The sequence below is a fragment of the Bos indicus genome, chromosome 10, assembly GCF_029378745.1.
Source record: "Bos indicus isolate NIAB-ARS_2022 breed Sahiwal x Tharparkar chromosome 10, NIAB-ARS_B.indTharparkar_mat_pri_1.0, whole genome shotgun sequence".
Classification (NCBI taxonomy): domain Eukaryota; kingdom Metazoa; phylum Chordata; class Mammalia; order Artiodactyla; family Bovidae; genus Bos; species Bos indicus.
This window is the reverse complement of record NC_091769.1, coordinates 52797233-53373948: the sequence shown is the minus strand read 5'-3', so window position 1 is coordinate 53373948 and position 576716 is coordinate 52797233. Positions and strand designations below refer to the sequence as shown.

Here is a 576716-nt window from a genome sequence, read left to right as displayed (position 1 = left end):
GGCTACAACTTTCTGATTCCTGAATTACAGCAAAAGCAGTGTGACTTTGGAGCTGGCAGGTGGCATACCGGCTTCTTGATTCTCCAGATTCCAGACTGTTGCAGAGATAGTTCTCTAAACAGAGATGGTTCTCTGGGTGGTATTCTGGAGGTCATTCCTGGAGACCCAGCCCAGAGCCCCTTCTAACCATGAGCATCTTACTCCTTGCATCCCATCCTTTCCTGTTTAAATGACTAAACCTGTTTCTATTTGCTTCCAAATCCAGTCTAATATAAGCATGTACAGAGGTCAAGTACTATATTGCCAAAAAGCATTGCAGAGAGGTTCTCATATTTTCTCAGAGTCACAATTAAGGGGAAAAGTATATATTAGAGGTAAACTGATATACAGAAATAATAATAAGTACCCTGATCTTTCCAATCTTGCCACATTTGTATCTCAAGAAACTGAATGTATCAGGTAGGGAACAGGCAAGCAATAGATGGCTCATTCAAACTGGATCATCTGGAGAGACCTGAATAAAGATCAAATTTTAAAGATAGGCACAGAGCATAGAGAACCACAGGGGTTATGCAGTACCCATAGACTTGAAATAGCAAGAGGAAAGAGCCTGTTATAACTTAAATGTTTGTGTTTCCCCAAAATTCTTATACTGAAATTCCAACCCCCAGTGTGATGGCATTAGAAAGTGCACCCTTTGGGAGGTAATTAGATCATGAGGGTTGAGCCCCCATAAATGGGATTGGTACCCTAATAAAAGAGGGCATGGAGAGCTCTCTAGCCCTTTTTCTATCTCATGCTGTGCTTAATCACTTCAGTCATGTCTAACTCTTTGTGACCCCATGGACTACAGCCCACCAGGCTCCTCTGTCCATGGAATTCTCCAGGCAAGAATACTGGAGTAGGTTGCAACTTCCTACTCCAGGGGATCTTCCCGACCCAGGGCTCAAACCTGCATCTTTTGCACTGGCAGGCGGATTCTTTACCACTGAGCCACCTGAGAAGCCCTTCCATCTCATAAGGATACAGCAAAAAAAAGTCGACAGTCTATGATTAGAAAGTGGGCTCTCATCAGACGTTGAATCTACCTGCACCCTGATCCAGCCCTTAGAATGTGAGAAATAAATGTCTACTGCTTATAAGTCATCTAGTCTAACACAGTCTGAACTGACTAAGAGTCATGAGGGAAGCCTGGAGACAGTGATGGAGAGAGGATGCCTTCCAGAAGCTGTGGACCTGTGGTGAGGGATGCGGCTAGTTCATGGCAAGCTCTCACAGGCAGGGAGAATGCAGAGGGCAAAACCTCCCACTCCACCCTCCTTTCAAAGGCCTGCCCAGTTGCTGAACCACCTAGAAGTCAGAGAACAGGAGCCTGTGCTAATGCAAGACAACCTCCTGGGGTGGAGAATAATGTACTGCCAATTTAGGGAGCAAATGGGAGGTTTCCAGCACAGCAAGTGAAAAATCAACAACCCCAGTATAGTATGATACCATAAAGAATATAGGCAAGGGAACTGCCTGGTGGTCCAGTGGTTAGGATTCCCTGCTTACACTGCCTAAGGCCAGGGTTCAATTCCAGGTCAAGGAATTAAGTTCCATAAACCCTGAGGTGTGGCAAAAAAAAAAAAAAAATTAAGTTGAAGGGTTTTGGTGCCACTGAATTTTTTAATGCTCTCAGGTTGACTTCATTCATTGTTTTTAAAGATAGTCAATATCATCTGCTTTATAGGATTTGAGGGCATTTCCCCCAGTTTAGCACAGGGTATGAGAAGTGGACACACCTGAGATATCTTGGTAAACATTTCTCACATCATAGGTGATGAACAAAGACTTACAGAAACGACATAAATTCTTCCAAAGTCACATATCCGAAAACCTGCAGAGCCAGAAGGCATGCCCAAGTCTAATGATGCCTGGTAAAGAATTTCTTCCTCCGTCTGCCACTAAAATCCGTGCTGGACACGAGTTATGCTCACCACAGAGTGCCAGACTGTGATGTGGCTGCAGTCTCTGCCTTGAGCAGCCCTATGCCTTGGTTTTATTTTTTTTTTCCCTTCATTTTAAACATTTATCTGAGAAGCTGAATTGCAGAGACATTTTTCCTAAAAATAACTAGAAGATATGCAGGAGAAAATTAGCATAATGTGTTTTATCTATAATTTACAGTGTGTAATCTAAAAACGTGTGACAAAGCAATGCTAGTAGTGCAGAGAAAATTCCCCTGGGATATTTGGTTCCATTTAAAAACACCTCAGTATGGGGGGATGTGGGAGCAGCAGTCTGTGACACACTCCCATCAGGGCAAAATGCTATTCCAGTGATTCACAGCGAGAGGCCTGACAAACACTTTGAGTCGACATAAAGGTTCTTGCCATCAGAATGAAATGAGAATTGCAGTGGGTGGTCCCATTCTAGCCACCCGTCTCCTTCTACTTCAGTCCTGACTTAGGTGGTTGCCCTGGAAACCGTGGGGTGGCAAACAAAACCATGTGGAACAACTTTTAGGAAGCCTTATGCACGGGGCCCTAGTTTTTATTTGCTGCTGCCTGTTTTCTCTTCTTTAAAGACGACTTTTCTAAGGCTGTCATTTCTGGAGAAGGTGTGCTCTTCAGACTACCTGGAAAGCTAATTTATTCTAAAGTCTTTGGAAGATCCAGGGGGAGGTCTGGGCAGAGTCTAGTAGATAGTACGGGGAAAGGGGCTTTATTTCTCATTATTCTGCTTTGGATCCTGACACAGATGGTCCTGATCTCCTCCTCCCCCACCTAAGAATTTTTCTAAAATGACACCCAAGTTTTTCTTGGCAGAAGTTATAATTCCTGGCAAACAGTTCACTGCAGCTCTAATTATGATGACAGCTTTAATGGAGAAGATAATCATATTAAATGGTTCTTATTCAGTTCCATGTGATGAATTAGTGATTATCATGAAATGTGTTAAGCAGCCAAAAGTAAGGGGAAGGGATAATATGCTGAGCTACAAGTTAGGGGTTGAGGGATGCCAAAACTGGGTGGGAGATAGGACAAAACGACCTTTAAAGAGGAGATGCTGATTCTAATGCTTTTCATGGCTTATTTACTGATTAAGAAACCCCTTTTCCTGATGTGTCTGTTAAAGAAAAAATTATTTTGACAAATATTAAAACAGTAAAGAAGATTTTACTTAAGACTACCCCAGTATTCTTACCTGGGAAATCCAATGGATAGAAGAGCCTGGCAGTCCATGGGGTCGTAAAAGAATCAGACAAGATGGAGAGACTAAACAACATTGCCGATTGATTGCAATAGGAGAGAGAGATGGGGCTCAACTTCCAATATAACAGGACAAGTGGCGATTTATACAAGCAAAGTGAGGATCAGTGGATTGAAAATTAGTTAGAGGAGACATCAAGGATAAAGGGGTCATGTTTTAACAAGATTCCTGCAAAAGGCAGGTGAAGGAGAGCGATGAGGGATTTGACCAGGTATTGAGAATGATCAGATATTGATAGCAGTGTGTGTGTGTGTGTGTGGGTGGGTGGGGGTGGTGTGGGGGGGTGGGGTGCTGTCCTAAACTTACTCAGCAGCATTCTTGTTAAAATGCAGCATGACAAAGACAAGACAAGGCTGTGATGATGGTATGAGAGTCTGTCAGTCCCTCCTCTTATTCAGGGAAAGAAGAAACATTTTTCTGTCCTCTGAACAATATAAGTTCACTTCTCATTCAGTCTCCTTTTGTTCATTAAAGACAAACTGAACCATCTATTGGGACTTGGTAGTAGAGTATATTTGCTGGATAGTGCAAATCAAATCATCAGGCATTTAATAAAGGGAATTTCTATGAAAATAAAAAGGAAAAGTAAAGATTAAAGGTTGGAACAGACTATAAAACCAGTTTCTGAGTGTGGAGGAAAGCTAGTTGAGATTTCTAAATGTTGGGCTTGAAGAATCTTTATAGTACAGTGTGAACAATAGTGGCAATCTGATGAATTCCCTGGTTTCCAGTTTGACTATCTTTGGTGATGGCACAGACATCAGTGCCACAGTCATGGTTATTTTCCAGCACAGAGCACAGAAGACATTGAACTTGCAGTAAACTTCCCAAGTAGCCTACACAGCAGCAGCTCCCGGCATGAAGATTGCCTGTCATCCAACTTCAGCTTGCAAGATAACCTAGCATTCCAGTAAGGAACTGGGCAAACAGGTTTTGATTCTCAGTGACACCAAGTTGGGAAAGTGGAAGAACAGTTGGAAATCTTATTTTGAAGATCTGTACCAGATACTGGAGTAAATGTAAGAATCTAGAATTGGGTAAGGAATTACAAAATGTGCAAGACGGCAGGATTCAGTTCAATTTACAAGTAGATAATAAAAGCTCAAAGATAATGAATAGAACTAGAGTCTGATAACCCACAAAGCTACGCGATAGTTTTCCAATGACACATAAAATTTCTCTCTCCTCCCACCCTTTTTTCATTATTCTTAAACCTCGTCTTACTAGATTTGGCCTATTCTTTATATAAATGCAGCAAGAATAGTAATCAACTGCATAGACCTATGACAGTTTGCTTTGCTGCAATTCTTCAAAAGTAATCTCAAATTAGATTTTAAGAGACTTTCAAGTCTAGAAAGCCACACCAAGAACTTACCACCTGGTTTTACCTGTAGAACCTATAGATTTAGGTAAATTTCTCTCTTCTCTAGGTCCCCCAAATATCCTAAGCTTCCTAGGTTTGCCAGGAGGTAACCTTTCTTATTCATCTGTAAGGCCTGAAACTTTGTAAACCAGGTATCAGCCCAGTTTTCCCAAAAGGGCTTTGTAAACAGTGGCTCCACAAAGTCAGCCTTAGTTCCTTAAAATTATCTGTTCATACATGATTCTATGAACAATATTCTCAAATATGATATCCCAGTAAAAGTCTTGGTTATTTAACCAATGTTTCCAATTAAGTTCTGCTCAAGGAGGACAGGCTCTTAATAAACATATGCAGATAATTATACTGTCATTAAAATGAGAATACTTAATATGAGTTTCTGAATTCTGGAGGGATCAGGAAGGGAAAAAGATATATGTTTCACTTCTGTATATAAAAGTATTATCCTCTAAACTGTTGTGAGTGATAACTTAGGAGAAAAGGGAAAGAGGTTCCCTAAATTCAGCAGCAATATTTCCAAACAAAGGCTATAATCACCCTCCATCAGTTCATCCAGTCTCATACAATTAATTCTCATTCTATTTGGTCTTGGGTTAGCAGTTTTATGAACCCATCAGCTTCTTAAGTTCTGGAAATCTTTTCTCAGTTGAATGGTATGGTCTCAAAGTTATTTAAATAATGCCATCAGAAGACTTTACCCCAGAGACCTGTCAGTCCTTTCCATGGGTCTCAAAGACAATCCTTTTTTGTTGAAGATGAAGCACTCTGGCCTATAGCTGATTACAAATGCTTTCAGAGAAGAATCAGTAAAACAAAAACTATCTGTTGATGATGAAAGAATTAAAATGGCAGCGGTTAAAGCTTTGATGACAGTTCACTATAAAAAATGATGCAGTTGACAAGGGGATTTAGTTATTTATATGGCATAAAGTACTTAAAATAATAACTGGAATTATGACTGATAATTTTATACCAGAATATATCATAGACAGTGAGGGTATTGACAAATTTCATATAATATTTTAAAGCCTTAGATTAATAACATTTTATCCATGTAAATATAACCTGGAGAAGGTTAAAGCATCTCTTATCTGACAATGTTTTTCATGCAACAGAACAAACTAAATAAAACAAACTGCTTTTTGGCATCTCTCTTTTTACAAGATAAAAGAAAAAATCCTTTGAGATTTTCCCAAAGCCTAAATCTCAAGGTGAGAAATCTCAAGGTGAGTTCAAAATCAAACTTTTATTTAGGATCTGATTCTGAGAAGGCAAAACTGTCCAAAATGTCAAAAGTTTTGAATATTTGGCTATATACAATCCTAGGTTACTGTTACTTAGCTACCTATTTAAGCAAAGTGCTGATAAAAGAAATCAAAAGTAAATACAAGACATGATGTTAAAATACCTTTAACAACAAAAAGTTAGCTCTTTTAAAAGTGAGAAGATTTGCTTCTCTTAAATAATTAAAGACATGATAAAGGTTAAATAAAGCACAGTTAATTATTCTGATAAGATATAATATCTTTATTTCCTAGGGGGATTATTTAAAAAAAAAAACCTTTTACAATCCCTTAATAAGAGCAGATCCAAAAAAAAGCCAAAACTTTGTTATTTCAACAGAGAGAAAATCAAATTCTAGTTACATATCAGTGTGTTTTTGATATAAAAGTTTTTTTAAACCCTATAAAAATTTATCTAATCTTAACCAACTTTGACCACATGAGTTAATATTCCTTTTCCAAAATTCCTTTTCTATAAACCTTCTACAACTTTTTACATCCATTCAGTTTTCATCCTTTATTTTCCTCTCTTACTTTAGGACAAAATTACTGTCTTGTTCACTTAACAAAAACCCATCCTACATAACTTGAATACTTTTCTTTATCAAAAATACAATCTATTTTCCTTGCATACTTTTCATACAAAGTTGTTTCTCCTGGCCATTATTGTTTCTAGTAGTTTCATTTACACACATTGATTCTAATTTTTAACCATGAGTAAGCTTTTTTAAACAGAGAAAACTGCAGAGAAACAATTGTGTCCTGTACCAGCATTCTACACCAGACTAGCAAATTTTATGAATATACCATGTCAGTGTTTATAGGTATATGTTTCCTGATAGTACAATTTTTCAAAGTGTCAAAAAAATGTTTATTAACAGACTTAGATACATTTAGGTTCTCTGTACCATACAAAAATAAGAAGGCAAAAGTATAAAAACTTAAACTTGTGATTAGTAAAGGTTTAGTAGTTTTTCCTCACTTAGAAGTAATCTAGATATTCAGTGAATATCTATTATTTAACACCACTTAGCACCACTCTAAGGTTGCAAGTTACCACAAAGATTCTGGAAACTACTTTTAGGGATATACATTATAACATTAAACAATTCAGAACATCATCTCAAGCTATTTCTCTATTAACTATTTTTACAGTACATGCTGTTAGGCTGCTGCTGCTGCTGCTAAGTCACTTCAGTTGTGTCCGACTCTGTGCGACCCCAGAGACAGCAGCCCGCCAGGCTCAGCCATCCCTGGGATTCTCCAGGCAAGAACACCGGAGTGGGTTGCCATTTCCTTCTCCATCTAGGCAAGTATCCAAAAAAATTACAAAAGCAAAGAAACCTAAAAAGAGTTAAATATGTAAAAACAGCAAAATATGTGCTGTTATTACACTTAATACTGATAACTCAGAAGACATATCTCTCCTTATTTCACTAGTTTAATAATATTAAACTAGTCTTATTTATCTAAAATTTTTCCAAATCACATAAACTAGAAAAGCATTTGGGTGAGTTTGGCAACCCACTCTGGTACTCTTGCCTGAAAAATCCCATGGACAGAGAAGACTGGTGCAGGCAACAGTCCATGGGTCGCAAAGAATCGGACACAACTGAGCGACTTCACTTTCACTTATATTTCTGGGAATTTTAGAAATATTTAATTTATATAATCATTTATCTCTAAGTCAATCAGAATAGAGCTCTTTTGTGCAATTTTATAAATTACTTTGGTAATACCATCTAGAAGTAGGAAAGTATTATGTATATACATTTAGAAACATTCATATATAAACATACAGACAGATGCAAATGTAGACCTTAGAGCTTTCCTTGTAAAATTTTAGCCACGAGTCAGGTAAACATAGTAATGTAAAACTCAGTGGTTTATATATAATAGTTGGCTCTTGTCTTTGCTCCACTTTATATTTTTACCCAAATTGCATTTCTTACAGATGGAACAAGTTAAGTTTACCTGCTCAATAAGAGGGCTAATGCTTTTTACCAATATTTGTGGGGGAGACTTATAAAATATTCTTTTACCCTGATATGTAGTTTCTTTTGGAGGGTCTTTTGGAGGGTCTCTGAGCCTCTTGGAAGAAAATTTATGACCCTTGGAAAAGTTATGACTCTTGGAAGAAAAGTTATGACTAACCTAGACAGCATATTAAAAAGCAGAGACATTACTTTGCCAACAAAGGTCCATCTAGTCAAAGCTATGGTTTTTCCAATAGTCACGTATGGATGTAAGAATTGGACTATAAAGAAAGCTAAGCGCCGAAGAATTGATGCTTTTGAACTGTGGTGTTGGAGAAGACTCTTGAGAGTCCCTTGGACTGCAAGGAGATCCAACCAGTCCATCCTAAAGGAAATCAGTCCAAAATATTCATTGGATGCTGAAGCTGAAGTTCCAATACTTTGGCCACCTGATGCAAAGAACTGACTCATTTGAAAAGACCCTGATGCTGGGAAAGATTGAAGGCAGAAGGAGAAGAGGACGACAGAGGATGAGATGGTTAGACGGCATCACCGACTCAATGGAGTAAACTCCAGGAGTTGGTGATGGACAGGGAGGCCTGATGTGCTGCAATCCATTGGGTCACAAAGAATTGGACATGACTGAGCAACTGAACTGAACTGAGCCTCTTAAGAGTCCCAAGAGGGGACAGGGAACCTAATGCTCAAGTGACTGTAAGAAAATGTGGGACTAAAAAAAAAAAAGAAAATGAGGGGCTGAAGTGGGAAGGCAAAGTCTTGCAGAAGTAGACAGAGAAGTAGAGGAGGTAGGGCTTCAAGGCAGTCATATCAAAGGATTCAAGGCACCTGAAGGGAAGATTGGAGGTAGTAAAAAGAGGAAGGAGGAACAGAAGCAATTATAAGGGAGAGGTCTTAAAGGAACCAGTTTGAGGAAGTCACTGAAGTTCTAAATTATCCTCAGTAAAATAATTTCAACAAGAATGGAAATGGACAGAGTCAGTGCCATAGTAGTACTATGGCACTTACAGTCAGCAGGGGTATGAGAAGGGGGTTTCAGTCTACTGAGAAGCTCCTGTATTGTTAGCCAATGGTAAGTTGTAAACAAAGAAGCCTGGGACTTTAACCCAGCTTCTAGGCTCGGACTCCAAAAGAGCCAGGAATTTCCCACTCAAGGGCCAGGGACTATATTCCTAGTGAAATTGTTGGGGGAGTGTGTAATTTCCTTGCTCCTGTCTCGTCACAACAAAAATTTAAAGTGACGGACCAGCTCTTAGATGGACCAGTGTTACAGCTCCGTGTTACAGCTCAGTTTTATTTAGAAAATAAAGGAAAATATATCCTCAAGGCATGAGGATGTGCCGACCCAAAAGACCCGAAGAGAAGAGGGATGGGGAGAGAGAGACAGCTAGAGAGGAGGAAGAGAGGGGAGAGAGAGAGCGTGGGTGGGATGGAGAGAGAGAGACCCTCGACCCTTTGACTCCTCTTTTTATGTTTTTTCTCCTCCCCCTGGGCCTGCCCTATGTAAACTGGGCTAGCCAGGCGTGCTGTTTGTTCTACCTGAGGTCCTCATTCCGGTCCTCGGACCTGCCTTTGTTCTATTTTCCCAGGCTTTTCCCTTCCTTGTCTTTTAGCCACCACCATTTTGGACTCCTGTTTCCTATTCTAACTACCTAACATTACCCCTTCAAGAGATGGAAGGACCAATTCTTTGAGAATAGGGGCGTCAAGGCCTTTCTGGCTACTTCCTGCTGAACTGGGACGTTGAGGGGCATTGGGCCTCCCCCTCTTGCTAGTCTCAGGCCTCAGAGTCCTTATAGCGGCATCCATCTAAGGGTAAGTGCCATTTTCCATGGTCAGCTGTAGTTTTATATATCCTTATTGAACTGGCACTGCATGTTGTAGCTTGTTGACCTGGGCAGAGACAAAGAGGGTTAGACAATTGATGATACATGGAGCAACCATAAACAGCATCAATATGGCATAACAACGACTAGTAGGGGCATTAGTCAACTCCAAATTCCCATGGCCAGGATGGCTCAAGTCCCTCCTCGTTCAGGGATCAGAAGATCTATCTCCTGTCTGTTTTGGAGTACAACCCCTGCCAAGCTGTGTTGGCTCTTTAGAGCTGTCCTGGGACATCTTATCCCCAGAAACTAGATTTTGTTCATTAGAATGGCACTCATTTGTAGTTCTGAATAGGTATCTGAGATCTCTGAGGGGCTCACAGGTGTATTGAGTGTCCACTTCTGTTTTCTTCCACAGCTTGACTCATGAGTAGTGAATCCAGGAGTCATGTCCTGGTACCTTGACTGCTGTGGGGGTAGAAAGTATTACAGGGTAGTGGCCCTTCCATGTGGACTGGAGTTGAGCCTTTGGGGACCCATCTTTCCAGACTTTAATTAGGACTTGAGTTCCTGGAGCATATAGTAGTGACTCTAGAATCTTTTGGGTCCTGTTTGACACCCTACAAGCATATGTCCTGTTGGAATTGCCCAATAGCCATGGTTTAAGACTGGAGGGTCTGAGCCTCTAGATCTAGGAAGAGGTCATTGACATAACAAAAGGTCTCCCATATAGCATCTCATAAGAACTAAGACTAACCTGTTCCTTAGGGGCAATATGGGTGCAGTTCACTTCAGTTCAGTTCAGTCGTTTAGTTGTGTCCAACTCTTTGTGGCCCCGTGAACTGCAGCATACCAGGCCTCTCTGTCTATCACCAACTCCTGGATTTTACCCAAACTCATGTCCATTGAGTCGGTGATATTGCCTAGCCATCTTATCTTCTGTTGTCCCCTCCTGCCTTCAATCTTTCCCAACATCAGGGTCTTTTCAAATGAGTCAGCTCTTTGCATCAGGTGGCCAAAATATTGGAGTTTCAGCTTCAACATCAGTCCTTCCAATGAACAACCAGGACTGATTTCCTTTAGGATGGACTGGTCAGATCTCCTTGCAGTCCAAGGGACTCTCAAGAGTCTTCTCCAACACCACACTTCAAAAGCATCAATTCTTCAGTGCTCAGCTTTCTTTATAGTCCAATTCTCACATCCATACATGACCACTGGAAAAACCATAGCCTTGACTAAACGGACCTTTGTTGGCAAAGTCATGTCTCTGCTTTTTAACATGCTGTCTAGGTTTGTCACAACTTTCCTTCCAAGGAGTAAGCGTCTTTTAATTTCATGGCTGCAATCACCATCTGCAGTGATTTTGGAGCCCAGAAAAATAAAGTCAGCCACTGTTTTCCCATCTATTTGCCACGAAGTGATGGGACCAGATGCCATGATCTTCGTTTTCTGAATGTTGAGCTTTAAGCCAATTTTTTCACTCTCCTCTTTCATTTTCATCAAGAGGCTCTTTAGTTCTTCTTCACTTTCTGCCATAAGGGTGGTGTCATCTGCATATCTGAGGTTATTGATATTTCTCCCAGCAATCTTGATTACAGCTTGTGCTTCATCCAGTCCAGTGTTTCTCATGATGTACTCTGCATATAAGTTAAATAAGCAGGGTGACAATATACAGCCTTGACATACTCCTTTCCCTATCTGGAACCAGTCTGTTGTTCCATGTCCAGTTCTAACTTTTGCTTCCTGATCTGCATACAGGTTTCTGAAGAGGCAGGTCAGGTGGTCTGGTATTCTCATCTCTTTCAGAATTTCCCACAGTTTATTGTGATCCACATGGTCAAAGGCTTTGGCATAGTCAATAAAGCAATAAAGTCAATAAAGCAAAGTCAATAAAGCAGGAATAGATGTTTTATGAATATGGGTATGGAGGAGAGCTATTGGTAAAGCCTCCTTCCATCCCATGCAGGTCTCCTGGGTTATCTTTTTTTATCACTGATTTTAAGAATTGGTTCGCTCTTTCTACTTTTCCTGAAGACTAAGGCCTCCAGGCACAGTGGAGATAATAAGTAATGCCCAAAGCTTTGGAGGCCCCTTGGGTGACCTTAGACGTAAATGATGTCCCATTGTCACTTTGTAATGACCTGGGCAGACCAAATCTTGAAATGATTTCAGGGAGCAGTTTTTTTTACCACATCCTCAGCTTTCTCAGTCTGGGTGGGAAAGCCTTCAATCCATCCTGTGAATGTATATATCATGACTAATAGTATTTATATCCTTGAGAAACTGGCATCTGGGTGAAGTCCGTCTGCCAGTCCTCTCCTGGGTAGGTCCCACATCATTGCACAGGCTGGGCCAGCTGGGGTCTTCAAGCTTCTTGGGGGTTGTTTAACTGGCAAGTGGGACAAGAGAGGACCACTTGCCCTATAGTCATTTGGATGCCTGTTCCTCTGAAGGATCTTTCTAGCAATCTTTGGAGGGCCTTTTCCCCTAAAGGAGTGGTGGCATGTAAAGAGTTAACCAACTTCCACTGGAGTTTCCCAGGCAGAAAAAGGAGTCCTTCCTTTTGGAACCACCCCATATGATCTTCTTGAAAGCCCTCACTCTTAACTATAAGAGTCTCACCTTCAGTATATGAAGGAGTTTCTGGCAAATTAGTCTGTGGAACTAAGGTGGCAACCCCTTTTAGGTCATTGTTCTGTAATGCTGCTCTCTTAGCTGCCTGATTGGCTGCTTGGTTCCCTTGTGCCACTTCTATGCTCCCTTTCTGGTGTCCTTTACAATGGGAGACTTAAACCTCAGTGGGCAGATGGACTGCCTCCAACAGTCTAAGGATTTGATCCCCATATTTGACTGGGGACCCTTGGGTGGTCAAGTGGCCTTTCTTTCCAAATAGCAGCATGTGCATGTAGCACAAAAAAGGCATACTTGGAGTCAGTGTAAATGGCTACTCTTTTTCCTTTTCCCAGCTCTAAAGCTCGAGTCAGGGCTATGAGCTCAGCTAATTGGGCTGAAGTACCTGGTGGCAAAGGTTTAGCCTCTGTGGTCTCAAAATTGGAGACTATTGCATATCCAGCTCTTCTTTTTCCATTCAAGACAAAGTTGCTTCCATCAGTGTACCACATTTCCTCAGGATTGGTCAGAGGATCTTCTGACAATCCCTCTTGGGGTTTTGTCCAGTGGTCCAAGGTTTCTAGGCAAGAGTGAAAGGGGAGAGAGCCCTCAGGAGTAGGTAGGAAGGTGGCTGGGTTAAGAACCTCAGGAGGGGACATAGCGAGGCCTGGATTTTCCATCAGCACTACTTGATATCTGAGTATTCTTTGATTCAGTTCAGTTCAGTCACTCAGTCATGTCCGACTCTTTGCGACCCCACAAATCGCAGCACACCAGGCCTACCTGTCCATCACCAACTCCCAGAGTTCACTCAGACTCACGCCTATCGAGTCAGTGATGCCATCCAGCCATCTCATCCTCTGTCGTCCCCTTCTCCTCTTGCCCCCAATCCCTCCCATAATCAGAGTCATTTACAATGAGTCAACTCTTTGCATGAGTTGGCCAAAGTACTGGAGTTTCAGCTTTAGCATCAGTCCCTCCAAAGAACACCCAGGACTGATCTCCTTTAGAATGGGCTGGTTGGATCTCCTTGCAGTCCAAGGAACTCTCAAGAGTCTTCTCCAACACCACACTTCAAAAGCATCAATTCTTCAGTGCTCAGCTTTCTTCACAGTCCAACTCTCACATCCATACATGACCACTGGAAAAACCATAGCCTTGACTAGACGGACCTTTGTTGGCAAAGCAATGTCTCTGCTTTTGAATATGCTATCTAGGTTGGTCATAACTTTCCTTCCAAGGAGTAAGCGTCTTTTAATTTCATGGCTGCAATCACCATCTGCAGTGATTTTGGAGCCCCCCAAAAATAAAGTCTGACACTGTTTCCACTGTTTCCCCATCTAATTCCCATGAAGTGATGGGACCAGATGCCATGATCTTAGTTTTCTGAATGTTGAGCTTTAAGTCAACTTTTTCACCTTCCTCTTTCACTTTCATCAACAGGCTTTTTAGTTCCTCTTCACTTTCTGCCATAAGGGTGGTGTCATCTGCATATCTGAGGTTATTGATATTTCTCCTGGCAATCTTGATTCCAGCTTGTGTTTCTTCCAGTCCAGCGTTTCTCATGATGTACTCTGCATATAAGTTAAATAAGCAGGATGACAATATGCAGCCTTGACGTACTCCTTTTCCTATTTGGAACCAGTCTGTTGGTCCATGTCCAGTTCTAACTGTTGCTTCCTGACCTGCATACAGGTTTCTCAAGAGGCAGGTCAGGTGGTCTGGTATTCCCATCTCTTTCAGAATTTTCCACAGTTTATTGTGATCCACACAGTCAAAGGCTTTGGCATAGTCAATAAAGCAGAAATAGATGTTTTTCTGGAACTCTCTTGCTTTTTCCATGATCCAGCAGATGTTGGCAATTTGACCTCTGGTTCCTCTGCCTTTTCTAAATCCAGCTTGAACATCTGGAAGTTCACGGTTCACATATTGTTGAAACCTGGCTTGGAGAATTTTGAGCACTACTTTGCTAGCATGTGAGATGAGTGCAATTGTGCGGTAGTTTGAGCATTCTTTGGCATTGCCTTTCTTTGGGATTGGAATGAAAACTGACCTTTTCCAGTCCTGTGGCCACTGCTGAGTTTTCCAAATTTGCTGGCATATTGAGTACAGCACTTCCACAGCATCATCTTTCAGGATTTGAAATAGCTCAACTGGAATTCCATCACCTCCACTAGCTTTGTTCGTAGTGATGCTTTCTAAGGCCCACTTGACTTCACATTCCAGGATGTCTGGCTCTAGGTGAGTGATCATACCATCGTGATTATCTTGGTCATGCAGATCTTTTTTGTACAGTTCTTCTGTGTATTCTTGCCACCTCTTCTTAATATCTTCTGCTTCTGTTAGGTCCATACCATTTCTGTCCTTTATCAAGCCCATCTTTGCATGAAATCTCAAAAATGACAGAATGATCTCTGTTCGTTTCCAAGGCAAACCATTCAATTTCACAGTAATCCAAGTCTATGCCCCAACCAGTAACGCTGAAGAAGCTGAAGTTCAACAGTTCTATGAAGACCTACAAGAACTTTTAGAACTAACACCCAAAAAAGATGTCCTTTTCATTATAGGGGACTAGATTGCAAAAGTAGGAAGTCAAGAAGCACCTGGAATAACAGGCAAATTTGGCCTTGGAATACAGAATGAAGCAGGGCAAAGACTAATAGAGTTTTGCCAAGAGAATGCACTGGTCATAGCAAACACCCTCTTCCAACAACACAAGAGAAGATTCTACACTTGGACATCACCAGATGGTCAACACTGAAATCAGATTGATTATATTCTTTGCAGCCAAAGATGGAGAAGCTCTATACAGTCAGCAAAAACAAGACCAGGAGCTGACTGTGGCTCAGATCATGAGCACCTTATTGCCAAATTCAGACTTAAATTGAAGAAAGTAGGGAAAACCACTAGACCATTCAAGTATGACCTAAATCAAATCCCTTATGATTATACAGTAGAAGTGAGAAATAGATTTAAGGGACTAGATCTGATAGACAGAGTGCCTGATGAACTATGGACTGAGGTTCATGACATTGTAGAGGAGACACGGATCAAGACCACCCCCATGGAAAAGACATGCAAAAAAGCAAAATGGCTGTCTGGAGAGGCCTTACAAATAGCTGTGAAAAGAAGAGAAGCGAAAAGCAAAGAAGAAAAGGAAAGATATAAACATCTGAATGCAGAGTTCCAAAGAATACCAAGAAGAGATAAGAAAGCCTTCCTCAGCGATCAGTGCAAAGAAATAGAGGAAAACAACAGAATGGGAAAGACAAGAGATCTCTTCAAGAAAATTAGAGATACCAAGGGAACACTTCATGCAAAGATTCTTTGATTAGACATCCATAAATGCCCTCTCCCATTTAGAAGTTGTTTCACTTGGTGGCTGCCGGGGTCCAGCCCCGGCTGTTCCAGGGTATTCGAAGTGGGGACAGCATCGGCGAGGATCAGGATACAATAGCTTCAATTAGATATTAATTAGAGATGTAAAGAGTAATAGAATGAGGTTAGCTCAGTAGGAAAATTCAGTGGAGAAAAGAGGCTGAGTAGCTTGGTTTACACGGGAGACCAATAAAACTTCAAGACAAGAAGTTTGCACCACTTATGTAGGCCGCAGGCGTTCTTCCGTTCTCCTGAAGGAGAGGAGACACTGAGGCCTCCCCGGTTGGATCTTAGAAGCCCAGGCATAATTAGTAAGCATGGCGGGTTCTGCGCTCCAGATGGAGACTCAGCCAGAGTGAGAGAGCGAGCGACATGGGGAGACCAGTATTTCGAGAAACTGATCCCAATTCTTTATTTTCCATGGTCTACTTTTATACACTGAGATGTTATGCAAAAGTCACGCGGGGTCAGCAGTCCTGACTTTTATCAAAGTCAGGTGCTTCATACAAATGTATACAGAGGTCTTAAGGGTGTTACATCATCTTCTGGCCAGGGGGCCTGCTGACAATTTATGACCCTCTCCTTGTGACAGCGGTCAGTCAACCAGGACACTTATTTCTCCAGGGGTGATTATTCTTAAAACAGACGCCCAAATAAAGTTACATTCCTACAGGGTGAGGGTGTAGTGGGTTTTAGTTAAGGAAAGAATTTACTTAGCCTAAGGTCTAACGTGATTAATATCAAAGGTTAATACTTATTTCTTCTATATATTCATTAATGTGTGTAAGGGCAGGGGATATGGAGACTTAGCAACAAACATTGGCTCAACAAATGAAAAACCCTTCACCAATACAATTTCTAATCAGCCCATTATACTTATACTAATAGTTTTCTAACTTTTCTAAGGAACCTGTTTTTAGAAGGTTTAAAGCATCTCATGCCTCTCACAGTTGGGAGGCTGTGAGCAATCACATGTGGCCGGACAAGCCTGTTAGGCAGGCTAGAGAACCTTCAGAGGAGTTGTAGGTTAAAACACTCTTGTCATGCCCAGGAGTTTTTATTAACTGGAGCTCTAAGTTAACTCCTTCTCTGAAAGAGGTGGTGGGGGACAGCTCCCCGTAAAGTCAGAGTTGTAGGTGGGAGCACAAAGTAGTAAAGTAGGCAGGCTCTGGTTATGGAGGTAGATGCTCGAGGATTTCCAGGGGGACTCTTGAGGCTCGATCCCGCCTTTGCGTATGTCGAGCCTCCTTCCTCATGACCTTTGCCACAGGCGGAGTGCCTCACTCTGGCCCCCAACAGGTGGCTAGTAAAAATAGTTAGTTTGCTCCCAAAAGAGAGTTTTAAAGCATCTTCTATCAGGACTGCAATAGCTGCAAGATTTCAAAGGCAGGGAGAGATTTCTTCCCAATAAGGGAGGAGGACAGTCAGGGACCACTAGAAACTGGTGGGAAAATATTTGTCCATCCCAGCAACAAAGTGCTTAAGTGAATCTTTTTGTAATTGTTTTTCCTGTAGCACCCAAAATGGTACAGGTTTGGGAGAAGGCTATGGAGTAGGAGGTCAGGACAGAGTAGGTAGCCCCTGTGTCAACAAAGAAATTCTCGGACCTACCTGCCACATCCAGTTGCACCCTTGGCTCCACCCCCGGGATGGTTATTTGTGAAAGGCAGGCAGGCTGGAGTGGGCTGCTTCAGTCCTGTTGAACCATGGTGAGGGAAGGCTTGGCGCTTGACCTTGAAGCTCTTGGGTCGTGAGGGCAGAGTGCAGCCCGATGTCCCAATCGACGGCATTTGTAGCAAACCATTTTAGGAGACTTGTCATGGTTTGGACACTCTTTGGCTCAATGCCCCACCTGTCTACAGATTAGGCATTTGCCTGGTGCCTTGTCCTTAAAGGACTCAGGGTTTGCCATAGGGCTTCCCTGTTGGGCGGCCAGCATCTGGGCATGCCTTGTCTCTTTCCTTTTCTCCATTTCCTGGGCCTTGGCCTCCCTCTCCTGTTCTCTGTTATAAAAGGTATTGGTGGCTGTCTGGACCATCTCATCCAAAGAGGCAGTAGGGTCCTGCTGCTGTAGTTGTTGTAACTTTATCCTGATGTCTGATGCACACTGGGACAGGAATTAGTCCTTTAAAGTCACCTGTCCCTCATAAGAGTCTAAGTCCAGATTGGTAAACTTTTGGAGGGCCTCTTTTAGCCTTTCCAGAAAGGTAATGGGGTTCTCATTGGGTTCCTGAGTTATTGCTGAGACTGGGCACAGACCCACAAGTAATAGGCTTCCTTCTATTTCCATGGGTGGACTTCCTTAGGGGTGAGTCTTTCTGAAGCTTATCCTACCCAGTACTGTTGCAACCTGAGAGCCAGGCGTCCCCGGGTCAGGGTGCAGATCCCCAGGCAGGTTGAGATGTGACAGCCTCCTGGAGATCGAATCCCCAGGCAGGTCAAGGCAGGTCAGCCTCCCGAGAATTAGGTCCCTGGGCAGGTCAAGACATGACGACCTCCTGGGACCCCTGGATTGGCAGATCTCCGAGCAGGTTGAGGCGTGACAACCTTTCGAGGACTAGATCCCTAGGCAGGTCAAGGCAGGTCAACCTCCTGGGACCCCCAGACTGGAGTTGGGTGTCCCCAAGGTCTCGAGCGTGACCAGTGTTGGGTGTAATTTTAACTCATTGCCAGTTTGCTCACTGCAGATGGGAACAGATATCATGCAAAGCAATCCAAGCCTGTGCCCTGAGACTGGGAACCTGGTGAAACAGTCTTAAGCCTTATCCTCTTACTGCTCTAAGGGATTGTAAGTCACTGATTTCCTCCCCTAGTCCTCCATAAGAGCAGCTTAGGCTGTTTCCAATGGTAAACATTTCTTGTCGTAGACCCACTTTAGGTAATAACAGAAGTAATGACAAAGGACTGGTTATCTGGCCCTGTTAAGGGCATTTAGAGTATTCTAATAATAAGCCGGGTGGAGCAATGTTTCCTACAAGGGGGCAGGGTCCTGGTTGTAGGAGTTAGTCATTGGCTTAAGAACAAATTGGAAAGAGGCAACAGACCAGATGTTCCATAAAAGTGGAGTAGAGATTTGATCCTGGGGTATGTTTGTGACTTTAGGAGAAGGGTTTAGGCCTGGTGGCTCAGATGGTAAAGCCTCTGCCTGCAATGCAGGAGACCCGGGTTCGATCCCTGGGTTGGGAAGATCCCCTGGAGAAGGAAATGGCAATCCACTCCAGTACTCTTGCCTGGAAAATCCCCTGGACAAAGGAGCCTGGTTGGCTACAGTCCATGGGGTCGCAAAGAGTCAGACATGACTGAGTGACTTCACTTAGGCCCAAACAGCTTGCAGGGCTAACTCCCAAAGTGGCAAACATTATCCCTTGAAGCCCAATTGCCTTTAAAGAAATGCCAACAGATGGACTTCTAGCAGTCATTGTGTGCCTGTCTCCCACCGTAGCGGGTTCACTGAGAGATGCTGTTGTTCCACATGTTGTAGGAAACATGGAAGATGAAGGCCTGAATATCTAGAGGGATTGGATATTATACAGTATTTCCCTCCCAAGGGCCAGCTATTTTCTGGTTGCCCCTTCAAAAGATTGTAGAGGCAACTTTGTGGGCCTGGATGGGGCTCAGGAAAAGAGCATGAAACAGGAGTGAAGGGGGCAGGGCACAACTTTTGAAAGAATGGCATAGCACAAGGGCATAACATAAACCAATTAAAATCAATTGGGTCCAAGATGACAAGTCAAATTCAAGTAAACTTTAACCCCCAATCTGCAAGCTAAATGACACACCCAGGTGGCAGGACAGTTCCAAGGCACTGTCAAAGATGGAGGAGTAGGTGGTTCCCCAGTGGTTGGGATGATCCTCCCACTCATTAGCATATGAATTCACCCAGCTTGCAAAAACTAGCCACACCACATTCCATGGTCAAAACACTTGCCTTCTGCAATGGCCTACACCCTGTGGAGTGTGCTTCTCTCTGAATCCAAACAAATCCACCTCTTACCTATAGCTGTGTCTCTCACTGAGTTTTTGCGATGAGACATCAGAGCCTGAGCTTCATTACGTCCCAAAGCCAGGCATCATGGGTTTTGGCTGGGCTCAAGTCCCAGGAGAGAGGAGCTGAAGGAAGCGAGGAAAACACAGTGGCAAAAACATGCCAAGGAATCACCTTCATAACCTGCTGGAAAATCTGCTAAATACCTGACCTGTGCTCAGTTTTCATTGGCCTGATCCTTGGCACAAAGAAGATTAAGGACAGAAGAACACCCACCGGCTTCGGTAACAGCTACTGGGGCTCAGCAGATAGTGGAGCCTTTGGGACACACTGAGGAGTAGCCTCTCCAGAGTCCCTCAGTTGCACCCACTGCCACTCGCCTGTTCACTGGGGGTTCAAAGAAACAAGAAACCAGAGATAGTATCGGAATTAAGATTTTGTTAGGCATATGTCCCTCCAGCCATAGGAGCAAGGACCTCCTACCTTAGCCAGAGGTCCTCTGGAATCTGAGACTGAGGCTTGTGAGTTTTCTGCTGAGTTTATTTTTCACTGTCCCAGTTTCCAGCATGTTGGGCTTCTTGTCACTTCCTCTGTGCTGGCTTTTCTTTGCTTCCACCACGGGAGCTTTCACTGAATTGGGCTCCTGCTGAGCTTCGCTTTCTCCTTGCGCAGAGGTTGTTTCAGCCAGGTTAAATCGGAGTCATGGCACCATAGATGTTGGGGGAGTGTATAATTTCCTTGGTTCTGTCTTGTCACAACAAAAATTTGAAGTGACGGACCAGCTCTCAGATGGACCAGTGTTACTGCTCCATGTTACAGCTCAGTTTTATTTAGAAAATAAAGGAAAATACATCCTCGAGGCATGAGGGCATGCCGACCCAAAAGCTGCGAAGAGAAGAGAGAGGAGGGATGGAAGGGGGGTAAGGGGAGATAGAGGGGGAAGCAGGGGGAGGGGGAGAGACAGATAGAGATCCCTGGCCCTTTGACTCCTCTTTTTATGTTTTTTCTCCTCCCCCTGGGCCTGCCTTATGTAAACTGGGCTAGCCAGGGGTGCTGTTTGTTCTACCTGAGGTCCTCACTCCAGTGCTCAGACCCTCCTTTGTTCTATTTTCCCGGGCTTTCCCCTTCCTTATCTTTTAGCCACCACCATTCTGGACTCTTTTTCCTATTCTAACTACCTAACAATATGATGCAAGAAGACTTCCATCTAGGAAGATGTTTGCTCAAACAGATACCTTTCAAAAAAGCTGGGACTGTAACCCAGCCTCAGAGAATATACTCAGAATCTTAAGAATCAAAATCTGTACTTACCAGGCCTCAACAGACTATCACCCAGAGCACTGGCTCGAGAGTTGGACTTACGAATGGAGCCTGAATTAGCCAGGAATGAAACAAAGTCTTCAAAAGTGCACACGTGGGGTCCTGGATGAGATGTTCAGGGATCCAATGATGAATTCAATCCTGTCTGAGTCACTAAACCATAAGTGTAAAAGAAAAATTCATTCAGATACTTATCACATTGGTAAGAAAGACTTTATTCAGAACTATTGTAATAAGAGTATCACAGTAGGGGAAATATTACAGCAAAGACAGCCAAGAATTTATAGCCAATGAATGCAGTGATGGAGTTAGAGGACGGAAAATGACTAAAAGGAAATATCAAAGATAAGGGGATTCTTACTAAATCCACTTAATAGTATGCTAGGCCAGCATGATCAGATATCTTTAAAGACAACCCTTTAAAGATCACTGCGTTGTCATGGTGAAAGGTCTTGCGTAACCCAATGAAGCTATGAGCCATGCTGTTTAGGGACACCCAAGATGGACAGGTCGTAGTGAGAGGTCTGACAAAACGTGGTCCACTGCAGGAAGAAATGGCAAACCACTCCAGTATTCTTGCTGCGAGAACCCCATAAACAGTATGAAAAGGCAAAAAGATATAACACCAGAAGATGAGCCCCCCAGGTCAGAAGTGTCCAATGTGTTACAGAAGAAGAGTGGAGGGCAATTACTAATAGCACCGGAAAGAATGAAGCTGCTGAGACAAAACAGAAATGACACTCAGTTGTGTATGTGTCTGGTGGTGAAAGTAAAGTCCAGTGCTGTAAAGAACAGTATTGCATATGAACCTGGAATGTAAGATCCATTAATCAAGATAACTTGGATGTGGTCAAGCAGGAGATGTCAGGAGTGAACATTGACATCTTAGAAATCAGTGAACTAAAATGGACAGAGATGGGCGAATTTAACTCAGATGACCATTATATCTACAACTGTGGGCATATCAAATCCCTTATGATTATACAGTGTGGGTGATGAATAGATTCAAGGGACTGACAGAGCTCCTGAAGAACTATGGATGGAGATTCGTAACACTGTACAGGAGGCGGTGATCAAAATCATCTCCCAGAAAAAGAAATGCAAAAAAGCAAAATGGCTGTCTGGGAAGGTTTTACAAATACCTGAGGGAAGAAGAGAAGCAAAAAGCAGGGGAGACAAAGAGAAAGATATGCCCAACTGAATGCAGAGTTCCAGAGAATAACAAAAAGGGATAAGAAGGCCTTAAATGGACAATGCAAAGAAATAGAGGAAAACAAAATGGGAAAGACTAGAGATCTCCTCAAGAAAACTAGAGATATCAAGGGACTACTTCATGCAAGGACAGGCAGGATAAAGGACAGAAATAGTGAGGACCTAACAGAAGCAGAAGAGGTTAAGAAGAGGTGGCAAGAATACACAGAAGAACTATATAAAATCGGCTTAATGACCTGGGTGACCATGATGATGTGGTCACTCACTTAGAGCAGACATCCTAGAATGTGAAGTCAAGTGGGCCTTGGGAAGCATTACTACAAACAAAGCTAGTAGAGGTGATGGAATTCCAACTGAGCTATTTAAAATCCTGAAAGATAATGCTGTTAAAGTGCTGCACTCAATATGTCAGCAAATTTGGAAAACTAAGCAATGGCCACAGGACTGGAAAAGCTGTTTTCATTCCAATCCCAAAGAAGGGCAGTGCCAAAGAGTGTTCAAACTACCATATAATTGTACTCATTTCACAAGCTAGGAAGGTTATGCTCAAAATCATTCAAGTAAATGAACTGAGAACTTTCAGATGTGCAAATTGGGTTTAGAAAACTCAGAATAACATAGATCAAACTGCCAACATTCATGGAATTATAGAGAAAGAAAGGGAATTTCAGAAAAACATCTGCTTCTGCTTCATTGACTACGTTAAAGCCTTTGACTGTGTGGATCACAACAAACTGTGGAAAATTCTTAAAGAGATGGAAGTACCAGACCACCTGACCTGAGAAACCTGTATGCAGGTCAAGAAGCAACAGAATTGGACATGGGACAAATGACTAGTTCAAAATTGAGAATGCAGTATGTCTAGGCTGCATACCGTCACCCTACATATGTACTCTATGCAGAGTATATCATGAGAAATGCTGGGCTAGATGAATCACAAGCCAGAATCAAGATTGCCAGGAAAAATATCAACAGCTCAGATATGCAGATGATACCACTCTAATGGCAGAAAGTGAAGAGGAACTAAACAGCCTCTTGATGAGGGTGAAAGAGGAGAATGAAAAAGCTGGCATGAAACTCAGCTTTCAAAAGACTAAGATCATGGCATCTGGTCCCATCACTTCATGGGAAATAGAAGAGAAAAAAGTGAAAGCAGTAACAGATTTTATTTTCTTGAGCTCCAATATCATTGCATATGGTGACTACAGCCATGAAATTAAAAAATGCTTGGTCCTTGGTAGGAAAGCTATGACAAACCTAGATGGTGTATTAAAAAGCAGAGACATTACTTTGCACCCAAGATTCTGTATAGGCAAAGCTAAGGTTTTTCCAGTAGTCACATACAAATGTGAGAATTGGACTATAAAGAAGGCTGAGCACCAAAGAACTTATGCTTTTGAATTGTGCAGGAGAAGACTGTTGAGAGTCCCTTGCACTCCAAGGAGACCAAACCAGTCAATCCTAAAGGAAATCAACCATGAATATTCATTGGAAGGACTGATGCTGAAGCTGAAGCTCCAAAACTCTGGCCACTTGATGCAAAGAGCCAACTCACTGGAAAAGATCCTGATGCTGGGAAAGATGAAGGCAAAAGGAGAAAGGGGTCGCAAAGAATAAGGTGATTAGATAGCATCATCAACTCAATGGACATGAATTTGAGCAAACTCTGGGAGATAGTGGAGGACAGAGGAGCTTGGGATACTGCAGTCCACGGGGTCACAAAGAGTCAGACATGACTTACTGACTGAACAACAAAAAATCAGATTATCAAGAGTAGAAAATGAGAAAACTGATCAGATGTTTAAAGTATTCAGATATCAAAGGTAGTGGGATTCTTGCTAAGCTGACTTAGAAGGACTCTTGCTAAAACTGGTCTACACAGGCTAAAGACCAGATATGGGCCAAAGTCAAGATCTAGTAGAGTAGAGGGCTCAAAGAAGTTGACTGCAGCATGGTCAAGGAGAAAGTCTGCCACATACCCTACTAGTGCTACATACTTTCACATGCAGTGACCCAGACACGAAAAGGTAAGAAAGGAAAGGAAGGAAGGAAGGAGAGGTTTGTAAACTGCCTGTGAAAACAGACTATCCTCAGTGCTGCCACATATTTGGTTGGAGACATGGTGGGGGTAAAATTGATCTTCTAAAAACAACCAAAGGTATTTTGGGCCAAGTCTTAAAAATAAGAAGGGGATGAATCTAATTGAATAATACAGTTGTGACTACAAAGCAACAGCCGGTAATTCTTGTATAGCTCATGGAGGGGCCAAACTCAACCCATTTTGCCTGGCGCTCAAGTTTTATGAAGGAAAATCTCTCTCAGTTCCAGATAAACCAGGAAAGTTTACCCAAGGCTGCTTACTTTTGAAAGTCCCCCACCCTGCAAAACCCTACAGCCCTGGGAAAATAGAGACGGTTGGTAACTCTACTTGTAAAAAGAACTCTGAAGTTATTTCCAAAAGAAAGTTTTCAAATCATTTTGAGTCATGGCACATGACAAACTAGGTATCTGGCTTTCAACTAAGAGTTGTTTTTTTAAAAAGCCTAATTTATTTAGTCCCATATTATGTAAGAAAATAAGCATTCATCGTGACTTCTGTTTAGTTAGAAGTTCATTTACTTAGATACTTTACTTCAACCATGAGATCCAAACACCTCTCTACTAGTGTTGGATTGAAGAAAGTTTGTTTACAAAATTAAGATATTTGTGTACAATTGCACATGCTTTATTTTTTATATTAATACAGCTCTTTGTTTTGCTACGAAGTTCTTACTAGCAAAAAAAAATTAATTTGCTATTCATTCATCTGTAAGCTACAATAAACATAGTTACTATGTGTACCAGTAACTGAAGTGTGTGTGTGTGTGTGTGTGTGTGTTCTTCAATGGGGAAGCAACCTTCTTTATCCTCATCTTCTCTCAAACCTAATTCCTGGGGGTGCTGTTCCTTTCAGTTCAGTTAGGTTCAGTTGCTCAGTTGTGTCCAACTCTTTGTGACCCCATGGACTGCAGCACACCAGGACTCCCTGTCTATCACCAACTCCCAGAATTTACTCAAACTCATGTCCAGGAGTTGGTGATGCCATCCAACCATCTCATCCTGTCGTCCCCTTCTCCGCTTGCCTTCAATCTTCCCAGCATCAGGGTCTTTTCAAATGAGTCAGCTCTTTGCATCAGGTGGCCAAAGTATTGGAGTTTCAGCTTCAACATCAGTCCTTCCAAAGAACATTCAGGACTGATTTCCTTTTAGGATGCATTGGTTGGATCTCTGTGCTATCCAAGGGACTCTCAAGAGTCTTCTCCAACACCACAGTTCAAAAGCATCAATTCTTCGGCTCTCAGCTTTTTTTATAGTCAAACTCTTACATCTATATATGACTACTGGAAAAACCATACCTTTCACTAGACAGACCTTGGTTAGCAAAGGAATGTCTCTGCTTTTTAATATGCTGTCTGGGTTGGTCATAGCTTTTCTTCCAAGGATTAAGTGTCTTTTAATTTCATGGCTGCAGTCACCATCTGCAGTGATTTTGGAGCCCCCCAAAATAAAGTTAGTCACTGTTTCCCCATTTATTTGCCATGAAGTGATAGGACCAGATGCCATGATCTTAGTTTTCTTAATGTTGAGTTTTAAGCCAACATTTTCATTCTCCTCTTTCACTTTCATCAAGAGGCTCTTTAGTTCTTTTTCTCTTTCTGCCATAAGAGTGGTGTCATCTGCATATCTGAGGTAATCTATATTTCTCCCAGGATTCTTGATCCCAGCTGTGCTTCATTTAGCCCAGCGTTTCTCATGATGTACTCTGTATGTAAGTTAAATAAGCAGGGTGACAATATACAGCCTGACATACTCCTTTTCCTATTTGGAACCAGTCTGTTGTTCAATGTCCAGTTCTAACTGCTGCTTCCTGACCTGCATACAGATTCCTCAAAAGGCAGGTCAGATGGTCCGGTATTCTCATCTCTTTCAGAATTTTCCACAGTTTGTGGTGACCCACACAGTCAAAGGCTTTGGCATAGTCAATAAAGCAGACATAGATGTTTTTCTGGAACTCTCTTGCCTTTTCCATGATCCAGCAGATGTTGGTAATTTGACCTCTGGTTCCTCTGCCTTTTCTAAATCCAGCTTGAACATCTGGAAGTTCACGGTTCACATATTGTTGAAGCCTGGCTTGGAGAATTTTGAGCATTACTTTATTAGCGTGTGAGATGAGTGCAATTGTGTGGTAGTTTCAGCACTCTTTGGCATTGCCTTTCTTTGGGATTGGAATGAAAACTGACCTTTTCCAGTCCTGTGGCCACTGCTGAGTTTTCCAAATGTGCTGACATATTGAGTGCAGCACTTTCACAGCATCATTTTTCAGGATTTGAAATAGCTCAACTGGAATTCCATCACCTCCACTAGCTTTGTTTGTAGTGATGCGTCCTAAGGCCCACTTGACTTTGCATTCTAAGATGCCTGGCTCTATGAGTGATCACACCATTGTGGTTATCTGGGTCATGAAGATCTTTTTGTATAGTTCTTCTGTGTATTCTTGCCATCTCTTCTTAATATCTTCTGCTTCTGTTAAGTCCCTACTATTTCTGTCCTTTATTGAGCCCATCTTTGCATGAAATGTTCCCTTGGTATCTCTAATTTTTTTGAAGAGATCTCTAGTCTTTCCCATTCTGTTGTTTTCCTCTATTTCTTTGCTTTGATCACTGAGGAAGGCTTTCTTATCTCTCCTTGCTATTCTTTGGAACTCTGCATTCAGATGTTTATATCTTTCCTTTTCTCCTTTGCTTTTTGCTTTTCTTCTTTTCACAGCTATTTGTAAGCCCTCCCCAGACAGCCATTTGGCTTTTCTGCATGTCTTTTTCTTGGGATGGTCTTGATTCCTGTCTCCTGTACAATGTCACGAACCTCTGTCCATAGTTCTTCAGGCACTCTGTCTATCAGATCTAATCCCTTCAATCTATTTCTCACTTCCACTGTATAGTCATAAGGGATTTGATTTATGTCATACCTGAATGGTCTAGTGGTTTTCTCTACTTTCTTCAATTTAAGTCTGAATTTGGCAATACGGAGTTCATGATCTGAGCCACAGTCAGCTCCCAGTCTTGTTTTTGCTGACTGTATAGAGTTTCTCCATATTTGGCTGCAAAGAATATAATCAATCTGATTTCAGTATTGATCATCTGGTGATGTCCACATGTAGAGTCTTCTCTTGTGTTGTTGGAAGAGGGTGTTTGCTATGAACAGTGCATTCTCTTGGCATAACTCTATTAGCCTTTGTTTGCTCTGCTTCATTCTGTACTCCAAGGCCAAATTTTTCTGTTACTCCAGGTGTTTCCTGACTTCCTATTTTTGCATTCCAGTCCCCTATAATGAAAAGGACATCTAAGGTCTTGTACATATTCATAGAGCCATTCAAATTCATCTTCTTCAGCATTAGTGGTCGGGGCATAGACTTGGATTACTGTGATATTGAATGGTTGCCTTGGAAACAAAGAGATCATTCTGTCGTTTTTGAGATTGTATCCAAGTACTGCATTTTGGATTCTTTTGTTGATGATGATGGCTACCCATTTCTTCTAAGGGATTCTTGCCCACAGTAATAGATATAATGGTCATATGAGTTAAATTCACCCATTCCAGACCATTTGAGTTCACTGATTCCTAAAATGTCAATGCTTACTCTTGCCATCTCCTGTTTGACCACTTCCAATTTGCCTTCTAAGTGGCAGAGGAACCAGAGATCAAATTGCCAACATCTGTTGGATCATCAAAAAGCAAGAGAATTCCAGAAAAAAAAAATCTATTTCTGCTGACTTGTTGAAATATCAATAACCTCAGATATGCACCACCCTTAGGACAGAAAGTGAAGAAGAACTAAAGAGCCTCTTGATGAAAGTGAAAGAGGAGAGTGAAAAAGTTGGCTTAAAACTCAACATTTATAAAACTAAGATCATGGCATCTGGTCCCATCACTTCATGGCAGATAGGTGGGGAAACAGTGGCAGACTTTATTTTGGGGGGCTTCAAAATCACTGCAGATGGTGACTGCAACATGAAATTAAAAGACACTTTACTCCTTGGAAGAAAAGCTATCACCAACCTAGACAGCATATTAAAAAGCAGGGACATTACTTTGCCAACAAAGGTCAGTTTAGTCAAGGCTATTGTTTTTCCAGAAGTCATGCGTGGATGTGAGAGTTGGACTATAAAAAAAGCTGAGTGCTAAAGAATTGATGCTTTTGAACTGTGGTATTGGAGAAGACTCTTAAGAGTCCCTTGGACTGGAAGGAGATCCGACCAGTCCATCCTAAAGGAAATCAGTCCTGAATTTTCATTGGAAGGACTGATGCTGAATTGAAACTCCAGTACTTTGGCCATGTGATGCAAAGAGCTGACTCATTTGAAAAGACCCTGATGCTGGGAAAGATTGAAGGGGGAGGAGAAGGGGACAACAGGATGAGATGGTTGGATGGCATCACCGACTCTATGGACACAAGTTTGAGTAAACTCCCGGAGTTGGTGATGGACAGGGAGGCCTGGCACGCTGCAGTCTATGAGGTCGCTAAGAGTCGGACATGACTGAGTGAACTGAACTGATATGCCTTCATTCATGGACCTGACATTCCAGGTTCCTATGCAATATTGCTCCTTACAGCATCGGACTTTTTGCCTCTATCCCCAGTCACATTCACAAGTAGGTGTTGTTTTTGCTTTGACTCCATCTCTTCATTCTTTCTGGAGTCATTTCTCCAGTGATCTCCAGTAGCATATTGGGAACCTACTGACCTGGGGAGTTCATCTTTCAGTGTCCTATCTTTTTGCCTTTTCATACTGTTCATGGGGTTCTCAAGGCAAGAATACTGACATGATTTGCCATTCCCTTCTCCAGTGGGTCACATTTTGTCAGAACTCTCCACCATGACCCGTCTTGGGTGGCCCTACATGGCATGGCTCATAGCTTCACTGAGTTAGACAAGGCTGTAGTCCACGTGATCAGATTGGTTAGTTTTCTGTGATTGTGGTTTTCAGTCTCTGCCCACTGATAGCGAAGGATAAGAGGCTTATGGAAGCTTCCTGATGGGAGAGACTGACTGAGAGAGAAACTGGGTCTTGTTCTGATGGGCAGAGCTGTGCTCCTTTAGAAAGTTTTTTTTTTTTTCTTTAGAACTAAAGATGGGTGAAAAAAGATTAAATGGCAAAATCTTGTTCAGAAAGTTCTATTATTGATGCTGTGGTTTGATGAATCAGTGACAGCTTATGGTGATATTAGTTTATCCTTTGAAAATCTATTTTAGGGGCTTCCCTGGTGGTCCAAATGCAGGAAATAAGGGTTTGATCCTTGGTCCGAGAAGACTCCACATGCCACAGGGTAATAACTAAGCCCATGCACCACAATTACTGAAGCTATGCTCTAGAGCCTACTAGCTGTAACTACAGCCCACATGCCACAGCTGCTGCAGCCTGCTCAGCCTAGAGCCCATGCACCTCAACAAGGAAACCCACTACAAGAAGAAGTCCACGAACCACAACAAACAGTAGCCCCCCACTTGCCACAACTAGAGAACACCCAGTGCATGGCAAGGAAGACCCACAGCAGCCAAAATAAATAAGATTTTCAAAAGAATTGTTTAGAAAAAGTTAAGTATAAAATCTATTTTATACGTTCTCACATTTGTGTGAGGACCTCCTTCCCTAAGAAGCTGTAAGAACCTCCAGGCCGGGAGGAGAAATGGTAACTGGGAGCCGGCGACATGGCTGAGGCTCATTGAAGCTAAAGAAGGGGAGGTTCAAGAGGAAGCAATTTAGGGAGAAGCTGAATTAAAAACCACTTAATGCCAAAGTATCCAAATATGAAGAGAAACCAGGAAAACCACTGAAAAAAAATGTTAGAAGCTTAAAACATGTAACGTTGTTTTCTTGGTTTTTTATAGGGTGCCAGTAGTCCAAGCCTAATGATGGTGAACATTTTAACCATAACTTGCTCCTCCTCCACTTCACATTCCACTAGATTGTATGACAATTTGGGAAGCTGAAAAGCCTATGCTCAGGTGGATTCTGAGTTCAAACAAGACAGTTTCATGCGTCTGCTTCTCTAACTGGCATGTTTTCTAAGGAACAAAGTACCAGAGCTGGCTGTGGCACTGTTAGGGATCCAGAATCTATCACAAGAGGGCTCGTCTTTTCTAAAATTTTTGAATTGAAGTATAGTTGATTTACAATATCAAGCAAGTTTCAAGGATACAGCACAGTGATTCAGTTATACATATATATATATGAAAATATATATATATATACACACATATATTCTTTATACATATATAAACTAGACCATTCAGGTATGACCTAAATCAAATCCCTTATGATTATACAGTGGAAATGAGAAATAGATTTAAGGGCCTAGATCTGATAGATAGAGTGCCTAATGAACTATGGAATGAGGTTCGTGACATTGTACAGGAGACAGGGATCAAGACCATCCCCATGGAAAAGAAATGCAAAAAAGCAAAATGGCTGTCTGGGGGGGCCTTACAAATAGCTGTGAAAAGAAGAGAAGCGAAAAGCAAAGAAGAAAAGGAAAGATATAAGCATTTGAATGCAGAGTTCCAAAGAATAGCAAGAAGACATAAGAAAGCCTTCTTCAGCGATCAATGCAAAGAAATAGAGGAAAACAACAGAATGGGAAAGACTAGAGATCCCTTCAAGAAAATCAGAGATACCAAGGGAACATTTCATGCAAAGATGGGCTCGATAAAGGACAGAAATAGTAGGGACCTAACAGAAGCAGAAGATATTAAGAAGAGATGGTAAGAATACACAGAAGAACTGTACAAAAAAGATCTTCACGACCCAGATAATCACAATGGTGTGATCACTGACCTAGAGCCAGACATCCTGGAATGTGAAGTCAAGTGGGCCTTAGAAAGCATCACTATGAACAAAGCTAGTGGAGGTGATGGAATTCCAGTTGAGCTATTTCAAATCCTGAAAGATGATGCTGTGAAAGTGCTTCACTCAATATGGCAGCACATTTGGAAAACTCAGCAGTGGCCACAGGACTGGAAAAGGTCAGTTTTCATTCCAATCCCAGAGAAAGGCAATGCCAAAGAATGCTGAAACTACCACACAATTGCACTCATCTCACACGCTAGTAAAGTAATGCTCAAAATTCTCCAAGCCGGGCTTCAGCAATATGTGAACCGTGAACTTCCTGATGTTCAAGGTGGTTTTAGAAAAGGCAGAGGAACCAGAGATCAAATTGCCAACATTCGCTGGATCATGGAAAAAGCAAGAGAGTTCCAGAGAAACATCTATTTCTGCTTTATTGACTATGCCAAAGCCTTTGACTGTGTGGATCACAATAAACTGGAAAATTCTGAAAGAGATGGGAATACCAGACCACCTGATCTGCCTCTTGAGAAATTTGTATGCAGGTCAGGAAGCAACAATTAGAACTGGACATGGACCAACAGACTGGTTCCAAATAGGAAAAGGAGTACGTCAAGGCTGTATATTGTCACCCTGCTTACTTAACTTATATGCAGAGTACATCATGAGAAACGCTGGACTGGAAGAAGCACAAGCTGGAATCAAGATTGCCGGGAGAAATATCAATAACCTCAGATATGCAGATGACACTACCCTTATGGCAGAAAGTGAAGAGGAACTAAAAAGCCTCTTGATGAAAGTGAAAGTGGAGAGTGAAAAAGTTGGCTTAAAGCTCAACATTCAGAAAACGAAGATCATGGCATTTGGTCCACTTCATGGGAAATAGATGGGGAAACAGGGGAAACAGTGGAATCAGTGTCAGACTTTATTTTGGGGGGCTCCAAAATCACTACAGATGGTGACTGCAGCCATGAAATTAAAAGACGCTTACTCCTTGGAAGGAAAGTTATGACCAACCTAGACAGCATATTCAAAAGCAGAGACATTACTTTGCCAACAAAGGTCCGTCTAGTCAAGGCTATGGTTTTTCCTGTGGTCATGTATGGATGTGAGAGTTGGACTGTGAAGAAGGCTGAGCGCCGAAGAATTGATGCTTTTGAACTGTGGTGTTGGAGAAGACTCTTGAGAGTCCCTTGGACTGCAAGGAGATCCAACCAGTCCATTCTGAAGGAGATCAGCCCTGGGATTTCTTTGGAAGGAATGATGCTAAAGCTGAAACTCCGGTACTTTCGCCACCTCATGTGAAGAGTTGACTCACTGGAAAAGACTCTGATGCTGGGAGGGATTGGGGGCAGGAGGAGAAGGGGACAACAGAGGATGAGATGGCTGGATGGCATCACTGACTCGACGGACGTTGAGTCTGGGTGAACTCCAGGAGTTGGTGATGGACAGGGAGGCCTGGCGTGCTGCGATTCATGGGGTCGCAAAGAGTCGGACACGACTGAGCGACTGAACTGAACTGACCTGAACTTAAAGAGTATAAAATATTTTTCCCTTATAGGTTATTAGATAAGATGGTGTGTATACCTACTGTATAGACCCTGTTCTATGCAGTAGTTCCTTGTTGGTTTTACCACAGAGCCATTGGGGAAGCTGTATTTTATTATAGAGTGTATATATTAATCCCAGTCTCCTAATTTATCCCTCCGCCATTCCCTCTTTCCCCTTACGGTAACCATGTTTGTTTTCTGTGTCTGTGAGTTGTATGTGGGCTCTTCTAACTCAGTTGTCTAGGTAAGTTGATGGGGTTCTAAGGTGAGAACAGAGTCTGAGTAAGCTGGGCTTGTAGAAACTGGTGGAAATAGACTTCATCTCCACTTTTACTAACAAAGTAGGAACCACCAGAAGACAGCTGAGGCAGTTCCCCATCGGCACATTTACTAATTTTTGCCTTTTCTCCCCTTATGCTGGAAGAACTGTCCTGTAGGGTAGGTCCTCTCAGATGTTACAACTTAAGCCCTGGATCCTCTCTAACCTATTTGAAGGCTTTCCATCAAATACTCTCTCCAGCATTTCCACATTTCCCTGTTATATTAGAACATTCCCACCAGCATATAAACATGCTATAATATCTCCTATCTTAACAAGAAATCTGTCCTCTCTAAAATCTATGCCCACCTCCAACCACCTACTCCTACTTCTCAAGTCCACTTGTACTACCATTTCTAAAATGACTTGTCAATATTCAAGGTATCCAATAGTCTCTTTTTAGTCTTCTCCAATCATGTTTTCTTTGCTGCAACCTAGAGAAGCCATTCTTCTCAGGATCACCAATGGGCTCCATCTTTCCAAATCCTCTAAAGAATCCCCAGTCCTCTCACTTGACCTCTCAGCAGCATTTGACTCAGTCAGCCACTTAGTTTCTTGGTCAATGTTCCACCTTGGTCTTTTCCCTACGTTCCTGACTGGCTTCTTCCTCTTATTCCCACAATTTTAATCTGTTTAAACCACTTCTGCTCGTAAATATATTCACTCACTTTGAAGGAGACCCTATCTAGTCATGTGGCTATATAAAAATCTCCCTGTCAATAGCTCCCAGCTCTGCATATTCTTCAGCCCTGGAACTTCCCCTGAGCTCCAGACTTAACAAACATCCTGTTACCTACCAGACATTTCCATTAGATACCTAAGAAGTATTTCAAGTTGAACATTTTAAAATAGAACCTGATCTTATGTGTAAAAGTCTAAACCCCAAAGGCGATGATATTGGCAGGTGTGGTCTGGTAGGAGGTACTTATGTCTTGAGGACAGAACACTCATGAATGGGTTTAGTGGCTTCATAAAAGAGGTCCAAAGAGATCCATAACCTCTTTGACTGCATGAGGATACAGTGAGAAGGTGCCAGCTGACTATAAACCAGAAAGGGTTCCTCATCAGAAGGTGATTATGCCAGCACCGTGATCTCAGACTTTCAGGGTCCAAAACTGTGAGCAATAAGTTTCTGTTCTGTATAAGATAGTCTGTGGTATTTTGTTAGAGCAGTCAGAATGGACTACGACAGTCCAATAGATCAGGATACAAACTTAAACCATTTTATTCTTCTTTATACTTAATATAATAAAAACCCAATTGTGTAGGCGCTATCTGTGTCTGATTATCCACTGGTGATGGCTAGGACTGGATTACCTCAGAACTCTCAGCCAGATGATTTCCAGGATTGGTGATGAGTCTTCCCTTGGGGTTCTATGGCTTCCAGGATTGGGTGTGAAATGATAAACCCAAAGTGTTCAAAAAAGGTGACCCTGGTGCAAACTGAGTTTCTGAATCTACCTTAGCCACTTTGGCAAGTGATTCTTGTTTCCTAAAAGGATAAGCAATTGAATTTTTCCAAAAGCCAATTTCCCAAAGAAGGAAACCCAAGATATGGAGGCACAAGAGCTGAGTTTCAGTCTTCCTGTGGTCTAATGTTCACCATCTATATGGTTGGAGACATTCATGTGGGCTGGGCTAGGTCAGGTAGGTTAGGGGAAGTTGGAAAAATTAAGCAAGCATTATTGGAAGGCAGCATCTGCCTCTGAGCACCAAAAAGCAAGCAAACAAACAAAAAAAACCTCCTCTCCTTTGGAGAATGTTAGTTTTTAAAACAGCCAAGGAGAAGAAATGTGTAATGAACTTTGTAGTGAACCCCAGGAATTGCTAAATATATTTGCTGAGCCAGGGGGTTCTAACTCTAAGACTATCAGCACTTGAAGCATAATGCAGATATCTTAGCTTTACAGAATACAGTCCAAGAATCCCTCCATTTTTTTTTTTTTTTTTTTTTTTGGACATGTACGTTTCAGAGTTGGCCTGCAGGTGGTGTTGTAGCCCACAGAGGACTGTACGGACAGGGACTGATGGGATGCTAGACCCAGATAATGTATTAGGATTTTGTCCAAGCAGATCTGGCCTCCTTCATCCCAGATGTGATTCATTCAGCACAAAATGAGTAGGGCACTGCGCAGGCAAAAGGACACTGCGATTTGCCAGACTGGCCCTCTCCCATTGATCTCAAAGCTCTTGGACCAGTAGGCTGGAGTAGGTACAACCTGCTTTATGTCCAGGCAGGTGATAAGAGAAAAACTGCCTTCCAAATAAGCCCCAAATGACCTTCCCATGTGAGATAGCTAGTGCCTTTGAAGAAAGGGCATCTATGAGTTAAGTAGCCAATTCTGTCATGATGCTGGCTCTGAGGCTCAACACAGCAGGGTAGCATCCCCACCCCAACTTCTGTTATGTATTCCACCTCTGCTAAAGCTTATGAATAGGACTACTGTTACAAAGTGGCTGGGCAAGAAGCCAGACATATTTGTAGTAGGGTCACAAATTCATTCACTGTGCACTTAGATGCACAAAGAAAATGCAGTTTCTTTATTTCTCCATAACTCATCTGCTCATCCACAGAAAACCATTCAGTTAAACTTAGTTCAGTTCAACAGTTCAGACAATTCCTTTATGTAAACTCTTTTTGTTTCTTTAGAGAAAATGTTAAGACTTTCTAATTTTCTCTCTATCTCTTTGTTCTCCAGCATTTTGGGGTCTGTAAAAGTTTAGATGACCTGTGGCAGCAGGGGTGGTATTATCCAGATCTTCACTGGTGGACAGTGAGTGACTGGATTTTCTGTTCTCTGGACTGGTGACCACTGAAGTATAGTTTTTCTGCTGTGACTTTTTAGATGAAGTACTATCTAGTTCTGAAATTTTTAGTTCTGGCCTTCTCAAATGTCCTATGCAGCTACATCTTTGTTTTAACTAGAGTCCTCTGACAGATCTCTGTGCTGTCAAGACCTCTGTGTCTCATCAAAACACATGAGATTTGCTGGGTCACTTGTATACCCAGGTCACGCGGGCCCAGGAGGGATGGCTTAAGCTCATCAATTAACTCACCACCCACTACACCTCCTCACCACCACTCCTTGCCAAGACTCTGACCCTTAACCTTGCCTCTTCTTTGTCTCACTTATTTCTTCCGTAGTCCCTTAGAACTGGAAGGGACAGTCTTTAAGCAGTTTATTTGTCCACACAATAAACTCCCTTGAAGGTTACAGTAAAGAGCCTCATGGCCTAGCTTTCTTGGGTGGAAAAGATCTTCTCTATAATTATGGAAAAACACTGATTTCAATTTCCCCATCTAGTTCTTGATATGCCTTAAATCTGAATTTAGAAAATCCTTTCTGTACAAAGACTAACTTTAATTCTTGATATAAAATCAAAGCACCAGAGGTCAGAAATTACTTTGTCGTTCTAGATCTACACTGTCCAATATGGTTGCCTGTAGTCCCATATGACTTGCTGTTGTTCAGTCGCCCAAGCATGTCCAACTCTTTGCAATCCCATGGACTGCAGCACACCAGGCCTTTCTGTCCCTCACTATCTCCTGAAGTTTGCCCAAGTTCATGTCCATCGTATTGATGGTGCTATCCAGCCATCTCATCCTCTGACTCCCTCTTCTCCTTCTGCCCTCAATCTTTCCTAGAATCAGAGACTTTTCCAATGAGTTGGCTGTTTACATCAGATGACCAAAATACTGGAGTTTCAGCTTCAGCATCAGTCCTTCCAATGATTTTCCCTTAAGATTGGCTGGTTTGATCTCCTTGCTCTTCAAGGGACTCTCAGGAGTCTTCTCCAGCACCACAGTTCAAAGGCATCAATTCTCTGACATTCTGCCTTCTTTATAGTCCAGCTCTCACAATTGTATGTGATCACTGGGAAGACCATAGCCTTGACTATATGGATCTTTGTTGACAGAGTAATGTCTCTGTTTTTCAACACACTGTCTAGGTTTGTCATAGTTTTCTTGCTAAGAAGCAATCCTGTTCTGATTTCATGGCTGCAGTCACCATCCACAGTGATTTTAGAGCCCAAGAAGAGGAAATCTATCATTATTTCTACCTTTTCCCCCTCTATTTGCCATGAAGTAATGGAGCCAGATGCCATGATCTTAGTTTGTTTAATATTTAGTTTTAAGCCAGCTTTTTCATTCTCCTCCTTCACCCTCATCAAGAGGCTCTTTGGCTCCTCTTTGCTTTCTGCCATTAGATTGGTATCACCCACATATCTGAGGTTGTTGATGTTTCTCCCACCTATCTTGATTCCAGCTTGTAACCCATCCAGCCTGGAATTTCTCCTGATGTGCTCAACATACAGGTTAAACAAACAGCCCTGTTGTACTCCTTTCTCAATCTTGATCCAATCAGTTGTTCCATACAGGGTTCTAACTATTGTTTCTTGACCTGCATATAGGCTTCTTAGGAGACAGGTAAGGTGATCTGATATTCCCATCTCTTTAAGAGCTTTCCACAGTTTATTATGATCCACACTGTCAAAGGCTTTGGTATAGCTGATGAAACAGAGATAGATATTTTTCTGGAATTCCCTAGCTTTCTCTATGACCAGTAAATGTTGGCAATTTGATCTCTAGTTTCTCTTCCTTTTCTAAACCCAGCTTGGACATCTGGAAGTTCTTGATTCAGATAATGCTGAAACCTAGCATGCAAGATTTTAAGCATGACCTTACTAGCATGGGAGATGAGTACAACTGTCCAACAGTTAGTGCATTACTACTTTTCTTGGGAACTGGGATGAGGATTGACCTTTTCCAGTCCTGTGGCCACTGCTGGGTCTTCCAGATTGGCTTTCTGTGTCTTCCCATATGGCTATTTAACTTTAAATTTTATATAATTAAAATTCAGAAATTCAGGTCCTCAGTCATATTAGCCACATTTCAAGTTCTCAGTAGCCACATGTGACTGGTGGCCACTACACTGGACAACAAAGATACAGAACATTAACATCATTGCAGAAAGTTCTATTAGACAGCTATACTAGAACTGTACTCTCTCACTTTCCTGAAGCCCTAAATGTTTTATTTAGAGGGAAGCTTCCCATAAGAATAAGTTTGGAACAGCAAAGCTCAAAAATACGTAAAAAAATTTTTTTAATTTTAAATTTAAAATTACTCCTCACGGTTGTTGCCCTGGACTCTTAAGAAGATGGGTTAGTCAATAAGTCCCACCCACTTTTCTAAGGCTCAGTAATGTTCTCTGTTTCTACTAAGGAGAGGCTAAATAGTTTGCAGAGCCTAGTACAAATTCAAAATTTTGAAACTTTTTATTCAAAGTTTACTTAAAATTTCAAGACAGCAACAGCAGAGTATTAATCCAAGTACTGACCTTTCTGAGTGTGGGGCTGCATAGGTCTCACACCTATCAAGACAGCTTTATCCCAAGATAATCGTACCTGAAAGAGAACTCAAGGCAGGTCTGTGGGCTCCCTGGGGAATTTACCGTGAGTGGTGATGCCAGGCCCCACAGCTGCCCTGGTGCTAGCCAAGCTCGGATGTTAACTCAGACAACTGCCCAGGGAATGCCTGTGGCCAGAGGGAGCCACCTAGCCAAAAAGAAGTGTCAGGCAATAAAGGGCCCCCACATGTTATATTGGAGAGCTCAATGCTGGAAGGCCTGAGCATGCCAGTTTCTTCCAGCTGGGTATGTTTCCATCAATGCCAGGAGCATGCCCGGCCAGGAAGGCAGGGAGCTGCGGTGCCATCATTTCAGAAACTGCTGGTGGACAGGGGAAAGGCAGTGCACCCAGGAACTTCAAGATAGAAGTTCGTCCAGTTTTCCTACCTGGACTGTGGACATAAACAGAGCCCGGTATCCAGGAGCTTGTGCATGGGGGAGGGTTTACTTCCTCAGTGTGAGAGACAGATGATACGAGGATAGGCCAGAACAATAGCCACTCAGAACTTCAAAATGAATCATCAATGCCATGGAGCAAGACAGAGAAAAAGTATCTACTTGTAAGATGACCAAAGAGAAACTGAGGAAAACAGATTAAAAACAAAAAGATCCAAGGTGGAAGATGAGACTTGGAACTTGTAGACATCCTGTAATATAAGTAAATTAACTTCCATAGCTTTTTAGAGTATAGCAGACTAGTCCCTACACATGGAAATGCTGCTTAATATGCAGTGAAAATAATTTTTTAATAAATAGCTAAGCTCAAATGGAAAAAAAAAAAAGACTACAGAGTAAAGACAGAAAACAAAGCCACAGTGAATTCAGTCTGAGTTAACCCTCTGATTCATTCGATGGTCCAATTAGCTCTTCAGGGTTTTCTTCAGGAGCCCTTGTCACTCATTCTACCCCCAGCTTAGAGTAATGAAGGCCAGGCACTGGCCACCCATGTTTGTGACCACCTTCTTTGAGGTTCAAGTTCAGAAACTGCATAAAGAATCACCCTGAGCTCCCTAAGACAGATTCTGGGGACCCAAGAGATGTCCTTGGAGGAAAACCCTTGAAGGGGCCTACTCCTCCCATGAAAGAGAAGTAGAGAAGTCTAACCCCCAAGCTTGGGAAAGCAGTATGAAAGCCTGGGGTTTTATTTTATTCTTTTTATTTTTTGGCTGTACTGGGTCTTCACTGCAGCTCATGGGCTTCTCTAGTTGTGGTACACGGACTTAGTTGTCCCATGCCATGTGGGATCCTAGTTCCCCAAACAGGGATTGAACTTGCATCCCATGGATTGGAGGGCAGATTCTTAATGACTGGACCACCAGGGAAGTACCAAGCCTGGGGTTGTAATTTCTCACAGGGGACATTTTAATTTTAAATCTAACCTTAGACAGATAGCAAACTTTCAGGAAAGGAGAAAAGACAGAATACATTTTAAAACCTATATCAACCTAACATAGAGAAGGAAAAAAGGAATCAAAGTTAAATAATGGTAAATAGAAAACACAACTTAAATGCTAGAAATAAGTCCAAATAGGTTGATAACCAAAGTACATACAAATATTAATATTTTGAACTTGCCTACTTAAAGACAGACATTCTCAGAAGGATTTTTAAAAAATCAACCATGTATTGATTATAAGAGACACACCTAAAACTGATGACAAAGAGGTCATTATGTCAACAGATGGACAAAATGTACTAAAAAAATATTAATAAAAATTAAACTGATATAACAATATTGATATCAAAATTTTAAAACTTCAAGGCAAACAGAACATGAGGATAAGTAGAATAATTCACATCAAAGAAACAGTAATTTTCACCTCATATATATCTATATATAGGTGTCTCTGTGTGTATGTGATGGTAAATCTACCATCCATTTGTAGAAGATGCAAATAATGTAAGTAATCCTATACTCTGAATGACAAGAAATATATTCATTCTAGCACACATGAAATGTTTTTTAAAAACTGACTATGCCATTACCAAAGGGGAAAAGAAGAGGGGAGGGATAAATTTGGAGTTTGGAATTAAAATATACACAGTACTGGATATAATATAGATAACCAACAAGGACCTACTGTACAACACAGGAAAGTATACTAAATATCTTGTAATAATTTAAAATGGAAAAGAATCTAAAAAAGAATATATATATATACATACATACACACACACACACACACACACACACACACCTATGTATAATTGAATCACTTTGCTGTACATCTGAATCTAACACATTGTAAAAAAAAAAAAAAAACTATAATAAGATGATAAAAAGAAAAGATTATCCATTGAACTTCCTTTTTAAAAAAACTGTCAAAAAGCAAATTTCAAGTATCAATGAATCAAAGTCACTTAAAACATGTTCCCTAACAACAATGCAATAAAATTAGAAATCAATGTAACAGGTATACTATCCTATTCATTTTAGAAATTTCTAAATAATTATGAAGAGAGAAAAACTAATAGAAATTACCAAATGTTTAGCATTTCATTCAGACAATGAAAACACTAGTACTAAAATGTGTGATATGCAACCTAAACAGAAGGAAATTTAGAGACTCAAAAGCATATAGTAGAAGAGAAGGTAGCATACAGAGGAAAGTCATTCAGAACAGAGAAAGCAGAAGGAAAGAAATAATAACAATAGAAAACATCTAGATGGAAGGGGGAAGAAATCAGTAAGGAATCAATAGATCCAAAAGCTAGTTCTTTCAGAAAACTAGTAAAACCGACAAACCTAGTAAAACTGATTGAGAGAAAAATAGGAAAATGACATAACCACAAATAGAGTCAAGATTTTTAAAAGCACTATGAATATCATTACACTAAAAAAATTGACAATTTAATGAAATAGTTCTTCTGTACAAATAAATTAATCACTAAAACTGATTTGAAAAAGAAAGGTCTATCTATATATTTATGTATAACCATTAAATGAATGGAATCTGTAATTTTAAAAATGTATATCCATTAAAAAAGCATCATGCTAACCAAATACTACTCAAAGAGATGAGTCTTACCAAATCTTCAAAGATATTTCTTATATTGGTGAGACTTTTTCAATGAAGACAAAAATAGAAGAGCTCTTTACTTCACTTTAATGAGGTAAGTATATTTGTGATACCCAAATCAGACAAAGATATATGAGAAAAGAAAATACTGGCTATTCTCACTTTTGAACACATAAATACAAATACTTGAAAACATTAGCTAAATGAATAAGCACATTATAACAAATAAGACACAAAGCAAATACAATAAAATGTTAATTGTAGAATCTGGGTAGCGGATATATGGGTATTCACTGTACAGATCAACTTTTCTGTGTGTTTAAATGTTTTCATATTAAAACTCTGGAAAAAGAATATTTGGACATCTGCAAACTCTAAGAACGTATCATGACAGAATCCCAAGGATGGCTGAACATTAAAAAATCTATCAATATAATTCTCTTTAACACAGATCAGCAACTTATAAAAACACAATTTATGAAAAAAAGAAAAACTACTGGCAAATTGGGAATTTATTACTCATTACCTCAATAAAGAGTGTTGTAAGACTGGACTTGGCTATGACTGACCAAAACTTGAACTACCTAGAATTTTTTTATTTCTCTTGCATGTAAAAGATTGGTTGGGTAGCCCAGAGCCAAGTTCTTACTATCATTTTGTTATGTTTTTTGTGATCTTTATTCCTTAAGATCACTTCAAGTCCAATATGATTGCTCCAATTCTAGTCATCACATCTGCATTCCAGGTGGCAGGAAGGAGAGAAGGGGGAAGTAGTTATGCTTTTCCTTTAGGGATAAAACTGGAATTTGTGTATATGACTTTTAAGTTATGTGCCCTCACCTAGTTGGAGGTCGCTGGGGAATGTAAGCATTTTTTTTTGACAGTCATGTCTCCAGATGAAAATTTAAAGATTCTACCAAGGAAAAAAGAGAGAATCAACTTGGGGTGTAATAGGGGGGCCATCAGGGTCTATGATGGTATCTACCATAAACCTCCATGTGTTATTAATACTTAGTGGTAAAACTTTCTAACCCAGGGATCAAACCCAGGTCTCCTGCATTGCAGGTGGATTTTTTACCAGCTGAGCCACAAGGGAAGCCCAAGAATACTGGAGTAGATAGCCTATAGCTTCGCCAGTGGATCGTCCCGACTCAGGAATCAAACTGGGGTCTCCTGCATTGCATGAGGATTCTTTATCAACTGAGCTATCAGGGAAGCCCACCACAAACCTCTATGTTTTATTAACACTTAAGGGTAAAACGTTAGAAGTGTGCTCTTTAGAGTCAGGAACAAGTCAAGAGTACCAATATCACAGCTTCTCTTAATTCTCTAATATATACAGTCCTAGCCAATGCAACTGGAGAAGGAAATGGCAACCCAATCCAGTGTTCTTGCCTGGAGAATCCCAGGGATGGGGGAGCCTGGTGGGCTGCCATCTCTGGGGTCGCACAGAGTCGGACACGACTGAAGCAACTTAGCAGCAGCAGCAGCAGCCAATGCAACACTTTTTAAAAGTTCAAAAATTAGAATGAAGAAAACTGTCCTTACTTACAGGCTCTAAGATTATTTACATAGAAAACTGCAAGAGAACTTGTGGACAAATAATTCAAACACATAAGAGAATTCAGCATTCAGGATTCATGTTCAGGGTGTAAGAGAAATATATATATATACACATTTACATATATATAATATCTAATTTACAGTAGATACCTAGGCAAAAATCAAATAAAATACATGCAATCCCTGTTTGGAGAACAAAGATGGAGACAATAAAGGATAGAAATGGTATGAACCTAACGGAAGCAGAAGATATTAAGAAGAGGTGGCAAGAATACACAGAACTACACAAAAAAGATCTTAATGACCCAGATAACCACGATGGTGCGCTCACTCACCTAGAGCCAGACATCTTGGAGTGCGAAGTCAAGTGGGCCTTTGGAAGCATCATGATCAACAAAGCTAGTGGAGGTGATGGAATTCCAGTTGAGCTATTTCAAACGCTAAAAGAGTATGCTGTGAAAGTGCTGCATTCAATATGCCAGCAAATTTGGAAAACACAGTCACAGGACTGGAAAAGGTCAGTTTTCATTCCAATCCCAAAGACAGGCAATGGCAAAGAATGCTCAAACTACTACACAATTGCACTCATCTCACACACTAGCAAAGTAATGCTCAAAATTCTCCAAGCCAGGCTTCAACAGTAAGTGAACTGTGAACTTTTGGATGTTCAAGCTGGATTTAGAAAAGGCAGAGGAACCAGAGATCAAATTACCAACATCTGTTGGATCATAGAAAAAGCAAAAGAGTTCCAGAAAAACATCTTCTTCTGCTTTATTGACTATGGCAAAGCCTTTGACTGTGTAGATCAGGACAAACTGTGGAAAATTCTTAAAGAGATGGGACCAGACCACTTACCTGCCTCCTGAGAAATCTATATGCAGGTCAAGAAGCAACAGTTAGAACTGGACATGGAACAATGGATTGGTTCTAAATTGGGAAAGGGGTACGCCAAGTCTGTATATTGCCACCCTGTTCATTTAACTTATATGCAGAGTGCATCATGCAAAATGCCAGGCTGTATGAAGCACAAGCTAGAATCAGATTCCTGGGAGAAATATCAATAACCTCAGATACCCAGATGACACCACCCTCATGGCAGAAAGCAAAGAGGAACTAAAGAGAATCTTGATGAAAGTAAAAGAGGAGAATGAAAAAGTTGGCTTAAAACTCAACATTAAAAAATCTAAGATCATGGTATGCGGTCCCATCACTTCATGGCAAATAGATGTGGAAACAATGGAAACAGTGAGAGACTTTATTTTCTTGGGCTCCAAGATCACTCCAGATGGTGACTGCAGTCATGAAATCAAAAGATGCTTGCTCCTTGGAAGGAAAGCTATGACCAACCTAGACAGCACATTAAAAAGCAAAGATGTTACTTTGCCGACAAAGGTCCGTCTAGTCAAAGCTATGATTTTTCCAGTAGTGTTGTATGGATGTGACAGTTGGACCATAAAGAAAGCTGAGCACCAAAGAATTGATGCCTTTGAACTGTGGTGTTGGAGAAGACTCTTGAGAGTCCCTTGGATGGCAAGGAGATCAAACCAATCAGTCATAAAGGAGATCAGTCGTGGGTGTTCATTGGAAGGACTGATGCTGAAGCTGAAACTGCAGTACTTTGGCCACCTGATGTGAAGAACTGACTCATTGGAAAAGACCCTGATGCTGGGAAAGATTGAAGGCAGGAGGAGAAGGGGACAACAGAGGATGAGATAGTTGGATGGCATCACTGACTCAATGCACATGAGTTTGAGCAAGCTCCAGGAGTTGGAGATAAACAGCGGAGGCTGGCATGCTGCAGTCCATGGGGTCTCAAAGAGTTGGACATGACTGAGCAACTGAATTGAACCAAACAAAACATTACATAAAAGATGCACTGGAGAAATGATGAGACACCGAGGGATTAACAGATAAAACTGTGTGACTCCATTGCTGCTGCTGCTGCTGCTGCTGCTAAGTCGCTTCAGTCATGTCCAACTCTGTGGGACCCCAGAGATGGCAGCCCACCAGGCTCCCCCGTCCCTGGGATTCCCCAGGCAAGAACACTGGAGTGGGTTGCCATTTCCTTCTCCAATGCATGAAACTGAAAAGTGAAAGTGAAGTCACTCAGTCATGTCCAATTCCTAGAGACCCCATGGACTGCAGCCTACCAGGCTCCTCTGCCCATGGGATTTTCCAGGCAAGAGCACTGGAGTGGGTCGCCACTGCCTTCTCTGCTAACTCCACTGCTGCTGCTGCTAAGTCGCTTCAGTCGTGTCCAAGTCTGTGCGACCCCAGAGACGGCAGCCCATCAGGCTCCCCCGTCCCCGGGATTCTCCAGGCAAGAACACTACTTTCTGGCATAAGTTTATAATGGATCTGTGAATCATTATAACTCCATTCAGAATCCCAGAAAGACTTTTCAAGGAATTTAATAAACCTATCTAAAGTTCATATGGAAGATTAAAGAGATAAAACTAAGAAACTTTTTGAAACAGAAAGCTAAGGCCTGGAATCTTGCCCTAGTTATATAAAGATAGAACTATTTAAACAGTGTGGTATTGGTATAAGGATATAAAAATAGGCCAAAGGAACAAAATAAGTTGATACTGACATACACATATACGGAAACTTGGTATGGGACAAAGATAGCTGTACATGTCAGCAGGGAGCCGCAACCATTAGATAAATGGTGCTAAGACAACTGGCCATAGCCAGTATATATACGAGGGGAAAAAATACAAATCTTCACTTCATGCCAGAACAAAAATATATTCCACATGGATTAAAAACTTATGTGTACGGAGGAAATCATAAAAGTTAGAAAGTATAGGAGAATATCTTCATTACATTTCTTTGCGTTTCTTAAGCATAACATCAAAACACAAATGACAACAATGAGAATTTGAATACGTTAAAATACAAAAACTCCATTAGACAAAAAAGATAACATAAACAGTTAAAATGCAAGTCACAGACTAGAAGTTATTTAGAATACATATTACTGGGTATAGTAATAGTACCAGAATCTAAAGAGATCCCTGTCAATCAACAAGGAAAATCATGTAATGTGGTAGAAAAACTGTCAAAGGTTATTAGAGGGAACTAAACAGCCAAAACACAAGAAAAAAAAATACAACTGAAACTATAATGAGGTACTATTTCACATTTACCAGACTGGTAATATTTTAGAAGTCTGAGAAGCCCAAGTGTTGGTAAGAATATGGGGAAAAAGGTGAGGTACTTTGAAAAGCCATTGGCGAGCATAGACCCTAGGACCTAGCAATTCATCTGTGGGAATATACTCTAAAATATTCACATTAATGTGCCCAAGGAGGCATGAAACAAAGTGTTAACCTGTAGCACTGTTTTTAACAGTAAAAAAAAAAACTGGGAAAACCTAAACCTTCAAAAATACAATTGCGGATAAATAAATGATACCAGAGTCACACAAATAAAATACTAAATATATATGCACTAAATTATATAAAAACCAGGCAGAAAGGATACATGCTAATTTCAGTATAGTGATTACCTTTGGACAGAGAACAACAGAACTGGGCAGTAGGGGTGTGGTGGAAGTCTATCTCTTAAGCTGAAACAAAACAAAAACCCCTAAAGCCATTATGGCAAGATGTCAACATCAGTTAAATCTGTTAAAAACAATGAGCCTGGCGCATATGTGCAGTCTGATAAGAAATGATTTCCAGAGTATATTGTTAAGGAAAAAAGTAAGCTGCAGAAGAATATTGAGAGTGGATTGCCATGTGTGTAAAAGCGAAAAGGGAGAATCAGCTTGTTTGTTTTTAATGTTTCTGAATGATACACATAAACTGCCAACACTGATAGCCTATGCAGGGAGTAGACAGGAAACTGGAGTCAGTAGTAGGAAAGTGACCCACTTTATATACCTTTTTCTACTATTGGGCTGCTTTTATCACTTGCATATATTTTCTCAAAAGTAAAAAAGTAAAGCAAAAAAAACAGCTTTTAATTACAATGATTCCTACCCCAATAATGCACTTGAAGTCAAAATTAGTGTTCTGAGGACTGTTTTGCATAAAAATATAAGTGTATTATGTTTGCCATCTTCCCAAATGACCGATTTTTCTGAAGAGTTCTTGATAATAAGTTCCTTATGATCAGTCACACAGAAATATACACCCTGCCTTCTGCATCTGCTTTAACTGTGCATCTATTTATATGGGATGACGGAAACTTTCCCTAATAAATCTTACCATTTCCCCTGCTAAGGAACTGAGTGCTGACTAAATAGTTGATGACACATGGGAGTTACTCCTACATTTTCCTCACACAGAAGACAAATCAACGCAATGCTGACTTTGCCTGCTATAAACACCAACAGCTTAGGTACACGTCAGAAAGATGGGGAATGGGGGTGATGTGTAATGAATCCACACTTCTAGACTTTCCAATCAGAACCAGCCTGAGGCAATCAGAGCAAAAGCAGGATTTGGATTTCCTAACCTCAGACGTTTTATTTCTATGAGCTAATTTTCAATCAAGAGATTCTGACATTGCCAGATCTAGAATTCAACTACTTCAAACACTGACCTTTCCTCTTGTGTTTTGCATTGAGTTTTAAAAGCACTGGGTTGTTTAAAAGCTAATTACCTAAGTAGTGATTTTCAAACCTTTTTGTGTAGAAAACAAGACAATCCAAACAACTGATTCACACTGTCTTCCGTTGCCCCAAGCTCAACCCCTAGAGCCCTGTGCCCCAAATGATGCAGAGTTCAAGGATCTGGTTTTTACCATTTTACAGGTGTCAAGCAGGCAGGAGAGGGACTCAGGGTAATAGGAGAAAGGAGGAGAGAGGATCACAGTCAGTCATCTTTTTTTTGATGTCTTTTCGTTTCACAACTTCTTCCTTCCCATGCCTGATGGTGTGCTCCCTCGCCTTGTTTCAGAGCCAAAAGACAGGTCAACTTCACTGCTTCTTATCCAAGTTGGCAGAGGTTGTGGCAGCAGGGTGGTAACTCTGCCCGATGTTCTCAAGCTGCAGCTGGGACATGTCCAACAGCAAAGTCACTCAGTAAACAGTTCTCTATTTTCTCTTTTCCTTGAGTTGAATAGAGTATCTCTAGGTCCTTTAATTCAAGACAAGCCTACAGACCAGAAACCTCACAGATCACCCTGTCTTAAACAATCTTTTACAAATATCATATACTAATGCATAAATGTGGAATCTAGAAAAATGGTATAGATGACCTTATTTGCAAAGCAGAAATAGAGGCACAGACGTAGATAACAAATATATAGATACCAAGGGGAAGGGGGCATGGGAGGAATTGAGAGATTAGGATTGACACATGTACACATTGACACATATTGATATTACATATAAAATAGATGATGAGAACATACTGTATAGCACAATGAACTGTACTTAATGCACTGGGATGACCTGAATAGGAAGGAAGTCCAAAAGTGAGGGGATGTATGTATATGTATGGCCTGATTCATTTTGCTGTACAGTAGAAACTAATGGAGCATTGTAAAGCAATTATACTCCAATAATGGCAATCCACTCCAGTACTCTTGCCTGGAAAAATCCCATGGACAGAGGAGCCTGGTAGGCTGTAACCCAGGGGGTCGCAAAGATTCAGACATGACTGAGCGACTTCACTTTTACTTTTCACTTTCATGCTTTGGAGAAGGAAATGGCAACCCACTCCAGTGTTCTTGCCTGGAGACTCCCAGGGATGGGGGAGCCTGGTGGGCTGCCGTCTTTGGGGTCGCACAGAGTCGGACATGACTGAAACGACTTAGCAGCAAAAATTAATTTTAAAAGAAAAACAAAAAACAGTCAAAAGCACCCGTAGCCTTTTGCTAGATACAAAATACCGTCTACAAAATCACTGGTATACTGCATTACCTCAATTTCAAGCTCTATAGATGTCTTTTTGATGTTTTTGGTTTTTCTATCTTTAGTAATATTCTTGTATATCACTCAGTTCAATATTCAAGAACCTTGTTAAATAACTATTTTACGCTTTGTCCTGGAGTGGAGCTGGATAGGGGAGATTAACAAATTTTAAAAGTTTACAAACTAATTGGACCAAAAAAAGTCAATATAAAACAATTAATAACTCAAGACAAAATATCTTTAAACACCAAAAGCAAGGGGTAAATATCAGAGACGTGGAGAAGTTAGGGAAAGCTTTAAGAAAAATGTTGGACGGGAGCAGTGTTTTTAAGGAAGGGTGAAGTGTTGGAAAATTCTTCAAGAGATGGGAATACCAGACCACCTGACCTGCCTCTTGAGAAACCTATATGCAGGTCAGGAAGCAGGAGTTAGAACTGGACATGGAACAAGAGACTGGTTCCAAACAGGAAAAGGAGTACGTCAAAGCTGTATATTGTCACCCTGCTTATTTAACTTCTATGCAGAGTACATCATAAGAAATGCTGGACTGGAAGAAGCACAAGCTGGAATCAAGATTGCCAGGAGAAATATCAGTAACCTCAGATATGCAGATGACACCACCCTTATGGCAGAAAGTGAAGAGGAACTAAAAAGCCTCTTGATGAAGGTGAAAGAGTTGGCTTAAAGCTCAACATTCAGAAAACGAAGATCATGGCATCTGGTCCCATCACTTCATGGGAAATAGATGGGGAAACAGTGGAAACAGTGTCAGACTTTCTTTTTTTGGGCTCCAAAATCACTGCAGATGGTGACTGCAGGCATGAAATTAGAAGACACTTACTCCTTGGAAGGAAAGTTATGACCAACCTAGACAGCATATTGAAAAGCAGAGACATTACTTTGCCAACAAAGGTCTGTCTAGTCAAGGCTATGGTTTTTCCAGTGGTCATGTATGGATGTGAGAGTTGGACTGTGAAGAAAGCTGAGCGCTGAAGAATTGATGCTTTTGAACTGTGGTGTTGGAGAAGACTCTTGAGAGTCCCTTGGACTGTGAGGAGATCCAACCAGCCCATTCTAAAGGAGATCAGCCCTGGGATTTCTTTGGAAGGAATGATGCTAAAGCTGAAACTCTAGTACTTTGGCCACTTCATATGAAGAGCTGACTCATTGGAAAAGACTCTGATGCTGGGAGGGATTGGGGGCAGGAGGAGAAGGGGACGACAGAGGATGAGATGGCTGGATGGCATCACTGACTCGATGGACGTGAGTCTGAGTGAACTCCGGGAGTTGGTGATGGACAGGGAGGCCTGGCATGTTGCGATTCACGGTGTCTCAAAGAGTCAGACACGACTGAGAGACTGAACTGAACTGAAGTGTTGGAAGGGCTTCCTAGGTGGCGCTACTGGTAAAGAACCCCCTGGCCAATGAAGGAGACATAAGAGATGCAGCTGGTTCGATCCCTGGGTTGAGAAGATCCCCTGGCGGAGGGCATGGTAACCCACTCCAGTATTCTTGCCTGGAGAATCTCATGGACAGAGGAGCCTGACGGTCTATAGCCCATGGGATGTCAAACAGTCGGAGACGACTGAAACAATGTAGCATACGCACACGCAGGAGGGGTTGGGAAGGGCCTTGTAGGTGTAGGTGTGGTCAAAACCTCAGAGACTGGTCTCAGCAGAGCAGATTGTGGGACTATCAGAGACAGCCTAATGAAGCAACTCCGATACCAAGAAGACAGGTAAATAAACAAAACCAAGAGGCAGAGACTGATTAATAAATTAGCTAAGAATTACTTACCTTGATACATATAGACTCCTAGAGATCAAAGGGACCTCATGAATCATGTCACCCACCTTCTGCCTTCATTTTACAGATAAGAACACTGGGGATTAGAGCAGTAAAGCGATTTCACCATATCAGGTAACAAATTGGTGTCAGAGCAGAAATTCAGCTTCTGGGTTTCTGATACCCAACACATCACACTGCTTCAAACCATCACTCTGTTATGTAGAGATGACTCAAGGCCAGTTGGGACCAGTGACATATCAACAGTAACAATATGATAAGTACCGAAACAGAGAAATACAAAAGTGATAAGCTCATTTTGTACACAGATATTTAGAATACTTCTAAATTTTTCTTTTCTTGAATTGCAGTATTTCTTGCATCATGTTTCATCTCCTCTGGCTGACATTCAAAGTCTTCCGTAACATGCCCTGCCTGGCCTTTCTGACCTTATTTCCAAACCCTACACACTCTACAGCCTCCATTCCAGCAAACATAAGATAATTCACAGTCACCATCTTTCACCAGGCTCATTCTCACCTCTGACCTATTGCTCCTATCATTCCCCCTTCTCTTTGTTTTTTTTTCCCTTTTCAACACTGACAGAAAACCCAGGTTTCACTGACATAAAATCCTAAGATCTTCAGCTACCTCAAGTCTTCTCTATATTCCCATTTAAATCAATGCAATCCAAATCATTTCAATACAGTTTTATGAAGAACCTGCTGACTGCCAGGCACTCTTACTGGGCACCATGATTCCAAAATTAGTAAGGCATTGTCTGCCTTCAAGGTGCTAAGAGTCTAGAAAGGGAATGCAGACATTAGAGCAAACCACTACCACCTAGAATCTTAACAACAGGTTGTTGTTGTTCTTGTTGTTTAGTTGATAAAAAGAGAGCACAACATAGGATGGAAAAGGACGAGATCTCAGGAAGAGACTGGTATCTGAGCTAAGTTAATGGATGAGTGGGAATTTATCAGATCTAAATTGGAGGAAAGGGCTATTCTAAGCAGAGAAGATAGGATATGGGAATCCATATTGTTTGGTAACTTTCATTTTGTTTTGTTCATTGAGCCAGGTTTGGGTGTGGTACCAGGGTTTGGTTTGCTTTTGAAGCTGTGTACAAATAGAAGAGAAAGGGAAGATAACACAACACAAGTAGTCAGGGGCTCCTCACCAGGCTACAGAGGCTGGACAGCATCCTGTAGATCATGAAGAGCTACTGAAGAAATTTTAAGTGGATGTTTCAATGGAATGTGGGTCCCCCTTACACTGAAGCAATCAGGTAAAGCTAAATGAAGAACAGTTCCAGAGACAGACTTTGAGGACTGTGTAAAATTTCAGCAGGCTGAAATGGAAGTCATTACATCATTACTAGAAATAGCGAAGTGGCTATTTAAGTGTTACCTGGCTGCTCCAGGTATGTTAATTTTTTCTCCTGAGATGTGTTACCCAAATTCTTCAAGGACAGGGATTATTTTTCAAATGTCCTTTTAATAGCTTCAAGTAGCTAACACAGCTCTAGATACACAGTGGGCATATGGTCAACTATCAGTGACTTTTTGGGATATGGCAAAAAAAAAGGAAGAAAGAGAAAAGAAAACTTCTCATATTTGTTCATGGCAGGAGCTTGTTTTTATTCCTAAATCTGTTGCTAAGGATGGAAATGCATAAGGTTTTATAAATCCACATTTGAATGAAGATGGTGTGTATAATCAGAAGCTTATGGTTGTCTAATAAAGGACAGAAGATTCCAATTAAAGCCAAAATTCCATCTCTAAGCATCTTTTCTCACTGTGTGGGCATCCCAACTGCTAAGTTTGTTTAATAGATCAAATTAAATGGATGACTGCTTTTGAAGGGCATGTTGGGGACTTGGGACTTAGCTTTCTTTGGTGCATGTTTCCCTAAGCTCCCTACTGACAGGAGTATTCAATCTTATTATCAGAAAGTCAAACCTCTTTCAGATACTGGAGAGAGTGATAATATGATATAAATGCTTCATGAAAGACTATATATACAGGTTATTAGTTTTTTTCTTGAGAAGAAACAAAGGGTATTCACTTGGTTTCACCAATTCACTTTCCCTGCTCCAAAGCTGATTAAACTCTGAAAAATTCCCTGCCAAAAAAATTTTAAGTGCAAAGTAATTTTTGTTCCATAAAGATAAATGACTTTTTATGTGTTCAACAGCGCTCATATTGCATTACATATGTTATTTTTAACTCATAAGTGGTGAAATGCTGTCATGCCAAGATGATATTCAATATAGTTAACAATGGTACAGCATGTACACCAGCCATTCAGAATGGACCCCTGAGCTATCTGGATGGATGCCAGCTGGTTCATCCAACCTGCACATACAGGCTACATTTCAGCTCTGCTGTAGTGGACTGTTAAGCTGCTTTTGTCCATACATTTCCCATCTGGTAATAGCCACATGCTTTCTTTTGGAGAAGTGCCCTACCCTATTCCAAGTAGCTCTTGAAGGAAACGACCATCATGTGACACCATCCTCCCATGGCTACAAGGCTGGAACATGTGACCCATATTTAGCCAGTTAAAGTAGTCCATTCTTTCACCACAATAACTGATTGAGAAATGGGTGCATGACTCCAAGCACAGTACTCCCCATAACTTTTCCTCTAGAGTTGATTGAGAAGATATCTCTTACTTCTAAGATTGCTAAACTTGAAGAATGAGAACCCAAGGCAGCCAGAGGCCATGTTGCTTTCATAGAGAAATCCTACTGAAGAATGAAGCCAAAAAGAAATAAGTAAACTTGAGAGATAAAGAGACAGAGTTCTGACAACATTGTTTGAACCTCTGGAAACAGCCATGCCCCATAGCTAGATACAATCTTCTGGACTTCCCATTTACTCAAAGAAATGTCTTCTTTCTTCCTTCCTCTCTTCTTTTTTTCTTAAACTAATTTGAGTTGAATTTGTGACCCTTATTTTCAAATAGAACTGATTAATAATTATGCCCACATAACATAATTCTATATAGTTTCCATTACACAATGCTGATGAAATCTTGGACTTAATTGAAAACTCTGCTTTTCATTAGATTGTTCTAAGGCTCCAAACCAATACATTACGCAACCAGAAGCCATCATGGGTCCTTAATAAGGGGAATAACAAAATAAAGATGGTGTTCTAGAAAAGTTTGCCTGACAAGAGATGTGTGGAAATAATCAAAACAACATATGTTCATACATGTATTCAGGAATATATATATCCATATATATATTTATGTGCTTAGTCACACAGTTGTGTCCAACTCTTTGCAACTCCATGGACTGCAGCCCACCAGGCTCCTCTGTCCACGGGATTTTTCAGGCAAGAATATTGGAATGGGTTGCCATTTTCTCCTCCAAGGGATCTTCCTGAACTAGGGATTGAACCCTTGTCTCTTGCATCTCTTACATTGCAGGCAGTGTACACTGAGCCATCAGGGAAGCCCATATATGTTATATAGTCTCCTTAACTTTCAAAGGTGCCAGATACCACTTCTTTTGGTGTTAAAACAATTGAAAAGAATTACTATTGCCTATACCTTAAGAATGTTTGAAAATTATTGTATATACTCTGCCTTTAAATATTTAGAACACTAAATCATAGATTTACATCATCCATTTATCTGATAAGCATACAATAGAAAATTGTTATGTGCAAGTAACTGTTATAGGCTCTATGGATAAAAAGATGAATTAGACAATTTCTCTGCCCTCCAGGAATTCACATTCTGGTGAGAGAAGCAGAAGTGTAAACAGATAAACAGTGTTAAGAGTTGGCAGGACTGGAAGTCTTCCTTTCGCAGGAGGTCTCTTCCTCAGAGGCACTTCTAGCCCAGAGCTGGACGCAATGGACAGGATAGGGGCACACATCTCCATAAAAGCAGCTCCTAAGTATTCCAGGCGAAGGTGCTCAGGGAATCAAGTAGTCCTGGATTCAGGCACAACTCACAACTGTTCAGGCACAACTCACAACTGCTTTGGTCTTTTTTATGTAAAGAACTTTCTCAAGGGAAAAATCAAGAATTAAGTATCCCCATGATTGATGAATGTATTCTTAACTCCTTTTACAAGGCCAAATACAATCTTCAAGAAGCTACTTTTTTTTGGTTCATATTCCAGATTGTAAATTAAAGTTTTTAAGTTTAATTATGAACAAAATTCTCGAGAGCACAGAGAGGGGACGCTCTAAATTTACATTTCCAGTCATTATGAAGTCCCTGTTTATTTGGAGCCAGTCCTTTCTTAAATAAGTACAGCAGCTAGGTCTTCAGAGTGGATTTTGTTACAAGAAATTCCTGCAGGCTGTCTCATTTTCTTGTTCTTCACTGGAATTTCACAATAACTTAACCCATAGCTGGAATTCACTTACAAATTCTTAAGAGCTAGAGGCTAAGATGATACAGACAACAATTTCATTCATCTTATTTTCTTATCCTAGTTCCTGCTTCTTTCTATGAGTGTTGTTTGGCTTCAGTGGATTACTGGTGTGTTTGAAAAAGAGAAAAAAATAAGCCCTTTCATTCCTTTTCCCTTCCTATTCTAACTGGCTTTTTAATTAAATGTAGTCTAAAACAGTCTTTTTTTTTTTTTTTGCTCCCAAGGTAACTCGTAAAAAGGGAAAAATAAAATACTTTTGTGTCAGATTATTTATTACAAGGGATTTAGTGCTCGACTTCTAAATTAAATCATCTGGGAACTAGAAAACTCTTTAAAATTTATCTAGTCCAATTACTCCTCCTACAGATATTCAGACAGGGTAAATTACTTGCCCAATTGACAGAGTTAGTAGGGGACAAAGCCAAAACTACAGGCCAGGTCTCAGCAAAGTTTTCAGTACTGCTGATAAAAGGGACCTGGTCATTTCTCATAATAGTTATCACAAATCTTCACCAGTGTTTTCATAAACCTTAAACTACTACTCTCATCCCATCAATCTAGCCCTTAGTTCATAGAAAATTAAAAGCCAACAAGCATGACTCCAGTTCTACTTTTAACTTCTTCACATCTCATCTCAAAGTAACATCATCTTTACTGTTTCAAGGGTAATTCTGCAATTTGTTATCTGTATCATATTGAGTCTCATCTCCTTTGAGACTTCTCTGTTAATTATTTTTTCTCCTGTGTATGACAACCCTATCTCCATTATCCCCTTCTTTTTAGTACAAAAATATGCTCAGGGACTTGCATTTACAGTGACTTTATGTCCCATTCCAGAAACATTTTTTTTTCTTTTCATCATAACCAAGCTTATTTTAAGAATGGTCTCCTCTCACTGTTTCTACAATCTTGCCTCCTATTCACTCCTTTACTTTCAAAATTATGACTGCTGATACTATGGTTCAACTGAAAATATTTGGGCAAAGACCATCAGGGCTTTTTAAGGACATTTCAATTTCCTCTTTTTAAGAACTCTTTTCTCTTGGGCTTCCTTATTCTACTCTTAAGTTTGGGTTTCCAAGTTTTTTCTCTTTCCATTCATTCATTCCCTAATTACTCTTGCATCTCAGGGTTCTGTTCTCAGCACCCTTTCTTTCTCATTCTGTACTCTCTCTCTGGAGAAGTCTCACTTAAATCCATGGCTCAGCTCTCATGCACAAATTTGTATAATGTACAGAAAATTTTTAAAGGAAAAAAATTCTCTTAAGTTTTCAGTGTTGACTGAAATTATTTTTTTATAATATTCACTCACTAAAATACAAACTAAATATAAATCCCTTATGTTTACAGTTCTGTCACAAGTATACAACCAAGCACTTTATCAAATGAATTAAAATTAAACTAAAACATAAAAAAATGCATAAAATAAACATTAATATGTGGATGGTTGTATTTTCTTGAAACACTACCAACTCAAAATGTGAAAATGGGGTTGGCTCCTAAAGCATAGGGTTCTTTTTAATTTAAACAGAACTGTTTATCATATGATGATTCAGATCTCCCACCACTTTTCTCTGTTTAAACTACTATGAAACCTTCATTCATGTGGACAAGCACACGATGACACCAATTCATCTTCACCTGACCTGTTGTGTTATTTACATAGTAAGCCAAGTTCTGTGATACTTGGCATCAGCAAGATTATAAACATAAATACAAATGCAGACACCGAAGTTCAGCTGGTAACACTACTTACAAGATGGTCATCCAGGTGATCCAGATTTGTTGAAATGAAAACATGAATATAAAAAGTGATTTAGTGAACACACAGACCCCTGAGACTATATTTGATGGATTCCAGGAATCCAGGAAATATAATTTTGTGAATCTCAATTTTGTATCTATAGCCCCAAACCCTCTCCTGGGCCTCTGCCCTGCATTTCCAACCGCCTAATAAAAATTTCTCTACCTACATGCATTGTTATCACTCCCCACGCACACACCCACCTTAACCTGTATTCCCAATCTTAGTTACTGACATCATCATCTACCCAGTTGTGCAAGCCAAAAATGTAAGTCTCATACTAGATTCCTTCCTCTGCTTCCCCTCCTACATGCAAGACTTATTGATTCTACTTCTTAAACTTCTTTCAAATCAATGGTCATTTTTCTCATCCAGGAATTCTACCCAAAAACTATCCAAGGAAATAATCTATATATTAATAAAACAAAGAACAAAGATATTCACCTCACTATTATACTTAATAAAGAAAAAACTAAAACAACAAAACCATTTAAGAGCAGGAGAAAGATTAAGACAAATACAGTACAGATAATCCTCACTCAGAAGCAATATAAGATTATAGTTTTGGTAGACTAGCTATCAAAAAATTTTTAAATGCTTAGTGGAAAACATCATTAAAATGCTGGTTAAATATTGTTTTTAAAAAATGCAGATGCATGGCTGATTAACCAAGAATGCAAAAGAGATCCTCAGAAGCCAAAATAAACAGCAGTGGGGAAGGGATCATGAAGCCAGAGAGATTCAAGAGATCCAAAGTCAAGTCTTACCTTTGGTCTCTGTCAACGTTTGGTAGTCTAGAGCTTTAGTTTTAAAAGACAATGAGCATGGCAGACAAGAGACAATGTGGGCCCAAGGAAGGTAGGGTATTTATTGGACTTTGCATAAAGCAAGGAGTCCCCAAAAGGCAATATCCTTGGTGAGCAAGCTAAAAAACAATTCATCCGACAGAGGAAGACGTTAAAGAAAATTTTCTGTCTCAGTCTTGGCCATAAATGGAGGCAAAAAATAAGTCACTCTTGATTATTCAAGACTACAAGCCCACCCTCAAATGGTTTTGGTGACCGAATTTATAGAATCTGATTAGTCCCCAAAACACAAGGAGACATTTTCATTCAAATCAGTCCTAGGTTGGCGGTGTCCCAGACATTTAGCAAAATGTAAAACAAATCTCTCTCAAGAAATTCAACTTCAATTTAAACTTCAAAAAAATTAATTAAACCACTAATAAAATTTCAAGGAACATAAACCCATACTACAACCTGAAGAGACATGAAAAGTAGGTTACTGTGAATACCATCAGAGAAAATTTCAGGATAAGACTCACAAAAAGCATCAGTTATAAGAATTATTGATGTGGAATATAAAATAAACACATTTAATGTATTTAATGAAATGGAAGAAAATATAGCCAAAGAATGAGCCTATAAAAAAAAGTATCTGACTTAGAACAGAGCCACAGTCACTTCGTTCCAACCTACATCATCCTTATAGATGCTTATCTGGATGTCTCCCCTCAGTTATGGGACCTACGGGCCAAAAACAATCTGATTTTCCCAAGGCCCCAACACTCAGACAAGCTTGGCATGCAGTGGCCTCAATAAAATATTCCTCTATTGATGCCCTTTCTATAGTCCCAGAGCCCTCTTAGTGCTGTGGACTCTGGCTGCCAGCATCCAGTCAGTGTGCTCTCTGTAATGCAGAATATAGTTAATGATTTTTTTAAGATAAAAAATATCACAGTGTGTGGATTAAATAACAGACTAGACAGAGCTGAAGAAATAATTAGTAAGTTTAAAAATATAGCTGAACAATTTATCCAAAATACAACAGAGAAAGCCAAACAGATAGAATATATATAATAAAGATGAACAAATAGCACAGTGTGAGGTCTAACAAATGTGTACTTGCAATACCGAGTATAAGAAGAAAATACTGAAAGATGAACAAGAAAATGAAGTAGGAGAGCTAATACTATTTCCAAAATGACTAAAGATATGAATTTTTGGATTCAAGAAGCTCAATATATTGCAAATAGTAAAATAAAAATAAAACCAGAAACCTAGACTTAAACCACCACTGGAAAACAGTTAACGCTGCACACAATGGTATAAGACTAAAAGTTTTCCCTCCAAGATCAGGAGCAAAACAAGGAAGCTAACTCTCACCATTGCTATTCAACACTATACTGACAACTTATAGCCAGAGCATTCAGGCAAGAAAAAATAAATAAGATACACAAAATGGAAAGAAGAAATAAAACTATTTCAACTTTCAAATAATATGATTCCCTACGTAGAAAATCTCCCTCAAAAAATTTAGAAAACTAATAGAAGTAATAAAGTAATTCAGCAAACTGCAGATAAACACTCAAAAATCAGTTGGGTTGCTAATACCAGCAGTAAACATTCTGAAAAGGAAAGCAAGAAAACAATTCCATTTACAAATGTATCCAAAAACCAAATTAGCTCAGGAGAAATGTAACCAAAGAGGTGAAAGAGTTATACACTGAAAAGTATAAAAAGTTGCTAAAAGAAATAGAAAGATATCCTGTGTTCATGGATTGGAAAACAATTTTGTTAGATGGCAGTACTACCTAAAGTGATCTACAGATTCATAAGAATTCCTATCAAAATTCCAATGACTGCTTTTGCAAAAATTATAAAAGTCAATCCTCAAATTCATATGGTACAGCAAGGGGCCCCAAACAGCTGAAACAATCTTGAAAAAGAAAGACCAGGTTGGAGGCCTCATACTTTCTGCTTAGAAAATTACTGCAAAGCTACAGTTATCAAAACAGGGTGGTACTGGCATGAGGACAGACCTTAGATCAATGGAATGAAATCGAGAGTCCAGAAACAGACCCATATATCTGTTACTAACTGACTTTCTCTCTTTTTTGAATATGAACTCTTCTTTCCCTTTTTAAATGTTTTTTTCTTTTGTTGTGCCAGCTCTTAGTTGTGGCATACAGGATCTAATTCCCTGACCAGATCAAATTCGGGTCTCCAGGATCAGGAGTGTCTTAACCACTGGACCACAGGGAAGTCCCCTAATTAATTTATGCCTAAATTATTTGATAGGGGAAAGAACAACCTTTTCAATGAATGTATAGCCACATGCAAAACAATGAAGTTGGACTCTTACAGTACACAGAAAAATTAACTCAGAGTGGGTCAAAGACCCAAATGCAAGAACTAAAATACAAAACTCTTAGCAGAAAACATATTTAAAAGAAAAGTTTTAGGAGTAAAACTTCATGTCCTTGGACAATGGATTCTTACATTAGCCACTAAAAGTATAAACAACAAAAGAAAAAAAAATAGATAAATTTGACTTTATTGAAATTAAGAACCTCTATACAACAAAGGATATTATTAAGTAAAAAGACAACCTCAAAATGAAAAAAAAAAAAACTATTTGCAAATTATATCTGATAAACGTCTAGTGTCCCAAATTGGAGAAGGCAATGGCACCCCACTCCAGTACTCTTGCTTGGAAAGTCCCATGGACGGAGGAGCCTCGAAGGCTGCAGTCCATGGGGTCACTGAGGGTCGGACACGACTGAGCGAATTCACTTTCATTTTTCACTTTCATGCATTGGAAAAGGAAATGGCAACCCGCTCCAGTGTTCTTGCCTGGAGAATCCCAGGAGCAGGGGAGCCTGGTGGGCTGCCATCTATGGGGTCGCACAGAGTCAGACACGACTGAAGGGACCTAGCAGTGTCCCAAATATATAAAAACTCTAATAACTTGACAACAAAAAGACAAACAACCAAATTTAAAAATAGACAAAGGACTTGAATACACATTTTTCCTAAGAAGAATATGCAAATTGTAAGCAAGCAAATGAAAAACTACTCTGCATTACCAGTCACTAGAGAAATGAATATAAAACCACAATGAGATATCACTTCACACCCACTAGGACAACTGTAATAATAAAACAAAAACAGAACATAACTGTTGATAACGATGGGGAAAAATTAAAATCGCTATACGTTGCTAGTGGGAACATAAAACGATGAACCTACTGTGGAAAAGTTTGGTAATTTCAAACACAGTTAAATAAACAATTGCCATATGACCCAGCAATTCCATCCTAGTTATATACCAAAAGAATTAAAAACAAGGACTCAAGCAGACTTGTATGTTGGTGGCAACATTCATTGCAGAATTATTCACAACAGTCAAAAAGTGGAAACAGTCCAAAGTTCATCAACATATGAATGGATAAACAAAATGTGATATACATACATAAGCATACCGCATACCACATATACATATTTAATTATCAGTTCAGTTTAGTCGCTCAGTTGTGTCCGACTCTTTGTGACCCCGTGAATTGCAGCACGCCAGGCCTCCCTGTCCATCACCAACTCCTGGAGTTCACTCAGACTCATGTCCATCGAGTCAGTGATGCCATCCAGCCATCTCATCCTCTGTCGTCCCCTTCTCCTCCTGCCCCCAATCCCTCCCAGCATCAGTCTTTTCCAATGAGTCAGCTCTTCACATGAGGTGGCCAAAGTACTGGAGTTTCAGCTTTAGCATCATTCCTTCCAAAGAAATCCCAGAGCTGATCTCCTTCAGAATGGACTAGTTGGATCTCCTTGCAGTCCAAGGGACTCTCAAGAGTCTTCTCCAACACCACAGTTCAAAAGCATCAATTCTTCGGCACTCAGCTTTCTTCACAGTCCAACTCTCACATCCGTACATGACCACCAGAAAAACCATAGCCTTGACTAGATGGACCTTTGTTGGCAAAGTAATGTCTCTGCTTTTCCATATGCTATCTAGGTTGGTCATAACTTTCCTTCCAAGGAGTAAGCATCTTTTAATTTCATGGCTGCAATCACCATCTGCAGTGATTTTAGAGCCCCCCAAAATAAAGTCTGACACTGTTTCCACTGTTTCCCCATCTATTTGCCATGAAGTGATGGGACCAGATGCCATGATCTTCGTTTTCTGAATGTTGAGCTTTAAGCCAACTTTTTCACTCTCCACTTTCACTTTCATCATGAGGCTTTTTAGTTCCTCTTCACTTTCTGCCATAAGGGTGGTGTCATCTGCATATCTGAGGTTATTGATATTTCTCCTGGCAATCTTGATTCAAGCTTGTGCTTCTTCCAGCCCAGTGTTTCTCATGATGTACTCTGCATGTAAGTTAAATAAGCAGGGTGACAATATACAGATTTGATGTACTCCTTTTCCTATTTGGAACCAGTCTGTTGGTCCATGTCCAGTTCTAACTGTTGCTTCCTGACCTGCATACAGATTTCTCAAGGGGCAGGTCAGGTGGTCTGGTATTCCCATCTCTTTCAGAATTTTCCACAGTTTATTGTGATCCACACAGTCAAAGGCTTTGGCATAGTCAATAAAGCGGAAATAGATGTTTTTCTGGAACTCTCTTGCTTTCTCCATGATCCAGCAAATGTTGGCAATTTGATCTCTGTTCCTCTGCTTTTTCTAAAACCAACTTGAACATCTGGAAGTTCACAGTTCATGTATTGCTGAAGCCTGGCTGGGAGAATTTTGAGCATTACTTTACTAGCATGTGAGATGAGTGCAATTGTGCGGTAGTTTGAGCATTCTTTGGCATTGCCTTTCTTTGGGATTGGAAGGAAAACTGACCTTTTCCAGTCCTGTTGCCACTGCTGAGTTTTCCAAATTTGCTGGCATATTGAGTGCAGCACTTCCACAGCATTATCTTTCAGGATTTGAAATAGCTCAACTGGAATTTCATCACCTCCACTAGCTTTGTTCGTAGTGATGCTTCCTAAGGCCCACTTGACTTCACATTCCAGGATGTCTGGCTCTAGGTCAGTGATCACACCATCATTATTATCTTGGTCGTGAAGATCTTTTTTGTATAGTTCTTGTGTGTATTCTTGCCACCTCTTCTTAATATCTTCTGTTTCTGTTAGGTCCATACCATTTCTGTCCTTTATCGAGCCCATCTTTGCATGAAATGCCCCCTTGGTATCTCTAATTTTCTTGAAGGGATCTCTAGTCTTTCCCATTCTGTTGTTTTCTATTTCTTTCTATTTCTATTTCTATTTCTTTGCATTGATAACTGAGGAAGGCTTTCTTATCTCTTCTTGCTATTCTTTGGAACTCTGCATTCAGATGCTTATATCTTTCCTTTTCTCCTTTGCTTTTCGCTTCTCTTCTTTTCATAGCTATTTGTAAGGCCTCCCCAGACAGCCATTTTGCTTTTTTACATTTCTTTTCCATGGGAATATTACTTAGAATATTACTTAACCATAAAAATTAATGAAGTACTGATAACTGCTGTAATATGGTTGAATGTCCAAAACATTATGCTAAATGAAAGAAGCCAGACACAAAAAGTCACATATGCCAGTAGTATAAAAAGTCTATAATAGATAAATTTATACAGACAGAAAGTGAGTTGTGGTTGCCAGGGACTAGGGAGAGGGTAGAATGAGGAATGACTACTAAGTGCATACAGGGGTTTTTTTGGGGGTGATGAAAATGTTTCGGAACTAGGTGGCACTAGTGGTAAAGAACCTGTCAGTGAAGGAGACATAAGAGACCTGGGTTTGATCTCTTTGAAAAGAAGATCCCCTGGAGGACAGCATGAAAACCCACTCCAGTATTCTTGCCTGGAGAATCCCATAGACAGAAGAGCCTGGTGGGCTACAGCCCATGGGGTCACAAAGAGTCAGACACGACTAAAGTGACTTTGCACACAAACACACAACCATCATCATCACAATTCATTCCTGGACTATGACTTTCCTGCCTGATCTATTACCACTCAACAGCTAGGAAAAAAACACTAGGCAATTCCATTAGCAATGAAGAAAATGAAAATGACTGTTAGAGTGGCAAAGTTGACTTAAAACTCAACATTCAGAAAATGAAGATCATGGCATCTGGTCCCATCATTTCATGGCAAATAGATGGGGAAACAGTGGAAACAGTGTCAGACTTTATTTTTTGGGGCTCCAAAATCACTGTAGATGGTGACTGCAGCCATGAAATTAAAAGATGCTTACTCCTTGGAAGGAAAGTTATGACCAACCTAGATAGCATATGGAAAAGCAGAGACATTACTTTGCCAACAAAGGTCCATCTAGTCAAGGCTATGGTTTTTCCAGTAGTCATGTACTGATGTGAGAGTTGGACTGTGAAGAAAGCTGAGCGCTGAAGAATTGATGCTTTTGAACTGTGGTGTTGGAGAAGACTCTTGAGAGTCCCTTGGACTGCAAGGAGATCCAACCAGTCCATTCTGAAGGAGATCAGCTCTGGGATTTCTTTGGAAGGAATGATGCTAAAGCTGAAATCCAGTACTTTGGCCACCTCATGCAAAGAGTTGACTCACTGGAAAAGACTCTAATGCTGGGAGGGATTGGGGGCAGGAGGAGAAGGGGACGACAGAGGATGAGATGGCTGGATGGCATCACTGACTCGATGGACATGAGTCTGAGTGAACTCCAGGAGTTGGTGATGGACAGGGAGGCCTGGCATGCTGCGATTCATGGGGTCGTGAAGAGTCGGACATGACTGAGTGACTGAACTGAACTGAACTGAACTGAAATGTCCATCAACAGATGAATGGATACAGAAATTGTGGTACATGTATACAATGGAATATTACTCAGCAAAAAAAAAAAAAAAAAGGAACGCATTCTAGTCAGTCCGAATGAGGTGGATGAACCTAGAGCCTATTATAGAGAGTGAAGTAAGGCAGAAAGAGAAAGACAAATATTGTATATTAACACATGCATATGGAATGCAGAAAGATGGTACTGATGAACCTATTTGCAGGGCAGCAATGGAGACACAGACACAGAGAACAGACTTACGGACGTGGTAAGGGAAGGAGAGGGTGGACGAATGGAGAGAAGAGTGTGGAAACATATACACTACCATATGTAAAATAGATAGCCACTGGGAATTTGCCATATGACATAAGGAGCTCAACCCAGTGCTCTGTGACAGCCTAGAGGGGTGGGATGGGATGGGGGATGGGAGTAGGTTCAGAAGGGAGGGGACATGTGTAATACCTGTGGCTGATTCATGTTGGTGTAGGCAGAAACCAACACAATGTTGTGGGGGCAATTATCTTCTAATTAAAAAAAAAATCCACGTAGAAGGCAATTAATGTTGTTGCTCATTTTACACTGTTATACAGAAGGCTGCAGTGAACATACCTGTAGCTTTTTCCTATTCCTATTCCTTAATTTTTCCTTAAGATAATTCTTAGAAGTAGAGTGTTTGCATCACAGCCAACTTGTAATATTAAAAAAAAAAATGCATATTACCAAAGTATCCTCCAAAATGTTAAAGCAAATATATGCTCTCACCAGGAGAGTATGAGAGCACTTCTTTTTCACACTCTTAAAACATTAATTAGTTCATCCCTGTTTTAAATATTTAAAAATATAATTTAAAATTGTATAATTTCTTTTAAAGTTTAGTTTTTGAATTACAAATGCAAAAGCTGCTTTTTGGCAAAAATTTAACAGTTCAAACATGTAAGAACTAAACATCCTTCCTGCCCCACCCCCACTGCCACTATCTCATTCCCCAGGGGTAATCACTGTTAACAACCTTTTATTTCCACAACTGCAGGGCTTTTATCTTGTTCTTTCCTGAATTCCTGGTTAATGGCCCAGTTTCTGGTATATACTGCCTTTAATACATATTTATTTGTAAAAATGGCATCCTACCTGACATTAGTTTCTGAAACTTGAGCTTTTCTTCTAATAAATTGTACATATCTTTCTATTCTTTGTACATATAGATCTGCTTCATTTTTTAAAGAATATGAATGGTATTCTATTGTACAAATGTAACATAATTTATCAGCCCTCTACTTAGATTATCCCAGTTTTTCACTATTTTAAGCTCCAGTGAAATGAGTCTCCTTGGAAATATATCTTTGTTTTGTAGTACAAATATTTCTTAGGGATAAAGTCCTATAAGAGATTCAAGGTCACAAAATATGTGCCAAAATGCTTTCCAAAAGATTATACCAATTTACATTCTCTTCACATGTGAATGTTTTCCTATTCTCAAGCCAGCATTTGATATCCTAAATATTTTTACCTTTGCTATGCTGAGATGTTACAATTCTCTCTCACTATTTGAATTTTAAGCATAACCCCTTGGGCAATGATTTAACAGTTTCTTATAATCACTGGCCATTTGCATTTCATCTGTATATTGCCCTTTATATCCTCTACCTATTTTCCTGTTAGTTTTTTTGACTTTTCTCATTTATCTGAAGGAATTATTGATATAACATAGGTAGTTACCGTTTCTCCTACTAAATATGTTGAAATATTTTCTCCACAGTTTGTTATTTGTTTCTTAACACTGTTTATGGTATTTTCACCATATGCAAATTTCAAAATAAAAAATGTCTTTTTCTGGTAGAGTACTTAATTTGGAGACTTAACTGCTATAGCTTGTAACATAATATTTTTGCCATCCGGTATGGCAAGCCCATTCTCAACACTTTTTTTTTTTAATGCCTTCACTTTCTGCATTTCCTGTTTAATTTACCAGATTTCAATGAAAATTGCTTCTCCTCTTTTTCAAAATGTTGTGAATGGACTATCATGTCAAATCACTTTTCCTTTCTCTCTCCAGTAGTTTAATCTCCTTAAATTCTCAAAATTTTTCTCTTTTCACTGTTTCCACAATCATGGCCTTAGTTCAGGCCTCACCACTTATGAACTGAACTACTGCAATAACCTCCCATCATGTTTTCCAATCTCCAATCTGACCATTCAATCCATTCTCCACATTGTGATTAGAGATATTTTTCTTTAAAAAATGTTTTGATTATGTGACTACATATTTGAAACACTTCAGAGTGGTGTTTGGATCTTCTAATTTATCATGGCAATGTCTACCTATTACCTTGGTCTCCTCTCTGTCCATTTTCTACAATTTCTTGCTAATTCTCTTTCCAATTCCTTCCTTCTGTTTAGAAACTTCTCTTTTGGTTTCTCATCTGGTCATCTCTTTCTTCCCTAAAAACTCAGCTCAACATTTGCCTATTCCAGAAATAACCATTTGTGATACCACAGCATCTAGTACATACGTCTCTGACAGCACTGTCAAAACATTCTGCATAGGAATGTTCATAGAAATTTGGTTCATAATAACAAAAACCCTAAATATCCACCAGTAATAAAATTTAAAAATAAGTTATAGTTTATCCATACACTAGAATGCTAAACATCAATAAATAATAAATTACCAACACGTGAAACAAAATGGATAAAACCTTACAGACATAATGCAAAATAGAGAAAAACAGACACAAAAGAGCATTCCATCAGCCATACTAGAAAACTTAATGAATCACAGGCATTAGGTAGAGTACACAGAGGATCATGCTTCTAAACTAGAGAATGGTTGGCTACAAATTAAGCTTTACTTCAGTCCTGCCTAACAAATCTTAAAACCAAGACCAGAAAGGATCAAACTATTTCGCACTGACTTAACTATGTCCAAGGACAAAATACAAGAATATTTATAGTAATACAAAAACATCCAGCATCCAATAAAGTAAAATTCCCAATGACCAGACTCCAATCAAAACTTGTCAGACATGAAAAACAGCAGAGAGAAAAATGTGGTTCATAATGATGAAAAATCCAATCCATAGAAACCAACCAAGAGTTAATGCTCAAAATTCTCCAAGCAAGGCTTCAACATTATATGAACCATGAACTTCCAGATGTTCAAGCTGGATTTAGAAAAGGCAGAGGACCCAGAGATCAAATTGCCAACATCTGTTGGATCATTGAAAAAGCAAGAGACTTCCAGAAAAACATCTACTTCTGCTTTATTGAGTATGCCAAAGCCTTTGACTGTGTGGATCACAACAAACTGTAGAAAATTGTTGAAGAGATGGGAATACCAGACCACCTGACCTGCCTCTTGAGAAATCTGTATGCAGGTCAGGAAGCAACAGTTAGAACTGGACATGGAACAACAGACTGGTTCCAAATACGAAAAGGAGTACGTCAAGGCTGAATATTGTCACCCTGCTTATTTAACTTCTATGCAGAGTAAACCATGAGAAACGCTGGGCTGGATGAAGCACAAGCTGCAATCAAGATTGCCAGGAGAAATATCACTAACCTCAGATATGCAGATGACACCACCCTTATGGCAGAAAGCGAAGAAGAACTAAAGAGCCTCTTGATGAAAGTGAAAGAGGAGAGTGAAAAAGTTGGCTTAAAACTCAACAATGGAAAACTAAGATCTGATCCTATCACTTCATGGCAAAGAGATGGGAAACAATGGAAACAGTGAGAGGTTTTTGTGTTTTTTTTTGGCTCCAAAATCACTGCAGATGGTGACTGCAGCCATGAAATTAAAAGACACTTGCTCCCTGGAAGAATAGTTATGACCAACTTAAACAGCATATTTAAAAGCAGAGACATTACTTTGCCAACAAAGGTCCGTCTAGTCAAGGCTATGGTTTTTCCAGTAGTCATGTACGGATGTGAGAGTTGGAGTATAAAGACGGCTGAGTGCAGAAGAATTGATGCTTTTGAACTGTGGTGTTGGAGAAGACTCTTGAGAGTCCCTTGGACTGCAAGGAGATCCAACCAGTCCATCCTAAAGGAGATCAGTCCTGAGTGTTCATTGGAAGGACTGATGCTGAAGCTGAAACTCCAATACTTTGGCCACCTGATGTGAGGAGCTGACTCATTGGAAAAGACCCTCATGCTGAGAAAGATTGAAGGCGGGAAGAGAAGGGGACAACAGAGGATGAGATGGTTGGATAGCATCACAGACTCAATGGACATGAGTTTGAGTAAACTCCAGGAGTTGATGATGGACAGGGAGGCCTGGTGTGCTACAGTCCAGGGGGTCACAAAGAGTCAGACATGACTGAACGACTGAACTGAACTGAAGTGAGAACTAAAAGAGATGAAAGTTAGTAGACAAATACATTAAAACTGTATGCGACATGTTCCATTTTCAGTAAAGATATGGAAGATATGAAAAAGATAAAATGAAAAATATATTGAATTATATTAACAGCAGATTTGACATGGTAGAAGAAAAAACAATGAGCTTGAGCATTTAGCAACAGAAACTACCCAAAACTAAATATTAAAAGATTAACTGTGAAACTGAACAGAGCATAAGTCAGCCAAAGAATAACTCCAAGTGCCTAATATATGTGTAACGGAGTCCTAAAAAGAGAGGAAACAGAGAGAGATAGGAACATATCGAAAGAAATAAAAGTCTAAAAGTTTTCAAACCTGATGAAAATTATAAACCCACACAATCAAGAAGCCTAACTAATTCCAGAATAAGAAACTTGAGAAAAACTACACCAAGGCACATCATATTCAAATTGCTCAAAAATAGTGAAAAATAGAAAATATAAAAAGTAGCCAAGTGGAAAAAAGAAACACATTATGTAGAAAGCAATATAGACAAGGATAACAGCAGAGTTGTGGTTTTTTTTCCCCCAGACACAATGCAATGAAGAGACAGTGATGCAACACTGTTAAAGCAGTAAAAGCAAACACTGTCAACCTAGAATTCTAGACCTAACAAAAACATTTCTCAAAAACAAAGCTATGGACTTCCCTATTGGTCCAATGATAAAGAAACCACCTGCCATGCAGGACACAGGGGTTCAATCCCGGTCCAGGAAGATCCCACATTGTTGTTGTTATTGTTTAGTCACTAAGTTGTGCCCGACTCTTTGCTACCTCATGGAGCACAGCATGCCAGGACTCTCAAGAGTCTTCTCCAGCACCACAATTCAAACGCATCACTTCTTCAGCACTCAGCCTTCCCTGATAGCTCAGTTGGTGAAGAATCTGCCTGAAATGCAAGAGACTCCGGTTCAATTCCTGAGTCAGGAAGATACGCTGCAGAAGGGATAGGCTACCCACTCCAGTATCCTTGGGCTTCTCTTGTGACTCAGCTGGTAAAGAATCTGCCTGCAATGTGGGAGACCTGGGTTTGATCCCTGGGTTGGGGAGATCCCTTGGAGAAGGGAAAGGCCACCCACTCCAGTATTCTGGCCTGGAGAGTTCCATGGACTGTATAGTCCATGGGGTCACAAAAAAGAGTCAGATACAACTGAGTGATTTTCACTTTCACTTTTCAGCCTTCGTTATGATCCAACTCCCACATCTGTACATGATTACTGGCAAAACCATACCTTTGACTATATGGACCTTTGTCAGCAAAGTGATGTCTTTAGTTTTTAATATGCTCTCTAGGTTTGTCATAACTTCCCTTCTAAGGAGCAAGCATCTTTTAATTTCATGGCTGCAGTGATTTTGGAGCCCAAGAAAATAAAATCTGTCATTGCTTCCCCTATTTCCCATTCTATTTAACATGAAGTGATGGGACCGAATCTCATGATCTTATTTTTTTGAATGTTGAGCTTCAAGTCAGTTTTTTCACTCTCCTCAAACCAAGAGGTGCTTTAGTTCCACTTCACTTTCTGCCATTAGAGTGGTATCATCTGTATATCTGAGATTGTTGATATTTCTCCCTGCAATCTTGATTCCAGCTTGCAATTCATCTGGTGTGGCATTTTGCATGATATATTCTGCATACAAGTTAAATAATCAGGGTGACAACACAGCCTTATCATACTCTTTTCCCATTTTGGAACTAGTCAGTTGTTCCATGGCTGATTCTAATTGTTGCTTTTTGATCTGCATACAGGTTTCTTAGGGGCCAGATAAAGTGGTCTTGTATATCCATCACTTTAAGAATTTTCCACAGTTTGTTATGATCCACACAGTCAAAGGCTTTAGCATAGTCAATGAAGCAGAAGTAGATGTTTTTCTGGAACTCCTTTGCTTTCTCCATAGTCCAACGAATGCTGGCAATTTGACCTCTGGTTCCTCTGCCTCTTCAAAGCCCAGATTTACTGTGGTATGCATATACAAAGGAATACTACTCAGCCATAAAAAGGAATGCATTTGAGTCAGTTTTAATCAGGTGGACGAACCTAGAGCTTATTATATAGAGTGAAGTAAGGCAGAAAGAGAAATACAAATATCATCTACTGACACATATATATGGAATCTAAAAAGATGGTACTGATAAATTTATTTCAGGGCAGCAGGAGAAACAGAGATGTAGAACAGACCTATGGACATGGGGAGAGGGGAGGAGGGTGAGGGTGAGATGTATGGAGAGTTAACATGGAACCTTACAAGAGCATATGTAAAATAGATAGCAATGGGAATTTGCTGTATGACTCAGGGAACTCAAACAGGGGCTCTGTGACAATTTGGAAGGGTGGGATGTGGAGAGAGATGGGAGAGAGGTTTGGAGGGAAGGAACATGAGTGTACCTATGGCTGATTCTTATTGTATGACAGAAAACCACAAAATACTGTAAAGCAATTATCCTTCAGTTAAACAAAAAACAAACCCAGCTTTACACAGGCGAGTTCTTGGTTCACGTACTGCTGAAGCCTAGCTTGAAGGATTTTGAACATCAGTTCAGTTCAGTCGCTCAGTCGTGTCCGACTCTGCAACCCCATGAATCGCAGCACGCCAGGCCTCCCTGTCCATCACCATCTCCCGGAGTTCACTCAAACTCATGTCCATTGAGTCGGTGACGCCATCCAGCCATCTCATCCTCTGTCGTCCCCTTCTCCTCCTGCCCCCAATCCCTTCTAACATCAGAGTCTTTTCCAATGAGTCAACTCTTCACATGAGGCGGCCAAAGTACTGGAGTTTCAGCTTTAGCATCAGTCCTTCCAATGAACACCCAGGAGTGATCTCCTTTAGAATGGACTGGTTGGATCTCCTTGCAGTCCAAGGGACTCTCAAGAGTCTTCTCCAACACCACAGTTCAAAAGCATCAATTCTTCGGCGCTCAGCCTTCTTCACAGTCCAACTCTCACATCTATACATGACCACTGGAAAAACCATAGCTTTGACTAGATGGACCTTCGTTGGCAAAGTAATGTCTCTGCTTTTAAATATGCTGTCTAGATTGGTCATAGCTTTTCTTCCAAGGAGCAAGCATCTTTTAATTTCATGGCTGCAGTCACCATCTGCAGTGATTTCGGACCCCAAAAAAATAAAGTCTGACACTGTTTCCACTGTTTCTCCATTTACTTCCCATGAAGTGATAGGACCAGATGCCATGATCTTAGTTTTCTGAATGTTGAGCTTTAAGCCAATCTTTTCACTCTCCTCTTTCACTTTCATCAAGAGGCTCTTTAGCTCCTCTTCACTTTCTGCCATAAGGGTGGTGTCATTTGCATATCTGAGGTTAGTGATATTTCTCCCAGCAATCTTGATTTCAGCTTGTGCTTCTTCCAGCCAGGCGTTTCTCATGGTTTACTCTGCATAGAAGTTAAATAAGCAGGGTGATGATATACAGCCTTGACGTACTCCTTTTCCTATTTGGAACCAGTCTGTTGTTCCATGTCCAGTTCTAACTGTTGCTTCCTGACCTGCATACAGATTTCTCAAGAGGCAGGTCAGGTGGTCTGGTATTCCCATCTCTTTCAGAATTTTCCACAGTTTGTTGTGATCCACACAGTCAAAGGCTTTGGCATAGTCAATAAAGCAGAAGTAGATGTTTTCTGGAACTCTCTTCCTTTTTCAATGATCCAGCGGATGTTGGCAATTTGACCTCTGGTTCCTCTGCCTTTTCTAAAACCAACTTGAACATCTGGAAGCTCACGGTTCACGTATTGCTGAAGCCTGGCTTGGAGAATTTTGAGCATTACTTTACTAGCGTGTGAGATGAGTGCAATTGTGCGGTAGTTTGAGCATTCTTTGGCATTGCCTTTCTTTGGGATTGGAAGGAAAACTGACCTTTTCCAGTTCTGTGGCCACTGCTGCGTTTTCCAAATGTGCTGGCATATTGAGTGCAGCACTTCCACAGCATCATCTTTCAGGATTTGAAATAGCTCAACTGGAATTCCATCACTTCCTCTAGCTTTGTTTGTAGTGATGCTTCCTAAGGCCCACTTGACTTCACATTCCAGGATGTCTGGCTCTAGGTGAGTGATCACACCATTGTGTTTACCTGGGTCATGAAGATCTTTTTTGTACAGTTCTTCTGAGTATCTTGCCACCTCTTCTTAATATATTCTGCTTCTGTTAGGTCCATACCATTTCTGTCCTTTATCGAGCCCATCTTTGCATGAAATGCCCCCTTGGTATCTCTAATTTTCTTGAAGAGATCTCTAGTCTTTCTCATTCTGTTGTTTTCCTGTTTCTTTGCATTGATCGCTGAGGAAGGCTTTCTTTTATCTCTCCTTGCTATTCTTTGGAAGTCTGCATTCAGATGCTTATATCTTTCCTTTTCTTCTTTGCTTTTCACTTCTCTTCTTTTCACAGCTATTTGTAAGGCCTCCCCAGACAGCTATTTTGCTTTTTTGCATTTCTTTTCCCTGGGGATGGTCTTGATCCCTGTCTCCTGTACAATGTCACGAACCTCCGTCCATAGTTCATCAGGTATTCTATCCAATCTGGTCCCTTAAATCTATTTCTCACTTCCACTATATAATCATAAGGGATTTGATTTAGGTCATACTGAATGGTCTAGTAGTTTTCCCTACTTTCTTCAATTTCAGTCTGAATTTGGCAATAAGGAGTTCATGATCTGAGCCACAGTCAGCTCCTGGTCTTGTTTTTGCTAACTGTATAGAGCTTCTCCATCTTTGGCTGCAAAGGGTATAATCAATCTAATTTCAGTGTTGACCATCCAGTGATGTCCATGTGTAGAGTCTTCTCTTGTGTTGTTGGAATAGGGTGTTTGCTATGACCAGTGCATTCTCTTGGCAAAACTCTATTAGCCTTTGCCCTGCTTCATTCTGTACTCCAAGGCAAATTTGCCTGTTACTCCAGGTGTTTCTTGACTTCCTACTTTTGCATTCCAGTCCCCTATAGTGAAAAGGACATCTTTTTTGGATGTTAGTTCTAAAAGGTCTTGGAGGTCTTCATAGAACCATTCAACTTCAGCTTCTTCAGCATTACTGGTTGGGGCATAGGCTTGGATTACCGTGATATTGAATGGTTTGCCTTGGAAACGAACAGAGATCATTCTGACATTTTTGAGATTGCACCCAATTACTGCATTTCGGACACTTTTGTTGACCATAATGGCTACTCCATTTCTTCTGAGGTATTCCTGCCCACAGTAGTAGATATAATGGTCATCTGAGTTAAATTCACCCACTCCAGTCCATTTTAGTTCACTGATTCCTGTAATATCGACATTCACTCTTGCCATCTCCTGTTTGACCACTTCCAATTTACCTTGATTCATGGACCTAACATTCCAGGTTCCTATGGAATATTGCTCTTACAGCATCAGACCTTGCTTCTAACACCAGTCACATCCACAACTGATATTGTTTTTGCTTTGGCTCCATCCCCTCATTCTTTCTGGAGTTATTTCTCTACTGATCTCCTGTAGCATATTGGGCACCTACCGACCTGGGGAGTTCCTCTTTCAGTATCTTATCGTTTTGCCTTTTCATACTGTTCATGGGGTTCTCAAGGCAAGAATACTGAAGTGGTTTGCCATTCCCTTCTCCAGTGGACCACATTCTGTCAGAATTTTTTTTGAACATATTTTGAAGATAACCTTGTTTTATGTGAAATGAGCGCAGCTGTATGGTAGCTTTAACATTCTTCGGCATTGCTCTTCTTTGGGACTGGAATGAAAACTGACTTTTTCCAGTCCTTAGTTGCCATGGAGTCCATACACCACAATAGCTGAGCACATGCTCTAGAGTTGGTGAGCGTCAACTATTGAAACTCACACACTTCAGAGCCCATGCTCCAAAGCAACAGAAGCCACTGCAATAAGAAACCCTCACATTGCAATGAAGAATAGCCCCCGCTCACTGCAACCAGAGGAAGCTTTAAGTTCCTGGCAGAGCAACCTAGAGCCTAAGCAGTGTAGACTGGGAAAGCACACACGCCGTGAGTGGAGACAAACCCAGTGTGGTAAATCACTGTGAGCACACGCCAGTGATATTTGTTTATAGTATTCCTCCCTCCCCACAACACAACTGAACAAGTGAGCCTAAAAACAGTGACCACCACTGCCCTCCTTGTGTCAGGGCAGAAATTAGACTCCGAAGAGACCAGCAAACAGAGAAGCTAAAATAGAGGGAGCCGCTTTGGAAGTGACAGGTTCAATCGATTAAAACCCTGTAGTTAGCACCAACTACATAGGAAGGGGCCTGTAGACCTTGAAAAGTACAAGCTGGACCAAGGAACTATCTGAAAATGAACTGACCCCACAATGTCCGCAACAGCTCCAGAGAAAGTCCTAGATATATTTTTACCTTTATCACTTTTTAAATTAAAAAAATTTTTTTTTCAAGTCCACTATTACTCCTTTAATTTTCTCCCTGGAAGGAAAGTTATGACCAACCTAGATAGCATATTCAAAAGCAGAGACATTACTTTTTAATGAGACAATATTTTTAATGGAAAAAAAAAAAACATTTGCCAACAAATGTTTGTCTAGTCAAGGCTATGGTTTTTCCTGTGGTCATGTATGGATGTGAGAGTTGGACTGTGAAGAAGGCTGAGCACCAAAGAATTGATGCTTTTGAACTGCGGTTCTGGAGAAGACTCTTGAGAGTCCCTTGGACTGCAAGGAGATCCAACCCGTCCATTCTGAAGGAGATCAGCTCTGGGATTTCTTTGGAAGGAATGATGCTAAAGCTGAAACTCCAGTACTTTGGCCACCTCACGCAAAGAGTTGACTCATTGGAAAAGACTCTGATGCTGGGAGGGATTGAAGGCAGGAGGAGAAGGGGACGACAGAGGATGAGATGGCTGGATGGCATCACTGACTCGATGGATGTGAGTCTCAGTGAACTCCGGGAGATGGACAGGGAGGCCTGGTGTGCTGCGATTTATGGGGTCGCAAAGAGTCAGACACGACTGAGTGACTGATCTGATCTGATCTGATTATCTTGCAAAAAAAAAAGACCCTATTTTTAAAGCAAACTTCATATATATATATATATTATAATTTTTGTGACTTTTTTTTAATATTGTATTTTTGAGAATATAGCCTCTATTCTAGATTTTTAATCTTTGCTTTTTGGTATTTGTTATCAACTTCGTACCTTTAAGAACCTAATCTTCAGTACCCATTTTTACTTGGGAGCCAGATCACTGGCCTGATTGCTCACTCCCCCTTTTGACTCTCCTTTTTCTCCACCAAGTTGCCTCTATCTCCCCTCTCCCTGTTTTCTTCTCTACCCAACTCTAAATCTCTTTGTGTGTTCCAGGTTGTGGAGAACACTTAGGGAACTGATTACTGGCTGGATCTGTCTCTCTCCTTTTGATTCCCCATTTTATCCTCCTGGCCACCTCTGTCTCCTTCCTCCCTCTTATCTTCTCTGTGTAACTCTGTGAACATCTCTGAGGGATCCAGACTGTGGAAAGCACATAGGGAAATTACTGGCTAGCTTGCTCTCTCCCCTTTTGATTTCCCCTCTTCTCCTTCTGGTCACCTCTAGCTCCTTCCTCCCTCTTCTCTTCTCCATGTAATTCTATTTATCTCTCCAGGTGTCCCTCACTGTGGAGAAACTTTTCATCTTTAACCTAGATGTTTTATCATTGGTACTGTATAGATGGAGAAGTCTTGAGGCTACTGTAAGAATAAGACTGAAAACCAGAGGCAGGAGGCTTAAGTCCAAATCCTGAGAACACCTAAGAACTCCTGACTCCAGGGAACATTAATCAATAGGAGCTCATCATATGCCTCCATATCTACACTGAAACCAAGCACCACTCAAGGGCCAACAAGATCCAGAGCAAGACACACCACACAAATTCTCCAGCAACACAGGAACATAGCCCTGAGCTTCAATATACAGGCTGCCCAAAGTCACACCAAACCCACTGACATCTCAAAACTCATTACTGGACACTTCAGTGCACTCCAGAGAGAAGAAATCCAGCTCCACCCACCAGAACACTGACAGGTGTTTCCTAACCAGGAAACCTTGACAAGCCACCCATCCAACCCCATCCACAGTGAGGAACCTCGACAATAAAGAAAAACCACAAACTGCCAGAATACCACCCCAGAAAGTGGCCCAGAAAGGCTACCCCAAACACAGCAATATAAACAAGATGAAAAGGCAGAGAAATACCAAGCAGGTAAAGGAACGGGATAAATGCCCACCAAACCAAACCAAAGAGGAAGAGATGGGGAATCTACCTGATAAAGAATTCCAAATAATGATAGTGAAAATGATCCAAAACCTTGAAAACAAATTGGAGTTACAGATAAATAGCCTGGAGACAAGGATCAAGAAGATGCAAGGAAGGTTTAACAAGGACCTAGAAGAAATAAAAAAGAGTCAATATATAATGAATAATGCAATAAATGATATCAAAAACACTCTGGAGAGAACCAACAATAGAATAACAGAGGAAGAAGATAGGATAAGTGAGGTATAAGATAGAATGGTAGAAATAAATGAAACAGAGAAGAAAAAAGAAAAAAGAATTAAAAGAAATGAGGACAACCTCAGAGACTTCTGGGACAGTGTTAAACACCCCAAAATTTGAATCATAGGAGTCCCAGAAGAAGAAGACAAAAAGAAAGACCATGAGAAAATACTTGAGGAGATAATAGTTGAAAACTTCCCTAAAATGGGGAAGGAAATAATCACCCAAGTCCAAGAAACCCAGAGTCCCAAACAGGATAAACCCAAGGCGAAACACCCCAAGACACATATTAATCAAATTAACAAAGATCAAACACAAAGAACAAATATTAAAAGCAGCAAGGGAAAAACAACAAATAACACACAAGGGGATTCCCATAAGGATAACAGCTGATCTTTCAACAGAAACACTTCAGGCCAGAAGGGAATGGCAGGACATACTTAAAGTGATGAAAGAAAATAACCTACAGCCCAGATTACTGTACCCAGCAAGGAACTCATTCAAATATGAAGGAGAAATCAAAAGCTTTAAAGACAAGCAAAAACTGAGAGAATTCAGCACCACCAAACCAGCTCTCCAACTAATGCTAAGGGATCTTCTCTAGACAGGAAACACAGAAAGGGTGTATAAACTCGAACACAAAACTATAAAGTAAATGGTAATGGGATCATACTTATCAATAATTACCTTAAATGTAAATGGGTTGAATGCCCCAACCAAAAGACAAAGACTGGCTGAATGGATACAAAAACAAGACCCCTATATATGTTATCTACAAGAGACCCACCTTGAAACAAGGGACACATACAGACTGAAAGTGAAGGGCTGGAAAAAGATATTCCATGCAAATAGAGACCAAAAGAAAGCAGGAGTAGCAATACTCATATCAGATAAAATAGACTTTATAACAAAGGCTGTGAAAAGAGACAAAGATGGACACTACATAATGATCAAAGGATAAATCCAAGAAGAAGATATAACAATTATAAATATATATGCACCCAACATATAAGCACCACAATATGTAAGACAAATGCTAACAAGTGTGAAAGGGGAAATTAACAATAACACAATAATAGTGGGAGACTTTAATACCCCACTCACACCTATGGATAGATCAACTAAACAGAAAATTAACAAGGAAACACAAACTTTAAATGATACAATAGACCAGTTAGACCTAATTGATATCTATAGGACATTTCACCCCAAAACAATGAATTTCACCTTTTTCTCAAGTGCACACGGAACATTCTCCAGGATAGATCACATCCTGGGCCATAGATCTAGCCTTGGTAAACTCAAAAAAATTGAAATCATTCCAAGCATCTTTTCTGACCACAATGCAGTAAGATTAGATGTCAATTACAGGAGAAAAACTATTAAAAATTCCAACATATGGAGGCTGAACAATACACTGCTGAATAACCAACAAATCACAAAAGAAATCAAAAAATAAATTAAAATATGCATAGAAACGAATGAAAATGAGAACACAACAACCCAAAAATGTGGGACACTGTAAAAGCAGTGCTAAGGGGAGATGGTAATGGACAGGGAGGCCTGCCATGCAGCGATTCATGGGGTTGCAAAGAGTCAGACATGACTGAGCAACTGAACTGAACTGAAGGGGAAGGTTCATAGCAATACAGGCTTACCTCAAGAAACAAGAAAAAAGTCAAATAAATAACCTAACTCTACACCTAAAGCAACTAGAAAAGGAAGAAATGAAGAGCCCCAGTGTTACTGGAAGGAAAGAAATCTTAAAAATTAGGGCAGAAATAAATGCAAAAGAAAAAAAAAAGAGCATAGCCAAAATCAACAAAGCCAAAAGCTGGTTCTTTGAAAAGATAAATAAAATTGACAAACCATTAGTCAGACTCATCAAGAAGCAAAGGGAGAAAAATCAAATCAACAAAATTAGAAATGAAAATGGAGAGTACTCAACAGACAACACAGAAATACAAAGGATCATAAGAGACTATTATCAGCAACTATATGCAAATAAAATGGACAACTTGGAAGAAATGGACAAATTCTTAGAAAAGTACAAATTTCCAAAACTGAACCAGGAAGAAATAGAAAATCTTAGACCCATCACAAGCATGGAAATTGAAACTGTAATCAGAAATCTTCCAGCAAACAAAAGCCCAGGACCAAATGGCTTCAGAGCTGAATTCTACTAAAAATTTAGAGAAGAGCTAACACCTATCCTACTCAAACTCTTCCAGAAAATTGCAGAGGAAGGTAAACTTCCAAACTCATTCTATGAGGCCACCATCACCCTAATACCAAAACCTGACAAAGATGCCACACAAAAAGAAAACTACAGGCCAATATCACTGATGAACATAGAGGCAAAACTCCTTAACAAAATTCTAGCAAACAGAATCCAACAACATATTAAAAAGATCATACATCATGACCAAGTGGGCTTTATTCCAGGGAGGCAAGGATTCTTCAATATCTGCAAACCAATCAATGTAATACACCACATTAACAAGTTGAAATATAAAAACCATATGATTAATTATCCCAATAGATTCAGAGAAAGCCTTTGACAAAATTCAACATCAATTTATGATAAAAAAAATAACACCCCTCCAGAAAGCAGGAATAGAAGGAACATACCTCAACATAATAAAAGCTATATATGACAAACCCACAGCAAACATTATCCTCAATGGAGAAAAATTGAAAGCATTTCCTCTAAAGTCAGGAACAAGACAAGGGTGCCCACTTTCACCACTACTATTTAACATAGTTTTGGAAGGTTTGGCCACAGCAATCAGAGCAGAAAAAGAAATAAAAGGAATCCATATTGGAAAAGAAGTAAAACTCTCACTGTTTGCAGATGACATGATCCTCTACACAGAAAACCCTAAAGACTCCACCTGAAAATTACTAGAGCTAATCAATGAATATAGTAAAGTTGCAGGATATAAAATCAACACACAAAAATCCCTTGCATTTCTATACACTAACAATGAGAAAACAGAAAGAGAAATTAAGGAAACAATTCCATTCACCATTGCAACAAAAAGAATAAAGTACTTAGGAATATATCTGCCTAAAGAAACAAAAGACCTATATATATAAAACTATAAAACATTGGTGAAAGAAATCAAAGAGGACACAAATAGATGGAGAAATATACTGTGTTCGTGGATCAGAAGAATCAATATAGTGAAAATGAGAATACTACCCAAAGTAATCTATAGATTCAATGCAATCCCTATCAAGCTGCCAACGGTATTTTTCACAGAGCTAGAACAAATAATTTCACAATTTGTATGGAAATACAAAAAAACCTCGAATAGCCAAAGCAATCTTGAGAAAGAAGAATGGAACTGGAGGAATCAACCTGCCTGACTGCAGGCTCTACTGAAGTCACAGTACAGTACAAAGCCACAGTCATCAAAACAGTATGGTACTGGCACAAAGACTGAAGTATAGATCAATGGAACAAAATAGAAAGCCCAGAGATAAAACCACGCACCTATGGACACCTTATCTTTGACAAAGGAGGCAAGAATATACACTGGAGAAAAGACAATCTCTTTAACAAGTGGTGCTGGGAAAACTGGTCAACCACTTGTAAAAGAATGAAACTAGAACACTTTCTAACACCAGGCCGAAAAATAAACTCAAAATGGTAGAGGAAAACATAGGCAAAAAACATAGGCAAAACACTCTCCGACATAAACCACAGCAGGATCCTCTATGACCCACCTCCCAGAATATTGGAAATAAAAGCAAAAATAAACAAATGGGACCTAATTAAAATTAAAAGCTTCTGCACAACAAAGGAAACTCTAAGCAAAGTGAAAAGACAGCCTTCAGAATGGGAGAAAATAATAGCAAATAAACTAACTGACAAATAATTAATCTCCAAAATATACAAGCAACTCTTGCAGCTCAATTCCAGAAAAATAAACGACCCAATCAAAAAAGTGGGTCAAAGAACTAAACAGACATTTCTCCAAAGAAGACAAACAGATGGCTAACAAACATGAAAAGATGCTCAACATCACTCATTATCAGAGAAATGCAAATCAAAACCACAATGAGGTACCATTTCACGCCAGTCAGAATGGCTGCTATCCTAAAGTCTACAAGCAATAAATGCTGGAGAGGGTGTGGAGAAAAGGCAACCCTCTTACACTGTTGGTGGGAATGCAAACTAGTACAGCCACTATGGAGAACGGTGTGGAGATTCCTTTAAAAACTGGAAATAGAACTGCCATATGACCCAGCAATCCCACTGCTGGGCGTACATAGTAAGGAAACCAGAATTGAAAGAGACACGTGTATCCCAATGTCCATCGCAGCACTGTTTATAATAGCCAGGACATGGAAGCAACCTAGATGTCCATCAGCAGATGAATGGATAAGAAAGCTGTGGTACATATACACAATGGAATATTACTCAGCCATTAAAAAGAATACATTTGAATCAGTTCTAATGAGGTGGATGAAACTGGAGCCTATTATACAGAGTGAAGTAAGCCAGAAAGAAAAACACCAATACAGCATACTAACACATATATATGGAATTTAGAAAGATGGTAATGATAACCCTGTATGCAAGACAGCAAAAGAGACACAGATGTATAGAACAGTCTTTTGGACTCTGTGGGAGAGGGCGAGGGCAGGATGATATGGGAGAATGGCATTGAAACATGTAAATTATCACATGTGAAATGAATTGCCAGTCCAGGTTTGATGCATGATACAGGATGTTCAGGGCTGGTGCACTGGGATGACCCAGAGGGATGGGATGGGGAGGGAGGTGGAAGGGGGGTTCAGGATGGGGAACACATGTACACCCATGGTGGATTCATGTCAATGTATAGCAAAACCAATACAATATTGTAAAGCAAAATAAATAAATAAAACTGAGATTAAAAAAAAAGAAAATCCACATGATTTCAATAACACTTTTTCAATAATTAATAGTACAAGTGGACAGAAAATCAGTAACAAAATAGTAGAAAATCAGTAATGCTATCAACTAGATTGACCTAATCAACATATGTAGAAAACTCCATCCAACAACAGAAGAATACACATTCTTTTCAAGTGCATTCATTATATTTTACCAAGGTAGGCCATATTCTGTCATAAAACATGTTTCAGTAAATACAACAATATTCAAGTCATATATAGTACATATGTCTATATACATAAATGAGATAACAGAGAAATTAAATTAGAAATCAGTAAATGAAGATCTCTGGAATATCTCCAAATATTTGGATACAAAATAAAACACATACAAGTAACACATGGATTAAAGCAATAATTCCAAGAAAAATACAAATAATTTTATACTGAAATAAAGTAAAAACAAACATATAAAGCTTTGTAATCTTTACTAAGGCAGCACTTGGGAGAAATTCACAGCACTAAAGTTATTAGAAAAGAAGAAAGATCTCAAATTGATGATTTCAGCTTCTATCACAAGAAACTAGACAAATGGGCAAGTTAAACTCAAAATAAGCAAAAGAAAAGAAATAAAGATAAAAGCAGAAATCAAAGAAATAAAAACCTGAGAAATAATAGACAAAATCAGTGAAACTAAGAGCTAGTGCACCAAAAAGATTAACAAAATTGATAAATCTCTAACCTGATCAGGAAAAAAAAAAAAGAGAAAATACAAGTTATCAATATCAGGAATTGATAAGTGACATCAGTATAGATTCCACAGATACCAAAGGAGCAATAAGAGAATATTATGAATAACTTAAACCAACAAATTTGACAATTCAAATGAAATAGACAAACCCATGAAAGATACAAGCTACCAAGTCTCACTCAGTAAGAAGTAGATAACCTAAACATATGATTACTTACTAAAAAAGTTGGTTTTGGTTAAATTCTTCCCATAAATTTTCCCTTCCAGATCCAAATGGCTTACTGATGAGTTCCACAAAGCATTTAAGGAAGAAATAACACTAATTCTATACAAACTCTTCCCAAAAAAATTAAAGAAGAGGAAAACTGCAACTTATTCTGAGTCCCACCAAAGACATTATGAAAAAAGAAAATTATAAATCAATATTCCTCATGAACAGAGATGCAAAATTCTACATAAAATTAAGCAAATTGACTCCAACCATTTGTAAAAAGGATAAAACATTATGACCAAGTTGGGTTTACCTTAGAAATACAAGGTTGATTTATATTTAAAAATCAAATGATATAATTCATTATATTAAAATAATCTTAAAAGAAAACCATCTGATCATCTCAACAGACAAAGAAAATGCCTTTGAAAAAAATCCAACATCAAGTCCTAATAAAAACCCTAAGCAAACTAGGAATAAAAGAGAACTTCATCAACCTATATAGGGCATTTATAAAAAAGTCTACAGTTAGCATCACACTTAAAAGTAAAAATCCTTTACTTTTTACAGAATCCTTTCCCTTAAGATTGGGAAGAAGACAAGGATGACTGCTGTCACCATCTCTACTAAACATTTTATAGGGGGGTTTAGCCAATGCAGTAAGGCAAGAAAAAGACACTAATGCCACCCAAATTGGAAAGGAATAATTAAAACCCATTATTGTATGACATGATTGTCTATGTAGAAAACCTCAAGGAAAAAAAAGATACTAAAACTAATAAGTAAGTGTTTGATTAACAAACCTTTAGGATACAAGATTAATATATAAAAATCTATCATATACTAGCAATGAACAATTGGAAAAATAATAAAATAACATTATAATAGCATAAAAATATGAAATATTTAGGGATAACTGATAAAAGATAGGAGAGATTCATACACTAGAAACTTCAAAACATTGCTAAGTCTAATTTTAAAATATATGAGGGCTTCCCCAGTGGCCCAGTGGTTATGAATCCAACTGCCAATGCAGGGGCCACAGGATCAATCCCGGATCTAGGAAGATTCCACATGCCGAGGGGCAACTAAGCCTGTTGCTACCACTACTGAGCCTGTGCTCTAGAGCCCATGAGCCCCAACTACTGAGCCGGTGTGCTGCCACTACTGGAGCCCACAAGAGAAGCCACTACAATGAGAAGGCCCTGCAATGAGAAGCCCAAGCTCTGCAAAGAAGAGTAGACCCTGTTTGCTGCAACTAGAGAAAGCCCACATGCAGCAACAAAGACCCAGCACAGCCAAAAATAAAAATAGACAAATAAACTGTAAAAAAGAAAAGCAGAACAAATTGGAGAGCTGCTACCACCTGACTTCAACACTTATATACACTACTATAATCAATATAGTGTGGCATTGGTGTAAGATGACAAAGAAATCATTGGAATGTAACAGAGTCAAGAAATAGAATCATATATATATATATGAAACAACTGATTTTTTACAAAGGGCAAAGGTAATTCACTGGAGAAAGGACATTGCTTTCAACAAATGAGCAGAGGACATGGGAGGAAAAAAATATTATCTTGAATTAGAGTTTCAAAAGGCACATGAACAGAAAATGGATTAGTGGTTTCCAGGAGTGGCTTGGGAGGTGAGGCAAGAGTAAAGGAAATGAAGGTGAAGGTGGTTAAGGGACGTATTTACAAAATGAATAAGTTCCTGGATGTAATGTACTGCATGGTAACTTCAGTTAACAAGACTGTACTGTGTATTTGAAAGCTGCTAAGAGAGTAGATTTTTAAAGTTCTCACCACAAAACAAATTGTAACTATGTGAGGTGATGGATATGTTAACTAACTTTATTTTGGTAATCATTTTGTCATATATACACATATAAAATCACTACATTACATCTTCAAATTACAAAATTATATCAGCCATATATGTCAGTTATATCTCAATAAAGCTGAGAAAAATAAATAAAAGAGAAGTTGTACAACATCATCAATGATTAAAGAAGGCTGAGAACGAAAGAACTGATGCTTTCAAATTGTGGTGCTGGAGAAGACTTTTGAGAGTCCCTTGGACAGCAAGGAGATCAAACCAGTCAATCCTAAAGAAAATCAACCCTGCATATTCATTGGAAGGACTGGTGCTGAAGTTAAAGCTCCAATACATTGGCCACCTGATGCAAAGACTCACTGGAAAAGATCCTCATGCTGGGAAAGATTGAGGGCAGGAGGAGAAAGGGGTGACAGATGAGATGGTTGGATGCTATCACTGACTCAATGGATATGAGTTTGAGCAAACTCTGGGAGATAGTAAAGGACAGGGAAGCCTGATGTGCTGCAGTCCATGGAGGTCACAAAGAGTCAAACACAACTTAGCAACTGAACAACAATGATTAAAGAAACACATTATTTCCCCTATAAACTTATCACTATCCTATAAAAGGTTGACAACAGTCCCCCAAACCCAGGCCAGTTCTCCAGTGTGCTCTTACAAGTGGGGTGTCCATCTCTAGGCACAGAAATATAACTGAAACATTATAAAACTTATTCTGTTTACATCTGTCTATATCCCCTTGAGAAAAACACGTCAGTGTACTGGGTCTCCATGCTCATTCTGAGCAACAAGGAAGCTGCACAATATACTCCCTCAGTCCTTGCCAACTCTAATATATCACCTTGGATTGACTTAAAGGCATATTTTCTCTTAACTCAAAGGAAGATGCCTCACCTTTCTGGAGTGGCCACACAGTGACAAATGCTATGCCATGGACCTTAACTGTTTCATCTCTACGACAACACTGTAAGGTTATTAAAGATGAGAAAACTGAAGCTCAGAGAACCTAAATTACAATATACTTCAGTATTCTTACTTTCTCCACTGTATTATAAAGAAACAGTGGATTTTCCCCAGCTCATTTGCAAATCAAACTATACAAAAGGCTCTGAAGGACAGCCACTTGATTAAAGTTATAATTAGTAGAAGTTCCACATAAAATGCTGAAAAAAATTTTACCATTGCATATTCCTGTGATAGGCCCTGATATTTATGATTTTATATGTTGCAGTAAGAAGAACTCTGGTCTTAGAGACAGAAAAATTTGATCTCAAATCCCAGGTCTACTGCTTATCAGAGTTATCTTTTTTATTTAAAGAATATTTATTAATTTATTTGACTGCATCGGGTCCTAGTTGCAGCATGCAGGATCTTCATTGCATCATTCGGATATTTCGTTGCAGCACACAGACTCTCTAGTTGTGGTATGCAGGCTCCAGAGTGCACAAGCTTCAGAAGCTGGGGCACACGGGCTTAGTTGCTCTGCAGCATGTGCGATCTTAGTTCCCAGACCAGGGGTCAAACTCACATCCCCTGCATTGGAAGGTGGATTCTTAACCAGGGAAGTCCCCAGTGGTATAATCTTCATGAGAACCTAATTCTTTATGCAAAACCCTGACTTCACAGTGTTCCAACTATATGCTATACATAATTCTATGATTATATTAACTGTCATTTGACTTATTTTGGACTTATTTCATGTAACCTGCTTTTCAATCAATATATTGTGAGCTGTTAGAGAACAGTCACTTTGTATCTCTTACAGAACCCCAAAAGTTACCTGTATGAAAGAATTCACCATACATATTAATCAGATTAATATTTTAATTATAAACAAAACCAAGAAAGATTAGCAATACTAAGAGTTAGCAAAAAATAGGGAGGCAATCCTGTCAGAAGAACAATTTGTCAATGATTATTAAAAGGTCTGCTGAGACTCAAATATTCCCCCTCCATCCCTCCAGGCTTCCTCCACCCATATCTTGATCCTCTGACTTTCTTTCAGTCCTTTGAATTCAGAGAAAACTACTAAAGAACAGGGACCATGCTTTATTCGTCTTTAAATTCTCAGAAATAGTACTACATAATGCTCAATAGATGACTGTTGAAGTGAACTGAATGGTAATTTTGAGAAGGAAGAGATCACTGCGTGTGGAATATTTAGCTCTAGAGGTAAGGTTACAGTTTTAATTTATTTGCAGTTGCTTTTCCTCTGTAAGTAGGGAAATTCTATACCAGAGACTGAAAAAAAGCACATCATAAAACATAGTTTAGTCCATCAGAGTGCTGTTTCAATTTTCACACAGAATGTGTTGAACTTTAGTGTTCACGATTCACATTTTTTAATGCAAATACATCAAACTTTCAATTATTCAAAGGTGAAATACCAAATTTGTAGATTAGTTAGGCTTTTTGCTGCTTCTACTCCCTCTAGCTACGCAGACCTTTGAGTGCCTTCTCCTCCTTTCCTTGTGCATGAATGGCAGTGGGATTAACTCATGAATAAAGGAAACATCTGTGATGTTCAAATGGCAGTAAGGGATGCATAGAAATCCAATACCACCTGTATATAGTTCTATTACTGGTCATATATTGTATTGAAACAGAACTGTCACAGTATTCAAAATTCAAAGGCTATTTCTTGAAGCAGTTCATCAGGGAACAATTTTTCCTCATATCTATAAAAGAAATAACTGAATGAAGCATTTATAATAATAAAAATGCTATATTGATTCAAATCACTGGCAGTGTCTGCAGACACAACAGAAAGCGGATGTTGACATCATTGAAAGACTGGTGAGTCAGGCTTATCCCAGCTTGCCGATGTCTTTCATTTAGTGGTAGGAAATCTACTATGGGCCCCTATCACTTAGTGATCAATTAATTTAATGTTTTAGTTATATTTAAATCCTTTGCTTTGATCTAGCTGTAATTATCTTGTAAAAGTAAGAAAAAAGCAATCCTGTTTATAACTAATGAGCTTTTTTAATCCTAGTAAATATAACTTACTCTTTATATTCTTACTTATATTTTTATCACTATTAATACTTGATACTAGATGTGAATATAAGCTTCTATGCACACAAATACATACAACTTCCATTTGAATGTCAAAACTTTCGGAACAAACAAATAAGACTTGTATAGGGGAACCAGTGTGTAAAATTTTAATGTGTTTATGTCATCTAGTGAGTGTATACACTTACAAATACATAAAAAAGTAAACAATACAAAAAGTGAGGAAAAGAAAAAAAAAAAGTGACTGAGTGGTGGGCTTCAGAGCTACCGTGTACAGCTGCATGGATCCTCAACTATATCACCTTAGGGATGGCAGTTACTCTGACCACAGAGTGGATGGTGCCTTCTGTTGTGCTCTATGGCAGTGTTGGTGGATTTCCTTTTCTTTGGGATTTAAATATTTTGGTTTATAAAAGGAACTAGACTGGAACTACAGCTCCAAATCAGACTTCTTCATCTCCTAGTATGGTTGGAAATAACATGTTCCCTCACAAGGAGATTGGGGGAAAAGAAAGAAAAGTAGAAAGAATAGAAAAAGTATCTATATACTTTTATAAAATAACAATAGCTCAAATTTTCTGAACATTTATTATATGCTAGGTGGTTCAAAGGACTTTGAACATATTAACTCTTTTAATCCTCACAACTATTGTAGGAGTAGGTACTTTTACTCTCCACATTTCACAAATAAAGGAATTGAGGCCCAGAGATGTTAAATAACTGGTTTAACACCACACAGCAGTTAGGGTGAAAGATGGGAGGTGAGAGAGTGAAAGCTGATTGGCTCTTTTGCTTTGCAAAATTGTGACTATCAGTAGAAAGTCAACTGAGGGCTCCTCTCATTTAAATCTTTATTTGCTCTTGTTAAAATAAATATGTTTATGGGGAAAAGCAGTCATAAAGTTAGATTTAAGAATAAAGAAATAAATAAAGATCTAAATGTAATTCTGACCAAAAAAAAAAAAAGTTCTTCAAAATAAGCCCCCAAATTGAAATAAAAATGCCTGAAGTACATTTATTGAATGATTTGCCTTGAAAACAGAGAACATTCTGTCGTTTTTGAGATTGCATCCAAGTACTGCATTTTGGACTCTTTTGTTGACTATGATGGCTACTCCATTTCTTCTAAGGGATTCTTGCCCACATTAGTAGATATAATGGTCATCTGAGTTAAATTCACCCATTCCAGTCCATTTTAGTTCACTGATTCCTAAAATGTCGATCTTCACTCTTGCCATTTCCTGTTTGGCCACTTCCAATTTGTCTTGATTCATGGACCTAACATTCCAGGTTCCTATGCAATATTGCTCTTTACAGCATCAGACCTTACTTCCATCACCTGTTATATCCACAACTGGGTGTTGTTTTTGCTTTGATGCCATCTCTTCATTCTTTCTGGAGTTATTTCTCCACTATTCTCCAGTAGCATATTGGGCAGCTACCAGCCTGGGGAGTTCATCTTTCAGTGTCATACCTTTTTGCCTTTTCATACAAGGGGGTTCATGGGGATCTCATGGCAAGAATACTGAAGTGGTTTGCCATTCCCTTCTCCAGTGGACCACATTTTCTCAGAACTCTCTGCCATGAACCGTCTCATCTCACACACTAGCAAAGTAATGTTCAAAATTCTCTAAGCCAGGCTACAACAATACGTGACCATGAACTTCCAGATGTTCAAGCTGGATTTAGAAAAGGCAGAGGAACCAGAGATCAAATTGCCAACATCCAATGGATCATCAAAAAAGCAAGAGAGTTCCAGAAAAACATCTGCTTCTGCTTTATTGACCATGCCAAAGCCTTTGACTGTGTGGATTACAACAAACTGTGGGAAATTCTTAAAAGAGATTTGAATACCAGACCACCTGACCTGTCTTTTGAGAAATATGTGTGCAGGTCAAGAAGCAACAGTTAGAACTGGACATGGAACAACAGATTAGTTCCAAATAGGAAAAGGAGTATGTCAAGGCTGTATATTGTCACCCTGCTTATTTAACTTATATGCAGAGTACATCATGCAAAATGCTGGGCTGGATGAAGCACAAGCTGGAATCAAGACTGCTGGGAGAAATATCAGTAACCTCAGATACGTAGAGGACACCACCCTAATGGCAGAAAGGGAAGAAGAACTAAAGAGCCTCTTGATGAAAGTGAAAGAGGAGAGTGAAAAAGTTGGCTTAAAACCCAACATTCAGAAAACTAAGATCATGGCATCTGGTCCCATCACTTCATGGCAAAGAGATGGGAAACAATGGAAACAGCAAGAGACTTTATTTTGGGGGGCTCCAAAATCATTGCAGTTGGTGACTGCAGTCATGAAATCAAAGAAAAGCTATGACCAACCTAGACAGCATATTAAAAAGCAGAGACATTACTTTGCCAACAAAAGTCCGCCTAGTCAAAGCCATAGTTTTTCCAGTAGTTATGCATGGATGTGAGAGTTGGACTAGAAAGAAAGCAGAGCACCAAAGAATCAATGTTTTTGAACTGTGGTGTTAGAGAAGACTCTTGAGAGTCCCTTGGACTGCAAGGAGATCCAACCAGTCCATCCTAAAGGAGATCAGTCCTGGGTGTTCATTGGAAGGACTGATGCTGAAGATGAAACTCCAATACTTTGGCCTGATGCAAAGAACCAACTCATTGGAAAAGACCCTGATGCTGGGAAAGATTGAAGGCAGGAGGAGAAGGGGATAACAGAGGATGAGATGGTTGGATGGCATTACCAACATGATGGACGTTAGTTTGAGTAGGCTCCGGGAGTTGGTGATGGACAGGGAAGCCTGGTGTGCTGCAGTCCAGGGGTCACAAAGAGTCAGACACGACTGAGCAACTGAATTGAATTGAACTGAAGTTACATCTGTGGTTAGCACAAATACTAAAGGAATAAACAATTATTTTAAATTGATCAGTTAGCATTTTGTGAAAACTTCTGACTTTTAGAATGAATAATGAAAAATGTTAGGAGGAGATGGGGAAACATCACAGAAGCACTGACTTTAAAAAAAAAAAAGGAGTCATCACATACAGAGAAGCAGTCACAAGAGCCTTTACAACTAAAGGAAATGAGAGTTGGGGGTGGGGCAGAGTTACTAATACACAGCAAGAGGTCTAAAATATTTCTAAAGTGAGTCATTAGCCTTTGTATATCTAATTGATCTCTTGTTTCATAACTTTTGAATATTTGAATTTCTGCACATCCAATTTATTAACAGATCATATTAATCTTGACACAACTTCAACTTGGTGTGAAATTTTAATCTGAAAACTTAATGAAATTATGACTTCAAACATAATAAGAAATTGAAATAATTATCTGTGTATTTGCTACCATGTCCCATCCCAGTACTACTGTGTTAAGTCATTTGCACAACTGAAATATTTACTGCTACAAAGAAAAATTTTATAGGTGAAGCTAAAATAGCATTTGCAATATAACCACTATTAAGACTCTGGCCTGCAGATTGCTGGCAAATAGTCTATTCTCCAGCTTGTCAAAACAACCCACTTTCCAAGCATGTTCAGAGCTTGCTGAGATTATACCAGAATGTCATGAATTGGAGAAATGAAAATATTTTGAAAATGATCTGCAATGTACATTGTTTTGTTGAAAATCTAATCAAATGGGGCCAACCTGTCAATGTCAAGAAATGCTACTTGCCTACAAGGGGTAGGATGCAGACCTGGCCACCCACTCACCAACTGCAGGAAATGAATTTAAAATTTGTTGGTCATTTGCCCCAAGAACAACTGCCAAATATTTTATCCCAATTTGTCAGTCCTGCTGTATTCCAGTGAATTTCATCAACCCAAGGCCAGTCCCATTGTTTATTCTCTTGAGAACAATAAGCTTAACCTAACAGGCTTATTTGTTTGTCATCTGGTGAATTCTCTTCAACTATGCCTTGTTTCTAGTACTGCTTGCATTTTGCATTCATGTAAGCTTTTGCTGCAGCTGCTTCAGAAGAAAAGGAAAGAAGTCTCTTGTGGAGCAGTGAGAAGAGAATACATTTTAAAACTTTCCTTTCTTTCTCCTAAAATTAGCACCTGGCATATGGAATATTCAGCAGGTGGCTCAGCAGGGACAGGCTTACTGTTTTTTCATAATTGCCACTGAGATGTTTGACATTTGACTTGCTAAGGAATAAGATTTTTGAGGCCATCACTCTATGTGAGTGTGTGTACGTGTGCATGTGTGTGTGTGTGTGCATGCTAAGGAACATCTCATAGAGGTCACTTGGAAGAGAGAGTACAAGAGACAGTCACTTTTAACAAAATAATAACAATTAAGAAAAATTAAATACTAGAGAAGAGAGGGTGTTTATTCAAATTCCATAGTATTAAAGTTGAATAATTAATTCAAACCCCACTAATGTTAGCAAATAGGAAATTACTTTGTGACTTGAAGAACTCCAGGAATTATATTTTATAATATAATAGGAATACTCTGAATATTATTGGAGACCCAATTTAAAGTTCATTGTGATAACTTGCCTGAATTATATGAACAGCAGTCACTGAATTAGCATCCCACAAACATTTATAAGCATAGCAGTGTGCATCATGCACTAATTTAGGCAAAGGAGCTTGGAAGAAAAAAATGGAGTTACAAATTTGAAAGAAATTTAGGAAGCATAATAAACTAACCTTGGATATGGGCAGCGAGAGAGGGAGGAGTTTCACATAATCCTTAGGCTTCTGGCTTCATGACTAGCCGGATGACTAAACCATTAATGATGTCTGACAAAGACCACCAATTGCTTATCTAATATCCACTCTACCAATTTTGTCTAATAGGACATAATGACCCCAAACATAAGCAGATATCTTTGCAGGGAGGATTTGTGAAAATTCTCTAAGGTACACTGACTCAGCAGGGTGGCAGCACTTTTTCTTTACCTTTCTTCTTTCTGCCTGGAATGTGATGGTTGGAGCACTGGCAGCCAGTTTGCAACCATGAGGTAAGTTGAAGCTAGACACTTCATAATAAAGATTGTAGAAAACAAAGATGGATTCTTGGTAATTAGTGAGTTACCATGTTAGTCCTAGGTTGCCCAATTCTGAAGTTTTATTTTGATAGAAAAATAAATCTTTATCTATTTAAGCTACTATTATTTCTGGTCTGTGTTGCCAGCCATCAAAACTAATCCTGATTGATACTCCAGTATAGAGAATCAAGATACCTGGGCCTTTCTGGTAGGTGTCAGGGTTAAGAGGAAGTTCAGCTTTGAATATGTTGTATGTGAGGTGGAACACCCAGAAACACTTGGAAACCCAAGCTAGAGATACAGATTTGGAATTGATTCAAGTGGGAGGTTAATGTCCACAGCTTTTCATTTAAAGTCAGTGGTGCTCAATTTTCTTCAGATCATGACTATGGTTAAGAATTTTCTATTTTTCATTTCTCAGCATTTAATTTGCACTTTACCTTGAATCATTGAAGGCAATCTTTATTTGGCATGGCAATGCAGAACCATAAAAATGAGCATGGAAACTGAAATTATGCAAAATGATTTAAATAATCAATGGAAAAATTATGATGGCTTCATGATCTTTAAAACTTTTGTCAAATTTTAAAACTCAGTTATACATATGGAGAGAACAGAAAAAAAATAGTAAAACTATTATTTATTTAGTATATTGGAATTTAAGACACGAGTAACATAGAGAGTTAAAGTATTTTATTTGTTAAAAATGTACCAAGTATTTTGAAAACTGCTAAGTGAGAAATAGATTTAAGGGACTATATCTGATAGACAGAGTTCCTCATGAACTATGGACGGAGGTTCGTGACATTGTACAGGAGACCGGGAGCAAGATCATCCCCAAGAAAAAGAAATGCAAAAAAGCAAAATGGCTGTCTGAGGAAGCCTTACAAATAGCTGTGAAAAGAAGAGAAGCAAAACGCAAAGGAGAAAAGGAAAGATATAAACATCTGAATGCAGAGTTCCAAAGAATAGCAAGGAGAGATAAGAAAGCCTTCCTCAGAGATCAATGCAAAGAAACAGGAAAACAACAGAATGGGAAAGACTAGAGATCCCTTCAAGAAAATTAGAGATACCAAGGGGGCATTTCATGCAAAGATGGGCTCGATAAAGGACAGAAATGGTAGGGACCTAACAGAAGCAGAAGATATTAAGAAGAGGTGGCAAGAATACACAGAAGAACTATACAAAAAAGATCTTCACAACGCAGATAAATACAAAGGTGTAATCACTCCCACTTACCTAGAGCCGACATCCTGGAATGTGAAGTCAAGTGGGCCTTAGGAAGCATCACTACAAACAAAGCTAGAGGAAGTGATGGAATTCCAGTTGAGCTATTTCAACTCCTAAAAGATGATGCTGTGAAAGTGCTGCACTCAATATGCCAGCAAATTTGGAAAACTCAGCAGTGGCCACAGGACTGGAAAAGGTCAGTTTTCCTTCCAATCCCAAAGAAAGGCAATGCCAAAGAATGCTCAAACTACCGCACAATTGCACTCATCTCACATGCTAGTAAAGAAATGGTCAAAATTCTCCAAGCCAGGCTTCAGGATTACATGAACCATGAACTTCCAGATGTTCAAGCTGGTTTTAGAAAAGGCAGAGGAACCAGAGAAATTGCCAACATCTGCTGGATCATCGAAAAAGCACGAGAGTTCCAGAAAAACATGTATTTCTTCTTTATTGACTATGCCAAAGCCTTTGACTGTGTGGATCACAACAAACTGTAGAAAATTCTGAAAAAGATTTGAATACCAGACCACCTGACCTGCCTCTTGAGAAACCTGTATACAGGTCAGGAAGCAACAGTTAGAACCGAACATGGAACAACAGACTGGCTCCAAATAGGAAAAGGAGTACGTCAAGGCTGTACATTGTCACCCTGCTTATTTAACTTACATGCAGAGTACATCATGAGAAATGCTGGGCTGGAGGAAGCACAAGCTGGAATCAAGATTGCCAGAAGAAATATCAATAACCTCAGACATGCAGATGACACCACCCTTATGGCAGAAAGTGAAGAAGAACTAAAGAGCCTCTTGATGAAAGTGAAAGAAGAGAGTGAAAAAGTTCACTTAAAGCTCAACATTCAGAAAATTAAGATCATGGTATTTGGTCCCATCACTTCATGGCAAATAGATGGGGAAACAGTGGCTGACTTTATTTTTCTGGGCTCCAAAATCACTGCAGATGGTGACTGCAGGCATGAAATTAAAAGATGCTTACTCCTTGGAAGGAAAGTTATGACCAACCTAGATAGCATATTCAAAAGCAGAGACATTACTTTGCCAACAAATGTCCATCTAGTCAGGGCTATGGTTTTTCCAGTAGTCATGTATGGATGTGAGAGATGAACTATAAAGAAAGCTGAGTGCAGAATTGATGCTTTTGAACTGTGGTGTTGGAGAAGACTCTTGAGAGTCCCTTGGACTGCGGGGAGATCCAACCAGTCCATCTTAAAGGAGATCAGTCCTGGGTGTTCATTGGAAGGACTGATGTTGAAGCTGAAACTCCAATACTTTGTCCACCTGATGATGAGAGCTGACTCATTTGAAAAGATTGAGAGAAGATTGCTGGGAAAGATTGAGAGCAGGAGGAGAAGGGGACAACAGAGGATGAGATGGTTGGATGGCATCACTGACACAATGGACGTGGGTTTGGGTGGACTCTGGGAGTTGGTGATGGACAGGGAGGCCTGGCGTGCTGCGGTTCATGGGGTTGCAAAGAGTCGGACACGACTGAGCAACTGAACTGAACTGAACTGAACTGCCTTCCTCTTGTTGATAACCTACTGTATAGGGAGCAAAGATCTTTTGTACGCCCTAGTGAATTGCTCCCACTCCAGTACTCTTACCTGGAAAACCCCATGGGCGGAGGAGCCTGGTAGGCTGCAGTCCATGGGGTCGCTGAGGATTGGACACCACTGAGCGACTTCAATTTCACTTTTCACTTTCATGCATTGGAGAAGGAAATGGCAACCCACTCCAGTGTTCTTGCCTGGGGAATCCCAGGGATGGTGGAGCCTCGTGGGCTATCATGGAGGTTGCACAGAGTCGGACACGATTGAAGTGACTTAGCAGCAGCAGCAGCAGGAGTGAATTGCTATACCTCCTCCTAAGTTTGAATCAACTTTAAACATTTCATTTTTGCACGTTCATATTGTGAAATAATTGCAAAAGCCCCCTTAACGTGAGAATTTTGGCTGTATTCTGGGACATCTTCATCCTTTTTGTCACAACTACTTTTCTTCTTTATGTTGATAAATGTGCCTTTACTAACTCTCTCTGGCAGAAAACCTAGACTCCCTCAAATGGCAGTGTCAACATTCCCACTGCCAGTTATTTATTCCATAATTCCTCTTATGTTTGTGACAAAATTCACTTCCAGCAACGTCACTTTGGGTTATTTGCTGTACTTCCATCTCTATTGGCCAATTCTCTCTTTTGATTTTTGTAAAATGTCACATGGATTGATCACTGGGAGACAAGATGACAACAGAACTACACACTTCAGTTCACTATCTGTGAACTGAACAACAGATGCAGAGTGACCAATCGCTGATGAGACTGAAAGAAGTGCCACAACTGGTCACTGATCATGGTGTGCATTTGTTATTTACATAGTTCTTTGTGGACTGAAGAGCGAGCAGCGAAATTTGTACTTTATATAATTACTGGACTGAACTCAACCATGGTAACTGAAATGAGAACTGTGACGATGGAGGACTGGGTTATTTAACTAAACCATGGTAACAGGAAATCGTGCATGTCAGAACTATGCAAAGTGAGGTCTGTCTTTCTACCATCCAGTTCAGCACTGGTGAGTAATATCTGACTGTGTCCATGCAACATTCATTTTCTCCTTTTCACACCTCCTCCTTCTACTCACATTTTAGCCACTTCATTTATTAGTATTACTTCCAAATAGTCATAAGGGGAATTTTCAGTGCATCCTAAATCAGTTTTGCAACTGATAGTTTTGGTTTACTATAGTGGCTAAAATGGGCGAAGGGCTTAAATTACCCTTAATCATGTATTTTCCTGCTTGGTCTTGTATCCTAGAGCCATGGACTGCTGCATTAGCATGGCTGTAATAATGTTTTGTCATAAAGAATTTTGACATACAAGACATAAAGACATAAAAGTGGAGAAATCAAGTAAGCCATAGGATATACTAACAAAGAGCTCAGGAGAGAAAATAATGTTGAATAAAACTACAGTTATCAGCATATAGATGGTGATGGCTCTGGATGAGATTACATAAAATCTAGATCAAAAATGGAGAAGAGGGAAAGGAAAGAGGAGAGCCCAGATGGGGAGCACAGAGTGCTTTGGGATGAACTAAGAGTAAGCTTAGGGGGCTTCCCTGATGGCTCAGTGGTAAAGAATGTGTCTGCCAATGCAGGAGACTCGGGTTTGATCCCTGATCCAGGATGCTGAGGAGCAACTAAGCCCATGTGCCACAACTATTGAGCCTGTGCTCTAGAACCTGGGAGCTGCAATTACTGGGCCCACATGCCACAGCTACTGAATCCCACTCACCCTGGAGTCTGTACTCTGCATCAAGAGAACCCATGGCAATGAGAAGCCTGAGCACCACAGCTAGAGAGTAGCCCCTGGCCCACCACACTAGAGAAAAAGCCCATGCAGCAATGAAGACCCAGCACAGCCATAAACAAATAAAATTATTTTTCTTTTAAAAAAAGAGTAAGCTTAGGAGACAGAACTAACCATTGGCCATGGTATTAGCTTTTCATTGGTTGACATGGTCGGTAAGAAACTTTTCAAGGGCACCGATATAAACAAAACCAGTTTAACACTAACTAGCACTAGCTCTTAGTCTTTGAGGGTTGCATTTTTCAAATCTTATTTATTAGACAAATATCTTCTGTTCCTTCAAACCAACCATCTCATTATTACAATAAACCACTTGGTACTGTGTTTTTTAACTTCAGCTGTTGGTTTGTCAGCAAATTGAAAGCACAGATGGAAACTGATGACATTTGAGACATTCTTATTTCCAGGCATTTACATCATCTATTATTATCATTCGATCTCCAAGTCTTTCCCTGACAAATTCACATTGATTAAGTGAAAATCAGCCTGGGAACTGTGAGGATGAGAAGAGCAGAGTCCTCACAGCAGTGAGGTTCTTGGCTGGACTAGAGCTCTTCCATCACCCTTGGCTCCACTTTGCTTCTACTGACATTGGTCACACATTAACTGAGCTCCTTTCCTTGCTTCTATTTTTCTTCCCCAAAGCCATCACTATGTGACATTATGTTATACTATTTATTCCCTTATCTTTTATTATATTCCTACCTCAACCCCATGTAGAATAAAGCTCTATAAAGTCATAGACTTCACCTGCTTTAGTTACCCCAACTATATCTGCTACCTAGACCAGTGGCACATACTAGGTACCCAATTTTGCTAAACAAATGAACTTGTCAGAAGTAGCCTGGTTGAAACTGAAAAAATCACTAGTAGTGCAAAAATTAGTTCATTTCCTCCTAAAAATTAAAAGGAGTATATCATGTAGTGAATATAATCATTATAATAAATACACAGAATATACTTGTGTGTCAGCACAAGTTCTGGCTACGTTTTTTAAGAGATAGTATGCATTTCAGGGAGTTATCAATTCTCAGGTTACTCATTCTCTCTGAAACTGGACAGTTTGGAAGGGATATGTCTCTTCTGTTTATATCTTCACTCTCAGGATGAGATCAGAAAAAGAGAACAAACACAGTAAAGAAACAACTGAAGGCCAGCTCTAGGAGCACCAAATTAGGAATGAGCTTCTAAGATATCACAAATCTATCATATTCCCATTCTCATTCATTCATTCTCTGGCTGGATGGCTGTCTCTCTCCATCTCTTTCTCTAAGTTTGACTTCTCCTGGCCAACTAAACACTTACCCTATCCTTAATTTGCCTTCATTGCAGTATATCTTTGTCACTCCAGTGTATGGTCTTAACCTATATGCCAGTTTTTAAAGTCCATTGAGCACATCAACCTATTGTTTGTTATAGACGCTGCATTTCCCCCCTGTATTCTATTTGTCTTTAGTTTTGTTTAGTTGACTCCAGTACAGGGGTTGGAACTAAATAAAAATGTTAGCTCCTATTTCTCCCTCCCTTATGAAACACTGTGATTAAGCATCTATTTTAGACCAAGCACGACGCTGGGCACTGGAGATACAAATATTAACAAGACACAATCTTTCTCTCAAAGCTCTGACTCTCTTGCCTGGCTGAAGGCAGAGCTGATACTGATGCAGATAGAGTAGCTTTCTTTTCTCCTGAAACCTTTCTTCGTTGCCTCCTGTTCTCAGAGGAAAGTAGAGGCTTGTTCATTTCTATCACTTCTCAAAGATGAACATCATTACGTCTTTTAAATTTATTTATCATACCTTATTATACAGTTTATATTAACTATATATTGTGTACAGACATCTTCAAGGGTTAACTATGTAACTTCTTTGCATAAAGACTCAAAGTCTTACTGTGGTTGCATCATATGGCCTGCTTTTAATTTTGGAAATATTCCAAGCTTTTTCTTGTTCAAAGACTTGTTAATGATCTTAGTATGTATGAGACTCTGCCTGGAATGCTCTTCTCTTGGCTCTTAGGCATAGTTAGCTCTTCCAACATGAGGCCACTATAACTACCCGACATATTAGCCAGTTCAATTCAGTTCAGTCACTCAGTAGTGTCCGACTCTGCAACCCCATGAACCGCAGCATGCCAGGCCTCCCTGTCCATCACTAACTCCCGGAGCCTACTCAAACTCATGTCCATCGAGTCGATGCCACCACTATTCCCTATCATAAGACTTGTTTGTTTCCTATGTAATATTTAACACAGTTTTTCATCATTTCAATTGCTTGTTTTCAAATGGATTGTTTTCCTCACTAGACTGTGAGCCAAATCCTTGTCTGTCTTGTCCAGAGCCATATCCCCAATGCCTAGCAGAGTGACTAGCATATAATAGGTGTTGAGTAAATGTTTGTCAGATAACAGGAAAATTAAGGAGGAAGAAAGCAAAGGGAGAGAGAAAAGAGAGAGAGAGAGACCTCCCAACCTGCAATCATCTTGCTCTTCTTCTGAAATCCTAAAGGGTAAACTGTCTAGTAGTCTTCAAAACACTTTGCTCATTTACCTCCTAAAATAATGTATTTAAATGACATATGCCCTCACACATGTTTAAGTTGATATTTAAAATCTGTTGTAAGTTTAAATGCAGAAGATAAACATCCTACATATTGTAAATATTAGCATTTAAAATAAGTCTATTACACAATATTCTGGAAATGTATCCAGTGGGACCTAAATAGAATAGAGATTTTATATCTACCACTGTCCATTTAAAAAAGGCACAAGATTCAGCCATACCACTTCTAGACATCAGAGAGAAAGTAGTGTACAGCTTCTCCACAGTGTATGTACAAGAATATTCATAACTTTATCAATAATAATCAAAAGCTGGAGAAAAACGAACTATTCCTCAGCAGTAAAATGGCTAAATAATGGTACATACAAACATATATACACTGGGTTATATAACTGGTTATTATATAAGAACCCAGTGTATTCTCAAACTTTTTGGTCTCAGGACCCCTTTATGGTCTTAAAACTTAATTGAGAACACAATTGTTTTAGTCTATTTGGGTGTTTCTATCAATATTTGTCATATTAAAAATTAACACTGAGAGATCTTTAAATTTTGTATTAATTTATTATTAAAATAACAGTAACATGGATAAATCCTGAAAACATTAGGCTAGTGAGACAATCCAGACACAAAAGGAAAAATATTGTTTGATACAGAAGGTATTTAGAGTAGTCAAATTCAGAAAGACAGAAAATAAAATGGCTATTGTCATAGGCAGTGGGAAGAGGCAAATGGAGAGTTCTTATTTAATATCAAAGAGTTTCAGTTTGGGAAGATTTTTTTAAAGTTCTGGAAAAGAATGGTGGTGATGGCTGCACAACAGTGTGAATGTACTTAAGGTCTGCTGCTGCTGCTGCTAAGTCGCTTCAGTCGTGTCCAACTCTGTGTGACCCCATAGATGGCAGCCCACCAGGCTCCCCCGTCCCTGGGATTCTCCAGGCAAGAACACTGGAGTGGGTTGCCATTTCCTTCTCCAATGCATGAAAGTGAAAAGTGAAAGTGAACTCGCTCAGTTGTGTCCGACTCTTCGCAACCCCATGGACTGCAGCCTTCCAGGCTCCTCCATCCATGGGATTTTCCAGGCAAGAGTACTGGAGTGGGGTGCCATCACTTTCTCGGTACTTAAGGTCACTTAACCTAAAAATGGTTAAAATGGTAAATTTTATGTTTTGTTAGATTTTAACCACAATTAAAAAGTAACAATAATAAATCCATTACATGTTAATGTACATATTTTCATGATGACTATATTTTCTAAACAAACATATTAGTAAGAAGTAGCATTATTTTAGATTTTGCAAATCTCTTTAAAGATTGGCTTAATAGATGACAGCTGGATTCTAATATCTGTTTCTGTTTTCAATCAGCTACAATATGTTGCTTTAGGCTGAAGTATATGAAGAAAATTTTAGCATCAAAAAGATATATAATGGAGAAGAAAAGGATTATTCTAATAGTCTTTTCAGAAAATTGTAAACAGTCTTCTTTAATACTATATCAATACTTGATAAATGGTAGTTTCTTAAAACACTGGTCAAAATATTCCAAACATTAAATATATATATATATTTCAAATATTGACATACTTCACTATAGCAGAAAAGTCACATTTGTTAATATCACCACCAGTCTCAAGAGAAAAGTCATGAAGTACCAAGAAGATGTTAAGTGAATATAAACACTCCAAAATTCTAATTTTTGTTTGAAAATGCAAATTTTATCAATGTCAACAAATATAGTCTTGCAGTGGCAGACTCAAAACAATTTTTTTTTTTTTTACAAAATACCTACTAAATATCTGAGTAATCCTAGTTCTTGGTCCTTTTAAGTAAAAATGGGGTTCTATGAAAAAACAACTACTTCAACTGCGTAAGTGCTTTCTCTTGAGACAATCATCATACATAAATATGCAGAAGTGGTTTATGTGTACTTCCCATTTAATTGCAAAGTTAAGACATGTATTAATTTCAGCAACCTAGGAGCAAAAAGGAATTTCTTCAACCTGATAAAGTGAAGTGAAGTCACTCAGTTGTGTCTGACTCTTTGTGACCGCATGGACTGTAGCCTACCACACTCCTCCGTCCATGGGATTTTCCAGGCAAGAGTACTGGAGTGGGTTGCCATTTCCTTCTCCAGAGGATCTTCCCAACCCAGGGATCAATCCCAGGTCTCCCGCATTATAGGCAGATGCTTTGCCATATGAGCCACCGGGGAAGTTACTCAACCTGATAAAAGACTAGTAAATACTTATTTGTAATATCATGCTGCTTCTGCTGCTAAGTCAATTCAATTGTGTCTGACTCTGTGTGACCCCATAGATGGCAGCCCACCAGGCTCCCCTGTCCCTGGGATTCTCCAGGCAAGAACACTGGAGTGGGTTGCCATTTCGTTCTCCAATGCATGAAAAGTGAAAAGTGAAAGTGAAGTCGCTCAGTCGTGTCCGACCCTCAGCGACCCCATGGACTGCAGGCTACAAGGCTCCTCCGTTCATGGGATTTTCCAGGCAGGAGTACTGGAGTGGGGTGCCATTGCCTTCTCCATCTAATATCATAATTAATGATAAAAGAGTAAACATTTTCCCTCCAAAGACTGAAAACAAAGCAAGGATATCTGCTTTCATTGCTTCTACTCAATACTGTACTCAAGAATCTAGCCAGTGCAATAAGAGAGAAAAAAAAAGCATATGAACTGGATAGGAAAGAAAAAACTGTTTTTATTCATGGATGACGATTATATTCACTAAAAATTTTCAAAATATCTACAAAAAACCTCATAGAATTAATAAGTGAGTTTAGTAGGTTCACAGGATATCATGCTAATATATAAAAATATATGCAGCTAACAATTGAAAGTTGAAATATAAATGACAATATCATTTTCAAAAACATAAAATACTTAAAAAGAAATCCAACAAAATTTGTGCAAGATTTGTATCCTGAAAACTGCAATATACTCATGAGAGAAAAATTTTTAAATGTAAATAAACAGAAAGAAAACCATATTGATAGAGCTAAATATTTAATATTGTTAAGATGGCAATTTTCCCAAACAAGTATATATATGTAATGCACTCTCAATCAAAATCCCAACCTTTTTGTAGAAAATGACAAACAAACTCTAAATTATATACAGAAAAGCCAAGCATCCAGAATAATCATGTGAAATTTTTACTCTTTCTTCTAAAGTTCTTTAAAATAGGCATGACTGGGACACGCCTATTTAAGCCCTTTAAGCAAGAGTTTAAAACCAAGAGGCTGTCACATAGATTCTACAGACATTAAAAAAGTAAAAAGAGAACGCTATGAACGCCATTATACCAACAAATTCAGCAGCACAGATAAATAAGACAAGTTTCTTAAAATACACTCTATCAAAATATACACAAAGAAAGGTAGAAAATCTAATAGGTCCACCTCTAATAAACACACTAAATTGATTACAAAAAGCCTTCCCTCAAAGAAAACTCCAAGGCCAGATAATTTCAATGATGAAAACACCAAAGTTATTAATATAAAAATGTTTTTCAGAAAAGAGAGGAGAGAATATTATTCATCTCATTTTATGAGGCCAAGTATTATGGGTCTAGTTGTGTCCCCTAGAAAATTAATATGTTGCAGTCCCAACCCTCAGTACCTCAGAATATAACCATATTTGGAAACAAGGGCTTTATAGAGGTGATTAAGTTAAAGTGATACTGTTAGTGTAAGGCTCTCATTTAATATGACTGTTGTCCCTAAAAGAAGAGGGCAAGGATCTGCACAGAGAAAAGACCATCTGAGGACACAATGTGAAGGCAGCCATCTGCAAGCCAAGGAGAGAGGCCTCAGGAGAAATTAAACCTGCTCACCACTTGATCTTGGACTTCCAGCCTTCAGAACTCTGAGAAAAGAAATTTCTGTTGTTTAAGATACCCAGTCTGTGGTTTTTTGTTATGGTGGTCTTAGCAAACAAATACACCAACATAAGCATAATATCAAAACCTGACAAAGATGGTATAAAAAACTGCAGACTAAAATCTTTCATGGATATAAAAGCAAAATTCTTAAGAAAACACTAACAAGTCAAGTCAATAGTATATAAAAAGAATAAAGCTTCAAATTATAACACAGTGTTCTAAATGTAAGACCAGAAACTAAAAATCCTGGAGGAAAACACAGGCAGACACTCTTTGACATAAATCACAGCAAGATCCTTTATGACCCACCTCCTAGAGTAATGGAAATAAAAACAAAAATAAACAAAAGGGACCTCATTAAGTTTGAAAGCTTTCTACAACAAAGGAAACTATAAGCAAGGGGAAAAGAAAACCCTCAGAATGGGAGAAAATAATAGCAAATGAAACAACTGACAAAGGATTTACTTTCAAAATATACAAGCAGCTCAATACCAGAAAACAATCCAATCAAAAAGTGCGTAGAAGACCTAAACAGACATTTCTCCAAAGAAAACATACAGACGGGTAATAAACACATGAAAAGATGTTTAACGTCACTCATTATTAGAGAAATGCAAATCAAAACTACAATGAGGTATCATCTCACACCAGTCACAATGGCCACTATCAAAAAGTCTACAAACAGTAATGCTGAAGAGGGAGTGGAGAAAAGGAAACTCTCTTGTACTGGTGGTGGGAGTACAGACTGATGCAGCCACTATGGAGAACATAGTGGTTCACACAGCCAGTATGGAGATTCCTTAAAACGCTAGGAATAAAACTATCATATGACCCAGCAATCCCACTACTGGGCAAATATCCTGAGGAAACCATAATTGAGAAAGACACATGTATGTCAATGTTCACTGCAGCACTTTTTAACAACAGCTAGAACAAGGAAGTAACCTAGATCTCCATGGACAGCTGAATGGATAAAGAAGCTGTGGTACATGTACACAATGGAATATATTCAGCCATAAAAAGGAATGCATTTGAGTCAGTTCTGATGAGGTGGATGAACCTAGAGTCTATTACACACAGTGAAGTAAGTCAGAAAGAGAAATACAAATATCATAAATAAACACATATACATGGAATCTAGAAAGATGGTACTGACGATCCTACACGCATACATAAAGAACAGACTTTTGGACACAGTGGGGAAGGAGGTGGGGGATGATTTGCGATAATAGCATTGAAAAATATACGTTCAGTTCATTTCAGTTCAGTCGCTTACTCCTGTCCGACTCTTTGCGACCCCATGAATTGCAGCACACCAGGCCTCTCTGTCCATCACCAACTCCCGGAGATCACTCAAACGCACGTCCATCGAGTAGGTGATGCCATCCAGCCATCTCATCCTCTGTCATCCCCTTTTCCTCCTGCCCCCAATCCCTCCCAGCATCAGGGTCTTTTCCAATGAGTCAACTCTCCGCATGAGGTGGCCAAAGTACTGGAGTTTCAGCTTTAGCATCATTCTTTCCAAAGGACGCTCAGGACTGATCTCTTTTAGAATGGACTGGTTGGATCTCCTTGCAGTCCAAGAGATTCTCAAGAGTCTTCTCCAACACCACAGTTCAAAAGCATCAATTCTTCGGCACTAGCTTTCTTCACAGTCCAACTCTCACATCCATACATGACCACTGGAAAACCATAGCCTTGACTAGATGGACCTTTGTTGGCAAAGTAATGTCTCTGCTTTGAATATGCTATCTAGGTTGGTCATAACTTTCCTTCCAAGGAGTAAGTGTCTTTTAAGTTCAGGGCTGCAGTCACCATCTACAGTGATTTTGGAGCCCCCAAAAATAAAGTCTACCACTGTTTCCACTGTTTCTCCATCTATTTGCCATGAAGTGATGGGACCAGATGCCATGATCTTCGTTTTCTGAATGTTGAGCTTTAAGCCAACGTTTTCACTCTCCTCTTTCACTTTCATCAAGAGGCTTTTTAGTTCCTCTTCACTTTCTGCCATAAGGGTGGTGTCATCTGCATATCTGAGGTTATTGATATTTCTCCCGGCAATCTTGATTCCAGCTTGTGCTTCTTTCAGCCCAGCGTTTCTCATGATGTTCTCTCCATATAAGTTACATAAGCAGGGTGACAATATACTGCCTTGAGGTACTCCTTTTCCTATTTGGAACCAGTCTGTTGTTCCATGTCCAGTTCTAGCTGTTGCTTCCTGACCTGCATACAGGTTTCTCAAGAGGCAGGTCAGGTGGTCTGGGATTTCCATCTCTTTCAGAATTTTCCACAGTTTATTGTGATCCACATAGTCAAAGGCTTTGGCATAGTCAATAAAGCAGAAATAGATGTTTTTCTGGAACTCTCTTGCCTTTTCCATGATCCAGCTGCTGCTGCTAAGTCACTTCAATCGTGTCCGACTCTGTGAGACCCCACAGACAGCAGCCAACCAGGGTCCCCCGTCCCTGAGATTCTCCAGGCAAGAACACTGGAGTGGGTTGCCATTTCCTTCTCTAATGCATGAAAGGGAAAAGTGAAAGTGAAGTCGCTCAGTCGTGTCCGACTCTGCAACCCCATGGACTGCAGCCCACCAGGCTCCTCTGTCCATGGGATTTTCCAGGCAAGAGTACTGGAGTGGGTGGCCATTGCCTTCTCCAGCAGATGTTGGCAATTTGATCTCTGGTTCCTCTGCCTTTTCTAAAAGCAGCTTGAACATCTGGAAGTTCACAGTTCATGTATTGCTGAAGACTGGCTGGGAGAATTTTGAGCATTACTTTAATCGCATGTGAGATGGGTGCAATTGTGCAGTAGTTTGAGCATTCTTTGGCATTGCCTTTCTTTGGGATTGGAGTGAAAACTGACCTTTTCCAGTCCTGTGGCCACTGCTGAATTTTCCAAATTTGCTGGCATATTGAGTACAGCACTTTCGCAGCATCATCTTTCAGGATTTGAAATACCTCAACTGGAATTCCATCACCTCCACTAGTGTAAAATAGATGGCCCAGGGAATTTGCTATGTGATATAGGGAACCTAAAGCCAGTTCTTTGTGACAGCCTAGAAGGATGGGTTCTCAAGGCAAGAATACTGAAGTGGTTTGCCATTCCCTTCTCCAGTGGACCACATTCTGTCAGACCTCTCCACCATGACCCACCCATCTTGGGTGGCCCCACACGGCATGGCTTAGTTTCATCAAAAAAGCAAGGGAGTTCCAGAAAAACATCTATTTCTGCTTTATTAACTACGCCAAAGCCTTTGACTATGTGGATCACAATAAACTGTGGAAAATTCTGAAAGAGATGGAAATCCCAGACCACCTGACCTGCCTCTTGAGAAACCTGTATGCAGGTCAGGAAGCAACAGCTAGAACTGGACATGGAACAACAGACTGGTTCCAAATAGGAAAAGGAGTACCTCAAGGCAGTATATTGTCACCCTGCTTATGTAACTTATATGGAGAGAACATCATGAGAAACGCTGGGCTGAAAGAAGCACAAGCTGGAATCAAGATTGCCGGGAGAAACATCAATAACCTCAGATATGCAGATGACACCACCCTTATGGCAGAAAGTGAAGAGGAACTAAAAAGCCTCTTGATGAAAGTGAAAGAGGAGAGTGAAAACGTTGGCTTAAAGCTCAACATTCAGAAAACGAAGATCATGGCATCTGGTCCCATCACTTCATGGCAAAAAGATGGGGAAACAGTGGAAACAGTCAGGCTTTATTTTTTGGGGCTCCAAAATCACTGTAGATGGTGACTGCAGCCGTGAAATTAAAAGACACTTACTCCTTGGAAGGAAAGTTATGACCAACCTAGATAGCATATTGAAAAGCAGAGACATTACTTTGCCAACAATGGTCTGTCTAGTCAAGGCTATGGTTTTTCCTGCGGTCATGTATGGATGTGAGAGTTGGACTGTGAAGAAAGCTGAGTGCCGAAGAATTGATGCTTTTGAACTGTGGTGTTGGAGAAGACTCTTGAGAGTCCCTTGGACTGCAGGGAGATCCATCCAGTCCATCCTAAAGGAGATCAGTCCTGGGTGTTCATTGGAAGGACTGATGCTAAAGCTGAAACTCCAGTACTTTGGCCTCCTCATGCGGAGAGTTGACTCATTGGAAAATACTCTGATGCTGGGAGGGATTGAGGGCAGGAGGAGAAGGGGATGACAGAGGATGAGATGGCTGGATGGCATCACTGGCTTGATGGACATGAGTTTGAGTGATCTCTAGGAGTTGGTGATGGACAGGGAGGCCTGGCGTGCTGCAGTTCATTGGGTCGCAAAGACTCGGACACGACTGAGTGACTGAACTGAACTGAACTGAACTGAGAAGGATGGGATGGGGAAGGAAGTGAGGGGAAGGTTCAGTCAGAGGGGAATATATGTGTGCCTGGGGTCAGTTCATGTTGGTGTATGGCAGAGGCCATCACAATATTGTGGAATACTTGTTGTCTAATTAAAAATAAAACAAAAATTAAAGAAAAAAGAATAAAGCTTTAAGACTAAGTAGGATTGATCCCAGTAATGCAAGATTAGTTTACGATTTTGAAGTCAATTGTTCATTCACTACAGTAACAGACAAAAGGAGGAAACCTATTTGATTATTTCAATAGATACAGAAAAAGCATTTGACAAAATTCAACATTTATTCCTAACATAAACTTCCAGCAAACCAAAAATAGCACGGAACTTCCCCAGATGAATATATGGCATCTATAGCATAACTAATGGTGAAAGATAGGATTGTTTCCTTTACAATGGAAACAAGGCAAATATACCATTATAACTAATTCTATTCAACATTGTACTAGAGGTCCCAGTCATTGTAAGAAGGAAAGAAAGGGAAATCAATTGTGTTAAGATGAAAAAAAGAAGTAAATTTTCTCTATTTGCAAATAATTATTAATGTTAAAAAATCACAGGTAATCTATTAATAGAAAACAGTAACTAGAACCCCTAAGTAAATTTAGCAAGGTCGCAGGATACAGGTTCATATAAAAGAATCTGCTAAAAGCAAACATTAAAGATATATCTTTATATACTAACAGCAAACTTGGAAAATGAAATTTTAAAGGCCATTCCACTTACATAGCACCAAAAAATTATGAATAAGTCTAACAAAATATCTTTATATTGGAAACTGCAAAACATTGTTAAAAGAAATTAAAGTATATCTAAATAAAAGAGAGCGCTACAGTGTTCATAGATGAAAAGGATTCATCATCGTTAATGTAACAATTCTCCCCAAACTGTAGTACTGGTAAAAGGATACACATATAGATCAATGAATGACACTGAATGCAAAGTCTAAAACAGAGGACGTGTGTGTGCATATGTGTGTATAGAGAGAAGTATTTTGACAGAAGTGCCAAGTTAATTCAGTGGAAAAGGGAGAACGAATACTTTCCAATAAGTAGTATTATAACAACTGGATATTGGGTATCTATATTTTTTTTAAAAAGCAAGAGGCCTATCAACCCTGAAGTCACACCATATGCCAAAACTAACTCAAAATGGATCACAGTGCTATATGCAAAACCTAAAACCATAAAACTTACAGAAAAGAATATCATGGAAAATATTTGTGTCCTTGGATTTGGCAAAGATACTTAAAGAAACATAAAGATACAACTCTAAGGAAAAACAGTCATGCCAAGGTACCAGAAGTTGTAACCATCATTGCTTTTTCACCATCAACAAAAATATCAACGTACTGAAAAAGGCAAATAAATAAAATGCTAAATTGTTATGAAAACAATTTTGACTCATAGACTCCCCTGAATACTCTCAGATAACCCTTCTAGGAATTCTCAGATCACACTTTGGGAATAGTCGTTTTGCAATAATTAAAAAGAATGAACTCTGATGTATGCAACAATGGATGCATCATACAGATATACTGTTGAACCAAAGAAGCCTGGAACAAAAGAGAACATATCATGTAATTCCACTTACATAACTTCCAAGAACAAGCTACGCTACTTCTCAGAATATGAAGTCAGAATAATGGTTAACTCTGGGGAGGGTGATGATGGGAAGGGCATCAAGTATATTTTTATTTAGGTGGTAGTCTGTGTATGTTGGGCTTCCAAGGTGGCACTAGTGGCAAGGAACCTGCCTGCCAATGCAGAGATGTAAGAACTGCAGGTTCAATCCCTGGGTTGGGTAGATCCCCTAGAGGAGGGCATGGCAACCCACTCCAATATTCCTGCCTGGAGAATCCCATGGACAGAGAAGCCTGGAGGGCTACAGTCCATGGGGTCACAGAGAGTCGGACATGACTGAAGCGACTTAGCATGCACCCACTGTGTATGTTACTATATGGATGTTATACCTCAATAAAAATACAAAAAGCAATATAAACAAGTTTTTTAAACAGTTTTATGTCTTTCTCCCCTTGAACTTATATTTCAATTCTACTTTCTTACAGAATATTATCCTAATGAAACATATTGCTATATTTCAAAGTCTTTTATTAAACATCCTCTAATATTTTTATGTGATATATCTAGGCACATTCTCAAGCAAGTCAGCCTTAGGGAAGAATTCATAATGAAGCTAAGAATCTGGAAATTCTAGGTTGAAGATAATGGGTTATAACATTCACTTGGTATTTCATACCTGAATTGTTAAGTACATTTTAATCTGTGTATGTCATTTCACTAGAAGGTTAGTTCCTTAAAGGCAGGGATGTATCTTGAGTCTTTATAGCAAGGGACCTGGCATGCAGCAGGTCATGGATCACTGGTTCATTTTCTCATTCATTCATACAACAAAGATTTCTTTATCATTTATGTGTAATGTACTTGCTAGACTCTGGCTGCATAATGATGTGTTGATACAGGGCTCAGTATATTCCTGTTGATAACTGATAATTATCAGCTATATTTCAGAAAGAGGATAATTCTCTTTTCTTCTGAACTCCAAGTGCAGAAGCACTACAAGTCTGATTAACCCTGTTGTAAAAATGGGGACACCAAGACACAGAAATTAATTAACTGCCTCACTTAGGGTCACGCACTTTGTCATGAGTCGAGTGAGGATTAAAACCCTTACAGGTTTTTTCCTGGACTTGAGGTGCTATGGGAATTCATTCAGATTGACTGGAGTTCATATTTCATTTAAATGCTCTCATTTCACTTCTCTGACTCATATTTCAGGCCCTGCCATCTGAATCAGTTGACTTCCATTTCAGACACTGTCAAGATAAATTAGACACTGAGGGCCCATGACACCATCTGAAACAGAAGTGCTCTTAGTAGAAAATATATAAACAGGTTTACTTTCAATATAATGTAGCACTTTTTTAGAGAACCTATTTTTTTTACTATAAATAAAGTGGGAATAACAAACCTGAGTGAATTTTGAAAGCATTAAAAAATTTTTTTATTTTACTATACAACCTCAGGCAAGCGTAGCCAAAGAAAGGCAGGTAACAGTAAATATTTCTGTCTCTCACAATGCATCTACAAACCATTCTGCTGAATAAGATCTGGCAGGTTCCTGACTAGGAGCAGAGATAGGGTATAACAATTCTGATGAGACATAAACTTGTATCAGATACAGCCTCCATTTTTGCTGTAATCATCCATCTATAGCCTGGCCTGTTCAGCCGACAAGGTATGTTATTAATAAAGCCTACTGTACCACAAGTGCCTTGCCCTACATGGTGTTATTACTGTTGGAAACTGTAATTGTCTGAAACAATGGCCTCTGTGAAAAGATATGTTATGAGCTGTGTAAAGATCAAAATAATTAAACAAGATAATTTAGAGTACTAATGGTAGCTGTTTGTGAAGGATTAAAACATGGGTTGTGCAGCAGAGTTAATGACTCAGCCTTGTTTTTAAGTTTTACTTCCATTCTGGTTCCTGCTAGATAATGTGGAATTTCATGCCAAGCCTTGTTGGAGAAACAAAGTTCCCCCAACAAAATGTAAACCCATTGAAGGCAGGTAACTCTGACTATTCACGAGTGTTTCCCCAGCACATAACACAATACTTGCAAGAAAATCAACACTGAATATTTGTTCAATGAAAAAAATGAATGAATTTGAGTACAGAAAAGAAATAGAACAAGTTTTAAGTTTGAACTATTATCAGAATTCCTGCAGGTTGTGGCTTGGAAAAATAGAGTGGGACCCAGTCTCTAGGAGATCGGTACTCATGGGGAGGGAAAGGCTGAAATGGAAGCAGTCTAAAATCAAATAGCTGAGGATGCCATGTGGCACTCACCCATTGCTGAGCCAGACAGAAAAGTTCTGGGTACAGGATCCTGCTAGGAAAGAAAAAGCTTGCCCATGCTCCTTACCTCTCCATCCTCACCTGATAGGATTTAGACAAGTTCTTGCATCTTTGAATCTGGATTCTCTGAAGACAACAGAAGGGGCTTCAGATCTCCTCTAATTCCCATTAGTGGAGTGCTAGGTGCAACAGCCTACAAGAGACAGCTTGTGGTTTAGGGACCACTGCGAGGGGCCAGGACAAGAGCAAGTTCTTAAGACAGGTAGTCAGACAGAGGGCCAAGTCCTGAAATGGAGGTGGGTTACCTTTTCGTTGCACTAACAAGGATAGAATATGAAGGAAGATTTAAAAATTTAGAAGTCATAAAGGAGAGTAGATAGAGTAGATACACAAATATTTTGAAGTAGAGAAAAAGAAAAATGAAAGAAACTTTTGAGATCTAAGCCACAACCAATTTTCTCAATTTTTTTTTTTTGACAAAATTTGATGATGATTATACCCTCCTGCTCATGGAAGGTAATTTCTCATGCAGGCATGTGGGGTGGATTATGTTCAGCATCATTCTTTCCACAAATAATTAGTTTACAATGCGTGTTTGACTTAACTCTGTGCAGTGGGACTCAGTTCTACTACAGGACTCTAGAAAGAGTTAACCTTACTTTACCATGAAAGAGACAGGTTGGAAAGAAGTGGGAGACAACATCCCTGTTTGTTGGATGCCCTTGACTGCATCTGAAGCCAAGAAATGCTAAAGCTATGATGGTGCCTTGAAGGGAGATGGCAGGAGAAACTACCATTGTCTGAAGACACCAGACTAGAAAGAAATCTACATGGGTCCTCAGTGACATACCTGAAAGTGAAAATCCCTCAGTTGTGTCTGACTCTTTGTGACCCCATGGACTATACAGTCCATGGAATTCTCTAGGTCAGAATACTGAAGTGGGTTAGCCTGTCCCTTCTCCAGGGGATCTCCCCAACTCAGAGATCCAACCCAGGTCTCCCTCACTGCAGGTAGATTCTTTACCAGTTGAGTCACAAGAAAAGCCCAAGAATACTGGAGTGAGTAGCCTATCCCGTCTCCAGTGGATCTTCCCGGCCCAGGAATCGAACCAGGGTCTCCTGCATTGCAGGCGGATTCTTTACCAACTAGCTGTGAGGGAAGCCTGGTGACATACTTGAGTTACTCAATTAACAAATAAATGAATCTTGTTATTTCATAGGATAATAAATTCCTTATTTTTCAAAAGTCACCTCTAGCCTGGTTTTCTATGCTTGCACTTTTGTTGATACCTTGACGTTCCAGAAAAAAATCTATTTCTGCTTTATTGACTATGCCAAAGCCTTTGACTGTGTGGATCACAATAAACTGTGGAAAATTCTGAAAGAGATGGGAATACCAGACCACCTGATCTGCCTCTTGAGAAATTTGTACGCAAGTCAGGAAGCAACAGTTAGAACTGGACATGGAACAACAGACTGGTTTCAAATAAGAAAAGGAGTACGTCAAGGCTGTATATTGTCACCCTGTTTATTTAACTTATATGCAGAGTACATCATGAGAAACACTGGACTGGAAGAAGCACAAGCTGGAATCAAGATTGCCGGGAGAAATATCACTAACCTCAGATATGCAGATGACACCACCCTTATGGCAGAAAGTGAAGAGGAACTAAAAAGCCTGTTGATGAAAGTGAAAGAGGAGAGTGAAAACGTTGGCTTAAAGCTCAACATTCAGAAAACGAAGATCATGGCATCTGGTCCCATCACTTCATGGCAAATAGATGGATAAACAGTGGAAACAGTGTCAGACTTTATTTTTCTGGGCTCTAAAATCACTACAGATGGTGACTGCAGCCATGAAATTAAAAGACGCTTACTCCTTGGAAGGAAAGCGATGACCAACCTAGATAGCATATTCAAAAGCAGAGACATTACTTTGCCAACAAAGGTCCGTCTAGTCAAGGCTATGGTTTTTCCTGTGGTCATGTATGGATGTGAGAGTTGGACTGTGAAGAAAGCTGAGCGCTGAAGAATTGATGCTTTTGAACTGTGGTGTTGGAGAAGACTCTTGAGAGTCCCTTGGACTGCAAGGAGATCCAACCAGTCCATTCTGAAGGAGATCAGCCCTGGGATTTCTTTGGAAGGACTGATGCTAAAGCTGAAACTCCAGTACTTTGGCCACCTCATGCGGAGAGTTCACTCATTGGAAAAGACTCTGATGCTGGGAGGGATTGGGGGCAGAAGGAGAAGGGGATGACAGAGGATGAGATGGCTGGATGGCATCACTGACTCAATGGAAGTGAGTCTGAGTGAACTCCAGGAGTTGGTGATGGACAGGGAGGCCTGGCGTGCTGCAATTCATGGGGTCGCAAAGAGTCGGACACGACTGAGCGACTGATCTGATCCGACTTTTCTAGTAAAGGTGGGAGTGTGCATTATGAATGAGAAATGTAGGACTTGAAAAATTTGAAAGATACTTTAGCTTTTACCTATAGACTCCATCTTTTTCACCCTTCCCCACTCTTACTGGACTCAGACAAGGGCCAGGAGACACAGAATTGGATGCAAAGGGACCTCTCTCTTCTCAAGACTTAGTCTCTGTTTTTGGCTCAAGCTTACTGGGTTTGACTCTTTCCCTGAGGACATGTTCTGTCTCAGGAAGCTCTTCATTCACTCCAGTAAACAGGCTTCCGGTGACTTCCCCATAGTTCCACAGATATATCCAGACATGTCTGAACCCCAAGCCACAGCTTAGGCTCAAGTGGGGAGCTCCAAACACAGCACCATTCTGTACCAATCTCTAACAATGTTTTGTGGCTCTTGAGCAGAAATTACAAAATAAAAATGGTCAAGATTAATGATGGGAACTGGCACAGGCACGGAATAAGATCTGGAACGCAGGATTTAGCATAGACTCTTGAACAACACAGGTTTGAACTGCATAGATCCAGTTATACATGGTTTGGGTTGTTTTTTATTTTTCAATAAATGTACATAACTCTTATGAAGACCACACAGCACCAAGCTTAGAACTCCACATCTAGAGTTAGTGTCAATATATGTGTAATTAAATTTAACTTAAATGACCAGGTGGTTGGCTTAAGATCAAATGGTTTCCTTATACAGACTCTTCGGTCCAGAGTGGTCGTTCAACCAGGACCACTACCTTCCCCCTCCAAAACAAAACCTTCAATGTTTTCACCTCCTTATCCAAGTTTATTTTTAAACTTTGAGACTGGGAGCAGTAACAATAGTTTTAACTTACCAGGAAGAAAAAAGACACAAAGAGATGATGTGACTTGGCTACGGTCCCAGAGGGCATTGTGGCAGCGTTAGGATGGTCTCTAAGTCCCTGGAGGCTCTCAAGTCATTGTTCTGATGTCCTGTATGTAATTGTTTTGACAGTAATTTCCCTGGTTCTCTCTCACTAGTCCGCTAATCACGCATGTCAATCACATCCATGAACGCCATGGGCCTAGGGTCAGCCGCCGTCTCAGGAGGATGTAATTCAAAAGAGAAAACAAGGCACCACACAGCACCGTCTCCTTCCAGCGTGTATGTCAGTTGTGGCCTCATTGGTATGACAATTGTGAGCAGGCGATGTTGTTCCCCCCTCAGCCCCCTGGAGGGAGAGAGGATATATCAAGTGTTCTGACCACAACTAAGAATCAATGAGAAACCCAATGAGAACGTTCTCTGAGTAGAGAATACTCAAGGATATGGGAAGAGTTCTCCACCCAATCTCTAAAGCATCAAGAGGGCTGTCCTCTTTCTTCCTCCTCAACCACAGTCTCTGTGCTGCTGCTGCTAAGTCGCTTCAGTCGTGTCCGACTCTGTGCGACCCCATAGACGGCAGCCCACCAGGCTCCCCGGTCCCTGGGGTTCTCCAGGCAAGAACACTGGAGTGGGTTGCCATTTCCTTCTCCAATGCATGAAAGTGAAAAGTGAAAGTGAAGTGGCTCAGTCGTGTCCGACTCTTAGCGACCCCATGGATAGCAGCCCACCAGGCTCCTCCGTCCATGGGATTTTCCAGGCAAGAGTACTGGAGTGGGGTGCCATTGTTTCTGTAGCGTCACTCAAAGTCTGTTAAGCGAGCCTGAGGGTGGTGAAGGCTTAGCTTGAACCTTGACACAGATGCTAATTACGCTTCTCCTACAGCCCATAGGCCGTCCTTCCTCATTTCACTTTCACTTTGGAGAACTGTACTGAGGGGCCCAGAAAGCAGAGTCCGGGCCCAGACTTGAAGAGGCCCCAGAAGCCGCGCGCGTGCGGCCGAGACGGCGGGGCGGGCAGGAGAGCGGGCGCGGGGGTGAGAGTGTTCGTGTGAGGCGTGGATTCTGGAATGTGCGTGTGCGCGGCCCCCGAGCACCGCCCGCGCGGCGCCGATTGGCCGGGGGAGCGCGTCGGGGGAAACCTTTGGCTAATCTCCTGCCACTCAGCCGGGTCGGGGTCGACGTCGGCGCCGGGCCGCAGCGCCCCGCGCGGAAGGACAAATAGTCCCGGCGGCGCTGCCGCGCGCCCCTCCAAGGTTCTGCTTGCCCCGCCCGGGGCTGCCGGGGCCCAGAGGCCCGCGCGGCGGGGGAGGGGCGGCCTCCAAGGCCCCTCGACCCCCGCCCCCTCTTCGCCATCGGACCGGTGGATTGCGCTCCCTCGGGAAAAGAAATTGGATTCCGGGCTCCCTCCAGCCGGGATCAGCGGAAATCAGAGGCTGAGGCTGAGCCTGAGGTGGGAGGGGCGGGTGGGTAGAAGCCGCCGGGGAGGGAAAGTTGCTGAAAGCACCACTTTGCCTTGAAGTGTCGGCGTTCCTGGTTGTGTGCAGGCCGCGCCAGAAAGCTGAGTGGTAACGAAGCATCATGAAGATTGCTCGTCCCGCCCCCCCTCCCCGCCCCGTCCGCTTTTCCGCCTGGCATGGGACTCCCGCCCTCTTCAAGGAGATCATCGTTCTGAAATTCACCTGGTTGCTGATCCCTGGGAAGAGAAACTATTTTGGAAACTTTCAGCCACCACCACCACTTCGTGTTTCTCTTGGACCTGAGATGATGAAAGAACCCTATCCAGTCTGGGACTGGAGATATGTCTTAACGCAGTAACTCTGGAGAAAGCAACATTCTTACCAGAATCCTCTGGGAAAGAAGAATATTTTAAGCCCTCGGTTTAGCAGTAGTAAACTTCCCTAATTCCCTTTCCCTTGCGGAGGTGGAGCAAAAGTGTGAACTTTAAGCAGAATTTTTGGCTGAAATGATAGGAATGTTCTAGGAATTTGAGAGAGTAGCGCAGCCCTCTTGTGATTTTTCCCCCTATCTCATTTTACTGCATTTCATTCATTCGCTCATCATCAGTCTTTCACTGGGGACTTTCTATGTGGCGGACTCTTTGTACTTAACAAGGATACATCAGTGAATAAAACAAGTACCTGCGCCGGGAATCTTACTATTGTTCCTCCAGTGGGGAGACAGAAAGTATATTTACAAACACAGATATACAGTATAATGTCATGTAGCGATCAGTGCTGTGAAGACAAAGGACTGAGAAGGATGCAGGTGGAAGTAGTGAGTTTATATTTTAGCGAAGTTGATCTAGAAGGACCTCTTTGATGAAGTCATGTTTAAATAGTGCCCTGAATGAAACGAGGGAGAAAGCCAAGCAAAAGTCTTGGGGAAGAATTTTCCACGCCGAGACAAGAGCAAGTGCAGAAATGCAGAGGCAGGACAGTGGGTGAGTTTGAGTTACTAGTGTGAATACTGTGCAGAGAGCAGAAAGAACAGTTGGAGATGGTATTTCTGACTTCCTTCCAGCTCTGCATCAATCACATGCCAGAATAATCATTCTAAATCTTTACTTTTGGCATATCTCTTCATGCTTCAATAATTTCATGGCTGTATTTTTCTAGTACATTAAATTTACTGTTCTGACTGATTTTTTCTGTCCCCGTCTAGTTCCCTCTTATGCTATAAACCACTCCTCAATCTTACCCTTCAATTTTAGTTGGATCTGCCCCTCAAGTATATTCATATTCAATTATACCTTTGTTCTGGGTTGGCCAAAGAGATCTTACGGAAAAACATAAGTGGACTTTTTGGCCAACCCAATATGTGTGTATGTGTGTATGTGTGTGTGTGTGTGTGTGTGTGTGTGTGTGTGTGTGTGTGTATCTACCCTCAGACAACTTGGTATTAATTCAGTAAGGATCTGTGGTTGCAAGTGACAAAGTCCAACTCAAATTGGCTTAAATAAGGAAGAATATTTATTGGTTCACGTAACTGAAAGTTCAAGATGGTTTTGTTAAACATGGCTTGGATGAAGAATTCAAATTACATCATCAAGATTGGGATTCTCCCTGAAATGTTGCTATTTCCTCTGTCACTGGCTTCATTCTCAAGCTTCACAAATCAGCAGCCTGCAGCTCTAGGCTCACACTATCCTCACTACCAGTGAACATTGTGTCCATTCCTAAACCAGCCATTGTTGCCCAGAGAAAAAGATACACAGATTGTCCTGGTCTGAATCAGAACCCCATACCAGAAGTTCAGCCTATTAATAACACATGAATAGCACAAGAAGGTGATTCCACTTTGGAAAATGGGAGTATGGTTATGAGAGGAAGGCTCAGTACTTCCTGGGTAAAGGAAACAGCAGACATACAACTTATCCCTGTTCTTCTGTTGATGTCCCTAAGCATTCCTCTTCAGTTGCTCAGTTGTGTCCGACTCTTTGCGACCCCGTGAACTACAGCATTCCAGGCCTCCCTGTCCATCACCCAGTCCCAGAGTCCACCCATACCTGTGTCCACTGAGTTGGTGATGCCATCCAACCATCTCATCCTCTGTCATCCCCTTCTCCTCCTGCCCTCAATCTTTCCCAGCATCAGGGTCTTTTCTAATGAGTCAGCTCTTCACATCAGGTGGCCAAAGTATTGGAGTTTCAGCTTCAACATCAGTCCTTCCAATGAACAACCAGGACTGATCTCCTTTAGGATGGACTGGTTGGATCTCCTTGCAGTCCAAGGGACTCTCAAGTGTCTTTTCCAACACCACAGTTCAAACGCATCAATTCTTTGGCGCTCAGCCTTCTTCACAGTCCAACTTTCACATCCCTACATGACCACTGGAAAAACCATAGCCTTGACTGGATGAACCTTTGTTGGCAAAATAATGTCTTTGCTTTTTAATATGCTGTCTAGGTTGGTCATAACTTCCCTTCCAAGGAGTAAGCATCTTTTAATATCATGGCTGCTATCACCATCTGCAGTGATTTTGGAGCCCAGAAAAATAAAGTCAGCCACTGTTTCCCCATCCATTTGCTATGAAGTGATGGAACTGGTTGCTATGATCTTCGTTTTCTGAATGTTGAGCTTTAAGCCAATTTTTTCACTCTCCTCTTTCACTTTCATCAACAGGCTTTTTAGTTCCTCTTCACTTTCTGCCATAAGGGTGGTGTCATCTGCATATCTGAGGTTATTGATATTTCTCCCAGGAATCTTGATTCCAGCTTGTGCTTCCTCCAGCCCAGTGTTTCTCATGATGTACTCTGCAAATAAGTTAAATAAGTAGGGTGACAATATACAGCCTTGACGTACTCCTTTTCCTATCTGAAACAAGTCTATTGTTCCATGTTCAGTTCTAAATGTTGCTTCCTGACCTGCATACAGATTTCTCAAGAGGCGGGTCAGGTGGTCTGGTATTCCCATCTCTTTAAGAATTTTCCACAGTTTATTCCTCTTCTATATATGCCTTTTAAAATGTTTATGCCTACTCAATTCAACAATATTTACCACCACAAATATACTCACTTCCTCTGCAAAGAGAAATGATCTAAAGATCATCTAGTTACTGATGATAACTTGAAGTCCAAAATAGCAGGATAAATCATTTCTCCAGCTTGTAGCCATACAGTTCTTCATGGTCTAGCAACCTAAGGCTACATGATAAAATCAGCTACAAAATACTTAATTTGTGAGAACAAGAAAAGAAATGAACACTTGCAAAGAAAACTCATATTTAGAAAAAGGGCTATGGCAAATACACTGCGGTCTCCAATTCATAGGATATATCATATCTAGCTGGACAGGAATAGCTAAGGCTTCCTACCATGAGAGAAGAGAAAGTTCTTTGATCAACCCATCTGGCTGCCATATGCTCTGCTCTTGGAGAATCTCTCATCCATTGTTCTCCCATGCCATAACTGTAATAGACAATGGGGAGGATGATCCTTCTAGGGGCCATGCCTCTTTAGCATCCAGCTTCTTGCTACAGTGAGGAGTGAAAAATCACTTGCTATGGTAGAGATAACTAGCTTTCACCATCAAATAGCTCGGATGCTGTTCTGTTAAGTAGAGTTGTTGCTAGAAGTAGCTTCTTACCCAGAGACTACATTTCCCAGCTTCCCTGTTAATCTTGGTAAAGTCTTATGTCTGTCTCATTGGACTATGAGTAGAAGTGATCTGAATCACTTAACAATGTGGTTCAGAAGCAGGTAAGCCTTTGCTGGTCTCTTTATCCTCCTAAAGCTGCACTGAAAGAACTCTAAGACCCTGAAGAATACATAAGAGAGCCATGAGATGGAAGGAATCTGGGTAACTGAATGACCTTGTGGAAAACCACTCGCTAATCAGGAATACTGATATTGCACTCTACAAAATTGCAAAATAAATATCTGTTGTGTTAGGCTACTCAGGCTTATGTTTATCTTTGCAGCAGTAAGTAACCTGGGTTTTGTTCTCTAGACTTAGGTTTCTTTCACAATGCAGTTTCCTTTCCTTCTTAGTAATCTTCCAGTCTATTTGTATGTGGCCAATTCCATGGGAGAAAAAAATTCCAAAGTCAGAGATCATTTAAAACTGTAGTCTTTGCATCTAGATTTTGATATGGTTATTTTTATCTTTTGGTAATAGGCCTTGGTACTCTCCCATTTTGGTTTCTCCCTGAGAACAATTTGAAACAATAGCCACTGGTTTTGTAAAGAGGCTGGAGGAGAGAAAGGGGATGTAAGGGTGGAATGGCATGGTAGTGGTAGAGGAACAGAGTGATAATTATTATGACCAACCTAGAGAGCATATTGAAAAGCAGAGACATTACTTTGCCAACAAAGGTCTGTCTATTCAAGGCTATGGTTTTTCCAGTGGTCATGGATATGGATGGTCCATACCATGGATGGTCCATGGTATGGATATGAGAGTTCGACTGTGAAGAAAGCTGAGCGCCGAAGAATTGCTTTTGAACTGTGGTGTTGGAAAAGACTCTTGAAAGGTCTTTGGACTGCAAAGAAATCCAACCAGTCCATTCTAAAAGAGATCAGCCCTGGGTGTTCTTTGGAAGGCATGATGCTAAAGCTGAAACTCCAGTATTTTGGCCACCTCATGCGAAGAGTTGACTCACTGGAAAAGAATGATGCTGGGAGGGATTAGGGGCAGGAGAAAAAGGGGATGACAGAGGATGAGATGGCTGGATGGCATCACCTACTCGATGGACATGAGTCTGAGTGAACTCCGGGAGTTGGTGATGGACAGGGAGGCCTGGCGTGCTGCGATTCATGGGGTCGCAAAGAGTCGGACGTGACTGAGCGACTGACTGAACTGAACTGAAGCAGGCAGGAATTGCTTGAGAGAGGCCAGGGAGTGTTCAGATTTCTCCCAAGTTCCAATCTTTTCCATTTCTTGCTTTCAATGGTATTAACAGTCTTTGGGGGCTTTTCCTACCATTAATGGCTCCAGATTACTGAAGTTTCCATCATATTTGATTGCAGCCTATAAGCAAAAATGATCATTTAGGGACTCCCCTGCCAGTGAGGGGTTGGGAAGGCTTCACGGGTGGTGGTAGTGGTAAAGAACCATCTACCAATGCAGGAGACATAGAAGACATGCGTTCGATCCCTGGGATGGGAAGATCCCCTGGAGGAGGGCATGGCAACCCACTCCAGTATTCTTGCCTGGAGAATCCCATGGGCAGAGGAGCTTGGCAAGCTACGGTCAGGAAACTAAGATCCTGAATGCTGTGCGGTACAGCCAAAAAAAGAAATGATCATTTATAACAAAGCAGTATTATTTCCACTCTGCTTTAGATAAATAAAGCTCAACTTTAATCTTGAGTCTTTCTCATAGGATCTAACTAAAAGCCAGCATGTAAGAGTTTATATACTCTAGTATCTTGTCCTTTTGTGTTTCATACTTGATAGGCACATTTTCTGAATCCTAGTATACAACAGGTGCCAGTTCAACCTACTACTTTGCTCTTGAATTCCCAGCCCAGTATAGATGGAGCCTCCTCTGAATCAACTGACTCAACAGTTTAAGATCTTTCTGTTACTAATTTCCACTCCCACTACCAATTTATGAATTGTTAGAACTATTTTAGTTGCAGGTGACAAAATAAAAAAATACAACTCAAACTGACTTATGCAAAAAAAAAACAACAACAATATTTTGGCTATTGGCTCATATAACTAAAGAAGTAGTGATATATTTAGCTTAAGGCATAGCTTGATCCAAGGGCTTAAGCAATGTCATTAGAATTCTATTCTGCTTCATCTCTTGGCTCTGCATTCTGTGTTGGCTTCTTTCTCAGGCTCCATATGGTGGTTCCTGGCAGCTCCAGTTCGCATAATCCTTACTGTTAGCAATCTCAGTGGAAGAGTGCATACCTCTTTCCCAGAAGCGCCAGCAATAATCTCCTTATATTTTATTGGCTTTGATTAGGACATGTGGCCAGAGGAATGATTACTCATGTTGTTGAAAGTGGAGTTCACTCCACCTAGAAGACACTGGCTGAGAGAGATAGAAGAGGAAAATCAGGGTGTGGTTATCAGAAGAGTGAATTGATGCTGAGTGGCAAAAAACCAAATGTCTCTCAGATACCAATGTGTAGAGTTTCCTAATTGCTTCACATGTGTTGGTTTTATCTCCTTCACTGGGCTATGCCTCCGGAGCAGGATCATGTATTATGTGTCTTAACAGTGCCAGCCCAGCAGGCAGACCTTAGATACTGGCTGATTGATTGCCTCCTCTCCTAACACTGAAGATGGCACACTCAAAGGGTAAAAAGAGCTTAATAAAGGTTCAGTTTACAGAGGTAAGCATATAGTGGGTGGGAAGGGTTAAGGGAATCAACTAATAATGGTAAAGCAATTAAGGACTGGTAACAATGAGAAGACTTAAGCCTGAAGGAGCTGGGGAAGGCAGCTTTTTAATGGAACCTAGTAAGAGCTGTAGTTTGGAACAGGATGCCTGATAAAAGCTGTGACTATAAATAGAGAAATGCAGCCACTGCCAAATGTGGCCCAGCAAAGGAATGGGAAATAAAGCACTTGTCCTCTTTTTCTCCTACTCTTTCCCATTGGCCAAACTCAACCAGAAGCTAGAGGGCTTAGATAGTAGGATCTATAGAGGTCAGCCTCCAATATAGAGCAAAGCAAATAGGATGAAAAATGGAAAATGGATCTGGAGAAGCAAATGAAAAATAACCAGGACATCCCTGTTATATTCTTTAGAGAAACCCTAATTAAAAACAATTCTATATGTCTTAGCCATACAGCAGGCTATATGCTGGAGTTACCTGGAAAATAATAATTTTACCCTTTCCAATAAATTTGTTAAATATAAAACTAATGTGGTTTCATTTCTGGAGCACTTTAAGACTTTAACGGTCATGAATTCATAACTCACAAAAGTCTTTTGTTAGCTTATGTAGTTAAAAAGTTATCATCATTGTATTGATATGGAACTCCTTAAGAATATTGTACCTGGTAATCCATCAGAAAGTCCTTGCACAGCACCTGTCAAATAGTGACAGATTTGATAAATGTTTGATGACTTTAAGAATGATTAAATGAATAAAGCATTTCATATAGATGTTAAGTGAGAAACTAGATGAGTTTTCTTTGTTAGAAGTTGACGCTAACTATACAGCATCTACCAATCCCATCTCTTAAAGTCTGACATTAGCATCCTAGCTCTTGATCAAGGTGTTATCTCATAGGAAATAGAACTGCAATAAATGTTCTTTGTCAATCTTCAGAAGAAGTTCTATAATTAGCTGTCATGCTAATAAACTCACTATAAAGTCCATTTCAGTTAAGGGACTATTATTTTTTTAATCTAAAACTGGGTTTCTTCATGGAATTGTCACTCAACTGTACAAAAAATAAATATACTTGCTTCAGTATATAAATTGGCATTAGAAAGTGTCAGTTCAAACTATTTCTCTAGAAGATTTTAGTGAAGCCAAAACAACATACTTTTGTTCTTTGGCAATCCTGTGATAGAGCTTGAAACCATTTACAAAATGCTTTCATATTTATCACCTTTCATTTACTCATACAAGAAATAGTATTGAGTACTTACTATATGCCACACATATCTCTGTCCTCATTGAATGTACATTCTACATTAGTGTTTCTCAGACTTGAGTACTTACTGTATGCTGCACATATCTCTGTCCTCACTGAATGTACAGTCTACAGCAGTATTTCTCATAGTTAAATTAAAATAATGAATCACTCAAGGATCTTATGAAATTGCGGATTCTAAATCTGAGATGGAGCCCAAGACTGCAATTCTAACCAGCAACCAGGTGATGCTGAGACCACACTTGGAGGAACAGGAGTCTGATGGATCCATTTAATCCTTTCAACAACAGTATAAGATGTGTATAAGTGTTTATCTTATTATCTTGAGCAGTTACTATGTATAAGCACTGTGCTACCATTGTAAACAAACAGTTCAATTAGCTATAGGCCTCTTAGAAACTCACTATATAGCAGAAAAAAACTATGACAAATAATTATGGATGTGTGATTCTAATTTTTATGAAACATCCATTTATCTATCATAAATATTTATCCAAATAATGTGATATAACATAAACAAATGTAATAATAAACATGTAGTCTAAATGGAGTTCAAAGACACAGTGATTAGCCCAAAGTCATATAACTAGTTAAATAGGGTTAACGTATAAATCTAGTCCTATCAAGCCAAGATGGGTCCTTTTCAGAAAACTCATTGACAGAGGAGGCACAGAGATGCACACCAGAAAACAGACATCCTTCCACTGAGTAGAGGTTACACCTGTCTCAGAATTGTCCTCACCCTGTGAAGCAGAGATCATCCTGAGTGGTGACCTAGGTGACATCCATACATGTACTGCCAGGTGATGGGCTGTGTCAGCTAGCTTCTGGTGGATGCTTTGGCTTCATTGGGGTTCTTAATTTCAAGCAACAAAAATCAAATGATTCAATAGAAAAGTACACAACTCATGGAATCATTATGAGGGTTGAAAACCAAGCCCAGAACTCCCCTAAATCATACTACAGAAACACCCCAGGGAGAAGATTGCTATCACTAATGCTGCTCAGCATGCTGGACTCTGCCCCCTTTCTCTGCCACCATCACTGCCCTGGGAACTTAACTTGGCAACTGTAATGCTGCAAGAGAGAGAACTGGCTGCTATCCTTGCTTCTTTGTGTCATTGTTGGTTAGTTGTTCAGTTGTTTCCAGCTCTTTTGCGATCCCATGGACTACAGCCCATCAAGCTCCTCTGTTCATGGGATTTCCCAGGCAAGAATACTGGAGTGAGTTGCTGTTTCCATTTCTAGGGGTTCTTCCCAACCCAGAGATGGAACCCATGTCTCCTACATTGACAGGCGGATTCTTTACCACTGAACCACCAGGGAAGCTCCTTCTTTGTGTTACTAGTAAACTGGTAGAAGTTGTCAAATATTTTACTGTCCTCCCTTCCACCCTAGATTCAGGTTCATGAGCTGCCCTCAGCCAGTGAGAAGCACCTGCATGGCCGTGACTCAGATCAGATCAGATCAGTCGCTCAGTCGTGTCCGACTCTTTGTGACCCCATGAATCGCAGCACGCCAGGCCTCCCTGTCCATCACCAACTCCTGGAGTTCACTCAAACTCACGTCCATCGAGTCAGTGATGTCATCCAGACATCTCATCCTCTGTTGTCCCCTTCTCCTCCTGCCCCCAATCCCTCCCAGCATCAGAGTCTTTTCCAATGAGTGAACTCTCCGCATGAGGTGGCCAAAGTACTGGAGTTTCAGCTTTAGCATCAGTCCTTCCAAAGAAATCCCAGGGCTGATCTCCTTCAGAATGGACTGGTTGGATCTCCTTGCAGTCCAAGGGACTCTCAAGAGTCTTCTCCAACACCACAGTTCAAAAGCATCAATTCTTCGGCACTCAGCCTTCTTCACAGTCCAACTCTCACATCCATACATGACCACAGGAAAAACCATAGCCTTGACTAGACGGACCTTTGTTGGCAAAGTAATGTCTCTGCTTTTGAATATGCTATCTAGGTTGGTCATAACTTTGCTTCCAAGGAGTAAGCGTCTTTTAATTTCATGGCTGCAGTCACCATCTGTAGTAATTTTGGAGCCCAGAAAAATAAAGTCTAACACTGTTTCCACTGTTTCCCCATCTATTTCCCATGAAGTGATGGGACCGGATGCCATGATCTTTCGCTTTCTGAATGTTGAGCTAGACAGGACAAAAACCCAACCAACCCAACAAAAACAAACAACAAAATACATGTCCATCACAACCTTGAACAGATGGTGGCTTATGGAGAAGCATTATCAGCACCAAGCAGGAGTTTAAAAATATGGAATTTCAGCTCTTATTCCAGATCTTCAGAATCAAGATCTGCTTTCTAATAAGTCACTGAGGTAATCTGTATGAACTTCAAAGTTTTAGAAGTTGCTTTCTTTATATAACATGTTGTTTTTTAATTTTCAAAGATGAGTGACCATTAGGTTTTATTAATCTATAGGGTTGCCAGATTTAATGCAGGATTCCCAATTAAATTTGAATTTTAGATCAAGAACAAATAATTTTTAGAATGAATATGTCCCATGAAATATTTGGGACATACTTATACTAAAAATTATTACTTGTGTATCTGAAATTCAAATTTAACTGGCTATGCAGTATTTTATCTGGCAATCATACTCACCCAAAAATTCTCTCCACAATAAATGGAAATGAAAAAAAACAGTCTACAGGAAAACATTCATACCAGTTTTCTATTTTACATGGTAGATTGTAAGTGTTAAATAAGAACATGGAAACTCTACACAGTTTAAGTCCAAAAAGTATTTAATGCCTGACGTCCCTTAATAAAATGAAGGGTGAAGATTCTGTTAATCCTAAATGAAAACTATTCTGTAGGATGAGTTAATTTTTAAATATACCTTTGAACTAACTAATTTAATGAATTTTGACCAATATCACCTTTATCCCATAAAACCTGACCACATGAACTAAGTAAACAGGAAATAAGCGACAATAATCACTGTTAGCCTCCCTCTGGACACAGCTACTTTAATTTTCTTCCTAAAGGAAAGGGTTGTAGCCTATACCCAGGAGTTTTAGAAAAGTAGCTTTCAAACATTCAGTTTGGGGGGCTTCCCTTGTGGCTTGGTGGTTAAGAATCCTCCTGCCAATGCAAGGGACACCTGTTTGATCCCTGGTCCGGGAAGATCCCATATCCCGCAGAGCAACTAAGCCCTTGTGCCACAACTACTGAAGCCCCTATGCCTTAGAGTCAGTGCTCTGCAACAAGAGAAGTCATCACCATAAGAAGCCTGTGCATCACAACAGGAGAAAAACCCGTGCAGCAACCCACCACAGCCTAAAATAATAAATAAGTAAATAAAACCTTAAAAAATTCTGTTTGGGAAAAAGGCAGGTTGTATAACATTCAAAACGTAAAGGAAACTTTACTTTTTTATATGTTAGTTGCTCACTTGTGTCCAACTCTTCGTGACCCCATGGATTGTAGGAAAGGAATTCTCTGCTCTATCTGTGGGATTCTCCAGGAAAGAATACTGGAATGGGTAGCCATTCCCTTCTCCAGGGGAATCTTCCTGACCCAGGGATCGAACCTGGATCTCCTGCATTGCAGATACCAATTGCATTTATTTGGAAGATAGTTTAATTCACTTTAACATTTAGTCTATCAAAATATTTACAGTCAGTCAAGTGAGGAATTTTGGGTGGTTGAGAGATTGTAAATTTCATTTCGAAACCTTTTGCATAGTTATCAGTGGGCCACTTCCAATACAGTTTATCAGTAAAAATCTTCCATTTATCATACTCCCACAAAGTCTTATCCTCTTGGTTGGTAGTGAAATGTCTACGGACTAGGAGAAGGACTTCATAACTATTCACAAGCTGTCTCCTATTACAGATGCCTTTAATAGGTGAATGATATACCCTCATTTACATGCCAGGCCATAAATGGGCCAACTGACTAACCTTTCTTAAATTTAAAAATAGAAAAAATTATTTAAGTACAAAACGGCTAAGTAGTTAATTTATAATAGAGAATAGTTAGAAACTACTTAAAGCCTCTTCCTCCCCAGTAGTGGACTGGTTAAATAAATAATGGTGTATGTATAGGATGCAACCATTACAAATCTTTTCCAGGGCTCCTTGGAAAAAGGGCTAAATTTGGGACTGGAGCAGGAAATTACATGGTGATCCTGGAACATCTTGTCATCTTGTCAAAGGTAAGTGTCAGAGATTTCTGGGTCATGTCAAAAAGGACTCAGGAGTCAACTTGCAGATGCTCCCATTGGTCAAAGAAGAGATCATCTGAATATGAATCAAGATAATTGTAATGCTGTGGGCTTCAGTCTATTAGTTCAGATTGATATTCTAGAAAAAACTCTATTGGTACCCTTGGAAAATGCTAAGGAAGCAACTCATTTTGAAAACTGATAAATAAAGAGAATAAATCAAGCACCTATGTCACTTCTCATACACAGATTTTAACCTAATAGTTGTTAAGAAGAAGTTTCTCTTTACAGAGCATTTCAGCTAGTAATAGATGCAGATATGATAAAATATCATCATATTGTAGGCCATAATGAAATGATGCAACTAGAAAATGATTATTAATGATGGCTAACTTAACAAAAAGACAAGCAGAAATGACTCGCCTTCTGCATATAACATCACATACGGAACACTTTTGCTAAAAATCAAACTAGAATTTGATCAATCCAAATTGATCAAATTTGAGCAATATGTATACACACATATACATATATGTATTGCTGGGAGAAATATAAATAACCTCAGATATGCAGATGACACCACCCTTATGGCAGAAAGTGAAGAGGAACTAAAAAGCCTCTTGATGAAAGTGAAAGTGGAGAGTGAAAAAGTTGGCTTAAAGCTCAACATTCAGAAAACGAAGATCATGGTATCTGGTCCCATCACTTCATGGGAAATAGATGGGGAAACAGTGGAAACAGTGTCAGACTTTATTTTCCTGGGCTCCAAAATCACTACAGATGGTGACTGCAGCCATGAAATTAAAAGACGCTTACTCCTTGGAAGGAAAGTGATGACCAACCTAGATAGCATATTCAAAAGCAGAGACATTACTTTGCCAACAAAGGTCCGTCTAGTCAAGGCTATGGTTTTTCCTGTGGTCATGTATGGATGTGAGAGTTGGACTGTGAAGAAGGCTGAGCGCCGAAGAATTGATGCTTTTGAACTGTGGTGTTGGAGAAGACTCTTGAGAGTCCCTTGGACTGCAAGGAGATCCAACCAGTCCATTCTGAAGGAGATCAGCCCCGGGATTTCTTTGGAAGGAATGATGCTAAAGCTGAAACTCCAGTACTTTGGCCACCTCATGCGGAGAGTTCACTCATTGGAAAAGACTCTGATGCTGGGAGGGATTGGGGGCAAGAGGAGAAGGGGACGACAGAGGATGAGATGGCTGGATGGCATCACTGACTCGATGGACGTGAGTCTGAGTGAACTCCAGGAGTTGGTGATGGACAGGGAGGCCTGGCGTGCTGCAATTCATGGGGTCGCAAAGAGTCGGACACGACTGAGCGACTGATCTGATCTAATCTGATACACACATATATACACATACACACACATGTATATACATACACACGCATACACACATACACATATGTGCACACACATGTAGACACATGTATCACACATACATACACATATATACATATACATATACACAGACATATATACATATATATATATATAAACAATAATTTACAGAAAATAGAGGTGATAAAGGAGCATATTAAATGACACCAGGAGAGTTACAATCAGAAACCCCAGACTACGGGAAATCCTACAGGACAAAGAAAACAGTTTTGCTTCAACATATCAGTTGGAATAAGAGGGAGAAGCCATGGATTAACAGATTTACACATCAGACAATTCACTGTGTGGATTTTTTTGGATCCCAATTTAAACAAATCAACTGTAAGGGAAAAACATCTGTGAAACAACTTAGGGAAATCTGATTTGAAAATCACTGTCTTCAAGAGATATCTACATCCCTGTGTTAATTGCAGTGTTATTCAAGTATGCATATATATTCAGTTACTTTCTGAATATGTGATATTAAAACATTTTTATAAACATTGTAGATGTGATAATGATAGTGTCATAATTTTTAGAAGCATCCTATTTAGATATAAGTGTTGAACTATTTGTGGATGAAATAATTTGATGTTTGTTTCAAATTAATATGGAGGTAAGGATGCTTGAATAATTGTTGAAGCTAGGTGATAAGTTCAAGGGCATTCATTATACCATTCTTTCTACTTTTGTATGTGTTTGAAATAAATAATTAGGTTTTAAAATTATTTTGGGGGTATAATCTCGATTTTAAATTTGTAATTTAAGTGCAGAGAATTAGTTCCCACTAATTCTGTCTTTCCCCAATCCCCACACTCTTTACAAATTACTCAGTCACCTTAATGTTTTAAATAGTTCTTTTCTTTAATTTCTATGTGTACCTATCACTAAATCAGTTCAATTCCATAGATGGAGCAAAAAAAAAAAAAAAAGGCAACACACAGATGGCATTATTGATGGGCCAGTTGCGTTCTTGTGCTCTGTCCTTCAGGGACCGATACTTTTGAGATAGTCAGGAATAGAAGACTGATCTGTAGTGAAGAGATCCCTGCTTCTCTGAGAGAAGTTAACAGATCCTTTGGGGATAAGACTATGATTTTGATCTTATTAGTATTCTGAGCTTCATTCAACTGTGACTGACAGTCACACAAGTCAATACAGGAGCACTTTGGGAGAGACAAGTTAGAGGTTTTTTTTTTTTTTTCTTACAGATTAGTGCTTCCATTCTCACGGAGCTCATCAGTAAAACAAATCAGAGTACTTTTGATTCAACAAATGAGTGTAATGAAGCTGTATTTCTAAGAAAACTGCATTCTTGGGCTAGAAGAGAAATAAAATTCTAAATCGCTTGTTCAAATAAAAAAAAGTGAAGGAAATGAGGGTATATTCTAGATGATTATTAATGCTTTCATTTTCACTTTCTTTAATCCTAGATTAACTCATAGCCACAGCCTAAATGCAACCTTAGAGATTCAAAAAGCAACGAATTTTTATCTTTAACAGTTTTAATCCCATCAAGCACACTTCGTAAAAAATAGAGTAAAATTAAAATGGAACACCATCAGACCATTAGAAACAGAGCAGAAGAGGGTAGCCAAAGACGTGGAAAACGATGAGTCAGTCCCATCTAGTGTGTTCCTCAGGTTTCATTCGCAATTCCAGAAGAAAGCAATACTTAAAATATTCAGTGGCATCCTTTTATCAAGTTACTGAATATAATTTGAAAGCTTAAGGTGATATGTTTAAAGATTGGAAACAATAAAGAAAAATCCTGTAGGCTTTTAATGCAAATTAAACAGGGAAAACTGTAGTAAGATATTTTGGATTTAGAGAAGAATGTGCCAAGCACCAAAACTTAATGTGTAATTGCATAAAAATGCTGGTGCAGTGAAATTAGAAATTCAACAGATGGTCCCAAAATAAAATACTTCCGCAATATATGAGAACAATTGTTTCCTAACTCCTCTCAAGTGAAAGTGTGGATAATTAAGTGCAATCTAAACCATCCCATCCAAGTCAGTTCATTTTATCAAATCACCCAGGGGAATGAACTCAAGACAAGGCAACTTTCACTGAAAACACAATTTCTCATTTAATTAATTATACAGTTACTGAGGGATTATTGGGGTTACAGAAAAGATACAGATATTAATAAGAAAAAGAAAATACAGGGGATTTCCCTAGTGGTCCAGTGGCTAAGATTGTGCTTCCACTGCAGGGGCCAGGGTTAGATCTCTGATCAGCGAACTAGATGCTGCATGCGGCAACTAAAGATCGAAGATCCCAGGTGCTGCAACTAAGACCTGGTGCAGTCAAATAGATAAATAAAAATAAATATGAAAAAGAGGGGAAAAAAAAAAGAAAATACACCCTTTACTCCTGAAGAGCCCCTAGCTGAAACTGAGAATATGAACCGAAGAACTAGAAATATTGACCATGTAGTCTCCTGATTTTTCATAAATGTTAAACAATAAATTGTAATAGGTTGAAATGGTCAAAGATACCAACGATTGTAAGAAAAGACTTATAAGATCCACACGTGATGAGAGCTGAACGTGGTGTCACCTAGCATCGTTTTTCTGGACTTTTTACCAGGAAAAACTTTATCGTTTAGCAACCATTTTAAAATGGTTAAATTATATATACTTTATTCCTTTCAGCATTGCTTTACCTTATTCACTACATTTCTCCAGTGGTCATTATTTATTCAAGGTAACTATATTCTAGCAGCCCATTTCATGTTCAATTTTATTATTCTGAGGCATTATGGTCCCATAGGGACATCCTACTAAGGCACTGTTTCTCAAACTTTATTATGCATCAGAATCACAGGCAGGACTTGTTAAAAATTAGGTTGCTAGCCCCACCCTTGGGCTTCCCAGGTGACTCAGTGGTAAAGAATCTGCATGCCAATGCAGGAGATGTGGGTTTGATCCTTGGGTTGGGAAGATCCCTTAGAGAAGGAAATGGCAACCCACTCCAGTATTCTTGCCTGAGAAATCCCATGGACAGAGGAGCCTGGTGGATTACAGTCCACGGGGTCACAAGAGTCGGACATGACTTAGTGACAAACTGCCAATAAGCCCCACCCTCAGAGTTTCTGAGATGGAGCTGCACCCACAGAGTAGGTCAAGGATGCAGCCCAAGAATTTGGATTTCTAATTGCTTACCAGGTGGTAGTCATACTACTGGCCCAAGGACCACACTTTGAGAACACTTTTCTAAGTGATATCTATCTGCTTCTTCTCAGGAGTAAGTAAGAGAGGTCAAGTCACACGAGGAGTTGAGGAAATCAAGAAAGTTTTCTTACTTCTATGAAAATCTCAGACCTGCCTCTGTCCATGTATTTAAGTCCAATTTCTTCCTTTCTGGAGGCTTCTGATACTGATTGTCTTTTTAAGGTAGGTAGCTCCTGACATGCATGCTCATAATGGTATAATAGAAGTCAGCTTATCTATTTAGAGAAGGCAATGGCACCCCACTCCAGTACTCTTGCCTGGAAAATCCCATGGACGGAGGAGCATGGTGGGCTGCAGTCCATTGGGTCATGAAGAGTTGGACGCAACTGAGCGACTTCACTTTCACTTTTCACGTTCATGTATTGGAGAAGGAAATGGCAACCCACTCCAGTGTTCTTGCCTGGAGAATCCCAGGGACGGGGGAGCCTGGTGGGAGGCCGTCTCTGGGGTCGCACAGAGTCGGACACGACTGAAGCGACTTAGCAGCAGCAGCAGCAGCATGACTGCACTCACAGATTAAGGATTAATTGTTTCCAAAATAGATAACAAGATAAAAGACAGAACAGAGATGGATCTAGATATTGTCATACTAACTGAATTAAGTCAGACAGAGAAAGATAAACATACAATATCACTTACATGTGGAATCTAAGAAATAGTACAAATGAACCTATTTACAAAACAGAAATAGAGTCACAGATGTGGAAAACAAATTTGTGGTTATCAAGGGGAAAAGGGGGAGGAGGGATAAATTAGGAGACTGGGAATGACAAATACACAATCCTCTATATAAAATAGATAATTAATAAGAACCTACTGTATAGCACAGCTTCCCAGGTAGCTCAGTGGTAAAGAATCTTCCTGCCAATACAGGAGACACTGGAGATGTGGGTTTGATCCCTGGGTGAGGAAGGTCCCCTGGAAGAGTAAATGCAACCCACTCCAGTATTCTTGCCTGGGAAATTCCAAAGACAGAGGAGCCTGGCAGGCTATAGTCCATGGGGTTGCAAAATCAGACAAAACTGAGCGACTGAGTGTGTGTGTGCACGTGTGTGTGCGTGCGCACACACGTGCACACACACACACATATGCATAAACAGGCAGGGTGGTGGAAGAGCAGAAAGGAATGTGGACCACTGGGAGACTGTAGTCCAGGCAAGGGATATGAGGACCTGAAATAGGACATCGGTGAGGTGAATGGAAAAAGAGGAATATTTCTGAGTTAGAAACGGTGGGGCATAGTCTTTGTGTTGATTTCCTAGTAATAAAGGACAGAATAAATGGATGAAGCAGAATCAGTAGTTTGAAAAGCTGTTTGTCAGCTTTTCCAGGATGGTTCTATTTGTTGGTTTGTCATAGGCACCTGTCTCTTCAAAATACATGACGAAGATATTTTAAAATCTGGTAGAAAATATTTAAAATTTTGATATATTAAAAAATACTGGGAATTCCCTGGCAGTCCAATGGTTAGGACTCTGCAATTCCACTGCAGAGGACCCAGGTTTGATCCCTAGTCGGGGAACTAGGATCCTGAAAGCATGTGTTGTGGCCAAAATAAACAAAACCAAAATGCTTACTTCATTGCAGTGAATAATTGAGATTGAACTACAAGAAATATGATGCTAAATTTGACTAGTCAAAGGAGAATATAATAATTAAGAGGATTAATTTCTTGCCAGAATTTAATAATATTTTAAAAATTCTTCAGTGATGTCGAGAAAATAGAGAACAAGAACTGTATGTGTATTTGCAGGTGATGCCATCGTGTGTTGTATCTGGGACTCAGTTGGGTGTATTTCTATCCGTAAGTCATATGGAATTAATTACATTGATAAAGTAACATTGACCAGAAAAAAGTAATATTTGCTTTTAAAATGATATTACATATACAGTTATTTTAAAAAATACTTCCAAATCATAACTTCAGTGTTTTTCTCTTCAGAATGTTTGAGGGCTTTGATCCAGTGCTCTCTAACGTCTAGTGTTGTTGACTGATGGATGCCCTGTTTTGTATTCTCTTTGGAAGCTTGAAGGTCTTATCTTTGTCTGCTGTATGCTCAAATCTCCTGATGACATGCTTTGGTATAGATCTATTTTTATCCATTTTGGTGGGCACTTGGTGAACTCATATAATTTGGTAACTCATGTACTTCAGTTCTGGGGATTTTTCTTAGATTATTTCACTGTTGACTTTCATCATTTCCCCTTTTTATCTCTGTTTTTGGAGCCATTATTATTTGGATTTTGGACTGGTCCTCTCTACTTTCTAATAAATTTCCTTAATTTTCTCTTCCAAAGCTTCTACCAATTTTTTTGCCCACTTATACTCTCTGGTTTTCAATTCTAAATGATCTAAATGTCTCACATGATAGAGCCTTACCTCAAATGTCTGATAATCCTTGGTTGTCCACTAATATTTAAAAACAGGACAATAAAATGCTGATTGGAAACTCTGAATGACTGGGTAAGAGGTTGTCAGCTATAAAGGTCCCTATAGTGTGATTTGTTTGGGCTAATAGGTGGGAACCTCCCATGTCAATATCTTCAGGTCTTTCCTCTTGGAAAGAGGTTAATCAGGTTCCACACAGATGGACCTTCTAATCTCTTCCTTGGAAGTTGAAGGTCTGGCTGCTGGAATCTGGGAACTGAGTTGGTAAAAACATTTAGGAGCCTTAGCATCTAATATCCAAATGTTCACTTAATCCCCCTAGCCTCTAGAGATCTCCAGTTTCACCTTCTGCAGAGAATAAGTTTTCAGTACAGGCATTTAATGTCTTAAATAATAAATGACACTATCAAGGAGTAGAGAACTCCTTTTAGCTATGACCAGAGAGGAAAGGTGAAATCTGTACTAGGAAATTCCTCAAAGCTGAGGGATTTTTGCTGGCTGATAGAAGAGAATAAGAGTGGATTGTTGATGACCAGTAGAATCTGGCTTAGGATAAAAATGGAAAATCTTGGCTTTTAATCCATCTTTGATGGGAGTGCCATGAACTGAAGGTAATATTTATTAAATTAATTGTTACATGATGTTGTTTCTTTCACTCCCAAGGAGACAGCTGTGGAAAAGAAAGCACCAACTCCTGGCTGCTCTTCTATAGCGCAGGCAGCTACAAGGGAGTCTACTGGTCATCACCCTTGGTTCTAAGGGGAAAATGTTAGCAGGCCAGTCATTCCATCTAGATAGCAACCTACCACTTGACTTGATTGGCTCTATTCTCTCTCCTCCTCTGAGCTTTCTAGAATTCTTGCCTTCTGAATAAGAGGCCAAGGTCAAGTCTTTCTCCCAAGCGAGCAAAGCCCATTGTTTTGGCTGCTTTTCCTTTTGACTGAAAAGTTTCTTTGGGCAATAAAGATCTCCCTGATGAAATTGGGTGTATGAGTGTAGATTTGGGGGGCTCTTAGAAAGAAGAGACTGAAACTATGCCAACAAGAATTCCTGTGTCTACCAGTTAAGGTCAATGAGCTGTAAACTAAAATCTATGAGATTATATCCTTCTTGAGGACAGGGGGTTTGATACTTTCTGTTCCTAAACAGCATTTAGTACCATGCTGTGCATATAAGAAGTGTTCATTAAATATATTTCAATGTTTATTTATCGAGGCTGATTAGCTTACACTATAGAAAACAGTACTATTAATTACCACTGAATAGGTGTTACTGGCTGTTTCTCTCAGCTTTTAAATAAAGTCTTCTGGCTCTATCTGGCAAGGTTGGCAAGAGCTCAGAAATGACTTACAAATAACAAAACTCGTTTTTAAAAATATTTTTTGTCTTCCATATATGTATTGTAGATTATAGAAAATCTGTTTGTGGGAAACACATTCCCCTAGTAAAAATGATACATGAAAACACTGTACTACAGAATGAAGAATAAATTCATGTTTAATGTCAAATACTTGACAGATTTAATTCCAGCCTCCCTTTTTTGAGTGTGTACTATACACCTGGCCCTATGTTAGATGCACACTACAGACAGATGTATGGCAGCCCCATCCTTTAAGGAGTGTTTAATCTACTGAGGAAAATAAACTATATAACAATATGGGTCATAATAGATACGAAAAACTTTACCAGTCTGTCCCTCAAAGGAGTGAGGGAACCTCCATGACTGAGGGTTTGAGCAGTGATTTCTTCTTCTAAATTAGTTGTATGAGAAGGATGAGAAGAAACTGGCTCTTCTTTTCTCTTGAAAATAGCATAAATCCTTGAATGAAATTACATGCTTTCTCCTCTCCTGAAGATTGCATTTCAGTTTTACCACTGAGACTATTTCTGATGGAATGAGGCCTAACAGTTCTAATTAGACTTCTCTTCTTGATGTTTGGGGCTTTGCTACAAAAAATGGCCACTGAGACTTACATCGCTTAGAACACATTAGATTACAAACAGCAGAGTACTCTAACCCTGTCCGTTCCATCAGTGACGGTAGACCTGGGTTCAGAAGCTGTGATCAGAGACTCAAAACCATCACCGAAGGGTATCTTTTTCTGTTTATGCTTTCTCCACGTCTACTTTATTTTCACCTGGCAGGACCTTTTGGTTGGAAGATGGTGGTCCAAAGTCCAGGAGTTCCTTGGTTTTTCTTCCCATAAAATATGCTGGTGATATTCCTTCACATTTTTGGGTTGCTTTTAAATGCTCCTGGATTTCTTGAGTACAGGCAGAAACAGGAGGTTGCCTTTGAAGCTCTCTTGGAATATGAAACAAACAAGAACTCTCCCCGAAGCCCCCAGCATTGGCCCAAATTGTGCCATGCACATTGCCAACCAGTAACTGCAGCAGGGAATGGAACTATGCTAAGTTATTTAGGTTGGAATTTTGCTAATTTGCTTACACTGGAACCACATTCTATAGTAGACAGCTAGGCCAGGGATGTGACACTAAGCAGCAGGGTGGCTGTTTACCCAGATAAGGGGGAGTAGATACAGGGGAGGCTACAGAATCTGGCACAAATACAGAGTGTGGCAGATGACGTCATGGAAACCTTTACCCTCAAGTTACAACTGCCTTCTTCCGCTGGACAGCTCTATTTGTAATAATGTACAGTAATCGCGTATCTGCAGCTAAGTCTGTCTTCTTGTTTCCATGCAAATCTGGCCTCCAAAGGCTCCTTCTTGCCTTCATGGTGTAGGCTGCATTTTTCATTGTTACTCTGGCTATGTCTTCTTTCCTCACTGTTTCTTCTGCCGGGGCCTTACTGGTCGTTACTGAATTCACTGACCCCAAAGAGTCAAACCCTGGCTGATATTGGAGAAAACCTTACTTTGATATCCGGAGAGAAATTGAGGTTTAATTATTTTGTCGTCTTTCTATTTCGTTCGGGGTTCTTCAGGCCAAGTTCAGTACTTGGGCCAAGACTGTGGCTGTGCGACAGAACCTACCTGGGCCGTCTCTAAAACGAAGGGACTGGCTTGATCCATTACAAAAACTCTTCTTGCGGTGCGATCCGGTAGTCTTGACTGGAAATCGGATAACAAGAGAGGACTGCAGACGTGGAAGCTTGAGTGAGTGGAGTGTTTGGGAACCTGAACCCCACGATGCTTTGTGTGGTTTGAGGGAGGTCTTGCCTCTTCTGCATTCCGCCCACCAATGAATTTGACCTCCCGTACCTACTCCAAGAGCCCGCCAAGGTGGCCGGTCTCTCTTCCCCACGCACTCGTCTTCCGCGGCGAGCCCTGCGCAGCCTACTGCGGCCGGAGCCTCCGGGCCAAGCCAAGTGTGGCGTCCGGCGTCCAGCGCGGCTTGCTCCGGAAAGCCTTTCAGGATTCTTGCGGCCTCGGGCTAGGTGGCCTCGGCAGCGGATCCAGATGCGCCCGCTGTTGCGTCTCCGCCGCTCGGCTTCGGGAAGAGAGGCCAGAGCAGAACGGGCTGGGGGAGGCGCCACGGCGGCTGCCGCCTATCTCCCGAGGGCCCGACCAGGCTTCCTCGCAGGCGGCCCGGCCCTGCCTCACGGGGTGCCTGCGCGTGCCTCCCGCCCCTCCCCACCCGCTCCGGTCCGCCTCACCCCACCGCCGGCTTTGTCCGCCAGCCGCGCGGCGGCCCCTCCCCGTTCCCGTCGGCTCCTCCCCGCCCCCTCCGCTGGCCCCACTTCCTCGGCGCAGGCGGCGGGAGCGGGACGGGGACGAAGGGGTTAACCCGGGGCTCTTCCCGGCGCGGAGGGATCCGGAGCCGAGCCGAGCGCGGTGCTGAGGCTGCCTCAGCGAAAAAAATGTCCGCCTGAGGAGACCCACAAGTTCTATTCGGGGGGACCGCCAGCCCGCCCCGGGAGGAAGGGGCGGCCAGGCCCGAAAGCCGCCTCTCCGGCCCGGATCCGAGAGCTCGCGCGGGGCAAAGTGAGCCGAACCGCCGGGCGGTGCAAGGGGAAGCCCGAGCCAGCTCTCCCGGCCAAAGTGAACTTTAATCGAGGAGGTTGGATGCGGAGACGGGGCGGCAGGTAATTGCGGGCCGGCGAGCGGGAGGGGGACGCCGTGGTGGGGCTGGGGGTTGCGGGGCGCCGCTGTGTCCCGGCCGGAGTAGAGGCGCCGCCGGCCCGCGCCCCAACTCCGCAGCCTTTTGTACAGAAGCGAACCCGGGGTCCCCTCCAAGTTGGGGAGCAGAGTGGGGGTGGAGGCGAGAGTCGCGGACGGCCAGGCCCGCGGGCGGCGCGCTCGGCCTGCGCGTCCGGCTCACCGCTCGGCAGGGGCTCCCGGGCGCGCGGGAGAGCGGGCTCTTCGGCTATCGAGCCAGGCTCATTGTTAAGCAGCTCCAGGGTCGGCCGTCCGCAGGCAGGGCAGCAAAAGTGGGAGGAGGCCGAACCGGGGGAGGAGGACGCCGGGCGAGAGCGGGACTAGTTGTCGCTGTTTCTGTTTTCTTTTTAAAAACGCCTCTGGGACGCGCGGGGGATGCTTTCCGACCCCCGGGGCCCGCGGGGGACGTCCGGGAGGCGGCGGCAATAGACGCGGGCCTTCGAGCGGCGCGTTCCCTGCAACTTGTCAGTTCTATTGTTGCAGAGCCAGTGAGTCACTTCGCTACTCCCCTCGCCGCCGTTCCGCTCGCTGGATGCCCAATCGTCCCTCACCCCGCCCCTCGAGACCCCCGCCCCGGCCTGGCCCCGCGCGTCGGGCACCCGGCAGCGGCGGCGCGGGGTAGGGGGCGCCGGGGAGGGGGCAGGACGGGCTCGGAAACTTGCGGGAGAGGTGGCGAGTTGCGGGAGCCCCCGCCTCGCTCCCGGGCCGGGCCGGGAAACGCGTGGATTCACGGACCCGTGCGGGCGCCCGGCTGTCTTGCCCCCTGCCCGCGCGGCGGTGGGGAACGAGGAGGGTATTGGAAGTCAGTCTGGCGGTTTTCTTCTTCCTCTACGCCCCTCTCCATCCCCGAACACACTTTGGGCCTCGGCGGTCTCTGGCTTGTCTCTTAGCAGAGCCTTTTTTCTCTGCCTTAGGACCTGTTAAAAGTGGCCGAAGATGAATCCCCAGCAGCAGCGCATGGCCGCTATAGGGACCGACAAGGAGCTGAGCGACCTGCTGGACTTCAGTGCGGTATGAGAGCTTTCCGCGGCATCTTGGGGTTCTGCTGAGGTTTACAGAAAAAGAAAAGGGGGAGAGCGACGTGGAGACTAAGCAGCGTGAACTCCATCTGCTTTGAGCAGTAGTTTTCAGGGCTGGAGTCCAGCTCCCCCAAGTTGGACACCTGAACTTTGATGTAATGTCTAGACTTGCAGATTTAAAACTTTAATGCCAGAGGGGTCACTTGATTTAACCAGTGAAAAGGAGAACAACTTAATCTTGAGCTTTGGTTGAGTCACCCTCTGACCCTGATGGTTATTAGGGATTTTGAACTTCATATGAAAAAAGAAAATTGTTTTTTTCTGCAACGCTCCTAACCATTTCCTTTCCCAAGATGTGGTATAGTTTATGGTACCTGAACGAGATCAGTTACAAGAAGCTAGTCAAGGACTAAAATTTCCAGCCTTTTGGATTGAACCCTCCTAAGATAAATGTATATGGACTTTACACGTGTATATGTGTGTAAATGTATACATAAGAAGTGTATGTGTGTATATATATATATGTTTGAAATTTTTTTAACATAGGGAAAAATATCACCTGAAATCAGAGAGCCTATTGCCGTTATTTCTAATGGGTTGAATTCGTTTATTAACTGCTATTACAAAATGAAGATCATTGACCAAAACTTACCATTTAAACTTAATAATCTTAGAATCTCTCATACAAGTGACTGGATTTTCAGAACAGAAAATAGCCAGTATTTCCAAATAGTGTGAGGAAATAGTATCACCAAGTGTGTTTGCCTTTCTGGATCTGAACGTATATCTCCATTTTTAACTTCTCTCTGAAATACAGTAACTAATTGATAACGCTTGATGAACTTCTGTTTGCAAGGAGTCCAGCAGAATTTCAGGACTAATAGAAACGTTTGGGTTATTTTGCAGATGTTTTCCCCACCTGTTAATAGTGGGAAAACCAGACCAACGACACTGGGCAGCAGTCAGTTCAGCGGATCAGGTAAGATCATGTCTAAAATCAGAAACTCATATGTTGGTGTTATGATACGTTTATGTAGAAAAATATGAAGTATTTTAATACTTTTCTTTATGCCATTCTTTAGCGTCTAGTTAAAACTATCAACAAAAACAACAAGCCCCAAATGTGGGCTGTAGCTCTAAGGATCCATTGACATTTCTTTGAGAATTTCAATGTGAATTAAAAAATTTTTCTTTTCTCTGAATTTTTAAGTTGAAAATCATCTTGTTTGAGTACAGGGGATTGTGTCATGCTTCTGTATTTAGAAAAGTACGAGAAGAAAATGCTCTTTGGTCTATGTGTGTTGTTTTTTTTGTTTATATATATATGTGTGTGTATTTAAAAATTTTCCTAAGTTTTAGCCCTTTAGCATTATTAAACCTTTGGAAATAAAGACTTGGTAAAATAATATTACTTAAAATAGGCGTATGAAAACTGAAATTGAGTCAAGCAGTAATTAGTAAGACTTATTTTAAAAGATGGCTATTCCTTTGGAAGTCTGCAGGAAATTAACAGTTTTGTAGACAGTTATTTAAAATCTTGCAAATAAATGAATAGAAAGTTAGATTTACTTTCACATAACACAGACGACTGAATTCTGTCCTACATTCACATTACAGTAGGATAACATTGAGAATAAGTTAAATTCCTACTCTTACGGTAGTGCTTTGCTCTTTAAATTTATCTCCTGTATATTTATAACTACTCTGCTCCATTATTAACATTTATCCTGTATTTCTTAAGAATGCATTTTTCTCTTTATACTCATGATTTAAAAAAATAAATGTTTCAGAAGCAAGGTTCATCGTAGTGTAGAAAAACTATAATTTTCTGTTTAACTTAGATTATTCCTAGTGCTCAGAGATGAGAAAAAAATAACGAAAGCCAAGACAGCATCATCCTAAGAAAACCAGCTGTCAAATCTGTAGGCTGAAACTCAATATATTTCTTTTTGACTGTTGCTTTTTTCTTTCCCCTAATAAAATGATAGTTGATTTCTTAAATGTAAAAGCAGAACATCAGAAATGGTTAATTTCATAACCAGTTTAACCCTTTATACCACTTTACATTAAAAAAAGTTTCTATCATACACTACTTGAATTTACTAAAATTCATTTTTAATTATGAAATTACAACTTAAAGGGAAAATATAGCATGTTTTACATCTCAAGTAAAATAAAAATGTTTTGGATTTTAAATATTTTAAAGACTAATATTATTCTTAATCAAAAGAATATCATAAAATGTCAGCCAAACCTCAGCTCTTCTCCCACCTCTGTCTGTTTATTGGTATTGCTTGGAAAGTCTTTGTTTTTTGGGGTTGGGGAGAGAAAATTATTTGTTAATATAGAAGGCTGTTTTCTCTTTCTTTACTACTGTTTTGAGTACCTATCAATTTTTGCAGTTGATATACTCAAGAACTTTGAAACTAACTTTGTTGACTATGTAGTAGATGCTTAGTATATTTCATTAAATGAGTAATGATGTTGCTGTTTCAGATTGGCTTGAATTGTAGAAAATATATGTAACAGACATTGATATCAGGGACATGAGCTTCAGAAATTTGCTATTAGAAATACTTTTCTGTTTTTGGAATAATGTCGACTATGTAATTTTTTTACTTTTTAAAATTAAAAAGTATGGTGACTTGACGTGTATTACTAGCATGGCACTGGAGCAGTTGTGGGTCCTTTTTGTAGCATGCATTATACAAAGAAAAAATTATTTTTCTACATTGTAGAAGTGTTCATAGTATTTGTTTCTTTGGAGCAGGAAATTTTAAGTTTTAAAACTGTTAGGTTTTGTATCCATTGAAAACAAACAAATATTTTTCTGTGTTTTTTTTTAAATTTCAGGAAAAAATTATAATGAAAAAAAGCTGTGACCTTTAGTAATTTTGAATGGATTTAGCTTTGGGGGAAGGGGAAATTGCAAAGCAATTATTTTATGTGAAAGTATACTGGTAGATATGGCCTTATAGCCGTTTCTTATCTTAAAGGAAATGTTTAAAAGAAATTGGTATGACAGTATTGTTTTGTTTATGTATTTTATTGACACTTTAATAATCTTCTGTCCTGATGTCAAAGGATATGTAATGCATCCTAGTGACTGATTATTTGCAATGTATAAGGAGCTAAAGATCTGACTTTCCTTCTGAAGACATGACTTAAAGACTAATTACCTTGTTTTTGAAATAACATTTGTAAAATCCCAAGGCTTTGCCTCATGAAAACTGTAAGTGTGTAGTATAATTTCCCTTATTGATTGTCCTTTTTGATGCTGACTTAATTTCACTATAAATGCTATAGTATGTGATGTTATTTTAAAGTCTTATTCTGAATGGAAAATATAACTTGTATGATAGCTGACACTATCAAAAGTCACCGTGGAAAAAGTTAATGTATATTTTCTATTATTTGTCTTGACAATAAGTAATATGTCAAAAAATATGGCAATAAAAATTAGTCATAATTTTTATTTTTTCAGCAAGGGTGTTAATTTTCTTTGCATTATAATAAGACCGAACTTGTCCACTTAATAGTGTAGAATCTCTGAGGTATTCTTATGGTGACCTTGAGCGAGGGGCTTCTTTCTGTAAGAGTCAAAGGTGCGGCACTTTATAGGACAACACGGTCCTATTAGAGGAAAGCGTGTTGAAAGGATTGACAAAGTGGAAATAGTTCGGTGTTTAAATCAACTCTCCCCTCCAACTTTAGGTCTTGAGTGTGTAGAACTAAATTGTGATATTGGGCTTAGATTTTAGTGGTTTAAATATTTACATGATAGCTGAAAGATTTCCTTTGTTAGTTTTTGAATCCAAGTCTTAAGAGGTGTCCAAAGGAAGTGGGATACATTTGTTTTGTAAGCAACCTATACGTATTGAGTTTGTCTCTTATATTTCTATCTAGAAAGTTATTTTAGCTAGCAAGTAAAGCTTTCACTTTTCTTTGTTCAAATCAGACTTTTGTAACACTATAAATTTCTTCTTGCTGAAGATTTTTGGAAAGAATTATAAGAACTATTTTTCTAGCTCTTAATTTTTAAAAGGGATGCAGAATTTCATTTTTGGGGGGTATTTTCATATGTACATAGAGATTTTTTGAAAATATCGATAATAGGGGCAGAAAAATGAATTCTCATTAAATTTCTCCTCAGTTTTGTAAATTAAACTTTGTGTTCTAAGATAATTGTAGATTCATACGCAGTTGTAAGAAACAGTACAGAGATCCCACTTGCACTCTACCATGCTTCTCACAGTGGTAATGTCTTATAAAACTGTGGCACAACATCACAGCTAGGTTTCTGACAGTGATAAAGTCAAGATACAAGAGCAGTTTCATCATCACAAAGATTCCTGATGTCCTGATGTTTCCCTAATTTAGCTTTATCTGTTTTTAAAGTAATATGAAAAGAAAAAAAGGGAAAAATTAGTCAATACTTACTCACAGATTGCCACAGCATTATTCAAAATATCAAAAAAGAGAACACCAAAGTTTTACCAATGTATTTTTTAACTGAATTGTAAATATAAGTAGGAATGGTAATTTTAAATAAAGGCGAAACTAGGTTTGGGTTTTTCACTTAAGGTATTATAAACTTATGAGTAGGGTATGTTTCATATTGTGTACCTATCAGTATTGAAATTTGTTGACTACAGTGTGTAGTAATACAGACTTACTCAAATTTAATACTGCTATTTGGATAACTGAGCCATGTTAGACATTTGCTTCTGGCAAGCTGTAATGATCAGTTAAAGTAACTGCAGAGTCAACAGGCATATGAAGAAAAATACAATATTTTAGGATAAATATAGTCTATTGTTAAGCAGCTTATTTAAAGTAAAAGTTAAGTAGTGAAGGAGTTTTTTTAGAGAATCTGTATATGAAAATATAATCTTCGAAAACAGAAAAATTAGATACAAGATTATAACCGTGAGTATTGTGTGTTTTTAGGAGTAGTTCCTATAGAGTTATTTTAAGTAGTCATGGCTTATAATGGATTTGAAAAGCAGTTTGATTAGGTCACAGTATTTTAGAGGCTTGGTTTTGCAGTGAGCCATACTTTTGATTAATTATTATTTCTGTTTTCATTAACAGTTTAAATACAGATTCAACTTTCTTTTATGCTATCTTTTGGTTTGTGTTTTTATTTGAGTTTTAAAATCATTCTCTTGGATAGGAAAATTGCTATTGTTATTTATTGTTATTGCTATTGCTATTGTAAAAAAGATGAAGATTGCTGTTGTTATTTAGTCACTGAGTCATGTCTGACTCTTTTGCGACCCCATGGACTGTAGCCTACCAGGCTTCTCTATCCATGTGATTTCCCAGGCAAGAATACTGGAGTGGGTTGCCATTTTCTTTTCCAGGGAATCTTCCCGACCCAGGGAGCCAACCTGGGGAGCAGATCTGTGTCTTCTGCATTAGCAGGTGGATTCTTTACCCCTGAGTCATCAGGGAAGCCCAAAGATGAAGATACTCAACTTTAAATTTAAACACAATTGTTTTCATTTTCACATTTTATATTTAATGGGGCTATATACAGTAATTTCTTTTTTTATATGTATATTCTTTTTCTTTTTTTAAATCATTTTTAAAAGTATTTATTTATTTGGGCATTGGGTCTTAGTTGCAGCAAGTAGGGTCTTCCTTTGTTGTGGTGCACGGACTCTAGTTGTGGTACATGGGCTTCAGCGCACTCTGGCTCAGTAGTTGTGGCTCATAGGCTTAGCTGCTCTCTGGCTAGTTCCCAGACAAGGGATTGAACCTGGGTCCTCTGCATTGCAAGGCAGATTCTTAACCACTGGACCATCAGGGAAATCCCAGTAATTTCTTATTAAAGCCAAATAGTCTTTTTTGTTCTTGAACAATTGATAATCATATGTGGAATGTCATTGTCTGCCTAGTGTTGTCAAAGACTGGAATGACTTTCCACAAAAGAGTAAAATAACACTATTAGAAAAAGTCTCCTGGAAAAAAAAGTAGTTTCTGGACAGTTTGTGGGATAATTAAAAAAAAAAAAATTCATTTAATAGGACTGCTTTTGGGTATTGCTTGAATATGGTGTTTTGGAAAAGAATGTTGAAATTTGAATCTAATGCTTTTGTGCTTATAGAATAAAATGAAAAGAAGATGGACAGTTACCTATATCAGTTAGAAAGACTTTCTGCTTTGTTAAATAGTTGAGCCATATTTATCTTAGATTTATCAATTAAACCCATATATATTTAGTATTTGCACATCTTGGTATTCTCCTAGCTTTTGGAAAGGTGGCGAATGGAGAAGGATATAGAGAAAAGGGGGAGGCATTTCATTATCTAGATAGATAAGGCAGAAAAATATAAGGCAGAAAAATATCTGTAACAAAAAATGTCAACAGTTGCACATCAGTGTAGGTTATATTGAGTCCATAAGAATAAGGATGTGTTGAGGAGTGAGGGGACTGGTTTAAAGATAAATCAGAAGTGTTAAATTTAGAGTTGACTTTAAAGGAGATACAAAAAATGAGTTAGAGAAGAGAAGACCTGTCCTCCCAAATGTCTTCTTTCTCATTAACAGAGATCTGGAAATGGGAGACTTGGTTCAAGGGCCTGTGTATGTACAATTCAGGGAAAGAGAAACTGATTTTTATTGATGACAGCTCCTGTACTCCTAGAGGAGCTCATGTTAATAGACTGCATGGGTTCAAATCTAACCATTGCTGTTTATGAGCTGGTGATCTTGGGTACGTTTCTTACCCTTTTTATGCTTCTGTTTCTTAACCTGTAAAAGCCTCATGAGTTGTTACGAGTGTTAACTGAGTTGATAGAAGTAAAGCTCTAGGAACAGTATCTGGCACATAGTGAACTGTGGTGAAGTGAATTGTTAGTGGTGATGCAATAAAATAAGGAAAGCATTTACTTACTCAGGAAGCTATTGTGCTAATCTCTGGTGTAAATTTGGACCTGGTATTAGTATAGGAAGTAGGAAGGAAAAATACCAGAAGAAAAGAAAGGATTGACAGAATTTGAAGGATTGGATTTCTATAGGTAAGAGAAATGACTTTTGCAGTTCTGGTAACTGGAAGATTGTTGTGCTGGAAGAAAAAAAAAGATGAAATGTTTTGAGCATTTTAAATTTCACATGGCCTGGGACTCTTGCTAATTTGGGGATTTATGAGAATAGAGTGCTGCAGGATGAGTTAAAGATTTTGGTTTTAAAAAAGCTATTTTCTGCCTATAAAATTAATACATAATCATCATTGAAAAAAAGTTAGAACAGAAAAAGTAATAGGTGGGGAAAGACATTCATTATTTTACTATCGACTAGATTTTACAGTTTATTTCCTTCTAGTCTTTTTTTCCCCTGTTGTATGTTTGCAACATTGTGAACTTACTATTAGTTTCATTTCTTGTCCTGCTTTTTTATTTTGCCTGATGTTATGAACATTATCTTATATTCTTAAACATTCTTCATTTAGTTCGGTCGCTCAGTTGTGTTCAACTCTTGGGACCCCATGGACTGCAGCACATCAGGCTTCCCCTACATCACCAACTCCTGGAGCTTGCTCAAACTCATGTCCATTGATTTGGTGATGTCATCCAACTGTCTCATCCTCTGTTGTCCCCTTCTCCTCCTGCCCTCAGTCTTTCTCAGCATCAGTGTCTTTTCCAATGAGTCAGTTCCTCACATCAGGTGGCCAAAGTATTGGAGCTTCAACTTCAGCATCAGTCCTTCCAGTGAATGTTCAAGACTGATTTCCTTTAGGGTTGACCGGATTGATCTCCTTGCAGTCCAAGGGACTCGCAAGAGTCTTCTCCAATACCACAGTTCAAAAGCATCAAAAAAGATTCTTCATAAACTCCCTTAAAAATTGTTGTATTATTACATGGGATGGATGCAGTGTAACTTATCAAATCATTTCTCATACTGCTTGATGCTTAGAGAGTCTGTTGATTTGCTTCTTGGTATTATAAAAAATATGATAGTGAATACCTTTTTGTACATCCATACATTTTTATCTACACTTCAGTTTACTTTGGCTAGGAGGTGGAGATTTGGGGTTTTGTTCCTACAAGTAAAGCTAAGTGAGTGAATGTATACCCTAGGGAAAGGTCAAGGATTGATGTTAATGGTGGAGTTAAATATATAAAATTAGTTACTTTGGTTGATTATTTATTACTTTATAGATGGAGTGTTTGATGACATTTGGTGCAGATTTGTATTTGTATATAATTTGATTGTGTGGTGACTGGAGGGAATTCTTGTCATTCTCTGAGTTATGCTTGTTGTTGAAATGGAGTGGAATCTAGTTGGATTCTATACATTTCTGATATGTCTGCTGTTTGTTCTCTCTCTGTTTTTTGTTACTTTTGGATACAAAAGCATCCAAGTGTTACTCTGTGCATTCCATCTTTCAAGTTGTGTAAAGTTCTTCACTTTTTTCCTCTGATGGTGAAGGGAGTGGAGTGAGTTGGCATGATTATATTTAATGTAGAAAATGTGAGAGAGCCCTTGAATTCTTGGCATTTTATAAAAGAGGCAGTGGAGTATAGTGGGAAGAATTGGTCTCAGGAGCCAGATGACTGGATTGGAACTTATTAGCTGGGCCCTGGAAAAGTCATTTAAATGATCTGAGCATACTTTTTTCCTTTGTGAAGAGTGAATGATAATGCTTACCTTCAGAATCCATATGAGGATCAAATAAGATCTCTGTATATTGCTTACTACACTGCTGCTGCTACTGCTGCTAAGTCACTTCAGTTGTGCCCGATCTGTGCGACCCCATAGACGGCAGCCCACCAGGCTCCCCTGTCCCTGGGATTCTCCAGGCAAGAACACTGGAGTGGGTTGCCATTTCCTTCTCCAATGCATGAAAGTGAAAAGTGAAAGTGAAGTCGCTCAGTCGTGCCTGACTCTTACCGACCCCATGGACTGCAGCCTACCAGGCTCCTCCATCCATGGGATTTTCCAGGCAAGAGTACTGGAGTGGGGTGCCATTGCCTTACTACACTATGCAACTTCAAAAATAGTAGCTGCCATTGTTATGGTACCGTCTTAAATAATACTAATGTAATATTAATTATTAATAGTAGTAATTATAACCAGTTGTATAGCCAGTGTTTATTGAGCTGTTAGGTATGCTAACATATGCTAGGTACTATGCTAAGCTGTTTATAGGCATTACTTCATTTTGCTTTGGGTAAAATGCGATATAATTTATGGTGCTAGATAGTGTGAAGAAATGCCCATCAAGGACAGCATGTCAAAGTTGCTTTTTAGTGCCATAAAGTTGTACATGTTGTTAAAATTCTAAGAAGATATCAGGCAGAAGAATAGTTTTGAAAGGTCATTCATTTCAGTTTAGTCGCTCAGTTGGGTCCAACTCTTTGCGACGCCATGGACTGCAGCATGCGAGGCTTCCCTGTCCGTCACCAACTTGCTAAAACTCATGTCCATCAAGTTGGTGATGCCATCCAACCATCTCATCCTCTCTCATCCCCTACTCCTCCCACCTTCAGTCTTTCCCAGCATCAGGGTCTTTTCCAGTGAGTCAGTTCTTCGCATCAGGTGGCCAAAGTATTGGAGTTTCAGCTTCAGCATCCGTCCTTCAAATGAATATTCAGGACTGATTTCCTTTAGAATGGACTGGTTCGATCTCCTTGCAGTCCAAGGGACTCTTAAGAGTCTTCTCCAACACCGCAGTTCAAAAGCATTAATTCTTTGGTGCTCAGCTTTCTTTATGGTCGAGCTCTCCCATCCATACATGACCACAGAAAAAACCATAACCTTGACTAGACGGACCTTTGTTGGCCACATTACAGCCACATTACGGCCAAGTAATGTGCTGAATTTTAGTATGCTGTCTAGGTTGGTCATAGCTTTTCTTCCAAGGAGCAAGCGTCTTTTTCATTTCATGGCTGCAGTGATTTTGGAGCCCAAGAAAATAAAGTCGTCACTGTTTCCATTGTTTCCCCATCTGTTTGCCATGAAGTGATGGGACTGGATGCCATGATCTTCGTTTTTTGAATGTTGAATTTTAAGCCAGCCTTTTCACTCTCCTTTTTTACTTTCATCAAGAGGCTCTTGAGTTCCTCTTCACTTTCTGCCATAAGGATGGTGTCATCTGCATTTCTGAGGTTATTGATATTTCTCCCGGCAATCTTGATTCCAGCTTGTGCTTATCCAGCCTGGGATTTCACATGATGTATTCTGCGTATCAGTTAAATAAGCAGGGTGACAATAGGCAGCCTTGACATACTCCATTCCTGATGTGGAACCAGTCATTGTTCCATGCCCAGTTCTAACTTGCTTCCTGACCTGCATATAGATTTCTCAGGAGGCAGATCAGGTGGTCTGGTATTCCCATCTCTTGAAGAAGTTTTCACAAGTTGTTGTGATCTACGCAGTCAAAGACTTTGGTGTAATCAATAAAGCAGAAGTAGATGTTTTTCTGAAATTCTCTTGCTTTTTCTATGATCCAGTGAATGTTGGCAATTTGATCTCTGGTTCCTCTGCCTTTTCTAAATCCAGCATGAACATCTGGAAATTCACGGCTCACATACTGTTGAAGCCTGGCTTGGAGAATTTTGAGCATTACTTTACTAGTGTGTGAGATGAGTGCAATTGTGTGGTAGTTTGAGCATTCCTTGGCATTGCCCTTCTTTGGGATTGGAACGAAAACTGACCTTTTCCAGTCCTATGGCCACTGCTGAGTTTTTCAAATTTGCTGCCATATTGAATGCAGAACTTTCACAGCATCATCTTTTAGGATTTGAAATAGTGCAACTGGAATTCCATCACCTACACTAGCTTTGTTTGTGGTGATGCTTCCTAAGGCCCACTTGGCTTTGCAATCCTCTAAAATGCAAAGTGCTCTTCAGGCACTCTATCGTTAGGTGCCTAGTAACCTTACCTTTATATTTTTGTAACTGATTTCTTCTTAATACTATTATTTTATGGACTACATATTGTATAATGCAGAATGGTGTACAGAAATGTGTATACTTATTGAAACCTTTTTCCGTGTTAATATCACCACTTGGATAAAGTGTTTTCTCTATATTCTGTCTCTAGTTGCTTGAAAATTTTCTTTTCTGGAGTGAAGTGTAGTCTAATTAAATTAATAAATTAAAAATGATGTGACCTGAGAGGATAGAATAGCTGGGAGACAGGTTGGATAGAATGTTAAGAGTCTATGGGGTAGAGCTTCTTCAGTTTCTTCTCAATGGCAGAGAAGGATCATAAACTTCCCTGATAGCCTGAAGCAGCACATTTTACGTGAGTAGAAGAAATCTTAAAAGTCTTCACATGCATTTTGCTTTGTATTCCCTAGCACAGACATATTTGTTGTAATATAATTGTGTTTTAATTAATCATTGAGTAAAAATGAGGCGAAGGCAATGGCACCCTACTCCAGTACTCCTGCCTGGAAAATCCCATGGATGGAGGAGCCTGGAAGGCTGCAGTCCATGAGGTCGCTGAGGGTCGGATACGACTGAGCGACTTCACTTTCACTTTTCACTTTCATGCATTGGAGAAGGAAATGTTAACCCACTCCAGTGTTCTTGCCTGGAGTATCCCAGGGACGGGGGAGCCTGGTGGGCTGCTGTCTGTGGGGTCACACAGAGTCGGACACGACTGAAGCGACTTAGCAGCAGTAGCAGCAGCAGTGGCCAGAGTGGAATGGGATGCAGTCCTATGCTATCCTTTCTTTTGTGAGAAGGCCAGCCTTAGAGTTTCTTTTTTGGCTGTTATTGGTCCTGGATCTTTTCTGATTGCCACAGAAATCTCTGAAAAAGGATTGTTACACTGGTTGGGAGTGGTTTTGGTAGGGAGGAAATTGTTATTTCATAAGTAATGCATAGAGAGATTTGCTGTAATATATGTAACTGTCATTGAACCTCTGTTTTCTTTTTCTAGCCAGATCATCCTATAATTTTTTTGCATACCTGTGACTCAAGAAGAAAATGTATGTTTTTACAGACAGAGCTTTGGTTTTTAATCCATGTTTAAAATGTGCTCTCATAAAGACCATGGTGAGTCATCCAAGCTACTATAAGCTGATTGGGGACTTAAAGATTGCACAGAAATGAAAACGGATTAGGGATTGGTTACTAATTTTTATTGCATTGAATAGTGATTCAGGGATAAAACCTTTAAAATAAAATAACATTTTGAGATAAGGCACAGGACAGAAACACTAGCTTTCTTAAGAAACAAAAGACTACCATACCTTATCTTTGGCTATTACAAATGAAAAAAAATGGCTCAAGATGTCATTTTCTCAGATCTGTTTCAGACATTAAGATAGTGCATGAATTTGAACTGAGGGAATACTCTGAATTTGGGAAATTATTCCAGTACTCCAAAGGAAGTCTTTTTGGAAGTAGCCTCCCTCAGAAGTTGTTGATTTGTTTTCTTCTGGTGGTTTTGCTGGTGAGCCGTTGTGAGGCTTTTAAATGAGCAGGATTACCTCATGATGACTCTCCCACCACTTCATTGGTGATTAGAGAATGCAGATTGAACTTAATATGATCACACAACTCCAGTCAGTGAGCAGGTGTGCTGCTGTTCTCAGCAAGAGTTGTGAGTTAGTGGTAGGGTACCACGGGGAACCATCAGCCTCTTGGTCCTGAGGTGTGTGTTGAGATTGTTGGGAATAAACGAAAGGTTTGCTGTGCCACTAGGTTCGCTTGGCTCACTTTGGATTTATGGCAGAAGCATGATTTGGCCACAGGTTAGAGAATCTGAGTTTATATGGGCATTCATAAACAAGGGATGAACATTGTTTAGTTCTCCTGAGTGAGGAAGTCCTCTCTGGTTTTTGCTGTTTGGAAACCCTATTGTATCCAACTGACTTTGACCTACTTAGGCTTTGGAAAATGTTTTTCACTGTTGGTTCTGATTTGGAATAAAGTTAAAGGGGGTGGTTGGTTGTTGCCTGTTGAATCTCTTGGTCACAACTTACAGACAACTTGATTATGCTTTTCCAACTAGGCAAGTAATAGATTCATTTAAAGACGTTATTAAATATCCTAAATATCTCTTACTTAACCATCAACTAGTTCTTTTTATTCTAGTTGATAGCATAGTTTATTTATTATATGTCAAGACCACCCTTCATCTGCCAAAGGTTCACAATCACTGATCTGCCATTTTGACATCCAAAAAGATCTGAGTCAAAATTTTCCCTTTAAATTCAGCATAAACTATTGTAGTGGCAAATACGCTCTTTTCTGAAGGGAGGTCATTGACATTCCCTATTTTTCTAGTTGGAACTTCCCTGCTGGCTCAATGGTAAAGAATCTGCCTGCCAATGCAGAAGACATAGGTTTGATCCTTGGGTAGGGACGATCCCCCGGAGAAGGAAGTGGCAACCCACTCCAGTATTCTTGCCTGGAAAACCCATGGACATAGGAACCTGGCTGGCGGGCTACAGTCCATGGGATCACAAAAGAGTTGGACACAACTTCACGACTAAAAAACAATAGCTTTCCTAGTTATTGTATAATTACCAGGTTCTGGGGATGATGTTAACATACAGCATATATACTCTTTCTTTTCTAAAATGTGAAAAACGGAATTCTAAAACCCACCTGGCTCCATGGATTTCTGAAAAGGTATTACAGACCTCCCTTTGTGTGTGTGTGGATGTGGGAATAAGTGGGCACGGGGGTGTGTGTGGGCGAGTGAGAATTAACCTCCCTCCCTCCTTCACTGTTGTTTTCAACTCAAAAATTTGTTTTTTGGACTAAAACTCTATAGACTAGAGACTGAATTATTTTAAATACAGAAAAAAAATTTTAGTGGACTTGCTAATATAAAAGGAAATTCTTCTTGTAATACAGCCTTTTCAGACTGAGCTTTGTGCTTTGAAATGTTTGCCTTATATATTGTTTTAGGAAATCAGTTTTTATTTTGAGTAGGGATAAGCTTTTTATCTTTTGGGCTAAGGAGTGTAATGATACTTGCCTGGTCATTTTGCATGGAAATTTTCAGTGTGCTAATAGAAATGTTCTTATATATATATTATATATAAAACCAGGTAAGAAATAGTTACGTATATATACATGTGTATATAAAACTAGCTGCCTATGATTGTGTGCAAGAGAAAGCCTCAACCCTGGCCCATATCCAAGTTTAACTGTGTGAGAACAAACAAGAAAATCCCACCAAGCCATATGCATGAAGAAAAGGAGGTGCTAAGGTTTGGTTTCATAGAGGACAGACAATAAAACCAGTCTTTGGTAGTTTTATTCTTTCCTTTTATATTGGTTAAAAGGTTCGTAGCGTGATGTTTCGGAGAAGGCGATGGCACCCCACTCCAGTACTCTTGCCTGGAAAGTCCCATGGACGGAGGAGCCTGGTGGGCTGCAGTCCATGGGGTCGGGAAGAGTCAGACACGACTGAGCGACTTCACTTTCACTTTTCCCTTTCATGCATTGGAGAAGGAAATGGCACCCCACTCCAGTGTTCTTGCCTGGAGAATCCAAGGGACGAGGGAGCCTGGTGGGCTGCCGTCTATGGGGTCTCACAGAGTCGGACACGACTGAAGTGACTTAGCAGCAGCAGCAGGAGCAGCAACAGTGTGATGTTTATTCCTGCAGTGTACTCGTTAAAGGCATCTTCAAAACAAATTGTGATTCTAATGAGTGGATGAAGTTTTCCTCAGGAGCCTGTCATTGGCTCAGTGCTATTATTGTTTAATGTAGCTATGAAAGTAGCAATGAAGGGAATGTGTAATAAACTAGTCCTTGTATACCTGTTGTTTTGAGAGTCAGGTCAATTGGCTATTCTGACTTTTCTGGTTCCCTTGCAAACCTGTTTCCTGTAGTATTACCAGTGTTACTGTCTGAAGAATCCTTACATAATATTGAGTAATTAAATTGACATAAAGTTTGTAGAGGTTTGAGATACCCTGTTGTGGGAACACAGAACAGGCTGTACAGCTCAGGTCTGTCTTGCCTTCATATTTATTTAACCTCTCTTGTCAAACTTCAGTGTATTGCCAGAGTGAATAGAGTATTGCCAGACTGAGACTGACACTTGCTGAACAAGTTATATAGCAGTGGGACTTTGCCCAGTGAATGATTCAGGGAATGAGAAGAGTCTTATTATTTAAAAGAAAATCAATAATAATAAACGTACTTCATAAATATTTACCCGTTCACTATTTACTTCATAATTCTTGTAGGAAGTTGGTAAGTGTTCATTTTACAGAGGAAATAGAGAAATCAACAGTGATATACATTTGCCTGTGGTTTCTTATTGCCCCTCAGAAGTAGCAAACTGATCAGTTGTAGTTGCACCTGCACTGATACTAATCTACACCAGAGTACGGTTTGTCAGGAGGAATTTAATATCTCTAGAAATCGTTAAAATTTGTTCTTATAACTGGAGGCTTAAATGGTGCCAAGTTGATAATCTTCAGAAGAAAGTGCTTCAGGATTTATTTATTGTTAAAAAGAAAATGATAATCAAAAGCCTCCATAAAATAAAACTCTTCTTGTTAGTATTACACAATATTGAATATAAACAACTACAGTCTAAAATGTCTTTAGAAGAGTTTCTTCTTTTTGTGTGTGGTCCTCTCTTGTTGTTCAGCTGTTGTCAGCCTTTGTGCTTTGGGAAGAAGATAAAATTTGATAGTTATAAGATGCTGGAATATTCACAGGTATTATTTAGTTGAGGCCATAGAAAAGAATGGTTATTTCATAGTATAGAAAATTCTTTATTTTCACTTCCCCCTTTTCAAAGATTTAGTGTTTATTTAGTTATAAAGGCAAGTAAAAGCAGATAGAAAATAGTTATTCCAAGGGTAGTTTAAAATATTATTAAACATGTAGAAGAGATTTTAATGGAAGTTGTTAAAATTTAATTTTGACAACAGACTTTTCAAAGCATTAAAATGAAAAGATATATTTGAGAGGGTGCCAGTCTAGTGAATTTTGTATTTTTATTTATTTAAAGTAGACTGGGCTTTCATTTTGTCGAAGCACATCAGTAGGCATTGGAGAGAATATGTTAATGTGCTGTTTTTTATTGGACTATGTAGAATGGTTTGTTCACTTTAAGGTGGTGGAGAACAGAGACAGTCACATTGTGGTATGCTGGAAAGAGGAGGGGTTCAAAGTCACAACATTTGGTTCATTGTTGGCTTTATCATTTACCAGATTTGTGATCCTACAACAGTATGTTAACCTGTTTATTTTGTGTCTAAAATGAGGAGAATAAAAATACTGCCTAATGGGTTGTGATAGTGATCAAATTAAATAATTTTTAGGGAAATTATTTCTAAAATGTGGAGGTTTGTGATTCTGTTCTAATTTTTGTTGCTCTTCAGTCTCTACATCCTGTCTGACTTTTTGTGACCCCATGGACTGCAGTATACCAGGCCTCCCTGTCCCTCGCCATCTCCCGGAGTTTGCCCAAGTTCATGTTCATTTTGTTCACATTTGCCCAAGTTTGCCCAGGTTCATGTCCATTGAATTGGTGATGCTATGGAACTATCTCTGTACTAATGTACTACAACCATCATCCTTACTAATATTAGTTGTCTTACAATGTTAGGTGGCATAGCAACTCTTGAAGGGTTTCTAAGCTCACAAGTTTATGGGCAATGAGTGACTATTCATGCAAAACTTCATTTCTGACAGTCAGTTTAGCTCAAGTGATTGAGAGGGATGATAATCTAAGGAACCATTGCCTTCAGTAGGGACCCCTCAGAATCTCAGAATTCTTCAGATGAATTCTTTCTCTTTTTGGTTAGATGAGGGAAGTTAAAGCAATAAATTAAACTTTGTTATATCTCCATTAGTAACTTTGAGTTTTGTATTTTCAGCTTAGTTTTAAATGCTTGTTGAGGATCTGTTGTAGTGACAGTGTTAGCCCTAGGCTTAAGCAGGGTGGCAGCTGAATAGTTCTTAGGAACGTTTTTGCTTTGTTTGATGAGCAGTTATCCAAACAAAATTTTAGTGTCAGTAAGAGTTAACCTTTTGAAGATTTTGAAGTACTGGATGTGGTGGCCTTTGTATGCTCCTGAGTGAGGATGAGAGGATGCAAGGGTGGAATTGGGAAATACAAGTGGAACTCTCATCTTCCGTGTGCCTGTGCTTGCAGCAGGAAGGGTTAGCTTAGTCTCATCATGAAGGGCCGGGACGCTGTGCGCTGGTGCTTCTCTGTTGCTGTGCTCTTTGTGCTCAGGGACGATGCGCTTCCCCAAGCCCTGTGCTGCCCCTTTCCAGTGTGCTTATCTGGACATACAAAACACCTAGGCCACTTTTCATTGGGAAATAGTGAGGTTTTTACTTACTCTGTGTATGTATGTGTTAATGGGATTGTATTGTTTGGAACTTTTCACTTTATTTTAAAGAAAGAAATGAGCAAATTCAGGAACCCAGAGCCAGTGTGGCTGTTGGGGTGGTTTTGATGGAGGATGTGTACTGGTGAACTTCATTGGAGCTATTTTCTGATTTTTCTTTAGGAGAAAACAATGGCTGGGTTTAGGTGAGAGGGGTTATAGGATGATTTGACAGTCATTTGACTGGTGTTAGGAAAACTTTGGGGCTTTCTGGTTGTAACAGTTCCTATTCCATCTTGAAAGATCTGTGTTAAATTGCAGTGATGTGAGAGTAGATTATGGGTGAGACAGAAAAACTGTGGACCTTGGGAATGGATAGTTAGGTTTCTAAATATAATTTCTAAGAACCCTGGGGCCAGATGAAGTAGCTTACTTTTCTTTCATAGGTATTTCATGGCTTTTGCATTCTTGTTGCTACCACTGTAATCTGTTACTTCACTACTGGATGTCATAGTAGTCTTCTTACTTGGCCTCCTTACTGCCATTTGCTCTGTTTTATTCTGCTCAGGCTGACATAACAAAATAATACAGGCTGAGTGGTTTAAACAACAGCAATTCATTTTCCAACAGTTCTGGAAACTGGAAGTCTGAGATCAGGGTACTTACATTGTCAGGTTCTGATGTGAACTCTTCCTGGCTTACAGGATCTCTTCTTGCTGTGTTTTCACATAGCCTTTCCTCAGTGTGTGCATGACAGGAGAGGAGGGAGAAAAAATTGTATGGTGTCATTTTCATGGATGTGTGCTAAGTCACTTCAGTAGTGTCTGACTTTGTGACCCTATGGGTTGTAGCCTGCCAGGCTCCTCTGTCCTTGGGATTCTCCAGGCAGGAATACTGTGGAGTGGATTGCCATTTCCTTCTCCAGGGCATCTTCCTGACCCATGGATCAATCCTGCATCTCATTGTGTCTCCTGCTTTGGCAGGTGGGTTCTTTACCACTGGTGCCCCCGGGGAAGCCCAGTGTTGTCTTACAAGGGCACTAATGCCATTTGCAGGGGCCCCAGCCTCATGACCTCATTTCATCCTAATTACCTGTCAAAGGCCTCATTCCAAATATTGGCTTCAATAGATGGAATTTGTGGGAGGGAGATGCAAATGTTTAGTCCAAAACACAATCCTCATATCTTTAAAATATCTTTCTCTTATGGTTTGTCTCAGAGTCTACATTTGTTCCCTATTGGGTATCAAAACAAACGGAAGCTCCACCTTGGCATTTAAGTTCTTTAATAACGTGATAGAAACTTACTTGAGCCAGTTTTACACTCAGTACCTCCCAGTCTGAATTGTGTGGTTCAGTTGCACTGGTTTTTTACCTGACTTCCTGCCTCTGGTTTTTTTTTTTTTTTTCCTTACAAACTGGAATACTTACTTGCTGTTTTTGTGTCTTTTTAACCCCCTTTCCTTCATGAAATCTTTTCCAGCCATTTTGGGTCATAATTTTCAAAAAATATGGCTCCCAGATATTTAAAGGATATTTGGGTAAAGGAAAATACTTGTTCTTTTTTGCTCCTGAAGGCAAAGCTAAAGCCATTAAGGTGGTTATGACCAGTAGATCTTTGATTCCAGCCAGTTACTGTAGCTAGACAGCTAATGGGTTAGCCCTATAAATTTAAAAGAAGACTGAAGACTGCTTTTTGTGAGTATTGAACAAAGGATTTCTGTTTTAGAATATACATATCTTAGATTATATGCTTTCTGAGAGCAAAAATAGTGTTTTACACTTGTATTTCTGCAAAATACCCTGCTTTTGATTTCAGTGTGTCTGCCCTCTGATGCCCTCTTGCAACACCTACCGTCTTACTTGGGTTTCTCTTACCTTGGATGTGGAGTATCTCTTCACGGCTGCTCCAGCAAAAAGCAGCCACGGCTCCTTACCTTGGACGAGGGGTATCTCCTTATCATGGCCCCTCCTGACCTTGAACGTGGAATAGCTGCTCTAGGCCCTCCTGTGCCCGTGCAGCCACCACTCCTTGGACGTCAGGTTGCTTATCCTGGCCCGCCACCCCTGGCCTTGGGCGGCGGGTAGCTCCTCTCAGCTGCTCTTGTGCTGTTGCAGCCTGGCAGTCTTGGCTGCCGCCCCAGACCTCGGACGCGGGGTAGCTCCTCTTGGCTGCTGCCCCTGACCTTGGATGTGGGGTAGCTCCTCCCGGCCATTCCTGCCCCATCACAGCCTGGCAGTCTCGGCCGCTGCCCCTGACCTCGGATGTGGGGTAACTCCTCTCGGCCATGCTATGTGCACCATCGCAGCCACTTGCACTATCTGTGCCGTTGCATCACGCTAGGACCACAGTCTTGTCTAACTCAGTGAAACTAAGCCATGCCCGTGGGGCCACCCAAGACAGGCGGGTCATGGTGGAGAGGGCTGACAGAATGTGGTCCACTGGAGAAGGGAATGGCAAACCACTTCGGTATTCTTGCCTTGAGAACCCCATGAACAGTATGAAAAGACAAAATGGTAGGATGCTGAAAGAGGAACTCCCCAGGTCAGTTAGGTGCCCAATATGCTACTGGAGATCAGTGGAGAAATAACTCCAGAAAGAATGAAGGAATGGAGCCAAAGCAAAAACAATACCCAGTTGTGGGTGTGACTGGTGATAGAAGCAAGGTCTGATGCTGTAAAGAGCAATATTGCATAGGAACCTGGAATGTTAGGTCCATGAATCAAGGCAAATTAGAAATGGTCAAACAGGAGATGGCAAGAATGAACATTGACATTCTAGGAATCAGCAAACTAAAATCAACTGGAACGGGTGAATTTAACTCAGATGACCATTATATCTACTACTGCGGCCAGGAATCCCTTAGAAGAAATGGAGTAGCCATCATGGTCAACAAAAGAGTCTGAAATGCAGTACTTGGATGCAATCTCAAAAACGACAGAATGATCTCTGTTCGTTTCCAAGGCGAACCATTCAATATCACGGTAATCCAAGTCTATGCCCCAACCAGTAACGCTGAAGAAGCTGAAGTTGAACGGTTCTATGAAGACCTACAAGACCTTTTAGAACTAACACCCAAAAAAGATGTCCTTTTCATTATAGGGGACTGGAATGCAAAAGTAGGAAGTCAAGAAACACCTGGAGTAACAGGCAAATTTGGCCTTGGACTACGGAATGAAGCAGGGCAAAGACTAATAGAGTTTTGCCAAGAGAATGCACTGGTCATAGCAAACACCCTCTTCCAACAACACAAGAGAAGACGCTACACTTGGACATCACCAGATGGTCAACATCAAAATCAGATTGATCATATTCTTTGCAGCCAAAGATGGAGAAGCTCTATACAGTCAACAAAAACAAGACCGGGAGCTGACTGTGGTTCAGATCATGAACTCCTTATTGCCAAATCAGACTTAAATTGAAGAAAGTAGGGAAAACCACTAGACCATTCAGGTATGACCTAAATGAAATCCCTTATGTTTATGCAGTGGAAGTGAGAAATAGATTTAAGGGACTAGATCTGATAGAGTGTGATGAACTATGGATGGAGATTTGTGACAGTGTACAGGAGACAGGGATCAAGACCATCCCCATGGAAAAGAAATGCAAAAAAGCAAAATGGCTGTCTGAGGAGGCCTTACAAATAGCTGTGAAAAGAAGAGAAGTGAAAAGCAAAGGAGAAAAGGAAAGATATAAACATCTGAATGTAGAGTTCCAAAGAATAGCAAGAAGAGATAAGAAAGCCTTCCTCAGCGATCAATGCAAAGAAATAGAGGAAAACAACAGAATGGGAAAGACTAGAGATCTCTTCAAGAAAATTAGAGATACCAAGAGAACATTTCATGCAAAGATGGGCTCGATAAAGGACAGAAATGGTAGGGACCTAACAGAAGCAGAAGATATTAAGAAGAGGTGGCAGGAATACACAGAAGAATTGTACAAAAAAGATCTTCACAACCAAGATAATCACGATGGTGTGATCACTCACCTAGAGCCAGACGTCCTGGAATGTGAAGTCAAGTGGGCCTTAGAAAGCATCACTATGAACAAAGCTAGTGGAGGTGATGGAATTCCAGTGGGGCTATTTCAAATTCTGGAAGATGATGCTGTGAAAGTGCTGCACTCAGTATGCAGCAAATTTGGAAAACTCAGCAGTGGCCACAGGACTGGAAAATGTCAGTTTTCCTTCCAATCCCAAAGAAAGGCAATGCCAAAGAATGCTCAAACTAACACACAATTGCACTCATCTCACACACTAGGAAAGTAATGCTCAAAATTCTCCAAGCCAGGCTTCAGCAATAAGTGAACTGTGAACTTCCAGATGCTCAAGCTGGTTTAGAAAAGGCAGAGGAACCAGAGATCAAATTGCCAACATTTGCTGGATCATGGAAAAAGCAAGAGAGTTCCAGAAAAACATCTATTTCTGCTTTATTGACTATGCCAAAGCCTTTGACTGTGTGGATCACAATAAACTGTGGAAAATTCTAAAAGAGATGGGAATACCAGACCACCTGACCTGCCTCTTGAGAAACCTATATGCAGGTCAGGAAGCAACAGTTAGAACTGGACATGGAACAACAGACTGGTTCCAAATAGGAAAAGGAGTATGTCAAGGCTGTATATTGTCACCCTGCTTATTTAACTTACATGCAGAGTACCTCATGAGAAGCGCTGGACTGGAAGAAGCACAAGCTGGAATCAAGATTGCTGGGAGAAATATCAGTAACCTCAGATATGCAAATGACACCACCCTTATGGCAGAAAGTGAAGAGGAACTCAAAAGCCTCTTGATGAAGGTGAAAGAGGAGAGTGAAAAAGTTGGCTTAAAACTCAACATTCAGAAAACGAAGATCATGGCATCTGGTCCCATCACTTCATGGCAAATAGATGGGGAAACAGTGTCAGACTTTATTTTTCTGGGCTCCAAAATAACTGCAGATGGTGACTGCAGCCATGAAATTAAAAGACGCTTACTTCTTGGAAGAAAAGTTATGACCAACCTGCTGCTGCTGCTGCTACATCGCTTCAGTCGTGTCCGAATCTGCAACCCATAGATGGCAGCCCGCCAAGCTTCCCGTCCCTGGGATTCTCCAGTCAAGAACACTGGAGTGGGTTGCCATTTCCTTCTCCAATGCATGAAAGTGAAAAGTGAATGTGAAGTTGCTCAGTCGTGTCTGACTCTAGCGACCTCATGGACTGCAGCCTACCAGGCTCCTCCGACCATGGGATTTTCTAGGCAAAAGTACTAGAGTGGGGTGCCATTGCCTTCTCCAATGACTAACCTAGATAGCATATTAAAAAGCAGAGACATTACTTTCCAACAAAGGTCCGTCTAGTCAAGGCTGTGGTTTTTCCAGTGGTCATGTATGGATGTGAGAGTTGGACTGTGAATAAAGCTGAGCACCGAAGAATTGATGCTTTTGAACTGTGGTGTTGAAGAGTCCCTTGGACTGCAAGGAGATCCAATCGGTCCATTCTGAAGGAGATCAGCCCTGGTATTTCTTTGGAAGGAATGATGCTAAAGCTGAAACTCCAGTACTTTGGCCACCTCATGCGAAGAGTTGACTCATTGGAAAAGACTCTGATGCTGGGAGGGATTGGGGGCAAGAGGAGAAGGGGGTGACAGAGGATGAGATGGCTGGATGGCATCACTGACTCAGTGGACGTGAGTCTCAGTGAACTCCGGGAGTTGGTGATAGACAGGCAGGCCTGGCGTACTGTGATTTATGGGGTCGCAAAGAGTCAGACGCGACTGAGGGACTGAACGGACTGGCCCTGCTTTTAGGTCAAGTGCCTGGTGATTGATTATTTTGAGGTTTGGGGTATGTGATAGATTGATGGAAAGAAAGATTAAATCGCCTAAATTAAATTTCTTAAATAAATGCCCTGATTTGCATTTTTCACTAGTATCAGCTTCATGGGGAAGTTTTAAGGGAGCACTGAATTTGTGTGGATTAGCTGACCAGAGACCTGTGGTGTTCATTTGTTAGTATGTTTCACCTGTTCTCTTATTTCTTCTGAGAATATCTTAGCTCATCCACAACCCCACATTTAAACATCAGGGAAGAGCAGGAAGTGGCCAAGTGGTAAAGCCATTGAGGTTGTATGTGAGTACAGCTGTCTCTACTGAACCACAGCCAGCCCTAGCTCTGAAGAGCAAAGAGAAGTGATACTTTCATAGTGTTTTCTTTTCTCAGGGCATGTGTCATTTTTGTTCTTTAGTAACTTCGTATTGTGGGAAGGATGGCTTCTCTGCTACTGGCCTTGATTGGGTAGAGGAGCTCTGTTGTATGAGGGCCAGTAGGAACCCTTCTGTCACAATCTGGAAACCACTAGGTGGCCAAAACCTTGGAAGTGATACTTTTCCTACAGTAACCCGGATTTTTGCCAATTGAACCACAGAAGACAGGTTATATGACCTAGCATTAAAATAATGTGGGGAAACATCTGTATTAGCAGAAAAAAGGTAATCTTAATGGAACTGAGTCTATTTGCCTGCTTAATTTGTAGTGCACGGGTGAACGATCACCTTTTATTTAATGCTTCTAAAATCATCCTCAGATTTTTGGGGCAAAAGCTGTTTTTTGTCAATTGTAGAAAATATGTTGTGTTTGTGTTTTGAAATTAGACTGCAAACCTCAACATGAAGTCTTTGGAAATTGTATTTTTTATTTTTATTTTTTCTGAAGCCAGGAGAATTGAGTTGGCCACTCTAATGTACTTTGGAACTAAAATGTTACGCTTGTATGGGAATTTGGGAGAATCTTGTTTTGAGGGAAACATCAATAGAAAGTGAAGGAGTTTTGCCAGGAGAGGTCTAGGGCTATATCAAATTGGAGATGTGATCTTTGTGATAAAGATGGTAAAAATTCTCATTGCATTAACCCACCTCAGAACAAATACTGTCCATTGTAAGCGTCTCACTGACCTTCAGACCACTTTATCTGAGATAATGAGATAGTGGCTGTGAGATTCTCAGCTCTCATTTAGCTTACCTCTGAAATGTATAGAATATATTGCCTTGTTTTAGTTATGTATTTCAAAGAAAAACTGTCATTGCTTGTGAAATCTGCAAATTTTTGAGATGTCACCTTTACAGACTTGAGATTGATTTTTAGGTCTCTGAAAGTGCCCATTTGCTCCCTGTGAAAGGAGCAGGTTTGCATTTATTCAGTGAGTCTAAGATGAGGTAATTGGTATTTTTATGATTTGAATGGAGGCTTTGTATTTTTGAATTTTGTGAAACAAAGCTGTGTTTGTAAACACATTTCAAAAATATAAATGACACTTTGGTGAAGATGTTCACTGAATAGCAAGAAAGTTCAGAAAAAAAGGGAGCTTTTGTTAACATTTAATAATAATCTAACTGTTTTCATTGACTATCTCACTGATTAAAGAGTACCTGATTTTTAGAACTTTTTGATTGCAAATAATCCTGAGACTGGGTTGTGGTAGGAAAAAACTTTTTTGGTATCCAGTACTCCTATAAGTTGGATTTTTCAGTTCTTGTCTTGGTTTAGAAGAATGTATTATAAGCAGTGTATTTCAGTGTAAGAATCATCTTGGGAAACTCTAGGAAAGCATTTTTTAGTACTCTGATATAAGATGAACAAGTTGCTGTGGTATTGGATGAGTAACACAGAAGTATTTTGGTATGGCTCAGCTGGTTTAGGTATAAATAAGCAGTATAAGAGTGTTCAGGAAAATCCAGAGTTGAGTCTTCTGAGATTGTAAAATGAACTGGTTAATTTTATGTTCCACTCCAATTTCTTCTTTTAAAGGCTTGTTGACCTTTGAATGAAGTTTTCTGTACTGATATGGAAGTACTGTTTCCAGAGGAAGTGTATTTTTCTATTTGTAGTGGTTTTCACTAACATCCTAGGTGACACTGAGAGAAGTGGGAGTCTTAAATTAATTTTGAAGCCTATATGTAAGTGAGTGCTGAAAATATTTTCTTTCATTAACTATTTTTGAAAAATTATAAAAATACAAGTCAAAGCTAAAAAAAAACCTAAATAGCATAGAAAGATATATGGTGAAAAGCAAAAGTTCTTCTGGTTATTCCTTCCTATTCCGCATGTCCACTCCCTTGGCAGAGATTTACTCTGTTCAGTTTCTTCTCAAGGTTTTTCATGCATGTGCTAGTGATACATAGCTCTTTTTTTTTTTTTTACATTGTAGGGAACAACAATTCTGCAACTTAACCTTTTCACTTAACAGAGAACGTGGACAGGAGATCACTATGTAGAGGGTACTCTTGATCCCATATTGATTTTACTAGAATATTTGATTTTCTAAAATATGTGTAGTGATTTGACCTGCTATAGAAAGTGACGTAATTGTACAGTACATATGACTTCATGAAGCCAAAAGTCCTAAAAAAATTGTTTGTTGGAAGTCTTAAGATTTCAGTTCCAACAACTTAAATAACTTTTCCCCTTTAGAAAACAAACAATTTTATTGTAATAGAAGGCATTCAATAAGATATTAGTTTCTTATGTACCAGACCTTGTGCATGGGGCACACTTTCACATGAATTATTTAATGTAATCTTTGTAATAATTCTTTGAGGCAGATTTACTTTTACTTCCTTTTTTTGCAGATGTGGAAAACAGGCTTCAGGTGGTTGAGTAACAGCTACTAAGTGGCAGAATCAGATTTCAAAAGTTACCTATACATTTATGCAGTGGTAGCTAGTTATTCAGATTCCTTAAAGAAAAACTAGTCTCATGGACAAGTTGTGTATTATCCAGTTATCAAATACCATAGTGATTTAATACCAAAATTTGGTGAAGTCATCATTATTATAATGTATTTGTTGGAGGGATTGGCTCTTCCGTGAATCTAAACTCAAGTGTTTTAGCATCACCTAGGGATTTTTTTAACAAATGCCCACCTGGATTGTGGTGAAATACCCTTCTAATCCCAGTTTGCTGAGTGTTTTCTTTTTTTTTTTTTTAATCATGAATGGGTTGAAATTTTGTTAAATGGCTTCTCTCAATCTGCTGTAATCAGATGAATGTTCTCCTTTGTTCTGTTCATGTAATAAATGACATTGATTGATTTTTTTGATGCTAAATCGTTTGCATTCTGAAATAAATTCTGCCTAGTCATGTTGTTTTCACGTTACTGAATTAGTTAATATTTTGTTAAGGATTTTTATATCTGTATTCATGATGGATATTGAGCTGTAGACTCCTTTTTTGGGGTACTATGTCTTGGTTTTGTCATCAGAGTCATGCTGGGCGCCCTTGTTGCTCTTCTGTTTTATTTTTATTTTTGGCCACAAGGCATATGGGATTTTAGTTCCTCAGCCAAGGATTGAACCTGCACCCCCTGCATGAGAAGTGTGGAATCTTAACCATTGGACCACCAGGAAAGTCCCTGCCTTTTTTGTTATCTGAGAGTTTGTAGAAATGGTGTTATGTCTCCTTTAGATATATATAACAGAATTCACCAATGAGAGCTAGGTCTAGTATTTTCTGTATAAGAAAGTTTTAAATTGTGAATTTAATTTTTTTAGCTGATTTAAGTCAATTCACGTTTTCTATTTCCTCTTAAATCAGTTTTTGTAATTTGTGTCTTTCAAGGAATTTGTCCATTTCATTTGTTGTTCAATTTATTGGTCTAACACTATTTATAATATTCTGTTACCCTTTTATCATGTTGGATATGTAGTCATGTTTCATCTTTCTTGATATCTGATAATTTTGTCTTTTCTTTTTCTTCTTAATTAGTCTTAAGAGAGTTTGTATTTATTCATATATTTTCTGTTTCCATTATTCTTCCTTCGTGTGTATCTAGTGTTCTGTCTTGTCTCAGTTCTCAGTTTCCTTCTGCCTGAAAACTTTTTTATATTTCATGTAGTACAGAAATGGAGACAGTGAATTGTTTATATTTTGCTGCTCTAAAAAGTTTTTTTTTTTTTTGCCTTTATTTTTGAAGGGTACTTTTGCTGGATATAGAATTATCTTGACTCTTTTGGACAATTTAAAGATGTCTCTTCATTGTACTTTCTGGCTTTCATTGTTTCTCATGACACGTTTGCTCTAATTCTTCTTTGTTCCTTTCTGTGTAATAGTTGTCCCCCCCCTCCTCCCCCACCATTTAGCTGATTTTAAGAGTTCCTTGTTTTAGTAATTTGGCTGTAATATTTCTGTGTATGTATGTGTATGTTTGATATGTATGTTTATAGTTAAAATGTTTTGGACATTGTATCTTTAAATGTTTTTTTCTTCTAGGACTCCAATGATAGTAATGTTGATTCTCTTGATATTATTCCACAGGTTACTGTGGTTCTATCATTTTTTTCAGCTTTCTTCCTCTTATGATTCAGTTTAAATAATTTCTGTTATTGTGTCTTCAAGCTACTGATTTTTTTTTGCAATGTCTAATCTTTTCATCCTATCCAGTATCTAATCTATTCATCCTATCCAATAAATTTTTCAGATACTGTTTTATTTCTAGAAATTATGTTCTTTTTTTTGTTTTGCATCTCTTCACAGTGTTCCTGATTTTCTTTGTCATTGAATAATTTGTAATACCTGTTTCCAAGTCTTTGTTCGCTAATATCGTCATCTTTTTATGCTAGGCTAATTTGTATTGAGAAATTTTTTTCTTCTGATTATGGGTTTTTTTTTTTTTTTTTTTTTGCATCTGCACATGTCTAGCAAATTTTTGATTAAATTCTGGACATTTTGAATCTTACACTATTGAGTAGATTTTGTTGTCTTCTTTTAAATAATATTTGTTGTTTAATTGCTAAGTCATGTCCTACTCTTTTGTGATTGCATGGACTGTATGTAGCCTGCCAGGTTCTTCTATCTATGGGGTTTCCCTGGTGAGAATACGGAAGTGGGTTGGCATTTCCTTCTCTAGGGGATCCTCACAGCCCAGGGATCGAACCTGTGTCTCCTGCATTGGCAGGAGTATTCTTTACCACTGAGCCATCAGGGAAGCCTTAAATAATATAGGATTTTGTTATGTCAGGGGATTGAGTTACTGGAGATCAGTGTAATCCCTTTAAGTCTTGTTTTTAAGCTTTGTTAGAGTGGGTATAGAGTAACTTTTACGCCAAGAATAGTTTTTACTAAGTCATAACTCTAAGAGGTATTTATTGAATGCCTTGAGTTTTCAGTGTTTATGTTCCACTCTGCTTCCAGCTTTTAAAACATCTCCTAGTCCTGTTTGAGCTCTGGGAGTTGTTGACCTTAAAACTCAGTGGTCATTTGCCTGCCTTTGTGGAGTTGTGCCATAGTCTTGTGTAATTTCCTATTAGTAACATACAAGGTCAGTTTTCATTCCAATCCCAAAGAAAGGCAATGCCAAAGAATGCTCAATTGCACTCATCTCACACGCTAGTAAAGTAATGCTCAAAATTCTCCAAGCCAGGCTTCAGCAATATGTGAACTGTGAACTTCCTGATGTTCAAGTTGGTTTTAGAAAAGGCAGAGGAACCAGAGATCAAATTGCCAGCATCCACTGGATCATGGAAAAAGCAAGAGAGTTCCAGAAAAACATCTATTTCTGCTTTATTGACTATGCCAAAGCCTTTGACTGTGTGGATCACAAGAAACTGAGGAAAATTCTTCAAGAGATGGGAATACCAGACCACCTGACCTGCCTCTTGAGAAACCTATGTGCAGGTCAGAAAGCAACAGTTAGAAGTGGACATGGAACAACAGACTGATTCCAAATAGGAAAAGGAGTACGTCAAGGCTGGATATTGTCACCCTGCTTATTTAACTTATATGCAGAGTACATCATGAGAAGCGCTGGACTGGAAGAAGCACAAGCTGGAATCAAGATTGCTGGGAGAAATATCAATAACCTCAGATATGCAGATGACACCCTTATGGCAGAAAGTGAAGAGGAACTCAAAAGCCTCTTGATGAAAGTGAGAGAGGAGAGTGAAAAAGTTGGCTTAAAGCTCAACATTCAGAAAACGAAGATCATGGCATCTGGTCCCATCACTTCATGGCAAGTAGATCATTTGCCATGATCATAAAGTCCAGAAGGAAACTTTTATTTTTTGGGGCTCCAAAATCACTGCAGATGGTAACTGCAGCCATGAAATTAAAAGACGCTTACTCCTTGGAAGGAAAGTTATGACCAACCTAGACAGCATATTAAAAAGCAGAGACATTACTTTGCCAACAAAGGTCCGTCTAGTCAAGGCTATGGTTTTTCCAATGGTCATATATGGATGTGAGAGTTGGACTGTGAAGAAAGCTGAGCGCTGAAGAATTGATGCTTTTAAACTGTGGTGTTGGAGAAGACTCTTGAGAGTCCCTTGGACTGCAAGGAGATCCAACCAGTTCATCCTAAAGGAGATCAGTCCTGGGTGTTCATTGGAAGGACTGATGCTGAGGCCAAAACTCCACTACTTTGGCCACCTCATGCGAAGAGTTGACTCATTGGAAAAGACTCTGATGCTGTGAGGGATTGGGGCAGGAGGAGAAGGGGATGACAGAGGACGAGATGGCTGGATGGCATCACCAACTCGATGGACATGAGTTTAAGTGAACTCCAGGAGTTGGTGATGGACAGGGAGGCCTGGTGTGCTGATTCATGGAGTCGCAAAGAGTTGGGCATGACTGAGGAACTGAACTGAACTGGGTTATTTCCAGTTTTTGATTATTTCAAAAAAAGCTGTTATGACTATGCTTAAACAAGTATTTGTGGGATATTTATATGGTAGCTGTCTATAAGCTTAATATACCAAATTCTTTTTCCACAGTAGTATAATTTTATATATGAAAAATGAAAGTGAAAGTGTTAGTCGCTCAGTTGTGTCCAACTCTTTGCGACCCATGGGCTACAGGCTCTTTGTGGAATTTTCTAGGCAAGAATACTGGAGTGGGTTGCCATTCCCTTCTCCAGGGGATCTTCCTGACTCAGGGATCAAAACCTGGGTCTCCTGCATTGCAAGGTGGATTATTAAACACTGGATCACCAGAGGAGTCACCTGCACAAATTTTAAAAACTTAATAATTCTAAAACATTTTTTGTAGATTCCATTCCATGAGATACTCTGTTGATGATCATTTAATCTGTGAGTGATTGCACTTTTACTTCCTGGTTCTAATCTGGATACCTTATTATTTATTTTTTCTCTTCTGGGATTGTACTTTCTGCAACTATTACAGTTTTGAAAGGAAGTGGTGAGAACAGACAAACTTGTCTTGTTTTGGATCTCAGAGGAAAAGTATTTAGTCTTACTGTTAAATGTGATGTTAGCTGTAGGCTTTAATGTAGTGTTATTTATTACACTGAGGAAGTTTCCTTCTGTTAAAACTCTAATAGATTTTTCCAGGAGTGGATATTGGGTTTTGCCATATGCTTTTTTTTAAAATCTATTGTGATGAATAAACGGCTTTTCTTTCTAAATTTGTTACTGTATATGGAGTTACAGTGTTTGATTTTTTATTGTTAAATCAAGTTGCATTCCTCAGAAAAACCACATATGGTCATGAATTATTCTTTTTGTATATTGTTGGCATTTATTTGTTAAAATTTCTTCACATATGTTGATGAACATACGTAGTTTTTTTTCTTCTTATTTGTCTGATTTTGACACCAGGTTAATTCTAGATTCATAGAATGAGTTAGGAAGTATTCCTTCTTTTTTAAATTTTCTAGAAGAGCTTCTATATAATTGATTCTCTTTCTCCCTTAAATATTTGTTGTTATTCACCAGTGAAACTATGTGGGTCTGGAGGTTGTTTTTGTTGAAAGATTTTAAACTACAAATTCAGCTATTTAAATGATTGATTTCTTCTTGTTTAAACTTTGGTAGTTTGTGTTTCTCAAAGAATTTGTTTATGTCATTTAAGTTGTTGAATGTATTAAATAGAGTTGCTCCATAATGTTTACTTATTATCTTTTTAATATCCATAGAGCTTGTAGTAATGTCCCAGTTCTTATTCTTGATATTGCTATTTTGTTTCTTCTTTCTTTTCTCCTTTGATCACTCTGACTAAAAGTGGTTTTATGATCTTCTCAAAGAACCAGCTCTTGGATTCAGTGGTTTTCTTTTTATCATTTCCTTGATTTCTACTGTGACCTTATTATTTGCTTTCTCTTGTTTACTTCAGGTATATTTTTTTCATTTTTAGTTTTAGATTACAGTGTCATTACTTTGAAACTTATTTTCTAATATAGGCTGTTAGTGCTATAAATTCCTGCCTCCTCAAGTACTCCTTTTTAGTAACACTTAACAGATTTTGATATGTTGAGTAGTTATTTTTATTTAGCTTAAAATGTTTTCTGATTTGTTTTTGATTTCTTCTTTCACCCACAAGTTATTTAGAAGAGATTGTTATTCAGGTTCCAAATGTTCAGGGAGAGTATTCATTTTAGGGATATTTCTGTTACTAATTTCTATTTTAATTGCATTATGGTCAGAGAACATATTTTGTATGAATTGAGCCCTTTTTAATGTATTGAGTCTTATTTTGTGGCCTGGAATATGACTTGATTTGGCAGGTGTTCTGCTCTTGGATTCTATTTTGTATTCTTTTCTAAGTATCAGTTAGGTCATTTATATCCTTTCTTACTTTCTGTCAGGTTGATTTACTAATTATTAAGAAAGGGAAATTGAAATATCTGACAAGAATTATGAATTTTTTACTTATCCTTGCAGTTTTTTTAGGTTGTATTCATATATTTTGAAGCTCTGTTATGTGATTTAATGTTTAGGATTGTTATATCCTCTTGATTAATTGACTGTTTTATCAATATGAAATGGCCTCCTTTATCCCTGGTAATATTCTTTGCTCATAACTTTACATAATATTAATAAATATACTTCAGCTTACTTTTGATGTTTTAGAGTTGTACCCCCTTTCCTTATTTTTACTTTTCACTTTGTTCTATTTAAAGTACCTTTATTGTAGGCAGCATGTAGTTAGGTTTTGCATTTTTAGCCAGCCTGAAATCTTTGGTTTTAAACTGGAAATTTATGTGGTGTTTGATATGGTTAGAGTTAAATTTGTCATCTTTCTATTTTCTGTTTATCTAGCACATTCTTTGTTCCTTCTTTTTCTGCCTTCTTGAGGATAAATTGAATATTTTTATGACTCTATTTTGTATTCTTTGTCACCTTATTGGGAATAACTTTTATGTTGTTAATTTAGTGGTTGTGTTAGAATTTATAGTATATATTTTCAGCTTACCTTGGTGTACCTTAAGTGATATTATGTCATTTCTTGATTACTGTTCAAGTACCTTACTGTAATGTACATCCAATTCTCCCAACTTTTGTGTTATAGTTGCTGTACATTTTACTTTTGCATATGTAATAAACTCATCACCAGAAACTCAACACTTGTTGTTTTTGTTTAGTCCATCATCTTTTAAAGAAATTTAGTTAATAAGAACAGCCCATATACGTTCCTTAATGAAGTTACCATTCCTGTTGCTCTTAGGGTAGGTCTGCATTTCCATCTGGCTTTGTTTTCCTTGTGCTTGAAGAACTTTAATATTTCTTGTAGTGCTGATCTGTTGGTATTGAATTCCTTTCAGCTTTTGCATACCTCAAAAATTCTTGCCTTTTTTCCTTTGTTTTTAAGAATGTATTTTTGCTAGGTATAGAATTCTGTACCCACATGGGCACCTTTTTCTTTCAGTATTTTAAAGATTTAATCCAGTGTCTTCTTGCTTTAATAATTTCCAATGAGGAATCTAATGTCATTCTTATTTTTCTTTCTCTCTGTGTAATGTGGTTTTTTTTCCTTTATTTGTTCTTAAGATTAAAAAAAATTACTGGCTTTGAGCAATTTGATTATGACATGACTTTGTATATGCATGTCTTCATGTTTCTTTTGCTTTATATTTATTGAACTTCTTTGATCTGTGGGTTTATAATTTTCATAAAATTTGGACAATTTTGGAAACTTATTTCTTCAGATAATTTACTGTGCCCTTCACTTTCAGAAATTCCAGTTATATGGGAGAAGGATGTGGAGTTGTGCCACAGCTGACTTCATTAAAAAAGTTCTCTTTTTTCTTTGTGTTTCATATTGGATGGTTTCTTTTGTTGTGTCTTCAAGTTTACTGCCTTTACTTCTGCAGTGTTTAATCTGACAGTTTTCCATCAATTCTGTTCAGTGTAATTTTCATTTCCTGCATTATAGTTTTCATCTCCAGAAGCTTGATTTGTGTCTTCTAATATCTTCTACATCTCTAAACGTTTAGAACATATGGGATAGATTATAGTAACTGATTTAATGTCCTGCTCTGTTTGTTCTTACATCTTAGTCAGTTTGGCTGGAATTAATTGATTTTTTTCCCTTTATGTATGTTTTGTACCTTTTTGTATCTTTGTATGGCTAGTGTTTTTATTAGATTTCACACATTGTGCTTTTACCTTGCTGGGTGCAGTATGTTTTTATATTACTAAAAATATTCTTGAACCTTATTTTGGATGTAGTTGAGTTCCTTTGAAACATCTTAATACTTTTTGGTTTTTTTAGATTTGTTAGGTGGGTCCAGAACAGTGCTCAGTCTGAGTTGATTATTTCTCACAACTGAGTCTGTTTTGTGTACTCTACTCCGAGATTCATGAAGTTTTCCAGTCTCACTGCTGGGAGCAGATACTGTTACTGGCTGTGCCTGGCACTTCTACCTTTATCTTTAGGGGTTATCCTTTCTTCAGCTTCAGGTAGTTTCCTTACAGGCATGTGCTGTCATTTCTCAAGGAGAACCTCTTGCAGGTGAGATATGGAGTGGCATAGCTGAGCTAGCTTACAATCTAACAAAAAATAATGCTCCCCTTTCTTCAGAGAATGTCCAAAGGTTTGGTAAGAACTTTTGAAGACTGTCTGTGAAGGTTAGTTAACCACCTATCTTCATGAAAAATGGAAGCAAGAATTCAGTTTTTATAGGAGAAATAACCTTCCACACTTAGGAAACTGATTTTCTTCAGTCTAGTCTGTTAAAAATTGAGAAATTAGGGACAGTTTAGTCAATATTTTAAGTTTCTTGTTTTGAAAGTGAAAGTGGCTCAGTTGTGTCTGACTCTTTGTGACCCCATGGACTATACAGTCTGTGGAATTTACCAGGCCAGAATACCGGAGTGGGTAGCCATTCCTTTTTCCAGGGGATCTTCCCAACCCAGGGATCGAACCCAGGTCTCCCACATTGCAGGCAGATTCTTTACCAGCTGAGCCACCTTCTTGTTTTGAGTTTGCTGTTTAATCTATGTAATTGTTAAAAAAGATTTCACATTCAAGTATTAAATGTTTATGCTATTACTTGATTAGGTTTGCTTGTTGTCCGACTCTGTGCGACTCCATAGACAGCAGCCCACCAGGCTCCCCTGTCCCTGGGATTCTCCAGGCAAGAACACTGGAGTGGGTTGCCATTTCCTTTTCCAGTGCATGAAAATGAAAAGTGAAAGTGAAGTCCCTCAGTCGTGTCTGACTCTTCCCGACCCCATGGACTGCAGCCTACCAGGCTCCTCCATCCATGGGATTTTCCAGGCAAGAGCACTGAAGTGGGGTGCCATTGCCTTCTCCATACCATTTAATAAAATTGTTTAAAAACAGGTCATGTGTTGGTGATGATGCAAGCAAATATTGAATAGATGTTCACAGGTATTTGTTTCAGTTAACTTTGGTCTTAGAAATAGGATTATTGTTCAGTTTTTTGACATAACCAGATTAATCTGAAAAATAAAAATAACTAGCTACTACAAAATGCAATGTGTATCTATTTTACAGATAAAATCACTACCTCTAAGTTGTTAAAAAATCCATCAGTCAAATATGTAATTTATTTGTATTCTGATGTATCTAAAAAAGAATTTGAATTGGATAAATTAACTTGCAAGAGAAAGGAAATGATTAAATTAAAATTTCCTAACTAGTACACATTTCTTTAATAGTGATTTATTAATAATAACTGCATTGTGGAATGGGCATCCCAAGTACCTGCTGATGCAGGAGACTCAAGAGATACAGGTTGATCCTTGGGTTGGGAATATCCCCTAAGGAAGGAAATGGCAAACTCCTCCAATATTCTTGTCTGGAGAATCCCATGGATAGAGGAGCCTGGTGGGCTATGGGCTGTAGGATAGCAGAGCAGGACTCGACTGAAAGTGACTTAGCACTCAGTTCAGTTCAGTTGCTCCATTGTGTCTGACAGCACCCCAGGTTTCCTGTCCATCACCAACTCCCAGAGCTTGCTCAAACTCATGTTCATCGAGTCAGTGATGCCATCCAACCATTTCATCCTCTGTCTTTGCCTTCTCCTCCTCTGCCTTCAATCTTTCCCAGCATCAGGGTCTTTTCCAGTGAGTCAGTTCTTTGCATCAGGTGGCCAAAGTACTGCAGTTTCAGCTTCAGCATCTGTCCTTCCAATGAATATTCAGGATTGATTTCATTTAGGATTGACTGGTTTGATCTCCTTGCAGTCCAAGGGACTCTCAAGAGTCTTCTCCAACGCCACACTTTATAGTCCAACTCTCACATCCATGCATGACTACTGGAAAAACCATAACTTTGACTAGACGGACCTTTGTCGGCAAACTAGTGTCTCTGCTTTTTAATATGCTGTCTAGGTTGGTCATAGCTTTTCTTCCAAGGAGCAAGCTTTTTTTAATTTCATGGCTGCAGTCACCATCTGCAGTGATTTTGAAGCACAAGAAAATAAAGTCTGTCACTGTTTCCATTGTTTCCCCATCTATCTTAGTACTGTGGAATTCTGTTTAAGTCAGTTTTGCAATATGTTCTATTTTAAGTAATTTGAGAGGTCTTACAAATGAATGGAGCAAAATGTAGACTTTCAGAGATCTGCTTTGATATTTGAGGTATTTTGATAGCTATATCCAAAGTACTTTTGTTAATGCAAAGCTGTTTTATTGTGCCTTATCCTAATTCTGTGTGATATAAATTAATCTTTGAGATTAGATAAAACCATTAGTTCAGTAAGTGTTTACTGTATGTTCGGCACTGTGCAAAGTACTTTGAGGATAATAAAGATGTTTTAAATATGGTCAGTGTAGCTACATATATCTAATCAAGAGAGAATATGTATACTATGCTAATAATTATAATAGAAATATAAACATTTTTGGGTCTTTGTAAACATGTTTTAGGAAAAAAGCCTGTGAAAACTCTCTTCATGTATACCTGTGGTGGATTCATTTTGATATTTGGCAAAACTAATACAATTATGTAAAGTTTAAAAATAAAAATAAAATAAAATAAAAAAAGAATAAAAAAAAATGAGTAAATGGGTTAACATGTCTGTCTTTTCCCCCTTGTATATCTAACCTTATTGTTAAAAAGCACTGAAGTACAAGACTCTATAGTGAAACTTGTATAAGCTGTCTCTAAATCTCTAAATCAGTGTCTAGCAGAGTATAGTCAAACAGATAGTGTTGTGCTCATAGTGCTAATAGATATGTGGGGGAATGAATGCCTCTGAGAACTGTTATTGCGGCTGTGTATCAGTAACTAACTTAAACTTTTCAAACTGCAGACCATTACCTTTGTAGTGGGTTAAGAAGGCACTTCAGTCCATCTCACATAGCATGATAAAGAAATGGAACAGAAGCCATGACAATGTAATTTGTACTTAGAGGATTGTTTTTTATGAAATTTTAGTTTGTTATTTAAATATACGTTTGTGTACACTAGATGGTGATATAAAATGTATTTAACAGTGGATTGTGGTTTTTAAAAAATTGAAAGCCTCAGCTTTAGTAGTTAAAAGTTCGCAAAGTGCCAGTTTCTCTTTACTATTTTGCAAGGTGTGAAAATGATTGGATTTGCGTGTCTGATGTGATGGGTTTAGTCTTTGTTAATGCTGCTTTGCAAAATGCTAGAGGTACTGGAATTTAAACTCCACTCCAGATTTTCCTGTATTTGATAAAAGATCTCTTACAACTTTTTTGTTGTTGTTGCAAATACCTTTGGTCTTTTGGGTCACTGACCTTTAACTTGGGCTTTCCTGGGGGCTCAGACAATAAAGAATTTGCCTGCAATGCAGGAGATGCAAGAGACCCAGGTTCGATCCCTGGCTATGGAAGATCCCCTGGAGGAGGAAGTGGAAACCCACTTCAGTGTTCTTGCCTGGAGAATTTCATGGACAGAATTCCATGGAATTCCTGGCGACTACAGTCCCTGGGGTCACAGAGAGTAGGACCTTTAACTCATGACAGACTGCTACCTTTAAAGAAAAAAGGCAGCTTAAGTGTTAGTTGCTCTGTAGTGTCTGACTCTTTGTGACCCCCATGGACTATAACCCACCAGGCTCCTCTGTTCATGGAATTCTCCAGGCAAGATTACTGGAGTGGGTAGCCATTCCCTTCTCCAGGGGATCTTCCCCACCCAACCCAGGAATCGAACCCAAGTCTCCTGTATTGCAGGCAGATTCTTTACTGTCTGAGCCACCCGGGAAACCCATAGATATTTTAATCCACATTAATCCATATATCTCAGAAATGTAAAGAGAGAAACTAGAATATAATTATATAAAAACAAAAGCAAAAACCACAACATCAAAAAGGCGAAAGTTCTTCCAGTTACTGATGTAACCTCCCTGGACCCCTCATTTTTGAAAAGAAAGAGGAGGTTGTTACTGTCAGTAAATCACTCAGGTTACTTTCTGATATAAATTTGGAACACTTGAGACATCTTTAACTCTGTTTCAGCTCTGGAATTCTAAAAATATTTGGAATGATAATATAAACAGCTTTTCACTTTTAGGAATTCAGAACTCCTAATGAAGTAAAAGTGAATTGTGTTCATTAATGTGTGTGCATTAAAATTACAAGAGTAGAGAGTCTATACTGTTTGATAAAGTTTATACAGGAAAATTAAATGCTCTTAGCCTGCATATTGGAAAAAATACTACAAATTTAATTTGTAATGATGTATTGAAGCTCACCTTTTTTTTTTTTTTTGCCCTCTGTAGGATCATTTTCTGAAATTGTAATGAAAATCCATTTCAAAAGATAATTCAGCATTTAAGTTCCCTTTACTCTAACTTTTATTTTCTAGGAACACATATAGTTCTTAGAATGAAGTTATTTTCGGAATCCTTAACAGGTCATTGCCTTTATTGCTTTTTTACCCTCCTTGAGTTTTGCGTATTGTTTTCACAGTCTTTGCTGTTATCTTGAGAACTGTGTTAGGTGTTTGGTCATGTCCAACTCTTTGCGACCTCATGGACTGTAGCCTGCCACGCTCCTCTGTCCATGGAATTTCCCAGGCAAAAATGCTATAGTGGGTTGCAGTTTCCTCCTCCAGGGGCTCTTTCTGACCCAGGGATTAAACCTGGGTCTGCCACATTGCAGGTGAATTCTTTGCCATCTGAGCCAAACTTGAGGACTACTAGAGTATAGAAGTCAGCTTACTCCGTTTGGAAATGTGGAGTGGTATAAGTTGAATAGAGATGAAAAAACAATTTCTTTAGGTCAGAAGTATTTTACATATAGAAATGTACTCTTGAACTCTGGCTGTGGTTTTTCCTCATGTGTCATTTATTAGCAAATGTATTTTTTTATGAAACTTTGACAGTGTAAGCCTCTGCTCTTTCTAACTAAGGAAAGCTTTAATTCTAAGCTGAATTTAGCTTTGTTTTGATAAGGTGTTAAATCTTCAGTCAGGGTAGGAGACATTCTCAACCACAGTACTATGCGTATACTATTTTTTATCTTTGCTTTAATTTTTTTTAGGAAAAATGTTTTGAGATATTTGAAAAGAGAGAAATCTTTGATCATGTTTGAATTGGACTCAGTGTTTTATTTCATTGGCCTTCATGCTTTAGGACATCTGCCTTATAATATGAAAGAGAGTTCCCATCCTCAACCTGTCCTCCCTCTTTCTGGATGCAGCTGTTTATTTTGAATTAACTCTGGTTCTATATGAACTGTCAGGTATTGTTGATTCCTTGTATTTAGAGCAAGTGAAAATTGGTACAGTTTTGAAAGGGGATATACCCTGTATTTCAAGGAGAAATCAGAGTTTGAATATTGTTCATATATGTATGGTAGGGTGCCACTAACTTGGTTCCTGGAGAACATGAGATTGCCATGGCAACAAAAGCTCTTTGAAGGCAGAAATCTTGGCAGAGTGGTTGGGTCTTTTGAAGTGCTGGGTGTTTTGATAGGAAAGGATCCAGTCAGCAGTAAGCACACAACTGTTGGCCAGCAGTCAAGGAAAATAAGCATTTCACTTTTAGCTTTAACTTGAGGGCAAATACATTTTGTTTCGCCCTGAATGCTAATCTTCCTTTAAAACAAATATTTACATGAGGTTTTCTTATCACATGTATGCTGTTTCAGGAACGTAAGTTTCCAAACATGTGCTTGTGATGTTTTGGCTGGCCTAAAATTGTCTCAATTTTTGGATCATTGTGTATGCGTTCTAATATTAATAGGTTCTGATATTAAAAGTAGAGTAGATAAAAGTCAGTGTAAAACCAAGTATTCAGTTGGAATTTGATATTATTTAAAATCTAATGAAAAAAAATTCCTCAGACTCCATGATCTGCCTATTCTTTTCAAGATCCTTATCTAACCAACTTTCCCTGTTTTCCACTTATCTCAGCCTTCATCATGGTTTTGCTCTTGTGGATATTCAGACCTGCTTCTGAGCCATCATTCCTGTGAGGCATGCTTTCTCATTTTTCTTTCTGAACTCTCATTTTTCTTTCTGAACACTCATTTTTATTTCTTTCTAAATAAAATGCCTTCTCATTTCACATAATTTCCTTCTCAGGTTTCTTTTTTTTTTTTTTAATTAAGCTTTCATAGACCACTGTAACTTCCAGGAATCTTTTCCTTCCCAGACTCTTAATTAGAATTTACATATTGAATCATTTATAGCTTAATATGATTTTACTAATTTTTTTTGTTTTTCTGTTTTGTGTTGTGGATTGGACTAATTTTCTTAGTAATAAGCTTTTTGTGGTCAGGAATTGTGCTCTCTATTCTGTGTCTTATAATAAAGGACCAGATACATGGTTAGTACTTAGTGAAAACTAATTCATTAGTGGTTTTAATTTGAACTATTAATGATCAGAAATTATATTCAAATAATAGACTTTAGCTTTTTATTAGGTTGTATATATAGTTGTCATAAACAGTGTACTATCTTGAGGATACTGTGTTATTTTTAATGCTTGTTCCCAGAGCTAATAATCTATATAGATCTTTTTCCAACCACAATTCTTCATCCAAACTGAAGAACCCAGAAAATGATTTGAATGACTTCTCAGTTCTTTTTAGAGAATGATACATAGTTGGTATCATTCTTGATGCCTAGGAAACAAGTAAATTTATTAATTCAGTGAATGACTTCAGGTACTAGGACTTAATTTTTATGTGGAACGACAGTTTAGAATGGGACGTATGTCATTTCTATATTACATTCAGTTTCTTCATGTAGGAATGACTAACTTGAATCTTTCTATATGTTGAGTTTTTTTGTTCTTTTCATTTTGAAGAAATAAATGCTGATAAAACTTAAGGAACCAGATGAAAGGAACCAGGAACCAGATGAAAGGTTTGCTATTTTGGTTTATTAAAAGCTATTGAAATGATAGCCCAGTTTTAAGCAGCACTGTTGTCTGCAGATGCAAAATTACAGTTCCCACTTTTAGACTAGACTAATGTAAAATAGGGTAATTTTTGATATTATAAAAACTCTTAAAATATTTTCTCCCTCTAATCTGTGACTGAAGAGGGAGATAAAATGCTATCTACTGAATCAAGTATTTTAGGATTATTTTATTTTCTATCTGAAAAAGAATTCGTTAGTTATTTGCTTGCATTTTATACCTAGAAATGTTAAACTTCATCTTTTATTTTTAAAAGTAATTGTTAATTGAGGAAATATCTGAAATATATAATTAAATTAATACTTTGTGTTTAGCTCTTTGTTTTTGTTTACTGAGCAGGTCTAGGGGAAATGCCTAGAGCCTTAGGGGAGTGCCAGCATCCTTTGGGTCTGATGAAAGTCTAAGGGGATATTCACCATTGACAGGATAGTTATTAGTCCTTTAATGCGGGTGGATTAAAGAAGCTTTTGTAGTTAATCATTTGATGGTTAATGAGTTACATATAGTTCTTCATTGTTTCTGATAGCATAAGTTATATTTAGATGAATTTTCTTAAAGAAGTAATACTTTGTTTAATAGTTTTGATTAAAATCTTTATAAACTATATTGCAAATTTTATTTTCTTAAACCTTACCAAATATATATCTTTATCGTGGTCACGGATATTTGTTGTATTTTGTTCTAATAGAGTGACAGTGTATTGTTTTACAGTGAAGGTTGGTAGGGTTGTTTGAGTCTATGTGAATCTTTTCCTGATTACTGTACACTTACATGTGGCATTTTAATTTTTTATTTGTGAATTTTTAGCAGAGCTAACCAATTTTTGACTTTTTTAATGTTATGAAATCTTTATTCAGTTCTGTGAACCTAACCTGTTAAAAACTGATCTATGGTTAATGAGGAACGTAAATATTGTTAAAATCAGAGACTGTGTAACTATTTGAAAATAAACCTGGGAGTGATTTTCACCCCTCTGTTTAAGCTTTTTCTGGATTATTTTCTCTTTGTTTCTGGGTATAGTTGATTGCAGTCACTTTATATATTGAATATGAACTATAAAGGCTGTTGTCATTTCTCCTTTAGATGACTTTGATATTAAAATTTTTAGACATTTTTCTCACATGGTAGCAAAATATATTTTAGAAAATATCAAAGTAAATGGTTTGTACATATTAAATGTGTTTGAACATGAACTTTAAAGCCAGCCAATTGTGAATTAAAGGTATATCAGATGCTTAGGTGCTTTTTAATAATATAAATGTTCTGGCATAAAATGGATTAAGTTGATTGAATTTATAATTATTGGTAATGATATTGTTGCATTAAACTCTTAATATGCTGTGATAAGAAATATCCTTTTGAATACATTCTAGTCAGTCTGGATGTGAAGAAGCCTTTTTTTGTAAATGAAAGAGGAAAAAAAATTCAAATCATCCGTTTTGATTATTGAGGGTGAGGACTGTGTTGATGAGAAATTCTTGTCAGGAACATTCTTTGGTATTGGATGGAACATAATTAGTTTCCTAATTTGTAGAGTTATGTATAGTTCCTGAAACTCATGGTGCTTGCTTGAGCCTTTCTTTAACTCTACCTTTCTATCTTTTGTGTTTGTGAATCTGTGTAGTTCATTGAGTGAGGAGGACAGGCAGAGCTGTCTGCCGAGGACCAGATGTGTCTCTTCCTTCACTGCAGTTCTCTTGGCTTTTTGTTGACCTGTACTTATAAGGGATTTGACTAAACTCAGAGGAGAGGAAGTGGGGAGCCAACTGATGAGGATTTATTCTGGGTTCAAAAAAATTCTTAAAGGGAGAGAGGATATTCCTTATTGAGGATTGGATAGGGGTACTGCCCCAGCTTTTTCAGCTTAGCCTCACCAGGGTGAAAAATGGAGATCATATCAGGGTAGATAATCTCACCATTGGAGCTCTTGTTATCTGAGGAAACTTGAACACAGTAACCATAGTGGATTTGCCAAGAAGTGTGTGTTGTTTTATATTAAGCTAATTAATTGAGGAACTTCTTTTTTAAGTTCTAGATATCTAGAAGTTATCTTTTCTAGATAAAAATATATATCAATTTTTGAGCTACTTATTGGTTACTAAGCAAGAATATAATTTTGATCCCTATTTCTTTGGGTTGGGCTTAATTAGAAGCATTTGAAAAAGGTGGCTCCCATTATTTTCTTTTTGATCTATTCGTATAATATTACTCCTAGAGCACTAACTTAAGATGAATTATTGATAAGTTGCTTTTCAGTTAATTTGAACAAATAGGAGATATCTCGAAGTGTAGTACTGTAGTTTGACTTACTGAATGAAATGGGATGCTATTGGAGGGAATGACATCTGACTTAATGCTTTAACAGTATCTCCTTGGCTGCTGTATAGAGAATAGTGTAGAAAGAAGAAGCCAGTTAAGAGACTGTGAAACACATGGTTAAATTTTAAATGTAGGTTGAAAGTAGGACTGATAGATGTTAGGCATCAACAACAGAAGGAATAATTACTATTAATTGGGAATGAGAGGACTGAAGGAACACATCCATTTTCTTCTTCTTCCTTCCTTTTTCTTTTTTTAGAAATAAGATTGGGAATCCACATTGATACATGTTAAATGCCTATTAGACATCCAGGTGGAGATGCTAATAGGTAATTCTGAGATACTCTTAGAGGTATGAGCTGGCAATCCCAACTTGGAAGTCACTCTTCTCTGTATTGACATTTATATTGTTTCTACATTTTGCAGTTACAAATAATGCTGCAGTAAATAATGTACAATGGTTCATATGTACTCTTGTATTGTTGAATGCACATCTTCGAGGTGTATTTCCTAAAGTGGAACCTCTGGGTCAAAAAGCAAATACATAGTTTTGTTAGATACTGCCAAAGTCTCTTCCAAAAGAGTTGAGCCCGACTTGCATTCTTCCCAGTGATATTTAGTAATGGTCACAGACATTTTAGTGATGGGAAAAATGATTATTAGTCACCAAGTATAGGTAATTCACTTCTTTTATAACAACTTCATTGAGATATAATTCACATAACATGCAGTTCACACATTTAAGGTATACAATTCATAGATGAAGTGTTCAAAATAGGCAAATTCATGAAGATAGAAAAATAGATTAGTGGTTATCTAGACTGAGCTTTGGGCTCATAGATTGTGGAGAGAAGAGGACTGACTGCTAATAGGATATGGATTTCTTGGGGGTGTGGCTTGATGAAAATGTTCTAAAATGGATAGTGATGATTTGATGGTTGCACAGGTGTGATTATACTAAAAACTATTGAATTGTACACATCTGAGTATAAATGGAATTTAAAGCCATGGGATCAGAGTGCATGTAGATGAAGAAGAGATCAAAAGACTGTGCATGTACTTCAGCATTTAGAAGTTAGGGTGATGAGCAAGAGGGACTTGAGAATGCATGTCCAGAAATACAGGAGGAAACCAGGCAAGTTTGGAAACATGGAAGGCAAATGAAGAGAGTTTTTCAAGGAAGAGGGGTTACTACCAGTGTTAAATGATTCTGATATATCAGTTAAGATGAGGATTGAGAGTTGACCACTTGATTTACAACTCCCGAAGAAGCAATTGTGGTAGAGTAGAGGGGACAAAAGTCTAGTGGGAGGGGATTTGGGAAAGAGGAAATAAAGTAAAGACAGCAAATATAGGTTCTTTACCCAAGAATTTTACTCTTGTAGGAAGGATAAAAAAGGGGTATAGCTGTGTGATGTTGGGGAGAGGTAAGTGGATTAAAAGCAATTTAAAATTTTTCATCTTTTTTAGGATTAAGTTAACAGCATGTTATATGATCATGAGAATGAGTCACGAGGAAGAAAAAGGAACTGATGATGTAAGGAGAGGGAGAATTGTTTGAGTAGGTCAGAGGAAGATGCATCAGGTGTACAGGTAGAGGGAATGGATTTACAGCTAAGCAAGGACAGGTCATAGGAAAAGGAGAGAAAATGATGTATGTGAGGTTATTAGTATGACTCCCGTTTTAGAAATCTACATGAGTGAAATACTGTCATGGTCTTCATTTGACTACCTTTCTCTATGTGACTTTTATTAAATCTAGTAATAAATCTGTGATTGTCATGGTTAAAATTGATATTGAAAGGTGGGGAAGAGCTATAAAATGTTTATGCTTAGAGTTAAGAAAACTGTTCAAATACATTTAATTAAATAATTTTGCCCTTCAAACTAAGCCAGTACCTGTCTGGTGGTTCTATTAACTATCATTTGATGGACAAAAGTTTTAAGGTAATATTTGTAAATCAGCAAATCCTAACAGTCAGTTGTATATGATTAAGCCAATAAGTTTTATCATGTTCACTTAATAGTGACTGACTATGGATGTAGTATAAGTTTATTTTTAAAGTGTTTGCTATAGAATGGAAGGATTTTTTTTTTTATTGAAGTAATGATTTACAATGTTGTGTTAGTTTCTGGTGTACAGCAAAGTGATTTAGTGATTCAAATGAATATATGTATTCTTTTTCATATTATTTTCCATTATGGTTTATTATAGGACATTGAATGTAGTTCCCTGTGCTGTATAGTAGGACCTTGTAGTTTATCTGTTATATATATATAGTAGTTACATCTGCTAGTCCTAGACTCCCAATACAGCCCTCCTCTGCCCACCCTTCCTCCCGCAACCACAAGTCTGTTCTCTCTGTCTGTGAGTCTGTTTCTGTTTCATAGATAAGTTCATTGTGTCATATTTTAGATTCCACATATGAGTGATATCATGGTATTTGTCTTTCTCTTTCTGACTTACTTTCATTTAGTATGATAGTCTCTGGGTCTCTCCATGTAGCTGCAAATGGAATTATTTCATCTGTTTTTTTTTTATGACTCAGTAATAGCCACTATACATATATGTACATATACACACACACACCCCCCACAATTTCTTTATCCACTCATCTGTCGATGGACATTTAGGTTGTTCTCATATCTTGGCTGTTGGGAATAGTGCTGCTGTGAACATAGGGCAGCAAGTATCTTTTTGAGTTATATTTTGTCTGGATATATGCCTGGGATGGGATTGCTGGATCATGGGGCATTTATATTTTTAGTTTTTTGAAAAACCTCCATACTCTTAGAATGGAAGGAATCTTAAACTGCATCTCATTTGCAGATTCAATTTTTGTTTAATGTCCTGTAGACAGAAGAGTGAAATTGAATAGGAAAATTGAGATATAGACCCAAGACATACGGAAATTTAGTACATGATAAACCTGACATTTCAGAGAGGTAAAGGTGGACTTTTTAAGAAATGATTAATCATTTGGAAAAAGATAAAATTAAATTCATACCTCACATCATACAGAAAAATAAATTGCAAATGAACCAAAGATCTTAGTGTAAATGAGGAAGCCATATGAATACAAAAAGGAAACATGGATGGATTCTTCTGTAACCTGGGTAAAAAGAAGGTTTTCTATGACTCAGAATCCAGGAGCAAGAAAAGGAAAAACTGGTAAACTTGAGTTTATAAAAATTTAAAGTAAGACTTTTTGCACGGCAGAAAAACCCCACTAACCCACAAAGCCAAGAAGATACAAAACGTGGAGAAAATATGGATTATATATCATAGATAAAAGGCTAATATACCTCATGTAAAAATCAAATAGAAAACACGTAAAAGCCGTGGACAGATAGTTCTCACAGAAAGCTATAAAAATTTCCCTTAAACATTTGATAAGGTAATCACTCTCACTTAGAAATCTGAGTAAAACTGCACTGAGATGCCAGTTTTCACCTGTGAGATGGACAGAAATTTAAAAGTACAAACACTCTTAGCTGTGAGGAAAGGGGTATTTTCATACTTTGGTGATGGTAATACAACTGGTATTTTGATACCACTGAACGCCCAGTTAGCATAGGATGACTCAAGAACTGGCTTCCTTGTGGAGCAAGAGAGTGAGGGAAGAGGAGTCCGTTAGCTAAGGCACTTCAGGACATAGATTTAACCACTTAACTAGATCCCTTTTCCTCTTTTTCCCACAAATCCCTGAAGTCAGAAGGAGGTGGGAATTGTGGTCCCCTTCCTTTCTGGGCCTCAAAACTATGATCTCTCTCACTAAGACTGGCTTTTGAGATGCTAAAGACAAGTTAAAGGACAAAAATTATCCTTTCCCAAGATAGTAGTGGGACTACAACATGGGAAATGTTTTTGATTGTAGGGGAGTGAATATTCACTAACTCTGTGTTGTTCCATTGGTAGCAAGTAATGGGGCTCTTTCAGTAAGTGAATTCATCAGGCATGTGAGAGCAAAGGTCAGGTCATTGGAAAGGCCAAAATTATTTCGATAACTTAATAATCCTCATTAACTGTCATTGCATAAGCCATGTATTTTATATATGTATTAGATGTCATATATATTAAATGTTACCACATTTAGAATTATTTTGTTTGTGCTAGCTATTAGAGGGTTTTTCTGTGGCGCACAGTGGTAAAGAATCTGCCTGCCAGTGCAGGAGACCCAGGAAATGTCGGTTTGATTGCTGGGTCAGGAAGATCCCCCTGAAAGAGGAAATGGCAACCCACTCCAGTATTCTTGCCTGAAAGATCCCATGGACAGAGGAGCCTGGTGAGCTACAGTCCATAGGGTCACAAAAAGTCGGACACAACTGAGAGACTGAGCACATACGCAGTTATTAGAACTGGAATAGATGGTGATGTGGCAGTTGATAATAACATTGTGCTCAGTTGTGTCTGACTCTGTGATCCCATGGACTGTAGCCCACCAGGCCCCTCTGCCCATGAAATTTCCCAGGCAAGAATACTGGAGTGGGTTGCCATTTCCTACTCCAGGGGCTCTTCCCAGCTCAAGGATTGAACCCCTGTCTCTTTCGTCTTCTCCATTGGTGGCAGATTCTTAACCACTCGGACCACCTGGGAAGCCCAGTAATAAGTCAAACTGAGTTATCCTGTTGGTGAGAATATAAAATGGTACAAGCTGCCTTGAAAATCAGCGTGGCCATTCTTCAAAATGTTAATCCTAGAGTTACCATATGACCCAACAGTTCTGCTCCTAAGTGCATACCCAAGACAGTTGAAAACATGTCCACTCAAAAACTTGTAGAAGTGTTTGTATCAGCATTGTTTATAGTAGTCAAAAAGAAAAGGTAAGCCAAATGTTTGCTGACTGGTGATTATAGGTATTGTATACCGTGTAATGGAGAATTAATTGGCCATAAAAATGAAGTAATGATGTATGCTACAACATGGCTGAACCTGGAAAACATGACAAATAACAGAAGCCAGTTATAAAAGATCACATATGATTCCATTTCTATGAAATGTCTAGAATAGGCAACTCTATAAAGCTAGAAAATAGATTAGTAGTTACCTAGGCCATGAGGGGTGGCGGGAGTAGTTTGAAGGAGGAAGGGGACCGACTACTAATGGATTTGGGTTTCTTGAGGGTCTTGTGTGGCAAAAATGTTTTAAAAATTACAGTGGTGATTTGATGGTTGCACAGCTATGAATATACTGAAAACTTTTGAATTGGAAACTTTAAATGTGAATTGTGAAGTATGTGAGTTATATCTTAGTGAAGTTGTTAGGAAAGAAGTGAATTATCTATACTTAGTAACTAATAAGTTTTTTTCCGCATCACTAAAATGTCTGTGACCCATTCCTATATACATTGCTGGTGAGAATGCAAATTGGCACAACTGTTTTGAAAGGGGCTTTGGCAGTATCCTATTTACATTTTGACCCAGCAATTCTACTTCTGGAAATCGACCCTGAAGATTTGCTTCCAGCAATATAAGAGTGCATGTGGACAAGATTATTCCTTGCAGCATTATTTATAAATCGTAAAATAGTGAAAACAAAATGCCTATGTATAAACGAACAAGGAAACCTCTATAAATTGATATGGATTGATTTTTAGGATTATATGGTTAAGTGCCACAAGCAAAGTACAAATGAGCATCTATATTATATTACCTTATATAAGAAAGAAGGCAGGATAGGAAATTACACTTATCTGCAAATGAAATACAGGAAAGATAACCCAGAAACTACAGACACAATGAATAGGAACAGGGTGGAAAAAATGGGGAATGGTGGTGGGATTAAAGGAATGGAGGAGATTGTGACATTACTGAGTACACTTTTTTGTATTTTTCTGAGTTTTGGAACTATACCAGTATTTCACATGTTTGTAAAAAAAAATTTATAAAGTTAGAGGGAAAAAAGCGAAAACAAAAATGGGCTAAAACAGAAACAAATGAACTCAACTGGATTTCAAAAGAATTACATAATTACTTGTGGTTTGGTGTGGGGGCAACTTTTGAACTTTTGAACACAGTATTTGCACTGTATGGCCTAAAGGCTGAAGACCCAGAGACCTCTTAAAAAATACCCAGTTTATAGGCTTTCGTTTTTCATGCAGAGCTATGGGTTAACAAATCCAAAACTACTTTCTTTGTATACCAGGGTCGAGTACATGGTAAATAAATATTTTGTGAGTAATAGAAGCCAGATTTCTTATTGTTGGAGGAGGGAGTTTTAAATATGCAAAGTAAGAAGGCTAGAAGGAAAGGATCTCATGGTGTTTGATTGGAACTTGAAGTACAGATAACCTCATCTTTCTTTCTTCCATCCATCCATCCATCCATGTATAAAAATAATTATAGATGAGACAGGGTTGTGTGTGTATGAGTGAGTGTATGTCTATGAATATGTGTGTATATGTGTATATATTAATTTAATTCATACTCTTCTATATCAACCCTTTGTATAAATCTGCTTCCTAGATGATTTTAGTCAGTAATTTTATCACTGATTAAACTTGCTAGGTAGAATATTATAAAAAAAATCATTTAGATGCTCTCTTTGTTTTTGAAGTTTGGCCATTTACAGAATGTATTTGTTAAATACATTTGCTAAAAACATTAGACTTCTAGCTGTTTAATTTTGATTCATAGGGACCTCCTTGAAATATATTTAGTTTAATTTTGTAAATGTCCCCCTAAATTTTCCTTTAAGAAAATGTTTGCAATATTAATAAAATGTTAGTAAAGAACCTCCCGTAATAAACATCTCTAGTATGTACAAATAGGAAACGTGTCTAGCAGTCTTCACTGATTAATAGATTGAGTTCATTTCAACATTTGGATTTATGTACTAGCATGTAGCAAGGAGAGATCAGAAAGCCTTCCTCAGTGATCAGTGCAAAGAAATAGAGGAAAACAACAGAATGGGAAAGACTAGAGATCTCTTCAAGAAAATTAGAGATACCAAGGGAACATTTCATACAAAGATTGGCTCAATAAAGGACAGAAATAGTAGGTACCGGAGAAGGCAATGGCACCCCACGCCAGTACTCTTGCCTGGAAAATCCCATGGACGGAGGAGCCTGGTAGGCTGCAGTCCATGGGGTCGCTAAGAGTTGGATACGACTGAGTGACTTCACTTTCACTTTTCCCTTTCATGCATTGGAGAAGGAAATGGCAACCCACTCCAGTGTTCTTGCCTGGAGAATCCCAGGGACGGGGGAGCCTGGTGGGCTGCCGTCTGTGGGGTCACACAGAGTCGGACATGACTGAAGTGACTTAGCAGTAACAGAAGCAGAAGATATTAAGAAGAGGTGGCAAGAATACACCATAAAGATACAAAAAAGATCTTTATGACCAAGATAATCACGATGATGTGATCATTCACACTCACCTGGAGCCAGACATCCTGGAATGTGAAGTCAAGTGGGTCTTAGGAAGCATCAACTACGAACAAAGCTAGTGGAGGTGATGGAATTCCAGTTGAGCTATTTCAAATTCTAAAAGATGATGCTGTGAAAGTGCTGCACTCAATATGCCAGCACATTTGGAAAACGCAGCAGTGGCCACAGAACTGGAAAAAGTCAGTTTTCATTCCAATCCCAAAGAAAGGCAATGCCAAAGAATGCTCAAACTAACACACAATTGCACTCATCTCACACGCTAGTAAAGTAATGCTCAAAATTCTGCAAGCCAGGCTTCAGCAATACGTGAACCGTGAACTTCCTGATGTTCAAGCTGGTTTTAGAAAAAGCAGAGGAACCAGAGATCAAATTGCCAACATCCGCTGGATCATGGAAAAAGCAAGAGAGTTCCAGAAAAACATCTATTTCTGGTTTATTGACTATGCCAAAGCCTTTGACTGTGTGGATCACAATCAACTGTGGAAAATTCTGAAAGAGTTGGGAATACCAGATTACCTGATCTGCCTCTTGAGAAACCTGTATGCAGGTCAGGAAGCAACAGTTAGAACTGGACATGGACCAACAGACTGGTTCCAAATAGGAAAAGGAGTACCTCAAGGCTGTATATTGTCACCCTACTTATTTAACTTATATGCAGAGTACACCATGAGAAATACTGGGCTGGAGGAAGCACAAGCTGGAATCAAGATTGCTGGGAGAAATATCAATAACCTCAGATATGCAGATGACACCACCCTTATGGCAGAAAGTGAAGAAGAACTAAAGAGCCTGTTGATGAAAGTGAAAGAGGAGAGTGAAAAAGTTGGCTTAAAGCTCAACATTCAGAAAACTAAGATCATGGCATCTGGTCCCATCACTTTATGGCAAATAGATGGGGAAATAGTGTCAGACTTTATTTTCGGGTGCTCCAAAATCAGTGCAGATGGTGATTGCAGCCGTGAAATTAAAAGACGCTTACTCCTTGGAAGGAAAGTTATGACCAACCTAGACTGCATATTAAAAAGCAGAGACATTACTTTGCCAACAAAGGTCCATCTAGTCAAGGCTGTGGTTTTTCCAGTAGTCATGTCTGGATGTGAGAGTTAGACTGTGAAGAAAGCTGAGCGCCGAAGAATTGATGCTTTTGAACTGTGGTGTTGGAGAAGACTCTTGAGAGTCCCTTGGACTGCAGGGAGTTCCAACCAGTCCATCCTAAAGATCAGTCCTAGGTGTTCATTGGTAGGACTGATGTTGGAAGCTGAAACTCCACTACTTTGGCCACCTCGTGCGAAGAGCTGACTCATTTGAAAAGACCTTGATGCTGGGAAAGATTGAGGGCAGGAGGAGAAGGGGACGACAGAGGATGAGATGGTTGAATGGCATTACTGACTCAATGCACATGGTTTTGGGTAGACTCCAGGAGTTGGTAATGGACAGGGATGCCTGGTGTGCTGCAGTTTATGGGGTCACAAAGAGTCGGACACAACTGAGTGACTGCACTGAACTGAACTAGCATGTAGCTCATGGCATGCTCTAATAATTAGGATATGGTAATAGTAAAATATTAGCAATCAACATGTTTTTATCTATAGTTGACAAAATGTAGGCTTAAGAATTAAAACTGTATTGGAGTCATTGGATTTGCTAGTGAACACCATATTTAAAGTATATAGTTACCATTGTATAATTATTAAATATAATCATAACCTTATACTTTGTTTATAACCATAATCCTATACTTTGAGGAAGAAAATATGTGTGAATCTTAGGTAGTTTAATAATTATTAATTATGTTATAATTGAATTTTCTTTTGGTGATTTCAAATTATTAGAATCTCATCCCGAAAAAATCAAATTATATAACAAAGTATGTCTTGCTCTATAGCTGGTGTGAATATATTAAAAAAGAAAATATTGTAAAACCCCAAACTAACTTTTTGTTTACTGCTATATAATTTGAGGCAGTTCTAGGCATTTATGGCAGACAGCTGACACATAACCAATTACAAGTAGCAATTTTGATAAAAATTTAGAATTAGGTTTTTTAAAAAGAATTCTCTTTGCATCTAAATTGAAGCCTCTACATATTCTTTCTCACTAAAAATAGTCAGAGATACTTGGAAAAAATGGCTAGTTTTGTATTTGAAGCAGGGAATGCGCAAGATAAACCTGGAACATCTTGTTATACCAGGTAATAAGGAAGGTTAAAGACTACTGAAATCTTGTCAGAAAGACTCCCATGGGCTGAAAATGGAACAGTTTGAGCTTTAATAATTTCTACAGTGGTTTGAGACACAACATATATGTTTAAATACAAGATTCATAATGACTTTTTAAAAAATTACTAGTTATACTGTTGGGGATACTGTTGAACCAGTCATTGTTTTAAAAGTTGAAAGAATTCCTTATCCTGTCTTTCCTTTGAGAACTGTACCCTTAGGCAACTACATAGATGATGAGGGGGAAATTTATTTTTGTAGAACTATTCTAGCTAACAAATGGGAAAGAAATTATGAAATTAGAGTATCATCACTTTGTAAACCTTGGTAAGTTAATGAATGTAAGCATTAAATATCATGGATTTTAACACTACCAGAGAAAAGCAGCCAGAACATTTGCCTCTTGATGTAAAACAAAATACTACCCATGAAAAACTCTTGCCCTTGCCAGAAAGGATTGAACTACAATCTGATCAAGCATCTAAATTCTACTACTGATTTATGGAAAATACAGAAGAAAATGTTAAATACTAATAGCAACTCCTTGCTGGATATAATCAGAAAAATCCAGCCTGTAGAAAGCTGCTGCTGCTATGTCGCTTCAGTCGTGTCCGACTCTGTGCAACCCCATAGAGGGCAGCCTACCAGGCTCCCCTGTCCCTGGGATTCTGTAGGAATAACAGTGGGGTGGGTTGCCATTTCCTTCTGCAATGGATGAAAGTGAAAAGTGAAAGTGAAGTCGCTCAGTCATGTCCAACTCTTCGCGACCCCATGGACTGCAGCCCACCAGGCTCCTCCGTCCATGGGATTTTCCAGGCAAGAGTACTGGAGAGGGGTGCCATTGCCTTCTCCGTATAGAAAGCTACAAAATAACAAAAAAATTTTTTCCTCTCCTCCCCAAATCTCAAAGAACAAACAGGAGGGGACACATTTAAAAATTAAAGTCAAATAAAATTAAAAATTCAGATCCTCCGTTTTCTTTAGCCATGTTTCAAGTGCTTAACCAGCCATATGTGATTCATGGCTACCATATCAGACATGGCAGGGATGAAAAATTTCCATCTTTGCAGAAAGTTCTGTTGCATAGTTGTATTAATTTCCTAGGGCTTCAAAATAAATCAGCACAATCTGGGTAACTAAAATTACAGAAGTTTATTCCCTGACAGTTCTGGAGGCCTGAAGTTCAAAATTAAGGTGTTGGTAGAGCTGTACGCCCTCTGAAGGTTCTAGGGGCTTATCCGTCTTTGCCTCTTCCCCCTTCTGATGGCTTTCTAATGTTTTTGGTTTGTGGCAGCATATTTACCCTTTCTCTTTTAAGGACACCAGTCATTGGATTTTAGAGCCTACTCTTAAATCTAGGATGATCTTGAGATCCTTAATTACTTCTTCAAAGACCCTATTTCCAAATAAGGTCATGTTTGCAGATACTGGGTGTTAGAATTTGAACATAAGTTTTTTTAAGAGACAGAATTTTAATCTACTACAACAAGACTACTAAACATTAAAAGGGACTTAAGACATATCGAACAGTTACAGTGTTTGGACTCTTTGGATTCTGATGCAAGGAAACATTATAAAATTAAAAATTATGAAATGAGGGAATTCCCTGGCAGTCCAGAGGTTAGGATACCACTCTTCCACTGCTCGGGTCATGGGTTCGATCCCTGGTATGGGAACTAAGATCCTGCATGCCATGTGGTATGACAAAGGGGGGAAAATGTCACTTCAAAAAACTGTATAAAAATTATGAAATGATTGTGCATTTGGATAATGAATATCCAGATTTTTAATGAATAATTAAATTTTGTTAGCTCTTTTTTGAGTAGTAATAGTGTTTAATCCTTTTTAAAGAAAGAACTTTTATTGTTTAGAAGTAGAGCAATATTTACAGTTGAGATGAAATGATATATTGGAAAATTTTCAAAATAATGCAAGAATGAGGAAATGAATAGGTTATGGATCAGGGGCTGCAAGCAGTCACCCAGTTAGCTTACAGCCTGCTTTTGTAAATAAGGTTCTATTGGAACAAAGTTATGCCAATTCAAGTACATATGGCCTATAGCTACTTTTGTGCTATAAAGGCAGAACTGAGTACTTTGAAAAGAGACCCATGGGCCTTGGAAAACTGAAAACATGCACTGTGTGACATTTCTGGACCCCTGCCTGGTATAGTTCAAAAGAGGTAGACAATGAATTGATAATAGTTAAAGCTGTCTCTTTTTTGTATATGTTTGAAATGTCCCATAATATATTAAATTTTCTGTGTTTCTCTGATTTGAGAGTAAGAAAGAACTATGTCTTAAAAAAAAGAAAAACTCAAAGGAAAGTATGTAAATATTTTATTCCAGAAAAAGTTCTGTTTGTGATTTTTTTAAATTTAAATTTATTTATTTTAATTAGAGGCTAATTACTTTACAATATTGTATTGGTTTTGCCATACATCAACATGAATCTGCCACGAGTGTACACGTGTTCCCCATCCTGAACCCACCTCCCACTTCCCTCCCTGTACTATCCCTCTGGGTCATCCCAGTGCCCCAGCCCCAAGCATCCTGTATCCTTGTGATAGTTCATCTTTGAGGTATGAAATGACTATGGTAAAAAGATAACATTTGTTCAGTCTGACTGTTGGAAACATGCATCTCACATTATTTTGTGTTTATCTGTATGTGAAAATATTTTAATTAAAAAAGCCAAACTCACATGTTATAAATGTAAGTTAAAATGTGTAAGGGCAAACTAAACATTTGAGAAAGAATTTATAATATATAACAGCAGTTTGAGAGCCTTAATATATACACATCCTTTATAGATTTCCAAGAAAAAAGAATCTCCCTGTTAGAAAAATTAGAAAAGGACACATATAGTATTTGCCAATAAAGGCAGTTGGGCAATGTGCATATGGGAAAAATAGTTTAAAAAAGAGAGAGACCATAAGGAGAAAAGTTAATTAAAAAATATACACCGTTAAGATTTAAAAAATATATATGTAAATATAAAATCTCTCACCACTATATATGGGGAGGGAGGAGAACTATGTATGTATATGGAGAAAGTTAAATTTGTAGCTTTGCTGTTTTTTGTGTATTTTGGCCAGTCAGGTTGTTTTGAAAGTAATATTTTAGGGTCAGTTGAAATTTCTAAAGTTTAACAAGTGAAGAAAGGGTATACAGTCTATTTTTCATTATTGAGTTTGTTGGTCAACAGAAATTTCTGTTCATGTTTAACCTCTTGTGTATGCTGATTGTTGAAATACTTCTCTAGAGGTTCTTAAACTTTAGCACATATCATAGTCACTTAGAGGGCTTGTTCTATAACATGACTCTTGACCTCATCCCCAGAGGTTTTGATTCATTGGGTTAGGGATGGGGCAAAGGATTTGCATTTCTAACAAGTTCCCCTGTGAGCTGATACTGCTGATTTTGAGGGACCACACTTTAATAATTGCTGCTCTACAGTGAAGAGAAAAGAGAAGGAAAGGAAAAAAAGATATTTGTATATAGCAACTATATACAGAGGATTGATTTCAGTATCTTATAATATGTTTTTGATACACAAGGTGTTATGATCAATTGAATATACAGTATATGAAAAACATTCCTTTTTTTTTTAAGAGAATTCATTTGAAGCCTTAAGCTTTGTATGTGTACCATAGCTTTGGTATGTAGGTGATGATTTCATTGATTTAGGCCTAACTTTTTTGAACAATACTGAGCTTTAAAATTTTTTTGAAGTATAGTTGATTTATTAATACAATGTTGTGTTAATTACTGCTGTGCAGCAAAGTGATTCAGATGTGGGTATATGTATACATATACACACATTATTTTTTAAAATCTTCTCCATTATGGTTTATCATAGGATATTGAATATAGTCCTCTGTGCTATACAGTAGGATCTTGTTTATCCGTTCTATATGTAATAGCTTACATCTGCATCTACATTCTACTGATATAAAATTAAACAGGCAAAGCAAAACACTACATATTTCTCTTTTTTTAATATAAATTTATTTATTTTAATTGGAGGCTAATTACTTTACAATATTATATTGGTTTTGCCATACATCAACATGAATCCGCCACAGGTGTACACGTGTTCCCCATCCTGAATCCCCCTCCCACCTCCCTCCCCGTACCATCCCTCTGGGTCATCCCAGTGCACCAGCCCCAAGCATCCTGTATCATGCATCGAACCTGGACTGGCGATTTGTTTCATGTATGATATTATACATGTTTCAATGCCATTCTCCCAAATCATCTCACCTTCTCCCTCTCCCACAGAGTCCAAAAGACTGTTCTATACATCTGTGTCTCTTTTGCTGTCTCGCATACAGGGTTATCGTTACCATCTTTCTAATTTCCATATATATGCATTAGTATACTGTATTGGTGTTTTTCTTTCTGGCTTACTTCACTCTGTATAATAAAACACTACATTTTTAGGTAAATATATTTGGTAAAGTTATTTTAAAAGCAAGGGAATGATAAAGCTAATTTCAATATTGTAGTTACCTCCCAAGGGAAGGTATTTATACTCCATTATTTGTATTTATTACCTTATTTATATGGTGTAAATACTTAAAAAAATAATATTCAATAAGAATAATTAAATCCTAAAGTCAAATGCTCTATTTCCTTCAAACAGGAAAAAAATAGGAAAAAAAGTCTTGAGAAGAATAAGACTCCCTTAAACTCTCAGTTGGGTCTGCCAAATACCCTAGGCTGGCACTGTATGTTAGAATTTCTGCAGTGATGAAAATTTTAAAATTCTTTGTTAAATGTGCTTAATAAGCGCTTGAAATGTGGCTAGTACAACTGAGGCAGTGCTTTAAAATTTAATTATTTGAAATTTATATTTAAATAGACTCATGTGACTGATGTTTACCATATTATTGCAACAGACAGTTTAGAACATGGTTTAGCTCTTGATTTAATACTCTGTTAATAAATCTCCTATAGAATATTCAGTGTTTGGTTTGCTGACATTTTGCTTAGGTCACTGGTTTTTGTCTATTATCTTGTGTGCTTTGACTCATGCTTCTTGTGTTGAATGGTAGCAGTTTGATTTACTTCTCTTGTGCCTTATATTCCAAAAATTGAGTCTTCAGGATTGGAAGCTCCTGATCTAAAGTTTATTGAAAACATAGTATTTTATTAGTTATAATGTGTTTTGAAAGTTTCATAGGTTGTTATTTTTAATATCAGAATTTTGTGACTTGATATTCTGTTGATTTCTATTTAAAATATTAATCCATTGACTTTTCTGAGCCCCAAACAAAATTCTTTTTATTTTGTAACTTGAGTTATTCAGTAAATATTACTTGTTATGAACCATGCATTCTTGAGAATTGGGGAATAATAGAGGAAATAGACTCTGACTTATGATGTGAGCGTATTTGGTAGTATTTTTAGAAAGCAAGCACAGTGTGCTTGAGAGAAACGCTGGATAGTCATATACTGGAGGAATGAGAATAAGATAGTATATGACCAGGAAGAGACCAAACAAAAATGTTTATATATTTTTATTTTGTTATTTTGTCACTTGATGGTAATGCAAATTGTACATCAAAATTCTTAACAGTGTTCCTGTTACTGTATAAATGTGATTTTTTAATTCACCAAAGGACTTGTAATACAGAAAGAACTTATAACCAAATATCTGACAACTCAATTTTTTTAAAAAATAAGGCAAAATTATCTAAAACTACACTACATCAAAGAAGATACATCAGTGGCCAACAGTACTTGTAAATATGTTCAGTGTCATTAACATTGATATCAGAGAAATGCAAATTAAAACCACAGTGAATCACTCTATAATCAGTTAGAATGACTAAATTAAAACAACAATAAATCCTAATACCAAATATGGCTGTGTTGTGTCAAATAGAAATGAAAAATAATCTAGACACCTTAGGAAAACAGCTTAACATTTTCTTACAAATTCAACATACACTTACCATATAACCCAACATTCCCACTCCCTGGAATTCATCCAAGAGAAATGAAACGTGTATATACATTTTTTTTTTGGGAGAATCATCATGGAGGACTTACTCATATTAATACCAAATGGAAAACCATCCAAATATTTATCAACTGGCAAGCAGTTTTTAAAAATAATACAGATAACTCACATCTACATCAAGGAAACGTACTCAGCAATCAAACAAAATATTGATAAGCATGTACATGATTACATATCAAAAGCATTAAGCCAGTTGAAGTAAAACACTACATACTGATTCCTTCTGTATGAAACGTCTCTGTCCTAACGATAGTTATTGGTTTTACCTATTTAGTGTTACACGTTAGTCCTCATGTTTCATCCTTGGTTGAAAGCTTATTATAGTAATAGGTGGTATCCAAATATCTGAAACCTGTCATGAAGTGCTTAGAAGTGAATCTGTTTTCTCTGTCCGTTGGGAGCCAATAGCATCCTTGATTCAGATTCCCCAGATGGATGTCTGCTTTTTGCTCTTGTTCCTTTTACAGACCAGCTTCCTTTACTTATTTATCACTTTGCCCAAATTCACAATATCTGTAACTTAAGTACTGCCTTTATATCTGACTTTTGGGTCCAGTTCACAAGAAAGAACATTTTATTATTAATAAGCCAGTGGATTGACTAGTCACAGATTAGTCACCCCTGTCTCATCTAGTTGGGATTAGGGAATGTGATCGTTGACTGGTATGGCTGCCTATGCTGCACATTTATATGAGTGGAATTTGTGATGTTATATTATACAAGTAATTAAATAAATTCTCCATATGTTAGGTTTCTTTGATTACCTTTATGTATGTTCATTAACATATTTTTTTAAGTACTTATAAAAATATACAATGACAGGTGATGGTACTACAAAGATGACTAGAGGCAGGTATAATCCTTGCCCCCAAGGAGTTATAGTCCTAGTGGAACTAAGGGAATGGGAGTGACACATAAACAATAAAAATGATGTAATACAGTGATAATAAGTAGGTAACTGATACAAGTAGACTACTTAATAGTCATATCAAGTAAGGATGTAGAGTTGGATTTCTGTCCCTGCAATAAACAGTGTGACCTTGAGTAAGTTTCTTAAAATATCAAAGTGCCAGTCTTTAAAAAGAGAGTGACGCACAATTTCATTGTGTCACCCCAGAATAATATACATGAAAGTGTGAAGTGTAACAAAAATGTTATAATTGTTTTATTGAACTATTTCATTAACCTTCAGTTTTAGTGTAATCTAGTAATTTTTGAAAGACTAATCTTTTTTTTTTCTGCTGCTGTAACCTTGGAGGATATGTCATCTTTTTGAAACTTGACTTTTGCTTTCTTTTTCATGTGGGTGTAAATTTTGTTGTGAATTTTAATGTATTGCCTTTTCCGTATTACTTGCTGATCTCTTAGTTCTTCTGATAGGTATTTTGCTATTTTGTCAGGCTCTTTCCTTGTACATTCTTTTGCCTTTCTGTATTTTTACTTTTCTCTTTGAATTTAACATTTTACTTTTGATACAAATATTTGAAGCTCTACTTTTATACATAAGCATTCTTTGTGTATAGTATTTCTACTAAGTTGCTTTATTTTTTAAAATCAATATTGTTGCTATTGTTTTGTATTAACTCAAGTTTATATTGATGTATCATTATTAATTGATTAGTCAGGAGTAAAGGCATCTGTTACTTGTGTCATTGTGAATCTGTGTATTTTTCCTCCCAACTCAACTACAGGTTTTATATTTTAGAAATCAGATATTTTTATGCTTTCAAGTTACATTACTTTCTGTAGTTTACTCTGTTGGGAAATATGAAAACGATTATTTTGTTTTTCATTTGAGGCAGGTACATGCCACTGATTGGAAGTCATGTGTGTGTGCATGCTAAGTCATTTCAGTCGTGTTGGCTTCTTCGTGACCCTGTAGACTGTAGCCCACCAGGCTCCTCTGTCCTTGGGATTCTCCAGGCAAAAATACTGGAGTGGGTTGCCATTCCCTTTTCCAGGGGATCTTCTGACCCAGGAATTGAACCTACATCTCTTACATCTCCTGCATTGGCAGACATGTTCTTTACCCACTAGTGCCAGGTGTCTTGTATTATTAAATAATCACTTACATTGGATGGCTACTGTATTGGATAATTGGCATTTTACATTGACAGCTTTCAGCTAAATTAGCTCTTCGAAAAGGTGACTGATAAATATATGTTATTTATTTATTACATGTATCTTGTGTAATGAATGATACAGTATAGTTAAGGGGTCTAGAATTTAAACAGTGGCATTCAGTGATATGAAAAAAGCATATAAATTTTTCTTTTGCAGTACTGAAAATGTCATTTGTAAAGTAATATATACACACATATGCATACGGAAAGTGAAAAAATATAAATAAGCAAAAATAAGAAAATTAAAAACACCATATTCCCATCACCTAGAGATGACATAGTTAATACTTTAGTGTTCTTCTAGATATTCTTCTGTGTGTATATATGTATACTTGTATTTCTTTACTGGTAATATATTATTTTGTACATGTTCTTTTAATATATGCTTTTTTATGTTAATTTCTGCTTTTCCATATCAGCAGATTTTTATTTTACCTAATCCATGCTTGTATTTTTCAGTTTATTCTAAACTGTTATTTGCAGTTGATCTGTTCAAACCAGGTCCAATCCAGAATAACTATTCAGGTCTTTTACATCTAGCCCAGCACTGCCCGTTGCCACCACACACACACCTTGTTCTTGGCGCTGACTTTCTGATTGGCCATTGCTTTGGTTGTGCATGTCTCTTTTGTTGGGGACGGGTGGGCAGGTGAGGTGGCGTGTTTAGTTGTGTCCTGTTGGTGTTGTTTAGATTATTCCTCTATATCCTGTATCTTTTTAATTTTTTTCAGCTCTCTATATCTTGTATTTTAAGTAAGCTCATAATTTTAAATTTAACTACAATATAAACTCCTCTTCTCAATAATCTTTTAACCAGATCAGTATGGTAACTAAAAATATTGAATGATTTTTGTCCTTATCTTCCTTTTTGTTCAAAGACTAGAAGAGTTTTCATGAATTACCTATGTACACATTTCTTAAATTATGGGAAATTAATAAAAGGAAATCTAGATTTACTTAGGTCCACAAATATTATTATCTTTGTGCTAGTCCGTTCAACTCCTTGTGACTCTATGGACTGTAGCCCTTCAGGCTTCTCTGTCCATGGGATTCTCCAGGCAAGATTACAGGAGTGGGTTGCCATTCCTTTCTCCAGGGGATCTTCCCGACCCAGGGATCGAACCTGTCTCTTAGATCTCTTGCATTGGCAGGTGGATTCTTGACCATGAGCGCCACCTGGGAAGCCATTATTATCTGTAGCCTGTGATAATCTACTTGAGTATAAATTCAAGTTATCTCTAGGGTTTTCTTTAAAAATACTTAATAAAACATTTAAAATAATGTTTTCTTTAAAAAGGAAAATGTGAAGTAGGTGCATTGTTGAACCATTTGCGTACGTTACCTTGTATTGATAGGAACATTATTGATCAAACTAGAAAGTTTTAATTACAAGGTCAGTACCTAAAGTTTAGATCACCATGTGTTTCAATTTTGAGAAACGCATATTGTGGAGTACAAAATGTTTTAATAATTATTTAAGAAAATAGATTCCTGAGAGATTTGACATTTCAGTATATTAACTTGAATTTCACTGCTTCTTACTTTGCCTTGTATTAATAATTGGGAAAGTGCTAATAGATTTTATCATACCAAATCTTAAAATCCACAGACTACTGAAACATGGAAATATTAATAGATGTATCTAAAAACATAAAGTAGGAAGTATGAACCTTAAAACTTATATTTCTGAAAATCTCATTGGTGATTTTACAGTTGTGAAATTTGATTTTTGGAAAAACAGGTTTACGGATTAAAACTGCAAACGAAGATGAGTCCTTACATATTTTTGTATCTATTAACCCAGGACAATAAAATAAGCTTTAAACAGAAATGATTTATAGTGCTTACTTCGGAAGTACATATACTAAAATTGGAACACTATAGAGATTAGCACGGCCCCTACGCAAGGATGACACACAAATTTGTGAAGCGTTTCATATTTTTTGAGGTTTGACAGAAAACAACAAAATTCTGTAAAGCAATTATCTTTCAATTTTAAAAATATTTAAAATTTTATGAAAATTTTACATATTTCAAATTAGATGAGCATTATGCAGTGAATTTGTTTATTAACCCTAATTACTGAAAACATTGTACTCCTTCCCCAAAAGTTTCAGTGGTTTTATTAATTCTTCTTTTATCTAAATTGAGTAGTTTATGTCTTCTTTCTTCATGTGCTTACTACTTTTCTGATTCTATCACTTAAGACTAATGGATGCCTGCTCATTTCTCATTATGGACCCAGAGACAGGTGCGTATGTGTGAGCAAGGAGGAAAGCTTTGGAAAATTTTCCTTATTCAGTGATTATATCTGATCCTTTGCTGTGCTCTTTAAAACCTAAGGCATGAGCAAGGCTGAGCTCTCTGACTTGGATCAGGGTATCCTTTCCTTATTTAAATTCCCTTCCACATCAGACATTAGGAGTCCTATTTCTAATACCTAGTTTTCATCTTCTTTCCTGAGCTTTAATTACAAAAACCTCTACACCTGCTTGGTCATACTCCTTGTCATATATGTATATGTACATATGTACAAGACATATACATACATATATATGTAAACAATCTTTAGGTACCTCATTTTCTAAACATACCGCACTTGAATAGTTGAATTTGAATCTCTGAGTTGAGGCAAATGCAATCAGAAGTGAATCTGCATGTATACAGTTAATTAGTGGCCCATTAGCTGGTAAGGAGAGTTTATGGTTTGGAAACAATGTGTATAAATTTACATGAAACACAGTAATGTATCAGTATATAGAAGGTGACCTTGATTTATCAGGTTACAAAAGAAGCATTACAGAGACAAAAGGAAAATTTCTCCAATCCAATTTAATCTTAAGCAGTTTCTGTTTGTTTTAAATGATCTTTTAGCTGTTTTCTTAAGAAATGTAGATTTTTCTTCATAACCATGATTTAGTTGAAAAATCAGCTATATTGCTCAGTATTGGGCCAAATCACCGTCGTCTACTCTGGTTATTGACCCCTAAGATACTTAGAATATGCTATCATTTTACAAAGTAGAGGATAAAAAGGGCACCTCTCCTGATAACTGAGGTTGCTTTGTCTACCAAAAATTCATGCTGTTTCCTAGCCCTTCCACCCAAGTTCAGTTTAGGAAATAATTTCTGAGCATCGTTCATTTGCATTTGAGCACTCTTGATGGTTTGGGTTGGCCTCAAGTTAGAGTACTGACTGTTGTGGAGGAGGTTCGTCTTATCGCAGGGCTTGATGAGCAATGATAAGAATGACTATGGAGTGTTGGAGGGGAGGAGGTAAGGTATAAGTCACCCCAGGTGGGCAGAACTCAGAATGCACGGACTTAAGTTAATATTTTGAAACATACCTCTTTTAAACCCCCAAATGTTATCTTGAAAACTGTTGGCTTGGAAGACAATTCTTTCAAGAGAAAATACGGAAATCATAAAAAAAAAAAAAAAAAATACTCATTCATGGCCATTAGCAAATTGTTTCCCATGATAGAAGCAAGCAAGAAGCATGAGTATGATCATTGACTTCCAGATCTATTTCTTTCGTTTCACCGTCCATTATCCTGGGTTGCTTCAAGGTTCATTCCGACTCTTTAAAATCTCAGTGTGTTGATTTCAAAAACCAGAAGAAAGAAAAAGGCAGGGGTCAGATTTAAGGGAATGTGGGAATAGAGGGGCTAGTGGGAAGGACAGCTGGAAAAGCCAGGCCAGGAGTATTAATCCAATGTTTACACAGTAAGGAGAGTGATTTCTTAATATGATTAGTAAATTTTCTGTGATGGAGATTTCTGAAAAGAAAGTTCTGAAATTATTTGTAAAGTAGTAGCATACATAAAGTATTAAACTTTTCAAGAAGACGGTTTTGAAGAACAGCATAGTTTTGGTTTAAGTGTTGACATGCTTATTTAGAAAAGAATTAGTCTTGCTACAGATCATATTAAATGGTTTAAAATAGCTGATGAGTGGAACAGCTGTTGGTTGCAACTCATGATTCCATGATGAAGTATAGAACTCGTGGTAGAGTTTTCAGTATCAAGCTGTTTCCTCTGTCTTTGATTATAGCCACCACTGAAGTCAAACACACTGGGGCTTGTTGAAGTCTCAGGAGTAATCATGTAGAGGGATCAGAGGATTATTATTTTAGTAAAAATAAAAGTTGCTTAATGCATTTAAAGTCAGGTATTATACATGCTATAATGTCTAAAAGAAAATTGAAGCTTCTAGTGTTCATGAGATGGCAACTCAAAGAAAAACAGACTTTATGGCTTTTGAGATAGTTATTATACAACAGTCTGGGCTTACTGGAAAATGAAAAGGGAAAAGAAAAGCTAGCTGTATAGTCCCAGGTCAGTTTTATTTACCTGTAAGATACTCCTTTTACAAATAGATCATGGTGTAAATTGAGTGGAAATATACTGGTGGGGACACTACTTGTAGCTGTACTTTCAGAACCTCATGGTTATGCTATTATGTCAATTATATAATCCTTCTTTGAGGGTACTTTCCCTTTACCCAGGTAATAATGGGCCCTCACTTCTTTATCAATAGGAGTTTTCAAAGGATAACAAAACAACAAAGACAAAAGAAATCAGACTTCAAGTTCAGCCAGCTATAGACAGGGCTATGGTGCAAATAATCAGTTGAAATAAACTGCCCCCAAAAATAAAAGCTTGATTTTTCTTTTTTTTTAAAGAATGACTTTGGTTGTAGTCCTCAGTAAAATGAAAGGATTGATATGAAATTCTTGCAATACACATCAAGATTACAAGCCTAAATAATCATTAGAAATATTTTGTAATGTATGTAATATTTTATTATTTGCGTTCTCGTTTAAATCCTGTCTTGTAATATTTAAAAATTGGTATTAAGAATTAATGAGGATTGGTTTTTCAATTAAAATCACTTTATAGGCAGCTTCAAGGGATATTTTTATTTCTGAAAGCAAGGTATATATAATCAAAGCTTTTAAATAAATAAGTTCATTTTCTTCCTCATGTGGGAAATATCCTTAGTTTTATCTTTTAATATTTACAGTAATGTGTATTATTTCACTTATATTCTTAACACTTGTTTACCTCAGGCTGTTTCTTTTTTAAATACTCAAGTATATTCATGGACCCAGTCTTTTAAACATAATCACCTTTTCAATTGTGCATTTGTCCTTCAGTTATAGAAAGAATAGTTCCTTTTACTGCTAAAGCTCATCAAGTGCTTTTTCCCTACCCATATTTTTTTTAATACATATTTTATTGAAGTATAGTTGACTTACAGTGTTTCAGGTGCACAGCAAGGTGATTCAGTTACACAAATACACATATATTATTTTTGAAATTATTTTCCATCATAAGTTATTACAAGATACTGACTGTAGTTCCCTATGCTATACAGTTAACCTTTGTTGCTTGTTGTGTATCTATTTTTAATTAGAAATCTAGTATTGTATTCACATTTAGTCAAACAAGTGGAATCAAAATGTCATAATTTTTTTAGTTAGGCAAAAATTCATAAGTTTTCTTAAAATATATATATATATATAGAAAAGCTTTTCTGAAACACTTAATAAAGGCTTCAGGAAGAACATCATAAAAAAAAAAAAGAGATAGAAAAATTGGAGAATAGAAGCTAAATGAAATGGGGGCACTGAATATGAAATAGAAAAAGTGAAACAAGCTAGATAAAAGTAAAAAGATCATTGTATAGTCTAGTTGTTTTTAAACACGAATGCTCGTTGAAAACATATCTGGAGTTCTGGAGAAAAAAAGCAATACTGGGCATTTGTATTTTTCAAAAAATCTCAAGATAATTCTGATATGCATCTGGATTTTAAAAAGTGATCACAGGTTTTTCCGTTAGATTCTAGTTTTGGTCATAAAGAGTTCTATTGTTTTTCTGTTAACCAATCATGATAGAGTGGTATTAAGTAATAGTTACATAATCACAATTATAAAAGATGTTTGTCAGTTTTCACAATCAATAGCCAGACAAAAAAAAAATAAAAGACAATTACAGTTGCAAGCCGTAATGGGAACACAATTAACTTAACAATATAAAATAATTACATACAATTTGGGGGGGTCAGGCAGAGTGATGTGGTAAGTGGAAGTGCATACATGCACTGTGTTTTCATCCGCCCAGTCTGTGTCTTTTGGTTGGTGTATTTAATCCACTTACATTTAAGGTAATTATTGATATGTATAATCCTATTACCGTTTTCTTAATTGTTTGGGGTTTATTTTCTTTTCCTTCTCTTTTTCCTGCCTAGAGAAGTTCCTTTAGCATTTGTTGTAAAGCTGGTTTGCTGGTGCTGAATTCTCTTAATGTTTTCTTGTCTGGAAAGCTTTTGATTTCTCCATCAAATCTGAAGGAGAGTCCTGCTGAGTAGAGTATTCTTGGTTATAGGTTCTTCCCTTTCATCACCTTAAATATATCATACCATTCCCTTCTGGCTAGTAGAGTTCCTGTTGAGAAATCAGCTGATAGCCTGATGGGAGTTCATTGTATGTTACTTGTCATTTTTCCCTTGCTGCTTTTACTATTTTATCTCTGTCTTTAATTTTTGTCAGTTTGATTACTGTGTGTCTTGGTGTGTTCCTCCTTGGGTTTACTCTTCCTGGGACTCTCTGTGCTTCCTAGACTTGGTTGACTATTTTCTTTCTCATGTTCAGAAGGTTTTCAGCTATTATCTCTTCAAATGTTTTCTCAGGTCCTTTCTCTCTCTCTCCTTCGGGGACCCCTATAATGCAAATGTTGGTGCGCTTAATGTTGTATTAGAGGTCTCTTAGGCTGTCTTCATTTCTTTTCACTCTTTTTTATATACTGTGTTCTGTGGCAGTGATTTCCACCATTCTGTCCCCAAGTTATTTATCCATTCTTCTGCCTCAGTTATTCTGCTACTGATTCCTTTTACTGTGTTACTTATCTGTTTGTTTGTTCTTTAGTTCTTCTAGGTCTTTGGTAAACATTTCTTGGATCTTCTCAATCTTTGCTTCCATTCTTTTTCTGACATCCTGGATCATCTTCACTATCATTATTCTGAATTCTTTTCTTGGAAGACTGCCTGTCTCCACTTCATTTCGTTGTTTTTCTGGGATTTTATCTTGTCCCTTTATCTGAACATAACTTTCTGCTTTTTCATCATGATTCAGTTCAGTTCAGTCGCTCAGTTGTGTCAGACTCTTTGCGACCCCATGAACTGCAGCAATTATATATCTTTGAGTGTGAGATGTCTTTTTTTTTGGCGAGTTCAAGCATCCTCCTGTCAGTGGTTGTTGTTCAACAGCTAGTTGCAATTTTGGTGCTCTTGCTGGAGAAGATGAGCTCAGGCCCTTCTACTCTGCCATCTTGAGCCGGAAGTTACTCCCATATGTTTTTATAGTGATAGTTATACGAACAAAGCTAGTGGAGGTGATGGAATTCCAGTTGAGCTATTCCAAATCCTGAAAAATGATGCACTCAGTATGCCAGCAAATTTGGAAAACTCAGCAGTGGCCACAGGACTAGAAAAGGTCAGTTTTCATTCCAGTCCCAAAGAAAGGCAATGCCAAAGAATGCTCAAACTACCGCACAATTGCACTCATCTCACACGCTAGTAAAGTAATGCTCAAAATTCTCCAAGCCAGGCTTCAGCAATACGTGAACCGTAAACTTCCTGATGTTCAAGCTGGTTTTAGAAAAGGCAGAGGAACCAGAGATCAAATTGCCAACATCCGCTGGATCATGGACAAAGCAAGAGAGTTCCAGAAAACCATCTATTTCTGCTTTATTGACTATGCCAAAGCCTTTGACTGTGTGGATCACAATCAACTGTGGAAAATTCTGAAAGAGATGGGAATACCAGACCACCTGATCTGCCTCTTGAGAAATTTATATGCAGGTCAGGAAGCAACAGTTAGAACTGGACATGGAACAATAGACTGGTTCCAAATAGGAAAAGGAATTCGTCAAGGCTGTATATTGTCACCCTGTTTATTTAACTTATATGCAGGGTACATCATGAGAAACGCTGGACTGGAAGAAACCCAAACTGGAATCAAGATTGCCGGGAGAAATATCAATAATCTCAGATATGCAGATGACACCACCCTTATGGCAGAAAGTGAAGAGGAACTCAAAAGCCTCTTGATGAAAGTGAAAGTGGAGAGTGAAAAAGTTGGCTTAAAGCTCAACATTCAGAAAACGAAGATCATGGCATCCGGTCCCACCACTTCATGGGAAATAGATGGGGAAACAGTGGAAACAGTGTCAGACTTTGTTTTTTTGGGCTCCAAAATCACTGCAGATGGTGACTGCAGCCATGTAATTAAAAGACGCTTACTCCTTGGAAGGAAAGTTATGACCAACCTAGATAGCATATTCAAAAGCAGATACATTACTTTGCCAATACAGGTTTGTCTAGTCAAGGCTATGGTTTTTCCAGTGGTCATGTATGGATGTGAGAGTTGGACTGTGAAGAAGGCTAAGCTCCGAAGGATTGATGCTTTTGAACTGTGGTGTTGGAGAAGACTCTTGAGAGTCCCTTGGACTGCAAGGAGATCCAACCAGTCGATTCTGAAGGAGATCAGCCCTGGGATTTCTTTGGAAGGAATGATGCTAAAGCTGAAACTCCAGTACTTTGGCCACCTCATGCGAAGAGTTGATTCTTTGGAAAAGACCCTGACGCTGGGAGGGATTGGGGGCAGGAGGAGAAGGGGACGACAGAGGATGAGATGGCTGGATGGCATTACTGACTCGATGGATGTGAGTCTGAGTGAACTCCGGGAGTTGGTGATGGACAGGGAGGCCTGGCGTGCTGCGATTCATGGGGTCTCAGAGAGTCGGACACGACTGAGCGACTGATCTGATCTATCATTAACATTACCTAGAGAATTTTTAATTCTAGTAATTTATTTTACTTACTCCTTCAATAAATATTTTGGCATGTCTTCTATTTGTGCCTTTCTACAGAAAAAGTAATCTTTTCACATGCTATTTTTTTAGTTTTTCATAATAGTATGAAAATTACAAAGCGTGAAAACATCTAAACATTAAGATTACATATTTTATTTAGAATATTAGCTTAAAATATAAACTCAGAGTTACAGATACTACCCTTAGAATTTCTCTCGTGGTTGCTGTAAGTGAGCTTGTTGACTAATAAAACTTCCTCTAAAGGACAAAGGTTGTAATCAAACCTGATGGTGGGTTATGATGGCATGGTACAGATTAACACTCCTCAAAAGATAATTCCTAACCATTCTTCTGATTTTCTTATCAAGTTTCTTATCAAAGTTTTCTGAGAATGAAAAACTGCAGCATGATAAAATACCAAGTATATTTTAAGGTAACATATGCTTTTACACTTCATCTTAGTCACAAGGCTGAGAAGCAATAGCATTTGCTTTTAAAAAGGTAAAAATTCCAAATCTCAATGAACAATTAGTCAATAAATATTTAATTGAATATTTACTAGATATCTAGATTTCTGTGGGGACCTTCAAAGACCATTACAATAATAGTGTTTGCCCTTAAGGAAATTTATGGTCCTTTTTGAAGAGACACGGTTAGTAACTAAGAAAGAATTTATATTCAGGAGTTTTAGAGTAACTGACATTAAGTACATCAAAGTACTTTAAATAATGAAATTTAAAGCTGTTGCTTATGTGATTTTTACTTGAGCCTAAATATTAAAGGAAGTGATATAAGGTTTGTTGTATTTATTTAGATAATAACAAGTCAAATTACTTTTCTGGGAATACTTCATAAATTTTAGTCCAGTCCTAGAATTTTAGGTCCTTCAGAGAATAATCTTTCATTAAAATTATTTTGTAAGAATATTTTATAGAAAGGGGATGTCCATCACAAAATAGTTTAATGTTTCATTTTAAGAAAGAAGTTTTAATATCTCCCTTGTGTTTGCAAAGAGTCTGACACGACTAAGCACAACACAACACCTTATGTATGTATGTATTCTTTACTTCTGTACCTCTGCTCATAATGCCTTTCTCTGACAGCATCGGCTTAGCACCCTCTCAGCCCCCACAACCTACTCCACATTCCTGTGCAACCGGATCACTTGTCATCTCATCTTTGAACCTTATCTCCAGGTTCATTCACCTTCTTTTTCCTGTAAGATTTTATTCATCCTGCCAGTCATGTTTGGTTATTCACTCATGTGACTCCTTTCTCACATTGATGCTTTTCTTGAAGATAGATATTTTTTTCCATATGTATTTAGGATGCCTAGCATAATGTTCAGAGAAGGCAATGGCAACCCATTCCAGTACTCTTGCCTGGCAAATCCCATGGACGGAGGAGCCTGGGGGGCTGCAGCCCATGGGGTCGCTAAGAGTCGGACATGACTGGGCGACTTCACTTTCACTTTTCACTTTCATGCATTGGAGAAGGAAATGGCAACCCACTCCAGTGTTCTTGCCTGGAGAATCACAGAGACGGGGGAGCCTGGTGGGCTGCTGTCTATGGGGTCACACAGGAGTCAGACACGACTGAAGTGACTTAGCAGCAGCAGGATAATGTTGGCACATAGTAGATAGTTATTGAATAAATTCCTGAAATTACTTAAATTCTTAATACTCCAGATCTAGTGACTGGTTTTTGACATTTGTAGAAAATTAAATTATGTGGTCATCACTTTTCACAGATATATCTAGGTTTATAGTTATAAGTCTTCGTCTTTCATTTTTTCAGTAATAAAGAAACTCAGGGCTAATGGTGATTGATTTAACAACATGAGCTTATGAAAGTCATGCACTTATTTAGTCTTATGAGAAACGCTGGACTGGAAGAAACACAAGCTGGAATCAAGGTTGCCAGGAGAAATATCAATAACCTCAAATATGCAGATGACACCACCCTTATGGCAGAAAGTGAAGAGGAACTAAAAAGCCTCTTGATGAAAGTAAAAGTGGAGAGTGAAAAAGTTAGCTTAAAGCTCAACATTCAGAAAACGAAGATCATGGCATCCGGTCCCATCACTTCATGGGAAATAGATGGGGAAACATTGGAAACAGTGTCAGACTTTATTTTTCTGGGCTCCAAAATCACTGCGGATGGTGATTGCAGCTGTGAAATTAAAAGACGCTTACTCCTTGGAAGGAAAGTTATGACCAACCTAGATAGCATATTCAAAAGCAGAGACATTACTTTGCCAACAAAGGTCCATCTAGTCAAGGCTGTGGTTTCTCCAGTGGTCATATATGGATGTGAGAGTTGGATTGTGAAGAAAGCTGAGCGCTGAAGAATTGATGCTTTTGAAGTGTGTTTTTGGAGAAGACTCTTGAGAGTCCCTTGGACTGCAAGGAGATCCAACCAGTCCATTCTAAAGGAGATCAGTCCTGGGTGTTCATTGGAAGGACTGATGCTGAGGCCAAAACTCCAATACTTTGGCCACCTGACCTGAAGAGCCATCTCCTTGGAGAAGACCCTGATGCTGGGAAAGATTGAGGGCAGATGGAGAAGGGGATGACAGAGGGTGAGATAGCTGTAGGGCATCACTGACTCGATGAACGTGAGTCTGAGTGAACTCCAGGAGTTGGTGATCGATAGGGCGGCCTGGCGTGCTGCAATTCATGGGGTCGCAAAGAGTCGGACACGACTGAGCAACTGAACCGACTGTGTATTTTGTAATATTCCCTGGGGAGATGTATGGAAGACCCTTGTAATCATATACAGCAGTATTTTTGAATTGAAATGTCCTAACATGCCCATTGAGTGGGAGAAAAAAGGACTATCCTTGTTTTAGTTAAGGTCAGATTTTACCACCAAATAAGTTATATAAAAGTTTGCGTTTCAGAATGATCTGATTTTTAGAATTTTTTGATAAGAGATTACGGACCTCTTCCTCTTTGTTTTAATATTCCCACAGGTCTGTAGAACATTTTCCTATGCAGAGAGGAAGATCTTTATGTTTTCAGTTTTATGAACCGTATATATGTCTGAGATGATGTGTATATATAAAAAAGATATTCAGTATACATATGTGTACCCATATAAAAATTTAGGGAAGCATGTGCCTGTTGTGTTCGTGTGTGTGTCAGGGGTGGGAGAGAGGGAAGGTGGGGGTGGGGAGAAAAGGGAAGAGAAGTGTGTTCGTGTATGGTAGGGACTGGTAGGGTGGGGAGACAGGGAGAGGGGATGGGGAGACAGGCAGTGGCTACATGGGTCTATGTAGCTCTTTCTTTCTTGTGTTGACTCAGGTTTGATTAGTAACTTGGTGTGAAATAAAACCTTAATTGCAGTTTCACAGCTTTGTTAGCACTTAAGCTTATCACTAACAAATTCTCTTGCAAGAGATTTACTTGAAAATTCTGTGTAAAATTACAACCAGAACATTGTTTGTGCCATACAAAATAATAGTAAAAAAAAAAAATCAACAATCAAAACAGACCATGTCTTAAACTACTCTTTTACTAATCCTAAAGGAATATGAAATGTTTTTGGTGTTATGTATAGTTACCCAAAGAAGCAGTTTCACTTTGCTTATTTAATAATTACTGTGTGGACCAAGGTTGAACACAGGAAGTGAAGAATGGCTGAGCCAGTTGTAGTGGTAGTAGTAATTTAGGTAAGCAGAAACTAATGATCCAAATTGGAAATAGACCAGGGCATTGGGTATTAACACCATCCCATTATGAAAAGTCTCATGAGATGTCAGATAACCTCAAGAGACTTGCACTTTTGTTGGTAAGGACCTTTTTAAGATTGTTCTAAGACACTGAGAAATACTCAAACTATAATATTGCTTATCAGTGAATGTGATAGAAATTACTTTTCTACTCAGTTGTAAAACAAATGATTTTAGACCCTGAATCAGTCAGATGAAATGAACTGTTAGGTTAGAATGCTGTATTTCTTTTTAAATATCTTTTTAAATTAAATTTCTTTTTAAATATCTTCAAAATCTTTAGTATTTCTTAAATTTAAGACCCTGAACCTTTTTAAACATTACTGTATGAGAAGATAAACTTTCATATCCTTCCAGTACTTCTATGATGTTTTTTCTCCAATCCCTGTGTTCTTTGCTGACAACAGCAATTGTATGTTTTGCGAGGTCAATAAATGCTGATTTCTGCAAAATGAAAGCTCTTAGGAAATGAGCTTAGTTGTGAAGAGGAAGCAGAAAGAATGAGGCAATTGAATGAGAAGTATTGCAAGGGATTATTTAAAAGTGTGAGTCAGAAACCAAATTAATATTACTTCCCTTGGGTCTCCCCAGTCTTCATATGTATATTGTGATTTATTTTGGCTTACCTGGTTTGTTTATATAGATATGTGGATGGTAGCAAATTTGCATTATCAAATTCTCTCTTTTCTCATAGCCCAAAGCTAAATACATATGCTTGTAACTATAGTTCTTATTTTCAGAAAAAAATGTGCTAAAAAAATTTAAGCCATGTAATTTAGGGTTACAAAATAGATAGCACTTAGTGAAGGAAGGTTGACCCTATAGTGTATCTTTATTTATCCCATGATGTCTAATTAACTGAATCTACTTTTTTAAAATTTTATTCCTTTTGGGATACAAAGCCTATGAATTGTACTATAACCTGTTTAATTCTGATTAATTAGTTTTCCTATTTAAATGAGGAGCTCAGTGACCAAAGAAGTTATTTCTTGTAGTGTTTTTTAAATGATAGAATTTAGAAATTATTATGTGGTAAAACTAAATAGACCAACTACGTACAAGGTTGAGGGAATTTTAGTTATGAGGTTTTTGTTGTTTGTTAAACTGCGTGGTTTGGAGAGTGGGCAGAAAGGGAAGAGGAACATTTTGAAATTATGCCCTACAGTTTTCAATCTTTTGTCAGCTTTTTGTGATGCTGTAGATGACTGTAATTTGAAACTGGAAATGTGAAAGATTTGTGGATTGGATGATTCACATACTGTTGGATTTTCCACATGGCTTAAATTCTTCATAGAAACAGTTTTACAGACACATAGCAAGAGGACAGGGTAATGTTTATTCCATGGACTTGAGAAACAGTGACCTGTGTTCTAAAAAGGTGGAAGTACGGTTTTATTCAACGTTATAAAAAATTGACTTACATGTTTTATTTTACTGCTTACATTTCAGTTTTTTGATGTGTGTATTTTCAGTGTTGACTAAAAGTAACTGGGTGTGTTGACAGAACCATAGAAAAAAAATTAAACTTGCGTTGCTAAATAAAATTTAAGTACTACTTTTAAAAATAAAACTTTACCCTTATAGACTGTTATGTATGATCTGTGTTTCCATGAGGAAATGTTGATTAAGTAGTTTCCATTTTGGTATTACAGTATGTCCTGTTGTAAGTTGCTGACTGCGGAAAATTTTTTTAAGTAAGAGAAGCAGCTCAGCTTAAACCCTTAGTTTTTATTATGGCAGACACCAGAAATAGAAAACTACCAACAGTTTTATAATTATTAAATTTCTCCATATCTTAGAATAAGCTAGTTTTAAAAGTTTTAAACAAGGTTGTTGACTATAGAATTGAATTACCTTTATATATCCTTGTACATGAAGGGTCCTTTTTACTTGAGCTACTGAATACACGTCTGCAGTTTTTTCAAAAAAGTAAGCCTAGAGTAAATGACAAAATTTTCTGTTTAGTATAGAGATGTTGTTACGTGAGAGATGCTGTTAATCTAACAAACTAATTAAATACAGTTCTGACAAAACTTGTTTATATGTAAAATTTAGCAGGATAGACTTATTTTGGATGAAACAAGAAGTCTTAAAAAAATCTGTTTTCACTTAAATGAGTAACTTATCTTTGGAATTTTTGATGGTATTTGGTTCTCCTTGATAACAAAAGGACCAGGATTTGTAATATTAGTCTACGTATGTAAGATAAGTTTTTGAGGATACTTGACTTTTGATGTCAGCTTATAATTCAATATTGAAATTAAGTCTTTGCCTTTGAATTATTCTAACAGAGGCTGCAGAGTGTGGTTTTTGTTTTCTGAATAGATGTTTTAAGTTTCTTGTTCAGTGCTTGCTTGTCATCAAGAGAAGAGGAAGAGGAGGGCTACTCATATAGTTGCTGTTTTATATGAAGTTAAGGCTCTAGTTGGGCTCCAAAATCACTGCAGATGGTGACTGCAGCCATGAAATTAAAAGATGCTTACTCCTTGGAAGGAAAGTTTTGACCAACCTAGATAGCATATTCAAAAGCAGAGACATTACTTTGCCAACAAAGATCTGTCTAGTCAAGGCTATGGTTTTTCCTGTGGTCATGTATGGATGTGAGAGTTGGACTGTGAAGAAAGCTGAGTGCCAAAGAATTGATGCTTTTGAACTGTGGTGTTGGAGAAGACTCTTGAGAGTCCCTTGGACTGCAAGGAGATCCAATCAGTCTTTCCTAAAGGAAATCCATCCTGAATATTCATTGGAAGGACTGATGCTGAAGCACCAGTACTTTGGCTACCTGATGTGAAGCCTGACTCGTTTGAAAAGACCCTGATGCAGGGAAAGATCGAAGACAGGAGGAGAAGGGGACGACAGAGGATAAGGTGGTTAGATGGCACCACTGACTCAATGGACATGAGTTTGAGCAAGCTCCGGGAGTTGGTGATGGACAGGGAAGTGTAGTGTGCTGCAGTTCATGGGGTTGCAGAGTCAGGTACGACTGAGCGACTCAACTGAACTGACTGATTAGTGATGTTGAGCACTTTTCGTGTACCTGTTGGCTGTTTTGATATTGTCTTTGAAAAACTGTCTGTTCAGGTCCTTGCCCAGTTTTAAATGGATTTATTTAAAGTATATGAGTTCTTTATATATTTTGATATTAATGCCTAATCAGATGTGCTTTGCATAAGTTTAAGGATTGTTTTTGCTATTTCTGTAAAAAGAATACCATTGGAATCTTGATAGGAATTGCATTGAACATGTAGATGGCTTTGAGTTGTAAAGACATTTTATCAATATGAATTCTTTCGATCCATGAATGTAGGATTTCCTTTCAATAATTTGTTTTAAATGGAGTCCTTCTTTTCTGATAGTGCTCTATAAAGTTTTGAAGCTTGCAGAGATAGTCTATAATCATAAAAACTTTTGAGTAGTGTTATTACTTATTGTGTGAATTAGAGATTTTTTTTTAAATGGAAGGAGAACTTACAGGACTGTTTTTTTAAATTTTAGATTACTGATATCTTCTGATAAGGATATTTATAGAGTCCATGTGTTAGAATTGAGTATTGAAAATAGAAGTTAGAGGTTAGTTTCATTTTCATATTTGATATATTAAGCATGCACACCTTATTTCTCCTTCTGAATGCATTTATAAAACCCAGAAAGAATGGATGAAGCAGCTATTTTGAGGACTCTGAAGAATAAATAATAACATGTTAGATTGGGAAAGAAGACTAGAATGTAAAATATCAAACTGGCGCTTAGTTTACCTTTGTTTTTCCCTCTGGTATTCCTGAAGCTGAATTGAACACAATCTGCAGGCTACAAGCGATCACTTAGGTATGGACAGAGAGCTCCAAATAAGAGCCCCCTATTTCTGGCTCACAGTGTGGGGAAGATAATGCTTAGTGTGAATGCGGAAATTCCGTCTTTCTTTCCCCGTTTTTCTCTGTTCTCTTTTTGAAGTCCTAAGTAACCCTGCAGTGATAGCAGTAGCCTGCAACAGCGACATTGAGGGCTGAGAATCTTCCTCTTGAACTAACAAACCAACTAACAAACCTACAGTTTGTTAGTGGTGGTGGTGCCCCCTGCCCCACCACCCTGCTTTTTCTGTCCTTCTGCTGATTGGTCCCCAAAGCAAGTATAGTAACAGAACTGTGTGGGCAAGCAGATTACCTGAAGCCCCAGGTTCTGACTGAAGAAATGGAAAGGGATGCCTAGTGGAATTTGAAAGTACTGAGATTATGTAGAGGGAGAAATTTGGGAAAACAATTCCATTAAGTTTTTTATGGATTAATGAGCTTGTGCCCCAGCTGTATATACATGGAAGTAACAAACTACTGCCCAAATCCTAGACTGATTATTGGATAATACAGAGTGGCACAAATTCAAATAGCACAGCAAAGGCTTTGAAAATTGAACTGATAATAGAACCATCCCCATAGAAGCCATGCTAAAACTTGCATTCTGAACCTAATCATCTGTTAAAACAAAAATATTAACATTAACCACTGAATTTAAACAAGAACCACAATTATGTATTTAAAATGTCCAATTTACAATCCAAAATTATCTAACATATGAAGAACCAGGAAAACTTCAGTTGACATGTGAAGAGGTGATCAACATATACCATCATGATAGAGATGTTCGAATTATATGACAGAGACTTTATTGAAACTATTTTACAAATGTTCCAGTGAGCTATTGTGGATGCTGTTCAGATAAATGGAAAAGCCAAAAGTCTTTGCAGAGAAAGAGAATATATAAAAAGGATAAGGCATTGTTAGAAATGAAAACTGCAGTAAGTGGGAAAAACCCACTGGATGACTCAATAGCAGGGGGGAAGAAATTTTAAAAATTCAACAGAGCCTTGGGGGAAAAAAGAAAAAACAGGGGGAAAAAAATCTTGAAAGCAACCAGAGAAAAATGACGTATTACCTCTGGGAGAACAGTGATCAAGGAATTCTCATCAGAAACCATGGAGGTAAGAAGAAAGAGGCAAAATTTCTTAAAGTGCTTAAAGAAAAGAACTGTCCATAACCAGCAAAAATATTTTTTAAGGATGAGACTGACATAAGGACATATTCTGATGAAGGAAAACTGAGAGTATTCATTGCCAGAAGACCAGATCTAAAATTTGCTAAAGAGTGTCCTTAAGACAGAAGGGAAAATGATACCAGAAGGAAACTTGGACATCAGAAGTAAAAGATCAACAGGAATGGTAAATATCTGTGTAAATATCATAGATTGAGTTCTTTAAAATATATTTGATAGTTAACAAGAATGACAACATTGATGTGATTTTCAATGAATATAATGTAATACATCTATTAAGTGGTAAAATACTGATTCTAAGTAGATGCTGAAAGGTTCAATATTAATATGTATATTGTTGTCTCCGCAACCACTGTTTACAAAATATGATTTAGAATCACAGTGGATAAAGTGCTAAATACAAAAGGGAACTAGCAGAAAACAATAAAATGGTAGATGTAAATTTTCACCTGTCAGTAATTACTTTAAAATTTGAAATGCTTTAAACATATCAATTAAAAGAGATCATTAGAGTCCATTTAAAAAATGACCCCATTATTTGCTTTAGAAACTTCCAATAATAGGTAGATTAAAAGTGAAATGATAGGAAAAGATATATCTTGCAAACATCAATCCAAAGAAAACTAGTGGTTATATTAAGCAATCAAAATAAACTTTGAAATAATCTAGGATACAGAATGGAATATACATTGACAAAAGGATTAACTTACCAATCTTAAATGTGTGCATACCCAACAACAGAACTTACAAATACATGAAACAAAATCTGACAGAACTTAAAGGAGAAATAGAGAACTTAACAATTACAGTTGAAGACTTCAACATGACTTTCTTAGGAACACATCAAAGTAGCAGACAGATATCATAAGGGTATAGAGTGACTAAACAACACTATCCTCCAACTAGATCTGATTGGTGTTACAAGAATACCCCAGCAATAGTAGAGTGTACATTCTTTTCAAGTACACGTGGATATTATCAAGATAAAATGTACCTTGGTCATAATAAAAATCTTAAATATAAAAGAGTTGAATGCAAAGTATGTTCTCAGACTATGGTGGAAATGAACTGAAAATTAAAAACAGAGATAAAAGGAAAATCTCCAAGCTCCAAGATAATTAAATAGCAGACTTCTGAATGATCTATTGGCTAAAAGAAGAAGCCTCAGAGGAAATTAAAAAATACTTTGAACTGAACGAAACTGAAAATATATACCATGTCAAAATATATGCTGTACAGTCAGTGTTTACAAGAAAACTTACTGTATTTAGTGCTTTCATTAGAAAAAAAAGAAAGTGCATAAATCTATATGTTTCTGTCTCAAAAACTAGACAGAAGAGAATAAAATAAATCCCAAATAAGAGGAGAAATGAATGAAATTCAAAGCAGGAAGACAACAAAAGTCAATAAAACCAAAAATTGATAACAAAATTGGTAGTTTCTAGCAAAATTGACAAAGAGAGAAGACATATAGAACCAGTGTCAAATGAAGGAATATCACTACAGACCCCACAAGAATCCAAGGGAGAGTAGAAATACTAAGAACAACTATGTGGACATAAATTTGTCAAATTAGGTGAAGTGGACCAATTCTTTGAAATAGATTAATTCCTTAGCAGAGTACATAAACTCACCCAAGAAGAAAAAGATTATTGTAACAAGTCTTAAAACTGTTAAAGAAATTTAATTCATAGTTTAAAACTTTTCAAAAAAGGAATGTCTAGACCCAGATGGGTTTTTCTGGTGAGTTTTGGCCAATACTTAACAGAAGAAATGACATTACAGGTTTCCTTCTTATGCAAAAGTAGACTGTGTTATGAAACCCTTTGTAAGGAGAAATGGTCTAAATAAAAGGCAATTACCTTTTTTTAAATAAAAGCTAAAATACTCTTCAGAGTTGGGTTTGTTTTTTTTTTGGTTAGTGAAAACACGTACTAATAATGTAGATATTTTGTAAAATGAAGTGGTATAAAGCAAAAGTGATTTATTGTATTTAAATTTTTTAAAATTATATTTTATCAAAACAGTTTTTTAATTGAAGTATGGCTGATTTACAGTGTGTTCATTTCAGGTGTTCAGCAGTGTGTGTGTGTGTGTGTGTGTGTGTATGTGTAACTAAATCACTAATAATTAGAAACATTGAACATCTTTTCATGTGCTTTTTGGCCATCTCTATGTCTTCTTTGGAGAAATATCTATTCAGATCATCTGCCCATTTTTTTATTGGGTTGTTTGTTTTATTTTATATTGAGCTATATGAGTTGTTTATATATTTTGGAGATTAATCCCTTGTTGGTTGCATTGTTCGCAAATATTTTCTCACGTTCTGTAGGCTGCTCTTTTGTCTTGTTTATGGTTTCCTTTGATGTACAAAAGATTTTAAGTTTAATTAGGTCTCATTTGTATTTTTATTTCCATTACTCTAGAAGATGGATCCAAAAAATTATTGTTCCAGTTTATGTGAGAGTGTGTCCTACCTGTGTTTTCCTCTCAGTGTTTTATAATATCCAGTCTTACCTTTAAGTCTTTAATCTATTTTGAGTCTGTTTCTGTGTATGGTGTTAAAAAATGCCCTAATTTCATTCTTTTGTGTGTAGCTCTCCAGTGTTCCCAGCACCACTTATTGAAGAGATTGTCTTATCCATGTATATTCTTGCCACCTTTGTCATAGAGTAATTGACCATATGTGTGTGGGTTTATTTCTGGCTTTCTATCCTGTGACATTGATTTATATATCTGTTTTTGTGCCTGTACTGTATGTAATGCTTTGATGACTGTAGCTTTGTAGCATAGTCTGAAGTCAGGAAGTCTGATTTCTCCAGCTCCGTTTTTCTGTCTCCAGATGGTTTTGGCTATTTGAGGTCTTTGGGTTTCAATATAACTTATACAGATCAATATCAAATAAAAGTTCATTTTACTGTATAATAATTTACCAAATATAATTTTTTAAAGAGTTAAAAATAGAAGTTAGGGAAAATGGGCAGGGAACATGGTGATATGGACCAGAATTGCACGAAAATTCAGGAATTTGTTTCTTACTGAAGATAAAGTGCTGGTTTTAAGGATACTGTTTTCTACAAATAAAGTCAGTTACAAGTTATTATTTTAAAAGACATATTTAACAGTGTTTCGTTTCATAATATTTTACTAAACTTCCTAATTTTTGTTTTTAATTTAGAATGTTTATTCACCTGTGAAGTAAAATTTGAAAGAAAAAACATATGTATATAAAATCTATGACCAATGTTCATTTTGACCTTTATCCCTTACTTCTTGGGTCTTAATTTTTTTTTTAGTAAAGAATAATAATACATGTCTAAATAATATATGAATCAAAGAAGAAATCTCAAGAGAAATTTTAAATTATTTTGAGCTTAATGAAAGAGAAAACAATTTATAAAAATTTGTGGGATTCAGTGAAAATAGTGCTCAGATAGAGATTTATAGCATTGAATGCATATATTAGAAGTATCTACAATCAGTAGTAGAAGCTTCTACCTCAGGAAACTAGAAAAAGAAAAGCAGATTAAATTCAAAGTAAATAGAAGAAAAGAAATAGTAAAAATGATAGAAATAAATCTCTGAATTTGAAAATAGGAAGTCAATAGAGAAAAATCAAGAAAACCAAAAGCTGTTTCTTTGAAAAGACAAAATAAAGACTGCTGAACCTGATGCTTTTCCAGTACCACTTTTCAGAGTCTTTTGTTTTTATTATCTATATCTTTTTATTAATGATTTCTAATTCTGCACACTAATCCTGATTATTATCCGTACTGTAACATTTGCCAATGACCAGGGCTTGACTTCTGTTTCTTCTTTTTTGTCTTTTACCCCTGCATTTCTACCTTAGTGCTTTATTTTGCAGATATACATTTAATATGTGACTGTAGCCATATTTTTTCTAGCCTTAAGTTTTACTTTTTTTCCTGAAATTCTTCTAATGCAATAATTCATATTTCAGTGTCCATAAATCCCACAAGTTTTATTGGTTTTTATAGGTTTCATGTCAGTTTTAAACATCAGCCTGTGATTCTTCAGTAAACATTTCATGAAAAAGGTCCTGCTCCTGTATAGTTGCATCATAATCTTCATGACAAAGAAAATTAATAGCAGTTACTCTAATACTGCTCCTATTTACATTTCTTAAATTGTCCCAAAAGATTTAAAACAGTTTTCCTTGCAATTGACCTTTTAAAGAAAACACCTTTCTAGTGGAATGGCATTCTAGTTAATGGCTCACATTCTGGACTTGTCTGATTTTCCTTGATGTGTCATTTAATCCGTTCCACTATCTCCCATCTTTCCTGAAACATTCATGAAACATCTTTTGACAGTAAAACTTTGTAATTGATGTTATATATAACATCAGGAGGTGCATACTATTGAATAACTGGTTCTTAATTTGAGCTGTTCACATAGTTTGTCCTGAGAGTTGTCTGTCTTGTAAGATTTCAAGGGGAATTATAGAAGGGAAGAAATGCTGTTGTCCCTTGAGAGTCAAAAGAGTGGGTACAGGTACAGAAAATTTTATAACATCTCTAGTGTTACCATCTGGACTGAAGGAGAGTATAAAAGAGAGGGATTAGTGAATCTTGAATTTCAAATGTGGTTATTTTGAGTTTGAAAAGTAAGGTCTCTTTCTCCATTTCTTGTATACAGTATTTTCTTTGTCTGCATTGAGAAGTCAGTCCTGGAGTTCAAGGTGAAATTCTTGAGGTGTCACCTTTCAAGGTCACAGTCTTTCTCCAGAAGAGAAAAACTGAGAGCTAACTCTATAGGCAAAGACATGGTGGTCATGGTACTGTTCAGGAGATGGGTGGGTGGGTGTTCCTCATGATGTATGGCAGAAGCCAGTACTTCTTCCACTTTTCACTCTCCAGAAAACTGAGCACACAGAGGAGTAACCAAATATGTCTTCAAAGAAATAACATTTTCTTTTTCCTCTCTAGGTGATCACCCTTAAAGCCGTATTTGATCACAATTAAGTTTTAGATTACTTATCAAGTCTATTAAAACAAAAATATAGTCCACCTGAAAAGTGAAAGTGTTAGCCGCTCAGTTGTGTCCAGCTCTTTGCAACCCTGTGGACCATAGCTCGCCAGGCTCCTCTGTCCATGGAATTCTTCAGGCAAGAGTACTAGAGTGGGCTGCCATTTCCTTCTCCAGTAATCCACCTAACATCTATATATTTTGTGTTTATAAACCCAGTATTACTTTACATGAAGACACCTACCAGTATTGATTGGCTTCAGTTAATTGATTCTGTCATCTTGACTAGCAAAAGACAGTTGCCAGTCAAGCGTATCATTTCTGAAGTCCTACACAGATATATCCCCATCTGAAAAGAAAACTAACTGATTTGAGATAAGTTCCTAAAAGCTTTTCTTTTGACTGACAAACTGTCAGTCTCAAGGGAAACACGATTTCCATTCAGTAAGTCTCTATAAAAGCTTCAAGTTTGAACAGATAAAGTACAGCAAGCATGGTCAATGGATCTTCTCATGCTGTACTACTTATGCATAATACTTAGCACTCTGTGGATAGTGATTGATTCACATTAATCTTTTATCATGTTCACATCTGGGAAATCAAGAATGCATGAACTCTGCATCTGAGAAAAGAGGATCAGTTTTGAAGACAATGAATTGGATTGGTAAGCTGAGAATTCACCATTTAAAAGCAATGTACTTTTCCCAGAGTATACCACTACTTAGTTAACAGCAAACTTAGAAATATCCATTCTTCTGCAAGAGGAACATGATTATTGCATGAGGGCTCTTATATGAGAACTTTAACCAACATTCATTCATTTCTGAAAACTTTTCAGCACACTCCAACTTTATGGGTTGATGTAACCTGAAGGTAGTGTGTTATAGGGTAATGGATGACTATGATCATTCTCATTCAAGGTAGTTACGTTCTGTGAAGTCATCCTGGATACTGAATTAACAAATACGGAACCCATTGTTCCTAGAAGAAGTACAGGATTAGGTTCCTGCAAACCTCTTGTCGCATTTATTAACTGATCATGTGTAACTTTGTTTTATGTATGCTTGTGCTTACTGCTACTGCTGCTGCTAAGTCACTTCAGTCGTGTCTGACTCTGTGTGACCCCATAGACGGCAGTCCACCAGGCTCCCCTGTCCCTGGGATTCTCCAGGCAAGAACACTGGAGTGGGTTGCCATTTCCTTCTCCAGTGCATGAAGGGGAAAAGTGAAAGTGAAGTCGCTCAGTCATGTCCAACTTTTAGCGACCCCATGGACTACAGCCCACCAGGTTCCTCCGTCCATGGGATTTTCCAGGCAAGAGTACTGGAGTGGGGTGCCATTGCCTTCTCCGTGCTTGTGCTTAAAGACTCCTTATTTAGTATATTCTGTTGATTCATTAACATTGAACTCTTGGTCAGTGACACTATCTCATGCCTGAAAGTAGGCATATCTAACACACGTATTTTCTCCATTAAGCACATCTTAAATTTCTTTTGCTTTGAAACACTAGACGGCACTTGATGGCTTGAGAGCCATTTTCACCAGTGAAATCACCAATAAAAAAGGACAAAAATCCAGTAAACATTGCACTTAAATAGTCTGCAAGAAGGATACTTGTTCATAGTATGAGACCTGAAACAAGAAGGCCTTGTTTGGCCTCAGTTGGGAATGTGCACGTTGGGTATTCCCAGTTTTTGCTTCTTTGCACATGTCCATGAATGACTGGAAAGACCAGCCAAAATACAAATAAGTAAGTAGGCAAATTTGCAGATATAGAATCCATGAATAATGAGAATCAACAGAATCTAATGATCCTTGGGTACCTATGCAGAGAGGAAGGAGCTAAATATGTTACTTCTCTTCTGTGCTTTCAGTGGCCTCATCTCTCCTTACTTGGTTGGTCTTACAAGCAAACTTAGATTTCAATAGAACTTTTTATGAGTTTCCATTTGGTAAAGGCTTGTTGACTCAGGCTGCTCATGGTGGTAATATATCAATCTGCCTTTTCTCTTAAGGGCTTGATGGGCTATTCATCTTTCTTGAGGAAAATAGCTTATGATATTGGTGATGAAATTCCTTTAAGGATTGACTCTCACTTCAATTCATAATAAACTGAAATTCTGACTTTATATAAACAATTACATAGTTTTTTCCATTCTCTCCTCAGAATATTAATAATTAAAAATCCAACCAAAATCTAAACATAAGACTTAACATTTATTTTTCCCAAACTCATTTGTTCATTTTTTTAAAGTTTCACATTGTGAGTTTATACACAGTTCTCTTAACTTTTCAGCAAAATTTAGAAATTCATTTTAATCCTAAAAGTATTAGCTATGCCATGTGTTATTTTAGAGGACTATTTTTCTTCTGTTTATTGAAAATGTTTTATGCTTATTTTTGTACCTAGGAGATAGATACCAGCTGCATAATATAAAATCACTATCACTCTACTGTTTTTTGGGAAATCCTTCTTTTCTAAGATTTATGATCAGTATGACATCCTTAGAAAAGCATTATTCTATTGACACTTCTCAGTATTTTGGGAAACAAAAATAGGTACAGCAACAGCAAAGTGTTAGTCGCTCAGTCGTGTCCGACTCTTTGCGATTCCATGGACTGTAGCCTGCCAGGATCCTCTGTCCATGGATTTCTCCAGGCAAGAATACTGTAATGGATTGCCATTCTTTTTGCCAGGGGATCTTCCTGAGCCAGGAATCGGACCTGGGTCTCCTGCCTTGCAGGCAGATTCTGTACCGTCTGAGCCACTAGAGAAGCCCCACAGCAACAGCAGAACTCATGATGAAATATTTGAAGAACACTTAATTATGCAAAGTTAAATAAACTTTCTTAGTATAGGACTTCTTAGTATTCATGTACATTTTTATCTCCCAGAGGAACTCTAATATTACATGTACTATGTATATATCCTGCATATGTTTACTAAATTTATAGGAACATGGAATGCTTTCTAAGAGGTAGCTTGAGGGATTAATACTCTATGGAATAAACTTGGGGAAGTGCTGGCTTTGATAAGTCTCTGTACAACTCCCTCCCGTAGATCTCATTTCTGCTCTTGCAGCAAAACAAAACACAATTTCCTCTTCTATGTATAATAGCCCTTTGAGTATTTTAAAGAAGCTGTCCCTCTATAAGCTTTTTATTTTACAGGTGAAATGCCTCTCTCCTTGGATTCTTACTGATACTCTTATTTCTATACTGCTTATCAGACCTATGATATTTTATCGGACATACTGGTGTCACCCTTATTAGACTAGAGATTAAAATGACTAGGAATGCCTACCTCTTTATATTGGTTACAGTGTTTAGCACAGTACTGTGCATGTACTGTGCACTTAGTTAATACTTTGCAAATTGGAATGAATCTTTTTGTCATTTTAATTATATTATTCTGTCTCCACAGTAAGTCCAAGGGAATCAGTGATATATTAGATGTTTGGCATTTTGCAGTGAGATCTTACAGGGTTTTTACTGTAATTAAAAAATAACTATGTCAAAAATTATGGTTTTGCCAGTACTTGATTTAAGATTGCTATTTAAAATGCTTGAGGAAAAAACCACAAGAAACAAAAATGAGATTTTGGCAATTAACAATCTGGATGAGACATATTTAGTGTCATGTTCATTACATTTTTTTCTAGGTAAATACTTTTGGTAATTGCTCCATAGTGGTGTGTCATTATGTTTCAGAGTTTAGGTTTTCTTTTTGAGTCTAGATATTGTTTTCTGCAAAGTATAGGTAATTTACATCATATAATTGTGTTAAGCATCACATCTGAATTTTTTTTTTAAAGAAAATTAAGTATTTGGCACATAACTAAATATTTTTCTGCAAGAAACAGTAAACTTATAGGTCAAAATAAAGCTACTTTATTATGATCTTCCAACATTAAAATCCATTCAGAAAGGTAAGTATAGGTCAGTATTTTCTGCCTTTCTCCACAGTTATTTGCAGGAAGGCATTCTTAGCAAACTGAGGTCATGCCTTCCATTTGACATGTGAGTTATTGTGCCCACCAGCATATATCTTCTCTTTTGAAGGAAGTAGTAAAGTCAGTAAAAATGTGAATTGAGAGATTTATTCAAGAGAGTTTTCTCAAGTACACTGAGTATTCTCCACTTTGTAATAACAGGAAAAATGATACACTAAGAGGAAGAATGATGATCTGTTGCTCTCCTGTTAACTGTTAATATTCTACATGTCTCTTTACCTTTCTAGACTTAAGTTGTTTACTTTGTAAAATGAGGAGGCAGTATTAGATCATCCCCAACGTCCTTTCGAGCACTAACATTTTTTGGTTTTATATATAATGGTCACCAACTAACATAAAAATAAGTCTAAGGTACTGACAGATTTGAGTTATATCTTTTGAGTTATTGAAGAAAATGATGTAACCGAAACAATACTCTTTTTAAAATATTTTGAATGTATTTTATTGTATTTTATTATATTATTTATGGTATATGTGTTGTCACATTCACTGTTTTTACTAATCAACTTATTCTTCTTGATTAATGAAGTTACTTTTTTTAAGTTGTCTTAAATCCCTCATTTGTCAGTTTTGTTGAAGTACTTGTTATATAAGTATTCATAATCCTAAATCTCCACAGATAGAGATTGCAAAAAGAAGTGAAAGTTTTTGTGGCCAAGGATATTAGTCATCTACAAAATTATCTCCATTCAAACACATTCCCCAGCTTGAATGTCTAGCCATGTCCATTGGGTCAGAATCTTTATTGGTTACTTTCTATTGAAAGTGCTGTACAAACTGAGCATAGAGAAAAATTTTAGATAATGCAAAAAGTGCAATATTTCATGAAGTCCATGAAAGGATCACTGGAGAACAGTTCCAGGTATATGCAGAGACACGTTTAGGTGAGTTTCTGACAGAATTAAGTTAGTTAACAATTGTAGGCGAGAGAGTTGCCGAGAGAATGACTCAATAGCTGTTTCAGTAGGGAGTGGTTTAGATATCAAAGATTTAAGAGAAACCTTTGTGGAAAAATCACCTTTGTTTAGTCAGTATTTTGAGAGTCAGTGGGAAGTAAAGGATGTTGTTTATTGTACAGTGTCAGTTAAATTATGACCTCCCTCTCATTTTTGTTCATTCTCCTCAGAATTAGCACATGCTTATGATAACTTGAATCTTGTTAAATAAAATGAAATAAATTATTTAAAAAATAATTTTCAATTTGGAATTTAAGTCTTAAAGCCTTTTTTCTCCTGTTTACTGTGAAAATTTGGTCCTGTTTTTACATGGGTTGATTAGATGGATTTTTTTTAATTGAGCACCAGCTATCTTTGGGTATTGAGAAGTCTGTAGATTTATAACCAGAGATGAGAAGGATAGGTTTCTTAGTATGCAGCACCTTTCTTGATATCACTATTACAAAGCATTTATTGTTTATCTCTTTTTGCTTGTTGGGCGTTAATAAGTGTATTAATTAAGTTGATTGCTTTGTAGAGAGAAGAGAGAGCAGAAGAAACACTGATAAATATTTCAGGACTTGTTGTTCAGTTGCTAACTTGTGTCCAGCTCTGCGACTCCATGGACTGTAGCCTGCCAGGCTCCTCTGTCCATGGGATTTGCCAGGCAAGAATACTGGAGTGGGTTGCCGTGCCCTCCAGGGGATCTTCCCAGACCAGGAATCGAACACGCCTGCCGCTTTCTGCAATGGCACGCTAATTCTTTACCACTGAGCCACCAGGGGAGCCCATATTAATTAAGCTTGATTGCTTGCAGAGAGAGTGAGAACAGAAGAAACACTGATAAATATGTTAGGGCTATACAGCAAAAGATTAAGCTCATGTGGGACATCGCTGAATTTCTCAACTCAGATTTATTCTGTGCTCTGTGAAGTTCATACTCCCAAAGGAGATGTCCTTATCATCCTGCCTGGCTCATATACTTAGCCCAAGTTGAAAGTAAACACTTCCATAGAATTTTCCATATACAATTTGAAAGTAAAATGAACCCCATGTGTCCGTATGTAAAATCAGTTTTTGGTTTTGGTATTTGGGGCATTTTTTGATGAAATGAGCTTCTTATACATGTATATTGGAAGGTAGATGTATTAATAAGTAGCCTGTTGGGAATAAATCATAGGGACTTTGTACGTTGGCACTCAGGTTTAGAGGTAATGGTTTCTTTAACTGATGTGGTTTTGTATGTTTGGCATAAATGTATTAGCATGTTATGACTCTTTTCTTTGTATGTATGATTTTTATTTCCTTTTAGATGCAATAGATTTTACATTATTGTTCTTCCTACTCTCCACCACCCCACTTTTTGTAAACTCTTTGACAGTAAGTGAAGGCCAGGAAAGGTGCAAAATCTAAAACTTGGACCCAAGTAGAGAACATTAGTAATGTTCATTTTATTTGCTTGTGGGGAAGCAAAGGTAGGGTAATGAGAGACAGCTTACTTGCTAAACTCTGAGGCTTAAATACAAAATATACAACTTAGTTTTTTAAAATGAAAATTCTTCAGTGAATTCTTCATAAAGACAAAACTTCTTTGTAAAAAACAACAACAACAACAAAGTCTACCTTACCACTGACAGGACAGATGAATAGGAGGAAGGAGAGAGACAGTAGAATCAGTTCACTTTCATTTGTAGAAGAGTTTTTAACTCAGTTGGTCAAAGCTGATTTCTTTTATAAAGGAAATCTTTTTCCTTCTCTTAAGGAAAATACTTATTGTCTAATTTACTGATTATCTAAAAACAGTGACAACCTTCTGGATACTGGGGTGTATAGAGAGGGCTGATGTGGTTAGTCTAGTCCTAGATGTTTGGAGACCTTAATTTTAGAGGATAGTTAACAAGTGTCCTTCTGGGTAATAAGTCTTCAGATATTCTTGATGTTGTATTCCCCACAATAGAATTTCTGGCAGTTTTTGTGTCTTCATTTTTACTTTGTCATATTGCTTTGACTCTGAGAGCTGGGCAGGTAGAGCCATGAACTGGTTCTTTTTAAAGATTTTAGGAATTGGAAAATGCCTGAGATCCTTCCTAAAGTAAAGGAGGATGGCCTTTGAGTTTGTGCTGGCTTTCTGCTGGACTCAGCTTGATACCATCAATATAGATATTGTATAAAATGTTTTAACAAAATTTTTGTTCATCTTGGTAGTCATTTGAAATTTTAGAAATGGTTAAATGTTAAAGAAAAGAGAAAACCAACTGTGTTTTACTGAAGAATGTTTTTCTCCCCATCACCCTATTTCCTTATTTCTTGTGTTGGAAAAAATTAATTTTTATTTCAGATGTTTACAAAGAATATGATGGCTTTCTATCAGATTTTTAAAGAATTTTATGATTTCAAGGACTTCTAAGAGAATTGATTGTATTTTCCAAGCCAGCTATGAAAGTAGACATAGAAAGTGTTTTCCTATTTTTCTTCATGTGATTAATGCAAATTATAAAATGTTTCAACTTTGCTTCTTAGCAGGAGATTATATGAAATGATCCTGTGGTATCTAAATTATTTCCAAATATTTGCATTCTGCTGTAATATTTCAGGAGAGTATTTCCTTCCTCTTAAGCAGGAGGAATAGTTTTCTGAATTTTAATTTGCTTAGAGAAAATAGAATGCTTACATTTGGAATTTATATTATGGTTAGAATTAAAATATGAAAACCACATAGATTATGATTATAACCTGATGTTTAATATGCTAAATTTATATATTCAGTTCAATTCAGTTCAGTCGCTCAGTTGTGTCTGATTCTTTGCGACCCATTGGACTGCAGCACTCCAGGCCTCCTTGTCCATTACCAAGTCCTGGAGTTTACTAAAACTCATGAAGTCGGTGATGCCATCCAACCATCTCATCCTCTGTTGTCCCCTTCTCCTCCTGCCTTCAGTCTTTCCCAGCATCAGGGTCTTTTCCAATGAGTCAGCTCTTCATATCAGGTGGCCAAAGTATTGGAGTTTCAGCTTCAGCATCAGTCCTTCCAATGAAGAGTCAGTATGATTTCCTTTAGGATGGACTGGGTGGATCTCTTTGCAGTCCAAGGGACTTCTCAAGAGTCTTCTCCAACACCACAGTTCGAAAGCATCAATTCTTCTGTGCTCAGCTTTCTTTATAGTCCAACTCTCACATCCGTACATGATTACTAGAAAAACCATAGCTTTGACTAGACAGACCTTTGTTAGCAAAGCAATGTCTCTGCTTTTTAATATGCTGTCTAGGTTGGTCATAGCTTTTCTTCCAAAGAGCAAGTATCTTTTAATTTCATGGCTGCAGTCACCATCTGCAGTGATTTTGGAGCCCAAAAATATCAAGTCTGCCACTCTTTCCACTGTTTCCCCATCTATTTGCCATGAAGTGATGGGACCAAATCTTAGTTTTCTGAATGTTGAGTTTTAAGCCAACTTTTTGACTCTCCTCTTTCACTTACACTTCTAGTAGTTCTTCGCTTTCTGCCGTAAGGGTGGAGTCCTCTGCGTATCTGAGGTTGTTGATATTTCTCCTGGCAATCTTGATTCCAGCTTATGCTTCATCCAGCTCAGCGTTTCTCATGATGTACTCTGCATGTAAGTTAAATAAGCAAGGTGACAATATACAGCCTTGACATACTCCTTTCCCTATATGGAACCAGTCTGTTGTTCCATGTCCAGTGCTATCCCTGTCTGCTTCTGACAGGTTGACGTTACGCCTTTGACTCCCTATTGAAGCCATTGGTCATGCATCAGTGCTGTTGATACATTTTCAGGTTACAGTATTGTCACTCCAGTCTGATCAGCTAAGTCTGACCAAACCTTTGTGGCCCTTGAAACTACTCTATTGTATGTTCAGCTTATCAGACCATGTGTGTCTTGACGATGGTTTGCCTTTAATCTGCAGAGCCACTCAGCAGTTGGCTGGTAGTCAAAGTATCCAGTGGATCTTCCATATTCCCAATCATCCATGGTATTAGCCAATATTGTTGATTGTTGGAATGGTTAAAAAAAAAAGACTCAAAACATTTTTGACGGTCTCTCACTTCCTCCTGGTTCACACATCTAGAAAGTGGTATTGTCACTGGACAGGGGTATCCTCAGAAATGGATCATCTTCTTTTGCTTCTTCTGCTTTCTGGATAATGATCAGGATGAAATGGGTAGGGAGTTACTCAGCCCCATCTTGACAATTCCTGGGTATGGTGGGTGTTTTTTAAAAAAATAACCTGAAAGTAGTCTGAGAACAGCCTGGTTGGTATTCCCTCGAGGTGGCAGCCTATCTAAATGAGTCTTAGGTGATTCAAACTTAATTCTCCTTCAGCCACCTAGATTCTTTTGTCAGATTCTAGTGCCCTAGATTATAAGGATAATGACCATTTGGTCAAATAAATGGATTATTAAGTCTCCCTATGATGGCTTATATGGGTCAAAGTGAGAGGACATATAATTATTCTCTGAAATTTTAATATTTTTAATAAATGCTTATTTCTCTTGCATTTGATTGTTTCAGATGATGAGTCTGGCTCTGAGGAGGAAATTACTAGATAAAAGCTGAATTTATAGCTACTGAAATGGGAGGACTAGTTTTTTTCCTGGCTTCTAGGTGGGGAATATGTTAGGCCATGGGAAGTAAGCTGGGGTGGAGTGGGGTTATTAATGATCTTTATCTTTCAAAACTGCCCACAGAAACTTCCAGTGCAGCTCTCCCAAACTGTTGCAAATACCTTAAATTTAACTGTGTGCTGAGTCTGCTGTTCATCTCCAAGTGGCTCTGACCATGATTTGATCGCCATTCCTCTTAACCATAGGGCTTCTCTGGTAGCTCAGATGATAAAGAATTTGCCGGTAATGCAAGAGACCTGGGTTCGATCTCTGGGTTAAGATCCCTGGAGAAGGAAATGGCAACCCACTCCAGTATTCTTGCTGGAGAATTCCATAGACAGAAGAGCCTGGTGGCTACAGTTCATGGAGTCCCAAAGAATCAGATACAACTGAGCAACTAATACTTTCCTCTTTACCTTACTGAGAGTTCTGTAGGGAACAGCAGGGGAGGGCCCAACTCCTGTACATCCCACACAAAACACCTGTCAGCACCTCCGGGTGCCTTCCCTGCCCCCATTCTAGTAGCCATTGCTCAGTCATTCTGTGAAGTGGCTGAATGTCATCTGGCTAATGTTTGAACAAACAGCACTTTTCTTAGGCAGTATGCAAAAATTAAGGACTACACTCAGTTATTCAAACTAAACAGGGAACTCTAAGGCATACCAGCCTGTTAAAAGACCACATTTGATGTACTGTCAGCCTTTGCCCCTTGACTGATTTAAATCTCTCTTGTGGACCTTTACCAGTTGTAAACAACTCTTTCCAGGGATACCCCAAGTGCTCCCGGCATTGTACTTGTCTGGAAGCCAGGCATTAACTTGCCTCCTTATAGTGACTTGCATCATATGGAGAGTTGTTAAGAGACCATCATGTGTTTACTGAAACATATAATTTTCAAATGATTATAGAGTTCTCTCCAGTATTAGGCTAACCTTGATTAGTTAGGGGAACTTCTTGGAGGGACAGCTAATTCATTACTTCACACACTCTGCAGGCTGTTATCACTAGGATGGAGTTAGGGTAGGTGTTATGAAATGGGTCCCTAACTTTAGCTAAAGTGATCAGTGATACCAGATCATCTCTAGAAGGTATTCAGTTCAGCCTCAGGTCGCTGGCTAGGGTCGTCATGGATGATAGAATTGCCTTAGATTTTCCTGTGAACCAGACAGATTATAAGAAAGAATCTCTGTAATTGCTAGTATATAATCCTATATTCCTGGATTAATTGTCTGAGTGAAAAGATCATTTTAGACACGTAAAAGAGAAAGCCATCTGAATTTCTTAAGATTGATCCTGACTGAAGGAAACGGCAACCCACTCCAGTATTCATGCCTGGAAAATCCCATGGACCGAGGAGCCTGGTGGGCTACAATCCATGGGGTTGCAAAGAGTCAGACACGACTGAGCGACTTCTGTGTTCATGATCCTAATTTAGCCCAGGATCCTTGAAGACGTGATAGAGTTCAATACTGTAGGTTGGCCTCATCTTGCTGCTTGAGTCCTGTTTATAGTATCTATGCTTAGTTACACAATGCATAAGATAAATAAATTTGAGCCTTCCTTTGTCCTTCAGATTAATCATCTTGGTTGATAGAGTGGAATGCTTTGGAAAAATTTTCCAGAGTCCAAGACAGTGTAGGACAACAAATACAGTGTTGGAGGTAATTTTCTAAGGGCCTCTTAATATTTCCTCATATTTTGCAAGCAGAGGCACTGACTGCCTTTGTTTTAGACTGTGCTTTCAAGGATGCTGTATGGTAAACAGCCTTGGGAAATAGAGTGCCTCTCTCGAGCAAAGGGCAAGTATGTTTACTGTTCAGTATAATAAAGATAACATCTCTCTTTAGAGCTAAGATCAGAGGTACTCAATGCATGCTGTAAAAGACGTGGGCTTGCTAAACTCAGACATCTTCTCCTTTAGACTCACTGTATGTAGACATCCATTTGGGCTCATCCACATCGCTGCCGTGGGATATTGGGGGAAAGGGAGACTAATGCACATACACTGTTGCTCATGGTGCTTGCTGGGACATGTCTCATAAAGTAGTTCATCTCTGATTTGGGAACCTCATGTTTTCTGCCTTCATCCATGAAATCTTGACAGTCTACCTTGTTAGTTTACAAATAGGGCAGAATCTCAGACATGTCACAATTCTTAACAAAGAAATCATAAATTCTGTCTCTGGAGTGTCCTTTTGAGGGCCCCATATCTCTATTTGAATATCAGTAAAGATCAAATTAAAAGACACTTGCTCCTTGGAAGGAAAGCTATGACACACCTAGACAGTGTATTAAAAAGCAGAGACATCTTCTGTATAGTCAGAGCTATAGTTTTTCCAGTAGTCGTGTACAGGTGTGAGAATTTTACCATAAAGAAGCCTAAGTGCCAAAGAATTGATGCTTTCAAACTGTGATGCTGGAGAAGACTCTTGAGTGTCCCTTGGACTGCAAGGAGAACCCTGAAATTCATTACAAGGACTGATGCTGAAGCCTAGGCTCCAGTGCTTTGTCCACCTGATGCGAAGAGCAGACTCATTGGGAAAGATTGAGGGGGAAAAGGGAAAGAGTGAAGGCAAAATAAAAGGGGGCAGGTGAGATGGTTAGATAGCATCACCAGTTCACTGGACAGGAATTTGAGCAAACTCCATGAGATAGTGAAGGACAAAGGAACCTGGCATGGTATAGTCAGTCCATGGGGTCCCAAAGAATCAGACACTACTTAGTGACTCAACAGCAAAGAGCAGCAGCAACAGGTCAAAAGCATATAACTTTCAGCCTATCAATGCTATTTAAATGTACAGCATCACAGCTACTGCCCTGACCCTTGGAGCCAAATCTGGTTCACTGCCTGTTTTTTGCAGATAAAGTTTTATTGTAATAAAGCCGCACTCATCTATATTGGTGTTGTTTATGATTACTTTTGCACTGGAAGGCGGAGTTGGGTAGTTGCAACAGAAACCATGTGGCCCATGAAGTAAAAAATAATCTGTCCCTTAAAAAAAAGTTTATAGAGCCTTGCTCTAGCACTCTAGCCCAATATTAATTCCTTTAAATATACTTGCAAAAACGTGTCAAGATAGATGTACAAAGATACTGCAGGGTTGTTTATGATTGTTAAAAAAAAAAGTTAAAAACTAATAGTTTCAGATATTATGTGGTCTAGATTTATTGCCTGAACATTGACTTGTTTTATAGATTTTCAGAAATCATCCTTTTGACTGAATTCTTCCCCATGAGTCTGAGGCACAGCATTACAAACTTCAATATATATGAAATGCAGTTTTCTTCTTCATGTCATTTTCTTTATCACCCAGAATAGGAGTTTGTCAGATAATGCAGTCCAGGAGAGAAGGCAAGGGACACCAGATTAATTTGGCAAGCCTCTGCATATAGTAAGCTCCAGGGAGTGCAGAGATCACCCAGTAAGAAACTATGGTGTTGCTGTTTATTTTAGTCCAAAAATCTTTGTAAACCCTTCAAAAGGTAGTCTTTGGGAAGAACAAAGTAAAACAAAATAAAAACCAAATAAAACAGATTGGAAAAACACGAGCAACAACAAAGGTATTGTTTTTGATGTTGGCAAGGCACACTAAGTACTGATTCTTTTCAGTTGAGGAATGGTGGGGGTTGGAGCGGGGAGGAACTCTCTGTGTGCTCAGGTGTGAGGATAGGAACCTTAAATGAGTGGAAGGCCTGTACTGAAAGGAGGTTTCAGAGATAATTAAATTGACTTTTTAAATGAGGTTTTGCTAGGTAATAAGACTGAACTGTTTTTGGAGTTTGGTAGCCTGTTAAGAAGGGGATGTGTTAATAGTCTAGTAGGAACTTGAATTTAAGAATCTGTATAAGGAGAAAGAAGGCAAAGTTCTAATATGTGGTGGCCAGCATTGGCCAAAATGTAGTTTTTTAGTGACCAATATTGAAGATGTTTAAAAAATATTTTGCTCAGTGCCTCTAAAGGAGTTGTAGTTTTTCACTGCCCTTTAGCTATAAATGTGTAGGAACCAAATGTTTTGAACAGCAGATTAGTATTATTTATTTCCTTTGATTAGACAAAGAAGTTAAAATTATTTTTATTCACAGTCTTAAAAACTTAGAAAAATTCAGTCATGTTTAATTGTACATTTGATATCCTCATTGGAAGAAAGGGTATATGAGATAGGGATTTTCCTTCAGAATCTGGGAAATGTGTGACGTATGTGTGTAGCACAGTATTACAGATTGTGGTCAGGAGATAAGTGATGAAACTGTCTATAACTGAGGGAAGAGCAGAAGTGAATATATTGAGTGCATTTTGAGGTCCTTTTGCAAAGAATTCAATATGTTGTGAACCTTGTGTTTGTATTTCTTCAAGTGTGGAATGTCTTACGTGCAATGTTTAACTCATTGGTAAGGCTGTCTTTTTAAGAAGGTGCTTTCTTCTCCTTTTGAAAAAAATGTAGAAGTAGTGAGGGGAAGACCTATTATTATTTAATTTGTTGCCTAATATATATATTTTATTTTGCCCTGACACATTGCATTTCCAAATACACAAGCAACTCAGGTAGACAAGCAATATAGAGAATCATCACGTCTTACTCAAAGCTAATACGAGCCAATTAGCTGAATAAGATCACTTGGGAAATGTACTCAGTTAAGTAAATAGATTGTTTAAATGGTTTATTTTCTATATGGGCAGTTAGGAAAGCATGTTATTTCAGGTGGCGGACATGGAAGAATTTTGGGACTGTGTGTAGGTGGAACAATGCTGAGCCTTCTTCTAGTTAATCAGGGAAGACTTCATGAAAGAGGATGAGTAAGTGTGGATAAGATGCTGAGGGTGGTATGGCTATCTTGTGACGAGCTTCAAAATCAAGAAGAACAGTTTATAATTTTTCAGATTAAGGATAACAAGCTTTACATTTTGTGTTATATGAGGTGGATGGATTGTATTTTTTAGACTTGAAGTAGTGTTACACTGATTTATGTTTACTCCTTTTCCATGTTTTCTCTAGTCAGATTGAGTATTCTGAGGGTGGAAATTATTTTTTCTGCTGCCATTTTTTTGCCCCATATAGAACAAAATTTTTAAAAATTTAGGATATCAAATATGAAAAGTTTCAAACATTTTGTTAGCTATTGAGCAGAATGTGAGTAAAGAGAAGACTTGGCACCAAGAGCTGAGCAAAACCTTTAAAATATTTTTAGCTCTGAGGGACAAGCTGAGGTCAGAGTGTCATGCTGAAATTGGAAGACCGAGTGTAGCAGTGTACCTGCTCCTGAGGGCAGCAGGTTAGACTAGTGGTGGGAGAGGAAGCACTGGCATCGACTGTGTCTCAAGAAAAAAATTTGAGAGTCCTGTTCAGGATGAGATCCATGGCTAGAAATCTGTAGTAACAGAAAGATGTGTTTATGTAGGATTGGAGTCGGGTTAAAGAAGTGAGTTTGGCCCTTATATAACTTGAGTGGCTGAAACCTAGCAGATATGAACTCATATTTAGTATACTATATTTTGGTGTACTGTACTGTACTGTAAGTCACTTCAGTTGTGTCCGACTCTGTGCGACCCTATAGATGGCAGCCCACCAGGCTCCCCCATCCCTGGGGTTCTCCAGGCAAGAACACTGGAGTGGGTTGCCATTTCCTTCTCCAATGCATGAAAGTGAAAAGTGAAAGTGAAGTCGCTGAGTCGTGTCCGACTCTAGCGACCCCATGGACTGCAGCCCACCAGGCACCTCCGTCTATGGGATTTTTCAGGCAAAAGTACTGGAGTGGAGTGCCATTGCCTTCTCCGATATTTTGGTGTACTGACCTATAATGATAGGAAGTGTGATTATGAGTAGTTTTAAATTTCCTTCTTTCTTTTAATAGTCTTAGACCCTGGTGTTTTTTTGTTGTGTGTGTGTGTGTGCTGGTCCTCTTTTGTCAGGCTATGGGACTGCTAGATGGAAACAGTAATACCCTGATTTTATGGGATTTCTGAACTGAAAGAACAGGTTACTGTTGGTGGCTCACACAGGTGGGAGAGGAGTAAATAACCTTCATGGCACCAGCTGGTTTTCCTTGTCTTTTAGGATGTTAATACTTTTCCTCTCTCTGTTGATATATAGAGATATTAACTGTCATTTATGCTATTAAGGAATTTTAAAAATTTGTTTTGGTTTCCATGCTGAAGGTTAGCTGAAATTATGAAAATTAATCTCCAACAGCATTTCAAGTTTTTTCCTAAAATAGATTATTCAGGGAAGATTGACTTGTGTTATAGAGATTCTGTATTGACATGGAGCTTGGATCTGTTCAGTGCTGGCTTCATTTATTTATTTATTTATTGTATGTATTGAGCATGTGGTATGTGCCAGATACTGTCCTAGGTACTTTTACCTAGCACTTTATTTAATGCACATGGGAACTTTAAAAGAAAGATAGTGGTATCCCTGTTCTAAAGCTGAGGGTATTGATGCTGTCTTTTACCAACCAGATTAATGAATGAATCCTTTTATTCCCCCTGGAAAATAAACTGACGGATGACAGTGGCTCCATTAGCACATACATCTAACCAATTATATTCTGGTACGCTTCTGTACTTCTGCTCCAACCACATGAGTTGTATCCTTACCAGGAAATCAGTTGTGTTTGTTCCCAAACCTGTTAATGCTTATTGAAAATTACATCAGTGAATTCATAAAGCTTATTTTATGAAAGCTGAGTCAAATACTTAGAATGAACAAGGAGCTATAAAATACTTGTTACTGAATGTAAGAGAAAAATTCTGAAAGCTTCTGAGTTTATTTCTTTACACATGCTTTAGTTTTTACTGTAAAGAAGCACGCTCTAAACACCGTGGAGAATGCACTAAGAATATGACTTTATGCAAGAAGGGTAATATGGAACTCTAATGAAGCGATCCATACTCAAGAGAGTACTGATCCTGAGTTCAGAATGAAATGAAAAATAAGACACAAGAGAGTAGCATATGAAGATTAAAATGTCAGTTTTGTTAATGATACAACGATTAGAGTTCATGTGTTTGGAGCTGCTGCTGCCAGATGGGCTTGCCAATGCTGCAAGAAAATACCCAGAATTTCTGCCTTACACCGTTCCAAGACCTGATTGGAAGAATAGTGCCAATCACTGGTATTAGCAGCTTTGTATAATATTAGCCACACATGTTCAAGAACTGTGCACACTAGTCAGGAACTCAGTCTTCCTTGGAATAGTTTAGGGAGGGAAGGGAATTTTTCCAGAAAGAGGCGTGAAGCTAGGTGAAGGTGATGCCTGTATTAAAATACTGGGTTATGTCTTACTGTTTAGAAAGTGTTTAAGGTAGTGCTTAGCTCATTAATTATACCTTCACTTTAATCTGCCTTTGAAATTATTGTTGTATATGATATAGCTAAAAAGGAATAAAATCTAAATCACGACTAGTTCTCTCTGCTTGATAAGCCTTTGGTTATTTTCACTAACTCATACTTGTTGAGGCTTCTTGTGGGCACCCTCTTGCTTCCTTTTTTCTATCTTTATTGATGCACTGGTTTCTTAAATTTTTCCCCTGAGACTTTGACTGAAGAGCCTATTTTGTTTCATTCAGGAAAATAATCCTCTAACTGAAAAGCTCTTATCCAATAAGCATACTAGAATAGAATTGTAATCAACTATAAGTGAAAAGAAAGAAAATAATAGTCTCCTTGAGCTTTAACTATCTGAAATACTGTCCGGTCTTCCAAATACAGACAAATTATGTTGAAAGAACTTGTGGTTATATCCTCATAAAGTGTTTTTGTTTACAAAAGTAATATATGTGCATTGTTTTTTTTAAAAATTGTTACTGTGAAATATGTGATGGAGCATAAAAGGAAGTAAATTAAACCTTAAACTGAATTAATACAAATGTGGTATCAGAATCATAGATGCTGATGGTTCCATTGTCATTTTTGATAAGGTGATTAATTCATTTTTATATTTGTAAGAAGGATACTTACCAACTGTAGTGTCTTGAAGGGGTTGTTGAGGAGTTGAGCTACTGTAATTGACATAGGAGTAGTAGCCAGTAAATGAGGTGGAAAGACTAAACACAAGTGGGACTAATATGCTTCAGGTTTTTGACTACTGTCATGTAAAAGAGAGTGTCGACTTCTCTGATGTTCCTCTGGTGCATTGGTAGAAAAACTGTAAAAGACCAGAGAAATATTTTATGTTGCAGCCATTCAAATCAGCTGTTGTAACATGAAAGCAACAATAAACAGTTTGTGGTAAATGACTGGGCATGGCTGTATTCCAATAAAACTTATTTGTAAACACAGACCGTGGACTAGATTTCACCTGCACAACAACTACTACTCTAGAGGAGCGTAGTTTTCATCTAAATTTAGGAGAGAATTTTGCGAGAGATTCTGTGTTTCACCAGTGGAAAAGACTGTTTCTAGAAGTCTGAGTTTCTGGTTAGTGATGTATTACAGCCATCAGCTTAGTATGCTATTGGTAGGACTTGACACTGAATAGGAAGATAGACTACATGAATCCTAGACTTATCCCAGATTTTCTCCATCAGTTTTCCATGTGTTTCTGAAAGTTCTCTGATTTAGTCATTTGGGTGTGTATGTGTGTGCTCAGTTGCTCTTTGACTGCTCTTTATCCAAGTGACTCCATAGACTTTAGCCTGCCAGGTTCCTCTGTCTGTGGAATTTCCAGGCAAGAATATTGGAGAAAATTGCCAATTCCTACTCCATGGGCTCTTCTCCAACCCAGGGATCAAACCCATGTCTTCTGTGGCTCTTGTGTTGGCAGGCAGATTCTTTACCACTGAGCCACCTGGGAAGCCAGTTATTTGAATAGTTAAAATTTAATTGTAAAAAATTTAGACCAGAAATAAGTCTGTATTAAGCTTTGCTTCATATGCGTTTGCTCAATTTCAGTTTATTGAATGTGATTCATTATTTTATTTAATATATGTATGTATTGTATATATGCATTTTATTCAGTTCAGTCATTCAGTCGTGTCTGACTCCCTGCAACCCCATGGACTGCAGCACACCAGGCCTCCCTGTCCATCACCAACTCCTGGAGCTTAGTCAAACTCATGTCTCTGGAGTCAGTGATGCCATCCAACCGTCTCATCATCTGTCATCCCGTTCTCCTCCTGTCTTCAATCTTTCCCAGCATCAGAGTCTTTGCAAATGAGTTAGTTCTTCACATCAGGTGGCCAAAGTATTGGAGTTTCAGCTTCAGCATCAGTCCTTCAATGAATATTCAGGACTGATTTCCTTTAGGATTGACTGGTTGTATCTCCTTGCTCTCCAAGGGACTCTCAAGAGTCTTCTCCAACACCACAGTTCAAAAGCTCAATTCTTTGGCGCTCACCTTTCTTTATAGTCACATCCATACATGACTGCTAGAAAAACCATAGCTTTGACTATATGGACCTTTGTTAGCAAAGTAACGTCTTTGCTTTTTAATATGCCATCTAGGTTGGTCATAACTTTCCTTCCAAGGAGTAAGTGTCTTTTAATTTCATGGTTGCAGTCACCATCTGCATTGATTTTGGAGCCCCCCAAAATAAAGTCTGACACTGTTTCCACTCTTCCCCCATCTGTTTGCCATGAATAAAATATAATATATATTTTATTGTAAACATAGTAAGTACTGTATATAAACATATACAGAATAGAATTAATTGAATACTTTGAGGTTCATTTGACAGATGTGTAGAAGATGTCCATCATCCCAGAAAGTTGCTGTACATCCTTTTGTAGCCAGTGTTGTTCACTGCTTGTCCATTGGAACCACTCATTTGATTTCCATTACTGTCGATTAGTTTTAGCCTGTTCTAGAAATAACTTCAAAATAATGGAATTATACAGAGTAAACTGTTGTATCTGGAGTCTTTGACTCAAAGCAATGTTCTTGAGATGCATTCAGTTTGTTGCATGTATCAGAAATTACTTGTTTCAGTTGCTGAATACTAGTTTTCCATATACTAGTGATCATTCATTCATTCATCTGTTGATGGTATTTGGATGGTTTATAAGTTTTTTTGGCTGTTACAAATAAAACTTTTGATGTTACTATACAGGGTTTTTTAAGGACATTTGTTTTATTCTCTTTATTCTTGAGTAAATATGTAGGAGTAGAGTTTCTGGGTCAGGTTGTAAGAGTATGGTTAAGATTCTGTGAAACTGCTTTTTAGAGCTTTTACATTCCCACAAACAGCACGTGAGTATTCAGTTCTTAACATCCTCTATAATACTTGCTGTTGTCAGTCTCTGTTAGCTATGCATGTGGGTAGTTGTCATATGTCATTATGGCTTAGTTTGTGTTTGCCTGATGACTAATGGTGTTGACTATCTTTTTGTACTTACTTCTTCTTATTCATTCAGGTATCTTCCTTGCCCATTTTAAAGTTGAGTTGTGAACTTGTTATTGAAAGTTTTGAACTTACAGTTTTGTATATAAGATTTGTCAAGTTATATGTATAGTTGACCTTTGAACACTGAGGGTTTGAACTGCATGTTGTTGTTGTTGTTCAGTTATCCAGTTGTGTCTGACTCTTTGTGACCTCATGGACTACAGCACGCCAGGCCTCTTTGTCCCTCACCATCTTCTGAAGTTTGCCCAAGTTTATGTCCATTGAACTGCATGGGTGCACTGAAATGTGGATATTTTTCAGTAGTAAATACTATAGTACTACACGGTCTGTTGGATGATTGGAGGCATCACTGACTCAATGGACATGATTTTGAGCAAACTCCGGGAAATGGTGAGGGACAGGGAAGTCTGGTGTGCTGCAGTCCATGGGGTTGCAAAGCACTGGACATGACTGAGCGACTGAAGTACAACAGCACCGTCTGTAGTTCGCTGAATCCATGGATACAGAAGACTGACTATAAAGTTATACTGAGTTTAATCCCCTTGTTGTTCAAGGGTCACTTGTATTATGAATATTTTCTCCCACTTTGAGTCTTGCCTTTTCATTTTCTTAACAGTCTTTTGAAGGGCATTAGGTTTTTAATTTTGCTGAAATCATATCAGATTTATTTTAGGGATTAAAGTTTTTGCTGTCCTTTCTTAAAAAAATCTTGCCTGAGCCAAAATTACAAATATTTTCCCCCTGTGTTTCCCTCGAAAGTTTTATAGGTTTAGATTTTACATTTAGGTTTATGAACTATTTAAAATTTTTGTGTAGTGTGTGAGATAAGAATTGAGTTGTTCCCCTCCCTGCCACATATGGTACTCAGTTGTTCTAGCACCATTTGTTTGAGACTGTCCTTTTTTCATTGAATTTTGGTTGAAAATCATTTGACCATGTTTGTTTCTCTCTCTGGACTCCATTTTCTTCCATTAATTAATATATCCATTGTAATTTATGCCTGTTTCATATATTGATTTGTTGTTGTTGTTCAGTCACTAAATGGTGTCAGACTCTTTGCAACCCCATGGACTAGAGCACACCAAGCTTCCCTATCCTCCAGTATCTCCTGGAGTTTGCCGAAATTCATGTACATTGTGTTGGTGATGCTGTATGACTGTCTCATCCTCTGCCTCCCCCTTTTCCTTTTGCCTTTAGTCTTTCCCAGATCAGGGTCTTTTCCATTAGTCTTCTCTTCGCATCAGGTGGCCAAACTACTGGAGCTTCAGCATTAGTCCTTCCAATGAATATTCAGGGTTGACTTCCTGTAGGATTGACTGGTTTGATCTCCTTGCTGTCCAAGGGACTCTCAAGAGTCTTTTTCAGCAACACAATTCAAAAACATCAATTCCTCTCTTGATTATTGTAGGTTTATGGTAAATTTGAGATTGGATACTTATATAAATCAGTCCAACTTTGATTCTCTTACTAAAAGTTATTTAGCTTATTCTGGACCTTTGCATTTCTGTATACATTATTTCTAGTAAGCTTGCTGGTGGTTCAGACGGTAAAGCATCTGCCTGCAACGCGGGATACCTGGGTTCAATCCCTGGATCAGGAAGATCCCCTGGAGAAGGAAATGGCAACCCACTCCAGTACTCTTGCCTGGAAAATTCCATGGACTGAAGAGCCTGGTAGGCTACAGTCCATGGGGTCGCAAAGAATTGGACACGACTGACTTCACTTTCACTTTCAAGCTTGCTGGAAATTTTATTAGAATTATTGATTCTATATTTGCTTTATTTTTTGTTACTCTGCAATACTTGTTGTTTGAAGAAGAATGTATTTAATAGCATACTATATAGATTGTTCAGTAGAGTTGTTTTATATTTTATTTTTTAAATTAACATATAGGAAAAATGTTTTCTTTTTGGTGTTTGGTTTCATGAATTTTAACATACATGTAGATTCATCTGGTCTGACCACAAAATACAAAGTACTTTTATTACCCCCAAAATTAGTTTGTGCTGTTCCATTCCCTTTTCCTCTCTTCTTAAGTTCTCACGATTGTAATAATACATTACCTAACATTTTGAGACTGCCTTCTTTCACTAGGCATGTTATCATTGAGATTCACTTATGTAGTTGAATCTCTGGGTAGTTTGTTCCTTTTTGTTGCTGAGTATTATTATTATACTATGTGGATGTGCCATAGTTTCTTTATACATTTTAAACTACATTTATGTAGTTTATGGATTTTTAAGAATATGATTAGAATGGCTGTGAACATTTTTATGCCAGTTTTTCTATGATTAAGGTTATCATTTTCCCAGGAGGTTAACTTCTGGGTCATATACTAATTGTGTGCAGCTTGGTTTATTTTGAATAAATGTTTCTTATTTAATAATTATATTCATTAGAGTGATTTTTGAAAGTGGGGGCAGAAAGTAAAACTGGGAATACTGTTCATGGTGTCTCTGCTGAAACCCAAACACAGTAAAAATTTCAGTGTTTCTTTTTGTTCTTCCTCTTTCTTCATCTCCCCCTCCCTTCCTTGCCTGATCTCCTCTTCCTCCTTACCTCCTCCTCCTCCTCCCCTCCCCCTCCTCATCTTTTCCCTTCTTTCTCTTCATCTTGTCTTTATCTAACATTTAATCATACTGAAAAATAATTTACTATCCATTTCTTTCTCTTGTACTATTTACATAAGACGTCTCACTAGGTGGTAATTTTGTAATTAGCATATGACATAGTCTCAGGCATGTGCATAACTCTGATAGCATGTTTATGTAAGTGAGTCACTATGGTGAGATTTTAGGCAGTAGAGCCGGCTCAGTTCAGTTCAGTCCCTCAGTCGTGTCTGACTCTTCGCGACCTGAGGGACTGCAGCACGCCAGGCTTCCCTGTCCATCACCAACTCCCAGAGCTTACTCAAACTCATGTCCATTGAGTCGATGATGCCATCCAACCATCTCATCTTCTGTCATCCCCTTCTCCTCCTGCCTTCAGTCTTCCCCAGCATCAGGGCCTTTTCAAATGAGTCAGTTCTTCACATCAGGTGGCCAAAGTATTGGAGTAGATGGACCAGATGCTATTATCTTAGTTTTCTGAATGTTGAGTTTTTTTTTTTAATTAATTTACTTATTTTAATTGGAGGCTAATTACTTTACAGTATTGTAGTGTTTTTTGCCATACAGTGCCATGAATCAGCCATGGGTCTGAATGTGGAGTTTTAGGCCAACTTTTTCACTCTACTCTTTGACTTTCATCAAGAGGCTCTTGAGTTCCTCTTCACTTTCTGCCATAAGGGTGGTGTCATCTGCATATGTGAAGTTATTGATATTTCTCCTGGCAATCTTGATTCCAGCTTGTGATTCATACAGTCCAGAATTTCTCATGATGTACTCTGCATAGAAGTTAAATAAGCAGGGTGACCATATACAGCCTTGACATACTCTTTTCCCAATTTGGAACCAGTCTGTTGTTCCATGTCCAGTTCTAACTGTTGCTTCCTGACCTGCATACAGATATCTCAAAAGGCAGGTCAGGTGGTCTGGTATTCCCATCTCTTGAAAAATATTCTACAGTTTGTTGTGATCCACACAAACAAAGGCTTTGGCATAGTCAATAAAGCAGAAGTGAAGTCACTCAGTCGTGTCTGACTCTTTGCAACCCCATGGGCAATAGCCTGCCAGGCTCCTCTATCCATGGGATTTTCCAGGCAAGGATACTAGAGTAGGTTGCCGTTTCCTTCTCCAGGGGATCTTCCTGACCCAGGGATCAAACCCGGGTCTCCTGCACTGCAGGCAGACTCTTTACCGTCTGAGCCACCAGGGAAGATCCCCAATAAAGCATAAGTGGATGTTTTTCTGAAACTTTCTTGTGTTTTCGATGACCCAGTGGATGTTGGCAATTTGATCTCTGATTCCTCTGCCTTTTCTAAATTCAGCTTGAACATCTGGAAGTTCACGGTTCACGTATTGTTGAAGTGTGGCTTGGAGAATTTTGAGTATTACTTTCCTAGCTTGTGAGATGAGTGCAATTGTACAGTAGTTTGAGCATTCTTTGGCATTGCCTTTCTTTAGGATTGGAATGAAAACTGACCTTTTCCAGTCCTGTGGCCACTGCTGAGTTTTCCAAATTTGCTGGCATATTGAGTGCAGCACTTTCACAGCATCATGGCTTTGAAAACTGGACACTGGAACCACAACCTTCAGAAAGCCTATTGGAACTTGCAGCTTGAACCTAACCAGGTCAGCTGCCTGTGTAAATGAAATTATCAATGTATTCCATAGGAATGAGGAAGAATCCAAGTTATATAGCATATTATTTAAAATTTCAAGGATCAATATGCAGAGAACCTATCTCAGCTCATGTTGGAAAAGGCAGTAACAGACCCTTGTGACAAGACAGTGTCACATGTTGGAATGTCAAATGTTGGAATCATTTGACGGAGACTTTAACCACTGTACAAATGTATGAATAAACCATTTCAAATACCCCTTCAACAAGTATTAAGCTTCAGATATCATCAAGGAAATAAATGATATAAAGAGGAATCAAATATAATTTTCAAACTGAAAAAAAATGATAATTATAATAAAAAATACTGAACTGGGTAGATTCTGTGGCAGAATGGAGAGGCAAGGGGAGAGTCACTGAATTCATAGGAAATAGAAAGTTTTCAAGCTGAACAGTAAAAAAAAAAAAATGATAGAAAAGATTATCAGAGTTTTGGAAAACAGTGGGCCAGTAACATAAGGGTTAACATTGGTGTCATTGGAGTCCCAGAAGGAGAGAAGAAAGAGTGTGATGCAGAAAAACATATTTGCAGAAGTACTGGCTTAAAATTATAATTGTGTTAAAATTCATAGAACTGTACACCAAAAGGAAAAAAAGTCAATTTTATTTTGTGAGAATTTAAAATAAATTTGAAAGTGGGTGGTGTTATATTGTGATAATGTGGAATTTTTAATTAGCAATGGTAATTCTTGGACTCTTGACCTTAGGAATTACTGATTTCACAGTTGGTGGTGGGGACAGTTTTAGTCTTTTTCCTTCCTTTTCTACCTTACCTGAAGTGATTTAATAATTTGGTGTGAGTAGTGGTGGCAAGATTTTTTTTTTTTTTCTTCTTCTTTTTTGAGCAAGTCTTAGTGTATATGATAATTTGGCTTCTTCTATCTTTTTTCTAGACTATAGAAGTTTCCTACTTATAAGAAATTGGAAAGATGTGAACAACCCTGAGAAAGATAGAAAGTAGAGTCTTACTTATTTTTCTGCATGTAGAATTTTGTGGGATGTTAGTAAAAATAGAAAGCTTTGCTTATTTAATTCTAAAAATGTGCCATTAACTAAATACCTCTAATTTCACAGCTCTGTACTCATTTGGAAGGGATTGTACAGGTTCAGAAGGAAGCACCAGGTTATCTATAAGAAGGGAAAAGAAATGGAAATGGTTCAGAATTGGATGCCATGATTTGGCATGCCATATAAATGTTCTTTGCCCTCTAAAAGAATGCTTAACTAAGCTATTCATTCTGCAGTGTTCTTTCGTGACATGGTGGTGATGAAACTGAGGAGTAAATAATGTATATTTTAGTTCGTTTTATTAGTGATCTACTTTGCATCATTGATCATCATATTAATTTTGGTAATTCCCATTTGAATTTGGACACAATTACCAGTTCTTTCACTTTCATTTTTCACCAGTTCTTTAAACAAATGACTATTCTTTTTCTGGGGTGTGCTTGGCTAAGTGATATGTATTGAAATTGATCAAAATTTTAGATTTGCTTGAGTCTCCAATGCTATTTTTTGTTATTGCTGTTGATTAGACTGTGAGTGGAAGTATATTTAATATTCTGCTTTTCTTGTTAATTGATGGCTGGCTATGAAATAATTAGTGGACTTGAGCTATGAGCTACTGAAATTCAAGATAAATTAGTTTACAGGCTGTCCTTATCTATTGCCTTTTTTTCTTCTTTTGCGCTATGTTTTGTCACTACGGTTGATTATTTCTAGGTGAACAGGAAGAGGTTTTGGAGTTCAACTCAATAAAATGTTTCCCCTTGTGAAAGGGATTGTAATGGTGGATAGGCAGAAGTGGAATTGATAATTGAGTGGCTTTAATTAAGGTCACGCAGGAATTTCAGTATGTTTGTCTCTGTTCCTTATGACTGTGAATGACTTCATAAATTATGAAAAACTAATTTAATGTAAACAAAGGACTTTTAATAAGCTTATATATTATGATTTATAAGGATATGTAAATAGTTCACAAAACATTTTCTTATATTTCTATTTTTTACTTCATACAACAGTAGAGTCAGTTTAGTCTTGCTGTTTTCTTTGTTTTATATATAAGAATCCAAGACAGAGAATTCAGATGACTTTCCCAAAATCATACAGTTAGTAAACAGTGGGATTGTAACTTGAACATGGATCTAGAGCGTTGACTTCCAGCACTGTTATTTCATTTACAGTAGTAATACCTTTTAAACCGTAGTGAGAATCTTTAAGTTACTATTTGAAAAAGGAATATTGTCACCTCAAATTCTATTTGCTGTAATTTCTAGTGTTTTTAGGGGACATACAATACCCCATTGTGTGGGTACCTTAGGAAAAACAATAACACATGAAATATTTCCTTCAATGTGTAAGTTCCCAGACCTTTGCACATGTGTTAGGAAATAATGATAATCATGCTAATTAACATTTTCTGAGTGCTTTCTGTGTGTACTTAATATGAATTATTTTCATATTAGGAAATTATGTTTTATCCTTAGAACCCTCTCCATGAAATGGTAATTTTCCTTACTTACCAGATGAAGAAACCAGAGTTTGATATCTATGTGATTTGTATTAATACAAGGTTATATACACAGTGTATATAGAAATTTGATTTGTTAAAATTTTAGTGTTTCCTGGAAGAATAATTTTATTCAAATAATAGTGTGAAAAGTGTTTGCAGTCATGTCATTACAGTTGCTTTTGATGGACTCTGAAGGGTGGCTTAGATAAGTGAGATTTCCATTAATTTTATTTTTTGTTTATATTCTGGACAAAAGAGAAGACACTGATGATCTTGGCCTGACATGATTAGAAGACTTATTAGTGGAATCTCATGGAATATTATTAGACATATGGATCAGGATCGGACTGTGAGAAGCCTTGACTAACAAACTCAGTGGTTTAGGGCTTTGAAAGATCCTTGAAAGATTTTGAAGTGGTATTTGGGAAAGTTTTTCTAAGTGTAATGTGAACTGGATTGATAAGAATACCAGTGAGGGAGGGTAATGAGGGCATCTTCATGTAGATAAAGGTCTGGATTAGGGAAATAATAGTAATGGAATAAAATAGTTGGAGAGAATCTATTTTAAAGGGCAGCTAGACTGTATTTTGTAATTTGACATTTACTTCGTCCTGGCATTACCTGGTAGTGGAATTGCTGGGTCACATGGTGTGATTCCTTGTTCAATATTTTGCGAACCTGACAAACTGCTTTCCAAATGGCTTCACCATTTCACATTCTCACCAGCAGTGTCTGAGGGTTCCAGTTTCTCCAAATCCTGGGCAACAATTGGGATTATCTGTCTCTGATTATAGCCATCCTGGTAGTTGTGAGGTGATATCTTAGTTTGGTCTCTCTTTGCATTTACCTGATGACTAATAATGATTTTGAACATCTTTTCAGTTGCTTATTGGCTATTTATATATTTTCTTTAGAGCACTGTTCAAATTGTTTGCTATTTTTTATGACTACGTTGTCACAGTTCTTTATATATTCTTAATACAAGCCCTTTATTAGACATGATTCTGATGTCTTTTCAGTTTCTTTCAATTTTCATGATGTCCAGTTTACCTACTTTTTCTTTTATTGCTTGTATTCCTGGTGTCATGTTTGAGAGACTTTTAAATGGAGCAGAGTCAGGAAAGAAGCAAGCCCTATATCATTGTCCCCTGTGTAAAGGGATTTTTTTGAGGCTTACAGTGTCCTAGGATTTGGGCAGCTGCAAGTAACTAGCATGTTGGGATGATGTGCTTATTCAGTTGTGGTGCAGAGGTCGATTAATTAAAAGGAGAGGTCAGTTGTTTTTCCCTAGATGAAGAAATAAACATTTAAAAAATGATCATTTCCTTAAATTGATGGTTGTGAAGTAATAAAATATAGAGCAATAAAACCACAATAGTTTGGGAAATTAGTTCGTCTACAGATTTTAAAAAATAATACAAGTTTCCAAACTGTAAGATGAGAGGTGGGTGAGCATAGAAGTTGGGTCAAGGGATCCAGAAGATAGAGAGCAGATGAGAGAGAGAAAAAGAAGCAGTGCTGGCTGACATTTTCTTACAATCATGAGTCCTGGTAGCAATTTTTGCTACCTTGGAAGATTGTTCATTTTCTTAGTTACATGTGTTTCATTTCTCTGATTCTCTAATGTTATAAGAAGTACCCTTGCTTTTAATGAACAAATTAACTGAAATGTAGAATCCATTTTACTCCTGATTTCTGCCCCATCCTCATTGTTATGAATATGTAATTGATTGTATATATACACACACACACTCTTTAATTAGACGTAACACAAAATCATTAATTCTTGTTCAGAAAAGACTTTCTCTCTTGTGTTAAACGTGTATATTACTGACCCAAATTAAATGGTATATCACAGTCAACACTGTAATATGATATAAGCCATATTTAAAACAGCTGAATGGATTTCTAGAGGAATGGAATTTTAAATACAAAATTGAAGTCTTTGAGCTAATATTTATTATGTATTTGAGCAAAATCAAAATTAAGTAAAAATTTTCTCTTTCAGTTTTGTTGGCAAGAGTTTAAATAAAATAGCTATTGACTCTGTCTGACCGGGAAGTTGAGTTGGGAAAAGTTGTCAATAATAGAAAAGTATCTAGGCACTATTTTGTACTACTCACAGGTTGAGTTTTTGAAATCTACTCTTTCAGGTTTCCAGAGGTGAATAAATTTACATGAAAATCTATTCTTATGTCTTCATTCTTGGGGAAGCATGTCTTTCCTTTAATCAGGAAAGGACAATTAAAGTATAATTGGCATGGAAATAAAAAGAGAAGCCATGGAGTTTATCTAAAATACTTAAAAAAATTTTTTGTTGTCTTTAACAGAAAACATCAGTTTTAGGAACAGGTGAAAGGAAGATTAGAAAGATCTATATTTTTCTTTAGCTAGTCGTTATTCAAGTATAGTGGAGACATAGAGGTAAAACTTGGAATTATATTTGAAGTACAGTGGTTCCCTGGGCATATGCAAGGGTATGCATGTCCTGTGTACTCTAACTGGTTGAAACTTGGGAGGTTAGATAGATGATTTAGCCTTTATAGCATGTTTTTTTCACGTGTAAATGAGGAAAGGGGAAAAGTACCATTATTTCTGTGGTGGAGTACTTTGCCTAGCTCTTGCTTGCCAAGTGATTCCCTTTCCTACACCTCCTGTGCTCTTGACACACATATAACTAACTTAAGTATTTGGACCAGACTGCTTTGGCATGCTTCTATGCATTCTGGATCTTTTATTCTCAAAAATTTATCTGAAGTCTTCAAGTACTTTTTAATCTTTTATTTTAATCAATATGTCTCAAAGTGCATTGTAGACTGTCTTCTTCTAATATCTTAGAGTTGAGTGAGGATCTATTCATTTCACTTGTCTGGGTAACTAATGATTAATTGAGAATTCACTAATGAGTAATGCTATATAAACAGGGCTTGGGTTGTTTTTTGCCCATATTGAAACTCATCTGCTACTCTTGGTTTTGTTTTTCTGTGAAACCTTCAAGGAGGACAAAAAGATATCCTTTATTCCATCTAACGTAGGGTTTTGTTTTTGCTGTTGGTTTAATGGGCCATATTACACTGACTTGATGGATGTGAGTCTGAGTGAACTCCAGGAGTTGGTGATGGACAGGGAGGCCTGGCGTGCTGCAATTCGTGGGGTTGCAAAGAGTAGGACACGACTGAGCGACTGAACTGAACAGTCTTTTTAAACTAAATAAATTGTACCTTCTGAGATGGACCACTTTCTGCCTTGGTATCTTTCTAAATAAACTCACTTGCACTTGAAAAAGAAAAAAAAATTATACCCAAGTGTTGCTTTTGACATTACTTCCACATTGTCTCAGGAGGAAGTCTAACAGAAGAGAGACTAGTCTTATGTCACTCTCCATCCTCTCCCATCCTCTCCTATTCCAGCTTCAGTAGCTTTGTTCCTTGTGGGAACTCTCTGTGGGACTGAGTCAGTGGACCTTCTGTTTTTTTTTCAGACCAGCTCTTTAAGTATCATGAGACCAATTTCTCTGTACAGTTAAGCTTTCTTCTAGACTTCCTTAAGAACAGGTAAAGTTAATTAATCTTATACCATCTGACACAGTAGTCTAATCACTTAGCAATCCCATTTTTTTCAGATTGTCAAAAGTCATGATTGGTTGTTATCTAAACCTGGACTTTCTTTGTATCAATTATCTTTATTACTCTTTGATCTAGTATTTTAAACTTCTGCTTCAGAAATTTACATCATTCTTAATCAGTTTCTCCAATAAATACTGAATCATGAAATTTATGAGTATTTATTTTCACTTTATTCCCTAAATAAGAACTTTTATTACTAAAATAGTTTACTTGGAAAATAATTCCCAAACTCCTTTCCAGTGGTATGATTTTCTTTTAATAAGCATTCTTCTCTTCTTGAAAACATGATTGTACTGGTTCTTACTGGTTTTCCCTCATATAATAAAATTTTAATGCAACCAAGTATCATAAATACTCTGAACCATTAATTTCTTGTTCATTCTAGATTCCTGACTGGGTTTGTAAAATGGACTGTATATTTGATTGTAGGCCTATCTTGACATTTATGCGTGCTGGCTATTCATATTTTTAATTAGTGATATTTAGTAACAAGTAAATTGATTCTTTTCCCATTTGTCTTCACCAGTGGATTCAGTATCCAAAGAAAGTTCTTTGGCAAGTGCATAACCTGACTGAAATGTCAGGGAACAGATGGAAAGGAGTTCCACAAGAATTGGCTGAATAGTAGGAATTTGACTTTCCGGGGCGGGGGAAGAGTGCAGGGGGATAGCTTTACTTGCTTTCCTTTCCACCAAGAGTATATGAAGAAGAACTCAACCTTCAATTGAAGTAGCAGCTGTTTTTAGGATGCTGTTTAGTAGGAAGAGATAAAAGCCCTTCAAATAAAGTCCTAGCCTTATGATTTATTTATTTTTGAAGGACTGTGAGTTCTCAGAACATTGAGGATATCTCAGGATCAGATGTAAATATCAAGACGAAAAAAAGCCAGTAAAAGTCTTCTGATTTTTATCTAATAACATTGCTGCTTTGATTAGGATGAATAATTGCATGTAGTGTGATTGGCTTACTCATAATATGAATATGAAGGCAGTTGAGTTTATGATTTAAAAATGAGAATTGTGAAAGTTATTATAGTCACATTCTGTGCTTTATGTACATGTAGGGTACCCATGCACATTTTTAAGATTCACCATGAATGCTGAAGTTCAAAGTTATAATACTGTATAAATCCCTTTAAAATTACTGATCCGTTGCATGATCAACTCATGTGAGTCTCTAATGAGGCTCTCAGGTCTTAACTTTAACAAATTAAGCTGTCATTTTCACAGGTAAAGAATTTGAGGCAGGAGACTCTGTCTGACATCAAGTATTAGATAAAACTAAAAATACATTGGAAGGACATACAGTTGAAAACAAAGATGGGAATTTTGGCAGTCAAACAAATTTAACTGTGACTGCTGAGGTCATCTCTGATTACTCAGCTTTTAATACATTAAAATTGGATAAGATCTTCATGATCAATCTTTGGTGCATACTACTGAATCAAATAATTCTTTCTCTTAACTACTATTTAAATCATCAGATAGAGAAATTAGGTGCTGTGTTCTCTGTGTTTTTCTTTTGGGACCACATAAACATACATTGCAAGCCTTTGCCACAGTGGGAATTAACTGTGGCAGTGAAAGCTAAAATGTTGTTTCATGCTAATTTTATAATGTGTATATATACTGCAGAAGTTAGACAAAGGAACTAAGTTAAACAAAGATCTAGAGCTACTGCCAGACCTAAAAACAACAATGGCAAAAAGAAGAGAACAGAATGCAGGGTCCAAAGCCAACAAAATCCAAATGTAAATTTGCTAGTTGACAGGCATCACATGTAAATGGGCTTATTTTGGCAACCACTGGAGTTAAAATACAAAAGACATCACTTACACAAAAGCAAAAGTAATTGAGTTTTTTTTTTTTTTTTAAGAAAATGGTCTTTCGAAATTTATAGTAACCATTTAGTTTGTATGAAGAATGCTGCCTTTCACTTTTGTTAAAATCCACTTATTGTTTACTTAATCTCATTACTAGTATACTGTCCTTCTTCATATTCATGAAAGATATTTTGGGGACATAAGAAGAAGACATGACCATTATATCAAAAGTTTACTGAACACATTTTTGAAAAAAAATCTTGGATTGGGATCCATAATTAGAATCCTTTTTGGTATGTTTGCAGCATACTTTATATTGTGAATATAATTGTCATTTTCTAGCCTTTGCCTTTGTGGCACTTACTGGATGTAATTACAGAAATGCCTTTTACCTTGTTTTATGAATGAAAAATTTATGGCAAGGAATAAAATGAATGCCTAGCTAGCTGTGGGTCTGACTCAGTTGTGGCTTATCAGATGGCCGTGGGTAAACAGAAATAAAAGTCTGAAAGTTTCTTTGAGGATAAAGTTAAGGAATGAGAGAGAAGAGGTCATTCTTACAGAGATAAGATTTGAAAAAAACAGCATCACTTTTCCATGTATTTAAAAAACAGTAGTATCCCCATCTTCATTGGATGATATTATTTACATATAAAATTTCTCAGAAAACATTAGGTGTTTTATTTTAAATGTTGTAAAAACACATTAATATGCCCTCTTAAAATGTTAAGTGTTAGGTACAGTATTGTTAAGTATCGTTAACTATGTAGACTGTGGCACACCAGATTTCTAGAACATTTTCATCGTGCATGACTGAAACTCTGTATCATTTAACAGTACCTTATTTCTCCCTTACACTAGCTACTGGCAAGCATCATTCAACCTTCCTGTTTAGATACCTCATATAAATGGAATCACGCAGAATTTGTCCTTCTGTGACCACCTTACTTTACTTAACAAAATGTTCTCAAGGTCTATGTTGTAGTATATAACAGGATTTCCTTTTTTTAGAGGATGAATAGTATTCCATTGTGTAAATATACTGCATTTCCTTTATCCATTCATTCATGGATGGATGTATATGTTGTTTACACCTCTTGGCTATTGTGAATAATGCTGCAGTCAGCTTGAAAGTGCATATATCTGAGATTCTGTCTTCAGTTCTTTTGTATAAATACGCAGAAAAACAGGATTGCTGGATAATAATGATAGTTCTGATAGTTTGGCATTTCATTCCAATCCAAAAGAAAGGCAATGCCAAAGAATGCTCAAACTATTGCACAGTTGCCCTCATCTCACACGCTAGCAAAGTAATGCTCAAAATTCTTTTAAGCCAGGCTTCACCAGTATGTGAACCATGAACTTCCAGATGTTCAAGTTGGATTTAGAAAAGGCAGAGGAACCAGAGATCAAATTGACAACATCCATTGGTTCATCGAAAAAGAAAGAGAGTTCCAGAAAAAACATCTATTTCTGCTTTATTGACTATACCAAAGCCTTTGACTGTGTGGATCACAACAAATTGGAAAATTCTTAAAGAGATGGGAATACTGGACCACTTGACCTGCCTCTTAAGAAATCTGTATGCAGGTCAGGAAGCAACAGTTGAAACTGGACATGGAACAACAGATTGGTTCGAAATAGGAAAAGGAGTATGTCAAGGCTATATATTGTCACCCTGCTTGTTTAACTTATATGCAGAGTACATCATGCAAAATGCTGGGCTGGATGAAGCACAAGCTGGAATCAAGATTGCCGGGAGAAATATCAATAACCTCAGATATGCAGATGTCACCACCCTATGGCAGAAAGTGAAGAAGAACTAAAGAGCCTCTTGATGAAAATGAAAGAAGAGTGTGAAAAAGTTGGCTTAAAACTCAGCTTCAGAAAAATAAGATCATGGCATCCAGTCCCATCACGTCATGGCAAACAGATGGGGAAACAATGAAAACAGTGACAGACTTTATTTTGGGGGGCTCCAAAATCAGTGCAGATGGTGACTGCAGCCATGAAATTAAAAGATGCTTGCTCCTTGGAAGAAAAGCTATGACCAACCTAGACAGCATATTAAAAAGCAGAGACATTACCTTGCCAACAAAGGTCCATCTAGTCAAAGCTATGGTTTTTCTAGCAGTCATGTGTGAATGTGAGAGTTGGACTATAAAGAAAGCTGAGCACTGAAGAATTGATGCTTTTGAACTGTGATGTTGGGGAAGACTCTTGAGAGTTCCTTGGACTGCAAGGAGATCCAATTAGTCCATCCTACAGGAAATCAGTCCTGAATATTCATTGGAAGGACTGATGCTGAAGCTGAAACTCCAATACTTTGGACACCTGATGTGAAGAACTGTCTCATTTGAAAAGACCCTGATGCTGGGAAAGATGGAAGGCAAGAGGAGAAGGGGACGACAGAGGATGAGACGGTTGGATGGCATCACTGACTCAATGGACATGAGTTTGAGTATACTCTGGGAGTTGGTGGTGGACAGAGAGGCCATGGGATCTCAAAGAGTTGGACACAACTGAGTGACTGAACTGAACTGAACTGAACTGAATGATCTTTCTATTTAAATTTTTTGACAAACCTTTGTACTGTTTTCTTCCATATTCTTATATCACCACCAACATTACACATGGTTCCAGTTTCTTCACTTCCTTTCTGATACTTATTTTCTGTTTTGTTTTTTGTAATGGCTATCCTAACAGGTGTGAAGTAATATCTAATTGTGGTTTTGTTTTGCATTTCCTTGATGATTAATGATCTTTACAACCTTTTTGTACATTTGTTGGCCATTTGTATGTGTTCTCAATTCATTCAAAGAAATATTTAAGTAAGTGAAGTGAAGTCACTCAGTTGTGTCCGACTCTTTGCGACCCCATGGACTATAGCCCACCAGGCTCCTCCGTCCATGGGATTCTCCAGGCAAGAATACTGGAGTGGGTTGCCATTTTCTTCTTCAGGGGATCTTCCCGACCCAGGGATCGAACCAGGTCTCCCGCATTGCAGGCAGATGCTTTAACCTCTGAGCCACCAGGGAAGCCCAATATTTAAGTAAGTGCAATTTCAATGAAGTTAAAGATACTTAATTTCTTGATGTTGTTTTGATTCCATTTAAATTGTATATAATTAAGAAAAATATTTAAACATATACATGTTTAAACAATAATGTATGTTAGACTGGAAGAAATTCTCTATTTGCCTTGTGATTGTTTTGGTTTATTTTTTTAAATTTTATTGACATAGAGTTGGTTTACAATGTTGTGTTAGTCTCAGGTATGTAGCAAAGTGATTCAGTTATATATGTATACATATTCTTTTTCACGTTATATTTTTCATTATGATTTATTGCAGGATATTGAATACAGTTCCCTGTAGAAAAGGCATTCTTTAAAAAAATTTTTAATTAAATTATGCTCGATTTACAATGTTATGTTAGTTTTGGGTGTACAGCATAGTGATTCAGTTACGCATACATGTAAAAATATGTATTCTTTTTTACATTCTCTTCCATTTGGGATTATTATACGATATTTGGTATAGTTCCATGTGCTATATAGTAGGTCCTTATTGGTTATCTGTTTTTCTATGTAGTATTGTGTATATTTTAATCCCAAACTACTGAATCATCCTTCCTCTCCTTTCTCCTTTGGTAATGAAGTTTGTTTTCTGTGTCTGTATTTCTGTTTCATTAGTTTATTTTTTTTAAACTTTGTTTTCAAATTGTATAAACTCACTTAAAGATTTTCAAATAATATAAGCTTATTTCAGAGAAATAGGAAAGTAGTAAAATGGAAGAAAATAATCCAGCTTTCCAAATGAAACTTGTAGTACTTTCTGTATTTTCCTCTAGTTTTTTTCCCCCTTAAGCATTATTTTTATGGAGTTATAGTAAACATGCAATTTGTATCTTGCTTTTTATCTCGGACTGTAGTGGAAAGAAAATTTTTATTAGTGGATAATATTAATGGATAAAGGAGAAAAATAAGGTAGAATAGTTTTCTACATTCAGATTGGACAGTTTCAAATTGGAAAAAAAAAAAAAAAAACGTTTAAACTAGATGGGGAAAGTGAAAAAGCAGAGATGATAGTTGCTAGGAGGAGAGTGTGGGAAATAACAGTTGCATTATTGCATTTATGTGACATAGTCGTGAGTAAGAACACATTATTTTAAATCTATATAATCTGTCAGAAAATGATGCTGGGAAAGATTGAAGACAAAAGGAGAAGAGGGCAGCAGCGGATGAGATGGTAGATAGCATCACTGATTCAATGGACATGAATTTGAGCAAAGTCTGAGAGTTAGTGGAGGACAGAGGACCCTGATGTGCTGCATTTCATGTGGTCACAAAGCATAGGACACAACTTAGCAACTGAACAACATTCAGTAATGGGCCACATGATTCTACTGGGCTTTATATGTTTTATTGTGTAAGAATTTATCTGTGGATTTAAAAATACAATTTAACACTTATACATTGCTTAATTATTTGCATTTTAATGAACTTTTTGTTCATTCGGGAAGCTCTTCTGAGGCATACCTTTTACTTGTTGAATGAATCATGCTCTGAGAGTGTTACAGATTTGTGACTGATGCACTTTATTAATTTTTCTTCTTTTCTAAAACTATTCTAAAGAGTTTTAAAAATCAGTCTTGCTTTTAACACATTTTTGTGGCCAGAATTAAATATGTTCTTAACTTTACTTTGTTAGAAATAAAGCTTTTCATTCTCGCAGTCACAAGTGATTTTCAGGTTAATTTCTTCTGTGATCATTTTTGAGGCAACATCTTATGCTTGAAAAGAGTTTGGTATGTTTTTCCTTCAGTATTTATTATATGCTTGAAAATGTTCATAGATTTGTTATGTTTTCCACATAAATATTTGCCTGGAAGTCAGTAAATATAAAAATGTAAAGGATGGCCTCCCTGGTGGCTCCATGATAAAAAATCTGTCTACCAGTGTAGAAGACAACAGGCTTGATCCCTGTTCTGGAAAGATCCCCCATGCCACGGAGCAACTAAGCCCATATACCACAACTATTGAGCCTGTGCTCTCGAGCCAGGGAGCCATGAGTACTGAAGCCTGCAAGCCCTATAGTCTGTGCTCAACAACAAGACAAGCCACTGCAGTGAGAAGCTTACAAGACAAGCCGCTGCAGTGAGAAGCTTGTGCACTGCAACTAGAGAGTCGCCCCACACACCATAACTAGAGAAAAGCCCGCATAACAACAACAACCCAGCACAGCCAGAAATAATTAAATAAATAAAATTATTTTTTAAAATGTAGAAGAATTTAATGGGGGAAGGACTTCATCTGTTTTAACAACTTTAGCTTACTTCGTCATTTGTGGGGCTGATAGCCTATTGCATGGAAGACGTAAAAACCAAATAAGAGAAATTTGTGCCCAAACTTCTGAAGCCCTTCTGCCTTAGAGCCCATGAACCTCAACAAGAGAAGCCATGCAATGAGAAGCCTGCACACCACAACTGGAGAGTAGCCTCCACATGCCACAACTAGAGAAAGGCCTGTGTGGCAACGAGGATCCAGCACAACCAAAAATAAATAAAGTTAAGAAAAAAGAAAAGTAGCTTCTTATGTACCTGTAATATTATTGGGTTGGTGCAAACATAATTATGATTTTTCCGTTGTTGAAATTTGCTGTTTGATATCGGAATACATTCTTAATAAATATGGTTAAGTTATACATCATTTTTAATGCACATTTCTCACTTTATGTTTTTTGCTGACTTATTACTTGCTGTTTATTTTATATTTATTTTGGACTATGGAAATGATGTTTGACAAAAAGCGAATTTGAGCAATTTCTTTTTTATTCAACTCGCAACATCAACAATGCATTTGGCCCCAGGAACTGCTAATGAATTTACAGTGAGGGAGTGAATGACCAAAGTATGGTTCCTAACCCATAGTTGATCTTCAGTGAATGCTTTTTGAATAGAAATTGTTAAATTATGGAAACAGTTATAATTAGGTAGCTGTACAAAAGAGTGACTTAATGTTTTCTATCTTATGTTGCCTTAATCTTTTAAGGTAACTGAAGGTAATGCACTGAAATATTGTAGGGAAACAGTTGTTTGAGAATGTGCATGTGTTAGTCACTCAGTTGTGTCCAACTCATTGCGACTCTGTGGACTGTAGCCCACCAGGCTTCTCTGTCCATGGAATTCTCCAGTCAAGAATACTGGAGTGGTTTGCCATTTCCTCCTGGGTAGAACATTAAAAACTAGTACATACAAGATACTTTACAAACGTTTTGTATGCTATCTCATTGAAGTAGGCAGAGCCATTGTTACTTGATTTTCACAAATGAGTAAATTGAGGCAAAGAAAAAGATGTGACATTTAAATACAACTTGAACTGTTTGGCCTATTACCTTGAATCCTTCCTCTACTCCCCCAGTCTATGAAGATACCATAATCCTTCGGTATCTGCAGGGGATTGATTCTAGGTTTGTCCTGGAATACCATCATCTGTGGATTCTTGAATCCCTTATATATAATGGCATAGCATTTGTCTGTAATCTATGCACATCCTCCCATAAACTTTAAATCATCTTTATATTATGTATAATACCTAATACAGTGTAAATGCTATATAAGTAGTTGCTAGTGCACAACAAATTGAAGTTTGCTTTTTGGAACTTTCTGGAATTTTTTTCCTCAGCTATTTTCCATCTGTGGCTTGTTGATTTTGCAGATGCAAAGCCTGCATATTCAGAGAACTGATTGTACCATTTCTTTTTTATTTTCTAGATTTTTGTCTCATAAAAATGAAGTTGATTTGACATAAACTTGAATGTCTTTGCAGCATGAGTACCTTTATAATGGGCACCACATCATGTCAGTGTTCTACTGTGTTCAGACTTTGTGTGGTGACGTCATTTACTAGAATAATCAGTCATTTGTGCTGAGGAATTTTAAATACAGATTTTTGCTTTAGCAGGCTATCATTATTCCCTTCAGAGAGGAACTGATACTGGAAAAGACAATATACCACACATGGAAAGTATAATCTAGACCCAGTCGCTTCATTAAACAATAGATACTCACCTTCCATGGTTTTCCTCATGTGGCTAGATTGCCGGATGGGTTTTCCAACAATGAGAATGAAAAGAGTATCTCTGAAATTTCAGACAGCTTGTATTTATTGAATCTTTACTGTGTGATAGACACTATACTGAGTACCTAATAAGTATCATCTTATTTAATTCTCATTCTCAGTCTGTGAATTATATACTTTTATTAGACCCCATTTTATAGAGAAAATCATCACATACAGATAATCAATGCATTTCAAACCTTTGAGACTAAAAAGGGATGTATAAAACAACAGGATATCTTATGTAGAATTGAGTGTGTGTTTGACAAGTTGATGGAAGACACAGATCTGTTTTTTGATCACCGTGAAATTGAAGTATACTCATTTTCTCTTCCTCTTCTCTCTTAAAACAGCTCCAAACAATTTATACACTCCTTTCCCCTATTTTGTTAATGACATAATTGAGAAAGTCACAAAGCTATGTCTAGTTACATGCTCATAGGGAGAAATCCATTTAAATGATGAATTTTATCTTTACAACTTCTTTGGGTTTAAGGTTTTAAGGGACAGATAATGGCTAACTCAGCCAAAGGCCACAGAGCACAGTTAGAATGAATCGATTCTGACTTCAGGAAATACTGTCAAAGTATTTTCATTACATTTTACCACTAGCATCACTTTTTTCCACGTAGCTTTAAATTCTTGAAAGGCACTCTGAATGATACTTTTAAATTAAAGCATTTTAAGTTATACTCAGAGGTACAAATAGGTTATTTTATCATAGATATTTATAGAGCAAAACTGAGATTTTTACCTCTACACTTATATTTGAAAATTAGCCAAGAAGCAGGTCTGTAAACCATTCTGTTAGGTGAGGCTCTCTTCTATTCATTTGTACATAAGTTACCATCTTATTTTCAGGAAGACTGAGCAAGGTAATGATTTCATACACTTAAGACTATTCAAAAATAATAATTTTAGTACTTTGATAGAGGTCTTATGTAAGAAATTATAATGCTGGTGAATGATCACAAGTTGATTGTATTATGGAGAGCTTCACCTTGAGCAGAAATTGAAGATAAGTTTGTGTTAGATAGTTGTATCTTATTGCAGTAGTGCAAAAATATTACAGAATTATTCAGGGCTTACCCTCTTTCACTTTTTTTGGATTGTGAGGTAAAGCAAATATTCTGAAAACTTTATAGACCGAATTTACCCTCAGCTGAAAAAAAAAACTTTTCCTTTTAAACTCTGGATATAAATCACATATTAACAACATAAAGTTTTCCACTTTTGACTTGCATTAACTTTTCAAAAATAGCATTGTATTTACTTTCTCACCCTTTAGATGTAGTTTATCTCCATGGTATAATTGGATGAATTTACCAACCTTAAACTGCCACTCATAATCTTCTACTCAAGTTAATACCATGATGAAAGACCAAGATCTCTTTCCTGTTTTGCAAAAGGCATGCACTCTCTATTATTTGGGCTCTCTATTATTTGGGTAGTTTTTTCATTATATCATTTTGGTTTGTACCAACCTAACGTTCCTTCCCAGGTGGCACAGTGGTAAAGAATCTGTCTGCCAATGTGGGTTTGATACCTGGGTTGGGAAGAACCCTGGAGAAAGAAATGACAAGCCAATCCATGGTTATTCTTGTCTGAAAAATTTTGTGGTCAGAGGAGCCTGGCAGGCTACAGTCATTGGGGTCACAAAGAGTTGAACAAGACTGAGCGACTGAGCATGTACACATGCACACACATAGCCCAACACTGTTGATGAACAGAATTTGCTGCTGTTACTTATATATGTACCCCTATTCTTTAGGAACTCGCAGATTTAATTTTATATACACAGAACCAAATATGCTCATAATATTGTAAAATTCACTTTTTATTTTATACTGCGTTAAGAAGTATTTTGCTTTTTACAATGTAGTTTTTAATGCATTAATTTCTCAGGAACCTCTGAAAGAATTAATCATCTGAACAATCTTTCCTTTAGTTCTCTGTACAGTTTTTCAAAACATTATAAATTTAAGTATATGATAGCATTGTGTTGTTTGCATTGGTAATATTCATTCATTTTATTCCATACTGCCCGTTCCAAAACTGGAAAAAGAGATACTGATTATAGGAATAGGTAATCTTTGAAAGATAATGAAAAGGTAACACTTGTATTTTGCACTTGTTTTTAAATGAAAAACCTTTTAGATTTGGGGAAATTATTGCTAATTTGTTTCCAATTATGTATTCTACCTCATTTTCTCTTTCAACTCCTTTTAATATTCAAATTACATGTATTTTAGACCACTTAATATGGTCAAACACGGCAATCCCCAACATTTTTGGCACCAAGGACTCATTTCACGGAAGACAGTTTTTCCACAGACTGAGGTGGGAGGAATGACTTCAGTATGATTCAAAGCATTACATTTATTGTGTAATTTATTTCTGTTATTATTATATCAGTTCCACTACAAATCATCTGGCATTAGATCTGGAGAGTGGAGACTCCCCCCCCTTAAGCTAAAGCTCTACTCTTTCTTTCCAATATTTCTTCTTTTCAGTTTCATTTAACATTTCTTCTTCTTGTTCAGTTCATTGTTAAGTTGTTTAACAAGTTTTTTATTTCAGATATTGTAATTTTAAATTCTGTGATTTCCAGTTTTAAAGGATTTTCTGTACTGAGTTTCCATCTGTGCATTCATTTTGACCATTTTTTTCTTGAAGTCTTTAAATACTTAAATTAACTGCTTTAAAATCCTTTCCTGCTTATTCCAACATCTGTGTATTGGTATGTCTGTGTGTTACTGAGGTATTGTCTGTGTGCATACGTTTTAGAGGTTTTAGTTTCTTTTCATCTGTACAGTTTTGGTTTTGCCATGCAAAACAAACTTATAAATTATTTGTAAGTAGTTAAAATTAAAATCTTTGGTCAGTTATCTTGAGGGTTTATTTTATGCTTTGTTAAGGCAGGTCTGTAGAAAGCTCAAATTATTTATCAAGCTCTCTAATTACTTAGCTCTGTGGTACCCAGCAGCTGAAACCCAACTGTGACTTTCTCCTTTCTTTGTTTCCCTCCTTAATTTCCAGCCACACTGGTATTCCCAAATTCTATTTTTTGGCTCCTTAAGCAAAGAAGATGTGGCTTTCTGCTTATCTGTCCACCACATGCCATGCTGACTGGGAAGGGCCCTCATCAGACAAATCATAAAGATTTGGATCTTACCTAGTGAGTCTGGATTTGTTTTTCACTGATCAGATCCTTTGCAGTTTCTGCCTCCTTTTGTTTATTCTTTCTTCAAGTAGTTGTTTTAAAAAATGTGGTCCACAGTTTATGATTGATATTTTCAGTTGAATAAACCTAGGAAAATGTTATTTTATAAAACATTTTCCTCACTCCATTTATATCCCTTTTCATCATCCTTTCTTGTCAATTCTCTAGCTGAGAAGCAACCACAGTCTTTATTTTTATGACTGTGATTTTGTTTTTTTCTGCTGTAGGTCAATATATAAATAAATCAGTCTTTTATAGCTGATATCTTTTGTTAGGCATAATGTTTAAAAAATTTATGCATGTCATGCATGTACTACTAGTCTATTTTTGTGTGTGTATTGTTGAGTGGTATTGCACTGAAGAAATAAATCACAGTTTGTTCATCTTTTTTATTGATTGTCACCTGGATTATTTCCAGTTTTAGCTCTTCTAAATATCGTCCTTAATATTCATGTAAAATACTGTACTTTTTTTCTCACTTTATCTTGGAAAAGTACCTAGGAATAGTGTTATTGTGTCAAAAGATACATATATGTTTACCTTTTAAGAAACTTCCAGTTTTGCAAAGTTCTGTATTTAAAGATACAGTTTTGTATGTTTTTCCATGCCCTCAGGCAATATGTAAAATTTAGGGTGCAGATCTTATTTCCTGTCCAGATTATATTGTTATATAACTGAGATTTTTTTAGTGTATGTTTTAAATTTCTAAGATAATTTTAATAATTATCTTTAATAATAATTTCTAATAACTTTAATAAGCAGTTCTCTATTTTTAAACTAAAAGGACTCTGAGTTAGAGACTTCAAGAGTGATACCATGGCAGGGCCAAGATGGCAGAGTGGAAAGACCGTGAGCTTACCTCTGCTCACAGACATACCAAAATCACAAATATCTGCAGAAAAATCATCAATTAAAAAGAATAGAACCTACCAGAAAAGATTTTCTACAACAAAGACATAAAAGAAGGAACAACAATGAAATGGGGTGGGGGGGGAACTTGAGATATAATTAATTGCCCTGATGGGCAACTGTATATAAAATAGAATATTACTCAGCCATAGAAAAAACTTATTGCCATTTGCAACAATATGGATGGCCCTGGAGATTATTATGCTAAGTGAAGTCACACAGAGAAAGACAAATATTATATGTTATCACTTATATATGGAATCTAAAAAATAATACAAATAAACTTATTTACAAGACAGAAATAGACTCACAGATAATGAAAACATGGTTACTAAAAGGGAAAGGGTGGGAGGAAGGATAAATTAAGGGTATGGGGTTAATAGGTAATAGTATGTATCTATTATTAAATAGATCAACAACCTATTGATCACTAAATGAACACAACATTAAATAGATCACTACATATTAAATAGATCAACAACAGGATTTACTTATAGCCCAGGGAACTATATTTAGTATCTTGCAATAACCTATAATGGAAAATAATCTGAAAAATGCATATGTGTAACAGTCACTTTGCTGTCCACCTGAGACTGACACAGTATTGTAAGTCAGCTCTGCTTCAATTTAAGAAGAGTGTTATGCTTTATTTACATCAGCAACGTTCAACTTTTTCAACTAGTTTAATAGCCCTAAAAGTTGAATAGCGGGGGAGTGTTTTGATGTAATTATTCATCCTTGTAAGTTGTAAATGTTTTTAGAATACTTAAATTCAATTTTTTAATTGCTGGACACTAATTATGAGAGTTTGAAATTTAGAAATCTTTACGTGGCAGTAATTTTTACTTACATGTTACTGCAATAAATACATGTGAATATGAACAAGAGAGTTTTAGCTCATTCTTTTAGAGCACTTAGAGCATTTCAGCTGTTTCATTTGAGTGTCTTCTTGATATGGTTAGTTTTGTTCTGTGCTTTGGTCATCAGTTGTATCATTTATGAATGCCCTTTTGTAAATTCATACTGTTCATCAGTGGGACTGGGAAAAGTAAGTGTAAGTAGGTAAATAAACAGCTGTAGCTGCTACTAGAAAACCTGTCCATATATTTAGTTAACAGTGTCAGTTTGCGTACAAGATGTTTTTCATTGTCTCCTGTGTATTTAGCACTGTAGGTGAAACAGAATGAGAAGTGAATGTGGCCTTTGGTCCTAAATTAGTTTGAGACCACATGTTAGATGATGTTCACTTAAGAACAATGTAACTTCCATGCTGTGTGATATAGATTTATAAATATGATAAGTATTAAATAGAGGACCTAATAAGGATTAAGGAGTTTGGTCATGATTTACAGCAGAGGTAGAATTTAAAGTGAGCATAAAATCAGTAAGAATTAAGTGTAGAGGAGATAGAAGTGCTGAGAGGGATAGTAAGAGCAGTAAATGTTCATGAATACTACGTGTTCAGGGCTTCCCTGGTAGCTCAGTCAGTAAAGAATCTGCCTACAGTGCAGGACACCTGGGTTTGATCCCTGGGTTGGGAAGATCCCCTGGAGAAGGAAATGGCAACCCACTCCAGTATTCTTGCCTGGAAAATCCTGTGGACAGAGGAGTCTGGAGGGCTACAGTCCATGGGATGGCAGGGGTCATACACAATTTAGGACTATACCACCACCACAGTGAATATGACCCATGGTTACAGTTAAGAGTTTGTATGCAAAACACTGAATGACAGCTGCTTGAGGGCAGGATTTCTGTGTCTTGTGCATCTATCGGCAGTGCCTAGAATCCTCATTAGACCTTGACACTCTATATGCCATAGTAGGAAATTAGTGTTTTTTATTATTAGGGTTGAAAGTGGTAAGGCAATTTTAACTGTTCTCAAATGGTTTAAACATAGGAGGGAAAAAACCTAGCACAAAGCCTAGGCATTTGGGGAAAAGAGGAGTAAATACTCAGTTTCAGGTTAAAGAATTTGGGATTTACTCTGTTAGTGGTAGGCCACTGGAAGTATTTACTTTTTGAATCTGAAGGTAATCTGCTTTGAAGGATAGCTTCAGGAAGATTACACTGGCAGACTATTATAAGTAGGTTAAATATTTCGAAGTAGTATTTTAGGGGGATTCAGAGAGATTCTAGCAAAAAAGTCTAAATAGGATATCATAAAGAACTTGGAATGGAACGGTGGTGGTAGGAATGGAAGGGCTGCTTCAGGAGACACATGGGGAGTATCCAGTGTGGGGACAGAATAGTGGAGAGAAGGGAGAGTCAAAGACGGTGCCAGTGTGCAAGTCTAATTGACCTGCACTATTATAGTACTGCCTGTAGTATTAGAAATACTAATAATTAGCGTCCAGAGGCATGTAAGGAATTTGATGATTCAAGACGCAAAATGCAGAAATGAGCTTAAAGCTGAAAGTGTATGTTTGGAAACTGATCATTCAGATAGAAGAGTCAAAAATCATTAAACTGCATGAACAGTTGAAGGGGTAGAGCGTAAAATAAGATTTGGAATGAAGAGCAGGTACTTTCAGTTTTTTACACAGAAAGGGAAGTGTTAACATACAGACATGGGGCCCAAAGATTAATGTCAGTAAATCCCAGAGAGCAAGGTGGTTAGTTAAAAGGATTGGATGCCGCAGAATAGACAAAATTTGGCCTGTGGTTCATCACGTGTTTTTGTAAAGTTTTATTGGAACACAGTTACTTTGATTTATTTGCGTATCTCCTGGCCTTTTTGTGCTATAGAAGTAGAGTTGAATAGTTGGTAAATAGAGTGTATGACCCAAAAATGTAAAATATTTAGTGTCTGGCAATTTATAGGACATCTGCAATAGACATCTAAGAAATGACCAAGAAGGGGCCTTTATGCTTTATAATTAGGATAACTTTTGATGACATGAAAGAGTTCCATTTTATCCTGTAAACAAATGTTTACTGAGAGCGTTCTTGGTGACTGACATTGGGTTTTGCTTCTTTGGTTTATGAAGAATCTCTTTAGTAAGAGATTCATTAATAAGTACATAAATTGCAAGGAGTGAAGGTAGTCAATATAAATGTTTGTTTTGTGAGTTTAGAAAGAAGTGAGTGGTAGTTTTAACAGTATATGAGGAAGAGATTTTAAAACATGAGGTAAATGTGATGGAAATATTCTTACAGCGTTCCTTTGAGAGAGGCAGAATGTGTTGCCATTACAGGAATTAATGATCTAAAACTTAAACGCAGGGAGTCCACAGGCTTCATTACAGGAAATGAATAGAATTGTTTGTGGAATTAAGAATAGTAATTGCTCACACAGCTGTTTTTAAATAGCAAATTGTGTTATATAATCAGCAAAAATCCACCAAAATGTACTTGATGGTTAAGCAGAAGCTGCTTTATTGGTACTGACTTATGATCCTGATGGGCACTGTAAAAACAAACAAAAAAACCTCTGAATGCAGTTTTCACAGTGGTATGGTACTATGTATTTTTTGTTTAATGTGCAAGGACAGTGTGATATTTTCATCTTCCTTTTCCCACACCAAACCCAAATACAATTGTCTTGTTGAAGAAGAGCAACAGTGTGAACTTTATGAGCTCATGGAGCAACAAGGTGTGTTCTCCTTGAAAGGAGTGGTTATCTGTTGGATTGCTTCTCTATCTTTTTGCTCAGACAAAAATGGAATGGTTTATTGTATGCTTAGATTAAGGTCTTCTAATTTATTTGTTGGTGATTTTTTTTCTTCCTATATTTTATTCAACTGTATTTGTTTCTTTGGATTTGACTATTTCTTAAGACTCCATTTTAATTTATTGATTGGCTTTTTAGTGATGCCTCTGCTTCCTCCCCAGCCCCCAATTTGGTATTTTCTCTCAGGTTGTATATGTCAGTGACTTCTCTCAGTCTATTTAGAGTTAATATTATACCACTTCACAAAAAATGTAGAAATCTTGTAACTTTATAGGTACCCCCAGTCCTGCCTTTTTTAATGCTATATTTGTCATATGTGTTACAGCTAAATACATTGTAACCCCTTTGAGAGAATATTGCAATTTTTATATAAACAACTTTTAAAATAGTTAAAAAGAAAAAAAAAGTTTTCTTAGTATTTCTGATGTTCTTTTTTCCTTCCCCAAGACCCAAGTTCCTCTCTGGTAACATTTCCTTCAGCTTTGAAGAACTTGTTTCAGTATTTATTATACTGAAATTTTGCTGGTAACAAATTCTTAATTTTATTTTATTTGAAAATATTTTTCATCTCTATTTTTTTTTGTAATATTTTTATTTATTTGACTGTACTGTATCTTAGCTGTAGATCCAAGTCTTTACTTGTGGCATGTAAGATCTAGTTCCCTGACCAGGGATTGTACCTGGGTCCCCTGCTTTGGGAGCATAGGGTCTTAGTCACTGGACCACCACCAGCTGCTGCTGCTGCTAAATCACTTCAGTCATGTCCGACTCTTTGTGACCCCATAGACAGCAGCCCACTAGGCTCCCCCATCCCTGGGATTCTCCAGGCAAGAACACTTGAGTGGGTTGCCATTTCCTTTTCCAATGCATGAAAGTGAAAAGTGAAACGCTCAGTCGTGTCCGACTCTTAGCGACCCCATGGACCGCAGCCAACCAGGCTCCTCCGTCCATTGGATTTTCCAGGCAAGAGTGGTGGAGTGGGTTGTCATTCATTGCCTTCTCCACTGGACCACCAGGGAAGTGCCCATATTTATTTTTGAATGATCTTAAAAATTTTTTTTATTGGAGTATAATTCCTTTATGATATTGTGTTGGTTTCTGTCATACATCAACACAAATCAACCAAAGGTTGACATGTCCCCTCCCTCTTGAACCTCCCTCCCATCCCCCACCCCATCCCATTCCTCTAGGTTGTCACGGAGCACTGGATTGACCTCCCTGTGTCATGTAGCAAATTCCCACTGGCTATCTGTTTTACACACGGTACTGTATATGTTTCCTTGCTACCCTCTCAATTTGCCTCCCCCCGCCCTCCATGCTGTCTGTGTCTCCACTGCTGCCCTGCATATAGGTTCATCAGTACCATCTTTCTAGATTCCATACACATGCATTAATATACAATATTTGTCTTCCTCTTTCTGACTTCACTCTATACAGTAGGTTCTAGGTTCATCTACCTCATTAAGAGTGACTCAAATGTGTGCTTTTTTATAGCTGATTAATACTCCATTGTATGTATGTACCACAGTATTTGTATCCATTCATCTGTCCATGGACATCTAGGTTCCTTCCATATCCTAGCTATTTTAAAAAGTGAATAGTGAGACATGCGTCTCTTGCAGTCATGGTTTTCTTAGGATATATGCCCAGTATGGGTTGTTGGGTCATATGGTAGTTTTAGTCCTAGTGTTTTAAAGAATCTCCATACTGTTTTCCACAGTGGCTGTGTAAGTTTACATTCCTACCAACAGTGCAAGAGGGTTCCCTTTTCTCCACATCCTCTCCAACATTTATTGTGTGTAGATTTTGTAATGATGGCCCTTGAATGATATTTTTATTCTGGCTGAGATCTCTGTGCTTCACTACTTTCAAGACGTGTTTCCACACGTGCTGACATTCATAGTTTCTAAAAGCAAGTCTGCCATATTTGAATTGTTCTTGTGTATGTAATGTGTGTGTTTTTTCCTGTCCACTTTAAAGGTTTTCTCTGTATTTTTGAGGTGGATGAAACTGGAGCCTATTATACAGAGTGAAGTAAGCCAGAAAGAAAAACACCAATACAGTATACTAACACATATATATGGAATTTAGAAAGATGGTAACAATAACCCTGTGTACGAGACAGCAAAAGAGACACTGATGTATAGATCAGTCTTATGGACTCTGTTGGAGAGGGAGAGGATGGGAAGATTTGGGAGAATGGCATTGAAACATGTATAATATCATGTATGAAACGAGTTGCCAGTCCAGGTTCAATGCACGATACTGGATGCTTGGGGCTTGTGCACTGGGTCGACCCAGAGGGATGGTATGGGGAGGGAGAAGGGAGGAGGGTTCAGGATGGGGAACACATGTATACCTGTGGCAGATTCATTTTGATATTTGGCAAAACTAATACAATATTGTAAAGTTTAAAAATAAAATTAAAAAAAAAAAATTTGACTATGGTATGCCTGCACATGGTTTTCTTAATATTTATCCTGTGTGGGTTTACTAGGGTATTCATGATCCTTAATTGATAAATATGTGTCTCTTACTACATTTGTGGATTTTTTGGCCATTATTTCTTCAAAATATTTTCTACCCTTTTCTCTAGGAGGTAAAGAATCTGCCTACAATGCAGGAGACCTGGGTTCAATCGCTGGGTTGGGAACATCCCCTGGAGAAGGAAAAGGCTACCCACTACAGTATTGTGGCCTGGAGAATTCCATGGACTGTATAGTCCATGGGGTCGCAGAGTCAGACATGACTGAGCACTTTGACTTTTTACCACATTTGTGGATTTTTTGGCCATTATTTCTTCAAAATATTTTCTATCCTTTTCTCTTTGTTCTCTCGTAACACCTATGTTAGACTTTTTAGTATCTTCCTTTAGGTCTCGAAGGGCCAGTTTATTTTCTTTTAATTTTTTCTCTTTTTGTTAAATTGAATTATTTTTATTGATCTGTCATTGGATTCATTCATGCTTTACTCTGTCCATTCCTTTCTTCAGTTCAGTTCAGTCACTCAGTTGTGTCCGACTCTTTGCGACCCCATGAATCGCAGCACACCAGGCCTCCCTGTCCATCACCAACTCCTGGAGTTCACCCAAACTCATGTGCATCGACTTGGTAATGCCATCCAGACATCTCATGCTCTGTTGTCCCCTTCTCCTCCTGCCCGCAATCCCTTCCAGCATCAGGGTCTTCTCCAGTGAGTCGGCTCTTCACATCAGGTGGCCAAATATTGGAGTTTCAGCTTCAGCATCAGTCCTTCCAATGAACACCCAGGACTGGTCTCGTTTAGGATGGACTGCTTGCATCTCCTTGCAGTCCAAGGGACTCACAAGAGTCTTCTCCAGCACCACAGTTTAAAAGCATCAATTCTTCGGCACTCAGCTTTCTTCACAGTCCAACTCTCACACCCAAACATGATCACTGGAAAAAACGATAGCCTAGACTACATGGACCTTTGTTGGCAAAGTAATGCCTCTGCTTTTTAATATGCTATCTAGGTTGGTCATAACTTTCCTTCCAAGGAGTAAGCATCTTTTAATTTCATGGCTGCACTCACCATCTGCAGTGATTTTGGAGCCCCCAAAAATGAAGTCTGACACTGTTTCCCCATCTGTTTTCCATGAAGTAATGGGACCAGATGCCATGATCTTAGTTTTCTGAATGTTGAGCTTTAAGCCAACTTTTTCACTCTGCTCTTTCACTTTCATCAAGAGGCTCTTTAGTTCCTCTTCACTTTCTGCCATAAGGGTTGTATCATCTGCATATCTGAGGTTATTGATATTTCTCCTGGCAGTCTTGATTCCAGCTTGTGCTTCTTCCAGCCCAGCGTTTCTCATGATGTGCTCTGCATGTATGTTAAATAAGCAGGGTAACAATATACAGCCTTGACGTTCTTCTTTTCCTATTTGGAACCAGTCTGTTGTTCCATGTCCAGTTCTAACTGTTGCTTCCTGACCTGCATATAGGTTTCTCAAGAGGCAGGTCAGGTGGTCTGGTATTCTCATCTCTTTCAGAATTTTCCAGTTTGTTGTGATCCACACAGTCAAAGGCTTTGGCATAGTCAATAAAGCAGAAATAGATGTTTTTCTGGAACTCTCTTGCTTTTTTGATGATCCAGCGGATGTTGGCGATTTGATCTCTGGTTCCTCTGCCTTTTCTAAAACCAGTTTGAACATCAGGAAGTTCACGGTTCACATATTGCTGAAGCCTGGCTTGGAGAATTTTGAGCATTACTTTACTAGAATGTGAGATGAGTGCAATTGTGTGGTAGTTTGAGCATTCTTTGGCATTGCCTTTCTTTGGGATTGGAACGAAAACTGACCTTTTCCAGTCCTGTGGCCACTGCTGCGTTTTCCAAATTTGCTGGCATATTGAGTGCAACACTTTCACAGCATCATCTTTCAGGATTTGAAATAGCTCAACTGGAATTCCATCACCTCCACTAACTTTGTTTGTAGTGATGCTTCCTAAGGCCCACTTGACTTCACATTCCAGGATGTCTGGCTCTAGGTGAGTGATCACACCATCGTGATTATCTGGGTCGTGAAGATCTTTTTTGTACAGTTCTTCTGTGTATTCTTGCCACCTCTTCTTAATATCTTCTGCTTCTGTCAGATCCCTACCATTTCTGTCCTTTATCGAGCCCATCTTTGCATGAAATGTTCCCTTGGTATCTCTAATTTTCTTGAAGAGATCTCTAGTCTTTCCCATTCTGTTGTTTTCCTCTATTTCTTTGCATTGATTGCTGAGGAAGGCTTTCTTATCTCTCTTTGCTATTCTTTGGAACTCTGCATTCAGATGGATATATCTTTCCTTTTCTCCTTTGCTTTTTGCTTCTCTTCTTTTCACAGCTATTTGTAAGGCCTCCCCAGACAGCCATTTTCTTTTTTGCATTTCTTTTCCATGGGGATGGTCTTGATCCCTGTCTCCTGTATAATGTCATGAACCTCATTCCGTAGTTCATCAGGCACTCTCTCTATCAGATCTAGGCCCTTAAATCTATTTCTCACTTCCACTGTGTAATCATAAGGGATTTGATTTAGGTCATACCTGATGGTCTAGTGGTTTTCCCTACTTTCTTCAATTTAAGTCTGAATTTGGCAATAAGGAGTTCATGATCTGAGCCACAGTCAGCTCCCGGCCTTGTTTTTGCTGACTGTATAGAACTTCTCCATCTTTGGCTGCAAAGAATATAATCAGTCTGATTTTGGTGTTGACCATCTGGTGATGTCCATGTGTAGTCTTCTCTTGTGTTGTTGGAAGAGGATGTTTCCTATGACCAGTGCGTTCTCTTGGCAAAACTCTGTTAGCCTTTGCCCTGCTTCATTCCGTAGTCCATGGCCAAATTTGCCTGTTACTCCAGGTGTTTCTTGACTTCCTACTTTTGCATTCCATTCCCCTATAATGAAAAGGACGTCTTTTTTGGGTGTTAGTTCTAAAAGGTCTTGCAGGTCTTCATAGAACCGTTCAGCTTCTTCAGCATTACTGGTGGGGCATAGGCGTGGATCACCGTGACATTGAACGGTTTTCCTTGGAAATGAACAGAGATCATTCTGTCGTTTTTGAGATTGCATCCAAGTAGTGCATTTCGGACTCTTTTGTTGACCATGATGGCTACACCATTTCTTCTAAGGGATTCCTGCCTACAGTAGTAGATATAATGGTCATCTGAGTTAAATTCACCCATTCCAGTCCATTTTAGTGTGTCTAGAATGTCGACGTTCACTCTTGCCATCTCCCGTTTGACAGCTTCCAGTTTGCCTTGATTTATGGACCTAACATTCCAGGTTCCTATGCAGTATTGCTCTTTACAGCATCGGACCTTGCTTCTATCACCTGTTCCCTTTCTTAAACCCATCCAGAAATTGTTTTTAAAGATTTCAGATATTGTAATCTTTATTTCTAAACTTTTAATTTTTTTTGTATGTGTTTTCTGAGATTTCCAGTCTCTTCATTCATTAAGAGCATATGTCCTTTATTTCACTGGGTATAGTTATTTGATTTAATTTCCTTGTCTGAAAATTTCAGTATCTGGGTCATTTTGAAGTTGGCCTCTGTTCATTATCTTTTTCTTTGAGATTGAGTCACATGTCATTGTCAAGGAATTTTGGCTTGTTGTATAGATATTATGAATGTTATTTGTGGAAATATTGGTTTCTTTCATGCTCTTCCAAGGAGTTTTGATTTCTTTGTTTTATAGCCATTAATTGGATTAGACTCTCATAGTGAAAACTCTTTATCTTGCGTGAGATTGGCAGCTGCTTTTTGATTTGATTCTTTTAGCCTCAGCTGCAAAGTACCCTATGGATGTGTACATTAGGACTCAGCCAAAGAGTTGAGCAGAGACGTGCCCATGATTTGGGCCTCATCTTTTCTGGGAGTCTTTCGTTATTTCCTGGTGATTATGTTTGTCCTGTTCTGTCCTCTTTTCCTTCTATTCAGAAAGGTAGTGAGTTTTCTGTTGAAATTTTAGTTCCTGCAGGTTGTGGCTGCTGCTTGCCTCCAGTATAAAGCTTTAAAATGGGAAACTCACCTGAACTGAATTTTAGGGAAACTCATACAAAAGCTGTTAAAAGGAAAAATTCATTCTGGTCTCTTCTTCCAAGTTTATATTTCCATCCAAAAAGCAGCCAAGTTTTGTTCATTCTCTTGGTAGACCTGTTAGGTTTACTCTTAAGGTGGAGCCTTTAGGTAGTTTGTTTAATTTTTACATTTTTTCTGGGAATTTATAGTAGCTGTCTGTAGGAGCTTAGTGTATCATGTTGAAAGCTGAACTCACTTGTTCAGTTTTGAGATTACTTCTAGCATATTTGCAGTCTGCTTTAAAAAATAATACTTTAAAAATAATATTATTTTAGTAATTCTTGAAGAGCTACTTAGATTCTTACACGTCCCTCTTCTATATTGAATTTTTTTAACCCATCTTTAGTTACTGAATTCTTGATGACAGACTGTCACGTGAACACTCTGATTTTATATATTCCTTAACCACTTAGTAGACATTTGAATCGGAGAAGGTGATGGCACCCCACTCCAGTACTCTTGCCTTGAAAATCCCATGGGCAGAGGAGCCTGGTGGGCTGCAGTCCATGGGGTTGCAAAGAGTCGGACACGACTGAGCGATTTCCCTTTCACTTTTCACTTGCATGCATTGGAGAAGGAAATGGCAACCCACTCCAGTGTTCTCGCCTGGAGAATCCCAGGGACGGGGGAGCCTGGTGGGCTGCCGTCTATGGCGTCGCGAAGAGTCGGACACGACTGAGCGACTTCACTTTCACTTTTCACTTTCATGCATTGGAGAAAGAAATGGTAACCCACTCCAGTGTTCTTGCCTGGAGAATCCCAGGGACGGGGGAGCCTGGTGGGCTGCCGTCTATGGGGTCGCACAGAGTCGGACAGGACTGAAGCGACGCAGCGGCGGCAGCAGCAGCAGACATTTGAATGCAAATTGCCACACTTCTGCAAAGTACCAGAAGTACATAGAGATGAGCAAGGTATGTTCCTGTTTCAAAGTTTTATTGGTAGGATATTCATGAAAAACGGCTATCAATGTTGAAGACAAAATAAGTACAATTTGTTTTCTGAAGAAGTGTGATTAATTTTGACTTAGTTGATGGAAAATACTTCTCAGAGGAGGGGACATTTTATCTTAGACTGATTCAGAATTAGAAATTCAATAGGTGAGAGAAAAGGTAACAGAGTATTCTAGAACTAGGGAACAACAGGAGTAGAAAATGAATGTGTGACAAGTTATGGTATACTTGGGGAGTGATTAACGTCTTGGTGAGGCTGGAGAATTGAGTTTTCTGAGGGATATAGTATGTACAGAAGCTGCAAAAGGGAAATTGAGGCCTCTTTGAAGTATGCCATACTCAGGAGTGTGAGTGTTATTTCTGAGGCAATGGAGGATCATATTTGGAAAGTGAATGGATGTGATCCAGCTTATGTTTATAGCAAGGTAAGTGTGCTGGCAGTGTTAACTGTGGATTGGAATGGAACATAATAGGAGAATAGGCAGTATATAGGATCTGAACCAGAGCACTGTATATGTGAGAACAAGGGATAGTTACTCAAAATATTGCCAAGGTAGAAATTAATACAGTGAGTTACTGGTTAAGGGAATATGAAAGATGTGTTAGCTAATTTAAGAGAATCACTACACTTCTAACCACATTTGTAAATGTCTCAACATCATGCTGACTATGAAACTTCTGGGAATAGTTTTTATTTAGACTTCCTTTTGTAACAATATATTTTAGGCAGTGCTATAGTGAATACAAAATGATTTTTCAAAGGACATGTGATAAGTTCATTTCAGAGCTATGATATTTAATGTCTGTGTGTTGTTTAGTACCAAGCCTAATGAGAATTTAGGTTTCTCTATAACTTTTAAAATAATTTTTGTTCTTTGGGGTTAGTTGCTGTCTAGTTCATAGAGTCATTTACAGCCTAATTGATTCTTACTGTTATTTTCAAACTACTGTTCAATATAAATATTTAGAGTATTGGTTTTTATTATTGTCTAATTAAGAATGATAAGCTAATAAATAGGGAACCAGCTTCACCCCCACTTTTATGAAACTGATTGTTGTACTTGATACATTTATTTCTTCCACAAATGTTTGTTAGTGATTACTGTGTGTCAGGCATTGTTCCAGGCACCAAACATGAAACACTGAATAAAATAGACTACTCCTTTGTTTTCATGGAGCTGTCAGTGTACTGGGGGAAAAAACCCAGATTGTAATGTCCCTCCATAATAATGACATTTGAACAGAGAGACCTGAAGGAAATTCAGGGAACAGACCATTCAGATATCTGGGGAAGCATTTTATGAAGAGGACAGAGCAAGTGGCAAGGCCCAAAGGAGAGAGCATGCTTGGTGTATTTGAGCAAAAACAGGGATCCATGTAGTTGAAGAAAAAGAGTGATCTAAGAGAATGAATAGTAAGAGATGAAGTCAGAGAGGTGGGAGGTGGAAACCATGAAACATTGTTGACCAGTGGATTTAATACTGAATGAGATGAGTAGGTTTTGAACATAGGATTGACAGAATTTGAGTTGTATTGAAAAGGTTGTTCTAGTTCCTGTGTAGAGAATACACACTGTTGCAGGGCCAAGAAGCAGGGGGACTTTTCAAGACACTGTTGCGGTGATACAGGTAGAGATGATGGTGACTCAGACTAAGATGATCATGTTAAAAATAGTGAGTCAGATTTTGGAACCGTTTACAAGGTAAATCTAATGGGATTGTATCGTTGAGGAACTGATAGGGACATTTTTGGCTGAGACTTATCCAGAGTTGGAGAAGAAGCATTTGGCATTTTTTGAGTATACTTCTTTTGTGCCTCTATGGAAGAAAATATCTGTTATTGTTGTTTAGGTGCAGGGCTTCATTGTTGAGACTACAGAGGAGTACCACAGTTGCTTCTCAGATGCACTGAGAGGGCCTTGTTTCCAGAAATTTGACAGCCAGCTAGTTGAGAGGAGGTTTGGAGATGGCTCATGATCTTTGTCAGGGTTAGAATGGCTCTTCAGACAATCAGAGCAAATCCTCAGTATACCACGTCACTAGATAGTTCTAAAGGTGGTACAAAATACCTGCTTGCTCCCGGAAAACTGAAGTTTCTTTCACTCCCTGGGCATTCAGTTCAGTTCAGTCACTCAGTCGTGTCCGACTCTTTGCGACCCCATGAATCGCAGCACGCCAGGCCTCCCTGTCCGTCCATCGAGTCAGTGATGCCATCCAGCCATCTCATCCTCTGTCGTCCCCTTCTCCTCCTGCCCCCAATCTCTCCCAGCATCAGATCATTTCCAATGAGTCAGTTCTTTGCATGAGGTGGCCAAAGTACTGGAGTTTCAGCTTTAGCATCATTCCTTCCAAAGAAATCCCAGGACTGATCTCCTTTAGAATGGACTGGTTGGATCTCCTTGCAGTCCAAGGGACTCTCAAGAGTCTTCTCCAACACCACAGTTCAAAAGCATCAATTCTTCGGCACTCAGCTTTCTTCACAGTCCGACTCTCACATCCATACATGACCACTGGAAAAACCATAGCCTTGACTAGACGGACCTTTGTTGGCAAAGTAATGTCTCTGCTTTTGAATATGCTATCTAGGTTGGTCATCACTTTCCTTCCAAGGAGTAAGCGTCTTTTAATTTCATGGCTGTAGTCACCATCTGCAGTGGTCCCATCACTTCATGGGAAATAGATGGGCAAACAGTGGAAACACTGTCAGACTTTATTTTTTTGGGCTCCCTGGGCATTAGGCAGTTTTTTATTTTTCCTAAACAGATAGATCTGCCTTTTGATCGTCTCCCTTTTTCCTTTTGATCTACTCTTACGTCATTGATTAAATCGCTGTTAATGTCCTGTTTAATTGTATATTTACAGGATATTTATATAGAATGATGTGGCTAGTAAAAATAGCATAGCAAAAATCACTATTTGGAAGTTATTTTCAAAATAAGTCATTTTATTGAAATCAGTCATGCTTAATTATCTTTGAAGGCAATGGCAACCCACTCCAGTACTCTTGCCTGGAAAATCCCATGGATGGAAGAGCCTGGTTGGCTGCAGTCCAAGGGGTCGTGAAGAGTTGGACACGACTGAGCAACTTCACTGTCACTTTTCACTTTCATGCATTGGAGAAGGAAATGGCAACCCACTCCAGTGTTCTTGCCTGGAGAATCCCAGGGACGGGGGAGCCTGGTGGGCTGCCATCTATGGGGTCACACAGAGTCGGACACGACTGAAGTGACTTAGCAGCAGTAGCAGTGTACTTTGGCACTAGAATATCCCTACTTGTAAATCTTTGTTCTCATCAATACCAAACAAAAATTCTGATTAAATTTTAAAGATGAGCTAAAAAGATCATTCCTTCAAATCTTTTTACTGATCTTATTTTCTTGCATGTTTTATTAATTTTTGGCTGTGCTTGGGTCTTCGTTGCTGCATGGGCTTTTCTCTAGTTCCAGCAAGTAGAGGCTACTCTAACTGTAGTGCACCAGCTTCTCATTGCAGTGGCTTCTCTTATTGTGGAGCACAGGCTCTAGAGCACACAGGCTTCAGTAGTTGTGGCGAATGGGCACAGTAGTTGCAATTCCTGCGCTCTGGAGCACAGGAAGGTTCAGAGCTCTCCAGCACAGCCTGGAGCACAGGCTCAATAGTTGTGGCTTATGGGCTTAATTGCTCCTTGGCCTGTGGGATCTTCCTGAATCAAAGATCAAACCCATGTCTCCTGCATTGGTGGGTGAATTTTTTACCACTGAGCCACCAGGGAAAGCCCTCTTGCATACTTTAAAAAGAATCAAACTTTCTAATTTGACAATTCATTGTACAGAAGCTTAAGTTTTTATTAGTAAAATAAAAGCTTCTGTAAGCCATGTGTATGCCTGTGAAGCAGAAGGTCTTCTCTAAATATCTTTACAATTTCTACATTTCCATAGCTTTTCTATCTTATTTGTTTTTCATGCATTTGTAGCATAAAATCAAAGGATTTGCTTTTATATTCTAGTTGTTTCTGTTTCACAGTTTCTGGACAAGCATATCAGTAGATTTACTTCACAAGTATCTAAAATTTGAAAAAATATAATGAAAAATGATGGTAGGTTTTTAAGTGTATATTATTTTACATTTGATTGCAGCCTTTGAGTCTCATCTAAAGGAATATCATTACTCTGCAGATAAAATTGAGTGAAGAAACTACTGAACAGATGCATCCATGGCTTCGGTTATCTGACATAGCTATCTCTAGTCAGGTTTCTTTTATCAGATCATCTATTGAATCACCCTATAGCAGATGGCAATCCTACAAAAGTATATTATCTTTTCCTTATTTATAACAGTGTTGGCATTTGGTATTTTTGAAGTACATTTTATTTGCTAGAATAAAAACTTGATTTCAAGGCTACTAAAGCTCTGTGTGTGTGTGACGGAGACAGAAAAGTATACAGTCATCCCCTGTGCCCTTCCTCCCAACTTTATATATGTCCCTTTTCCACAAGGATTAGCTCTCTGGCATAATACCAGGCCAAGTGGCTGTGTTGCCTTCTTATAGCTTTGCTGCAGGGATATTCTTTGTATTGCACTCCTTTCCCTTTCAGTCCTCTGCTCACTAGACTCCCCACCAGTACCTGAAATCTTTTCCAGGTCTAGACCTGTTTCTCCCTTTACCCTCCTTGTAGTCTAGGGTGGCAGAGTCTAGGTGGTGTAGGTCTGGTGGTGGCAGGTGGGAGAGAAGGAGCTGGTCAGCAGCTCTACTTGTCATTCACCTCTTTTACCTCCAGGCATTTCTTGTCTGAGCCTCACTAAGCCTTGAATAATGCATTATATACACAAACTATGTACTGTTTGAGCCTCTGGGGGCCCAGATGGGATGGGAAACAGGCATATAAGGTATAAAACAAGTCACTAATTTAAAAAAACTCGTTTCCAGTTTTTGCTCATTGTTAAAAACCTAGAGAAGTCTTTAATACTCTGTGCTAGGCAAATGAAAGGAGTGGGATAGAAGCTGTTGACATAAGTTTATATTGACTCAAGAAAGGGGATACTTTCAGTCGAAAATGGTGGTGGAGTGGAGAAGAAGCAAGCAGACTAGTATCTGAATCCTTCATAGGAAAGAAATTAACACTAGATGTTTTACTTTCTCCTTATGAGTCTTGCTCTCTGACATCTCAAAACTTTGGTTACACCTTTTATTCCTTCTTCACGTTCCCAGGCCAGAAGGCCCAGGCCCACTTCTTAGGGAAGTGCCTGTATGTATAGTAATTTATGATTTGCTTTCAATTATTTTTTGTATTGAATGTTTTACAAAAGAAGGAAGCAGATTGTTTCATTTAATTCACAAACCAGTATTTTTAGATACTGGGTCTAAAATGTAATGTTTGCTCTTTACTGGAAAATACTAAATAAAATAGTATGCCTTTTATATTGAGACACATGAAGTCAAAATATATTTTGGATTTTAATTGGTTCCATTCAGAAAAGCAGGTACTTAGATTCTGTATATAAAAGATAAAAAAAAAGAAAAGGGTCATTTAAATCTCTGCATTAGTTAAGTTATTGGTTAATCTTTTTAATTTTGTTGAATAGAAATAGAATAAGTTAATTAGAAAGTTAAGCAAAACTCAGAAGTGTTTCTCCTTAATTATTGCTAAATTTTCTGTTGGATCTACCATTTTAATCTGTCCATTGAGGCACTAACATATCAGAATTTGTTGAATTGGCATGTGTAGGCTAGAAATAGGAAGGAAAGAAAAATACATGGCAATGGTGGTTCAGGCATATCTTAATAGAAATGTTTCCCTTCTAATTACTGTATTGCAACTATGGTGTATTTTCTTGTTGATAAATAATTTTTCAAATTGTGATCAATTTCTCTATTGTTTGTTTTCTGTGTTTAATTTCTTTGTTCCTGGTTACCTTGGTCTTATGGCTGATGCTTTGGAAAGTTTATTATTCCTGTTATATTTCAGTTTGTACAACTGTTGTCTTCAGCAGAAAGGAGTCATTGTGCTAAAGGATGACTCTTGCTTTGTCAGTGCCAGCCACGACCTTCTTCTACTCAGAGTCTGGATACATTTAACAATAAAGCTACAGAGCTCTAAGTTTAAACCCTAGTCAATCCTTTAAATTCTATAGCATCTTTTGAGTCCCCTACATGTTTAGTATCACTGGTATGTAGTACTCATTAGTTTGTGGCTTAATTAATTACCATTTTGTTTAATCTTTGCTCTTCTTATATGTTGAGTAAGTAGTTAGTGTCACATGATGAAAATTAAGTATGTGTTTTTCTCAAAATCTTACTTATGACTTTAACATTTTGTCTGAGATATTTTCAATAGCAGGCACCTATTTTTCCTATTTTTTAAAAATAAATGTATTGAAAATAACACATAGCCCTCGTATTTAATTGTTTGATATAAGACAGTTCAGGATCATAAAATGAATTATTTTCATTAGAATAGGATCATCAAAATAAGTTTGTCTTAAATGTTCTAAATGTTCATTGAGAATCATCCCACCTCCAGGCCCACCATTCTGTTTTCTGTTTCTATGGATTTGTCTGCTCTAGGTATCTTATGTAAGTGAAACCAAACTGTATTTGTCCTTTTGTGATTGGCTTATTTCACTTAACACAATGTCCTCAGGTTATAGCATGTGTAAGGATTTCCTTTCTTTTAAAAACTGAATAATATTATATTGTATGTATATACCACATTTTGTTGAACTTGCTTCCACATTTTGGCTATTATAAATAATGCTCTTATGAGTTATGGGTGTACAAATATTTGAGAACCTGTTTTTAGGAACCAATTTACGTTCACATTTTACTTTTGCTATATGATATTTTAAAAATCGTAACACATATAGAAAAAAGTCACAAATGGAAAGTATGATCTTTTTAAATAAAACTTCTCCTAAAGTTATATGCAATTTCATAAGTAGTTTTATATTAATGGAATTTATAGATCAGTAGTAGTCTTTGTCTTAGACTGAGTCTGATTGGAACCGTATCTAAAATGTTTGAAAAACAGATCACAGATAAATGGATACTGAAGAGATGGTAACAGTGTGTTTTCACATGGTATTCTTGTATTCTTTATTCTTGTATTCTTATATCAAGAATATTCTTTACATGAACTTGTAGAATCTTTTTTAAATCTAGAATTTTAATGAGAATTCTCCAAGAATGAACAGGACACTTTTTTTTTTCCTCCTACATGTAGTCTGTATGTTTTCAAAGCTTCTTTTTCATTTGAAATTGTGTCTGATGTGCTATTTGTAGTAGTACCCATCTTTTCTCTATACTGCTTTTGATGTAGGAAGTACAGAATCATAAAAACAATAAAGTAGGGTCCTATTACATGAATTAGTAATTAGTGTATTCCACTTTGGGTACTGACTTCCTTTTCTTCCTGTTGTCACCTAGTACTTAAATGACAGTTTTGTCCGTATGAGAGAGCCTTGGGGCTTGTGGCTAGTTACGGGAGAATTTGTAGTATTTAACTTACTTCAGACCACTTCTCACCTAAATCACAGAAGACATCAAGGATTTTTTTTTTTTTTTTTAAGAAAAAGAGGTTCTGAACTTAATAAAAAGCTGTCTTTGTAACATCTAGAGTTTCTCATGCAAGAATGAAGCAAAAAAAAGCCAAGCATTTGTATTTCACCATAGAAAGAAGGTCAGAAAGGATTGGGAAAGTGTCAAGGATAAGAAAGACTGTTCTCAAAACAGACAAGGGATAAATGGCTAGATTGAGAGATCTCCAACTCTTTCAGCTTTTTCTGGAGGTTGGTTGGAAGATGAAAATAATGGCACCAAAACTTCAGAAGTTCTATTAAGGAAAACAGTGAATTGTTCGGTTGTTCATGGTAACTTATCCTTCTCACATTGAGTTTTCCTTTGCACTTTCCCTGAGAATGGATCTACTCATTTAGGATCAGATTTTCGGGGAGATTTTGTTAGGATAAGTTGTCACATCATTTTAATATCATTAATGTTGATATGATATGGTTTGATATAGCTTGATTCAGTTTGATATCTTCTACTCAGTGCTTTGGTAGAAACCAGTTTATTAACTTGAACAATTGTTTAACTTGGTTCATTTTCTAACCTTTATTGACTTCATATTTTCATGGAGGCAGTACTAAACTTTGAAAGTGAGATTTCATCTACTCTTAGAATGGGTGCAGACACAGGTGGAGAGACCTAGATTATCCTTTGTTTGAAAGTGTCCAAAGACCTACATTGGATCTAAAATTCTGCAGTGTATATAAAGCTGTATGTGTGAGTGTGTATGTGCGTGCGTGCTTAGTCACTCAGTCGTGTCCAACTCTGCTACCTCATGGACAGTATAGCCCTCTAGGCTCCTCTGTCCATGGGATTCTCCAGGCAAGACCACTGAAGTGAATTGCCATTCCTATCTCCAGGAGATCTTCCCAACCCAGGGATTGAACTTGGGTCTCTTGCATTGCAGGCGGATTCTTTACCATTTGATCCACCAGGGAAGCTTTAGAGCATTGAATACAGCAGTGATAAAGATACTCCTAAATGACTTATTTCTGCAGATTTCTGAGACAGAGATTGATACACAGACAGTTCCAATCAAATGCAGATACCACTCACTGAATTGTAGTCTCTGCTGTACCAAACAAAACCCATCATAGTATCCTCTTGAATTTATGTTGTGTACTTTGTTCTCTCCTTAGGTATGGATGAAAGAGGAGGTACGACATCTTGGGGAACAAGTGGTCAACCAAGTCCTTCTTACGACTCATCTAGAGTAAGTTTGCTCATTAACCCTTGATTGAAACTATAAAGATAATTTGGCAGAATAAGTAAGTTCTTTCATATATGAATTCTATATCTTAAGAAAAGTGAAGATTATCTTATTTTATGGGAGTATATTAAAATACCCAGTACCTTCACAGTAGCTTTACTTCTTTCCATTAACTGTCACACTTGGGAGTTTATTTTGTCTCCTACAAAGAAAGAATTATTTTTGGTGTTATTCTATACCTTAACTACTTATAATACTTTTACTAAAGTTGGAAGAGCTTGGAATGCCTCACTAAGTAGTCTCCAAACATTATCATTTTTCTTCTTGTATTTATTTGCTTTGAGAGCTCTCAAAGTACCAATTTTAGACCAAATTAACATTCTACACAATGAAAGGGTAAAAGGTTAGAGCCTTTTCCAACAATTAAGATAAACCCAAAAAAAATCCCCCAGAACTTCAAAAGATGAGACTGAGAGATTGAAAAGTAGACCAAAGAGTTGACAGTAAAATTAAGTGCTATGCTCCCAGATTCCGTAGTAAATTGCTGAGGTTAAGAGATACCTTTTCTGAAGAGTCATACTTTGAAAAATGATGAACTGTTCATTTCCCTCAGAATTAACCTAGAAAAAATAGACAAGCACAAAATTTATGGGTACTTAACTCCAGAAGTAGATTGGTATAAATGGAAAATAACCTGAATAATGTGATTGGAATTCATAGACTCCATATGGGTTATACTGTTTTGCATTGAAAAATGCTAAATGAAAATACTTATTAAAGTATGTGGTTTTACTGTTTTATTTGGCTGTAAATGTTTAATTTATCTTAAATACTTTGTAGAAGAACTGGAATATCCCAAGTGGAATCCAAATAACTAGACAGAGAGAGAGAGAGACTGTTGAACATGGGTTTTAGTGTTTCCTTTTCTGGAATCAGTGCTTCGAAAGCTGGGTTGTGGTGTAAACAGCACTGTTCTGGGTATCATAGGATCTACTACTGACTCTGCTTTGAACTTGCTGTTTAATCTTAGACATGGATAAACTGGCTGATGTCCCAATTTCCTTCCACCTCTAAAAGTTTTTTTTATTTTTTGAGTAATACTGTGAATTTGAAATATAAGTTCCCTATTTTGATTTTGAAGTAGGAATTTTATATATGGGAGGACACAGTACTACTTGTTAATTAATATTGGATTATTTTCTTTCTAAGCCTTGAGTTGCTGTGTGATAACATGTTATTTCTTAATATGCATTAAATGGTGCCTTTGTACCTTACTTCACTTTCAAGCTTTCTGCTGCTGCTGCTAAGTCATGTCAGTCGTGTCCGACTCTGTGCGACCCCATAGATGGCAGCCCACCAGGCTCCCGTCCCTGGGATTCTCCAGGCAGGAACACTGGAGTGGGTTGCCATTTCCTTCTCCAATGCATGAAAGTGAAAAGTGAAAGTGAAGTCATTCAGTCGTGTCCGACTCTTAGTGACCCCATGGACTGCAGCCTTCCAGGCTCCTCCGCCCATGGGATTTTCCAGGCAAGAGTACTGGAGTGGGTCACCAGAGTACAAATAGAATTCTAAGAGAAGAGACCTTAATAATATATCCAAACATTTATGTATTTTATCCTCCTGAAATTAAGTTTTCCTTTAGAGATGTACTTCAAAGCAAATCTTGCTTTTCTTTTTGCTGTTTGATCTGTAGGTCAAATTGAAATGCTGTTTTTTACTCTTAATTTTTTTCCAATGTATGTTATGTACAGTGAAAAGTTACATTGATTTTTATAGTAGTTTTCTATTATAAAAATCCACATTAATCTCAAGATACCCTGTAGAACCACACATACACACATATTACACACACATTTTTTTTTCCCTACTGATCTGCTGAGTGATCAGATAAAGCAGGGATTTACTACCCTTCTTTCTTTTTGTTCCTGGTAAAATCTACTCTTCCAGTAACTTTCTTCTATTTATCCTAGTCATGATTCTGAGTTAGTCAAGATGTTGAATTTTATTTATAATTTCAAAACATTTATCTATCTCCTGAACTCTTCTCACCAAGGAGAGTGACATTTATGGTTATCTTTGCAACTGCCTTCAACACTCCTTTTTAAGAGTATTTTCAACTTTTTGAGTTTTACTATTAAATGTTTTCCACCATCTTGACCATGTTTTTATTAATCATAAGTATAGATGAATATAAGTTTGTTAATAGAAATTTCAGTTGAACAAAATACTTAATTCTTCAGAATATTTTAATAGGTTGAGTTTTTATTTTCTATTTTTTTTTAAATTTTATTTTATTTTTAAACTTTACAATATTGTATTAGTTTTGCCAAATATCGAAATGAATCAATAGGTTGACTTTTTAAAATTTAGAAATACATAATGACTTTGGCTAAAAGCTAGTTTTGACACATTGTAAGTAAAATTAGCAAGTCAGTTTAAACTTTTATGAAATATTAGGTACCTTTGTAGAAATTATATAAATGAGATTTTTTAGACTTTACCAAATTGTATAAGTAACACATTTCCTTCATAAAAAGTTGCATCGTTTAAATAAACAATTTGATTTTACATTACTGATGGAAAAAAATTTTAATTTTACTTTTTGTGATAAATTGTGATAAAAAGGTTTGTAAAAATGGCAGAATGAGTAGTTTGGTGGAGTTGTGAAGCATATGCTTTTAATTTAGATGGATTCAACTATCTGAGTTGCTGTTTTCCTCCCTCTCCCACTATGAAAACTATAAGGAAGAAACAATTTTTTGCAGTACTGTAAAACAGCATTTGGCACCTGAAAGCTATTAATACTGTATTACTATGGAGAAGGAAATGGCAACCCACTCTAGTATTCTTGCCTGGAGAACCCCAGGGACGGGGGAGCCTGGTGGGCTGCCGTCTATAGGATCGCACAGAGTCGGATACGACTGAAGTAACTTAGCAGCACTATGCATTTTAGGCTACAAGATTGGCTATGCAAAATTTCATGAAGGTTGAGCTCAATATTTATTTAACAACTTTCCTAAGGAGAATTTTTGCTGTTTATACTTTTTGCCTAATAGGTCTTGACTTTAATTCTAATGAAGATACCATTCTGCTCCAGTAAACTTGATGCATGAGTTCCACTGGCATTGTATGGTTAAGAGGCCACAAGCTTCTTATCCTGTGTTAGCCTTATGCCTGTTCTTTCAGAAGTAAGAAAGGTCACTGCAGTAAAGCTCTTTCTGGTGTGTCTGCCCTGTTTTTTGCCAAATCCACCAGAAAAGTAGCCTCATAGGGTACAAGTGATTGGTTGAGTTTCTGGTTATCAAAACTACCCACTGCACATCATTCACTGCAGAGTTTTTGTTAAGCAGACACAGAAATAAACACCATGCCTAATAATGGTTATGGAGGAAATGGTAGACATTTCTTAGGAAATGTGAAGATGGGACAGAACATGTTTGAGACATTTGAAGGGAAGTAACACAATATTTGTGGTATCTCTCTCAGCCTCCTCTGTCTTTATTAGAGTTCTGGTTTCTACACTGTTGACCTACTCCCCACCTGTGCAGAACAAAAACATGCACGTGAACAGATAAAAGCATGAAGATGATTGAATAGCACTTCTAGTTTCAAAAATTTGTGAAGGTGTGATTGAATTTAAAGCACCAGAGACTGAAAGGAGTGATTAATCTCAGTTCATGGGCAGAGGTATAATGAATGAGTTTGTCCGTTCCCTCCCTTATTTTTTATCCTTTCCTGCAAATGAATGTTTTCTATATTTGATATTTCTAACCAGGTATAAAGGCCAGAGAATATTATGATTTTTCTTACTTTCTACAGTGTTAATGATTTATTCTAGTTTCAGATTTTTCCCCTCTTCTTTGAAGGCAATGATTAAGAGCACATACTCAGGAGCCAGACTGCCTGGGTATGAGTCCCAGCTCTGCCACTTACTGAATGTGTGATTCTGGGCCAGTTACTTAAATTCACTGTACCTCAGTTTACTCATCTGTGAAAGGGGAATAATAATAATTACTCTATAAGGTAATTGTTGTGAGAATTAAAAGAGATACACATACAACAAGAGGTGCTTAGATCAGTAGAGTGCTTAGATCAGTGTCTGGTACATAGTGAGTGTTCTGTAAGTGTTGACTCTTAATTATATATATCAAAATTTATCAACTAGATCTATTTGTAACAAACATTTAAATGAATGAATACATTTGCAGATATGCTGTATTGTAAGTGTAATGAATTGTTTTCTGATTTGACAGTAAGAATTGTTTTCTGATTCAATCATGCTTAATTACTTTTACTTCCTTTAGATTTGTAAAGGATTTAAAATTGATTTCCTTTCCCTTTCAATTTCTTTCTTGAGAAAGCAGAAATCTTCTGTCAAGCTTTGATAGAAAAGTTTGTCTTTCTAATACTTTATACATAATGAATGCTCTATATGTTTCCTGAACATAATCAAATTAAAAAAGAATCATTAGATATACTAATGATTGTGTTTGAAGATCTTCCCCCTTGGAGGGGAAAGAACCAAAATTGATCTAAGCTTGAAGTACAGGGTTGTATTAATTAATGGTAATAGACTTTTCTTCTGTGCTTATTAATTATTGCTCTAATTGATGACACTACTTAGTGAAGTATTTTATTTAAGATCACAGCCTCTAAAGAGTTGTACTCCATGACTCTGGGCAAATTACATAACCTCTTTGTGGTTCAGGTCTTTAATGTCTGTAATTATGGTAATCTTACACATACTTTGTAGGATTTTGGAAGAGATGGAATGCAATAATAGCTATGAAGTACTTCATTTATTGATAGAATAAATGAAAGCTACTATTATTATCAGCATTATTATTTTCTCAAGGTATCTAATATTTCATTATGTGTTTTTGTGCTTATATTTCCTCATGTACAAATTCTGTTTCAAAATGTTTGATCATTTTAATTTATGGAAATTCCAAAGGACCATGTCATCTTGGTTTTCCTGCCATCTTAAGCTCTGCTACCCAACCTAGACTGAGCTCAGAATGCTATTGTACCATTGGAGTTTATATCCTGTCTAGGGGTTATGAGAGGGCTCATAAGAAAAAGAAGTCTTTTGCTGATACTCTTTCCTAAGATATAGAGTTTGCATTCCTCAATTTAAAAGGTATGAGTTCACTGATAGGTCACTACTAATAGAAGTTATATTTATAGGTACCATCAATGACCAAGAGCTGGCTGTTTAATCATGAGTATTTTCAAATTACATATAATCCATCATGGTGGTTGTTTTGGAAAAGAAACACCATTCAACTGAGTAGAGTTTGTGTGCTTATTTTTTTCTAATTGCTAAATTTCTACCATGGTGTTACTTTCTCTTTATAATGTGGTTTGCAGAATGAAATATTTGTGTGTGTTGCTCTTTTTTTCCCTCCCCATTTTGCAATATCAATATAGAATTTTCAAAACTGGAAAGTGTGTTCGTTATCTATATCCAGTCTTTTTATTTCCTAAATGAGGAAACTAACAGAATTTGAGATTTGGCTAGGTTGAGATGTGTGCTGCTGATACAAAATACACACGAGATTTGGCTAGAAACATTGCCTAGTTAATGATAGATCCTGGCCTAGAACTCACATATTCTAAATTCTATGCTAGTGTTTTTGACCCCCTTAGTATTCCCAGCTCAAAGAATTTTCTAAAATTTTCGGCCGTATAATAAAAGAATGGGAGAAGAGAGAGGGCAAAGGTGAAAAAAGAAGAGCATCTGCAAGTGATATCTCTAAAGAAGACATTGGACATGATTTGCTTTAAAAAAAAGAATTGCCTAGCAAGTATAGTGTTTTGTAAGACAGAATAGTGTAGAATTTAAGAGCTTGATGTCTGTGCTCTGTTTCTGGCACTCCTGTTTGTTAGCTATATGACTCTAATCATGTTACTTCTCTTTGCCTCGAACCAGTTTTTCTTTTTTTCATTGGTAGGGGGGATGGGGTGGGGTGGATACTAATAATAACTACCTTACTGCAGTTCCGGACTTAGACCTATTAGTGGAGAAGGGGAAAACCAGTTATGTGGTGATGAGTTGGCTTTAAAATACTTAGTTTAGCTAAGCTGCTGTATATGACTCAGCGCAAAATAATGTCAGGAACTTTCTGTTGAAGGATAAATAGTTGGTATGTTTTGAGGTCTTTCATTGTAATACATATTGTGGCTTGTGCTACCTGTTGCTGTGAAGGGATATGAGGGTTCAGTTTATTTAAAAAGCACCATCAGTGGTCATTTCTCAGATCACTTGTTAGGAAAATACATGGATGGCAGCTTGACTGACCAGATCAGGTATTAATAGAAAATGAAAATATTAGGGTACAAAGATTCAGAGGTTGTTCTAGATTTCTGAGCATCATACACAAATCCATCGATTGGGTACTTGGGTTAAGGGAAGCAAAAATAACTAAAAATTCAACTAGAATAAACACAGAGCTTTCAGATTCTATGGACACTAAAATGAGTCCATAAGGTTATCTGTATTCGTTTAATGTTACTTCTCTAACGACTTCTGAACTGTGCTAGATGTGGCTAAAGGGATCTTAATTTTCCTTAGTGGTCTCTCCATTGTTAGCAGGTATTCAATCTCTGTTTCTTCATATATATGGAATAGCTTGACTAAGAGCCACTCTAAAGTTCGATGGGTAGCAAGTTAGAGTCCCCTCATATGCTCTCTGTCCAAAAAAAAAAAAAAAAAAACAGACCAAAAAATAGAGGTAATTCTGACCCCAGAAAGGGTTATACTGGGTGAAGTTTTGAGAGAACTTGGTGTGTAGTTAATTTACATTTGACAGTAGAGGCCTTGGGAATATCTAGGAGTAGAGAGAACATGTTTTCTTCTCCCACTAGAGCACAGTGGCATGAGAGTTACGCTTGTAAATAAGGATGACAGTGTTGTCTGCCTGCTTTTTTGGAATTTGCATTTACTGTGGTTCCCTAGTTTTACCATGCTGAGATTAGTGGATGCACTGCTTTTTTTTAATGTCCTAAGTGAATGGATGTGTATCTTAGAGTTCAGGAAATATGATTAGTTATACAAGTAATATTTATTTTAAGTAAACTGTAGAACTTTAACTCTTTAAGGCCACAGTGAGAAGCTTTAATTAGGCAATGAATAACTAATTACCAAGGTAATTTCATTGATTACCATGAGATACAGGAGAGGGAGAAATTACTTTGGGTGGTCAGGAAAGACTTATTAGAATAGGAAATGTTTGAATAGAATACTGTAGGAGAAACAGTACTTGTGCAAATAAGGTGAAAAGGAAGACAACTTTTTGGAAATATAGAATGATGACACCACAAGTTACAGAGGCACCAAAATCACAAATGCAATAAATACCAAATAACCCCTTGCTTTGTAGGTGATTAGTATGATAAGGCAGATAACCTTTCTGTAGAAGAAATAAAGTCTATCCTTTGGGGAATAGAGAGCCAATTAAATATAGACTTTGACATGGGAAATGGCAGAAAGGGTTTTATGAAGATCAATACATTGGGTATGAAGGATGGATTCAGAGTGAAAAAGTGACAAGAGATTGGATGATCTGATTCGATGTTACTACACAGGCTCACTTGTAATGAAATAAGACTTATGTCGAGATAATAGGATTAAGATCACAAAATAATTGAAAGAGAAGAGATGTCACAAAGGAAAAGGAAACTGGCACAGTTAGTGACTGAGAAAGATACAAAATCATGTAGACTCACTCCCCCCCCAGAGAACGATGACTCCTGAATTAAACTCCATGTGTTTTATTTAGGTTTTGACAAGTTAGCTGTGGTTGTGTTATACCACTACTAGATTGTTTGATTTTGATAAATAGCTTCCCTTATAAATGGGAAAACCTAGTTGTGTAAATAAAAAAATACTTTTTTCTCATTGTCCCCCATTTGTCAGTATTGATGGGTAATGAAGTTTTCTCCCTTAGAACACATATTTTTTCTAGATTGTTTTCTGTTTGCAATTGTTTTTATTTTTGAACGGGAAAATGATATAGGTTTTATAGCTACTATGAGATCAAATGCAATAATTAGAAAGGACACACAAATTTTGAAATAGTATTTTATGCCTCTTGATCTCAGGTACAAAACACGAGATGAAGCAGTTAAATAGCAAAGCAAGACAGGAGGGACAGAGAATTAAAGTAAGTGTTTTCTATATATTGCCTCTATGTTCCCATTAATTTGTTTTGTTATGTAACTGCTCCTTCTGAATGTTCTGAACATGAAGAAAACTATGGGTGAGAAAAAGGTGTGTCTTAAAGTTAGGTTCAGATAAACCCATGAGAGAAAGTTTTGTTTGTTACTTGTGGTCTTATTCAAAACAATACCTCCCTGTAAATTATAATCTTAATGTTTTTGGTTAAGGAAAAAAGTTGAATTGAGATGAGACACACTCCTTTAAATTTCTTGCTAGTGGATATTTAAAGTGAAAGAAATCACATAGCTATCAGATTGTCTACTTTTCCATTTTTAAGCTAGTCAGACCTTCTGTTTTTTCAGTTTAGCTCTTCTTCCAGGAACAGTGTCTGTTGAGATGTTCTACCATAGATCTTGTGGGCTAGCAGGTCAGTTTTTCACCTCATTGTGAGTTTCATTTAATTTTGTTTGTCTATGAAATAACATCTTTATCAGGATTGATCTTTACAATTCTCTCTCTTTTTTTATCCCAGTGTTGTCTTTAAAGTTAACAAATGGGAGTCAAAGCAAGTTAATCTTTGAATCTCTTCTTTGTCCCTTTTTGTAATTTTTTAGACAGATTTTTACTTATTTTCTGTAAATTTAGATGTTTCTTATTCATGAAAAAATAATGGAGGGTAGATTCTGGCAGGATACATCTTTAGGTGTGCTTAGCCTGTTTTAATTAATAACAATATTTACAATACCATTTGCCACTGTATGGTTTAAAACCTTTCACATATTACCTTTTGTAAGCTTCATACCAGCTCATCAAGAAACCATTGGAAAAGTCATCATTTTAGAAGTGAAGAAACGGGGGGTCAGAGAAGGTAGATAGCTAACCAAATATTAAGCACCCAAGACTAGTAACCAGGCAGTATGATTTTAAATTACTGTCCCTTTGGACCATATCACACTGGCTATAGTTTAAAAGAGACCCCAAAGTGAAAAGTGAAAGCCACTCAGACATGTCCAGCTCTTTGCGAACCATGGATTGTATGGCCTGCAAGGTTCCTCTGTCCACGGAATTCTCCAGGCAAGAATACTGGAGTGGGTAGCCATTCCCTTCAACAGGGGATCTTCCTGACCCAGGGATCAAACCTGAGTCTCCTGCATTGCAGGCAGATTCTTTACTATCTGAACCACCAGGGAGACCGCAAAATAGTTGTTATTACTATTTATCTAGGAGTTGGACACTGAGTAGATGCTATAAGACGATGGTTACTATCATTATTTATTGAATCTTACTCACATTTTAGACATAAAAAATATAAGCTATGGAATAAGTCAGATAAGTTTGTTTCCTGGTATCACCACTGTATTTGACCTTGGAAAAGATAAGATAACTTAATTTCTGAGCCTCAGATTTCTCATCTGAAGTGAGATTTGTAGAATAAGAAGTGTGTGAGAATTAAAAGAATAACATATTCAGCACATATCTGTAATTTATTAAAAAGTCTATAAGTGTTCCTCTTTTTACATTCAGTCTCATAGAAGGTAACCCCCAGAATTTTGTAAGTCTTAAGTACTCCTTAGAGAGACAGCTGTTGTGAATTCCTGGAGTATGTCCTGAACAAAATGCTGGACCTGTTGCAGTTTTTAAATGCCCACCAAGAGGTCCTGTAAGTCACATGAAGGTAATTATGTTTAAAAAGTTGAAACTATTGGAGAAGTTCATAGCAGATAAACAGATCTTGGGATTTGGAGATTATTAGGAGAAATAAAATTGGGCAACCCAGATTCTTATGAACATAGATTCTTATTAGTCTATATTCTTAAAGACAGAATTCTAACAGAAGAGGCTTCAGATAATTCCTCAAATCTGTTTGAAAGGTATCTACTTCACAAGATAGTGATAAGACTTCAGTGAGCTTACGTATGTCACAGGCTTCAGTTCAGTTACGTCCGACTCTTCACGACCCCATAACTGCAGCACGCCAGGCTTCCCTGTCCATCACCAACTCCGGGAGCTTGCTCAAACTCATGTCCATTGAGTCGGTGATACCATCCAACCATCTCATCCTCCGTTGGCCCCTTTTCTTCCTGCCTTCAATCTTTCCCAGAATCAGGGTCTTCTCAAATGAGTTGGCTCTTCATGTCAGGTGGCCAAAGTACTGGAGCTTCAGCTTCAGCATCAGTCCTTCCAATGAATATTCAGACTGATTTCCTTTAGGATTGACTGGTTGGCTCTCCTTGCAGTCCAATGGACTCTCGAGAGTCTTCTCCAACACTATAGTTCAAAAGCATCAATTCTTCGGTGCTCAGCTTTCTTTATAGTCCAACTCTCACATCCATGCATGGCTACTAGAAAAACCATAGCTTTGAGTAGATGGACTTTTGTCGGCAGAGTAATGTCTCTGGTTTTTAATATACTGTCTAGGTTGGTCATAGCTTTTCTTCCAAGAGCAAGTGTTTTTTAATTTCATGGCTGCAGTCACCATCTGCAGAGATTTTGAAGCCCAAGAAAATAAAGTCTGTCACTGTTTCCATTGTTTCCCCATCTATTTGCCATGAAGTGATGGGACCGGATGCCATGATCTTGGTTTTTTTAATGTTCAGTTTTAAGCCAACTTTTTCCCTCTCCTCTTTGACTTTCATCAACAGGCTCTTCAGTTCCTCTTCGCTTTCTGCCATAAGGGTGTTGTCATCTGCATATCGGAGGTTATTGATATTTCTCCCAGCAGTCTTGATTCCAGCTTGTGCTTCATCCAGTCTGGCATTTCACATGATGTTCTCTGAATATAAGTTAAATAAGCAGGGTGACAATATACAGCCTTGACGTACTCCTTTCCCGATTTGGAACCAGTCTGTTGTTCCATGTCCAGTTCAAACTATACACAGATTTCTCAGAAAGCAGGATAAGGTGGTCTGGTATTCCCATCTCTAAGAATTTTCCAGAGTTTGTTGTGATCTACACAGTCAAAGGCTTTGGTGTAGTCAGTAAAGCAGAAGTAGATGTTTTTCTGGAACTCTCTTGCTTTTTTGATGATCCAACAGATGTTGGCAATTTGATCTCTGGTTCCTCTGCCTTTTCTAAATCCAGTTTGAACGTCTGGAAGTTTTTGGTTCATGTTCTGTTGAAACTTCGCTTGGAGAATTTTGAGCATTACTTTGCTAGTGTGTGAGATGAGTGTAATTGTGCAGTTGTTTGAGCATTCTTTGGCATTGCCTTTCTTTGAGATTGGGATTAAAACTGACCTTTTCCATCCGTATGGCCATCTGCTGAGTTTTCCCAATTTGCTGGCATATTGAGTGCAGCACTTTAACAGCATCATCTTTTAAGACTTGAAATAGTTCAGCTGGAATTCCATCATCTCTACTAGCTTTGTTCGTAGTAATGCTACCTAAGGCCCATTTGTCTTTGGAATCCAGAAAAGTCAAAGGTTTAGCATGATCAGGTAATATCAGTTCCTCCTGTGATATATTTTTGTTGTACACTCTAACATTTTTATTTTGAGAATAACAAGCTTGGACTGTTATCCTGTGACATATTGAATAGACACTTAATCCTTTTTGCTGTCAAGTGAAGTAATTATTTCATGTGGTTTTATGTCATAAGCAATCTGTAGCATTTTGCATGGAGCAGTTCATATTCTTGGTGTTTAGTTTAGGAAATTATTTAGTGATTAACCAGTGGAGCATCAGCTGTCCTGAACCAAATGTCTTCTCCACATTGGTGACACTATGAAATTTCATTGTTTATTTTTCTGAGTCCTTACTCTGTAAAAATTTTCTTGAATTTTTTTCCCCCTAACAACCCTACCTTGCTCTTGTAGATAACGCTTTTCCTCAGTGTCTTTCTTCCCAGTTTGGAATTTTGTAGTCTTCTCTTGGGTGTCCAAATTTTAGTTTGTGGGCTGTTCACATTTTTTCTTCCACTTTTTTTCATTTATGAAAGATTTACTGAGATTTCACTGGCATTAGTTGGAAAACAAAAATGCTCAGTCCATGTTTCTTGGGTAAAAGGAGCGTTCACTCTCACATGAAAGCAGAGAATGATAGAAGTTATATCATGAAGGCCCAGGGAGAGTAGAAGCACAAAAATAGAAGCAATACTTGGTTATAAAACCTCCAAAACATATCAAGTGACAAAGATGGTTTGTAATACAAGAATAGAGATCTTCAGTCTAGAGACTTCTCCCATTTGATGAGTAAGCTTGGTCAAATGAGTTACTTATTCTGGACTTAATTCCTAACATGTAAAACAGAAATTTTTTAACAAGATCAGAGTTTCTCAAACTCGGCTTAGGTTATTAATAAACAGTATGTAAATACAGAGCTCCATGATCCAATATATTTATATATTATTGAGTTAAAATAAAATTAGACAGATGTCCTTGTTGGTATTAAGTGTCTCAGAATTTATTATAAATATAAATCTTTAAGAAAGGGATAGAATATAGTACTTCTCTCTTTTTTTTTTTTTTCCTACTGTCAAATCCTATTACCTATGAATTGTTTGATAGTACCAGTCTCAATAAATAGTAAATTTGACAACATATATACTTATTTTTGTTGGTAGTGTTCAATGAAAAGATTGTCCTTTTCCCCCATTGAATTCACCTGTTATCTCTGTTGAAAATCAATTAACCATGTACGGGAGGATCAATTTCCAGACACTGTTCCATTGATTTTTTTTTAACCTTTGAATCAATACTATATTATCTTGATTACTGTACCTTTAAAATACAGATTAATATCAAGTAGTATAAGTCATGCAGTCTTATTTATTCTGTTTCAAAGTTGTTTTTCCTATTTTAGATACATTGCATAGACAATGAAAAGTTTGAAATCAGCATATCAGTTTCTACAAAAATCTTCTGGGATTTTTGGTAGGATTGCAAGGACTCACATCAGTTTAAGGGGAATTGATAGTTTAACAATGTGGAATCTTCTGATCAGTGACTATTGGTATAACTCTCTTACTCTAATTTCTTTCAGTAATGTTTATAGTTTTCAATGAACACATATTGCACATTTTTCATTTAGTTAATTACTAAATAAATATTTTGATGTTATAAGTTTCAATTTCTAGTTGTTCATATCTTATATAAAACTATAATAGGTTTGGCATATTGACCTTGTGTCCTGCACATGGCTAAGCTCACTGGCTGTAGTAGCTTTTTTTGTACATCCTGAAGGATTTTCTGTTTGAATATGAGAATTTAACTTTTTCTTTTCCAACCTGAATTTTTCGCATTTTTTGAATTGATTGTTATTTCTTTGCCCTGTCCTTAATATTGGGGTAACAATCAGTCTTTTCCCATTAAACTTGATATTAGTTATAGGTTTTGTTCATATGATTTATTAGATTGAGGAAGATTCCTTTTATTCTTAATTTGTTGAGAATATTTATCAAAAATGAATGTTGGACTTTATTTAAAAATTCTTTTCATCTATTGAGGTGATCATATGGATTTTCTTTATTAATGTGTAAAATTTTATGATTACTATTTTTAATTTTAAACCAACTTGACATTCCTGAGAAAAATAGCTCTAGGTTATTATTGTTGTTCTTTTATATATTGTTAAATTCAATTTGCTGAAATGAATATAAATATAAGAATTTTTATATTTGAGTAATACTGATCTGTAGTGGTTTTTTTTCTTATCTTGCCTGCCAGAATTTGGTATCACAATAATACCTCAAAGAATGAGTTGAGAAATATTACTTGCATTTTAATTCCTTGAAAGAATTTATGTAATACTGCTCTTATTTCCTCTTCAAATATTTTTCAGAATTTACCAGTGAAGATACATGGGCCTGGAGTTTTCTTTGGAGGATTGTTTTTCATTTTAACTTCATTAATTGATAAGAGCTGTTCAGTTTTTTTGTTGAGTGAGCTTTGTTAGTTTGTGTATTTTAAGAAATATATCTATTTGTCCATTTCATCTAAATTGAATTAATGGCATAAAGTTGTTAATAATTTTCTTTACTTTTATATATTTATATTAGGTAATCTCTTGCTATAATATCAAATTACTGCAATCTTAGTGGCTTGAAATAGTACACATATATGGATTCATGGTTTCTGTGGGTGACGAATTGGTATAGCTTAGCTTGATCCTTTGCCTCAAGGTCTTTTATAAGGCTGTAAACAAAGTATTCACCAGAACTGGGGTCTCATCTGAAAGATTGATTGGGGAAGGGTCCCCTTCTGAGATTATCTATTTTTTGGTCATCAGTTCCTTTTGGTTTGTTGAAGATGAATGTTCCATTTTGGCTGGAAGCTGCCTTCAGTATCTTTCCAACTGGGCCTTTCCATCATGACAGCTTGCTTCATCAAAGCTGTCAAGCTGGAGGGGTCTGCTAGCAAGATAGAATGCACAGTATTATGAAGCCTAATTATGGAAATGACATTCTATTACTTTGCAGTATTCTGTTGATTAGAAGCAAGTCAATAGGTCAGGTCACACTCAAGAAGAATGGCTTATATAAGGGTATGAATACCAGAAGACAGAGATTACTGGGGGGTATCTTAGAGTCCTCTTGGCACAGTGTTTGTAGGATCCGTAGTTAAAATCCCTACCTCATTTCTGATTTTGGTGAACTGTTTCTTTTTTTTCCTGATCAGTATGCCTAGAGGCGTATCTCTTTTACTGACTTTATCAAAGAACTTGTTTTTGTTTCATTGGTTTTCTCAATTGTTTTTCTCTTTTCAGTATGTTTGAGTTCTACTCTACCTCTACTATGAATTTAGGTTGCTTTTTGTTTTTTAGTTTACCAAGATGGGAGTTGTGGTCATTGATTTCTAACAGGCATTTAGTACTATAAATTTTCCTCTGATCATGATGTTACCTGTATCCCACAGTTTTTCCCATTTTGTATTTTCATTTCATTCAGTTAAAAATACTTTATAATTTTGTTACCAAAAGACTAGGGTCCCACCATTCTCCATTTACAAGATAAATTACATACTCAAAAATGGAAGAAATGAAAGATGGCTTTAATTAGAATGCCAGCCATCTGTACAGATGGTAGATTCAGCATCCCTGAAAACCAACTCTGAAGGTTCTGCTTGGCCATGAAACTTTAAAGAAGAAGGAGGGAAGTAATCTCAGCTAATCATTCAGATAGGGGGTCAAAGTTATCGTCATCCCCCACACTGCCTACAGACTCATTACTTCTTGTGATCTTCCTCTAGATATTACCTTGTTCACAAGGTGTGTTCAGAAGATTACTGAAGGGGAAGCTAGGGAAGAGATCTGGTCATCTGTTAATTCCTTATTCTTCATTTCTACTTCTTTAATCTATGGAAAGAACCCACAAGTTAGGCAAGGTATTGTGCGGTTAAAAGCTTTGAAAGGTGTGCTTGGACTTTAGATTAGTAGAGCATGGGGGAGTGCTGGGTAAAAGTTAGTTATTATACAGCTTTGCTAAAGTGACAAGAAAAGGGGCTGAGGGTGGTTTCCTGCAAAGAGCCACTTGCAAATCCCCACTTGTCAGAACATCATTCCATTTCTATGGGAATAGGGTGAAGGTCTATTTTCTATAACTTCATGCTGACATAGGTGCTGTTTTCTCAGAGTAGAAGGTGTCAATGTGTGTCTGTTTTGCTGACAATTTTGGTTTTCTGCTTAAATATATGGGCAGAGTGAGCTACAATTATTTTGATGTTCACAAAGATAAAGATGATTATGAGCAATAACGTTAATCCTATTCTCTTGAGGCCAGTTCTTGGAATTTTGCTGGCCATAGATTCAGTTCTGCTCAGAATGAAACAGCTTATGTCATGGCTACAGTCTGGTTATCATGCACTTAACTTTTTTCCTGTAGTGGCAGTTATAGTATCTATAAAACAATTCTGTATTGGTTCTAATCATTAACTTCTCAGTTTTGTACTCTGCTCTGTTCCAGTTTTCCTATTGATTTCTTCCTTGATCCTTGGGTTATTTAGAAGTGTATGTTTAAATTTGTAATATTTGGAGATTATCTGCAGGTATTTTTATTATTAATATTTAATTTCATTCTATTGTAGCCAGAGTACATGCTTTCAGTTCAGTTCATTCGCTCAGTTGTGTCTTACTCTTTGTGACCCCATGAATCGCAGCACACCAGGCCTCCCTGTCCATCACCAACTCCCAGAGTTCACCCAAACTCATCTGCATCGAGTCAGTGATGCCATCCAGCCATCTCATCCTCTGTCGTCCCCTTCTCCTCCTGCCCCCAATCCCTCCCAGCATCAGGGTCTTTTCCAGTGAGTCAGCTCTTCACATGAGGTGGCCAAAGTATTGGAGTTTCAGCCTCAGCATCAGTCCCAATGAACACCCAGGACTAATCTCCTTTAGGATGGACTGGTTGGACCTCCTTGCAGTCCAAGGGACTCTCAAGAGTCTTCTCCAACACCACAGTTCAAAAGCATCAATTCTTCGGCGCTCAACTTTCTTCACAATCCAACTCTCGCATCCGTACATGACCACTGGAAAAACCGTAGCCTTGACTAGATGGACCTTTGTTGCAAAGTAATGTCTCTTTTTCAATATGATGTCTAGGTTGGTCATAACTTTCCTTCCAAGGAGTAAGCGTCTTTTAATTTCATGGCTGCAATCACCATCTACAGTGATTTTGGAGCCCCCAAAAATAAAGTCTGAGACTGTTTCCATTGTTTCCCAATCTATGCTTTAGTTCTTTGTATAAATTCATATTTCTAAACTGGTATTATTTTCATTTTGATTGAAGAACTTCCTTTAACATTCCTCATCGTGTAGGTCTGGTGCTGATAAGTTTTTCTTGTTCCATGTGTCTGAAATATTCTTAATATTTTTTTACAAAATGTATAGAGTTCTAAGTTATGAGCTCTCTTTTCCTTCTTCCTTTCTTCCTTTTCCTCCTCCTCTCCCTGTCCCCTGCCCTTTCCCTCTCCCCAGTAATACTAGGATTCATCTTGTTTCCTCTATCTCAGGTGTTACAGTCCTATACTGCCCATGTCCAGTGTCTCAGAAGTATTGCTTAATGTATTTTATTTAGAGATTTTTTTTGGTATCATTCCAAGTGTGAGGGTTAATCTGGCCTCCGTTAATCTGAACTCTGTGTTGTGTGAAAGTGTAAGTGAAAATGTAGTTTTTTAATTAGGCTAATCTAATAGGGACCATGGATTTGGTTCATCAATAGGAGCCCTGTGAGCAGCACATTATAAATAAATGGAGAAGTGAAACCAGCCCTGTTAGCTTTTCCTACACAACACTGAAAATACTGGCTTATTCAAGAGATCTTTGGATTTTGATACTCTATTCACTATTGTATAATTGCTTTCCTTACTACCAACTATCCCAAAATACTTGTCTAGTGATACTTTGTAATCAGAAACCAAAAATAATGTTCTATTAGTATAATAAGGTTAGATATCTGCTACTAACTGTGTGATCTTAGGCCTGCCCCCCTGACTTTCCTGAATCTTTCCTCATCTCTGGAATAAGTCCTCTCTCTTTTAAGTAAATTATTTTCAACCAAGGTTTCCAGATTCTGAGAAGATAGTGGTAATGAGGGATTCATGATTTATTTTAAAATATGGTAAATAGTTGCATCCAGTAGTTTACTTCCTGTGTTTTAGGGACCTCTTGATGTCCCTGGGACCCCCTTAGAGTGTTGAAAGTTTAAATCTATTTACTTGATAATATTAAAACTTTGCCATTTCAATTATTCTTTCCTGAGTTTAATGTGGAGTTTCTAAATGCTACGTGTTATATGATGATGTCAGCTCTGACAGTTCTTGTGTTTTTAAAATTCCTTAGGTTTAATTTCTCATATGGTAATTATCAGTGAATATGTCCCACTTCGCTGGTGCCTCAGTGGTGAAGAATCTGCCTGCAGTGCAGCAGACGTGGATTTGATCCCTGGGTCGGGAAAATCCCCTGAAGTAGAAAGTAGCAACCAGATCCAGTATTCTTGCCTGGAAAATCCCATGGACAGAGGAACCTGGAGGGCGGCAGTCTATGGGGGTGGAAAGAGTCAGACACAACCAAGCGAGCAACTGAACTAACTGATGTCCCACATAAACAAAAGCGTTTTGGGGTTCTTTGTCTTTTAAGAGAAAATGTTTTTTATACAAGAGGTCCTGACCAAGGGATTCTGAGACCCTGAAAATGGATGGCCTAATAGAAATTATTCTCTGTTTAAGTTTGTATTCTATTGCCAGGTTTCTTAGTGCTGGAGATGGGGGAAAAAAATTAGTGGCTAACAGTAAGTCATCTGCTGTCATGATTCCCAAGTTTAAATAAATTCTATACCACTGTCTGACCTTGGGAAAGTTATTTAAATTCTCTAGGGGAAAATTTCCTCATCTAGGATATGAAGAAAATATGGTTTCTATACATAGTTTAAATTAGCCGATAGAATGCATGACAGCCCTCGCTAGCATATAGTAGTCACTCATTGAAAGCTAGCTGTGATGCTTACGATGCCACCGGAGGCAAGCTTATTGATATTTTTATTATCTGATTTTCACTGTTTCATTTTTTTCTGCCTGCCTGTCACTGCTTATCTTCTTTGAAACTGTTCTGGTATATTGCCATTTTCTAAACTATTCTCAACCCAGAAAGTTTAACTTGAAGGTTGGCAGACTGTCTTTGGCTTCTTTCAAAGTATTACTGGTCCCTTAAACTAATAGGGAGTCTAATATTACTATCAAAGCTTTGGAAGCTATCTTGTGAAAAGAAACATCTGAGGCTCAGACCTCATACAAAAGTATATTAAAATATTTTCATATACTGTCTCTTTCTTTTTCCAAACGGTGAACTCCTTGAAAGCAGACTGTTTTATTCATCCTTGTATCCTAGCACTTAGCACAGTGCTTGATATTATTTGGCAGTAATACTTATATATGCATTGTCACGCTTTCATTCACACATTTTTACCTCTTTAGTTTTGTAAATAGCTAGATTAAAATGATATGAGAAGACAGGTAAAAGAAAAGAGAGATGGTTAGAGGAAAGAAGAAAGCCAGAAGGAAGTCAGGAGGAGTAGAGACAAGAAGATCCCCCTCTCAGAAGTGTTGATAAACCCACCTGGTGGTATCTATAGTAGAATTTAATAGTATACACTGAAAACATAAGAAGTTGAAGCAGATAGGCAAACAAGAGAGAAAATCAATTTAGTTATTCCTATGAATGAAATTGGCAGATTTGATCAATAAGATTATAAGTCAGTTTCTGCCACTATTAGCCTTAGTATCCAAGTGGCACATCTCCCAATCTCTCTTAGGAGGCATATATGTATATATATATATATATATATATATATATATATATATATATTTTAAAAAAAAAGACTGGTCTTATTGTGAACTAGTATTGATTATCAAAGGAAAGCCAGTCTCTGATGTTGTTCATTATCTGAAAATGTTGCATGATGTACTTAACTAATCTTGTTTTTTTTTAAGTATCTGAAAAATTGGTACTCGATGAAAATATAGTAAAACAGTATCAGTTTAGACTAAATGTCTGAATTACACTGTAATTTTACTTTTAAGGAAATAACTATATTGTTATTCTTCCTTTTAATTAGATATATTAGCTATAAGTATTCTAATGAATTAACACCTTTTAAATTTCTTTGTCAGTTTCATTCAATTGTGCCGTACTTAGTCACTGTGTCATGTCCAACCCCTATGGACTGCAGCCCTCCAGGTTCCTCTGTCCATAGGGATTCTCCAGGCAAGAATACTGGAGTGGGTTACCTTGTCCTCAGGGATTTCCCAACCCAGGGATCAAACCCAGGTCTCCCACATTACAGGCGGATTCTTTACCATCTGAGCCATCAGGGAAGCCCGAGGATACTGGAGTGGGTAGACTATCCCTTCTCCAGGGGATCTTACCAATTCAGGAATCGAACCAGGGTCTCCTGCATTGCAAATGGATTCTTTACCAGCTGAGCTACCAGGGAAGCCCTTCGTTTAACTACCAGGTTTAGAATACACATACACACATCAGAGCAAAGGTTTTCTCTGATAACAGATCTTATAACTATTTGTTTGATACTGTACTTGATGAAGTTGCTGTTTTGTGTGTTATTACCGTATTGCATGAAGAATACTATCCTTATGCAATAGCATCATGGTCATGGAGTGAGGTGCTTCCACTTAGAAGCATTCAGAACTCATATGAACTGAACAATAGGTTCACCCCTATTTCTCATACTCATTCTAGGGTACATGCTTTTTCTTTAGAGTGAAAGAAGGGTTTCTGCTTTCCTTTTTATGAGTTCACATAATTTGGTTAGATAAATATATGTACGATTTGAGTAAATTAGGATATCTAGACATGTGAGTAGCTTCAAAAATCCTGCTTTTAGTTATTAAAAAAAAGTTGGTTTGCTTTTGTTCATGTTTTGCGAACTGATGAATGAGTGCTCCCCCAGGGATCATTTCTCAGCAGTGTATTGGAATTACTCAGAGGCCTTGCTAGTTAGGCACCTGATGAAGGAGTAGATAGCTTTACTTACTGATTCTTAAAAGCAAGAAGATTGACAGATACGCAGAAATGAGTAATGAGTCTTTTTATAAAAGTGCTATGAGAAGTGGGGGTAATGTATTTAGAATTTAATTTCCTCTGATCTTCATAGTAGTAAAGGCTAATCTAGAAAAGTTTCTTTAAATATATCTTTGAAATGTTAACATATGGATGGAAAATATAGTGATTGTAATAGTGATTCTAAAGCTGCAGTTGTGGGATATTTATAGACAGATACTTCTTGCCTGGAGAATCCCAGGAACGGGAGTCTGGTGGCCTGCAGTCCATGGGGTCGCACAGAGTCGGACATGACTGAAGCGACTTAGCAGCAGCAGCAGCATAGACAGATACAATTTTTAAAATTTCTTAAACTAAGAAAGAGTTAGTTGGCTTCGTCAGAAATATTTTAAATTCTTTGTCAACTAAAAAATTTAAAGTTAAAACTGGGGGATCATTAAGAATCCAAGAAAAACTTGCTGGGTTCTTTCTCTAAGCTAGTCATTTAATATTGAAATCTTTGTTAAGAGACCATGCTTAGTTTTCACAAGCCCATTTATCATTAAAAAGTCATGTCTGAAAGTTAGGTTTTCTTTATTAAATATATTCAGAATAGTTACACCTACCTCTATATCTGATGATGATGCCTTTCTGTTTTTCAAAGGAAGTCCTGACATTTCAGCTGCTGAAAATACTGCAAGAAAAACTGGATAGGTCAGAAAACGGGGGCCTTATTGTCCGTTGGTATTATGTAGAAATAAACATTTCTTATTTTGCCCTTTCTTTGTTGGAATATTAATATGGTACCTGTGGTCCTCTAGCCCTGTAACCACCATGGACTTTGAGGATCTAGCAACTGAAGAAGGGGGTGATGGGTTTGTTTATAACTGGTACTTTTATATTCAGTTTCTATGTCTGGGTAGCTTCATTGCTTCAGAACAAATCACAGATTCTCTGAATAAGACTTAATGCTGCCTCTGATACTTTTTCTCTGGTTGAACCTCAGGTTGAAGTTGGATTTCAGGCTGTCACCCTAAAGATTTTTATCTCTGTGGGAATGATTCAGTTTTTTTTAGTATTTTCAGTCTTGCATCCAGGCCATTCAGATGCCCCCTTTAGTTTACTGGAATGGAGTTACACAGTTTTTCTCTAGATTTTTTCTCCCCATTTTGTTACAATGAATAGTAATTCTTAACTGTAATTGCCAAGTTATTATCATAAATTCCATTTTACAGGAGGACACTCAACTACTGGTCCTAATGGTATAAAAATTTGCTTCTAGATTTGTTGGGGTCTCTATTCTCATTCTTTGTAGGAATTGAGTCAACATTACAATAGATTGCTGCAGTTTATTACCACCTTGGGCAAGTGGAATATTCTGCAGGAGGAATGAATGCCTGTATTTGATATTCACTTACCAAAGGATTTTCCCTTTCCCATTTTGTTTGCTTTTTTCCCCATCACAATCTGTATGTTTAAAAAGTTCTCAAAAGCTTTTATGACTACCTCCATTATTTTGAGCACCACTAAGCAAATTGGGTGATTAGGATTTTTTTGTTGTTGTTTTTCCATTTTCCTGGCTATATTCCTTTATCACCTATGAATTGTTATTCAGATAAATACTCTCTTTGTTTTGCATGGCTTCAGCTTATCATTGAGCTACTCAATTCACAATTCTAGAGAGGAACAGTTATTTCTAGAGAGACAGCATTGCATGGTGGTTTCTGAAGTCAGACTGCCTGGATTTAAATTCCCATCCTGCTACTTGCTGTTGTATATCAGGTGAATTGTTAAATTTTCAGTGCCTTTTTCCTTATGTATGGCTTGGGAATAATAGTTCATAGGTTGTAAGAATATTTACTAAAGCCTGTAACTCAAGTTCTGGCATATAGGATCATTAAATGTATGCTGATGCTATTATTAATGCTGGCATAGAAAACCTTAAATTAGATAAATTGAATGAAGAATTGATTATTCCTAGAAGGAATCATTCACTGATCCTTCAACTATGGCTTATTTACTTTCACCTTTAAGAAAATAAATCTAGGTCAGTGGTTCAGAACCCATATGAGCCAGTTAGCAAAGAAACATTATTTTGGGACTTCCAGTGGTTAAGTGTTCCAGTGGTTAAGACTCTGAGCTTCTACTGCAGGAGGTATGGGAACAAGCCCTGGTCAGGGAACTAATAAGATCTATGCCACACAGCAAAAGGGGGGTGGGGGAAGAACATTGTTTCACTGTTATACTTTTAAACCAGACTTCCTCTTAAAAATGAGTGGCTTTACTCAGAAATAAATCCACGCTCATGTGGGCACCTTATCTTTGACAAAGGAGGCAAGAATATATATAGTGGAGAAAAACCTCTTCAATAAGTGGTGTTGGGAAAACTGGACAGCTATATGTAAAAGAATGAAATTAGAGTACTTCCTAACACCATACACAAAAATAAACTCAAAATGGATTAAAGACTTAAATGTAAGGCCAGAAACTATAAAGCTTTTAGGGGAAAACTAGAACACTCTTTGACATAAATCACAGTAAGATTGTCTCTGACTCACCTCCTAGATTAATGGAAATAAAAACAAAAATAAGCAAACAGGACCTAATAAAAATTAAAAGCTTTTGCACAGCAAAGGAAATTATAAACAAGATGAAAAGACAACCCTCAGAATGGGAGAAAATAATTGCAAATGAAGCAACTAACAGGATTAATCACTAAAATATATTAGTTCATACAGCTCAATATCATAAAAACACACAGCCCGATAAAAAATGGGCGGAAGATACTAAATAGACATTTCTCCAAAGAAGATATGCAGATGGCCGATAAACACATGGAGAAAAGATGCCCGGCATCACTCAGTATTAGAGAAATGCAAATCAAAACTGTAGTGAGCTATCACCTCACCACCAGTCAGAATGGCCATCATCAAAAAATCTACAAACAGTAATTGCTGGAGAGGATGTAAAGAAAAGGGAACCCTCCTGTATTGTTGGTGGGAATGTAAATTTATACAGCCTTTGTGGAAAGGAGAATGAGATTCCTTAAAAAACCTGGGAATAAATCTATCATATGACCCGGCAGTTCCACTACTGGGCATGGACTCTGAGAGAGCCGCAATTCTCAAAAAACATTTACCCCAGTGTTCATTGCAGAAATACTTACAGTAGCCAGGACATAGAAGCAACCTAGATGTCCATTCATCTGTCCACCAACAGATGAATGGATAAAGAAGTTGTATGTTTATGCAATGGAATATTACTCAGCCATAAAAAGGAACAAATTTGAATCAGTTCTAGAGACGTGGATGAACCTAGAGCCTACAGAGTGAAGTAAGTCAGAAAGAGAAAGAAAAGTATTGTGTATTAACACATATATATGGAATCTAGAAAAATGGTTCTGATGAACCTAGTGGAAAATGGACTTGTGGACACAGTAGGAAAAGGTGAGGGTGGGATAAATTGAGAAAGTAACATTGACATATATACATTATCATGTGGAAAGCAGATAGACAGTGGGAAGTTGCTAAATAATACAGGGAGCCCAGCCTGGTGGTCTGTGATAACCTAGAAGGGTAGAATGGGGAAGGGGAGGGAGGCTCAAAAGGGAAGGGGGATATAGATAGATAGATAGATAGATATAGATATATAGTAAGGACTGATTAGCCTTGTTATGGCAGAAACCAACACAAAATTGAGTGGCTTTAGTCATAGGAGTGGGAAGAGGTAGTGTACATGACACATGGTCCATATCACCATGGATCATTACATAATCCAAAAGTATTGTCCCAAGTATTCTACTAGGATATGCAGTGTTGATTTAGTCATGAACTATGAATTATTATGTCTTGAGTCAGATTCTAAAAACCAGCATCAGCTACCATTGTTGTGATGGCAGTAAGAGCCTACACAAAACTGGGCATCAAGACAAGATAATGGCAACTAAAATATCTTACTTCTCTCAGATTTGCTGTATCAACACCTGGATATAGTTTTATAGAACCTTCAGATGAACTAAAGAACCTAATGCAGATTAACTCATTTAACAAATATGTCTTGAACATTTATCGAGGTAAAGGACTGCCTTTGTACCCAGGTCAGACTATTTCAGATAAGAATGTAGCTATATAAGAGTTAAGTGAACTAATGAGGAAATGTAATGGTCTTTACTTTGCTTTTTGCCACCTGGAAAGTACATCACAAATTAGATACAGTTTATAAGTGAACTTTTGGAAGCTTTCTTTCAGAAGTTTGGGGCTGTCTGTGGAGAACTTTCTGATTCTGTAGCAGGAGACGTTTTCCCCTAAACAACAGCACATTTCTTTTCTAGATAATAGTTTGCTAATATCTAGTAAATTTAAAGTTGTACATACTCTGTAACCCAATGATCTTATTCCTAGGTTTCAACCCCTAAAAATTTCACCTAAGTTCTCATACTTGTATGTGTGTGTGTTAATCATTCAGTTGTGTCCAACTCTTTGTGATCCCATGTACTGTATGTAGCCCGCCAGACTCCTCTGTCCATTGGAGTCTCCAGGCAAGAACACTGGAGTGAGTTGCCATGCCCTCCTCCAGAGGATCTTCCCAATCTAGGGATCAACCCCGGCTGCCCTGCATTGCAGGCAGATTCTTTACCATCTGAGCCACCAGGGAATAGAGAAGACTATGAAAAAAAATTGGATTTGGAAAGAGAATTAGGGATGAATGAAGAAAAACAGGTCAAATAGTGCATATGACTAGCAAAGTTGCTGTAACTGATACTTGCAGATTGGCTCACTGGAGTGGGGTGCCTTTCCGTTCTCCAGGGGATCTTCTGGTCTCAGGAATTGAACCCAGGTCTTCTACATTGCAGGCAGATTCTTTATGGTCTGAGACTCCCAGGAAGCGTCATCCTTGTATAGACATATTACTAAAATGTTTATAGCAGCCTTGTTTGTTAATTGTGGAAAATGGGAAGCAAGTTAAATGTTATCAAAAGGGGCCTGGATAGATAAATTGTGGTATTTTCATAAATAAGATGTTAATATATTAGTAAAATGCATATACCAGTGCTGCACTTTTCCAACATATCAGTCTTACATATTGACTGTTAAATGAGTATAGAAAAAGTATACCATTTAGATAGATTGTAAAACATGGGGAGTGGTGCTCCGTTTAGTTAGGGAATATGCGTATTTTTAAAAAGTATTAACTAATGCATGAAAATGATTTTTAAAAGAACAGGTATAGTGTTTACTTCTGAGAATTTGGAAGAATTACATAGAGTTTTAAATAGTGACAGTTTTATTTCTTGAGTTGTGGATACATACATGACTATGTATTACATACATCTCTCTATGTCAGAACTATTTTAGAAATATTTAAAAATTGGAAGAAAGTGTGTCAAAATGTTGTTGGTATTTCACTGTAGGTAAAAAGGGAGTCTTTTTTCTTCTACTTAGTTGATGCTTTTTGTTTACATTTCCAGTTTTTTACAATAAGAGTATGTTATTTCAATCAAAGAAAAAAACAAACTATATTTTTAGGAAAAATAAATGAACTTCATACAAATTTTAGAAAATAATAGGCAAGTAAGATTACATTATAATTTTCTAGTTTTTTTTTTTACAAAGAGGTTAATATTATTATTCATATACCAGCAGTATATTTTCAGTTCAGTAGCTCAGCTGTGTCTAACTTTTTGCAGCCCCATGACCGCAGCACACTAGGCCTCCCTGTCCATCACCAACTCCCAGAGTTTACCCAAACTCATGTCCATTGAGTCAGTGATGCCATCCAACCATCTCATCCTCCATTGGCCCCTTCTCCTCCGTCCTTCAATCTTTCCCATCATCAGGGTCTTTTCAAATGAGTCAGCTCTTCGCATCAGGTGGCCAAAGTATTGGAGTTTCAGCCTCAGCATCAGTCCTTCCAATGAATATTCAGGACTAATTTCCTTTAGGAAAGACTGATTGGATCTCTTTGTAGTCCAAGGGGCTTCTCCAACACCACCAACTCAACACCACCACTGATTCAAAAGCATCAATTCTTCGGGGCCCAGCTTTCTTTATAGTCCAGCTCTCATATCCATACATGATTACTGGAAAAACCATAGTCTTAACTAGACGGACATTTGTTGGCAAAGTAATGTCTCTGCTTTTGAATATAATGTCTAAGTTGGTCATAACTTTCCTTCCAAGGCGTAAGCGTCTTTTAATTTCATGGCTGCAGTCACCATCTGTGGTGATTTTGGAGCCCAAAAATATAGTCTGCCACTGTTTCCCCAGCTGTTTCCCATGAAATGATGGGACCTGTTTCCCCAGCTATTTGCCATGAAGTGATGGGACCGGATGCCATGATCTTAGTTTTCTGAATATTGAGCTTTAAGCCAACTTTTTCACTCTCTACTTTATCACTTTCATCAAGAGGCTCTCTAGTTCTTCACTTTCTGCCATAAGGGTGGTGTCATCTGCACATCTGAGGTTGATACTTCTCCCGGCAATCTTGATTCCAGCCTGTGCTTCATCCAGCCCAGCGTTTCTCATGATGTACTCTGCATATAAGTTAAACAAACAAGGTGACAGTATACAGCCTCGATGTACTCCTTTCCTGATTTGGAACCAGTCTATTTTTCCATGTCCACTTCTAGCTGTTGCTTCCTGACCTGCATACAGGTTTCTCAAGAGGCAGGTCAGGTGGTCTGGTATACCTATCTCTTTCAGAATTTTCTACAATTTGTGGTGATCCACACAGTCAAAGGCTTTGGTATAGTCAATAACTCAGAAATAGATGTTTTTCTGGAACTCTCTTGCTTTTTCGATGATCCAACGGATGTTGGCAGTTTGATCTCTGGTTCCTCTGCCTTTTCTAAATCCAGTTTGAACATCTGGAAGTTAATGGTTCATGTACTGTTGAAGCCTGGCTTAAGAGAGTTTAGAGCATTACTTTGCTAGTGTCTAAGATGAGTGCAGTTGTGCAATAGTTTGAGCGTTCTTTGGCATTGTCTTTCTTTGGGATTGGAATGAAAACTGACCTTTTCCAGTCCTGTGGCCACTGCTGCATTTTCCAAATATGCTGGCATATTGAGTGCAGCACTTTCACAGCATCATCTTTCAGGATTTGAAACTGGAATTCCATGGTACCCCACTCCAGTACTCTTGCCTGGAAAATCCCATGGACAGAGGAGTCTGGTAGGCTGCAGTCTATGGGGTCGCGAAGAGTCGGACACGACTGAGTGACTTCACTTTCACGCATTGGAGAAGGACATGGCAACCCACTCCAGTGTTCTTGCCTGGAGAATCCCAGGGACTGGGGAGCCTGATGGGCTGCTGTCTATGGGGTCACACAGAGTTGGACACGACTGAAGTGACTTAGAGTAGCAGCAGCACTAGCTTTGTTCGTAGTGATGCTTCCTAAGGCCCACTTGACTTCACATTCCAGGATGTCTGGCTCTAGGTGAGTGATCACACCATCGTGATTATCTGGGTTGTGAAGATCTTTTTTGTACAGTTCTTCTGTGTATTCTTGCCACCTCTTCTTAATATCTTCTTCTGTTAGGTTCATACCATTTCTGTTCTTTATCGAGCCCATCTTTGCATGAAATGTTCCCTTGGTATCTCTAATTTTCTTGAAGATATCTGCAGTCTTTTCCATTCTATTGTTTTCCTCTCTTTGTTTGCACTGATCTCTGAGGAAGGCTTTCTTATCTCTCCTTGCTATTCTTTGGAGCTCTGCATTCAGATGGGTATATCTTTCCTTTTCTCCTTTGCTTTTCACTTCTCTTCTTTTCACAGCTATTTGTAAGGCCTCCTCAGACAGCCATTTTGCTTTTTTGCATGTCTTTTTCTTGGGGATAGTCTTGATGCCTGTCTTCTGTACAATGTTATGAACCTCCGTCCGTAGTTCATCAGGCACTCTGTCTATCAGATCTAGTCCCTTAAATCTCTTTCTGATTTCCACTGTATAATCATAAGGGATTTGATTTAGGTCATACCTGAATGGTCTAGTGGTTTTCCCTACTTTCTTCAATTTCAGTCTGAATTTGGCAATAAAGAGTTCATGATCTGAGCCACAGTCAGCTCCCGGTCTTGTTTTTACTGACTGTATAGAGCTTCTCCGTCTTTGGCTGCAAAGAATATAATCAGTCTGATTTCGGTGTTGACCATCTGGTGATGTCCATGTGTAGTCTTCTCTTGTCTTGTTGGAAGACGGTGTTTGCTATGATCAGTGCGTTCTCTTGGCAAAACTCTATTAGCCTTTGCCCTGCTTCATTCCGTAGTCCAAGGCCAAATTTGCCTGTTACTCCAGGTGTTTCTTGACTTCCTACTTTTGCATTCCAGTCCCCTATAATGAAAAGGACATCTCTTTTGGTGTTAGTTCTAAAAGGTCTTGCAGGTCTTCATAGAACCTTTCAACTTCAGCTTCTTCAGCATTACTGGTCGGGGTATAGCCTTGGATTACCGTGATATTGAATGGTTTGCCTTGGAAATGAACAGAGATCATTTTGTTGTTTTGAGATTGCATCCAAGTACTGCATTTCGAACTCTTTTGTTTACTATGATGGCTACTCCATTTCTTCTTAGGGACCCTGAATTCTCCAGGCCAGAATATGGAGTCGGTTGCCTTTCCCTTCTCCAGGGAATCTTCCCAGCCCAGGAATCAAAACCAAGGTCTCCTGTATTGATAGGCGGATTCTTTACCAGCTGAGTAACCAGGGAAGCCCAGTAGTATATTATTATACTATATACCATTTAACTTTTATTGTTATTTTTCCCACCTGATATTTTAAAATAAATTTTTAACATATTGGACAGGTTTTTTAGAAATTATTTTAAAATAGGCTATTGTATTGAATATAAGAACATTGTCTTGCTCAATGACTGGTATGATGTCTTTTTTTACAGTTAGTTATTTCTTAATGCATGGGTTTTAATAAATTTACTTTATTCCTAGGTTTGATATATTTGAATTGATTTAATGAACATCAAGTATATTTACATATTTATTGAGAAGTTATGTGTTCAGTCTTTCACATGTAATAGTAAAAGATAAAAGGTTTAAAATATGTAAATTATGAGATTCTTTTGCAACTGAACCTCATTTTATCTTTCTTTTATCTAATTTTCCTTGGTTGTGTAATTTGTGGATAGGGTGGAGGAATTATTGTTTAAAAATCTGAGCTTTACCAGACTGAATGAGTTGCTTGTGGTGTAGAGGATTTTAACATGTACTGGTCCCTATGGAGAAGGCAATGGCACCCCACTCCAGTAGTGTTGCCCGGAGGATCCCATGGATGGAGGAGCCTGGTGGGCTGCAGTCCATGGGGTCTCGAAGAGTCAGACACGACTGAGCGACTTCACTTTCACTTTCCACTTTCATACATTGGAGAAGGAAATGGCAACCCACTCCAGTGTTCTTGCCTGGAGAATCCCGTGGACGGAGAAGCCTGGTAGGCTGCAGTGCATGGGGTCGCACAGAGTCGGACACAACTGAAGCGACTTAGCAGTCCCTATGACTTACAAGATAATACAAACTAGTTCTCTGACTTTAATTTTCATATTAATTTGCATATGAATCTCCTAAACATCTCAAAATACACGTTCTGATTTTTTATGCCTAGCATACACTCAGACAAGTGTAAAATCAGTATGTTTGTCTATGAGTAAGCTAAACTGAAAGATTTCACCAGTTTTGTCCACCTGCTTCTGGGAACCACTACTCTGTTCTCTGTACCTATGAGTTCCAGTTGTTTGTTTAAAATTCCACTTATCAGTGAAATCATTAGATGTTTGTCTTTCTCTTACTTTAGTTAGCATAATGCCTCAATATCCATCTGTGTTGTAGGAAATAACAAGATTTCCTTCCTACTTATGGCTGAATAGTACTCCATTGTATATATGTACATTTTCTTTGTCATTCAATCCATGGACACTTAGATTGCTTCTGTATCTTGGCTATTCTGTATCATGCTGCAGTGAACATGGAGATACATGTGTCTTTTCACATTAGTGTTTTCATTTCCCTAGATAGATACCCTGAAGTGGAATTGTAGGATCATGTTAGTTTTGGGGCTTCCCTGGTGGCTCACATGGTAAATCTCCCTGCAATGCAGGAGACCCAGGTTTGATCCCTAGGTCTGGAAGAGCCCCAGGAGAAGGTCATGGCTACCCACTCCAGTACCCATTGTCTGGGCAAGTGGATTCTTGCCTAGAGAATCTCATGGATAGAGGGGCCTGGTGAGTTAGTCTGTGGGATTGCAAAGTGTGAGACCAGACTGAGCGACTAACACTTTCACTTTTTTCTTGTTAGTTTTAAGGTTTTTTTGAGGAACCTCCATGCTGTTTTCTGTAGTGGCTACACCAGTTTACAGTCCCACCACGAGTGCACAGGGTTCTCTTTTTCCCACATCCTTGCCAACACTTGTTATTTCTTGTCTTTTTGTTAACAGCCATTCTGACTGGTGTAAGATGATACCTCTTTTGATTTATGTTTCCCCAGCAATTACTGATATTGAGCACCTTTTAGTGTACCTGTTGGCCATCTGTATTCTTTCAGATTCTCTGCCCATTTTTTAATTGGATTGCTTGTTTTTGTTTTTTTACTGTTGTATGAGTTCCTTATATTAACCCCCTTATCAGAAGATATATAATGTGCAGTTATTTTCCCCCACTTTATAGGTTGCTTTTTCATTTTGTTAACAGTTTTCTTTGCTGTATGCAGAAACTTTTTAGTTTATTGTAGTTCTACTTGTCTATTTTTACTTTTGTTGCCTTTGTTTTTAGTATCAAACCTCCCAGTTATCACGAAAACCAACGTCAAGGAACTTACAACCTATGCTTTCATCTAAGAGTTTTATGGTCTCGGGTCTTATCTTCAAGTCTTTAATCCATTTTGAGTTAATTTAGTAAACCTTTATATGTGTAAAGTTAGGATGTTTAGGAATAATATAATCGAACAGATTTTTAAAAACCTTTTACATATGCTGCATTATATTATATAGTGTAATTTTTAAGGTAGTTAATTTCATAAAATACATTTAGTTTTTTATTATTATATACAGCAAACAAAATTGTTCTGCCAGATTACTTTAAACCATTGTCAAAAGCTTCTTCTCTATTGCCTTTTTGTTGATTGGTAACACACCATTCTTGATCCAGCATCAGTCCACAGACTATGCCTTGAGGACTATCAAAGAGGATCAGAAATTTATTAGAAAGGAAGGAGTTGTTAAAGAATCCATAAGTAATGTGATTTAAAACACATTCAGTATTGTTTGTAACCACTCCTATGAATTCTAGTTAGAAGACTTATAAAAATATTAGAGTGAAAATTTTTAATTGCATACAGGTTTTAAATTACATGGGAAAACAGTTTTTTTCTTTTGCCTCATGACTTATTTTACTCCTTTAAAAAATATATGAATTTTTTTAAAAAGCTATGTGTAATATGAATAATGATCTATTAATAAAGCTTTTGCAGGCAAGTATAAAGTCATTATGTTTGTTTAGGAATAAACTGAATTTGTAAGATTTCCTGAAAACTTTATGTATGATGCACTGTATTTCATAGTATAATTTTTTAAGATAGATAATTTTCTAATCGAGTTCACTTTTCTTTTCACTATTTAAAATTTTTTTGCTTAATGGAACATCAGTTCCTGAACTAGAACTTACTGGCCTCTGTAAGTTTTGCCAGTTAATGGGAAGAAGACAAAAATCTATACGTTAGAAACCATCAACAGAATATTATTTCTTGTCTGAACTTAGTGTCTATAGTTTTGGGGAGAACCAGATAATACTTGGTGCTAAATTTTATTTTTTTAATTAAGTGTTGTTTTCTGTGTTCTTACAAGCATCAATTCTTCTAGTACTGTTTGTTTATAACCTTACAAACTAAAGTAGCATAGACGGGCTAGTATTTTTTAAATAAAATAGTTTATTTTACTTTTTTTTGTACTTGTAGTAGAAGAATGTTTTCACTTTTTATGTATTATATGTTAATGAATTTCTGATTTTGATGTAGTTATCGTTTGAGGAATTGACATTCAAAATCTATGAGGGGGGATGATAGATGAATTCCAAAGACATACTCTGCTTTAAGTTTTTATTGAATAAGAGAATATAGAATTGAACAATCAGGAAATGGAGATCTATGTTACAGAAATAGTCTGCCAGGATTAAGTCTGATTGTTTCTAACAGATAATATTAATAGTTACTTGGATAAATTTGTGAACATGAATGGCTCAACTTAGAATGGAACTTAAGTGAACTTTTTCGGTGATCCTTTGTCATCTTACGTTCAGAAGTATTTTTATATCATTGTGCTTAAGCAGTATTTCATGTATTCATCATATTTTCTGAGGATCCTTTCCACCTCTGTAAGATTTTGGTTCTTCTTATCCTCCCCACCCGTGGTAGTTCAAGACTTGCTCTTCAGTCTGAGGTTTTGGTAATTCTGTGAAACCACTTCTTAGCATTCATGAAGAAAAAGTTACCTGGAGAGATTATTCATCCTCTCAAGAAAAACTTAAGCTCTTAGTTTGCATGCGAAGTTCTGTGCTGGTCTCTTTTGTAGTGATAAAAAGGAATAAAACTTTGTTACCTTTTAGTAACTCATGGATCTGGTTGACAAAACCCAGATCTATCAAGAAATTTTATTATTAATACCTGATCTATTTAAGAATAGCAGACCTTTAATGTATTGATTATTAAGTAGCTTTTTTCAGAGGTAGACCTGATTGATTAACTGAGAGATTGTTCATTTTTCTTTCATTCATTAAATGAACAGATTTCATTAGTCACATACTTCGTGTTTGTTAATGTCCCTGTCACTAGTGATAGGATAATGAGTGATATAGACACAGTTTCTACTTTCAGGTAACAAACTATTGTGATCAGATCAACTCACTTGTCTTTTTCATAGATATATTTAACTGAAAGAGACACTTTAAAGGATTTGTTTAAAAACTATAACTTTATATACATAGACATTTATTTCCTTGTCTGTCATAGGAGTACATCAGGAAATACAATTCAGTTCAGTTCAGTCGCTCAGTCGTGTCCAACTCTTTGCGACCCGATGAATCACAGCACTGTAGGCCTCCCTGGGAAGAAGCCTCCAGGAACTCCCTGAAGTTCCATCACCAACTCCCGGAGTTCACTCAAACTCATGTCCATCGAGTCGGTGATGCCATTCAGCCATCTCATCCTCTGTCGTTCCCTTCTCCTCCTGCCCTCAATCCTTCCCAGCATCAGTCTTCTCCAATGAGTCAACTCTTCGTGAGGTGGCCAAAGTATTGGAGTTTCAGCTTTAGCATCAGTCCTTCCAGTGAACACCCAGGACTAGTCTCCTTTAGGATGGACTGGTTAGATCTCCTTGCAGTCCAAGGGACTCTTAAGAGTCTTCTCCAACACCACAGTTCAAAAGCATCAATTCTTCGGCACTCAGCCTTCTTCACAGTCCAACTCTCACATCCATACATGACCACTGGAAAAACCATAGCCTTGACTAGACGGACCTTTGTTGGCAAAGTAATGTCTCTGCTTTGAATATGCTGTCTAGGTTGGTCATCACTTTCCTTCCAAGGAGTAAGCGTCTTTTAATTTCATGGCTGCAGTCACCATCTGCAGTGATTTTGGAGCCCCCAAAAATAAAGTCTGACACTGTTTCCACTGTTTCCCCATCTATTTCCCATGAAGTGATGGGACCAGATGCCATGATCTTCGTTTTCTGAATGTTGAGCTTTAAGCCAACTTTTTCACTGTCCTCTTTCACTTTCATCAAGAGGCTTTTGAGTTCCTCTTCAGTTCTGCTATAAGGGTGGTATCATCTGCATATCTGAGGTTATTGATATTTTTCCCAGCAATCTTGATTCTAGCTTATGCTTCTTCCAGCCCACCATTTCTCATGATGTACTCTGCATATAAGTTAAATAAGCAGAGTGACAATATACAGTCTTGGCGTACTCCTTTTCCTATTTGGAACCAGTCTGTTATTCCATGTTCAGTTCTAACTGTTGCTTCCTGACCTACATACAGATTTCTCAAGAGGCAGGTCAGGTGGTCTGATATTCCCATCTCTTTCAGTGTTTTCCACAGTTTAATGTGTTCCACACAGAAATACAATAAGTATACTTTTTTTTCCTCTTTTAAATTTCATGTGTTATTTCTTATTTTTACTTCTCTCTTTACTTTTCTTTGAAGTGTGACCACTCATTTGTATCAGGCCTCATTCTGAGCTTTCTCTGGTGTCTTATGACTTTTGGCTGACTATACTAGTCTTGTCCACTTAGAGCTATTTCAATACTTGGTATGAAATCTTGTGGCTCTTTGAATACCAAAAGTCTGTGGTTATTTGTTCAGTCCAGTTAGATAAGCTAGCACTTTATGAACTTTCTTTCTGCTAATTATTGGGTGTTCTGTGGAAAAACTAATTGAACCTTTATGATATCTGAAGCCCTGAAGCATTTTAAGGATTTAGTAACTGAACCCTCTCATCCATCTGTCATTTATTGAGCACTTGCTATGTATGTGACAAACATTGTTCTGGGGTGTAATTGTGAGAAAGAGAGACATGGTGTCTGCCTTTTCAGAATTTGTAAGACATAACCATCTCTAACTGCTATGATAATAATAATGGCTAGCATATATTGTGTTGCACATAGAAAAACTCATTTAATCCTTATAACAACCTGTGAGATAAATATATTATTATTATCCCATTTTATAGATATAGAAGCTGAGGCAAGAAATGTTACTTTGTTTCAAGTCACACAGCTGGTATGTGGCAAAGATGAAATGCAGGGCTGTTAGTCTGACTCCAAGAATTCCACGTTTATCCACTATACCTATACTGTGCAATTATAACATAATTACGGTATAATTTAAATGGATGATTAAATAGATAGATTCAGTAAGTGTGAGCAGTGATATGATGGAAATGCTTGCCACTATGGGAGCCGAAAATGAATTCGCCCAGTTTGATTAGGGGCAGGGAAAGCTTTTCTCAGAAAGTAAATCTTTATTGAAAGAGCCTTTCTCCCCATCCCTTTTTATCTATTGAAAAGAATTGAAAATAATATTGTAAAATAGCATTAGACAGTGGTTTTCATACAAAGAAATAGCCACATGGTTTAGGAAAAAGCCCTTCTTGGTAGAGTTCTCTGATGATTATGCCATATTTACTGGTTGAGTGAAATAAAATTTTTAAAAGAGCTATGTAAAACATTAGGCAGCAAAAAAAGTTCTTGTATTTTTGAGGAGACAGAGGACTGTAGATCAGTATTGTGTAAATAGCACTAGCTGCTTTGTTTTTTAATCAATTTGTTTATCATTTATGGCTGTGCTGGGTCTTTGTTGCTGCGTGGGCTCATCTCTAGTTGTGGCGTGCAGGGCCTACTCTCTAGTTGTGGTGCTTGGACTTCTCATTGTGGTAGCTTCTCTTGTTGCAGAGCATAGGCTCTGGGGTTCGTGGGCTTTGGTAGTTGTGGTGCATAGGCTCAGTAGTTGTAGCTCCTGGGCTCGAGAGCACAGGCTCAGTAGTTGTGGCACACAGGCTTACTTTGCTCTGTGATATGTAAGATCTTCCCAGATTGGGGATTGAACCCATGTCTGCTACATTAGCTGGTGGATTCTTCACTACTGAGTCAGCAGGGAAGCCCTGTTTTGTTTCTGATAGAACAAAAGATTGGTTTGCTTATGTGCTGTTTAAATTAGTTTAAAAAGGATAGCAGCTTTAATTGATTGTTGTCTTATTGTGGCAAGGATTAAAGTTTCTAAATTCTGTACCATAAATGAACATAGAGAAAAGTGTGAAATATTTTGTAGAATATACTTCATAATATTAAACCTTTTATGAAGTGTTATGCATTCATAGATGGGAGTATTTAAAAATTGGAAATTAAATTATAATTTAGATATTAAATACAGAATGAACAGTTTTTGTAAACTCTGTGTATCAACTGATTTTATCAGTGATTTATCTTTTGAGTGCTTTCCATTTTTATTTTAAGGCAGAAACCGTTTTTTAAGGTGGGTTGGGAAATATTTTTGTGGTTAGTAGCATACTTTGGCCAAAAAGCTACTATGATAGATGATTCTGATAGTTCTGCTTGGTCCCCCATAATGTAATATTTATCATCTCATGTATGAAAATCTCATTTTATTAATGAAATTATTATCTATTTTCCTGGTAAACCATTTTCCAGAATTTAGGATCTTAATTAGGAGCTCCAGGGGGTCAGGTTTGGCCCCCTTTTGTTACCACAGTGATGTTCTATCAGTTAAAAATACGCATCCTGAAAGTTCTGTATTTAATGATCTCACTGGTTTACTTTATATTCCATAATTGAAAAAGAATTCATTGTTCAGTACCATTTGACTGATCTTCTTGGGCTCCATTTTAACAGTTGCTTGTTTGGCTTTTGTTCCTTTCTTGTTACTCCAACCTTTCCCTCTGGGCAATCACCTTCTGCTCATTTTCTCCTGCCCTTTGATGTTCTGGCTATTCTGCTTCCTTCCTTGCTTTTCTATCAACTCCATTCAGCATTATACCTTTTGCCCTTCCTCCTAATAGACATCCATGCTTTTTGTTTAACTATATGTGGTACTTAAGGGGTCTGCTGTTTAAACTCTTGGTTAACCAGCTCATTTCTTTCATTAAAGCTCTGTTTGACATTTATCTTGTACTGAAAACTAAATGGATGAGTACTTAGCTACATGTATAAAAATATTATGTTACTCTAATTGCTTTAGATTTTTATGTTAACTTTGATATTTCCCCCTAATTTTTACTTACCTGGAAACTTAGCATGTTTTAATGTAGTTCTGATTGGTGGGGTTGGGGCGGGGGGAACTCAGCTATCACCTTTGTAGACTTGAATTTTTCCTTTCTATATATGAAAAAGATCTTTATTTCTAGATGGTCTAGATTTTTGCTGCTAGAAGCGTGGTGCATGGATAAGTAAGCATAACTATCACCAGTTGGTTATAAATGCAGAATCAAACTAGAAGAGGAGAGTGAAAAAGCTGGCTTAAAACACAACATTCAAAAAAAGAAGAATATGGCATCTGGTCCCATCACTTCACGGCAGATAGTGGTGGAAACAATGGAAACAGTGACAGACTTGATTTTCTTGGGCTCCAGAATCACTGCAGATGGTGACTGCAGCCATGAAATTAAAAAGACACTTGCTCCTTGGAAGAAAAACTATGACAAGCCTAGACAGTATATTAAAAAGCAGAGATATTACTTTGCTGACAAAGGTCCATCTAGTCAAAGCTATGATTTTTCCAGTAGTCATGTATGGATGTAAGAGTTGGACCATAAAGAAAGCTGAGCGCCAGAGAACTCATGCTTTTGAACTATGGTGTTGGAGAACTCTTGAGAGTCCCTTGAACTGCAAGGAGATCCAGCCAGTCCATCCTAAAGGAAATCAGTCCTAAATATTCACTGGAAGGACTGATGCTGAAGCTGAAACTCCAATACTTTGGCCACCTGATGTGAAGAATTGACTCATTGGAAAAAACCCTGATGCTGAAAAAGATTGAAGGCAAGAGAAGGGGCTGACAGAGGATGAGATGGTTGGATGGCATCATCGACTCTATGGACATGAGGTTGAGCAAGCTCTGAGAGCTGGCAACGGACAGGGAAGCCTGGTGTGCTGCAGTCCATGGGGTGGCAGAGTTGGACACAACTGAGTGACTGAAATGAACTAAACTAGTCAGTGGATATGAACATTGAGGTTTGCAAAGCACTGTTGTAGGTATTACCCAGCTAGTTGACACAGTTAACATGCTGACTGAGAAATACCTATGTTCATTTTCTGGAACCAATCTTATTTAATTGTTTGTAAATTGTTTAAAAGTTATTTTCTGGGTGGGTATCACTTCCACTATGAGGAAGCAATGATAAGAATAGTCTGAAACAGTAGCCAGTCCAAGTTTTTTAAGTAAGGTCCTAGCATACATTCCTGGAGAAGGAAATGGCAACCCACTACAGTATTCTTGCCTGCAGAATTCCATGGACAGAGAAGCCTGGCAGACTGTAGTCCATGAGGTTGTAGAGTCTAACACAACTGAGTGGCTATCACTTGGCATACATTGATCTAAAACTGACAAACATTTAAAGTCCAGTTTCATTGTTCCATCCTCCATCATCGCTTTGCATCTATGGATGAAGATTCCTTTCTTCTAGGCTGTGGCTTTTCAAAAATTCTTTGCACTAAGATGAACCTTTGAGGTGTAAAAAAATATATTCAAATTTCTATTTAATTTTTGTCTTATATGAATGAAATTATGACTTACTGAAATTTGAAATGACTTACATCAAATTTCACTATTAACACTATGGTTAATAGTGTATGTTTATGAGTAAACAGATACTGAGGGCCTATATTCAAATCTTGTTTATATGTAATGACACAGGTATAGATCCTCTGTGGTAGAATATGACAATCTCAGATTTTATTAGTGGACTAAGATATAATCTTGTGTAACTTCTGTACTGTTCCCTGCTACATGTGGGTGCACGTGGATAATAGATAGTACTTACTGTTTTTTATTTATGATTGATGGAAAAATAATTGTTGTGTTTTCTGAACATATATTAATATGGTTTAGAGTCTTTGCTTAACTGCAATATATGTGATGTATAAAGTTAATGTGTATAAAAGTCATTTGATGATACCCTGAAACTTAGATTTATTTATATACTTGTACTTTAGAGTTTTAAATTTTTTAAATGTTTTTATTTTTATAGTCATTAAGGGGAAAAGTTTTTTATTATACTTCAAGAATGAAGAGAACTGAAAATATACAAAATTTGTCTTTTATTATCCTTTAACATTGAAATGAAGTGTGAACAGCATGGATGACCTACAAATGCATTTCTTTTCTCATTTTTCAAGAGTATTAGTTACTTAATGATGATAAGCAATATTTCAGTGAGTTTTTTGTAAGCATTATTGTCTTATTTGACTCTATACCTAAGAATGACAGTGGGAGGGAGTGGCAGAGGAAAACACTGAGATAAATGTGAGATAGTAGGATGTCACTTAGCACTTCAAGATTGTTGAATTTTGAGCAACAAAAGTAAACTTCAAGGAGTGACCTTAGCCAGGAGCCATTCTGTTTTGTATATAGCGCCTGCTGCATGTGCTGTGACAGACAGGACTCTGGTTGTGGTTAGCAGAGGACACGTTTGTAGTCATAACCAAGTTGTAAATGTCACCAATATTCTTTTTGAATGCCTATCACATGTGTATCAGTGATTCTAAAGTAGATAAAAATGAAACAAAGATTCATTTGGGAGTTAGCACTCCCAGCAGATTAGTTTTAAACAGAATAGCAGAAGGAGTTGTGACATGCATCTGTAAGCAGTTGTAATGATTTGACAGTTATTTAGCCCTCAATTCCTAGCCCTTTGGTTGAACTGACAGCATCCCTGCAAAGATAGTGAGGCCTGTTTCAGCCCCATTAATGTCTTCTTGAATGTTAGCCTGCAGTCTGGGTAATGATAAATGTTCAGTGATTGATGATTTTATAGTCCCAGGGGATTCTGGGTTGCTTCTGTGAGCCAAGGCAGTGAGTTTTTGTTCTTGTTTGGGCCTCTTGTAAGATTTTCTGATCTTTACTAAAATCACTTTAAGTTGGCAAAAGGGTAGGTACCACCTACTCTTTAAGTAGGGTTCAAAACCTTGTATAGAAAGTATGATTTTGGAGGTGATGCTGTACTTGGTATGTATAAGAATCTGAGAACCAGAACAGTTATTTAATCCACTGAGGTTTTGTAACACTTACTTTATTTGTAAACTTTGGTATCTTTTAGGCTCCTTTGCTTTTAAAAAGCAAGTTTTAAGTTATAAGGATGAATTTAGTAACAGCCATTGTGAAATAATAGCACTAGCTTTATTGTTTTCATGGTGTTTGCAGTTTCATTTTTTAGATTCTTAAGAATTTAAATTAACTATCTTTGTGTTTTCTATTTTACATGGCTCAGTTTGTATAAGAGTATACATGGCTCAGTATACATAGTTATTATACTAGTATTAAAAGGAATATAAGCAGATCTTCTTTTATTAAATATTTGTTTGCCATTCAGAAAAGGATTCATTTCTAGTATATTGATTTTTGATTATTTTTAACATCTTAAGTAAATCTTATAATTGCCCAAACCTTTATTGATAGGGTGTATGGAAGCAGAGAAAGGAGGATAAATGTTTTTCTAGTTTATTATAACTCATAAGTATACGTTCTTAGTTCATCCATTTAGAATTTTACTTTTGGGCATATAAAGAGATCATAGGGCTAATTTTCTTTAAAATGTATGTAGGAACTTTTTGACTTTAAAATCTTAAAAAGAATAAAAGCAGCACTTCTGTTTAGTTTTTCAAGTAATGAACCAGAAACTTGGTTAGGAATGACCATTTGTAAGTCTGTATATTAATTAGATGAGTGTCATTATGCTCAATTAGCAGGACTGCCAAATAATCTTTTTAATACTCCGGTCTTTTTTGTTTGTTTTTTTTTCCCTCTAGGGTTTTACAGACAGCCCTCATTACAGTGATCACTTGAATGACAGTCGTTTAGGGGCCCACGAAGGCTTGTCCCCAACACCTTTCATGAACTCAAATCTAATGGGTAAGTTGGTAATTCTCTGCAAGTAGTCTTCACAGAGCCTCTTGGATCAGAGACATTTTTTTCATCCCCTTGTCCAGGAAGGACACATAAGTATCTAAAAGAAACTTCCTAAGTTTCTAGGAACATCTGGGCTTTCTTTATTCAGCCAAGTTTGCGGGGCAAGCGTTCAGAAATGTGGGTCCTTCTCTTAGAGCTTTATTGTCATTGCTATCAATAAAGGAAGCAGCAGGGTTTTAACTGTCAGTGTTGGCAGTGTCTGTGGCACTAAGCTTTATATATATTTTCTACCTTCTGGGCAGAGAAGCATTTCAGAGACATTTGCTTTTAATTTACTATTTGTCTTAACAGTTGTATTTGTGTGGTAAATAAAAATATGACAGAGTAGTGATTTTAGGCAAATTTTATTCATGTTGGACAATATTTCTTTTGACAGTTTGATAAAAACTTAATAGTACATTTAAATATTGCAGCATTTGTGTTAAGCACTTTGGTTCATATTGGGGATTTAAAATTTTTTCTTTTTCTATAGTAAATTTGCATTTTGAACGACATTACCCACCGCCTAAAACTGATTATTTTTGGCATAACCTTTAAGGTTAACCATTCTCTGTATCTCCCCCTACTCCTGGCAAACCTGCCCTCCCTTCCTCTCACTCCCTCTGCTCTCTCTTTCTTGTATCAAAGTTTGTAGCTATTCAATCTGAAATGAGAAGCCCTCAATTTTTTCCCCGAGTTTGGATGCCACTCTTTTTTTTAAGTGATACTTTTACCTTTCTGCAGAACCTGATCGAAAAGAATCCGTTTTATGACATTATTTTTTCCATCTTGTTTATGCTGGGTCTAAGCACATTACAAAAGCTTTATTTAATCTGTCTTACTGGTTGTCAGTGGCGTCATGTTAATATGCAAGGTTTGTGTAATTGACATTGATTTCATTACTTATTCTATTTCTTAAGGACATGACCTATATTATGGTTTTAGAATTGTCCTTTTAAGACACAGCCATGCTAATCTAAGTGGATTACCCAAATCCAAAATCCTGGTGGTCGGCAATTTCTTTATAAATGGTTTTATTTTTCGCAGTCTTTGTTTGTTTCCCTTATCCGCCATATAGTATGGTGGAGACAGATTCGGATGTGGATTTTGCCTAAGGCAGTTACCATTTTAAAGCCAGAGTCATTGAGTATGACACAAGGCTAAAATCAGTGGTAAAAATTGTATTCAGAATGACAATTTGTTTCAACCATAAATGAAACTGGGAATCCTAGTATTAAATATATTATCATCTAGGTAAAAATCAGAATTAAATTTAGAACAAAATAATTATCCTTGCATTAGGCTAGGGAAAACTTTCTAATCTTTTAAATTTTTTATTGAACTTGCTATCAAAGTAAAATAGATGTGATACTCCAAATAGTTTCCTTTCCTTTTGTAGTATATCTTCCCCAAGTAGTGTTTAATTTATAGTAAGTATGGTAGACCAAACTGTAGGCAGTGTTTTTGTAATTTTACATTGAACTAAGCTTTCTTAATTAAGTGTATAACCGAATTGTGAAAACTCAGAAATTGCCCTTTTTTATATTAATGTTCTTACTTTCATTTTTAGCTTACAGAGCTGACTCTTTAGAATTGCATCATTATTGTAGCTTTGAGCAAAGGTGACTTAAAATTGTGAGGGTACATTTTCATTGTCCATTTTAACTATCTAAGCTTAAAAATGTTAATTTACTTTTAAGAAAGGGGGAATGACCTTGAAAAGGTTAGACAGATAGATTCAAAAGAATTGCAGTGATCTAGGCAATATCTGATTTACTACACTTCCTTCCTTTTATTTTTAGTAAAAATGATCAAATGAGATATCTAACTGTTGAGTCCAAGCAATCTGCATGACAGTAGCTAGCTTTGGGAAATGAATGTCCTTTAAATTGCGGAGCAGCTCCAAACAGTAGCAATTAATCCCACTTGGTGTGAGTTGAATTGAACTAATACCCTAGAAGGTGGGTCTGTTGCACTCAGTAGAGTTACAGTGGATAGATGCACTTCGTTAGCCATTTGATCATTTTAGAGGAGTTTTCAGGCTGAAAACCTGCAGTGTTAAAGCAGGACTGAGATGTACATGGCAGTATTAGCAGCATTTGGAACTGTTGATACCTAATCATCATAATAGGTAAAACCTTCAGAGTGATTCTGTGAATGATGAGTGCTGAGAAAGTTACAACTAACTGGAAAGCAGTAACATATTTCATCATTGCTGTCAACATGTAAAAACACCATTTAAGCGAGGGTGGGGGGCAGTGAAATTGTACATCTAGGGAATGTTGTTTTTCGTATTATGTTCAGCCATAATAAGCACATTTGCCTGAAGAAATAGTGGATTGTAAAGTGCTACTATCTTTCATGATGAAGCTCTCAAACACTAATGATTTTGTACATTGCAAAAATGAGAAATTTTTTCTAACAAGGGTTGATAATGATTCAATAACGAACAATTTGCCATAGAAACATGCACTTCTATATTCATTTAGATATTTTGAAGCATTTTACACAGGAAGGAAAGCTATTATGTTGAATCAGTTAGTGTTTCTTTTTAATGAATTCTAGAATTATCCTGTTGATTTGTCAATATGGAAAAGGGTTTCTTTCTTATGTTTCAAGTGAAATAAGTACATCCTTTTGGCATATCACTAAGTAATTAGCATCAAACATTTCTGTATTATAGTAAAACTGCAGAGCAGTGAATTGCAGTAGGATCACCAAACTGTCTTATTTACTTCTAGCCTCTTCCAACTTTGGTCCATTTTTCTACCCTTGGGCCCTTCATTGATTTCATTAATACTTGCTTCCCTTTACCTATTGTTGATTAGATGTATTTTTGGTGATGGTCGGGCCATTTTATTAATTGGACATAGAGACAAATTACTTTATATAATTGCCTCGCTTTGGTTTCCAAGTTACTGTAAGCTGCTTTTACCTGTCTATCCCCCATGTCTGTTAAAGCTTTACTGACTTTAGACGCTATGTGCATGTGTTGTCAATGGTAAACTTAAGATAGTACCCTCTGTTTTTCTTTTTTCTGACACTTTTTGTGTTCCTTTCTGAGGCCTGTTTTGCCTCTAGAGATGCTTGGTTAGTATGTTTATCTCTTAAAAACCGGAAACAACATACGGTAGTATAGAAAAAGTACAGGACTGAGAGTTAAAAGATCTGGATTGTAATTCATATCTTGAAAAATAACCTTTATCTTCCAGATAAGGTTTTGCTGGATAGTCTAAAAAGTTTCTGTAGCTCTAGAATTTTTTTATTTCTATAACCTTATGTAATATATTTTATTCAACTCTGGAAAAGGCTACAACTAGAATTATAATTGGTTTTGTGCAAATGATAAATCTAAGGTGCAAGAAAATTGTGTTTTTTTCTCTGAGGACATAGAGTCAGTAAGTGGCAAAACAAAACCCATGTCCTCTGACTCCTAATCAAGTATTCTTTCCATTAGGCACATTAGGCATATAAAGTATTAGTTCTTTCTATGTAATGCCTTCAGGGTTTTACTAGCTCAGCATTTTCGTGAACTATAAGTATGGAGACACAGCTTTTGAGAGGTAATAATGAAGAAAAGTTCCATAGTGACATAACTTTGAGAAGCAATATATCACATGTCCCCTCTTAGAGATTCAGATTGTACTTTGAAATATTAAAGACACTGGGGAAAACCGGGGTAGCTTATTTGTGTTCAGCCCGTCACGTTCCAGATTCAGATGATGCACAGAAGTCTTTTAAAATAAAAAAGCATCATTACCCTGTGGGGAACTAGTTTTCCATGGAGGACACACTGGGTCATATTTGTAGCTTGTGTTAGAGGTGTGTGTGCATGCATGCACAGTTGCGTCTGACTCTCCGACCCCACGGACTGTAGCCTGCCAGCCTCCTCTGTCCATGTGATGATCCCAGCAAGAATACTGGAATGGGTTGCCATTTCTGATAATGCAGTAGATGTGGGTTCAATTCCTGGGTCAGGAAGATCCCCTGGAAAAGGAAGTGGTAACCCACTCTGGTATCCTTGCCTGGAAAATCTGACAGACAAAGGAGCCTAGTGGACTACAGTCCATGGGGTCGCAAAGAGTTGGACGTGACTGAGCACTACTGCAGTGGGTAGCCGTTCCTTTCTCCAGAGGATCTTCCCGACCCAGGGATTGAATCCAGGTCTCCTGCCTTGCAGGCAGGTTTCTTTACTGTCAGCCACCAGGGAAGCCCTGTTATAGGTTACCTTATCCTTAGTGGCTTGGGATGTTTTCTTTCAATGCATATATGCACTTTATTTCTAACTACTCTATTCCAGAAATAATTTCTTTTCATGCCCCTACCCTGCATTCTCAGTCTGAAAAGAAGCCTCTTTTCATAGTTAAAATGACTTAATAGGAGTTCTTTCTGAAACCATTCCTGTAACCTGAGATGAGCTAATGGTTTCCTTTTTGCCCAGTCTGCTGCTGCTGCTAAGTTGCTTCAGTTGTGTCTGACTCTGTGTGACCCCATAGACTGCAGCCCACCAGGCTCCACCATCCCTGGGGTCTTCCAGGCAAGAACACTGGAGTGGGTTGCCATTGCCTTCTCCAATGCATGAAAGTGAAAAGTCAAAGTGAAGTCGCTCAGTCGTGTCCAACTCTTAGCGACCCCATGGACTGCAGCCTACCAGGCTCCTCCGTCCATGGGATTTTCCAGGCAAGAGTACTGGAGTGGGTTGCCATTGTCTTCTCCTTTTGCCCAGTGTAGGAGAGACCAAACTAGTACCTGATCTTGAAAAAGGTTTCAGAGTTTCAAGGGTACTCCTGTGTAGACCCAGGTCCCTTTTACCTATGAGTAATTAGTCCCGGAGTGATGTATATAAGAGAAATAAATAATTGCTGAAAAGAGATGTCAAGATTTCAGAGGATAGAGGGGGAAATATTTGATTAGGACTTTATTTTGAAAGCAAAAACTTCAATTAGAAAATAATACTAATAAAGCAAAATTTATATTATCCACTATATTTTAAGTGAGCAAAGAATTAATTGTTGAACTTTTTAGTGTATTTTTTTACTTCAGAAAAATTTTATGGTAATATAGAAAATGTCTTTTACTTCACATTTGAATCTTGTTAATTTTCTCTTCAGTTATTAACTGACTCTTAATTCATTTGTCTTAATCCATCAGTGGCTTTTGTGTTTATTTAAAGGATTCTTTGGGCTTCCCTTGTGGCTCAGCTGGTAAAGAATCCACCTGCAATGTGGGAGATCTGGGTTCTATCACTGGGTTGGAAAGATCCCCTGGAGAAGGGAAAGGCCACTCACTCCAGTATTCTGGCCTGCAAAATTCCCTGGATTATACAGTCCATGGGGTCGTACTTAATGGAATTTTCAGTCTTTTGCATGGTTTTCGGCTTTCAGTGAATTTCTTTTGTATTTTGCTTTGTACTTCTGGGTCAGGAAGATCCCCTGGAGGAGGGCATGGCAACCCACTCCAGTATTCTTGCCTGGAGAATCCCATGGACAGAGGAGCCTGGGAGGCTACAGTCCATGGGTTCTCAGAGTCAACACTGCTGAGCAATTAACACTTTCACTTTCACTTTTCATGGGTTATTTAGCAAAAAATTGACCAACAATGCCATTGACTCATATCTCACTCGTATTTTTTTCTAAGTTATCTGTCTTTAGTGAATATTTTCATCAGGCCACAACTCAGAGTTGGCTCAACTCTGCACCCTTGCAAAATGGTATCTCTACTGACTTATATAAAGATGATCACATTTATTTTTATTTATTTACCCAGTTCATTTGTTCATCATCACTTGTGTGTATGTGCTCTGTGGTCAACAGTAATCTTCAGTAATCTGCACAATTTCATAGTGGATCAGTGGCATAGATTTGTTAAATGATTCTTCCTTGAATCTTCCTGTTGTTTGTGTCTGATTCTCAACGAGTGAATATGAATTCTGAGGATATTCTGAGTTCTGTTTTTAGTGTGGTAGGTGAAAGAGGCTATGGCTGCTTGGTTACTGGAGAACAAAAGCATTATACTTTTTTATTAAGGAACTTTTGTAAACCTGACAGTCTTCCTTGATGTGTATAATCTCAGAACCACACGATGGCACACATGAGTATTTGTGACACTGTTTTGATTAGGAAAAGTCCTAGAGCAGCAGCATCAGACTGTGTCTTCAATGTGGTAATGCTTCAGATTCACTGCTTATGGTTATAATAATATCTATATCATTTACTATAGGTTTTCTGAGTATTTTGTTAAAAATAAATGCTAACTAAGTATTAACTAAAATTCTCATAGAATATTTGCTGTGGAATGGATCTTACAGGTCATCTAGCTCAACGGTTCTCAATTGGGAGTGTTGAAAGATATGAGATTGTCGTAAGGACTGGGAGTAGGGAAGAGGTATGCCTGGTACTCCTTATACCTTGAAAATTCTGGTAGTTTTCAAAGTGAAGGCTTAGTCCTACGTTGGTTAGTGGTCACCGTGTTTATGGAAGCTCTAATTAGCTACCAGATGAAAGTAAATTTTTAAAAAATTTGAAAGCATATCCTGAATTGCTTTGGTTTCAGTTACAGAAATGTTAATCGTTTGAGGTACTAATGGTAGTTATCATTCAGTTGAGTAGTTGTAACAGTTGTACTGTGTTACTGCTACTTAGTAAGCCTCACATTTTAGTTAAAGTCCCTCAAAAAATTGCTTAATTTTAGTGTCCACTATTTTTGTTATCACCTTCACATCTCAGGTTATTTCTTTTTTTCTTAAAAAATTCAGATTTTGCTTTTCATAGCTCATGTTTTCTATGACTTCCAGGTTGAATTTGTTTTGGTAGTGTTGTTAACTTGGAATTTTAGGTTTTCAAGAGTAGCAGTATTTGCTGTTCTACAGCAGTATTTGCTGTATGGGGGAGCTTTCTTGTATGTATTACTATATTTTCAGTAAATACTGTCCTCTTAAAAATATTTTTTGGCTAGTGGCATATGCATAGTGTAGTGTGGTGAAGTATGTAACAATCATTCTTAAGTTGCATACTTGTTTTTCACTTTGAGAATACCTCTGGAGAGTTGTCAGACTCCCCAGATTATATGAAATTTCTAGGGAGTCACAATTAAATGGGAGTAGAGTTCAAGGCCACTTCATAGCAAATTAAATCAATTAGTTTTATTTATAGTTATAAATTTTATTTATTTCTATTACATATTTTTCTATACTGATCCCTGAGATCAGTGGTTAGCAAACTTTTTTTTTTTTTTTCAAGAAGACATATAATAAATAGTGTTTACAGCCCAGAAGGCAAAATCAGTCATACTATATAGGTACTTATATAAACATTTAAAAGTGTGAAAAACTATTTTTAGCTCATGAGCTGCAAAAATAACAGTTGGTGGCCTGGATTTTCTCTGCTGGCTGTAGTTTGCCAATCTTGTTCTAAATAATTTAACCAAAAAAATAAATAAATAAACAGCAACACTGTTAATTTTTTGATAAGATAATAAATCATATACTTGAAATTGTGTGGAATGAACCAGGATTGTTTTGGGGTTTTTTTGTGTGTTTTTGTTTTTTAATATCAGACATGGTGATTGGTGGTTGTAGTGGTGGTAAATTATCTATAAAATTCCAGGGCTTCATTGCCTCGATCCAGAATGGTAAGTTACTCATTAGGTGAGTTGTTTTCCTGTTGTTTTGTCTTCAAATGTGATATTAAAAGTTGCTTTTTAAGGCAAATGTCAGATTTCCTTATCTGAAACCTTGTTACTCCCTTATTTTTCTATACTTCTGGAAATTTTAAAAAATCTGTTTCTCAAAGTAGTAGTATGAAAATGTAGCTGTAGTGAATTGAACCTACCACATTAGGAGAGGAAAAAGGAAAAATTAGGCAGTTGGGTGATGTGGCAGTGAGGCTGCTCTTCAGAGAGAAATCTTCAGAGAATCGCTGTGGAGAAAGGTCTGTAGAAAGAACCCCTGATGACAGGATAAGGTGAGAATGGCACAGTCATCAGAATAGTACTATTGCCTTAGTGAGAATCTGCACTCCCAACTGGGGGACATCCCCAAAGATGTATGCAATAAAAAGATTACCACATTCCCTAGCTTGTATATCAAGATTTTTTGTAAATTATGTATTTTTGTTACAGTTTATAGAATATATAAGATATATAAAAAAAAGGTTTGATCCCTGGGTCGGAAAGATCCCCTGGAAAAGGAAATGACAATCCACTCTTGCCTGGAGAATTCCATGGACAGAGGAGCCTGGCGGGCTACTGTCCATGGGGTTACAAAGAGTTGAACACAACGGAGTGACTAACATGACAACATAAAATATATATTTAAAATTTTTCATATACAGGGCTTAATGTTTTGTGTTTGAGAAGATTTCTGACTTGATATCCTATTCATATTCAATTTAAGGCTCTCTTTTACCTGAAAGATTTAAGAAAATGTGGTGTTCTATTATGTGGTCATTTTTATAAATGTTTCTCAGGTTTACATGACATGAAATATGGTTACACCAATGAATCTCATCTACTTTTTATTTTTCTTTCATACATACTAATGGTTTCAAGGAATTTAAATTGTGCCATCCTTTAATGACAAGATTAAGTGCAGAGTGTTTTTACTCTTGGTGTGTATATGTGCACGTGCATGCATACATGCACATCTGGATATTTAGACAAGATAGATAGGAGCACATTAAACATAAACTTTTGTTTTAATTATTTTACAGTAAGATTTCAATCAGATGTCTTCTTAAAAAATTGTAAGTATTATCTTTAGGTATTTTACAAAGTTACTAGAAAACATCTTCAAGTACAGACATAGTAGCAGGTATCTGCTTGTAATTTACTTTTCCCTAGAGTTATTGGAGGGATATATGTATACATACAGTCCTAATTTGAATGTCATAATGTGTATCCTCTGTTTCTGTTTACATCTTTTTAAAAAATCTGTCTCTGACCTCTTTGGTCACACTTGCTATACTGAACAGTTTTAGGACATTGCAGCTCATCTGAACTTCCCAGCTGTTTTCTTCATACAGTGTGCTTTTAACTTTTCAGTTTATCATGATCACTTAGAAAACAGTACCCCAGATATACTTATGAAAATTAATTTTCACTAAAAAATACGTTGTGGCTCTACATATCTCCACCACTAAGGAATTTAACCTAAGAATGTAAAGAAAAATGTTCATTGGGAATTTAAAATGATACAGCCATTCTAGAAGACTCTTTGACAGTTAATTCATCATATAACTAAAATGCAGTTACCATACAACTCAGCAGTTGCACTCATCCCAGAGAAATGAAAATTTCAGTTCCCATAAAAATTTGAACATGAAAGTTCATAGCACTTTCATTCATAATAGCCAAAACTGGAAACAGTCCAAATGTCTCTCACTCAGTAGATGGTTAAGCAAACTGTGGTATACTCGTACCATGGAATACTATTCAGCAATAATAAGGAATGAATTCTTAATCAGTATAATAATTGAGATTGATCTTGAGTGAGTTAGGCTGAGTGGGAAAAAAAAAACCACTCTCAAAAGCTTACATACTGTTTGATTCCATCTTTATCAAAGATGTCACCTTCTATATCAGTTCAGTTCAATTCAGTCGTGTCTGACTGCGACCCCATGGACTGCAGCATGCCAGGCCTCCCTGTCCATCACCAACTCCTGTTTACTCAAACTCATGTCCGTTGAGTCACTGATACTGCACTTGAAATGGCAGACTTACAGAATTAAGAACAAATTGTTGCCAGAGGTTAGGGAGACAGGAGGATGTGACTATAAAGGGCATCAGGAGGGATCTTTGTGCTGATGGAACTGTTCTGTATCATGATATGGTGATGAATATCTGAACCTTCATCTGTGGTGAAATTATATAGAACCAACTACATTTGTGTGCGCACATAGATTTTTTAAAAATTGGGGAAATCTGAACAAGATCAGTAGATTGTAGCAATGTTTGTATCCTGGTTGTGATACTAAAAGATAAAGGAAAATATGTGAAAGGGGACCCAAGATCTCTCCATTATTTCTTACACCTGCATGTAAAGCTATAGTTACTTCAAGAAAGAAGTTTTAACTTTACTGTTTGGGACTTCCCTGGTGGTCCAATGGTTAAGATTTCACCTTCCAGTACAGAGGGTGCAGGTTCGATCCCTAGTCAGGGAGCTAAGATCTCACATGCCTCAGGGCCAAAAAAACAAAACATAAGATCCCCTGCGGAAGGCAATGGCTACCCACTCCAGTATTCTTGCCTGAAGAACTCTATGGACAGAGGAGCCCGATGGGCTATAGTCCATGGAGTCGCAGAGTCCAACATGACTGAGCAACTAATACTTCATTTCAAACAAACAGCAGAAGCAATACTGTAACAAATTCAGTAAACTTTTTAAAAATGGTCCACATTCAAAAAATCTTTTAAAAAATATGTATACAAATAGCTGAATATATAAATAAATTAATTGAAGGAAATTAAAAATTATAGGAGAGTATGTTAGGAAATACAGGAGGGAAGAGAATGGTCAGGGATGTGCAGAGATTATTTTTTTTGAAACATTTACAATGGAAATTTAGATCAAAACAGTCACCCTTGTGGCCTGTCACTGAAAATTAATGTATTTCTAAGGCTGGAATGTCTCTTGAACTTTTATTTTTAGGAAACTGTACAGCTCTCATAGGTGACATTAGCAAGTAAAGACAATCATCAACATTTGTTCTTCACTTCGTTTGCACAGCACTATTATACCTTTGAGCAAGAGGGAGTGGGAAACATCAATGGCCAGAAGCCATATGTGTGTTCTTGAGGACGTCAGCAACTTGGGAATAATTAGGAAGCAAGGTAGTCTGTATCTTAGAATTGTATATTTACTTAGAAAAATATTAGCAAAAGGGCTTGGGGTGAAGGAAGGTAGCATCCATAGAAGAAAAATATTAGAAAGTCAGAAAGGTAGTGATAAACTTCACCCAGAGCTGATCCTTGACACCTTTCCCAAAGAGGCAAAGTAGAAAGATGCAACAGATTTTGTGACTCGAGCTATCCTCACTTTTTATGTTAGTCAGAAATGAGGTTCAAGGATTGAGTACCATTTATAATCTCAATTAGATGAGAAAAACTCCCTCCTCTCTTCTAAAATGCTAATCCTATTTAGGAAACTCTTCTGCAGTTTTCACTTTTTCACAAGTCACAGGAAGCTGGCTCCACAGGAAGAGTTTGAGAATCTAGGAGACGCTATTCTGGTGATCCCTGGGGTTAGATATTTTAGATAAACAACTCCTTGGAGGAAGTTCTGGCCTAGAGTCTCTTGTGGTAAATGTAGGAGAGAACTGGGGAGGGTTCTTAGAAATGAAGTTGATTAAAAAAAAAACAAAAGTAGAATTAGTAGGCTAATTCTAACTTCTCCTTGGATTTTTAAAGATTTTACATAATTTGTCAAATTGTTTTCTAAGCTTTTATAGAAGTCTTATTTTAAATATTTGTACAAAGAGCCAATAATAAATTTTCCAAAACTCACCTCTGTGTTGTCAAAATTTGTCCTTTGTGAAAAACAAAGGCTATATTTGTGGATCTTTTAAAATCATAATAAAATATAGTGCACTATACATCAAGATTTTTCTTTAATATTTAAAAAATGATTAGTATTAGAAATGTGGTTGAGTCCTCGAAAACATATTTTTTTGTATGTGTGAAAGCTCAGGTAGAAACAAACCACCCTTACTTAAAAAGAGGTTTAAGATGAAGTAGCTAAATCTCAAATTTCCCTTTTTTGCTTCATTGTGTCAGTTAATCTTGCTCTGGGTTGTATTTATCTACTGTGAAGTCCACTGATGCATGCAAAACTGAGCAGAGTGCAATTTTTCCCAGTGGGTCTTCTTTCTTTGGGCATTTGTATCTGTGCTTCAGTGTGTGGGGTCAGCTGGGGAAAGCTAGAAGGGCTAAGATGTCAGCTATTGTAAAGGTACTAAGATCATTTCTTAGGAAGGGAATGGGACATCTGATCTTTTAAAAAATATATTTCTTATTTCCTGTGAAGCAGTTGGAAGTTTATACAGTAGTGATGTTTGTTAATATTGTAAACAGGATAGTCTGTTAAGTCCTGTGCTATTTAAAGGATAATTCTGTAATTATTTGTAGTTAACTTAGGCTTTTCTATAAGAATATTAGAATTTTTTTCTCATCTTAACATCAATTATTATAACTTATATTTAGTTAATTTGAGCCTGTGGCCTAGGTTAACTGCTAATTAAACTAGTTCATATTATTTACTTTAACCTAATGTCATATATAGTGTTTTTAATTTTACATGTTATTGTATGTTATTGACATTACACTTATACTGAAGTCAACCATTAGGAATCCCAACTCAAAGCAAGTTTACATGTAAAGTATCTAGAAAGCATTACTTTGTGAAGGAACATAATTAGAGAAGTTGTTAATGGCCACCAAGCTGTATATAATGGATTAAATAATAATTTGATTCAGTATCCACATGGTCCTGGTATTTGTAATGAGAAAAAAATGGAGATAATTTAGTGTCATAGGAAACCTGACTGAGGAAATTTGGGGAAAAGTCAAAATAATTTCTAAAATACCCAGCAAATTGTAAAGCTGTAGCTTTCTCAGCTTGCATACTCAAGGCAACATAACAGTATATAATATATCTGATTAGTGTCATAATGGGTAGCCTTGAAAGATAATGATTCTAAGGGTCAGTAAAGCACGTGATAGGAAAGATTTAATTAACATGATCAATCAAGGTTCAAAGAAACTTGAGACTTTGTGTTCATCTGATTGTTTAGATTTTATTTTACAGAATTCTGTTTTAAAACATTTTAAGAGTACCATAGTCAGGAGAAACGACCGTGCTTTAGCCTTTAAAGCCCTGATAGAATAGAGTAATATCACAAATAGTGCGAAACTATAAGACACTGAATCTTGGCTTGTGCTAACAGCTCTCATCTAATGTGTATGACATTTTTGCTTTTAATACAGAATCTAAGCAAGTGCTTATACACTTGAGAAACTGGAGCCATCTTTCTGTAATGCCCATTACTTATTTCCTCTATGACTAGGCTGTTAGGAATTTGCTTGAAAGTTTGTTTATTTTTAATTGGGGAAAATTAGACTTTTGAATACAAGAAAGAAAAAAAATGCAAGTGTAGTAATGCAGTCAGCTACCTTCTTTCCAGTTCCACAGATCCTTTAATTTGAGAAGCTTAGTCTGTGTTTATAGGCTATTTGGGCTGGGCCAGATAGAATGAATGCATTGGCTGTTGAAAGCTAAAAATGGACCTGATTCATGTCAAAAAGTAAAGAAACTGAGATGTTTAAAATTAAGGTACTTGGAAGCCTTGCCTTCAGAATATTCTTAACATTTACTGAGTTGTTAAGTGAAAAGGAAAAAGAGTTGATTGTGATAGAAGGAGATTCGTATCTCAGCGTGTGGGTTACTAGGCTAAAAATTGTAGACAGAAATGTATATTTTCAGTGACTGAAAACACATTAATATCCTGTCCCAGATGCAGTATGTTTGGTGTTAGTACCATTCGTAGGACATTAAGGTGAAGGCATATTTGAATATCTTCCCTTTTCTGGCTTGTTATGATCCTGTTCGCCTTTTTTTTTTTTTTTTTTTTTTTAAGATGGAGCTCACCTGTGGCAGAGCTGGCTGGGCCTGAATTGAGTTTACCTCTGGTTGGCTTCTATGTCTCCGTGAACAGAGGCATGGAACAGCTGAATCCCAGGGAGTTTCAGGCCAAATTCTATTAAATCATATTACCCACAACTTTTCTTAGAGATTTGTTGCAGGCATAAAAAAGAAATTTTGGGTTCACTAGGGATAGTGGCACTTGCTTATCCTCCTTAAGACCTAAAAGAGAGAGTAATTCAAACCGAGGCCCTTGGTATACTGGGTTTGAGTGAAGATGACACAGAGAGACTTCATTAGCAGACCTTGATAAAATTTCATAGTTTGCCTATATGGCATAGAGGAGTTTTTAGATTTGCTTTATGTATCTTGAAAAGATGAAGGTGAAAGTATTAGTTGCTCAGTCTTGTCTGACTCTTTGTGACCCCATGGACTGTAGCCCACCAGTAGTGGGCTATAGTCCATGGGATTTTCCAGGCAAGAATACTGAAGTGGATTGCCATTCCCTTCTCCAAGGGATCTTCCCAACCCAACCCAGGAATCGAACCCAGGTCTCCTGTATTGCAGGCAGATTCTTTACTGTCTGAGCCGCCAAGGAAGTCCTTATAAGTGGGGAGAGGGCCAAACGAGAGGGGTTATCAAAAGCAGCATAGGAACAAGAAGCTAACTCCTCTACTTCTTTTAGATAGCATTAAAAAAAAAATTAAAAACCTTCTGGTTGATCACAAGAATATTTCTGGAGGGTATGGTTTATATTTATATTTTCTATAATGTGCTTCAGAGGAAGGAATATCCTCTGCTCCTTCTTAAATCTTGGGAAGGTGGAATTGAGAGTTGCTCTGGAAATTTTTCAGTTCCGAAGCATGAGCCTGCTCACAGCTGAAGGTTCTAGCTACCTCAATTTGAGGAAGCCCTAGGTCTGGGACTATCCTCCATGCCAAACTGGCCCTATGACCTGATTTCACTTGAATTTCCAGGTGATTTGAATTTTTAGTGACCTGACACCAGAGTGCAAAGGAGCCAAGCCTCAAGTAGCTTTTTCAGGGATTGGCCCTGGGTTAGCTGTGCCAGAAGGTAGATCACTGTTTTGGCAGATTAATTGGAGGTGGGAAGTAATTCACTTGGAATGCCCTTAAGGAGCTCTGCTAACTGTGAGTGATTGTGCCTGGCCAGGCTGCAACTTGATCTCAACAACTGTTCAGATTCAGAGGAGCTTCTGTAAAGCAGCTTTAGTGTTCTTTTGGAATGTAGCAGTTGAGTTGCCATCCTTTCAGTAAGACCTAGGTGGCCTTGATTTTCTATGGAAAAACCAATGGGCAGGCAGTTCATTTTAATGAAACTGGTTTGGTACAGCACAAATTCTGATTGTTTTCCCATAAGAGTTTTAATATACCACATGTATATATTTCGTTGAGTGCCTTCTAAGTGTTAAACACTGTGCTTGTGAGTGTGAGAAATAGCATGATGAAAAAGACAGCATTATCTGCAAAAGAACTATTCTGGACTCAGACTTTGTATTTAACAAGTTAATGATGCATATGGTGGGTCTGCCCTGGTGGCTCAAACAGTAAAGAATCCTCCTGCAATGCAGGAGACCTGGATTTGATCCCTGGGTTGGGAAGATCCCCTGGAGAAGGGAATGGCAGCCCACTTCAGTATTCTTGCCTGGAGGATCCCGTGGTCATAGGAGCCTGGCAGGCTACAGTCCATGGGGTCGCAAACGGTCAGATACAACTAAGCGACTTCTCACTTTTCACTTTCATTTGATACATATAAAATAGAATATTGTCTAGACATTAAGCCCAAGATCAAGCTGTGAGAACATAGTTCATTTGATTTAATTGGGAAGAAAAAAGTAAAATTCAGATTAATTTATTTAAATATAATTTTCACTTTGAATATTTTTTTTAAGTTTTTAATTGTAAATTTCTCATTTTCCTGACAAGAAGCTGTTATAGATCTTTCCACAACATTATCCTTTGTGCACTACCTTTAGGACCTGTTTTGAAAATATTTAGAACATTGGACATTGGATTATATTGGAAGAAGGTATGACTAATAAAAATGACTCAAAGGAGCAAGTCTGTAGACAGATTCTTAGGAAAGACTGGTCTATTTTTGCCTAAATTTTAATTTTGTCTCAGTGCCTTATATTGTACCAGCAATTGATTTGGGTTAATAAACATAATCGGTCAGAATGTTAATGTATTGTTAAAACTTGGTGAAGTTGGATTGCTTGCTTCCTATCAGACAATCTTAATTGAGAGAGGGGGGAATTCAGTCATTTTGTAGTGTGATATACCGTGGATGACAAATCACTGCAGGGATCTGTAGTAAAGAGTTGAGTACCCTGGGCACAAGGAGAGCAGGGGGATGCTAGGGAGGAGCAGAGGATTATATAGTGAGATCTAAGAAGAAAAAGATACACCTGTTTCCCACCTGTACTCAGATAAGGAAGAAAATGCCATTTTTCTTATCTCCTGTTTAGTTCCCAGACTGATTAACATAGGACCTTACTATGTTCCATGCTGTTCTGTAGATGAGGATTAACAATGTCTCATTTAATCCTCAAGAAAAACATGTGAGATTGTTATGTTCATTTTACAGATAAGGAAACTGAGGCACAGTAAGTTTAAGTACCAGTGATAAGGAGATGTTGGTTCCTTGACTCCAAAGCCTGTCCTTTTAAACCATCACACTGTACTTACTGTGGGTTCCACATAGACACATTTTCTCATATACAGCTAAATTCCAGGTACTTAATATAGATAGTTTGTAAACAAGATTATGGGACTTGGTAACCATAAATTATATATATATATATACACACACATATACACACACACACATAAATATATTCCCCCCCAGTAAATAATGTTGCATAGTATTTGCTTCATATGATTTTCTTTTAATAGTTCTTATTTACATGATAAGAACTTACTCTACATGATATATAAAACTGTAAGATCTTGTCCTCTGAGAGATTATAGTTTAGTTTATTAATACTAAACTATAGTTTAAAATATAAAATATAAACTACAGTAATTACTATTACTCAGCAGTGGCCACAGGACTGGAAAAGGTCAGTTTTCATTCCAATCCTGAAGAAAGGCAATGCCAAAGAATGCTGAAACTACTACACAATTGCACTCATCTCACATGCTAGTAAAGTGATACTCAAAATTCTCCAAGCCAGGCTTCAGCAATACGTGAACCATGAACTTCCAGATGTTCAAGCTGGTTTTAGAAAAGGCAGAGGAACCAGAGATCAAATTGCCAACATCCGCTGGATCTTCGAAAAAGCAAGAGAGTTCCAGAAAACCATCTATTTCTGCTTTATTGACTATGCTAAAGCCTTTGACTGTGTGGATCACAATAAACTGTGGAAAATTCTGAAAGAAATGGGAATACCAGACCACCTGACCTGCCTCTTGAGAAACCTGTATGCAGGTCAGGAAGCAATAGTTATAAGCAAGGACATGGAACAACAGACTGGTTCCCAATAGGAAAAGGAGTATGTCAAGGCTGTATATTGTCACCCTGCTTATTTAACTTCTATGCAGAGTACATCATGAGAAACGCTGGGCTGGAAGAAACACAAGCTGGAATCAAGATTGCTGGGAGAAATATCAATAACTTCAGATATGCAGATGACACCACCCTTATGGCAGAAAGTGAAGAAGAACTAAAGAGCCTCTTGATGAAAGTGAAAGAGGAGAGTGAAAAAGTTGGCTTAAAGCTCAACATTCAGAAAACGAAGATCGTGGCATCTGGTCCCATCACTTCATGGCAAATAGATGGGGAAACAGTGGCTGACTATTTTTTTGGGCTCCAGAATCACTGCAGATGGTGACTGCAGCCATGAAATTAAAAGATGCTTACTCCTTGGAAGGAAAGTTATGACCAACCTAGACAGCATATTAAAAAGCAAAGACATTACTTTGTCAGCAAAGGTCCATCTAGTCAAGGCTATGGTTTTTCCAGTAGTCATGTATGGATGTGAGAGTTGGACTATAAGGAAAGCTGAACACTGAAGAATTGATGCTTTTGAAGTGTGGTGTTGGAGAAGACTCTTGAGAGTCCCTTGGACTGCAAGGAGATCCAACCAGTCCATCCTAAAAGAGATCAGTCCTGGGTATTCATTGGAAGGACTGATGTTGAAGCTGAAACTCCAATACTTTGGCCACCTGATATGAAGAGCTGATGCATTTGAAAAGACCCTGATGTTGGAAAAGATTGAAGGCAGGAGAAGAAGGGGACAACAGAGGATGAGATGGTTAGATGGCATCACTGACTCAATGGACATGGGTTTGGGTGGACTCCGGGAGTTGGTGATGGACAGGGAGGCCTGGCGTGCTACAATTCATGGAGTTGGAAAGAGTCAGACATGACTGAGTGACTGAACTGAACTACACTGAATTACTATTCTCATTATATTTTTACTGCAGCTTTATTTTACTTTTTCCTGCATAATTTCATGGTGGGAGGCACATTTTATATTTTGTTTAGTTGTAATAGAGTAATTGAGAAGTCTGGGGACAGAATGATAAAGGGATTTATTAATAACTTTTATTGACTCCCTTTTCTGAGTGTGAGTGGATTTGAGTATTTAAGTTTCCAAATTTCAAAGTTTCCACTTGCCAGAGAATGTGTTACCATTTTTTGGCCCTGAGTATCAAACTGCTAACAATGTAAGTTTGTTCTTTTAATCACATTTTATTTATGAGGAAAAACAGAACAAGTAGAAGAACATGCTTTATGTTGAAATTAAACTTCCAGCTTCCCAAAAACCCAATAAAATAAGATACAAGCAAGAAAAAAAAAGCGTACTAATTTCTTCTTTTTAGTAAAAATCATGTATATAATTAGATATTAATGACTTTGATAGAAAATGACCTCTCACTTTAGTATAATTTTAAAATCTGCTTTGAATGAACAAAACTACTTCATTAAACAAATAAGAGCTACTTTCCTGCAGCAAGTCTGATGTCAGACTACATGGGTTCAATTTCTGACTGGTTTCTTTAGAGTCTTTACTTATAAATGCAGGAATTGGTTTGAGAATTAAATGATGGTACTCAGTGCAAAGAGCTTAACATAGTACCTGGTACATTAATAATATTTAGTAAACATTCTCTGTTATTGATAAATTAAAATTTGTAATAACATTTCCCTAAGTTTGGATAAGGTCACTTTATTTCTATTTGGATCCTACAGCTCTTAATATGAGAACTGTTGTTAAAATAGTATAATTTCAAAAGCAGTTTTATGGATTACAAGAGTTAGGGAAGTTTCAGTTCAGTTCAGTTCAGTCGCTCAGTCGTGTCCGACTCTTTGCAACTCCATGAATCACAGCATGCCAGGCATCCCTGTCCATTACCAACTCCTGGAGTTCACTCAGACTCACATCCATCGAGTCAGTGATGCCATCCAGCCATCTCATCCTCTGTCGTCCCCTTCTCCTCCTGCCCCCAATCCCTCCCAGCGTCAGAGTCTTTTCCAATGAGTCAACTCTTCACATGATGTGGCCAAAGTACTGGAGTTTCAGCTTTAGCGTCATTCCTTCCAAAGAAATCCCAGGGCTGATCTCCTTCAGAATGGACTGGTTGGATCTCCTTGCAGTCCAAGGGACTCTCAAGAGTCTTCTCCAACACCACAATTCAAATGCATCAATTCTTCGGTGCTCAGTTTTCTTCACAGGCCAACTCTCACATCCATACATGACCACTGGAAAAACCGTAGACTTGACTAGGGAAGTTTAGAGATACTTAAAAAAAATTGTTTTTATTTTGTGAAAAGATCATGTTCAACCACATAACCTGTCCACTGAAAAATAGCAGGGAGGCATATTAAATAAAGTTTTGTTGTTCATCATTTTTATTGAATCATTTTTATCTATCTTTGTTCTATCAGTTCTTTCAATGCAGCAGGCTTATCTTGTATTCAGTACAGTGATCAATTTAATTGGCTCTGCCGTATTTTAGATGAGGCTGCCAGGCCAGGATGTATTTGGCAGTATGAGGAAGGCAAGCTTCAATGTTGATTATGATTCCGCCTCATCTCCATTGTGTTATTTCCAAGTACAGAGGCAACTTGGTCCCCTGGCAGTGGCAAATAGTAGACATCAATATCAACCTTTGTAAATGTTAAATAAAAGAGCTAACTGAAGGGCAGCGATTCCTTAGAAAGGAATTTTGTCTGAGCAAATTAACTCTTACTCCTGTTAACCCATGTTAAAAAATCACTGCCTCTTGAGTCTTTGAGTATGATTGAACTGGAAAGTCAATCATATTGAGTTGAGAGAGATGAAGGGCCTCTCTTCCCTTTAGTGGGTGCTTTGAATTTGGGATTTGTGCTGTTCTTTTGAAACATCTGGGTGTTTTTTTTTCAATTATACTTTGACATCCAGCCAATTTAATCAGCTTTAGACTGATATTTACCTTAATTTACAGAGCAGTTGTCAGAAACATTATGAACCTCGTATCTGTGGAGAAATTTTTTTATGTTAGATATTTCAGTGAGTAGTTGTATTGTTCATGTGTGTGTTACTTTCTCAGACCCACAAATCATCCTGTTTTTTATGTTGTTATCATTCTTAAAATTCATTTTAAATGCTTCTTTAGCCCAAACTGGAACTTGCGTATCTATGTATTTATGTTATACATACTTGAAAATATTTTGTACTTTCCATAAGATACACTTACAAGAAATTCTTCAGGTTTTCAAAGCTAGCAATTTTTTCTTTCTTTACTTTTTTCTTTTTTTCTTTTTTTAACTAGTTTTGACTGTATTACCTACCCACCACTTTCCCAGAATAACTCATATGTTTATTCTATCTTGTGATGGGGTAATCATGAATTTGCAGTTAATAAGGGACTATTTATTTCATGTGTAACTCCACAGAATTTTTTTAATATCTTCTGCATGCTGGACTCTATACTATGTTATTTTTGAGACAACTTATTCAAATAATTGTAAACCAGCTAGCATAATTTGTTACTTATTTGTATTGTTTGGGCACAGAATCAAGAGCTAGACTATCTTTTCTTCCTCCTACTTTATCCAGCAGCCCTCTGTCCATATGAACATTTTGTTCTTTTGATTTTCATATATTGTAACTCGTAAAGAAATGGGCAGTATGATTACGATGTCATTGATTTAGCATCGATTTAATAAATATTACGTGTTTCTTTGGCAGTAATAAACTGGAATTAATCTCTTCCTCTTCTTTGTCCATAGTGCTCTTGTAGAATAAAGTCAGTTGTTTACATTACCACATTGGACATTTTTTGACCAGCAACATGGTTTCTGTTTCAGATCGTCAGTGAAATCCAGGGTATTCACATATCTCATCTTTATTTCCAATCACCTCTTCCCTTGAGTCTTAGGTCCTAATACTGTTTACTTGCTTATAGTTACTGCTTAGTTCAGACAGTTTCATGTTTGCATGCTTTTTCTCACACTCCTTCTAACTAAAATGCACTCCACACCTCTCTCTCTTTTTTTTTTTTTTAATTATGAAAGTATGGTAACACATTTACAGGAGACTTGGAATACTTACAACAAAGTTGCATATAGTTCCACTATATATTATTTTATAAGCAGGTAAATTAAGTATTTTAGCTGGAGTTTCAATATCAAACTCTCAAAAATTGATAGTATGAATATACAGAGAAGTAGAAGGATATAGTTGGAGATGGCAGTGGCAACCCACTCCAGTACTCTTGCCTGGAAAATCCCATGGATGGAGGAGCCTGGTGGGCTGCAGTCCATGGGGTCGCTAAGAGTCGGACACGACTGAGCGACTTCACTTTCACTTTTCACTTTCATGCATTGGAGAAGGAAATGGCAACCCACTCCAGTGTTCTTGCTTGGAGAATCCCAAGGATGGGGGAGCCTGATGGGCTGCTGTCTATGGGGTCGCACAGAGTTGGACACGACTGAAGCAACTTAGCAGCAGCAGAAGGATATAGTAGACCTAAAAAGCAGTGTGAATCAATTCAGCATAATTAAGATTTATACAGTCTTCACACAACAATAGGATACAACTTCTATTCAAGTTCCCATAGACGGTAAACTAGGAGATACTGGAACATATCCAGGGATATAAAACAAGGTGCAAAAATTTCATGGTCTTAAGGTATTGCAATCATACTGAGTCTTTTCTCTTATAACTGCGTAATTATGTTACAAATGAATATCAAAAGATATTTGAAAATAACCCACCTTTTTTCAAGTACAATGTGACATTTACCAAGAGAGATCTTTGACTTAGCCTTCAAAAGCCTCAATAAAGTTATACTGAAAAGAAAACACAGAAGTTGATTTCAGAGAAGAAAGCATTTAAATGAGAAATTAATACTAAAGATACTTTAAACAAAATCCCATATATTTGGAAATCAGATGCCCACTTTTAAATGATGGGTGTTATCTAAGAAGTTATAAAAAGGAAAGTTAGAAAATATTTCTTAAAAAATGAGCTGAGAACTTACCAGAATTTGTTGCATGCAGCTGAAGCTGTTCAATACAGTTAAATACAATGTGGAGCTTTGATTGAGGTGTGAGAACAAATAATGGACACTAGCATAAAATTCTGTGAAATTTGAACAAAATATGTACTTAATACTGTATCAGTTGTTAATTTCCTTTTTTTTTTTTAACAACATAGTATTTCTTTAGAGTCTCAGAATTGGATTAGAAGTTTCAAGCCTCGTTCAAAAAAATTTTAAGATCACTAAGATAATAAATTTTCTAGACTTTTACCAGTAATACTAGATGTCAAAATACACGGAACTATATCAAAGTTTTGAGTGAATATAAATTAGATATCTAGCGTTCTATTCATACTAAGTCAAACAAATGGAATCAAAATGTCATAGATGTTTTTAGCTAGGCAAAAATTCATAAATTTTCTAAAATATATATTTTATTATACATACTGTATACATGTATACAAAAACTTTTCTGTTACACTTAATGCTTGAGAAAGACAAACAACAAAAAAAGAGAGAAATTGAAAATCATAAACTAAATGAAATGGGATCCCTGAAATGAAGTAGAGAAAGTGAAACAGACTTGATAAAAGTAAAAGATCATCATATGTTCTAGTTTTTCTCATGGCTGCTAATGAGAAACACATCTGAAACTTTGGAGAAGAATAGCAATACCTGGGCATTTGTATTTTTCAAAAAATTCCAAGGTAATTCTGTTATGCTTCCGGATTTTAAAAAGTAATTACAAGTTTTTCTCTTAAATGGTAGTTTTAGTGATATAGAATTCTATTATTTTCTGTAGACCAATCATGATAAAATGATACTAAGCGAGTAATAGTTACATAATCACAATAGTAAAAGATGTTTATCAGTTTTAACAATCAATAGCCAGACAAAAAATAAAAGACAATTACATTTGCAAGCCATAATGGAAACATGATTAACCTAACAGTATGAAATAATTACATATAATTTGGTGGGTTAAGTAGAGTGATGTGGTAAGTGGAAGTACATACATACACATGTTCTCATAATTCTACCACTTCATTTCAAAACTTGGCGAGTTTCTATCCTTTGCCAGATGCTGTGTTAGTTACTTGGATATTCATTGATATGGAAAGCAGTTATGGCCCTGGCCTCCTGGAATTTTCAGCACCTATTTTAGTTTCTCTAAGAAGCCTTGCTTGAGCTCAGTGCTCCTGTTCTCTGTGTACTTGGCATCCTATACATGTTATACTGAAACTTACTCTTTATGTGCACTTACTTTATGATTTTTTCTAGTGGGACATTAAAAAAAAACTTTTTTATTGGAGTATAGTTGATTTGCAATGTTATGTTAGGTTCAGGTGCACAGAAAAGTGAATCAACTACAGACACATATACATCCACTCTTTTAGATTCTTTCCCCATAGGCCACCACAGAGCACTAACTAGAGCTCCCTGTGTGTGCACTTGCTTTAGATGGATGTTTCTTGAGGGTAGGATACTTGTTTCATTTCCCGCCTTTGTGCTCTTTTCAGCACCTGATAGAAAATAGCAGATGCTCTGTATTGTTTGTTGAGTTACTTTTAAACTGTAGTTAAAATGATTACTGTCTATTGGTGAATTCTCATGACTTGTAATTGTGTATGTGTTTTGACTTGTTATGATTGCATGCATATCCATCTTTCCCACTAAATTGCCAGCTTCTTGAAGAATATAATGCTGTCACATTTAAATTGGTAGGCCCCACCATAACTTAATTCCTACTCATGGCAGCTGTGACTGACCCTTTTCTTATGAATGTGTTTGCTAATTGATGACTCCTATGTGAGCTACCTGAGTGAGATGTCAGGGTAGTGCCCAGCAAAACAGGTAGCTTCTTTAATGAGAGACTGAAAGAGCTTATTTGTTCAGAGAACTCAAGATGCCTGATAGCTCTGCTCTGGAAATGAACTGATACCGAAAAATAATCTGAAACAGGAATTTTTATGAAGGACAGTTTTGAAACTGGAAGAAGTGGCATACTTAAAGGCATGGTCTAAAACTGAAATGTTCAGAGGATGTATAAATGATGATCCACCAATGAAGTTACTTGAAATGAAGCTTAACTTCATTGATAGGCAAGCCAGACTTTGTCACTACTTACAGATGACATTTCTGGTAAGTGTAGTCAATATGAATTCATTTTATTTTGAAATTAGAGCGTTTCCAAAAAGCTTACCCAAATTCATTTGAAAAATGTTATTCTTTAAAAGGGAAATGTTCATGGATACAGCTCCTCTGTTCCTGGAATGATTTGTGAGGGATTCTGTGAAGTTTTGTGGAATTATTGATAACTAATTTGGTTGTCATCAGGATATTTGCATTATGATGAACGCAGTATGTCCATGTGTGATCTCAGAATAAAATAGTTTTATTCATATATTCTTACTTTGTTAACATTTTTTGTCTTCTGTATGTTATTCATTCTAAGATGTTTTCATTTTTCATACTTCTTATCTTCCTGTCTCCTTCTGCCAGAAACTATTCATGCTTCAATTTTTTTTTAGTCACTCAGTTGGTCCGACTCTCTGCAACCCTATGGACTATAGCCCACCAGGCTCCTCTGTCCATGAAATTCTCCAGGCAAGAATGCTGGAGTGGGTAGCCATTCCCTTCTGCATCCGCCTGCAAGGCAAGAGTCAAATGTCACTTCCTTTAAAAAGCCTTTGCTTGATTTTTCCCTCATTTTTATCTTTTCAATGGCATCTTTAAGAAAATGTGAAATTTCCATTTAGTTTCAAGTCTGTTTCATCAGACTTCAAGCCATTTTAGTAGAGGGATTCCTTTTGATTTTTCTGAAGCACCGTCACAGAGCTTTGATTACACTTGAGTCAAAACCAAAGGGGGACAAAAAAGACTGTACTTCTCATAATGATGGTTATATAACAACTACAGTTTGTTCATCACATCCCTCTGGGCCAGACATTATGAGAAGTGTTTATATTAATCATTTCATTTGTTAGTTACAGCAGCGTTGTTTCATGGGTTAAGAAGCAAACTTGAAAGTCAACCAGCAAACCTGCCTCATCAACTAAGAGGAAATGAATTGAGAAGTAGAATTCAGCTGTCTCTGACGACAGAGTCTGTACTCTTAAAACGTAATGTTATACTGCCGCTGGAATTTCTCAGCTTCAGATAGAACCACCCAAAGAACCTATCAGTTCACCTTATCATTTTCTTTCCTGATTTCATTTTCATTAGGGTCACTGGAATGTATCATTAAAATAAAATTAAATTTGAAGTGCAGTTTTCAGAAAATGTGTAGTCAGTAAACCCCCTTATAAATCAAACCTTGTGAAACCAAGGCTTATAAATTTGAATGTGTGTTCATTAGCTGTAGGGGAAAAAAAACAAAAACACTAGGGATTTTAGAGAGATTTATTCTGTCTGCTAATGGGTTTTGGGGGGAGAATTTCTAGGTGAAGAACAGCAGTAGTTATGTTATATGGTTGTGTAAGTCAAGCAGGACAGACTTACTAAAAATAGCTGTTTTAAATGATTTAATGGAAAGAAATCTTAAATTATAGTGGAGGTGAGGTTGAATGGATGAGAAAATGAAGCACAAGCTAAATACTAAAATAATGACTAATATTAAAACAAAAAACAATGAAACTCATTACTAAAACCTGCTTTTCTGTGCATTTTTTCTTGTTAAATTAAGACTTTTATTTCTTTGCTACTTTGATTTACATTGCTTTGGCTATATAAATGAAGTGGATGAATATGAATGAAAGGACTTCTTAAGTGAATGAAAGCCAGAGGCTTTTTTAGTAAAGTATACAATTATCTTGTTGTTGTTATTCAGTCCTGTCCTGAGTCATGTCCTACTCTTTGTGACCCCATGGACTGTAGCATGCCAGGCTTCCCTGTCCTTCACCATCTCTCAGTTTGCTCAAACTCTTGTCCATTGACTTGGTGATGCTATCCAACCGCCTCATCCTGTGTCACCCCTTCTCCTGCCCTCAATCTTTCCCAGCATGAGAGTCTTTTCCACTGAGTGTGCTTTTTGCATGAGGTGGCCAAAGTATTGGAGCTTCAGCTTCAGCATCAGTCCTTCCAGTGAATATTCAGGGTTGATTTCATTTAGGATTGACTGGTTTGATCTCCTTGCTGTCCAAGGGACTCTCAAGAGTCTTCTCCAGCACCACAGTTCAAAAGCATCAGTTCTTCAACACAGCCTTCTTTATGGTTCAAGTCTCACACCCATACATGACTACTAAAAAATACCATAGCTTTGACTGTACAGACCTGTGTAGGCAAAGTGATGTCTCTGCTTTTTAATACACTGTCTAGCTTTGTCACAGCTTTTCTTCCAAGGAGTGTCTTTTAATTAGCATAATTTTTTATAATGAACTTTACTTTGAAACTGAAACCACTGCTGCAGCTGCTGCTGCTAAGTCACCTCAGTCATGTCTGACTCTGTGCGACCCCATAGACAGCAGCCCACCAGGCTCCCCCGTCCCTGGGATTCTCCAGGCAAGAACACTGGAGTGGGTTGCCATTTCCTTCTCCAATGCATGAAAGTGAAGTCACTCGGTTGTGTCCGACTCTTAGCGACCCATGGACTGCAGCCTACCAGTCTCCTCCGTCCATGGGATTTTCCAGGCAAGAGTACTGGAATGGGGTGCCATTGCCTTCTCCTAGAGACTGATAAAAACTTTTTTTTTTTAATTTCCTGAAATTAGTTATTTGGGATATTTTTACAGAGTTAAATAACTTTGAATCCCAAGGTGAGATTCCTTTTCAATCCTTTTAAAATCGTTTTCATTTCTTCTGATTAGGTAAACAATCTCTTATTTGCTACTAACGTTTCTACGGATTCTCTAACTCTTGAGTTTGCCTTTTAAAGGAAGAGAATTGGTGTTTGGTGGTTTGGGGTTTTTCTTTTTTTTGAGGGGGGGATATGTACCCAGGAGTGGAATTGCTGGGTCATGTGGTAGTTTTATTTTTAGTTTTTTGAGAAATCTTCATACTGTTTCTGCAGTGGCTGTAACCAGTTTACATTCCCACCAACAATGTATGTGAGTTCCTTTTTTCCACATCTCACCAACATTTTTTATGTTCTTTTTGATTAAGTATCAGGTCACCATCTGACAGGTGTGAAGTGATACCTCATTGTGATTTTTATTTGTGTTTCGCTAATGACGTTGAGCCATCTTTTCATGGGCCTGATGGCAATCTACATATCCTCTTTGGGAAAATGTCTCTTCAGTTCTTCTGTCCATTTTTAAATCAGGTTGTTTGGGTTTTTTTGTTGTTGACTTATATGAGCTGTTTATATATCTTGGATATTAACCTCTTATTGATCATATCATTTGCAAATATTTTCTCCCATTCGATAGGTTGTCTTTATGTTCATAGCAGGGTTATTTACAGTTAGCAAGATATAGAAGCAATTTCTGTACCCATCAACAGATGAAAGGATAAAGAAGCTATGATATGTGTGTATGTGTATGTATATATATATAGAGAGAGATATGTATACGTATAACCTCAGATATGCAGATGACACCACCCTTATGGTAGACAGTGAAGAAGAACTAAAGAGCCTCTTGATGAAAGTGAAAGAGGAGAGTGGAAAAGTTGGCTTAAAGCTCAACTTTCAGAAAACTAAGATCATGGCATCTGGCCCCATCACTTCATGGCAAATAGATGAGGAAACAGTGGCTGACTTTATTTTGGGGGGCTCCAGAATCACTGCAGATGGTGATTGCAGCCATGAAATTAAAAGATGCTTATTCCTTGGAAGGAAGGTTATGACTAACCTAGACAGCATATTAAAAAGCAAAGACATTACTTTGTCAGCAAAGGTCCATCTAGTCAAGGCTATGGTTTTTCCAGTAGTCATGTATGGATGTGAGAGTTGGACTATAACGAAAGCTGAGCACAGAAGAATTTATGCTTTTGAACTGTGGTGTTGGAGAATACTCTTGAGAGTCCCTTGGACTGCAAGGAGATCCAACCAGTCCATCCTAAAGGAGATCAGTCCTTCATTGGAAGGACTGATGTTGAAGCTGAAACTCCAATACTTTGGCCACTGATGCGAAGAGCTGACTCATTTGAAAAGACCCTGATGCTGGAAAAGATTGAGGGCAGGGGGAGAAGGGGACAACAGAGGATGACATGGTCGGATGGCAACACCGACTCAATGGACATGGGTTTGGGTGGACTCGGGGAGTTGGTGATGGACAGGGAGGCCTGGCGTGCTGCAGTTCATGGGGTTGCAAAGAGTTGGACATGACTGAGCGACTGAATTGATATGTATATATCTCAAGGGAATACTAATCAGCCATAAAAAAGAATAACATACATGGATGGACTTGGAGGATATCACATCAATTGAAATAAGTCAGAGAAAGATAAACACTGTATGATATAACTTATGTGTGGAATCTAAAAACTTCTTAGTTGTTCAGGCAGGTTTGCTAGACAGACTTCTCAAGTTTGTTCCTTTACTCATAAAATAGTCCCACTGTAAGTAATGAATGAAATGATTAATGTAAACACTTTTTATAACATCTGGCCCATAGGTATGTACTGAACAAATTATAATGACCATAACAAAAAAGAAATAGAGTCACAATAAATAGACTAGTGGTTACCAGTGGGGAGGAGGAATGGGGAGGGACATTATAAAATAGGAGATTAGGGGTACAAACTATTATGTATGAGACAAACTTCGAGGATATATTGTATAACAGAAAATATGGCCAATGCTTTATAATAACTATAAATGGAGTATGATCTTTAAAAATTGTGAATCACCTTAGAAATTTTTGGTCCACTTAGGTTTTGGCCTCTCTTCACAGGGTTTCCCACACTGATTTAAGCAAAGTAGGGAACGCCTACCAAGTTTGAGAAGTTTTGTGAAATGCAGATCGAATGAATGTGAGAATAGACTAATCAGTAATAAAATCGTTCTTTGGTCACCCCCAGTGAAGGTATCGGAGAAGGCAGTGGCACCCCACTCCAGTACTTTTGCCTGGAAAATCCCATGGATGGAGGAGCCTGGTAGGGTGCAGTCCATGGGGTCACTAAGAGTCAGACACGACTGAGTGACTTCACTTTCACTTTTCACTTTCATGCATTGGAGAAGGAAATGGCAACCCACTCCAGTGTTCTTGCCTGGAGAATCCCAGGGACGGGGGAGCCTGGTGGGCTGCCATCTATGGGGTCTCACAGAGTCGGACACGACTGAAGCGACTTAGCAGCAGCAGCAGCAGCAGCAGTGAAGATATAAGAATAAATACAGAGGACTCTTCCTGGAGGTGCCCCGTAGGGAGAGGTCTCCCTGTCTGTTCTTCACTGTCACTAAGGGTGATAAATGAATAGGCTTATAAGGATCTGCCTGGTGTATTGTTTTGATCACTATTGCCATTTCTCAGAAGAGCCATCTGAAACACCAATTTTTGTTTGTTTAGAGATTTAAAAAATAAGTTCTTTCCTGAATATTAGAATATTTAATTCTGATAAATTAATTTGAACAAGGTATTATTTTTTAGAAAGGAAGTGACGTTCGTGGCTATAGCTTCATTGTTCATGAGACGATTGCTGATAGACTTCAGAGGGATTCTTTAGAGTTGTGTATAACTAATTAGGTTGTCTTCAATAGATTGTCATTATATTTAGTTTAGCTTCAGCTGTAGGCCAGTTAATAAGTCCTTTTCTTTCAAACTAATGATAGGTATGTATGATCTAATTTTCTTGACTGTAACTGTATACCTGTAAATACGATGTATTTTTGCTCCTTCTGTGCTAGTCAGATGACAAGAGTTGAATAGCTTCATTAAGCTATCAGGTTAAAATCAAAATCATATTTAACTTCTGTTGTTTCTGCATTTGACAAAAAGGAGGTCATGTTTCATTAAGAACCTTCAATGTGTCTGAGACATCATGCAGAGTGCTTTAACTTATTAGTTCATTTAATATTCATAACCCTTGGGAGTGCTTTTGTTGTTATTTTTAAATCTTTGATACTCAATGTGTTTAATAGTAGCTTTGTTGAGATATTATTCAGATACTATAAAATTCACTCTCTTGAAGTATACAATTTAATGTTTTTTAGTGTATTCTTAGAGTTGTATTCTTAGAGTTGTGCAGCCATCACCACTAATTTAGAACATTTTTATCACTCTTTGAAGAAACCCAGTACCTATTAAAAGTCAGTTCTCATTCTCTCTTCAACCTGCCCTCTAGCAACCACTCATCTACTTTCTGTCAGTATGGATTTGTCTGTTGTAGACATTGCATATAAATAGAATCATCCAATATGTGGTCTTTGGACTTTTTTTTCAATTAGTATATTTTCAAGATTCATCTATGTTTAGCATGTATCAGTACTTCATCTCTTTTTATGCTGAATAATATTCCATTGGATGGATGTACCACATTTATTTATCCACTCATCAATTGATATGTGAATTGTTTCTACTCTTGCTACTATGAATAATACTGCTGTGAACATTGGTATACAGGTTTTTGTATGGACATGTTTTCAGTTTTCTTAAGTTTATATGTAGGGATAGATTTGCTGAGTAATGCAGCTCTATGTTTAACCATTTGGTGAACTGCCAGACTGTTTTCTGAAGTGACTCTGCACCATTTTACAATCTGACTAGCAATTTATGAGAATTTCAATTTCTTCACATCCTTGCCAACATTATTCTGTCTTTTTTATTTTGGCCACCCTTGTGGGTGAGAAAACCTCACTGAGGTTTTGATTTTCATTTCCCTAATGACTCATAATATTAAGCATCATTTCATCTGCTTCTTGGCTACTTGTATATCTTCTTTGGAGAAATGTCTGTTTGAGATTCCATTCTTTAATCTCTGAAATGGAGGTAGTAATTCTGGCCTTGCTCTATCCTTAAGGATGATGTAATGAGAGGATGTATCTAATGTCCATCACAGGGTTTGATCCTTAAAAGACATGTATTAAATGTTCATTGCTTCTTTCCCATTTTATCTCCAATTCCACAGATGAAGAAACTGGGGCTTAGAGAAAGGGGGAGAGAGGGAGAGAGAGCAAGCATGTGACTGATCTAGCCACAGGATCAAGTAGTCCTTCAGAGTTCATTTGATACTTAGTTGGCAAATGCTAGTTTCAAATCTATCATTGAGTCCTAGTAGATTCAACACTGTATTCCTTGCAAGAGTTTCTCCTTTTTGCCTTCGCTGAAAAACTTAGACTATGAAATGGCTACTATGAGTCAGCAAACTTAGTTACATGATATTGTATTTTATATCTTTGCTATAAAAACAAATGCAGTTGATTTTTAAACTTTTCAAGGATTTTAATTGACTCCTCAATTAAGTTCTTTGGATCAGTAAATACAAGATAATAGAAGTCAAGTAAATGCAAGACTCTTGTACACTTTTGCCTCTCTAGTATAAAATGTCTCTAGTGGATGAAGGGCTCAATTTTGCAAGAATGTGGATGTGTGACCACCAAATGATATTTTAGCTAAAACAATTGAGGAGCTCTGATTTCCAGATGATGTGCTGTGCTGTGCTCAATCATGTCTGACTCTTTGAGACCACATGGACTGTGGCCTGGCAGGCTCTGTCAATGGAATTTTCCAGGCAAGAATGCTGGAGCAGGTTGCCATTCACTATTCTAAGGGATCTGCCTGACCTGGGGAGCAAACCTTTGTCTCTTGTGTCTCCTGCACTGGCAGGAGGACTCTTTACCTCTGTGCCACCTGGGAAGCCATTCTGGATGATGATGCTACCTTAAAGCTAGCTTGTTTTTAAATGTAGTTTACAGTAAGCAGGACAGCTGACATTTTATTGACCATTTTGGTTTTTTGTGGACTCTAGAGAAACAACATTGATCAGTTGTATGCAAAAGATGATTTTTTTTTTTAATTTTGCATCAAACCTGGACTGGTAACTCGTTTCATATATGATATTACACGTTTCAATGCCATTCTCCCAAATCTCCCACCCTCTCCCTCTCCCACAGAGTCCAAAAGACTGTTCTATACATCTGTGTCTCTTTTGCTGTCTCGTATTCAGGGTTATTGTTACCATCTTTCTAAATTCCATATATGTGCGATAGTATACTGTATTGGTGTTTTTCTTTCTGGCTTACTTCACTCTGTATAATAGGCTCCAGTTTCATCCACCTCATTAGAACTGATTCAAATGTATTCTTTTTAATGGCTGAGTAATACTCCATTGTGTATATGTACCACAGCTTTCTTATCCATTCACCTGCTGATGGACATCTAGGTTGCTTCCATGTCCTGGCTATTATAAACAGTGCTGCGATGAACATTGGGATACATGTGTCTCTTTCCCTTCTGGTTTCCTCAGTGTGTATGCCCAGCAGTGGGATTGCTGGGTCATAAGGCAGTTCTATTTCCAGTTTTTTAAGGAATCTCCACACTGTTCTCCATAGTGGCTGTACTATTTTGCACAAATCTAGAGAAAGGGGAGAAATATTTCTAGATGGAAGCAGAAACCTTTACTCTTTAGGGTAGATTTTCTTGATTCAGGTTCTCTAGAATGTATTATTAGGGGACCAGTTGAGAAATACATTGACCAGTATCTGCAGTTAATGGTTATCATAAGGTAGCCTTCCATTTTCTTGTGAATTATTATTTTTTAAGCAAACAGAATTTAGATCACTACTGTTGATGAATTAAGACTAGAACATTAAAGAGATTAACTTTTTCCTGATTTTGATATTTTCTGGTTTTTTTTTATCAGTTATTAAATAGTAGCAGAAAAGAAAAACAGACTGCTTACTCTGTGTTAAGCTTGTTGATAAGCACTACATGTATTAACTCATTACATTTTCACAACAATCTCTAAGGTGTAGGTATTGCCTCTATTATTAGTCATCTTTTTCAAATCAAGAAATTGAGGTTTAGTGAGTTTAGGTAACTCATCCAGAAGTCACAAAATTAATAAGTCATGGGACTGGCATTTAAACCAAATACTGTCTGATTCCAAAACTGCTCTCTGAGCCTTTATCTTTAATGCCTTTAAATACAGTTTTGTATTCATGATAGTTAAAAGGTGAAAGTGCAGCTTGCTACTTTGCTTTTCAAAGCATTTTTAGGAATGTTTTTAGTTATATGTTTCCTGAGTTAGGGGGAAAGGTTCAAACATAGGTGCTTTCACTTAGGATTGAACTTTGGAATCAAGAAAGAGAGAAAATGTGTTTTTTTGGCCACCCAAGGTATGTCTGGTTGCAGCAACTTTGAATACCATTCAGTCCCTCCTCATTTTCTGAGATGTCACCACTGTTACCTTTGTGGGTTTTTTCCTATATATCATGATACAATTTTGACATTGTATTCTGTTCTGGGAACAAGATAACTTCAATTCAAATATTGATTATTTTTACTCATATTTCTGTAAGCCAAAGGAATAATTGTCTTTTGTATTTTCATAAGGGTGACTTCACATCATGCATTTAAAATGACTACTTTTCCATTTAAACAATAAGCATGTTTTATTAGGCTTATCTGCTAGATTTTGGGAACTAGGACGCCTGATCTCTGTTCATCCTTACCTAGTAGTCTGCAAACTACTAGGTAGAGACTTTGTCGCGCCACAAAGGGAGTCATAAATTAGGAGGAATTCCAAGGTCCTCTGTAATCTAGCCAATCTTCGAATTAGTAAATGGAAGTAACTGGTGTTATCTGACCTGATGTAGACTACACAACTAATTAGTAAGAATTTGAACTAGAATTCTAGTCTTCTGATTTGAATCTTGTGTCTTCTTCTAGTCTAAGATATCTTCATTTAGAAAGAAGTCAGGCTTGCTTTCTAAAGTGAATTGTATGTGATAAGCTATCAGTGAGATTATCTTGCCAGTTACCTCTCTGTGGAGTAATAATTCCTTTGACTAATCACAAGATTTATTTCCCAAAGGAACTGACCTCTATTCTAGTAAGTGTATTTTTGTAAAACATGTATTCATTCTTTTAGACTGTAGGAGATATAATCACTTTTAGCCTTATGTGGGCAAAGCATGATACTCATATTTGTAAGTAAGTAAACACCCATGTATCCAGAATCCAAGTATGAAATGTAGTCTTCTTATATTTTTTTATGAGACAAAATGATAATATTAGCATCAAAAATTAATTACCCAAACCAACTTTTAGTGTTATCAGAGGTCAGTTTAGACTCGGTGAGTTGCCTTGCACTGGTTTCCATGTGAACCCTGGCTCTAGTGATTGATGTTCCTAATGGGATATAAGGATCTATAAGGTCCCCAGCTGCCCAGTGAATTATCAAATAAAGCTGCTTTTTAAAAACAGATTTACACCCAGCCTTGTTCCAATAAGGACTTGAGTTGACTGGTTTCCTTTTTATAACAAAACGTATTTTTCCTTTTTTTTTTTAAATTAGATCCTGTCTGCATGGTATGTGGTTAATCAGTTACGCACAATACTCAGTTTTCAAGGATATCCTAGCCTACAACCTCTCTGAAAAATGAGCCAACAGGAGCTCTGTGAATGCGACCTAACAGAGCATGGCACTGTGCCTTGGTGGCATTCTAGCAGTGTTTGCTGGAAATTGTTCTATTTATCTTCTCCTATAAGTATGCACTGTACAGAGACACCCCTCAAGTACTGGGAAAATGTGAGGAAAATAAAGCCAATGAAATACATGTAAGTTTTATTCATGGTCACATAATTTTTATTTGCATTTCAGTTTTAGTTAGACTAGAAAGATGGAGTACGTTTTTATCCACAATTAGCAACTTCCCTTTTTATTTTCATTCTCCTTTATCTGTTCAGGCTTACTATTGTTTAACAGTTGCTTTGTGTAAGATAGGAGACTTACATGCCAACTTTGATGTGAGAGAATGGATCATATTGCCATTGATCTGTCTGAACAGAACAGCCATCTTCTAAAAGGAAGAAGTTTCTAGCTTCAGGTTGTTTTAGCCCTGCATGCCTTGCATAGCCTGCCGTGTAAAGTCAGTTGCTTCACTCCAAACAGCACTGTATTAATATGCACAACATGACCATTTTCAGTAGAAGGTTATTAGAATGCTAGTTTGTATCCTCTAGTGAATGAAATGATGTGTGATTATGAAGTCATCAGGCATGGACCAGTAAGACTCCAGAGAGCCTGCCCCCTTCGAGGTCCTCGGGGGGCCATTGATTGGTGGCCATGTGTTTGTGCCCGATAGACTGTGAAATGGTGTGTTGCTACACGGCTGTGTTGCACCTGCGCCCCACTGAGGTGATTGATTGGTTTGGTCATGTGGAATGTTCCCATCTGGTCTGCAGTAATGTGGTTTTTTTTTTTTTTTTTTTTTTCATCTGTGAATAGCAAGTGCTGGCTGGATAGTTACAGCAAACAGTTTCAGAGGCTAAATAATCCTTTTCCTCTAAGAACAAATTGGGATTTGAAGGAGTATGTTTTTGCTCGCCTTGTTTTTATGAAGGTAGTCATTCTCTTTCAGGTTCCTACCACTTCTCTCTAGGATGTTATACTCCTTTCTCTTTGACCTGTTTTCACCTCTACCCTTCATACTAGATTTAGGTGTACTTTGTATATTTCTAATTTGTGCAAATCTAAAGCAAAATCTGCTCTTTTTTGCTGTTTGTTGTTCTGACATTGCCACTTGAGGTGGTTTGCGGTTTTTAAAAAGATGGTTTCTGTGATCATAATTGGATTATCAAAGTACTGATGTATTTTTAAGCCTTTATTTAACCTCACAAAAGTAGTGGTTTATTTATTGAAAACTACTGATGTTGCAGTTTAAATGTCAAGAAATTATTTATTACGTTCTTTTTAAAAAAGATTCTATAGTTATATTGGGCGGTCTTGTTTGATATTTCTTAATCTTAGTCCTTTTTCATAATTGATCTATTCATTCCACCTAATGACTAATTACATATCAGAGCACATCATCAGCCACATTCATCATAGTAGAATGTAATAATCAATGACATTTCAACAAAGGAAAAAATAAATATGCAAATAAGGCCTCATTAACATTTGCATGAGTTGTTTGAATAATCACGTTGCTGACAAGGCTGTAATTAACAGAAATTGATGCTGAGTTCAGTATTTGATAGTGTGTTTTCTCAGCGTTTTATTGTTGTCACTGCGGGGGCTGAAATGAAGTTCTGCTCTACTTATACCTTGACTGGAGTTTGATGTGCTGGGCTGTGCCAGGTACTAAAGGCTTCTGGGAGCCCTTGATTCATCTGTGACCTACACTTAATGCATATAAAGACACTTTATTTAAATTGCCTTATTTTTTTAATGAGGCACTGTTAGATTTTAGCAATTATGAAACAATTGCGAAAAGAAAACAAACATGAAATTTTAACTCATTCATTATTTTGCCAAAGATGCTTTATATGAATCAGATACTGTAAGACTTTAAGATTTAGATGTGTTCATACCATGGAAAATTGATGTCATTAAATTTTGTTTTTTCTTAAATATGGCCCAATGGATCACGGTCAAGGGGTTGGAGCAAACTGTAATTGAAAATCACTTGCTTAGGAAAAAAAATCTAATTATAAAATGTACAATTTTTTTAATAACTCTGCTCTCCCACATTCCTCCTCCTTTTCCTGTACTGTTTCCTGTTTTTGTCATGGATATTAACTGAAATGCACTAAACACAATAAAGCTGTTTATGTCAGTTTTTTGGATGACTGCAAGTGCTGATTATAACAAGTTTAAGGAATTTCCTTTGTTGAATGTGTACCCGTGCCATATGGCTCAACATGGAACATTAACTTGACAGGGATAATGGATTGTGGTATATGGAGACAATTTTGCCTGCAGCTTTACTATAACTCATTCTGGTTGGGGATCACAGGTTTATAGTATGGGATGCAGCAAACATCCAGATGGATTTACTTTACATAAAAGAGTTGCATTTCTTTTTATTTCCTCTCTGTAATTGGAAAAAGAACATTTTTTTAAAAGAAGCAAAATATAAAGAAGTAAACAAAGAAGGAAAGATTGTTCAAAAAAGAAAAATGGATTCTGTGCAGTCTTTTGTGCTGTGCTATGAAAGAGACTACTTCTGTGTATATATAGCACATTGCTTTAAAGTCATGGTTTACATTAGCTTGTATTATTTATTCTTTTTAAAGAAATGTCTAAAATGAATTTTCCTTTTATAGGATTAGAAAATTGTCTCTATCAGCCTTCTTATAGGCTAGTGTTTCAGGTTTGTAGACCCAAAGGAGCAAGCAGTGTCATTTCTGAAATTTGGTATTGCTTAAACAGTAGCCCTCCATGAAATGAATTGAACTTGTTAGATTTAAGATAGAAAAACCTTTTAAAAAATGTACCCAGTCTTGTAACTGAAATATCTTATAGATAGTAAAGGATGCATTTTGTGTTTTTTGTTAAACAGTAATAAAATATGTAACTGTAGCTCCTTGATTTTGTATAATTTGTCTTTGAGAATAGGAGAACTAAAACCACTTTGGCAGAATGATCAGTGTAACCAAAGGTAAGTTACCTATAGAATAAAAGCTCAAGTACATTGTTATTAAGAACTGATATGTATTTTAGCTCAGAAGGAAAAAATTTAGAACATTTTTTTCATGAAAACAGTTTCTTGAGCTAAGAAACTTGCTTATTTTCAGTTTCTTTTAAGATCATTCGGACCTATTTAAAAATTTCCCCTCTGTATTTAGGTGAAATGTAGAACTGATGTCATCAATTAAATCATGTGGAATCCTACATTTTTCTGCCTAAATAAAACTATTGATCCATGATTTGGAGCTAGAATCTTTTGACATATTACGTAATGTGCCCTCCCTGAGCTGAGCACAGGGGGGTAAAGAAATGTGGTTCCTGCACCCTCTAAACTCTAACTCTCAAATTACTAACATTTTTGAAAATTTATTTTGAGTATTTGAGATATACAGAAGAGTCAAAAGCTGAGCTTTTTAATCATCTTTGCTCTCTCAGAAGACACTAGAAGTCTCAAGGAAGATTAGCCATATGGAATACCATGCTGGGTTTTGTTTTGTTTCCTTTTGTTTTTGCTCTGGGGAAACATCTTTTCTTTATGAGTCTTACAAACTCACACTGGTCTTTTAGAACAGTGGGTTGAAGATTTAAACATAAAACAGTAATATCCTCATGCTATAGTTATGTCACATCTTTTTTAACAGATCTATAGGTTAGATCCTATCTCTGTATGCCAAAGTATAAAAAAATGGATTTCAATTTCCAGTTTATTATCTTACATTGGTAAGCTGCATAGAGAAAAAAAATATGTGAATTTTCCCTTTAAAAATAGTAGAATTTTGAGGAACATCAAAATCATTTATTTTAAATTTGAGGGCTTCTTAACTTATGTGATACTTAGCATGTGCTTAAAAATAAAACACATGTTTTCTAATATTAAAAAGATTTGGTAATTTTTAAAGGCTATGTGATATAATAAAACCCTGTTCTTTTTTCTAATTTGGTAAAAGTATGAAGGGCTTTTATTGTATTATTTTGAAAAATGGTATAGAGTATTCAAAGAAAATACTTTTGAAAGTTGCTAGTCTAAATTATGTGTCTAAGTATACTATTTTTAAAAATATTTTTGGATTAACTTAGAACATTGAAACAAGAATTTTTGCACCATCCATTGATAATGGTGATGACATTGCTTCTGTAATACAGTGGTGCTGTAACTAGATTTATAAAGGTTTTTTAATATGGCAGAAGTTACAGTTTGAGGTACTGTGCTTTTTCTTCAGTGACAGTAAAGTGTTCATCATAAAGAACATTTGATCTCAAGAATATAGCCATCAGTTCACTTCTCTGATAGCTTAGGTGGTAAAGAATCCACCTGCAATGCAGGAGACCCCAGTTTGATTCCTGGGTTGGGAAGATCCCCTGGAAAAGGGATAGGCTACCCACCATCAGTTCTACTTGTTCTTCTCTTTTAGCAGGCTATCCTTAAGCCAGTTCTCTCTAGAGAAAGGAGAAAGAGTTCCAGTTTTCTTTTTACCTGTTAGCATCAGTGGATGACTAAATATTTCATAAGATTGGACCTTGATGCTCATGTCTGAATAGTTCAGCACTTTCTGAGGATTTCTGTTTTGGGGTTTTTGTTTTTCCTCTAACACAGTGTCTCTGCAGTGGGAACTGACTTTCATTGCTTAAATTAGATTTTGGACAGTTTTCCCCTAAGCTTGCAATTGGCCTTAGCTTAAGCCCTTTGTTTTATTCTGTGTTATTAAACCATTCCGGGCTTACAAAAATCTTTGGAAAGTCAATGCACTTGGGATAGCTTGGAGAGTTTGCTGCCTCCAGTGGAGGTTCGGGTAACTGTACGATACAAATAACCAAATCTATTTTGTATCTAAAACATCCCCGAATGATACAGCTTATATGGGTGTTACTCTTGTGCATCACCTTTTAAGCCATTCTAGAAGTTAGTTCTAAGAGAAAAGAAAAAGGTTTATTTCAGAAATGACATCATAAAGGAATTCATGAGGATTGGAACGTGGATATAGGCAAAAAGAGTTGGGATTCATTCAGTTCAGTTCAGTAGCTCAGTCGTGTCCAATTCTTTGCAACCCCATGAATCGCAGCATGCCAGGCCTCCCTGTCCATCACCAACGCCCGGAGTCTACTCAAACTCATGTCCATCGAGTTGGTGATGCCATTCAGCCATCTCATCCTCTGTCATCCCCTTCTCCTCCTGTCCCCAGTCCCTCCCAGCATCAGGGTCTTTTCCAATGAGTCAACTCTTCGAATGAGGTGGCCAAAGTATTAGAGTTTCAGCTTCAGCATCAGTCCTTCCAAAGAACACCCAGGACTGATCTCCTTTAAGATGGACTGGTTGGATCTCCTTGCAGTCCCAGGGACTCTCAAGAGTCTTCTCTAACATCACAGTTCAAAAGTATCAATTCTTCGGCGCTCAGCTTTCCTTATAGTCCAACTCTCACATTCATACATGACTACTGGAAAAACCATAGCCTTGACTAGATGGACCTTTGTTGGCAAAGCAATGTCTCTGCTTTTGAATAAGCTATCTAGGTTGGTCATAACTTTCCTTCCAAGGAGTAAGTGTCTTTTAATTTCATGGCTGCAGTCACCATCTGCAGTGATTTTGGAGCCCCCAAAAATAAAGTCAGACACTGTTTCCACTGTTTCCCCATCTATTTCCCATGAAGTGATGGGACCAGATGCCATGATCTTCGTTTTCTGAATGTTGAGCTTTAAGCCAACTTCTTCACTTTCCTCTTTCACTTTCATCAAGAGGCTTTTTAATTGCTCTTCACTTTCTGCCATAAGGGTGGTGTCATCTGCATATCTGAGGTTACTGATATTTCTCCCGGCAATCTTGATTCCAGCTTGTGCTTCTTCCAGCCCAGCGTTTCTCATGATGTACTCTGCATATAAGTTAAATAAAGAGGGTGACAATATACAGCCTTGACGTACTCCTTTTCCTATTTGGAACCAGTCTGTTGTTCATGTCCAGTTCTGTTGCCTCCTGACCTGCATATAGGTTTCTCAGGTGGTCTGGTATTCCCATCTCTTTCAGAATTTTCCACAGTTGATTGTGATCCACACAGTCAAAGGCTTTGGCATAGTCAATAAAGCAGAAATAGATGTTTTCCTGGAATTCTGTTGCTTTTTCGATGATCCAGCAGATGTTGACAATTTGATCTCTGGTTCCTCTGCCTTTTCCAAAACCAGCTTGAACATCAGAGAGTTCACAGTTCACGTATTGCTGAAGCCTGGCTTGGAGAATTTTGAGCATTAATTTACTAGCGTGTGAGATGAGTGCAATTGTGCGGTAGTTTCAACATTCTTTGGCATTGCCTTTCTTTGGGATTGGAATGAAAACTGACCTTTTCCAGTCCTGTGGCTACTGCTGAGTTTTCCAAATTTGCTGGCATATTGAGTGCGGCACTTTCAAAGCATCATCTTTAAGGATTTGAAATAGCTCAACTGGAATTCCATCACCTCCACTAGCTTTGTTTGTGGTGATGCTTCCTAAGGCCCACTTGACTTCACATTCCAGGATGTCTGGCTCTAGGTGAGTGATCACACCATCGTGATTATCTGGGTCGTGAAGATCTTTTTTGTACAGTTCTTCTGTGTATTCTTGCCACCTCTTCTTAATATCTTCTACTTCTGTGAGGTTCATACCATTTCTGTCCTTTATTGATCCCATCTTTGCATGAAATGTTCCCTTGGTATCTCTAATTTTCTTCAAGAGATCTCTAGTCTTACCCATTCCATTGTTTTCCTCTATTTCTTTGCACTGATCTCTGAGGAAGGCTTTCTTCTGTTTCCTTGCTATTCTTTGGAGCTCTGCATTCAGATGGGTATATCTTTCCTTTTCTCCTTTGCTTTTCACTTCTCTTCTTTTCACAGCTATTTGTAACGCCTCCTCAGACAGCCATTTTGCCTTTTTGCATGTCTCTTTCTTCGGGATGGTCTTGATCCCTGTCTCCTGTACAATGTCACGAACCTCCGTTCATAGTTCGTCAGGCACTCTGTCTATCAGATCTAGTCCCTTAAATCTATTTGTCACTTCCACTGTGTAATCATAAGGGATTTGATTTAGATCATACCTGAGTAGTCTAGTGGTTTTCCCTACTTTCTTCAATTTAAGTCTGAATTTGGCAATAGTGAAAGTGAAGTCTCTCAGTCGTGCCCGACTCTTAGCGACCCCATGGACTGCAGCCTACCAGGCTCCTCCATCCATGGGATTTTCCAGGCAAGAGTACTGGAGTGGGGTGCCATTGCAATAAGGATTGCCAAATCCTTATTTGGGATTAGCAGAGGCCTAATCACATTTAATGGGATTAAAAGATAAAAGCAGGTGACAAAGTATTGTTGCTCTTGGCATACTTTGGAGATACTGTGGTCTTGACCAGTACAGCAAAGCAGGTGACATGAATTTTTCAGTTTCCTTGTGCATGTAAAACTTACCTTTCCCCTGTCCATTAGGTATGCAACAGCATTATGTCTGTTTTTAAAGATGTACATACCCTAATTAGAAATACTGTACTTTTTAAAAATCCTAATTATTATATGACCTTTCAGCAAGTTATAATCTTTTTGTTGGTAGAAAGCCTTACCTCAGTCTTGATGGCTGCTTACTGATCCAGGGTGGTAGTTGCTGGAGGTTGGGTGGCTGTGGCAAATTGTTAAAATAGCAGTGAAGTTTGTTGCTTTGATTCACTCTTCCTCTCATGAACAATCTCTCTGTCACATCCAGTGCTGTTTGATAGTGTTTTACCCACAGTAGAACTTCTTTCAACATTGGAGTCAGTCCTCTAAAATCCTGCTGCTGCTTTTTCAACTAAGATTATTCTAAATCTCCTTGTTGTCATTTCAACACTCTTTCTTAACATCTTCACCAGGAATAGGTTCCATTTCAAGAAACCACTTTTTTGGTCATCCATTCAAGTTTATTTTTTTTTTCCTCCATGAAATTGTAGCAATTCAGATACATCTTCAGGCTCCACTTCTAATTCTAATTCTCTTGCTTTTTCTGCCATCTCTGCAGTTACTTCATCCACTGAAGTCTTTAATTCCTCCAAGTCATCCATGAGTGTTGGAAACAGCTTCTTCCAAACTCTTGTTCTTGTTCATATTTTGACCTCTCCCAATGAATCACAATTGTTTTTAATCCTTTCCAGAAGGTTTTCAATTTACTTTGCGTAGATCCAGCAGCTAAATCACTATATATGGCAACTGTAATCTTATAAAAATGTATTTCTTAAAGAAGAAGACTTAGAAATCCAATTTTCTCCTTGATCCATGAACTGCAGAATGGATGTTGTGTTATTAGCAGGCATGTATATCTACATTAAACTTGTATATGATATGAATCTTGTACATCTCCATTAAAACTCTTGGATGACCATGGGTATATTGTCAGTGAGCAGTAATACTTTGAAAGGAATTATTTTCTGAGCAGCAGGTCTCAGCGGTGGGTTTATCCAGGCCTTGTTTCATTTATAGAGTACCAAGGGAGCACATAGAGTACGGGCAGTCTAAATTCTTAAGTGTCCTAGGATTGGGCGACTGTGAAGTGACCACTGACTTCAACTTCAAATTGCCAACTACGTTAACCCCTAATAAGAGAGCCAGGATGTCCTTCAAAGCTTTGAAACTAGCTATTGACTTCTCCTCTCTAGCTGTGAAAGTGCTAGAGGTCATCTTCTTCTGTGGTAAGGCTATTTCATCTACATTGAAAACCCATTTACTGTAGTTTATGTTTATTAATGATCTTCTGGATAACTTGCTACAGCTTTTACATCAGCACTTCCTGAAACCTCATGAACCAGCCTGTGCTAGTAGCTTCAGACTTTTCTTCCGGAGCTTCTTTACCTCTCTCTCTCAACCGTCATACAGGTGAAGATAGTTAGATCCTTGCTCTGGATTTGGCTTTGGCTTAAGGGAATATTGTGGCTGGTTTGATCTTCTCCCCAGACCATTAAAACTTTCTCCGTATCAGCAGTAAGGCCATTTAGCTTATCATTTGTGTTGTTCACTGGAGTAGCACTTTTAATTTTCTTCAAGAACTTTTCTTTTGCTTTCACAACTTGGCTGTTTGGCACAAGAGGCCTACCTTTCAACTTATCTCAGCTTTTAGCATACCTTAATCACAGCTTAAATCATTTCTAGCTTTTGATTTAAAGTGAGAGACTTGCAACTGTTTCATTCACTTGAACACTAAAAGCCATTGTAGACTTATTAATTGGCGTAATTTCAGTATTATTGTGTCGCAGGGGATAGGGAGTAGGAAGGCCCGAGGAGAAGGAGAGAGATGGAGAATGGCAGGTCAGTGAAACAGAATGCATAATGTTTACTGATTGTTGTCTTACATGGGCGCAGTTCATGGTACACTGTAACAATCACAGTGGGTAGCATCAAAGGTCACAGATCACCCTAACAAATAGAATAATAATTTAAAAGTTTGAAATATTGCAAGAATTACCAAAAGGCGGCATGGAGACATGAAGTAAGCAAATGGTGTTGGAAAAATGGTGCCCTTAGACTTGCTCAACACAGGGTCATAACAAACCTTCAATTTGTTAAAAAGTGCAATATCTACAAAGTAGATATTGTAAAATCTTCACTTCACTTCACAGTAAAGTGAAGCACAGTAAAACAAAATGCGTGTCTATACGTAAACAAATTATAAGCTGTTAAAATAGTTTCTTTTTCAGGTGCACATTACCAGTTGATACATTACATTACTAAGAATTCTTACGTTATTAAATGATCTAAGTTTTCCATTTAGAGTATTCTAACTAATATTTCTGAAATTCTGAAGTTTTGAGGAAGTGAATTTATGATTGTATTAACTCAGCTGAGGTCATTTAACTCATTTTAATTGAAAGCCTGAGTTCAAATTTAAGTTTTAATTTTTGAAAAGACCTTGAAAGGTCCTTTAGCTTAGATTGTGTTTTGATCACCCAAACTCAAATTAGTTTCTTTCTCCGCATTTTAATCTTTCTTTTTCTCTCCTTCTCTCCCCATTGCTCTCTAGCTCCCTCTCTCCCAGTAGTTTTTTCCCTTGTTTTGGTATTCTCTTTTCTTTGGCGTTTACTTCCCTTCTGCTCTCAGGTTTCTTATTCTTATGTACCACATGAATGATGATCTTTGATAAAACATTTATGGCTTTTAGTTAAATTTCAAAAGTAAAGGCCTCATGTCCTATCACATGGATATTTTTGGAAATCTTAATAATAAGTGTAACCTGATTAACAACTGCCTGTCTTTAATATGCCCCCACATAGTTTTAGGGTGTTAGTAGTGACTGAAATGGAGAAGGCAATGGCACCCCACTCCAGTACTCTTGCCTGGAAAATCCCATGGACGGAAGAGCCTGGGGGGCTGCAGTCCATGGGGTCGCTGAGGGTGAGACACGACTGAGCGACTTCACTTTGACTTTTCACTTTCATGCATTGGAGAAGGAAATGGCAACCCACTCCAGTGTTCTTGCCTGGAGAATCCCAGGGACGGGGGAGCCTGGTGGGCTGCCGTCTATGGGGTTTCACAGAGTTGGACATGACTGAAGTGACTTAGCAGTGACTGAAAAGTAGATTCTAAAGAAGTGAGTTACAGCTTTGGCCATGCTCATAGAGAAAGGTACACTTGCTGTCTTAGTCCACTTGAGCTGCTGTAACAAATTACCACAGAGTAGGTGCCTTGTGAACAACAAACATTTGTTTCTCTCAGCTGCAGAGGCTGGGACATGAAAGTCCCAGTTTGGTCTATGAGGGCCCACTTCTGGGTTACAGACTTCTCATTGTATCCTCACATGTCAAGCCTCTTTATAAGGGCACTAATCTCATTTATGAGAACTCTGCTGTCATGACCTAATCACCTCCTAAAGGTCCCCCTCCTTATACCATCACCTTGAGAGTTAGATGAGTACCATAACAATGCTCACTTTAGAAAATTTGGAAATTATAATAAGCTAAAAGGAAGACAGTAAATTTCATTCACTTATAATCCCATCATTCATTCAGTGTTAACATTTGGAGTATAGTAGAAATTGTCTTTGCCATAGGAAGGTTAAAGTTAGTCTTTTTAACTAAAAATTTATTTCTCAAAAAATTAAAAACAAGCCAGTAGCCCCACTTATTGATATACACCCAAATTAAAAGAATCTCAGATATTTGTACACCCATGTTCATAGATGTATTAGTCAAAATCGTCACAAGGTGGAAGCAATTCATGTGCCTGTCAACAGGTTATGAAATATGATATAAACATATAATGATACATTATCCAGTCTCAAAAAGAAAAGAAATTCTGACACATGCCCATCAATGAACCAAATGAAAAGAATTTTGGATAATGGTTGTACAGTACTTAACACTACTGAACTGTACATTTAAAATGGTTCACATCAGATCAGATCAGTCACTCAGTCGTGTCCAACTCCTTGCAACCCCATGAATCGCAGCACGCCAGGCCTCCCTGTCCATCACCAACTCCCGGAGTTCACTCAGACTCACATCCATCGAGTCAGTGATGCCATCCAGCCATCTCATCCTCTGTCGTCCCCTTCTCCTCCTGCCCCCAATCCCTCCCAGCATCAGAGTCTTTTCCAATGAGTCAACTCTTCGCATGAGGTGGCCAAAGTACCGGAGTTTCAGCTTTAGCATCATTCCTTCCAAAGAATTCCCAGGGCTGATCTCCTTCAGAATGGACTGGTTGGATCTCCTTGCAGTCCAAGGGACTCTCAAGAGTCTTCTCCAACACCACAGTTGAAAAGCATCCATTCTTCGGCGCTCAGCCTTCTTCACAGTCCAACTCTCACATCCATACATGACCACAGGAGAAACCATAGCCTTGACTAGGCGGACCTTTGTTGGCAAAGTAATGTCTCTGCTTTTGAATATGCTGTCTAGCTTGGTCATAACTTCCCTTCCAAGGAGTAAGCGTCTTTTAATTTCATGGCTGCAGTCACCATCTGTAGTGATTTTGGAGCCCAGAAAAATAAAATCTGACACTGTTTCCTCTGTTTCCCCATCTATTTCCCATGAAGTGATAGGACCAGATGCCATGATCTTCGTTTTCTGAATGTTGAGCTTTAAGCCAACTTTTTCACTCTCCACTTTCACTTTCATCAAGAGGCTTTTGATTTCCTCTTCACTTTCTGCCATAAGGGTGGTGTCATCTGCATATCTGAGATTATTGATATTTCTCCTGGCAATCTTGATTCCATCTTGTGTTTCTTCCAGTCCAGCATTTCTCATGATGTACTCTGCATATAAGTTAAATAAAGAGGGTGACAATATACAGCCTTGACATACTCCTTTTCCTATTTGGAACCAGTCTGTTGTTCCATGTCCAGTTCTAACTGTTGCTTCCTGACCTGCATACAAATTTCTCAAGAGGCAGATCAGGTGGTCTGGTATTCCCATCTATTTCAGAATTTTCCACAGTTTGTTGTGATCCACACAGTCAATAAAGCAGAAATAAATATTTTTCTGGAACTCTCTTTGCTTTTCCGATAATCCAGCGGATGTTGGCAATTTGATCTCTGGTTCGTCTGCCTTTTCTAAAACCAGCTTAAACATCTGGAAGTTCACAGTTAATGTATTGCTGAAGCCTGGCTTGGAAAATTTTGCACAGGACTAAAACTAGCTCTTGGTAAGCATAAAATTCAACTGGTGAGAGTAGACACGTGAGGGTGTTAAGAGAACAGCCTGTCAACCATGACATTCAGTATGCTGTAGAGATCAATCACAATGTTTTCTAGAGTATAAGGGCATTGATTAATCTGGAGAGTTTATTTATCCAGTTTATTTCTTTCTAGTCTTTTTCCTTGGCATACTTTTTCAGAGAGAATTTAGTTAATTCAGTCTTGTATTGGGCTTTTTCACTTAATATTATATAAGCACTTACCATAAACATGATTTTGAAGGATTCTCTGATAATCTACTATGTAGTATATTGTGTGGTATAACTTTCTCCACTTCTCACCTGTTTGGAGCCATTTAAATTGTTTATAACAATTTTGTATTGAACATCTTTTATTTTTAAAATTTTGTCCTAAGTTGGTTATTTCCTAGCATAAAGTTTTAATATTAAGAAATTGCTTCTTCCAAAAGTATGAGTGTTTTCAATGATTTTCAGATACACATGTTGTTGATACATCTGATTCACATAAGATTGTTCATCCTTTTCTCCCCAAACCCAGATATTAGAGAGAACCCAGTGCCTGAGATATATGTCCTCAGTTGATGTTTGTTGAATATACACAATGCTCTTTTTCATTAGACCCTAGCATTTTGTCTCTGTTTTAAATAGGCAAAGCCACTTAGACAGGGTTTATTTCCTCTTTTGTAATTGGTTTCAGAAGTCTCTTACACATACATCGCTTTCCTCCTCTCACCCCCTCTTCTTTCCTACTCTTCCCCATTCTTTTCTACCTGTTCTCTGATACACCGTGTAACAGGCCTCATCTACCCAGCTTTCTTTTACAGTTCCTTTTTTGAAATTAATTCAATCAATAGTGCTAAGTCCTGTGAAAAAATAGAAGTGAACAAAACTCTGTGGCCCTGTTTCATGAAGCTTATAGTCCGGATTTAAACATATTTTGTCATACGTTTTTCTTCTTTAATCAACTAGGTTGTAGGTAAATGTGTTTGGCTGATAAAAGGTATTCATTGAATTGTTTTATTGATCATTCTAGAGAGACAAAAGAGAAGGTTGCCAAGGATTATAGACATTAATGTAAGGATATTGTTTTACTAATATCACATTGCTGGGTCATAGAGTTATCAGCATTGGAAGGAACTTTCAAAGGTTCTTTATCCGACAATCCATTAGTATTTTCATCTCCTTTTATTCAACAAATATTTATAGATCATGTGCACAATGCCAGGCATTGTGCTAAAGACTGGGAGAACAAAAGGAACAAGACTGATAAAGTTGCTGCATTCATAGAGTTAATGCCTAGTCATAAAGCCTTCCATAACTTAGGGTTCGTTGACTACAAAGTATACCTAATTATAAAAGAAAACATTTGTTAAGCATTCATTTGTGACACACTGAGCTAAGCCTTTTGTGTATATTAGTGTACACAAATATAAGTTCACACAACCTTTCTCTTTGATAAACATGATTGTTTTCATTTTACATGTAAGAAAACTGAGGTAATTAACTTGCCCAGGATTAAGATCTTACATTGGAAACCCAAGTCTGTTTGACTCCCTTGTGCTTTTCACCAGCATAGTGTCTTCTGACTCCAAGTCCAGCACTCTCCTTTTTCTTTTGTGTGTCTTACATATACATCAAGATGTCGTTCAGCCTCTGTGTTGACTGCCTTCAATAATGTAGTACTTGCTGTTCCCCAAGGTAGCTCTCTAATCTTTGGATATCTAATAGAAAGAACTGGTTTATGACAGTTCTAAACTAAAAAACAAAATCTGTCTCCCTGGAATTTTTATTTGGGCCTTAGATGTGTTCTTGAGATCACACAAACTGGCAGCCCTTCGATATTTAAAACAAACTTTCACATTTTCTATGGGATTTCCTGGTGTCTCAGGCTGTAAAGAGTGTGCCTGCAATGCAGGAGACTTGGATTTGATTCCTGAGTCAGGAAGATTCCCTGGAAAAGGAAATGGCTACCCAGTCCAATATTCTTGCCTGGAGAATTCCATGGACAGAGGAGCCTGGCTGGCTATAGTCCATGGTGTCTTAGAGGGTGGGACATGACTGAGTGACTAGCACAAAATACACATTTAAAATTAACAAATCACCTTTTTTACTCACAGATTCTTCTCTACTGAAATTCTATGATTTCAGATGTCTTTATTGTCCCAGTGACTACTGTGAACAAGTTTCAAATTGCTTGCAGTTTTGTTTTGTAGTGTTTTTTTTGTTTTTTTTTTTACTGTGAACTCAGGAATTGCTTTGTTATCTCTGGATGTAGAGAAAACAGAACACTCTTCACCTAAAGTGGTAAAGGCAGGGATTAGCTCCCCATCTCACTCCAGTTTCTTAGAGACTGTCATTTATTTAATAGTTGTTTTATTAGAAGCAAAATGGTTTATTTATCTGAAATATTTACAGCCCAGGAAAGAACCACCTTTTTCTTATACTACATGCGGCATATAATTATGCATTTAAGTATTAGAAATTAATCAACATAGATACATCTACGTTGAAATAAGAAGATTGGCTGGTTGCAGAAAAAGATTTAGAAACTCTTGGTTGAAAATCATAAAGGAAAGAGGCAAAAACAAGGGGATTAGTTAGGGTATTTAACACCTTGAAAGAGGGAGGACACAGGCATGGCCCTGCTTGGTTTCAGGCAGTGGCCACTTTGGAAGCCAGAGGTCACGGCACATAAGAGGAACAGAGGTAAGAACTTACATGTGCAGGAGGGCATTCATACAAAAGGGTAGAGGATGCTGCAGCAGCAACTGGAAATTGATTAAATACGGGTATTAGAGAAGGCAGTGGTACCCCACTCCAGTACTCTTGCCTGGAAAATCCCATGGATGGAGGAGCCTGGAAGGCTGCAGTCCATGGGGTCGCTGAGGGTCGGACACGACAGAGCGACTTCACTTTCACTTTTCACTTTCATGCATTGGAGAAGGAAATGGCAACCCACTCCAGTGTTCTTGCCTGGAGAATCCCAGGGACGGGGGAGCCTGGTGGTCTGCCGTCTGTGGGGTCACACGGAGTTGGACACGACTGAAGTGACTTAGCAGCAGATGGAATTTGGAGATGTCGGTGTGAGCTAATATAATTTTCAATATATGTCGTGAGAAGTAGAAAAATAGAAATATGTGTTGTATATATATGTGTGTATGTATAAATATTTTCCCTCAGCTATCTCCTTTTAGTCTAGAAGTAGCAAAACCCTGGAAGCAATGAATATCCCATGTGTCTAGAACTAGGTTTCAGAATACTGTTCTCCACCATCGAAACCAGGGCTTCTCAGAGAAACATCTGATCGTAGGGTTAGAGCAGGGAGAGTACAAAATGAGCCTGGAACATCTTGTTATGCTGGAAAGAATGATGAGGACTTGCAGAGGGTCACAAAAGTCAGTTTGAAGAGCCCCCTCTGGCCAAATCTGGACATTTTGAACAACAAAATAAATGATAGTAATAGATTATAAGTCATTGAATAAAATTGAAAATTGTAAGTTTGTGCTGATACAAAAAATTGAAAGCTTTGCAAAGAACAGTATTTTTGCATTTTTGCATAGTTTTTAAGTAAGTAAGTAAGTGTTCGTCACTCAGTCATGCCCGACTCTGCGACCCCATGGACTGTAGCCCACCAGGCTCCTCTGTCCATGAGATTTTCCAGGCAAGGATGCTGGAGTGGGTTGCCAGCCCACAAAAAGTTGTTAATTACAATATGATAAAGTAAAATATTAGTTGCGAAACCTTAGTAGACACCACCTTAACGAAATAAAATGAAGATCAGTAACAGGATCAGTTCAGTTCAGTTCAGTCGCTCAGTCGTGTCCAACTCTTTCCGACCCCATAAATCGCAGCACGCCAGGTCTCCCTGTCCATCACCAACTCCCAGAGTTCACTCAGACCCACGTCCATCGAGTCAGTGATGCCATCCAGCCATCTCATCCTCTGTCATCCCCTTCTCCTCCTGCCCCCAATCCCTCCCAGCATCAGAGTCTTTTTCCAATAAGTCAACTCTTCGCATGAGGTGGCCAAAGTACTGGAGTTTCAGCTTTAGCATCATTCCTTCCAAAGAAATCCAGGGCTGACCATGAACTTCCTGATGTTCAAGCTGGTTTTACAAAAGGCAGAGGAACCAGAGACCAAATTGCCAACATCCGCTGGATCATGGAAAAAGCAAGAGAGTTCCAGAAAAACATCTATTTCTGCTTTATTGACTATGCCAAAGCCTTTGACTGTGTGGATCACAATCAACTGTGGAAAATTCTGAAAGAGATGGGAATACCAGACCATCTGATCTGCCTCTTGACAAATCTGTATGCAGGTCAGGAAGCAACAGTTAGAACTGGACATGGAACAACAGACTGGTTCCAAATAGGAAAAGGAGTACGTCAAGGCTGTATATTGTCACCCTGCTTATTTAACTTATATGCAGAGTACATCATGAGAAACGCTGGTCTGGAAGAAGCCCAAGCTGGAACCAAGATTGCTGAGAGAAATATCAGTAACCTCAGATATGCAGATTTCCACCCTTATGGCAGAAAGTAAAGAAGAACTTAAAAGCCTCTTGATGAAAGTGAAAGTGGAGAGTGAAAAAGTTGGCTTAAAGCTCAACATTCAGAAAACGAAGATCATGGCATCCGGTCCCATCACTTGATGGGAAATAGATGGGGAAACAGTGGAAACGGTGTCAGACTTTATTTTTCTGGGCTTCAAAATCACTGCAGATGGTGACTGCAGCCATGAAATTAAAAGACGCTTACTCCTTGGAAGGAAAGTTATGACCAAGCTAGATAGCTTATTCAAAAGCAGAGACATTACTTTGCCAACAAAGGTTCGTCTAGTCAAGGCTATGGTTTTTCCTGTGGTCATGTATGGATGTGAGAGTTGGACTGTGAAGAAGGCTGAGTGCCGAAGAATTGATGCTTTTGAACTGTGGTGTTGGAGAAGACTCTTGAGAGTCCCTTGGACTGCAAGGAGATCCAACCAGTCCATTCTGAAGGAGATCAGCCCTGGGATTTCTTTGGAAGGAATGATGCTAAACCTGAAACTCCAGTCCTTTGGCCACCTCATGCGAAGAGTTAACTCATTGGAAAAGACTCTGACGCTGGGAGGGATTGGGGGCAGGAGGAGAAGGGGACGACAGAGGATGAGATGGCTGGATGGCATCACTGACTCGATGGATGTGAGTCTGAGTGAACTCCGGGAGTTGGTGATGGACAGGGAGGCCTGGCACGCTGCGATTCATGGGGTCGCGAAGAGTCAGACACGACTGAGCGACTGATCTGATCTTATCTGATCTCCTTCAGAATGGACTGGTTGGATCTCCTTGCAGTCCAAGGGACTCTCAAGAGTCTTCCACAACACCACAGTTCAAAAGCATCAATTCTTTGGCGCTCAGCCTTCTTCACAGTCCAACTCTCACATTCATACATGACCACAGGAAAAACCATAGCCTTGACTAGACGGACCTTTGTTGGCAAAGTAATGTGTCTGCTTTTGAATATGCTATCCAGGTGGGTCATAACTTTCCTTCCAAGGAGTAAGCGTCTTTTAATTTCATGGCTGCAGTCACCATCCGCAGTGATTTTGAAGCCCAGAAAAATAAAGTCTGACACCATTTCCAGTGTTTCCCCATCCATTGCCCATGAAGTGATAGGACCAGATGCCATGATCTTCATTTTCTGAATGTTGAGCTTTAAGCCAATTTTTTCACTCTCCACTTTCACTTTCATCAAGAGGCTTTTGAGTTCCTCTTCACTTTCTGCCATAAAGGTGGTGTCATCTGCATATCTGAGGTTATTGATATTTCTCCCGGCAATCTTGATTCCAGTTTGGGTTTCTTCCAGTCCAGCGTTTCTCATTATATACTCTGCATATAAGTTAAATAAGCAGGGTGACACTATACAGCCTTGACATACTCCTTTTCCTATTTGGAACCAGTCTGTTGTTCCATGTCCAGTTCTAACTGTTGCTTCCTCACCTGGATACAGATTTCTCAAGAGGCAGGTCAGGTGGTCTGGTATTCCCATCTCTTTCAGAATTTTCCACAGTTGATTGTGATCCACAGAGTCAAAGGCTTTGGCATAGTCAATAAAGCAGAAATAGATGTTTTTCTGGAACTCTCTTGCTTTTTCCATGATCCAGCAGATGTTGGCAATTTGGTCTCTGGTTCCTCTGCCTTTTCTAAACCAGCTTGAACATCAGGAAGTTCACGGTTCACGTATTGCTGAAGCCTGGCTTGGAGAATTTTGAGCATTACTTTACTAGCATGTGAGATTAGTGCAGTGTGCTGTAGTTTGAGCATTCTTTGGCATTCCTTTCTTTGGGATTGGAATGAAAACTGACCTTTTCCAGTCCTTTGGCCACTGCTGAGTTTTCCAAATTTGTTGGCATATTGAGTGCAGCACTTTCACAGCATCATCTTTCAGGATTTGGAATAGCTCAACTGGAATTCCATCACCTCCACTAGCTTTGTTCGTAGTGATGCTTTCTAAGGCCCACTTGACTTCACATTCCAGGATGTCTGGCTCTAGGTGAGTGATCACACCATTGTTATTATCTGGGTCGTGAAGATCTTTTTTGTACCGTTCTTCTGTGTATTCTTGCCACCTCTTCTTAATATCTTCTGCTTCTGTTAGGTCCATACCATTTCTGTCCGATAGTTCACCTAATAAATTTCACCTAATAAGATGTGTTGGGAAGAACACAGCATCATGTCTGTGATATTCCTGAGAAAATGAATCTCATCTTGAGGAAACATCAGGCATAACTAATTCAGAATGAGGGACATTCTGTCCTGTAATATCAGGAACATGAAAGTGAAAGTTATGACAGCTAAGACAACTAAAGGCAGTCATGATTCTGAACTTGATCGTTTTGCTAAGGTGTTATTCAGATCTTTCAGTTCAGTTCAGTCTCTCAGTTGTATTCGACTTTGCGAACCCTTGGACACTAGCAAGGCAGGCTTCCATCACCAACTCCCTGAGCATACTCAAACTCATGTCCATTGAGTCGATGATGCCATCCAACCTTCTCATCCTCTGTCATCCCCTTCTCCTCCCTCCTTCAATCTTTGCCAGCATCAGGGTCTTTTCCAGTGAGTGAGTTCTTCACATCAGGTTGCCAAAGTATTGGAGTTTCAGCTTCAGCATCAGTCCTTCCAGTGAATTTTCAGGGCTGATTTCCTTTAGGATGGACTGGTTGGATCTCCTTGCAGGCCAAGGGACTCTCAAGAGTCTTTTCTAACACCACAGTTCAAAAGCATCAGTTAGTTCTCTATAGTCCAACTCTCACATCCATAAATGACTACTGGAAAAAACCATAGCTTTGACTGGATGGGCCTTTGTTGGCAAGGTAATGTCTCTGCTTTTTAATATGCTATCTAGGTTGGTCATAGCTTTTCTTCCAAGGAGCAAGCGTCTTTTAATTTCATGGCTGCAGTCACCATCTGCAATGATTTTGGAGCCCCCCAAAATAAAGTCTTTCACTGTTTCCATTGTTTGCCATGACGTGATGGGACTGGATTCCATAGTCTTAGTTTTCTGAATGTTGAGTTTTAAATGAACTTTTTCACTGTCCTCTTTCACTTTCATCAAGAGGCTCTTTAGTTCTTCTTCACTTTCTGCCATAAGGGTGGTGTCATCTGCATATCTGAGGTTATTGATATTTCTCCCAGTAATTTTGATTCCAGCTTGTGCTTCTTCCAGCCCAGCCTTTCTCATGATGTACTATGTATATAAGTTAAATAAGCTGGGTGACAATATACAGCTTTGACATATTCCTTTCCCAATTTAGAACCAGTCTGTTATTCCATGTCTGTGTATAAATGTTAATTTCATTATTTTGATGGTTGTATTGTGGCTACTTGCACAGTACACAGTAGGACATACTATAGTATTAGGGGATGGAGGGGCAGCATGTGTGTTAAAATGGTTCGAGGAGAGAAAAGTTCCTTTTACTGGACTTGCAGCTTTTTGTAAGCTTTGGACTTTTTCCAAAATTAAAACAACAAAAAAGTTTAGATTGGAATGTCGAGAACCTGAAATGTCAAAATTTTTTAAAATGGATTTTGTATTCCACACATTGGGATGTAATGATGAAAGTGCTCTTGAAATATGAGTTTATCAACAATGTGTGGATAGATGAGAGCAAAGAGAGACAAAAGCAGAAGTATCATTTGGGAGTTGTTGGTGTCAATTGCTTAGTTGTTGATCTGCAGAAACTTAAAATGAGATGGTAGTCTTGAGGGTGGAAAGAAAGTGATGGATATGAGGCACAAATTAAGGAATTTGGAATTTGTTCACTTTTAAAATGAACAGAAAAATAAACGTGATACTTAATACAAGTAAGATCAAATTCTGGTTAAGAAGCAACAGTTAGAACTGGACATGGAATAACTGACTGGTTCCAAATAGGAAAAAGTGTCTGACAAGGCTGTATGTATATTGTCGCCCTGCTTATTTAAATTCTATACAGAGTACATCATGGGAAATCTTGGGCTGTATGAATCACAAGCTGGAATCAAGATTCCCTGAGGTAATATCAACAGCCTTAGATATGTAGATGATACCACTCTAATGGCAGAAGATGAAGAGGAACTAAAGAGCCTCTTGATGAGGGTGAAAGAGGAGAGTGAAAAAGCTGGCTTGAAATGCAACATTAAAAAAACTAAGATGCTGGCATCGAGTCCCATCACTTCGTGGCAATCAGAAGGGGATAAGTGGAGCAGTGACAGATTTTATTTTGGGGGGCTACAAAATCACTGTGGATGGTGACTGCAGTCATGAAATTAAAAGACACTTGCTCCTTGGAAGGTAAACCATGACAGATCTGGACAGTATATGAAAAAGCAGAGATATCACCTTCCCAACAAAAGTTTTACATAGTCAAATCTGTGGTTTTTCCAGTAGTCATGTACGGATGTGAGAGCTGGACCGTAAAAAAAGCTGAAGGCCCAAAAATTGATGCTTTTGTGATGCTGGAGAAGACTCTTGAGAGTCCTGTGGACTACAGGGAAATCAAACCAGTCAATCCTAAAGAAAATCAGCCTTGAATATTCACTGAAAGGATTGATGGTGAAGCTCCATTGGCCACCTAATGCGAGGAGCTGACTCACTGGAAAAGACACTGATGGTGGGAAAGATTGAGGGCAGGAGGACAAGGGGGATGGCAGATGATGAGATGATTAGATAGTATCACCAACTCAATAGACATGAGTTTGAGCAAACTCTGGAAGAGTCTTTCCCAGGAGGACAAGGAAGCTTGGAGTGCTACAGTCCATGGTGTCACAAAGTGTGGGACACGACTTAGCAACTGAACAACAGCTTTAGTCTTCAGCTATGAGAGTGCTCTGTCTAGAGTTGTCTTTTTTCTCCAGTGTTTTACCAGATCCCAATATACTGACCTCAGCTACTGTTAAGAGATGGTGGTGGTTTAGTCGCTAAGTCGTGTCCAACTCTTGCGACCCCATGGGTTGTAGCCTGCCAGACTCCTCTGTCCATGGGATTCTCCAGGCAAGAATACTGGAGTGGGTTGCCATTTCCTTCTCCAGGGGATCTTCCCGACCCAGGAATCGAACCCAGGTCTCCTGCACTGCAGGCAGATTCTTTACCAACTGAGCTATGAGGGAAACCCATAAAGAAACTCATTCATATTAATGAGTAGTGGTAGCATGGTACAAGTCAAAGAACCTAAGGCTTGGATTCAGGACCTGTATTTTAGCAGTCTGCTCACTTTATACTAGTTGTGTGACCTTTAGGTAATTTAGCTGATGTTAGTGATTCTTAGTCACCTTATCCATAAAATGGGAGTGATAGCACTTGCTTGTTGGAGCTGTGGTGAGTGTCATATGAGATAATGTATGGTAAATGTAGATTGTGATACGTAAAAAATTACTAGGCATCATTGATATTGAGTGATGGACTTTATTCTGACCTAATTATTTGCACTTTTATAAGCACTTATCAGCCAAATTAAACTCGTAATTGGCAGAGTTTTAGTTGTTTGTTTCTTTTTCGGGTAATTGAGAAAGTGGAAAAACAGAGCTGTAGGTAGGGATCAGTTCGGTAAAGCAGGCAACCTGGCTTAGGTTATATATCAGGATTGCCTTCCCAAAGCTATTTCTGATTCTTTTCCTCCCTTGGAATTCACATGGTCTTAAAAGCTATCTCCCATACCTAGTCAGTCAGTTTCCCTCTCCTCTCACTCCCATAGTGGTTGGAGGTAGGAGGGCAGAGAATTTAGAGCTGTGTCAAGTGTTAAATTTGGGGATCTCACTAAAGTGCAAGTTCAAATTTCAGATCATCTGGGATGGGACCTGAGATTTGATTTCTTAATAAACTCGCCGAAGCTTCTAGTTTGAGTGCATTAAAAAGGAGACATGGATGTTTATCTATATGCTTCATATCTAAAGTATATAAGAATTGCTCACATTGTCATTACAGATACTTTATAAAATTGCGCATTTCCTCCATTTAGTCAAAACTGTTTGATACCTGAGTAAAGCTTGGAACTCGCTAGTTGTCCCAAGATAATAATGAAGGTAACTGATGCTAGTACAAAGTGGTTACATAGGAGAACCATTACCAGAGGAAAATGTAACTGATGGTGGTGAGTTTTTCTTTTCATTTTAAAAACTTCGATCTCTCTAACAGTAAATTATATATGAAATTTAAAATAAAAATACTGAATCTGTCTTAAGTCATTACATTTTCTTCATATTGCAGATTATAATGTTAAAATCACTGATACTGAATAGCCAATATATTTATAATCAGAATTTTTGTCTTGGGGAACTGCTAGTTATTAAGTCCTTTTTATTTTGGGGATATAAAAATTATATAAACCCATACCATAGAACTGTAGGGAAATGAATGTTGGATTTAGACAAGGTAGAAACACCAAGACACAAGGGGGCACTGTTTTACCATAATGTGGTTGAATTTAACAGCTTTTTGTTTACTGCGAATGTCTCTCCCAGAGAAAGCTTCAACTTTTATGATCCTCTAAATCTAATATGTAAACCAACTAATTTTTCAGAATTCACAAATCAAATGTGCTGTTAGCAAAATTCAGGAACTTTTCATTGTATTGGCATGAGTTTGAGAAGGGTGGTTGATTTTAAGATTGGAGATTGTGTAGCACATTTGGTTGTCAGCGTTTAGCTCTAGTGGTAGGGGGAAAATCACTATGAAAACGATTCAGTTCCTTTGGAGAAATATAGTGTCTCTGTTCTACAGAAAAGAGTTGGGATAAAGATTGAACTGTTATAAGCTGCAGCTGCATTTGCCATCAAATACCAAGTTGGTGCTGATGAATGTTTTGTTTTTATTGTCATGGAAACTTGGAGTCAGAGAATGGATATTCTATTCATCTGGGGAAATAGCAGTTCCTTGCATAAAACATAAGGACCTTCCAAAGCAGTTCCTAAAATAGATGTAGGCTGAATGTAATCCAGAAAAGTTGAAGAAGTGAATATGGAATAAATCCTATGGTTTCTGGATCACATCTATTCTCAGTACTAAGAATTTAACTGTATATTTACTTATTAAGCTTATTATTTGCTGCTAGAAAGCTGAATTCCATGCAGCATACTATTTGTTTAACATCAATATGTTAGTTAACCAGCCCTTTAGAAGCTCTTTTATACTTCTTCCTTGATCTTAATATATCTATTAGGAACACTAAACTTACGTCTTATTAAACAGTTACTTCTGATCCATGAATGATTTGTTTTCCATTCATTCTACTTACCTGCTATAATCGTCCATTCAGAATATTTTAAAGCATTTTGTACTTAAAAAAGTGGTTTATTCAGATTGAGAAACTCTTCCTTGAAATAGTTAGATATTTGTATTGCCTGAAAAAAAGACAGTATAAAATTTTTTAAAATATGAAGATCTCATAAATCCTTAGACATATTTTATAAAGTTGTAGAGACATCAGAGGAACAGAAAATGCAAAGAAATTTAAAATTTCAATTATAGCAAATATGATGCTGCAAAATATATTTGAGAAATAATAAAATGTGGATAAAGTAGCAATGTAAATTAAAGCAGTTTCTAAACTTATATTAAGAAAAGGGGAAAATGTGAGTTGAAACAGTAACCAGCTAAGTTATTGTACCTCTGCAGGAAAAACAAGACATATCTTATGACTTAATAAAAAATACTAGAGAAAGAAGAGTTAGAGTGGACTGTTTTAGATAGGATAGTCAGGGACGGCTTCTCTGAGGAGGTAACATTTGAGCAGAGGCATGAGTGCTCTTGCACACAAGCATTTCATGCAGAGAGGCTAGCGAGTCCAGCAACTCTCAGTAGGATTTGGCTTAGACTGTTTAAGGGAAATAACAGTACAAGTTTATGGAAAAGTTGAAAAGAAAACAATGTCAAATGAACTTTAAAACAATATGATTAACTAGAACATATGACCAGTTTTCTAACATGAGACAGGTCTAGTATTAGAGCCCTAAATCAAAGTTCAAGTTGCCAGGATTTAGGAATCTCTCAGAAGAATAGGATGGTTTCAAAATAATAATTTTAAGAGTGAGTGCTACTGTTACTTAGTATTGGTTTTCAAAATATTTCAATAAAATCAGTGTTTTTTATTGTTGAATATAATCTGATGTAGGAAAGGAGCTATTCAGAAAAATATGTATCAAAATATAGATATGATTTAACTTAAGACTTTAAGAAATAATCTGTAACAATATAGTTTATGGACCCAGCGAGCTCCTTCTGTGCTATTTTGCTGGTCCAGAATATAGTTTAATAACAGCAGTTTTCACAAACGTATTTAATGCCGATATCAGTAACTGTTTTTCAGATAACTAAGTGAATAATTGAATACAAACATTATTCATTGCTATCTTAGCTAATGGAATAAAATAGAGGCCTGAGGGGGGAAATGAAAAGTTTCAAGAAAACTAGAGATACCGAGGGAACATTTCATGCAAAGATGGGCACAATAAAGGACAGATGGAATGGACCTAAGAGAAGCAGAAGATATTAAGAAGAGGCGGCAAGAATACACAGAAGAACTATACAAAAAAGATCTTCATGACCTGGATAACTACGATGGTGTGATCACTCACCTAGAGCCAGACATCCTGGAATGTAAAGTCAAGTGGGCCTGAGGAAGCATCACTACAAACAAAGTTAGTGGAGGTGATGGAATTCCAGTTGAACTATTTCAATCCTAAAAGATGATGCTGTGTAAGTGCTGCACTCAATATGCCAGCAAATTTGGAAAACTCAGCAGTAGCCACAGGACTAGAAAAGGTCAGTTTTCATTCCAACCCCAAAGAAAGGAAATGCCAAAGAATGTTCAAACTACCACACAATTGCACTCATCTCACACGCTAGTAAAGTAATGCTTAAAATTCTCCAAGCCAGGCTTCAACAGTTTGTGAACTGTGAACTTCCAGATGTTCACGCTGGATTTAGAAAAGGCAGAGGAACCAGAGATCAAATTGCCAACATCCATTGGAACATAGAAAAAAGCAAGGGAGTTCCAGAAAAACTTCTGCTTTATTGACTATGCCAAAGCCTTTGACTATGTGGATCACAACAGACTGTGGAGAATTCTTCAAGAGAATTCTTAAAGGGAATACCAGACCACTTGACCTGCCTCCTGAGAAATCTGTATGCAGGTCAAGAAGCAACAATTAGAACTGGACATGGAACAACAGACTAGTTCCAAATCGGGAAAGGAGTGCATCAAGGCTGTGTATTGTCACCCTGCTTATTTAACTTATATGCAGAGTACATCATGCGAAATGTCAGGCTGGATGAGCACAAGCTGGAATCAACATTGCCGGGAGAAATATCAATACCCTCAGATACACAGATGACACCACCCTTCTGGCAGAAAGCAAAGAACTAAAGAGCCTCTTGATGAAAGTAAAAGAAAAGAGTGAAAAAGCTGGCTTAAAACTCAACATTTGAAAAACTAAGATCATGGCATCCGGTCCAATCACTTCATGGCAAATAGATGGGGAAACAGTGGAAACAGCGACAGACTTTATTTTCTTGGGTTCCAAAATCACTGCAGATGGTGACTGCAGCCATGAAATTAAAAGATTCTTTTGCTCCTTGGAAGAAAAGCTATGACCAACCTAGACAGCATATTAAAAAGCAGAGACATTACTTTGTAGACAAAGTTATGGTTTTTCCAGTAGTCATGTATGGATGTGGGAGAAGGAAATGGCAACCCACTCCAGTATTCTTGCCTAGAAATTCCGTGGACAGAGGAGCCTGGTTGGCTGCTGTCCATGGGGTTGCACAGAGTCAGACATGACTGAAGCGACTTAGCATGCGTGCATTGGAGAAGGAAATGGCAACCCACTCCAGTATTCTTGCCTGGAGAATCCCAGGGACAGAGGAGCCTGGTGGGCTGCCGTCTATGGGATTGCACAGAGTCGGACACGACTGAAGCTACTTAGCAGCAGTAGCAGCAGCTGTCTGGAGCATGTGTGTATGTGTGTGTGTATCATAGCACATACAATAGGACAAAGAATTGAAGGCCTATACAACAAGATACCTGAGACTGAATTTAGAGAACTAGTCAACACGCCAAAAGAAAATATAGGCTAAACTATGAACTGGACATTGTATTCCATAACTTGAACTAATGAGAAAGAACTGGAAAATTGCCTGCTTTTTAACCTTTTAGAAATAACAGTATGTATAGTTAGTACAGGAGATCATATTCTTAGAACAGTGTGTTCCAGTTTTAGATAGCAGAATTGGTAGAATTTAAAGTATTTTAGAAATAAAACATCCGAGGTTAGAAATTAGAGAACTTCTTTACAGTGTCATAAAAACAGAAGTAGTTTAGATTTTCCAAGAGGCTATCAAACCCAATTTTATATGGTATAGTTTAGGTGAGCTGCTGCTGCTGCTAAGTCACTCAGTCATGTCCAACTCTGTGCGACCCCATAGACGGCAGCCCACCAGGCTCCCCTGTCCCTGGGATTCTCCAGGCGAGAACACTGGAGTGGGTTGCTATTTCCTTCTCCAATGCATGAAAGTGAAAAGTGAAAGTGAAGTCACTCAGTCGTGTCCAACTCTTCGAGACCCCATGGACTGCAGCCTACCAGGCTCCTCCGTCCATGGGATTTTCCAGGCAAGAGTGCTGGAGTGGGGTGCCATTGCCTTCTCCGAGTTTAGATAAGCTGGATGTATTTAACTTAGGATACTCAAAATGTAAATATTGTAACAAATTAGGAATCTGTTATGTTATCTTCTACCATATGAACTCCTTTGGGTAGTTGCTTTAGTCAGAATGTCTGATTATTAATGGAAATCAAGTTTTGCTGTGTTATTACCTTCCTGATCTATAAAAATAGTTCTGCTAGAGAAAGACTTGGTATAAATGCTTTTTCTTTTTATCCTTTTTTTGGGTTTGGGAAGAGGGACTGGCAGAAGATTTCCAAGAAGTATATAAAAAGCTCAGAAAATTTCATAGTAGTTCTCAATAAACCATTAGTTTTCAGACATTAAACAATAGGCAGTGACTGAGAGAAGGAAAATAATCAAGGTGAGTCCTGCAGCTCTCATTTTACTCCCTGGAGGAAGATTCTAGGCCACATTAGTCGGAAGAGGAAGTCAGACAGAATCCAATAGTCCTACTGAGTTGAGGAGACAAAGGATTCTGGAAGCCCAAGTTTGCAGGGCAAAATGAGGGGAGTACAAAGAGATTGAGATCTGCAGAGGGATTCCTTGGGTTTTTTGGCTAAATACTGTTCTGTGCATGTGTGAGAGGAAAATTAACTTGAAATCAGGAAGGAATCACGAAAGGAGTAGGCTGAAAATTCCTGAAAGTCGCACAAAGCTAGAATTAGTTCTTCCAGCCAACCAAAGTGGAAAAGTTTCTTAATAAATGGCATTGTGTAGAGTCCTCAGAAGGGTTTTGTGTTGGTGAGGCTAAAATAGCCCTGGGCTAAAGGCTATTCCTGGACCTACTTGAGCAAAGCTTAAAGGCAGCCCTAGAAAAAAATCAAACTGATTCTATGTGTCTTAATTGCTTACCGGAACAAAGTCCAACATTGTTTAAAGAAATACAGCAAAATCTAGCACCCCAAAATGTGAACTTCATAAATTTCTGACATCAAAGCAAAAGTTGCTAAGCACGAGAAGAAGCAGGAAACTAAATTCTATAATCAGGAGTAAAATTCATCAGTATAAACTATTAATAGAGTGTCAGCAAACAAAGGTATTAAAATAGCTGTTGTAAATAGGCTCCATAATTCAAAAATATAGACAAATGTGTTGAGTATAGGAACATGTGGTGTAAAAAATAAAAAGAAAATCCTGGAGATGAAAAATATAATATCTGAAATGAAAAATACACTGGATGAGATTAACAACAGATTATTCACCTGAAAAGGTTGATGAATTTACACACTTGGAAACTATCCAAAATGAAGCTAGAGGATATATAGCTTCTATTTAGGGTACAGAGAGCTCCAGCACATACCATTTTCACTTTTTCTTTTTTAAATAATTTTATGTATTTATGGCTGTGCTGGGTCTTTGCTGTGTGTGAGGTTTTCTCTAGTTGTACCTAGTGGGGCCTCCTCTCTAGTTTCAGCTCTCAGGCTTCTCATCGTGGTGGCTTCTCCTGCGGGGAGCGTGGGCTCTAGGGCCCGCCAGTGTCAGTAGTTGCAGTATGTGGGCTTTAGAGCACAGGCTCAGTAGTTGTGGCGCATGAGCTTAGTTGCTCCATGGCATGTGGGATCTTCCTGTATCAGGGATTGAACCTGTTTCTCCTGCATTTGCAGGTGGATTCTTTGCCATTGAGTAACCAGGGAAACTCCCATTTTCCCTGTTACTAATGAGGAAAAAATGGAAGGACCTAATAAAGTACAGAACTCTTTTTTTTAATCCATCAGCGAGCTGAAATTACATGGCAGTCATATGACCTGAATTTGAAGGAGAAATGGTATATATGAATTGGTATTACTTGTGGCAAAGCATAGGAGGATAAAGTATCACAACACAAGCGAGAAAGAGGAATCAGAAAAAGTTCAACAGAAGTCCAATTGTTAGCAGAAGGCCAAGGACTGACACCATACCAATTTGAAATAACTGGGGGCATCTAACAGAAGAACAGTTCAAAAGGGGACTTCACACTTATTCTCAAACTTTTCCCCCCTCAAACCTTTACTGAGTACTCACAAGAAAGATTGGGGTTAGTGCAAGAGACTGAAGATTCCTGTTGATGGTACTTACAGGTGCTGATCAGCTATTATTATGGGCAAGGCAAGAAACGTATGCCAACTTCCCTGGATCCTAGGTACTTAGCTGCTTTGGGTGGGACAACAAAGCCTTTTGCCCAAAGGACATAAGCTAAGACACATTGTGGTCAAGAGAAGACAAAAATCCCTTCTTAGACCTAAAAACCTATACTATACTAAGTACAAGTCTCCTGCCTATCAGGGAGGGATGAAAAATATGAAAGTTGGGTTGGATGAAAATTCCAACCCAACTTTAGATATAAAGCAGAGTTTTGCTCTTATAGATAGGAAAGGATGAAGGATAGAAAAGCAGCAGCAGTCTACTACTGGGAAAGGGGCAAAAGCATGGAGAGATCCTTCCACTCTGAAGCACAGGTTTATAGGATCTGTTGAAAGTTGAGAATGAAAAACTAACTCTAAGGAACATCCTACAGCAGCCTAGCCATATGCCAGGCCCTAGGCAGAAGCAGCCAATCACTGGAGGATTTGACACTTCTGGTCAAGTGAAGGTGGCAACAGCAGTCACACCCAGCTAAACGTCTGATTAGATTGACTAGTTTTTCTTACACTAAAGGCCTTATTCTGGAATAGGCACACTCATTTCCAAGCCTAAATGCTATTTACCTCAGTCTCTACTCTTCTACATATGACATTCTGTGTTCAGTCAAAATTATGAGACAGGAACATTAAGAAGAAAAAAAAAAAAAACACTGTCAAGAGGTAAAATAATCAATAGAACAAGACTTAAAGATGACTCAGCTGTTGGAACTATCAGACAAGGGCTTTACAGTAGCTCTGGTTAACATATTAAAAGAATCCAATGGGAAAGGGTGCACAACATGTACAAAGTAATGGAAAATGTTTAGCAGATGGAGGTAGTAACAGTCAAATTGAAATGCTGGAAATAAAAGGCATGATATCAGAGATGAAGAATTCCTTCAGAACTGTCAATAGATAACACAGTTGCAAAAGAAATCAGTAATTTGAGTATGGTTAACATAAATCCAAACTGAAACATGAAGAGAAAAAAGTGATAAAAGATCTGTGGGATGTCCTTAGTCTACAACTGAAGTCTTGGATGGAGATGGAGAGAGAAAAAAAAATCATAGAGGATTTGAAAAAAAAAACATGGACACATACCTGTAGAAGTATGTTCCAATTGCTGAAAACCAGCAATGAAGAGAAAATCTTGAAGGCAACCAGAGGCAGAAAAACCATATATGTACAGAGTGATGAAAATAATGTACAGTAGACTTGTCATTAGAAAAATTGCAAGCATGAAAAGTAAGACATTGCTGTAGTGTTAAAATAAACCCTGTCAACCCAGAATTATATATCCATTGAATTTTTTTCCCCCCAGTGAGGACAAGGTAAAATCTTTTATAGATACGTGAAAAGCTGAATCAATTCCCAGCAGACTTATGCTGCAATACCTGTTAAACAAAGTTCTTAAGGCATAGAGAATGTGACACCGGGCAGATACTTAGATCTACACCAGTTTTTTTTTTTTTGTCAAGGGCCAGAATACCATGTATTTTAGGCTTTATAGGTCAGACAGTCTCTGTCACAACTGTTCAACTCTGCCTCTGTAGCATAGCCACCACAGATGATGGCTGTATTCCAGTAAAACTTTATTTAGAAAAACTGGAAGGGCAGCTTTGGTTCATGGCTTATACAAAGAAATCAGGACTCCAAAAATGGTAAAAATAAATACAAAAGACATGTGTTCCCTCATTTTTAATCACACTATAAAATAACTATATGTCTAAGCAAAAATAGTAATACTGTATGTGGGATATATAAAATACATAAAAGCTAGAGGTATAACAACAATTACCCAAAAGATGGGAGGGAGGATTTTGGAAGTACACTTGTATGAGGTTCTTATCTTAACCCAAGATGGGCAGGTCATGGTGGAGAGATCTGACAGATGTGGTGCACTGGAGAAGGGAATGGCAAACCACTTCAGTATTCCTGCCTTGAGAACCCCATGAACAGTATGAAAAGGCAAAATGATAGGATACTGAAAGAGAAACTCCCCAGGTCAGTAGGTGCCCAATATGCTACTGGAGATCAGTGGAGAAATAACTCCAGAAAGAATGAAGGGATGGAGCCAAAGCAAAAACAATACCCAGCTGTGGATGTGACTGGTGATAGAAGCAGGGTCCAATGCTGTAAAGAGCAATATTGCATAGGAACCTGGAATGTCAGGTCCATGAATCAAGGCAAATTGGAAGTGGTCAAACAAGAGATGGCAAGAGTGAAGGTTGACATTCTAGGAATCAGCGAACTGAAATGGACTGGAATGGAGGAATTTAATTCAGATGACCATTATATCTACTACTGCGGGCAGGAATCCCTCAGAAGAAATGGAGTGGCCATCATGGTCAACAAAAGAGTCCGAAACGCAGTACTTGGATGCAATCTCAAAAACGACAGAATGATCCCTGTTCGTTTCCAAGGCAAACCATTCAGTATCACAGTAATCCAAGTCTATGCCCCAACCAGTAATGCTGAAGAAGCTGAAGTTGAACAGTTCTATGAAGACCTACAAGACCTTTTATAACTAACACCCAAAAAAGATGTCCTTTTCATTATTTCATTATAGGGGACTGGAATGCAAAAGTAGGAAGTCAAGAAACACCTGGAGTAACAGGCAAATTTGGCCTTGGACTACGGAATGAAGCAGGACAAAGACTAATAGAGTTTTGCCAAGAAAATGCACTGGTCATAACAAACACCCTCTTCCAACAACACAAGAGAAGACTCTACACATGGACATCACCAGATGGTCAACACCGAAAGCAGATTGATTATATTCTTTGCAGCCAAAGATGGAGAAGCTCTATACAGTCAGCAAAAACAAGACCAGGAGCTGACTGTGGCTCAGACCATGAACTCCTTATTGCCAAATTCAGACTTAAATTGAAGAAAGTAGGGAAAACCACTAGACCATTCAGGTATGACCTAAATCAAATCCCTTATGATTATACAGTGGAAGTGAGAAATAGATTTAAGGGCCTAGATCTGATAGAGAGAGTGCCTGATGAGCTATGGAATGAGGTTCGTGACATTGTACAGGAGACAGGGATCAAGACCATCCCCATGGAAAAGAAATGCAAAAAAGCAAAATGGCTGTCTGGGGAGGCCTTACAAATAGCTGTGAAAAGGAGAAAAGGAAAGATATAAACATCTAAATGCAGAGTTCCAAAGAATAGTAAGAAGAGATAAGAAAGCCTGCTTCAGAGATCAGTGCAAAGAAATAGAGGAAAACAACAGAATGGGAAAGACTAGAGATCTCTTCAAGAAAATCAGAGATACCAAAGAAACATTTCATGCAAAGGTGGGCTCGATAAAGGACGGAAATGGTATGGACCTAACAGAAGCAGAAGATATTAAGAAGAGGTGGCAAGAATACACAGAAGAACTGTACAAAAAAGATCTTCACGACCCAGATAATCACGATGGTGTGATCACTCACCTAGAGCCAGATATCCTGGAATGTGAAGTCAAGTGGGCCTTAGAAAGCATCACTACGAACAAAGCTAGTGGAGGTGATGGAATTCCAGTTGAGCTATTCCAAATCCTGAAAGATGATGCTGTGAAAGTGCTGCACTCAATATGCCAGCAAATTTGGAAAACTCAGCAGTGGCCACAGAACTGGAAAAGGTCAGTTTTCATTCCAATTCCAAAGAAAGGCAATGCCAAAGAATGCTCAAACTACTGCACAATTGCACTCATCTCACACACTAGTAAAGTAATGCTCAAAATTCTCCAAGCCAGGCTTCAGCAATATGTGAACCATGAACTTCCTGATGTTCAAGCTGGTTTTAGAAAAGGCAGAGGAACCAGAGATCAAATTGCCAACATCCGCTGGATCATGGAAAAAGCAAGAGAGTTCCAGAAAAACATCTACTTCTGCTTTATTGACTATGCCAAAGCCTTTGACTGTGTGGATCACAATAAACTCTGGAGAATTCTGAAAGAGATGGGAATACCAGACCACCTGATCTGCCTCTTGAGAAATTTGTATGCAGGTCAGGAAGCAACAGTTAGAACTGGACATGGAACAACAGACTGGTTCCAAATAGGAAAAGGTGTACGTCAAGGCTGTACATTGTCACCCTGTTTATTTAACTTATATGCAGAGTACATCATGAGAAACGCTGAACTGCAAGAAACCCAAGCTGGAATCAAGATTGCCAGGAGAAATATTAATAACCTCAGATATGCAGATGACACCACCCGTATGGCAGAAAGTGAAGAGGAACTAAAAAGCCTCTTGATGAAGGTGAAAGTGGAGAGTGAAAAAGTTGGCTTAAAGCTCAACATTCAGAAAATGAAGATCATGGCATCTGGTCACTTCAGTCATGTCCGCCCTGTGTGACCCCATAGATGGCAGCCCACCAGCCTCCCCCGTCCCTAGGATTCTCCAGGCAAGAACACTGGAGTGGATTGCCATTTCCTTCTCCATGCAATGCTAATTCTTTCTTTTTACCTGATAAAGATGGTCTGCTTCTCTGTCTCGTATGAGCTTCAGACAGCAACCAAGCTGTGTTGAACCAATGTCTTAGAACCAAGGTAATCTCCCATAACCATTTTTCCCAACTCCTGAGGAAGAAAGGAATAAGCAGGTAAAGGACTACATCTACCATGTATCCTCTATGTTGCAGAATCTACAACTCTGTTAAAATCCACTTGAGGTTGTCCTTATATGCTTTCATATCTCTTCAAATTCTTTATCACCTTTTTCATGCCTTGCATGCTTTTTTTGCTACATCGTTCTCCTTATTCAGTTGTTGAACAGAAACTTGATTGTTTGTGACCCAGTGTGCAAATTGTGCTAGAGAATTACCCATTCATTAATGCTAAGGAAAGAGTGAAGTCATTGGCTTTTAATGACTTTGAACGAAATGAAAGGCATAAAGAATTTTGAAAATCTTTGAAAGTTTCTACTAGTTCCATTTAAATTATTTCCCAGGAATCTACCTTCTTTTTCTCCTCTATTTAAGACTTTTTCCTCAAGCACTAATATTTAGATATTAGGATATTAGGATATAAATATCCTAAATATTATGGGTCTTTTAGTCGATATATTTTTCTTTAAAATAGTAGCTAGTAATTAGTGCTTGTGTTTTTCCCTATTCTAAGCACATTGTATGTTAATACATTTTATCCTCACAAAAACTCAGTGAAGTAAAATTTTATTACACCATTACAGCATTGAGGCAACTAAGGGATAGAGAAGTTAGGTAACAGTGTTAGTAAGAAGTGGAGTAACCTAGTTATCCTGCATCCAGAGTCTCTGTTCTTCACCACTTCCCTATACCTACTCTTCATTATTACGTTTTTTCCTTTTGGTGGTTTAGTTGTTAAGTCATGTTCAACTCTTTGCAGCCCTATGGGCTGTAGCTCGTCAGGCTCCTCCGTCCAAGAGATTTCCCAGGCAAGAATACTGGAATCAGTTCCTATTTCCTTCTTCAAGGGATCTTTCTGACACAGGGATTGAACCCAGTTCTCCTACATTGCAGGCAGATTCTTTACCAACTGAGCTACCAGGAAGCCCCACTTATTTTCCTTACTTCATTTATTCTTTAATTTCTTTGTTTCTCCCTTCAACAAATGTTTTACATACAGTGAGTAATTTAAATTGATTTGTATAGCCATTTATGAGTCGGAGTGTTTGAAAAAAACTTATTTTGAGCTGTTACTCACAAATGAACTCTGGATTATATCGTATTGAGAATATGAGGCAAGCCTTTACCTGTTTTCAAACTTTTGTTGTTGTTGTTGTTGTTGTTGGCTACAAACTTTTTATTTTGGATTTTTTTTTTTTAACAATTTGCTTTTTGTTTTTTTGTTTTTTTCCTCCTTTGGTTTCTTTTATTTATTCAGTTATTTTTTTGCTTTGCAATATTGTATTGGTTTTGCCATACATCAACATGCATCCGCCACGGGTGTACACATGTTCCCCATCCTGAACCCACCTCCCACCTCCCCGCCATACCATCCCTCTGGGTCATCCCAGTGCACCAGCCCCAAGCTTCCTGTTGGCCGTAAATTGCAGTACAGGAGGCCATTCTGAAAACTGAAATGTCTTATACTCTGCCCTCATAGTTAGCCAAATGTAGCAAGAACCTTATTTAAATCTTAGTAGACCGTAAAAGGGATTTAAGGCTTTATCTGAGGCTTTCTCTGTTTCAAGAAAATAGTCTCCTTTCTGTTGCTCCATATCTGTACATTTTCTCTGGTGTACAAAATGTGTTTACCTTCCTACAGTGTATAGGTAGAGAATGTTCAGCCCTAATGAGAAATTGTATTACCATTTAGTTTTTCTTAATCTGAGTAGGATGAAGTCTTAATAATCCTGAGTATATTAACTTCAGTTTCCTACAGTCAGATACCAACTTCACAATCTAAATACATCAAAGTGTACTAAACAGAGGTATGATGAACTGCCTATATAATTCATTTTTATAACTGCACGTCATCATTACATAAGTCCCAAAATTTTTTTAGCAGCCTGTCTTCTATTAGTGCCGACAATACCGAAATTTACATTCTGTCAGAAGAGGGTGCCTGATTGATGATAACAAAGTAGATGAGGATGTCAGTTTCATAGGCTATTGAAATAAAGATCATCCAGTCCAAACTTGCTCCACCTCACTCCTTTCTTTAGGTAAAGAAACTGATTCCTGGGGAGGTTTAATGGTATATGCATGTCACACTGCTAGTTCACACAAAGACAGGACCCTCCTGGCTCTCATTTCCATGCTAGTTTCATTTCACTGCCCTGTTTCTGACTAGATAGTTGGTACATGGTCACAGTTCCATTGACTAGTTCCTTTTTTTATTCCATTTCTTGCTGTCAAGGGAAACTAGCTAATTAACAGTCATTCATTATCTGCTATTTTAGAGCATGGTTCTCTTAAACTGTCTCTCTGCCTCCACGTGGCTGTATGCCATAGATAGAGCCTTGGAGTAGAATCTGTTCCTGGCATGCAAACAAAACAAGTCTTGAATTCCAGACCAGTGTTCCCTGAACAAGTGGCATCTGCCTTCTGGTCCCTGGGTGCCATAAAAAACAGACTCAGACACTGACCTTGCCTGGTTAAGGTCATGGTTTAAATTAAACAGCCAGAATACAGAAACATCTGAGAAAATCACAGGAATTAACAATAATGAGCTTAATGTTTTGTTTATCATTCTATATACAAGAAATTTACGTATGTGATTACCAAGATAATTTGATAACATGCTGTATTCTGTCTTCCCCCAGCCCAGTTTTTGATGCTGTGATTTTTACCTGATTCTCTTTTTTTCCTTTATTTTTGGAGTAAGAGGAGTAGACAAGATTGAGGTGTATTGAAGGATTGGCTCAGTAGAATTGGCTGGAAAGTTGTAAAGCATCAGTTGAATTATTTTGAATCCTTCATTTAAGAAATGGCATAAACATTAGGATACTATGGTTACTTGATTGTTGTTAGAGAATACATGTTTACCATGTTTTCTCCTCAAATGCAGCCAAAGGTGAAGAGATAATTCCTGTTTCTATAATTTGTTGGATTGTTACAAAAATGAACTATCTTTTTATCTAAGTTTTAAACTTCATGAGGTTGGAGAAATGAAGAAACACACTTAAAATCTGAATCTAAGGAAAAGCAACACTGCAATATAGATATGAATACATTTTCAGGTACAAGTTAGAAAGGTAATTAATAAGTAACATCTCTGAGAGAAGTGGAGTTCAGATTTTGAGCTACCTGTAGTAAATACCTTGATATGGATTCTGAAATGGACAATGAAATGGTCTAGAAAGTTTTGATAAGGGACTAAAATTGATCGATATATTTTCTTTTTCTACTGTGTTCATTCATTCCCAATTTCTACCTACCTCACCTTCTCATATTGAATCCTGCATTTTAATATTCTCTCTTCCAGCTTTCCAGTGACTGAAAAGCAAACTGTTTTGTGTAAGAAACCTTCTCATCCTTGCCTATTTGTTTAATTTGTGAATCTGACTTTAGGAGGAGGGATGGAGAGCATGGGAAGAACAGCGGGACTGATGAATGTTTGTGTCCCGGACTACTTTCTCTTGGATTTAGTTGCAAAAAGTCATTTCTAAAGCTTGTTCAAATTGCCCAGGTCTGACAGTGTGTTCTTATCAAGGATAATGAGATCCTTTATTAGTACGGTAGCAATTCTGCAGGATTAATTGGGAAGACGCTTATAGTTTGATGCCTGTCACTAGAAGTTGATGCAGAGTTAAGGTGGAATAAAATGATAAGATAAAGACTGGGTTAGAAAAGTGATTACGACTGGGAACTTGCTAATCACTGACCTCTGTAGGGATCTTCTGGATTATTACTAATCTCACTCACACTTGGCATTTTCCTATGCTGCTGCCTCATCATTCATTGCTGTGTGAGTAATTTGGCACAGAGTGAACAAGAGGAGGGCATAGAGAGTCCAGCAGCTGTGCTTGTTGGCACTAGATATTTAAATATCTTCAATGTAGTCAGCAGTGTGCTTGGCACAAATGTTAGCCAATAATACTTAAACAAATTGTTGTGAAGAAAATAGGCAAGCATTTATGTTAAAAACCTCTCTCTCTTTCCTTCCCTTTTAAAAAAATCTGTTAGAGTTCCTTTTTAGGCTCTTTTTTTCTTCCTGTAAGTTTAAAGAGGTTGCTTCCAAAATGAAGGTTGTGATTGTAATATTTAGCATTGTGCTAGGTTCTTTCAGATAAGAATTTCCAACTACTTTATAAGCATTAATTAAATTGTACAGGACTGTGTGAAGTACATGTTACTGAGTTGGCTTTACTGAAAGAGTGAGTTGGGGCCGTTGATGTTCAGTGACTTGTAACTTGGCCAGTTCACTGAGTGAGAGAGAAACAAGAGCCAAGATATGAATCCAGCAGTCAGAATTCCTAAGTTTCTGCTTAGATATACCCAAAGGCATTACAGATTTTCCCATTCTGTAGGACAGTATTTTATGTTTCTCCAGATGGTTAGTATGATTCAAATTGAATGACAGTTTTGGTAGTGTTCATCCACAAGAAGAGAGGAAAAGCGTCTCTATACGTAAATGAGTTAGGTAATTGATGAGTTTTCAAAGATACCCAAGGGGGAGGAAGATATTCTCCTCATAGAACCGTGACCAAATTCAGATTTGTGCCCAGATATTTAGATTTGCCTGTGTAAGGATTTTATATTGTTTCTTTGAAAACTAAATATAGAAAAGCTCTCATGATGTATTTATTGAAATATTTTGAAACATTATAATGTTGATAGTGACAGAAAGTGAAGAACTAAAGAGCCTCTTGATGAGGGTGAAGGAGGAAAGTGGAAGAGTCAGTTAAGACTAAATATTAAAAAAAAAAAACTAAGATTATAGCATCTGGCCCCATTACTGCATGGCAAATAGAAGGGGGAAAGGTAGAAGTAGTGACGGATTTCCTTTTCTTGGCCTCAAAAATCACTGTGGGAGGTGATTGCAGCCATGAAATCAGAAGACGATTGCTTCTTGTTGGGGATGCGATGACAAACCTAAACAATGTGTTTAAAAGCAGAGACGTTACTCTGCTGACAGAAAGGTCCATATAGTCAAAGCTATGGTTTTTCCAGTGGTTATATACGGTTGTGAAAGCAGGAATGTAAGGAAAGCAGAACACCAAAGAATTGATGCCTTTGAACTGTGGTGCTGGAGAAGACTCCTGAAAGTCGCTTGGACAGCAAGATCATCAAACCAGTCAATCTTAAGGGAAATCAACCCTGAATATTCACTGAAAGGACTGGTGCTGAGGCTGAAGCTCTAGTATTTTGGTCATCTGATGCAAATAGATGACTCACTGGAAAAGTCCCTCATGCTGGGAAAGATTGAGGACAGAAGGAGAAGAGGGCGTCAGAGGATGAGATGGCTGGACAGCATCACCAGTGCAATGAACATGAACTTGGGCAAACTCCAGAAGATGGTGAGGGACAGGGAGGCCTGGCGTGCTGCAGTCCATGGGGTCACAAAGAGTCGGACACAACTGGGTGACTGAAGGACAGTGTTGATCTAGGTAATTTTTGACATATCCAGGAATTCTTTTTCTAGGTTAAGCCTTTATCTTTTAAGAAAAATAGTCTAATGCTGCTCATTGAAAATAGAGTGATAGGGATATCCCTGTTAGTCCAGTGGTTAAGAATCCAAGCTCCCGATGCAGGGGGCTTGGGTTCAATCCCTGGTCAGGGAACTAGATCCCACATGCTGCAACTAAGACGCAACACAGCCAAATAAATAAAGATTTTTTTAAAAATAAGATATGGTGATGGAGTTTTTTATTTAATAGATTTTGAATTTGAATGTAAATCATTAGGCCTGAATGAACTTGAAATAATATTGGCTTTCAGGCAAATTGGGAAGCTGTTTGTTGTAATTTGTGCTGTTACTTGTGAAGTCAACAGTTATTTCTTGAGTAGTATCTATTCATTGAAATTACTAAACTTTGTTGGAAATTTTCAAGTACTCACTAAACTGCTGCAGAAATAAATACTGAACCAGCTACATCTTCCATGATCTCTCTTTCTCTGGTCGTTTGCTCATAAAAATATTATTGGGCTTTCCGTGGCTCAGATGGTAAAGAATCTGCCTGCAGTGCAGGAGACCTGGGTTCGATCCCTGGGTTGGGAAGAACCCCTGGAGAAAGGAATGGCTATCCACTCCAGTATTCTGGCCTGGAAAATTCCATAGACTGTATAGTCCATGGGGTCGCAAAGAGTCGGACACGACCGAGTGATTTTCACATGTGGTGCTAGTGGTAAAAAACCTGCCTGCCAATGCAAGAGACATAAAGAGGTTCAATTCCTGCGTCAGAAAGATCCCCTGGAGGAAGGCATGGCAACCCATTCCAGTATTCTTGCCTGGAGAATCCCATGGACAGAGGAGCCTGACAAGCTACAGTCCATAGGGTTACAGAGTCAAATATACCTAAAGAGACAGCACGCGTTGGTAGGAAAAGAGCACATACAACTGGGGCAGGTTTCTAGAAACCTGTAGATTTGAGAGATCCTGAAAATTTACTGTCATATCTCACAGCTTCATTCAGTGACTCCTTGGTATTAACAGGATATCTAGTAAGATGAAAAATAAAGCTAGCAGTTAAGTTACCAGCAGTGTAAGTAAAGCACCTTTCACAGTGCTTTGCATGTAATAGCTGGTCAGCAAATTCCAACAGCAACCTCAAGACATTGAGAGTGAAGAAGAGAAAGTGGAAGAGTCCTACACTAGTGTGTACTCTAAGGAAGGTTCAGCAAAGCAGCTGGAGAGTTCATGAGCCCAAGTTGGTCAACAGAGTAAAGCCCTGTCTCCCAGAAAGGAGTGTGTTTTGCTTTTTGCACCATACTCTGTCAGATGTGTTGGAGCAAGTGGGCCTCAGTACAAAAGCAGCCCTGAATTCTAGAGCACAGCAGGTGGAGCAGTTCCCTAAAGGACCTGACTTCAGGGAGTTAGTTACATCCCCCAAAACAGGAGTGTTCCACAAGGTGTGTTCTCTTGACTGGCATAGCAATTGATTTTTTAAATTGTTTAAAACATACACACACAAACAAATCCCCTCATTGGCCACACAGAACAATCTTGCAGGATGTTTTTATGCAATTTCTAATATTGTCCAACTTGTTTATTCTTACAGATAGGAAACTGAGGCCCAGAAAGACATGAAAAGAATAAATATTTTTCTAAAAGGCACTTCAGACAAGAGTAACATCATCATGTGCTCTTTGTGAGAACTAAAAGCAGTTGAGTGAAACCAGCATAACTACGTTGTTCTCATATCCAGAGCCAACCTTGGGAGTAGCTGGGCTTTGCTGCCAATCATTTGGGGGATGATTTGTTGTTGGTCCCTCTTTTCATTAGGAATACATTTCACATCCAGTGCTAAATCAGTTGATTGGTAGAAGCTGCTTGGAAGGCTCAAAAGAGAAAAAAAAATCATCTATTTGGGATCTGCCAAGTGTCTGCATATATGATCAGAATATAAGAATTGTGTCCTAAACCTCCACTGTAAAGTAGGGTAGTATAAAAGAATGTTAAGAATTTGGTGTCAGACAACCCTGCATTGTAGATCTTTCAATTCTTTGACTTCGGGCAAATTATTTTTCCTCATTAGTGAAATGGGGATTTAATAGTACCTCCCTCAGTGGGTCAGAACAATTAAAGCCATCCCTAGCTTTCATCTGGCTTATTTCAGTAGTCTTCTAAGTGGTCTTCCTGTTTTCACACTTGTTCCCTCATAGTGTATTCTCCACACAGCAGCCACAGTGATGGATGTGGAGAATAAAGTGTGGATCATCTTTTCAGTAGAACAGTTCTGAAGTCGATTGGATATCCCAATAGAAAAAAACTTGTTCCTTGACCTTTTAGCAGCATACAAAAAAAAAAAAAACAAAGTCTGATTTAAGTGTGTGAAAGATTAAGCCTTTAAAAGAAAGCTTAGAGAAACAGATTCCTAACCTTGGAATAGCAGAGATTCTTAAATAGCGCACACACCAAAGAATGTTAATCATATAGGGAAAGATGGACAGATTGGACTATTTTAAAATGAAGAATTTCTGTTTGTCAAAAGACACCATTACGAGAGTGAATAGGCAAGCTACATAAAATATATAGATACAGTAAAATGTCTTGTATGAAATATGTGTACTCCTACAAATCAGTAAGACAAACAATGCAGTAAGGAAAAAGTGAGCAAAATTGTGAATGATCGTTTTATAGTAAAATACCCAAATGTCCAATAAACATGAACTCATTGTGATTCACCAGTAGTAACTTGACTGCTAAAAATATCTATTTTTAGGTCTTCTGCATTAATAAATTTGCAACAAAAGAGCTAATTGTTCCACACATCTCTTTACAAATAAGAAAAACTGGAATGTCATATTATTTTCTGCAGAGTTTTTATTTCACTGTTGGAAATTCTATTTTCTTAGTGTTATCCTTCAACAGCCCCCACTTTGGCTTTTTAGTGTTATTCTTAAACTGTGAGTGATACAAAATAGAAGGCAATCATCATGGACCTTTTTTTCATGACACTTTTTATGTTCAAAGTAGTACTGCTTTGGGCAGGAGTTGGAGTAGGTAACCTCTGAAGTCTCACTGAAAAATTAATCTCTGATCCTGGGAAAGATCATGTGGTCTTATTTAGTATTCACGATTACTGGGAAATGACGTAGGTGTCCTTTAATTCACCTGTACTTCACGGAGTTTCCAAAATTGGAGTTTACTTTTACCCTGCTGAAAATCTGAACCCTTTTAAACCAGGGTTCCCAAAATTGGGTGTGGCGCATTCCACCAACATAAATGATCTCCCAAGAGGATTCCTGTCATTTCAACTCTTTCCTCCACTCCTCTGGGAGTGGACATGCCTTCAATTTTTGAAGTGGAGTTAGCGTTAGAAATTTCTGGTCTTGTTCTTCCTACCTCTCTTTTCTGGGGCTTCCAAGTACTTAGCATAAATTCAGATAGGTTCAGGTAATGTGATGAATCAAAGATGAAATTTAAAATACTTTTTAAAGGAAATGAAATCCTGCATTTACATCTAGAAAAATCACTTGTATAAGTACAGAATAGGAAGGCTTGGTTTAACAGTGTTTCGGCTTTCTTTTTTTAAAAGTCTAATTTGTGCCCAACAAGGTAGTATGACTTTAAAAAAGCCAGTGTATTCTGGACTGTAGTTACGGCATAATTAAATTCCAGTAGAGGTGTAGAGGAAGGCACATTTCCTTGTTTCTCTTTTGTTGTGTCTTTTTACATTTCCTTGTCTCTTTGCCGTTTTGTGTTTTCAGTCTGTACCTTTCTACTCTTTTTTTCTTTTTTCTCTTGCTGATTAGGGGGAAATAGCATTTAATTGCTTTTGAAAAAAAAATCAGTGACTGTACAATGAAAGATGGGGTCCTCTGTTTATATTTGGTTCTCACCACACTAGAAACTCCCAAGACTAGCTAGATTTTCATTCTTTAGCCCTTCAGTAAAGAAAACATGTTCAACTCGGTATTTGATTGACTTGTTCAATCAGTGCATATCACTTTTATCCCTGAGACTGATTGTTCTCACAGCCTACAGATAGCGTGATCTGGGTCTAAATGGAAACCAATTTGACAATGCTTAAGCTTTATGTAGGGCAAAACACAGCTTATTTCCCAGACCCCTTTTGTTGGAAAGTCACTTGCCTAAAAGGCTATATTGCCATCTGCTCAGAAGACCCTTCTTCTGTGCTCAGAAGATCCTTCTGTAAAATGGGTGGGTGGTTTCATCTCTACTTTTAGTGTAACTATGCATGCTGAATCACTTCAGCTGTGTCTGACTCTTTGTGACCCTATGGGCTGTAGCCCTCCAGGCTCCTCTGTCCATGAGGTTTTTCTGGCAAGAATAATGGAGTGGGTTGTCATGCCCTCCTCCAGTTAGCTCCCACATTGCAGGCAAATTCTTTACCAGCTGAGCCACAATGGAAGCCCAATACTGTAGTGGGTAGCCTATCCCTTCTCCAGCGGATCTTCCCAACCCAGGAATCGAACCAGGGTCTCCTGCATTGCAGGGAGATTCTTTACCAACTGAGCAATCAGGGAAGCCCTGAGTATTACCAGATGGTGTCTATTACTTCATTCAGGTTTGAATATGACTCTCCTTCCTTGTTCAGTAGCCCTTATGGATTGTGTTAGCCCCAGACAATTCTCTGTCCATTCCTCTAGAACCACTTAGTATGTTTTGGATCTGGATCTCAAGACACCTGACCTTAATTGTGAAACTTGTTTTTCATCCAGTTAGGCTATAAGCTTTTCTGCTTGTTGACACCTATTAAGGGCACAGGCTCTCTCTCAGAGTGATTAACCCATAAATGTTTGATGGAATTTATCAAACTCAGATTCTTCTATCTAGTCAACTCCTGCATATTTGTGCTTGGGTTGGGGAAGAATGGGAAGGTAAACTTGCCTGTCCTCAGCCTCAGCTTGACTGCTGATTATGTCCTGTGCCAAAAGAATATAGGTGAAACGATCTTTTGAAGAGTTCTTTATAGACTAATATTAACATTAGTTTATGTTTCTGGAGTTCAGGCAAGCAGTGGAGAGTTTCAACTTGCTGTTAAAACATGTATGTTACTCCTAGGGAACAAGATGACTTAGAATTTTTTTTTTTAATCCAAGAAAATTTGTTACAGTAATGACTGTTTCTAATAGTTTATATATCTTTCACAAACACCTGGGTAAAATAATGTCTTGAATCAGTAATTTGCGTTTTCTTAAACAGTAGTTATAAATCCTATCCAAATTATTGAAAATCTTCTGTCATGTCTTGAACATTTCTGTTTGGGGTCAGAAAATACTGAGGCTGATTAATGTATAATATACCATACAAGTCTAAATAAAAAGCTTTTGCACACAAAATATTTATGAAATACGTGTTGGGCTCAATATACAAATATATATGTAAATGCATATCTTTCAATAATATGTTTCTCTTCCACTAGTGTTGGGGTTCTTAAAGTGAGTCCAGAGACTCTCAAAATGGAAGCAAAATCAGTGAACTTGGACAGAAAAAGAATTGTTATTTTCCTAGTCTCCAAGTGAAATTTAGCATTTCCTTAAATGAGGAGTGCTAATGAGGAATTTCCTTGAATGAGGGTAGCAAAAGAGACCTGATAGTATTTATGATTTTTGTCACCAATAGGATAGATATTCTCATTAGCATAATATAGTTGTTGCAGATATCTTAAATTGTCATTTGTGATTTGAAATTACCATTGTTAATAGGCCTACTTCTAGATCTTGTACTTAATGTGTTAATAATAAGTATTACTATGCAGCACATTTGTTTAATATTTTAATAACATTAGATTACTTTTAATAGTACATATCATGCGTTATACTTTTAAAAACATTATTCTGAAGAGTAGTTCTGGGTTCAGGATGGGGATCACATATACACCCATGGCTGATTCATGTCAATGTATGGCAGAACCACTACAATATTGTAATTAGCCTCCAATTAAAATAAATAAATTTTAAAAATAATAAATGAACAAAAAGTAATAAACAGACTATGTATAAGAAAGAACATAAAACCAGTGAGAAGAGTGGCATTATTTTTTTTTTAAATGAAGAGTAGTTATACCAAAGAGGCCCATGGTTCATACATACCCACACGTAAATAAAACCCCTCTACTAGAATATCTCAGTAAAATTTTGGTGATATTTTTAATAGGTATTTCAAAGGAAATGAGATATATGTTGTTACTAGTAGTTCTTAAATTGTAATCAGAAGTTTTTGTTCTTTATCAGACATCTAAGATAAAATAAAAAGACATAGGATTCATTTTACTTCTTGGAGAGTGTTCTTATGAAAAGTAATTTTGTAAGAATTAAAGATTATTGTCTTTTAAATCTCAGACATGATATGTGTTATTATATTTCAGGAGTACCCAGATTTCTAAAGTCCCTAAGAAATAAATAGTTTTAACAAGTTAAAGGTGAACTAAAATGTATTTATATTTTGAATCTCATTTGAATAGGATACGTGTCATTTTAAAAACAAGCTCTCAACTTTCCATTTTAGAGGAAACTTTACTTTGAAGTTATGGGCTAATATTAAATGACTTTCATTCTTTCTGGTTTGAATTTCCTCTGTGAAAGGAAGAAGTTTAAAAATTTAAATCGGTATAGGAAGTAAATTTTAAAACTTGACATTATTTTTAAACAGTCTTTATCTAATGGGTAGCTTCCACACAGATATTAAGATTGCATTTGAAATCTGTACTTTATTTTTAAAAAAGACCTAATATTTCTCATTCTGTTTCCTTGTCCACCTCAACAATTAAAAAAAAAAAAATCCTTACTAGTACAGTTGCAGAGAAGGCAATGGCACCCCACTCCAGTACTCTTGCCTGGAAAATCCCATGGATGGAGGAGCCTGGTAGGCTGCAGTCCATGGGGTCGCTGAGGGTTGGACACGACTGAGCGACTTCACTTTCATACATTGGAGAAGGAAATGGCAACCCACTCCAGTGTTCTTGCCTGGAGAATCCCAGGGACGGGGGAGCCTGGGGGGCTGCCATCTATGGGGTCGCACAGAGTCGAACACGACGGAAGCGACGCAGCAGCAGCAGTACAGTTGAATGAAAGTATAACAGTTATTTAGTTTTAAGTCCTTACTGTTTAAAATAATGTATAAGGAAGAATTTGCAAGGTAAAAAGGACTTAGTGACTATTTCAACTAATAATAAGTTGATAGTGTATTGTCATGAATGACAAGTCATTGGAACTTGTTTTTTAAAAAAAAAAAAACTTTATGGTATTGGTTTAAAATGTTACTGTCTCCCAGTTCTGTCCTGCTAGGTATATGACATCATCTTGGTTCAACAGGGAAGGGTGTGTGTCAGACTTGAAAATATATAATCCTTTAAGAATTTCATGAAGCAGGTTTCAAGAGCTGAAATGTAGAATCCAAAACTGTAAGATATTATTTTGACTTACATGAGTAGTCTTACTTGTAAAGGATATATTTAAAGAGTTACAGATGTTTTCATCTTTAATTTCATATATTTTGCCAATTAAAATTCTTTATATAGAGCGTATTACTTGGTGGTGAGAATGAGGCAAATAAACCACATTAATTAACCTGTTTTCATAAATCATGTAATTTTTATGTGTTGGCCTGTAATAGGTACTTCATCAGTAGTAAACAGTAAGTGCTTCTTAAGACATATTCTAGTGGGCTCAGAAATTATATCCTTAATTATTAAAGTATTTTCTAATAACTTGCTTTGTTATTACAAGAATTGTTTTGTGTATCTAAAGGTTCAGTAGATGCCAAGTTCAGAGTTCTAAGATTTCTGTATCAGTTGGCCAGTTGAGTATGTCAGTAGCATGCATACATCAGTGAAAATGATCAAATATTAATACATGCATCTCTTAAGTTTTTTAAAAATTGTGTACCATATCAGTAAACAATTTTGAGCATGTCAACTATGTGTGGAGTTTTATTTAATTAATAAACTATAGTTTTATATAATCACGAGCCAATATCTCATTGTGTAGTGCACAGTTATGGTGAAGTTCATATAGCCTCAGTAACTTTAAATATTTCGGGTAACTTGTCAGATTTAATTTTTTTTATACTTGAAACAGAGAAAAAGAATTAGCTCTTCCATTATCATTGTTTATTTGTATTGCCATTTTTTATATTAACATCAAATTGTGATCCTTGCAGAAATCTTTTTAAGCAATGTGTCTATTTGTGAGAGACCGTTTAGTTTAAAACTATACACTAATTGAAAATTCACTTTACTAAACCTACTAAGCTCCTGTGTATTAAAAAGCAAATTAGCACTGCTGTCAGTTGTCAGCACTTTGAGACATCTGCTCTCCCTCTAGTGCTGGCCTATACTATTCCTGACACTTGGCCATCAGCTTTGGAACTGCAGATATAATCCCAACAGAATTCTAATTCTTTTCTGGGAAGGGTATACATCTGCATGAAAACTTCAGAGAAAGGTAATGCATAGTTGAATGTGTTCATCCTTTAATCCAGCAGTTCCACTTCTTTGTGTCTATCCTGAGAAACTCTTCTGTATGTGTACAATATGTACAAGGATATTTGTTTAAGCAGTCTTCATGGTAACAACAGAAAAAGTAGAAACTGTTTTTCTGTTTTTCAGTAGGAAAATAGATCAACTGTCCTTTTTATTTGTATATTGGGACATTTATAGCAGCAAAAATGAGTGAACTAGATGTCTTATCTTTAATGTATATCTCAGGTTATATACCATGTAATCCCACCTGTTTAAATGTATTAAACACAGATAGTAATGTGTATTGTTTGAATACATAAATATATGCTAATAGATTCAAAATATACATGGGAATCATATACCAGTTTTATGGTAGTGGTTACCTTTGAGTCTGGGGTAAGATGTGCACTATATCGATAATGTTTTAATTTTGGAGAGAGATGGGGAAGATGTTGAGTCTGAAGCAATCCATTCTTTTGAATTTTTTTTTTCATTTTGTCACATGACTGAAACAGCAGTAAGCTATTCAGATTTTGTTTATTGGATTTTATATTCTTGTTTATCATTTGTTCTCATAAATGGTCTAGAAGTTGAATTGATTGTGTGTCAGTCATTAAAGATTTCTATATAAAGTTACTTTCTTTGTTTTACAGGAAAAACGTCAGAGAGAGGCTCATTTTCCCTGTACAGCAGAGATACTGGATTACCAGGCTGTCAAGTAAGTTAATAAATACAAAATCAGTGAGATAATTTCTTAACATGTAAATAAAGACGTTAACAGATGAGGTGGAAATTCATCCAGTTTATTTCACCCTTTTTATGCATTTAATTTGTGACTAAATGTAGTGGGGTTTTAGTAATTAAACATTTTCTTTCTGCTCCTCTGTTTGAAATGGTTTCCATTCCATGGTTCACCAAACTGTATTTCTCTATCGTCAAAAGAATTTCATAACTCACCTCCATTTTAACTGGAGGCAAAGTACCAGTTACCTTCCTACCATCTTCCAAAATGCTGATTTCTGAAGATGATGTCTGTTTATTTCCTCATAAAAAGAACAGTGTTGCTGGTAAACTACAAGAAGAACATGAAATTGCTCCGTGAGGCTTGACTGTCTTGTGTTAAACTTACTAATGTTGGAAGTATTTTCATCATAATCTTTTACTAAACTCAGGTCCAGCTGTTTTCTACTTGAAAATCAATACCTGAGGAGCAGGTTTTGGTAGAAAGGAAAGTTGCTTTTGATCAGAAAGTTGACAATCTGGGGAGAAGGCAGACTTGAATCCCCCTGCCAAAACCAATTCTGAAGATGCTGTTCGACCATGATGGTTTATAAAGGGGGAAGAAGGGGGGAATTAATTTCAGTTAATCATTGAGATGAGGAATCAGAGTCATTGCCATTCTCCACTGCATGTAGTTTTGTTGACTTCTTGTGATCTTTCTTTAGAGGCAGTCTTTTTTTTGGTCACAGGACATCATGTGAGATATTAATTCCCTGACCAGGAGTCAAACACCTGCCCCCTGCAATGGGAGCATGGAATCTTAACCACTGTACTCCTAGGGAAGTACCTTAGATGTTATCCTGTTCACAAGTTTGTTCATAGAGTTTGTCCATGAGATTACTAAAGGGAAAGCTAGGGAGGAGGTCTCATGGTCATCTGTTACTTATTCTTCATCATCATTGATCTATGGAAAGAACCAGCAGGTGAGGCAAGGTATTTTATGATCAACACATGTATACCTGTGGCGGATTCATTTTGATATTTGGCAAAACTAAAACTAATACAATTATGTAAAGTTTAAAAATAAAAAAAAAAAAAAGATCAAAAGATTTGAAAACTGCTTGGGCCAAAGATAAGCAGAGCATGACAGGTGCCTGGTTTAAAGGTAGTTATAATATAGCTCTGCTAGTTATAATATAGCTTTGCTAAAGTGACAAGACACAAAGGATTTCCTGCTGAGGACAATTTCTTGAAAAGACCTCCTTGCAAATCTGCAGTGAAACCATTTTGAGTTTCCTCCGGTCTCTTTGACTTGGAAATGTTCTTTCAATTCTTCATATTCCTTAGCATGTTGCATTTCTACTAATGGCCATTTCCTCTGCTTTTTCCCCCACATCTTTACACTGAGAATCCTAAATATACAGTTTGCCTGCAGATTCCCATCAGAATCAAGCCAAAAAGCATACAAAGGAAAGGCAGAATACATTTAAGTGTTTTCTGCTGTCTGCATGCCTTTCATAAGACCCACCTTAACTTTAGACATGGGCACTTAACTGTCACAGGGAAAATGAAAAGTAAAGTGAAAGTGTAAAATCGTTCCGCTGTGTCCAACTCTTTGAGACCCATGGTTTGTAGCCCGCCAGGCTCCTCTGTCCATGTAATTCTCCAGGCAAGAATACTGGAGTGGTTTGTCATTCCCTTCTCCAGGAGATCTTCCTGATACTACTTCATTTAGTAACTATCCCATAGTTGTGCCATTCAGAATCAGAATACCTGTGTTCAGATCTCATATCTGAGTTACTGACCTGTGGTTCTAAGACAAGTCACTTAACCTTAAGTACACTCTCTGTGTTGACTTCTTCATTTGGAAAACAGAATTAGTGATTTTTTCCCCATGTATGTAAGTCTCAGAAGGCTAAACTGAAAATGAAAATATTTTGCAAAATGAATGTACCTTTTAAAATGTTTTCAATTCATATAACCCACCAAAAACAGCTATTCTGAGTCCTTAATATTATTTTTAAGAGACCAAGAAAATTGAGAACCATTTGTCTAATGTTAACACTACTTATAAACTTGAAAATAAAAACTATTGTAAGCTCTTTGAAACTACAACTATTAAATTATTGTTAATGCTTATATTAATGAGTTTTCACTTAGTTTTTTTTATACTCCCTTACCAAAGGTATCACTATTTAGTTAGAATCAATGGTTAGCTCCATTTATGTAATTCTCCAATTTTGCAAAAATGAATCTTAACTTTTTACCAATGATTAATATGTTATACCAGATTTAATTCTCATATCAAAACAATTATTTAAACCTAGATGCATAGCATTCTAATAACAATTGTTATCATTTACTGAGCACTAACTGAGCCAGGCATTGAATTACACATTTAATGCCCCTCTGTTTTTTTCTGTAGTTCCCCAACCAGGAATTGAACCCAGGCCAGCTTGGCAGTGAAAGCCTAATCACTAGGTAACCAGAGAACTCCCACGTTTAATTCTTTTAACAGCATCTATTTTTGCAGGATAGAAATTGAGTGTTCTCCATAGGTATTTTGTAATTTCCTCAGAGCCATACATTTAGCAAGTGGTAGGCCTTCTAAACTCATGCTTGTTACTGTAGAATTTCTTACTTCCCTCTCATTTTAATTTGTTTGGTCAAGGAGGGGCCTGAGAACTTGTATTTTTAATACGTGCTTCAGGTGATTTTAATTCCCATGAACTGGGGATTATGCTTTGAGAACCCCAGTTCCTCTGTATACCCCAAGTGTAAGCATATATGGAGTATTAAAAAAGGAACTACAAGATCATTGTTTAATAATTATCCTATGTTGGAGAGATCAGGCTGGCCCATGGAAAAGAGAAGGAGGTTATGGGAATATATAAAATAATGATATTGCTGTATCAGGAAGTTTTATAGATATTCAAATCAGGAAAATATTTGCTTTTGAAGAATTCACAGAAGCAATGCTTGAGCCCCAAAAAGAAAGTCCAAAATTGAGCACAGAGAAGATAATACTGCAACAAGAGTAAACAACGTCAGTGAAGACTGGAGGTCTCTAAGTAAAAGGTTTCCTTACTGTAAATGGAACAATGGCTTTGCTATTTATTACTGTTACTTAACTCTGACTATGCTACAGTTGCTGGGAGAAGTTACCGTGGATCACACCAGCTGATTTGAGGCCTAAGTAGTAAATTCAGGAAATTCAAGAGTTTAAAAAAGTATATTACTCCCATTCAAAAAAAAAAAAAACCCTGTATTTCAAACAGTACTTACTATAATGGGTCAAAGAAAAAAAAAATACATGAAAACAATTGGCTGCCATTTTGTCTTACCTGTTCACAAGCAACATAATAATCTTAATCACACAATGATAATAGAGGAAAATATAGTGGCTACAAAATATTACACAAATATATCTGAACACCACTTTGAAACCATTTTTTCTCAACAAAATCCCCAAGGAACATTAACTTTGCTATTAATGTACATAAAATGCTGCTGACATACTGCAAAATTCAGGCTAATTTAATAGTGCCTGATGGGCCTTACTTCATGTAAAGATGATGTAATAATATGTTGCTAAATGAGTCTGCTCATATTACCTTCACAGCAATTGCATAACTGATGAGCCATTAAAAGGAAACCGATGTTGCAGTATTACTGGAAACATTGATAGATCATTCTGCAATTGAATTTTTTTTTAAATTTAACATAGAGCATAGAAGCCAACATCTTTATTAACAGTAGGTATGGGGGCAATAAATTGGGAGATTGGGATTGAGATATACACACTACTATATATAGATAACTAATAAGGACCTATAGCATAGGGAACTCTACTGAATACTATATAATGACCTATATGGGAAAAGAATATAAAAAAGAGTGGATATATGTATATGTATAACTGATTCACTTTGCTGTATACCTGAAACTAACCCAAGATTGTAAATCCAACTATATTCCAATAAAAATTAACTGTCAAGAAAAACTCAATTGATATAATATTTTAATAACTGCTACCATGAAATGAAAAATTCTTTTTATGATTGTGACTATTTGTCATTGATACCTCTTAAACAAGTATTTATTCAAAGTGCTCAGCCTAGAAGAGGCAGTGTCTTGTGTTTTTTCCCCAAGAGATTTAATTTTCATCAGAGTTAAGATATTTACCCTTGAAAAAATAGCAATTAACTTTCAAAACTCAGTTAACAGTTATTTAGAAATTTACCCATACCATTTGTTTCTTTACCATTTTCTTTTTCCATTATAATCAATCCCATTATATACCACATTTGATTATGATAAAATGATGAGTCAATACATAAAGAAACAATGATAAACTGTGTATACATCTAATAACAGAGCTTCAAAATGAAGGGAAAAATAATTGGTACAATTAAAGAGAGAGATTCATAATCATAGTTGAAGATTTGAATACCTCTGTCTCAGCAGTTGACAGAATAACTAGACAGAAACTTAGTAAAGACATAGAACTAAATGAACCACTGTAAACTACTTTGACCTAATTGATACTTATAAAATTCTGTTCCCAACAACTGACTAATATAAATTCCTTTCAAGGGTAGATGTTACACTTGACAGGATTGAACCATATGCTGATCTTTAAATCAATGTCAATAAATTGAAAAAGCTTAAAATCATACAAAGTATTTTTTCTGACCACAAAAGAATTAAATTAGAAGTCAGTAAGATACCTAGAAAAATGCCAAATATTTGGAATGACACGGGCTGTTTCATTTAGACATGGACATGTCTAAATAACCCATGATTTTGAAAAGAAATCAGAAGGGAATTTAGAAAGTATTCCTAAGTAAATTATAATGAAATAAGATAACAAAATTTGTTAATGCAATTAAAGCAGTGCCTTGAAGAAAATGTATAGCTCTGAATACTTGTATTCAAGAAGATTGCAGTGCATGACCTGAGGTTCTGCCCTTTGAAGTGAGAAAAAGAAGGGAGAAAGCAGTACAAATAAGAGCAGTAAAAGTGTAATATTACACAAATAATAGAAAAAGCTAATGAAGCCAAAATTTGGTTATTTGAAAAGATCCATGAAATGAATAACTGCTAGCTAGACTAATTAATGTGGGACAGGGAGGTGAGGAAAGAACAGCCAGTTACCAGTATCTGAAGTGGCAGACAGATTATCACTGTAGGTCGTATATACATTAAAAGAATAATAAGAAAGTGTTAGGAATAAGTTAATGAATTTGAAACTTAGGTGAAACAAGCAAATTTCTTAAAAATTACTTACTGAAAGGGGACAAGATGAAGCACGGGTTTGAATAGCTCTACCTCAGAGGATGAGATGACTGTATGGCATCACCGACTCGATGGACATGAGTTTGAATGAACTCTGGGAGTTGGTGATGGACAGGGAGGCCTGGCGTGCTGCAGTTCATGGGGTCACAAAGAGTCGGACACGACTGAGCAACTGAACTGAACTGAACTGAATATCTATTAATGCAAGTGAATTCATCTCAATTTTTTTACAGAAAAAGTTTGAGGGTCATATAGTTTCATTGGTGAATTCTTGCAGATGCTGAGGGGGAAAATTAATACCAATCATACACAAACTGTTTTAGAAAATAGATGACAAGGGAACACTTTGCACCTCATTTTATAAGGTGAACAACACCCTGGTACTCAAAATGCACATGGTGTATGTACCAGTGGTGAAAGAGTAGCTTAATTGTTGAAAATCAACATTGAAAATCAGTCATTTTCGTTCAGCACATTAACAGAACTAAGGAGAAAAATATTTTGAAAGATTTAGAAAAAGTATTCAACAAAATCAAATATTCATAATAAAACCTCTCAGGAAACTAAGCACAGATAGGTGCTTCCTCAGTTTGATAAAAAGACTTGTATGAAAGATCTCTAGCTGTTAAGTGTAACAGCATGCTTAAAGGTGAAAGACTAAATGTTTTCTTCCTGTTAGGAACAAGGTAAGAATTTCTATTCTTACTACCTGGATTTTGTATTCTAGTGAGTGTAATAAGAAAAGGGATAAGAATTGGAAAGGAATAAATTCAGCTGAATTGGCAGATGGTATGTCTGTGTACATAAGTCATAAAGAATCATCAAGAAAACTTCTAGAACTGATACATACTTTTAGCTAGGTCACAGCTTACATAGCCAGTCTAAAAAACAATTAGATTTCTATATACTAACAGTGAACAATTAGAAAATGAAACTATCAAAGCAGTATTGTTTAAAATGGGACCTAATCAAACTTATAAGCTTTTGCACATCAAAGGAACCTATAAGAAAAAATGAAAAGACAACCTATGGAATGGGAGAAAAATATTTGCAAATGATCTGACACACAAGGGCTTAATCTCCAAAATATACAAACAGCTCTTACAAGTCAATGAAAGAAAAACAAACAACCCAACTGAAAAATGGGCAGAAGACCATAATACACATTTCTCCAGGGAAGACTTACAGATGCCCACTAGGCACATGAAAAGATGCTCAACGTCACTAATTATTAGAGGAATGCAAATGAGAGCTTCAGTGAAGTACCACCTCACACTGGTCAGAATGAGCATCATTTAAAAGTCTGCAAATAACATGCTGGATCAGGTGTGGAGAAAAGGGACATGGTGGGAATGTAAGTCGTACAGCAAACTATGGAAAACAGTATGGAGGTCCCTCAGAAAACTAAAAATAGATTACCATATGATCCAGCAATCCCACTTGTGGGCATATACTTGGACCAAGCTATAATTCAGAAAGATACATGCACCCCCGTATTAGCAGCAAGTGCCTGCTATTTATGGAATACTACTCAACCATAAAGAAGAATGAAATAATGCCATTTGCAGCAACATGGATGCACCTAAAGATTATCGTACTAAGTGAAGTAAGTCAGAAAGAGAAAGACAAATACCATTTGATATCACTTATATGGAGAATCTAAAATATGACACAAATGCACCTATCTATGAAACAGGAAAAGACTCACAAGAGAATAGTGATTGCCAAGGGGAGGAAACGGGGAGAAAGACATGGACTGGCAGTTTAGGGTTGGTAGATGTAAACTGTTACATTTAGAATAGATAAACAGCAGGGTCCTCATGTATAGCTCAGGGAACTATTATCCTGTGATAAGCTGTAAAGGAAAAGAATATTTAAAAAAGAATGTATATGTGTGTAACTGAGTCACTGTGTTACACAGCAGAGATTGGCGTTACACTGTAAATCAGGTATACTTCAGTTAAAAAACTATTATTTATAGTCACATCAAAAAGTATAAAATACTAAGGGATAAATTTAATAGATTATAAGGCTTCAGCAATAAAAACTATAAAATATTGCTGATGGAAATCAAACAAGATCTAAATAAATAAGTATACTGTGTTTATGATTTGGAAGACAATATCATTTAGATTTTAGTTCCAGTGGGCTATAGATTTAATGCAATCCCAGTCAGACTCCCAATAGGCTCTTTATAATATTGACAAGATTATTGTCAGATATTGACAAGATTATTTAAAAGTTGGTTCGAAAAAGTATAGGATTAATAAGAGCCAGAATAGTCTTTGAAAAGAAGAAAGGAGGAAGGACTTTACCTGGCTTTAAGACTTCCTGTGAAGTGAAAGTCGCTCAATCGTGTCTGACTCTTTGCGACCCCATGGACTATGCAGTCCATGGAATTCTCCAGGCCAGAATACTGGAGTGGGTAGCCTATCCCTTCTCCAGGGGATCTTCCGGACCCAGGGATCAAACCCAGGTCTCCCGCATTGCAGGCAGATTCTTTACCAGCTGAGCCACAAGGGAAGCCCAAGACTTCCTGTAAAGCAATAGTAATCAAGATGGTGTAGTTTTCTTATAAAGACTGACAAATAGATCATGGAACAGAATATAGAGTCCAAAAAGAGACCCATACCTATATGGAAAATGATGTTTGATAAGAGCATTCTAGCAATTCAGTAAGAAAGAAACATCTCTTTTTTAATATATTGTGCTGGAACACTATATCAATATTGAGGGGGGAAGTCCTTCAATTCTTAACTTAGTTCATTTGCTTTTGTTGTTTTAGTTGCTAAATTATGTCCAACTCTTGCAACACCATGGACTGTAGCTTGCCAGGCTCCCCTGATCATGAGATTTCCTAGGCAAGAATACTGCAGTGGGCTGGCCATTTCCTTCTCCAGGGGATCTTCCCAACCCAGGGATTGAACCCGCATCTCCTGCATTGCAGGCGGTTTTTTTACCACTGAATCACAAGGAAGCCCTACCTTATTTCATAGATGTAAATTTGAGATAAATATGAGCTAAAATAATAAAGCTGCAAGGGAAAAATATAGATTAATATATCACTTCAAGACAAAATTTTTTTCATAAGATACAGAAAGTATAGAACATGAAAGAAAATTGATGAATTGAACTTAATTAAAATTTAAAACTTGTGTTCTTTCCAGAACACCATCAAGAAAAGGAAAAGAGAAGCCACAGAATAAGAGAAAGTATTAGCAACAAGGACTTAAGTGTAGACTATGTAATTATCCCTCATAACTCAGTAATAAGAAAGAAGCAATCTAATTTTCAGAGTAGACATTTACAAAAGATATACAAATGAGCACTCAGCACATTAAAAAATGCTCCATATTACTAGCTTTCAGGCACATGAAAATTAAAACCACAGTGACATGGTAATACACAACTACCAGAATAGCTGAAGTTTATTTTTTAAATTTTTTTATTGAAATGTAGTTGACTTACAATATTATGCCAGTCTTTGATAACAAAGTGACTCAGTTATAGACATGTTTGCATTCTTTTTATATTTTCCATTATGGTTTGTTACAGGATATTGAATATAGTTTCCTCTGCTATATATTAGGACCTTGTACAGAATAACTAAAAAAATTTAAAGCTAAATTTAAATTGCTAATTGGACTGTAAAATGGTATGACTTTAAAAAACTATTTGACAGTTTCTTAAAGTTAAATATTCATCTACCCCATGACTCAACAGTTTTGTTCCCAGGTGTTTTTCCAGAAAAAGTTGTTCATCAAAAGCTTTCATCAAAAATGTTCATAGCAGTGGCTTCCCTGATGATCTAATGGCTAAGATTCCATGTTTCCACTGCAGGAAGTGCAGGTTTGATCCTCGGTAAGAGAAGCTCTGCATGCTGCAAGATGCAACTAAAAAAAAAATATTTGTGGCGGCTTATTCATTATAACGTAAAACGGGAAATATCACAGATGTTCATCAACAGGAGAGTAGATAAATGACCTGTATTATGTTCACACATTGAATGCTATTCAACAAAAAAAATGGAATGAACTAATGAATTCATAGACTTCCCCAATGGCTCAGCAGGTAAAGAGTCCACCTGCAATTGAGGAGACACAGGAGGTGCAGGTTCAATCCCTGGGTCAGGAAGATCCCCTGGAGGAGGAAATGGCAGCCCACTACAGTGTTCTTAACCGGAAAATCCCATGGACAGAGGAGTCTGGTGGGCTACAGTGCCCAAAGAGTTGGACACAACTGAGCGATTCACAACAACAATGATTTCATAATGTTACACTGAGTGAAAGAGACCAAATCTTAAAAATACTCTGTCTCTCCATTTATATGAACAACAATAATAGGCAAAACTCCTGTGTTGATAAAAAAAAAAAAAAATCAAATCAGTGGTTGCCACTGGAAGTTCTCCTGTGATGGTAACATTTCTGAGGTGATAGAAACATCTTGTGTCTTAATATGCATTCATCAGAACTGACTGAGTGACACTTAAGATCTGAACATTTTATTGTATGTGAAAAACAGCTTAGTTTTTGTTTGTTTGTTTGTTTAATGAAAACTAGTTATTTACAGTAGCAGCTAAGAAACTTTATTTAAATACTTTAGGAGTAAATGTTAAAAGATATACAAGACCACTGAAAACTGCCAAATTACTAAACATTGCTTGGAGAAATTTTTAAAGACCTCAGCAAATGCAGAAATGTACCATGTTCATGAATAGGAAGACAATATTCTTAAAGTGTTAATTCTTAGATTGATGTGTAGATTGGATATAATCCCAGGTAAAATATCTGTTTCTGCTTTATTGACTATGCCAAAGCCTTTGACTGTGTGATCACCACAAACTGGAAAATTCTTCAAGAGATGGGAATACTGGACCACCTGACCTGCCTCTTGAGAAATCTGTTTGCAGATCAGGAAGCAACAGCTAGAACTGGACATGGAACAACAGACTGAATCCAGATAGGGAAACGAGTACGTCAAGGCTGTATATTGTCACCCTGCTTAAGAAACGCTGGACTGGATGAAGCACAAGCTGGAATCAAGATTGCTGGGAGAAATACCAATAGCCTCAGATATGCAGATGACACCACCCTTATGGCAGAAAGTGAAGAACTAAAGAGCCTCTTGAGGAAAGTGAAAGAGGAGTGAAAAAGTTGGCTTAAAGTTCAAATTCAGAAAACTAAGATCGTGGCATCTGGTCCCATCACTTCATGGCAAATAGATGGGGAAAACAGTGGAAACAGTGGCTAGTTTTATTTTGGGGGGCCCTAACATCACTGCAGATGGTGACTGCAGCCATGAAATTAAAAGACACTTGCTCCTTGGAAGGAAAGTTATGACCAACCTAGACAGCATATTAAAAAGCAGAGGCAATACTTTGTCAACAAAGGTCCATCTAATCAAAGCAATGGTTTTTCCAGTAGTCATGTATGGATGTGAGAGTTGGACTATAAAGAAAGGTGAGCGCTGAAGAATTGATGCTTTTGAACCGTGGTGTTGGAGAAGACTCTTGGGAGTCCCTTAAACTGCAAGGAGAGCCAGCCAGTCCGTCCTAAAATAAATTAGTCCTGAATATTCATTGGAAGGACTGATGTTGAAACTGAAACTCCAATACTTTGGCCACCTGGTGCGAAGAACTGACTCATTTGAAGAGACCCTGATGCTGGGAAAGATTGAAGGCAGGAGGAGAAGGGGATGATAGAGGATAAGATGGTTGGATGGCATCACCTACTTGATGGACATGAGTATGAGTAAACTCCAGGAGTTGGTGATGAACAGGGAGGCCTGGCGTGCTGCAGTCCATGAGGACAAAGAGTTGAACAAGACTCTTTGTCCGCAAAGAGCAACTAGACTGAACTGAAAACCCCACCAAGATTTTTTGTGTTTGCATAGGTATTTACAAGCTAATTTTTAAATTGTTTGGAAATACAAATGACCTAGAGTACCCAAAGCAGTGTGGAAAAGTGAAGAACAAAGCTGGAAAATTTATGCTGCTGGACTCTATTTAACATAAGACTTAGCACAAAGCCGGAGAAGGCAATGGCACCCCACTCCAGTACTCTTGCCCGAAGAATCCCATGGATAGAGGAGCCTGGTAGGCTGCAGTCCGTGGGGTCACTAAGAGTCGGACACAACTGAGCGACTTCACTTTCACTTTTTACTTTCATGCATTGGAGAAGGAAATGGCAACCCACTCCAGTGTTCTTGCCTGGAGAATCCCAGGGATGGCGGAGCCTGGTGTGCTGCCATCTCTAGGGTCGCACAGAGTCGGACACGACTGAAGCGACTTAGCAGCAGCAGCACAAAGCTGTCATAATTAAATAGCACCATACTGCTGTGACTGAGAAATGTTACACTGGAGCAGAGTAAAGCCCAGCAGTGCACCCACACTTAACGCAGTTCATTTGATTTTTAACAGTGTTTGCCAAAGAATTCCAATGGAAAAAGGAAAGATTTTTTTTTTAAAGGGTGCACTAACAAATGGATATTCCTATGGATAATTACGAATGTTAGTCTTTCTCCTACACTAAAAGCAGAAGTTTTACAAGGTGGATCTAGACCTAAATGTAAAAGCTAAAATTACAAAGCTTTAAGAGAAAAACAGAAGAGAATCTCTCTTCAATTAGGGGATAAGCAAAACTTTCTTCCATAGAATACACAGAAAACTACAAAGAAAGAAAATGATAAACTTCATCAAAATTAAAGACTTCTGCTTTTTAAAAAGCATAGGTTTAAAAAAAGAAGACTGTACATGTAACAAAGGATGGGTATCCAGGATATAAAAAGGACTCCTACAACTCTATAAGGCTTTCAAAGGCTTCTACAGTTTTTCTTTTTATGACAGGGTTAACTACAGTCAAACAAATTTCCAGTCCCTTCTAGATCAGTAAGTATGGTAATTAATAGAATCATTTTAGTTGGTGACATGACTATAAGCTGTTATATAAAATATACCTGTGTTGTAGCTACTTCTTTCTTTTTCTTCCTTCCTCCCCTCGCTTCCCTAGTAACTTTTTTTTTAAGGACAGGTTTCCTTTGCCCATGACAACTGACAGTTTTGGAGACTGAACAGTTTACTTGATGAGATGATTTCTGACAGCACAGTTATAGAAAATCCCTAAAGAATGAGACCAATGGAGTAATTATCTAGCCTAAGATATCCATAAGTATATTTTTTAAAGTCTTCATTCTATAGGGGAGGAAAGTTTTTTTCAATCCTCTTAAGGTTCCTGATTGGATCTGAAAAGCAAACTGACAAAGATTAACAGGAGAAGAGCTTACAAATTTATTTAATATAAGTTCTGCATAAATGGGAGCCTTTATAAGGGATGAAAACTAAAAGAAACAGACCTATGTACTTTCTTTTCATGCTAGGATTGACGAAGAATAGGCGATTATGGATTAATATGATGTATATTAAGGAGTATGAGGTAATTGTAAACTGGGGGAAACAGTAAAGCCTGTTTGTTAGGATTCTTCTTGACATCCCTATTTTTTGAACATAAGGATGCTTCTTTTCTCTGGTTGTAGGGAGTACACATCTCACATGAGGAGAGACTGTTTCAGGAATATCAGGTTAGGGTCAGGATGAGGGCATTAGAATGACCTTCCTGCTTCAGTTTCCCAAACTCCTCAGCTTAAAATACTCAGTATGTCATAGTACCGTATTTGGGGGTGTTGGATCCTGAACTCTGGCTTCCCTCATGGCCGATTGGTAAATAACCCACCTGCAATGCTGGAAACACAATTTCGATCCCTGGGTCAGGAAGATCCCCTGAAGAAGGAAGTGGCAACCCACTCCAGTATTCTTGCCTGGGAAATCCCATGGACAGAGGAGCCTGGAGGGCTATAGTTCATGGGGTCACAAAAGAGTCAGACATGACTTAGTGACTAAACAACAATGACAATCCTGAATTCCTTCTTTCTTTTATTCCTAAAATTAGGTTTTTAAGTTGTTAAGATGGAATTTTTAATGCATTTTAAATTATTTCATTGTCCTTAATTGTTTAATCTCTAGATATAGTTTGGTTTGGGGTAGTTCTTTTATAGATTTCTATGAATTTAAATTCCTAAAGTATTTAGATGAATTGCTTTATTTCAGTTGTGCTTTTAATCAAATAATAGGAGTTTTCACTGATTTAATAGGACCTGTTATACAGATCTATATCCCACAGCAGTAATGTGTTCATTATATTTTAACATTTTATTGACCAGTTTTTTTTTTTCAATGTGTATTTGTTTTGTTTTTTTTTTTTTTTAATAAAAATAATCTCTTATTCTCTAAGGACTATTGTGTCCTTAGAAATTATACATTTCCAATTCACAAAAATTTATTACCACTTCTGTTTTATGCAGACCAAATTCACTTACAATTTAAATACTTCATCTTTTTTCTCATACTTCTTTCTTATTGGGTTAAAAAATGTCAAAAAAAAAAAAAAAAAGACAACTTCACACATTATAAAACTTGTATAAAAGATACAGAATCTTATCAATAAGTATTTGCTTATTTTTTCATATGAAGGGAACTGGGCCAGGCAACAGAATAAAAGAATTGGTATTAATCTTTAGGAAGCTTACAAACTAATTGAGAAGACCAACTGTATACACACAAAATTAACTAAAAAGATCCATATTAAATCTCAAGTAGCATAGATATAAGAACTCAGAAGAGAAAGGAATGTGATATTGATACAGAGAAGATTTTGCAAAGAAAGTATAAAACTCTTAAGATCTTCGTTGGATACAATTTGACAGGGTTAACAGGAGAACATCTTGGGCAAAGAGAAAATATGACTTACAAAATAGAGACAGTAGTATTCTACACATTGTATTGTTTTCCTTGATTTTCTCCCGGAAAAACTATCCACTTTGTGAAGGCAGTCAGTGGCTTCTTGTTTATTACTTCCAGGTCCTCCCTCTGTGCCTGATAGACAAGAAGCTATCAGTGAATACCTTTTGAACAAATGTATTTGGAATGAAAAAAGAAGAGAGTGTGTTTTCTCAGAATAGTAGCATTTTAGCTTGGCTTGAATGGAATGTTTAGGGAAAAGGTGTAAGATGTTTTAACTAAAAGGATGATGCTTGAATACCTAAACAAAGATTAAGGGTTTGGGATTGGACACATGGCACGATTAAAAAAATACAGGTGTTTCTTAGAAAAGTTAAGCTGTGGGTTTACGATTTACAAGAGAATTTATAAAATGGCAACAAGGAAACTATTTGAAATTATATTACTCTAGGCTACATATCTGGAGAAGGCAATGGCACCCCACTCCAGTACTCTTGCCTGGAAAATCCCATGGACGGAGGAGCCTGGTGGGCTGCAGTCCATGGGGTCGCTGAGAGTCGGACATGACTGAGCAACTTCACTTTCACTTTTCACTTTCATGCATTGGAGCAGGAAATGGCACCCCACTCCAGTGTTCTTGCCTGGAGAATCCCAGGGACAGGGGAGCCTGGTGGGCTGCCATCTATGGGGTCGCACAGAGTTGGACACGACTGAAGTGACTTAGCAGTAGCAGCAGCAATAGGCTACATATCAAGAACAGTAGGATGAGTAGTTTAGATAGATCTTAGTTACATTACAACAGCACATTGCAGGTGTTAAGAGATAATTTTTTAAAAATAAAATCATGACTTTTGTGTAGATATAAAAATGAACAGGTATACAGATTTTATCTCATCGGTGAAGAAATCTGTAAGGTATTAGAACCAGTTCAAAGGAAAATCCAAAAACAGACACATTCATTGATCAAAATTATGGAAATTAATATTCAAATAGAGGAAAAACTTTTTTTTTTTCCTTTGGAGGAGGGTGGTAGAGCTGTTGAGGGTGGAGAAATGTTATTCATCTCTTTACTGGACAGGATTTTTTTCAGATATACATATAAGAATTATTTTTCATTGCTACAAGTTATCTACAATTTAAAGAGTTGTAAAATAGCTCCCATAGAATGAGAGTCAGATAACCTAGATATTGTATGCTCTAGACCAGGGGCCAGCAAACTACAGCTTCCAGCCAAATATCTCTACCACTTTGGTTTTTTGTGGATGGTTTTATCAGAACATACCATGTTTATTCATTTATGCATTGGCTATGGTTTCTTTTTGGCTTCTAAAGTGGAGTTGAGTAGTTAGAACAGAGACAGTATGGCCCACAAAAGTTAAGTGTTTTCTATTCCAGTCCTTAACTGAACGGACCGTACTACAGATAATGCATAATATTCCTCAAAGGTATATGTTTCTGACAATGAAGCAAATCGGGGTTTTCATATAGAGCCAATCCTATAGAGCCAAACATATAGAGCCAAGACTACTGTTTCCCCTAGAGGATTAATTAAAGCTAGTTGTTTAAAAGGGCATGTTGGATGTTTTTTAACATAACAAACCTAATTATAGGGACCTTAGCTTTAGGCTAAATTATTAGAACATGTTTAGAACAAGGAAGTTGATATTGTATACCATTCTGAGCAAATTATTTCTAAATAGGCATAAGTAAACATACCTATTCAGAGAAGAATTTGCAAATATTAAAGTAACTTGCAACTCTAGCATATAGAGAATGATTGAAGGGCAGAAAGCTATTTAGTTTTAAGAAGAGAGGACACCAGTAATTTGAAAAGCATCTTCAGATATTTGAAGCATAATTTGGCTTGTTCTGTAATTTTTAAGGTTAAAACTTTGGACAAAGTAATTCTGATTTTTAACTTAGTATGAGAAGGAATGTTCTCCTAGAATGAAATGAAATGAAACTTGCTCAGTCCTGTCTGACTCTTTGGGAACCCATGGACTGTAGCCTGCCAGGCTTCTCTGTCTATGGAATTCTCCAGGCAGGAATGCTGGGGTGGATAGCCATTCCCTTCTCCAGGGGATCTTCCTGAGCCAGGGATTGAACCTGGGTCTCCTGCATTGCAGGCAAATTCTTGACCATCTGAGCTACCAAAGAACCCAGTCATAGAGGATGGAATATTCCAACCTTGGTAAATAATGACTTCCCTCTCAGTGGCTGTATTTAAGCAGAAGCTAGATATTTGCTTTACTGAAAATTTTAAGCTAGAGGGATTAGAGCATCTGCTGTTTGATTGAAATAAAAGACTTTAAAATTTTCTTCTAATTCCATGAGCTCTCTAGTGACAAGTGAAAAGCTTTCCAAGTGGCATTGATGATCCCTCTGAGGTTGGAGACCAGAAATTACTACCAACATTCATCTATATGATTTTATATCAATACATGTTCTAATTTCCCTACCAGTATTGATTGAGGAATGCTATCATTTTGTCAGAAGACTGACTTAATGCATGTACAGTGGTAAGGAATGGGAATTTTATTACTAGATTTTCCACTAGGACTGGGATGGTTTTTGGTCCAAATCAGAGCTTTCTCTTTTTATCAGACTAACAATTACTGAATTTCTAAACTTGTTTTTCCTTTTCTGAGGCCATTTATTGAGTTCTCTTAACCAGTTTTTCTGAGGTTTTTCTGAACTCCTAACTCATTTGGGGGAGTATCCCTTTGGACCATAACAGAGATTTGGCTTCTGCTGGTACCTTTGAGGGCAGCATTTCTTTTGGAAATATCAGCAAGGTGATTTCCCTCAGCTTCCAGCAAATCCAGTTTAGAATGCCCCATAATCTTGATGAAACTAAAGTGGCAGGTAAAACTATTGCATCCAGTAATCCCTAAACCTAGGGGACATTTTAAATGTTATTTCTGGTTAAAGTAAGAAAGCCATGTTGCTTCTGCATTTAAAAATCATGAGGTACTCTGAACGCATGTCTGCTGTCATTACAAATATTGGCAACTCTGTCCTTGGCTAAAGTACAAGGCCAGGTAAGAGCATGTAACTCTGTTGGGGCCTGGACAAATGGGAATAGGTTGAAAGACAGTAACTCTTGAGGTTCACTAGAGAGCTTCACTGTTTGAGCTGTCTCAGTATTCTGAAGCACAGGCTGCTTTATAGTAGTTGAGTTGAGCAGTACTGGAAGAGATTCAGCCCAAGTATTGAGAAACATTTCTCCCAAGATGATTAGAGGGGAGAATTGGGGAAAGCCCCTGTAGTTCCTCCCATTGAGAATTGGCAAGGTGTTGGAAAAGCTCATTAGAGAGCTAAAGGTGCTAAAAGTACTTAATGTCTTTTTCAGTGTTCTTCCTTTTTATAATAATAACAAAAACGAGGAGGGCTTTTATTTTATTTAGGAACTTTGATTTGCTACACTTGAAGATCAGTAATTTTGTTGGTTTCCCTTTTATGTGGTTTGTCTAGAGTGCAAGAGAGCTGGTCATCAGATTATCTAAATCTGGAGTGGACATAGTTTCCCATTCTATTCTGGCCTCTTTTAGTAGAAGGAAAAGGTCCTGCTTTAGCCTGTTTTAGAGTTAAAAGCTCCTTAGGTGGAATCAACATATGAAGGAAAACTAGAATTGTCTTTTTAAACAATTTGAAGTCAGTTGTAATGGTCATAAAGAGGTTCATCATATTTTTGTGTACAAATCTGAATTTTATTCTAGTCAACAGGATTTGGAAAAGCCCCAGGAATTGCTTGATGAAGTCACTTAGAGATTGCCTTAGCCTCATGATTTAATAAATGAGTTAGTGGCCTGGACTTCCAGAGACCTTTTTGTAATTCCAGAGACCTTTTAAGATTTTCCCAATTAATAGTTTTCAGTACTGAGTCTGGCCTTCAGTGACAAGTATAAAAACTAGCTGATATAATTACAGAAACCAGGTTGATAAGTTTGATTGACTATATTAAATTCCTCTGCAAACCTGTGAAGATCTTTAGTTACTTTGGAAAAGTATTTGGTGGTGGCTCCCAATTCAGCTTTGGTCCAGGGAATATAAGAAATTAGCCTCTGGACCTCAGAAGGCTTAATTTTAAAGGGATAAGTTCTGACAAGTTCAGAAGAAAAGGGAGTAGGGAGAGTTTCTGAGAAAAAGGGAAATTTGACAAATATTACCTTAAAATCTTATTTTGCACAGAGGCCATTTCAGACTTCTGATCATAGTGGGAAGCCTCAGAATACCAGTTAAAACAGGTTTTCCACTCAGTTCTCAAAATTTTTGAGCTGCTGTCAAATTCAGTTTTAAGGAAATTAAAGTTGGGGATTTCATATGTTTTCCATAATAACAATTACATTTGGTCAGATTGGTCCATTTAGTTTAAAATGTGCCTGAGGAGGGTTTTTAAACATAAAATCTCTGGATTTCTTATGAGGTGGTAATCTAAATATTATAAAAATATTTAAATAACTGGGATCCCATTCCTCAGGTTTTTCTCTGACGTAAAAGAAAAATATTCACACTGCCCAACCACCAAGCAAACTTATATCATCCAGTTCTAAGGAAACAGCTTTATCCTGGAGGAGCCCAGCCAGTCAGTCAGTCAGTCAGTTCAGTTGCTCAGTCGTGTCCAGCTCTTTGCGACCCCATGAACTGCAGCACACCAGGCCTCCCTGTCTATCACCAACTCCCAAGGTTTACCAAAACTCATGTCCATTGAGTCGGTGATGCCATCCAACCATCTCATCTTCCATTGTCCCCTTCTCCTCCTGCCCTCAATCTTTCCCAGCATCAGAGTCTCTTCAAATGAGTCAGCTGTTCGCATCAGGTGGCCAAAGTATTAGGAGTTTCAGCTTCAACATAAGTCCTTCCAATGAACACCCAGGATTGATCTCCTTTAGGATGGACTGGTTGGATCTCCTTGCAGTCCAAGGAACTCTAAAGAGTCTTTCCAACACCACAGTTCAAAAGCATCAATTCTTCAGTACTCAGCTTTCTTTATAGTCCAACTCTCACATCCATACATGACTATTGGAAAAACCATAGCCTTGACTAGACTGGCCTTTGTTGACAAAGTAATGTCCTTGTTTTTGAATATGCTGTCTAGGTTGGTCATAACTTTCCTTCCAAGGAGTAAGCGTCTTTTAATTTCATGACTGCAGTCATCATCTGCAGTGATTTGGGAGCCCAAAAAAATAAAGCCAGCCACTGTTTCCACTGTTTTCCCATCTATTTGCCATGAAGTGATGGGACTGGATGCCATGATCTTCGTTTTCTGAATGTTGAGCTTTAAGCCAACTTTTTCACTCTCCTCTTTCATCAAGAGGCTCTTTAGTTCTTCTTCACTTTCTGCCATAAGGGTGGTGTCATCTGCATATCTGAGGTTTTTTATATTTCTCCCGGCAATCTTGATTCCAGCTTGTGCTTCTTCCAGCCCAGCGTTTCTCTTGATGTACTCTGCATAGAAGTTAAATAAGCAGGGTGACAATATACAGCCTTGACGTACTCCTTTTCCTATTTGGAACCAGTCTGTTGTTCCATGTCCAGTTCTAACTGTTGCTTCCTGATCTGCATATAGGTTTCTCAAGAGGCAGGTCAGGTGGTCTGGTATTCCCATCTCTTTCAGAATTTTCCACAGTTTATTGTGATCCATACAGTCAAAGGCTTTGACATAGTCAATAAAGCAGAAATAGATGTTTTTCTGGAACTCTCTTGCTTTTTCGATGATCCAGCAGATGTTGGCAATTTGATTTCTGATTCTTCTGCCTTTTCTAAAACCAACTTGAACATCTGGAAGTTCACAGTTCACGTATTGCTGAAACCTGGCTTGGAGAATTTTGAGCATTACTTTACTAGCATGTGAGATGAGTGCAATTGTGTACTCATAGGAAGGGGCCAGTGCTGAACTGATGTGGTTTCAGTGAAGCAGCTCCTCTTACCAAAGCAGTGGGTGGACGGCTTCTCAGCCAGCTTTAGTTGAATCAATCTGTTCTCAAAGTCAGACTGAAGTGCCAAACAAGTACTCATATACAGAGCAAAGCCTTAACCAGAAAAGTAAAACCTTAAAATAGATTCCAGATAAAGCCAGGAGACCTTCAAATACAAAGAGGGTGAAGACATGGATCCAGGAGAAAGACATACCTTCAGACCTTAGGGTCAGCAAGAAAATCATCACAATGGATTCAGTTGTGGGTACCATACCTGTTCGCTTATCAGCCCAAGTCGTTGGAGGTCTTTTGTGATCCTCCATGGGCCATCAAAATGTTGGCCCAAAACAAATAAAGTACCACATATTTCTCCAACAAAGATGGATTTATTTGGGATCAGCAAAGAACTGTAGTTCTGGGTCTATAACCATGGTTAGCCGTATGCAAGTCTTCCACAGCAGGGAAGGAAAATGCTTTTATCGAGGGAGAAAAGGAAATTGGGAGGGCTAAAAGTAAACAAGAGTTTATGGCTTTTCATTGGCTGAGTCCTTGTTAGGAAAGAAGAATCTTTCTTCTTCCTCTTGGGTTCTCTGTTACCATCACAGATTATGAGAGCCCTCCCATCTCATTTCTCAACTCTTGTTAATTGAGGTTTATGTTTATAAGTGTTTTACAGGTTCTGTAATAGGGAAGTGATGGTGCTTTAAGAATAGGTTATGTCAGAACTGAATATTGAACTTAAAGATTTTAGAAGTCAAGTGGTTCCTCACACCAACACCTTTTCAGGAGTAGATATTTGATGGTGATGGAGGATTCTTGGAATTAAGAATGTTAAGACATAAAAGTGGCTGATGGATGAACTGTTGAAGCTATTCAGGAGAAGATTCACTAATGAAGGAGCATGTGAAAGGGGCATGCACAGTGGCTGGCACACAGTAGGCATTCAAAAAAGGTTTGAATCAAAATCCTGTAATCCAGGAAAGAGCATATTGGTGAAGGTAAAAAGCCATCAGGTGCCTTCAGGGTGAGCTGGGCTTTGTGAGTTGTTTGGAACAGAGGTAAAATAAACTGTTTTGTGGGAGGAATATCCTTAAGTATGAACAGTAGGCAGTTTTAATTTCCTGCTTCTGTTAAAAGGCCACAGAGAGTTAGAGTATGTAGAGGTAACTTGGCAGAGGGAAAAGTCATTGTTTTCTTTGTTTCTATTCCCGCTGTAAAACTTGCTAATTTTTGGTGCTGCTCAGAATATGGTGCTGTTTCAGAATATTGTTTCAAAAAATCATTTTATTCTTTTGTAAACTTATTTCAGTAGAAAGGAGTCTGTTAAATAATGGCTAAAGATTAGACACTATCCTGGGGGGAAAAGTGAAGAAAGAGGTGAACACAGGCTGGGTATTACATGATAATAAGGGATTGTTGTCAGTTTGGGGATTGTAACTGAGAGGAAGTAGAATAAATGAAACAGAAACAGCAGAATGCTGAAAGTTGTTGAAACTGAGTAAAAGATATATAAAGAATGGTTCATTATATTTTGTTCTATTTTTGTTTATATTTGAAAATTCAAAAAAAGAAAGTTTTAATTTTTAAAAACATGTCCAGTATAGAATGTTTTAGGTCAAAAAATATTATATACCCAAGTAATAGCTTAGTGCTTTATTGGGTTTTGTGTTACTCTTAATTGTATTCTTGGAAATACATGGGATGGGGAAGAGGGTGCACTCATTTACTGGATATGAAAGCCTAACATTAAAGGGAAAGAAGAGTGGCTTCAGAGTATTAGAAGTCTGCTGAAAATCTTAGGATTATGTCACACCGTTTCCACAGAAGCAAAAGAGAAATGATATTTCCTTCTATCTTGTTCTTCTAATGTTAGCTAGCATCTCACATAGCTGCCTTCTTTGTGTTCATGAAGGAAAAGGCCCAGAGGCATACTGGTATCTTTATAGGAAGTCTTCCAGAGGGCCTTATTTATCAAGGAAGTTTCTAGATTCAGACAGTCGGAAAAGCTGCTCACTTAGACGAAGACTTGCTCAGAGTATGCTCACTGCTAACGTCCGGAGAGTCTGCCTTCAGAACATCCCTAATAGCATTTTTTGAAAGGGGGGGGGGGGGTGTCTCTTTATGGGAACCTGTAAAATCATAAAGTCATTCTTATTTCATGTTTACAATTATTTGAATACTGAATGTACTAAAATAGCTTTAATTTTAGCTGTTTGTGTTTTAATAGTTCTTTTATTTCTGGTAGGTCTGTCTTTATCAGTTTACCTCCCAAATCTTCCTTCTTTGTTATCTGTCAGCTGGTGCAGGATTCAGGAGAAAACTTCAGAGGAAAAAAAATAGTGAAAATGAAATATCAAGATGGTAAATTTTTCCTTTAGTTTACTGTTAAAGAAGATTAAGAAACTTAAACGGCTAAGATTGCCATGTTTTAGTAACTTAATAGTACATAGGTAGCTTCTTCTCATCTTTGTTTTTTCTCTTTTTAAGGCAGAAAGATTGGGCTGATTGTGTTGGCAGGATGCATTTGATGGATGACTGTCATTATCCTATCAAACCTGCACAACACTTTAAGTATCAAAAATGATAATTAAATTTTCAAGAGACCATGTTGAGTTTATAAGATTTGGGACTTGTAAAAGAATGAGCATAACAGTTGGCTAGTAGTGACTAGTGTGTTTTTATTGACCCAGGAAAGAAATAGAGACATCTCAGGTTTTCTTTTACTTTGTTTCCTTGTACACCCCTCCTGTTCCCTCCCTCAATTAATATATTGTCCAAAATGTTGGTAATGACTTGGAACTATTCAGGTTGCACAAAGCGTTTAATGAAATCTTGTCTTAGACAAAACACTAGAGAGGGTCATAATTAATGTCTCATTTTCTGCCAGTTGCTATTGATTACTCATTCAAGATCCCTTTGTTCTCAGAATGATAACAACTGTAGTTTGCATTGCTATCTAATGAGATTCTCAGGATAGAATTCTTTAACAACTTACTGATAATTGCTAACATATCCCTGGAATTTCAATGTAAATGAATTTGCATCATAATAACAATTATTTTGCAAATGTCGCTGTTGTCCCAATTCGAGTTTTATTATAGCCCTTCCTTAAATTATTTGTAGAAAGTTAACAGAAGACTGATATATTATTAAAGCCCAGCATTTATATTTTGCTGAGTTCCTCTTCACTCTCTGAGATTTTGATTTGGTTATGACATGAGGTGAGATGCCACTTTGTCACTCTTGAGTTGTCCTGTCTCTGAAACTTCAAATGGACTCAACAGCTGAAATGTACTGTGATGTTTCTAAATTAAAAGAACAATTGCAAATATAACAATACTGTACTAATTTTGCTTTTAAAACAGTTTGTTTCTTTATTTCTGAGTAACAAAAGAAGCGCATAGTATAGTCTAAAAAAATCATCTGAGGGAATTCCCTGAAGATCCAGTGGTTAGAACTCTTTGCTTTCACTGCCGAGTACACAGGTTCAATCCTTGGTCGGGAACTAAGATCCTGCAAGCCACACAGCACAGCCCCCCCCCAAAAAAATTCATCTGGGACATTTCAACAATTTATATATTCTGTTTTATCATGATTTTTGTTTTATATCTTTCTGTGTCTTTAACATGTCCCCTCTCAAAAGGGCGAATTTGGGAACAGCTGCTTGCTTTTAATACATAATATATTAAAACTGCATACTATTTCAGGGGTGTAATATAGGCATGAAATTAAGGAGTACTGTAGAATGAACAAAGAGCAAAGGTTCCAACAGTCCATATTAAGTATTTAAATTTTTTGACATATGTAACTACAACATTAGATACTCCCATCTTTTCTAGAAAGTAAATTATTGTTAAGTTAGTGCTTCAAATTTGTAATCATAAAATGAGGCTTGTTTAATCTGATTGTGAATAGATGTGAAAATATATGTAGTACAGCTTTGGACTAAGCCATTTAATGGTAAAAAGTAGTTTTAAGGAAGGAAGTCTATGTTTATCAAGATTTCAGATTCTTCCCTCTTAAGAGTAAAGAGTATCCAAATTATTACAGTATGATTTTGAATCCCCCTGGATACTTATCAGTACCATTTTTATATATTATGTTTTCCTGTGGTCCTATTAAATTACATTCACAGTATGTTCCAATGTAATTATGAAGAAGTTGCATTAGTAAATGATGCTGGCCTTGCCTACTACTTTATACCTCTTCTTTACATTTTTGGTCAGTATCAACAGGAAGTGTGTTGTTGTTGTTAGTCAGTCATGTCCAACTCTTTGCAACCCCATGGACTGTAGTAGTCCACCAGGTTCCTCTGTCCATGGAATTCTCCAGGCAAGAATACTGGAGTGGGTAGCCATTGTCTTCTCCAGGGAATCTTCCCTACCCAGGGATCCAACCCAGGTCTCCTGCACTGCAGGCGGACTTCCTGTCTGATCACTATGAAGAACACTAAATAGTCTTTTCAGGTTCACATTTTAGAGTCCCCCGAGTTTCTCATGCACATGAAGAGGAAGAGGGAACTTAAAAAATACTGCACAGGCTATTAAAGTTCCATGTAAAGAAATGGGAATTTTTATTTAGGCTAAAAGTATGTCATATGTAATTTAAAATGAAACTTACTGTAGGTTTTTATGATAATAATCTATGCTATCTTAGTGTTTCAGGAATAACCCTTTATTAATTATTCCTTGGTAATTAGATTGATTTTTCACAGATGGAGTTTCTAGATGACTATGAAAAAGATTCTTTTTCTTGAAGCATGTGTTAAGAAATTTAGTGCAGTGCTGTTTCAGAATACTAATTCTGCCTTGCATAAGACAGCAGAATAAAGCTGCTTTGTCTGGTTCTATATCCTCTGGGATACTTGGGTATTCTTTTTGCCTGAGATACCTTCAGGACAAGATCAATAATGCTTCTCATTTGTTATAGGCAGGCAGAAAAATCAATAGTATGAGCTGATATGTAATTTTATTTTAGGAAAAAATTCAATAGATTATTATGTGCACTTTGGTTTTACCAAAATGTTTAAGAATCAAATAAAGGAAAAAATATATGATTTAGTTAGTGTATCAAGTCCTTGTAGAGAAAACTTTGTCTTAAACTTCTTTTGTATTTCTTACAGTACTAAACATTTCATTTTAGTTGGGAGGATGAAATATCATCTTGTGTTCTTAAGAAGAAACAATTTCTCCTTCCTTTACTTTGCCTAATCATTTCGATCATGGTACAGATAAAACAGGGGAACTGATTATTTCTGTGATTAGGACAACTGGGTGAAGGACAGCAGGATGAAGAACAACTTCTGTGGCTTTCTTGAAATTAACTGGAGAAAAAGAAGATAGGGTATTTCCTAACCACATCTTCAGATTTGTCTAAGAGGAAGGAGAAAAGTATATCATCGGTAAAATTGGTAACAAGTAAACTTTTTTCCCTAAAAAAAATTTGTTCTTTTTCTTCCTTTATTTCATGCATATGTACAAATATCTACAGTATGTATTTTATAGGTGACTCAACTTTAGGATTGTAATTCACAAATTCATTTATATGTCACTTAACATTTTTTCAAGTTACCTTTAAAAATGGTTATTGGACTCCTAGACTGCTACAGAAATTTTGTTGTACTGAGGAAAGAACCTCTTCAACAGAAATAGATTCAAATTGGGTCCCCCTGCTTGCTGTCTGTATAATATCTCTATGCATGCAAAGAGTTGACTCATTGGAAAAGACTCTGATGCTGGGAGGAATTGGGGGCAGGAGGAGAAGGGGACGACAGAGGATGAGATGGCTGGATGGCATTCACTGACTGGATGGACGTGAGTCTGAGTGAACTCCAGGAGTTGGTGATGGACAGGGAGGCCTGGCTTGCTGCGATTCATGGGGTCGCAAAGAGTCAGACACGACTGAGCGACTGAACTGAACTGAATTGAATGCTTAATACTGTTCCAGTAAATATTATCTGCTGCTGCTTCTGCTGCTAAGTAGCTTCAGTCATGTCCGACTCTGTGCAACCCCACAGACAGCAGCCCATCAGGCTCCTCTGTCCCTGGGATTCTCCAGGCAAGAACACTGGAGTGGGTTGCCATTTCCTTCTCCAATGCATGAAAGTGAAAGTGAAGTCGCTCAGTCGTGCCCGACCCTCAGCGACCCCATGGACTGCAGCCTACCAGGCTCCTCCATCCATGGGATTTTCCAGGCAAGAGTACTGGACTGGGGTGCCATTGCCTTTCATATAACATTTCACCATATTAGTGCACATGCATTGCTTTTCTTTCACTCGATATATGCCTATATTTGTTGGTCTATAAGCTGTATATGGGTTTGTGCACATAAACATACATACTTCTGCTGAATCGTTCTGAGAATAAGTTGGCATTTCTCTGCTTATTCTTGATCTAGGTTGATACAGTTTAAATCTTTCCTCTTTAGTCACTTTGCTCTTTGGATTTAGCCTCTGATTGTCAGCCATTTCTCTGAGGGCTTGTTTATTCTCTTCTATTTCCAACATCCTATCTTACCTTCACCATTGAGAGTTACAACTCAGCCATCTTGGATTCAGGGCAGCTGAGGTCTCCTTACTTTGTACCCAGGAAACAACAAAAAAATGCCCTTCATCTTATTTTCATTCTTTTATGATACTTAGAATGTGGTAACCTATGGGGAAAGAAAAAATGAAATTTTTTATTTTTCACAAGGGGCTACAACCATGCCACTTACTTTTACTTAAGCCTTACTTACTTCTCCAGTAACCCTCTGAACTAGTTAATAATATAACCATATATAGAAAACAAAGCAGATGCATTAATGTTAGATAATTTGCCTAGGATCTTATAGTGAGGATTTGAACTCAGGTACCTAACTTCAAAGCTCATGCTGCCTCCAGGACATCTGAGTATTTACAGACATTTACTTTTAGGAATATAAGAAATGTATTTCCTGTTCACCTTTTAGATTAAGTTATGCCTCTTTTGGTCTTTATTATGACTGTTACTGGAATTCTTGGAAGAAATAACTCACTAGCTACATTTCATTCACCTGTAAGTACCTATTGTTATCTTACAACTTAAGCACACAGACTTCTTTACCATACTCCAAACACAGTCCTTTGTTTCTCCATCAATACAGTGCATAAGGGGTCTATTATTATTTTCTGAGAAAGGCTACATAGTAAATAATTTAGACTTTCCAGACCATACATTCTCTGTTGCAACTACTCAACTCTTCCATTGTAGCACAAAAACACCATAACAAATACATAAATAAATGAGTGAGACTGTGTCCCAATAAAAGTATTTTCCAACAGGTCCTATTTGACCTGTAGGCCATGGTTTGTTGACCATGGTATTAATCATCATCATCTTATATGCCCATTAGAATTTATATGCCAGGGAAATGTTGAAAGGAACATTGTTAAGTGACATATGAATACCCATCTCCTCTCATGCATTTACTTATTTATGTGAATGCAGCAACCAGTTTCATATATACCTTTTGCATTAGAAAACACAGATGAAGCAATAAATATATCAGGCACCTTAAAACATTGTATCATGAAAGTCAGTTTTGTAGTGAACAGAGAACATCCTATTAAAAGACTAGTGATTTCTTAAGAGAAAAATTTCAAGGTACATGACCCCTGCCCTAAAACATGTGGTAATAATATGTTCCGTCTACCATATTCTAGCCATATTCTGATTGCTATTTGAGGAATGTTGAATGTGCCTAGCACAGGCAAAAAAACAGAAACACAAAACAGATGTGACAATGGAAATTTTAGTATAATACATGCAGGAGACTTGATGATTCCTGGGTCACACTATTCTCACACAAATAATGTAATCAGGAGATCCATTTCTAATGGTTTGTTATAGAAATAGAAAGGATGCATGTGTTATTTATATTTATTGTTTCCTCATTTTTATCATTTCTCCTAGTTATCTTAAGGGGAACTATTTCTCCTTCATGCCTGTTAGTCAACACCTTTCTTTCCTTATCTGTTGAATCTTGTATCTGTTGAAATTTGTGTGATTAATTCTAAGTAATTACATTGATATTATGCAGTTTTTTCATATATACATCATATTATCTGTTGTTTGAAACTCTCCTTTCCTTACTTTTTCTCTTGTAAAAGAAGATATCAACTCCATTCAAAGAATCACTTATCTTTCGAGAAGTCTGAGAAAGTTGTCTTCTTAACTATAAACATTTCTGAAAAAATGCAGTGATCTTTGGCTCATTTAGTACACTGATGACTTCATGTGTACCCCAGCATTGTTGAATAGGCTTTTTTCTTTAAAACAAAACAAAACAAAAAAAAACTGAAAAAGAGAATATATAGCAAAACATGAGATGCCGTGATCAGAAGAAAGTTTATAGTTGTAAATGCCTACATTTAGAAAGATCTTAAACCAGTAATCTAACTTATACTGTAAGAACATAGAAAAAGAAAACCAAACCCAGGACTAGCAGGAAGAAGGAAGTAGTAAAGATTAGAGCAGAAATTTTTTAAAACAGAGAATAGGAAAACTATAGAACCAACAAAATCTGAAGTTGGTTCTCTGAAAAGATCAACAAAATTTACAGATCTTTAGCTAAATTGACTATGAAAAAAAAGAAGAGTCTAATTATAAAAATCAGAAATGAAAATAGGGGCGTTACTACTAATCTTACAAAAATAAAAGGAATTATCAAAGAATACAGTGAACAATTTATGCTAAAAATTTGACACTCTAGATGAAATGGACAAATTCCTAGAAATATGTACACCAGGAAAACTGAAGAAATAGCAAAATCTGAATAGAATTAAAACAAGTAGTTTGGCAGTTTCTCTAAAAGTTAGACATAGATTTACTGTGTGACCCAGCAATTCATTTCTTAAGTGTCTACCCAAAAGAATTGAAAAGAGTTACTCAAATAAATACTTGCACACAAATGTTCATAGCAACTCTATTCACAATAGTCTGAAGCTGGATAAAGCCAGAATGTTCCATAAGTGGATAAAGGCATAAACAAATTACAGTATATCTGTACAAAGGGATGAAGTTCTGATACATGCTACAACAAGATGAACTTCAAAAACGTTATACTGAGAGAAGCCAGACACAAAAGGTCACAAACTGCATTATTCCATTTATTTGAAATATTCAAAATAAGTCCAGAGGGACAGAAGCAAATTAGTTGTTGTCAGGAGCTCGAGCAAAAAAAATGAATGGAAATGACTGTTGAATGGGTATGGAATTGCCTTTTGGGGTGATGAAGTGGTTCTGGAACTAGATGGTGATGGTGGTACAATATTAAGAATGTACTAAATGTCATTAAATGTAGGAAGGCAAGAAACACCTGGAGTAACAGGCAAATTTGGCCTTGGAATACGGAATGAAGAAGGGCAAAGACTAACAGAGTTTTGCCAAGAAAATGCACTGGTCATAGCAAACACCCTCTTCGAACAACACAAGAGAAGACTCTACACATGGACATCACCAGATGGTCAACACCGAAAGCAGATTGATTATGTTCTTTGCAGCCAGAGATGGAGAAGCTCTATACAGTCAACAAAAACAAGACCGGGAACTGACTGTGTCTCACATCATGAACTCCTTATTGCCAAATTCAGACTTAAATTGAAGAAAGTAGGGAAAACCACTAGACCATTCAGGTATGACCTAAATCAAATCCCTTATGATTATACAGTGGAAGTGAGAAATAGATTTAAGGGCCTAGATCTGATAGAGTGCCTGATGAACTATGGAATGAGGTTCATGATATTGTACAGGACAGGGATCAAGAACATCCCCATGGAAAAGAAATGCAAAAAAGCAAAATGGCTGTCTCTGGAGGCCTTACAAATAGCTGTGAAAAGAAGAGAAGCAAAAAGCAAAGGAGAAAAGGAAAGATACAAGCATCTGAATACAGAGTTCCAAAGAATAGCAAGAAGAGATAAGAAAGCCTTCCTCAGTGATCACTGCAAAGAAATAGAGGAAAACAACAGAATGGGAAAGACTAGAGATCTCTTCAAGAAAATCAGAGATACCAAGGGAACATTTCATGCAAAGATGAGCTCGATAAAGGACAGAAATGGTATGGACCTAACAGAAGCAGAAGATATTAAGAAGGGGTGGCAAGAATACACAGAAGAACTGTACAAAAAAGATCTTAACGACCAAGATAATCATGATGGTGTGATCACTCACCTAGAGCCAGACATCCTGGAATGTGAAGTCAAGTGGGCCTTAGAAAGCATCACTACGAACAAAGCTAGTGGAAGTGATGGAATTCCAGTTGAGCTATTTCACATCCTGAAAGATGATGCTGTGAAAGGACTGCACTCAATATGCCAGCAAATTTGGAAAACTCAGCAGTGGCCACAGGACTGGAAAAGGTCAGTTTTCATCCCAATCCCAAAGAAAGGCAATGCCAAAGAATGCTCAAACTACTGCACAATTGCACTCATCTCACATGCTAGTAAAGTAATGCCCAGAATTCTCCAAGCCAGTCTTCAGCAATACATGAACCGTGAACTTCCAGATGTTCAAGCTGGTTTTAGAAAAGGCAGAGGAACCAGAGATCAAATTGCCAACATCCGCTGGATCATCGAAAAAGCACGAGAGTTCCAGAAAAACTTCTATTTCTGCTTTATTGACTATGCCAAAGCATTTGACTGTGTGGATCACAATAAACTGTGGAAAATTCTGAAAGAGATGGGAATACCAGACCACCTGGCCTGCCTCTTGAGAAATCTGTATCCAGGTCAGGAAGCAACAGTTAGAACTGGACATGGACCAACAGACTGGTTCCAAATAGGAAAAGGAGTACGTCAAAGCTGTATATTGTCACCCTGCTTATTTAACTTCTATGCAGAGTACATCATGAGAAAGGCCTGGCTGGAAGAAGCACAAGCTGGAATCGAGATTGCCGGGAGAAATATCAATAACCTCAGATATGCAGATGACACCATCCTTATGGCAGAAAGTGAAGAGGAACTAAAAAGCCTCTTGATGAAAGTGAAAGTGGAGAGTGAAAAAGTTGGCTTAAAGCTCAACATTCAGAAAACGAAGATCATGGCATCCGATCCCATCACTTCGTGGGAAATAGATGGGGAAACAGTGGAAACAGTGTCAGACTTTATTTTTTTGGGCTCCAAAATCAGTGCGGATGTGACTGCAGCCATGAAATTAAAAGACGCTTACTCCTTGGAAGGAAAGTTATGACCAACCTAGATAGCATATTGAAAAGCAGAAACATTACTTTGCCAACAAAGGTCCGTCTAGTCAAGGCTGTGGTTTTTCCTGTGGTTATGTATGAATGTGAGATTGGACTGTGAAGAAAGCTGAGTGCCGAAGAATTGATGCTTTTGAACTGTGGTGTTGGAGAAGACTCTTGAGAGTCCCTTGGACTGCAAGGAGATCCAACCAGTCCATTCTGAAGGAGATCAGCCCTGGGATTTCTTTGGAAGGAATGATGCTAAAGCTGAAACTCCAGTACTTTGGCCACCTCACGCGAAGAGTTGACTTATTGGAAAAGACTCTGATGCTGGGAGGGATTGGGGGCAGGAGGAGAAGGGGACGACAGAGGATGAGATGGCTGGATGGCATCGCTGATTCGATGGATGTGAGTCTGAGTGAACTCCGGGAGTTGGTGATGGACAGGGAGGCCTGGCGTGCTGCAATTCAGGGGGTCGCAAAGAGTTGGACACGACTGAGCGACTGAACTGAACTGAAATGTCACTGGTTGGAAATATAATGATTAATTTTATGTTATATTAATTCCATCTCAGAGTTTTAAGCTGAAACATAAATATTATTTAAGATTATTAAGTAGTGTGATAAACTGAAAATGAAAGTTTTTCTGGAGGCAGGGACTGGACTACCATGACTAGTGTTATAAAGTTCTACTGATTCTTTCTCACCAGAGCTGAGATTTATTTCTCCATGTCTTTATGATACTTAGTAGCCAGAATTAACAGCCACCCAGAGTGTGGTGATAACTGTAAAGGTTATTAAATATGGGGTGGGAGAATACTAAATATGTTAGCGAAATCACAGTTGTTTTCATTTGAGAACCTCACTTGCATCTAACACGCTTTCCAGTTGAGGTCTTCTTTTTCCCTCAGCTTTCAGAAAGCTTGAAAACAAATTCTGCTGCATTGACTTCATTTGCTTTATGATAGGGTCAGTTGATTAGCAGGTCAGGGCTGCTGAATCTCTGGATTTCAGTGCAGTACTCAATAGAATCTCATGATGTCTCTGTAGCATATGTTAGAGCTCTCTCCTCAGCCTTGTCATCCTGGACAGATGGTTATTATGGATCAAATATAGCAAGATGGATTTTATTAGAGATAAATGTTAAGTCTTGCACTTGGAACCAAAGAACACAAACTGAACAAGGAAACCATTGGAGGGATGTTACTTAATAGCAACTTATATAATAAAAGAGTAACAGGGTGTGATCTCTCTTGACCTCTCAGTATGAGCTACATAGCACAAATGTGTTGTTAAAATGTAGTCTCAGAAACTCCTGTACATTAATAAGACTACATCTGGGGCATTGTTCTCCATTCGCTTTTCCAAGAGACTTTGACAAATGGAAAATAAATTTGGAGGTCTGTGTCAGGAATGGTGGGGAGGACATTCAAAACTATGTCATGAGACACAGTTGATGAAAACGGGAATGGCTAGTCTTGAAAATATTGGTACTCTTTTAAACAATGAGAGCTCTCCATAAAGAAAAAAGAAATGGAAAAAAGAACAGAATTGACTCCCTTGTGTGCTCATGAAAGCATTCAAGCAAAAGACTGGGTGGACATTTTTCAAAAATGATCTTGATGATTAGAGTGGAACTACAGGAGATTTCCCTGGTGGTCCCGTGATTAAGAATCCACCTTGTAGTGCAGGAGACAACAGATTCAATCCCAGGTCGGGTAACTAAGATCCCACATGCCACTGAGCAACTAAGTTCTTATGCCACAACTAGAGAATTTGTGTCGTACAATAAAAGATCCCACATGATGCAACTAAGACCCAACATAGCCAGATAAATAATAATTATTTTTTAAAAAGAGTGGAACTACATACCAACTAAAATATTCTTTCAACTCTAAGATTGTATGAATCTACATAATTTCTAAAAAGCAGGCAACATGAGGACATGAGGATGGGCAAAAAGAGAAAACACAGGTTTAAACTAATAAAATTCAAACAAGTACTTAGATACTTCCTAAATTCAAAGCATTGTTCAAGTTACCATAAATAATTTGAAAGTGATGTCATTTTCAGATTTGGGTCCATAATCAATGAGAAGATAACTCATTTCCTTGGCCTTGTTTTATAGTCTAGTCTCCTGAGACAAGATCTAGGGCTTGGAAGCCCAGCACAACTCTCTTCTTCAGGAAAACCTGGGACACCCTACTACTCATTTTCTGCCACAAGTTCCAGGAGAAGACCACTCCATGACTCTGCAGCACTTGGTAAGTGTATCACACAACAAATCCCATTTAAAAATGTTTCTTCCCCACCATCACCCCCATTAGTTTATGCTTCTGGCTACACTTCTAATTAGAAAAAATTTGATTTCTTGGGTGTCATGATGATATTAGGGCTTATTTGCATAAAGCAGTATATACTTAATAAACAGTTTAATATTTTTATTTGATCATCACCTTAAGAGGAACTGAATAGTGGAAAATGGAGCTTTAAAAATGGGACTAGTTTTCCCTCTTGTAATAAAAATGTCATATACTAATATTAATCCCTTATTCTTGACTACAGTTGATATAATGCTGAACAGTCTGCAAAATGGTTTTATAATATACATTCTCATTTCATTCATATAGCAGTCCTACTAGTCAGTGGGCGTAATACAGGCTTTAACATAAAACTGAGGCTCAAAGGACAGCATATTCGTATACCTAGTAGGTGGTTTATGCAGACTTTCTGACTCCAATTCCAATGTTCTTTGCATATTCGTTGCATCTATTCCTCAATTTTTAAAAATCGAAGTAAAATTAACATAAAATTACCTTTATTAAAGTGTACAATTCAGTGACATTTAGTATATTCGCAATGCTGTACAACCATTTTCTCTATCTAGTTCCAAAACACTACCTCAAAAGGCAACTCAGTAACTATCAAGCATACACCTCTCATTTTCCTTACTTCTTTCCTTCATGTCTTGTGTGTAGCCTAAGCAGGCCAGTCTGTTTTCATGTTGCTGCTTACAGCAAGCCTCAGGTATACTCTTACACCCTATCCAGTCAATGTTGAAATGTGAGACTTTTGGATTATTCTTACAAAGAATCCTCTATATGAGAAAATTGAAACTGTAAAGCATGTTTGTATTGAGGATAGGCCACCCTCTAAAATAAACCAAAAGAAAATAGGTCCTAGCTATTTATTCCACAAATACTTGTTATGCTTCTAATTTGTTATATCTACCTCTGTAAGGGCTTTCTCCAGGTGGCACTAGTGGTAAAGAATCTGTCTGCCAATGCAGGAGACATAAGGGATATGGGTTTGATCCCTCTATCAGGAAGATCTTCTAGAGAAGAGCATGGCAGCCCACTCTGTTATTCTTCCCTAGAGAATCCCATGGACGAGGAGCCTGGCGGGCTACAATTCATAGTGTCGCAAAGAGTCAGACACGACTGGAGCGACTTAGCACACAGGCACCTCTGTCAAACCCAAAATTTGCTAAAATATCCCTAGCCTTTGAGTCTAGAGTATGCTTAAAGGTATAAAAGGGCACAGTGATGGATTGTCATATTAGTCATAGAGATCTCTGGTTAGATGTGCCCACCTCTGCTTATAGGTGATTGAGTATTTGTGCTGTTGGAACAAGCCCCTGTGATTTAGACCAATATACTTATTAAGGAAATGGTAAGATATAGTATCTTTTCTCCATCTCCACTTTTGTTTCCCACCAAATCAGTTAGGGTAAAAACGTTCTTTTGACTCTAGATGTGTCAGTGTCACTCTAGAAAAATACCTTGTTAGAATGCTGTGTGAGCACACACCATGACAAAAAGCACTAATATAGACTAGTACACTACTACTAAAAGTTCAGGGAGGAAATGAACCACTGGAATATTGAGGGTGAGGGGAGGGAGTTGATTTCATTTAAAACTCAAGCTTCCCAGAAATTAAGGCTTGTATATTCATTTTTATTTTGATTATGATGTTAGATACTATGGATTCTCTCTTTTATGCCAGGTACAGTGTTATACATACTATATCTTTATAAAAATTCTAGTAAGTTATAATATTAACGTCATGTTACATGGGCTTCCTTTGTGGCTAAGCTGGTAAAGAATCCGCCTGCAATGAAGGACATCTGGGTTCAGTCCCTGGGTTGGGAAGATCCCCTGGAAAAGGGAAAGGCTACCCACTCCAGTATTCTGGCCTGGAGAATTCCATGCTCTGTATAGTCCAGCGGGTCGCAGAGGTGGACTGACCTACTTGCACTTCACGTGTAACAAATGAGGAACCAATATGCAGGAAAGTAAGCAACTTAGCCAAAGCTTGGTATTCAAGGAGGCCCACTCATCTCCTGTGTAAATACCACCTAGTAAATTATTATTCCACTCTTCGTTGTTATTTCTCAGTCTTAGACACTCTCTCTTGGTATTGCAGTTACTCATAAAATCTCTGGAAGGATTTCAGAGATAATCTATACCAATTTTAGCATCTTTTCAAGATATTTAGATGCTTTAGAAAATCAACATTCTGCAAAACACTGACTTAACAATTGATAATAGTTTTGCCACAAATTTTAATATAAACCTAATAATAATGGCTAAAATTTATTGTGTCACTTTCTGTTAGGTACTGCTCTGAGCATCTTTCTGTATTCCCTTTATTGCAACAGGTCCAGGAAGTTATTGTAGATAACTGAAGTTAAAAGAAGTTAAGTAACTTGCCCAAGCTCACACAGCTGCTATATGATGGAGCTGAAATTTGAATCCAATCAGCTTACTCTCTTAACTGTTATACTTTGAAACCTCCCAAAAGTGAACTTTGTATTCTAAATTCATGATTTTGAATCCAGCATTGATGCATGTAATTGTATAACGGCAACTAATGATTAGATTAAAAATATAAAAGAAGAATTTCCATTCCTAGGGCAGGGAAAAAACTGGCCTAATCCAAAGAGCAATGTATTCTACTGCTAGTTATCCCAAAGTAGAGTGATGGGCTCTAGATTTATAGGAACAGTTCAGTTGACTGTCTCTATTTATATGGACTGTGTCTTTTGCTCAAGGGATACTGTATTAGTTGTGACGAGTTGGGTTTTAGAAAAAGCCTCCCAAAGAACAAAAATTTTGCTAGTAAGTTTTATAAATAAAGAGTGTGCCAGATGTTGTTTATCTTTGGCACTTTTATTTTAAGGAAATATAGGCTGCCTCTTGGTAGGAACCAGATGCTAATGAGTGTTTTTTTCTCTCTTTATTGTACATAATTTTTCCACATACTACTTATGAAGTTGCTTTTTTAGCTTTGCAGCCTCCTGGTATATTTACTAAGAATCCCAGCCCTAATTTAAATGAATTTCATTCTTTCTTAAACAATTGAATGTTTTACTGTCATATTATTTATGACCCAGGAAAATACCATTTTTGCAGTTCTAACTTTTATAGTTTTCAAAAGCATTGTAGTTAATATTAGCCTTCTTACATGTTTTCTCTTTTTAATAGCAAACCCATCTGAGAAATCCTGAATTTGATCCATTATTTGTGTATGATTGGAATGCTGCATTTAACACCGTTTTTACAATAAAACGAACAAGTATTAAATTTTAAATTTTACAAATAGTACCAAGTGAGGCTGGGTAGGCATATGAAAATATTCATGTTATCCTTTAATAAATAATCTGTATCTTAGAAAGAAATATACTTTAATTGTTTCTTGGAAATAAATATAAACATCCAAGAATAAATTGTATAGAAATTAGTGCTGAAGTTTCCATTTTAACCACATATTGTTACAGGAAATATTCTTGTAGAATACTTATAGGATGATATCATATATGACAATGCTTGTGTTTAATAGTTTATGTAATATATTTCAGGTATTAGTATAACCTTTACTTTTCAGTTATTAAATATTTCAAAATTTTAACATAATTTGTAGCATAATATTAGCTTTTAGTCTAATATGCTTTTAAACCTAATTCTCAGTGTGATATGAACACTAGATTTGTGTCTCCCTTAAGGAGTCATATTACTAAACTGACCTGTTGCACCAGATGCCCATCTGCAGATGAAACTGAGATAAATGATGAAAAGTGCCTAGTATGAAGCCTTGTACATAATAGGTACTTAAGAAATATTATTCCCTTTTCTCAAACATGCTTATTGGTTTGTTATTTTCTCTCTTGTTTTACTTTGTTTGCTGCCATCTTCCCAGACTTACAGGATATGTATTTCAGAGTACATCACTTCATTAGGAGTACGTGTTTTACACTAGAACTGGTTAGGAAGAATGGAACTCCTGTCCCTGTATTCCCTTACTTATTCCTAAATCCTGGAAAACGAGGAAGGTACTAGGAGGGAAAATCCTTTCCTGCTCATTTGAAGTCTGAACTTTTCTAAAATAAATGCTGATGAAATATACTGTTTCCCACGTACAGATCCTTTGCAAGCAAAGAAAGTCAGAAAAGTACCTCCTGGTTTGCCTTCTTCTGTAAGTACCACTTCTTTTTTTTTGACTTTGTGGTAAGCAAATTAATTTCAGGTATTCAGTATCTGCAGACTGTCAGGATACATTCAGTTGGTGTCAGTAGGCATACTTCACATAGTAATTGATCTCTGCTTCACAGAATCATTGATTGAGTTAAATCTGAATTCAGTGTTAGGTTTTTAGATTTCTCTGCAATGATTTGTAGTTTACTCATATGCTTTCACTCCGTGTCCCTGTCATTTGAATTCCCCTCTTGGGAAGAGGACTAGGCCGCTAGCTGTCAAAGAAGATCTCCTGTACAGGTCTTTTGATGTTTAATTAGTCATTATGTTGCTGAACAGGAGGACAGACAGAGATTAATAGCTGAGAATCTTAGAAATTTACATTTGTAATAATCCCAATGGAGCTAAAGACATTAGGATTCGACGGACGAGTTCGGCTCAGCTTGCCTCAGTAGGACTGAGGTTATTAATATGCATAAATCACCAAGTCAGATGTTCATTGTGAATCTCTTGTGGATTTTAAAGCCTTCATTAAGCCTTTCCTAACTTCAGCCTAGCATCAGGAAAGCTTTCGAGCAACTAGTTTGTTGATCCCTCTTTGCTCAAAAATGTATCCTTTGAGAATAAAGAGCTTCATGAGAATAAAAAGATTGGAAAGGTTTGGTGAACAATCATTAATGGCCATGATAATCTGATGCTGTAGGGATGTTTGCGCTGTTAAATATACTTTATTCTCTTAAAGAGTAAAAGTATTTGTAAATGAACCTACATCATAAATCCACCTACAATTTAAAAATCCCTGGTGTGAGAAGGGGAGATTTTCTTCCTCTCCCTTTGCTTAGAACAAATGGGGAGTGGGGCTTTTGGATTGAGGCTGCTTGCCTTATAGGGTACATCTCTTTGTTGTGTAAATGGATGTTGGCCTTTTATTTGGCAGTACTTAACACATGAGCGCAGGTGCTGCTGGGTGAGTCACAGCTCATCCAAGTATACACTGAATGGAATATCCGCCTTGGCAAGTAGTAATCTAGAAGGAGCAGCATGGGTCTGAGCTTTTTAGTTTTTATTAAGGCTGAAGTAGAGATATTATCTTTTTGGTTGTTTGCCTTCCTTCTTTCCTATGTTCTTCCCCCGCCCTCTCTTCTGTATGATACATGAAAACTCAAATTTGAAATCCTCTTTGAAATTCACTTCCAGATGGATCTGAGTTTTATGCAGCCTAGGGCAGCTGTGCTCTGAACCTGCAGCCTACCTGGAAGGTTGGATTGCAGCTGCAGGCATTCTTAAAAGCTTTTGCTTGCATAAGCACTTGGACCCACTGGAGGCTGAATAGCTGCTTGATAAACAAAATGAACACAATGCCTCAAATCATTATTCCCGAAGACAGGATTTTTTTTTTCAGCAACAGCTAAAAATAGTTGGGCAATTTACATTTTAACAGTTGTGTGCTTTGCAGGGGTAGGTGGTTCCACAGTAAAACATGATTTCTGCTAGATAAACAGAAATCATATATAAATCTGACAGAACTGCTAAAACATGGAAGAAAGTATGCAGTCTTTCTGGTAATTTGTTACTATAATTCTATAAGAGTAACAAGTTAAATTACATATTAATATTTGGTAGAACTATACAGGTTTTAAAAAATACCAAATTAGTAGATGAAAAATTCATCTCATTTCTTTGCCTTATAATATTTTAAGAAACATTATCTTTTTTATGTTTCATAGTTCTTTCATTTTTAAAACAAAAATGCAAAAAGGACAGAGCAGCCTGGAAAGAGAATAGACACTGGAGGTCACCAGTGTTCTTTATGTCCTAATAGTAATTGCATTCACTACCTGGAGGTAGCTCTCTATATTGTCTCAGGTCTTAAGGATGAGCCACCAAGAGAGAGAAAGTGAATGAATTGTGATGAAAGTTTGATTTCTTTGAGAACCACTAGGCAATTTCACAAGTCAGGCCTACTTAAATATATTGTATTACTAGCTGCTTTATTTAGGATTTATTAGATATGTTTCTATAAAAAAGATTAGAAATTATTATTTTCAGTTCTGTACTTAACATCAGCATTGAACATGATCATATTGCTTTGAAACCATGCTGAAAATAGTTTTTCAAGCATATTAAAAGTTATTAAGAATATATAAATAATGAATTTTAATTGAAAATATGTTTTAGATTAAATGCTGTGTTAAATCTCAAGTTTTAAAAAAAGAATTTTTTTAAACTGAAAACTAGTACTTTGATAAATACTAAAATAACAAACTAAGAACACTTATGGCTACACTGCTTACCTTTTCAATGTTTAAAACAAAGGGGATTTAAAATATTGGTTTTCTATTTGGATGCTTTTACTGAATATATTTAATTCATAGGCCTTTTACAGTGTGAATTGTTTTAAAATGGGTATAAAAATGAAAATGGACTATGTATATTTTATTTCATGGTCATTTGTAGATCTTACTTCCCAAACTAGAAACTTCACCATAATATTTCAGATGTCCCAGTTTGCTGCTGGTCCATTCTTTCTTTAGTCATCTGTAAAATGCATGTTACCTTTACCGAAGAAAGTAGAAGAGCTAGGTTAGTACTGCATCGCTCACACAGCTCTGGAAAAAGCAGGCAGGGTTACTTAACATGCCAATCTTGGATAACTACATAATTTGACCACAGACCGTTGGCTAGAGGCCTTTTCTTTTTGTAAGCCATGCTACATATTTGAGTATCATAGTTACAAACCTTAGCTCTTCTGTTCCTCTCCACAGAACAACTGAATGGTAATTTCTGTCTGTGGATAAAGGTCTGTTAACGGTGTATTGACATTATTAAAGCAGTATGATCAGTGAGGTTAAGAAAACAGTATGTTCAGATCTGCTGTCTGAGTTATTGATTGGTTGTGTGACCCTGGACTTGTCAGTTAGCCCTTGAAAAGTTTGGACTAAGTTTCTTTCAGGTCTAAAGTGTTACATTCTTAGGGTTTTAAAATTAATATGCTCAGTACATAACCAAAAGGCATAATGGGCATAGTTTTCTTCTTACCAATGAAAAAAATGGTATTCTTAAATTAAGCATGTAAGTTTTCCACTTGTTTCTCTAGACAGGTTGAAATATTGAACAAAGTGAGCTTTTGTAGCAGAAACTATAGAGTGATACCTGGAAATTGAATTTGATCATACACACACCATCATTGCCTGCAGGGAACTAGTGTGACAAACAAGCATTTAGTGAATTAATTGTATATATTTCAGTGAGTCAAGTAAAAGTGTGGACCAAGTACTCTGGAAACAGTAAGTAGAATTAACCCTGCCTTAGGAAGTACTAATGGCATCAAGAGTTGACATTTGAACTCTGTCTGACAAGATTAGCAGCAGTTGATACAGATAAAAAGCATAGACATGTGAAAAATATAAACACATTCTGAAGCCACATCTAGAAGTACAGCCTTAACTGAATTCTATACCCAATACAGCCTTCATGCATTTCCTATAAGGCAGGCCCACTCTCCCATCTAGAGATGATTGAGGAATAATACATAAGACCAACTCAGATATGAAAAGGGATAAATTGTTATCGTAGTCTAGCTTGGATAAAAGCGTAAAGCCTCCTGGCCAATAGATAATAGGAGGCATTTGTAGTTGTTAAGATTATCTGGGAGTCTTTCTGAAGGCATGGGTGTGCTTTGACTTTGCAGGATGTCATCCTTCCTTTTTAGGGCTCCTGAACCTCTCCTCTCCTCCTCTCACCACTAACTTTAGTCTTTGTTCTTTGTATTCACCTAAGCTGTTTTTCATCTGTATCAGATCTTTACTGAAATAAAACATTTGAGGAAATTTTGAAACACTGGATAGGGATTGAAGGCAATTGTGGTTTGTTTCCTAATAATTTGCGGGAAAAGTTGAAACATTTGCATTGTATTTGTTACCATCCTCTACAGTCTCAATGTCACTTTGTTAGAATAACATTTATCTTACATGTGTGCGGTTCTGTGCTGTTATCTGTGTCATCTTAATCTTTAACTTTGTCACACAAATATATAACTAATATCCTCTTCTTACAAATGAGGAAATTGAGACTTAGATATTAACTTGTCCAAGATTACACATACAGCCAAAAATTACAACCAAACTTAATATCAGAGACCATTTTCTTTTTAATTTGAATGTTAAAGCATATTGTGTATTTTGGCATACTCATACTATGCCTTGGTATATTAAATTTAAAACTGTTTATTCTATCAGTTATGTTTTTCTTGATCAAACTTATTCATTGCTTTCTTATTTAAAGACCTATCACCATCTGAAAAGATGATATAGAAAACTAGCACATACTTCCTCCTCAAGCAGATGGGTTTTGTCTGGCCTCAGCTGCTTTTTGTTTTGTAGTCTTAGAGAATGCTTTTAAGTTCCCTGAACACCAAGTTTCTGTTTGTGAAAGGAGATAGTAATGCTTATCTCAAATGTTAGTACAAGGGTATTATGTGCCTAACATGTGCCTGGTATATAATAGACACTCAGTAAATGTTCCTTTTTTTTTCTAGTTCCTACCACTACAGCCAGAAGTTTAAAGGAATTTTTACCATTTCATGTTACATACCCCTCTTTTTTTTTTTTTTGACTGCTTCATGAGGCTTATGGGATTTTAGTTCCCCAACCAGGGAGTGAACCTTCAGAAGTGAGAGCACAGAGTCCTAACCACTGGACCTCCAGGGCATTCCCATAGCATACTTTGTTGAAAAGCAAGGAAAAGTGAAAACATAAATCTTATGATTATAAAAAAAAAAAAAGCAATATATGTACTTGGAACATTATGAGTAGTAAATTGCAGCCTCTGTTGTTAAGAAAGCATTTCTTTTCAGAAAAGAAACCCATAAAAGGAGGGAAAATTTGTTGAATCAATACCTGCTTGGAATTCATGCTAATTATTTTTTATTTTCTGAAGTATCAAGAGTCTGTACTTTCTTCTTCCCTTTATTCTGTCATTGGTTGAACATCTTTATGGTCCTCTGAAGCATTTTTCAGATGGAGGGAAGTTTATTTGCTCTTTATTTCTTGACTTGATATTAGTATTTCCAAACAGATTTTTTTTTAATATGCTGCAGAAAATGCAGAATCCTGAAATAAGAAAGGCATGATACACTTTGCAGATTTTTATCACCAGAAAGTAAACACCTAGTCATATTTCAGAATGCCTTTAAACCCAAATTGTGATCTTGTTCAATAGCATTTGAAAACATCTTTTGAACAACTTGTCATGCCCTGCATCAAAATGGCAAATCTTAATTCATTTTCACTGTAATTGATGTTGACTTAAAAGTAGTCACAACCTAAAATTTAAGAATTATTTTTTATTTGGTAGAGATTTTTAGGACCTCAATGACTGTGACATCCTTGTTTATTGATTTGGCAGGAAATACCCCATTTCTCCCTGGTTTAGAGTCCCATGCATAGACTGATGACTATTTGTTTCTTGGTTAAATATGCTAGTCTTTGTCCTCTGTCTGTAAGTATGTATATATTATTCAACAAAAGGTATAACAGTTTATCAAATAATTTATTTGCTTTAATTTTTTTGAGAGTTAAACTCCAAAGTGTATTTTATCTCCCCTGCCATTATGAAAAAAAAAAAATTTCTGATACTTCCCTCATAAGAAATTTTTGTTTCTTAGATAAATCAAAGTAACTTAAACACCACTTTTTCTTGCTTTGCTGTGGACAAGTATAGAGTTCTATAACTTTTGGATTGGTCATTGAATGTAGTTTAGGAAATGATGCCTTCCTTTCTCCCAAACTTTTGTGGGAATTAATTTTGTTAGGAATGGCTTTTTTAAATTAATGTGGATATTTTGTCATTTTTAATACTGAATTTTCTCTTTTAGGGACACCCCTTGAGATGAACTGGAGATGTTCTGAGTTGTTTCTAAATCGCAGAGACCACTAAACATGTCTAAAGATCTAGCATTTGCATGTACATACTAAATATAATTAGTAAAAATATTAGATAAAGTCAGAATATTAAATTCTGAGGGTGGCTAAAGTGAGGATTTTAATAGGAAAGAGAACAAATACAACTCTCTGGAGCTGATAGAAATTAATAACTTAGAAAATCACCATTTAAAAGATTGGTGTTTATCTGAACCAGTAAGAAAAAGGTCAAGGGTTAGAGAACTACAGAGATATTGTTACCTCCAGTTTATCCACAAAAATAGTGAGATGAGCAGCAGGTACTATACTTTCAAAGAGAATGTTCTCTGGAAGTCACTAGGAAGCTAGAGTAACAGTGTTTTTATAGACAGTTGATTGAGTCCCAACTAGCAAGAATCCTAGTGATTCTAGAATAGTATTTACAGGCAGCACCAGCTTCAGCTGAACTTCATAAAGTGAACACTCCAGTTTCTGAACACGTGTTGGAATAGCTGTTTGCTTAGCTCCTTTAGCTGACAATCCTGTAGGATACACAACTAGGTACTTAAGAGTCTTATTTCAGACTGTTAGATAATCTGTCTCTATTTGAAGGCTACCTCTATATAAAATTTTCAAGTGGCTGATTCTCTGACCTCATAGATCTTTCGAGCAGAAAAATCTTAGTATCTAAGGGAATGGTTCGATAATCCATTCCAAACTTATATTCAGTTTAGTCATTGAATGAAAGATTTTCTTCATACATGAGTGAGAAAAAATAGCCACTGTTTATACTGACAGTAACTACTGTTCAGAACAGTGTCAGACTTGTATCAGTGTAGATAACGGGCTTTTAATCCATATTTCTAAGATGTTCGTTTTTGTGACAAGCCAGCCCATATTTGATATGATTTTAAATAAAATTAAAAAAAAAAAAGAATGAAAATTTACTAGCTAGTGAGTCCAGTGATCTGTTTGTACTGATTTGATGGTACAGCCACATTGATATTTGTTGTTTTCTGACCTTTCTTTGTTAAGAAGAAAGAACATGCTGAATTTCACCAGCTTTTGCAATGTATTGAACTCTTCAGCTGCTATATTTTAGATTTTTGAGACATTACAAACCAGATGTAAGATAGGACCCAGTGTGTGTTTGAGAGAGAGAGAGAGAGATTTGTATGGCTTTTAAAGTATAAAGTATTAGTTGCTCAGTCGTGTCTGACTCTTTGTGACCCTGTGAACTGGAGTCCTCCAGGCTCCTCTGTCCATGGGATTTTCCAGGCAAGAATACTGGAGTGAACTGCCATTTTCTTCTTCAAGGGATCTTCCCAACCCAGGGTTCGAACCTGGGTTTCCTGTATTGCAGGCAGCTTCTTTACCATCTGAGCCACCAGGGAAGTCCAAAAAGGATATGTGGTTGAATTCTATAAATGCTTTTAGATTTTTAAGCCCATGGATGTGTCATTCAACATCAGTAGAATCATAAAGTTTTTTTGGTTTTGTTTTTTATCTAATAAAATAGAGGATTATTTCTTCAACTATAGGAAACAAGGTATAAATTCAGAAGCTCCAGATTTTATCACTGGGGATGTTTACTGCTACTGCTGCTAAGCCACTTCAGTCGTGTCCGACTCTGTGCGACCCCATAGACAGCAGCCCACCAGGCTCCGCCATCCCTGGGATTCTCCAGGCAAGAATAGTGGAATGGGTTGCCATTTCCTTCTCCAATGCAGGAAAGTGAAAAGTGAAAGTGAAGTCGCTCAGTCGTGTCCGACTCTTAGCGACCCCATGGACTGCAGCCCACCAGGCTCCTCCATCCATGGAATTTTCCAGGCAAGAGTACTGGAGTGGGGTGCCATTGCCTTCTCCAGGGATGTTTAGGGCTCTAGATTTTATTCTAAGTTAGGGAAGATATTTACATCCTAAGTAATTTTATGACATGAAATTTGCCATCACTAATATTCCCTTTGTTTTAGTTTGTTTAGTGATGTTTTAGTTTGAAAAGCCATTTACTGTACTCCTATAATAATTTCAAGGACTGTAGTGCAGTTGACGGGGATCTGCCTGCCCATGCAGGGCATATAGGTTTGACTTCTAGTCTAGGAAGATTCCACATGTTGAGGAGCAGCTGGCCCCTGCACCATAACTATTGAAGCCCAGACGGCTAGAACCCATGAGCCACAACTGCTGAGCCTGTGTGCCACAACTACTGACACTTGTGTGTTTAGAGGCTGTGCTCTGCAACAAGAGAAGCCACCCCAGTAAAGCCCACACAAAGCATCGAAGACCCAATACAGCAAAATAAGTGAATAAAAAAAATTTTAAATAATTTCAAGGAATGTAATGTATACTGTACAGGTAAGTTCATAGTTAGACTTCTAAGAATTTTAAAAACACTGCTAGCTCCAGGATAGTTTCTTATTCTCCACCCCCCGACCCACACTGCCCGTGTTTGTATTCATGGAACAAATTTTAAATGGAATAATATTTTTTAAAATTTTGACTGTGCCAAGTCTTGACTGGGGCAATGTGGGTACCTTTCTAATTGCCGAGTCCAGGCTTAGTTACCTCAAGACTTGTAGGATCTTAGTTCCCCAATCAGGGACTGAATCCACATTCACCCCACTGGAAGGCAGATTCTTAACCACTGGACATCAGGAAAGTCCCTAAACAAATTTTAAAGGGTTAGCCCTTCAAAGTTTGGTGTTTTTTTAAATTATCTGTTGAGAAATCTGTATGCAGGTCAGGAAGCAACAGTTAGAACTGGACATGGAACAACAGACTGGTTCCAAATAGGAAAAGGAGTACGTCAAGGCTGTATATTGTCACCCTGCTTATTTAACTTCTATGCAGAGTACATCATGAGAAATGCTAGGCTGGAAGAAGCACAAGCTGGAATCAAGATTGCCGGGAGAAATATCAATAACCTCAGATATGCAGATGACACCACCCTTATGGCAGAAAGTGAAGAGGAACTCAAAAGCCTCTTGAGGAAAGTGAAACAGAAGAGTGAAAAAGTTGGCTTAAAGCTCAACATTCAGAAAACGAAGATCATGGCATCCAGTCCCATCACTTCATGGGAAATAGATGGGGAAACAGTTGAAACAGTGTCAGACTTTATTTTTCTGGGCTCCAAAATCACTGCAGATGGTGACTGCAGCCATGAAATTAAAAGACGCTTACTCCTTGGAAGGAAAGTTATGACCAACCTAGATAGCATACTCAAAAGCAGAGACATTACTTTGCCAACAAAGGTCTGTCTAGTCAAGGCTATGGTTTTTCCTGTGGTCATGTATGGATGTGAGAGTTGGACTGTGAAGAAGGCTGAGCGCTGAAGAACTGATGCTTTTGAACTGTGGTGTTGGAGAAGACTCTTGAGAGTCCCTGGGACTGCAAGGAGATCCAACCAGTCCATTCTGAAGGAGATCAGCCCTGGGATTTCTTTGGAAGGAATGATGCTAAAGCTGAAACTCCAGTACTTTGGCCACCTCATGTGAAGAGTTGACTTATTGAAAAAGACTCTGATGCTGGGAGGGATTGAGGGCAGGAGGAGAAGGGGACAACAGAGGATGAGATGGCTGGATGGCATCACTGACTCAATGGACAGGGAGGCCTGGCATGCTGCGATTCATGGGGTCGCAAAGAGTTGGACACAACTGAGCAACTGAACTGAACTGAACTGAATTAAATATATAACCCAATATGGGAGAAGGGGGTGACAGAGGATGAGATGGTTGGATGGTATCACTGACTCTATGAACATGAGTTTGAACAAGCTCTGGGAGTTGGTGATGGACAGGGAAGCCTGGCATGCTACAGTCCATGGGGTCACAAAGAATCGGACATGACTGAGTGACTGAACTGAACTCAATGACCCAATATATCTATAATATGGGAATATTTTATTAATTTTCAAAAATAATTTGGTTCTTGAAGTTGTTGCTGGAAATTTTGCACAACCAAAATTTAGAAAGTAAAACTTCACTTGTAAAATCAGGTGGTGAACCATATTTGGCCACAACTATGATTTGTGATCCCCTGCATTAGACTTAAAGAACATAAGTTAAGTATATGCCTAGAGTAGATATAGTCTTACCGTCATAAATCTACTTCCTATGAAAAGCAGACCCAAAGAGAAAATAAATAAAATTAAGTATTTTTTTTTAGACATATACCGTGTTTTTTGTTTGCTTGCTTTTAGATCCATTACTTCGGAGAAGGCAGTGGCACCCCACTCCAGTACTCTTGCCTGGAAAATCCCATGGGCAGAGGAGCCTGGTAGGCTGCAGTCCATGGGGTCACTAAAAGTCGGACACGACTGAGCGACTTCATTTTCACTTTTTCTCTTTCATGCATTGGAGAAGGAAATGGCAACCCACTCCAGTGTTCTTGCCTGGAGAATCCCAGGGGCAGGAGAGCCTGGTGGGCTGATGTCTATGGGGTCACACACAGTCGGACACGACTGAAGTGACTTAACGGCAGCAGCAGATCCATTACTTGATACTCATTAGTCCCGTCATCATTTGGTTAAGTTCCTGGGCACATACAAACTTTCCAGGACAGTTATTTGCCCTAAAATGTACCTGATTAGGATAGTTGAAGAACCTTCATATATAAAGTAGGTCCTATGATGTCATAATTTTTCTAGAATTTAAATGTCATTTTAGGTAATAATATAGAGAATAGTTTATGGCATCAAAAATAAGTCCATGTAGAGATATATTATTAAATGTTTATTTGAAACAGTTGAGTTCAAAAAGTAATTTAACTTTTATATAAACTACTATAATTTTTTCCTTGAACTTACATATACATGTCCCCAGTCACCATATTTTTTATCCTGGTTCAACTTCCTCATAGAACCCAAAGCTAAAAAGGTAGTTCCTGGCAGCTTGAGAATCAATTTGAACCCACATGTGCTTGTGAAACAGATTGCGTTCAAACAAGACATGTCCCTCTCTAAACATAAAAGCTGCATTCAAAACTTGAGAGTCTGTACTTAGATGACTAGAAAACTAACTTTTTTGTTGTTAACTTCTATAATTTAAGTGAATATTTATGGTTATTTGTTTTTTAGTTTATTGATGGCTAGTGTTAATAAGAAATAATAATAAGTAATAAAACTTAAGGCAGGAGGAGAAGGGGACGACAGAGGATGAGATAGTTGGATGGCATCACTGACTCAATGGACATGAATTTGAGCAGTCTCTGGGAGTTGGTGATGGACAGGGAAGCCTGGCGTGCCGCAGTCCATGGGGTCGCAAAGAGTCGGACGCGACTTAGCAACTGTAGTGAACTGAATAAAGCTCAAGTTTTCTGACTTGAACTTGATAATTTTTTAAATGTAAAACTTGACATTATTTGAAATCAATCTATCAATATCTTTTCAACATCACCAAAAGATATTTGTAAATTTTTAAAGTCAGTCATTTGAATGAGAATTAGAAATTCATTGCTACTAGAGTGGAATGTGTTTAGTAAATCTCCACTGAGAAATTTAATTCATGCAAATTCATTCATTCAAGTGAATTCATTCTATTAAAGCTAGTGACTATAGAGTGCTTACCATGAATTAAAAATTCTTCTAGGCTTTAGATATTTAAGTAACAATAAACCATGGATCTCATACTCTGTCTTCAAGATGCTTATAGTCAAAAGATAACTTTGACCTTTGGAAATAAGCTAACTTTAAAATTTATTTAATTTGAGAAATTACTACCCTCTGGGAATGTAGTGAAGTATCCAGGACATGCTTTTTGAATTAAATTAAGAGGATAAAAATAAATACTGCGACGCAATTATTTTATGTTATCTGTAACAGGGAACATCATCTGTTAACGACTTTCTGCTCTAAGCTGTACCTTTCAGCTTCCTCCTACTCTGACTATTCAGATCATCAAAAATAAGTTAACTTGTTTTTTGGTACAAAACACTGAACTATTTGTCCTATTTTTTTCCCTTAGTTAGGGCTTCCCCATAGCTCAGTTGGTAAAGAAACCACCTGCAAAGCAGGAGACCCCAGTTCAGTTCCTGGGTTGGGAAGATACCCTGGAGAAGGGATAGGCTAACCACTCCAGTATTCTTGGGCTTCCCTTGTGGCTTAGCTGGTAAAGGATCTGCCTGCAATGCAGGAGACCTGGGCTTGATCTCTGGGTTGGGAAGATCCCTTGGAGAAGGGAAAGGCTACCCACTCCAGTATTCTGGTCTGGAGAATTTCATGGACTGTATAGTCCGTGGGGTCTCAAAGAGTCGGAGTGAGTGACTTTCACTTTCCCTCAGTTGTGCAGTTAACTCCTAGTTACACAGAATAATAGGAATAAATTCGTGCCCCAAATGATAAATTACCAGTAATTCAGCTCTTAACTCTGCAGTGTGCAAGGACTGATGTAATTAACAACGCATGATCATGATCTTCATATGACAGATCACTATGGAAAACCATAATACAGGAAACCTTTCTCTAAAGGAAAAAAAGTTACAGTTTCATTGATATAAAAGTAAAACAGTTGTTATTTTCCCATACTAAAATTAGCTTCAAGAATGATCATTTGTTACTACCTATTGCTATCTTCATTATCCAAATCACTTTTCTCTTTGCTGAATTAAGGAAGCATCTTCCCAAGTGGGGCTTTCCAGGTAGCTCAGTGGTGAAGAATTTACCTGCCAGTGTAGGAGGTGCAGGAGACCTGTGTTTGATCCTTGGGTTGGGGAGATCCCCTGGAGAAGGAAATGGAAACCCACTCCAGTATTCTTGTCTGGAGAGAGGCAAAAGAAAATTCCATGGACAGAGGAGCCTGGCAGGCTACAGTCCATGGGGTCGCAAAGAGTCAGACACGACTGAGCAACTGAGCAAGCACACACGCACTTCCCAATTGGCCTCCCAGTTTTTCTTAAATCATTTTTTTTTTTTAAGCACAGGCCAATCCTTTTAACATTTAAGTCAGATGATATCCTTCTGTTCAAAATTCTCCAGGAGCATCTCTTACACTGTGAAACAAAAGGCCTTAAAATGTTATCTGTTCCCTGCTACCCCCCAGACTTCATCTTCCACTAATTTATCCCTGTAGCCTTCCCTCCCTTAGTACCTATATGCTGCTGCTGCTGCTAAGTCACTTCAGTCGTGTCCGACCCTCAGCGACCCCATGGACCTCAGCCTTCCAGGCTCCTCTGTCCATGGGATTTTCCAAGCAAGAATACTGGAGTGGGGTGCCATTGCCTTCTCCATTGTACCTATATAGCTAGTACCTATATAGCTATATTCCTTAATATTTTTTTCTTTGATCACCTATCAATTTATCAGTGGAGAATCTTTCCTGACCATCTTGTATAAAATGGCAACATGCCCCATATTCCCCTCTTTCCTTTCCTGCTATGTTTTTCTCTGAAACATTTACTGCCATCTGATGTATTGTAGTTTGTTTATTCTTTATCTGTTTCACCCAGGAGAATCTTGGTCTTACATGGTTTATTGCTTTATCAGAATACTTATGTTGTTTATTGCTTTATCAGCAACTCCTAGGTGCATAATAGATGCTCAGTGAATATTTGTTGAATAAATAAACAAACTCAGATGATTAGCAATACAGCCATAGTTCTTTCTTCCTGAATCATACTCATTTGACTCAGGACGTATAAACAACATACTAGAAAATCTGAAATTAACATATCCTTCAGAAGAACTAGATATATTTTAGCTATATACTATAAAATGTTTAGCATACTTAGACTTTGTAAAAGCTTTTCAGGGAGTGATGGAAGAAAAAGCTCCAGGTTTTTCATCAGAAAGGTGAAAGTCTTTTCTGTGGCAAAGATCACTGAAATTCTTCCCATTTACATAGACCTGGTCTTTCTCTCAGTTAGATACATCACAGCTAGGAAGACCTGCGTTTGGTTGTTCATGTGTAGTCTAAGCATTTAGCATTTAATACTTGTGATCCTGTATTCATATTACCTTTATTCCAATTTTAGTGATAGTAACACAGTTTAAATTTTTTATAGATATCAGTCATTTCAGTCTGAAATAATCAGTGTTAACAGCAGTCCAGTGTTCCTCAAGATCACACAGCTGTGAAGGTGCTGTGGCCCTCTACCTGCTTTTCACTTTGTGTTCTCCTGTTACACCCTGTCAACTGTCCACCTTGCACATTCATTACAGCCACCTTTGTTCATAACCCACAGAACAGTCTCTGTTACGATCTACAATGTTCTCCAGCCAAAAGGCACAAAGAAGCAAATAACAGGCCCAAGTTATTACAGAAGAGTGCAGAGGCCACAGCCTGCTTAGTTAAGATGGGCTCTCTTGAATTAAGGATTGACTCCTTAACTCTGTTGCCTGCTGAAATTATAACAAAGCCATCTCTGTAGAGGCTTACATGTTTATTTGAAGAATATGGCCAAAAATCTTAAATTTTCCTTGTGATGCTGTAGTAAACATAAAATGTCTGACCTGTAGATCAAACTGCACATTATTAAGAAATCAAAATTGTTATTGAGCTGATTAGATGACAGAGTTAGGTAGGAGTTGTTACCTGTTGGTAAGATGTCAGCTCTTCTTAGTTGTTTTGTTTTGTTTTACAGACACTATAGAGCTGTTTAAAAAAGATTTTAGTTTTAAATGAAAATATCATTAGTGGAAATATATAAACCCCTTGTAAAGATAATTTATTTGCAAGTGTATAAATGTTGTTAGAAGACAAAAAGCATTTGGATTCTTAGATTAGAATTGAGAAGTTGTAATGTTTTTTGATTCCCTTCCTGATCAGTCTTTCATTTTATGTGAGACTGTAGGCTTTTAACTGTGCCACTCAAAGGTATGATTATAAAAATACAATTTAAAATTGGTGTGTTAACATTTAGTTATCATCTATGCCAGTTAGTCTTAATCTGAGTTTTCAAAGTTAATAATAGAAGATGTAAATCTTTCAAAAACCTAACGAATTGTGTAACTTACTGAAATAAATTATCCATGCTGTTGAAAACATCAGATTTCTTTCACTAAAATTCTTTCAGCCCAGCATGGCAATGCTTCGTTTTAATCAGAAGTTCTGAATGGAAGTTGCATGTTTGTTTTTTTTAAACAGGGAAAAATATTTATTATAACTCAATAAAAAAAATCTGGGAGAAAAAAAATCTTTCAAAATAAAAATTCAGTGCTTTGGGGTGGAGTAGATAATAAAAGGTTTTATTGGTGGTGAAATGGCTAGGAAATCTTTGGCCTAGTTTAATGCCTGAGTTTTCCAGAAATGGAAACTTAGACTCAGGGAAATTCAGTGACCTCGCCTATGCTCTCATGCCTCCTCTCATGCCTTAAAAACCTAAGTCCCTGTCTTCTGACTCCCAGTCCAGTGCTCTTTTTCATCATATGGTATGACTCAGTGTTCTGGAACCTAAGCAGCCTATCTCATGTTACAGAGGACTAATAAATGGTAGGGAGAAAGATATATAAAACAAGTAGCTTAATGCATTTTTTTTCTTTCAAAGTTTTGTGACTGGTTCTCAATCTTTCTGGTAAGGGCCACTTGTTAGGGTGGTATATTGCCTTTACCAGTGAAGCATACTAAGCATTACTGAAACTTTTAATTCATTTTGCTTTGAACTAACACCATCTCCCACCTCTTCCCTTGTTTATTATACCCTCCTCAGATGTATTTTCAAACTGAAGTATTGTTTGGTTTTTGTTGAGAATGGTCACCTGAATTTAGTGGTAAGAAATTATTATTTTTAGGATAGATCTTTTCATAAATTCAGAGTCTGCATGAGTTCTTCCAGTGAGTATTGCCAAAATGAACTCTACTTAATCATTCAGTATATGAGGCAGAGTGATTTGGTGGATTCTCAGTACTTAACTAATTAGAGGTATGAAGTATTAAAAAATTACTACCACTAGCAAGAATCTTTATTGGAACAAAACAAAGATTAGGGGCCAGAAATAACTTAATGTATAAGTTACTTAAAGTTTCCAGTTGCAAATTCTTGAAATGGTTTTGGGCTAAGATGCAGATGTTACTTCTGGTCTTTTTAAAAATAAATTTAAAATAGACTAGACTAGACTATCATGGTACTGTTCCATTTCTCAAAAATTGAAAGGAACTGGTACATTCCTGCTCAGAAGAAAAAAATTACACAGGTCGAAGAAGAAACCAAAAAAAAAAAAAGGTAGCACTTTCTTTAATGGAGAGCTAACTGGACCCAAGATCAAATTGTTTATGGTTTAAAACAATAGCTTTATTTGCTCCTAGTTTTTTTGTTGTTACCTGACCAGTCAGTAGTGCTGCAGTACCCTGTCCCAGTCTTGAAAGTGCTTCAGAAGTGCTGGTTTATTAAAGAATTTTAAAACCAGGATACTCTCCTCAATTTTTTTTTTGTTTTTACCCTCACACATGTCATTAGGCAGTGCTAGGCAGTGCTGTGATTATAGAGCCATCTGCAGGAAAATTACCAAGTTGCAACATGGTTAATGATTCTCTTACCATGTTATTTCAGTTGGTAAATGAGAAGTGACAAACTGCAGTTCCTGTGGGGAAAGAAATGGACAGCCAAGAGATGCAGGAATTCCTAGGTAGGGGGACTCCCCACTTTTATTTTTCAAAGAAAACTGCTTTGTCATAGTGAGTTCATGATCAAAACAAACATGCAGTTTGCTTCAGGTTTTACATATTCTCACTAGTTGTAGTTCTGTCTTGTTGAAAGGTATTTAGTGATTGCATTTTAGAAGCTTTGTATGATCTGTTAGTTCTGTTCATGTTAATGACAGAGGGATACTATTTATTTAGCTCAAAAGGACATGTATTTTCTTTTCTCTTCCAGGAGGTATAACTCTTTTTTACACATCCTCATTTTGGTCATATGGTTGTCAAAAGAGGAATTAAACAAGTGTCCTTTTGCCCTATAAGCACAGTTTATATAGCTGATTGTTTACATTGGTTATACATATAAGTGTTTTCTATTTTGTTAATCATTACGCATTTCTAATACTCATATTAGAGATTTTTGTAAAGAGATGATCAGAAATCTGATGTTCTGTGTCTGAGACAGATAATGTGATTTGTGAACTATAGCATGAATTTTACTCTGCTCTGAGAAGTTGGTGTATGTGTATGTGTCAGTTGCAACTGATTGGTTTGACTGAGATTTAGGTACTCCAAATTAAGTCATAATTGAAGCAAATGTTTGAAAATATCATCTAAGGAAAGATCACAAAATCAGGTCTTTGATGTTTAATCTTTTCATACAGTGAAAAGACAGTATTTAGGAGCCTTTTTACTGATGGATTAGCACCAGCAAGATGAGAGTAATATTATTGAATTAGAAGAGGCATTATATGATTCCAGATAAATAGCATTATTATATTTAAATAATAGGTACTGATTGTCAGTGGATTGGTCTGAAAGAGATGCATTATTTCGCTAGAGTTTTATGTTCTTTGTTTTTTCTATATTGTGAGAACATTAGAAAAAACCAGAAGACCAATTTCCTGACCCTTGGGAAGCATTTTATTTACAAAACAGCATATACTAGAAAAATTTGCAATATAATGTTCAGATAGAAAAGCCTGGACTCTTTGGGTATCTGATTTGGCATCCGATTTAGTTAACCAGGCCCGCTGAAATACTGCACATGTAGGAGAGAGCATTCATTCACCTGTCATCTTTCTACATGCTAAATAAGAAAGAGGAGACACTAGGGAAGGATGTTTTGCTTTTGTATCTGCCCACTTGTAGATTCTCTTATTTATTGTCCTTTTAAACCTGTCTTCACTCCACCCCTCCCATCTTCCTTACAGCCAATAATGTATTAGTATTTTACTGAGTTTTCATAAAGCAGGAATATATTGAGTTCATCTGTGGGATTATTCACTTGTAAACTTTGTTTGGCTTTGTCTTTGACTCTGGAAGTCTTGTTTTCCAGGAATTAATTCCCTTAGAAATAATGTTGAGACTTTTCATGAGGAATCCTGTGAGTGGGTTTTAGATTTACTTTTCTCGCCAGATCTTCTGGCCTTTTGTTACACTGGAATGTTGCCTGCTTGTATTAGAAAAATGTACAGTAAGATTGACCGCTAACTGGCCTTAATTAATTAATTAATTCAAGATATGTAATAAAGTTAAATTGAAAATTTTGTTTAAAAACTTTTTAGAATTTTAGGTCACTCTGGAAACATTCTTGCTGTGGATAGTTTAACAAATAGATTTGAGAGTTACAGTGATTGGGAATATCAGGGATAAAGAAGAGCTAATAAAATAAATTAAAATACTGGGTGTGTAATCCCAGGAGATTTTGCATAGCTCTCTAAGGAAGATTTATTTCCCAGTCAACATAAAAATAAGAAGGAAATTGAGGCCTGGATTTTAATCTGATGTTGCCAGAAAGTCTCTACCTAGTAGGTTTTTTGGAAACATTTTCCCCTAAATCTTCAGGGAAGAAGTAAATTGCATAGGCAAAGCACATAATAGCTTTTTCTTATCTAGTTTAGGTCTGTACTTGATGATTGTTGGAATGGTAAATAAACATCACATCCTGAACTACTGAGGGTGGGGAAGCGTATTTAAAAAGTCAGTGAAATGCAGTAGTCCTCAAACCAGGAATCATCAGTTTACTAATAAAAGATGTATGGCTCCAAGTCATATTTTTTTCAGGGTTCTCTTGACATTTTCATTAATCATGTTGCCAGTGTGTACAGTAATGCCTGTTTTGCTATAAAAGTTGGTAATTTTTTTTTTTTTTAGATTGTTGGCCTTGGTGTATGAATGTTAAGTCACATAATCTTAGAAGAACACATAAGTGATTACATAGAATTGTGGGTGGAAATAAGACAGTTCGGAGCTCCTGTGCAGACTGCACGTCTGTCTGAAATCAGGTTTAAAAAGTGGCCCTGTCTCCAGCTGACTCGTTTTGTCAGACTGAGTCATAGGATTAACCCTTGACATGTTCCTTCAAAAAAAAACAGGCAAAGATTAAACAACTGCATTGACTAGAGCAGCACTTGATCCATCTATATGCATTTTTTCCTGTAATATGATTCTGCCTAGGAAAAAAATTGTGCTGCAGCTGTTACATAGATTAAATTAGATTTTTTTCAAGAAATATTTTTGAGGAAGCAACAAAGGACTTTATCATGGAAGATAATTTGTAATTGTGATAAGAAAAATGACTGTTTCCATCAACCAGTTTTAGTTTCCTTTGGGTGAGGCAGACTTCAAAAAGATAATATTTTGGAGTAACAAAGTTAGAAGACCTTACCATAGCATACAAGTAAAATACAGGAACATTTTATTTAAATTACTGCCAGTTTTCTTGATGATTTGCTGTTTTTGAGGAATAAATTTAATGCCATGTGTATGTAAACTCCCTTGTCTCTCTTTTCTCAAGTTTCTACATCCACTCTCAATTTAGACAGTAGTATATAGGAGTGATTGTGTTGTGGGGGGGTTAATTTAATATATGTATTTTGTATCTGTGTTTTTGAGAGGAATGAAAATATCAGTTAGAAGCAAAAAATTAATTACTCAGCTCTGCTTAGAAACTACTGTTTCAACCTTCAGGTTTCATATTTAACAACAGATCTTAGCCAGTTCTTAATAAACTGCTTTAGACCAGCAAAAGGGTATTATACTGTCTGACCTTTACTCTGATCTTTTTTAACTTAGATATTTGTTTCTGCTTTCTATACCTTATAGTTGCCTCTAAAATAAAGGAACTGTTAATGAAATACTAGTTGGATTTATTATTATGCTGTTTGTTTAACAAACATCATAGTACTGTCTCTCTTTTTTGGCAAGCCCCAAAGAAATGAGCCTAACTACTCTAGGTGGATTTCTTTTTTTTTAATTGATGTAAGTTTTCTGTTTGGAGCATTGGTTGTAGGAAGAGACTGTTGAAGTGCCTTGTGGCTCCCCCTTTGCCCCAATTCTCTACATTTTTAGTTAAGAATAGGATTTTTTACATTTTTAATCATTCAGGAGAAAAAAGGAAATTTTATTTTGGATGGTTGATTGTCTTTTTTTTAAAGCTCTGTCAGAGAGAGACTATGTCTATAAAAGATGAAAATTTACTTGAATGGTTTTAAGGCATGACATTGTTAATTGTAAGTCAATGCTTTTTACACAGCTCTCTGAGGATTGAAATGAGTCTTTGTGGTCTCTCAGGAGGGAGGAAGTTGCAGACCACTCTGCAGACTGGCATTTTAATGGTCTGTTGTACAGTGATGTTCTTTTGCAGCTGCTGCTTAGCCTTTTCTATATCTGGAGAGTGTAGGGAGGTTTTATTGTTATTCCGACACCATCAGCTTTTAAAACATTATGAACTTAGCTGGCCTTATTGTCTTATTCGGTTTTATTGTTATATTTTAATCAATATTTTTCCTAAGAATGGAGAGTTTGGCAGCCCCTCACAAAATATTTCTGGAATATTCCTTTAGAGGAATTCTGCTTCATGAAAGGTGCCTTAAAAAAAGTGATGTGTCCCCTTTTTGCAGCTTGTGAGTCCTCCTCTGATTAACACAGTTCTGGGAGAACCTCCGAGGCTCAGGGAGAAAAGATAGTACAAAGAGGTTTTGATGGAGGGGATGGGGGGCAGCAACGCAGGATGAGAGGAAAGAAGTTGTTTTCTGTTTTTCTGGGTTAGAGTGCACACCAAAAGACAACTTGAAAACTTTTTAAATAACAAGATATGTTTGTGTGTAAGAAACAAAGTATTTACCAAAAAAATGTTTAAGACCTTTTGACTTCTAAGTATAATGAATTTTAAAAATCTATGAGACATTTATTACCAAACTGATTATTTTTCCTTTTTGAGAAATTTGAGCATTAGCATAAAAGTTTGAATATATTAAATATTAGTTAAGAATGATAGTAAACTTGGAGGAAAGACTTTTGAGAAATCTGTTTTAGTTTATTAGCAACAGTGAACATTTTGTGTATACATACCAGCCTTTCATCTTTTTATGTAAGGAAAAACAGAACCTTGTTTGTTTGTTCTTTTTAATTATTCTTTTGCTTCGTACATATCCTAGAACAGTGTAATCCATTATAAACTTTTATTTGGTATTATGAGTAAGGAATTTAAGGAGCTTTCGAACTGAAAACCTGTATTAAATATTTATGTTTTAAAAACAGATCATTTATTTTCAAAATAATTTTTTGAATTGTTGGAATGAGCTTTTTCATGAAATGTGTTCCTCTCAAATTTTTTCCGTACAATTTTTATAACATAAAAAAATCATGGTTCTAGCTAGTTGAGAGATACTTACATGACAGGTCTGCTTTCTCCAGGAAGTGACTTTGTACATGGCTTAACTGTTTAGATCCTTCTTGTTACACATGATTCAGTGTTTCTAAATCCTGATTGCTTGATCATGGTTTATCAAAGTTGGAAGCAACTTTAGGCCATGCCAGATGGTAATGTCTTTAGAAGTGTAGCAAGCTAGGTTTCCCTGCTAGAAGTGCTCTAATTTAATTAAAACTAAAAACAAATTAGCATATCTGTCAGTTTGCCTCTCTTTGAGAGAGACATATATACTATAATATGACAATATTAATAATTCCTTGGTCTGTACGCCTCCAGGACATTATATAGCTTTTTATTATTTAGCACTTGTGACTTGTATTTTTTAAAATTCCAAAACTTGTTTTATCGGTGTCCACCACCCATGCAAGAACTTGATAAATATTGAAAGAGGTTACTTACAGCATAAACCCTCCCTCTCTGCTCTGTGAGTTGGTTCAGTCCTATTTTGCATAAGTTCCTTTTGAGTAGATCCATGTGTGGATGCATAGTGCTGAAGACTTAACTCTGTTGGGCTGTGTGGATGTATGTGTTGGAGAGAAGCTGTGTGTATTAGCTGCAAATAATAACATTTTCAAAATCAACATGTATTGTGCCTATCCTGTCCCTGGAATGGGCAGCAGTTCTTTGATGTATTACTACAATGGGAAAACGGTAAGTCTTTTTCTTTGTTCAGATAGCTTCTTAGTGGCTTGTTTAAGGGAAAGCAGGGTAGATTGATTACTTTTTACTAAAACCTGTGAGGTTTTGTTTTTATCATTTTCTACAGTACGTTAACCTATGTTTCTTTGTAAGTAAGGTTAGAAAGTTGTCTTTGACACAGTTACAATAGTTTCTTACTTTTATTTTTAAAATAATATCTGACAAATTCAAGTTTATTTTTTATATTATTGTTAATGCCTGATGTCTTTACTAGCAGTGAGCTTCAAACTGCATTAGTTTCAATGTTTTCTTATGTTGTAAACATATAATTTGTATGTAAAATACATATTTAACACAGAAAGAGAAAAAAGGAAGATTGCTTGATGCTTTGTAGATAGCAGGGAAAGATGAAAGTCATCTTGGATATTCATAAAAATAACAAGTATGAAGCTCTGGGAATGATTAGGGAAGCAGTCAGCTAGTGAGGTCCGTATTTCCTGTTTGGGGTTTTGGGTCCAGAGCCTGACTTTACTCAGATACCATCTGTTTCCAATCAGACTAGAATTTTGACCCTGTACAGATTCATAAAATAAATCACTATTTTTCAAAGAATGCATTTATACATCTTCCAAAGAATTTATTTCTAGCCAATTTATAGCACATGCTTCAGTGTTTTAAAATAATACCTTTCTGTGTTGCTAAGTAAAACTTTTCTACTTTTTAATTTCTCAGTATTAATTATATAGTATACTGTTTCCACAGGCAGTATCTTAGAGGATTTTGTATATTCTAAAAAGAAAGTAAACTCTGGAATATTCAGTGGAAGTTATCTTTTAAAATAGTTGATAAACATAAAAATGTTATTAGTGAATAACAGTCTTGAGTTTATGTCAGGAATTTGGTTTTTTCCTCCTTAGTCATCCCAAAACAATGTTTGATCTCAGGTGTTTTATTAAATACATAAATGACTTTAGTGATTTTTTTTTATCATTAATGTAGACATTTTCAGTGTTAATCTTTGAAGTTGCCAAAAAATTAATCACATTTATGTTTGTCCCTTCCTTTTTAACCACTTGAAAATGTTTTAAAGTAGCATATGGCTTTAACCATGGTACATGAGAACTAAAGAAAGTACTTTTTAATTCTCTGACTGCTTTGGTAAGGCCTCTTTGGACTTTGTTAGCATTTGGTTCTTAACTTTTGACTAGTCTTTCTTAACAGATGACAGTCAAGCCAGAATTTCATAAACTCATTAAAAAGTATGTGTTCACACTACCCATGTAAACAGAACTTTGGAGAATGTAAGAGGTAGATTTAGATGCATAGTATAGGTGAAATAATTTGATGTCTATATAATTTCCTTGCCAACTGTCTTTCAAGTATGAAAATATTATTCTTCTGTGTCCAATTTTAAGTAAAATAGTCTGTTTGAAAATGGTGTATATACAGGACCCCTGAAGCAGATAGACTATAACTCAAATTGAGTTTAGATTTTATTCTTTTGCGAGCACAGATCACTCTATTACAGCATTTCTCTTTGTTCTACATTGCGGGGGTGGGTAACAGCTTTGATCGTATTAAGTATTTCCAGGCTTACGGTGGATGACATGGCTGGTATGTTAGAGAAGTGTAGCCTGAAAGTTGATAGCCTGTGTTTGATATGGGTCAAAGGTGACTTCTGTGTTCTTAAAAAATGCATAAAGAATGGTATATTTTCTTAGTCCTCTCTATCATAAGGCCTTAGTCTTTCTTATATGTGTTTTCCTCTCTGTATTTTATTTTTACCACATCTAATTTATTTTATTATTATTATTATTATTACTATTATTATTCTTCAATATGAAAATCATATAGTATACAATTTATTATCCAAAGACTGTGTTAAAAATCTCATCTTTTTATGTATTGGGAAATGTCTACCCATCAATGCTTCATAATAAAAGCTAGCACTTTAATATTGCCAGAGTCTGAAATAGTATTTCTTCACTTGAGTTATGAAATTTTTTTATATAATTCTCATTATGAGCCAGTTAAGTTTAAGCCCACTTTTTATTAATAACTCCATTTAATCAATTTATTTTAAGATGATAGGGCATTAATATTTTGAAATGCTAGTAAGTTCACATTGATTTCATTTTTAAAATCCTTTTATGGATATTATAATGATAGAGTGAAAAATCCTGAGTGATGCTGAGCTTCAGGAAAATACTTTGCTCTTTTCCTGATTTTTATTTTTACATTTTCAAACTGATTCCCTGTAATTAAGGATGCTTGGGATAATTTAATAAATAGATTGAACAGACTCTAGTAAAAATGCTAAATTAATCAGAGAAGAGCCTTTTCATATTTTGGTGTATTTAAGATTATGTGGCCATATTTTATTGCTGGAAATATAAGAGGCTTGGGCATCTTTGTGCAGAAAAGGAAGAAATGTTAACCCTAATTTCCTCACTGTTTGAAAAAAGAAAGGGTTAATGTTCTGTACCATAATTTTTGTGTACAAGTATTATATACCATGCTGTAAGATATTAATATGTGTTCATGATAAATAGAGGACTTAAAATCACTGAATATTATCTGTTTTCTGAACTTTGAAAAATAGCAAGAAAAAATAATGAGTTTCTGAGGGCCTGCACTCAGTTTTCTCATAGATATGACTAAATTATGTCCTTTATGCAGAAAGGTAGAGAATGGTAGAGGTAAAGAAAGCAAAGTTTGGGGAAGAGAGGATTCCTGCTCTCTTCACCTTGGTATTCTGGAGTTTTAGCCTTCCTTTGATCTGATCAGCCTCCATTTTCTAGACCTTGAACTGAAGATGCTACAAAGTGTTCCAGGTACAAAAATTGCAGCAAGTACAGACATGATGCTCTTTTCATTATATCAGGGAATGATTTTAATCTTTTAGAGACAACACAGAAATCCAAGTTTTAAAACCAAAGCTTAGAAACGCATTTTGAACATTCAGCTTCTTTGTATGGAATCTGGGGGAAGAAGAGAGAGGAACTAACTACTCTGTTTCAGGAACTCTGCTGGGGACTTTATGTTTACCTCATTTAATTCTCCCAACCACTCTGTCATTTATCTGTTACTAGCCTCCTTTTCTAAGTAAGGAAAATGAGGTGCTGAGTAGTTAAGTAACTTGTATAATCTTCCCCTCCCCACCCCACCCCCCCAATTAGTAAGCTTTGAGGCTAGACCTGAACCCAGGTCTCTCTCCCAGTAGCAACTTTTCCTCTTCTATTATCCAAGGACAAGTAAACTGGTCTCCATAGCAGAGAGCCAGATCTCACTAATCCTTACTCTTGGTCGTATCAAAGTACTACATTGGAAAGAAAATGTCACTGAGAAAAGTAGTAGGCTATTCTTACAAATAAATATGTTTCACATATTTGATCAGATTTAGTTTTATGAATGCTAATTGATACAGTCTGTCAAGCAGCTTTTTACTAGTTTCTTTTTAAACTGAACTTAAAACTATCCTAGATATGATTTTAAATGCAGGAAATTAGCAGGTTTCTTCTAATAGAACTCATAGTATTGAAAATGGGTTTAGCCATGGTTTTGGCACCTGCCTCTCCACATAATTTATATTTTCATAAGAATTAGAGTAGCATGGAGCTAAAATTGCCTTATGAATACTTCTAAGACTTATTTTTCAAATAAACATTTTCAGTTGATAAAAGCACAGAAACCAGTATGAGACCATATAGAGCCACAGTTCTGTTCTTTTGGGGATTTACTGCTAATTAACATGAGAGAGGAAAGTTTAATTAAATTAATTCAAACTTCCAGGCTATCTGTGGACCCAGTAGAGTTAAATCTACATTTGTATGATGAGGAAAACATGAAGTCATTTAAGAATTCTCTAAAGTTACAATGCTTAGAGACATTAAATGACAAGTTTAGCTTCCATCTGCTTTGATTTTTTTTTTTTTTTCCTTTACCAAGATTATCTGAAACTGTATTCTAGGTATGAATCCAAGAAGGTCTTTTTTTTTTTTTTTTTTTTTATTCAAGTGAGCACAAATAACAGGAAGTTAATACTAAAACCCCTGCCAGGAGAGTATGTTGTCACTGGTCAGGTTTATTAATGTTTTAAAGAAATTTATGTCCTTTTCCACTAGCTTATGAACATGTTAAAGAAAGGGATCAGGTACTTTATTGTTAGGTCTAAATATTTTTAAAATGTAGATAGCTAAGAAGTGACACTCATTGATGTGTTCAGTATATCTTCCTAGCATGTGAATTTCAAACCCAGTCCCTTAAAAATTTCGTGGTTTATCTCTTAGGGAAAAAAATTGTACCTATTGTAAAAATGATACTGGTTACAATAAAGAACTGATGAGACAAACCTAATGATGTTAACTTAAGATTAATTAAAATGTGTTTGACTTACCTAAGAAGAAATTCTCGCATTTGAAAACCAGTTACTCAACTATACTTTTTAGACAGTGGAAGTAGTAATCGATTTTAAGCTACTTTGTACTGAAAGCTAGAATTTTTTTTTCTTATTGTTTGTTAGAAAGGAAATTTTACAGTATTTCACCCCTAAACATCCTCTGGAAATTCTTGGAAAGATATTGATCCTTTTATTGGTGATACTTTGAAAATATAAATATGTATGCTTTTTACAGAAATTTCATGTTATTTTATTAGGCTAACTAATTAGATGAAAAGAATCTTCCATAGATAGCTTATGTGTCCCTGAGTTAGTCCTTCTACTTTATTTTGCTTTATGTTGCTTTTTGGTTTCAGTTCTTACAATATTTAGTACTGAAACTACATGTGTGTGTGTGTGTGTGTGTGTGTATCCCCTGCACCTTAGGTTTGGAATTATTACCATAAAAACTTGAGTACTAGATTGGATTTTATGGCAAAATTTGATACTTTTATGTAATATTAAAATACTAAAAGTATTGAGATATTTATCAAATTTGTCATTTGTTTAAATATTCTTGGATTTTAGGAAATTCTTAAATTGCTGTTTCATGTACTTACTTTTTTTAATGTCTTCTTCACTGAGGTTATACTTGTTTTAATTTAAAGAAAGAACCAAGAAAGTGGGAAGACCTGAATTTCAGAAACTTTAAGATTTTAAAATTTATGTTAAAGATATGCCCTTTGTCTGAGTTTATACATAAGGTCAGTATACATAGAAAACAAAGGATCCAAAATGATCAGAAAAATCAATAGTAAATCTTTTTAAAAAAATTTCTTTCTTAACTTCTACCACTCTTATCATTGAGTCCAATTATTAAAGCAAAAATTTTACTTATTTGTTTTAAAACAACCTCTTTTTACTAAATTCAGATCCCTCAAAATACAGAATTAGAAGGAAACTTTGGGTGTATTACTGGATATGGGACTTCATAGGTTGATCAACAGTAACTAAAAACTTCTTATAATATTTACCTAGTTTTTCTTTCTTAGTTTTTGAGTGTTGACCCTTAAATGTGCCCAGTTTTTTAAATTGATGACCCAGTGGTTTAATTACAGTTTTTAAAGCTAGAATTTGAGTTGGGTTGAGGTTTTCTTTTTTCCCAGTGACCTAGAGTGTTTTGGTTTTTTTGTTTGTTTTCAGATTTTAGATACTCAGCTAGATCTTGTAAAATTTTTATTGCTTAATACAAAATATAGTTATTAAAATATAAGATAAATTAAGTGTAGTTTTCCTGAATATAATATTACATCTTTATTTTAAAATCATGATGTTAGGGTAAGTTAGCCAAATAATTTTGTCTTGCTTTGCTATTTTGTTAAGTTGATAAAGATTTTGATGGAGGTGATTTCTGCTATTAACATAAACTTTTCAAACATTGGAAGTTTAATCTTAACATTAAACTGTTTTAATGGTATTTAACATATTAGAACTTAAAGAGAACTGCTAGTAAAACCATCTTGACAAAAGTGCTAATAGAAGCCTAAACATAATGAAATATTGGTAATAATTTCTGTGTTAGAGCATGTTCAGAAATATTGATGAGCTTCTGTGTCTTCTTTCCAAATTAGATAAAGGTATTCCCAAAATGTTTGAGAGTTTGGGTTTTCATAGGCTTTGGAGTTTATGAGGCTTCTAGAATATTTCTTTCAAAATAGTTTATGTAATTTTAAACTGCTGGGTAAGGAAAAGTGATTTCATCCTGTATTGTTCAGTAGTAACCAGTAGCCACAATGACTATTTAAATTAAAATTTAAAATTCAGTTCCTCAGTTGTACTATCCACATCTCAGGTGTTCAATATTCAGATGTAATGAGTAGCTACTGTATTGTACAGACATACATACATTACCATCCTTTCAGATATGGAACATTTCCATCATCACTGAAACTCACTGAACGGTGCTTGTCTAAAGCTTTCCTCTCATTTTCTGTGGAAGGGTATCTTCATTAACATATATAGCTAGCTATTCTCACATTCTAAAGAAAATTCCCAATTCGTCTCCTCGTCACTTAAAACATTTAAAGATACCAGCTACAACATAGGTTTTGGATCTATTTTTTAAAGCATAGGAAATGGCATCATCTTTTAACTCATCACTGGATGTGACAAGATAAAAAGATAAACTATCTTTTTAGCAAAAACTTCTACTCTTTTGCATCTTTTCTGAGTAACTATAAGAAAATGATGCCTTTCTGCCTTTCAGAGATGTTTCTAATATTAATTACAAGAAGAATGCTCTTAAGTAAGAACACAGTACACAACTCCAGCCTCTAAAGCTAAACAGAAAGTGGACTGCCCTGAATTGGGATGATCCATATGACTAAACTGAATCATCCAAACAGGATAAAAGGAATGTTTTTGCTAACTTGACTCCAATTGGTTGTTTGAGCTAAGACATTCCAAGGATAATTGTGTAATCATTGTATAGGGTAATGTAAATATTCATGCTCGAAGTACTCTGTCACTCTTAAAAAGTAAATTTGGGTTGATGGAATGAGGACAGTAAAGATATTACCGTGAATTTATTCTTTTCAACCAGTCTTAACAATGAAAGGGAGGTATCTTGTTAGATTTTCAGTTACATTCATTTAATTCTGGATAAATGTTATGGTTCTATTCACTCAAGACTCAAAAATTTCTCTCTTTGCCATTCCTAGAGGAGAAAATATGTAAGTACCTGAGAAAGAAGGACATTCCCATGATAGCACCTTTGAGCCTGACATTCTGAAATGGAGAGTAGAATTTTAAAGAAAATTTCCAATGACCGCATTTCAATAGAACATCTAAAATTACTTAATTATACTTTTCCTATTCCTCTTTAAAATAGTGTGATTCCTGGTAGATTTTTAATCAGCTTAAGCACACATATTTCTTTTTCTTAATTTTAAGATGGTTTGTTGTGATACAAAATCATACTTAAGATTTAAATGTATGATTAGATCATTAACTAGAAAAAAACTGGCATCTATGTGCAGGTGATCAGATGACATAAGCAGTCTGGTTTTCATTTGCGGCCAGTACTGATTGTAACTGAAAGAGACTTGCTCTTTTTGTGGAATTGGCTGACTATTTCCCTACATCTGGAGTTAATAAAGTCTTTAAGACCACATCAGTTGTGCTTTGCCGCAAGAACTCTTTGATCTGAAAAATCGAAACTGGCACAACTGCTGCTTCATAACATTGCATCTATGTTTCTGCAAGCCACAGTTAGGATACCAAAAGTAAAGTTTTTTGGCCTGTGTTAGAAATGCTGTTAGATGGGCCTCTTTTAGAACCATGATTTTCAAAACATCTTTATTATGATAAAAACTTTGAATTTCTGTTAGTAAATAAATGATAAAGTTATAGTATTTTTAGAGTCTTTACCATTTTCACTTATAAGATCTATTCTTTAAAAGCCCATTTATTTTTTGGAAGTCTATAAAGACTAACATTAAAAACTTAGCAACTGAACAACAATAACAACATAAAAAAACTTTGACTCCAAAATGAGCCCTGTGTTCCCAATACAGCTTCAAAAGTTTTATGTATGAGTAGGCAAGCCTCTTCTGCTTTGTGTGGTTTATCTTGGTTTTGTTGCTTTCCATGATAGTTATCAATAACCATTGTCTCATCAGCATATTCTCCTTTATTTACAGCGATTTGTAAATCAGTAAAGTCAGGTTTATCCCTTTCTTTGCTTTTATAATTGCATACATTTAAAATTTTTTGAAGTGTAAGTTTACCTTTATGGAATACAGTTAATTAAATAAGAATAAAGATAAATATATATTAAGAGATTATATATAAATTTAAACTGACAAACTGAATAGATTTTTTTTGTGAAATGACACATCAAAACTGGAGTTTTTCATAGTTATCATTGTGAGATTTACATACTGTCTTAACCTATAGCCTAGATAGAATTAGAGAATTTTATATTTTATACTTTCAGGTCAGTGATGGTATACATAGTAGATAAGCATTTATGAAAAAGCATGTTCTAACTGTGTCTTCTAAATTTTACTCTCATTTGTATTTTCTTTCTACATCTGTGGATATACTCTCTTTTTGTTATTTGTGGTTTCAGCCTAGTTTGAGAAAATCTATATATAAGGGGGACAGAGGGTATCTAGCTAAAGCTAAATTTAGATGCTGAAACTGGATTAAAAGAAAAAAGTACAAAATTCCTTTCCTGATAACGTGCCTGTCAGTGTACCTCATACATTGCAAATGCATTTATGTATACCCAATTCTTTCTTCCTAACTCTGTCTTTACATAATAGCTCTTTATGTAGTAGCACATTAAGCATAGAAAAATGTTTAATATGTGTAATGTATAATCTCCTATCTAGAATCCTTTATGGGTAATTCTTAGAAATATATCTTATCCCCAACTTCTCAGATACCACAGATGTGTGTTTTTCCCTCTGGGATGTAAGAAGAAGGAAACTAACCTGAATGCCAGTTCATTAAAAAGACACACCTGCGCTAGTAATAGCATGGCTAGCAAGAAGACTAAAAATGAACTTTTCAACCTTTTATTTAGAGTGAACTGTACATGTAAGGATGATATTGGACCAAAACTGTAAGAAATAAGTAGTTCAGTACTGAACAGGGACAATATGTAGCAGTATAACTATGCCTCTAAGAATTAGAAAGATGATATTGTAAGCTAATACTTAGCGAGTGCTTACCTGCTAAACATTTTAGAGCTTTCTGAGTCCCTTAGCTATCTTGAGGAATCCAGGCAGAGTTTTTTGTTTGTTTGTTTGTTTGTTGGCCATACTGTGTGGCTTGTGGGATTTTAGTTCCCCGACCAAAGGTCAATCCTGGGCCTTCAGCAGTGAGTATGCAGAGTCCTAACCACTGGACTGCCAGGGATTCACTAAAGGTTTTATATGTGCTATCTCATCTGATCTTCCCATAAATCCAACCCTCAATGCAGGTACTGTTAGCACTGTCTTACAAATGAGGAAATGGAGTTTCAGACGGTTAGACAATTTGCCAGAAATCTTTGCAGGTAGTTAATGTCTCAGAGAAAGAATAAATGAATATAAATGAAATGAAATAAATGTGTATGCTTTTTTCACACATGCTCCCCTAATTTTACTGAGCTAATTGCTTTTTCCACATTAAGTGAACACTTTGAATTTTTATTCGGGGCTAAAAATTAAATAGATGTACCCTTATCAGACTAAACAAAAGAAATGTTTCATCCACTGCTCAAAATAGGACTCCTTTCCTTTCTGGATTTCTGGTTCACTTTTACAGATCATCATCACCTTAAGTGTTACATATTTGTTCTTGATTTCAGTAGTCATAAAAATGGTTTGATCATGTTTTGATCATTATAGTTATTTGGCTGCCCATTTAGTTTTTCAGAGAAATGACAGTGTTGGCCATTTGCCAGTTCAAAATGTTTATGCTTTGCTTATCTGAAGCACAGGTTTACCAAAGGAAATTAGTACTGCTCTGACATATTAAATGACATTCTTCTGAAAGCTGTGCCAGAGTTGAAAATGTACTAGAAGTTAAAGAATTAAAACTGCTCAGACTTTAGCCAACCCTACTAAGTTCAGGAAGTTTCTGAACAATTACATTGTGCTTTTCACAGTTAACTTTTAATAATAGTAAAGAATAATAACATTTAATCCAGTTCATTTTGATTTTAATAACTCTTGTGGAAAGAATGAATTTTATGAACCCAAATTTTATTTCATGCTATAGTCAAAAGACTTTTGTTTCCACTAGGTTTTGAATCATGAGCCTATATGAATTTATGTTTTGTGAGCAGAGTCAACATTTGAGACTTTATTTAGTCACTTGGAATAATTTTTACACGAAGATTCATTCCAGGGATATTTAGAATGTTTTTTTTCTCTAGTAACCAGCTAAAAACAAACGTGTAGATAGTATCCAAGTTAGACATAATTTATGATGATTTAAGCAGCTTTGAATTTGTCATAGGCCTTTTTAGATATGGATAGGCCTTTTTAGGCCCTTCCGGAAGTGTAGCACTCATTTTACATAAGTGGTATGAGAGTAATTTACATTTTAATTAAATTTCCTGTTTAATTTTAAGGTATATGCACCATCCCCAAATTCAGATGACTTCAACCGTGAATCTCCTAGTTATCCATCTCCCAAGCCACCAACCAGTATGTTTGCTAGCACTTTCTTTATGCAAGGTAAGTACTACCAACTAGTTGTCAAATATTACAACAGTTATCTATTATATATTAGCTAATATTTTTAAGTTGTGAAGAAAGAGAATATCTATATAGAAGTTCAGACATTTTTATCTAGATATGTTTGGCTGAAGCAAGTTAAAACTTAATTTTAAATTTTTCTATTGCTAATTATTGTTGAGTGCAATGTAGTTGAATTATTCAGCAAAGCTTTGGCGTGCTCATCTAGTATTAATTGAATTTAAAAAGGACTTCAGTTGAAAAAAGTGAGTAGAGCTGCTCTTTCTTTTTTTAGGATTTTTAAATGTATAAAAGCTATTAACAATTTTAGTCTCTTGTTTAAATGACAGATTCATAACACTCCTAGAATTATCAGTGCAAATAAAAAGGTGAATATCATAGAATAGAATTAAGACTTTTAAGAGAGAAAAAGCATTGTAATTCTTTTAGTTCATGTCTAGCAAATCATTTTTATTTGATCTGTGATTTTAGACTATAGAGAGCAATAAATTGCTACATAAATTGGTCCTTGACTTTATATTGGTGAGTGAAGTCATTGCCAGCACACTTCATTTGAAGGCTGACTATAATAGAGTCATTATCAATTACTTAGGTTCTCTATAAGAGAAACTTCTTTATTCTAGTTTGAGAATGTTTGATAAAATATACATTGCTTGTTATAGATTAAGAACTTTTTTGTATATTTATGGATATACCATTTAAGCAAAAGTTTAATCCAGCCTGTCCCCAAATTTTGGATTTGTATTATCCTCCCTGATATGAATTCAGATCTTGTGAAGATTTTTATAATGACCTGCCTACTACAGTTTAGATTTCTTCCCCACCTCCCCAACTATAAAGCTTTATTCCTTCACTTAAAATAGTAACTGTACAGTTTGGAGGGAAGAAAACTATATGGAAGACTAGATTGAAAAGAGGAGGAAAGACATATCCAGAGAGTACCCTTTGAAGTTTTTTTGTATCATCAAAATAAAAGAAAAAATTTTGGCTAAGGAAAGTTCTATATTTCTCTTTTTTGTCTTAGATGGGACCCACAATTCTTCTGACCTTTGGAGTTCATCAAATGGGATGAGCCAGCCTGGTTTTGGTGGAATTCTGGGGACCTCCACTTCCCACATGTCTCAATCCAGTAGTTATGGCAGCCTTCATTCACATGACCGCTTGGTAGGCCTTAACACATGACTAGGGTGCAGCAACACTTTGTCCTTGGATTACAAGTGTAAGATTTGATTCTGCCAAAACTTCTGAGTGTTGAAATACTCTAGGCTTACTTCATGCCTTTTGAAAAAAGTAAATGACAATAGTAGGTGTCTTCAAGCTACAAATTTATGATGTTCTTTATAAGCTATTGTAGCAGTTGCCCAGTTGTGTGCTTATTATTGAGAAAATGTATTTATTAGATCATATCTCTTTTCCTCTTTCTTAGAGTTATCCTCCACACTCAGTTTCACCAACAGACATAAACACAAGTCTTCCACCAATGTCCAGCTTCCACCGCGCCAGTACCAGCAGTTCACCTTACGTTGCTGCCTCACACACTCCTCCCATCAATGGATCAGATAGCATTCTAGGTGAGCTCTTTTGGGTTGGCAAAACTCCCTAAAACTGATTTTTTAGTGAATCCCATTTTTTTATATATAATATATATATATATATACATACACACACACACACACACACACATACACACTTGTTCTTTTCATGTTTTTCCCCAACTTTATCAAGATATCATTGACATATAACACTGTATAAGTTTAAGGTGTACAGCGTAATGATGTGACTTACAGACATCTTGAAATGATTATCACAATAAGTTTAGTGAGCATTCATCATCTTATATAGATATAAAATAAAAGCAATAGAAAAAAATTTTTTTCTTTGTGATGTTAACTCAAGATTTACTCTCAACAACTTTCCTATATGACATACAACAGTGTTAGTTATAGTCATCATATTGTGTATTACAGCCCCAGTACTTACTTATAACTGGAAATTTGTACCTTTTGACTCAACATATTTTTTAGTATTGAGTTTAAGTGTGAAAGAAAGGAAGAAAAAGTTTCTGATTTTCATTAATCCATCTTTCCTTTAGTTTACTATTTGCTGGTTTATTGTGACAGATGTGCAATAACAATGGAGAAAACCATTGAAAAAATGGCAGAGTGCTAAAAAGCATGCCTGCTCACTTGCTAAACTTCTTGATTTGTTTTCCTATTTGAAATACTCAGGAACCAGAGGAAATGCTGCTGGAAGCTCACAGACAGGTGATGCACTTGGAAAAGCTTTGGCATCTGTGAGTATTGATTTTACGTATTTTGCTGAATGATTTTTACACTGCTGAATTGCAGTGATTTGATTTTGTGGGCAGTGTGTGTCATAGTTAAAGGATATAGTTATAACAGGACCATTTCATTACTCATTTAGAGCTATTCTCAGTTTGTATTGATTTGTACTGCCCTTATAATAACTCATGGAATACTTCCCACCTGATTCCCACAAGAACTGTCTGTCCTTCTAATTTCAATTTAAATATCTGTTTTTGTCTTAATGGAACAGATGTAGGGAAAATTTTAAAAACTCCGTCATTTTAAAGCCTAAAGGACAGATTACTGAGATTAATTGTTAAATCTGTTTATTAGTTTTAAACATATACTTTGTGAGTTACGCGTTAAAATAAGCCAAGTGGAGCCAAGAAACGTAGCTCAGTTATTCTTCTGATCCAGAGAAGGAAGTGCTTTTATAAGGATTTTTTTCCTAAGATGGAAGGTATTTTAATATTTTTTAAAAGGAAAAAATAATCATCTCCTGCTGATTCATTCAAGGCATAGGAGATGAGAGCCTTTCCTAAAAGCAAAAAAACAGATTCACTGAGGAGCCCATGCTAAAATGAGTAAAACTGATATGAAGGAGCCCCATAATATTTTCCTCAGCGACTAGTTTACATCACAACCAGAATGTTAATGACAAAGCAGTGGTTTGCTTTAATAAAGGTTTTAATGTCTGATCCTTAAAACATTAAACTGAAATCTATTCTTTTGGGAGAATGTTTACTAGTAATTCATAAAGATTCCAAATCTAATTTTTTAAGAGGCACTTCTCCTTTGTATTTTCCAAAGTTTCTCCTGAGGCGTTTTCTTTCTTGTTTCCTCCTGAGTGATATGGCTCGGAGGTTTCTCAGAGTTGTCTTACTTATGTTCTTCTAGCAAATGCAGTTAACTCTGTCAAACATATTTGCTGCTGTTCATAGGGAACCTAATGTGTGGATAGTAGGAAGCAGCTGTTGAACATTTAAGGAGATAAACCTCTTTGTGTATGGTTTTATGTAAATATTCTCTGTCCACAGCACTACAAGTTTTTCTTGAGAAATGAAGCCAGGTCAGATTCATCTCCCACATAGTGGTGGCCCACACAAAATAGAGCTCAGTAAATGTTCATTGAATTCAGTCTTGCATCATATGAGAAAAATGATGATAACAAAACCCACAAAAATATCATCTGTAATTTGTATGTTTACTAGGTGCTTGGCACTACACTAGCATTTACATGCTTCATTTCATTTAATCCTCAGGAAAGCGCTGTGAGGTTGGCATTACTATTCCCATGTTACAGATGAGGAACTAAGGTTTAAAAGGTTAAGTAACTTTGGCTCAGAAAGATTAAATAACTTGCTCTCGGGATCACCTAGCTAGGAAGGGTAAGGCCTAGTATTAGATTAGATCTGCTCTGGCTAGCTTCACTTACTCTGTACTTCCAGAAAGACCAGTGCTACAGTGACTGTTATTTTATAAGGTGTTGATGAAGGTTAAAGGGAGTTGTCTCACTTTTTCTGAACTTATCCCATGTGGTGAAAACTACCTACTTTGAAAGAAAATTATTCTGTAATATTAAATGAGTGCCTCTCAGGTATTTAATTTACTTGCTAATTTCTTCCTCTGATTTGTAAGAATTCAGTAGCAAATATTTCACATGTAGAAAGACAAATAACATCTGAACTTTTAATATTAGGCAACTTAAAAAAAAATACAACCTACATTTCAGGGGCTTTTTTCTCAAAATTATTTTGTTCACTTTATTCAAGGAAAACTTCTTTAAAGTGTCCTTGGCAGATAGGCAGGCAGGAATTTGTGATGTTCTTAGTGGTCCTTCAAGCTCCTTTTCAGTTACCCTTGAAGTCCTTGACTATTCTCCTATATTATAACCAATATACTAGCTGAACCAGTTGGCATTTGGAAAAGAAAATCTAAATCCAGTGTAAGTGGAAGCTAGGGAAGAATGTTTAATCTAGTTAGTGGGTGGGCTTTGGTTGTCATGGAAACTCAGCTCTGTCATCCTGTGTTGTTACTAGGCAGGAGCAGCCAGGTCATTCCATAAATCATTTCTGTCATAGCTGACGGTGATGCATTCCATCTGCTCCATCACTGCATGCCATAGTCTGCACACTTCAAATCCTTTCCTTCAATCCATCTCCTTCCCTTCTCCACACCAGACACCTCCCCCCAACGTATTCTTTCCCTAACTTCCATTGCAAACTCATATTTGCTTTAGTGCTGTCAAAATGTCCTGAAAAACAAAAGCATTACATTGGGGAAGGATTAGAAGGAGGGATTAGAAGAGATGAGGAGAAGGAATTTTATGAGAATTACAGTTGAAAGTCTGACATTCATATCAGAATTTTTGATATTAGGTATTACAGATCTTTGGAAATTGTGACCATGAGTATTTGAAATTTTAAGTTCTTTAGAAAGTGATGTTTTAAATTACAACATCCAGGTTTAGATGGAGAAATGCTATGCTATTGTCTTTAGTACTTATTTCTAGCTCCCTGAGTGTCTGATATATGTCTTAGATGGTCTTTCATGTGTGAAACATCAGAGGGTACAACCTTTGTTCTTCAGTTTAGGTATTAAAGAGCACACAGAATACTGTGTGATTAAACATGGAAGGCCAGATAATACATTTGCAAAGGTTCCTTTATTTTAGGTTTAAGCCTGGATAATTGTGGTCTTAATCTCAGGATAGCTAGAAAGAGAATTGTACATGAAAGTATTTACACAAAGTTCCCAAAGCCCTATGGATTATGCATTAGTTTAGATAATAAACTAGGGTAGATAGAAGGGAAGGAAAATCTGGATATTCGTGCCATTTCAGTGTTTCCCTGAACGTTTGCCAGACAATAACCCTTTAAGATTGTGCCCATGGAGAGTTATATAGAGGAAGAAACATCTGGTTTATTTCAGTGCTTAATACCATATCAAAACACTTGGTCTTTAATTTAGAGGAGATCAAACAAGAGGACTGTTTAACTTTGTTGATTATATCAGACTTCTCTGTGATAATTTATGTTTTGATTTCTACCTCAGAGCAAAGGAAAGAGAGAGAGAAATGAGATAGAGAGTGTGTATGTGGGTGTGCGTGTATTTTAATCTGGATAGTTAAATGGTCAGTAGTCTCTAACAAAAGAAAAGAAAATTCAGGGAAGTTGACGTTTAAAAGTTATTCATGAAATAAGTTTCTTTGTTCCTTAGACTCAATAACATTAGCATAATAAAGATTAACTGAAATGTGCACTGTAGTGCTTAAAAAATTGGGCTCACAGTTCCAGGGTTGGGCTTGGGAGCACTCCATTGTTTCTTTTTTGTCTGGGGCCCTTTTCATTAGCCTCTGGCTTATTGGCACCCTGCTGATTGGAATAGACCATGACTGATAGGAGGAGGAGCCTCATTTGTTGCAGTAAAATGAGGCATATTACCGTTTAAGCCTGGCAGAAGGTATTGGGAGTTATTCATCATTGGTCATTTAACAGTATGAGGACCATGGACTGCATGCAGAATGAGTTCTTATTTGTTTTTATGCTCCAGATTCTAAATCACTCCCATCCCCCTTTTTTAAGTGAACTGACTTTTTTCTTCTCTCTTTTTATTTTCTTTCGAAACATCTATGTAGGAGTTCTTCAAGGTCAGAAAGTACAAAAAGTAATGTATTCCTGATTTAGAATGCTCTTCATCAAGAAAAGCCTAGGTTTAGAATTTCTTAAAGTAGCACAACAGTTTCTGTGGAATCTGTATAGTCTGTATGTGATTTGGTAATAGAATAAATATACAAAGGTTAAGTTTAATGAAATCATCTCTGATCTATAAGACTGTGTTATTCTGCTGTTTTAATATTGTTGCTCACGTACACATTCCTTTTATGAAAGTAAAAGGGACAAGAAAAAGTCCTATAATTTTCCAGGCTATCTGTCAGTTCAGGAAAAGTATTAATAATAATTGTCTGTCATCACTTTAATTTAGGGCAAAGTAGAACCAGGGAGTGTGATGAGTGAGTGGAGAGAATGGCTTTTATTATACAAATGGAGAATGTTTTTGATAAAAATATCAGAAATTATATGTTGATAATGTTTTTGGTCCTGCTCCTGTTTTCACAGTGATTTTTTTTTAAAAGCTCACACCCATTTTATATGTAATATCATTTTGTTTAGTCATTGCAAGATGGTGATAAATAACTCTAAAATATAAACTTCCTTCTTTGAAGAAACCAGTTCTTCACATGCTTAGGGATTATTTAGCTGTAATGGCAGAGTTATCAGGGAAAATAAGGATTAATAGTCTGTTTATACCCTCAAAAGCCCATACCTGCCTAATGATGTGGTGTGGACAGCTTAGTACATCAAGACTAGTTCTCCAAAATATTGGAACCTTACTGTATTGTTGTTCTCAAAGCTTATAACCATAAAACTAATACGTAAGTGAATTCATCTTTGTAATAGTACTTGTTTCTCCTCTTAGGTATTCCTGTTACTGAACCCCACTATATAAATGCTGAAATAAATACTACTGTTTGCTGAATCCAGCTTTTTATCAAAAAGTATTGTAGCAAATTCCAAGTGCAATTTAATCGCTCAGGTTTTTGGTTTTTTGTTGTTTAAGTGTTGAGCACCTACTTGTGCAAGATAGTGACAGACAGTGATGGATTTAGTGTTGAACAGTGTAAGGTCCCTGCCTTCAAAGACTTTGTAGTTGAGGAGAGAGATACAAAAATGGTAATACAAAGCATACTGTGAAGCAAAAGACCAGAGAGGTAACGGATTGCTTCCCTGCTAGGTCAGTGGTGAAGAATCTACCTGCAATGCAGGAGACGCCAGTTTGATCCCTGGGTCAGGAAGATCCCCTGGAGAAGGAAATGGCAATCCACTCCAGTATTCTGACCTGGGAAATCCAATGGACAGAGGAGCCTAGTGGGCTGCAGTCCATGGGATCACCAAAGAGTTGTATACGACTTAGTGACTAAAACAATAACAACAAGTTACTCTAAGAATATTAAGGGAGGTAAAGTGAGTGTAAATGGGAACATTATAGTTAAGTTGGGCCTTGACGTGTTTTAGAATCCATCAGGGAAAAGTTAAGAAACAGGCCTTTTGAAAGGACAAACTGTGCTCAAAAAATGAAAAAAATACATTGTATATAATGCTTTATGTAAATTATAAGGTAGAAAGGCTTTTTATGACCAGATTGTGGAATACGACAGATGTCACTCTGTTTTCTGTCGTCGGCAACGGAAATTGCTATGTGGGGTTTGTTCAAAACTGGCTGAGGGCAGTAGCTCAGTGAACTGTGTGTGGCTGAAAGAGAGGGAGTAACTGAAAATGTAAAAGCTTGAATATTGAATAGCTCAGCCGCTTCTTTTACTAGAGCTACAAGTTCTAGTAAAAGTTGAAGTAGTGTCACGGCGATGAGAATGTTTATGCTTCTCCCAAAAACACTATAGAGAGTTGTGGGCATTGGTGTCTGGTGTGAAGCGCAGAGGGGCAGGAGAAGGGAGAGGGTAGTGAGAGTGGTTTTGGTGACCGTGAGAATGCTGGTGCTCACTGAGATGGAGAAAACAGAAGAGTAGAGATGAAAAGTTGGGGAAGCTTGCGGCGGTGATGCAAAGTTTGCATTTGGACATACTGAGCTTGAGATGAAAGAAAGATAGGCCTAGATGGAGCTGTACAGCAGCTAGGATAGAGGTGTTCACTTTGGAATCGTTCACAGAGATGTCATAGTTGATGCTTTATAAAGAATGGTATTACCAAGAGATAAAACACAGGTAAATAGAAAAGGAAACTGAGCCTGGAGTGCTCAGAAAACATACATTAAGTGAACTGCAAGAGTAAAAGAAAGAAGGACCCTAGGTAAATACATCCAGGGGTTTAAGAGGTACTCAAATGGCAACTTCTTAAGCGGAAGATACCATTCATTCTTTTAGCAAGTGTTTGTTTACCAGCACCATTTTAGAATCAGAAGCTAGTGCAGAAGGCTGTGTAATTCGCATTTGTCTGAATAAGACAGAGAAGTCCTTACTCTCTGAAACATACATTCTATTAGGGAAAAGGGTAAAAGAGACAGATGATAGACAAGAAAACAAGTTTAGACAATTAGGGATTAATGTAAGCAGTGTGAAGAAAACAAAGCAGGGAGGTATGACACAGAGGGAATGCTGTTTCTCCAGTGCTTTCATGCAGTTAATTCATACAGACAAGGAAATTTAAAGTCAGCAAGTAGGTCTAGTTTATGCTAGTCAGAGTTTTGCATGGAACTGGAACTTCTCTCACTCCTCAGCCACCCACCATCAGTGCTATCAATCCTTCCCTCCCTTACCAATATTATAGTCAAGACATATTTCATAGTAGTCAGCATCAGTTGTTCATAAAAGTTAAAATTATATGCATCTTAAATACAGGAAATAATGATTTACAAAAATAAAGGGATATGTTGAGATGTTTTTGTTGGAGTTTGGTAACCTCACCTAATTTACTTATGGTTGAAATAAATCACTGTATGTATTAGGAACCAAAGTATAACCTTTTCGTTAATTTTCACATGTGTGAAAAGTAACAACTTTTAAAAGGTGACCACTTTGACAGCTTAAAACCAACAACACTGATGTTATAGCATACCACTTCCTTATTACTAAGTCTTCCTAAAAGTCTTTTGACATCTTCTTGATAACTCTGTTTTTCTAAAATGACTTTGCAACCTGAAGAATTCCCTGGCAGTCCAGTTGTTAGAACTCAGCACTTCCACTCCTGGGGGCTTGGGTTCAACCCCTGGTCAGGGAACTGAGATCCTGAAAGCTGCATGGTATGGCAAAAAAATAAAACTACTTTCCAATCTGTATATATGACTTCTAGATTGGCTCTTCAGAAAGAGTTGGTGTGTAAAAGAGATTTCCAATTACAATTTAATAACATCAAGCAAATTGATATAGAAATATTAATTTATAATCAGTGCTTAACAATTTAATTAGTGCTAGTGTTTGATGATTATGGCCTGTAGAATTTTGTTTTACATGGGCCTTTCATAGTATCTGGCTTTTTCAACATATTACACTGTCTTTAAAACCAGTGCTGAGACCTCTTATATGCTGTAATTTGGGCATCTTTAAATTTATTAGAGCTCTCAACTTATTCAGAGCAAGATTATTTCTATTGGATGACACTTTGCACCCACAAGTAGTTTTCCTTTTTAAAATATTTGGCCACAGATTCTCCAAAGAAGTTGATTTATCTGCCCTAAGTGCTGAGATGATTTATGATTCCTATTATAGTAATGGGACTGTCCTAGAGAAGAGCTCCTGGGAATTGTTGGTATATGGATTAGGGAGGCATTTTAAATGTTTATGGCTGATTATGTAGCTTGAATGAATTTCTGTTACTATTTTTTTTTTCAGCAATGTGAAATAAAGTATTGCAACAAAACCTTTAGCCAAAATACAAAAATATATGCATCCCTATATGTTAAACTCTTAGGTGGTAAAGTCTATAAATTACTTGGGGAACATTTTTTGAAGAACTTCCAGCGTTTTTTCACTTTCATCAAAGGTTACAAAATATCCTTTAAAAGCAAGTTTAATTTTTTTTTTTTTTTTACAATCCACATCATTAGGAGCTAAATTTAGCAAAAATGTTAATCAAACAGAACTTTTTAAAAGAAATAAGGGGTAACTTTTTTTAAATCTTTTTTTTTTTGGGGGGGGGGCCTTTAAAACTATTTCAAGGACTGCTGCTGCTACTCTGTGCAACCCCATAGACGGCAGCCACCAGGCTCCCCCATCCCTGGGATTCTCCAGGCAAGAACTAGTCTCTTCAAAAAATAACAGTTTCCTAAAATTATTTTTGGGGCTTCCCTGGTGGCTCAGTAGTAAAGAATCCGCCTGTCAGTGCAGGAGATGCAGGTTTGATCCCTGGGTCGGGAAGATCCCCTGGAAAAGGAATGGCAGTGCCTAGAGAATCCAATGGACAAAGGAGCCTTGAGGGCTACAATCCATGGGTTCATGAAAGAGTCAGATACTACTTATTGACTAAACAGCAACAACAAAGATTATTTCTAATAGATAAAATTTATTTAGATAGTATATTCTAGAAAGATTGATTATCAAACTTGTTGATTTTATATTTATGCTCACTTCTTTTTTGTTCTAGCAATTGGAAATTTAAATTATTTTCAACTAGGATAATAAAGAAGTAGCTATGATCTGTTTATTCCTCTTGTTTTAGAATATTTATGATACTCTTTAATCCTAGTTTTAAAACTGAGACTTCTATAGTTTTTATGTAATGGAGTAGTCCTAAAATTTATTAAACAATTTCTCACTCATGAGTCTTAAGGGTGGCATCTTAGACTACAAAAATATCTCTGTGCCAGTGGATTTACATTTTTGCTTTTGTCACATATTGATGTGTTTGTCTTTGTTTTCTGGTTAGATTTATTCTCCTGACCATACCAGCAGTAGTTTTCCATCAAATCCATCAACACCAGTTGGATCACCCTCACCTCTCACAGGTAAGCTTTTGTTTTATATAACTACTTGATAACATATATGGGGCTACTTGAAAATATTTGAAGTTTACTTTTCAATAAAATATAGTAAAGACTCACACACACAAAAATCATTTGTTTTGAGAAAGCATGTAAAAGAGCCTTCTCCTGAGTTCATTTTGGAGAATGTTCAAATATTTGCTATTTGAATTATTTGTTTGTATCTCCTTTGGTTCTTAAAATAATTTGCAATAATTAAATTATTGCAACAGGATAAAAAATAAGGCTAGGCAATTGAGATGAAAGTAAAATATAGAGAAGGAGATAAATTTAAAAATTTGATAAGCTAGCATAGAAAATAAAATAATCTATTTAGAAGTACATATGACTTATTCCTTATTTTTAAGTCCACTGAGCTATATTTCACACATATATATATATATATTATGTGGAATATTGGAGGGTTTTTTTTTTTTTTGCTGAAGAAAACAACTCATGAATGTGGGTGAATATTGTTAGTAGAGTTAAATAAATGTTCAGTCTTGTGTTGTGCTTTCCTTTTTTTTTTTAACAGCAGCTTTAACAAGTTCCAGATAGTATCCTACAGTATAAATTTGTTGAGATACAATTGTTATTCATGTAAATAGGAATACTTCAATTTATTAGAAATAAAATTACAGGGAAATGCTTGCATTTGTTAAGCTATAAAACTTGGAATATATTTTCCTGAGCATTGTTTGGAGAAAAAGCATGCTGAAGAAGAAATGTATTCATTCTAAGGAAAAGACATTAGACAACTGGGTAAAAATTGCCATTTTCCTCCAACAGTTGACCTCAGAAACAATTCTGTATTCCTGATCAGGTCACTAGTTCAGGCCATGTGGCATTGTTGTTGCTGTCAAGCCTTTTTGCATTGTTCAGGATTTCTGAAATTCAGGGCTCTGATATATCAGGGCTCTGGCTATCACCTGTGCTCTGTGAGTTAGCCTTGTGACTCTGCTAAGAAGCATTCCAGTGTGGAAATGATGAACTGCTGGCAGCTGCTTTCAGCTATTAGTGGTTCTGCCACTTTCTCAGACACCATGGCTTCAGCTGTCTAGTAAAAGTAGAACAGCTGTTCCCCGTATAGACAGGACTATGAAAGACCCATTGACTTAGAGTTGTTGTTTAACAGAGGGATGAAATTACAGGAACAATGATGTAACTTTAACCATATTCACTGTCTTGGCAGAGTTTTACTGAAGTTATCAGTGTTATTTTTGCCACAGCCCATTCCACTTTTTCATCTCAGGTAGCTATGTTGGCCCTTACTATATGTTCCCACTGCCTCTTCTCCTCTGCCCAGTAAGATAGCTATAAAGTGTCCTTTGGTTTTCCTGAACATTGGTTGGGAAGGCAGGCAGCAGAGATGCTCAGCATCTGTGAAGGAATATCAGAAAAATGAGGAATCAGAGACTTAGACATTTTTCAAAAAATAATGGTCCAAAGTAAAATCTCACATTTCCTCCTTCATTTTTATTTGATATTTAATGAATGGTATCCTCTTTCTGCCTTTAATTCAGCTGATAAATGAAAATCTGTGAACTGTTGGATTATGTAGTGAAGGTAATAATAGATTTCTTTTTCAACTCAGTTGTCATACTCAAAGAAAAATATTTTTATATATTCGTGTTGAAGTGGCAAATCAAAGACTAATTTTATACAGGTGCATCTCTCTCTCTCATCTCCTATCTAGTGTTTTCTTCTTAAAACCACATACACACACATATCCCCACACACATATCCAGGATTGACAGAGCAGACATGGAAAGGGAGGAGGAAAAAGGGAAAGCACTGTGTAATAAAGTTTTCACAGTTGAAAGAAAAGTGAGTAAGATAGAGCAAACCAGAGCTCCTAAATAATATGTGCAAATTATTTTGTACTTTGTGTGGCAGTGGCCCATTGTTGAAAGTAAAATATCCCACCCCGTGTGCCCTCTGCTGCTGCTGCTGCTAAGCCACTTCAGTTGTGTCTGACTCTGCGTGACCCCATAGAGGGCAGCCCCCCAGGCTCCCCCATCCCTGGGATTCTTCAGGCAAGAACACTGGAGTGGGTTGCCATTTCCTTCTCCAATGAAAGTGAAAGTGAAGTCACTCAGTCGTGTCCGACTCTTAGCGACCCCATGGACTGCAGCCCCCAAGTCTCCTCCGTCCCTGGGATTTTCCAGGCAAGAGTACTAGAGTAGGATGCCATTGCCTTCTCCACATGTGCTCTCTACACTTGCCCTATTTCTTATGCTTGAACATCAGTCCAACTCAACACAGACCATCTAAGAATAGTTACAACATAGGCAGTTTCTAAGGCATTCATCATTCTTGTTTAAATCCTGCTCATGTTCCTTGGGAACTTTTCAGTAGTAGTAATAATAGAAAATGCTTATGAGAAAAAAACATCTAAGATGATTATAATATTTTAGTTAAGATACTTCAGGCTGAAGGAAAGACAAACTCTTGTCTGGAGTGGATTACATAGTAAGGAGATTTGGGATATCTTGTATAAAGCCTATAGCAGGGCAAGTTCCTGGACCAGTCTGGACTCCTGCTCTATTTCTTTGAAATTCTTTCTCAAGATGGTGGCAAGACAGCAGTTAAAGATACTACATGTAGTATCTTTACTACATGTAGTATATAGATATATATACTACATGTAGTATATGTATCTATATACTATGTAGATATAACCATGTCTCCTGTAAGAAAAGTGAAAAGTGAAGTCAAGTCACGCAGTTGTGTCCAACTCTTTGTGACCCTATGGACTGTAGCCTACCAGGCTCCTCTGTCTGTGGGATTCTCCAGGCAAGGATACTAGAGTGGGTTGCTATTTCCTTCTCCAGTATTTCTTTGAGCCCCCTTTTTGGGGGAGGGAGCAAGAATACTGGAGTGGGTTGCCATTCCCTTCTCCAGGAGATCTTCCCTGGGAAGATTGAACCCGGGTCTCCCACATTGTAGGCAGACGCTTTACCGTCTGAGCCACCAGGGAAGTCAGAGGACCATCTGTTATATGTCTTTTCAGAATCTTTCTCCGGAAGCCTCTTCAACAGGTTTTCCCTCATGATTCATTGATCAGTACTGGGCCTAACAGTTACTTAACAGAAATGAGACCACCATATTTGTCTTAGTTGTTAGGACTTATCCCAAGAGCTAAGGTAGAATTACTCTTTGCAGGTTCACAGTAGGAAAGGATAGACACCCCGCCACCTTCTGAACAAAATCTGGGCTCTAGCAGCAAGGTATAAGAGAAGTATGGCTGTGTCTAATACAGTTGTCATTTGAGAAAAGACATGAGTATTTCAATTAAGAGAATGTGTTTACTAAAGAAACTTGGAAAGCAGACAAAACCGTTCTTTACCTAATTCTGGAATATCAGTCAATAAAAGTCTAATAACTGCAGCACTCAGTAGCAATCTTTGGAACACCCGCAATAAAAGCAGAGGATGGGGGCGAGGAGAGATAGGGAAGATTCCTCAGTTTGGACTCATTTCATCAATGAGATACTTATTTTTGTCATCTGTCAGTATGCCTATTTTTAAAGCAGTTAACCTGACTTCAGCAAGTTTTCAGTTTAGTTGAGAAAATAAGAAATAAACACATGAAAATAGAACCATCAGAATTCACTCTAAACTACAGTTATCCAGATACATTTCATAAAGAGAGTATAAAGGAGAAAGAACTTTCTGAGTTTAAAAGAAGAAGTACTACAGAGGTCAAGATGTGGAAAGTGTATGACCTATTCATTCAGAGTTACTGAGATGACTGATCATGAGCTCTTCATATATGAAGAGCTTTGCCTCAAATGGGAAGGTTGGCTGGGGCCAGATTGCAGAAAGCAGAGCATTCAGTGCTGCACTGAGGATTGTTCAACCTTTTCTAAGGTTGCAGTGTATCATGAAAGTTTGAGTTTAGGGTGAGATTACAAAGAGAAACAACTAACAAAATAAGAAAATGCATGGTAAATAGTCCTCAGAATTTCTCTCAGCCACACAAAATGATGTTATCTATTCTTTAAATTTATTAACCAATTTTATTAGGGTGGTGTATTACTAAATCCCAGTCAGAGCAAAAACAGATCCAAAATACTAGGTGAATTTTAGATTTAGTGATTACAGAAAGCCTTTCCATATTTTCTAACCAAATAATTCGATTCTCTTATCCTTGTCAGCTAACTTGTTTTCTGAAAATAGTAAATTTCAGTGCTAGGTAATAAGTTTATTATAATCCTTCTTGGATAACAGCTAACTTTTGGGGGTGGTCACTAATATAAAGCTCAGGGCAAAGCCCAGGACAATTACAAAATCTGTTAACTATATAAACAGTTGAAAGCTTGCCCTTATCTAATAGAAGAATGTATAAGCCCAAAACCTCTACATATGTCTACAGCCAGGTATCACGTGACAGGGAAGGAAGGGAGGAAATAACCTATTCTCTGGGAAACCCCTTAGGTTTCTGCCCTTTGCACTTTTTTTCCATTATTTGTGTAACAGTGCTACAGCTGGTGAGTACAAACTAAAGATAATGATATCAAAATGATTCTAAATCGATCTGTATATTTTATTCATCCAGTAGGTTTTAAAAAGACAATGATCCAGATCTGTCTAGTGTCAAAAGTATTCTGTAGCATTGTGGTCTCTGTGTAGAACTTGAATTCCTTTCACAACCCCACAGTTCTTATCCATGACTAATAGGCCATCAGTAGGCCAGGATTTGGAGAAGGCAATGGCAACCCACTCCAGTACTCTTGCCTGGAAAATCCCATGAATGGAGGAGCCTGGTAGGCTGCAGTCCAGGGGTCGCTAAGAGTCGGGCACGACTGAGCGACTTTACTTTCATTTTTCACTTTTATGCATTGGAGAAGGAAATGGCAACCCATTCCAGTGTTCTTGCCTGGAGAATCCCAGGGACGGAGGAGCCTGGTGGGCTGCCGTCTATGGGGTCGCACAGAGTCGGACACGACTGAAGTGACTTAGCAGCAGCAGCAGCAGGCCAGAATTACAAAAGTCTGTGTGTCTTTTTTCATCATTGGTTACATGATTGGTTTCTTCATCACAAAGAAATAATAATAATATTTCATTGTCAGAAAGATCTTTTAGGCTCACAAACCCTGTGTGTTCGTATCTTTTACCTCATTGGCCTTGTAAAGGCAGATTAAAAACAAAAACTAAAAAAAACTGAGTACCTATTTTATGGTGAGTATTCTAAACTAATTGATAATACATATCAACCAGAATGCAGGTCCACTGATTCTCAGTATCCATTAAACTTCCATGCCCTTTTTTGAGCTTTACCAGACATAGGATGGCCTTTGTTGAACTAATGCAGTCTATCTTAACTATCCAGCCATCCCCTTTGTGACCAATAGCATGAATTTTTTAAATGACTGAGCTTTAAAGAGCTCAGTTCATGAAATACAGCCTGGCATTTGTATAAAATTCAAACAGATATAGATGATTTAACCATGTTAGTATTCTACTTTAATCAAGTTTGTCTCAAGTGGGGCAGCCTAATCTATAATTTTTTTAAAAAGGTTTGAGTATGTGTATGTTTTTCCAGTTTAATAAATTAACATTTTGAAGTAGACCATAGCATAAATACTTCATGTCACTATCAAAAAATAGTGAATATAGGTGATTTCTTACCTGAGTAACTCTGTGCACACATCTCATTCCTCAATACTAAGCTACTAAAGAACCACAAAAATTGCGTTTTGTAAAGCAAATGTGTGCTAACAGTTCTGAGTATTTAAACATAAAACTTGCGTTAATGATCCACACAGATTAAATGTCCTGTCACAGGCTGATCACCCAAGGATGTTGGGCAAAATGGAACAAAATGATTGAAAGTAAAATATTATAGGGCTTTCCTGGTGGTCTAGTGGTTAAGAATCCACCTGCTAAAGCAACGGACACAGTTTTGATCCCTGGTCTAGGGAGATCCCACATGCTGTAAGCCCATGTGCCACAACTACAGAACCCGGGCTCCATAGCAAGAGAAACTATGTGTTGAGAAGCCTGTGTACCACAATGAAGAGTAGCTCCTGCTCACCATAACTAGAGAAAGCCTGCACCTGGCAACAGAGACCCAGTACAGTCAAAAATAAACAGATAAATCTTTTTTTTTTTTTTTTTAAAGGTCTTGCAGTCCCTTCTTAAAAAAAAAAAATATATATATATATATTAAATATTAAGGGAAACTCTTAGTCTTGCGGTCCCTTCTTTAAATATATATATATATTTATATTTATATAGTAAACATTAAAGGAAACTTTTAAAAATAATTTGTTATTTTTAAAAATAGATTATGATTAACCTCTTATCTATATAAAAATTCAAAATCCTACATTAGTTTTGGAAAGCATCACCAACTCGATGGACATGAGTTTGAGCAAGCTCCAGGAGTTGGTAATGGACAGGGAGGGGAGGCCTGGCGTGCTGCTGTCCATCGGGTCACAAAGAGTCAGACACGACTGAGTAACTGAACTGAGCCGATATACTGAAATCAATGGTAAAGTGTTATTTTATTTAAAAGATTTTGTCTTTGGCCCTGCTGGCTCTTTGATGTGGCAAGAGGACTTTCTCTAGTTGCAGTACTCACTCAGGCTTCTCTTGCTATGGAGCACAGGCTCTAAAGCACACGGGCTTAGTAGTTGTGGTGCACTGACTTTTCTACTTGTGGCAGTCAGGCCTTGTTGCCCCGCAGCATGTGGGGTCTAAGTTCCCTGACCAGGGATCGAACCTTCATCCCCAGCCTGAAAAGGCGGATTCTTAACCACTGGACCACCAAGAAAGTTCCTGGTTCTTTTTATATGAATTCTTCATGTAGTCAGTTACTGGATTTTTCTGATTGCTAAATTCTACTTGCTAAATGTAAAATTAGCCCACATGCTTCTGTTTCAATGAGTAATTTTAGACTGTCCATAATTTGTGTAGTTAAATTATGATTATATTTGTATGTCTAGCAGGTTACCTTTAATGGACAGAATAATTTGTAATTTGCTTCCAAGTAAAAGAAATTGTTAGTTGATGAAGTATATATAGCATATATTTTTCTTATAATTTTAATATTTAAAAAGTTTTGTATAATTGCATTTATAATTTACATATTTACTAAATATGTAAATCATATTTAGTAATATCCATATGATTAGAAAATATAATCAAGTTATTAGGAATCTTATGTATCCAACTTTTCAACTTAACAAAATATAAATGATTAATAGGAATACAAATACTAGATTGTTCAGCTAAAGTGAACTATAATAGTTCTGATTTACCTTAAGTTTTTAGTTTCCTAAATGTGGCAAATTAACCTAAAACAACAAGCTGTGGTGGAACATAGTTGCTGCGATTCGTGGGGTCGCAAAGAGTTGGACAGGACTGAGCAGAACTGAACTGAGACAAATTAAGTAAACATTCAACTTTTCTAACTTTAGATTTCTAATATAATTCAGTTTGTTACTGAAGCTTTGGTTAAGAACAATACTATGTATTTAATTGAATGGTCTTCATTATTTTATATAAATAATTTATTTTCAAATGCAGTTATGAAATAGTAAAGATTTTTGATCAGTTGTTTTGTCTTTTTCTTTTTAAAGCTATTTTAAGACACTGCATTCTCCCCAGTACATAAATTAGTCTTTTTTTTTTCTTGTGTTTTTTTCTTTTTATTCTTTCTGTTCTGAACTTGTATCCTTTCTTTTTGTATCCTTTTTTAATAATATTGCTGCTTTTCTAAAGTTGAAGAGTAAACGTTTAATAAAATTTTCATGATAATATTTTCCAACCTAAATATGTTTTTATATAAATTATGTTGGGAAAATTTTTAGCAAAAAAACCTAAATGTATTTTCGGTCTTTTGAAATTGGTGCATTTGTGTGTTACTAGAGGCATAAATCAGTATAACCCTTTAGAAAGTAATTTTGGCCTTAATGAATTAAGGATCATAAATATGTTCGTACCTTTTAACTTAGAAATGCTATTTATCCTTAGACATGTTCCCCAAAAGGAAAACACAGCATTTTTTATCATTCATAATATAGTGATACTCAATTACTATTCATAATAGCCAAATGAAAGCAACCAAAGTGTCCAGCAGTGAGGTAATGGTGGTTAAGCAAATTATGATGTAGAGAATCAGGTGAATATTAATGTAAATCATTAATAGCATTATCATAAAGACTGTAAAATATGATAGAAGGGCAGAATTTAAATTATGTATATTTTAAGTACATTTTCTCAAGATTCATGTGCATGTGGACAAAGTGTGAAGAACATGTAAACATAAAAGTAGTTACATGTTAAAGTATAGTTTATTCCCTCAACTCTCTCCATTATTTTAATAATGAAAAAAATTTTAATGCATTGGGCTTATCAGTAGCCAATACCATGCTGAAGACTGAACAAAAATTTTCACATAAATTTGTACACACTTAGCAATAGTATATCTTTGCCCTTTCCTTCAGAACATTATCAAGATCACTGAGTTAACCAAGGTGTGTGGGTGCTTTGGGGTTTTGTTTCAACAGGTACCAGTCAGTGGCCCAGACCTGGAGGTCAAGCTCCTTCATCCCCAAGCTATGAAAACTCACTCCACTCCCTGGTAAGAGCCTCTGAGAAACATACAAGATCTATTTCGTCTAATAGTATGGAGTTGTTTTTTGTTTTTTGTTTTTTTTCCCCAGAAAATCTTGAGTAACAATGAAAAAACAGTAGGATAGCATTACACATGAATTCTTTGCTAACAAATGGCCTGATTTAGCTGAACAATATGAGACACATCGGGTGTGCCTTTTGCCATCTGTTCTTTGGGACATTGGTTTTAGGACAGCTGGTTTTAAAATAGTGTTATAGGATTCTTGCTTCTTTGACAGATCTAGGGTTTAATTTTACTGTAATTTTATGTTTATATGTAAAGGAAGTTTAAAGGGAAAAAAACCCAGAGACCAAGTAAGAGAAAATTAGTTGAGCAATGCAAAATGATTGTATTTTACTCTTTCTCATATGATACTGCATATAGTTGATTACATTTCTATTAAAAGTTTTAAATGCAACATCAGTTACTTTTGTCATGAAGAGTATTGTTTTCCACATTCTCTTTTTATTAAAAAATGTGTAAATTGTATTGATAGAACCATAGACAAACAAGGCAGTAGAATAAAGGAGCCTGTCTAGGTATTGAGCATGAAGAATTTGTGGTAGGATGTTAACTACTGTTGCCTTTCTATGCTTACCACAGAATTACGAAGCATTATAAAAACAAACTAAGGATGACTTGATGGAATGCTAAGTCATGCTATTCAGTAATTCCAGGTTGCAAATAGAAAAGTTCTTTTTCTGTGACTAACAGAACATTTTAAATTAAAGGAAAGTTTTCTTCTCACATTTAAGCAAATATAAGCAATGTGTGCTATTTAGATGCTAACCTTATAACTTTGCTGTTAAATCCCAGCCTTCTCATACCTTAATACAAAGTAGATCTTGCAGGTCTCCGCGTTAACTTTACTAACATGTTATGCTGACATGCACATCAGCTATTTCCTCATCTCTTTTGGAGTTAATCTTAACCTGTGCTTTGCCTCCTGTTCTGTCTTGACTTTGCCAGAAAAATCGAGTTGAGCAGCAACTTCACGAGCATTTGCAAGATGCAATGTCCTTCTTAAAGGATGTCTGTGAGGTACTATTTCTTTTAGATGGTGCCTTTTTTGTGTTTCAGTTAATTATACTTCCTATTATCCATTTAAAATCTTCAAGCCTGTGCAGACTCCAGAGTCTTTTAAAATCAAACAATGACTATTTTCGTTTTTGTAACAATATGTAAGAATAGGCCTTTGTTCTCATATATTGTTGAGTATGATTCTTTTTAAAAGAGCTCTACTGGCATGTGCTTTTGGTTTTTTAAATTCTAATATGTTTGTGTATGGGGCATGTATATATCCACAGACAGATATCATTTCATCAGTTTTGGGAAAAGAGCACATTTGGATATGGTCACCATTTCAGATAGGTATTAAATATTCACTTAAAACAAAATTACAACTTAAATCTGATGGATTTGAGGACCCTTCCCCAAGTTGCCCTCGTTTTGATGTTAAAATACAGGTTATCTTTTTTATCAATGATAATTGAATGCCAGATACTGTAGAGTAGCCTTCAGCTTTTGTAGATGCTAAAAGAAATAACCTCATGCTAGACTGATAAATAGATTTTAAGAAGCAGTGATTTGCTTCTGAAGCTTTGGTAATTTAGCATAGTTTACAAATATCCTTTCTTTGATTGTTTATTTATAATACAGGTAGTTTCTTTTGAAGCTACTTGATGTTGCATATTCACTTGCTGTCTTCTGTATATCCCAAAGTAGAAATCATAGCAATTTAATGCATGCAACAGATAAAAGCAGTAACCTCCATGTCTTCTTTCAATCCCTACAGCAATCTCGGATGGAGGATCGTTTGGACAGACTGGATGATGCTATCCATGTGCTGAGGAACCATGCCGTGGGACCTTCTACCAGTTTGCCTGCTGGTCACAGTGATATACACAGTTTATTGGGACCATCGCATAATGCAACAATCGGAAGCCTCAATTCAAACTACGGTGGATCAAGCCTTGTTACAAGCAGTCGATCTGCTTCAATGGTAAAATAGTGCTCATGCTTTTTGAAATAACCCCTGAAGCATGTTTTCCTAAATGTCTTTTGTGAAATCTTTTAGGGAGAGGGTCCTTCTTTTTATAAACAAGGTAGATTGGTTTTTAAGAATTTCTTTACTGTTTTGGACAGGGTCATTGGCTGAGCATATTTGACCTTAAAATCCTGCTATGATCATGTGCAAAAAACAGAAACTTTATACAGAGATCATATTAGCTTAAACTTGAATTTTTTTTTTTCGGATGTATAATAAATTGATGGAACATTGAAACAATGTGTAGAAAGTCTTCATAGCAAAAGCAAGAAAGCAAGACTGATTTTCACAGGTTCTGGTATTGAAAAACTGTTTAAGAAATTTGGAACCAGCCTTCAATAGAATGGAACACAATAGTATTTGTACAAGTCCAAATTTAAGTTTTTTTCCCAGAGAAAAAAATGTGAGGTAGTTTTGAGAATGGCTGTAATTTAAGTGACAATGAAAGGAAACGATTTTAGATTAACGCCTGAAGAGAATAAAATCATTCAATCCATCTTTTTAAAAGCATAGTAATTCTTTAAAGTAGGGAAAAGTAGCATTCTGCAGCCGTGCAAATCGAAAATTCTGTGTTGAATGTCTTAACTTATTTTTTATATAAATTATGTTTTAAAGTAATGAAGCTTTTTTTGAACCTGCTATTTAATTGAAACCATGTGTTTGCATGTTTATATCATGGTTCTTAAGATTCATTGCATGCTGTGAAATATTCTCCTATGAAACAGATTTCTGACTGTAAACCATGTGATCAAGGCTAACACTCAGCTATCATCGAAATAATTAGGCGCCCCAAATGCTGAAGTCTTGTGTTCTGTAAAATAGGATTGGTTCCAGATTTTTACATTCACATGTCAGGGAGCCATTTATATTCATTTTGGAGCTGCTGAAGTAAACATCAAACAAGGCTGCCTGGTTTCCTAAGAACAATGTTTTCAGCGACATGGGTGACGTTAGATGCCTGCATATCTTAACAACTGTAGATGCCTGCATATCTTAACAACTGTGTTTTTGTTTTTTAATATCAGAAGATCTTAAAATTTCAGTTCAGTTCAGTCGCTCAGTTGTGTCTGACTCTTTGCAACCCCATGAATCGCAGCACGCCAGGCCTCCCTGTCCATCACCAACTCCTGGAGTTCACTCAGACTCACGTCCATCGAGTCAGTGATGCCATCCAGTCATCTCATGCTCTGTCATCCCCTTCTCCTCCTGCCCCTAATCCCTCCCATCATCAGAGTCTTTTCCAATGAGTCAACTCTTAGCATGAGGTGGCCAAAGTACTGGAGTTTCAGCTTTAGCATCATTCCTTCCAAAGAAATCCCAGGGCTGATCTCCTTCAGAATGGACTAGTTGGATCTCCTTGCAGTCCAAGGGACTCTCAGGCTTTTTTAAAATTAACTTTTGTTGCTGTTGATAAACTAATAAATGCAAAAACATTTATAAATTACTGAATTCATATAAATTTAAGGCAGTATTTTTATCACTACTAGTGATAGTAGCAAAATAATTTTAATATTATAATAAGATAGCATTTGTTGCAAATATAAATTATTACTTTGCTGAAATACCATCTATCCTTATTCAGAAGAAGGACTTGTAAAGCCTCACCTCTTAATCATTTTTAATTCTTCATTGTTAATAGCTCACTGCTCCTACTTCACTTTATCTGCTACAACATTTGATATATCTCTGCTGCTGCTGCTAAGTCGCTTCAGTCGTGTCCGACTCTGTGCGACCCCATAGACGGCAGCCCACCAGGCTCCCCCGTCCCTGGGATTCTCCAGGCAAGAACACTGGAGTGGGTTGCCATTTCCTTCTCCAATGCATGAAAGTGAAAAGTGAAAGTGAAGTCGCTCAGTCGTCTCCCTCTCTTAGCGACACCATGGACTGCAGCCTACCAGCTATATCTCTGGATCCTCTTAAATAAATGTAGAGTTTGTATGAAATGGAACTTCTGTCTTTGGGAGGTTGTTTTTATCAACTTTGGATACAAGTTGGAAAAGAAATTTTTCAAAATCCATTCTTCCAAAGCCATATAAAAACCTAGTATTTAAAAGGACTTGTAGAGGGGAAATTTGTTTCATTAGATATTGCCCTGAAACTTGTAATTAAGAAAGTAGCTTCCATTATATCCACTAGGAATATGCTGCTTGTTTCAGAGTTGCCAGAGATATTCTTTAAAAAGGAAAAAAACTGAAGGTAATATAGAAAAAATAGAGTTCTGAAACATGAGGTGAATCTGACATAGTCTGAGAAGCAGCACCAGTGCTGCAGCAACTTAGTTGCTTATTTTATCTATCAAGGTCTTCTTTCAGTTTTTATAACCTTCTTAGAGAACACAGAGCTGGGGAAAATCTGCCAGGATCTGCTATATCCAACCCATCCAGATGTAATCACTAATGAGATGGAGATGCAGATGTTTCTGCCAGGCTTACCCTCAAATATTATTAACTGACAAGATCTGACAGTGTCAAGTGAGTCAGTATTAAATTCCCATCCTTCTGAAATGAACTTTTTAGCTGTGAATACTCATTTCTCAGTTTCAGCAAAAGACCAAAGGATGGAATGAAATTAAAATCACAGTCAGCCATTGACTGTCCCAGCTAAGTGTTAGGCATATTGTTGAGGAAAATTTATCCTGGTGGCTGTTATTCATGTCTGAGGGCTTCCATCAGTACTACCAGGAGCCTTGCTTACATGCCTGACAGCTTTTTTCATGTTCTGAGAGAGTGTGTAATTTGGAGAACATATTGTTGTAACTATTGCCAGCCATCTCCAAGAGTTAATCTCCTGCCTGTATGTGTCTCACCTTCATGTATTCTAACTGTTAATGACTAAGAAATGACACAATTTTACATTCTGGAAACACTTCTTTTTTTGTCTTGCTTAACTTTCTGGTAGTTTATGTTTTTTTCCTCTGTATTAACATAAATTGTTATTTGGGGGGCTTCCCTGGTGACTCAGACGATTAAGAATCTGCCTGTAGTGCAAGAGACCTGGATTCGATCCCTGGGTCAGGAAGATCCCCTGGAGAAGGGAATGGCTTCCCACTGCAGTGTCTTGCCTGGAGAGTTCCATGGACAGAGGAGCCTGGTGGTCTACAGTCCATGGGGTCGCAAAGATACTTTTCCTCTGTGTTAACCTAAGTTAATATTTCTTAGACCCCTACAAATGGAGGTTTACATGGCCACAGTTACAAAGTAACCACAGAAATAGCAGTTTATCAGCAATTCTGTATCACCATTTAGAATCTGTAAAGTCAACTTCCCTCAATATTTAATTTTCATCATTCCATTTATTTTTCTGTAGAGAGTAGAACTAGTCTGCTAAACCTTTCTAGGAACTCCATAGAACGTGCAAATAAAATCTTTGATGTAATGGATTTTTGTTCTCCTGGGCATTTATTAGAGGTCACCATTTTAATTCCAGGTTTTGAATATGATGTTACTTTCTCTCCTAGCGTTATAGACAAGAAGAGCCAGAAACTTTTTCTGTAAAAGGTCAGATAGTAAATATTTTCAGCTTTGCAGGGTATATGCTCTGTATCACAATTACTTAACTCTGATTCAGTAACATGAAAGCACCCATAGGTGTTACAAAAACAAATGGGTGTGTCTGTGCTTTGATAAAGCTTTATTTATAGAAAGGACCTCCTTTATTAGCTTAAAAAAATAAAATAAAAAACAGGACCAGATTTGGACCACAGACATACTTTGCCAGTCCCTAGTTTAGAACATAAATTAGCTTCCCAGTGTAGGAAGTGAGAATTAGCAAGGTTTTTTTTTATTTTTCTTTTTCTTGGCACCTATCGCTCTTTTCATATTTCATTTCAATCAGTAGTTTGGGAGTTTTGTGAAGTAGTTGAAATATTTAAGGTGAGCCAGAATTAACTGAGAGTAGAAGACGACGACTTGATGGCAGGATAAAAGTAATACAGAAAGTTCTGCTCTCAACCTTCCAAGTGCTTCCAAGATTACTAGTGATATGAATTCTACATGGGCAGGTTAACCAAATAGTCTCCTTGATCACAGAAGTAGCTTTGTTCCTGAGAACTTTTCCTGACATTATCAGTTACAAGAAAAGCACTAAGATCATCTGCAGCTTATAGTAATGATTTGTAGATAAATTTGTCTTTCATAGATGAAATAATTACTATTTTTATTACTATTTTTTTATTTCACACAAAGATAATAAGACTACTACCTGCCAAAAATATTAATAGGGCTCAATATCAGAAGACCTAACTTTGTTGTTTATTTATTTATGGCTGTGCTGGGTCTTCGTTGCTCTGCGGGCTTTTTCTTTAGTTGCAGCAAGTCTATGCGGGCTTTTTTCATTAGTTGCGGAAAGTGGGGGCTACTCGCAGTGCGGGGGCTTCCCACTGTGTGTCTTCTCTTGTGGAGTACGGGCTCTAGGGTGTGTGGGCTTTAGTAGTTGCAGCTCTCAGGCTCCAAAGCACAGTACTTGTGGTGCACAGCCTTAGTTGCTCCACAGCATGTGGGACCTTCCTGGATCAGGAATTGAACCTGTGTCCTGCATTGGCAGGCGGATTCTTTACCACTGAGCCACCAGAGAAGCCCCCTGATTGTTGTTTCTTTTAACTGAACAAACTTGACTAGCACAAAAGGTTAGGATTAAAAGAGATTCCAACCACAGAAATAACATATTTTAGGTATCAATATACACAATAATTAAATATCCTGAAGATTATTATATCAGAAAAAAAAGCTAGTAATTGGATAATTCCTACTTCTTCTCATATAATTAGTGTAGCCTGTCTGCCCTAGTTTCAACATTTCCTCTTACTTTTGAATAGGGTTAACGTTTTCATTTACTCAATTTCTTATTCCCTTTCAGTATTTTTGACAGATTCTCCATATCCTCTTAATCCAAATATAAAATTAAGGCTTTATCAGACACTGTTATTAGCATGTGATGTATCATTTAAAACACAAAATCAGGATTTTTAGAACTACTGAAATGTGAGCACTGTACAGACTATAGTTTTGCTCTCATTTACTTAGTCTAAGAATGAGCTCTTGGAATAAACTGCTGACTGGAAAAAAGTTAATAAGTGGAAAACTGAAAAGGAATGAGACTCATTGATTTCATTTAGGCATTGCAAAGAGATTTCAGCAATATAAAGTTATCGTACATCACATCTGTTTATGGCTGTAATATCTAAAATACCAAGGCCCAATGAGATAGCTCTGTAGCTCTTTTATCTTTAACACAAAGTACCCAGTTATTGTTCAGACCATGATTTCAACTTCAAACTAAGTTGGATTAAAAGCTTTATATTAATGGAAGCTTGATGCAAATCTTTAAAAGTTCCTTATTTATGATACCAGATGAAATTACATCCATGAGATCTTTTGATTTTGTTATAGGTCGTAAGGAAATTTAACTCTGGCATGTCTTTTTTTTTGTATTGCTTGAGTTTTTGTTGCTTAAGCTATAGTTAGAAATGTGTGTCTTGTATGAAAGCAAACAATGTTCAGTTGTAGAACTTAGAGCTACCTTACATAATGATTTTAAAATATAAATCATATCTGATTTCTAAATCCTAAAGCAATTAAACTATATTTTTCCTAGTTTTAAAAAATTTAAGATTGTTATTAAAGACTAACAAATAGAGTAATATTTTATTCAAGATTTTAAGCACTTTTTGTCACATATCAGAGTAAATTTGGAATCATTTTAGCCATATGTTTGAACAGTATTTAATTTTATTAGTAAAGATTTATATACAGTAGAAATTGTGTGTGTAGGTTTCAGCTAAACTAAAGCAGTTTGGTTTTTAACTGTACTTTACTTTTTCTAACCAATTTTTTCCTAAATGGGCATCTTAATTTTTTTTATTTTCATTAAGAACACATTATAGTGCTTTTAAAGCATTTTGATGCCATTTTTTTTAAACTCAAAATTGTTTAAATGTCAACTTTTAAGCTTGAAAATCAGACAGCTTATGTATTTACGGAAATATTATTCAAAAGGAACCATAACAAATAGAATTCTTCCAAGTTTTAGCATAAAACCCTCTTCAGGTAAAACAAAATACATCCAGTACATAAAGATCCTTTAACCAGTCTGTAGATTAATAGTAAATAGTTAAATCACTAGTATTCAGTGAATGGTACAAAGTGAGCGAATTATTAGAATAGAATTCAGAATCAGAGAGGAGTTCATGCTGAGTATTTTTCAGTCTGTCCCTTAATTCACAAGACCTCTTATTCATCAACTAATTAGATTTAACATCTTTCCATTGTGGGTGTTGAAGCCATTGGCCAAATTAAATGAAAACAAGTCCCTTGTCGGATGCTCCCACAAAAATAAGGCCATACATAGATTGTAAAGGTTCAGAATGCAAGATGACGTCATTTAATGGAATGGGCCTTTTATTCTGAAGTGGAGCTCTTCATAATAATCGAGATTTAGAGCATAGCAGGCCTAGAAGTTTTCCTTCCCCTGCTAGTCCCCCAAGAGAAGCAGCCTGTCAGCTGTATGCTAACGAGATGAACAATTAAACAAGGTCCTATCTGGCCGGCCCCACAGACTCTGAGCTCAGACAAAGAACTGTTTATACACCTGTTGCGTGTGTGGACAGAGCCATTTGAATGCGTAGCTGCAGATTAAAGGGAGGACATGGCAGCCAGGGTGAGCATTGGTTAAAGAAAACTGTAAGAACTGTGAAAGTAAAATTCTCCAGAAAATATATGAGGCCCATTTGCAAGGAGAATCAAGTTACAAACAAAAAGTTCCTGCTAACTTCATTAATATGAAAAACTCCAGACTTAAAAGTTTTTGCTAGTCTGAGACCATTTTTTAAAGGTTCAATTTTTTCAAGGTTGGTGTGAGAGAATATTTAGTTTGTAGTATTCCATAGAGACAAAGATATTTACCGGCATTTTATATCACAAAACAAATTGAGTAACCTTTCTGATTTTCCTTCAGGGAAAAGCAAAATCTCTAAGGTTTATTGTTTAGGTAATGATCCTTTGTCTGCCAATCCTTTCATCAGAAAGGAGGTGATAGAACATTTTTATTAGTTGAGATTCAGAAAATCAAAGAATTATTTATACTAATGAAGTAAAAAAAAAAAAAGAATTTCACAGATATATCATCACTTACCACTCAGTGAAATTCAGTTTGTTCAATGGTATTGTCTTCTGAAGCTCTAAAATAGGTTTCACAGATAAAATACATAGTAAATATACTTATGTTTAAATTTTAAAAGCCTATTTTTAAAAATACTTGGTATGATAACTCAAAATACTATAGAAGAGCAAAATTAACACATACTACCAAAGAACATAGGAAGTTTTAAGTCCACATTGTAAATACAAACATAGAATCTTTTAGCTTTTGCTTTATCCTGCAATGACTTCCTCAGCCAGTCAAAAATTATTCTATCTTTAGAATACATTATTCTACATTATCTTTAAATACATTATCTTTAAAATAGGCTGAGGCTCCTAAGTTCCCAAAGAATTTGTAGCTACGTGTTATATCTATATCGTCTATTTTTATAAAAAGGAATTTTGAACCAACTTTCCCCTCAAATCATGAGTAGTTATAGCTAGCTTGAAAGCAACCTATGTGTTAAGAATAAACATGACTAGGATTCCCTAGAGATAGGGTATCATAAACTTTTAAAAATGATTTCCTCTCTTGAAAGTAATTTTCACAGTCTACTTCACTTGTTATTAGGTTTAGTTCTTCAGGTTTTTCTCAAGATGTTTTTATTGGGGGTGTGTTGAAGTTCAGTGTAGAAGTAAAGGTTAAGGGATAAGGAAAGATTTCCTAAGCAGTAAGGGTGCAGAAGACTACTTTGATTTCTGTGGTCCCTTCCCAGCTTTAAGATTTTATGATTCTAATGAGTGATGAATTTGTGTGGTTTAGAAAAAGGATGTAGTCAATGCTTGATCATCCAGGGGAGTAGTGACACACCTAATCTTCAAATAATTTTAAAAGTAGCTGTGGAATACATTAAATGGTTTTTGTTGTTGTTTTGTTGTTTAACCACATTAAAGGTAAGAATAAAGGCAGAGGACAGACATTTCTTCAAAAGTAAGGTGAAAGACCTGGTTTGTTCTGATCAGATTCAGTACCAGTAGCCTGCATTGCCTGAAACTTTTGTGTCTTTTGTTTGGCTCACAGGAAACCAAAGGATAAACTTGCATAGGGGTATTTATATTAGGGTAAAATCCATACAAAGTCATGAAAGAGAAAAGCTATATTAATTACTCAAGAGGGATTCAAAGCATGGTGTTTTACTGGGATTGAAGGATTTGTTGAAAAACAGTGGTTCTCATGTATAACTCCAGGCAATAAATCTATTTAATCAAAAGCTTAATCTTCTAGTTGACTCGTCTGCTATTGTTCTAATAAAAAGCTTCAGTTGTAACAGTTTTTCTAAAAATACTGCATTAGCTAAAATTACATGCCATAGCTTATCAGTTTAAGTTAACTGCGACTTGTCTAAATCTGATTAAAACTGAGAATAAAAATATATGGCAATTCTGGTTCCTGGAAATGTAGAACTTCTAAGCTATTTTAATTTTGTATTGCTTTTGCTGCTCTTTTAATTTTTTTTTAAGAAGAAATACAAATTCATGGATACTTGAACATATTTCAGTAGTATGTAGAATAGGTTTTCAGATTGACTGATACAGAATAGAGCTTATAATATACTGTGCTCTCACAAAGAGTTGGGCATGACTGAGTGACTAAGCACAGCACCGCACATAGCATATAGAGTGCTTTATCTCTGTTAGCTCATTTGCTTCTCACAGCAACCCTCTGTGGAATATAAACTTTGAAAGTTAAAATTTTTTTAAATATTTTTTAAAAAATATTTTTGCTCAGAAACAGTACTACTACTATCAAGTCTTTTACAGTTCAAAACCCAGAAAAGTGACATCCAAAAACAGTTGCTAATTTAGATAAGTGATACTGTTTTCTCTATTAAACTCAGTGAAAGAATTTGAACAGTTACTGCCCCATGAACATTTTTGTTTGTTTGTTTACTTTAGGTTGGAACTCATCGAGAAGACTCTGTCAGTCTCAATGGCAATCATTCAGTCCTGTCTAGTACGGTCACTGCTTCAAGCACAGACTTGAACCATAAAACACAGGAGAATTATAGAGGTAACTGTATTGTTGGTTTTCAGCAGTAGTGCAGACAGAGGTATCATTTGGAGCTCTGTCACCTTTTTCACAGTCAAATTGACATCTGTTCATCAAAAGTCACCTTAGAATTCCAAACAATGTTACTACTGCATTAATGTCCAGGGTAGACATTTAGGGTTCAGTACTTTGATCGGTTTAGCTGATCCAATTATAGATGTTTATTGATGGATGGAACCCTGTACAAACTGTTGTTCAGTGTTTACTGGTCATCTTTTTAGCTTCTGTTCTTTTTTCTCCCCCCCTTTTTTGGCCGCACAGCAAGGCATGCAGGATCTTAGTTCCCTAACCTGGGATTGAACCCACACCCCCTGCAGTGGAGGCACGGAGTCTTAACCTCTGCATCGCCAGGAAGGACCCTGTCCTGTCTCTTTTTAAATCACTTCCCCTCATGGATGAGTCTTCATGGTCCCTAGAGGCAGTGAGAAAGATATTTCTGGCTATATTTAGAGTTCTGAATGATAATAGCTGTTGTTTAGAAGATTATAATTTAATTGGAGAGACAGATAATTCTTGTAAAAAGCAAACTGTGGCCAATGTTATAGTAGACCTTATAAATAAGTACAAATATATAGGTAATAAAAGACCATCAAAGTAAAGTTTTCCCAATTATATTTAACCATGATACCTGTTTTATTGTGTTTGTCCAGGAAAATGTTAAAGCTTATTTCCTTTACCTTGGCAGCATCTTAAAAGTTGGTTTCTAAAATGCATCATGTTTCTCATACCTTGTTTAACTTTTAAATGGTACCTGAAAGTGAACATTGGACTCACCATCGGGGTCAACCTTGTTTGTTTGTTTGTTTTTTTAATACAGATGCTTTAGAAAGCATTTTTTTCTAAAGTTTGTGGACACGCTCTGTGCAAGTCTGAATAGCTTACCCTTTTACATCTTCAGATTTCCATCATAGCTCTAAAACAACTAAGGATATTTGCCATCAAGAAAGTTTTTTGCTGTCTTAATTCTAATTCACAAATGAGTCTGGACGTTTATTTTGTTCTTTGCCTCTTTGTTAGGTGGCTTGCAAAGTCAGTCTGGAACTGTTGTTCCAACAGAAATCAAGACTGAAAATAAAGAGAAAGATGAAAACCTTCATGAACCTCCTTCATCAGATGACATGAAATCAGATGATGAATCCTCCCAAAAAGATATCAAAGTTTCATCTAGAGGCAGAACAAGGTATTTGTTACCATCCAGGTCACATTTCACTCACTTGCCATGGGTGAAAAGTGTCAGCTGTGTTGTAGATACTGTGTTGGGACTTTTATGTCTGTCATCTCATTTAATCCTCACAGCATCCCTAAACAGGAGACATATGAGGCTGATTCTAAGTTTGTTTTCCATGTTTCCAACAATATTTTAGGGTCTGCATATAAAAAAGAATTACTTTTCTCCCCTCAGTGCTTATAGTCTGTACGACAGCTAGAGAACAAAATAGCTAAAGCAAGTTAAATTGTACAAGTATAGGTAGATGCAATCTGTCAATAATTATTTGAATATATTATTTTAAGTATATTATTATATATTAATATGTAATAAATTATATATTATTAAGTATATTATTTTAAGTTAGGACCTCTTCTATGATTTAAACCTGGGACTGGCAAACTATAGTCCAGGGGCCAAATCTAGTTTATTGCCTTTTTTATAAATAAAGTTTTATTGGAACACCGCCATGCACCATTCATTTACATATTGTCTGTGGCTGTTCTTATAGTGCAGTGGCAGATTTGAGTAGATCTGAGAGATGGCCCACAAAGTTGAAAATATTTACTGCCTGGCTCTTTATAAAAGAAATTTGTAAATTCATGTTTTAAACAAAAATTTGAAAAGAGTATGGAAAAGGAAGTACTCCACATGCACTGTTGTTAGGCAAGGAGTTCTAGAAACTGGACTTGACTACTTTGAAATATGGATATTGAACACATAATGAGATTAGTTTCAAATGATTTCTAAATTCTTCCATCAGATTTTTCTTTTAGTTCTACATGAAAAGAGAGAATTTATTTGTGATAAATCCTCCTCCTAGGCCTTTTTTTTTTTTTCTGCTGGTGGCTCAGTGGTAGAGAATCCACCTGCCAATGCAGGAGACTATTCCCTGCAGGAGGAAATGGCTACCCACTCCAGTATTCTTGCCTGGGAAATCCCATGGACAGAAGAACCTAATAGGCTACAGTCTATGGGGTCACAAAAGAATCGGACACAGCTGAGCACTCATGCACGTGGTACATTCTGTTTCTTGATATATATTTATTTATCAGTAGTAAGTATATACCACATATATTTATATTTAAAACATTGTTCTTTGGGACTTCCCTCTTGGTTCAGTGGTTAAGAATCTGCCTTCCAGTACAGGGGATATGGGTTTGATCTCTGGTTGGGAAACTAAGATCCCATATGGTGCGACTAAGGCCTAACACAGCCAAATAAATAAAAAAAAATTTTAATTGTTCTTTGTGTGAAAGTATGGTACAAAGGAAATTTCAATAAGTATGCCAGGTTAACTAAAAGAACCAGCGTAGGGCTTCCCTAGTGGCTTAGCCATAAAGAATCCACCTGTCAATGCCGGAAACATGGGTTCGATGCCTGATCTGGGAAGATCCCACATGCTGTGGAACAACTAAGCCCATGTGCCAAGAAAAGCCACTACAATGAGAAGCCCGTGTACTGCAACTAGAGTAGCCTTTGCTTCCCACAGCTGTAGAAAAGCCTGCTCAGCAACAAAGACCCAGCACAGCCAAAAAAAATTTTTTTAGTTAATTAAAAAATAAAAACAAAAAACCAGCATGGTCCTTTCTGTCATTCATATATTTAAAAGTTGTCTTTTTATATTTAATAGTCTCACTATTTTCAATACTTTAACATTTCTCTTGGGAAAATTAAATCTTACAACCTAATACTACCTATTTTTTAAAATAATTCTATCATTTTAATATGCATTGTATTCAGTTGTGCAAGGGCAGGAAGAAGACAAAACTGGCTCAGGGAATCCCAAGGCCACTCCTTTGAGGCATCTTAATTCTTTCAGCTTCATGATTCAAACAGAACTTTAGGAGAATAATTTACACCTCTCCTCATCATTCATCCTTTTATCATACAGGTCAGCAAACTTCCTGTGTGAAGGGCCAGATAGTAAATATTCTAGTCTTTATGGGTCATGCAGGTCTGTTGCAACTATTGAACATTGCCATTGTTGCATGAAAGCAGCCAAATACATAACAGATCTTCCAATAAAATTTTATTTACAAAAACAGGTAGCTGGCTCTCGGGCCAGTTTGCTGAGCTCTGTTATAGGTCATCAGAAACTGAGAATGCAGTATAATGGGTTAGCAAGAACTATACTTGATAGTTAATAATAGTAAATTTAAAACATGGCTTTGGACAAAATAAGGCTAACCTGGACTTGAATCATGGCTTCACTACATTTTGTCAAATGACCATGGCAGGTTAGTAAAATTTGCTGAGGTTTGGTTCCATCTTAAAGGAAATTTTCTATTTAGGATTCTTGTGGGAATAAACTGAAAATTATGCATATAAAGCTCTTTTCATACTGTCTCTCATGCTGTAAATATCAGTAAAGGTACTACAATAATTTATGGTGATGATAATTTTATATACGTGTTCTTGGTTTTCTTCCACGAAGCACTACCTGGGTTCTTTTCTCCACTCTACAACCAATTAGCAGTGTAACCCTAGGGAGGTCACTGATGTTGTAGTGGTTCTCAACCCTGCACCGCAGACCTGTAAAACATTTTAGAAATGCAGGTGCATTTCTCACCCAAGCTCACTGCCCAAGCATCCCCAGCAATGGGGCCTTTGAAGACTAGAAGAACTCCTAAAGATGCTGATGAGTGGCCACATTTGGAAACCTCTGGGCTAGATAATCTGGAAAGGTTCCTTTGAAGTCAACGAGCTAGTGATTCTCTATTATCAAAAGAATACTTTTACGTATTTCTTGACAATTAGGAGTAAAAATCTGTTGTCTACTTGTTCTTTATTAAAGTACTCAAGGTATTAGAGAAGAGGTAGAACATTGATTCTTTGTGCACAGATTTTCCAGATTCTAAGAGACTCTACCCAGTAATTTACTGAAATGTTGAATATAAATAGAATTTTCTAGAAGTTATTCCAAAGCATTTTTCTCGCTATTTTTCCAATTGGTCCATTTTCATTACAGAAATTTGAAAATTATAGAAAAGCACACCAAGAAAACACAAAAAAACACTTGAATTAACTGTTGTTTACTTTTCAAGGAATATCTTTTTTCCATAAATACAGTTTAAATTGGAAATAAACTGGATATAAGTTTTATAATTTCAGCTTTTTAAATTTAATAATGTATTTTTAACCTTTTCATCTATCCATGAGTATTTTCTGCAACATCTTTTTTTCTTTTGTTTTTTTTGCTTTTAGGCAGCTTTATTGAGGTTTAATTCAAAATATAGTAAAATATATCAATTTTAAGTGCACAATTTTTGTCCTTTGGCAAATGTATATGGTGATATACATAGAAATCATAGATATTAATATATACATAGATATACATAGATATTAATAATGTAGAATATTTCTACCAGCATAGAAAGTTTCCTCATACCCATACTCATACCCATTTATAATCAGTCATCTTCTGTCATCCTCTGGCAGACATTGATCTGCTTTCCCTTACGTTAGTTTTGTGTTTTCTAGAAGCTCCTATAAATGGAATCATACAGTGCATATAGTCTTTTGCTGCAGAATCTTCAGCTTTCTTTTTAGAGGCTGTATCAATTCAGTTCAGTTCAGTCGCTCAGACGTGTCTGACTCTTTGCAACCCCATGAACCCTGCACGCCAGGCCTCCCTGTCCATCACCAGCTCCTGGCGTTTACCCAGACCCATGTCCATTGAGTCGGTGATGCCATCCAACCATCTCATCTTCTGTCGTCCCCTTCTCCTCCTGCCCTCAATCTTTCCCAGCATCAGGGTCTTTTCAAATGAGTCAGCTCTTCACATCAGGTGGCCAAATACTGGAGTTTCAGCTTCAACATCAGTCCTTCCAATGAACACCCAGGACTGATCTCATTTAGGATGGACTGGCTGAATCTCCTTGCAGTCCAGCGGACTCTCAAGAGTCTTCTCCAACACCACAGTTCAAAAGCATCAATTCTTTGGCGCTCAGCTTTCTTTATAGTCCAACTCTCATATCCATACATGACTACTGGAAAAACCATAGCCTTGACTAGACAGACCTTTGTTGACAAAGTAATGTCTCTGCTTTTTAATATGCTGTCTAGGTTGGTCATAACTTTCCTTTCAAGGAATAAGCAAACAACCTTCCATGGTTGTTCCAGTTCAACCATGTTTTAAAATCATCACCATTGATGGTAATATTTTTTTCTGGAACAAAATTAGTAATTTTCTGAGATACTTCTTTCATGCCGTATCTTAAGCTTTTCTTCCTCCTCCTCAGTGGACTGGGGAGAAGAACATAAGAACATAAACATAAACATAAGAACATAAACTATAACACATTACTATAATAGGACAGTGTTTCTAAGTGACATTAATGTAATATGAATCTTGTTAAAAGGAAGCTTCTGATTCAGTAGGTTTTCAGTAGAACCTGAGATGTTATATTTTTAACAGTAATGCAACACTGTTTTTACAGTGAAGTAAAAAGTAAAGTTTTTAAACAATAATGCTGATGCTGCTAATCATATTCGGAAAAGCAGGGTGCTATAATATGTGGTCATTCAAATTATATTTATGAAGTGTTTCACTAGTTTGAAGTCTTTATGCAGTAATGTACAGTGGAAATGCATTTAAATGTATGTGTGGTATAATTTCAACTATATAGCTATATATTTACATCAAGGAAAGATTGAAAATTAATACACATTATTTAAGTGTAGCTGTTACCGTTTGATAAAATGTATAGGTCATTTTAATTTTTATACTTCATAATTTTGTGCAATTAGCATATCTTACTTTATAGGGAACCTAATGGACATTGTTGTTACTTTCATTTCCAGCAGTACTAATGAAGATGAGGATTTGAACCCAGAACAGAAGATAGAAAGGGAGAAAGAAAGGCGGATGGCCAACAATGCCAGAGAACGCTTGCGTGTACGAGATATTAATGAGGCATTCAAGGAGCTTGGTCGAATGTGTCAGCTTCATTTAAAGAGTGAAAAACCCCAAACAAAACTCCTTATTCTTCATCAGGCCGTGGCAGTCATCCTTAGTCTAGAACAGCAAGTCAGAGGTAAGTAGGTTCAGCAGAGACATGAACTGTTCTGCTTCTGGTGGGCAGACATTTGTGTGTCTGTTCACTCTTCCACTTGGGCAAGTTATTTATGTGCTCTCCTAGTACTCCTGCCACCGCATCATCTAGATCAGGTTTTCCCTGGTTCTCTCACCTATATGTCTCACTATGTTGGTCAGTATCTGTAGGTTCAGTGCTTCCCACAAACCAGTAGAGAGCAAAGCTATGAAACAATGCAGTGAACAGCCAGCCTGCTGCTCAGCATTAGTGTCTTGTGCCTCTTTGTTCTTACTGACTCTGGAATCCCATGCTCTTGAATTTACCTGCCTACACTTGTCCTTCTCCCTGCTGCTTCCTGTCTTCCCTACTTTTCTTTTTTTTTTTTTTTTAATATATTTTTAATTTTATTTTATTTTTAAACTTTACACAATTGTATTAGTTTTGCCAAACATCAAAATGAATCCATCACAGGTATACACGTCCTCCCCATCCCGAACCCTCCTCCCTCCTCCCTCCCCATACCATCCCTCTGGGTCGTCCCAGTGCACCAGCCCCAAGCATCCCTACTTTTCTGTAGTCAGTTTCTTGCCTGCTTTCCCCTAGGCCATCTGTGAGGCCCTGCTGGTTAATAGGATGTTTGGTCATGGCCTCTCTTCACTTTGCTTCCTATGAATGTCCTTTGTATGCATGTCAGTAAGGTGTCAAGAGTTGCTTCATTGATCCCTCATCAGGAATGCCATGAGCTTCTTGCATGAATGTGTACTGGCATGCCTGTATGTCCCTAAGGACAAAAGTGTGCTTTACACAGACTTACCCACTGTTGACTCAGACAACTCTCCCAACTGATTGACTCAGACAACTCTCCCAACTGTTATTCTGATAGAATCTTTTTTGGGGGAGGGCGGGGGGTGCGGCACACGGCATGCCTTGTAAGTTCTTAGTTCCCTAACCAGAAATTGAGCCCAGGCCATGACAGTGAAAAGTCCAGAACCCTAACTGCTAACCCACCAGGGAACTCCCTTAATGGACTCTTAAAGAAGCTTTGAAACTTTTTTTTTAACAAAGTGTTTATTGCACATCTCCTCTGTCCCAGGCAGCTATGTTCTAGACCATGGGTTATCAATTAGTACAGGCTTCCAGCCTTTGAGCAGTTCTATCATCAAGCTTGCTTTTTTGCATATACATATATATCTTCTTATTTGAAGCTACAAATGCCTCATCCTAGGCTTCTTTGCAAAAAATTTATAGATTGTGGCATTTGGTTCCAGACCCCATCACTAACCTCCCTCCTTGAGAGCAACTTTTCTTCCTTATTTATTGGCTATTTATATGATTCTTTATTTAAAGAAAGTTGGAAAAGAAAAAAGAGTAGGAATGGACAGATGCTTGATAACTACAACAGGAACTCTCAACACTGATCATAGAAGGAATACTCTTTCTAAGGAAACCAGAGTTAGAGAATTTGAACACATTTTCAGAAAAACATACACTAGTAATTAATTCATCTATTTTTTTCCTCCAGTGTTTTTAATAAATAAGAAAGATCAATAAGTAACACTCCTACGGCTAAAACCAGATGCTTGCTCTTGTCTTAAGACTTTTGAATTATCTGTAGAGTATGGATGTTAGGGAAACCTGATCTTATGCAATCATTTGTAAGATCTGACCTTGTCTTAATTCCATGCAAGCCCCTACAGTAGAAAACCTTAGTCTGAAAGAGTATCTAATATCTCGACTTATCCAGCTGCCTGCTAACTTCCTGGTCATTGTTATGGGTACTGACTTTTTCCACACTATTCTGGAAAACTATATAAGGAGCCATTGACTGATTAGAATGAATAAAACTTAAGTACACTGAACTGTAACTTCATTAGGGACTCCTTTAATATTTATAAAAGCCTATCTTCCTCCTACCCTTAAACTGTGGACTTCAAAACCCAGAGCGCTTATTTTACAGGTTTATGTAAAAACCATGAGATCCATGTAAGACTCCTTGGAAAACACTGCTGGCTATCTTACAGAGTTTGAACCCTTCATGTAGCCCATAATGCCCGTTCCTTGTCTACAGAAGCACTTTAGAGTTTGGTGTAATTGCTTTCTTTCTCTGCACTTTATCTGCAGCAGTTTTGACTTCTTTTGGTAACATGTTCACTTTTGAAAGTCTCGTCATCGCTGCAGGAGCCCTGCCCAGTGGCCCCTCGACCCAGCAATTTCTGTAAAGATGTACATGACCTACTTTGGACATCCTCTAGGCTCTCTGAATACCTGCTTTGGTATGGGGTGGTGTTCCAAGACTACATCTATCTATGCACATCCTGTCATCCTTAGACAAGCAGTTATACCAGGAGGGCAACCAGACCTGGGTCTAAGTGCATCCTTAAAAACAGGAAGTGGCTTCCCGTCCAAGCCTCAGATTTTCCCAGAGCACGTTTTGTGCCTTGGTGCCCCATATATCAGAATCCCATCTGGTCTGTCATTGGCAGTTTAAACCTCTTCATCATCATGACCATAATTTTATCATTACTGTTTTCCTCAGCAGATTTCACATACTACCTTCAAGTTTGTCCTCACTAAAGATTAAATTAGTGGTCAAACACTTCCTCCTCAAACTCTTTCATAGGTCAGCTTGATAAACTCATTTCTCTTCTTGTGATAATTTAGGGACAATAAAACTATTAGGATTTTAGTTCCCCGGTCTCTTAGCGAATCTGAAGATGAATAAACTAGGACAGTGATTCTCAAATCTCACTGGTCTCAGAATCACCCGAGGCTTTTCCTTTTCCCAGACAAATTTCCTACCCTCAGTAGATTTAATTCAGTTGCAGTGAGATGGTCAAACATAGTAATAAGTGGTCAAAAATATTCATTGATAATACACCACTGAAATGAATAAAAATAGCATTAACCCACAAGGATAAAGGGGAGATAATAACTGGTGAGAGAGTAAAAAATATGTGTAAGATAGTAGATAGAGTAGATAACTGACTGACTTAGAAGAAATTAAGTGGAACAGAGAGGAATACCAACAAGAAGCAGATAGCCCATCCCCTGAAAGCCTCTGGACTTTAGAGGTACTAATTATTGGGAAAAAGCAGAAGTCAGGCATCAGACCCCAAAACAAAGATTCATTGGAGCTTGCTGTGTAAGGCTGGATCCCTAAGTCTCCTCTGTACTATATATTACCTCTGCCCTCTCTTCCCTTCTACCATAGAAGTCAGGGGGATTATTTTCTGTAAAAAGTGAAATCTGAAAAGACTGCAAATCTGGAACATGAAGAAGAACAGGGAATGGGTGAAGCGTGAGGCTGAACAGTGGGACCTCTAGCCCTGTATTCTGCCTTGCTTCCCTAATGCCGGCAGCAGAGTATATTAATGCTGTCCTCAAGGAAATGGGGTAATTCTTTTCCAGAAAAAATAAAATACTCTAGAGAAAAGACTTCCAGGTTTAGGAGTTCCTGAGTAATAATGACTCATTTTTAGATTACTGTAGAGTAAAGCCCACACTGGTTAATGTCTTACTTTAATGTTAAAGGACAACCAAAGATTTAAGAAAAACCAACATGAAAAAGAAAAATTGAGATCAAACCAAACCAAAGAGAAACTCAGAAGAAAACAAAAACGCATTAGGAAACTTTTTTGAAAACTAAGTATCTTCTAAGAGAAAAGGTATGCATAAAAGAGAAACCATGAAAAAGGAATATTCAGGTAATATGATAGCAGAAAAAATATAGTAGAGAAGTTAGCTGATAAAGCTGAAAAAATCTCCTAGAAAGAGATGAAAAATAGAAGAGAAGAACTAGTAAAATTAGAGAGGATTAATCTAGAAGTCTAGCATCTAACCAATAGGATTTATAGTATAAGAGCAGAAAGGAATGAAGGGGATTATCATGGTAATAATATAGGAAATTTATAAGTACTGAAGAATACATGTCTCAAGATTCATAAAATCTAATCTTCTATTAAGAATAATGATTTTAAAAATTACCTCAAGCTAAAGTATATCATTATGAAATTTCAGAGCATCAGAGTTACAACAGAATATCCTAAAGCTTTTAGAGACAACATTTAAATAGCTCACAGAAAAAGGAACAAGAGTCAAAATGTCATCAGAGTTCTGAAGTAGTGCTGGATTCCAGGAGATAGTGGAGCATTACCTCTAAAATTCTGAGGAAAAATCATATTCAACCTAGTATTCTGTACCTACCCAAACCATTTATTAAAATGTAAAGATAAATATATTTCAGATGTACAGAGGCTTTAAAATTTTGCCTCCTTTAAACACTTTCTGAGAGAGCATCTGGAACATAGGCTTAAACCAAGTAAGGACATAATCAGCAAAGCCAAGGGCATAGCACTTGGGAAAGAAAGGATCTAGCACATAGGAGTAGCAGAAGAAAATCCTGTAACAAGAACTGCTAGGCCTAGAAAAGAACCAGTCCATAGTGAAAATAGAATACTGTTAGAAGAAAGGTTTCCCTGGAAATAAGATAGAATTAATAAATAATATGATGATGTGTTTGAGATTTTAGGAAGAAATGTTGAGAGGCATTTGTTAGATCTATTAGATCATTTTAAGGGGGGAAATTAGCATTATTAACAAATGAAAAGCAAAGCAATTATAAGCTACAGGAAAAACAGTCATATGAACAAGGAAACAAATATAAAATTATTGACTTATATGTATGTCCACATAGATACAATGACACATATTTACCTAACCATGATAAGAAGTAACTATTGAATTAGCCAAAAACTGTGCTAATAAACACGTTAAAAAGAAGATGGTATTATAAAAGAGGCAAATTCTCAGCCATCCACCAGAGGGTAAGAGAGAGACACCTGATAGAACTGTGGGAATGACAATCACTTCTCATGCCCCACAGGGAATGTCTGACTTCTTCTGAAAATTCCATGGACAGAGGAGTCTGGCAGACTACAGTCCATGGGGTCACAAAGAGTCTTCTTAGCTTTACATCATGCCTTCTTGACTACATAACATGTCTGCCATGGGCTGCTCACACAGACCAGGAAGTATGAAGCAACAGCACCAGCTTTTGCTTTTTTGAATCAAAGTTCACTTTACTTCACATTTAGTAGAGCTTGTGTGTGTAGTCACTCAGTCATGTCTGACCCTTTGGGACCCCATGGACTATAGCCCACCATTCTCCTCTGTCCATGAAATTTTCTAGGCAAGGATACTAGAGTGGGTTGCCATTTCCTTCTCTAGGGGATCTTCCTGACCCAGGGATCAAACCCAGGTCTCCTGCATTGCAGGTGGATGCTTTACTGTCTGAGCTACTAGTAGAGCTTACTGTAGCATATTCTCTTGGTTCTTCCAGTCCTAAGTGTTGTCTGACTCATTGTAGGAGTCTACAATATCTTGGCTAAGTTGACTTTTGGGCTCATGTCCTTTCCTTTCCAGCTATCTTAATCATACCTCCTAGATCAAGTATGACACAGAGTCATAGTTAGCTAAGAGTAATGTTCCATGGTAAGAGAAATGTGAGAATGTTTCGATTAGGAAATGTTCAAATCCTGTTTGGATTTTACATGTTAATTTGTGCCCTCTTTACAGTCTCTCTGGTCATCGTATGAGATTCTTACCTACACAATAAAGGGGATGTGACACCTCATGAAAGACAAGCTTCTCATTAGTCAGAGTTGTACAATCACTTGTTAAGAAAGCAGCTCCTAGTATTTTTACATAATGATGGACATGCCAATTTCTACTCTAAGTTATCCTGATAAATTAAGTACCTTCCTTCTTTCATTGCCTCCCCAGAGTTGTATAGGCTTCGTGTCTTTTCCTAAATGCAGGGGCCTAGATGATGAAGTGTTATCATGTATGAGTAATAGTCAATAGAGTCAGTAAGTTTACCATATAGTAAAGTCTTTTATCTACTTTTTTAAACTCAGAAGTGAACTATAAATGTATCTTGATATATGCATATTCAAATATGTTTTCACTTTCCCTGAAAGGAGATGCCTTTAAAAAAAAACTCTGCTATGTTGCATTCAGCTGAGCCATCATTTTAAGAAAATCTAATATGTAAAAAAAAAATCACAAATTATACAAAGTATTGTTTTCATTAAAGACTAAGTGATCTTTTTATATTATATTCATTAAGACATTTTAATCAGTTTATAAGAATAAATGTTGCAACTTTTATACTGTATATTATAAACTGAAACAAAAAACTACACCAGGAGGCATCATGAATTAGATATCTTGTACTTAAAACTCATTTAAAGAAATTACAGAGGAACTGTTGTTCCTAAGTAGGTTTTCATCCAGTGGGTCTTTAGTTCAGTAGATTTTCTTTACCTTTATTTTATATGGTAATATCCCATACTTTAAGCGCCTTTGAAAATGCCCACATCAGAAGTCCATTTGGTCTTCTCTGCTATCTAATTTATATACAAAGCGGTAAAGGTTTTTATAACCTTCTCAGTCACAACCCCAACTGTAGAAAGGACATCTCAGTCATCTCGTCCTGCATATAAATCAAAGAAGAAAAACAGATATACTCAGGCTACCTCTCTTCCTGGAGGAATTGGCACACTTTCCTATAGAGGAATGGCTGAAAGTATCTCTTAGTTTATCATTTTCTGAACTGGCAGAATTCTGGATAAAGCACAGATGTCCCTCTCCAGTACATAGAGAGTGTCAGCATTTGTAGCACTTCAGAGTATCAGACCTTTGCAGGACATTGAGGAGATTCAGTAGTCTAATAACAGCACTTGCTACAGTGTTTGGATGAAACAGTAGAAGAACAGCTTTTAGATACTGATGTAGATCAAGTCAAATCCTGGAAAACCGAGTCATAAGAAGAAGACACAATATGATCAGTAAGAAGTATAAGTTTCAAGGCTCATTTAATGCTGAGGTGTTTTGTAAGCTTATCATTGTTGCCTCTGCGGTGTTATTCATCATGGGAATGAAATTACAGAGAGATTGGTAATCCCCACAGAAAGAAAAAATAGCAGCAGTTTGTTCAGTTTAAGACCCAAGAGTCCATGATTCATAACTTGTGACTCTAATGAGAAAATTATTTTTCCTTATTTCAGAGAGGAACCTTAACCCCAAAGCAGCCTGCCTTAAGCGAAGGGAAGAAGAAAAAGTTTCTGCCGTATCGGCAGAGCCACCAACCACACTGCCAGGAACTCATCCTGGGCTTAGTGAAACTACCAACCCTATGGGTCATATGTAAACAGCAGCCAGGTAAGTATGTGTATGAAAAAGTACATGGAAGTCCCCCAGTTTATCTCAAAGTCGAGTTAGAACCTTTGAATTCTAACCTGTATATTCTCTGGTGGCACTGGTCATGATAAAGGTCACATGTAATTTGGAATCCAGCAGCTTATTTTTCTGCTGTGCCATTTTGTACCAAATTACTGTTCTCTTCAAAATGTGATACTGTGTGTGTGTGTGTTAGTGGCTCAGTCATGTCTAACTCTTTGCAACCCCATGGGCTGTGACCTGCCAGGCTCCTCTGTCCATGGAATTCTCCAGACAAGAATACTGGAGTAGGTTGCCATTCCCTTCTCCAGGGGATCTTCCCAACCCACGGATCAAAACTGGGGTCCTGCATTGCAGGCAGATTGCTTACCATCTGAGCCACCAGGGAAGTATACTTTGATTTATAAAGAATTTGGGACTGTTATATTCTAGATCATCATGTATACTCGCTCACGTGAATATTATTCTGATCCAAGAAAAAGACAGTACTATGATTTATCTGTCAAATAATACTTTTGCTGCCACTGGTGCTCCTCATTCCCCTACCCAGGAGTACTTGGTGGCATCATCAACCAGTTTTTTTGTTAGCCATCTGCCTCTTCTTTATCATGAGATCTTCATACATAAAACAGTGCTTTCTTCCACTTGAATCATTAATGCAAGTCTGTAATACTCACATTCCTTCTCCTGTAAGAATATCAGTTACACCTTCTGGAATCTATTCAGGAATGTAAAGGTGTTGTGTACAACAGAAGCAGAGCATCCTTCTCTTGGGAATTTACTTGTTAAAAGACTGTTTTTTTTATCTTCCTCTTCATGAATTAAATACAGTTTGCTTCTTTGTGATTTTTTTTTTTAACAAAGTGACAACAGTGGTAGCAGGTTGTTGTCCAAGTAGTTAGATAACGTGAACCGTCTTTTTCTTAAAATATATACATTCATTTTATCTGTAAGTTGTAAGGTTAATGTTTGCTGTGACAGAAATTAATATAGAACATAATTAAATATTTGGATCAGTAACAAAATACAGCTTGCAGCATGGAATAGGTATAGAGATGGGAACTTCATTTTTATAACCTGCCTTCACCAGTGTATAGTTAGTTTCCTAGTTTAATCCGCAGAGTAAAAGCAGTAAGTAAAAGTAAATGGATGTGAGATTTGGAGCAGGAAAAAATATATTCAGTGCAATTTCATTTTGTTAACTTTGTGGATATCTCATTTTGAATTTCATTTCATTTGAAATTTGATAGAATATATTGTAAACTACAAATGTTAGTTAATAAACCAACTTTACTTGAAGAAATTGATTTCCTACCACCTCTTCATATATCCTTCTTAGGATTAAACTAGACAGAAATGGATGATTTCATTTGGGTACAAAGAAAGGAAAGTCTTGATGTAATTATTTAGGTGTCAACTATAATTCTAACATTAGCACACTGGAAAAAGCTCTCAATCACCTTTCCCACCAAAAAAGAAAATCAGCAATATAACAGACTATGCTTGTCAAAGAGAAGAGCTAGTTGAATTACAGATCCTCTAAAACCCAAGCCATTGCTTCATGTCCTGTGGAGACTATAGAATATCATGAAAAAATATTTTTATTCAAAAATACGTTTTAAGGTCTTTAAAATAAAAACAAGCCAGTGTTTTTCTGTGCAGAAGTGACTTTGTAAGTTGGCAGCTTATGCAGAGGTACCTTCCTGTGGTCAGGTACTAGGTAACCTGGTACCAGGTAACCTGCTTCTTGTGAGAAGAGCACTTGACATTCAGTGTCACATCGCCTGCCTCAGAGGCTTTGTCTTCTTTTCTTGTGTCTCTCTGTTTGTTGCACACATTTCCTCTTATTCTCTTCCCAGTCTCTCTCTAGCTCTTTCTCAGTCAGCTTTCCCTACCTCACATCTCTCTTCTCTCCTACTGTTTACTTTCTGTTCTTTCATTGCCTCTGTATCTCCTACCGCTTTCATAGTTCTATTTTTATCTCTTTTATGAGGAAATTCCCCAACTTTAGGTTAAAAGTAAGCCTTGAGCATTGTCACCTATCAAAAAGAATCCTTTTTTAAAAAGTATGAGGGAGAAGGGTGGGAGTTGTTCAAGGTGATAAGAAATGTAGTAAATGCACTTTGTTCCATAAGATTTCAAAGGCCTAGTGTGGATGAAATTAAAATATGTTTTAAAGTTAGCTAATTTCATGAAGTCAGTTATCTGGTTTCACCTGATAACCTTCAGTTCTTTATAGAACTGGATAGCAGATTAAAACCAGTAAGAGATAATCAACTACTAGAATCAAAATGATTGATAAAAATGGATGACGGCAGAATGACTGACTAAAAAGTGCAAGAGTTTGCCACCACGTAATATAAGGCGAAGTAGCTTTGACTGTGGCAGTTATCCATCCCTAAGAGCATCACTCTACTATAAAACCATTCTGTGGTCCTTGTTTAATAAAAAAGTGAAAGGTATGATTCTTCCTAAAGCTGTTTCCATCCAAAATGGGTGAAATGGGAAAATTCAGAGCTACTACTATATATATTATATTAAGAATATAAACATAAAATTGTACTAATAGAGTAAAATTCTCTTAATAAATTTGTTGAACAAACATTTATTTGAGGACCTACTATGGACCAGGAACTGAAACCAATGTGAAAATGAGTTCAAAGTGAAAGTCTTTTTATTCAAAACTTTTGTTTTCTGAGGTCCACGCCCTCAGAAACTTTCAGTTTAAGAGAGAGATATGTAAACAATTAACACATTACAGTGAACTAGATGTAGCAATAAATATATGTTTTAACGGTGTCTCCCCACTGAGAAATAACGGTGTCTCCCCACTGAGAACTGGACGAGCAGACCCTCTGAGCTCAGGTATTGCCAACCTGCATGTTGCCAAAACTAAGGTTCGCATAATTACCACAGCTGTTATAGAATCCCATATTTTGGGATTCTATACTTACATGAGTTCCTTTAAAAACCTTACCACATACATCAAGAAAAACCATTTTGGTTATACCTTTAAAGAAAGAACATTTATAAGTTATGTAACTGAATTTTTTGTCAACCTGGGCATAAATGAGGAATACCAAGTTGTTTTGTTTCTGGGAAGGTGTTTATTTTTACCAGTGATGTCCTAATTGGTTCTCTTCTCTCCCTTGGCTCTCCCTACCACAGTTCCAGAGTTATCAATAGGCTAGATAGAAGGTGACCTCTCCTCATAAGGACTTGGACAACTCAGATTATCTGAAGACACAAACCTGATAGGAGGGAGAAGAAAAAAAAAACACTTGAAGCAAGAAATGCAAATGTAATCCTACGATCAAAGCAACTGGTCAACACTTCCATCAGAAGTGAAGATAGGAAGCTCATCAGATAGAACGTCAACCCATGAGATGTTTGCAACAGATCATTTTGTTGCAAGCCATGTGTCGCTTCTGCACAATCAGAGACTGTCTCGATCTCTCCACTCACCGTGGAAGTTGCCTTGTGCCTAAACTGAATTGACAAATGCATTGTAACTACAAATTTTATTTATTGTTATGGAACTGTAAGGTCTACATATAAAGGGAAAAAGTTAATGTGGAAAGCTGATCTCCACTCAGCTGATGCCAGCATTAGTTAAAGCTGTTCACGTGCAGAGAACAAAGCAGTGACAACCATTGGCCCTTAGCATTCCCGGCATACCTATTAGTGTCTTAAAAAGGAAGGGAAAAGTCTTTTGTTGCCCTCTCCTGTCCTTTTGCCATATGAATAGTGTTTTCCATGAAATAGGAAAATATTACTTGGTATAGCATTTCTCTCGTGTTCATTTTTTCATTCGTTTTTATTTTTTTGTTGTGGCTGTTGTATTTGGTCTCTGAATCTGAATAGATTATGGTCACAGTCCAGAGTCCTCCACGTAGCTCTATGTGCTTTGCATATTTAGCTTACAAAGATAAGCAGAGACCATCTGTGACCATAGCCTAGCTAAGATTTTAAAAGGGGAAATTTTGTCCCCTAGATTTTCCCCAAAATAAATATTTGCTTTATTTCCAATAATAACCAAGACTTTTCAAGCTTCTAGGTTTTCATAGTAAAGCTTGTAATAGCAAGAAGTGTAAATTACAAGTGAAGAATTTACTTTTTAGAAATTGCTTTGTTTTCCAAGCAGTAAGTACTACATATAGTACTTGTAAAGTGTTAGCTGTAAGTAAGCACAAAATGGATTTAAAATACAAAGAAGATTTTTCAGGCTGTGATTATGTTGAACATAACAACCCAGTAGTCAATAAGGCAGGTAGTGTGATAAATGAACACACCACTCTGAGGCTAATTACCTAATGGAATATAAGAGCAATGGTCACGCGTGTGTCCTCCTTCTCACCTTTACTTCTCTGTCATTTGGATGGCTGGTCAGTGGGGAGGAATTGGACGGGTGATGTAATCAACTGCAAATCGTCTGCCCCGTCCCAAGAAGATGAGCCAGATTAGCATCAAACCAGTCCTAGTCAGTCCATCTTAATACTGTGCATTAAGGCACCCCTCTGTCTCTAATCCTTAAGAGTTGTTTTTTAAGACATAATAATCACTTTGAACTTCCATGAAACCTGTCTTCCACCACAACAACCCTGGGAGAGAAAAACATGCTGAACAAGGTTGTCTTGGCTTAATAATTCCTCATAGCCAATATCAACAGTGGCAATCAGCACACAGAAGAAAGGACCCAAATCACTATGTAACTTAAAGATTTCTGTTAATTTGGAAGAACAAAAACAATTAAGACAGAACTTCAGATCCTCCGATCAGGATGGTTCCTAACAAATCACTCTTTTGCAAACGTAGTGGACATTTTGGTTACTTTAATTTGCCTGTATTCTCCGATTACATCAGACTCTTATCTGTGGCCTTGTTCTTCATTTCAGTGTTAATCAGCTAAACAGAAGTTGTTGCTTATGATGTGTGAGTGAACATATGCCACTGCCTGGCCTTTTTCTTCGGAGCTTGTTGTCTTTTTCGCTATATTAGACTCTGCAGTATGCCCAGAAGCTTTCCTTCATAAAATAGAAAGAAAAAAACATTTGGCTTATTTTTCACTGTAGCTAGTCTTTTATACAATAATCTTGTAAGAAAATTTCTTGAATTCTAAATATTACTCTTTCTAGATTTTTGAAATCGAAAAGTTTTCAGTAAAAAGTTTCTTACTTTATTTTATTATATTAGGTAGTAAAAATGTAGGGTTATTTACCATAACCTGTTCATTAATATCAGAAATTTACAATAGCATTTTAAGACCATAGTAGGATTCTAGCATACCGTGTAGTACCTATGGAGTATTGTAAGAGCTAATTGTTCGAGATGAATTGCTTCTCATCTTGTTCTCCAGTTTCCATTGTTGGTTTATTGCAGATTTGTATCCTGTGTCAAATTCAAGGTATTATTGATAAACCTTTTCAACCAGCAGCAAGAAGTTCAAAATTTTTTCTGTCACTGTAACAGAAAACACAATATGTATATAACATTTATGTAGCAATAAATGTGCCATCTTTTTTTTAACATAGTAAACTAGTGAGTTTTTTACATTCCTCTCTCAAACAGTAATGCATTCTGGTTGGTTTTCTTTTCCCCCACCATCTCATTGTTCCCAGGAATGCCCATACTGCTTTTTTTTCTTTTCTCCTAGCTTTCTTGAGATGTAATTGACATATGATAATTGTGAATGTTTAGGGTGTACAACTTCATGATTGGTATATGTATATATTGCAGAACAGGTACCACAGCTAAGTTTAGTTAGCATATGCATTACCTTAATGTAGTTCTTGTGTGTGGGGGCGGGGCAAGAGTTTTTAAGGACCACGCTGCTTTTCTTTTGTGCATTGGCTGTGACCTTATCTGGAAAACCCATCAAGACAGAATCAGGCTTGTAGAACTAAGCTGATAATGTAAGTCTGTAGCTTCTCTGGGTTATATATTTCTCCTCTTACCCTCTCTACTGATTATAGTGGCCACTTAGCCTTTTCCTGAAGGCTGACCAAACGGTGATTAGTGGTTAAAATGTACTTATTGACAGATTTAGAGCAAAAATGAAGATAGAAAAAGATGCAGATGAAGCTTTTCAAATTAACATTCTTTGAAGCACTTTCATATGTTTTATGCCCTCTTCTTCACAAAAAGCCTGTGTATTAGGGGATGGTATTTTACTGTTTTCAGATTAGAAGCTCTGTGTTTATTCCAGTTTCCACATAAACCCCCACTAACACTCCCCCACCAAAAATATGCATAATGATTATCCACAAGGACCTCATGCCAAGCAAGAGCCTAAAAGAAACAATGGATAAACTTTTTTGGACAAACATTTGTAGGGTCTATATGTGAGACACCTGGGTCATCCTCACACCCTCTTGGAATCCTGCCAAGTTGCTTTTCTTGGTGAATTACAAAATCTGCTGTTCACATTGTAGACCCAATGGATTATTTCACCTGTGGGAGTTAATGAAAAGAAACATTTTAGTCTGATTTCTCTTTATACAAATTGATAATATAAAAAGCTCCATCTCAGAATAAAATATGGAATGTCAGAGCTGAAATTAAATCTCCAGACTGTCTCGTCAGTTCCTCGTTAATAGATTTCTAAAAACTGAGGCCCAGAGGTGTTGTATGTCTCCAAGAGCACATAGCTAGTAACAGACCAAGATACTTAAAATGTGTCCTGTAAAGTCTCCTTGCCTTTCTGTTCTTTGTCTTGATAGATCTTTAGGCCAGTTCTATTCAGTAGCTTCACTTTCTTTCCTCTACTGCATTTTTTCTTTATTTTTCTCTCTTCTAGTTCATTTACTTTTTCTTCCACGGAAACTCAAAAAATTTAAATGTACATCACGTGTGTGTGTGTGTGTGCACATGTGTGTATGCGTGTTGAAGGTTAAAGAGTATTTAGCTTTGCCATCAGTCTTCAATTCAGTCTGAGCTCAACATCTAATTAGCTCCATTTCCTTATCTGAAAAACAGAGATCCTATTAGAATTGTGTAAGTATTGAATGAAACAATGTATGGAAAGCTCTTACCATGGTTCCTGTCACATAAGTACTCAATAAATGATAAATATTTTTAAAATAAATAGTAGCTTTCCTTGTAACCAGCTCCCAGGAAGATTCTTCTCCAACCATCTTGTGAAGAAATATAAATGGTAAAATCAACTGCAAGGTGATGTCAGCCCATCTTTGCAGGAGTCTGTATTCTTTGAGGGCAATTCAATGAAACATTTATATTCCATGCCCTCCAATGGGTACATTTTATTGAAAAAAAAAAACTTCACAATTTGAAAGAATGAGTCATTAAGCTTTGCCCGGTCACACTTCATGGGCTGACAGCTATGTCACTTTGGGTCTTCAGGAAGGAGATACCAAGATGGAATTAGAAGTGCGGGGGTTTATTGGAAGTAGTACCTGTGGGGAGAGAATCAGGAGTAATAAGGATGGGCTTCAGACCATAATGTGGGTCTGACATCTGTGAAAGGAGAGAGGAAGGAGGATTAGGTAGAGAAAACCATGATTCTGTAGCTCTAGGGAAAGTCCTGGGCAGTCCTGAGGGCCAGGAAGATTGCCCATTGAGTTTTGTGTTGGACTGAAGTGGTATGGTGCCAGGGTCCCTGAGTTGAGCAGTCATCTGGGCGTAACCTGGGGAGACAGGCCTCGGTTTGAACATTCCAAAGGCGCTGCACCTGGAGGCTGACAGCTAACTGCCCTCCCCTGACAGGTTACCCCTTAAAGGGAGATCTCAGAGGTGAACCTCCATAGCTTCCACAAGACTTCCCTACTACTTCCTACCGAAATGGCAGAACAAAACGAGAGGGTCTTCTGCAGTCATTGGGACCACAGCTGACCTCAACAGCCTGATCAGAATTTCCAAAACCGCAGTTCTTTCTCCCCTGGCATTATGCAGTCAAAGAAACCTACATGTGTCATCAAGAAGAAGAATCCCACTCCTCTGTCTCCATGGGCCATGATGTGGACTGGTATAATCTGGGTCTGAGTCCCTGAAGTTGCTGTGTTAATCTGCTGTTCTTCACTGGACACTGTGATGGTCTCTGCCTTCTGGGTCAGTGAATGGTCCACGGGGTCTTTATGACCACCTGGGTTTGGAAGGCCATAAGGTCCTCATTGTTTTAAGGTGTTTATCTCTGCTCTGTACTTGGGGCATGTTCGTGTACATGGAAATTTCTTGTCTTCTTTTTCTTTCCTTCTTTAACCAGTCATTCGAAAAGACACCCTTAAAAGGCCTTTCTGTTGCCTTTGGTCTAGACTGCTAATCTAGAGCTGATGTGCAGCACCGCTGTATGCTCCCAGGTTCTCCTTTCTCACTCCTGACAGCGGGTGCCCCCCTGGACAGGGTGCCTGGCTGTGTGGTCTCTCAGGCTCTGGACCGTTTTTATCCTTGGGCACTGCAGGCACAATGACCAAGGTCTCCAAGCCTGTTAAAGCCTGTGAAAATGCAACCTGAAAAAGTTCTGAAAGATTAAAAATAAGCTGAAAGTTTAAAAAACTGCAAAAATGAAATTAATTTTAAAAACAATTACAAAAATCATTTCAAATTTTTATAGCAAACAAATATTTAATGTTGGATTTGAGCTCATTTAATGTATTTGGAATTCTTGCCTGTAAAATCCCATGTACAGAGGAGCCTAGCAGGCTACAGTCCTCGGGCTTGTGTCTGAAGACTCAGACACAAACTGAGTGGCTGAGCAAAGAATATGATGGAAAGGACTTAAAGACCTTCCGAAGACCTGACATCCTCAGTTCCTTCAATTCCAGTCTCTCTCGTTTAATACTTTTGTCTTTGGCCTCTTAATAGTCTCGGGAAGACATACAGCCATGTCTTCCCCTCTGGAGGCGAGGGCCACCAGTGTGCCTCTGAAGATCTAATATGCCTAGGCCATGAGGACCCCCAGAGAGCAAGAGTTCTTTAGAAGCGCCTCCCTCCCACGGTGAGGCCTTTCTTCCTCTGTCCCGTGCAGCCCTCTGAGATTCTTTGCTTTGTCTCATTGCTCTGGCCCTCTTCAGCCCTGTCTTACAAGCCTTGGTTTTCCTCGTTGGACTGAGGTGGTAGCCCAGGTTGGGAGCTGGTCCAGGACAGGATGTCTGGTCTGCAAGCTGGAGGGATCACCTTGTCCTGAAATACATACAGTCTCTGTCTGAGTACTCCCAGTGGCCACCCTTGCAGCTAGGGAAGCTGGATGGTGTTCCAAAGCAGCGCAGTGGAGAAGCTCTGGCCCCTCCCTTGCAGGGCTGTGGGCACTGGGAGGTCCTCCCGTGGGGCCGCCCCACACTCAAGCTGCAGCCCCTGGAGCCTCTCCTGCTGACACCTCTGTCCTGTGGGGCTAAACCACCAGACCCACTCACTCCAGGGCACCCCCAGGCCATCCCGCCTCGCCCTCATTAAAGCCTGTGCTGAAAGGAGCTGGGTTGTTTTTCAGACTCTTTCTCAGGCAGGGAGGTATTGATCAACCCTGATAGTGCGAGGAGCTTGATCTCACCCCAGACTGGCAGAGATTAATTAGCCTGATTCCCTAGCATAATCCCTAATTAGGCACAAGAAGAAAGGAAAGAAAGCACAAAGGAACTATTCTGTCCAGAGCTGGAGGGGGAGGAGCAGGAAACCAAGGAAGAAACAGGTAAACACGTCCCAGCACCAAGTGCCTCCTGCCCACTCCCAGCCCGCCGAAGAGCACAAACAGTGCTGAGGAGCGGGTGTCTTCCTGCAAGGATCGCATATGAAACTGTGTGTTTAGTTTCTTTGCTTTGCTCCCTGCCTAACTACACACGAAGTAGAAGGAAGGCGCGATCAAACCGGACGCTTTGAAATAACTGCCCTAGGCTTGCTCAGCCTTCAGGAGCTGAGGATGCTGCAGGGGAGAACAGCTCCATTGGGCTGGAAGAGAAAGGTTGACTAGGGAGATGGAAATCACCCTGAGACCCAAGTAGAAATAGTGAAAGGAACCATTTCGTGCAACAGTGAAGGAGGAGCATCTTGTTCTATTGTTACAGGAAGGGGGACCCCTTCCAGGGCCCGAGAGTGGGCTCTAACTCTCAGAAGTGAGTCGTCTGAGAAGACACACGTGCTGACAAAGCAAGAGACTATATTGGGAAGGGGTGCCTGGGCAGAGAGCAGGAGGGTAAGCTCGGAGTCCTAACCACTGGTATATCAGTACTTAGTTGCTCCGTTCTTTCCGACTCTGCAACCCCATGGGCTGTAGCCGGCCAGGCTTCTCTGTCCGTGGAAGTTCTCCAGGCTACAATACTGGAATGGGTTACCAAACCTTCCTCCAGGGAGTCCTCCCAGCCCAGGAATCAAACCCAGGTCTCCCACATTGCAGGCGGATTCTTTACCGTATGAGCCACAAGGGAAGCCCTAACCACTGGACCACCAGAGAAAGCCCTACTAGCATTTTCTAGAACTTTCCAGCCAGGACTAATGAGGGTAGGGAGGGTAATGGGAAGAAGGAGGGACTTCACTGAATAGCCGTGGGATTTGCCCTATCAAAACTTAACCCCTCAGAGCTTCAGTTTCCTCTTCTATAAAATGAGGGTAATTTATAATACTAGCTCGTGGGATGGTTATGAGAATTAACTGAGGGATTCAGAGGTGCATGTGCATGATGCAAGTAGGCACTTTCTAACCCACCTAACAAAAGCAAACCAAGGGAACAGCAAATCAGAAAATGGTGTAACTGTTAAGAAAATAGTTGTTTATATTTTTAGATGTGATTGTTTTTCTAAAAGTCCTTGTCTTTTAGAGATGCATAGGTTGTTATTCAGTCACTAAGTCGTGTCCGACTCTTTGTGACCCCATGGACTGCAGCACACCAGGCCCCCCTGTCCTTTACTATCTCCTGGAGCTTGCTCAAACTCATGTTCATTTAGTCAGTGATGCCATCCAACCATCTCATCCTGTGTCGTCCCCTTCTCCTCCTGCCTTCAGTCTTTCCCAGCATCAGGGTCTTTTCTAATGAGTCATCAGAGATACATATACTGCAATGTTTACAGAGGGAATGATGAGGTGTCTGGAATAAGCTTAACTATAAGGTAGGCAGTGGTGGTGGGATGGGATGAGAGGGTTTAGTTGAAACAAGATTGGCTGTGAGTTGTAATTGTTAAAACTGGGTGACAGATACACAGGGGTTCGTTATGCTCTTTATTTTGTAGAGATGTTTGACATTTTTCTTAAGTTGAAAGAGAGGAGGAAGAGAGGAAGAGGGGGAAAGGGAGTGAGGGAGGAAAGATTCTGCCCGAGTGTCCCTTCCAAAAGCTTCCCTGATCCCCACACTGGCAGGAACGGAGTGTGTTTTCTGCTTATCCGGAGCAATGAGGTCCCTGAGAAGACAGGAGGGACATCCAGAGAGAGCAGCCCCAAGCTGTAAAGTCCCTGCGGGGGCCTTGGAAACAGTAGGACAGGGTGACAATGGACAGTGGAGCCTAGCACAGGTGGTGCCCGTGACACTGGGGGCTTAAGGGTCACGGGATCAGAAAAGGTGCATTAGAGGGGAGAACACTGACAGCTGTGGAGAAGGAAGCAATGGAGTCAGCATCCTACCTAAAGAAAGGGTGGGGGGGTTGGCAAGGTCGGGGTGGGGTGCTCCAGGATTAATGTGGTCCTGAAGGAGGAAGAGAGGCAACTGTACCCCTAGGCGGATGTATCTGGAGAGACACAGGCCACTCAAAATAGTTCGTGGTCTGGAAATTGGATATGTCTGCATCCCCCACCCCACCCCAACCCCTCCATGCTCCCACCAACTGACAGATGGCGCTGGTTCTAGGCTCTGGGCCTGCCACCATTGGGGGCAGAGTTCCCCCACGTGCCTGCCTGGGGAAGACAGGCACCCCAAGCCCTCAGAGGACCGGAGCAGCCCCGTTTTCCCTGAGGTCCCCACAGGACTAAGAAGCGTCCTGCAATGACCCTTCCTCAAGGAAGGGTCGTGTCCCGGAGCAGCTGGCATGGGGGAAAGAATGTGTTGGGGTAACGTGTCCAGATCTGCTCAGGGAGGCTGGTAATGGGGAGAGATGACTCTGCCAACCAGTTTGAGGAAAAGTGGATTTTGCAACAAGCTCAATGATGTTAAAAGCTTGGGTGGGGGCGGCCTGAGAAGACCAAATATTTAATATTTGGAAAAGAGACTGTCTAAACAAAGCAATTAGGACGCTCCTTTGTAGTGATATGAAAGAGATGAATTGGGTTTATCCGACATCAAAGGCCAGGAGACACAATGGGGAATGAGGCCCATGGGCAGCGTGGGCAGGGCAGAGCAGAGACTTGGGAGCAGAGACTTGGGTGTAGAGGAGGAGAGCTCTCTATAGTGTGTGTTTGAGGATCGCTTTGAAGCCTCCTCCCCACTAAGACTTTCTCCCACTCAGTTAACACACTTCCTAAAACCTCCCCCAAAACTACCTTTTCAAAAGCAATGTTTACCACCAACCAAGAGAAACACAGGAGCCTGACCTCCGCTGTTTACCAAAGGGTGCTCACAAAGGGTTCTTTCTTGAAGATAAACTGAGGACGGGGGCCTGCCTAGCTGGTGTAGCTCTGGGATTCAGCTGAACTGGGTGAATCCTGCCTCTGCCTCCACTGACTGGGTAACCTGAGCAAGTCATTCAGCCTTGCTAAGCATTAACTGCCTATAAGATGGAACAGTAACCCTTAAGTCACAAGGGCACAGTGTTGAGGAAGGAAGCTGGAGAAAGGGAAAAGCCTCCTTTGGATGAACTCTGATGAGCACAAGAACTAAATCTGTCACCCCAGGGGACCTTCCCCAGAACTCTAGAAGAGAGCTGATTATTGTCTCCACTAAGTACCCTACATCCTCCTGGGCCCCTCCTGGGTACCCAGTAGGGGCCAGGTACCTACTGCACAGCCTGCCAGCTCTGGCTGGCTTGTTAGAACACAGGATGACTTTTGAGGTTCATTTAAGCCCCAAGTTCAGTGATGCTACTTTTTTTTTTTTTTTAATTTTTTCTTTGCTGGGTCTTCTTGTGCCGTGAGGGCTTGCTTTAGTTGTAGTGAGTGGCAGCATGTGGGATCTTAGTTCACTGGCCAGAGATCAAACCCACGTCCCAGCATTGGAAGGTAGATCTTAACCACTGGACCCTAGGGAAGTCCCCAGTGATGCTATGTTCTTGATCTCACATTTTGAAGTGTTTTTGGGTGAAATGATATCTGGGTTTTAAGATATTTTAACAACAACAACAAAATAAGTACAGGGCAGATCAAATAAAAATGTCAGAATATTGATAATTTTTGAAATCAGATGACAGCTTCTTATTTTATTCTCCCCTACTTTTGTGTACATTTGACATTCTTCATAAGAAAACGGTAAAGTTACAAAAGTGCCTTTCAGGTTCTCGTAGCTCTAGTTCCATGCCGGTTGGGACTGAAGCTGAGTTGATGGGACTCCCTGCTCCTCCCTCCCGTTCTCCCCACAAAATTCAGGGTCTCCTGAAGCGCCAGGTCCTGCCCTTGATGCTGAGGGAAGCACAGAGATGACCATGATGCAGACCCGCAGGAGAGGCTGAGCCATTAATGAGAAACAATAAGATAGTAAGGGCCCGCCAGGGTGTGGACCCAGGGCTCTGGAATCTAAGAAGGGAACAGTTAACTCAGACAAGAGAGCACGTCAGGGAGGACTGCCCACAGTGACAAAGTAATAGCAGCAGCGGCAGCAAATGCTGGCTGCTAGGGGGCTGTGGGCCTCACATGACGGGGGCTTAGAGCATAGGCCCATTCCCTATATTGCGGCGTCTCTTAAACTTGCTAAGCTGAGCTGAATTCTAACTTAATACATTCGGATTGACCCATGATTGAGGAGTCAGACGTGCCATTGAGCCGGCAGGAAGTTAAAAGCTCAGTCCAGCCATTGACCTTGGGTCCTCTTGGAAATAAATTAGGTTTCCTGGGCAAACCTCATTCCCATTCCCCCATTCAAATAATTTTTCAGTTACAAATAATTTTTTTTTTAATTTCTTACAACTCCGTGGGTCAGGGAATCAGGCGGGGGTCAGCTGGGCAGTTCCTTTGTTCCACATGGCACTGGCCGGGATCACCCTATCCTTGGGGGGAGCTCCAGTCTAGTTGGGGTGTCAGATAGGTTAACACCAAGTTCGAGAAATGTTCACACCTTCCAACTTCATGGGTAGGAGTTCTTTCTAGTGGATGAAAGGATTCCAGGTTAAACAATATTACTGTGTTAGCCAGCTAAGTCCACATGGAGTCTGGAAAATGCACAGTGCAGTACTTTACTCCTAGTTCAAGTCATATCCTCTACAACATGCAGATGGCACAGGGCAGTGCGAGGTGTGTGTGGAGGTAACCCCTGCCTCCTACTCTGCCTATGCAGGGCTGGGAGTCCTGGGACCTCTGCCCACTGGGCTGACTCAATGATTCCGCAGCTAGCCTGGTTATAGGCACCCTGCCCCTTCTCCTTCCTGACTCTCTTCCCTGCCTGCCTCCTCTTCTCCCCGTGTGTCCTCCTCTTTGTATCCGACCAGAGCTGGGCCAATCATCCAGGACCATTGTGGGTGGACAGAGGGGAAGGGCCATCACATCCTGGAGGCGGGCGTCTGAGAGACGGCCCAGTCAAGGCTCCCACAGTGCATCTCCCTGGTGGGATCAGGCGCCAAGACTTCATTCAGCGTAACTAGAGGCCCCTGCGCTGTCCTGGCTTTGGGATGTGTATGGACAGGAAAGACTGAGGATTTGAGGGGAGATGGGGATGTCTGGAATTTACACCCCAGCCCCTCCACTGGTTATAAAAAATGGGGGGCAGCCCAAGGAGGCAGGGCTCTGGGCCAGCTCCCCTCCCTAGGTACTCAGTGAGACTCAGGGGAGAGGAGGGAAGGCAGTCCTTTTAGGATCAGGTGACTCGGGGCGCAGGCAACCCCACAGTTAAAAGTGAAATTGTGTTTCTCATGATTCTGTGGCTCAGGAATTCTTGTCCCACCCTCTCTCTCCAGGCCTGGGCAGAGGAGGGGTTCCCAGGCCCGGCAGACACTCTCGGGTCTTCCCTTAATGCCGGGCAGCCCTCTGTGACAGGCTGGTCTCTAAGCTAGTTTGGGGATATCTCAGTGGAAGGAGCCACGGGAACCTGCAACCAGGTAACCCTTCGTGGTGGGCTTTACCCAGTGGCCCCGTGGGGTTTTCAACTGGGCTGCTTCCTTTCCTGGCTCTCAGCTCCTATTTGCTGCCTGGCAACCTGATCCTACTTTTCCTGGAGGGAGAAATCCCATCTCCGCCCCCCCCCCACCCTCCCCCACACTCCTTTCTAGAGCAACGAGGACGCGTGGCTTAGTCCCTTGTCTAGAGTTTGGTGGCAGTGCGTCAGGTAGATGGGGATATGGATTGGGGCCAGAAAATTTTCTCAATCATTGAATAAAGGATTTAGTTATTTAGACTAATTAAATATGTTACACTATTTTTTACCACATAGATTCATTTTTCAAAATGTTTAATGTCTCAACTTTGTCCAGACTGAAAGGCCTATAGAAAGCGAGAATGGTGTGGGGGAGGATTTTTGAATGTGCCTAGTGAAAAGCACTGGCTGGCTGATTCCCTGAGAAAAGGAACATGGCCACTGAGAACTGCCAACCCAGGGTCTAGAAAGAGTGAGTGCTCCTCCATCGAGGGTGAGCAAAGTCAGATAAAATGCTGCTGCTGCTGCTGCTAAGTCATGTCCGACTCTGTGCGACCCCACAGATGGCAGCCCACCAGGCTCCTCTGTCCACGGGATTCTCTAGGCAAGAATACTGGAGTGAGTTGCCATTTCCTTCTCCAATGCATGCATGCATGCTAAGGCGCTTTAGTCATGTCTGATTCTGTGCGACCCCATGGACAGCAGCCCACCAGGCTCCTCTGTCCATGGGATTCTCTAGGCAAGAATACTTGAGTGGGTCAGATAAAATGAGGGAGCTCAAAACAATGGAGGGCCTGGAATAGGGGAGGGGTGTTTTATTTATCCTCTTAATGGGGAGTCCTCCAGAAATATCTGGGGTCCACAGACAGCTCTTTATTCCAGATCGCAGGCATCCTCTCTTTTCTCGAATCCTAAAAAAAAAAAAGTTACTTTTTAATTTATTTTTTGGTTGTGCTTGGTCTTTGTTCCTGCCTGCAGGCTTTCTCTGGTTGCAGTGAGCAGGGGCTCCTCTCTAGCTGTGCTGCGTGGGCTCCTCCTTGTAATGGCTTCGCTTGTGGTGGAGCACAGGCTCTGGGGCTCTCAGACTTCAGTAGTGGTGGCACAGGGGTTTAGTTGCCTCACGGCCTGTGGGATCTTCCCAGACCAGTGATTGACCCAGTGTCCCCTGCATTGGAAGGTGGATTTTTAATCACTGGACTACCAGGGAGGAATGTGGGGTTTAGTTGCTAAGTCATGTCCAACTCTTTTGCAACACCAAGGACTGTAGCCCACCAGGCTCCTCTGTCCATAGGATTTCCCAGGCAAGAGTACTGGGCCATTTCCTACTCCAGGGGATCTTCCCAATCCAGGGATTGAACCCTAGTCTCCTGCATTGGCAGGTGGATTCTTTACCACTGAGCTACAAGGTAAGCACTGAAAGTGAAAGTCGCTCAGTCATGTCCAACTCCTTGTGACCCCATGGACTACAGAGTCCATGGAATTCTCTAGGCCAGAATACTGGCATGGGTAGCCTTTCCCTTCTCCAGGGGATCTTCCCAACGCAGGGATTGAATCCAGGTCTCCCACATTAAGGATAAATATTATGATCAGGAATGATCCAAAGACACATCAAACTATTTGCAGGAGTCATTTAACTTGGCCCATTGTGCAGCTGTCAGTATTGGTCTCCAGACATGGTCATTGAAGGTCCCTCCAAGGGGCAGTTTGGGGCCAGGATGGTGTTGGGCTGCTTTCTACTCCTCCTTTGAGCCCCTCAAATGAGAGGAGAGGTCCAGAGACAGGATGCCCAGAGCCACTGAAGATACAGCCCTGTTGGCCAAGAGGGTGCTGGTCAGAGAGAACCAGAGATGTGGTTGGCGTGTGGATTAGATGGTGGTGAAAGATGATAAAAATGTGGTAAGTGAAAGTGTTAGTCACTCAGTCGTGTCCGACTCTTTGCAACCCATGGTTCCTCCGTCCATGGGATTCTCCAGGCAAGAATACTGGAGTGGGTTGCCATGCCCTTCTCCAGGGGATCTCCCCGACCCTAGACTCGAACCTGGGTCACCTGCATTATAAGTGGATTCTTTATTGTCTAAGCCACCAGGGAAATCAAAAATATGGTAAGAACCAGACAACTGAGAAACCACTCAGGAGACTGAGACCAGAGTAGAGCCTAACACATAGTGAGCTCTCAGTTATTAGTCATCGGCTGAATGGCTCAATGGGAGCTAAACAACACTGGACTGGGATTCCTGTTACTTGAATCTTTCAGTCCGGGTTTTTTGGCTTGTTTTTTTTTTTTGCCAATTTGCTGTGTGACCCTGAGTGAGTCTCCTGACTTGTCTGGGCTTCATATTTCATCTGTGTGAATCGTGAGGAAATTGTGGAGAGATGGGGACTAGGCCCAGGCTGTAGAAGCAAAGCACTCAGCCCCTCCTCTTCCTCTGTCACCCCACTTCCTGTGATCCCGCCTAACTGTGGGACTCCTTACTGTGCTTTCAAAGCAAATAAGGAAATCTTGGCATGTGTTGAAGACCCAGGGCATTGTTGGAAGCTTGCCAGCATGTGCGGGATGGTGAAGGCTGCTGTCCCTGTTCTGCCTGTTTTTGCTCTGTGCTTCCTGCACGCGCTCCCTAGGTTGCTCTTCATCTGCCCTGACTGGTCTAGTCTCCTGTTTGTCCTCAGCTGCTGAAAGGGCCGTGTTTGTTTTAATTACAATAAGATCCTTGAGGTGGGGCAGGCCTGTCCCATTCTCAAAGGGTCCCCACAGGCTCTCTGAATGGCGATCGTATCCTTCCATTTCCTCCATGTTTCTTTTTAGACAAAGATGCAATTGAAGGGGCTCCTGGCCTCGAGGGGAGTTTGTCACTCACAACCTGAACATGTATATTTCTAGACCAAAGCCCAGATGATCTCCTTGCCCTCCATGGAGGAAGATCATGAGACAAAAAAAGGACTTTTCAGAGGTGGAGTTGGGGTGCATTTGAGGAGTTATTCTTCGTATTTGATTTACTTTTCGAACTGGATTCTCCTTCCCACGCGGGGCTCTTTCTAGCCCTAAGCTGCCTCTGTCAGGGCTGCCTTAGTGCCGGGGTGTAGTCCAGCTGCCCCGCCCTCAGGCTTTTCCTACCCAACCAGTTTCCCTGGAGTCCCTGCCGAGTCCCTGCCCTCCCCCTGGTCACCCAAGCCCAGCCTGGGGCTAGCACACCTGGCCCAGCCAACCTTTAACTTCAGCACTGGGGCTCCCCCTGCTGCTACAAATTATTGTGACCACTGAGCAGAAGGTTCAATTAGGGGCTGCTTGGGTTCACCCCACGGGGCAGCAAGCAATGGCCAACAGTTAGCCGAAAAGAAACTGGGTTATCTGCATGGCTGCACGCTAGTGGGGATTGTGGAGGAACCAGGGTAAGACGGGGGCCATGGCTGCCGGACTCCAACCCGGGGTGTCGCCTGCACCCTGCCCACCTCCTGCCTGGAAGGCCCACCCCAGGCCACCTGACCCAGCTTTCAGCAAGACCCCAGGCTCCAAACCAGCCTGGCCACTGCAGAAGAGAGACCTGAGACCCCTGGGTGAGGAGGACCAGTGAGACAGCATCAGGGTCCCATCCCAGCAGACCCTGCCCTCTTGCCTCCCAGACGCTCCTTCCCTACAGGCCATCAGGGCCAGTGATGACCCCCTATTCTGGCCCGGCTCCCTGCCCCGCTTCAGAACTGAGTCAGCTTTTCCGCCTTCCAGGGACCAAAGCTCTGTCCCCAGCCTGTGTGGCCTCAAGGCCAGGACCAGGGCCCACTCACCCACGAAACCCCCAAGAGGCCCTCCGTACCTCAAGAGCCTGTGGGAATGTTTCCATGTCTTGTAAAATCAGAAGGCAGAAATAAACTTTTAGGTTGAAGAAAACATTTTGGTATAAAATATTAACATTTTCATCTTTATACCAACTCACTCATAAAATATAACTCCAAATACTATTTTGAGAGTGAAAAGGGCCCATCCAGGTTCTGACGCTGGGGAAGGCCAGATTCCTCATTCGTGGCAGTGATGGGATTCTCTTTAAAGGGCCTCATGTGGATTCTTGGCTTTTTATTTTCTCTCTTAATAAAAATGTGTGATGTTTACATTGTCGCAGAACAAACAGAACTTTGGTTTGTGTATCATGTCTTAGGAAATGGGTCTCGTGTACTTTTGGCTGTTCCCTCGTGTTCCTGGTAGTTATAATCCGGCCCCTTTGGAACGGAGGGACAGTACCTCAGGATGCTGGTGAGGTACTGTCAAGACATAAAAATAAATAAAATCAAAAGGCCACTTAAAATATAACAATCCACCCCCCCCATAATAAAACATGTATCCAGAAGTCAGCTTTAGTAGAGCTATTCCCCATAGTGTCAAGCCTTTAGGATAGGCACTGGTAACCCCCAGCGATGGGTGCAGAGGGCAGGCAGGTCCCCCTGCCAGCCCCTCCCCTCGACTGATGGCCCTGGAATCCCGGCTTTGCCTTCCAGGCTGGCCCTCCTCCAGTTCCCACATCTGCCCTCAGGTGTCCGATGATTCCCAGTTCCATGCCCAGGTGGCCTTTCTTCTTCCCACGGGCCACCCCGTCCTACGAGTCCTCTCAGGGGTTCCAGAAACCTCTTCCGTATCCATTTCATGATTTCTCCCACTGTGTTAGTTTGCCAGGGCTGCCAGAACAAAGCACGCAGGCCGTGCGGCTCAACCACAGCAGTGCCTCCTTCTGCAGCTCTTGAAGCTCAGAGTCTGACAGCCCAGTACCACGGGCGGTGTCTTCTGAGGCGCTGCTGCCCGGCCTGTAGGCGGCCAGGCTGCCCCTGTGTTCTCACCTGGCCTTTCATTTTTCCTTGTGTCCTCATCTCTCCGTAGAGGGAGCCCAGTCTTTGGATTAGGACTGGCCCTATGACCTCATTTTAGCTTCGTCGTCTCTTGAACGGCCCAGGCTCCAGTCACATTCTGAGGGACTGGACCCCAACATGGGGATTTATGGGGCCACAGTTCATTCAGCCCGCGACACCCACCACCACCTCTCCTTCCACACAGAAATGGTGGCCAGAGCTACGGAACATGTGTGTGTGAAGGGTGACAGTCTGAGAAGTCACAAGAAAGATGCTTTTGAGGGCTGTGGGCCACGGTGATGGGAAGCATGGTTGCCAACAGGCCAAGTGCTGCCGAGGCCGCCGGCATCCGGGCCTAGAGGGGCCACTGCCTCAGGGTGCAGCAGGCTTTCCGTGCCGGGGAAGCCCTGGAGAAGACTGCCTCTCGATGGCCGTACAATCATAATTAAAATGGGAAGGATTTGGTACTTCTTAGTCTAAATGTGTGAGTATTCTTTATTCCAGGCCTATCATAAAGACCAGTAGCACCCCCTCCCCTAGGCCTTCCTAGTCCATGGTGCCTCGGCCCAGACGTTATCTGTCTTTTTAACCAAAAGGTCTGATCCAGTCTGAATTTCTGGTCCAGTAAGTCAACAGTGATATCTCCAAATTCATGAATTGAGTTTATGAAGAACCTCCTAGAGGATTCTTTTTTCTAGGGGAACCTGGCATGAACCCAGTCTGCACCTATCCTGTACTTGGGTAGAACATTCCTGGAAAGATGCTAACTTCCAACCAGCTTCCCCCATCATGCCCCCCACCCCAGAATCCTGACCCCACCCATCTGACTGGTGCATGCGCAAGGAGTCAAGTTCATCTACAGAGGAACACTATGGGGAAGATTAATCTTTTCCAAAGAGGGTAATTCCCTGTATTCCAAAGCCAAATGCAAATTAAAATGCCATTTTCTGAGATAAAATGCTGCTTAGTGTATTCCAGGCCTGGTGCTCCTCTTAATTATTACAGTTCCTGGTCTCTGTTCGGAGCCCATCAATTCTCCTGCTAGTAAAATAAGAACGAGCTGGAGGATCACTTTTTAATTTTACCCACTCTGGCAGCAATCCTCTCTGGCCTCCCTTCACCAGACCACATTTTTCCTGGCGGTGGGAGACAGAGAGACGGGGGAGGGGGACGTTTTTGCAGCTGTGTCATCGCCTTCAAAGCAAAGCCCTCTGCTTACGTCTCCAGATGCTGACCAGGCCTTGGAGGAACACTAAATCCCATCCTGATTGCCACTCAGCCCAGAGTCCCTTGTGCAGAATAACAACATCCCCCAAACTACTCTGCACATGGAGTTTGAACCCAGAGGCAGCCGCCCTCTAACTGTGCTCTGGGCCCCACAGAGACCCCCATGAAATCTCAGACTTAGTTCCTGAGCAGCTCCCACACTGTTCTTTTACTCCCTGCTTCTCCCATCTCTGCTCCCAGGCACCTTCATCCAAACACACTTCTTGCTTCCTTCCTCACACAAATGGTAGATGGTATGAGTCCCAGGGGCTGCACAGATTCATCAGACGCACTTATGCTGGAACCCAGGTTAGGCTCATCTGGGGCTCCCCCCAATTAGTTCTGCCAGAGACCCTTCCATCTCTGGAGGTCCCTTTGTCCAGGGATCTCACCATCGTGCCTACTGGTAAGTTGACCTCTGCCTGGGTTCTTTGTGGTCTCAACAGCAGGGATCACTTCTTGAGTGCCCCAAGCCCCCCCTCCCCACACCAATGCCCTCCATTATATTAGCATGCAAATGCTTTCAATTTCCATGACTCTTGAAATCTTTTTTTTTTTTTTTTTACTTTTTATTTTATATTGGAGTGCATGCTCAGTTGCTTCAGTCATGTCTGACTCTGATCCTGTGGACTATAGCCCTCCAAGCTCCTCAGTCCGTGGGAGTCTCCAAGCCAGAATACTGGAGTGGGTTGCCATTTCCTTCTCCCGGGGAATCTTCCTGACCCAGGGATCAAACCTGGTCTCCTGCACTGCAGGCGGATTCTTTACTGCTGAGCCACGGGGGAGCCCATATTGGAGTGTAGCTGATTAACAATGTTGTGATGGTTTCAGGTGAACAGCAAAGGGACTCAGGCATACATGTCAAATGGGCCATGAAATCTTGAAGTAGGAAGAAACTCTGAAGTTGCCATTCCAACTCTGACCCAGGGTTTGAGGGGCACAGATAATGGACAATGGAAAGTCATGCCCTCCTTAGTCCATTGTCTAGGGAAACCAAACACCAGAACGTGGCTTCGATGTCCTGAGAGCTGGAGTAGGGGATAGAGCAGGACGAGAGACACCTAGTCCCAGCCAAGCCCCGGGTCCTGGATGCTTCTGAAGGCCTGGCTTATGAGGGCTGGGAGCCTGTGGAAGATGCAGGGAGCCAAGGCAAACCTGCCTTAAGACTTATCTCTGGGGCCAGTGTTCTGTTTCACCAGAGGCAACAAAAGAACTGAATTTGAGCTGGAAGTGTAATGGGGATGCCATTAACCCAGCTAGAAAGGGAGCCCCAGAGGACAAGCAGACTTGGTGAGTTGGCTGCTTAACGTGTGTGTGTGTGTATATGTGTGTGTGTGTGTGGCGTGGGGGCTGTGTGGCAGAAGGTTTTGCTCAAACTTCATTGTATCCTGTGGCCACCCAAAGGACCAAGAAAGTCATGCCCTCCTCAAAATGACTCAGTTGCTTAGGAACTACGCCCGAAACTTTTCTCGGACCTGCACTAGATCTCACCAGTCTGTCTTGGCTACAAAGCGTGGTCCGTAAACCACAGCATCGGCAGCACCTGGAAGCTTGTTAGAAATACAGACTCCTGGGCCTCGTCCCAGAGAGTGACTCAGAACCTGTATCTGCTGATCCAAGGACACCTGTATCCGTTCAGGTCCAGAAACATTGCTCAGTTCTGGCTACATAATTCATGAGGCCCAACACAAAAAACAAAAATAGGGGACTCGTTAAAAAACTAACCATTTCAAGACAGCAGCAGCAGCAGCAGAATTCTGTTTTTATTGTGGTAACATCTCTATATCATAACAGTTGCCATGTGAGCCCTTTCAGAATGTACAATTTGGTGGTGTTAAGTATATCCACACTGTTGTAAAACCACCACCACGATCCATCTTCAGAACTTTTCCATCTTCCCAAATGGAAACTATTTCCCTTAAACAATAGCTCCTCATTACCGGTCCTTCCGGCCCCTGGCAGCCACCATTCTATTTTCTGTCAATGAATTTGACTCTTCTACATGCCTTGGATAAGTGGCATCATGCAGTACTTGTCCTTCTTCCACTGAACTTAATGTGCCAAGGCTTGTCAATGTGACAGCTGAGTATTAAACCAAGAATGGGGGCCTTATGGGCACTGGGCCCCCTGTGGCTGCACAGGTCACAGGTCCTGACACTCCTCTCCAGGAAGAGGCTATTTTTCCTGAACACATCAAGAAAACTTCTCAGTCGTTCCTCAAATCAGAGGCTTTCTGATTTTCTTTTAAAGCATTTTTTCAAAGCCAAGGAGAAGGCTAAGTACACTTCCCTAATGAGAATAAGACAATGGGAAAATCATTTTCAAGGTGTGAAAATATCGGCATGACCTGAACGCTTCCAGTAGGAACCATGGAGAGAGGAAGAAAAAGGTTATTTCTAAGTCACAAGCCCAGAAAATATATCCCCAGTGGCTTCCAAAAAGGAACAAAAATACATATAGTTCCTGAAACCCTAGAAGAAAATCAGGTCCAAAACCCCAGAGAGGTGGTGTCAGGGAGGCAGTCAGCATGTTTGGTCTCCATCATCCTCCTGGGAGACACTATACTTTATCCCTGACAAGGAGCTGGGCACAATATATGTGTGTGCAAGTGGTAACTCATCACACAGTGTGGCCCTCCAAATCGATGGCCACGGGCACAGAGCCTAGTGTTGGGATTGCATTTCATCCACAAAACGGACCCAACCCCTTATCTGAATTAGCATCGCATGTTATTTGACATCATTTTCAAAATCACCAGTGTATTAATATTTTAAATAATTGGTGTAGCATTTTACCAACTACTTACTGCCCCACTTGAGTGGAGGAAGTCTCAGCAACTTAGTAAAATGAAATCTGAATTCCATCTTTTAAACTAAACAGCTTTATTGCTCCTCTAAGAGCATGCAGAAGCTTAGGCAAGTTAAATCTCAGGGGGGAAGACTCCTTTGGGATCATTAATGAAGACTGGAAAATGGTTTATCACTAGCTTATCAGTTAGTGCGTGGAAATGGAAGATTTCTTCATCCTGGAAAAGCCTGCAGTGATATCTCGTTTACACCATCGTTCGCTCAGCCCACTCCACCCTCATCATTTCCACCAAAGTAAACGTCAGCCCCGATTCTGCAAAACATCACACATTTCAAATTGCTGCATTTAAGTAAATTCTTGATATGTTATCCTGCCTTATTCCAGGCTCTTAACATGCTTTTTAAAGAAAACTGCTTGTATCTGTGGAAGTAGGTGGTTCTGATATGTTTCTTTTTGAAGATAAAAGTGGCAGAAATGTGAAGGCTGTGACTTCATGACCTGCCTGAGTTCCCAGACACCCCATCGCTCATCTCCTCGTTTACTGGGCAAGAGTGGCCTCTGCTCACAGTCCTGGGCTTGAGGGAGAGGCCAGGGTGGCAGGAGGCTGCCCGACACCTCTACCGCCCTGCGTGATCACAGCACAAGCTCAGCTTGGCCGTGGCCACTGCCTGCGCTGGCCTCGTGGCCTGGCACCGCCCACGGGTGCCTGCGCTGTCTGAGTCACTTGTTTTCCTCCTGCATCCTGAGGCTGCGTGCCAACACGACCGAGGCCACAGAAGTGCAGAACCCCACAGCCTCCTGGCAATGATATGGTTTTCACACTTCTATTTTAAAAGCCTTGGGAACAAGTCACCTGGGAGATCAGGGTGGCTGGGTGAATGTCTTTCCAAAGTTCTCCCTGTCCTGGCAGGGGTCCCAACACAACTGTGAAACCAAAATGCCAAGGCAGGCTGGCTCTGCAGTCCTGCTCCTCATGATAAAAACAGAAATGCCAGAAGCTCCCAGACCCCCACGGTCTGTCTTACATAGCCACAAAGAGGACGCTCTGGCCCCAGGTCCCTAGGCGGTCTAGGCTGTCACCTGGCTGCTGTGCGTGGGCACGCAATGCTTTCCCATGCAGGAGTCTACCGCCATGGGTCCCCAGGCAGCCAGCCCAGGAAGGAGGTGGGCTCTGGAGGGGAACGGCTGGGGGCATTAGGGGGAATTCTTGGGATATCATCTGGGAGGGGGCAGGTGTGGGTGGAGGAAGGAATCAAGCTGGGGTGCGTCTCAGCAGACCTTCGGGTGCTCTGAAGCTGGGTGACCCCTCAGAGCAGCACAGGGGCCGAGGAGGTCAGAACTTGATACCCCAGGGCAGTCCGGCATTAGAGTGGCCCCTGGAAGCAGGGGTGTTGTGGGGATGCCCTGTGAGGGGCTGACAGCCCAGGCCTGTGTATGGGCAGCATCCCAGGAGGCAGGAAGGGGAGGTAAGTCAGTGTAGCTTCCCGAAGTGGGCCCTGCCTGGGTCAGAGCACCCGTGGAAGCATTTCATTTATCTTCTTTCTTCTGCAATTTTTTTTAATGGAGGCAAATTTCACATCCCACAAAAACATAAAATGAATCATTTTAAAATGTACGATCCAGCGGCACGTATTACATTCACAGTGTTGTACAACTACCTCCTATATCAAGTTTCAAAGTACTTGTTGTTGTTCAGTCACTTAGTCATGTCCAGCTCTTTGTGACCCATGGACTGCAGCACGCCAGGCTTCCCTGTCCTTCACTATCTCCCATAGTTTGCTCAAATTCATGTCCATTGAGTTGGTGATGCCATCCAACCATCTCATCTTCTGTCACCCCCTACTCCTCCTGCCCTCAATCTTCCCCAATATCAGAGTCTTTTCCAAAGTACTTTCATTACCACACATGAACCCCCCTACGCATTCAGCAGTCACTACCTTGCCCTCCTCCCCCACCCCCACCAGCCTTGGGCAAGCACCAGTCTGCTTCCTGTCTCTAAGGATTTACCTATCCTGGACATTTCAAATAAATGGAATCACATGTGAACTTTTGTGTCAGGCTTATATCACTTGGAATAAGATTTGCAAGATTTAGCTACGTCACAGCATGTGTCAGTACTTTAAATTCCTTTTAACAGCCAAATAATACTCCATAGTATGGATATACCATATTTCATTTATCCATTCAGCCACTGATGGATGTTTGAATTGTAGCATCTTTTATATAGGGAACTGAGGATCAATGTGGAAGTTCTTGATTGTCAAAGATATGACTTCATTTCATTTGGAATCAGGAAAAGCCCCCAGGCTTGCTGTGTGGAAGGGACATAGTATGAATTTACATCCAAGGAGAGGTTTCTGCTCCATAGCGAGTCCAGCACCTGCTGGCCTTGCGGGGCCTGACAGCACCACTTCACATGTGTCCCCCGCTCTCCTGCCATGCCAGGGTGATCTCAACCCAGTCTTACCTTGTTCAGGCCACACTGAGCTAGGTCTGGGCATGCTGCTTGCTCTCACTCCCCTCTGCTCCAGGGAAACAGCCCCAGCCCTTGGCTCAGGCCCCCTTTCCATCTCCCAAGGCCGACAGAGTCTTTTCCCTTCAGGTCTCAGACCCACCCTCCTTGGCTTGAAGTCAGAGCCACCATTCTGGCAGACATGGGGGCTGAACTCATCCTCTTAGGCTCAGCCCATCGGTGACTCTCCACATGGCCCTTCTGCCCCAACCATCTCCACCTGAGGGCAGAGAAGATGCTGCTCCCCATGATTCTCCTGTGCCCAGGCCCAGGGAAGATGCTGGCTGGGTAGCCGCAGCCCTGGCTGCTCATCTGACCCCTCTGGATCCTGTCTGTCCAGCTCGTGCCCACCCATTTCTGTTCACCTCCTTCTCTGCCTCTCCATCACTGTTCCCTGTTCCCTGCCCCACCAAGCACTCATTGGTGACCCAGTACTTAGCACAGAGGTGCTCAAAAAATGTTCATGGACTGAAGAATCTCTTCCTTGGAGCCACCTGCAAAGCCCCAGACATCAGTTATCCAGATATCGAGAGGAGGAAGGGTGGCAATCTCAAGAGTTTGAAGTGGAGGCAAAGGTGAGTGAGGGTGTCTCATTTTTCTTTTTATTCAGGGCAGTGAGTAGTGAATTGTGCATACCACGAGACAGTAACACCGAAGCCCAAGGGCACCTGATTCACATTTAGCGGAACCCACCTGACCTGCGCCCTGTGTGCCTGGGCGTGGCCAGCAGCACAGACCTGTCGGTGTCTGGCCAGAAGGAGGTCAAGGGAGCCGCTGGCTTTATCCCTAAACTGGAGATGGGCGCCTTTCCCCTCCCTCTGCTCCCCAGAGCCCCCAGGGTGGGCAAACCCAGCGCCCCAGGTAGACCATCTGGCTGTGGTGAGCCTCTCGGAGAGGGAAGCAGCCGGTGGCCCCTCGTGCTGTGACGGGGAAGCCCACGTCCCAGACCACCTGTCATCAGGTCGTTTTGCTTCACTGTGTTCCCGACATGAAGCTCTAAAGCAAAGAGCTTCCCAATGAGGAGAGAGAAGGTTCTCGAGTCCTGCACATGGTGAGTAGGGCAGCCCGAATGGGAAGCTGAGGTGGGTGGTGTGGAGGTGAAAGCTCTGAGCCAAACAGGAGAGACAGACAGACAGACAGACAGACAGAAAGAGACAGAAGTGTCCCGGATGTCAGGAGGCAAGAGAGGTCCACAGCTTTGGAGAAGCTCCATGGGCCTCTGGCTGGCGCAGACTCAGCCCTTGCACGCCCCAAGCCTTTCCTGTCTCTCTCTGCTGCACGGTCCAGGGAAGGCCTGGGGATGGGGGGAGGCGCTGATAGTCTCGAGTCAGATGCACCCCACCTCAGCTACTTGCCTTAGAAGCCCCTGCAGCTATACATGGGTCCGGGTTATTCCAACAGAATGCCCTGTGGACAGGAAGAACGAGGGGGACAGCCACAGGGGAATGAGAGAGAAGCTCCAGGCAGTCGCCACCGTGGCAGGGTCCCTCACTTCCCCTCCACTCCCCCTGGGCCAGTGCCCACACATCCCTGCCCACCGGACCAGGGCGCCCGGCCCCGTTTCTCCTCTGCCAATGGAGTGTTAGAAGCCGAGTCTGACCAGAGGTGGCTCTCCTCTTTCTTTTCCCATCTTGTCCAGAGGAAAGGAGATGCTTTCTGACACGGGGGAAAGGGGTGGGGAGGAGGGATGAGAAGGGAAGGTCCCCCCAGCATAGTTTGGGGAAAAGGCCTGGGTGGCAGCCAAGGCCCAGCCGCCAAGGACAGCAGATGGCCTGGGCTCCCCCGCCTGCAGACCTCAGAGCAGCCCGCCCCACTCCATGCTTCCCACGTTTCCTCAGATGCCTGTGGGTCTGGCTTGCACTTGGACAGCTCTGATTATTGTTTCCTCTCAGAGGCTCCGCTCAGCCTTCACCTAAGCTGAAGGCTGAAGATTAAGCCAATTTCTTGGTCTCTCAGGCTTATATAGATGAGAGGCCTCGTCTATATATAGGCCTACTTATGTAGTAGAGAGGGCTCCCTCTCTACTTCCTTCCTAGGGCTCCAAGGACATAAAGTGGTTGCTATGGGGATTCCTGAATTTGTAGAGGAACTGTTTTCAGAAAAAAAAAAAGGATGATTCACAGTTCTTTGAGGAGGAACAGAGTTGGTCCTTGGGGAGGTATGATGTAACAGGGTTTAGAACAGGAATGAAGACTGGCTTCAGTTTCTGTACTTTTTCTCTTTCCTCTTGGATCCTTGTGCAGGCTCGGGGCCTGCCAGCCACTCCCTCAGAGAACCTCATTCTGCACACAGAGTTCTAGCTGGTGCCCCACACCTCATTTGCCTCTTCGAAACATCTAAGGGCAGGTGTTAAAAAAGAATGTTAGAAATACCCAGCTGGGTATTACTGTCAGGGAGTAACTGTCAGGGTCTCAGAAAGTGTGTTCATGGCCATTTCTGGGCCTTGCTGGCTGGACAAAGTTATTAGCTTGAGGGTGCCACAGGGCCCTTGAACTTTCATCCCCATCTAACTGGCCCAGCAGAGGGCCTTTCCTGTACTGACTCTCTGAAAAGTCTGCCGTTAACAGCGCCAGCTGGAAACTAAGTGTCCACAAGAGGGGAGGGAATGACCCAAGGCCCCACTGTGTGTAAGTGGCAGAGCTAGTCCCGGAAGCCAGGCTTTCTACGCTATGGCCAGCAGAGCAAGAACTGGGAGGAATGCTTTTATGAACACACACATTGTCTAATAATTGACAAAGGAAAGGAGATTGGTTGGTGGAACCAAGTAAAGAAATAATAAGGGGCTGAAGTTATACTTTCTCCAGTGTTTTTCTTTTCTAGTCTTTTCCAGTAGTCATGAGAGCTGGACTATAAAGAAAGCTGAGCGCCGAAGAAGTGATGCTTTTGAACTGTGGTGTTGGATAAGACTCTTGAAAGTCCCTTGGACTGCAAGGAGATCCAACCAGTCCATCCTAAAGGAGATCAGTCTTGGGTATTCATTGGAAGAACTGATGCTGAGGCTGAAACTCCAATACTTTGGCCACCTGATGTGAAGAACTAACTCATCTGAGAAGACCTTGGTGCTGGGAAAGATTGAAGGTGGGAAGAGAAGGAGACGACAGAGGATGAGATGGTTGGATGGCATCACCGACTCAATGGACGTGAGTTTGAGTAAGCTCTGGGAGTTGGTGATGGACAGGGAGGCCTGGTGTGCTGCAGTTCATGGGGTCACAAAGAGTCGGACACGACTGAGTGACTGAACTGAACTGAAATTAGACTGACATGTGATGGAAACAATCCTTTTCTTTTCGAAAAAGCATTCCACTGGGAGTCAGCTGTGTGACCTTGAGGAAGTCACTTTCCCTCTCTGGGCTTCAGCTGTTAGTTGCTCAGTTGTGTGCAACTCCATTGTGACCTCACAGATGGTAGCTCTCCAGGCTCCTCTGTCCATGGGATTCTCCAGGCAAGTATACTGGAGTGGGTAACCATTCCCTTCTCCAGGGGATCTTCCAACCCAGGGATCAAACCCAGGTCTCTGCATTACAGGCAGATTCTTTATGATCTGAGCCATCAGGGAAGCCCAGGGCTTCAGCTTTCTCACCTGCTAAATAAAAGGGCTGAGCTTGAATGAGCTCAGATCCCTTCCCATGATGACATGCTTGTATACTGCCCCCGTGCTGGAAATACTAGTGAGGGCCTCTCCACGCTAAACTTTCTGTTCAAAGATTCCTTGTGGCCCACAGCATCAAGCCCACACCCCTTAGCTTGGAGCTCAAGGCTCTGCGTGATCTGTCATAGCTCATCTTCCCAGTCTGGTCTCCCGTTCGCTACTTCCTATGGATTACCTGTTTCACAGCCTTGTCTGCACCCTCTATGCAGAGGTCGCCTCCACCTGCCCCAGTACCCTGGCCAGAGAAAGTCCAGCTAGTACTTTAGCTCTCAGTTAAGATGCCTCGTTCTTCGGGCACCCCTCCTAAAATTCTGAGCTTGGCCTCGTAATCTTTCCAAGTCTGTATCCGCCATTACTGCCTTCACCTGAATGAGTGTTGTAATTATTTAGTCATTCAGTCCATCAGATATTCCTGAATGATTAGCATGTGCTCTGACAATGACAGATTTGGACATAGTTCTGCCTTCCTGGTGTGGAAAGGGAGACATTAATCAAAGAATCAAGCTGAGGCGTGCGTAACTGCAAACAGAGGTGTGAAGAGGAAGAAGAAAGAGTTTCCAGAGATCTTGTCTGATGTCTGGGAGGAGGAGAGGGTGGGAGGCAGAAGGAGATGTTCTCTGGAGGGAAGACCATGTGCTGATTCTGGCTGAAGGAGGTATAAAGGATGAGGGGGCTGGAAGAAGGCCAGGGTGAGGGGAGGACTTCCAGAGACATCAGGGGTGGGGTGTTGGGGGTGGGGAGCATGAGGGGACAGAGGGCTGGGTGGAGGGTGTTGTCTTGATCAGGGGAACCATCTGGAAAGCCTAGGAGGGGTTTAAAGAGGGGAGTGACAGATCAAATATGTGTTTCAGAACAGTTACCTTGGCTGCTGCGCAAGGTGGCCTGGAGTGGTGCTTTGTAGCCCCAGATGTGTTGGAAGCACAGAGAAGCTTGAGAAGGACCCGCAGCATGGCCTCCCCTCCTGACATCCCCATTCAGTTATTTTGGAGGGAGGCAAAAGGGAAGAAGGGGCCCAGTAGGAGACCCTGCAGTGGTGCACCCAAGAGACAAGGGCACCTTGGGCAGGGGCTGGAATGGATGGGGGCTGGAATGGGCGGGGCCTGGAATGGGCGGGGGCTGGCAGTTGACTCCCCTGGAGATGAAGGAGGAGGTGTCAAGATTGAGCCCCGAGTTCCTGACATGTGCAAGCAGATGGAAAGGGTGGCATTTTGAGATGAGAACGTTGGCAACAATGGGGTGTTGGGGGGCAAGGGAGTGAATCGCAGATGTCAGCCTCCTACCCCAACCTGGCCGGCTTCTCTTCATACTCTGTGCCTGCACAGGGCTGGAGGCCGTGCCTAGCTGGGCCCCCCACAGCCCCTAGGAACACCTGCCCTCAGGAGTCGGGGTGGGTCAGAGAGATTTGGGGGGTGGAGATAAGAGGGAGGCCTGGAGGCCAGTAGCGCTCAGGCTAGCAGAGCCCAGGCAGCCCAGTTTTCCAGCACATTTGGAAAGAGTAATGGTACTAAGTGATCCCTAGGCCAGGAGTGGGTGTCAGCGGGGCTTTAGCTGCCTCCGGATCGGGGGCACCTTCAGGCAGGAAAGTGAAGAGGCAGTGAGCTCCCTGTAACCAGCTCCACAGGGTGATGGGAGCCCGCAGGCGCCTCCCAGCATATTAGACAGGCAGACACGGCCATCAGCTCACTCGGGTTCCCTCTGCAGAGATGGCAGAGCAGTTGGAAAACCTGTCCACCTTCATTTCCTCCAGCTACTTAATGCAGTCGGAGTTGAGGGAACTGGGTGCGAGGCTTGTTTGGGGTCGGGGGAGATGGTGACAGATTTTGTGACCTTGGGGAAGTCACTTAGCTCACAAGATCCTGGGAGGGACGGATGCAGGAGAAAGACTCAGACCGGCCCTCTCTGAAGCCTCCCCGGCTCTCTAGCAGTGTGACAGACTCCGGGCAAAGAGCAACCCGGCCAGGTTTCCTGGAGGGAGAGGGAGAGGTGGGGGAGGCCAGGAAGAGAGGGAGGAGGAGAAAGCCTGCCTCCCCCGCCCCACCCCGCACTGCACCTGTGGGCAGGAGGGATTATAGTTACCACAATGACTATTTTTTGTCTTTTTCTTTTTTTTAACTGAAGCATAGTTGATTTACAGTATTGTGTTAGTGCCTGGTGTACAGCAAAGTGATTCAGTTACACATCTGTATACACGTTCTTTTCCATATGGTTTATCACAGGATAGTGAACGTGGGTCCCTGTGCTGTACAGTAAGCCCTGTTGTTTATCTCATAGACAGTAGGTGTGTCTGCTAGAGTGAAACTCCAAGGTTGAACTTCCAGTTGTTTTCATTTGTCATTTTACTTCCTACACGAACACCCATAATGACTACTCTAATACATACACTTTTTGTATTTGTTGATTAGCGCTTTCCCCAAAACATGTTTTCTCATGTCCCTCAGTCCCTTTATCTAGACTATACCTGAAAACCCACCCTTTTCTCCTTGTGCCTTCAAACATGTGTGCCTGTGTGCTAAATTGCTTCAGTTGTCCCTGACTCTTTGCGACGCTGTGGACGGTAGCCCGCCAGGCTCCTCTGTCTATGGGATTCTCTAGGCGAGAATACTGGAGTGGGTTTCCCTGCCCTCCTCCAGGGGATCTTCCTGACCTAGGGGTTGAACCTGTGTCTCTTATGTCTCCTGCATTGGCAGGCGGGTTCTTTGCCACTAGCGCCACTTAGGAAGCCACATTCAAACACATTCACACTGTTTTACAAAAGTTGCATCACACCGTATACAGTTCTCTGCCACTTGTTTGGCTCCCTGAGCAGTAAATACATCCTGAAACTCCCTCTGCATGAGCAAATAAAGACCTTTTTCTTTTTAATGGTATGTTATACTCCATGGTATGGGCTTAAGAGAACACTCCTACATAGACAAGATATTTTTATTCCCAACGATAAAATAGAGGTGTTATTTTTTTTTTTTTAAAGTGCTGGAGACTTTAGTGAGGTCTGTTTACCTGGCAGGGAGCTAAACTGCCTGTATGGTTCAAGAACCTAGACTGGCACCCACTGTGTGTGGGTTTGTTGGTAAAGACAAAGAATGGGCTTTGTTCTGAGGCGTTCACTCTGTTATGATGCAGAGATGGAGCCCTGTCCTTAGACAGTGGTCCCTGAAACTCATGCCTGCAGGAGCCAAGGCTCAACTTAACCCCCTGTGAGAGGGCAATCTAGAAGGAAACTGCAGAGTCAGAAATTATCTGATGTCAGAAATTACCAAGTCAATGAGGTGGACGAAACTGGAGCCTATTATACAGAGTGAAGTAAGCCAGAAGGAAAAACACCAATACAGTATACTAATGCATATATATGGAATTTAGAAAGATGGTAACTATAACCCTGTATACGAGACAGCAAAATAGACACTGATGTATAGAACAGGCTTATGGACTCTGTGGGAGAGGGAGAGGGTGGGAAGATTTGGGAGAATGGCATTGAAACATGTGAAATGTCATGTATGAAACGAGATGCCAGTCCAGGTTCAATGCATGATGCTGGATGCTTGGGGCTGGTGCACTAGGACGACCCAGAGGGATGGTATGGGGAGGGAGGAGGGAGGAGGGTTCAGGATGGGGAACACATGAGAAATAAAGTAATAAAAAATTAAAAAAGAAAAAAAAATTTTTTTCACCTGGAAAAAAAAAAAAAAATTCCTGTTGAGCTTTTACTTCTGTGCTTTTTCTTGCCTCTATTCCAAATCTCCTTTAGGAAACAGATGACTATATAAAATCTTGAAAAGAATTAAGCTAGCATGGAAGGAACTTCCCCCATGGGTTCATTGTGTTTCAGACCCACTCAGAAGCACTTGAGAAAGAATTCTACATCTTAGGTGTTTCCAGATAAGGTATGATCCATCTCCTCTGAAAAAAAAAAAAAAAAAAAAGAAATTACCAAGTCAGATATTCCCTGGTAGTCCAGGGATTAGGACTCAACGCTTTCACTGCCAGGGCTGGAGTTCAATCCCTGGTCTGACAACTAAGATGCTACAAGCCACGAGGTGCAGCCAAAAAAAAAAAAAATATATATATATATATAGATATATATATATATATATCTATATATATATCTCTGATGTGCCCTGTGGCCAAGACATGAAGCTAAGAAGGAGAAAGAGGATTATTCACCGTGTTGGCTGAATAGCCCCCCTCCTTCCCACTGACTTTGCCCTGGAATTTCAGTCCCTCCAGCTTATTTTTGGCCTTTGGTTTCCCCCTCTGGAGGTTGAGCCTCCCGTCTCTTGATTTTCTAACTGCAGGATGAATAAAAAGTCCCAAGATTTCAATCAAACGCTTAAGAAAATAATAATCCCTGGTTGTCCTAATTCTTTCCTGGAAATACCTCACACTGACAGAAATTGTCTCTAAGCCCCTTTTCTCTTCTCTTGTGCTTTAAATTTCTTCCTTAATTACAAAGAATTGTTTACCTGATGTGGGCTCCACCAGGCATATTTATTTTAACACTCTTCTTGGTTTTTTTCCCTTATCTTAACCCATGACTTGATAACTCCATAACTCTCTATTCCTGTCTCAAAATGTCCATTGTCTCTGTCACCAAGGGAACATAATAATGAACTTCATAATCAGCCCATCTCTGTTCCCATGGCATGGAAACCATGTCTATAACAAGCAGAAAGCCCTGAGCCCCTGAATTCAGCTGCCCAAAATCGGCTTCCTGTCCCTAGCAGAGATTTTAGAATGGTCTTCTAAGAATAATATTTCAGTTTCACTCAACCCTACCAACATTTGATGACAACATTATCTAAAAATTAATGATGAATTAATGCCTACATTCCAAAGTACCTGGCTAAATTTGCTGTGTAAAAAACAAGGGCAAGAGGCACAGCCAAATGGATATAGCATTGAAACCCTGCAAGTGTTGATTGACAGAATTTTTTCCCATCCCTTAAGACGATGAAGTGCAGTACCCAGCCTGAGAATGCCTCTGAAGCACGCCAGGCAGTGACTTGGATCCTCAAGCTCAGAGGATTGTGATAGAATTAAGTCTGACTCAACAAATGAGGTCACTGGGAAGAAGGAGTGGCATTAAATTTCCCGTTAATGCTGGGGGCTCATTTACTAAACAGTTATCTGCTTCTGGTTCCAGAAGACCGCTGGGTAATTTCCAGACACTGCCTGGGCTGCAGATAGCTTGGCCATGAAGTCACTGCACCCTGGCCTGTGTGACTTTTGGTGACCACCACGAAGTACACCAGAAAGTATTTGCAGAAACAGGGTGCCATTTTGGTGTGTAAAACCTTGGAAATCTGTAGACGGTGACTCCTTATGTTAAATCTAGAAAAGGGATGGCAGGAAGGGCGCATGTGACTCGGTGCCAGGAGGCTCAAAGTCTGGTTCTTGTGCTCATTAATAACAACAGATGTGATTAATAGCTGCAGTTCAAGTCTCTGAATGGCTCACCTTAGAGGTGTTTCTTGGTTAGACGTTGTACTGCATCTAGAGGTGTAGAAAAGTAAGGAGTTTGCATTCACAGTTGTCAGGCATAAAGGATGCCCTCCCCCTCCTACTTCTCCGAGCCCTCCTTTCCTTATCTGTCAGATGGAAACACTAATGACTTGCTTACCTCCCAGTGTACTCTTGAAATTTCCATGAAAAATTCAAAGTTCTACACAAACAGAAAGCACAAATGGAGATCATTTCTAGATTCTGATGAAACTTTTCAGTCATTTCCAATCACAGATTTAGGAATTCATCCAGCACGTTCTTGCTTTTGAGCCTGTAGCGGTTCAAATGTCACAGCCCAGTGGCCAGTGGTCTCTTCTCTGGCCAGCTCCTTGGGGGTCGGCCTGGCCTTCTTGCTCATTCGTCACTGCCTCACACTCTCTGCCCCTGACACTGGGGAAGCAAGAGACAGGGATGAACCTCTCGGCTTCCTCCTGAAACTGTCTTCCTCACAGTTTCTCAGTGTGTCTTCCAGAGTCTTCTTTTTGAATTCTTGGCTGGGCAACCACTTTCCTTACACCAAGTCAAGTCTCCTGAATTCCTAGAGGCAGCTGAGCATGGGGCAGCTTGTGGGACTTTGGGCTACAGATCATTTATTAATTATCCTGCAATCTTACTGAGCTTTGGCTTTCTTATTTGTAAAATGGAGGTAATACATCTACTTTATCAGGAATCTGTGAGGATGAAATAAAAGAACATAGGTGAAAGAGCATGGCATTTAATTTATTTATTTTGGGTTGTGTTGTCTTCGTTGCTGTGTGAGGGCTTTCTCTAGTTGTGGTGAGCGGAGGCTACTCTCTATCTGTGGTGTGCAGGCTTCTCATTGCGGTGGCTTCTCTTCTTGCAGAGCATGGGTTTTAGGGTGCATGGGCTCAGTAGTTGTGGTGCATGGGCTTAGTTGCCCCAAGGCATGTGGAATCTTCCCGGACCAGGGATTGAATCCATATTCCCTGCATTGGCAGGTGGATTCTTAATCGCCTGACCACCAGGGAAGTTCAGACTTGGCATATTGTAGGAGCTGAAAATGGATTCTTTTCCTTTTTCCTTCTTTCCGCGTTCCTTCCCCACTCAGCTGCCTGCAAGTCACTGTCTCCTCTCTCCTGATTAGGTGCTCTGTTTACTGTCTTTGCAAAGGAGGTGCAAAAAGCAGATTTAGCCACCTGTCTGTGGATTTTCCTGGAGGAGCCTTCACAAGGCTGTCTCCCCATCCACACTGGCCTTCTCTGTGTGGTTCTAGAGTCTTCACATTTGGAGTTGTGGGGTGGGGGGAACATCTGGCTGTGGCCCCTGATTCTCCAGTTGCGTCTGGACGTGTCACCCAGCCACACTGTGACTGCGCACTGAGCATCACGTCACGTGTGCTGCCAACAAGCCTAGAGGTGGCTTCGTGTTCTCTGCTGGGAGGTGCTGGTGGTGGGCCCAGAGGAAGCAAGAGGGAACGCTGAGCGCCTGCAGAGACGAGGCGTCAGATAGGATCATTCACTGAAGGCTGTTGACATACTTCTCAAAAACTCTCCACTTCCTGCTGCTTTCACAAGAGAAAAGATGATGAGGGCTGGAAATCAAGCTAAGCGAAGGTTTCCCAAGCTACTTTTGCTCTTCCTTTGAATCCAGGGCCCTGGTGTAGCACGGCCCGTCAGCCACCCCTGTTTTGTCCTTGTCCCCCATCTCCATTCTGCAGAGGGAGCAGGAGGAGAGCAGAGAGATGATCACAGAAGTGCTGCCCTTGACATCTGCATCCCACCCACCATGATGTCCACTCCCCATCTCCTGCCCTCCACTGTCTCTTTCTCTCTCTTTTTTTCTTTTTATTGCTGTGTATGTAAGATGGAATGTTCACTCTATGTATACACAAGAATCTGCCTGCAATGCAGGAGACCTGGGTTCTATCCCTGGGTCAGGAAGATCCCCTGTAGAAGGGAATGGCAACCCACTCCAGTGTTCTTGCCTGGAGAATCCCAGGGACGGCAGAGCCTGGTGGGCTGCCGTCTGTGGGGTCACACAGAGTTGGACACGACTGAAGTGACTTAGCAGCAGCAGCAGGAGACTGGTGGGCTACAGTCCACGGGGTCACAAAGAGTTGAACATGACTGAGAGACTTCACTTTCACTTCACTATGTATAATATACACGCATGTATATTTCAAGAAAAAGTTACAAGGAAAATTAACAAAATATTAAGGTAATGAACATCTTTGGATGGTGGAAGTATGAGGAATTAAATTTTAAATAAACTTTCATAATTTTGTGCATTTTCCTGGTTTTACTACAAAGAATTTGCATTATTTTGATTAACTGATAAAATCATATTTTCTCTGCTGCTGCTGCTGCTAAGTTGCTTCAGTCGTGTCCGACTCTGTGCAACCCCATAGACGGCAGCCCACCAGGCTCCGCCGCCCCTGGGATTCTCCAGGCAAGAACACTGGAGTGGGTTGCCATTTCCTTCTCCAGTGCATGAAAGTGAAAGTTGAAAGTGAAGTCGCTCAGTCGTGTCTGGCTCTTCTAGCAGGTCTTTCTTTTTTTTTAAGTCTTGATTGAATTTGTTACAATGTTGCTTGTTTTATGTTTTGATTTTTTTGGCCCATGTGGCGTCTTAGCTCCCTGACCAGGGCTTGAACTCACATTCCTTGCATTGGAAGGCAGATTCTTAACCACTAGACCACCAAGCAAGTCCACCTCCAGTGTCTCTCCATCCATGTTTCTCTTTATTTTTGTCTGTCCCTGTGGCTGTCAGGGGACTCTTGGGTCATCTTTGTCATCATAAACTCCTGGGTTCCAAAGTGTGCTCTGTGGAACACTTACTTGGGAATGTACCTCAAAAAAGCAGATCCTACCTAGAGCCTATTATACAGAAAGAAGTAAGTCAGAAGGAAAAAGACAAATACCATTTATTAATGCATGTATATGGAATCCAGAAAGATGGTACCCATGATCCTATGTGCAGGGCAACAAAGGAGACAGAGACATAAAGAACAAAATTTTGGACACAGTGGGGGAAAGAGAAGATGGGATGATTTGAGAGAATAGCGTTGAGACATACACATTACCATAGGTGAAATATGACGCAGGGAACCCAAAGTTGGTGCTCTGTGACATTCTGGAGGGATGGGGTGGGGAGGAGGGTTCAGGAGGGAGGGGACACCTGTATGCCTGTGGCTGATTCATGCTGATGTATGGCAGAGGCCAACACAATATTGTAAAGTAATTATCCTCCAATTACAATAAATTTAAAAAATTCTAAAAAATCAGATTCCTGGCCAATGACCAGGAATGCACCATACTCTGTGTCCCTCTCAGAGATTATCAGTTCATATTACCTATTGAGAGCTCTGAAAAATTCCATAATAAATAGCTTAACATTGCTTAGCTAGTTTTCCCCAAAACCTTTTTGATCATGGACCCTTTCCTATGAACTCCCAAGGAATACCTATTAGCAGGGTCTGGGGAACTACGCTTTGGGAAAAGCTGGCATGAACAATGTATTATTTGTAGAAATTCTGTGGAGTCAAAATTCACTAATGAGAACTCTGGCATCAAAGGCCTATGGAAAAATGTGTGTGCTGTGCTTTAATGAAAATATGACATTCATGTAGATCAGAGGTCCTCACCCCTTTCACCAGAAAGATCCTTTTTAGTTATTTCCTCAAGGGATTCTGTGCTTTGAAAGCTTTTATCTACCCAACAAACTACATTTATTGAATAATAATTTGTTCCTTTGAGTTTTATTCATCAAAGACATATAACTGCCAATTAGTGCTTCTGATCAGTCAAGATAACCACTGTTACCACACTGAGTTGATATGACTCCAGCCCAAAGCAAATAAACTTAATGTTTTATTTAGTCTGGGAACCTCATTGAGGTAAATGTATGATTTCCTTTGGGCTTTTTTGAAATCTTGAAAATAGCTTACAGACCCCCCTCCCTGCCTTCCCAGAGCAAAGGGTGGGTGGGAAGCAGGACTGTGTGAAAAGCCAAGGAGGACACATGGTTGGGAGGAAGGGAGGGAAGCGGAGGTTATAGGGTTTGCCCAGGGGCAGTGAGGACCGCAGCGTGGGGGTTGGGGAGCCTCTGCAGCCTCTGTGAAGCCTGAGGGTCCATGGATTATGGGGTCCAGATCCTGATGAACAGATGAGAAGCCCCTGGCCAAAGGCACACACACACATCAGGCTCCCCAGATGTGGGCAAGAACCTGGGTAAAGCCTCTCCCCTCCATGCACCCCCTACATCCCCATATCCAGAAGGGCTGTGGAAGATGGCAGGCCCCGGGAGGTGGGGCACGGGAAAGGAGTGTTTCGCGGGGCTGCTGGCTGCTCTGCCAGGCTCCTCTCCCCAGGCCGCCCTGACATAGGTAGTTTTCATTTGGAGCTACTAGGAGGTGCCTGAACTCAATCCGGTCACCCCCGTGGGTATTGATGGAGCCCTTGGAGCCTTGAAACCCCTAGGTACCACCTTCTATTCTATAGCTGGCTCCCTCCTAACACAGAAGGAAGAACCTCTGCCCAAGGAGCTCATCCCAGCCTAGTGGTCCCCCTCTAGATCCTCTGGGACACTGTGGGTGTCGTGGAGCTCAGCCTCAGACAGCAGGGACCATGGGGTCTTGATAGAGACTCTCCTAGTACGTTTTGAGACCAGGCGCCCTGTGATCCAGGCTCCACTGGACTTTGCAGAAGAGCTGTGGGGCAGCTATGGGAGCAGCAGGGGTGGCCCCATTCCCTGCAGTGAGAGGGGGCTCCTCCATGCTTGGGCCAAGCCCTGTACAGCCCGAACCACCCTCCCTAGGCTGGGTCCCCAACCCCGTCCAGCCACAGCCTGGACCTCAACACCCAGCCTTGCTTCTCGGCTCTTCTCTCATCAGCCAGGACATTTTCCCAGAAGATACAATCTCTGTCTGGCAGAAGCCTGCTTGCAAAAATAAATCTTCCCCTGAACATTTTCCAGGCCCATTTTAGAAACAAATCTGGGTGATGCCTTTTACTCATTTCCAAAGACAAACAGCCAACGCCCGAGGCCTCTCTCTCCTCAGAAATGTTCCAAGAATGAAGGACAGGCGCTGCCTCCCTTCAAGCAGGGTGGGTGAGTTTCCCTGGCAATTGTACTCCCCCAAACCACTGCCCAGGTCTGGGGACACAGGTGGGATGGAGCTCACAGACCGGGGCCCCAGGATGGTGTAGCCTCGTGGGTCCCCCACAGGTGGAGCCTTCCTGTGGCTTCTGGAAGCTGCAGAAGTTGCAACCTCCCCAGCATCCATCCATTCTTGGTATTAAATATTTACACTGAGCACCTGTTAAGTCAGTATAGGTGGCATGCCAGGGGCTGCAATTCAGCAGGGAATGTGTGCTAAGGCCCTCATGTCTGTGGGGCAACCACTGAATGACTGAGTGATGCCGGTGCCACTGCAGTGATGATCACACAGAGAGCATCACTGGAGTTCTCTGTGCTTCATCAGGGTATTATCTCATTTGATTTTCACAACAGCCCTGTGAGCTGGGAAAGAAGGAAGAAAGGAAAAGAAAGGAAGAAAAGGAAGTTTCTGTTTACCGAGTCAGTTGTTGTTCAGTCGTTAAGTTGTATCTGACTCTTTGCAACACCATGGACTGTAGCACTCCAGGCTTCCCTGTCCTTCACCATCTCCCAGAGCTTGATCAAACTCATGTCCATTGAGTCGGTGATGTCATCCAGTCATCTCAGCCTCTGCCATCCCCTTCTTCTCCTGCCTTCTATCTTGCCCAGCATCAGGGTCTTTTCCAATGAGTCAGTTCTTCACATTGGTAGCCAAACTATTGGAGCTTCAGCTTCAGCATCAGTGAATATTCAAGGTTGATTTCCTTTAGGATTGACTGGTTTGATCTTGCAGTCCAAGGGACTCTCAAGAGTCTTCTCCAGCACCACAGTTTGAAAGCATCAATTCTTTGGTGCTCAGCCTTCTTTACAGTCCAACTCTCATGTCACATCCATACATGACTACTAGAAAAACCATAGCTTTGACTATGACCTTTGTTGGCAAAGTGATGTCTCTACCTTTTAATATGCTGTCTAGGTTTGTCAAACCTTTTTTTCGAGGAGCATCTTTCAATTTCATGACTGCAATCACCGTCCTCAGTGATTTTGGAGCCCAAGAAAATAAAACATGCCACTGTTTCCATTTTTTCCCACCTATTTTCCATGAAGTCATGGGTCAGTGGCCTATGCTTTTACATGCACTATTTATCTTTTTTTATATACTTTGATTTATTTTTGACTGTGCTGGGTCTTCATCGCTCTGTGCAGGCTTTCTCCTATTGCGGTGATCAGGGGCTACTCTCTAGCTGAATTGTGTGGGCTTTTCACTGCAGTGGCTTCTGTTGCGGTGGAGCACAAGCTTTAGGGCACATGAGCTCAGTAGTTGCGGCTCCCAGGCTCTAGAGTACAGCCTCAGTAGTTGTGGCGAATGGGGCTTCATTGCTCTGTGTCATGTGGGATCTCCCCAGATCAGGGATTGAACCTGCATCTCCTGCTTGGCAGGCAGATTCTTTACTACTGAGCACCAGGGAGGTCCTTTTTATCAGTTTAATCCTTCCAACTATACTATGTGGTAAGAGAATACCTCTGTTCTCACTTTCACAGAAAAGAAAGCCAAAGCCCAAAGGAAGTGCCAGAGGAGGGATTGACCCGAGCTAGGTCTGATCCCAGAGCCCCAAAGTCTCTCTGGCGCAGGCGCACACACCCAGGTCACACACACACACACACACACACACGAACAGATGCATCTGTTCCACTGGTCCCTGCTCTGGGGACATCCAGTGACTGACCTGCACATTGACATTTACTTTCCCTCTTCGGTAGAAATGTTCTGAGCACCTGCTCTGCATCCTGTGAGCTCCTCCCTGGGCCTCGGGGCCCAGTGCAAACAGGAGAGCTCAGGTCCCTGCCCCCTGGGTGTGCCTCTGAGCACCGAAAGTGTGGCTAAATCTGAGTAAAGATGTTCCGTGAGTGTAAAATACACACAGAATTCCCAAGACTTCGTAAGAAACAAGGAATGTAAAATACCCTATACTTTATGTGGATCACATGTTGAGATTGTGTATTTTGGGGATATAGTAGATTAAAGAAAAAATGTTTTTAAAAATAGTATTTCCCTTTTTCTTTTTTTAATATAGCTGTTGGAACATGTAAAATCAATTACATGGCTCATATGTGTGGCTTGTATTATATTTCTGAGGAGCAGCTCTGCTCTGGATAGAAAGAGCAGACTCTCAGCAAGTACACAAATATAGAAGAGGGGCGGTTGGGGGGAGAGGAAAGTGCTGGAGAAGAAATAATGCAAGTGGTGTGCTGAGAGGGGCCGGCAGGTAGACACAGGCAACCAGGACCTCGGGTCATGAGCAGCAAATAAGGAGAGGCAGAAGGCCCTTATAACCATGAGAATAAGGCATTTTCCACACTGCAGAGGTACCAGGGCCTGTGTCCTAAAGAAAGGAGTTGTCATGCAAAGATCCAGGGGGCTGGACAGACTTCCCACTGAGCCATGAAGCCTGGAGCTGCAAGGACCCTCAAGGTCACCACTTCCGCCTCTGGGTTTTAGAGGGTCGATGTTTACCAAGGTCCTCGTGTAGGGCTGGGTGACTCTCTGGTGCCTGCCCTGGTGGTGGTCACTCCACAGAAGGTCCTCTGCATGCCTTTGATGGTACAGCTAGCAATAAGCTCTGGAGAGAAAATGGTGACAAAACCAAGTCCCTGCTTCCACAAGCTCATAAACAAGGCAGAGAGAGGGATGGCTGGAGATAAAAAAAAGAGACAAAGAAACATCTATGTCAGGAGTGGTAGGTGAACAAATCAAGAGGAAGAGAGGGCAGGTGGGAGCTGGGTGCTGTTTCATCAGTGACCTGAATGAAATCAGGGAGGGACCCCTGAGGACACCAAGGGGAGGAGAGTCCCAGGGACTTGGAATCACATGTGCAAATGTCCTGAGGTAGGAACCTGCCTCTCAGTTTCAAGGATAACATCAGGCCAGTGCACTGGAGAAGGGTAGGGAAGAGAAGAGTGACCAAGGTGAGGCCAGGGTGAGGACCTCGATGGACTCGAGTCATGTGGGTGATGGTTTTCTGTAATTATTACCAGTGTTCTAGTACTGGTAGAATACCAGAGGGGAGCACAGGTTTCCTAGAAAGATAACAATTGCCACTATTCACAGGGTCTTCCAAGATGAAGAGGTGCCTCATCTTGGAGGTGGCCCCAAGGCGTGATGCACAAGAAATGGGATAGCCCATGGCTGGGTAGGCACACATTGTCTTATGCTCAGCAACTTGTCTGTAAGAGAAACCATGAGGCGAGGCACTGGGAATGGGGTGGTGGGGTCTTGGGGTGGAAGTCTGGAGCTGTCAGAGGGGCCAGAGGCCCACATGATGACAGGCTCGTGATTTCCTACAGTCAGGGAGCCAAGGCCCTAGCGGCGTACTGAGGTTCTGCTTTCCCAGGCTCTCCCATCCGCCCTCTTGCCCTGGTTTACCAGGCCCCTCCTTTACTCAAGAGCCCACAGCAACTCTGTACTGCCTGCTGTTTTGCTCTTCAGCTGACCCTTTGCCACAGTGATCACTCATGCCCCTCAGGTCTCCCTGTCCAGTGATGATTTGCCAAAAAATGTTGGCTAAGACTGCTGGAGGAAATTACTTGTTTATTTTTTGCTAAGAGGGAAAGACCTGCTTTAATGAATAATTTTTCCCCAAGAAAATGATCCTCTGACCTTCTCTGAGCCACAAAATCAATGCTGCCTTAGCTGTCCCGGCACGTGGAGACGCTTCCCTGTCCCACAGGGAGTGGCAGGCCCGAGAGACTGCGGTTCTGTGAGCGTGGCTGCGCTCACCGACCTGGCCTGGACTCAGTGGTCCTCCACGGGAGGCCTAATGGCTGTTAACAGCAGGGTGTGTTCAAAGACCACCAGCCTCCCTCCCCATCTGCATCCACTAAGCCAACATTCACTGAGGACCTACTGTGTGCCCGCCACTGTGCTGTGGCCAGACTGCTCAAAATAGGTTTCTATAGGGACAGGCTTATTCCAAATATGCTTCTAGTAAAGAACGGCTATCACCCCCAACCCCTTTTAAATGATTCCTGTACAAACAAAAACCATTCTTTTTAATTTAAGTTTGGCTCCACTGGGTCTTTGTAGCTGTGTGGACTTTCCTCTAGTTGCAGCAGTGAGGGCTACTCTGCTGTGATGCACAGACTTCTCACGCAGTGGCTTCTCTTGCTGCGGAGCACGGGCTCCAGATGTATGTGCTTCGGTAGTTGCAGCATGCAGGCTCTAGAGCACGGGCTCAGTAGTTGTGGCATGTGGGCTTAGTTGCCCTGCAGCGTGTGGAATTTTCCTAGAGCAGGGATCGAACCCATGTCTGCTCTTCAGCAGGCAAATTCTTAACCAGGGAAGTCCCAGAAAACCATTCTTTTGAATCTAATAACCACAGTCCACCAAGCTTGTAAAAAATCTCTCCATATTCTATCATATCTCACAGCGCCTGTTTTTTGGTCTCCAGGGGAGCTCCAGGATCCTGAGCCATCTGTTTGCCCTTCCTCAGGAAGATGGGCATCATTCTGTAGCAGTTTGCTCATAGGACTCAGAACGGTAAGTTACTTTCTTAGGATCACACAGCCACACAACCTGGAGCCAGGATGGAAGCCCATCCTGAATCTAGAGGGGTCTCCACTCCGGATGCACAGGAAACCACTAGGGGCAATTTTACAACTGCCAACCCCCCCGCAGCTGCCCCAGATGGTCCGATTTCATGGGCGGGGCCTTGGCAGAGGCAGGGGAAGGTTAGAGCGCCCCCAGGTGATTCTAACAGGCTACAGGCGCTGAGAATCACTGTGCCGGAGCCTGTGGTCCGGGGGGCAGAGGAACCATCCCAGTTCTGCCACTAACTTGCTGTGTGATTTGAAGCAAATCCCATAACCTCTCTGTTCTTCAGTTTCTTCATTTGTCAAAAGGGAGCTCTCTTTCAGAGTTTGTCCTGTGAGTCATAGGATAATAGGACGATGCTAGAAGCCCTCAGGGAGGGCCACTGTGGGGAAGGGCTTGGGATCCTGGCGACTGGAGGAAGAACAGGCCCAGCAAATGGCGGGGCTGTCCCTCACCTCCCCACCCTGCAGTCTGTGGGGTAGGCTGGAGTTTGGGAGGCACCCAGGGGAGGCCTGCCAAGTCCACACCTTCCTTGTGGCGCTCAGCCCCCACAAGGACTGTAGGACCCCATGGGACTCAGGCCTGTGGATCTCCAGGGCCAGGCCTGGAGCAAGGAGAGAGGCCATGTCTGGTCCTGCAAGTTCAGCAGCCCTGGGAAGGGCTGGCCTGGCCATGGGGCTTCACAGACAAGAGCCCAGCCTGCCCAAGATAAGTGGGGAGAGTGGGGATCCTCTCCTAACATGATTCTCACAACTATCCTTTGTTCTCAGTTCCTGGGGGTAAAAAATGTGTTGCAGAAGAAACAGAGCTATACTTGTTTCAGTTCAGTTCAGTTCAGTCACTCAGTCATGTTCAACTCTTTGCAACCCCATGAATCGCAGCACGCCAGGCCTCCCTGTCCATCACCAACTCCTGGAGTTCACTCAAACTCATGTCCATCGAGTCGGTGATGCCATCCAACCATCTCATCCTTTGTTGTCCCCTTTTCTTCCTCCCCCCAATCCCTCCCAGCATCAGAGTCTTTTCTAATGAGTCAAGTCTTCGCGTGAGGTGGCCAAAGTACTGGAGTTTCAGCTTTAGCATCATTCCTTCCAAAGTAATCCCAGGGCTGATCTCCTTTAGAATGGACTGGTTGGATCTCCTTGCAGTCCAAGGGACTCTCAAGAGTCTTCTCCAACACCACAGTTCAAAAGCATCAATATTTCGGCGCTCAGCTTTCTTCACAGTCCAACTCTCACATCCATACATGACCACTGGAAAAACCATAGCCTTGACTAGACGAACCTTTGTTGGCAAAGTAATGTCTCTGCTTTTGAATATGCTATCTAGGTTGGTCATGACTTTCCTTCCAAGGAGTAAGCGTCTTTTAATTTCATGGCTGCAATCACCATCTGCAGTGATTTTGAAGCCCCCCAAAAATAAAGTCTGCCACTGTTTCCATTGTTTCCCCATCTATTTGCCATGAAGTGATGGGACCAGATGCCATGATCTTCGTTTTCTGAATGTTGAGCTTTAAGCCAACTTTTTCACTCTTCTGTTTCACTTTCCTCAAGAGGCTTTTGAGTTCCTCTTCACTTTCTGCCATAAGGGTGGTGTCATCTGCATATCTGAGGTTATTGATGCTTGTTTACCAAGTTACAAAGGTGAGTTCACATTCTTGAGTGCTTTTTCAGTGTTTCTGAGATAGAGTTCACTTTTCTTCTGGGACACTTTGGGGTGCACTGGGGCCTTAGTTGGGGACATCAGGGGCTGGGGAGCTGGCGGAGGCCATTGCCCCTCCCCCCACCACAGCACACTTCCTACTAGAGTGGAGGGGCTCAGAGAGCTCTGGGCTAGGATGTGGGTGTGTGGCTGAGGCTCTGAGAGTAAAAGGGCAGGAAGGCTGGCCCAAGCCCCCAGGAGCTGCCTCAAGCCCCTCTACGGCAAGGAGGGAAGCCCCGCCATCCAGGGCCCATCTCCACAGTTCTCTTGAGTCCTGGGGGGGGGGGGGGGGGGGCGGGTGGCACTGACCCTTCTGACTGACGTCAGGGGGAGGCGGCTTCCCCGTGAAGTGACAGACACCTCTGTTGTGAGCTGAGCCCCCAGACATGGCTCCAGCTCCTCTCCCTGACTAGGAGGACATTTTTCTCCTTGGTAGGAGAAAATCCTGATCCAGAGCAGTCCAGAGGATGCATGTTGACTGGCCACATTCTCACCAAAAATGTGGGCCCTGGGGCCAGAATTTCTTGATTCTGAAAAAGTGCCTTCTGCTGGCAGTGCCTCAGTAAGTGGATTGTAAAAATTCTTCTCTGAGTGCGCATCTTCTTGTATATGGGGCCTCCATGTTCAGAGTCTGTAACACGAACCCGTCGTGGCCAGGAAAGGAGCCGCGGTCACCGAGCCGTGTTGCAGGGCATTGGGCCCTCCTGGTGGCAGGGGCTGTGGATCTGCTCTGTGATCTTCAGGTGCGAAAGTGAGCAGTTTCCTTTTGTTTTCTAGCCCCCGGGCTTGAAAGGAAACCCCTTCTGTTGGGTGTGGGGAGCTTTTCTGCTCCTCGGGTCCAAGAAAGTGGAGCTCTGGGACTCCGGTCACCATGGCACGGCCGAGAGTCCGGCTCTTCAGACATTTTCGTCCCTGGCTCAGCCCCGGGGTCCTCAGGCCCCGTCCCTCTGAACAACCATGGCCACCCCGGCCCCACCAGACTCCTCCCCATTTGCTGAGACCACAACCTCTGTTCCCCCCTCATCCTGGCATGCTCGACACCCCTCTTCAACTCAAGTCCAATCTCATCTGTCTTCCCTCTGGGACCACACAGATTCCTCTCTCTACCTTCTCCCCATGGACCTAACAGTTCTTAACTTGCAGAGCTGGGATGAGTAGATGAGAGAGCTCAGCCTTTCGTAAACACAAAAATGGCCTCTTCTTCCCAGAATGGAGACAGGGCAAGGGAAAGAAGACACTTTACTCTTCCTTTGAGAATTCAGAACAAAAGCTTTAGCAAACGACACTCCCATCCTCTGCCCACATCCCTGAAACAAAACCAAATCCCGAAGACCAATTTGTTTTGTTTTACTAAATAGCTCACCTTGTTACATTAACCTCATTTTACAGATGAGGAAACCAAGGCTTAGAGGGATTAGTTACTTCAGCTGCTGTTTGGCCTCACATCAGAGTTTGCAGAGATACTGGCCCCACCATTTACTACTCAGTGGGACCAGTGTCAGGTGGTGGGCACTGCTCTGACCTGTGGCCACAGAGCTCCAAGCAGTCACCCACCTGCTGAGACACACGTCTGTCACAACCTTAGCCACAGTCAGTGAGCAGGTAGGACATGACCAAGAGACGATTACATTCCAGCCACTGAAGACAGAGGCTAAGTGATCTTTAGGAACGCATCGCCGCTGAGGACTCTATAGCTTGCTGCTGCTGCTTCTAAGTCTCTTCAATCGTGTCCGACTCTGTGCGACCCCATAGATGGAAGCCCACCAGGTTCCGCCTTCCCTGGGATTCTCCAGGCAAGAACACTGGAATGGGTTGCCATTTCCTTCTCCAATGCATGAAAGTGAAAAGTCAAAGTGAAGTCGCTCAGTTGTGTCCGACTCTTAGCAACCCCATGGACTGCAGCCCACCAGGCTCCTCCGTCCATGGGATTTTCCAGGCAAGAGTACTGGAGTGGGGTGCCATTGCCTTCTCCGACTCTATAGCCTAGGAGTGCTTGATTCTGATCACCTCTCTTGGCCCACGCACCGTGCTCACAGTTGTATGTGTACGGTCTCACATCATCCCCCACAAGAATCCAACTATTACTTTCCTGCTCCAGCTAAGAAAAAGTTTGCTAAGAGTGCTAAGTCACTTTCCCAAGTCCTGTAGTTAAAAAGAAGGTTGACAGAGTAGAATATGAGAGTGAATCTCCTAACTTAAAAAAAAAAAAAACCCAACTATTTAATATGTTATTTATTTATTTATGGCTACTGGGACTTCACTGCTGTGGGGGGGCTATCTCCAGTTGCGGCGAGCAGGGGCTACTCTGTAGTTGCAGTGCGTGGCTTTCTCATGGCAGTGGCTTCTCTTGTTGCGGAGCAAGGACTCCAGGTGCACGGGCTTCAGGAGTTGCAGCACTCGGGTTCAGGAGTTGTGGTGCATGGGCTTAG

At 38.4% G+C, this 576716-nt stretch overlaps 1 protein-coding gene, 1 long non-coding RNA gene and 1 other non-coding gene across 13 annotated transcripts; 2 read left to right on the top strand and 1 right to left on the bottom strand.

Moving 5' to 3' along the window:
• Window positions 1-139579: 139579 nt before the first annotated feature.
• Window positions 139580-532760, top strand: TCF12 (transcription factor 12). 11 transcript variants are annotated; one of them, XM_070796676.1, is made up of 21 exons: window positions 139580-139870; window positions 140858-140954; window positions 141869-141941; window positions 287810-287883; window positions 329037-329139; window positions 412862-412926; window positions 446259-446394; window positions 450552-450604; window positions 482930-483035; window positions 484081-484220; window positions 484483-484627; window positions 485285-485349; window positions 493798-493876; window positions 502410-502483; window positions 503486-503557; window positions 504312-504518; window positions 513596-513710; window positions 514767-514929; window positions 519766-519995; window positions 527063-527216; window positions 530403-532760. In XM_070796676.1, exons 2-20 carry the CDS (start codon window positions 140880-140882, stop codon window positions 527203-527205), a joined length of 2118 nt encoding a protein of 705 aa, XP_070652777.1. In that variant the 5' UTR covers window positions 139580-139870; window positions 140858-140879; the 3' UTR covers window positions 527206-527216; window positions 530403-532760. The 11 variants fall into 11 exon arrangements, with proteins under 11 accessions (XP_070652777.1, XP_070652779.1, XP_019824327.2 ...); XM_019968768.2 differs by having other exon boundaries at window positions 139584-139870; window positions 519763-519995; XM_070796675.1 differs by lacking the exon at window positions 139580-139870 and adding an exon at window positions 140413-140431 and having other exon boundaries at window positions 519763-519995.
• Window positions 203730-203833, top strand: LOC139185557 (U6 spliceosomal RNA). Its single transcript, XR_011569126.1, has one exon. It is a non-coding gene; the product is annotated as a U6 spliceosomal RNA (small nuclear RNA).
• Window positions 532761-543167: 10407 nt separating the features above from the next.
• LOC139185253 (uncharacterized) lies at window positions 543168-546515 on the bottom strand. The gene is made up of 2 exons (XR_011568849.1): window positions 546183-546515; window positions 543168-543287 (listed from the first exon to the last, which is right to left on the bottom strand). It is a non-coding gene; the product is annotated as an uncharacterized lncRNA (long non-coding RNA).
• Between the last annotated feature and the right edge of the window lie 30201 nt (window positions 546516-576716).

Bases quoted from the DNA above. Each gene is read 5' to 3' on its own strand.
- TCF12 (XM_019968768.2), top strand. From the start codon at position 140,880: ATGAATCCCCAGCAGCAGCGCATGGCCGCTATAGGGACCGACAAGGAG. The intron at 140,955-141,868 runs GTATGAGAGCTT...GTTATTTTGCAG, and splicing joins ACCTGCTGGACTTCAGTGCG to ATGTTTTCCCCACCTGTTAA. The intron at 412,927-446,258 runs GTAAGTTAATAA...CTTGTTTTATAG, and splicing joins CTGGATTACCAGGCTGTCAA to TCTAGTCTCCTGAGACAAGA.